The sequence below is a fragment of the Anser brachyrhynchus genome, assembly GCF_964034855.1.
Source record: "Anser brachyrhynchus genome assembly, chromosome: 14".
NCBI classification, from domain to species: domain Eukaryota; kingdom Metazoa; phylum Chordata; class Aves; order Anseriformes; family Anatidae; genus Anser; species Anser brachyrhynchus.
Genome location: NC_137709.1, coordinates 14237559 through 14787620, shown reverse-complemented (window position 1 = coordinate 14787620; position 550062 = coordinate 14237559). Strand labels below are relative to the sequence as shown.

The following is a 550062-nucleotide window of genomic DNA, read 5'->3' as shown; positions in this document are numbered from 1 at the left end:
GCCTTTGAATTCCCGAAACAAGGGGCTATTTGATTTTCAAGTTTGTAGTCTCCAGCTCAAGAGAGAGCCCATTCTGTAAGATTAATGGTACAGGGAAATGGTACAGGGAGAATGGCAGTTTAAGGGGGGGGGGGGGGGGTGAGAAGCCAATATCAAGCTTTTTTTCTTAATCTGGGATGTTTTCCAACTGAAAAGTCTCTCCTGAGCATTGCTGAAGTGTGCTTCGGCCCGATTTCCAACCTCCTTGTATCATATTAACCATTTCTGACAAATGCATGACCCCAAATGAGAGAAGAGGATATTGCATCTAAGCTTGCAGGTTCCCAAAATTACTGAACTATCCCAAAGTAAACAAAACAATTACTGCCCTTGTTGCTCACTGGGTTGATTCTGGGATGCAGTTCTGGTTTTGGTCCCAACTCCACCATGATTTTGGAAATGCCGTGATCAGGGCTGGGAAGGGCCTTTCAGTTTTGCAGCTGTGTACCCAGTGTTGGCAAATGGGGAATCATTTTAGAGTGGAATAAACATATAATTTTTTGGTATTTTACTTGCCAGATATAATGCTGGAGAATTTTCTACATTTAAAGGAGATCTCCCATTGTTTCCAAATGACGAGTTTTACTGTGGACACATGTAGAATAAATGACAGAAATAAAAGGAAGCATTTGGAAAGGGTGGATACCAACTACTGCAGGACTGAACAGCGTTCAGTGAGGGTGCAGAGATCCAAGTGCGGGGGGACGTGTGTTGGAATACACCCAAACCCTCCTCTTCTACCTTCTAGAAAAGCCGAGAGCCAAAGTTTGTTGGACAGGAAGGTGGGAGGCTGTGTTCCTTGTGCATCCTCAGTTACTAAATGCACTCGGGTGGGAAGAAGTCAGCCTCTGTTGGAATGGGCACTGGGACCCAGGGATCCCCCTGGGCGGTTACTGCCATGCAGACGGGGGCGATGCACCGCCAGGTGCTTGGCTGTGTCTCTTGGGGTTGTTCCTGGTGGTCGAGGCGGTGCTTTGGCTGAAACTTGGTGTTCAATTTGACTTCAGTTTGCCAAAGCTGATCACAAATTTCAGTTGCATTTCTGTGGTGAACCTAACAGTTACAGGAAAAAGATTCCTTGGGTGTGACCTAGCTGGCCAGGTTATTACTGCTGTAGTAACACGAAATGAGAGAAGTGTTGTTTCTATGGTCGTCTCTTTACTGGGAAACAAACTTCTTGTCATCTGTAACCGTAAGGAAAAAGCCCGAATCAGCAAATGGGCAAATTTGGAATCTGTGCTTGCCTAAAGTAATTACGTTACAACTTTATAATATGGAAAAATAAGTGGTATCTATTTTTGAGATGGTGAACAAAACCACCACATGGGTCCCTGTTAGCATATTCTCTCTGGTAAATCTTTGAAGACTGCTTCCCGCAGCAGAAGGAGGCTATGCAGAGCCATTATCCAGTCTGCTCCATGCTATAATTGTGTAGTCTGTAGAAGTTTACTTGAATTTGGACTCTTTTATGCCTTGTTTTCAGTACCCCATCAGGAAAACGTGAATAACAGTGCTGTAAACAGGAGGAAAAAAAAAAGGAAAAAAAAAACATATACCAGCTGGTGCCTGGATTGTGGCCCTTGACCTAGTATGGCTTTGAAACACTGCCAGGCTTGAGTAGGAACACCACGTGGTGGTGGCACAGCACTGGCACAGGTGCCCCACGCCACACTGCAGCTTTTCCTTGGGCGTAGCACAGAGCGTGGCTCCCCGGTGCCATCCCCGGCCTTCCCCCAGAGCATTTCAGCCCCGCTCGCTGTGGGCTCTGGGTGCCCTCTGCCTGGAGGCTCGGGCCTCCCGGCCTCCTCCCTGCTGCAGCACAGAGCCAGCAGCCCCAGCTCCTCTGTCACAAAGGCCGGTGCTTCCACGCTGCCTGGTAGCAGGGATCTCCTGCTTTCAGCTGGTGTCGCCTCTCGTGTTGGGGTTGGATAGGGTCTAGCTGGTGAGAGAAGTTGGTGACTGAAGTCTTCGTTCCTTTGCTCAGTTGTGTGGATTTTCTGCTTGATGGTATCGACCAAACCTTGCCCTTCGTGGAGGCATTAAGAACGTGGGATCTCACCTCTATCTGTCTCATGTGTTCTCTTGACTTTGGGAGGTGGTTTTTGTTCTGGGGGGGTTGCTTCTGCTCTGTCAGAATGAGTTGAAACTTTCAAGCCAGGGTGAGAGAGACGGGATGAGACAGCGAAACGAGCTGTTAAGAAACTTGGCCAAATAGCACTGCAAAGGCTTGCTTCTCCTTGCAAGCAGCTGTAAGTGCAGTTCACTACAAATTCAAGTCGGAGGCCTGAGCAGCCACGTTTCTGCCTTCCCCTGGTGCTCTCCGAGGGAAGGCTGTGAACCAGGAGGAAGCAGGACGGCTCTGCGGCTTCTGCTCCCTGCTCAGCTCCGCAAGTCTTCCCTGCGGGGGGCAACATCCGCAGCAGGGTCTTGTCTTGCTTAGCCCTGCCCCAGTGCTGTTGGCTGAAGTGGTGCAGCTAACCTGTGCCAGGAAGCTGCAGGTCCCAGTGGGCTGTAAAGAAGCCGAATGTCTCCTGTAGCAGCATTGCCCGAGCCTCCAAGTCCCGAGCCTGCTTTGGAGGCCGGCAGTAGTGCTTCTGCCCATCCCCTTGGCTACTGAATTTTCCCTGAGCACCAACCTTGATTTCCTCTGACCCTCTGTGTTTTTAGCCAGCTCATCTCACCCACCCAATAGGAATATGTTTAGTAGTAATCAATAGGCTCTAGTAGAGATCAGATCAGGGGGGTCAATTCCAAAGGGCTTTTTTCCAGGTTCATTGACCCTGTTCCTTAGGAATCACACCCTATCCTAACACGGATACCTGACAATTCCCTCTCTTTTCTCAGGATAAATCCAGCTCCTAAATAAGCAGCCTGATCATTTCAACCACCAAAGGGCCTCTGTACTGAAACACAAATAGCTTGACAAATGTTTATACTCCAATTATAAATAAGAAGAATAAACAGTCAAGTTGAATATCTCTCTGAAAAGAATATCAGTGTATGTTGTATCATTTTCAGGAATTGGAGCCCTCTGGAGAGGGCTGGAGCTCTGGAGACTGGGACATCCAAGTGTCAGAACATTTTTAGCAACAGCGTGGAAATAATTTTCATGTTCTTAAAATAACTACACCTCCGGACTTCTAATAGGTAGCTCGTAGTAAGTAGTGGTGATTCCCCCACTCCTTACCAAGGATTAGCTTTGGAGTGGTGCCTTTCAACACATCCTCTAAAGAAACTCAGTACTTAGAAGATACCTTAATGTGAACACAACAGCAAGCTGCAGCCTGTAATACAAAGGGTGCTGTGTTACAGTGAATGGATTTTATATTTAATACAGCCATGGGGAAATTCTCCCCCTTTTGGGTATTTCTAAAGCTTGTAGTAATGTATCAGTGCAGAAAGAAATTGGTGATTATTAATCTGCTAAAATAATGTATTCCTTCGGCTACACTAGGGAATTTGAATGTTTAATTTCAATATTTGTTTGGGGAGAACCAGGAACAGTGCTGAGGCTGCAGCACTTGGTGCTGGCTGAGGATGCTTCCCCAGCTCCCGGCAGTGGCTAAGGCTCTGGCTGCACAGGCTCGGAGTAACTCAACCGTGGCTGTATTTTGTCTGCTGCCACACTTTTTATTTATTTTAATTCATCTGCATGGTGGTTTATCAACAGAGAGGACTAGAACTAAGAAACAGAACCTGAATATCCCTTTTGTGCTTTCTGTCTGGCTCGTCTGTGCTGTTACTTAGATTCGACGTCCGTGTAGGAACCCCAGCTGGGAGAGGTGCAGAACTGCAGTGACTCGAGATTGGGGTGAGAAGATGCTTTGCTTCTCTCTGCTTGCTGTCGTGCACACGCTAAAACAGCTCTTTGAGAATTAGCTTTGTCAGCAGCTGGCTTTACGAGAAGCTGCACTTCTCGTACATCTCGCACATCCAGCTGCTAAACCTGTATGGGAAAGTGCAGATTTTCAGAGGCCCAAAGAGTTTTGTGCTTTGTGCCCCAACAGTCAGTGAAGCTGCTAGTTAGTAAGCCTTAGGGTACAGTCACACACCAAATCTCTGTGTGGTGATTGTTGTAATTCCCTTTTCATGTTCCCCAGGAGGGCGGCGGCAGATGCTCGCAGCACAGCCAGTGCTCCTTTTCAGGGCGATGCTGGACACTTGGCTCTGGAGCAAGCTGACTTTGCTGGCCTCGGCTGTTGGACAGATGGCAGCAGGGATTATCCAGCACTGCCGTGCCATTAAACGTGTGAAACAGCTATGGCACGAGCCCTGCCATTAGCGTGTGAGCTACGCCTGACTTGAGAATCGCAGGAGAGCTGCTCCCGGCAGTTGGGCTGGCCTGGGCCAGAGGAAGCACCTGGCCTGATGCGTGCAGATCACTTCGTGTTCCTCATGTCCTCCTGTTGTCCAACGCTTGCCATGGCGGTCTCTGGGCTAAAACTCTCCTTAAAACCTTTGGCATCCTGTGGGATGCGAAAGTTGGTTCTGCAGTGAGAGACAGATACATATGGTACGGTGTGCCAAGGATGACGGTCAGCAGAAATGTCCGTGCACCATGTATTGCTGGGCTTGGTTCTGCCTCGAATTGTCTACGTGGTGCCCGGAGCAGGAGTGCCCCTTCTCAGTGGACAGGAAGTGCAAATTCAGCCTGACATGGCCAATGCATCCCCTTTTTATTTACTTTTTACATGAATGTCTCCCTCCTTTGTTGGTGTTCTCAGACAGAGCTGTGTGTATGATGGATATTCATGTTGTGGAGGATTACAGAGCATAAATTGCTATCCCCCTCTGTCTCTTCTTTCAGTTCTGCGTTTCAGGAGTGCAGAGATCCTAACGATAGCTCACAGCGGCCGTATTACAGAGCTGCTTCATCTTCCCTGGGTGCACAGCACAGCGGTAGGAAGGCTTCTGCTCCACCTGTTTCTTCAGAGCATGCAGGGACCGCAGGGAGGTGTGCGTGATCCATAGCTGTGCCTGGCGCTACAGCAGCCCCGTGCCGCTTACACTGGCATGAAGATGAAAATGTAGTCCTTGTCCCCACGTGTCAGGGACCTGCTCCTGACCTCATCGACCCAGGCTTTCAGCGGGCAATCTGTGGTGGCCATCCTGATGTACGCAAGAAGCACGTTTTCTTTGTGATGCGCCAGACTCTTAAGCAGGGTCATTGAGACACTTGTGTTCGTAGTCGCAGTAGCTTTTGGCACAGCACAGTATTTAATGCCTTCTTTAATGTTTTATTGGATGGCAGCATTAGTTTGTGGTGAGGCACCTAGATTGTTGGAGGGAATAGAGCCATAAAAACAAGGAAGCGCTATCATTATGACAGCAACAGCCATTGCTGCCAGCCATTATTAGCAAGCTAACTTCATCTCAGAAACAAATCGTACCCTCCTGTGGGCCGGGGCAGTAGATTGTTTTCATTATGTATGCACTATATACAGTGCAGTAAAAACTGATGGCAGTCACTTTGTTTTATAGCCACATGGCACACTACTTGGGTAATCTTAAGGAAGAAGCTCAAGTCTTGGCATCGTTATTGAATTTGTTCAAGTAAAACCGACTGTGCTCTCCCGTAGTGTGGCTGCAACATGTCATCACCTGCGGGGTGGTGGTTGTGCCCTGCACAAGGGGTCGGAGCCCCCTTCTCGTCCCATCCCATCCCGTTATCCCCGGCCATGGGGATGCAGCCAGCCCCCTGGTGGCTCAGCAGTGCTGCTCTGGTGGGCTCTGGTGCCCAGGGCAGGCGTTTGCCTTCAGACCTGGTTGCTACGCTGCGTGCCGTGCCTGCCCTCGTGCCGGGGAGGGCCAGCAAAGTGGCTGCTGTGTCGGAGGGCAGGTTGGGGCTCTTGGATGGGCAGCGTGGCTCGGTTATTGGCCAGTGTGAGGCTGAGTGGGTACGTGATTGAAGAAGCGTGAGGATGAAGTAGGTAAAAGAAGATGAGCAGAGTTTGAATAAATTCATATCTATATCTTCACTGGATTGCTGCTCCACTTCATAATTTATCATTCAAAAATGCTTTAAGTGTTTTGCTGAAAGCCTTGGGCTTCCTTGACTACTTTTCTCATTTCTCATTGGAAATAAATGAAGAGGAGAGCTCGCACCTGATCTTTCTCTATCCCACTATGCAAGGTCTTTTTGGTTCTCTCCTTTTACCTTGTAATTTCCAAGTGAAAATCTGAGACTTCACTGAGACTATTCTGGCCTTGCTTTAGCATCCTGGCTACTGCAGCAGCTGTTGAAGCTTGAACCCAAGTGCCTTTTCCTCTGTAAGTCTCTTAAAAGGATGCCCCCAAGTCACAGGAGCCGTGGTTTGCAAGTTAATGACTGTGGTTCCTTTTCTTCCTGATGCTTGCCAGATGTATGACGATGTGTTACCAGGAAAAGTTAAAGCACGAGGAAGGTGGTTGTTAATAATTCACATTTAAGCTAGGACAAAATTCTCCTTAAGTGCTCTGCTACTATACAGACCAGTTCGTGTTAACGTGAGATACAAAGAGGGATGAGAAAGCTCAGGTATCCAGCTCAAGCCCTTTCTTCTTTCCTCTGATTGACCCTGTCCTGTGTGAGCAGGCACTGAACTTCGGCTCCCCAGGGTCACGGTGTCAAGTGGGGTAAACCTGGGCTGGCTTCACTGCATCAGGACCAGCTCGCCCCGTTGGAGGTCTGGATCTCAACACTTGCTGTGGAAGGCCAAGTTACTTGAGCACAAAATATCAAAGCACAAAGGATCACAAACTTGTATGCAGAACGTTGGCAATGCTTATGTGTTACCTGGCTATATAGAGGCTTGCCAAAAGGATGCACCAATCATGCAAGGAAATCAGCAAAAAATACACATTTGCAGTCTTGAAAATAATGCAGCCCAGTTAATTTAGTTCCAAGTAATCTGTATAGTTACAGGTTGTAAATGGAACTCACCAAATAATAAAATGCAAGTACAAAAGAGTAAGAGACTCTTCTGGTTGAGAGGAAATCTGGACACAAGCATGGCTGTGAGATGGCATTTTTGCCTGTTCTCTCGCTCCATCTGTGGCTTGGTTTTCAGAAGGCCTGGGTTACCTCTGGGCACAGCACTGGTTCTTCCTCACAAATAATCTTTTTCTGAGACTCTCATACACTTGGCCGTGTCGTGCTGTGCCCTGCTGCATGCGTGCTCGCTTGCCAGGGTGCAGCTTGTGCTTTCAGTGGATCCGAACGAGCCTAAGCTTCCACGGAAAGTGCTGAGTACCGAGCTGCCGGTCTTGATTCCAGAGAGGGGCACAGTGTAGTCTGGCTAAATCACCCTCTCTTTAGTGTGCAGCCGCTTAAATAAATGTTTCATGTTGGCTGCATGACGCTTCGAAAATACAGCAGTTGTCTCTGTAACCACTGCACAGGAAATAAATAATTGATGGCATTTATAGCAATCAAAGTGTAATTTCTGCTTGCATTTTCATGATGGAGCATTTCATAAAAATAATTTATTTCCCACACTTGTGCTCAGAAAAGAGCTCTAGGCTCTGTGGAGTGAGAAATCCTACAATGTTATGAATTGTGTGAAGTTCATTCCCAGAAATGGTCAGGATGCTTGGGAGTACTTAATGAGTAATTGTGAATTATTACGGGCGCCCCATGTGAATGTCGAGTCTTTTGTTTGTTTGTCTGGGGACTCTTTTTGCTTCTGTTTTGCTGCTTGCAGTAGTTCACTTTAATGAAGCAAATCTAGCTAATAGTAAACAAATATTTTATTTATTTATTTATTTATTTTAATACTTAAGGCATTAGGCCAAGTTCCAGCATCTTTGTTTAGTGTTGCCTTAGCGGGCTAAGGACCTAACCAAGTTAAGCAGAGCAATGGGCAGGCGTGACTGCAGATGTGTTTCACAGCCCCCAGTGGCCCAGGTTCGGATCCTGCAGACGATGTGAGCGTGGGGACGTGACAGGAGCAGGAGGCGGCATGGTTGCTGCCCCGGGCTGTGTGCAGTCCAACACCAGGAGCAGGTGATGCTGTGGCACTGGTGCCAGCCTTGCTGGTGGCTCCCTGAGAACTTTTTGGTCCCTTGTGTCTTTTTGCTCCATCTGTAAGCAGAACGTGGGGCTTGCTTTCTTCTGTATGAGTGCAAAGCAGTGCGTAGGATTAGGGGGTTTCCTCTGTGCTGGCAGTCTCACTCCGGTTTACTTGAAGAAGGAAAAAAAGACATGTAGGGAATTCTTTCTTGATTCTCAGTAAGGCTGTCATTATTCCTTCATCAGAAGAGAAATCCACACCTTTCAGTCTGCAGGGCCTTGCTCTGGAGTTCCCAGTCCTTGGCCGTTCCTGCCCCGGGACTGCGTAGGACCGCCACGCTGCATGCGTGCCACCAGGAGCAAACCCCCAGGACTGCTTGTGTGTTGACTTCATCCTGGGTCCCAGACCTGAGACCACAGGGTAAAGGGATCCCAGTACTACGCCCTCTGCTCCTGCAGAGCTGCAGATGAGGGCAGTTGGGCGGTAAGGCCCCAGCTGGGCTCAAACGGGCAAACAACTCGGTGCCTACAGCGAGAGGGTGCCAGGGAAAGGAGGGAGCAGGAAGCCTGTGTCTGGGCACCAGCACGCCTGACGCAGAGGCCAGCGCCTGGGGGGTTATGAGCAATAAATACAAATAGGCAGCATCTGGACGTGGCAGGGTTAGGTGTGGAGTCTGAGGGACAGAGCAAAGGAAATGAGCCCATGGCCAGGAAGTGCATCTTGAGCAAAGCCCGGTGTAGATCTCTGCCAAAATCGCCCCAGCCCCACAGCCAGGTGAAGTGTTCAATGCCCTCTGCTTGGCCCTTGCTGGGCAGGGCTGGGCAGGAGACCTGCGCGCTGCACTGCCGTGTGTTAATTACAATGAGCATTACAGTAATCATTAGAGGAATTGTTTCAATAAATTCAAGGTTTGGTTTTTAAGATTTTGAGCTTTGCAATTGAACATATTACTCAGAAAATACCGCCGGTCTCGCCTCTTATTTCATTTGCTTGCAGCAATGTATGAAGCGAACACAAGCAGTTATATATCTGTGTGGGATTTGTTTATTATCTTTTCCCATTAATTGCTTTTCTTCCCCCTATTCCCTCAATAACAAAAGTCCCATAGGCAGATACAGCAACCACGTCAGGGTGTTAGTGGTTTATGGCTTTGTCGCGAGCAGAAGGGCTGGAGCAGCGTCTGTGGAGTGCCACGTACTGAAGGGGTGCACCGTGTGGCCAGGGGAGTTGTTGGCCTCTTGATGAAGACGAGAGCAGCCAGGCGAGCAGTAGGTGTGCACACGTGTGTCAGAACTGCTGCACTGGGACATCCCTGCCCTCCTGTTGCAAGAGCTGCCTGTCTGCAGATCCCTTGCTTGAGTGTGAACAGTGATTTTCAGAGCCGTTCGGTTAGGCTGTCATTCACCTGGAGGCTGCAAAAGTTCCCCAGGTAAAGGTTTACCTAAGCTATTTGAGATCTTGGTGGCCACTGTGTTTGAGCCTCTCAGTCTCTAACAGGCTTATTTGTGTGGAAGCTTTGTGATGAAAGGAAATGCTGCCATTTCTGCATTATAAATGGAACATGGAAATGGTCACCCAGGGATTGCGGTACTGAGAAGGTCCCCCAAGGGGCCTCTGTCCTGTCCCCTGAGCCATTCCCCATTCATGTAATTCCTCAGGCTCCAAAGCAGCCCTTTTCCTCATCTTTGCCTTGGTTTCCTATCCGAGGTCACTCTGTTTGTGACATACTGTGTCACCAACGGGTGCATTTAGTTGGTCTGTTCCTGTGCTTCAAATTCTAGAGCAGATACTCTGCCTCAGAATTGAGGTGCCCTTAACCTTTCTTCTTTTACTTCACTTTCAAACTAAAATAAAATTAATGCAATGACGGGTGCTTTAATTTTGGCTCAGGACTGTCAGCATTAGGAACAACTGGGTATAACGTACGGTAACTAATCCACTTCTGAATGCAGTTCAGACGTCGTTTCCTGGCTGTTCCTGTGTAGATAAAACTTCGGAAAATCCCTGCCTCTTTTCACAGAATCCTTGCAGCTACACCATTTTCTTCATTTCCTTTTAACTGTGTGGTCCCCAAAATGTTTTTCTCATCCACAGGTGCTGCCATACCGGGTTAGACCAAAAACCTCTAGAGCTCGGTGGCCCATTTTAGGTGGTGCAGGCACCGGGTTTATTTTCCTAAATAAACTCTCAGGCTCTAGAGGGCAGCAGTCCAGCAGCTCACTGAACTCTAGGGGTGTGAATTAATGAGACTTCATGGATTGCTTTTGTCCATGATTTTTTTTTGTTCCCCCACCCCTTTAAAAAAAACAAACAAAAAAAACCCAATAATTTAAGTCTTGTAACAGCTGTGGGAAGCATTCCCCAGCCCAGCTGCATATTACCCAGTGAAATACCTTCCCTGTGCTCAGCCTCCACTCTCAGCAGTTTCACCTGATGCCTCTTTCTAGCTACCAGTGTTTCTCTGGGTAACATCTGTACTCTGGGGCTTGCTCTTCCTCCCAGAGCACGGCAGGCTCGGACCCATGCTCTGGGCTGCAGCAGGGACATGCTGCTGCTCTTTGCAAGCTGCTGGATGGATATGGACAGAAGCTCGCAGCTTCTGCGGGCTTTTGCTGTAGGGCAGAGTGGTGGGAGGATGGCTGCTTCCACGTGGAGAGGGCTTTGGGTAAGCAGGGTCAGTAGACGCATACGTGTGACTTTGTTGAAGGAGTTACTAGACTGTGTCCACCACCTCTTTCACCCACAAAAAGATTTGGTGCCATCTGGTTTTGCACAGACCTGTGTAAATGTGTGAGATGTTAAATGCCTGCAGTGCAGGAGCTGCTAGAGAACCAGACTACTAAATAACATGTTTTTACACTGTACGTGTGACTTCAGGTACACTTCAGCCACCTCAGCTCCTGCTCCAGAGCTCGCTCTCACACCCGTAATCTCACCTCCCACGTTTTCATTCCCCACGGGCACGTACCTGCTGCCAGGGCGCTCCCTGCAGGTGTTGTGCTGGCACCCCTACAGCTCGGCAGCATGAATGGTGTTGGTGTGCTGCAGGGAAGCCCTGTGTCCACAGAGCTGTGCCTTGAACGGCTTGAGTTGTTACTGCTCTCATCTGTTCTTAGCAAGACAGAAGCTGAAGTTGTACTGATGCAGTTTGAGCCATGTTTAAGTCTGTCTTCTTGGGCTTGAACCCCTCCCTGCAGCCCAGTTGTGCTGGGGAGCTCAGCTATGGGTGCTGACCCCTGCCACTGCCCTTGTAACACCTCTGACACGTCTAAAACCAAAAGCATCATCCCTCCGTCCATACAGCTGTCCTCAGCGCTTCTGGCTCTTTTCTTTCTCAAAACTGGCAGCGGCAGTACCTGGGGCACGGTAGCTGAATACTCAGAGTTAGTGGGCTGAAAGCCAGCTCCAACCCTTCTCCGTTTTGCCCCTTTTCAGCAAATCCTGCCCGGGACTGAGCTGCGCTCGCCCTGCGGAGGTTCGGGGAGGGAGCGGGTGCTGCTTGCTCAGTCGGGTCTGTAAGGCAGCTAAGAGTGCTCTCTGCTGTCTGCGTGCTGTAAAGGTACGCCATGCGTATGGAAAGAAGAGGGTGGCCGAGGGGCCGGGAGACCCCTGTCTGCACCAGCTGAGGGGCCTTGGGAGCGGAGATGCTTTGGCAGCCCTGGCCCTGCTCCATGGGGTCGAGCCTGAGCTGTGAGCTCGGGGTTCCCCGGGCTGGCGATGGCAACAGAAGGACCGTGCTGCTGTTCTGCCTCCTAGGAACAAAATACTGGGGTCACATCACTCACGATTTGGGGAGGAAATGATGTGGTGTGTGGGGAAAGGTTAACAAGGCTGAATGTAGCTCAGAAATTATTTATGTAGAATATAAATTATAGATGGATATAAAGAAGAACAAAAGCCTGAGTATATATTACATTAGAGAGATGTTTGAAAACGTGTAATTCAGTGCACGCACTTCCACTGAATTCCTGATGCTCCTTAGGGAATCCCAGCTTTGTTCCTTAGGGAATCTGAGCCTTGCTCCCACTGCTTTGAGCCCGAGCAGGTGGCAGCGGGGCCGGCTGGGGCATGGCATGCACCAGACACCTGGGACCTCGCAGCTCCTCACTGCCAGCCCAGCCCGGGGCAGCAGCCAGGATGGCCGGGGGCATCTCTCCAGATAAGCAGCCGAGCTCTTGGCCTGGGCAAGGAGGAGACGGGGACCAGAGGCTTCCCCTGGGCCGGTGGCAGTGCTGGCAGCAGCAGTCCAGGCAGGCACTTCGTGGTTTCCTACAGCAGAGGGTAGTGTTAGCTCTGCCTCTGCTGCTGGAAACCCGGATCAGTTCAGAAGGATCAGCGTGCCTCTAGTCTTGGTGTTCCCAACTGCCGGGAGCTGTAAATATTTATAGCAGGTGTACGTATGCATCTTTGCCGCTTTACTGACAATATTTTTTCCGTGAAACAAATGTAATCCATTAGCTCTCTAACTGTACCGCAGTGCAAACATTTAGCCTGCAAGGCTTACCAGGCTGCTGATTGCCTGACAGCTTTCTTGTACCACCTGTAACACCCTCCTTACTTGCACTTCGTCTTCATTCTGGGTAAAACTGTCACACCTTTTGCAGAAATACATATCCTCTGATGATGCCGCCTCCCAGATGTATGAGATCAGATATGCAAGATCCATAAGGCAAAATCTAATTAATGGCAACCACATAATTACTGTTCCCATAGCTCTTGCCACTGGCAGGCACATCTGGGATTTCCACCGGCATGGAGCAATGGGCAGGAGCCCCCCACCTGCATGTCCCCCTGTCCTGCAGTGCTGCACCGGGGTGCCACAGGTGGTCAGAAGCGGTGCAAGAGCTGGCAGAGCAGTCTGTGTCAGTTCTTGGTCTTTGGAGACACAGCAATTGCTCCCAGCCAGCCGGAGGTTCAAATCTTTGAGCAGCACCATGTGCTGCATCCCCGGGGCACCCTGTGTGCCTGCCATGCTCAGAGGGGTATTGGCAAAGAAGAAATAGCAAAATTGTAAGCCTTTTTTTTCTTTTTTTTTCCCCCGGTAGCATAAAAGCAGTGTCCAGCTTGATGTTTCACCTAGAGATGAGGTGTTTGCTCTTACATATTGAGATTTGCTAGAGAGGAGGAATAAAGCCCACTGACACAGCTGAATTTTTAAACTTTAAGATGTTTCCTCTTTGCTAGAGAGATGCTTGGGCTCTGGGTGTGTGGCGTCACGTCAGCCCCTGTAGGGAGTTCAGGTGCTGCTGGGGTCGGTGTGCGGCTGTATCGCAGGGCTATGCAGCGACTTGCTCCTGGTGAGTGGGGTGCATCCGCTGCGCTGCATTGCTCTGTTTCCATGTAGCTGTAAGGATGCTTCCCTGCTAAAATACCATTGCTGTTTCTGGCACCCGTTTCTTTCCTGGCTCTTGCCTTAGAACCCAGTGTTTCTCTTCCCCAACCCCTCTATTTTTGATTTAAATTATTATTATTTCATTTTTCAACTCCTGTTTGCTCCTGTCAGGCTCCTCATCTGGTTTGTCTTCTGCTGGCCATTGCTGCTGGCTGCATGGCGAGCTGCAGGCCACGTGCTGGCCCTGGGGTACACAGCTGATCTCCCAGGTAGGCTGTAGAAACGTGGTGTTCAGCGCTGCCAGGAATCACATTTTTCATGCACCTTTGACTTCCACCTACGCTCTGTGCTCTCTTGTCCATTCCTACAGGGACTGGTACCAGCTGTTCTGAAGCTGTAAGCACATTCCTACAGCTGTTCATTTAGGGGAGAAAGGAAGGAAAAAAAAAAAAGAAAAAAATCTGAAAAACCTACTTACTAGAAAACTGATTCTATCACTTCCCTGAAGGTAAGCCTTTCCACACAGAAACAGCCTGGTCTTGAATGCTGGGCGAGGGAATGCGCAGTGCTGAACAAAGAACAGGTTTAGGGCCTGACTGCTTTCCTTCCCCTAAAGGGCTCTGACCCCCTGAGCTGGAGCAGCCGGACTGTACGTCGCTTTCTGCTGCGGCAACGTGTGACCTTCTTTTTGGGGTGAATGCAGAACCTCTGTCACTTTGCGTATCTTTTTAATTCTCTTGAGAAAACTTCGAGATCTCTGCATTTATTAGTTTAGCTTCAGTGCTGTCAGTATGTACTGCCTGCTTTCGTAGAATCATTCAGGTTGGAAAAGACCTCCTGTATCATCCAGTCCAACCTTAACCTAGTACTGAAGTCCACCACCAAACCATGCCACTGAGCTCTACATCGCCACATTTCTTGAAGACCTGCATGGATGGTGACAACCACTTCCCTGGGTGGCCTCTTCAAATGCCACACAACCCGTCCAGTAAGGAAATTTCTCCTAATATCCAATTTCCTGGTATCTTTTGCTGAACTTCCTTGTAGATACTTCTATACTTAGAAATGCAAAGGTGCCCTGAATATGAAAATCAGGGCTGGAAGTTGCACATGTGGGCCCAGGAGTCAAAGCCTCTCTTCTTAAGAAAGAGTTGTTCTTGTAACGGAGAAGGAAAAAAGATCCTTTCCCAAAATACCGTAGTCTGAAATCACCACAGAATTCCATATGAATTATTGTGAGCAAGAAAGATGAAGTATTTAACAGTATTTGCCACAGAAGATTAAACCTATGGGATTTGATGTGACAAGTGAATTACAATGCTGAAAATAAATCCTGGGCTGAATTCCGTGACTTTGGTATTTCCAACTGACTGTGTTCAAGCTACAGCAAATATGAGTTGTGTTATATAAAAGCTGATGATCTTCTGAGTGGTAAAGACTATACATCACCAGTTGTCATTGAATTTACCACAGTCGATTAGCATATAACAGCTCTGCCAGGTTAAAAACAAACACGTATTTTTGTATGTATTTACTTGTGTGAAAACAAATATTACTTGTTTTCTGTATAAAAATGTTTTCAGTGGGACTGCATTCAGAGGAAAAAAAAAATCCTTCTTAGCAGGAACTATACCCTGCAGTGCCTGTTGCTGCCTTAGAGTTGTTTTCCTAAATGTGACAGCTGTTTTCCTGCAGAAAAGCGGTGTGCCAGGCACGTTGCAGGTGGTGCTGCATGGAGGGGAAGGCAGCAAGGGCTGTGCCGCAGGAGCATCCCTCGGGTGCGCGGGTGGAGGAGATGACCAGGAGCCGTGTCAGGCCGTTGAGACATTCACCACGGGGCTCTGCTGGCAGTTTGCAGGTTGTGTGACGGGGTGGGGAGGCTGAGCAGGGACGATCACGTTTCTGTAGGCTTGCAGGGAATTCAGCGAGGGCGTCTCTCCTTGTAGGTGTCAGAGCCATGATCTCCATGGGCCTGTTCCATGCAGGGCATGGAGCACTTGTCTGCCGTGACAAGGTCTTGTACGTAAAATGTGCCTTTTTCTTTGGGAGGATACTTTTGTTGTTGGGTTAAAAATGGGGAAACCCATATGGCTGTGCTTTCCTTTGTTTGCCGTCCAAACTCCAGTTTGGTCAGGACTTATAAATATTACCCTGTTAGCTTTAGGGACTGAAGCTGTTGTGCTATGGCTCAGAGTAACACCCCGTCTGAGGTATACATATGTATGCATTTCTGGATTCTATTATGCAGACTCACCAGTCACAGGCTTATGCAAAAGAGTATTTTTTCAGGTTTACACTGAAACCTGCGTGCAGTCACCTCTTTGCAAGACTGGGCAATGGGCCTGGAGCAGGGTGGGAGGCTGGGCTGACCAGGGCGGGCCCATCAAATTGTACAGTTCCTGGGCCACCGCCCTCCCTGAGCATCACTTTTGGGGAAAGAGGAGTGTCAGCAAGTGAGAGCCGGGCTGCTTGGCTTCCAGAAACAAACCATTTTGAGTCATCTGAACAGAGAAGCAAAATTCTTCAATTCAAACGTTATCCTGGTCCATACCGTTTGCCAGTGATGGGGCTGTGTTTTTAGAAGTCCTGCTTTCTGTTTTTCTGTTTTCCCTCCTGTTCTTCCAGCTGCCGGTTTCTCTGAGGCTTCATGCAGAGCTGGGTGTTCAGATTCACGACTAGTTCATACGAGGTATTTTGTTTAGTATATGTCTCCATTAAGCTGTGAAGAAGCACCCACCTTCAGGACGGATGGAGGTGCAAGTACGCTGTCACCTCGTCTGTTGGCAGCAGTGAGGCCGTGCCGTGTGCTCAGGTGACACAGCAGATGGGCGGCTGGGCCCCCGCAGCTCTCTGGGGCCCATTAGCTGTGAATGCTGCTGCACACAGCCTTCAGCAGGGGTTGGTTCTGCGGGTTTTTAACTTTATTGGTTGTTTCTGTTCCATTGACAAGTGCCATAAAAATGCCTGCTCCATTGGCAGCAGTATATGTGGCCTGGTTTGCTGGGGTTTCTTTTTCTGTTTTCTAAACAGCAGCTAAGAGTTGGAAATCTCTGGGCGTGCAAATAATACTCGTCTGTACCTGTCGTGCGGTCATCTGTAGATCTGTGTGTGTTTACCTAAAGCAAATCCGACAGCCAGCCCTGCGGGTTTCACGTCACCCTGGGACAGGTGAGGTGGCTCAGGGTCAGCCCCCGGCCCGCAGGTACCGAGCTCCTGGTCCCGGCTGGGGGCAGGGGGAGCTGCTGTGCCCTGCAGCCAGCGGGCACCCGGTGCAGCACCACAGCCACGATATCTCCTGGTGTTCCTAGAGCATAAAAACTGGTCTGAACAATGAGTTCTGTGCAAAATCGCTGATGGAAAATCTTCGTGGTCCCCTCCTGCCAGAACAGCAGGGAGAAGATTGCCCTGCTTGCACAAGAAAGTAGCGACGTGCCTACCTGCATTCACGGTGTGCATCTGCTTCGCTCCTCGGGTGATTTGTTGATGACTTCCTGCATTTGTTCTGTGCCTTACTGCCTTCTGCGCAGCTTGGGCATGGTGCAGAAGAGGACTGTTCCACTGCAAAGTAAGAAACCAAACTTCTTATCTTCCAAGGTTTGAGCACGTTGCTAAATATTGCCAGGAGAGGTCAGAAAGCTCACCTGAGAGGCTGAACGACCTGGCTGCCCAGAGGAGGCCCTGGAAAAACGCGCTCCTTGTGAACCATCCCCAGGGGCGTCCCTGCCTGCTTCTCCCAGTGACTGCTGTCAGTCTCTGATCGCACCTGTCTGTGCTCAGCTGTCAGGCAGGACATGTTATTTTTCCAGTTCATTTGTCACTTTGCACTTGATGAATACATAATTTCTTCCACTTGGTTCCAGCAGTCACCCTCTGCAGTTCTGCTGTAAAGAAGAGGGATGCCACGTGCCACACGACCCTGGAGCTTCTTTCACAAAGAAGGCATAAACACATGGCAAAAGGTGGTAAGGGAGGTGGTCAGTCCAGTTTGACACGGCGAGAGGCACAGTTACCCCACCATCTACATCATTTCAACAACCCCCTCCAGTCTTACACTTCCTGAAATCCAGGGTACTTCTTTCTGAGTGCCGTGCTCTCATTGTGCTTCTGTTTGCCCACAACACTGATGAAGCTCACAACCCGTATTAATACTTGTGCTCACTGAAACTCATTAATGGTTTGTGTGAAGCTCACAGCATTTTCCAACAATTTTTGCTGACTTTTATATCAGCTTCATGAGTCTCTTTTTGTCATATAAAAATCATTATTTCAGTGGAGTTTTGTTTCAAAGTTTGGGGTTCGTTCACACCTGTGATAGAAAGCAGGGTAAAAGCCAACAGCAATTCAAACCACTGAAAGGTGCATTTTTGCCTGTGTGGTGAAGTCCTTTTGCAGGCCATCTACAGGCAGCTACAAGAAGTGTCATTTCTTCCCGTAGTACCATGGCCATGTTTGCAAGGGTTACATCCCAAACTTGCATGTATAAACATCATCTTCAAGTGGTAAATGAGACCATGAATAGGCTTGCTCTTCCTACGAGCCCTGGAGAGGTGTGCGGAGTAGGAATTGCCATCTCTTCCTGGTCAATTTGAAATATCCCTATTTAGGCCAAGGAAATTATAACCTGGTACGTTCAAAACTCCTTGAGGAGTTTTGAGGCTATGTTCCTTTTCAAACAAATGGCATCAAGCCTCTTAGCTGTCAGAAACGCAGTGGCACACGAATGGCACTGACTCGTGGTCCATGAGTTTCACAGCACCTGCAAACACTGACCTGCCTACCTTCATGACTTTCAGCAGGGTTCTTTTTTTTTTTTTCCTGTGACTTTGTCATGTATTCCACATTGTTTTGAGGACTGAGTAATTGTTTTCTGTCTCACAGTGTCTGTTCACTGAATCAAGCCCAAAGCTAGGCATGCTTTTAATCTTAATATTGCCAGTAATTATACCAAACTGCACATCTTTCTTTTTCCTCTGCAGCTTGTATTGAATTCAGTCTTTCAGTGGGAACTGTGCTTTCCTTAAATTTTCAGTTTCACCAGTTCATGGGCATTTTCATTCAGACATCCACAACAGTTTCAAGTTGAACCTTTACAGGAGCATTGATAGGTAATTCCAAGAGTGTTGTCAGAGAGAGTTGTGTTGTATCATCCTCTGCTGAGAGCACCCAGGCATCGCTTGGGCAGTCTCCCTGCCTGCAGCCTGGGCTGCCCAGCCAGAGCTCTCGGTGCCCTGCATGGCTTTCTCCTCTCCTTCTGCTGCTCCTGGGCTCCATTTCACTTGGTAGTTATTTTTGTAGTTTTGGTACAACGTCTTGGAAATGCTGGAGATTATTCAGAGCTGTGCTTTTCCTGTCTGTTGCACAGTTTCTTTTACATTTCTCTTGTTATTTGATCTGTGAAATCATTTCTGAATTCTTACTCTTATGACCTGCTGTTTTTCAGTTTTCTTCTAAATCCAAGTCTTTAGTCTAGTTGTACCTTGCTTTCATTGTAACACTTTCACACAATGTGATTTTTCTGAAGGCAGACGCAGCCTCGCCTATAGGTCTGTATTTGTCAGCAGCCTCTTCTGTGAGCACAGCCGCTGTCTTATAAGAAAAGCTGCCAAAGTATCTCAGTTCTGTCTGGCTCATTAATTTCAGAGCAGTCCAAAATGCTTCAGCAGGCTCTCTCTGCTTCTGCAGGCATCTTTAATATTTGTCTGTCTCCTAACAGGTGTGTTTCAGATTGGCGATATTCTTCAGACTTGCAAACTGCAGGTTAATAGCTTGCCCTCTCATCCTGGTTTACTTCAAAGATATTTAGGAGATCAATATCTTCAGGGCTTCAGGGCAACATTAAGAAAGAAATCTGTCTTCTGTGTGTCTCCACTGTGCTGGAGTCCAGCTCCTTGGTGTGGACACCAAGGCTGTGTGTAAATGTTCCAGGGTCTTCACGTTTCCCCAGTGAGTGTCACCTAGGTGGGGAGCTTCGGTTGTTCCACCTCTTGTCTCTTTTCTTTCTGCCTGGTGGCAACTTCCCCAGCGACAGCTTTGGGAAACTCCCTCAGCCACCCAGAGCAGGTGCCGGGAAGTGTCTTTGGCCAGAAGGATGGAGGTGTTGATGTAAGTTTTAAGCCTGTGAAGTGCTTGAGGGGTTTGGAAGGCGCCGAGGACTGATTGCACCCCGGGGGAGTGCTGCAGTACCCTGCAAGAGCTTGTCCTCTGAGCTCCTCTCCCAGACGTGTCCGTGGCGGTCACTCGGGCTGTCTGTGGGCTTTCTGTTGCTGTGTGGGGTTTCTCACCGGGTCTCTCTCCGGTGCCCAGTCCCAACCAAATCAGCACAGAGCAGGTTCACGTGCTGCCTCACGTGCGCCTTTGTTCCGGGAGGCAATGGATGACAGAGGGCCTTGTCTTCACGTACCTGGAGCGTATTCCAGCTGAGGAGGTAACTGAGGAGGGAGGCGATGCCTCAGTGCCTGGAGATGTCCATGCTCCTGGGGTCTAGTGGCCTTTTAGCTGGATCCAGCAATCACAAGCATCTCCGTCACGCGTAATTCAGCTATTTATATGCCAAGAGAGCCGTGTATGAGGTGGATGCTACAAAAGGAAATGAACCCAAGGACCCGTTTCAGTGCTGTTTCCTTAGTGGAAGGGTATTAACTCCTTCTAAAAGAAGGGAGTTTTCACCTACCACAAAGCTCATAAATTATTTTTCAGGTGAAGCCGGAAGGCTGGAGAATAAAAAATGTGATGAAGGACTACAGCCTAGTGGGGTGGTAGTTCCCAGAGGCTGGAAGTGCTGACGGATGTTCACTGTGTGCCAGGGAAGCATTATTTACTTCAGAATGTGCCTTAGAAAAGAAAATCACGTCTGTTTTTTGCCGAGATGCAATGCTTTTCCTGGCTCTTTATGTATGTATGCGTGCATCGGGGGGAACTGAATTCATGGTGTCTGGAGGCGCAGGCTGCCTTCCTCGCTCCTGGAGTTTCTGTTCTGCTCCTCCAGCCCCTGGCACCCCGTTGGATCCCGCTCCTTGCCCTGCTCTGCCCAGGCTGCTGGTCTGGGACGTCCCCGTGGTGCCCAGGCTGGGGCTTGCTGCCCGTGCCCAGCCCGAAGCAGCTCCGAGCTCCTCTCCCAGCTGGCAGAGCGCGGTCCCAGCCGTCCTGACGGGATAATTGCGTTCAGAGCGGCCCGGTAACTTTGCAGCAGCACAGCGGGAGCTGTCTTCTCTGTGCTTGTTTTACTGCTGTTTGGATTCCTTTAACATTAGGGCTCACTTTGAGGTTTGTTTTCGTTCAGCAAGCTGTGCAGGTGGCAGATGTGACTTGAGAAACGAAGAACTTCCCCTGGCTGCCCGCTGTCTGCAGCCCGAGTCAATCGCAGTTAACCCAGCACAACTGGAGAGGGCTCGGGCAGCTCTGCGGCCAGTTAGGCTTTACCTGCCTCTATTTTTGGGGGGTACTGGCTGTGTAAGCTGACTTGATTTTACCTGCGAGCTTGTGGTGTGCTTGTAGGGAACAAGGCGAGAAAGCTGCCGGCCCCAGCAGCCCCCCAGGGGTCCTGCTGGTGGGGGTAGCGAGCACAGCACCAAGGTGGCAACGCCGAGGAGGTGAGACCCAGGGTTGGGGGGGTGCTCCTGGGCCACCTGCAGCCACCAGGCAGCCTCCGGCTGCTCTGCAACAGGAAAATGGGACGAGATCTTCTCCTTTGGCAGGCACCGGGCTGTCTGCATCGGTTGGAGGGCGTCTGTGCACTTGAGGTTTCTGAGAGCTGAAGTCAGTCTTCGCTGCCATGTTACGAAACTGTCCCTCTGCTGTAATTGTGCTCTTACCAGCCGTTCTTTAGATGACACCAGAGGATGCTGTTCTTCGTTTTGCATCTGCAGAAGGACACGGATGCTTTAGGTTTGCTGTTCTAATTATAAGCAGGGCTGTTTGAGTGTCTGGTTTTGAAACAGAGATCTGTTGCAAAGCCTACGAGTTTTTCCATGCTATTTATTGGAATAACACGTCCAATATCATTCTAATATTGGAATAATCAAGTCCTCCTCACACCATTGTGTTACAAACCTGGAAGGGAGGTTGTGTTAAATACATTTTTTCTTTGCCACAATTCACTCCATGCCCAGTGGGTAGGCTTCAAACAGTGAGTTACTTTTCAGACTTTAGAAAATCAAGCTGGAACACGTAGCCACTAGTCTGAAACACCTCAGTGTGAAATAAAAGCACATCTTTCTGTTTTTAATATGTCTTAATAATGCAGAAGAATATTTTAGAATCCAAAATTGTTTCTGAATGGACACAGGTGAGGTTTCACTTTATTACAGTAAAGGTGGTATAGAAAACACTCTGGCTTTTTAAAATATTTCCTTCTGATTATTGTTTCCTTTTCTAACTTAAATGCTTTAGAAGAAACAAAAAGACACTGATCTATTTTAATGTAGTCCAAGTCTGTATTTTTTAGGTAAATAATCCAGCAATTCTTTTCTGTCTGTGGTGACAACACAGATAAGACATTTCCCATTTCCTGGACCCGCTAGTCTGAGTGTTTCAGCAACGTGCAAGAGCTCAGGTGTCACTCCTCCCTGTAGCGGATGGCTAGCTGGGAGCACGTCGGGTTTGTGATCGATGCCTTTCTGATTTGGCGATCACAGCTATAGCCTTGAAACAGCTAACGTGAAACACTGGCAATGACTTCAAACACTCTATTTGTGGTTCCTGCTTTGTCTCTTGCTTCTTGAACGTGCTGTGTATGATATCCCCAAACTGAGCTCTGACGAGGCAAGTGTTAGCAGAAAGCTCAGCTAGGGCCCTGAGCAGCAGGGCTGGCACCAGGGGGCCCCTCCGGCTCCAGCCCCATGCTCTACATGGGGAATGGGCTGGGAGCTGTGCTGCGGGGTGTCCCGTTGTCGGTGCTGAAACCAGGGGTGGCTCCGGGAGTGGTGAAACCAGGGCAGTCCTGTGTGAAGAGCCAGCTCTCAGCACGGAGGTCTCTTTGTGTTTGGAGGTCTCTTTCACAGGTGTTTGGAAACAGCAGGGGCAGCCCTCTGCTTGTGTTCAGCAAGGGCCAGATCCACCTATAGCTAAATTTAACCGAGGGTCCCTCTAACTTCACGGGAAGTTGCATGAAGTAACTGTGACTGTTCCTTTCCCTGCTCCTGATATGCAAAAACATCCAGGGTGCTCGCTTAGCAGCTCCCCTGTGGCCTCTGCTGAATGCCAAGCAGCATATATAAATGTGTGGGATAGGATAGAAATAAGTAGATGTTCCCAGCTTAAAGATGAAAGGGAAAATATAAGGCTGCAAGAAACCTCCAAAATGGATGGCTTTGAACCAAATTCCTCGCTTTAATTCTTGACCATTTTCGAGACGTATTTGCATAAATAGCTATTTTTCCCCCTGACATAGACTTTCCTGCAGAGTTTTCTGCAGAAAAATTATGGAGCTCTGACTTTTTGACAGTTCAATCTTCTGCCCTATTTTACCTTTATGTGCTCTCCAAGTTTAGCTGTTATTCACCTCTGCTAGGAGCATTTTAAAGGCTTAATATAAATCTTGGTATGTGCCATTTAATCCGTGAAATGTATGCCTAATTTTCCTGCGGAATATCCAGAAGACACGTGCCCAGGTGATTTTTCCCTTCCAGTTGTAGTTTGATCTAAACCCAGAATATTCATTCGCGATGGCAGCCTGCTGGATTTCCATGGAAATGGCTCCTGCTGGGGGGAAGCAGCAGACTCGGAGTTACAGGTAAGCAGCGAGCCAGAGCCCGTTTGTGCCTTTTTGTTACGCTCCCTAAGCTGGTGTATCGAGGCAGAAGCACGTTTCCTGGAGCAGAATAACAGCTGAGCCTGTCAGCCGTATTTAGTCATTGCTCAGAGCAGCACCAAGCCGATGCCAAACTGCCAGCGGTGTCCGGGCCTCGGAAGGGACTTGCCAAAACCCGTTCTGCTTGGGAGCGCTTGGAGAGCTCACCCAGCCATCTGGTGGGGAAGGAGACGCAAACACGGGAATTAATTAACTGTAACTAGTCTCTGCTGAGCTCCAGCAAGATGAGTTGTTTGGTTTTTTTCTGAAGGTTGGTAACATGGGTGAAAACTACCTGGTTGTGGGTTTGTAACTCCCTCTAACAAAGCACAGGGCTGCGAGACCGCCGCAGAGCAGATGTAAAGGTTCGCACAGTGCTGCCGGAGAGATGCAGCCTTCCCCGTCCCCGTCTCAGGAGTGGCTGGATGGTTTGTCTGAGGGGCTGCCAAGAAAATATTCTGTGGGAAAACAGGTGTCTGGCGTGGTAACTTACACCTCAAATTTTATCATGTTTTGAGTTTTATAATGGCAGTATTGAAAATCCTTCTCCTGCCTGTTACCGCAGACTCGTAAAGGCAGAATGGAGTAACCCAGCCTGCTTGAATGCCCCTTTATTACAGCTTCGCTCCTATAAAATAAAAAGTGATGAGCCTTTTTTTTTTTTTTCAGTGACTGAACTATCAGAGGTAGATATTTATTGTGTTGGGAAGTTCCGTCGGTGTCTAATGGCAGACCCACGCACCTGTTTTGTCCCCCTGACAGAAACGGGACCTCTTTCTCTCCGGGAGGTGTCCGCTGGAACCACCAGCCGCGGGGGACTGCTGCTCTCTGCGGTGATTTCCACTGCTGCGAAATGCGGCCTAAGCTCGCATCATGGCAGGAGTGTGTATGTTTGAGGCTGTGTGGTTACAAAGAACAGGGTTAGCAACAGAAAGGAGTCTAGTCAACACTGAAGACACTTCTGGGGAGTCTTCTGGGTCATCTTTTTTCTCTTTTTGTAGCCCATGATGGGCTATTGCTAGCCCATGACACTGTTCACATGTAAAAGTATTCATTATGGTGGTATATTAGCAACCTCAGCTCCAAAAGATTCCAAAATTCATAGCTTGATTTTTCCTTCAGGTTTTGTTATATATATCTTTTAAAAAAGGTGATTTGAAGTTTCAAATTAAAATCCAAGTGCATATGTATGTAGACAAAAATTGAAATTTTCTGATTCAAGACCATTTCTGTGTATCTTATAGCTGTGCTTTTGTGACTGTCATAATATTCGTGTCTTGAGCGACTGATAATTGCTTTGAATCTTTGTTATAAATTATATTGAAATGCTTTGCTGCATCTATACTGGTCCTGGCCGAAGTGTTGTACCAAGGTACTTTTAAATTTGATTTTGTAGCTGGCAAAATGTAGAGGAAGACTGATATTTTCACACACACATGCACACAAAAAAAAAAAAAAGAGAAAAAAAATCTGAAAAAAAAATTGAACTTCATTAATTGAAGAGAAACTAATATTTTGTTTTGACTTGGGACAGTCTAGAGGTGGATTTTTCTGTTGAAGTATCTTTTAGGAAATGATGGAAAATCAAGCAAGCATTCAATTCCTATATAACCTACCCTTGCCTTCCTTTCAGGGAAAAAACAAAACATAGAAGTATTGAAATTGAAGTATTTCTGCTTAACAAGTGAAAGTTAGACCCTGGGTTCGCAGCAGTACCTCTGAGACCTGCCCTGTGCCCCTTCCAGATGTTGAGCCTCAGTCCTGCAGGTCCCTGCAGCGGATCCCGTGCTGGTACCCGTGGGGTCGTGGGCAGGTGCCGTGGCCATGTGCCGAAGGCAGAGCCAGGCAGATTTCTTTGTGCTCGTAACTCAAGTCGTGAGTCTGGTTCAGCCTACCAGGGCTTTGCCTGGGCTGGGCAGCGTTCGGTCAGCGATGTGTGTACCGCTTGAATTCCCTGTGCATCATCACACATCGTCACGTAGTGGCTGCTTGGTCCTTCCTGGGCTGAAGGTTTGGAGCTGCTCATGCACAGGCTGCCTGGCAGTGGTCCCTGAACGTGTCCGCTGGGGCTCCTCGGGGAGGGCTCGAGCCTCCCCGCGCAGCAGGGGCTGGCAGAGGTGTCCCAAGAGGGGATGACTGCATCACGGAGGGATGCTGGAGGCTGCAGCACGGACGGGCAGAGCGGTAGGGTCAGAGAAATGGGGGCGGTGGAGGCATGGATGGTGAGGATCCTGTGAGCGAGGAGCCAAACATCCCCTGTACCAGCAGAAGTGTTGCTGAAAGGCGTTATCTGTAGGGCTGAGGGCTCTCCGTGCAGCAGCTGGAGGCGCGGTTTGAGAAGCAGAGCATGTTCCAGCAGCAGTTGACAGCGTGCATTTGAATGAGCACAATTAAGGCAGCTGCCCGCAGAGTGTGCGTGGCTCTGACTAGCAGCGCTATTTACTGTGCAGTAATTTATTTTAGCCTCCTGAGTGCAGCACACCAAACCTGGAGACCCACAGGGATTTTTCAAAGAATACAGGATCGTTAAAGTACTGGGAGAAGCGGCTTATGCAGACATGGGGGATAAGCCTTCAGAGGGTTTGAAGCAAATCAAATAATATATTTTTGAGAATTGCCAGGATGAAATAATGGGCATGGGCCAGTGAATGTGGTGGGGGAGGCACAGTAACATGGGCTGCTTGTACTTCTGTTCACAAAGCTAAGAAAAGGAGCCATGCAAAAGTAGAAATTGAAGGGATACAGGCTGAGCCTCTGCCTCACGGCAGTAGGCTGCTCCCTAAGTAGACTTCCATTTGGAGAAGGCGTTCTGCCACCTACAGCTGTTTGGTTATTCTTTCTCTTTGTGCACTTTCACAGCCTAAACTTTTCTACACTGGAAGCAAATTTCCCCAGGGTTCCCATTCTACCTTGCAGTGTTCGTTGTGTGGGAGTTAGACCTGTTAGAGCAATTTTAAGTATAATCTGCTATTAGCAGTATTTGGGGCTTAAGTGACAAACGGGTAATTATAAATAATAACTCTTTGAGGCCTGGATGGAATTAGGGAAATCGCAGTGAAATGCCTGGGTTTGGTGACTGCTCCCTTGGGTTGGGGTCCTTGAAGCAGCCGTGCTGGACCTGGAGTGCCACATCTGTACTTGTGCACAGTAAAGCACATGGTGTTGCACTGGAGGAGCTGCTGCTGCAAAAATCCCCATGAATTCAGATTAATATGGAGGCACAGTCCCCAGTGAACCGCCTTTATTTACCCAGTGGGGCAAACACAGGTGCGTTCTTACAAATGTAATGCCATGTATAAGAAAACAGCTCTTCTGTCCGTTTATAATCAGCTCAGTTTTGAAAGCTACCCTCTGTATTAAATATTTCCATTGAAGTTTCAGACCAAGAAACCAGGGATTTGTTATATTTTTATACTTTTATCTTGTTACCAGCTATAGAAGTCCTACTGCTTTTTCCTTTTTTTTTTTTTTTTTTTTCCTTATTGTAAGCACACTTTAGGATCAACCTGTCTGCCTGACTGGAAGCTCATGTATGCAAAAAGAACTGTTTTTGTGTTTGAATCCTCATTTTGGTGTCTTCCTATCAGATTTGGTATTGCATTTGAAACCAGTTTTATACGATTAGACTCTCAAAATGCATTTTTCTACAGCTGGAGGTTTGCTGGCTGTCTAGGAGTGGAGGGTACTGAAATTGTTGCTGACACCTGCGCTGTTCTGAATGCATATCCACCGCTGGGGCGCTGAATCCAGGCTGTCGATGAAGGTGCTGGTGCTCAGCTGATCCTGCTGTAGATGAGGGAAAGGTGAGAGGGTTTGGTGAGAAAGGTGAGGGTGAGGGTTTGGTGAGAAATAAAGAGATATAGATGAGCAGTGACCTAGCCACCTTCTGTCTCCACGAGTCTCATTTATATTTTGATAGCAGACTTCTCTTCCAGTCACGTCTGACTGAGCACCAGCCTGGAGGCAGGGTCTGTGTCAGCATCCCCGGGGAGGACGGAAGGAGAAGGGATCGGTGCGAGATCTGCTTTCAGTCAAGTTCACCCTGGGCAAAACTCTGCCTTTCGGAGCTCCCAGCACAGGAGCAGCCCCCAGGGTGTGCAGCTCACAGGCAAGCCCACGTCCCGTCCCTTCCCTCTGGTCGTGGGCGTCCCTCCATCGCCACCCGCTTGTCCCTACGGTGGATTGCCGGGCGAGTCAGGTTCCTTGGGTCTTGTCCTTCCCGGGAACCTGCTTGCAGCAGGACCTGGAGGTGGGGACCGGAGCTGCTGCCATCGAGCCCAAGGACAGTGGGGCTCCAACCCTTTGAGAAACACCTGTTTTCGGAGAGCTGGAAACAGGAGCAAAGTTCCTGAGGTACACATGAAAGGGCCATTGGCATTTGCTCCGAGGTGCAGTGGCACTTCCATTCATGTTGCCCCAAACGGGTCGATAGTTATCATTGAGATAATGGCAGCCCCCCCGCGGCTTTGGGGCGATGAGCAGTGCTGCGAGGCCTGGGGCTGGCTCCTGCTCTGCCCTGCTGCGAGCGCTCAGCTGCTTTTCCCGGTAGTTGCTGGTTTCTCGTGCAGCACATCTGGGTCTCCAGGTTCTTGCTGCGCCGCTTTCAGCTCTGCCGACTTCACAGCTGCTGGGAAGCTTCTGCATCACCATCTCTTTTCCATTACTATCCCTTCTGCATCACCACCCCTTCTGCATCACCACCCCTTTTCCTCCCAGGAGCTGGCATGTTAAAAAGGCTTAGTCGGAAATCTGCAAATTCACGCAAAAGGCTCCCAAGATTTCGTTTATAATTTTGGGTTTTGGTTCTGTGGGAAGTAGAAGATGGGTGTATCAGTGGTCTCGTAGAATGGGGAACTGGAGAACATTTGTAGTTTCAATACTGGTTTCTGCTAATTTTCCTCTGGTCTGGGGAGTGCAGTCCGACCCCAGGTGTCTGAAAGCCTTGGGAAAAATTAGAGCTAACAGCAAATTGTTATTCATTAATTACTGTTATTCAATTGCACATATAATATCTGAATGCCTGTGCATATATTTAAAAGAACATTGCTGTCTCTTAGGAGAATTAAATTCTCTTGTTCTTGAGTTAAAAACTAATTGCTTCTGCAGAATTAAATCTGGGGTCGTTGCTTTGCAAGTGCAGCATTTCCTTGCCTTCCATGTAAGAAAGCTTTGGACTTGCATAGAGCTTAAGGGATATATATATATATACTATATGTATGTATATATATATATATATACATAAGTCTTTCCCACTCCTGGAAAGTAGGGAATACCCAGAAATTTGGGACTGGTGGGATTTTACAGTGTTCTGCTCAGAAAGAAATGGATAACAAAATGAGATAAGGATCTCGGAGAGGTCACCCCTCTAGGTGAAAATCTAGACAAGCTCCTTTGATGTCAGTGGATTTCCAAGAGTATCGATAGGATTGGGATATGGCTTCAGCTCCTTAGCCGCATTTTCCAAGTGGCCTTAATGTAGGAAATGAATTTTAGCACCCAGTTCAAGTACGGTGGTCCTAATTCAGGATAGGATGCTTTTTAATGTGATAAACTTGGTAAGATCCCCGTGGTTTTATTTAGTTGTATGATTAAATATTTATTCTTGAATTATCTGGAGTTGCCTGGAGATAAATCATTTTTCTTTGTGTGTCAATTTCTGAGGATGTGAAAATGTAATTTATATGCGCACGCAGCGTTTGTGTGCTCTCATCCCGTGGAAGGAGACCTACTTGCCCAGTTTTTATGTGCAAATTAGTTTGGGGGATATGGACTGGAAGCTTAAAATACAAAGATGGACTGGTTGAAATTGAAGATCATCATGTCGGAGGAATAACAGGTACAAACCAGGTTGTCTCATTTTATCTTTTTGGAGGGTTTGAGTGAGCGTGTTGCTGGGTGTTTGCAGCACTCCAGAGCCAGCCTTGTGCTCCCCAGACCTGTGGTGGGCTTGGGGTCGTGCTGAGCCCGCTCCGCTCCGTCCCTCTTCCAAACAAGGTCAGGGTCTGGATCGCTGCCTGCTCTTGAGAGTCCCGGGGCTGCCGGATCTATTGGAAATGCTTAAAAAGCATCTCGTGAGGCTTGCAGAAAGCCAGCTGGAGGGGGTGATGGATGCTAGCCTTTTATCTTGGGATCTCATGAGAGCACGGCAGGAAAGGAGGCATGGGACACGCTCTGAACCAAAACGACTTGTGAACGAGATCAAAGCTGCCAGGCAGGGACGTGTCCTCCTACGGAAAGGCGGTTTCTGAGGTGCAGCGCGGGGGAATTGCGCTGCTGGTCGCATCGCCACGAGACGCAGCCGGAGGGGGAAGCCTGCACAAACGCTGCTCTCCCTGCACAGACGCAGAAATTGGGGGCAGGTCCAAGGCCACGGCATTGGTCCCACTTGCATGTAGTGTTCTGGGAGCCGCGGCCAAGGGTTCAATGGGAGAAAAACAAGTGGTGTAGCTCCGGTCTCACCGCGTGAGCCTTTCATCACAGCACCTTTAGCCTTATTCCGGGGGGAAGGCTGCTTTGAGCAGCGGGTATCGTCATGTGGCAGGCAAAGCATGCAGTGCTCCAGCGTTTGTCGTCTCTTCTTCCTCTGAGGGTGCAGAAAGCTTTGATGTTTGAACATCTATTCTAGATTTTTGCAATAACTTTGTTTTTTTTACTTTATTTTTCAGAAAGTGTAGGAAACATTATGCTTTCAGTTATTTATCTGTGTAATTTTGTGAAGAAATTGCAAATATAATTGAATTTTTTTGGGAACCCATGAATTCGAATGAGGCAACAATAAAGGGAACAGGGTGATTAAGGAATTGTGATTCATTTGTTGTACATCATTACAGCTAAAGCTTTGTTGCTGGATTCCTTGCAGATGGAGTCACTGAACTATGATTATATTTCAGAAAATGAAGGGGGACAAAAATAAAAAGGCAATAAAACAAATTAGTAGATGTCTTGAGGGACGTGATTATTACTGACTATGTTTTATATCACAAATGTTCCAAAACTCCAGCACTTTAAATTATCCACCCATGAAGGCAAAACTCTTATTGGTATCAAAATCTTCATTTCGCTCTTGTTGCATTCTCTTTGAAGTTCCAAATTGGCAAGAAAAAAGTCAAATTGTCTTTTAGTGGTGTTTTAAAATGAAAGTAGTGTAAAACTGTGGAAATTCCTTCAATAACTTTTTTTAAAAAATAAGTGTCACCTGGGCATGTAAAACTTATTTACCTTAAGATGACTCCATTCATGCAGTGGCTGATATCCTGGTCTGATATGATCATTATGATACTGTGTTGGATTTTGCTGTCAGGTTTGAAGCCGACTGGATAGCTCGGTGGCTCACTGCACCACCGGCGTGGCACCGGGAGGGCTTCCCCTGCTTCCCACGTGCGCATACGATGGCACCGCTGCTGCTGCACTGGGGCTGCAAACAGGCTGGCGAGGGGGAACCCGTGCGGTAGTGCGGGGGATCCTCACGCAGTGATGGGATCTGGAGGCACCTTGCTGGGAGTGACTTGTGGCAGACTGCTGCCAGCTGGAGCCCGGTCTTGCTTTGTGTGCGTGATTTACCCTTTGATCAGTGATGGAACCAAACGTTCCCGTTGTCCAGTAAGTGCTAAAACCTCGTGTTTCTATCACTAAAATTTGTTACTGTAAAATGTCGTCGCCTGCTGTATTCACATCAGGAGTCTGCCTTGCCCGAGGTGGGCTCGCAGACAGCCCACAGCCCGAAGGTGAGCGCGCAGCCCCTTCTCCTGCAGGCAGGCAGCGACGGTCGCCGGGCACGAGCCCTGCACAGATCCACGGTGCTCAGTAGTAGCGGCACCGCTATGTGCTCGGGGGGCTGATCTTGGAGAGGTTGGATCTTAAGGCTTTTTGTTTGTCTATATAATATTATACAGCCATTAATCTGTCTATATAATATTATATAGATACACACAGTGAGGTTTTAGTGCTTTCTCCTTGTTGTAGTCTCTCTCCTGCATGCATTTTGCTGAAGGGCATCGCTATGTGCTTATGCAGGGTTGGCCTCTCTTCATTTCCTTGTGAGGGATTTGAAGGCAAGGTTGCCTCTTGCGGTGACAAGGCTGGAAGCCCATTTCTGAGGCCTGCTCGTTTCTCTTGGGCAGTTCCCAGAGGAGGAGGACGTGTGACAGGGGCTCGCTGGCCACCAACAGCGCTCAGAGCCCGCTGCAGTGGGTGCAGCGCCGCCACCCCGGGACCAGGGCTGCCTTCCTGCAGCACCAGCAGCTGGCTGGGGAGCAGCCACCAACTGGACTGGAAGAGGAGAGGCTCTTGCCCCCATACTGCTGAAGCCCTGGAGCTCATACGGAGATGTTTCGTGATGTGTATCAGCTCCCTGCGATCCCTGTAGGTGGCCAGGGTGAGCCAGAGCCCTGCTGCAGGAGCAGCATCCTCCTCCTCGGCCATGGCAGGGCTGGGCTCTGCTGGGTGGCAGGAGCCACCTCCTCTGCTCACTGTGGCCAGAGCAGACCTGTAAAAAGGGAAGGATGCTGGGCTGAGGGAGAGGGGGGAGACACACAAACCAGAGCTGATAGCTTGGCAGTGGCAAGCCTGAGGTTTTGCTGGCAAAACGTAAACGATGTCAGCTGGGATGGGGATGGTGTCTCACATACCTGAGTGACACGCAGCACAGTAGGGCCGGGGCTGGTGCGCAGTGCTGGGCGCCTTCCCCGCCTGGCACTGGGAAGCAGGGCAGGAGCTGGACGAGGCCCAGGGGAGCGAGGACACTGTCTGGCATTCAGAACCAAGGTTAAGCCTCACATTTACACAGGGCTTTGCACCTTCGTGTGAGCGTGGTGCTGGGAAGGGCTCTGCTTAGCTTATTTGGACATCAAGGGTCCTGTCCCAGGGGAGCAGCAGCGCCGCGAGCTGCGGGGGCTTTTCTGCCTGCAGAATTGCTGCTTGTTGGTAGCGCAGGTCAGAAATGCTGCTGCTGCTCTCCCTCATCTCTCCCCTCAAATGTGTTTCTCAAAGCTAATGGTCTTTCACAAAGAAACTCTGTGTTCTCTGACAAAACTGAGTTTTGACCTTTTTTGTTGGTTGTGGTGCTGTTTTCCTCTTTTCTACCTGCTTTTCCCTTGCTTCCTTGCTTTTTGCCACAGTGGAAGAAAGAAAGAGACAGAACAATAATAATAAAAACGAGACACAAATAATTGAGGGCTACAAAAGGTGCCCAGTTGTTTGGTGCTTTTGCTTTTGAAACACAAAGGCTGTTTTAATGGTCTTCATGGCAAGCCTTTATCATTTCGTCACCTGTTCTGGCACAGCAGGGCAGGGCTCTGCGTGGCTGCTGTGCTGCCTCCCCACATCCCTCGTGTCTGGGCAGCACTTCCCAGCCCCACGGCTGACTTACGGCCCCGCTGCTGGGCAGGCTGCAGCTAAGCAGGTAGTTTGGCTCGCTGTCATCTCTGCCATTTATTATCTGGGGTAAAATTGTTTCTTACATAGCTGCTTGCTCCAAGAAAGACATCTCTGACGAGGTATCAGGTCTGTGGGAAATGTAAAAATGGCACAAAAGCGTTGTGTCCTGACCAAAGCGTTCTCAGGCAAGGATTGTGGAAGGTCATAGCTGTGGTTAGTAAATCACGTGGAAGGGTGTGTGTCCGGGTGTATACACGTGCACAGTGTTCATATCCGCACCCACACAAATCACACCGCCCCAGACACGGCCGCAGCCCCACGGCAGCTCTGGTGGCCAAGGCACGCCTGGCTGCCACCCGCTGCCTTGCCAGGGCCGAGCTGTGACGGTGACAAGTGTCAGCATAGCCACGGAATCGCAAGGAGCAGGAAAGCTCCAAAAAATGTGCGTTAAGGAAGCTAAAAGGAAGCCTGAGGTGATACTTGACAGCCCCTGGTGGGATGACCTAAAGCAGCTGCCTGGAGAGAAAAAAATAATCTAAAAGGATGCAGTTAAAGAAGAGTTGAACACTTCTGTATTGCAGCTTTTCCTTAACGAAGGAGCTCGCCACTTAGGGATCTGCTGCCCTGCCTGTGCGTTGTGCCTTGCACCCAGCGGGACTTAGTGGTTCCTGGACCCACAAGAGTAATGTGTGGGAGCAGCAAACTCTCATGACTCTTCTGACTCTTCCTGACCCCTCTAATGCACGCCGAAGCGCGATACTTCCCTGACCTCGTTACTGCATCTTGCATAACTCGCTGTGCTTGCCGTTACGCAAGTATCCAGTCCCTCTGAAATTCGGCATCTACGGGCCTGGTTTCAACAGCCATAATAATGGATCTGATAATCTTTTGGAGAAGAGCAAGGTTAGGAGATTAATGCAGAGTTTGGTGGTGAACTATTTTAATTCTCGGAAAGTCATATAGACAAGGGCGTAGAAATAAAAACCCCGCTCAGCTGTCTTGATTTTTTGAAGTGTTGGTTATTTCTTGAGTCCCGGTTCAGTCCTGCCCTTCTTGCCCTCTAACCTTTCTACGGTGATAGCACTATGATGTAACTTAATTTGTTATCCTCCAAAATGAAGGGCTGTTTTTGTATGGCATTGTTGCTGAGACCGAGATGGGAAACCCACTGCTCCCCAAAAACACCACCTCCACCTACAGAGCGCGCACGGTGCTCAGGCAGCACGTGGGGCGGATGGAGACAGCGATGCCGTGGAAATCAGTTTTAGGAAGCAGTGCAAGCTGTGGTCACTCCTCGGGTGGAGAAATAGGTTCAGGACTGTGGGACAACTGTCAGCGGTGATGGATCAAGAAACGGGGAGAAGGCGCTGGTGATGGTTCTGCTCGTTGCAGGTCTGTGGTTGAGGCACGGAGGAAGCCTGGCCAGCCTTGTAACCTCTTGGGCTGGCAGTGGGAAGCAGAAGGGGAGCTCTGAGGGCATTCTGGCCTACCAGTGCCTGGCCAAGTGGAAAACAGTGCTATTTTCCGTATGTTTATAGGTAGAAATATAGAAAATTAGCAGATAGTTGGAGGTCATAACTCTGATCATATGGTCATGTTCTTAGCTGGAAAAGATTGGCTCTGAAAAGAGTGGTGGTGCGCCAATTCACAGCAGCCGAGAGAAGTGACTAATACAAAGTTACAGACCGAAAGGAGGTTTTTTGTTGGTTTTTTTTCTCCCTAATGTTAACTCCAGAACCTCTGATGCAGCTCTTCAGCTCGCTGCATAAGGTGTGCATGACAGCGACAGCACAAAACACGGGGGCAGTGCTTTGTAGGCAGATAATCTTCTTCAGCCGAGCTTAAATACACGGTGATGTGTTCCTATAAGGTTGGCTCCTTAACGCACGGCCATTGTGCGAGGAGCCCTGCGATGCCGGTGTGCACCCTGCGTGCCCCAGGCACAGCAGCTCCTAGGGCAGGGCAGCGCCAGCACCAGCACCACGTCTTATGGTGCCAGGGCACTTGTGGAAGCCTGGGAGGTTGGAAATAGTGAAGAACGCTGTTCTTGTGCAGCTTGCTTTGCAGCCCTGGTGGTCTAAAGCTTTCCTTCCTGCAAAAATATTTTTAGTCAAGGGTGCGCTTTGATTAAAATACAAGGAAGGATGGAAACAGTAGCTGCAGGGGAAGAAGTGTGGATATTTCACTAGACTATATCGAGGCAATCTTAATGTTTCAGAGTTATTTTTCACCCAGAATATCCCAGCAACCTAAGAGGAACTGATAAAATGCACTTTTCTTGCATTTGCGTTTTGCCCCTGACAGTGTGGTGTTGGTTATCTTCTGCATCGTGGTTCCTGCAGGCTGAGGACAGACTTCAGGGCACATATACGCGGGGTGGTGCCCTTGTCCCCTTGCTGAGGCAGCCGTTCCTGGCTTGTATGCCATTTTCTTGTGCACCTGTGGTGGGTTCAGCTCTGAGCTAACGCACCGTGAGCTCGCACAGAGGGAAGCCACAGCCGTCCCCATCTGCACCATCCCGGGGCATCGTGCACGCTGCCACTCGTCTTTTTGCCATTTCTGAGTCATCGCGGGGAGATCTGCCCCACTGTGCTGCCCTAAAACAGAAATAAAAGGAAGGAGATGCGCGAATGTGCAAGCAGCACGGGGATGCCAGGGTAGCCTGGTTACAGCAGCTGAGCAGTGAGAGCTGACGTCCATGTGGAGCTGGGAGGCAGCCCCGCGGCGGGGACAGATGGGACACGGGGCTGCTGGCGGGGCTGGCACGGCCGCGCTGATGTGCCTGTGCTGGCAGGTGACAGCTGTCAGCAATCTCCTTTTGGTTTTGCTGAGCACGGCGCTAGCAAGAGGCTGCGATAGCCAAATGTCCCCGTGCTGCTCCTCATCGATCTGGGCACCAGCTGGGAAGAGGGAGGAGTGGCATGGGGAGGGCTGGTGGGAGGCAGGGGCTGCCCTTAAACTGCTGCTGCGAGCAAATGGCAGGGGAATGGAGCTCGAGGGCAAGGGGTGGGGGAAGGAAAGGCAGATTTTATCCATACCTGCTGCCAAAATGCTTGAGCTGCACTGTGCTCAGTGATCGAGGCCTCCATGCATGAAGCCAGCGGGGCAGGAGGCTGCTCAGTGGGCATACCTGGTGCTGCGTGATGGGAGGTGCTGGGAGGTGCTGGGGCCATGGCAGCTGAGCTGGGTTTTCTGCTCCAGAGATCCACGGAGCAGAATAAAATTTCTCCAGTTTGCTTTAACGGCGTTGGACCCGCTGTCTTCCCACAGTGTGCTAGGGGCTTGTTGAAGCATCCGCTCAGGTCAGCGAACACATGGAGGAGACGTGGGGAAACCCAACGGCTGGTTTATCAGCAGCTGTTGTCGGCTGATTTGTAGCTGCCAGGTTTGCAGGGGTGCTGGGTTTCGGCTGCCACCACGTGTCCGTAGGCATGCACGATGGTGCTTGCCTAGCTGCAGGCGGAGAGCTGGGCGGTGGTGCAGGTTCCTCGGTTCAGAAGGCAGCTGGTGGCAGCCAGCTGAGGTCAGGCCAGCAGAGATGTTTGCAGCGCAGTGGATGTTGAACGGGCTGCTGATACCGCTGAGAGCGACAGTAAAGTTCGGAAGGGTTAATCTAGGCCTTCCCCAGCCTCAGCCATTGCCCCTGCTTGTCCCGCACCAGCGCAGCCTGGCCTGGCGGATCAGAACTGAGCTGCTTTGTTTTTAATGCTGCAGGACAGCCAAGTACCTCTGTGGCAGGAGCAAACGTTCGGTGGAGCCGTGTTTCTGTACCTAGAGCAGTTCGCACAGCTGCACCAGTATTGTGCTCGGCTGCCCCAGGGCGCGCTTGGGCTGGGGCGGCTGTGTTTGCTGCTCACCTACCAGGTTTCCTTAGGAGAGGCTGCATTCCTCTTGTAATCGTGTTTTCTCACGTAGACCTGGCCTGAATAATCTGTCTTTTGGGATAGAAAATGGTATCAGTATAACAACAAGAATTTTTAGAGGCCAAATCCATCTTGTTTCAAAGCTAATATGAAAAGCGAGCTATGATTTCTCAAATGCTATATTCGGTTTTACATCGTACATCTCAGTTTGTTGAGTCTTGCCCCTTCTCTGGTGTTTTAATCTGTCTCCTAGCTTCTTCCCCCATCTTTGCTTCGCACCTGGGCACTGCAGCAATTCCCAGTCCGCCGGGACATTATCTGTCAGGGACACATATGAGAGGAAAAACAATTTTCATGTCCCCGTGTGGTCCCTGTTCTATCAGCTGGTCCCTGCTGCAGTGCTCTGCGTGAAGCGAGTCGTGCTCATGGCCCTAGGGATGCAGTGGGGAGGACAATAATAGGTGTCAGGAGTCGTGAGTATCAAAACATAGCCAAAAACTGGAAAGTAATACAGGTTCCCTTTAACGAGTACAGGGAGAGCCTGGGTCCTGTGCCAAACCAGCAGTTCTCAATGGAAATGGGAACTGCCCTCAAAATAGTAATTTTTCTTTCTGTGGCTTCTTAAGCCATTGGGAGTTGATTTGAGAATCAACCTAAACTTCAAAACAGAGCTTAGATGAAGCAGCTCTACTGAGCTGACTAGTTTCAATGCACATTTCTTATGGCTTAGATTTTTTAAAAAGAAAAGCTCTGGTCTCGCAGGATCTCTTGAAACTTGACAGTTTGTATACTTTGGGAATCTTTTCTGAAGGTTGGCTGAAGTAGCTGGTAAATACAAGTTTCTTCTATAGAAGTTGATGGATCTTCACTTTCATCGGCACAACTGCAAGCAGGTTTGGGAAAGTGCATGGATAACTTCTGGCGGAGCAGAAACAGCACCAGGATATTGGCTGTGCCCTGTCAGTAAGCGTGCTGCGCCCCGTGCAAGGCGTGCAGCAGTAACCAACGTGCAGGTTGGGCTCCCCAGTGCGGGGACTCCTGGCGGGAACGTCTTCTGGAGCAGTGTCACGCACAGAGCATCCCATCATGTCTTAGGGCAAGGAAAGATGTCCTGGCTCAGCGACTGCAGGCTCACATCACTGGCTCACATCTCGTGCAGTTAGGGTCTCATACTATCTCTGCTCAAACTCCTGGGCTACCGTGACCTTCTGGGCATGGTCCTTTCTGCAGAGCAGAGCCAGGCAGGGGAGAACGTTAATGGATGGCTGGGGAGTGACGCTGATGGCTTTCCTTGGCTTTGTACCATGGTCCGGCATGGTGGGAACACCACGATGTGGCTTGTTATGGGGGAAAATTGAAATATGTGTTGTGATACCCAGGCCCTACAGGAGGGCTTTTACCCCTGTATCAGAATCAATCCTGTCCAACTGTGTTTTGCCTGTTAGGCCAGTTTGTGGGGGCTCAGGGTCGTGTGAACAGATGCTGCAGGCTGGTCAGTGGAAAATGAGATTTGGCTGCGGGTGTGCTGTTGGTAGAGGGGTTTTGTCAGGTGGCCAAACCCATCTTCAGTCCCTGTGCCGCGTGTGAAGGCACCTCGCACCTGCACTCTTACAAATGTTCACATGGTTTTCTTTTTGCTCTGTAAATAAAACAAAAAAGGCTGTTCTAAGAGATGGCTGTATTTCAGCAATGGGTTATTATTCTATTTTACTCTTTATTTTAGTGTTCATCCATTAAAAATCGCATAATTGAACAAAAAGTTAAAGTGGATCGTGTTTTCTGAGGACCATGCACATGTTAACATGTTTACTGTGCAACAGAAGTTGTATCCAGTTGCTGATTTTTTGAGATTATTTGCATATGCAATTGCCCCAAACGAATAGCAGGGCTGCTTGTGTTGGGACGAGTTGCAGGGATGCTCCAGCCTTTGCACAAACGTTGGGGTATGTTCTGAAATGTTTTTCCTGACTTTGTAAGGTGACTTTGGTTCTCCAGTGGGTTACATAAACCTGAGCTCTTATCATCGCAGCCCTCTGTTCCCAGCTCCAACCAAACTTCGGACTGGTTTCTCAGAAGTAACTTGTGAGAGGGACGTAGTAATTGAGGTCAGAGGAGCTGCACATTTGATGAATCGCATGCTAGGAACGGCGTTAAGTGGCCAACATCCAGCTGGAGATGAGTTTTTATCGCAAGCCTTTGTTGCTGAATAATTAACTGCGCGCTCGCCTCTGATGGCCGTTACTGCAGAGAAGTGGCTCCTGCCTTCACAATGGGCCTCCACAGTTTTTGCCTCTAAAAGCAAGATTGTGATGAGCTGCTTTTATGTCTCCTGAAGCCTTTTTTCCCATTCTATTGGAGCTAGCTAGCTTGGGGGGGGAGGGCTGCGTTTTGATTAAAACCTCGGAGCCTGCACATTGCAGGAGGAGACGTGGCCTCCTGCGAGCCGGTGCCGCTAACGAACCGATCGGTGCTGCTGGCGGAGGAGAAGCCCTGGGATTCCTCATCTTCATCTTGTGCTTCTGTGAGGGAGAGAGCCTGATGGTTTGTAGGTAAGGCGAGACTCTTTTGTCCCTTTGGTTGCAGCCGGGACGCTCTGGGGACATGAGAAGACACCCGTGTGTGTCCCAGGAGAAGCTTTGTGCAGCCAAAGCCCAAACTTTGCCTTTCAGCTCGTCCTCGTGGGCACACTGTGAGACGTGGAGATCTATCCCTCGTACAATTTGGTGTGTGATGTGACTCAAAACCAGAGAAAATCTGTTGCAGGAGCCTGAAGTGCTTTAAATGGTTCATTTGCCAGCGGTCATGGGTGGGTTTGCTGCTATGATGGAACAAGTTTGTGTTGTTGCTCTGTGCTGTACGAGTTTGTGCGCAGGCCTGCTCGGTGTCCGGTCACCCTGGCCTTTCCTCTATCCGCTCACTGGTTTCTTCTCAGTCTTGCTTCTCGGTTTTAGTAGATTTTCTCAGTGATAAGATGACAAGTGCTCAGGTCACGTAGGGGGTTTCATACTCTGACATTACTTTTCACTGAGGTTTTTAATAGTCGGTAAGCAGGCGGTGTGGCAGGTTTACCTGTAAGGAAGTCTTCATCCAAGAAAAGTGCCCCTAAAAGTTTCCTCTTGAATGAAAGAGCTGGGCAACTGCTAATGAGAAATTATCATTAGAAATTAAGGAAAGAAACAAGCCGGTGAAGTGCATGTAGTGATAATTGAGCCAAGTTATGCCATGCGATGACATGCTGATGAGCTGTTGATAGCTTGGAGAAGTCACAATGAGGCTACAAGTACAGAAAGGGAGATTCAGGATAGATCTCTCCTACAGCGACAGATTAAATTGTCCTACAAAATCCCCCAAGGGAATTTTCCTACTCGTTAATTCATGTGGCAGCAATCACAGGTGAATTTAGAAGAGCAGAAGTAAATTCCTTCTTTATTCTCCAGTCCAACCTATTTTTACTACTGCCGGTTCCTGGAACTCCTGCAGGAAGGGCTGGTGAAGGGCAGTCCGTGATCAGCCTGCCCTGGGGTGTCACCCCTGCCCTCTCCTTCCTGAACCAAACCATGCTTCAGGTGAGGGAGGAAGATGAATGCTGCCATAATTGGTGCCAACAGTCATGGCTGGGGCATGCAGGAACCGCAAAATTCCCAAACCGCCCCGTCGGAAGGGGTCGATCAGGGCGTGCAGGCAGGGCCTTGTTCAGCACAGCAGCGGGCCGGGAGCGAGGTGTGCTTCACGGAGCTCCGGAGCCGTGCACAGCGCTTCGTGGCAACGTCGCTGGTCAAAGGGGACTACGGGCTGGGACCTGCAGGCAGCACTTGGGTAAGGTCACGGATCTGGTTGTTGCACAGCACAGCTACTTTACTTTATGCCTTCCAGCTGCTCGTTCGATACTAACGAGGCACTTGATCTACACAGGCATGGCACTGCTCCCGAGTCATTTAATTCTTTTGATTTAAGGGATGCTTTCTCTTTGCCTACAAATCCAGAATACATTTGCGTTGTTCTATCAGCATCCTCTGGCGTGGTTACCCTAGTTCTACCTGGGTGACAGCCCCAGAAGTGTGATGAGGCATCGCCTGCTGGGAGCTCTCCGCTCAGGTCTCTCCCTAACCCCCCCCCGGTTGTCACCTGCTGGCACTAGCTCAGTCTCCAGGGGCATCTCAAGGATCATCCTAAACTTCTGAAGGCCCAGGCTCCAGGCATCTATGCCCAGAGCTGGTCTCTAAAAGCCAGGCGGGGGACTCTGTCAGTGTTTCGTGTTGCTTCTTAGCCACGGCTGCTGAGCCAGCAGGCAGGGACTGCTACTTGCTCTGCTTGGGAACTCTTTGGGGCTGCTGTGTGATAAAGCGTACTTTGCTTCCTACCAGTAACGCAGGACTACAATATTTGTGTTTGAAATATGGATCCTGCTGCCAGTAATGGCACCACTCTGAATCTCTAAAAGCTGCTGGTGTGGGAAGGCAATAGGATTTTTAACAGTTCCCACTGCGTACAGAAAGATGTTTTGATTTCAGTGACTTGTTTGGGGCTGTACAAAGGAGTTGTTGCCTGTGAACTCTTACCATTTCCTAACGGCACGAATCGGTTGTGTGCTGTTTGCTTCCAGACGCAACTGGCTCTGCGGAGAGGACACTGAGCCGTCTGTGGGAGCCAGCCCCGTCTCCCTGCCCAGCACTGCCCAGTCCTGCGGTGGGACGCTGCAGCTTCTGTCCTCCCCTCGCTGGCCCAGGTTTAATAGTACCTGGCTGCTGGTTTCCAGCACTGCTTGGGTTGGAGTGGGGAGGCCAAGGAAGAGGGGAAAAATCAGGCTGAGTGAATTGCAACCAACGTAGGAATGCAGGCGCGTGAAACAAGTGACAGATCTGGCTGCCTTGCTGCGCTGAGCGGACCCAGCCTCATGCAGACACCGTCTGCACGCTTCTTCTTGAGCTGCTGCTTCATTAGTCGCTATCGGGCACCGGACCAGAAGGGGTTTCTATCCCTTGGCTGTGCTCTGATACAAAAATAACAAAGATCTCTGCTTCTGAGCTCTGGAGGCCTGCAAGCAGGGAATGCAGCTCTCACCTTTTCATAAAACTTAAAAGCAGGCAAGCTCAAAACCGAGGGCTGATAGGAGCATCATCGTGTCTGGGAAGACAGTTTTTATTGTCAAAAACTTGCAGCGAAGACCAGGAGTGTTTTGGTCAAAGCATCACCCACCTGCCTGCCCCAGGCTGGGAGCAGCTCAGGGCCGGAGCTGCCTGTGCCTGGGTGCCGTGCCGTAGCGAAGAACCGCTGGGATGAGGTTTATGGCCGAGCGTTTCTGCTGGTTGAGGAAAGGAATAAATCCACGTTCCCTGCTAGTGCAATGTGATAAAAATAATCCCTGCTGGCAGCAAGCGCGGAGGTGGGTGTGAGCCTGTGCTGCTTAGATAGAGGCAGGTGCTCACAGAGGCCGGGCCCAGCGGGGTGAGGCTGATCCCTGGGGCCTCAGCACCCAGAGCAGAGGCGCAGCCCCTCCGCGGGACCGGGGGCAGGAGCCCTGCGCAGCCACCCCAACCACCCCGCAGTGCCACGCTCCTGCTGGAGTCCCCCGGGCCTGGACACGGAGCTGTTCCGTGTGTGAACTGAAGTTGCTCAAATACATTTAACCTGCTCTTAAATCATCTTCAGGGCGGCCGGTCCTCAGATTACAGCTGCCTGCCTCTCACAGCCTCGTCTATCGCCCGCCCGTCAGCCCGAGTGCTGGAGCTGTGCTGCGGGGCTGACGGCTCGGCGTGCAAATCCTCCTCTCATCAAACGCAGTGGGGTGTTTGCCTCTTTTAGGACAAGAGGAAATGATATGCAGCGTTGTGACTGATCACTCACTCCTTTTTTTTTTTTTTTTTTAAGCTGTCAAGTGCTGTGAAGTAAAGCAAGGAGAGAGTTAATAACGTTGGTGCAATTTTATTTTGCTCCCTAATGCATCTGCCTTATGACAGCCTCAGTTACATGATCGCACCCTATTTTTTCCACAGGGCACCATCCAGTGAATGGCAGCTTGAGCTCGTTCAATATTTCTTTGTGCTCATCTCTCAACCCCTGCCTCCCCCCAGCTGGTTTCTGGGCCTCCTTGGGGGCTCCCTGTGTGCCCAGGAGGCTGCCTCGTGCTGCAGTGCCCGGGAGCTGTGCGAAAGGTGCTGGCACGTCCCAGGAATGGCAGGAGGCTTTCTCCATCAGCGAGCTGTGCTAAATAATCAATGACACTGCGTGTGTATTTGGGAATAGGAAGCGCTCAGCTGACAGTAATGTGCATTTGTGCAGTAGCTTAGTTCCATTGCAAAATCCTTTGTATACGTAGATGGTAATAGAAAATGTTATTTAACGGCTAGCATTGAGTATGTCATTTCCAAGCTTAGGTGCAATTAACTCAGACAACTTACTTTTGGCCTTTTATTTCTCACTCGTGACATACAAAATTCTTTGTCAAGTGCGAAGCCAGCGCTCAACTCTGCCCCGTGGCCTTGCCTGGGGGGGGGGGGCTGAGCCTCCTCCCCCGTTACCTGGGGTCAGGAGCTGGGCTGTTCCCCGCCACCAGCTGAGGATCCAGCTCGGCCCCTGCAGATTCAGCCAGGATGGCAAGGCTGCAGGGGCTCGGCAGCAGGAAGGCGTGAGCTCTTCTGTGCACCAAAGGGAATGTGCTTGTTCTTTTTACTGACCTTAGCTCTATTCCCCATAGCCCCAATGAGGTAAGTTGAATTACCTGTCCCATCCATCACTTGTCACCCTCCTGTATGATTCCCCTCCTGTAGCACTTACCCAAGTGCTGCTGAATTGAAGTTCTTCCTGTTTCCTAGGAGGTGCTGACAGAGGCACCTACCTCTAGGCTTCCATATACGCCCTGTCAGCCCCACTTCTTCCTTAAAATCCCCCCAAAGGGGCAGAATTTGGCAAACTGCATTATAAAGCGAGCATGCCCTACATGGGGAGCAGGGCAGGAGTTGCTCCTTTGCTTTTAGAAGAGGGTTCACTGAGTGCATTGGCAAGCTCTTGGCAGAGGGAGGCCACCAACCTCGCTTGCCCAGCCTGCGTGGGGCTGGCCCATGGCAGGGGTGTCCCAGCGAGCAGTCCCTGGCCACGTGCCCTGCACGGCCACAGCTCCGGCACGGGCTGCTCTGCTTTCCAGAGCCAGGGTGCAGAAGAGCAGAGCAGACAGGGAGAATTCTGAGACCTCTAATTTTGGTCTTGCGTTATTTTCCAACTGTAATCCCAAGAAGAAAACCCAAGAAGAATCCCAAAAGAAAGTGGGCAGCCTTGTGGGATTTGTGGAAGAACATTTGTGGAGCTCAGTAGTGTCTGTCCTGGGGGATCCTTTGAGGGCAGAGGGTAGCACTCTGAGCACTCGCTGTCTTCTGTACTGCACAGCAGTGTACACATTCGCCTCTTGTCTTTTTTTGACCCTAACTGGCACCCTCAGCACTCAGGAGGACGGGCAGCCTCCCCGTGTCCTACAGCACACAGAGTCGAGACCACAGCAGCGCGTGGTGGCGGTGCGACGCGGTGACTGCGCCTTTGTGTGCCCCCATCGCGGTGCCTCTGCGGCCTGCCGGGGGTGAGTGGCAGCCCGACTGGCAGTTCTGAGGCTGGCGGTGCTGGGGGAGAAGTGGCGAGCCCGGGCCTCCGCAGAGGCTGTGCCATAGCCTCCGGCAGGGAGACTGGGAGCAGCAGCTCCCTGCCAGCACGGATGCGCGCAGCAACCCGTCACGTGTGAGCGAGGACAAACGCTGCTGTGGCAGGGCCTGAGGAAGAAGTGGGCAAAGTCAGGCTCAGCTGTCCCCTCAGCTGTCCCTTGTGGAGGCTGGCCGAGCCTCCTGGCGGTGCTGGGGGAGGCAAAGGGCAGGAACCCACAGAGGGGTCCTGAGGTGACCACCGGTGAGTCCCCTCCTGCAGCAAGATTGCTGCTCCGGCTGGGAGCAGCAGGCGTTTGCAACCATGGAGACTACTAGAGCTGTGCCCCTGCCTTTAAAAAACTTAAAAAAAAATAAAAATAAAAAATTCCTCAGAGCATCTGGATAGTTTTCAGCTTTCAAATGTGATAGGTAGATCTAAAAAACGTTGCAGAACTATTTTCACATCAGGCACCTGACGTGCCTAATTCCTCTGTGTAGTAATGACTAATGGCTTGAAAACAATTGCTGTATTTTTTTAAGAATCCCTATATTGGTAAATTTGCACTTCTGTGATCGTAACACTTCACCAAACTATACAACTTTTACTTATGATATAAAGGAAGAATAAAATCAGTTTGTTTGTTTTTTTTCCCCTTAAATTAAGATTATAACCCCTCCATTACTGCAGCCCGTCTCCTACAGCTTTTCAACAGGTGAGGAAACCATCATAAGAAAAACATAAAAACTTCTGGATATTCAACATCCTCTTTAAATGGACCAGAAAGATGGTGGAATGGAGGAAGGCCTTTGGGCGTTTTTTCCCTTCCCAGTTAAATGTGTTGGTATTGGAAACAAAACCCAAACCGCAGAGAAGGGAGCGGTCTGACTGCAGCAGGCATGGCTCCGTCCTGCCAGCGGGGCTCTGGTCAAGGAGGGCTGGAGGTCGTGTGGGAGAGCAGCTGTGGCTTCTTGCAACAACGGGGTCTTCTGGGTAGGAGCTATTCCCTGTTTCTCTTTTCTTCTCTCTTTATTCCTGTCTCTCCTCCCACTTGCTTTTCCCTGGCCTTTCAAGACCTCCTGCATCTGAGCAGTAGCCACGAGGAGCGAGGTCTCACGGCCAGCGCGCGAGTCCGTCCTGCAGCGGGCAGAGCGCAGCGCCGGCAGGGGAGGGTTTGCATCCCCAGAGCACACATCCTGTCGTCTCCCGGCCGTAGAGCAGAAAGAAAGGAGTAAATCAGCTCTGCGAGGCAGGCAGTGTAAAACCTCAACTGCAGACCTTAAAAAACAAACGAGAGAAAACGTTTATAAGAAACATGTCTTAGGTTGTTTGTGGGTTTTTTTTTCCATTAGCTGTTGTTTTAAGTATGATGGCTATGGAAGGAAAGAGAATGAGCTGGCCCCATTGTATAATTAGTCCAAATTAATTAGGAACATAAACGATGGGAAGAAAGAAGCAGCGATGACTGGTTCTGCTCTGCAGAGAAGGGCAACGGCAGCCAAGTGCGGTGCACACCAGCTCCCAAGCAAGTCACATGCATCTCAGGGGGGTGTGTTTCCATGGAAATTTTTTTATTTCTGGGGAGACTGAAAGTCTCTGTAAGAAATGGGAAAAGTCATCCGAAAACTACCATTTGAGAACGCTGCTTTGGAATAATAATGTAAATACCCCAGAGCCACAGAGAGCCTGCTGCGGTGCAGGAGCCCAGCGCCATCTCCGAGCACATCTGAGGAGTTTAATTAGAGGAGAGTGAGACCAGAGAGAAGGGGACGTGCTCGTCTCCCCCCGCTGCCTGCCTGGAACATGAAACAGCTCTTTGAGGTCGATTCACATGCCTTGAGCCTGGCTTAGGGAGAAGAGTTTTCCCATGTTAATATTTTGATTTTCAACCGCGTAATGGTTTGGGGAAAGAAATATTGATAATTTTCTAAGCCTCTGCCTCACGCAGGATTTCAGCAGTGAGGTGTGTGCTTTTGAAAGGCACCTGTGTGCAGCACGCTCCCACTTCCCGATGTTTTCTGAAGCTTTTGTGGTGCACTTCTTCAGTGGCTGTTGGGTTTTATACGAGCTTTGGGTTCAATACTTTTATCCCTGGAGCAGTGTAAAAACAGCGATGTCTTGTAAACAACTTGAGAGCGCCAGCCTCTTTCTGCTTCAGATTAAAAACTGCTAAAACACACAGACACAGAAGACGCTCCATCTGTGCAACTGAAAATCAGCATTTTAATTGACGTTTAAGAAACCCCAGGCTGAGGGAGCAGAGCAGGGAAGCGAAGGGGAAAGGTGCGTTGGAAGGCTGTAGGAGCTGATCTCCGGTGACCCGGCTGCAGGGTCCCTGCAGGCAGTGGTGGTCCTGGGGCTTTGGACACGCTGGGGCTGTAAGAGCTGCGGCAGGGAGCTCAGCCCCCAGCTGCTCAGGGGCCATACGTGGTGCTCTGCTGTGATGGATTCCTTAAAGTCTTCAGTCGATGCTTTTGGTGCACAGATTAATTTTATCGATAAGATTTCACGTGAGCATTGCTGAGGATAATTTTTATTACTGACTTCGATCCCATGATTTAGTCCAGCAAGGGATTCGTGCAAGGTTAACTGAGTGTGCTGCTGGTACTGGGAAAGGGAAGGAAGCCAGGGAGTCGAGGAGATCCTCGCTTCAGAGACCGGGCAGGGGCTGTGGGGTCGCTCACCCCCTGGTGAAGAACCCAGTCCTCCTCTGGCTGGAGAAGGACCTGGGAAGCCAGGGCTGGCAGCTCCCACTGCCACACCGGGGTCTTCTGTGGGTGCAGGGACTCGTGCCGGGTTCCTGCAGGCCTCTCCCGCAGCCCCGGCTCACCAGCAGCTGCCTGCCGGTGCTGCAGAGCAAAGAGCAGAGACGGAGCGTGTAGGTGAGATGCATGGGGAAAATAAGGTAGCAGATACCGATCAAAGTGAGGAAGAGAATATGTCAAGGTACAAAATGCTTTCTTGCTCCAGAATGAATGAGTTTTGAGGGACAGGATGGTTTTTGTGCAAAGAAAGAAAGAGTTGGAAATCTAGCACTGGGACAAGTCCGTGCTGAGATGTCTGCAGGAGGAGGGAAGGCAATGGCAAGAGAGGGGAAGAACACAGCAGGTGAGGTCTGGGGAGAAATTTAGATGGGGAACACCAGAGAGAAAGTTATTTGAGGGTGAATCAGCAATTCAAAAAACTGTAGAAAAAAAGATATGGAAAAAAAAAAAGAGCAAAATGGACTTCAGTGAGATCCTGCAAGTTGTACTGCAAGGATGTGGATGTCAAATAGTGTGCGTGTGTAAGAGGACCGTGTTTACTGGGTTCTTTTGTTTGTTTGTGTTACGGTGGGTAGTAATTCATTCGAATGAGGTGAGATTGTGAGTCTGTTTGGAGATGGGGAGAAATTTGCTAGAAAATAAAGAAAGGACGAGTTGCTACACAGCTTCCTTGTGGTTTAGATGTCCACACCCAGAGCGGTCGTATCTCACCTGTGTAGGTAGAACTGATTTGCAGGAAGGTAACACGTGTCTGTGACATCGGCTGAAAGGTCCTGCGTGACTTGGGAGTAAATTAGGTATGAGATGCTTGGAGCCTTACAACAGAAGTTAATGTCCACAGTACAGTAAGAAATGTTTAATTTACTGGGAAAAAAATATAACATTAAGTGGGTTTAGAACCAGACCTGTGAACCGTTTGTATTCTGCAGCCAGTTTAAACATCGTGAAGAACCTCACGGAGCTCTTCTCCTGAAGCTGGATTCAGAAAAATCGCCGCTTGGCCCAGAGGGTGTTTTTCATTCTTGATTTAAAATAAAATTTCCAACAGGGTTTTGAAATGATTCTTTTGGGACAAAAATTCTCTCCGCTTCACTTCTGTGTTTCTATGGACACACCGAGCTTCTCACGGGCAGCTGAGTGTCCTGCCAGTATCCGAGCTGGTTGTTAGAGGTGGAGAGCTCCTTACTGAGGGATTCCTACCTGAAGTTTGCTTTCTTCCATCCATGAGAGCATCTCGGCTGGCCTGTGGGGGGACACGGCTGCCTACGCGGGAGCAGAGGCGCAGGCGAGGGGCAGCACCAGGGCCGTGCTGTCACGTTACGGGCGCTTGAACTCCGAGTGTCTTTGGTACTGCAGCCTCCTGGTCTTGATGCATATCTGAGCAGCGGAACATGAAGCTTGCCTGGCAGGCATTGCTCGAGCTGTCTCTACCCAAACACCGTACTTCAAAGAGAAGCCTTCTCACGCAGTCATTTCCCCTAATCTTTCCAGTGCTGCAAGGCAATATATGTCAGGAGATTTCCTTGTATTAATCTAAATAGAATTCTTAATTATTGAGACAAGCTAGTCAAGTCAAAATAAATTTAATGGTTCATATTTAATATTCTTGTTAGACTCATTATGAATCAGGCAGAAATGATAAAAAAAAAAAAGATTTCAACTAAGCATATGTCAGTAGTAAATAATAGAAGCCTGGATTGCGCCCAAGTCAGGCCCTAGAGTGAGTAATGCAGGCTGAAGTCTTCCCTGCGGTCTGATGCTTGTGAGGCTGTGCTCACACCACTGCAGGATGCGTGCTGCTGTGTTCCAGCAGCTCAGAGCAGCTCCCGGGGAAGGAGAGGTGAAATCAGAACTCGGTGGTGTATCTCGGCAGCCTGCGTGCTGCTCCCCTTCTGATACCGTCTGGTGATCAGCACTCGCTGCTTCTGGGGTCTTCCCAAAGTGCTGGCTGGGGGTGACAGCAGGCCGGGTTAGAGCAGGATGGGCTTTAAGTGCTGAAGAAAAAGCTGGGAGTTGTAAAATAACTTCTTAAGGGCTTGTTGCACAGCGGGGCAGTGCAGGAGGTGAGGGAGTTGAAGTCAGTGCCCCGAGCCAACCTATTTGGCACAAGGGGGTTTCCTTCGCAGTGCCTTCAGGCTGGGAGCCTTGCTCGAGGGCTCCTTTGGTGTTTCCACCTCATGGTCTGGGATTCCCCGCATTTTGGGAAAGTCCTGTAAAGGTTTAGTGGTGTTGAAGATGTATGGATACCCAGTCATGAGGAGCCAGCACGAGCTCCTTAAGGCTCCCCATGCTGCGCTGCTTGGACATCAGGCACAGCATCACAGGAACCCCCCGGGCCAGCTGTGAGCAGAGCTGTGGGGCTGCCCGGACACACGCTCACTTGCCTCCCTCTTACTTCTTCATTTGAAATGATGGTTAGTCTGGCAAGGCTGACTGTCTGATTGCCATCGAAGTGGTGTAGCTGGATTGCACTGCATTTTTTAAAATATTTCTTCTCTTCAGGTATCTGCTTTAACAGCTCCCCCGTGCTCTATTTGGAGTACGTATCTATAAATGGTCCTGACCAATTTACTTTCACTTAATTATTGCTGTAATTGCTTCAGCGGATTAAGAGAATGCAGCTCGTGATATATTTAGATTTTAATAACTCATTTGATACTTTCTCATTGAGTTTTCCATTATAAAAAACAAGCCCCAGTTGTTTGACTAGGACTACCCCCACGAGGACTGATGGCTGGCAGAAGGATCCTGAAGGCATTGCCTGGGGCTGGGGAAGGTTTCTGGCGGGGAGTCACCAGAATCCACTGCAGACATCCTGCAGGTTCACCGCTGATGGGGAAGTTGTGTTAGGCACTAAATTGGAAGCCATTGCAACACCAATGAAGAGAGAAATTCAAAAGGTATCGATGATCGTTACTCAAATGAGCAGAGCATGTGCTAAGAGGTGACTAATTTTAGAAAAAGCAAAGAGCAAGGGAGCGCTTCTGCAGGAAGCCTGCCACACCTGACGCTGGCAGGGAGGAGAAAGCCTGGGGGCAGAAATGCTGCTGGTGGGTGTCTCGCTGCAGAGCAAATCCTCTTTATCTGCATTTGTGGCCATGGAAAAACCATTGTCATGTGGGGCTCTGTGCCTGCAATATCCCTGTCTGCACTGGGCATTACTTCCCCTACGGAGGGCCCCGGCCTGTCCCAGCGCCGGGGTCAGCAGCACGGCGAAGGCAGGCGCTCGCTTGGGTTTGCGGCATTTCCCCTCTCCGAACCCGCACTGATCCGTGGCTCGGCAGAAGGGTGTGGGGTTCTGGCTTTGGGGTTTACGGCAAAGGTCTCCCTCGCCTCCACAGCTGAGTGGCAAATTCAGACTAAGCTGATGTTCTCTGGACACATACATGCAGTAGTGCCGTGACACAGCCGACGACTGCAGGCTGGCAGTAGGTACTGCCCACGAGTCGTAGGGGATGTTGCTTACAGGTGCTGTGCTCAGAATGGCCCCGTTCTTTGTCCTTAAACTATTAAGTGGTTTTTCTTATTTCCAGTTCTTCCTTTCCCCATCGTCACGATAACAAACTTCCTTTTGCTCGACCTGGAGTCAATACCAGAGCATGTGTTAGTGCGCGCTGCCAGTAATCGTTACAGGATAGCCGTGCGTATTGAGGCATCGATTCGCTTTATTAACGTGAGGATCAACAGCATTGCGGATACCTAACACTGCCCCACAAGGACCTGGTGGGTATTGTTGTTTGCTGCTGGTGTCCATCAAAATTCAGATTTGTTTCTGGTCTGTTTTAAGGTTACTTTTCCCACAGTTTTTTAGCTTGTGTTCAGTGAAGTGCTCGTGAAACTTTTCTGATCTGATACATGCAAGCTTACGTGGGAAACAGCTGATAAACCTTACCATGAACGTGGGACTGTGATCATGCTGTCCTGAAATACTTTAACCAAACCTGCTAATTGCAAAATAGAGGCTTCTGATAAAGGAAAGGAAAAAAAAAAAAAAAAAAAAGGCAATTAATCTGGGTTTTTAAAATGTGTATAAGCAGCAATTTAAAAGAAAATCTCTTTTAAAAGAATATGGCAATACTGAAATAGTCAATTGTGAAACTTCGTGTTTCACACACAGGTATAAATGTTTAAATTTTGTTGTTGTTTTTATCATTCAGACTTTGTTAGTCACTCATTGTATAAAGCCAACTGAGAACCTGGGTTATCCCATGTGACTCTCAGGTACTGCAAGGTAGGGCTTACACTCTGGAAGCTCATGCAAAAATCAGGAAAAAATTAAAACCTGTATTTTCATGGCAATCGGATGATTAAATCCGACATGATTCTGACCTTTCTCTGCTTCCTTCATGTGCTACCCATGTAGTTTGTGTTCTGGTTACTGAAGTTTGGAGATTAATTCAGTGGAAATAAGTAAATAGACAGTCGAAGTTAGGTACGTCCCAGTCCTTGTGCCCCGTGGTGTACGTGGGCAGAGGGTGAAATCTCCGTGTGTTCGCAGCAGCACAAGGTAACCTGCCCGCATCCGGACGTGACCGCGTCTGGCGCTGGCTGCAGGTGCTGGGCACTGCCGAGCTGCTTTCCTGACTGCACGGAGCGGGTATTTGCCTTTCCCTTCAGTGGCTGCTGGTGATTAAACTTCTAATCAACCACAGCATTCCTGGAAGATTTTAATTACATTTGCTCTTTCTAGGCTGTTTTGATATCAAATGAACTTCTAAAAAGCCACAGTCGCCTTCCACGGAACTCAAACCAAATTGACATTCTGCCGTGCAGTCTCGAGCTGACATTTCCCCCTGCAGAGGAGCAGCTCCATCAGTGCAGTGCTCTGAGCCCCGGGCAGCACCCGAGCCCCAGAGCCGTCTGAGCATGGGGAGCGGTGCTGCGGGAGGCTGGAGGTGCTGCTGCCCTGCTGCTGCCCTCCTGAAGCATTGTGCAAAGCGCTGGGCGGCTCGCCTGAAGATCTCTGTCACGAGGACGGGGATGGTTAAGCAGAGATGAATTTGCACGCACGGTATGGGGGGTGAATAGCGTGGGTTTTCCTGCGGAGCTTTCACACTGGGTTATTGTACCAAACCCAGGTGCCTGCGATGCTGAAGCTGGTGATATTGTGCTGCTGGTTCTTTTGTGTTTTGATCCTCTATTGAATGATATTTGAGAGAAATCTTCCCGATTCTGTATAGTCCTGACCCTTGGCACTGTTCCTGGAGGAAAGTACAAACTGTGCGCAGCACTGCTGCACCTCGCAGCAGCGTGGCCTCAGGTCCCGAAATAAAAGAAGCCAACCGTGCAAGGATGTGTGTTAATAGGATGTTAGCAGCAGCACACCAAAGGAGCTGGGCTGGAGTAGTGTAGTTCCCAAACTGTGTTTATTTGCAAACACACCTGACTCGGAAGAGCCCTGGAGCAGGGGTGTAGCAGCGGTGTGCCTCACCGGAGTGCTGCCCTTCTGGGTTCTCGTCCTCTGCTCAAGCCAGTTTCATTGTCCAAGGGCTGTAACACAAATACATGGTCAGATTTGGATCGTCCACCTTTTCTGGCTACCAGAATTGTGGATTTCAGTGTTCCTCTGCTGAGGCAAAACGTCCTCTGCCCTTTGAGACCAGATAGGTTGTAGAAGGTGGTGGTGTCAGTCAGACCTCGTTGGCTTTGCAGTTTGCTTCCCCCTTCTATTTCACAAGTCCTGAAAACTGCCTGTCAGCAACACAGTTGTTCGGGGAGAAGAAACTTGCTGTAGGTCTGAGTGTTTGCTGAAGGGGTAAGTTCAGCCTCAGCTGGGTGTACGCACAGCCTGCCTTGCTGCTGAGGTGGATAAAATGCCAGAGCTGCACTGCGCCACCAGCAGCTTATTTAATCCTCTGCTTCTGCAAAGTCTTAAATAAATATTATTCTTTTTTTTTGTGAAGGTCTTAATATCTGTTTTTAAAGAGTTTTCAGCTGGATTGTAGTACGAAGCCCCCCGGCAAATGGTGGCTTTGTGGCATGTCGGCTCGAAGTGCAGGACGAGGAGGCTGCCGCGCACGAGGTGTCTGATCCTGCAGGCGCAGGACCAGGTGGCTGGGGAGGTCCTGGCCTCCTGCCCGCCTGCCACCCATGTGCTGGCAGCACAGGGGTTTGTCTGCACTGGCCGCGGGCAGCAGCCTCCTGCTGTCTCCCTTCCATGCCCCCGGGCTGCCAGAGCACAGGGACTGTGCGTAAACGGCCCCATAAAAGCGGTGAGATGAAGTGTTTTACTTTGTGACGGGTGACCCTAGATTGTTTAGTTTTTGCAGACGCGGCAGGCTTTGTGCGCGTGCGGTGAGGAATGCGAGGTCCTGTCTGTCAGCTACTTGTTGATGTCAGCTTGGTCTGGGTACGTGCCGGGAGAAGTAACCCCACTGCTGCATTCAAAGCCAAGCTGCAGAAAACACAGGTGGCAGCTTGCAGACCAGGGGAGCAGAGCTCCCAGCCCACCTGCCGGAGCGGTCCTACCCTCCTTGATATGTTCATTCCAGCATCCCCACGCCTACAGCAGTTGTCAGCTCATAATCAACAAGTTTGGATATTTTGCAATTAAATCGCTAATAAGCTTTAATACTACAGGAAATAAAAGTTCTGTTGGTCTGCTTTACTGGTTTGCTCGATAGCTCACCAGTGGTGGAATAAACGTGGGCTGCAGCACTTAACTAAATTGGAGGAAAATGGCATTAGTGGCAAAATAATAAAAGGGAAGTGTTAATTGCAGGGAATAATTGCGCTATATCTGAAGTTGCTTTTTATCTTCCTCAAAGTAGAGATGGAGCCGTGATACAAGATCTAGTTTAAGTCTTTCCACCTCCTGAGGGAAACAATTAGAAAATATTACAACAAAAATAGCTCTTTGAATCGTTTGGCGTCACCACCATTAAATACAAAATGACAGTAAAGATTTGATTATGGGTGCAGTCGGGACTGCAGGGTCAGAACATCTCCTCCCCGGGAGGAGAAGTCCCACTCCTCTACCCAAAAAGGAGGGTTTTGCTCATCTCCTTTCCTGAAGCACGTCCGTGTAAATTGTCCTGTGGGCTATGTTTTCATTGCAGAGTTAACCTGAGCCATCCCCACTTGTATTAATTAGTACGGAATTAATTTAGCTTGTGTGCGAGTTGCTACACCACAAACTAATGTTTGAGTCACGCTGTGTAAATACATTAGCAGCTGGTGAGTTGTGTTAACTTGAGCTCCTGGTTGTAATCCCTGGCAGGCTAATAAAGCTCTGTTTCAGGCATGGAAATTAAAGGGGATTTTAGGTGTCCTTTAGAACTGAATTTGAAGTAGAGGTAATGGTGTTTGATCACGGGAATTCGAAAAGAAGCCCTGGGACACCTCGGTGCTCAGGATGCCCAGGTGAGGTGTGCAGGAGCCCAGGGCTGCGCACAGCCAAGGGGCCCCAGGGGAGCAGAGTCCATCAGGTGCTGGGGAAACCATTCTCAAATACTTGCTCTCTCAAATCAGTTGGCTCCAGATACCCACATCTCACTTCTTCAATAAAGACATCAGTTCAAATAGAATGGAGGGTTCTAAGAGGCATTTTCTTAACATCCATTAGATCTAAAATGAAGTTGCTATCTCTTTTGTATCTATACTAATAGTTGAAAAATGCTTTTATTTATTTTTACCCCAACAGTTCTTTAGTTTGTCTGTTTTAGAGGTGCTTGTCAGTAAATCCTTATTCTCTTGGCTCCAGAAGCACTGGCCAAGAACTCTCTTTGAAAGTACCAGGCTGATGGAATTGCAATTACCATGGCAGGGATAAATGCAGTTCAGTACAGAATCTGTTCAGGTTTCTACCCAGAATTGCTCTGTACCTTTGAGTTATAGGTAACCACACATTTAAAAGGATAGCTCACTAATCTCTGCAGTTTTTTTGAACCATCATGAAGATTCAGACTCCAGTAACAGCTTCACAGAGGTTCGGGTGAGTGGAGGCATCAGATGTAATTACAAAAGAAGGATCAGAGGACCAAAGAACAAAGCTGAGCACAATGTAGGAAAACAGTGCAAAGGAAAGCTGGGGTAAGAAAAGATTGCAGATGAAGTTAAATAACGTGCAATTTTTCAGGTACAAAAGGAACAAGAGGTCGCTAAAAAATTCAGCAGGGCTTCAAGAAGCAATTCATTGACACAAGCAGCGGCCGCTTCTAAGGATTTGATGAATTCTCAGCCTTGGTACTCACCTGGCAAGGTGGAGGACAGAAGCCAGCAGGATAGAAATCTTCCAGGAGGAGGGGAGAAAATGCTTGAGGACATGAAGCTCACCCAGGATGAGCCAGAAAGTGATGAGCCTGTGATTCCTGCCAGAACCAGGATAACAGCATCCAGAAGAGACAGCTGCATCCCCAGTACCTCCAAATTCACATCAAGTGATGCTTCATCAACCTCGAGTGGGCCAAAGGATCAAATCATTTCATTAAAAAAAAAAAAAAAAAAAGTATTTTTAATACTTCTCTGCTGGTTTTTGTTTCAGTCAGTATAAGCACTCTGTCTTATACTCCACAACAAAGAGCATATGAGCTCTTTGTGTAAAATAGTTTTCTCATCTGTAGTTAAAGTCTCTGCCCTCACTGCCCCTGAATTTCAGTAACTTGATTCAAAGGAGAGATTTTCTGCCCATCACTAAGGCAGCACGCCCCTTTTCAGGTGACTGCATAGCGTGGCTCAGCACATCTTACATGTGACGTCCCTGTCTGGAAGCTATAGCTGTTGGCTTGGGTTTACTGATGGCATAATTTCAAACACTTGTGCTGCTGGTGATGCCTCTTGATTTTGTCTGGACAAGCCATTTTCACCTGTAAATACTTATGTTATGCTAATCCACACCTTGTTAATATATTTAGTGTCAATTAGCATAAGCAAGGTTGCCGAATGCCATAATTTAAATGCTAGGCACAGCTATTTTGCCTGTGACAGGAAGGTATGAAAAATAATTTTCACAAATATTTGTAATCAAGAAACACTGGAGAAATTGCTTCTGAATGGCTATATAACAAGCAGAACACGAGTCCCAGCGTTTCAGATGGATGGCACATCGCTCCTCTAACTAGCGCGGGGCTGCAGACGGGAAGGTTTGCGTGTTCGCCAGCATGAAAAGAAATGAAGTTATGAGGAATGCTTTTCATTACTCATTTTTATTTTTTCCTTGCGCTATAAAATGCATCACGTTGTAGCTTTATAAGCTCCACGCTGTGGAGCTGCCGTGCAAAGTGGAGATGAGCAGAAAAGTCCCTTTGGGCTCGGCTCTTATCTCCAGCTGAGGATGCCAGCACCAGCCCGGGGCTCCGGGAGGAATCTGGGGGAGCTCTGGTTTGATAGAAGCACCCAAGTGCCCAAATACCATGCAGGAGGATTTGAAATCAGCACCGTGGGCAGGAGCACAGGCTGGCTCCTGTGGCCCTGGGCAGAGCTGAGCAGGAGGTGGCACAGGAGGGAAAGGGACGCAGGGTGCTGCTGATGGTCTCATAAGAAAGGAAGGGGAAGCAGCTTAGTGCTGAAGAGCTGTGGTTAGGATCTGTACGTCGTCCTGTTCCCGGTGTGGAGAAAGGTTAAACTTTTAACTCACCTTCACAGCACAGACAGCTCCTTCAGGTGTTTGGGGCCAGGAACTGACTGTGCCTACAGCACCGTGGATGTGCAGCCATGGAAATGGATCTGTGTGTTTGGGATCTGGTGACAGGAGCACTTGTGCAAGTACTCTGGTAGCTGGGGTCTGCCTGCAGCTGTGCCTATACATGCATTTTTCTACGTCCAGTTTCTAGAACAATGGTTACCCGTGTATTTGTGTCTGTCGGGTATTTGGCAAAGTGTAATCTAAATTTCAGTTTGGAATCCAAGTCTTCAACTTCATGTACAGCAAGGAGAACTAAGAGCTTGTTTTGTTGCCCACAAATGCACGTTTTGAGTGTATGTTGAAAATTTGTGGCAAATATACATATATATATTATGCTTGACTTTTGTGTAGCATTTGTTCAAATTTCAGTGGTTTATGAAAACGTCATTGCGAATTCCCCCAAAATTTATTCTGGTAGAAAAGGGCCCGTCCTGGTGCACCAGAAATATTTTTTTTTTCCTCCTTCCCTTCCCATGTCATTAGAAATAATTCCTGGTTATTACATGACATTTCTTTGTTTAGATTGTCAGCCCCGTATTGGAAGGACAAGAAAGGTCAGCGCATCCTGGTAGGTGTTTTATTGTAAGTGGCCGGGTAAGCCTCAGATTTATGTTCCTGGAGCGCTCTGATATCCTGAGCAGGAACAAAGAATGACTTTATTTGAGTGGTTTGGGCTGCTGGATCTTGCAGCGATGAAGCCAGGGACTCCTCTAACATCAGAAGCGGCAGAACTATATTCCTTTTTTTTTTTTTTTTTCCTAAGTGCTGTTAGGTGAATTTAGATTTTTTTTGATCTTTACATGTGGAAGGCAGGCAAGTGTTAGACTTTGACATCTGGACTCATCAAAGAGAAGACAGTGTCTATTTCAGTTTTTTAAATGGTCCTGTAGTCTGGAAGTCGATGGGAGAATGGTATCCTCATCCACAACACCGTGCCGTGCTCGTCCGGGTTTGCATATCGCACCTGAAGCCAATGGTGCCCACCTCTCTCCCTGGTCATGCATGGTCACTGTCAGGGTGCTGTGCTCTGGGGGCTCCCTGAGGATGAAGTCTGCAAGGGTTAGGAGGCAGTGGTTGGGGCCTTGGCTCCCCTGGGGACCCCGCAGAGCTGGGACCATGCTCAGATTGTCCATGTCTGGGGGCTGCTTTATGCCAGGTGCTTTTTACCCTAGATGATTGAAATCTTGATGACAATCTTCACAGCTGAAAAAGAGGATTGCTGAAGATTTGTTTGCTATCAGATGGATTTTAATTTTTTTGCTGTCACTCCATTGGCAAGAATCTAATCAGAAACAAAGAATAAGTCTTCTGCAGAAGCCATGCTGAGGGGACCTGGAAAGAAAACCAAGGGCTGCCTGAAATTTAGTGACCTGCATCTGACGAGAAATCGTTCATCAGCTCCAACAGCAAGTTGCCAAGGCCATAGTTGGCCAGGTTTGTAATCCACGCTCCCACCCCGCACAGATGGGCAGCAGGCATTTTGCTGAAAAGGGGATCTGGAGGAAAGTTCCTCACTTATCCCTTGTCCAGCACAGAAACCAAACATGGGCTTATTTGCAAGAACACAAATCAGGTCAGACGATAAAAGGCTGATAATGTGTTTGCTGCTCTGGATGCTTGGTTTGCTTAAAGACGAGTACCCGCTCCTGGGGGGTGTGCAGGCTGCGATCCTTTGTGTAGGGAGCCCCCCATAACAAATAGCCTGATTTTGTGCGCGAATTGCACTCCTCCAGTCTGGGTGAACGTCATGGGCTGCTCTGAGCTGCAGAAGCATGCTCCGGACACTGTCAGAGGGAGAAAAACAGCAAAAATAACCTTCCAGTTTCCTTCACATGCGAAACCCACTGGCAAAATAAAAATAAAATCCCCTCTGGCCTGAAGCTGAATTTGGGTCCGTTGGCTTTAGTCAGGGTTATCGCGTGCACCAGTGTGCTGCCAACAGCGGGACTCGGTGCTGTGTCCACCCTGCTACTGGTACCTCTTGAACTGGAATAGTTTTAATTAGTTAATGAGACCAGAGAGTATCTTGATTGCTGTATTGGACAGAATTTGAATGCAGCTATCACTGATGGTGTGATTTGGGAAGCACTTCAGCTTTCAAGACGCAAGTTGTTACAGACTTGTAATAACAATAACTCAGTCCAGCAGCCAGCACTACAGGACCGGCGTGCGTCCCTTTATTGGAAGCATTCTTCATCTGCTGCAACCTTAGTTCTCTTGCTTAAATGAAGTTCAGATGGAGTTATAGATGGCAATACACATCGGTACTGTGTGGAGAAACCCATTACGGGGACACTGCTGTTACTCCCCCAAAGCAGGGGAGAACTGCAAAATGCCGAGACCTCCTAACTTGTCGTGATAGTTGGAGTACCTTAACTGTATATTTTTCACATCATAATTTTGCATTGTAGTTCCACGTGATGATGCACCAGCATGCACATGAAAACTAGCTGCGTTTCTAAAGGCTGTTTCCCAACCAGGCTGCGCTTTCCCTTTGGCAGAGGTCGGCTGCTCCCTTACTGTGCACTGGCTGTGGGAACATGAAGTAGGGAGCATGAAGTTGCTGTTCCATAGGAGTGGGCCTGAACCCTTCCCTGGGCAGGTGTTGTCCCTGCTCCTGCAAGAGAGCAGTGGCAGTGGGTGGCCTGAGCAGCGTCGGAGGTCAGCCAGCATCCCCGGTCCTCAGGGAGCGCTGCGAACGCTGCTGCTGCTGGAGACCGCAGGGTTTGGCTTCCGTCGCGATTTCAGGATTTCATCAATCCTGGACACATTTACTGTAAGTGAAAAATATCAGTGATTTTAACTATTTGGGAACTATATGAAATAACCATTTTTTCCGTCTGAACACCACTGTTTGAACCCTGTTTTGCCCCTGGGTCCCGTGGTAAGGAGGTTTCAGTCTAAAGACCCCCCACTATTAGACTGCATTCTCAGTCACCCCCAATCCTGCTTTATTTACATTTACTTGTAAATTTTACATTTACTTGTATATGTAAGCTGGAGTCTGATCCTTCTGGTGCAATTTAGGCTTCATTTTAATTTGGTAAATGACTTCAGTGTATTAACTGCTGGCAGTAATCACTGTGCATGTCACAGACCTTGAGGTTTCCATAGGGACGATGTGATTCCCCATGATTGCTTGCATAGATGCTGGTAAACCACTGCCCTGCTCGCATCTGAAATTTGTTACTAACCTTGCTTTCGTTGGGGGTTTGCTGGAGCTGTAGCAGCGTGTAGGACACAATCTGCCATTAGCTGCCTATTCGGCAGATGCCAGATCCCAGCTTCAAAACCCGTTTATGCCCAGTGCACATCAGAGCCTGCTCCATCTTGCACCAAACTCGTGCAGTTCAATACGTGTTAGCAGTGAATCAAAATATTCCCAGGCGATCTGCTAGACTGATGCTCGTGTACTGAGGGGCATCTTTATATCAAAGAGAAACTCGTTTTCCTGCAAGCAGCTTGTACAGGTGGAGGGAGCATCAGAAGATGTGCACTTAAGAGGATGGAAAAGGAACCAAGGCGTAAACCTGGCTGTTTGGTGCACAGGATGCTGTGAGTTTGGGAGGTGTTGCTGCTCACCTTATCTTAATGACATTTGCCAAGCTAATCTCTATTTTAATGGGTTGTTTTATCCGGCTTCAAACAGCAAACACTTCATGGGAATAGTCCTATTGTTTTTTTCTAGCAGGGAAGATTGCAACACAGAACATGAAATCCTGAATCTTCATTAAGGAAGCCATGCTTCTAAAATCATGAAACGATGCAGCGAATGTTTTGTGTCCTTTTGGTTAAAGCGTGTTGTTGTTAATGATGAGAAAATGACAAGTTGTGACTTTGGGTGAGCCCAAGGTCACCAGGGAGCCCCCGTGCCCGCTGTGCATCCCTGCCCGTTCGGTGCCAAGCGGTGCGGGTGCACAAAGCGACGGCCGCCTTGTTGAGCTGGTTCTCCACTGACGTGATTTAACTCGACACAAGCTGAACTTACCTGGGGGTGTCTGATGGCTGCCCTTGCTCTCTTTTACAAGACTCTGTGGTGAGAAGTGAAATGTGAAACAGAAATAGATGGTTAGCTATCGCCGTTAGTTCCACGGTGGTATTGTGGAATTCAGTGACCTGAATTACATGTGGGTAGTTTGGCACGTTTCCTTGAAGTGCTCTAAAGCAAATGGAAAGGAGAGATCTGAGATCATCTGAATGTTTGCTCTTCCTTCTTCTCCTCCCTAAAGCAAACTCGTTGACTGTAGAATTGTTTGGAGGCAATTTATCAGTCATCCGTGGAAATACAGAATAATTAAAATTTGCTTTTTTTCTTTCAACAAGGCCTCTTGGACCATTATCCTGAGAAAGAAACGAAACTGGCTGTTAACCCAGATTGACATTTATTGTTCACATTCTTTATACGGTTTTGACATATTCTCTTTAATGCTCCTGGGAACAAAACAGCCTTGAGTTCCCGTCTGTCACTCAGCCTGCTTATTTTGTACGTTTGCAGAGCGTGGGGACGATGCTGGGTGCACAGGGATGATGGAGCATGCACGTGCCCAGCACCGGCGTTGTCTGTCCCAGCTGCTGGAGAGGTGTCCTTGTCACCACGTACATGGCTGGGACACGGTTCCGCTTTGGTCACAACGTATGCATCTGTGAACAACATTCAGAGGCTGCCAATGTGATGAAAGCGCTTATATGTTACGGGAAAAGGGCTGTGTGAGCTCTGGTTCTGTGCGTGCACCTGGCAGCGGGTGCTGGCCGCTCGGTGTTGCAGAGTTTCTAGCAGCAGCAGCAGCGTTTGGTCACTGTCACTGCTGCCAGTGCCATGCGGGGACGGTGGCACGATGCTGCCTGGTGGCTGCGTTATCGTGGGCCCCTCATGTCGGCCCATCTTGATCGGCCTGGGAGGGACGCGGCAGGCTGCAGCTCCAGCACTGTGCCCTGGCCTCCCTCCTGCAGAGGGAAAAACTGGGGGGATTTTCTGTCACTGCTAACCACCAAAATTCCCTTCAGAAGCCCTCGTTGTCCTTGTGAGAGGTGCCGTGACACGGCAGGCTTACATCAGCACCCTGCTCTTCTTGGTGCGGCGCCCTGGGGCTCAGCCTCCCGCCGTGACCCCCGGGCCTTCCTCCCGCAGGCAGCACTGCAGTTTCTCCTGTGCGGATTTCATAATATTGAAAGGCAAGGCTTCACTTGGCACGGTGTTCAAACAGATTCATGGGGTAACGGATGGTTTCCATTACTGAGATGTGAGCTGCTCCATCCTCAGGCATTAGGCTAAGGGCAGCGTGCGAACGGAAGGCCGCAGTTCGGCCCCAGAGCGCCTCCCCCGGCCTCCTCCGGCTCCACAGCCCTGTGCCGGGCCTGACCCCGGGCCTTCCTCCCCTCCCGGTGGGTGCTTCTGTGAAACCCTCCCAGCAGCTGAGGTGTGGTGGCCACCCCCGCAGGGCTCAGCACCACCGCCTGCTGGCAGGGCCCTGCCCCACGCTCCCCTCGCTCCCCGCTGCCCCCCCCAGCTTTTCGCTCCTTCACGCTGGTTCATGTTGTACTGGGGATATTCTCTCCCTGTTTACAGAAGAAATAATCCAGCCAGAGGTACCAAACGGTATCTGCCTCGCGTTTCGTTGAAGTTGTCCCTGGGAACGTGAAGCATTCCCTTCCCCAGCTCTCTGTTTGCCAGGGTGACGTCCTTAGGGCAAGCAGTAGGTGTGCTCTGCAGAGTCCTGCTCCGTTTCATTACTAAACCCGAGACGAACCAGCAGACAATAATGGAGTTTTATTTCCAGCCCTCCTGTGCTGCCTCACCTAGGCAGAACAGCACCTCCGTCGTTTGTTCTGCTGCTCCTGGAGCACACACGCGGGCCTGGTTGTGCCTCTGCAGCCCCCAGCTCGCCCGGTGCTCTCCGGGAGCGGGACGGAGGCAGAGCAGGGGCACCTGCCCTCTGCGTTTCGGGAAGGGCTTGGCTGCTTGCTCCGAGCAGCAGGGGGCAAAATGCCAGCCCCGCTCTCTGCTTTCCTTCTCAGGGCGCTAACGAAGAGGAGCAGCCCCGATTGCTCCAGCCTCGGTGCCCCGCTTTGTGTTCTCCGTTCGGTGGCATTAGGTGACAGTAGCATTTTTATTTTTTTAAAAAATTTGGTTTTGCATAGCTTTATTTGCTCTAGTCTGGAAAGCAGGTGGCTTTCTAACACTTCAGTTGCTATTGTCAGTGCCGTATTTACATGGAAATCTAGATGATCCCCAAGCTTCAAGCCTCACCTATTCCATCTGATTTCTTGGCATTATCATTCACTGGCTTTCATGTCGTAAAAAATACATTTCCATCAAAATGAAAGGGAGGACCTCTACCTTTTGAGATCTGGCAAAACTAACTAGCAGGAGAATTTGCTTTGGGCCTGTGGAGGTGCAGTAATGAATCTTTTAATAGCTGTTCTGCTGCCTTGTCCTTACAGAGAGCAAAATGAGTTCTTTGAAAACATCCCCGTTTATTATAATGGCTCATGAGTGGAGGAGAAGAGGGTGAATTTGGACTCGCCTTGCATTGCTGCTGGTCTGGAAGAAACATTTTTTTAAAGAAATAAAAAATAGGTTTGGGGGAGAAAAAAAAATCCAACAACATGCATGGTAAATTCCTACTGAAAATCTAGAGTAGGAAGACCCAGTACATCCTTACATTGACAAAAAGGCAAGTGAAAGATCCCCAAAGGTCTCCAAATACATTTTACAAGTATAGACCAGCAAAAAATGACCCCATCTTGGTCTGTCTGTGATTGAGCTGGTTTCCCAGGGGCAGAGCAGCTCATCCCACACTGCTCCCAGGTTCCCCTCTTGGTCTTTGGGATGGCTGGGTTTGGTGGAAGAACGTCTCTTAGCTCTCTGTCTTCCTGCTTCAAGCTGGGACAACTTCAGGCAGCTAGTGATATGTATTTCTCGTTAACACACACTTTATACGTTCTGGTTAGTGGAATTGAAGCCTTAGCAGTCTAATCAAGGAAGTATTTTTAATAATTGCAGAGAAATAAAGATAAGGAAAAGAAAGACCACCACTGTAGCAGATGTGGTACACTCCCCCTTCTCCTGCTCCTCCGAGCCCTAAGGCATCCCTCGGGGGGGCTGCGTTATGGGGGCTGTCAGCATCCCACGCTCTGTGCACGTGGTCCCAGTGGCGGTGGTTTCTTCCTCCTCTCCAGGGTCCAGTGAAGTTCAGAGAGATGCTCAGCATTTGCACCTCTGGGCCATGTCCGAATTGCCCTGGGTTCTGGTCTGGGGAGCCCTGGGCTTGGGGTCAGGCGGCGCGCTCGGCAGAGGATGTGCTGGCACAGAAAGCCGAGGGCAGCAACTGGTTAAAAATTTGCTAAGCAACAGAAACTCTCATTTCATCCTCTTAGGAAAGGAATATTTTTCCTCTTGCTTTTGATTTTTTTTTTCCTCCCAGATAGCCAGTTCTCCACGTCTCATGTTTTAAAAACCAGAGAGAGCTGGAGGAGAGGGCAAAAGCCCCCGGGCAGTTCTCGCGGTGCGCGGGCAGCATCTGCAAGGGGGCTGCCAGATGGCTGCCCAGCCGATCGATGCACGATTCCCATCTCCTGCTCCCCCCAGCTGCCCAGCCTTGTGGAGGAACCCACAGGAGCGCCTGTGCTGCTGGAGACCCGTGCCTGGAGGAGGTTTTGGGCCAGAGGGGAAACTGGGCTTGTGTCAGGTGGTCCAAACTGTGAACATGTGTCCAAGCTCAGCTCAGTGGGCACCACCGAAAGCAGGAGTCCTGGCGTTTCTGTACCAGAGTTCGTGCGGCAGCCCGGCTCCCTGGCTGCTCCTCGCATGTTCTCTGCTGCTCGCCCAAAGGGCTCTGGCTGTGGATAGCCTAAAGCCAAATGGAGCTGCCCAGGCAGGCAGAAAATGCCCTCTGCTTTAGCTGAAGTATTCTTCATTGGTTAGATGTTAAACGTTTCCCTGGGACAAGTTCTAGTTACTGGGATATGAGAGGTGAAATTCCTGAAATTTTATATAGAAAGCAACTCCAGTCAGCGCTGCTTAGTTCTCATACCTAAAATACCCAGAAGGGAAAAGGAATTAGTAATGTCCATCTTTTTTAGGCTTTTTAAAGCAGAACTTACTTAAAGCAGACCACTCCAAGTGAAGAGCTGCAGAATGAAGGACAAGGGCTTGCCCTAAACAGGCACTTTGCTGATTTTGCATTGCTGTTAGACAAATGCACAGTGCTGTCCTTTGGGAGACCAAAAGAAAAAAAAAAAAGAAAAAAAAAAGAAAACCATCAGAACGCATTTCACTGATGACAGGGGGTTTAAAACCTGGGTATTTCAGAAAAAAGTAGTTGATAAGCCAAAGGATGTGGCCCTGGTACCGTGCTTAGAGAAGGTGGTTGATCCTGGTCCAAATTTCTGCCTGGTGGAAGAACCCCACCCTCTCCATCTTCACTGCTACACATACCGCAGAAACACCAGAGATGCATAGCCAGGACAGGTCTACCACAGGTGTGGCCCAGCTCCATCCTGCCCCAGTTCCTGTGGGGCCGAGCTGCAGCAGTGCCGTGCCGCTCCCTGCGGGGAGGTGCTACGCGTACCTGTATGGGAGCTGCTGAACGGTACTGTGCGGTATGCAGCAATGGTACAGTGAGGGAATGGGGTTTAATTGCTGGCAGCCAGTGGTGACAATTAGCAGTGTCCCGTGGGACATGTCAGCCCTGCGGCCTTGGTTTGGGTTTGGCACAATGTGTGTGGCCACGTCCTCAGCTGGCCCAGCGCCTGTCCACTGGGGTTGGGCCCCGGCCCTCTGGGAGGCTGTCCTGGGGAACCGTGGGTGGGTTTAGGCAGACGTAAAGCACGAAGTCAGTGTGCATCCAGCTGTGCAGGCAGGTGCTGGAGGATTGCAGGCAGATTGGGCCAGGAGAGAGCCAAAACCCCTGCAGCCTTAGGTGTCAGCCTGCACTGACGGCGGAGCTCTGGAGCCTGGCTCCTGACTTCGAGCACTGGAAACAAACACCCGGGGTGCAGCCAGGCTCGGTGCAGTGCGTTATCTCCTTCCCCCAAGCTGCTTTTGATCCTATGATAGCAGCTCTTATGACGCTGGCGAAGCAACCCGCGCAGCCAGAACCGGGCATTTCAGCACCCCAGGTGGAGCTCAGTTGTCCTCTGACCTGTAGGGAAACACCGTGGAAGACATTCAGCTCCTGGTAGGGGTGGCCATCAGCATTTACTGCATCTCGAGCACGTGTTATCTCCTAGGTTGATAAATCTGGATGGTCACCTTTGGAGAAGAAAATTCCTGCTTGCTGTGTCACATACACTGATTCATTAGTGTTTATGATGCTTCTGTTTCCCAGGGATCCTGATTTTTGGCTGTGAGAGAGAAAACAGCAGCTTGTGAACTCGTGGTCTGGGACTCCACTCGCTTGCCCAGACACAGATACGGTCTCTCCTCTTGTCCCTGTTCTTGCATATTTTAGTCATACAACCAGAAATGCATGTAGTGGTTTATTCCCATGATTTCATAGGGATCTGTCAATATTGGTTTCTAGCCAAGACAAATCTTTTTTTTTCTTTTTCTCTCAAGTCTCAAAGAAAAGTGAATATCCATACTTGCCCTCCGCCTCCATATACCATGCTGCTTCAAGTAAACAACAGCACAGCATCAGGGCTGCAATTTTATCTTCCAAAATTACTTTTTCCTAGGTGTCTCACCATATGGGCAGCCAGATCTGTCGCTCCCAGTCCAAGCTCCCTCTGCGTGGCTGGGATCCAGTGGGATCCAACTCCTGAAGCCACTTTCCAGGTGGTTTTGCTGCATTATCTCCTCGTAACTCGAGTGGCAGCCATGCCCCTGGGGGTTCCCCCATGTCGGCCGCCTCCAGTCAGCCTCCAGCCTTGCCTGCCTGCAGGAACCCCAAGAACGGAGGTTTTCCATGTGTCCTGCAGCCCTTCAAATAGTTCATTGCGTAAACACAAACCATGAATGAACTAGGTGATGTGTGCGTTTAGATAAAAAGCAGCCTAGTCCCACGGAGGCGCTGGGCGCCCTGGGGAGGTGACGGCAGCCCGAGGCCCCCAGCCCAAGGGGCCAGGGAAGGCGGTCAGCCTGGGGGAGCCCTGGCGGGGACATAGCCCCATCCAGGCCACCCTGCCCTGTGGTGACCAAGGCGCTTTGCTACAAAGCTGCTGGGTTTCGGTTTTGGGCATCCAAGCGAGATGGATCCTCAGAAGAAGTCCGATTGCTGTATACTGAGTTGTAAAACAGGGAAACAAAATGCATCCTGTGCAATGCTGTAGTCTTTTGCAAGTGGAAACTACATGAAAGCTATTTGCTGGTATGCACAAGGGAGGTAAATGCACCCGTGCATGCCAGGAGAGCGTTGCTGGCCATGTGAGAGCAGGAGGCAGCGCGAGGCTTCGCTCCGGGGAGAGTGGAGCTTTGCAGCTTCTGGTTTTGGGGCTCTGGAGGATGAATTTGATAAAATTGTCCTCTAAAGTTAGAGGAAACCTGTTGAGAGAGGTGCTTTGGTCTCTGGTGTGGGAACGAGGTTCTTCAGACAAATACACAGATGCTGCCTTAATCGAACTCACCGTGAGCAACGAGCAAATTAATTCTGGTTCTGACAGCTGCCTCGCTGCCTTTAACTCCTTCCCTACCCAAGCCCCTCCTGTCCCCACCGTCTGAGAAAACATAATGAGGTGTATAACAGGTGCGTTCAAATACCAACTGAATAAAACCCAGGGAATTGTCCAACCTCCTCTGAGCCACCAGTTGTTTGCAGGGCTTTGTTTCATCAGTTCACTGCTTTAAAATCCCTGAAAGGGATGTGTCCGTACTTCGCAGGGAAATAAGTTATTGACAACATTGTGCGTGCCTCTGGTGTGCGAGAAAGTGTGTGAAGTGAAGGGATAGTGGAGGAAGGCTCTGTCCGTTTTCCCACGTAGCTCTTTATTTTTTTAATCCTCGACTCTAGCTCTGGAGACCATCGTTAGAGATCGCCAGCTCCTACCTTTCTGTCAGACTCTTAATTAGCAGAGCACGCAGCCCGGGCAGCTGGGGCTTTGACGGCTGGCTCGCCGGCGCTTCCCGCGCGGAAGGGTCCCATTCATTCAGAATTGGTGCTGAGCCCAAAGCCCTGGCTCCCCCCGCGCCCCTCACCATGTCTCCAGGACTCCGCTTTAGCATTCGCTGGAAGAGATGCATTGACGCTCTCCCCGTAGACCTCCAGGCTGCTGGTTGGAGCCATAAGGGAACGGGAGGAAGAATTAGCCTGTGTGTTTATGTGGCTGTGCTCCAGTAAATATTTTGATGCATCTGCTGCCAGCTCTGGTCTGAGGGAATCTACCTAGCATTTAAATTTTGATGGGGAGCTGTTTTGAATAATAACAGTGCAGCCGGCTGTGAGTCAGTGCATGTGTGTTGACTTAAAAAAAAAAAAAAAAAAAAAAGCCCTCAAAGCTTAACGCTTGCTGAACGCCGAGCTGCAGTGCTTTGCTTTTTCCCTCCTCCTTTCTTCTTTTCTTTCTTCTCTTGACTTCCTCTGTTTTGTTTTGTTCTGGTGGGCATTTCACATAGATTTTGTTCGCTGGCAGTGGGAGAGGGGGGAGTGAGAAGAATCGGAAAAACCCCAGCCAAAATAAATCCTCCCCAAAAACTCACAAGTAGCTCTTGCGATGGGTGCTGTAATGGGTACGTTCTCCTCTCTACAAACAAAACAAAGAAGACCATCAAAAGGTAAGACCTCCTGTTTTGCTTTTCTTGCCTCTTCTGTATATTTGCTAGGAGAAAAATGTATATTGGGAAGGGAGAAGGAAATGAACATGTGCCACTTGCAAGTAGCCCAGCAGTGTTTATGTGAGGTGTAATTTGCAGAGGAGAGGCAAGTGGGATGTGAGGTGGTGGAGGAAATGAGTGGGTATGAGGATATTGCTGTGGAGGGGCTTTGGAGGTGAAAACCATCTGAAATCTGTAATTCTTCACCCAGGCATGTACGAGGAGGAGAAACTCAGTGGCTCCATATGCAGAGCACTTGCAGAAGAGACCTGTTTATTCCCAAATCCCAGGCTTTGTAAATCCACTGAGGAGGGAATAACATGTAGCCACACGGCAAATCCTTCCCACTACCTTGTGGTTTCTTTCTGCGAAAGTATTGTTAGAGGCAATGTTGTATATTCAGTAATCCAACACCAAGTGTGCAGTGCTAATGATGTGTGTTTTATGAAGATTGTCAAGAGGAAAAAAATATTAGGATATATTAAGAAGGAAGGGGAGGAGGAGAAGCTCATGAAAAGCATGAGAAAGCAAGCAGCAATCGCAGGGATTTTAATCCCTAAATCCATAAATGCTGGCTGCAAAATGCTGATTTTTCAAGAGGTCTGGTTTGTGTAGTATTTGCTTGAGCTCTGCTCCATTTCTTTCAGGGTTAATTCAGAAATTCCAGGGTGCTGCTGAGCAGAAAGTTGAAAGCACTGTGGGGGGCTCGTCTGTACAATACAGAATGAGTATTGTTTAGAAAGCAACAAAAAGGCAGACCCTGGAACTTTGGCAAGTCTTTCTGCTATTTGGAAATGTTGCCTGCCAGAGCGTCTGCATTTACCAGTCTGCCAGTATTTTTCGGGTAGGTCTCTATTTCCACTGGGTCCGTTGCTCAGCTGTACATACGCTTTTGAATTGAAAGTTGGTATGGATTTTCTATCAATTTAAAAGAAAAAAAGTCTGAGGAAATCTCAAACATCAAGTAATTGCTGTAAGGAGAAATGGAGAAGGGCTGTGCAAGGGGTTTGATCACCTAAGTTTGTGAGCAGGTGTAAAATTCCGTGTTCCTGGTGCGAGGCAGGCAGTTGACCTGGTAGGGTACAATTTACAGCAGTGCGTGTGTGCCTGCTTTACAGTTCATTTTTTTGTGCTATTTATAATGCAACCACAATTGTACAGCTGCCTGGGATGTTTGGTACTGTCTATGCTGCAAGCCAAGCAGTATGGTTGTCTATGCACCGCGTTGCACGTGTTGCCGCCGGGGTCGCGCTGAGGCACGGCGAGGTGGCTGAGCTCAGTGCCATGGGCATGTCGGCCGCCGTGACAGCACGGAGCATCCCATGCCCTTCTCAGAAATCTGCAGGCTGCGTCTGGTTTACGCTAAGCATAGCTCATTTTTGGCTGAATGTATCCATTCCCTACTACTTTGTTGTCGTGAGATTGGCTCTACTCTCTAGTGGATGGAGGAAATTGCTTATTGTTGGAGTTCGTGAGTAGTAAAAACCCAGCATCTGGTCACACGTTTTACCATTTACAGGGGGATTCAATCTTGCTGATGCCTGCTGGCAGTGGTTGTTCAGCTATATTTATCAAAACCCGTGTTCCAGGAGTTATCTCCTCTTGGCTCTGATGTGGTATCTGTGTGTTGTTGCTGATTAGTAGGACACTCGGTTGGAGCGAGAAAGTTGGAAGAAATTCCTTTGATTTTCCAGGATACTTTCAAAGCCAGTAGAGAATTTCACACCTTTTAGTCACTATTTTCCTGGCCGACAGGAGCTTTACGGAGCAGCAGTGCTGGTTTCAGCCGACTTCAGCCACCTGCAGATGTTCCTCTAGACCCGGTACCCAGAGGAGGTCCCAGATCTCCAGGAGAGGCCGAGACATGTGTGCTGCATGTGCCTCTGGGCTGCCTGGTATATTTTATGCTGGATGTGGGCACTTCAGCTTCTCGACAACCAAACAATAACATGTGCTGGGTTTGAGTGCAGTTCTTTGCCTGTGAGCTCAACAGAAGAAGTCCATCACCACTATGCCTCTGGTTTCAGTTTAGGTATAGCGTGATGGATTCTGTAGTGTTGCCCACCTGTCCCTTCACTTGCAAAGGTTCCCTTCAAGAAAACCAGCCCCTTCCCCTGTTCAGATTGGTGGAAGTGGTTAAAATATGATCAGAATGAGTTTAGGCACTGGCTTTTCCAGAGACTCTTGTTTTCTGCAGACCATATAGGCTCAGAGAATGCGTCAGGTTGGAAGGGACCTCTGGAGGTCTGTAGACAACTTCTTTCAACCCCTGATCATCCTGGTGGCCCCGGCTGACCCGTGCTCCTATGTCCCCGTGTCCTTGCACTGGGGAGCCCCGGGCAGGCCGTGACACTTGGGATGTGCTATCCCAAGTGTGAGCAGCAGGGCAGGCTTGCTCGTGCTGCCCGCACTGCGCCCTGCCTTCTCTGCCATGTCATGGTGCCAGCGGTGCCCACGTGTAACTGCTCCCTTGGATATCGCTGTGTCTATCCTTTAGCAGGGGAAGTGTTTGTTAGCTATTCCACTGTTTGATTCCCTGTTATCTAGTGCTTGGTTTTAGTATGTTTCCCCATGTGTTTATTTGAATATTTCAGGATTTATCTAGGAACTAAATACTGCTGCAAAAATGAGAGCCTGAAGAAATCGTTGTAACAGGGCTAGATCCACACCTCTGCAAATACTCTGTAATCTTGGTAAATGTGTGCTCTTCTAAGTAGCTTGAAGACCATTTGTGTAGCCTTGTCTAGCTAAGCAGCTCACACGTGTGTCTTAGGCTGTTTTGGTGTGATACACTAAAAGCAAAACACATATGTGTGTCCTGGTTTAAGAACAGGTGAAAGAAGCAGGTGATGTCCAAAGCCCAGAGTTTTCCAAGAAGGGCTGATGTCCATGGGCAGGTGGTGGGTGCTGGCAAAGGGTGCTGAGGTGCTCTCTGCTGAGCCCATCAAATTTTGGCACAGGAGAAAACTTCACTTGAGCTGCTGCCCCTTGCACTTTGTTCGGGACTGTGGCTGTGGGACTGGTGGCTCATTTGGTCATTGCAGCTGGGAGCAGCAAGGGTGTTCATAGCACAGTTCAGAAGTACAAGATTTATTACTTGCTTTAATGGAAATGGGGACTCTGAATCAGTAAAGGTGGTGGAAACTGCTTTCAGGTCAAGAGCAGTGGTCCTTCAAGCATAAGACCTTTTCTCCTGGAGTGGACAGTGTTGTTTGTAAAGGAGCTCGTGCCTTTGGCTTGAACATGACAAATTAATTCAATATAATGGGGTGTTTTGTCTAGACAGGTTACGAGCCACGTGGCCTTTCCTGTGGGATAAAGATTTCTGCTTCCAGGACTTGTGTTCCTATTAGCAGAGATGCAGAAGCTTTCCCTGGCTGCTGGAGCGTCTCTAGATTGTCTATGAGATTTGTGCCGTTTGCTTCGTTAGTGGCTCGCAGCAGTTCCATGGATTTGTACATTTCCTTAGAAGTTATTTCCTCTGATCTCCAAAATTGATGGCATTTTAATCTCATTCACTGTTGGGTTTCTTCTTGTCTGACTTTTCCAGCTTTTTGAGTTGGCCTAATAAAAGGTAACAGCTCTTTCTCCCAAGTCTTCTTGCTTCTCTTGTGTCATTGGATTGATGAAGCATTGCAGCCTTCGTGGGGCCCAGTGGGGCCAGGCTGAGGTCCTGGGGGACGAGTTGGCCATGAGCTACCAACATGTCCTCCGCACGCTGGCATTGCTGCCACCTTCCAAACCCCAAGGTGAAAGGTTTGGGGATGCTGGGGGTGGTAAGAGCCGCTGAGCTCAGTGTGCACCGAACCCCGGCGATGCCCGGAGGACTGCCCGGCCCGTTCCTAGTACATTGGCAGTTAGCGCTAGATACAAGACTAAGATGGACTTGAGAATTTCAAGTTGCTTGTATATCCTCCAGCAAACATAAGTAATAAAACAGTAAATGAGTTAGGGGAAAAAAAAAAAAAAAGCACCAAACCAACAAGCAACACTAAAAAGCAGAGGGCCAGCACAGCAGATAATGCACCGCACAGATGCATTCTCTGTTTTCAGCTAGCTGCCGAAATAGAGGTTTCTCGTGTGTTTGTACAGTCTGCAGCCAATCGTAACCAAATTGGTGCCTAGAATCAGCCCTTTCCATATTTGTCATGGAAACGTTCGGATTAGCAGATTGTTCAAGCAGGGTGAATTTCTTGTTTTGACTGCCTGCCGTACTCCCCGTGTGCGGTGGGGATGTTTGCACTTCCACTTGTGGGCAAATTCAATTCCAAGAGAAGAGACCAGTCGAAGAGTAAGGGATTAGCTGTGTTTGCTCTTTCTTTTCTCACTCCCATCCCCAAAGAAAGTGAAATATAACTCATATTTCCCAGTACCTGAATCTTGTTGGCCATAGGCTGCTTACCCTGCTTACCCAGCTCTTACCCTGGCTACACCAGCAGAAAGCACCGGTGTTGCTGAATGCGAGTAACCTTATTTTGATCCTACACCAAGCTATCAAGAGGATAACTGAGAGGATAGCTATAGGTGAGTTTTGCAAGAGCTAACAGCACGAATTCACTTCCTTAAGATGGCAGTTGAATAGATGTGCCATTTTTCTGGTGACCAATTTTGAATTAGTTTTGAAGTGAAGGTTGATTTGATATGGCTCACTGTCCAAAGGCATCAGTATCAGTGTCTCACCAGCCATATTTTTCTGTGCCTTACTTACCAGGAAACCATTAAACGTTGCTCAACAAGTCAGTTGAGAATATCTGACTTCAGTCCTTGGATTCCTGCCCATGGGGACGCTGTTTCAGGTCCCTGCATTAGACCAACCTGGTTCCTTGCCAGAGGGAGAACAGCGGGTTCAGTGGTGGTGTGGGGACTTGGTCCTGTGCAGCCCTATACCTGCAGCTGCCAAGTGGAGTGATGGATCTGGGTAGGGGAGCTGCCCTGACATTTACTTTGCCTGGTATGTACCATTATAAAGTAAGTTTTGGTAAGCTGTTTGCAGCAGCTTTATCCTCAATGGGCCTTTGAAATTTGTTCGGGAGCAGCGACAGACTTGTCTTTATCCCTCGGTAGTCTGTTCAGGTTGGGCAGAAAGAAAAGCTTTGAAAGTTGCCTTTCTCTTGCTTCTGCTTCTGCAAGAAGCTTGACAGCCTGCTGCTGCTGGGGTTGAAGGTGTGTGACCCAGAGACCTGGACCGAGCAGCCAAGGGTCCTGGGTGTTTTACTAACGGGGAAAGGTCTCCGTTTCCCTCCCGATTACCTCCTTGAGCAGGGGCAGCTCCGTTCTGTGCTCGGCAGCCCTGTGCTGCAGGTGCTGGAGGGAATGGAAGAACTGCCTGGTTTCGCTTCTCTTCGCTGTGCCCCAGGGCCAATAAACTGTGCTGACACAGCATTTTGTCTCACTGGTCTTTTCTGGTCATCACCTGCTGCAGCCCGATGGGCAGCTCAGGTATGCAGTCATCGTGCTGAAAGCTGAGGGTTTGGTAGCAGCAGCTTTTTCCACCGAATTATCTTTGTAACAAGTGTTTAAAGCAGCACTCAGTAACAAAACTGTGTGGTGTAAGCACTCAGAAACAATTTGGAAAAGTCCTGATGATCAATATGCGTTCATCAGAGTGCCCTGCTTCGCTGGGAGCTGCGGGACCCCAGCCTAGGTAGGGCGTGCGGACCTGCGACTGCTTCTTGGCTCTGCTCCCCCAGCGTGCAGCCCCCATTTCTTCAGCTCCAGTTCAGTGGCTTGCTCTAAGAGCCTTCTCTCACTGTTTCCTGTTTGCTTCCCTATAAACTCAGCTCCTGGCAGCCAGGGACAGTGATCCCAAATAGTTGGTATTAAGGGCGGATAGCCCTGATTACATTAAATTAAACTCTGCGTGTCCCTGATTGCTTCCCACAGGCGTCCAGTGCCTGCCTGCGATGCTGTAGTGTGCCCAGCTTGGAGGTATGGTGTAAAGAGCAGTGGGTGGAGGGAAGCACATGCTGTAGTGCGTTGTACAGCGCGGTGCGTTACACGCGTGTGCTTGTTCCCTGCCTTGGGGCACGGTTACTTTGGGCCGCCCAAATGCACTGCAGCCACGCAGAGCCATGAAAATCCCACTGCAAAAGAGCCGATTAGAGACAGTGGCTTTGCATGGCAGTAGACTGCAGCACTTTGAAGTTTTTTTGTTCCTTAGTAATCCAGAAGAGTAAAATAGGCAATATTTTCCAAGCTAAGATGTGCAGCCTTGGTGATCTTTATCCAATCTTTATCCTCACCAGTTCTTCCAGTGTGAATTACTGGGTGTCTCTGCGACAGCTGGAACGAGCAGTGAGAAGCACTTTGATTTTGAGTGAAAATATTTAACTGTGTAGATGTGAAAGCTTGGGACTTAACATTGAGCACAGGTTTTGGCCCAGTCTCAGCCTCACAGTGGCTAATGTCGACACATTTTTAAACTGCAGTCAGACAGGGTTCTGCAAATTCTTTGAGGAAAAACATGTAAAATGCAGATCTAGGTCAACCGAAGTAAGTTATAAGGTCATGCTAATGTTGGTCAAATAAGGAGAAAAAAGAAAAATGTTGCATTTCCCCACTTACAAACCTAGCATTCTTCCCCAATCACAATGTTTATTTTGATATTTAAACTTTAGTACAAACCTTGAAGATTTACAATAGTTTTCAGCAATGAAGTGAAATATTTTTCGAACTGCAATATTTCAGTAATCAAGATTTATATGAATTGTGGTCCCACCCCACGACTCTCAGAACACTTTGCTGGCTTGCGGCGCCTGGTGCTGTTAGAGAGGCTGCGAGCAGCAGAACCATTCACGCGCTTCCTTCATCGCGCCGGGAGAGCCCTGGGTGTTTGTGTGCCCTGGCTGTTTGTGTGCCGTGATTCCTATTAAAAAGTATTATGCAGAGGACGTGAAGGGACGGTGATGCAGAAAGCTCGGGTACCTGCTTGTTTGCCATCCTCAACTTGCGTCCGCATCCAGCCTCACCCCGTCCGAGGCGGAGCAGTGGGGAGCTGGGAGCTGGTGCAGCCAGCCCGTGGCGCGATGGGGCTTCGGGGCAGATGTGAGGGGGATGACAGACCCGTCCCCTACTAAGGGGGAGATCCTGCATAGCTCTGCTGCAGCTGTTTGGATTTCCTCAACGCAAACATTACTTTCTTGACATGCTCAACACCCGCCACTCTTCGCACACACCAGTGTTTGCTTTTCTCTTGCTCCAGGACAGCTCTCCTCCCCCCGGGCTTGTTCTTTGGGCAGCGAATGGGCAGCTGCCCCGAACTGCCGTAGCCAGGCAGGGCCGTGGTCTGTAGGAGGCAGAACGGAGGCACAGCACCTCTTCTGTGGTGGCTGAGAACAGCTCACGGAGAGTGCAATGGGGTGGTGCCCCGCAGGCTGCCAGGGAACCCCAGAGACGCCGTCAGGATGTGGCCGCACGCTTCTCGGTGGAAGCAGCGAGTGTCGCCTCCGAGCGGGGGAATGGCATTAAGGGAACAAGGCTAGTGCTGAGCACCGGGCTCCTAGTGCTCCAAAACCCATTTATCTGCCTGTCAATTTTTGGAGCAGGAAGACGTGGATGAAATAAGCCATGTTCACAACATTTAGCCGGTTAGATGTGGTGCCGTTTCAGAAGCTGAACTTGAATGCTTTGCACCTCACCTGTCTCCAGTATGGGGCCAGGCTCCCCGGTACCGGCTGTGCCAGCGATAACTCTGCGCTGCCCCAGGGGTTTGGGACCGTCAGCTGAGCCCTGGCACGGCCCCTGCTGCAGCTTGCTCACCATGGGACTTGTGCTGTTAGCTTCCTAGCTGCAAAACGTCGGGAGCCACCAAACATCCATAGCGAAGGGCGATTTTTCCTCTGGGAAACCACTTCTTCCCATGCAGGTGAAGCTCGGGACGCAGCAGGGAGCAGCAGCCCCATGTGCTGTCTTCTTCTTCTCGGTTCAGGGCCCTCACCTGGTGTCCTCTGAACAGGGAGCGGTATGTGGGAAGTAAAAATTTGAAGCAGGAAACTTTTGTCAGTGCAGGAAGGATTCTGCCTGCTAATCCCAGTAAGGCCCAAGTGCATCGGCACAATCCTTTATGTGCTTCTCTGGGAGAGCCAGTTGTGACCCCCGGCTGCGGTGCGGGTGCCAGGGACTGGAAGCGTCCCCTTGCGAGGACCTGAGTCCCTTTAACGCGGCGCTCATTCTTGTCTGATATTTCACACGTGAGCTGGCAGAGGGCCTGGTTCGCAGCACTGTGCGTAGAGAACTAACCAGACTGCAGGCACCCAGACAGATAGCTGCACTGGGGCATGAGGAAAATCCCCCCGGGGGCGTGTATCTTGCCAGACTGACAGAGGCACAGCGATACAGCCCTGATCTCATGTGCCCCGTTCCCCTCCACGGGGCCAGCAGGTGAGTCTTTGCGCAGCAGGTTTGGAGCCGGGATGGAAGGCTGCTCCTCCATCCAGGTGCCTTTCCTTTCCACGGCTTCAAAGCCTCCCCAGGAGCTGCTCCAGCGGGGTGCTGAGCCATTCGGAACCCAACGGTGCAGGAGGGAGGAAGCTGCAGCGAGCAGCTGCCCCATCACCGGTAACGGCCCCAGCAGGGAGCGCTGCGCTGCACAGGGCTCGCCACAGCCTGCCAGGAAACAAACAGTCCTGACCGGGTGTTCCTGGGCGATGCCATCAGCTGTGGCACTTCGCATGGCTTCCTTGGCCTTGTTTTCACCAGCCAGGTGATCGCTGGATGCTGCTGGCGTGTGAAGTTGGCAACTCGCCGCCCCGCTGCCCTCGGGGCCCCGCTGTCAGGCCCTCCAAGATCATCTCCTGCCCCAGCTGCGTCCTTCACTGCCGGGCTGCTGCTTTCGCCTCCCTTGCTGCTCAGCCTCCAGCGGTGCCGGAGCCGAGTGGCGCAGGTGCAGCTCTGTGTGCGTCTGCTCTGATGTGGGCACCTGTCACTGCTGAGGGACGTGTTCCTGCTTGGAGACCGGTGCCATACAGCGCTCAGCGTGGTTTCTGGTCAGGCCCCATGTTTTCAGTTAAGATGCTTGAATTATATGTGTAAAGGTAACTAAAAATATAAGCAGTTAGAAGATATTTTTGCATATCTGGTAATATTTTCCACCAGCAAGAACATTTCAAACTCTCCTGAATTTCTGAAGGAACAAAGAGAGCAACCAGAGGGCCTCCCATCACCTTCCCATGTTCCTGTGAAGAGGCGCCTCTCCGCAGAGCATGCACAAGTAGTGCCCATTTCCTTAATGGCTGCATTTCTCTCCTATTAGCCGGGATGTAAAGCAATCTGTTTATAGAACTCCATTTCCCTATAAATCAGACCCCTGGGGAAGGCCGGGCCGGGCAGGAGAAGCGCTGCAGCCTGGGCTGGGTGAGGAAGGTGCCACTGCGGAGCTGCAGCGAGCCAGTGGCCGTCCTCAGCAGCGTGCCGTCCTGTGTGCAATAGCTCGCACCCATACAGTTCTGCTGTCTTAATTGCTTGTCGTCACCTGCTTGCTGGGATTTAGCTTTACCGTGTTTTGTTGAATGCTATGGGTCCCAAACCTGAGGGGGTTGAGGGGCCGGGAGGTCCAAGCCCTCCATTACAATCCCTGCTGGGGTGCCGTTTCCCGGCGGCTGTCCGACAGCACGGGGGCACCTGCGGAGCCCCCTCGGCTGAGCTGGGTCCCGTGGGTTTGCTGGGCCCGGGGTGTTTGGCTCGGGGTGCCCGTGGCTGCTGCCAGGGGCGAGGCTGACGCCAAGCAACGTTGGTGAGGCGTTCACCTGGAGCAGCTTTGTGATGCGGTGCTCGGGGCGGGCAGGGAAAGGTTTGCTTCCCATCCCGGGGCGGGAGGTCTGGCTCTTCCCAGCAGCTCGGGAGAGTTGATTTCCCCTGCACCCGTTGGGTTTAGGGAGTCTTTTACTGCCTGCGTGGACAGCAGAGAATGAAGCAGTTTTATCCTTTGTGGTTGAAGGAGGTCAGGGCAGGGCCGCTCTTGCAATACCGGTAGGTTAAATAACATGGCAGTGAAACAGATGAGCTGTCTCCATCCCTACAAGACAGATGTGGAAGGGGCCTGTGCAGATCTCTACCAAGTCAGGAGGAATAAGGGAGACATCCTGAAGGATAGATGAGACATTTCCGCGGTGCAGTGAGTAGCTGGAGAAGGGGCCTGGTGTGGGGATGGGGAGGGAAGGCTGGGAAGCTGCAGGGCTGGGCCACGTGTGCATGGAGGTCAGCATCGCCTTCCCGAGATCTGTTTGTTACCATGAAATACTCTGCAGAGTCAACAGGACTGAGCTGTAACTGCTCCAGTAATTGCAGTGCCTTAACAGCTCCGTGCGCTTTGATACGTCTCCTTAGTCCCATCCGGGGCAGCGCACCTAAGTCGAGGTGAAGTTGCCTCGAGCTAAGTGACAGGGAGAACTAATGCGAGCTTTTCTGTTCTCATTTTTCCTTGTCCCCTGATTCTCCAATTTTCAGTAAATATGCGTTGGGTTTTAACCCGTTTGCTGCTGCAGAAGGTGGTGCGAAGGAACCGCAGCAGAAAGGGAATAGCTCAGGGGGAGGGAAGCGGAGGTGCTGGTGTCTGTGCTGGGAAAGGCAGCAGGAAGCGGCTTAAATAATTCTAGCAAAGTGAATATTACGGCGGTTTCCAGGTCTGGTGCCCAGAGAATAATGCATTTGTTAACCGAATATTTATTGTACTAGTAAGAGAGCCTCAAGTCGATTTGCATTTTATGGTTCACATAAATGCGGGGAAGCTGCCAAAATTGTCTCTTCCCCTCCTCTGTTTTCATTGCAGGCATTCCAGAGAAGGGAGCAAAATGTTTTTCCCTTGCTATTTGGTTTTTAGTTTCATGCATATGCATTTCTGGGACAGACTCCTGGAGCACGCAGCAGATGCACATGCTTGGAGTCTCTGCAGGCCTTGGTAGCTTTGAAGCAGAGAACCTAAAACATGAGATACTTGCAGAATTAAGGAGAATTTAGTGCAACAACAGTAGAGGTTTCCAGTCCCTGTAAATAAGTTCAGTCTCGAGATCAGCGATGAGCTCTCACTGCCCTGCTGCTTCCATCTTAGTTACAGAGATGTGCATTGGACGGAAATAGGAGAGAAGGTGTTACAGAATGAAAATGCTCAGAAATGTGAGGGAAATCGCTTGCGATACTGCTTTCTGTTGGTGTTCAGCATAACGCAGCTCGCTGTTGACATGACAGGATGTCGCTGGCATGCTGACACGAGGGATATCGCTGTGAGCAGTCCTGGGTGCTAAACCTGCTGACACACGGCGGTGTCAGGGAACACTGCAAACAGGCTGGGTGGCTTTCTTTTTGCACTGCTCTCATTAGTCACCCTTAACACCTCCATTGAACAAAAATGCAGATTTGTGAAATCCAGCCCCCAAAATCTCCCTGCTTCCAGCTGGAGCGTATGTAGGATTCTCAATTCGAGCATCTCAAGCTGGCACGCATCTTGTTTTCCCTAAGCCTCGGCTTCTAGACTTCAGCAAGCAGAAGAAGGATGTGAGCCTGCCTTTCACAGGGCCTCCCTCGTGCTGGGGGAAGCTCGAAGGCATGAGGAGATGGCCCAGGAGCTTCAGGTCTGGTGGAGCCGGGGTCAGTCCGGGAAGTTTGGGCATGTCTCTGCCGCAGCTGCCGCTCTCTCCAGTGAGTCCATTTCCATTTAGTCTGGAGTTCTGCACCTTGGTGTTGCAGGCAGGCAGAGCAACAATTAACGTGCAGGTTAATTCACGAGTTTTCAGGCTCTTGCTCCCCTTGGTGGCAATAACCTACTTGAAGGAGTGGAAGGGAGGCAGTCTGCAGCTTCCTCCATGTCGTTGAGGGCTGGGGGGATTTGCCAGCCCCGGTTTTGCGGGGGTGTTGCAGGAGCACTGGCTGGAAAGCAAGGAAGAGAATGTAAAGCAGCCAACGGTGCGGTCCTTGCTGGGGGGGGAGAAATATATTTGGGTTGAGAGCAGCCTCCACGAGGCCCAGGGCTCCTTCAAAGCCAGACAGGGCGTCCTCCTCCTGGGTGAGGGTGGCAGGCAGAAGTAGGGCAGGGTTTTGTCCTTTTTGAACTATTAATACAGATCAGAAAAATGTATCGAAAGAGATGAAAACTTTTAAAAGAAAGAAGAAATTTTTGGTAGTATCTCTTTGTTATTACAGCTAAGATTGTGTTTGGTGTAAAACACCAAGCGGGCTTTGGTGCGGTCCTTCCCTGGCAGAAAGGACAGCAAAAAGGAGAATCCAAATTTACTCTCCATTAAAACCTATTGATTCCTCTAAGTCTTTTTCTGTAATTAAACAATATTTTTTTCTTCCCAAAGTCCTCTTCCAAAGGACGTTTTTCATTTCCGATGCCCAAAGACCAAGAGCAGCGGGGCCAGCCCAGCCGGGCACACGCTGCTGCTGCCTGCGGGAGCTCCCGGCAGTGCGCGGGCTGGCAAACGGCCCAGCAGCAGCCCTGTGCCGGGCTTCATCTGACGGAGCCGTCCCCTCCCTCGTCAGGCAGAAATCATCACATCAGCTATTTTAAAAGAGCATCTGCATGAACAGTGTCTGTATGATTTACGGGTTGATTTAAATACCCGTGGCTGCGGCTCTCGGAGGATTTCTGTCCGTTGCAGCTCGTGTTTTCTGCTGTAACCTGATCTGTAATTGTCAGCTTTCACTGAGCGATCCACAAAACTTAGCATATTTTCGGTAATTAATTGCAAATATTAGCTCTCTTGTCAGCAGCAACAGTTTGGATTATTTTATTGTAGGGAAGTGGGAGGGAGCCGGTGTTTTGGCAAGTGCCGAGCAAACAGTGCATGGTTACGAGCCAAGGGCTGCCTTGCAGCCGCTACCTGCACGCAGGAGGTGCTCAGTCGAGGTGTGCCTCCTGTCTCCCCCAGGACCCTGTGAAGCCCACGGACACCCAGTGCCCAGTTTCCCAAAGCACCTGGCAGCTGCTTTGTCTTCTGTGGGTAGGTTTGTGGTTGGTTTCCTGCATCACCCTGCATAGGCTTAGCCATTAGTCCGGGCCAGTTGTGTTAATGAATAGAGCTACCTCTAAGCAGAATCTAGCTCAGCTCTCCTAAATAGAAATAGCCGACAGCTCCGTGACCAGCGTGATGTAGGGAGAGCCTCCTGACTGGCAGGATGCACCAGCACAAATTTTCCCTTGTTCCTGGCCGAAGCAGGGCACATCGGTAACTTGGCCTGAAGCCCTGCCCCGCTGGAGCCAGCGACCACCACCGCGGCTCCAAGGGCCTCGGGGCGCTGCCACGGCCAGCTCGGGTGGCTGCCGGTGGCAAGGTCACCGCACACATCTCAGGAAGCTGTTTGTGTGCTTCTCAGGAGCTGCACACGTTTTTTCTTACGGAGAAAGATTGCTGAAGTAAGGCTATAAATTTATAAAGGCAAAAGTAATTTTTTGGTGTTGTTTTAAAAACAAAATTCTATTGATTTCAAAGATCTTGCCTGTTTGTAATGCAGCCCTTATGAATAGGTGACAGCTTTGGGATCTTTGTCCTAGTTTGTAGCTGCCTTTTTTTTTTTTTAATCAAGCATGGTAGGACTATGAGTGATTGCTGTGGAGAAATATCTGTAGCTAGCTTCCTTCACGAGTACACATCCTGTCTTTGTGAGTTGCACTTCTTCATTTCATCCTGTGGAAAAGCAGATTGGATTTTGCCTGGACTCGAGCCATTAAGCCTCTGGGCGTTGAAGGTTCAGTTTATTGAGCTCTCAAAGAGAAGTCCCGACTTTTGGGGCCTGAGGGACAAGGTAAGGCAGGAGGAAGGGGCTGGCAGGAAGGTCAGGGAGCTGCAGCCCTGCCTGCCCTCAGGGTAGCCCGGCAGTGGCTGGGACATGGGGCAGGAGACGGGGACCTCAGTGAGAAGGGGTGGGGAAAATCCCTTGTGAGATGGGGAACTGCATCTCTGAACACAAGGGTGCAAGCTGATGTCAGGATCCCAAGCATTTGGTTTTTGCATATGGCATTAGTCTCTTGCTAGGACAGCCAGGTTTGCCTTACCAGGGTTTACATACGTTTATAAGCTAAAATACAATCTAACAGACAAACGTTGTACAAAGCCAGCTTAGTGTTTGTGTATGGATACATGAAAAATGGCTCTAAGAGAGGCAAGGCTCTCAAAAAAAAAAAAAGTATAAATTTCTACTATCAACATCATTTCTGTTATTTTTTTCTATTCTCAGTTAATGGAAGAGCTATTTGGTATCAGTCTGTAAAAGGAAAATGTGGAGAGAAAAGGAGTAAGGACAGGAGGAAGGCAGGTAGCGTGCTCAGCATGCCACTGGGACCCAGTGGGTGGCCGGGCTTGGAAACCTGCGTGTGCTGGGGCAGCGAGGTGTGCAGAGCGGCCTGGGTGGGCAGGATCAGGCCCTCGCACTGCTCTGGGGCCACTCTGGGGTTCTGGTTTCAGCTGGGGACAGAAGTGACCCCTCCGATAGGTACCTTGCTTATTCTCGCCATTCCCTTTGGGTTATTCTTAGCGCTTTGTCTCATGCACCAGAAGTGAGGAGCTCTCTGGAGAGGCTGTGGCTGATGTAGCCTGGGCTATTGTATTACCCCGGATAAAGCAAGGGTTGGGTCGCAGAGACCTTGAGATCTATTATTGTCCGAGAGGGGACAGGTGGGGACAGCAAGTGGCAGCAGCAGCTGGGCACGGGCAGCGCTGGTTTGCAGTGCGCAGGCGTGGGGGAGATGATCCCTCGCTGCGGCAAAGGCTCAGGGTCTCGCAGTTTCGGTGCAGGACTGGTGAGCTTGGATGTGCAGGAGGCATCTCTGGAGGCCTTTAGCAAAGCACTGAAGTGCTTTCTGCTCTTCCACCTTCAAAACTGCTGCATTTTGAATAAAGAAAGGGCCCCGGTGAAGAAGTTACTCCTGACGCAGGTTCTGCCGGCGCTGTTCTGCTGCCAAACCTCTGGGCTGGTCTCCAGGCATTTCGGCACTGATTATTTTAATTGCTTCTTGATTTAAACATCCTGCTCTTTTCTAAACCTTTCTTTTTCATTTTCTACTTTTTTCCTGCCATGTGATTCCCCTTCATTTCTCCCCGGCTGTGTTCCCGATCGCTTCTTCCTCTGGATGTTTTTACCTCCTCCCACCTCTCCTGCTGCAGGAGGTAGCTGGTGACACCTTCCCATTGCAGCGGCTCTGCAGCTGCTCAGGACAGCAGGCGTTTCTTTCAGGGGTGGGGGTTTAGAGGAAAAACCATGGATGAGAGCTGTGAAAGAAAGAATAAGCCCCCCAAACCCTCTCCCCAGCTACCATCACCCTCCTGGCTTTGCTGTTTGTGCTTTGCCCAAAGCAGCGATCATCAAAAGATATTGCAAAATTTTTTATTTTTTTATTTATTTTCCCCCTTGGTTGCCCCTGTGGTTCCCTCCGTGTGCTGCTATTGATTAGCCTGGGGGTTCGTGGCACGAAACCTGGCATGCGCTTACAAATGTCTGTGCTAACTGCACTCGCCTTGCACACCAAGCTCCCCCTCGTTGCTGCCTGCCTTTGTCCTCGCTTCCTTCCCCGCCCCTGCTCTTGCACGACGTTCAGGTGGCTCCTGCCCTCACCTCTGTGCAGATTTGGTTTCTTCCTCACTGCAGGAGCTGTGCTTTTTAATGGGATTTAAAGTATCTAAGCAAACAAAAGCAGTAATGAAGTGGAGACCGATTCCTTCTGCACGGCCCTTCAGTGATAGCCCATTGACCAGCAATGTCTGCTGGCCTTTGGTCACGTAAACCTCCCAAAGGGCCTCATGTGGCTGGTGTCTGGGAGAGGAGCTTTGGGTCTCTGGGCTGGGTTTTATCCCCAGCGAGCAGTCCCTAACAGCCCTTTCTGCCCCAGTGCCGAGCCTTGGGGAGCAGCACGGTGTTCCTCCTTTGGATAGGATTGGACAAATTAATTCTCCATAAGTACAATATACTCGTGGCACTGTCATTCCCCATCCCAATGATTAATTCCTTAATTTTACAGTTTCTTAGATGCCTAACACGGCATTCTGAGTGTGAGAGACTTCTCCTTGCGCCTTGTCTTGCTGAGTTGCCTTACGATGTTCGGAGATGACATTTAGGCTCAGAGCTGTTCTGTGCTGCTCGTGTCCAGTTCGTGTGACGCGGGGACACTGAGTGACAGCTACTGAGAGCTGCAAGGGCACGGCGTGGCACTGCATGCCTTACTGCTCTCCAACGCCAGCTGCTGCTTCAGGAGAGCATTTTCCACTGTGGGATGAAACTGTGAGGTGTCTGCACGGGCTTTCTTCAATCCAAGACAGTGACTTCTAGGTCAAGAAGTCCCCGAGTCACAAATAGCTGGCGGCTGGGAGGGCACATCTCTGTGTTTCTCTTGGTCTTGTGCTCTTTCCAGAGCATTCTCTATCTTTGTTTTGGTCTGATCTAGTATTTATATAAGGCTTTGCCTCCCCTCCCAAACACCGCTCATCCTAAACACTGGGCACAGCAGCTCAGAGGAGACTCCTCAGGAATTTTGCCAGTGACAGCACGAGCTGGTGGAAAAAGAGATTCAGGTCATTTCCTGACCCACAGGTGCAAAGCAGAGCTTTGAGGCTTTGCCCAGCCTGACTGGAGTCATCCCCAGAGCTAAAAAGTCTTCACCTGCCGAGCTCCCACAGCCTCAGCTGCGGGGCGCCGCTTCTGAGAAAGGGCACGGAGAACCTGAGCGGAGCAGGGCAAGGGTGGCGGCAGGAGATCTGGGAGGGCAGGGGGCTCCGGACCCACGGAGCCCGGCTGCCATGGTCCTGGGCGAGCAGGGAGATGCCGGCCGTGCCCCTGAGCAGCTGCCTGCTTTTAGTCCTGGATCTTAGCAGTAGCAGCGTGCTCCCAGAGATGCCCGCACGCTGGGCAGGTGAGAGGCGTGCGGTGGTGAGCCTGCTGGGCTGTCTCTTACTCCAGCTCCGTTAGAGAGAAGCATGATGTGTCAAGATGATTTTTTTGCTTTATTGATACATGTTTCTTACCCAGATTCGGAGAAAGCGTGAAATCCATTTTTTTCAAACGCAGTAAGTGCGCTGCACGCCCCGTGCTGTGGAGCTTTGATCCGCAGCCAGGGAGAGCCTGGCAGGCTGTTGTGTGCTCGGGACGAGAACTGCTCAGCTCTGGGGGATGAGGCAGAGGATGCAGAAGACAGCGAGTAGCTCCCTGCTTGGCTGGGCTCGTGGCACGGGCTGGTGGGCACCAGGGGCTCGTGCTGCCGAAACATAGCGGGTGCTCACGGATGCGGCATCCACTGCATGCAAACCCAGCTTTTAGTTAAAAGGATCACGGCTTGCACAGTGGAGCAGAGATGCTGTAAGGCATGCTGATCTGCTGGACGTGAGCTTCCTAAAAGAATCACTGATTTGTGCTGCAGAAGCCTCCCTGCCCTTAGCACTGCGCGCCCCTGGGGGTGCCATGACAACAGGGCGCTCTCGGTGCTCACCGGGACTTCGGACGAGTGTATGATAGCTGCTGTGGCTGTATTTTAAATACAGGAGCAAAGCAAAGAAGTGGAAAAATATAGAGGGTGTTCTGGGAGGCCGGGAAGAGTGTTTCTGCTGCTCGAGTTTGGAGGAGCTGCCTACTGTGTGTCTGGGAAACATGCCTAGGGGACGGTTCCCAGGTCCTCACGTCGTGTCTGTACAGAAACAGACCCAGATGTGTTGGTAGTGGGGAGCATGCACTCTAATAATCTGCAAAATCTGGTTTTAAAAAAAAAAAAGGTGAAATGCTTTGTGACACGTTGGAAGGGAGCACGTCACTCACGCAGCTCTCTCCCAGGTGAGCAGGTTCCCCCAGGGAGCGCAGCCCTCCTGTCCCTCAGCCCCTTGCCTGTGTTGGTAGCGGCCGCTGCTAGTCCGGTGTCACCTACCAGTCAATTACAGCAGTAGTGTAAAAGCTTCATCTGTGTTAAAAACGTGGGCAACCCTCTTTAGTTCCTCTGTGGCATAATCCCTTCTCGGCCCCTTAGGAGCGCGTCCCGGTTGTATTCACAGGGGAGGATTCCTGACTTTATTCGTTGCAGCGCGATGTTCACACCCACAAGTCAGGAAAGCTTCTGGTATGTGCAAGGTGCTGTCTCTGGCTTCAGCTTTTGTTGTTTACCTGGTGCAGGTGAGCACCAACCTGCAGACCCTGCGCAGGGGCAGGCGGGGTGGGAGAGGGATGCCATCTGCGTGTTGGACACACATCCTGTGCTCCGCACCGAGTCGAACGAGGTGACACGTTTCTGTCTCTCGGCTTCTCTATCACTGTCTGCAGTGCCCAGTCTCTCTCAGCGGGTTCAAGGCTGTGCCACCATCATGGTTAATGCGATGTCAGGACGTTTTTCTGAGAGTTTTGTTCTAATAGGTCATGAGGAATCAGCATGTGTCCGAGAATGGGGTTTCTTGTTCTGCTTTGAGTGTTAACCTGGAGCAGTTCCAGAGACTGATGCAGATTCCTGTAGATCAGCAAACCCCCTGTGGCAGGTCTGTTACCTGTGCAGGACGTTGTGCTGTGCTGGGAGGTATCACAGTATCACAGTATCACAGATTTCTAGGTTGGAAGAGACCTCAAGAGTATATTGCTTGGAGATAAAAATCCCTGGTATGTTTAATGTGTGTGTCTGCAGCTCGGGGCATCTCTGGCACGGCCTCCAGTGGGGACGGTCAGTGCAAAGTCAACACAGAAAAACATTTTCAGTAAGTGTGAGCAGGTAACTGGTGTGTGTGCCTTTCTGCGCTGCCCATACCTGCAGCACCGTGTGTGTTACAGCCCTGAGTGCACCAGCCCTGACAGCCCTGTGGCCAAGGCTGCAATCCCATTGACCATCGGCACACTTGGCTGTGCAGGGAAAATACCCCTGGCCTCATTTTTCAAGTTATTCCCGGTTTTGTAGGTGCTTTAGAGGATCAAAGCACAGTTTGCATCGACTTCTGCTGAAGCTGCCGAGCACTCGGCATTTTACAAATCAAGTCCCAGCCTCTCATGCTGAGCACAGAATGATGAACGTGCAATTAGTGAGTGTCTCTGCAATTAGTGCTTCAACAGCCCCGTAGCAGAGGGTAACCTGTTCCAGGAGAATAACATGACCTGCATTTTGAGACCACCCATTCCTCTCCCTTCCTCCCACCTTCAGCCCTGTACTGGCAGAGCCAGCGAGTTTTCCCCAAAGCTTTCCCATCCCTCAGTAGGGATAAAACCAGGGTCCTGCTTAAGAATAATGTATGATTACACCCTAAGGCATACGTGGATTTAAATAGTGTTGCACAGACACCTTTCTTCTGACATCTTTGGGGCTCATGACGAAATGAGCTTGGAATAGTAATTTTCTTGTCATACCTTTTTGTCCTGAACTACTAAAAGTCAGTTGAAAGGACAAAGTCTGGTGTCTGGCATTGCGTTGTCATTGGTATGGGCATCAACATGCATTTAAGATCACAGCCTCGGCCTCTGCAAAGCGGTCAGGGAGGAGAACTGCTGGAGGAGGCCCTTCTGCCCCGGGTGGGCCACACCAGCGGAAGAAACAGGGCACCCCTCTCTCTGGTTGTGTGTGTTGTGAAGAAACGGCCAGGATGCGGGGCAGGGTGGCGGATCTGGAGCTGCCAAACCTGATGTTTTGGGCCCCAACCGCGTGCCGCAGCGCAGCGTGTCGCCAGCAGGCCGCAGCAGGTCACGGCTGCCCTGGTAACACTGGTGGCTGGCGCACTGGGCCAGATTCCTGTCAGCTTTCTGTAAGCGAAGAACACATGGAAACGTTTTTGAATTTTCTTTGCTCTGTGAACCACGCTTTGGCTTGACGGGCTCGTAAAGATGTAATTCAGAGCAATGCGGCGGTGGTAATCGCACCTCTGGCCTGGGCTGGGGCCCATTTAACAGGCTGATTGGGCTGTGGAAACCCTTTGAAATGAAACAGGAGGCTGTGCTAAGGGAAGGTTCCCTGTTTCACAGACCCAACAAATGAGCAAAGGAATCCCTGCAACAGAAAACAGGATTCGGTCCCCCACGATTCTGCTGAAAGTCATCTGGCTTCATTTACTTTATTTGCTCAATCAAATTTATTTTAATCATATTCCAGGCAGTCTGTTTCCCACTCCTGCGTGTTGGTTTTTGATTCATTATTAAATGGTGCTACTACATATTTATTCAAGGGACTGGATCCAAGCCGCTGAAGCCCAAGTGGGTCCTTCTGTCAGCGGGTATGGACCGCGCCTTCCCTGCCCCCTAGGACAGCTTGCCTTCAAAGGCAGCACCAGAGTCCTTAAACAGATTTTTGAAAGGTTTTGAATTAAAAAAAAAAAAAAATCCCTAATTTTAGGGCTGTTTTTAAGGTTGGGATTCTGTGTTTCACTCTCTGGAACTTTTTAGAGGCTGCGACAGCATGGAGACCGAGCACTGGATTCACCCCCAGCAGTGCTCCTCCACGTGCCGCGTGGCTCAGCGGCCACGTGGGGCCAGGACCGAGCACGTCTCCCAGAATAACTTCCCATCCTGCTGCACTGCCGGGTGCTGCCTCTCCAACCCGCTGTGTGTGACATGACAGGGACGTGTGGGCTCAGAGCTGTGCTTTAAAACTAACACCAAATGGCAGACTTGTTCACAGAACAGGCCTAAAGATTAGGTCTTGAATGGGAGACTTGCAATCTGCTTTTTTAATTCTCTTTTACCGTATTCAAGTTTTTCCATGCTTCATCTTAAATAATACTGCTCTCAACAGAGAGGCGATACAACAAGGTTCGCCCTAGCTGCAGCTTTAGGAGGAATTGTAATTATATTTAAATACCCAGGGCTAACAAATAGCTCGATTAGCATCAGCAGAGACCGCTTGCTGCTGATAGTTTGTTCGCGAGGTTATAAATAGTGCTGCCAGCGCTCCAACACGGGCTGGGCAGATATTTGATCTTTAACATTGACTGAGCTTGCAGGCCAGGAGAAGAATGATTTCCATCCAGGACTGACTGCGGAGCTCAGAATAACGACGCAGCCAGCAGCAGCACAGGTGCCTAAAGCAGCGCGCTGCTCGGGGCCGGCCCACCTGCAGGCACAGGGCAGCTGGCTGGGGCCAGGCTGCTGCTGCCGGAGCTGGGGGCTCGTTTCACGATGGCTCCTGTGTGTGTGTCACTGTCCCTACGCTGGTGGCTCTGCACTCCAGGGTGTGTGGCTGTAACGTTCTCATGTGCCACCCTTAAACCCGCATGTGTATGCTTTGGTGCTAACATACTTCATACGCTGTGTACTTGGGTCACTTCAGGTTCTGAGTGCGGGCATGCGTTAGGTATTGAGGTCTCCTCCAGCACCAAGCAGAGGGGCCATGCGTTCCTGGGTGCTGAGCTGCCTGGCCGTGGGGCTGGGGCCGGCCGTGGGGCTGGGGCCGGCCATGGCGCTGTTGAGGACACCACTGTGTCGCTCCCAGCTCTTCCAAGTGCTGCCCCTGGCAGGCATCGTGTCTAAGACAGCAGAGGAGGAAGTATTCTGCTAAGAAAGAGGCAGACAAAGTACGGAGTCCTTTCTGTTGTCTCCTGACCCGCTCTCCCCCTCGCCCTCTGCTCGTAGCTGGCACCGTGCTCTGTGTCCCTCCGCGGCCCAGGCAGGCAGGGCCCAGCTGAGCCTGGCCTGCTCCTGGCCGCAGGCTCAGCACAGTGTGGAGACCTTGCCCTTGGGCTGTTTTCGATTTCAGAGAGCTAGTCAGGTGGTTGATATGAAATCCTGATGCTATGTTTGTACATTGGCTGCTTTGGGCAGAATTTTCAAAAGTTATCAAGTATTACTTTTACTAATTATTACTTTTACACTTCATCTTAGAGGGAAGAAACCTTATCCCATCCTGTATTAATTAAACCAGAAATTTATTTTCACCTATTTCCTCCTTCCCACTCAGCCATATATCCAGAAGACACTCAGGGGAGGCCCTCGTGCATTTCCCGTGGCCTCCTTCCCCGGGGGATGCTGCTCGCGGTGTTTTGGGCCGGGTGCCTTTGCCTGGGGGCTGCTTCTCCCCTCCCCGGGCTGTTACCCATCTGCAGACAGGAGCTGCTGATGCCCGAGGTGCTCCAGAGTATCCTTCTAAAAATGTGTCTTCTAGCACGTGCCAGCAAGAAATCTTAGAATTAAAAATCTACCACGACTAGTGTTTTGGGAAGAACGCAGAATACAGTGACAGTGTTGGCAATTTTTCAGAAGGCTGCCGTCTTGCGGAGTTACTAATTAACTAGGGGGGGTTGTGTTGGCACTGCGGAGGGGGCACCTCATAAGGAAAATTGTAACCGAAGCCAAGGGCTGGCTGCCTCAGATTCACGCTGTCAGTCACTGTTATTGCACAGTGCCAAGCCCGTGTGCTGCCACGCGCTCAAATAGCGTTTGGAGACGCTGATTGTAGCATCGGTGAAGGAAAGCATGTGGCAAGTCTTCATCTTCGTTAACTCGTGGGGCTGTCTGGGGGACCTCCCAGGCTACATTTGAGTCTTGATCAAATGAAACTGCGTTTTCTGTCTCGTGTGTGTAACACATTCATCAGAAGGTGACAGGGGTTTCCTACGCGGCGTTATGAGACAGCACGTGCGCCCAGCCCCTCGCTTACAGCATTACATACTCCAACGATAGACTTGGTGACTTTAGCATAGATAGATAGGCTTTGGCATCCCTCCGTACCGTTTGGAGTATGTTTTCAGATGCTGGGCTTTGTTATTTTGACAATAGGAACAACCAGACATTTACAAAAGAGTTGTTTCTTGCACTTCCTTTCTTTATATGATTTGAACTTTCAGTCTGACCAGTAAAAAATATTTAATATCTCGAGTTCTTTTACATTTCAACTTTACACTTGGGTGAGAAAATAAAACGCTATAACACTGTGAATGGAAGATACTCGTAATTTTAAATAAGGCTACAGTGCCCAGGGTTTGAACTCAGTGTTTTTGAACAACACATCAACCATTTTATACCTGCTGCTACAAAAGCATGGTTATCATCAAAGCACCCAGTACTTCAGAGATATCGGTTCTAACACTCCTGGGATATAGGTTATTTCTGACAAATCTGTGTACTTGCTAGAGTCGTGTGAACAGCTGCCATTTTAACTCTGTTACTTTTCCTTTATTTTCAAATAGTCTACAGACGACTGAAATATTTAAACACTGAAAGAACTATGTACAGAACCTTGTTCCTGTTTTTACCGTGTTGGCTGTGATTGCAGGATTACTGAAGTGAGAGCAGAGTCAGGGTGTGACCTGTCATCAGACATGGACAGAAGGTAGTGCAGTTAAAACCTTGATTGATTTTTAGGCTAAGCGGTGACTTTGGGGTTTGTTGCCTAGCGAGAATGAAAGTTTGGGTCTTATAATGGTAAGAAGTGGTGAAATTTCAATTCTAGTGTTTCTGTTCTGTAGGTATTTATGATAAAAATGGAAGTAGTTAAAGGGAAATATTTCAGAAGAGCTTACTAAAAGCTAATGGGAGATCTAAAAAGGCTCCACTCAGTTGTGCAGACTATTGCAGTAAGTCTGTCGTGGGCAGTCAGCACTCTGTATGTCTTTGCTGGCGGCTCTGTGGCTCTGTTCACCTTGCTGCTTTTTTGCAGCCGCTTGTTCCCTACCCCACGTGCTTCCCCAGCTGGCCAGGCACCTGTGCAGCGGGGATGGCAGCGCCCTGCTCTGAGTGCCCTCGGCCCCGGGATGCCACCAGCTGGATCCGCTCTGATCAGCCCTGTTGGTCGGTAGTATGATGTTTGCCTTCGTTTTTACTTCTGTTAGTCGTAGTGTTTTGCCTCAACAGACATAGACTATGTCTATGTTTAGGGGTGCTAAAGGGAGCAGGTTTCAAGAAGAGTTTTCCCAGGTTGTTTGCAGGCGGGGTGATGCTGGGCTGGAGGAGGAGGAGAAGGAGGTGGAGAGGCAGCTGCAGGGGGCACCACGCTGAAACCAGGCAGACAAGCACTCAGTGCTCCCGCTTGCTTCGCCGCAGGATTTCTCCCCGCTGTAATACAGTGATCTGACTTGGCTCACGGTTGGGTGAAAAATACGGGAGCACAAATGAGAGTTCCTACCACGGCTTTCTCTTAGGAGACAATTACCTCCCGATGGCCTGAGCGTTTTGTACAAGGATTTGTGATTCAGCCCCTATCCCCGTCCCCTCTGGTACATGCCAGACCTCCTCTTCTCGCTGCCTGCACTGCTCGCTACTCGTGCAGAACCTCATCTCCAGGACGAGAGGCGCCCCGGGGCTGGCATCTTGCAGACCGCAGCAGGGCAGTTGGACGTGCTCGGCTGCTGAACTTAGAGCAGGTGATGCCAGAAGGACAGCCGTGGCTGGTGGTGGCTCCAGCCCTGCAGGGCTGGATGTTGTCAGACCGCAGCTTTGCCAGGTTGTCTTCAGGCAGGGCTTGAAGCAAGCAGGTAAGGTCCCATGGCGATGCTGCCAGCTTGCTGCTGCTGGCCAGGCTCGGTCCCCACGTCCTACAGTGTACAGTCATTGCCATGGCAATGCTACAAGTGTACTCCTGCCAGCTTGCTTTCCCCTCTTTGTATTTTTCTCAGGAAAAATAAAAGCTGAGACACGCTTTAGAGCAGTTTGGCTGCTTGTGGAAACTGTGATCGTAGTTTGCAGGTCCCCAAGGAGTTGTCCTTTTGTCTGCTCCCGGCTGCCTCTGCTCCCGAGTGGAGGCCCGCGATGCCTGAAGTGTTTGAGCAGATTCAGTGCCTTTTATCTCCTTTAAACACCTGACCTGATCTGGGTTCTCTTAAAATCCAAGCAGGTGCCTGTCTGCATTTTCAGGTACCTAAATACATCTAAAAATTGGTCCACTCCTTTGTTTTCTTCTCTGTAAAATAGAATAGGGTGGTTCAGAAAGGATAATTCCTAATAGTGAGCACAGGAGAGGCACGAGGACTATTTGGAGATAAAAAAGGATCATGTATATGAAATCGTGGTGAAGCCTTTTACCCAAATAAGATGTTCAGCAATGACTGCTCCAGGCATCTTTCCATTGCCTGCGACTCCATTACCGGTACGGTCTGTGACTCCTGCTTAGGGAAACATAACCGATGCTAAAGGAAACCTTTATGGTAGGTCAGTGCTGTTGCACCAGAAGTATAACGACTGATGGATGGGCAGGCTCACAGTCAAATCCCGGAGGCTCTGGTATAATCTCAGCTCTGGTATAATTCATGGCTTTTCCTGCGGCAGCATCAAAGCTTAATATTTGGAGAACTATTTCCCAACAGTTCCCTGAAGCTGTTCAGTCACTCTTTTACTCTAATAAAAACAGCAAACCAGGTCTTTCCTTCCAGCTGTGTTACCCTCGTGCCTCCCTGCAGCTTTGTCATTTCAGAACACATCCATCCAAAGTCACCATATGCTCTCAGAACTATAAATAAGGCTGTCGACGCCGGAAAACTTTTTCCAAAGACTTCACTTTAAAGAAAAAAAAAAAAGCTGTAAAGTAGTATTGCTTTTGACTTTGAGGTTTGTACTTTGTATATGAACAAAAACCTGCAGGATTTTTTTATATATTTGGATTTAGTTTGAAATTATGATAAACAGCCTTGCACTCCGTAGCTTTAGGGTATGTACATAGCACCTTCACATTTCTTTGTGTACAGCAAGGTAACCCTTCCCTTCACAGATCTCAGAGCACTTTCCTAGTAACTACACTGAATTTCAGAGCACACAGTGCTATCACGAACAATTTTGCCCTATCTATGTTGCACAGCATTTTTGGAAAAAACAGACCCCATCTTTATTTTATATCTGAGACCTTCAGAGGGGGCCACCCAAGCCCCACAGTACCACTGGCTGCTCAACCGGAGAGCAAAGCTCTAAATACCCATGTTGCTGTGCCTTGCAAGGGACAGTCTTGTGCTCGGGAGCACCCAGAAAAGCTAAACAAAAGCGTTCGCAGCAGGAGAAACATCAGCGTGCCAAAGTTATGCTCCTGTGTTTGGAGCACGCGGTCATGAGTGAGAAGCCACACTGAGAGCAGCCAGCGTGACAGCACCGGGCTCATGCCTCTGTCGGGAGCAGGGCTCGGAGGCTCCGGCTGGACTAGGAGACAGCAGGGTGTATAAATACCTACACGTGTATATGCATGTGTATGTCCCAGAAGCTGGAGAAAGGCAGGCAGTTGAGGACTTGACATGAATTCTGGCTGAATGTGGCCACATCCGTGGTAGTCCCGGTAGTCTGAAGGAAGCTCTTAAGGAAATATTTTAAGGTGTTTTCAGGAAGAACATTTTTAATCCCTAAAATCTACTAGCTACAAAACTGAGTCAAGAAAGATACATTTTTGAGGCATCCTATGCTGCTAATCTAAAGCGTTTAAAATGTTTGTGTTAGAGTAACTGCATACTGAAGCACCCAGCAGTCGATGGCAATTTAAAAGGAAGGGTCATTTCATGGAGAGGTTCTGAACAAAAACCTGCATCAAGAGTTGCAGGTGCTTGACCTTTGCAGAGTGGTTCATGAATGTGACAGGCACCAGGGATGTCCTGCCTCCCCTGCCAGCTCTGCCTGCTGGGGTTCGTTGTGCTGGAGCGTTAACCCGATGTGACCGGCTGCTGCTTGTCCCTGTCTCGACTTGTGATTCCCAGCGTCTGGGCAGGGATTTGCACAGCCCGCTTCCTTCTCCCTGTTCAGATGAGACGTGCTGGGTCTGCTCCGGGACTTGTTTGCCATTGCTGGTAAAGGTGACACAACCTGGCACTGCCTTGTTCCTGTCCCTAACTGGGCACTGTGTTTTGCAAGTGAGCTACAGGTGAAACCCTGCCTTATGTTGCTCCGTATACTGATACCTCTCTGTTCTGAAACATCTTCCTCTCGTTAGGGGCCGTGCTGGGGGAAGGCTGGGCAGTAATGAAACAGCGTCATAACAACTGTGTCACCAAGGAGAATCGGGTCACTGCTGAATGTCCCTTTTTTGTATGCTGTCAATCACTGAACTGCCCAGGGAATTATGGAGTGAGCTTGTAATCAGTGCAGAACAGACGCGAGTCGTGTTTAATCCCGTTTGACTTGTCATTTTAATGACTCGGGTTTGGGGTGAGCTGTTGCACAAGGCTCCCAGAGATGCTGCTGCTGCTTTTAAATTCCTGTAGTTTCACGTGGCGTGTGATTGATAAACAAGCTGTAGTCTGCAGGGCAGACTCGCTGTGAATTCTTTAGTTATTCCTCCTGTGCCTGAGTTACCACTCACATCGCTGCAGAACTCGGAAGCAATAACAGAATTTAGAAAATGAATTGAAGGGACCTTACCTGAATCAGATTGAGATCAAATCAAGGTTCCCACTCATTTAAATGGGTTCTGCATCTGCATTCCTTCAAAGCAAAAAAATTTTCATTGCTTTTGTTTGTAGTAACTTTGTTTCCATCCCTTTTAAGCCTCTTTTTATCAGCTGGTGGTTACACATTGGAGCGGAGCACTGCACATGACTGACCCATTCCAAGCATGCTGCAGGTGCCCGGTGCCAGCAGCACAGGGAGGAAGTCCCCGAGCTCTGCCCGGCCCCACTCCCTCAGGCACAGGGCTCGTCCCTCTCGTGTACATGGTGAGACTTTTGTCGTTTAGATGCCAGCAAACCTGGGAATCTGTCTCCCTTAAAAAATACCAAATCCAACTGCAGTCAGCTGCACCCACCCCATTTCTGTCTTTCATATCAAGTGTCTTTTGCTGTAGACTTCAGGGCTTTCTGATCTCCTGACTATATTTGAACAAGGCTTTGGATACGAATTGCCCTTCTAGTTCAAACCCATCCTGTCTGTAGCATCTGGTAGGTATTATCCATCCAGACTTGTATTTGAATGTTAGGTACTAATTTCAGACAAGTGTCTATCACTTGAGCATAAAGTGTGCAGCTGCAGCAGCCCCCAAATGATTATTACCTCTAAGTGGCAGCCGTTTGGTTCTTTCCTTTTTTTTTAATCCTGTAGTATTTGTATGAGTTCCCACACTGTGATTCACATCCCTGCTCCCAGCCACCTGAAAGGTAGGTGTTGAGATCAGCTTTTACTGTAGGGCCCAGTTGCAGTCCAAGGGGGCGATGCGTCTCTCCAGAGGACAATCTGTCTGTCAAAGAGAACCAGGACAGGTTGCTTATGGCTCTTCACTCGCTGTTCTTTAGATGCGATGCCTAAATTTTTGATGGGTAGAATAGGAAAAATGAATCCCAAAGAAAACGTATAAGTGATGGAGGATGTTCGTGGCCACAGTCTGTGCTGCGGGGTGGTAAGGAGGCGTGGAGGCGGGTCTCCCTGTACCTAAGGGAGCTGCTACACCTTGTACTGAGATGTGACCATTGCTTTTATTTTCCCGTTTTAAAGCAGCATCAACCATTAGGCTGCAGAGCCCTTCTTTTGCAGCCGGTACAAAAGCGATCTGTTTTAGAGCTCCTGAGGACATAATGATTCAAATCGAGAGAATTTCTCTTTGTCATCAGAAAGGTGAGGTGGGCTCCTGGTTAGGAACCGTGGCAACTCCAGCACTGTGTGCCGGGCTGGCAGGCGGCTCTCTTACGCCTGTGAAGGAAAATTAGCTCTTTCTGCAGGCAGTTTAGTCTCAATTATTTGTTCAACCGGTGATTGCTTGCTGACTCATTCAAAAATTGGCATTATTCAGCTGTGAGGTGTGCTCAGGTTGTAGCTCAAGCCACCGACTTCATTTGCAAAGCAAAATGAGCTGCAGACCGCTATGAATGTATGTAATCTCCGAAAGGCGTAGGGGAAAAAAATCATTATAATTTGACCTGTGTATTTTAAAAAATAAACATAATAATTAAAAACATCAGTTAAGTGTGCAATTTTAGTAAAAACATGTTTTTTCTTTCACTGGTAGTGAACACTGCCAGTAGTTCAATATAGTTTCTGCTCAGTACCATGCTTACCAGTCAGTGCCGTGATATTCTGCAGCTATCTAGACCACTGGTTCTCTTGTACGCGTTTCTTTATTTATCAACCATTTATCAAGGTGGGAAGTGGTTTCCCAGTGAGACATGCAGCACAAAGGCGCTTCACAAACACCCCCTTCTGACCAGAACCACTTCAGGTACCTGAGATGTCAGGCTCAGGGAACGGATTTGTCTTGCAGCTGGTGTGTAAGTGTTCAAACTGGTCTCAGTTCTCAAAACTGAAGAAAGCATGTTTTACTTGATCTGAACTTTAAGAAACGTCTGGTTTTAGTGAAAAAGATGCATTTTTGCCAAGGATCCTGCAACTCCTTTTTTTTGGAATTTGGCTCTGGGGACATTCCCTGGGTAACGTCAGTTTTACCTCTGTGATCAGTGCATTCCTGCGAGCAAAGCCCCTGCAAGTCCGTGATCCACAAACCCAGTAATGCTGTCAGCTGAACAAACTGCAGTGTTAAACGTCTTTAAAAGCAAAGACCAAAACATTCCCACCATCGCTGCAGCCGGATGTCCCCTGAGATTCCTGCATGTGCCTCAGGAGGAGCAAGTGGAAAGCCATGGCATGCATGGTAAGAAGGGGGAACGTAACGCATACCCGCGTGTATCTCTGCCTAAGTAAACGTCATTTTCAAATGCCAGCTTCTAGTTCACTAGAAGCTAGATTTTATTTTTACTAGATTTTATTTTTCTGAACGTTTTACCTTGATTTCCACTGCGCACTCCTGTCGACTCGTGCTGTGGGTTGCACCACGGTGCCGGCAGCCAGCCGCGGTGCCGCGTTTGTGCTCCAAGTCACCTTTACAGGCAGCACAAGACAAGGCGCAGAAACAAGTGCTGCCTGTGCATGAGCAGCGGCTGCAGCACGGCCTCCTTCTCCCCGCTTTTGCTTTCAGCCCGGCTCTGCCATTTGCCCTCAGTGCCCGTACCCTGCTGGCCTGGGGCCCTGCTGCCCTGCGAGCGCACCCAGGCCGGGCTCCTCCCATGCTGTCACTGCTTTTCTGAACTCCACATCTCATCTGTGGGACTTGTGCGTGCAGAGGATGATGCTGTTGCTTCTCTCAGGCTGAGGTTCATCACTCTTCCTCATAATTTAGGAGCTCAGGGACTGGCAAAATGGGTGTAGGTACAGCCTGGCCGGGGCAAAGGCTGAACCTTGGCAAACAGCTGACGCTTGCCTTTGGTTTGGAAAAAAAGTTTTTCTAACCTTGCAACTCACTTTCGATAAATAAACTTAGATTTCTTGAAAGCACCTAAGCATCTCTTACAGTAAGACACGCATACAAATGCATGAAGCAACATTTCAGGTAGCCAGCTTTTAAACTGAATACAGAAGTGCCAAGTGTTTCTGTTCAGATGGGGATTTTCCTGCTGCTCCTTCATTTTGTCAGAGAGACATGGGTGTGGATTCATACTGGTGTAAACCTGTAAACTATAGTGAACCGCGCTGATAACTGATTTTTCCTATTTGCATGTATCTGTCAGGGAAATACATTGAGACTTGGAGTTTTTCTGTTATATGTACAGCCCGAGACAAGGCTGTTGCAGGGAGCAGACTGGCTGGGTTGTGTGCTTGCTTTTGCTTTCATTGAAAAAACTCAAGAAGAGGGCTCGCTCATCTGAGCAACATCCTGCACCATCCTCTTTGAGATCAGTGCTGGGCACAGTAGGCATTCATTCCACCTGCAGGAGTGCGCCACAACATTTTTTTCCTGCTGGCACTGAATTGGTTTTCCAATCGCGAGGGAGATGCGAGTGGTTTTGTTCCCTGAGTGATGATTGCTAACATAATGGAAGGAAGAGATGCAAGAGGAACACTCCTGCAGGTGTGCACCTCTGGAGGCGACGGACAGCCGGGAGATGCTGTGGGCAGGAGGGAAGGGTCCTGGCACCAGGGAGTTGTTGTGGAGCCATGCTCACTCCCTCTGCCCCCACTCCATGGCTCATCCTGTCCCCTCTGCGTGCTCTGGGGACATCTCGTGTCCCCAAAGCCAGGAGTCCAGAGGAAATCAGGGAGAGTGCAGCCCCCCAGGCAGCCTGAGGTGTTGTCAAACTGAACTGGTACAGAAGAAGACCTAACCACAAAGAGGGGTTGCTGCCATCGGCACGACAGAGGCACGTGCCCTGCCGGGGCGCTCTCGGTGTCCGGCGGCATGCTGCCACTTGTTTGCTCACCGAGTTAACTGCTTTCCCTGAGAGCGGCGTTAACACCGCAGCAAGGTGAAGCATTTCCTGTGTAACTGTGACCTTTATCCAAACGTGTCGTTGAGATGAAGTTTTGCCTGCAAAGAGGTCACTTTTCGATTTCTTCTGCCCGCTTCGAGCCTTCCCTTCCCGTGCATGCTGCCTGAAGCCCGCGGCACTGCTGCTCTGCTCTGACAGCGCCGCACGTTTGGAGAGGAGCAGATAAGGTGGCAGAAAGCTTCGAAAGATTTATGCTTTGCTGCCAGGCTTCCCAAGCTTCCCAGGGTTTTGGGGGCACTTCACCAACTGTGCTGCCTCTCCCCAGGGGGGTCTCGGTGGCATTGCAGACCCCGTGGTGCAGCTCCCCCTGGCACCAAGCCCGGCCGACCTGGACCTGGCTTGGGGCAGCTTTCATGCTGGACATGAATGCTTTCCGTCATCCCTTGTGCTGGAATGACGTGGAGTTTGAAAGTTGATATTGAGCCCAGGACTCAAATTAGAGAGAAATTTCCTGAAAGTGGAGCATGTGCTCTCTTGCACCCTTGTGCTCTCTGTTCCACTGCTTTCGTTTGTTACTCTCCTTCCTTCCTCTTCTTCTTGCTGTTGGTCAGAGACCACTTCCATCCTCCTCACCTGTGATTAGGCATAGAAATGACTGTCCAACTGGTGGCTGGTGCTCTACAAACACGTTGTGTTTTTCTGAAGTCATTTTGGAATCCTGGGCAGCAAAACAAATTTTTCTATCCGGAATGTTTGGAGAAAAATTGGTCAAAAAGATGGAAAAGCAACCCTGTTTGAGGAGTGATGATTTTCATATGCAGTCCCAACTGCAGCACGTGTTCCTTGAACCTAATCACATTTACAAATGTTACCTAGATACGAGCTGTTGTTTTCTGACCTGCAGCAGAATTTGTGGTAATGTCACTGTGCATGCTTCGTGCGTGAATTAAATGTCCGCAGCTTTACAGAGAGCCATTTGAGTATGATTTGGTGCAATTTCTTGTCCATTTTCAGGCTCTTCAAAGAGTTCCAGGCATGGCCACGTTTGCCTCGGGTCAGGTTTTCTGGCTGCCCTCCCTGCGGCTCCCCCAGCTGCTGCCAGCTATGCCAAGGAGTCGCCTCCTCTCTGTTTGTTGGGTCAGCTTCTCAGCCCTTAAACCTCCATGTTCATTCAGATGCCTTCCCTCCATCACATACTCCTGATGTGTGATGATTTTCTTCCCAATTATCTGGCATTTTCAGCCAGTTCCTTTCATATTAGAACAAAATCTGGAATAGGGGTACCCTAATAGCATCAGTTCTCAAAATAGGAAAAAATCCTGCACACTCCAAGCATTTCTTTCTGGTATAGATTTTAGGTGAAGGAATGGGCTATATAGTTCCTTGTTACTGGCTGCAGCCCAGTTAACTGCTTTATTTTAAGAAATTATAGAAAGGTTCAAGAATGACATTCATCTTCTTGGAGTTGCTTCCCTGCCCTTCACTCTAATGTTTGCTTTGTAGGTAAGTGGTACCCCTCTCTCTGAAGGCTTGTTCAGCTCACCTTCCCTTGTCCTTCTTCCCTGACAGCTGCGTGCTTTTATTAATTTTTTTTTGTCTCATGTTAGCCAGGAATCATGCTATTGCTTTTGATTAAGAATTGCACTTTCCCGTTTATTTTCATGCAGTTCTTCTAAAGATTATAAAGAGGTTTTGCAGTAGCCATTCATTCTTCTTAACCCATCCCCTGTATTTTACTGCGTGATTGCAGGGAGATGAATGTGCTTCGGTTCAGCGCTGATGCCATCTTTTCTGTTTTCTGTGCTGAAACACAGCTGATGTGTCAGATAATGCCACTGGTTCCAGCAGTTTCGTTCTGGTTTGGCAGGGAATTGCTGCATAAACCCTAATTGCTTACGCTGTTTTTAAGACCGGAAAGTAAGTTGCATTAATCACTTTTTGCAAATAGTCTCAAAGTTATAAACCGTTGATCAATAAAGGTGAGCGAAAAGACTGGGGCCTTCAGGGAAAAAGTAATACATTCATTACTGTGAACAAATTCAATCCCAGGAATGAATCAATGTCATAACTTGCTGGGGATGTATTACACGCTGTCCCACGTAATCTACTGCAGAGCGGCCTGGTATTTCTTTCATGTGCTATCTGAAAAATGATTGTCCGGCCTCACGTGAGTTGCTGTTTGATATTTTCTGCAGAAGGGAGTGCGGAGCCATAAGGAGCGGGTGCGACGCTGCCCTTCCTTGGGTGGGGGTGTCTTGTTCAAACCCCCAGCCCGCCTGCGGCTCCTCTCCGCGTGCCCACCCGCCCCAGTGAGGCTCCAGATCATGGTACCAGTGAGAGCCCCAAGCCACGATAGCAGGAGAAGTGCCTTGCGTGTCGCAGGGAGGAGCGCATTGCTACCCATATATGTGGCAGTATGGCCATTAGGTAGGAAGCAAAGGGGCTGTGCTAGGGACTGCCTGCTAGGATGCGCACAGAGCCTTGCACCTTTTCTTCCCCTCTTCCCTCCTTAAGACTCGTAAGTCCTTTTTTTTGGTCCACCCTGTCTCAGTTAATCTGCCAATCTCTTATTCTGGAAACTCACCCTGCAGGATTTATGATGGCCTTTTTGGGTGCCGATGATCTAAGTCAAAGAACAAACCCAAACCAGAAAATTGATGGATTATGTTCTGAGCCTGCCATTACATTATGGAGCGTCTTCATGAGCCTCAGCTCTGTAGTATTATGTTTTCTCCCATAATGATAGGAAAGTCATTGAAAGTGTGCTGGAGAATACATCTGTGGGAAGGCTGGAGATTTTTCTCAAGGGTAGTGTAGGCACTGTGTACTGTTGAATGCAATCAAGTTTAAAAAACAAAGCAAAGAGCAAACAAAACAAACAGAAACCACTTTCACATCTGACATAAAAAAGTGCAAAACCAGGCAGCTTGTACGAAATTTGGCGTGTAGTCCAACCTACCGTGTGTTTTTGTTATTCCTTGGGTCCTATGTCTTCAGGGAAATGTAACTCAAGTTAGCCTAAGAGTATTATTAGAGAAGCAAGCATGGATATTTGGCATGGTTGAGAGGCTAACATAAAAGTTTTCTCTTATCAGCTGTAAGAAACTATTCCCAAACAGTTACCAAACTGATTAAAAAAGATGTGACCATCCTACCTCTGTTTTTGCTCAGACAAGCTCCGCGGGCTACTGTTTTCTGTGTTTTTCTGGTGAAAGTGTCACCTCACGGCCGCTGGTCCCCCTTCACCGTCTCGTGCCCTTGGATACATCCAGACTCGTGATGGTAAGGGATCAAAATGCTTTGAAACATAATGGCACTGGGAGATCTGCTGAAAGGTGTGCAGTGAGGGGCAGTGGAACGGAGTACTGAAAAAAGAAGGAAAAAATCATCCCATAAACACTTACTTGCTGCTGGTGGTAAACAGATTAATACATTCATTAAGCTGAAAAGCCAAACAGTGAAAAAGTGAGTGAAAAAATTATATTCTTTAATGTACATAATGAAAGTAATAGTCAGAAAACATTAGACTCCATCAGCAAAGAGCTGAGTGTCTTCTGTGCTGACTTCTCATTATTGATATTTTGCTTTCAGCCAGAATGCAAATTAAAAGCTAACCAAGTACTAAGATACGACAAAATAGTGCAGAACTTTGAAGCATTTAGCACAAGCTCGGCTTTGTTTCATGGTGTACAGACCATTTGGTCAGGCTCTGGCTTAATTTGGTGTTTCCTACTTCATCGTAGCACATCGTGGGATCCCCCTGGGGAGGTGGTGCAGCTGAGGCTTGCTCTCCTGTTATTTTACTGGATTTCCTATCCCTCGCCCCAGCTCTGCTAGGACCGAGGAGCATTGCGTGGGTCTGCCAGCAGCAGTGCCCGGCTTGGCACTGACTGCAGCTGATGGAGGATTCCTCGCAGAGTCTTTAAGCATTTTCTTCACGTTTCAATTCTCCTTGATATAATAGCAACATTATTTAGCTGCCATTTGCTGTCCTCGGCTTTATAAGGTACTGCTATCTTATTAGGTCAGGGAATTCAATAAGGAATAGAAAGATTAAATTAGATAAAATGAAGAGTATGCATCGTAGGAAGGAAGGTCTAACTGGGAGGAGATGTCAGAACATACAGAACAGTTTAATGCTTAGAAATATGTGGGGAAAGGCATAACTGTCTGATCTGAAACCCAAAAGGATTGACTCCAGTGACAGCAGGGATGCAGCGCGGGGCAGCGGGAGCCCTGCATAGCTCCTGCAGCATGCGGTGACACCTGGGGCCCTCCCATTGCTGTCATCCATCTGGGTCCCACCAGGCTAAGCTGGGGCAGGGATGTCCCAGGCACACCTGTGGCTCCCTGCAAAGCTCCATGAAAGCAGTTGGTCGTGCCACCGCGTCATCGCCGGGCTGTTCCTCGCTGTGCCCCAGCTGTGTGACACCTGGGCCACCAAGTGGCTCCGGGGCAGAACGAGGCCTCAGGGAAGCAGCAGTTTGTGGTGTGAGTGTGACAACCCCTCGATCTGTTCATCTGCTAATTGTTGTGCTAATACAACCCGAAAAAGGCAAATTATCCATCAGAAGGGAGCGATAGTTGGTCTCTCTCCCTCCTTTGGGTCTGTACCATGACCAGGGACCACTGAAACTCCCGTCTCGCATTGGGTAGCTGCTCCTGGAAGCACTCAGAGCCCCCCACCTATTCCTTGAGCTCTGTTGAGCATTTACCAGCAATCTCTGAGGGCAGTACGCCTTGCACGCCGTTGGGGTGGTTGTTGTTATGCTGGCTGTGCACTGCAGTTAGGGTTTCAAAATTCAGTGCAGAGGCTGAAGAGGGAAGAAGGGGGTTTTAATCCCTCCTGCTGGTACACGTTCCCTGAATGGCCACACCAAAGTGATGAATTTAAGCTTCTGACAGGGTCTTCACTGCAATATTAATAGCAAAGGTTGCTGCAGCTGATAGCAAATTAGATAAGGCAGGGCCCCCCAAGCTTACTGCCTGCCGCTGAATTAGGTTCGGCTTTAATATTTCACTTGACTGAAGAGAGGTGCTTGAGATCTGTATAGTGCCCAACAGTTTTAACTTGCTCCAAGAAACAGAAAAACTTGGCTTGGGCTGTGGCTGGGCCATTGGCATTCATGTCAGCTGGGGAAGAATCGATAGTCGTGCCGGGGAGCAGTGGGGTCGGGAGTTAGCACCGCTGGGAATGGGGCAGAGGCTGGAATGGGGTGGGGAGAGGTCACGGCAGCTCCTTGGGGTGAGGGCCCATGGCGGCCAGCCAGAAGGCGCTCAGCAGCAGCCACGGCAGCCAGGGTAGCAATAGGATTTCTTTGTAAAAAGCAGAGTTGACAAAAAACATCTAATGAGCACTTCAAAACACTTAATGAGGAGGCACAGCCACGTAAGCAGCTTCAGGAGTTCCCTTTGGCTGTACTGTACAGGATCGGGCCAAGCCGCCCTGGGCAGGGCAGGGACCCCCCAAAGGTATCGGGAGCTGCAGGGAATCTCGAGCCAAACGTCACACTTAGCAGCAATCGGTGTGAGTGAATTTATGGAAACCCCGCTCACTGTCTGTACAGGCCATTAGCTGTTCATTGCACCGTGTGTAAATTATGGTGCTGCAGAGGGAGAGCCTCGCAGGAAGGATCCGAAGCAGTTTTAAGCAGAAGGGTCTGCTGCCGGGCTGCGGCACCGAGGCAGGACCCAAGCAACTGGGCATTTATTTTCCTGGTGGTTAAAAGCCACAGCAGCACTTTAGGTGCTTGTGTGACTGATTCGCTTCTGGACCCGTGCTGTGTTGTGCTGTAGGTATGTATACCCAAGGTGTAAGGATGAGCAGGATTTGGTCATTCCTACAGGACACGAGAGCGGTACCAGTGCTGTTCTGCTGGAGAAGCTCAGCTTGTCTTGTCTTGTCAGCAAGTCTTGTCTTGACTGCCACTGATGACAGGTGTATCCTGTAATCCCTGTTGTAGCATACCTGTTAATTTGATGAAAATTTCATTTTGAAGCTTGTTCTCGCAACCTGACCTGGGCTAATTAACTGACAGCAGCCTCACGCTGCAGCACAGCTTGGTTAGGGAGGCCCTGCCGCAGGAAGAGGCGAGCGCCGTGGGTCTGAGTCCTTTGGGGCTGCTCGTGGGTTTGGTTTTGTTGAGACATTGACTGCAGGCAGGAAAAAGTTAAAACCTCTGTCTCCCTCTCTGCCTTTTCTTTTTTTTTTTTTTTTTTTTTTGCTGATGCCTCACTTTACACAAAGGATTTAAATAATTGATTATTGTCTTAATGTAGAAAAGTCAGCATTATTTTGCCAGGAAAAGGCAGCACGTGATCCTGGACCAAACGAGCAGAGAACGCCACTTTGTGCATCGTTTGTATATGATTTATGTGGGGTGGGCCACCCGCAGACACCAGCTGCCTCCTTACTTGGCACACACAGTTGCAGAGAAGGGCTCAGGTAAAACCAGGTATTGCCCTTCTTTGTGCTTTCCTGTAGAAAATGTTCTCACATTTGGGCTTGGAGAAGTACAGATGTTATGGGGGGAACAAAAAATGTCCTTTGAATTATTATTGTTTTGGGAGAGATTTTATTGTTGCCCTCAGTCAACACCCGGTAGCTGCAAATAGCTCTGATTCACCACGAGCTCGCGTAGCATCGGAGGCGCAGCCGGCAGGAGGCACACAGCGACTGCCGTGGCACGTGGGACACCGGCTGTCTGGCATGGCACATGCAGCAGCGGGATCATGTCGGTGGGTTTGCATAGCCCTCACTGGACTGGTGACGTAGTGCAGCCGACTGGGTCAGGAAAACAAGTATTGGTGTCTTTGGCTGAAACGTGAAAGGAACCTAATCGAGGTTTCAGGGTTTTGGTGCTTGGAGAACAGGGGGGATTCTGTTCATTGCATTACCTAATTTATTCTGTTTTTTTTTCTTTTCTTTTCCTGGTAATTGTTGAAGGGTTAATTTGCATGTACATTTTCCCTGTTTGCCCATTTCCTTAAATACAGAAAGAACTGCAAAGACTTCTCTGGGCATAGCGAGGGCTGATGGATCCTTCTGTCCCTGTTACTAAATGCTGGGCGCTTTTGAACAGCTGACACGATTCTGCCTTGAGCTGGTGACAGCTGCAGACACCATGGGTTTCCTTACACCATGGCTTTCCTTACACCATGGCTTTCCTTACACCCACTGAACCAGAGGGGTGGCGTAGCCAGGCTCAGTTTGAGGCAGCCAACCCAATCGATACCCAGGTGGCACAACGATGCATTGCACACTGCTCAGGTTGGTCACGTACTGCATGAAGCACGGCAGTCCCGCCGCCCACCCACCCGCCCTGCCAGACCCGTGCACGGCTGTGGCAATGCCGAGGGTCGGGCTGGAGTCAGGGGATGTCCTGCAGGGTCCCTGCCCTCCCAGTGCTGAAGTTGGCATCAAATGCAGCCCGTAGCTGCCACTTCTGTAAGCGTGCTCCAGCAGGGCAGCAGTCCGGGGAGACTCCCAGCTGATATATGCCCAAATATTGCTAAGCACAATGCAAATTTAAATTGTGTGTCCTCTATCAGCACGGGTCCTTCTGCGAAGCTTTCTGGCATTTAGCACCTGGCACCTGTGAAGGGGCTGTTTGAGGAGATGAGCCCATCTCTGCCGAACAAGTGCAGTAGCTCCTGTTTGACTGCAGGCCAGCCTGTCTTAGTCCCATTTGGGAGAAATTGTGCAAGAGTTGAAATCTGAATTAAAAAAAAAAAAAATCATGTAAATGCTGTGCTAATATATTTTCCTTGAGAAAAAATCTTTTTATCCATTTTTGTTCTCCTTACTGGGTGCTCTTCTGTTGCACAGTTTGCCCAGGCTGAGGGACACTAGCTGGCTGCTCCTTGATGTGGCTACAGAAAAACACATGAACGTCATTTCAGGGACTCCCTGGCCTCACGGTATTTTGGTGCTTTTTCAGAATCACTGCAGCTTATCCCTAACTCCACTGGGATCCATACGATCAGGTCTCATTGATTTGAGTGCCAGATGCACGAGTGCACCTGAGAAGTGAGTCAGAAACCAGGGGTTTTAGCTGCCGATGGAGGGGAGGTGCCCTCATCTCCCTGACGGCTTGATTTGCTTCTGCAGCTCATTCTTCCAAATGAGGGGGGAAGAAAGATCCTGCTCGTTACGGGAGCATATGCAGTGCTGTAACGAAACATCCTGTTCCAGACAGGACGTGTCAGCTACGGCTTAAGCCCCGGAGGTTTGCTATTGCGGCAAAATGAGCACCTGCCTTTGCCACACTCCATAAAGCGCCTGCTCTGTGGGTTGCTCCGGAGTAGCTGAGAGGAGAGGGATTTCTCAGCCTCATTTGTTTCACAGTCTCCAGGTGCATGAAAAACTTGATTAGGAAACGTCAGGACAATATGGCTTGTGAAATGAGCTTGTGCGTGGAAAACACCTAATTCCACCTCCCGGCTGGGAGCTGGGTTTCCCAGTCAGAGGACAGCAGGTAATCTCACTCCATCTATCTCAGACCTTTAGGACAAACGGGGATGCCCTCACTCAGTGAGCGGTGCCACCTTTCGGGGAGCCCAGGTCAGCCCCCATCGCGCCTCCCCTTCGTTCAGAAGCAGCTTTCGTTACACCGAGCGGACTGCCTTCGGAGCACGGGCAGTTTCCCTAGCGTTGCTGTTTGTTCAACACCTCACCACAGCAACAACCACGCTGGCTTCCTGGCTTTTAAGAAATTCATGGCTTTGTTTGTCATGCTGTGTTCATCACTAGCAAACAAGATTTTAGTATAAACTCCTCCAGATGGTCTGTCTGAATTGCGGTGGCTGCCTCCTGATGCCAGGGGTTGTGCTGCTCGTTCCTTGAAATCCTTTACCTCTGGCTGCTTTCTGGGACCTCTGGCCTCAGTGCTATTTCCAGGAGGCATGGAGAGGATGTCCCCAGGCTGGTGCTGACAGCAGGAGGTTACACATCTCTGGTTTGCGACGTCCCCGCACCACTGGGCACCAAGGGCAAGGCGCCCAACACCGTACCCTTGACCTGTGCCCACTATGTCACCCAAACAGAAGGCAGCAGCTTCGTTAGCAAGACCCACAAAGTTGGAATATTTGTGAAGTTTTTTCCACTGTAGGTAGAGACATACATTCCAAGCCTTTCAAGTAAATAAATAATAAAAATTAGGTCATGACGGAGGGTTCACACAGACACTGCTGACACTGAGATCGTGGTAACAGCGTTGGTGCTTTGTGAGACCAAGACGCGCCAAAGGAAAGAAGAGGTGGACATGCTACGGTCAGAGGTTCGTAAATATTCATGTGGTTCACGTGAGATATTTACAGCCCCTGCCATGTTGTCCAAAGCGGGACCCTGCATCTGGAGGTTAGGTGACTGTGAGCGCAGAAAAGCAGCGATGCAGGCCAGGAGGGGACGGCGAAGGCGCAGAGCTGAGCACGCCGGACTCGTGCTGGGTCACTGCGAGCAGCTCGAGTAAACAGTCAAGCCGAATTGAGGTTTTGCACTTTATTTGTGCTTACTCATTCCTTCCCTAATAGAATAACTAAAGCAACCTTTACCTGAAATATTAAACCCTAAAGATTTGCTGCCACAGTAAATATTACACTTGAATTGATTAGGTGCACTTCAGAAATCAAGCCGCATTCTTAATAGAGGAGCAGTGCATATTTTCAATGTTTATCATACTGTATTAGGTGTTTAATTAAAAAGAGGTTCCCGGAGGATTAGCCAACTTCGTGTTGATGGCAGAAGCAGATCTGTTAGCAATTTTTGGCAGGTAATTATAATGTGGAACTGGATGGCTTGAGCTGAATATTTTATGACAGCAGTTCTAGTTGGAATGAAGGAAAATATAATCACTCCTTTTGCTCGGGGAAAAGCTAATCAAACAAGTACACACACCTGTTTGCTCCTGCAGGTTTGTTGGCTCGCTGAGCGGGGCAGGAATGAGTGTTGGTGATACCCCAGCCCCGGGCTGAGCTCCCCAGCAGGGCCCAGCTGGAAAAGAAGTCTTGTCCTCCTCCAGCGGTGCACAGCCTGGCTCGAGGCATGCTTCTCAAGGGGCTTGTTGAGGTCAGAGTTGTTTAACCCAAAGCAGCCACCATCCACTGCTCTGTTTGACAACCCTAAGGCTGAGCAAACCTGGCCATGGCCAAAATTTGTTGTGAGAGGGGAAAAAGAACGTGAATAGCAGTCTCCAGCCACCAAGCTGTTCCTGCACCAGGGTTTCCATGGCAGATCTTTGGGACAGGTTGGTGCATGCCTATGCTGCCACATCCGTTTGCTGCTGCTCGTCTTGCTGGAAAAGCTGCAAATGAAGGGGCTGTAGTGGGTCAGAGCATTGGCCCTGTAAGTCCCGCAGCAGTCCTTGCTGGTGGCCAACACCTGCGGTCTCACAGAAGAGCAGAAGGAGCCTGCTCCGGCGCTGCTGCTGGGAATTATCTGCATGCCATCGGTCTTCCAGGCAAAGTATTTGCTTTGATGGCTCTCGTAGGAGCGACTTCTGCAAGGCGCTCCTGAATGGGGCACTGACTTAATGTGGCTCGAAGCGCTCAGCTCATGGAAATGAGGGAGATGAGAGACGGGAGGGAGAGCTGGACCCCATGCTGGCAGCTGTTAGCCTTGTCCCTGTGTCACCACGCGGGGAGCCACCCGTAAGCACTGACAGGAGCGCTCAGAGATGCCCTGAAACATCGGGCTCAGCGTTTTACAGGCATTGGGTTGAATGAGCTGATATAAGGAGAAAGAGAAAACAGATGGGAGCAAGCATTTATGAAGCAGCTGCCTGTTAACCAATAATTTGGTACATTTCCTTCAGTTCTTTTCATTAAGCCACAATATGTGGATGTCTCATTTTCCGTGAGATGCATTGAATGTTCAAAAGGCTCGGCTATAATTACGCAAATGCTGAAAGAGCAGAGACACGCACTGTGTCAAGAATAGTTCCCTCTCTTTGTGTTGGGGAGTACAACACCCAGCTACAGCCTCCTCCTCCTAAACTCATCCCTTCTTGCTGAATTCCTTCCCGCAATTAACAGGGTAATGAGGTGAAGTGATGATTTGCAGCAAATATTGGTTAAATCTGACAGCTCCGTAGGGAAGGTTTGGTTACAGGTCTTGGAGCCGTTGGTGGCAGCTCAGTGGGGTATCCCTGAATTTATCCATGTTTATGGAACAAAATCTGCTTAATTGTCTGTAACCTGTTGTGGGAGAGAGTTGGAGCTTTCTCTCTGATAATAGCCAGATACAGTCAGTTTTTGTTTGTGCTACAAGTCTGAGACCCCTCGAGCCTGCAGTTTAAAAAAATAGGAGTGAATTTTTGTAAAGAAAATGAAAAATAACACTGATTTTCATACATCGTGGCAGAGCTGGTTAACAGCATTATGTTAATGGCTCTGACTCTCCCTCACCAAGGTTCCTGCCATGGGGTTAGCGGGGAGAGTCGAGCGGTGTGGGGCCCTGCAGCAGGACAGGCAGTGCTCGCCTGGCTCCGGGAGCTGGCAGGGAGATGCTCTGATGCTCCCTGCTCTTGCTTCTGCTCCTCCAGACCCGTCCATGGGCTCCTTGACTCATGTCTGCCCCAGGCAGCAGGAGGGAGTGTCCTTCCCAGGCTTGTGGCTCATGGACGCAGTTCCCTTGGTGACCGTCCCTGCGGAGCCTGGCGCTGAGTGGGCAGAGGCAGCGGTTCTGAGTGCACTGTTAGAAGGGGAAGAAATCGTAAGGGATTGCAGGCAGATGGGGCTTTTGCATGATGAGACGTGCAACCCCAGCTTTCCCAATGCGGAGCAAGGTGCTCTGTTAGTGCTTGGGGTTTCTGTGTGTGAATTAAGGCCCTGGTTCCCAGGTCTGTGGCACGAAGCTCGCCTCGTCTTTAACTCGGGGCTGGAAGAAAACCAGGGCTCCGGCACATGGCGTGGGTGCTACCTGCTGCGGTGACCTGCCAGGCAGCCCAGCTTCTCAGAAGCTCTGCAACCAAATCTGAAGGAAGGCTTCCATTTTTGTAACCTGTTTCCAACGCTCTTCCAGCAAAGTTCGCAGTGCTTCGTTCCTCCTGAGGCTTTTGAGTCCAGGGGAGAAATTCCTGAGGGCAGGTGGCTGTCAGAGCTTCCTTACGGGTGGTGCCGTCCCGCGGAGCTGTGACAGCTTCTGCCTCTGGAGCGTCTTCCTGGTGGGACACCAAGGACCTCTGTAACCTCCTAGCCCTGTCAGCTCAGAGGCTGATTTCCATTATTTTTGAAAGTTTTACAGGTGTTAATGTCAGATAATAGTAACGTTTTTGTGAGCTTCAAGTGGTGCCACGTGTAGATGTGGGAGCACGGCTGTGCAGTAAGTCAGGTCTCGTGCGGCCGTCTCAACAGGCAGGCCGCTTCGTCTTCTAGTGTAGCCTCAGATCTGGATGGTTGATGCCTCAGATTAATCATTAGCTTCTTACCAGCCTTGGCCATTAATCTTACTCATTTTGAGAGATCATTAGGGAGTCTGAGACTACCTGAGGATGCTGCTGCCTTTTGTGGCAGCCGAGTCCCACGGGTACATAGCACTCGGGGAACCCAGGGGGCCTCCAGCTCACGGGCAGCCCTGCTTCCCGATGACCCACGCAGGCAGCTTTTACTGCCTGGGGTGCCCTCAGTCCCCAGACGCACCTGTTTCAGCTCTGCTGTCGGTGTGGGCAGCCCCTGGTTTTGCTGCCAGCCCCTCCTGAGTCAGGAGCTGCTGCCTCGGTGCGGCACCAGGGCCAAGGGAGGCTTGGGCACGGGACCGGCTGCGGCTCCCCAGGACCGTGACTGGTGCTCAGCAGGCTGAAAGGGAAAAGCGGGCTTTGAGATGAGCTGCTCACACCAGCTTTGTTATCTCCTGAATTTATTAACGCCGCAGAGCAGCTCAGGGTTCTTTAAAAATTTCCATGGGATTTACTGAAAACCAAAGCCTAAGTGGAGATGAGTGTTATTTACCTGCAGTGCTTCTTAGAATTGTTAGTCTGGAGCTTAAGCAGCAGCAATTTCCCCTCCTCCTCTGGGTAATGGTCCTCTGCGTTAAAGCTGAGGCTGGCTGCGTGTCTGCGTGTCCGTGCAGACATCCAGGCTGGTCGGGCTGGGCCGGGAAGTGCAGAGCTGGTACAGAGGGTGCTGGGGAGGCATGCGTAGAGCCCCCAGAAGGCTTCCTTCTGGGAGAAGTCAGGACCATCTTCCCTTCTCTTGTTGGTCAGCTGCAAGGTCTGAAGGCTGGAAGGATGGACATTTCCCAGGTGGGATGCGCAGTCGGAGACCTGGGGCTCTCTGAGCCTCCTCGCAGCAGTTTCCCATCTCCAGCGTGCTGGAGGAAGGCTTGCAGCTGGACAGCGGCACCTGAGAGCTGCTGATGGAGGGCGCCTGCAGCGTGCCAGTAGGAAAATGGAGTAAAAATCAATTCTTCTCCTTTTTCTTGAATATCATCCATGCATCTAATGGGGCTTAGGCAGCGTGCCGAATCGTGTCCACTGCTCGCAGCCTCATCTTTCCCATTGCACTTGGAGATGCCTGAGGCAGTGACTTGGGGCCTGCACAGTGATGGGCCTTTCTGTTCCCTCCTGCGTGCTGTGCTCTAGTCTCGTGCTACCAGGAAATCACCGGTTGTGCAGAATCCAGATCAACTAATAGATAACTGGATTAACAGAGATAGCATACTGTGCAATCAATATTTTTTCTTCCCGTTTCTGGGGATGAAAATAAGTGAAATCGAACCAGGGGCAAGGTACTGTAGCTACAGCACTGGTGCTGGACTTACAGAGATAACTTAAGCGTTTCCTACTCTAAGTACAAAGATAATGATTACTTCTCATTGTTGGCACCAGGAGGCTTTATGTCTGCGTCGGATAGGCTCTGTACAATTCATTTCAGTCATCATACTCCTTAAAGTTAGAAGGAAAAATTAGTTAGTGACATTTGAGGATAATAGAAAGTTCAAAATACTTATGGTCAAACTTTGAATAGCTTTAAGTACAGTTAGCAGGACTTGGGCATCGATGGCTTCAGCAGAACATGTGGGCTTCCTACATCTGACGCTTGAGTGCCTACCGTGCTAGAGTTTCTATTTAACTGTTAATTAAAACATTCTGTTAAACTACTGAAATCATAATAGATATTCTGCAGTTGGTGTAATTGATTGTCACGTTTATCAAGCTGAAATTGTGGCTTTATGAGAGTAAAAATGTATTAGCAGCTTCATGTTATGCCTCTACACCACAGCCGTACTGCTGGATACGTACAGTTATTATCAAAGCCCGTCAGATGTACGCATTGCTGTAATCAAAGGCGAATAGCTTTTAGAAACTAAGAAAGATGAATGTATTCAGTACTGGAACTGATTTGTAGCTTATTTTTTTAAATATATAAGCTAATGTTAAAGTAAACAGGCTCTAAAGAATTGCAAAGTGAAAAGAAACATAGCTTGCTTATCAAGCTTTGTTAGTCCTGAGTTAATTAGTCCTGAAGTAGTTCTGAATAGATAGACACAGGAAAAATGGGAGGGCTGGGCTTTTCTCTTGGGCTTCGGACAGGAATTTCAAATGCTGTGCAAAGGCATTCAGTCAAAAAGACAGGAGATTTCCAATAGCCAGTGGTAATTCAGTGCCAGGGCTGTCCGTAACAGCAGAATCATAATAAATAAAGTAGCCAGCAATAAACTATCTCTGTAGTGGCATTTTATTGGTGTGGAATACAATATAAAACGGCTGTCCATAAATACTGCATCGACGTGGCCACACTGGAAGGCAGTTTGGGGAAATGGGAGTCTCAAAGTGCCGTTTAGGAGCAAACCTCTTCCTGCAAAAAGAAATAGGAGCACTGAAAGAGGTAAGAGAATTAGTGGGAAGAAAATTAGCCTGACCAAAGGAAAAGGAAGGTATTACTAACAGGAGCATGGCTGCATTTTCAACGAAGTTGATTACCAGGTGTGGCAAATACGTGCTTTGCAGCCGGTGTGTCCCACCAAGGCAGGGGGAGAGGAGGGGTGCTGTACGCCCCCGCCCCAGGCAGCCCGGTGCTCCTGCTGGAGATGCCAGGCACGGATCAGGGGGTGTTCCCTGCAGGCAGTATAACTGAGAACGGGGCTGGCCCACCTCCTTTTAAATACTTTTCTCCACCAAGATTTTAGAGAGAGGAACACGAATTATTGTGCAAAACCCAGGAAGGCGTCCTGCAGGCAGGGAAATTTGTGGCTCCCGCCGTGTTAGCTCTTTCTGTGCTACACTGAGCACAGATTTGAAACGTGCTGTGGTAATTTTAGTAGAAAGCCAGCTAAGAGCAAGAACTAGCAGTCATGGTATCAAAGGCTTACATACCGTAGTGACCCTAATCTGCCCCAAAATGAATCCCCCCCAGCTTGGTTGACACGCAGGGCCTGCTCCTGTTGCTCTAGCTGCTGTAGCAGTTAGGGCTGCGTGCTGTGCTGTTCCGCAGGGCACAGTTTCCCTTCAAACTTTGTACATGTAAAGCAGCAAATGCTCTCCCCAGCAGACACCCGTGTTTGCTGTTCCCCCCCTGCCTATTTCAGGGGGAGGGACGACGGCACCCGTCCCCTGCCACCTCCCTGGGGGAGCAGCCCCAGCACCAAGCGGGCCAAGGGCTGGGTGGCTCCTGCTGGGTGGATGGAGCACCACGAGGAGCACCCTGCTCATGTCTTTGGGGCTGACAGCCAGGGCTGGAAGGAGGCCGGAGCCATTGGTGCCGCTGCTTTGGTTAAAGACAAAGCCGGGGCATGAGGTGAGACTGCAGGAGTGCTGCGAGTGTTCATGCAGGGACTGCAGGTGAGCTTGTAGCAGAGACAAAATGACCATGGATAGCTTTCCATTTGGGGTAATTTCGTCAGAAAGCCAGGACGGAGAAAGCTAGTGGTGTGTTTGCATGGCTTACGTAAGTCTTCTGGGCTTTTCTGCTCAGTAATATCAACTGTAATCATTAAGATTACAGCTTAATTATCCACTTGGGCACAGGTACAAAATAATAATCCTGCCTCGCTTGTCAAAACCGAGCTGATGGCTGATGGCAGTTGTGGGATTCTGCCTGCCCCAGCCACGACTTTCATTAACTCTGTCAGTGTGACAACTGCCAGCTCCCGCTATTGACAGAAACTCCATGTTACATTTGCTAAATTTCTGGCTAGAGCTACAGGATCTGCTGTATGTGCTGCTGCTCAGCTGCATTGTGATGCAAGGATATTTTAACAAGGTGCAAAAGGAACCCCAGGAGCTGTGCTTATTGCCAAATGATCCCTACCATAAAGGTTCTTCCGTAATTTCTTAATCCTATATGAAATATAGAAATCAGTCATTGAGTTCCTGAAAGGAACAGAGCATGCATGGCGTTCACATCCCCAGCGAGGCATGGTTCAGCGCTCGTCATGATACGATCATTTATCAGTGACAATACTAGAGGCAATTTTTAAATCCAGCACCTCTGCCATGTCTGAGATGAGCATCACACGTTGCTTGGACAACTGTCAGCTGCTCGGTACCGAGTCATTTGTTACATCTTTTTATAATTCCTAGTTCAGCCCTTTCTCTAACAAGTCTAGCTCACTTCTTTAATCATGATGCAATCTTCACGTTGGCCCTCAGCCAGTAATGCACACATTTGTACCTCCTGGTAATTTGACAGGAATTGCATTTGCATAGCTCTGAAGATTGAAAAGATTACATGTCTTAATTATATTCAATATTTTCATTATTTTTTGTACTCCTAGTGATGGGCAGGAAAGCCAGCCTATCTTCTCAGGTAATATCCTATTCTTTGACATTTGTTACCATGTTTTGATGCAAGGCTTCAGGCCCGGTTGTGACTGCTAGTGTCAGAGAGGGAAATAAGGAAAGCAGGTTGGCACCGCATCCACGGCCCTTTGGGAATGTGTGTCCGGGCTGGCTGCAGACCTCGGCGTGTTTTGGGGAGCTCACCTCTCTCCTACCCCCCCTCTCTTCATTTCTCAAGGTGAGGAGGCATACAGGAGGAGGTAGGGTCAGGCAGAAGGCATCGGAGGGTATCAGAGCAGCACAAACTGCTGGCGATGCTCATCCCCCTGCATCCCTCCCTGCTCCTGCCAGTCCCTCTCCAGGGTGAGGCAGCAGCGCTGCCCTCCCCTGCACTGCCAGCCGCACACGGGCTGGTGTTTGGAAAGCCCAGGGCAGGGCTGCACCTCGAGGGGAGCTCAAGAAATGCGTAATTTTGGCCAGCAGTTATCCTAGCGCATCTCTGACTAATGAAAATGAAAATTAGCGATTGGACACACTACATTTACTCCCAGAAATGACTGTGCAATTTTAACAAATGCTAACAAATATTAGCAAATACTGTGCGTGTGATCGCTATTGTGGTCCCTCGTCTGACAGCCACGGCTGGCTCTCTGGGGAGAGGTTTGGGAATGCCAAACATCGATCTCAGATCTCTCATTACTGCCTTGGTGGCTGTGGTGTTTTTACATCTCTTTTCAACACCTGACTCTTTTTTTTAGCCTACTTTTGTAGCTTTGAAAGACACCTTGTTGGGTGTGCGAAGCCTGACCTCTTCATGTTCTACCTTTTTAAGAACTTCTTGGACGGTGGTGTAGTAATGCGGGGAGGTTTTTGTTCATACCCTTTGGAATTACGTGTACTAGGCTGAAGGATCATTTCGGATAAATGCAGATTGCAAATGGAGCAGTGCCACTGACAGTCTCCTGGGCAAACACATGGCTGTGGACAATGAGTCACTGCTCTCCCGCAAGACAAATAAAGCAGATTTTCACTAGTTTTTGGTCCTTAAGGCTCAGTATTGTTATCGAGGATACCAGTAAGATAAGGGCAGGCTCACGGTGAGTAGAACAAAAAGAATCTCTGGGAAAAGGATTTTTTTTTTTTCTGAAAGAATGAACTCATTATCCTTGAAATAATTATTTTGATAGACTCCCTGTGGTCTACTGGAGATGTGTGTGGGTTTGCATTCGTGCAGCTGAATCAGGTGGATATCCATCAGCCCTGGTTAAACATGTCATCTGTAGTTGCCTTTCCAGGTGCCAAAGCCCATCAACATTTAATGTGGCTGATTATTAAGGAGCTTTTGATGTGTTCATGCTTCTCCGGGGCTGAGCAATGAAACGCCCGTAATACTCAGCATAGCAGTCTGACATTTAAATGTCAGTTAAAAGCCTTTTTGAGTTGGTACCATCTCCAGGGGGACGTGCGCTTTATTATTGGGATGGCCTCGCAAATACTTGGATAATGTGACTGCGATTTCAGGTCTTTGCCACAGTTTTGCTCTACAAAGAGAGGATTTAAAACTAATTATTCCCAGGACCTGCATAACTTAGGGAGTCGGTAATGAGTAGTACGGCAGCTGCTGTGTGCAGGGGGGCTGTGGGGACAGGCATGGGAAACTTTGAGCGAGAACCACGATGTTCTTATGAAATACGCCCAGGAATGCTTGTAAAAATGGCAAACATTTATGTTGCTATTGCATTGAAACCTTCTTGGCACATCCTCCTTGAAAACAGTAAATGACCACAGTAGGGCCAGCCTCCAGACCTGCTCCAGGTCCTTGCACATAAGCCTGCACTAGAAAGGGGCTTCCAGCAGGGCTTGAGGCATCCTCAGCCCCCGGTTTCACTCTGGGTGCTGCGTCCTGCCCCACAGCAGCGTTCCTTAGTCCTCTTCTTCTCATCGTGCAATAAACCAGCCCTGGTCCCACTGCAGGGAAACACCAACAGAGCCAAGAGCAAAAGTGCCCTTCCTGCCTTTCAGCAGCATTCTCTTTAATTTTTAATGATTTCAAATTACCCTATTCACGAGGCTTCGGAATAATCCATAATGTATGCACGTTTGGTGGGGGACAAGTGATGTCATCCGTCTTTTTCAAGCCTGAGATTATCATGTTAAATGTGGTGCTGACAGTTTGAAATCCTTTATAAATGAATTAAATTGCTTTGTAACATCTAAAAAGCATCGTCTGCACTTGATCACAACTGTTCCTTTTTGAGGTAATAAATAAAGTAATAAAAGCATTTTTCATTTAATTGTTTGAGGCTTGGAATCAGATCCGGGAAGAAAAAATTGAATATAAGTATGAACTCATGTTTCTAACAGCTGTTTTATCTCAGGAGGATCGTTGGCTCCCTTTCATTAAGAGGGCAGTTGTGCTGTATTGAGAAGCCTGAACCAAAATTCAAGCAAGAAAAGGGAAACCAAGGAAATTAACCCGTCCTTCTTCCTAAAATGACTCTGATTGAAAACAAGACTGGGTCGGCCTGATCAGTCATACACATTGAGCCACAGTACCGTGCTGGCACCAGTGCTGCCGGGCTGTTTTGGATGTATGCTGAGGGTACAGGCAGCCGTCCCTGAAAGGGACCTACAAAGACCAGAAGCACCTTAAAAGAAAGTTCCTTACTTTCAGTCTGTCCATCCAGAAATGCACATGAGCAGTAACTGGGAACTCTCCGCACCCCGAGTCAGAAATACCTGTACAGAGTACGTATGTATTTGTGTATTCCAGGGCCAGATAGTGGCTGTTCTTGTTCAGAAATTTTCTGTAAGGAAATCTGGGCATGCCATTGGCACGTGAGGGCAAGTTAGTGGCATTGATGCGCCAGTGACCGACGAGTGTCAAATGCCCCGTTCGTGTTTGCAGCACAAGCAGACTGCACTGAACTCTCTGCTTATGTAGTCTCTCAGATACATTGCAAAGAAATAAAGGTAATTAGGAAATAATTAGGATCTATATTCATTCACCTGCAAAAATGATGCTTTATATTCTAGAGCTTCTCAGATTGATCACAGAAGGTAAAGGGGATCTCTCCTTCCATTCACAAATCTGTCCCTATATATATGACAGAATTAATTCAATATTAAGCTAAGACATACTGAATAAAACTGCCCTGAGATGTAAGGTATTGGCATGGAGGCAAGTGGGAAGGAGTGGGAGAAAGCTGGGAGACATCTGAATGTTTGAGCCCAAATCTGGAAAGGAAAAGCTTGAGTCTCTCTGTTTTAATTATTTCTTATTTATTCACCTGAGCAGTCATTTTTAACACTACGGCAGTTGCTGTTGGATGTGATCAGTATTCACCCTGCTCTCGGTGGCAGAGCAGGTGGGTGAGCTGCACACCATTCTTCTCCCTCGTTCTGTTTTGCATAAGCACTATTAAAATATAACTATTCACTCTGGTGCCATCTATGCTAAACAGAAATGCAAATCACTGTCCTAAAGGCAATTCAAAGGATTACTGAGCGCTGTATACTTTTTAATCATCATCTTGTTACTCTTATTACCACTAGCAACAACTGCGTGTTCTTTTAATCTGGCGATACCCGGTGCTGTGAGGGGCAGGGGCAGGGCACCGCGTTTAGAAGGGCAGGAATGCTTGCATGGAAAGAGAGTAATGAGGTTTTAGCCTTTGAATTAATTTTGTATTGGGATGAACTTGAGACCTCTTAAAATTCAGCTGGAGATGTTTACAAGATGCAGAGCAGGCCTGTGGGCAGAGCAAGTGGGTGCGGAGCTGGCTGGGCCTGATTCACCCCCACGTTTGTACCCTGGGGACCCCAGGTCCTGTGGAGGGCCCGGGTCCCTGTTGAGCCGTGAGCGGTAGCTCACGGGGACGCAGCTCAGGAGCAGAGCTGGTAATGCAGACCCGGGAGTTAATCATCTGTGTTCCACTTTACAGAAGTAAAACAGGGAGCAAGAAAGCGTTTAGCTGCCACTCCCTGCAGGATTGCAGAAGTTCAAAGAGACGTGCAGCATTTGCACCTCTGGGCCATGTCTGAATTACCTGTGGTTCTGAACCCGCCCCTCCTCAGGGAATAGCATCTTTTTCATATTTCTCTAGTGAAGCTTGAGGTTTGATCTCTTCCACCTGATTCAAAACCAGTCAAAACGCCAGGTGCTTCAAAGGCGATGCTGTGAAACCCAAGACCTGTGCCTGTCTCCCTTTGGCTGGCACCCGTTGCCCGCAGGTGCCAAGCGAAGTCCTCTGCTCAACTCCTTCCAGTTCCGCTCTGAAACATAGGTGAGTTTTTAATTGCCATGTTCTTTGTTAGTTGATTATATTCCTGGTTCCTTGTTCTGTTCGATAATAATTTGCAAAGGCTAGAGTTAGCTGTATTAATTCATCGTGCATAATTAATCTTGCATAAATTAGCAGCGTAAAAGTTCCGTGCTGTGACTGGGCCCATCAGCCAGGCTCGGTTCTGCCTGGAAGAGAGAGGCAGCTCCGAGCACGTCTCCGGCCCACCTCCTTTGGGCACCTATTTCAGTGCGGGATGAATCACATGCTTTCCTTCTCCTTGGAGGAGAAAGAGCCTGGATGACTCACAGACACCAGCAAAGTGTTTATAAATGTTAGATGTCCTGGTTAAGCTCACCTCCCTAAGCTCCTTCCGAAAACGCAGAAGAAAATAGGCATTTTCAGAGGCAAGCTCAGTGGGCTTATTTTGGAGGCCTCATACCCAGATGACTGGCCCTGTGGAGACACGTGAGCTTTCCATGGGAAGAGTCCAGAGAGAGTGGAGCTCGTTGCAGATGCCTGTGTTAGGGCTTTGCTGGGCTGCGTGTGGTGTCAGGCTGGGGCTGTGCCCCACAGCGTTAGCTACGAGTCCAGGGGAACAGCTGCCATGCCTGCAGCTGTTACAGATGCTGCGAAGCACGACCCCAGAAGCTGAACCATAAAATCCTGTTCTAGTCCTTAGGAAGGCTCCCGAGTTCCTGCTGGGCTGCATAGGGTGGGCGGAAAACTTGTGTGGTGCTGCAGTATGGGATTTTCATTTTCTTCACTCTCATTGTATAAACTCTTCTTGAGGAGGGAGCAGAGACCTTTTTATTATTACTGTTGTTGCCTATGAATTACATTAATAAAGGAAATGCATGACTGTGGTTGCCACACTGGTACTGCTGATGGGTGTGGGTGGTGAAGCCCTGTTCCAGCAGAGCACTCAGCCATGCTTCGTGCCCTCGGGCTGCAGGTCCAGGACACGGGGTGGCTCCTTGTGGTGGCTCCTTGGCCAGTTTGGCGCTGGGCAGCAGTTAGCTGCCTGCCAAAGGATTGCTCCTAAAGTGGGTTGAGGTTGTGTTTCCATTGTGTTAGATGGCACGGATATCTTAACCTCTTTGAAAGCCCAAAATCACCCAAACGCATCAGTTCTTATTGCATATGTCCCTTTAGGTTTGGGTATATTCTGCTAAGCCTGCATGCTCTTTGATTTCTACTCTAGTACTTCTCATTACGATAAATTTCTCTCCCTTATAAATATAGTTAAGATAATTGCTCCTTTTACAGCCTACACTTACCTTAAAGCTTTTAGCTGAGGGCTCTGGAGAAGCATTTCACCATCACCTCAGCCATGGGCGTGTCGCACAGCCCTGCTGCTGCTGTGCCCAAGCCCGAGTGAGGATCTGTTGAGGGCTCATCGGCTCCCTGAGAAGGATTCAACTCCTTCCCAGGCCTGAAATAATGTTCATCACAGGTGAACCGGCATACTTGCAAACTGCTATGTGGCTTGATGAGTGAGCTGCCATTTGCCATGGGAGGTTGCACGCTCTGTGCTTGGCTGCTTTGCGCTCATCGTTGCTGTTCCTCCGTTTGGCTGTGGAATAATCGGCCTTCTGCATGGGTAGCTCACTGCAGTCAGTGTCTGAAAGGGAGTTGTTGGAAGTGAGTTAAAATATAACAAAGGAATTTAAGAAACAGAAGAAATGATTTGCACTTTGCTGTAAAGATGGTCCCCTTTCAGCTATCCAAACGGCAGCACCAAGATACTACCAAACAAAGGCATATTTGGGAGAGCTGGCTGAGCATTTCCCATTTAAGCTATGTTCTTAAGAGAAAATGCAGCTCTCAGAAGAATAATTTCTGAGAAATTCATTTTTACTATTATATATTTTACCATCATTTTGACCTAAATCTTTTGCCAAGATGGCGCAAAGCATTTCATAGCACGTTGGTATTAGCTGGGACTGCCCCTACTGCTGTGCACTGAGCCGTAGCTCAGGACGCCCCGTGTTTAGCTGCTTGAAGGACGGCACCATCCTTGTCTGCAGGTTTCTTGCTGGCCAGAGCCTGCCACTGCTGTCAGAGGGCACACAGCAGGGCCAGGGCCCAGGCAGCCACAGGAGGACAAGAGCAGCAGGGCCCTGGGGCTTTGAGCGCTGTCCCTGAGCACGGAGCCAGTGTGGCTGGGGAGTTGCACTGTAGGATGGGTGGAAAATCAGCAGGATCAGGCTCAAAGCCAAACTCATCGGATATTTAAACTCTACCAATGAGTCAAGTTACTAATATTTTCTTTTGCTGGAAGCAGTACCTTTGGAGGATTTACTCACCGCAGCACTAAATCTGTTGCAGCAGATTAGCAGCATCGTTACAAGGGAAAGCAGGCTTGGGAAGGGATGGCTGGCAGAGCGGGGAAGGCTGGAGTGAAAGCAATCCACAGCCTCTCAGGAGAATGAAGTTAAATCATTTCAGCCTGTAAAAAAAAAAAAAAAATCAATTCCCAAGTTGTTTTGCTTATTTTATCCTGGTTGCTGTACGTTTGCTTCTTCATTGCAACTCAGGATATGCTGCCTGTAATCTATCTGTCAAACCCATCGCGTTGATTTACACCCCTGCTGCTCACGTCCAGTTTATCTCCCTTGCGAGCAAGGCGGCAGTTCTCTTCCGATGTTGTGACTTTTTTATTATTGGAATTTATCTTGGGCTGTGACTACAGCACGGTGTGCTCGCCTCTTTTGGGGAAGGAAAAGCTTGTCGGGTCCAGAGGTGCCCTCTGCCCTGGGAGCACGGGGTGCATGCAGAGCGCGGCTATTGACTCCGTGCCTGCCGCAGAAGCTCTGCTCCCACTACGTTAATAGAGTTTAAGGAGGCAAACAGGAAGAAGAAAGCATTTTTCTTATCATGACAGATCAATTTAGGATGTTGTTTCCAACTTTGTAATGCTCTAGATGCCATTTCTAACGAAAATGTTTTAATCTCTGTGGCAGCCTAAATGCACCTGATAGACTATATGCTGTCTCTGGCTTGCGTAGATAAAATAATTTTACTGTTAACATCAATAATTCTCTCTGTTTCCACTAAAAGCTCTTCAGCATTATTCACAGGAATTGAAATATAGATCCAGAGGCAGCGCAAGGCGCTGTGAATGGCAACAGCCATGGCTCTCTCCCGGCTCTGCGGGGACAGGTTTCTGCATCTAGGGGAGCAAGAGGGATTCCCGCAGGCAGGGTGAGAAGACGGGGGCACAAGTTACTCCTGTGCCCAGCTCCATGCCAAAGTCACCATTTGAGGAGGCACTGGAGTGTTGGCAGGGATGGAAAAGACACAGCTCAAGGAAAATGTGCCCCATAATGCTCTGAAAGGCTCCCGGCACTTCAAAATGCTGCCAAGTGACTCAGGCATTGCTATTTTTTGTAGTTACTTTGCCATCTGAAAAGCACAGAGCAATTGGAGAGGTTTCTAAGGTAAAAGGATGCCACCTGCATTTCACTGAAAATAGGGAGATTTAGTCAAGGCTGAAAATGTACTTGGTAGAGGCAGGAAAATGACCCCTGGAAGGGAAGGGGAGGAAAGAGCCCTGCCCTAGGCACACACCTGTGTCAGGACATGGCTACCCGGCCCTGTCTTCAGGCAGCCACATCCCATCACTGACCTGCCCGAGCTTCTTTGCAGAGGGGCACAAAGGATGCAGGAGGCTGTGTCCTCCTGAAGGCTGGTCCACACGTTGGGTACGGCACGGTGCTCAGGCAGGTCACAGGTCCCCAGCCTTCCATGCCGTGTGTCCCTATAGAGCCAGAGAAAAACCCCTACGGAACAGGAGGTTAAGAGTGATGCTTCCTGCCTGCCTGCCTTTTGGGAAGTTCTTGTTCTGATTTCTCCTCCTTTTTTTTCCCCTTTTTTCGATGTGTCAGTGCACATTCCTACATGAGTCTTTGTGCTTGCATGGAGAGGGCTGCAAATCACGCATCAGGCTCAGCTGTTTCAAAAACCAATTACAGAAGATAAAAAAATAAAGTACAAAAAGGGAAGACCTAAATGAATACTGCAAAATGAATCAGGAGGGGGGAAAACTGGGTAAAAAGAGAAACATATCCGAGCTAATTATTGGAAAGCCTCTGGTTTTGAAAAAGGACATATTTGATGGGGGAAAAATACGTGTTGTTTGATATCGTTTGATTCAGTGCAATCCCAAGATGCTAATTAGCATGCAGCAATAGGACAGTGCTCCTCATAGCTTACCTACACCTCTAATTTCCTAATTTCTCTGTCAAGCTGTTTTGTGTAAATTAGTCTGTTTAGTTCAAGAGCTTGTGCCTCGTCATTATTGTCTGCGGTGCCTTATTAGACCGTCTCTCTGTAATGATCACTTCACAACTAATAATATCTTCAGTTTGGGATCTGTTCCTATTCCCTGATCTAAAGCAATGATCATTTTCTGTGCATAAGGAAATTTGCTATCTGTTTCACTTATGCTGGCTGATTTCTTTCTACACATAATAAGAGTTTTAGCACGGCCCATTTCTCTCCAAACAGCTTGACTTATTACAGAGATGCTTTGGAAGCCATGAACTTGGGTTTTAATTGGACATGAGATGGGAGCATATGGGATAGCACCTTCCTCGGGAGCTCAGCCCCGCGTTGGCTGGGAATGAGGGACCAACAAAGCCGTAGCGTATCATCTCTGCAAAGGGGTATTTTAAACATCATGTGCTTTTAGCTCCTGCCGTTGAATTGTTAGCTGCTAACACAAATCCTGTCATGGCTGGGAGCTGGGGCATGTAGGATGAGGGTGTCCGTGCCCCCTGGCCCCACACCGTGCAGGGGGGCTCCAGTGGTCCTGGGCTGCTGCTGGGATCGCCACCTGGCTCAGCACCTGGGGAGGACGAGGCTTTGCTGGGAGATATAAGCTCAGAAGGGATTTTTCACGCTGAATGGACCTCTGCACACCAGAGCCTGTGGATCCCAGGTGAGTCAGTTTGTGCTGGTGAGAGGACACCAGGCGCCACAGACAACGCCCGTGTCGGCGTGTGGGCCTGTCTGACGCGGCCTGCATGGCCGCCCCTCAGTCCAGGCCTTCTGCTGCCTGGATGCTTTCCCTCAAAAGTCAGATCTGATGAGAGAAACCCATGTGTCAGCACGCCACAGTGACAGCTGCAGCTCCTCTCCCTCATCGAGCTGCCTCCTGCCGTTGTCTGTCGAGGTCGAAGCCCCAGCCCCTAGCTCCGGCCTGCGCCGCCAGCACCGGGCTCCCCGCTCCGGCCCTGGGCAGCACCTGCCCTCGCACCAGGCCCATGGCTCCCCCCAACCCTGCGTGTTGTAGGGGGAATGCGCTTGTAATCAGGCTGCTACCGCATCGTCCGCACCTCACAAACGCCTTTAAAAAGTGAAAGCAGTAACACCACAATGAGAGCAAGTTGCCAAAGCACTCACCAGTGTTTCCTATCATGGATTTAATATTTCTTTGAGGTATTTCAGCTCCTGTGAAGTAAAACACCATCTTCCCTTCCCTTCCCTGCCTGCTGCTATTCCTTTCCAAGAATGAGCCCATAATTCACTTATTGAATAATAACTGTCACGTTTCCTGAGAGCACCAGCCTTATTTATGGCTTTGCCCCCGGGCAAGAGGAAGCGAGGAGCTGCTGACAAAGACCCAGCTAGCTATTTATGTCGAATTTCATTTTAGGGAAGGAGCATCTTGACCTGCTTTCGTGGTCTCTGAAGTGGTGCCAGCAGCGTAGGATACAGGGACTGAGGTCCTCAGGGGACTTCCATCATGCCAAGTGGAGCTGCAGTGTCAGCTCCTGCCTTTACCAAGACGAGGTGATCGGTGGGCTCCAGCACTTGAATTTAAGGATCCAGGCCATACTGGTATGGGGAATGGCACTTAGCTGGCGAGGGGCTTGTACAGGGGTCCTGCAGATGGAGGATGTCCTCAGATCTCCATCACGCACTTAGAGGTTTGGGCATGGCACCCTCTGCTTCATCAGCAAAGTGGTTGGAGGTTCATATCATCTCATGTATGTTTAGAGACTTACGCTAAACGTTGGAGATCTAAAGTGAGTTTAAATGTTTTAGTGGTTAATTATGAAACAGGGAGGAGCTGTAAGTGTTTTGGGCTAGTGGAACCATCTGCAAGAAGTAACCCGTCAGGGTCAGACTCTCTCTGTTTTTACAGAGGCTTCCTGAATAAACTCAGGTATTTATGGATGTGTTTGCCATTCACAGGCATTTGGAAGTGTCAAGGGCTTGATCTACCCTTGTGCTTAACGTTTTGCTGGTTTATCGTTGGGCACTGTGCAAGCCTGAGCTCCCTGTCAGGGATAAGAGAGGGCATGGAAGGGGTAAAGCAACAGGGGAAGTATATGGGCTGCAATGTAGCACAAAGCCCAAAGGGGCCTGGGAGCCCCACTGATGGGCTTCATCTCTCCGGGCAAGGACAGATCTTCGGCACCTCGATCTTCCCATCATCGGTGGGGCCCGCCTGTCCCCAGGGAGAGGCGCAGTAGCTGAAGGCAGCTCTCACACCTGGGCACAGGTAGCCTTCAGTCTGGTGTCCAGCTCTGTGCCCAGGGAGCCCCAGCAGTTCATTTATGTCCACTGCACCAAAAACCAATGTGATCGTAAAGACCCCATCTACTTTACAGGGCTTTAGAATAACTTACTTGGTATGTGGCTATCAAAACCTGTAGAAGTCTTCCTTTGGGGATGCCGTAAGTAAGCATAATGATAAAGAGAAATATCTGATGTGAAAAGCCAGGACAAGTGCGCTGCAGTCTATGCTGAGGACTGCAGTGAGATGAAAATGTTCTGGAGAAAGAGCTTGCCCTCAAGAATAGTGGCAGGTGACCATTCCTGTAGCTCACAATGATTTCTCCACAGCTGATACATGTATTAAAAGCAATTCATCACTGACCGCTCTTGCTTAACGATGCCGTGGAGCAGAGAGATCCCTGCTGCCTAAAAGTGACTGGAGAGATGGCTCCAGTTCCTGTGTCCCTTGGGGAGAACATGACCAGTTAAGCAAAGCATCTATGAGGGACTTTAATAGTGTTAATACTCAAATGTTTGGATGAACAAGAACATATCTGTTTGCTTCTGCTTCTGCGGCATGGTGTGCTCAGTGGAGACACTGAAGTTGGTGAACCTGTAGCAGAGCTATAGGAGTTGGATGGTCCACGACTGCCATTTCCCACAGATGTGCAAAATGTATGTAATTCTATTTCTTTCCCCGAGTGCTCTGAAATTGCGTCTTCCGTGTTTCAGACTGAGACTCATCAAGGGAATTCTTTTTCTTGTCCAAGTCTATGACTCTGTACTGCCACAACCACATTGCAGCTGATGTAAAATGTTTTTCATGATGTAGGAAGCCCAGAAATCTTTGTGAGCTGAGCTGGAGATGCCTCACTGAGATGTTTAACTTGATGAAGAATTTCTGAGAACTGGGAAAAGAAGCTGGACAAGAGTGTACAACGTGTCCCTGGGGTTGGCCTTGATGCTCACACAGAGCAATACAAACTCAGGTATAGGATAGCATATTAAAACAGCTCCCCACAAACCAATTTAATAACAACGACATGTAAACAACAGCATGGCAGCAATAAGGCAATTAGCAGTAAACCGAGTTACACAGCAGAGGCTGAGATTGCTCCTGGTGCTGTTGCTTTGGAAGAGGAATGAACGGCCTGCCGAGCATGCAGGGAGCCGGGTGCTGTGAGCAAAAGCTCTGCTGCCTGCGGGAGCCTCCTTGGCCATGGCACCAGCCCCAGACCAGCACCATGCTGTGCTCCAAGCACCCAGGGGCTTCTGCTGTGGCTCTGGTAGCAGGGTGCTGGGGTTTGTGTTGTGCTGCACCTTACCCGGCCACCAGAGGCTCGGGGCAGAACTCCTCGCTATCAGTACTGCAGTGTCTTGCTCCTTGCATATCTCCTCTGCTTGAACACAGCAAAGGAGCACTGGGACTTGCTCTGCATTGTAGTACTGGCCCTCATCAGGCTTAGATTTACTGCTGTCACTTTGGTCCTGGTTACTGGGAAGTGAGTGTGTAGGTGTGGTAAAAGCTGTGAGAGCAGGCAAGCAAAGTCTGCAGCTTCTGGGTAGGTTTGGTGATAGCAGCTAAACTGACAATGGTGACAGTAAGTGAACCAGCGTGAGTACCGGGAGGCAGGGCCAATGCACGGGCAGCGGGGCGATGGCACTGGGGCAACCCTTTTCCCAGCGGCTCAAAGAGTATTGGTGCCCGTGCCGGTGCGTGCTGGCAGCACGGCCTGTGGCCTTACCTGAGCCACAGCCTGAGCTGTGCAGCCAGATGAGGAATACAGCATGGCAGATGCCTGTGGCATAGGAGGAGATGTTCTCTACCAACCCATGGCCCTGCAGGCCAGCCCTGCTCCTCCAGCAGCTGGCAGGGTGACGGTGTGGGTGTGACGGCGCTGCCTGCTGAGCTGCCTGTGAGCAGAGAGACCTGGGCAGTGCTGGCGCTTCTGCAGAAACGTGGGTGCCTTTTTACCAGAGGAGGCTGGAGGGATCAGCAGTCCTGGCTGGAGACGAAGCCAGGCTCTGGAGAAGCAGTGATGTGCGTTTCTCATCCCTGTCGTCTTTCCTTGGAGAAAAGAGGAGCAAGGGGAAGTGGCTTTGTCTTCGCTGGAAGCTGGTGTAGATGAAAAACCAGGCTCTTCTGCTCCCTAACCATGCTAGCTCTGATAGCCTAAACACTTCCAGTGAAAAACACTTGGAAAAAAAAAAAAAAAAGCACAGACATTTATTATCCTTTTTTAGAATAATTTTACTTTAAAATGAAGGTTGTCAAACAATACTGAAAGTGAAGATAACATAAAAGAGAAGACTTTGCACCTTGGCAGGCTCTTTTGTCTTCGAAAGAAGATCTTTCAGGGGTAGCGGTGTAATATCCAAAGGACTCACGGCTACACACAACAAGATTAGTTTCTCTTATCTGAAGACAAATGAGATATTTGTGAGCAAATGCAGAGAAGCGTCTTCCTCCTGCCTCTTCCTTGAAAACAGAAAACCTGCTTCCAGAGCTGGCTGATTGACTGCATTAGACAGCAGCACAATTCAGATGAAAGATTATCTGACATTTTAAATATCTGTAAGTTTAATGTAACAGGTAAAGACTGTCTCGCAGGGATATTATATCTATGGAGTCACAGTTTTACGAGGTGATTATAACGCAAGCAATTGACTGCCATGTGGAGTATGTGCTAAATGATATCTTGAATAATGATGGTTCACTTGGCAGCCTGACAGGTCTCTGATCCATTTATAACGGCACAGAAACGGGGATGCGCGAACAGCTGCCAGGTGGCACTGCCAATGCACTGGGATAAAGTGGCAAAACTCAGCACCATGCAGCAAGTCACCATGCAGCATTTGGTGTCCCGCAGGTGTATGAGGCTGTGAACGGTGGTCACAAACCCGGATTTCTGCTCCAGGCTTCCCAACATGATGCAGTGCCCGTCCTGCGAGGGGCTGGAGCTCTCGGGAGCCATGCGGAAAATCTGCTTTTAATGCTTCCTGCAAGGAACCAGCTCAGAGTTGGGCCCAGGTTCTGCTATCTGAGCTTGAAGCCGTTCCTCTGTGGTTTTAGGGGTCTGATCCGTCTGCAATGCCTGCATGGAAACCATGCTGCACAATTTGGGCACTGGGGGAAAAAATAGTCTGATAAATTGTCTTTTACCCGCTGTAACTGTGTCACTGCTCCCTGCCTGACATCCCATTAGATGTGAGAATCCGAAAGCTAATGCATGGCACAGATCTTGAAAGCAAGCCTCGAGTGCTGCCCGGATGTAGTGTGGGGGGGCATCACTAGCACCTGGCTACGCTTGGCTTCTGAGAGCCCCCTCCTCTCGCAGCAGGCCCATGACCTGCGCTCTGCCGCTTACAGGTTGCTGCTCCAGCCTGCGAAACTCGGCCTCGCCACTTCTCCCGTAATCAGGGACTCTGCTGAAAACAATGCCCCGATGCAGATAAAAGCCTGACGAATTACAGCTCCTCAAGTCTTGACAACAGGCAAATGTTATGCAAAGAAAAAGAGCAAGAGACCATTTCAGAGCCTTTTATGGTGATTCATCTGGGAAATTATCTGGGAGCAGATAATTTAATGCTAATGGCTTTTTTTTTTTTTTTTTTTTTTTGTCCAGCATCATTGTGAGATGATATTCCAGCATCCTCTCTCCATACAAAATGGGCTGGTTTTCTGCTTTGAAATTCATCAGCTGTGCAGCCAGTGAGGGGTGGGAGCACCGAGTCCCCAAGACCAGGACATATTTTCCTTAGGACTGCAGTACCTCCTGGGGACTGGAGGCTTTGCTGAATGCATCAGATATCTTCTGTAGAGCACCGGCATAGTCCAGGGCCTGACATCTCAGTTGGTGCCAGCTGAGTCGCCGCAGGAGTTAAGGACCCGAGCACCAGGCAGGCGTGCAAGACCCCAGCAAAGGCACTGCGTGCAGAACAGGGGAGAGCGCGTGACTGGGGAGGCAGAGGACAGGCAGAACAGGGGAATTGTTTGTTGATTCCTGTACTGAAAATACTGGAATTTTTTATCTATCTTGTAAACAATGTTTAGTTTTCAAGCCGCTCTGATAAATCAGCTTTAGCTCTGTTAGGATGTGGTGGCGGTAACAGCATGGGCAGCCTGTACCAGCCCTCTCCCTGCGCCGCCCTTCTCCAGGCCCGTGCCCTCCCCGTCGGTCTCTGCGCTCCGTTTTCTCTCCTTTCTTCCCCTCGACACTTCCATCTTGCAAGGAGAGCTTGCACAACTAGACCGCCCGAGCGGCCAGGCCTGCTCACAGAGACACGGGAGAGCTTCCACCAAGAGGCTTGGCAAGGAACAATTTTCCATCCAGGTATGGAATGTGTTTTTGTTCCCCTCAAAGTTTTCAAAAATCTTCCTGGAGGAAATTAGAAGCCAACCTCTGTATTTGTTGCTGCAGAAACGCAGCTGGGAAGACTTGGCAAGTTTCCCTGTCAGGTGGCTCACACAGCGCTACACAGGAGTCGGTCCCCTGCAGTAACCCTTTAGGCTGGGCTGAGTTTTTTGACGTTGACCCCAGTTTTTGCTGGGCCATCATCTTCAGCATGCCCTTCTTCCCTCCCTTGCCTCCTTCACTTTGCCATTCCCCACGGCTGCTGAAGAGCTCGTGATTTCTGACGTTCCTCCTTGCAAAGAACCACCCTTTGGTTTAGGGAGTTCAAACCGAATGTTTTCCAGTGTTTTCCAGCACTGGCTCCACTACCCACTCTCGCTCCCTCCAGCCCTGGTGTTTTTTCAGGCAATAATTGAACCCAATGGTATTCCGAGATGTGGCATGTAACAGAAAATAGACTGAAACAAATTAGAAGAAAATGCATTTGCAATCAAAATGACCCCAAGGCATAACACATGCTCTTTCCTCCATGTGTCATGATGAATGGTGATACAGGCACACCGCCGAGATGTGGAGACCACGCTGGCAAACCGTTTCCTTCAAGTGTGACAGCGATGCTAAATCACTGCTGCTGGTTTTGTGCCGGGTGGTCAGAAAAGCCTCCAGTGTGAGAGCTGTAGCTGAAGAATAGAGGGAACGTTCGAGCCAGCTAAATACAAATTCCATAAGATCATAACTTCTGTCTGCATGCACAAGGTAAAGGAAAATAGCTACAACTAATTTCATTTCAATTTTACATACCCCTTGATGCACCTGTAGAACTTGCCACTTAATGATATCTTAGGTGTGAAAACCTCTTGGTAGAGAGCTTTGTGAGTTTGAAACTCCATGTGTGTTTTCAACATAATATTTTGTGTTTTAGAAAACCTTTGAAACTCTTTTTTTCCACTATCCTTATTCTCTTGTGGTACAAAGGAGAAGCTGACATGATCATTTCATAGCAGAAAAGTAAATTATTTGATAATGAAATTCAGGGAAATATCTTTTTCTTTTTCCTTCATTTGCTGACTAACAGTGTTTAAACATTAGCTAGACAACAAGAGGGAGATGGGAAAAGACAGGAGAGCTGTTGTTTAATCAAGACTCCACTACCTGACCAGTCTTCAAAACAGCAGTAATCAATTCCATGGCAAAGCCTTTTGGTTTCTGCTACAGTCCTGGGAACCTTAACTATAAATAAAATATAAAATTGCAGATGTCAGAGCTTGCAGATTAATTAGCAGGATAAAAGGCTGGTTACAGATTTGATGCTGATCCAGGGATTTTCTGTGGATGGTTTTGCAAGCCTCAGTGATAACTTAAAACCAGAGTTCCTGGTATTTTGGATGGCCTCATAGGCATTGACTTGAAATGTGCTTTAGAAAGGACAGCGTCCTATGAATGCTTAAACAAGGACGGAGGATTTATGTGCTGCTCAGAGAGCATCTCGGCCTCCTGTGCCGTGCTGGCTTGCAGCAGGGGAGGCAGGGAACAGTCCCTGGCAGGTGGAGTGCTTGAAGCTGTGAGGAGCAGTGTGGCAGAGCTTCAGATTTCCTGGCACGCAGCGTTTCTGTATAACGTCCCAGTGCTACTGCCGGTGGGTGTGTGGCTGGTTTTGCTCTGGGGGCAGATGAGCCCCGTGGGAAGGGGCTCTGCCAGTGGCCAGGGTCCATTTTGCTAAATCATTACTCCTGTAAAGCTCAACATCTAGAGATATAAAGTGTAAGAATAATAAAACACAAACATTACAGGTAGCATTAGCCAGAACAGAACTGCACAGCCCCAAACTGCTGCTGGGCAGTCCCAAAGGAAACCAAGATGGGAACCAGGCTCGATTCGTCTTGCTGTGGAGCATTCCCCATCCATCTGCTCTGCATCTCATCTCATCGGTGTGGCTGGGGACTCTTGCTCAGGTTAACAACATTGAGTGCTGTGCCTCCTACAGCCCTCAGAAGTTGTCTAAACGCTGCATCCATACAACACTTTGGCCCCGGCATGCTGCCACCGCAGGGTGCTGAGCTGCCTTGGGGGGTGCGGACAGACAGGTACCGCCTGCAGGAACTTGCTCCTTTGAGGATTGTCTGTGGCTTGTGTTGTAAGCAGCAGCGTGTTAGTGGAATTTGGCAAAAATTAAGGAATTAGGCAGTATGTCCTGGCTTCGTGTATACAAAATGCCATGATAGTTCTTTTCCATTTATTTTGATTTGAAAGCAAATTTCATTGAGTCCCTCGCCTGTCAGTAGCGTGGTACGGGGATTTGCTGGAGATGCCCGTTGGCATCGTTCGAGTCTGGGTGCACGGAGCATCTCAGCACCATCTCCGGCCACAGCCTGGTGTCTACTGAGGGCCACAGATAGCGGAGCAGAGCATGCTGTTCGAGGGCTGCGTGATGCCCGGCGTGGTTATAACCAGCCCGTTGTCCTCACACCGCCATGCCTTGACTCGTGGGAGCTCCTCGGAGGAAATCCAGCAGCATTTTTTGTAAAAGTGCATAAAGCAAAACATGAGATGGAATTTCTCCCTATTCCCTGGCACTGTGTAGCTGTCTGTTTGTCTTGCTGGGGCTGAAGCGATGCGTGTTTACCTATCGCCCAGGCACCAAATGTTCCTTCTGCCACCGACAGGGCGCCCCCCCTGCTTAACTGCAGTGCAGCGGGCGGCTGCAGACGCAAAAAGTGTGAGTAGTGCAGGTCGGCACACACAGTGGTTTCCCCAGGCAGTCCTTTCTGGGGGCTACCAGGATCTGTAGAGAGATTCCTGTGACATTGCACTGAGCAGGGCTGCAGTGTGTGACGCTCGCTCGTGACCGACCGGACGCAGTTTACCAGCAGTAAGGAGCAGTCGGTGTTTGTGCTCCAAATAGCTGACTCAGCAACCTCCAGCCCTTGCTTACCCTTGGATTTATTGGAAAAGTGTTCTTCCTTCAGCGTCCTGAGATGCACTTGAGCTGTTATAGCTGCATAAAAAGCATGATTTATGTTCCCTCTTCCACGACGGTTCTTCCAGCAGGGACACTGGTTTCAAGTTGATCTTCCCTCACCTGCAGACAAGTCCTCCCCAGCAGCACACGAGTGGTGCCGAGTTGAGCACTCAGAAGATGGTGATGCCAGGATGAAAGTTTCCCATACACAATTAACTTGCTGTCTTGGTCACACATCCTGGAAAGGCAGCTCTAGCGAGGAGCAATGTGTCAGGGTGCCAAGGGAGAGCAAAGCCTACCCTGAGTGGCCAAGCAACCAGATCGCCCAAATGTTTTGATAAAAGAAAAAGCAGGTGATTTTCTGTATCTTCACCTACAAAGTCAGCTGACTTGCTGGGGCTGGATTTAAAAAAAAAAAAAAAAAAATCCAATTATAAAAAGCTTTAACCTAAACCAGTGAGCGGAGGAGCTGTCCTGGGCAGCATCAGGCAGCAGTGCCAGCGGACTGCTCCTGGCCCCATCTACGTTTCATAAATAAGTTCATTACAAAGATGTATTCCATAAAGTAGTGGAGTGTCTGTGTGATTTAGGCCCCAATTTGTATTTGCATGATATATGTCCTCTTGCATCTGCTCTTCTTTTACTTACTGACTCTGTAGTCGATTCTGGGGATGTTATTTGAAGTTTGTTTGGCAAATAGAGGAGCTATTACCAGGTAGCGCTCATCACAGGGACTTTTCAAAATTGCTTTTCCAGTAGCAAAACATTAAATAATAAAATGACAGTACACAACCCATTTTAAGAATACCCTTCCTTGTTTTCTCTGCCGTAGTAGCTACAATTGATTTATTTCACAAAGTTCATCATGTTTTAAAGGATGGGAGCATCAATCACGTACCTCGGGCTGTCTCATAAGCAGAATTCAGTTGTGACAATCTGAATGAATACAAATGGGTTGCCAAAGTATCCATCCCTGCGCGTGCTTTCACAAAAGCTGAAGTAAGAATATTGTTCATTCGATCTGGGAGGGGATTGAGATCTCTGAAGGTGTATTGTCTAGAAGAAAGCAGCAGAGAAATTAAGGCCTATCAATCAAATCCAGCCTCAGAATGTTAATTGATAGTTGCCAGGCATCAGATGAATGTAATAATCTATCAGCCAACCATAAAAGCAAACCATTGGCAAACTGGTACCAAATGTCTATTGAAGTCCATGGGGATTGAACATGAGAAGAATGCAAAGGCGATGCCTCCTCCCTCCTTATTTTCCTTCCTTTTTTTTCCCCCTAAAGGTCTCTGTTTATTTTTCCTATGCAGAGTGAATGGCTGTTAACTTCTTTCTTTGCAGCACTCCAACTTGTTAACTCCCATTCAGAAAAGAAAATCACAACAGAAAGAAAAAGCAAAAAGAATGAAAACAAAAACCTGCAGAAAGCCTTGTTTTCATTTCACAGACAAGGTGGTAACTCGGATATTTGCATTTAGAAGAGTATGAAAGGAGTATTGGAAGAGGAACAGATTTTATTTTTGGTTGTCTTCTCAGCTTTGTGCACACCCGTTCAACACGAGAAAGACTAAAACAGAAATGTTCTCCTGCAACCCGGCCTGGTCCAGGAAATGAAGAGCAGTACCTCTGGGGTGGTGGGGCTGCAGTGGGAGCTGCTGGTGGCTGCGGGCGGAGGAGCTGATCCGTCTGAGCCGGCCACATCGCCTTCCCCCCATCCGAGTCTCAGTGCTTTGTCTCACCCTGTAAAACGGGGGTGAGCTGAGCTAAAGCTTGGCACCTTGTGTATTAATGTATCACAGTTGATGGAGTTGCTCTCAAACATCCAGTGGTTAAATTGCAGCCAAGCCTCCCTTGGGCTGGCTCCGTCTCCCCTGGGTACAGCCTTCTGCCTCAGCCAAGTCGATGTCATAAGGGGCACGTGCCCGAAGTTCACCATGGAGCCGTGATCTAGTGGCATTATGAAAACATATGAGTAGCAGTGAGGGACTGCAGGAGCTCAACTGCCAGCACAGCCTGCTCTGAACAGGGGTCCGAGTGCTCAGGTACAGACAGGACTAATCAGAAAACATTTTCAATGTACCTGATCAGGAATCTGCAATAGGGCAGATTTTTCCCTATCTCTTTTGCCAGATTTACACAGTCATTTAGGAACAATATAATTGAAAAATCTCTTTAGCTCAGGATAATATTTGACAGTAGAAAACAGAGGAAGCATTGGTAAACATACAGGATTTTTTTGCCGTGTGCTAGCAGAAATTGATTTGTTTGTCTTTGGGGCAGGAGATATTAATATTGGCCAATTTCAATCATATTTCTTTGAGAAAGGCAGCTGAAAGATGCTCCATCAGCTGTCGGTCCTCACCTATAGCGCTGCATGTCAAGAGCCACCCGCCCAAGTGGAGCGTGCAAGTAGGGCAGCTCCTGCAGCTCCTGCAGGTGTGGGCTCATGCACCAGTGCGCAGGATACTTAACTTCCTTATTGACGGTGGACTTTTCTGTGCTTACTGATGGCTACCACGGTTAATATGTTGTGTGTAATGTAAATCAGTGGCAAGTTAGGATGCTGGGCTTGGTGCAGGACACCACAGATGCTCTGAATTCAGTACCCAGAGGATGACAGAATCAGGCTCCTCCTGAACCATTGGCATAGTCAGACCCATCTCTACCTGGGGGATTGTATGAGATCTCTCTGTTGTTTGCTGCCATTTCATTTACTTAAACAGTTTGGTAGAGATGAGAGCTTTCTCCTTCAGTGTGGGTGTTATGCATACATAAGCACTGGGAGCAGCTTACACCTTTCATTTCCATCCTGGCAGGCATAAACGCCCCTGGGCAGAGCTTTATGTGAAACCCAAAGGCAAGCGTTTACATGGAAATCTGTATAACCTCCTAAATAATTTTGAGATGCACAGTTTTTATCCAGACCTGACTTTTCAGAGCACAAAAAAAAAAAAAAAAGGCAACATTTAGCACTAAATGAGATGCACAGAGAACTAACTGAGTTTCATCTGCCAGAATTACTCAGCAGTAACGTTTCATTAACAATAAATGCTCATCAATAGCTTTACAAATTAAAGTGGTCTAGCAACTTCCCAGTGACTCCAGGCAACTGCCAAGCAGTAAGGAGAGCAACGAGACAACGCTGAAGCAAGATATTGTTAGGCATTGGGTCTCTTTTCTGGACAAAATAGTTTTCAGGTTAATGTGGTCCCGAGGATAAGTACGTATGTGTATGAATGTACATGCACATGGATTTATACACATATAAAAAGAACACGGAGATGTTCAGTTGTGTAGACTGAAGAACCACCTTGATGATCTTGGCTGATGCTGATGGTCAGGTCACTCCATCATCAGCTTCCTGTGGCACGTGGCTCCCATGGGGGCTTTTGTGTCCTTACTGAGGATGAAATCCTGCTCACAGGTATTTCAGTCCCGGCATCGCCCTTAAAATATGTTTTGTTTCTTGTGATGATATCCTCGCATTAGCAGGGCACTCAGGCAGTAAAACAGGCTGTGAACTGAGAAGTGTCAAACTACAAATGTAATAGTGTGCCCTCCAACAGCTTCTTGGGAAAAGCCCATTTGTGCAGGATTTGATGGTTGTTTATGCCACTAGCTCCACCACCTCGAGCCGTCCTGCCTGAAAGACTGGTGGAGCAACCCCAGCGTTACTGAATACCGAGCTACAACTGGGTTCCACAAGATACGGATTTGGGGCACCCTTAGGTGTAGGACATTTAAAAATAACTTCCCTTTTCAGAGGTGTACCAGGAAAACATCCAGGCAGCAACTTGTTGCAGTTGTAATGGCATTTATATGTCAATGTTCCTTGGCGTTAATATAATGGGCCAAGTATAGAAAATAGCTGGGGACATCAAGAAGAATGTGGCTTCATGAAAACAACATTTGGAGCTAATTACAAGACCTTCGGGTTAGAACAACACTAAGCTGCCAAAAATCCCTGGATAGTTACTTAGTCATACTGAAATGAAATGAAATCCAGCAATTGAGTGGGGAAATGTGGCCATAATAGAAATCATGCCTGGAATATTCATAGAGAAGTTTATCAAAGAGACTTCTGTGGAAAACACAGTATTAACATTTATAGGCCCTGAACATGTCCTTCAGGACACTCTCCTAATTTCACTTTGAGCTACATCATCTTTATGCAGCATTAAGTTTAACTCAGCAGACCATGTTTATTAAAAAAAAAAAAAAAAAGGTATTTAAATGGAAATGTATGCAATGAAATCTCAGGCTGGAGAAGGACAGATACCTGCTGTAGTGTTAACCATGTGTGGGACATGGTAGAGGTGTTTATATTCAGCTGTGTATGCAGCTAGGGTTAATCTGTGCTATTCCTGCTGTCACACCATAAAAAAAATATATTTTTTCCTTCAATGAGAAAATAGAGAACTTTGCCATTGTGCAAAGATTTAAGCATTGTACCTCTTCAAACAGTAATGTATTGTGTAGCCCTTTGACGACTTGTACAAAACTGAGTTACTCCAAGGACTATTTATAGGGCTTTCCCTTATGTTGTGCTCTTGTAGGACTTTTTTTTTTTATATTGAAGATTCTGGCCTTGAGTCACACTAGTGTTGATGGAACTGCAGGATTGAGTGCAATGGAATTCATTCCCTAATTCTCTTTGCAAAAAAGCAGAGGAGCAGGTTGTAGAAGAGCAGTTGCTGGGCATTGTGTTCGTGTCCTGCAGCTGCAGTCATGGTGGGAAGTTTTATTAGCCTAAAAGAAAGGCAGCGTATGAGATTGCTCTGAAGCTAACCCACCGTTTTAAGTCCTGCTCAGCCAGGAGTTACAGCTGTGATGGAGCTTGGGGCTGCCGAGGAGCACGGGAGCAGTTGCAGGAGCTCAGCATCTGCTGTGCTTGGGGCATGCAGCATGGTCGAGCTGCCCTGCAGCAGGGTCAGGCACAGGCATGGCTTGGTGGTGTTGATTGTGCTCAGGGGAAAGGAAATCCAATGCAGTAATTGTACATACCTTTCAAAAGGACTGCTTCAGCATGCCTAAAAAGCTATTTTTTACCCAGTAAATATGAGATAAAGATGTGAGTGATAATAGGGAATTAATTAGAAGTAGTTTAGAAGATGCTCCAATATGGCACCATCCCCACAACAACGAATAAGGCTGCTCTCGTTATAAATAACAATAACAACTGGGTTTAGAAAGGAAGTGGAAACATCTCTGAAAAATAATTAAAACAATTTGTTCCATGAGCAGAAGAACTAGAAAGACCACGTTCCTGCACATTTGCATCCTGTGTCCCCTCGCCACCCTCCCACTTCCACAGCCCACTCGATGGTAAATCCCCTGTCCCGTCCCGAGGTCATGCTGCTTCTCCTTCGCTGAGGTCTCCCAGAGCGGGCAGGATCTGAGTGCCAAGTGCTTCGCCATTGCTGGGGTGCAGCATGTCTGCCCCAGGCTGTTGGCAGTTTTCCAAAAACATGGAGGAACTTAATTAATTGAAAGCCTCTATCTCCTGGCAAAATTTGATTGACATCAGCCAAATTAAATCTCAGGAGGGACAGAAGAAGCATCGGGACTGATGGATGTGTGAAGGGGCAGACCATAAGAATGTGAATCTCATTTGTAGACTTTTTTCCTAAGAAAAAAGAGGAAATGAAGAAATGGGAACTCGAGCCTGTTGGCTACAGAGCCCCCCGCAGCACCTCCTCGCCTAGCACTGCCAAAAGCAGGTATTGAACTGAAGGGATGGAGACTAACATGTTCATAGCAGAAAGTCCAGGTGATTATAATTCATACCAAGTACTTTTTTTTTTTTTTTAATAGTGATCTGAAAGCTTTTGGTTTGGCTGAAAGATTTGGGAAATGCATTTGCTAAAGAGCTCGGATAGTTTATGGGGCTGTACCACAGGCTGCTTTCCCTCTTCATTTTACTAAATACCCATAAATTGAGAGCCCCATGCAATTTTGACTACGCTTAGTGTTGTTTCAAGTTGTATATCTCATGTCCTGCTGTAGAGAATTGGAAATAGTTGGCTACTTGATAGCATGAGGTTTTGCTAGCACAAGGAGCAGTTGGAAAATGTTTCTGAACATTTTTTTTCCTTCTAGAAAATCTTGGTTTTGCGTAGAAAGCAAAGCAAAGAGGAATCCCCACCTTCTCGTCTGAAAATGGGGGATCTCATGTTTTGCTTGTACCTATGAAGAGTTATAGGAGATGGAGACACTCCATGGAAATTTCCTTTTCATTCACAAAAGTGTTTTTTTCTGACAAGTTAAAAACCACTTTCAGTCACACTGTAATGCATTGTGAGTGTAGGCGGTGCAACCCCCAAGTATCTCTGTACTGAACTTCGGAAAAGGCTTCAAGTGTAAATATTTCCTGTCAGCATCCACAGGCTTTGGTCCTCCTTCACAACCCTAGCAGTACTTTCAGCATCGCTGTGGCCAGGCCTTGTAAGTGTTGGGATACACAGCATGTCCTTCTTGGTGATGTTCATCCATCCCTTCGCTTCTTTCCTCTATATCCCCTTCTGTCTCTTAATATCAGCAGCGCAAATAGCGGTCACAAGGGCTGTCTGTCTATGTTTTTATGGCAGACTTGTGTCTTTAAAGGATATATGAAAAAGGATTGTGTCGCCCACAGGTTCGTGCAGTGCACTGCCCCCTAAACAGCAAATTCAATGGGCGGTAGAGACTGAGGGTGGCTCAGAAGGATTATGGTGGCAGGCTGTGGCAGGGGGCCCTTGTATTCAGGCAACGCTCGGCCTGGAAGCGCAGGAGGATCCATCCTTCCCTGCCCTGCATCGAGTGCACTGTCAGGCTCGGGTACTGCCACGCACCCCGCTGCTGAACTTTGTTAACGAGTCAGCACACTGTCTGAGGCATGCGCACTTTCTCAAGACCTCAGCCCCTTTTCCTACGGCTTAAGCAAAAGCCCTTTTTCTTCCAGAGCTGGGGAAGCCCCAGGGGAGCGCAGAGACCCGCTGGGGACGGCAGCTCTCCTGGGAGCAGCTACCGAGGCTCAGGCAGTGCCCACAGCAAGGGCAGCCAGCCCGCCCTGACAGAGGGCAGCCCCGTGGTCGGTCGGTTGGTCAGTCAGTGACACGCGGCCGATCGCCGTCACTCCACCACTTCAAATGGCAGCTGGCATCTGCTCGCAGGGAGCTTCCTCAGGGGTCCCCACCCGGCTGCAAGCTATGTTCTCCATGCCCCCAGGCACCGACACCGGATGATGTGGACAAAAGGCCCTCTATGCTGGAGGTGTTGCCAAGGGCAGGTCAGCCTACCCCCACGTCACAACCGCCTCTGTCACAAAGAAAAGAAGGGTTGTTGCCATCGGTGCCTCCCTCTTGAGGGGAGCAGCAGGCCCCATACACCGACCGGGCCCACGTCGCGGGGAAGCCCACTGCCTCACCGGGACCCAGGTAAAAGATGTTACAAGGAAACTTCCTAGCCTGGAAAGCCCCCAGGTTATTATCCATTATTGGTTTTGCACATGGGCAGTGATGAAGTTGTGAGAAGTCCAAGGCCAATCAGAAGAGGCTTCAGGGCCCTGGGACTATAGGTTAGAGGTTCAGGAGCACAGGCAGCGTTTTCCTCTATCCTTCCAGCTGCAGGGGATGATATTGGAAGAAGCAGGCAGACCCAGCTGGCTCTGAGGCTGGTGTCACCAGCATAATTTTGAGTTTTTAGGTCATGGGGTGGTCTACACAACACTGGGCCTGACAGGATGCACCTTCCTCGGAGACTTTTGCTCACAAGTTAGCAGGGCTGACTGAAAGCACTTTAAACTAGATTTGAAGAGGGTAAGGGAGAAAATCAGGCTCGCTGGTGATCGGCTGTGTAACAGCACAGCAAAGGTGGAGTTCCTGCCCTCAGTGAACCCAAATGGCTGCCCCCTGCTTTGCTTGGAGCTTCCTACCTCTTTGCCAACCTGGTATTGTGGAAGGGGAGGGAAAGTGAGTCCAGCCACTGAAACGCTTCCTTTTGTTGTACGTACACCTGGCCGACTGAAATCTAAAGAAAAATTTGACTTCTGTTCTGTGCAAAAAATCTACAGAATTAATTATCCATTGTTATTATTTCTTTTAAAATACAGATTTTAACATCCTGGACAACCTTAACACTGAATTGTAAAAGAGTAGTCTCTACTGTTATTATCTGAGATGGCAAGATTTGATAAGAGTGGAGTCATGTGTGTGTGTTTTTTTTAAGTCTGGCCAGTGTAACCAGCAAATAAGACAAAATCTGAATGCTCAAACACATCAAATCCCTTTGCTGTTTTAGGCTAATTATTTCAGTTAATCTAAGAAATTATACCGCCTTTTCTTACAAATCTTGTCACCTTAACTACTGCTAACAGGTCATTATTTTTCACCTTCAGGAAAAACCACTTAAAGCACATCTTCTTTCAGTAAAATTATTTTTCTGTATAGGGAAAGCCCTTTCTCTATAGAGAGAGCCTCTTCTGTAATGATCTGGTAATAGAGAAGTTTAATTTTAATGTTTCATGCTGCTTTGGATTCTTTAATCCTCACTTAACCCCAATAAACCTTAATTTGTACTGCTGCTTATTGGACTGTACTAAAAGGAATGGTTTAAAATCTGTATTTATATAATTTACCTATATTTGTGGTATACGTTGTATCTTGTCTGTCTGGTTTAAAGGCATCAGAGGGGCTCCTCATGTTGTCTGAAGTCACTGATGCGGTCCTTGGAGAGCTGGGACTGTACAGATGGGGCAAGTCCCTGCAGTTTTGTTTCCTTTGTGCCTTTTTGAATATTCTTCATTTCAGTCTCTAAGGAAAAAAAAAAAGAAAAACGCTGAAGCTTCTATCCTCCCATGCGCACCTGGCAGGTCTGGATTTGAATTAAATGAGAAAGCAAAGTATTTGTGACGGAACAGGACAGTTACATGCCAAATGATTACAGTGAAATGGAGCTGCTTCGATTATTCATTTCAAATTTAGCCTCTTCTTTTTGGTTTCTGTGCTATTTTGTGAATCAGTTCCGATTTTGGTGAAATTGGTTGTTTCTTGCTAAGTGTTCATAAGAAAGAAATTCTTAGTCTGTGCATGTTTTCTTTGGACTATTTGCTGCAGTGAAGGGTCATCTAATTACCTGGTGATGTCTGTGCTCAGTGCATGGGTCTCTGAAATCTTTAACTACAGAAGTGGAGAAGTGAATACAAAGCAGTTTTCAGTGAGAAGGTTGGGGGGGGATATTCATTTATATGTGATTTCAGTGCAAGGCTGAAATTCATGCGTGTTCTTCCAAATACACTTCAGGCTGCTTAACCCGTGACTAAGAGTCCTGTGAGTAAGAACACTTCTGTATTGATTTAGCAACCAATTATTACATTATTTCATCGTTGGCACAGTAATTACAAAGGATTTCTCGAAGTCTGAAATCTTGAGCTTCTACCTTGGAAACACAGTCAAAAGCTTTCACACTTCAGTTTGGCCTTTCTCTCCCCATGATAATACCCCCCCTGTGCATTTCTCTCCCTTACAAAGCCTTACAAGCAGTGGGATTTCACCAGCTCCCTGTGATGCCATGTCCCTAGTAGCTCTCAGCAGTCAAGTATTTGCAGTATTATTCTCCTGTTCTTACTCAAAATCCAACATTTCTCAGTCCTTGGTCTTCAGACTTTCAGTTGTATTTGCTACCAGTGAAATCTTCTGTTGGTGCTGAACTAAAGGCAGGATTTTTCAAAGGGAAGGAGGTGCTTGTATAGCTTTAATGTTAGGCAACTTGGCACGTCATCCCACTGAGTACTGAGGACAGAAAATTCAAGCCTCTGTATGCAGGGCTTCTGGTGATTACTGACCTGTTGCTGTGTGAAGTGAATGGGCCCATTGTCTGCAGGTGTGTCCATGCCTGATACCAGGTTTCTTGTAAGTTTGGCTGGGGATACTGAGGCTCTAAATATCCTACCTAAGGTAAGATATTAATGAAACTGTCTTAAACTTTGCATTGCAATTAGGCTGGAATTAACATAGATAAGAATGTGCCTGGATAAGTCAAGAGTGAGAGCCCTGTAAAAAGATGCGCTAGAGTCTCCTTGCCCTAACTAACAAGTCTTGTTTGGAGCTGCAAGGTGTGCTCCTGTGGTGACGCTCTCCGGGATGAACATCAGTAACCGTGATGTTCACAAATCCGGACTGGAGTATCAGTCCTTCTACTTTTGCATGGTGTCTGTACACCTGAGATAATTTGTAGCACAGGTAATTGTATAAAGCCCTACATTTTTGCATCTCAGTTGAAGTATTCCTGTATTTGGTCATTCATTAACAGTACAGCAATTTCAGGATTGATGTTTAGTTTTACAGTTGCCAGCAGAATTCAGATGGATCATGCTGGCATATGTAAAATCCTGCTACTTTGGTAGCTAGCTCTTCACTTGCATTGGGCTGGGCTCCTGCTGGCTGCCTGGCCAGCTGCAACTCCTTGCCCAGATGAAGGAGATATGGGAGTACGCAGCTGGTGCCTAGCACTGGAATTTGCAGAGATACTGCTGTTTCCTGGGATTTCTCCTGCTCCGCAGCCCTGGAGAGCCAAACACAGCTTAGCCTGCAGCCCCTGAGCTGCCACAGGCACGGATGGGTGGCCTTTGGGAGAGCACAGAGTGCCCAGGGCCTCCTGTGTGCTGTTTCTCACACTGAATTCTGCTTTAAAACTTGGCAAAGTATTTCCGGTCTAACACTGTGTGAGCACAGGCAGCTGGTCCCCACTCCACATTAACAGTGCAGGGAACAACAGCTCCACCAAAGCAGATGGGGAAAAAATGTCCTGACCACCGTGTTGTGAGAAATCAGGCAGCCCACAGCAAGCTATGGGGGGGCTAAATTTAACCCCCTGCCTTTGTGACGGCCAAGTGGAGAGATGGAAAGCTGAGAAAACAGTCCTTGCAGGGCACTCACAGGGTAGCAGCTTGTTTTGTTGTGCTGCCACTCTCCTGCAGCAAGGTCGGGTGTTGTAGGGGCCTCCAGCATCTTTCCTCGGGCCACCCCTCTTCAGGGAGTTTGCAAATGTTTTGTATGTGCTTGAGCAGGGGCATTTCTGAAAAGCAAGCTGATAGGAAGTGACACCAGGAGGGAATTTTTAGCTCAGATGCAGCCTTTGGAAGCAGAATGTACAAGATAAAGCTACAAGCCTTGACATGCAATCCCTGAGACTGTGAAGCTTTAGGTGGTTTGTTGCAGTGGGTCCTTGTTTTTGAAATGTAGGCTTAAACAAGGACTTCTGCCCAAAATACAACAGCAGAATGTCATATAAAAAAAATAATAGTAATAATTCTAGCCCTCTTCTGCCTTTTACTACTAATATCACATATGTTAATCAAGATTATTTCATGTCAGTGAAGCTTCCTTAAGCTGTGGGAAGCAAACTGCATATTAGACAGAAATGATGGATCTTGAGCAAATAATTAAAATAGCATATGTTTTCCTATTCCTAAAATAGCAAAATGCAGCTTTATCTTGGTGTACCGCGATTCCTTACTCGCTTTTAATGCGCACGTGTGTTCCAGGAGGCTGTCGTACAGGGGAGTTGGTGGGGTAGCTGCTGGAGGCAGGCGCTGTCAGCAGCAGTGCCCAGCTACAGGCACCAATTCAGACCTTATCACTAAACCAATTTCTTCAATCACTTCAATCGATCACTAAATCAATTTCTTCAATCACTCGATTTCTTCAGAATTTTCAGTTTCTGTGAACATCCCCCACAAACAGTTATTCAGGAGCTCCCCAGGCGTTTGTCCTCCAGTAACTCCGATTGCATTAGGAGAAGCCAGAAGCCTGCCATTAGGGGTGATGCTGAGCATCTGGGTCACTGAATCCACGCCCGCTGCATGAGAACCGTCCTTATGAAGCCGCTCCTTCTCCAGGCAAAACTACTGAGGAAGCAGAATTGCTGACAGCACGGCTCCAGCCTGAGGGGTGAGAGGCCCAGGCTCCTGCTCAGGGCCAGGGCAGGAGGAGTCTCTTGCTTCCCTCCTGGAAAGGTGAAAAGGAATAATTGCAGTGCACATGCAGGAAGCAGGGTGCCAGTGCTGCACGGCTGGCTGCAGTGGGAACACCCAGCTATCGCCTGGCTCTCGTCAGTGGTTGTTGGGGCAAATTGTTCAGAAAAATATGTTCTCTGGCTTTTGCTATTTGTGTGCAACAACCCAAGGCTCTCATTTTGGCTCGCTTGTTCTGCAGTGCTCTCACTTGCCCTGTACTTGGAGGCAGATGTGCTGGCTTTCCCTAACAGGCCTTTTTGGTAGCGGGGATTGGCGATCCGCCTCCCTGGTCTGGGAAGGGAGGAGTGCAAAAATACTCTGAAATAAGAGTTGTTTTTCCCTCTTTGTATAATTTTTTATGCTTTGTGCAGACTGCTGTTACTTATGGATCCTTAGCACTTCTAGCAAATCTAGGACCCTCTCCCTCCCTAGGTGTTTGCCAAGACCAATGTCCACCCCCAGAAGGGCAGTAAGCGGTAGGTGTAAGTTCATCCTTCCCAGCTGCTCGTCTGTCCCCAGGATTTCCAGCACTGGGTGCTGCCTGGGCACCACCTCCCTGTACCCAGAGCCCCATCCCACTCCTGACCCGTTGCAGGGGATCTACCCTTCTTGCTCACATTTGGGCTGCGTCCCTCCCCGTGTACTGCTGCGCACTCACGCACTGGTAAGGAGAAAAATGTAGGAAGACTCCAGAGCATTGAAAATATCTTTCCTTTAATATGGACCCGATGGGAAGTGAGAGCAGGTATTGAAATTCTACTGGAAGATACTGGATGTTTCAGCTTGCAGCCACATTAAAAATCCACGGTGTTAGAATAAATCTTTCAAATGAGAGATGTGAGGTTAGTATTAAACCTCGGTCTAAGCAGTCCTAAGGTTAGAAGTGTCACCTCGTCCAGCCCGACCATTTATTAATTTTAATCTTGAGCTAAATTCTCCAAATTGGACCAGGTCTGTAACTAAATTGAGCTCTTTCTGAAGCTGCAGCAGGCCTGACAGCGGTTTGCTGCTCTCCGACGGGGCTGTGACCTGCCACTGCTCACATTAAATTGGTAGTCTGGCTGCCTGCGTGCTGCAGCCTCTTCCTAGAGCAAACCTGTCCCATTTTATCACTGCAGTCTTTATTAAATGAACTTTGTGAGACAAAACGACCCCTTAGTGCATGCTACAATTATTTCTACTTTTCCATTTTACTTTTCTGACCTAAAAAGACCTTAAAAATCCCATTCAAACCTGTACTAGCTCTGTAAGCATGTGGGTTTTCTCCCTCAAGTGACAGATCATTCTGTCACGCAGAACAGTCGCCAGACAGGGGACAGCTGCCTGGAATAAAAATATTTTAATATTTGTTTTAACATCGTTCTGGTCAAATGGACCAATATATCTATTGTTGAACCCATCAGCTCTTAAGACGTTTACTCTGTGGAAAATGAAGGTAAATGTGGCTTAACCTGAAGGACAGCAGAGAGCTGTGACTCATCCCTCAGGAGGAGCTGTTCTTTTGAATCCTGAATTGATGCACCGTAGGTCAGCCAGAAAGGTAATTCAGAGAAGTACACAGCAAAAAGTCTCTAAACTTAAAAGAAAGTTCTTGCAGTGACAGCACAAATTATATAAGTGATTTGTTTGAAATTAGTACTTTCTCTAAAATAAGTCATGGCTCGGGAAATGTTCTTTGGTTAGAAGTTTTCCCATTTTATGAACAGATCTGCTCCTGTTAGCCAGTGAATCATGCTGCTCCCTCCAGCTAACACAGAATGATGCTTGTGATTATGGGAGCTATCAGCTCCTTAATGATAAGGATTTTAATTTGACTTCTTCTAAGACGCACCATGAATAGAAATCACAAGGGCCTCAATTCCTTCTGCACAGATCTTAATTGCAAGTGAAACTTCGGCAAGTGCTTTGCAGCACAACTCTTCTTTTAAGGTACTGCCAGCGTGGCTGTTTTCACCAGTGAGGTCTTGGGGAGGCCTGCAAGTCACTGTCTAGCAGTGGTAGAAAGCCCTGGAAATGAACTCTTCTGCCAAAATTTGGTGGTGAGCTGCACTTCTGAAACATCCGAACCGGCGGCACAGGCAGGGAGGGGACAGGGGGCTGAGGCCCCAGCGCTGCCTCCTGCTGCGGGCGCTGGGCTCCGGGCACCGCACTCAGCAGCCGAGCTGCTTCCAGCCGTGACTCATGTCAGCAGCTGCCCGCGGAGCCTTCCGCTCCGGCTTTTAGTCATGTGGTTGTGATGGAAAGGCACAAAAAGAGAAATAAAATCATCTGTCAGAAGATAATTTAAAACTTGAATCTGCAGATCAAGAACGGCTTGTTCTGATTCTTGTCTTACTGCTTTCACATTTTCCATCCTAGTTTGATTTAATTCTGAGCTGCTTACCTAGAAATACAAAGTGTTTTTTTTAAGGACCACTGTTCTTTTCTTTCTACAGCAGGACCAAAGATGTATCACGTAACTTCTAGGCTGCAGGGGACCCCAGTGTTACTGCGTACAGTAAATATTGTTAATGTAGTTCCATCTCTCTGCCCTCTCCGAAGCAGCTAAAGCCCTGTTTGGATGCTGAGCCATGCTCAGTGTTAACATCCATCTCCTCATGAGAAAGGTTCGCTCACGTCAAGGGGGCGGGGAATAAATGACATTGACCCTCACAGGGGCTTTGTTTAGGAACGTCTTCAAAAGCACCAACCTCTATCAAAAGCTTCATTTTGTGTATGGCTCAAGGCTTTCCGGTTCTGCCAGCGACGGAGGCTCCGTGAGCAGCAGTGAATCACTCTGGCCCTGCTGGCTGCCACAATTAACGCGGGCACACGCTGCCTTCCCGTAATCACTGTGCACTCGGGGGAGACACGGAGCCATCCGTCAGCGCGCCCGGCTGCTGCAGCCACTCCGAGCAGCCAGGCTCTTGTGTTTCTTGTGCCTCTTGTCCTCTGGGTGTCACAGGCCAGTGAAACAGAAACCGATTTCTGTAAATAATTTAGATGCCCAGGGTTTCATTTTTTTTTTAGTCTTTTCAATTTGTTTTCACAGCAGGTGTCATGCTGGTTGCTTCATACTTGGGTTGCTGATAGCTGCACGTCTTGTAGATGGATAAGCAAGTTTTGCACTTTCAAGCAAATTCTCTAGATTTGGGGGGAAGGAAGAGGGGGCAGTGTTGATTGGTTTTAGTTGAGACAAACCAAACCCGCATTTTCACCAACCTGAAAGCCCCTGGGCACTCTTGGCATGAGCGTGAGTTTCGGTGAGGGTTACAGAACCCTCACCCAGACATCAGGGCTGCTCAGCAGCCGGTTGGAGGCTTGATAGACTGGCGTTGATTGCAGCCAGAGATTTCCTACCAGCCCTACTTCTAGCCGCAAGCCAATGCTCTGCATACAGTCACACATGGTGTTTACCTTGTCTTGAGAAAAATTGTCACCTTCGGTCACCTGCTGGAGTGTGTGACACTGTGTGCTCCCTGCCTGTGCTGCTGGAAGGTCCTTCCCTCGTATTATTCATTAGTGATTTACGAAAATTTACTTGGCAGTGTATATCCAATGGCTGTTGGAAAATAAGTGTTCCCCTCATGCTTGGCATCCTTCTTAGCAGAGGTACTGGTGACAGAAGGGGGAGAATTCATCTCCTGGTTATGGCCTCCAAGCGCCAGCGGGGACTGAACAGGGGCTTGGTGCTCTGGAGAGCTGGAATAGGGCCATGCTTCAGGGGCAGGGGTTGACAAGATTACAGCAGCACATCATTGATTTCTTCTAGAGAGATATAAAATATCTTACGGTTTAAGATATCAAATTGACATTTCAGACAGTTTCTGAATGTAATGGTCTTCTGCCAAAGGGTTTTTATTTAGAGAAGTGTGTCCCTTGGAGCTAGAGTCTTCTGGATCCTTCCCTTTTGTGCCTGGTGTGGCGTGACTCTTGCTGTAGCTGTGACTGCAAACAGCACTGATGTACTCGAGAGTTAAACGTGGGAGGGGATGTAACTTCGCGTGGTGAGAGAAAACCTTCTGTTGATCTTTTGTTTGAAGAATCCAGGTGCTGCCTCATGACGGAGCCATCTCGAACCACAGCTCCTTGACTTCACAGATGAGCTTTTCAAAGCATTTACCTAAAATAGCTGTGTGCCCCGGGGAGTTTGCAGTTAAGGCAGCGTGGCCCTGCTGTGTGCTGCTGACTGATCCCCACCGCCCTGCGTTAGCTGCCACAAGCTCCGCTGCTCGTTCCTTCCCAGCGATGGGTGCTCCTGCCCCATTCCAGGTGGGAGGAGGAGGAAAAGCACGATGCGATGAGAGCTGTACGTCGCTGAGTTTTAGTGCTGGAAGTGGGTTTTATGCATGCTACACAGCTTGGTGTGCCCGTCCAAAAGATGGAGGAAAATGGGCTGAAACCTCCCTCTGCACATTTTGTTTTCCTAAGAAGTTCTCTCCCTGAGGCTCCCCGAGAGGGTTGGATCCACGTCCAGACTTTGGGAGAGGACTTACAGCAAGCTGAGCTTTTAACATGTGAGTTACAGGAAGAGGCACCTGCAGTAAAACCAAGTAAACCCACATAACCCACCCACTGCTGCTGCCGGGGACTGCGGGCTGGTGGCAGGGAAGCTCCTGCCCCTGGTGGAGCAGCTCTGTGTGCTGCACAGCACCAACGAAACTGGTGCTGGGTCCTCACACCTCAGCACAACACCCCGGGCACAGCAACGGCCTCTGCCCTCTGTGGTTTCGTGTTTGCTATGAATTGGGTGCAGGGAGCATCGACACTTGGTATTTAGCAACATGCACAAATGCAGAGGTGGGAAACTGCACTTTGCTGTGGGGACTTCTGTGGGTGTGAAGGTGAATGAGGTGCTCCAAGCCAGCATCTGCTTAGTTCTTGGTACTGGGGAAACGCCTTTCCGTGGGGCTGAAAGCAGATCTTTCCTGTTGTGCTAGGAAACGTAACTCCATCTGTCTCAAAATCCCCTTCAGTTATGCCATTTTAAAAATAAAATAGTTCTAGCCCACCTCAAAACAGGCAGATTTGTTCTGCCTCTGTTCTGAGAGGAGCCAATTAAACATAATTATTTGTCGTGATCAAAGATCAGTGTAAGAGACACTCATGCTCGTACATTCCCTGTATCCAGGGAGGCCCAAGGAAAAAAAAAAGCCAATGTTAAAAGGAGACGTGCGAGGAACCGAGCTGAGCCACGAGCCTGTGGGGTTCCAGCCACAGGTCTGGCGGGGAAGACTGCAGCCACTTCCCCCACCAGGTGCTGCAAACCTTGCTTGCGACCCCCTGAAGTTTTCCACACACTGCTGTCCCATAAATCAGGTGGATAAACGGGGCTTTGCTGCCTCCCTGCTTGTGAAGAAGCCGCCGGGCTTGCGGCCCTCCGGCTCGCACCCTGGCTGGTGGCAGGGGGGGTGCCTGGTCCCAGGGGGCTGGGGTCAGCCTGCGCTGTAAGCTGCGGGCACCACAGATGCCAGAGGCTTCGCAAAGGAATAAAAAAAAGGAATTCTGCACTTTTAACAGCATACTGAAGGATCTCTTTTAACTCCCTTTATCGGATGGGTTTCGCTTAGTCATTAGGCAAATCCCTTCTGAAAACCCATTCGTTCTGAGGCTCACAAGTACTAATCTGCATACATCATGTCATTACCTTCGCAGTTTACAAGGACAGGGATTTACATCTCGCTCCAAGATCCCCTACTGTGTGGTTGTCTTCTCTGATTATTAATTTTTTGTGCTCTTTAGTTGGTAAGTTCGGGGAGGCAGAGCGCACTTCTCTCCTACAGCACCAGCCATGCTGCTGGTACAGCTGCCAGACCCCTTCCTACTTCACTCTTCCAGTGGCAATCCACAGCCTGAAGCCACTTGGTCTAGTTTTCCACTGGCTTTTCAATAGCTCTCTCTGCATTTTGGTATTTAATTCTTTGGCTGATGGTGCGAAAGAAAATCCCCAAGATGATGCCTCCCCCGGGAGGCAGCAGTCTGGCACCCTGTGCTCCGTGCCATTGCTGCTGCTACGTCCCGTGTCATCCGGTCTGAACGGCAGACAACAGTGTCCTTCAAAAGCAGCTAGTCGCCTCTAACAAGGTTAAATCTATGTGCAGTGGAAAAAAATGTACTGTAAAAATAGTTTTTATTATTGGCAGGAGCATAAGCGAGAGTGCAGCTTCAGGGAACAGTGAGGAGCTTTGGCCTAATTACTGGAAATTTGTGTTTCAGAGTAAGATAAGAGACTCAGCAGCACGGGCACAATGCACAGGTCGGTGAAGGACGCAATTACTGTGATGAGCAGTGCGGGGAAGCGCAGTGATTCACTCCGTCCCTTTCTGGTTTCCGCACCAGCAGTTCCTGGTGCGTTTGGTGACGGGCAGGGCAGCAGGGCTGGGAAGGGCTTGTGCTGGGGACGAGCCCGAGGCACCCCGTGAGGTGCTTGGACATGGAGAGAAAGCACGTGCAGAAAAACAAAGTTTTCCCTGTCTTTTGTAAGTAGTGTAGGCTATTTGAAATGTGTGTGTGAGTATAAATGCAGCTATTTGGATATGTGTGCATATGTATTTGTGTGTATATGCACACACATATCTGAAAACCCAGTAAGGAGCAGCATAAGCAAGCTGAAAGCTAAGCCAGCAGACAATTCCTGGGGCAATCATGTTCCAGAGGATGAGGCATCCTTTAATTTCAGCAGTAGCGTGGAGATCCATAATCTGTGTGTTGTAGCATCACCTGTATCATTTAAAAGCCACGTTAATGATTTTTCATGGAAATCATCTGCGCGAGTTTCAGAGCGGCACCCATTAGCTAATGAAAGTGGTCTTTGGGAGGGAATCTGCAGATTCCTCCGGTCTGGGCTTGGGACAGCGGAGCTGGAGGCTCCCCCTCCTCTGACTGCGGGGCTGCAGTCGCCCTGGAGGCCTGTCCCCTCCTCAGCAGCTGCCTGAGACTTCCAGCCCCTTCCCGGTGTTTGCAAGTGACTCTACCCCCCAGCTCGGGTGAGGCATTTTGGTGCTACCCCAAGGTGAGACCAAGCTGAAATCTGTTTTTTCTTCCCTGGTAGCAATCCAAGCATGAATTATTTGCACAGCTGGCCTGTAGAGTCACGCTGGCACGAGGGGAAATTCCTGTTACCTCTTTGGCTATTTCAGGATGCTCCAGCAGTATGTGTATGCTTGCATGCACAGAAAGAGGCAGAGCTAAAGAATTAAACTATTTAGGGCCATCCTGGAGCTGTGCCACACTTCTGCCCGGGGGACTGGCAGCTGTGGAGGGAGCTGCCTCACCGAACACCAAACCCGGCACTTCTGGTGGAAAGGGCTGCGGACAGAGAAGGAAGCCTCTAGGACGAGACCCAGGTAGGCCAGTTCCTCCCTGTGTGATGTACCAGGGTGCCGCAGTGGTGCTTAAATTTAGGCTTGGTGGCCTTAACAGGTTTGTTTTAGGGAAATCTTTTTAGAAGAGAACTGCTATTTTAAAATCGTGGAAATAAGCATATTGAGTGAGTGCATTCCAGGTCAAGTGACAAGAAGCACTAGAAGATTTGCTAACAGGAGGAACAGTAGGTGGTAAATGGGAAAGGCTTTTAAGACTCTGCCTGATGGTATGAAACAATCAGCTTTGTAAGGCCCGGCGCAGGCTGCTCCGTCCCGCACTCGGCTGTTGCAGTGTAAACACACTTGGCAATAATTGCCGCAGCTCCAGCGCGCTCTGCCACCCCTGCGCTTCCCCATACCGACAGCCCTGTGCCCACATAGGCCAGCGAACCGGCACTACAGCAGGATCGAAATCACCAAAAGAGATTCGGAATAAAATTTAACATTTTTAAGGGTGCTTAGATGTATGGCAATTGTTGCCCTTTAGCGTGGCTTGTTGCACAAAGCTGAACTGCAAAGCTCTGTGCGTCCTGAGGACGTGGCATTGCCAAGGCCTGCTGGTGTAACAGTGCGTTCAGGTGGGTGAGGTGAGCTGGGGAAGAAGCTTAGGGTCGCGTAGGTGCGCTGGAGCTGCTGCGAGGGATGGCGGCTGGAAACGGCGGCATAGCTGGGTGCTGCTGACCTCCTCTGGCAAAACGCAGGCAGACGCTGAGGGAAGCAGCTGCCCTCGCTGCGGGTGTCGGGATGGGGACAGGGTTTATCTCACCGCAGGAATTAACGTTGGCACTGGTGGAGCTGAGGCTGCTGGCTGCCATCAGGAACGTGAGGGTAGGAGCAGAGCCATCCGGCCCCACAGCTCCCGTGCCACGGGAAGGCAAGGCTATGAGGGGCAGGGCTGCCCCCCGCCTAAGTTAGAGCAGCCTCAGTTGTCGTGTCACTTTAAATGAAATGACAGGATTTCTGGTCCCTTTCAACTTATTTAAATCTATTATTTAGACTTCCCTGGGCAGCAGCTGTGTTTCATCACCATTCATGTATTCTAAGTACAGAAGAGTTCAAGGCCAAATTACCAGAACAGCTTCATAAAGTAGCATTTGTATGCCCCAATACTGCACCTTCCTATTTGCTACACCTCCCTTCCACACACCAACAATATTCACGGCAGCTAAGTGAGTGCTTCTCTTTTTTCATGTGAAATGTGTTGTTTGGGCAGGCACCTCCTATGAATGCTTCCTTGTCTATAACTCAGCCTGTAGCCTAGCAAATAGGCAAATAGTGGCTCTTCTGGTCCGTGTCCGCTTTGGGCTGACTTGACATCCATCTACTTAAAAGTTTAAGTGTCCATATAGTGCCCAGGATCTCTGCAGCACAGATTTTCTATCCCATGAAGGGCTACTCTCCAGGGAAGACAGTTTTCAGTTAAACAAGTTCTTGTATCTCTTTCTGAAGCTTTTGACTTGGCTGTAGTTTTTTGCACGGGCATAACATTATGAAAATAGTGATTGGGACCAAAAATACAGTTTTGAATGTCTGGGGTCTCAGCGTTACACTGATTGCGGAAGGGAGCAGGTCATTTGGCTCCGTTCGCACAGTTTGCTCACTAATGGCTGTCGGTGAGTCTGCACAAATGATGTTTCCCATCCATATAGATACCCATACGTGTCTGTAATTTCTCTGAATACTTTTCACTGCAGTCGCACTACAGAGAATAAGAGGAAACCTCAAATTCAATACACAGACAACGTAAATAGATTTGTCACATAGAAAGCTGCTAATTCATTTGCAGACATTTCCCTTCTGGGGTTTAACCACCAAATTAAAAAAAAAAAGGGTATAATTAAATGCAAAGACCTTTAACTTATGTCCTTAACAAGTAAGACTCACTGGAATTTCTGTTTCTGCAGCGCAAGCACATTATCATCCATCATCAATAAATCTGTAATCATTTTAATAGCTCAAATTCAATCAGCCCTACAAGCCTCGTTTTCCATAAGTTTCTGCTATAATGGAGCTAGTAATTTCATATTTAAAAGAAAGATCTTTTATCTCATGGGTAATGACTTTAAAATAACAGGAGAGCCATAACAGGATCAAAGGGCATAAGATACAAGGATTGCTTTGATATGCTGTGGGTTGTGCCAGACAGGGAGCAGCTAAACCTCCTAGCTCTTGGAGATGCTTTCTGAATTTTTCATGGGACACCGAGCACACCTTCTCTGCACCCCAGCTGCTTCACCTCTCACCAGAGAGGTCCCCAGCCCACGGTGACGTCCTCCTGATGCCCTCCAGCCCTGGGAGGTGGCCTCTGTCCATGCCCTGGCTCCCACTAGGGCCCCGGGTGGTGCTCTGGTGCTGCTGGGTGAAAAACGTTCAGCTGTGAGTCGCTCCCAGAATCGTAGCCATGTTTTTGGGTAGCAGGGCAAATGTGGCTCACCACCAACAAAACATCTCTTTGGGGGTTAGATCATTGAAACATGGCTTATTGTGTGCTGCTGGGCACACAGAGAGTGGGCTTGACTGGGAAAATAAACATTAAAATCCTCAAGATATTTACTGTGCTGGCTGCAATCAATATGATGGTAATTAAACTTAAATGATTTGAGAATACATTACAGCATTGTGTGGTTTTGGTAGGTTTGTGGAAAACACTTCTGTTGAAAGAATTTCAAGTAAGATGACCAGCAACGCCTTCACCACAGGCATATATTCAATAGTTTGTACTGCTGCCATGTGTTCAGAGCCACTGTGGTGCTACAGTGGTGCTCAGTGAAGTTCAGGGTGGGCAAGGTTGAAATCCAAAGGGTTTGGGGCGAGTAAATGGGGTTGCCAATGGTGTCCTTGAGAAGTAAGTGTGCCTGCTGGAATTAATGCTGATGGTGATTTAAACCACTTTTGTTGCAAAATGACAGCTCTTTTACACTAGATTATGATCATAGGCTAATAATAGTAAGTAATCCTTCCCTGTGCTTCCTAAACCTTTCCAAACCTGCAAGCATGGCTGTCACAGCACTGCTGGCTCTGTGGGATTTTCCACGTGCCTTGGGGCTCCTGTTTGCAAGGACGTGGGGCAAAATTTTACCCTTCCAGACTAGCAGGGCCTCTGCACCCCCTGGGCAGAAACAAGATGGTTTGGTCCCATCGAAACAACAACGTGGGTCAGTTTGGCATGCAAAATAGAACAAATTCATTGCTTTATATCTAAAACATGTTCTCCAGTGACATCGTCAGAACATCTGAGCTATTTTGTGTGTGTGATGCTTTTTAAATCAGTTCAATGAAATCTTCAGGACAATTTGCTAAACTTTTTGCAGTTCTCCCCAAGCTGTTCAGTAGGAGGTTGCATGTAGTTGTTGAACGTAAAACAATGGGAAGAACGCACAAAACAGCAGATGGTTTTTCCACCATGCCATCGTCTTTCAGAAGGCATTCTCAAATTGTGAGAGCTCGGCACAGTGTGTTGGGCTCATTAGGGTGGTGTTGGACCTGCTGCTGTACCGATGCACAACATCTTCTCATCATTGAGGCTACTGGGGTTTTAAACACAGAGCCCTGCACAGCATCGCTGTTCTGCCGGTGAGACTTCACATCTCCAGCTGTGCAGAGCTGGCTATTTACATTGCAGGTGTCTCAAGGGACAGCAGAAGACTCTCACCTGGCAGAGGGACTGTTTAAAGCACAAAGAATCAGAATGGCAAAATGCATTGTGATCAAAATGACGTGTTTCAGGAGCAAGGCAGAGAGAAACGCCTTTAAAAACAGATCCTCTTGGGCCCAGAACGGTGCGGCCACATCTACAGGCATGAACTTCCCAGATGTTTCTCTACAGTTTACACATAGCAGCTCTTGGGCCATGCTGTTCCCGAGGCAGGGCCATACCCATAGCGGTCCTGCAACACGCGGTGAGTGCTCCCGCGGGGCTCCCGGCAGTCCCCGTGCCCGGCTGTGCCGCCTGCTTCGGGCTGTGAATGGCACACGCAGGGAGGCTGCTGCCGAGCGGGACCCAGGGTGCAGGCTCTGGTGGTCTGGGTTGAGCCTTGGGGCCTGGTTTGAGTGTGAGATTCCCAGGGAAACGTGCGTCTTTAGAGAACAAAACCGTCGGTTCTTGGGACACTGAGGTTAAACCTTGGGGGTGGGTTGTGCTGTATGGAGAACAAATACCTTGTGCACATTAATCCTCCATTAAGTACTTCGGCTCCAGAGACCCCTTCCAACCTCAACTATTCTTTGATCAAGGAGACACTGAAATGGCTCATTGTAGCATTCACTCCAGTCCAATTCTGCCTTTTCAACCCGACATCCATAACGCGCACAGCCACTTACAGCCCGAAGCAGATGCACAGCCCTTAGGCTGAAGGTCTGGCCCGAAGGAGAGGTCCAGGTGCCCGCTGTGGCTCCTCGGGTGGCGATGCTGGCAGCAGGACCGGCACAGCCTGGGCACAGCCGGCTCTGCTGGAGCACCCAGGACTCGATCTCTGCTCAGTGCCTGAGCTTTGCAGCCCGGGGCTTTGGTTCACCTTGTGAAACAGCACCCTGTGTTCTGGCAGTGTTAAAAGAGGGGTCGGGGTTGTTCACCGTGAATCTGCCATTTCTTGGTAGAATTCAGTGCAAATCACCCAGATTAGCTGCTTAACGTAACTGTAAGCATGAACTATGGAAGGACAAGATATATGTCAAATGGTTTGAAACTTGGTGATGGTTTGCCTCGCGGTAATGTTGGCAGCAGTGCTGAAAGTTCAGGTTCTTGCTGAGACAGGGAATGAGCTATTTGTGGTTCTGCTGGCCTTTGGGAAATGAGTAGAAGGACTGCTCCTAGTTTCTGCCAGACAGGTGTCCTGTTGCTTCCGCTGTTTTTCGTTCTCCTTGCCTGGCATCATACCAGCATCATACCATCTCTTTGCTTGGCATCATACCATCAAACCTCATCTTCATCAAAGCAAAGGCTGTTCTTCTTGTGTTAGCGGTATAAATGGCAGGGAGCTGCTTACATAGTCACAGCTAATTGAGTTAAGAGACTTTTCCTGTTCATTCTTGAAAGAACTGGCTGTGAGAAGGCTCATACTCAAAAATCCCATGTATTAGTCTGGTGAAGTACCCGCAGTAATGCCTGTCCGCTGTGGCAGCTGCCCAGGTAGTGCTACCGGGGAGTAACACTGCTCTCCTCCAGCCTATGTTATCACCACCCTGCCTATAAACACTCGTTTCAAAAAGGTGCTGTTAACTGGAAGCCAGATGTGCTGCCAGAGGAACTGAAACCTCTTCTGCTGTGCAAGGAGACTTGCCATCATGTGGCTGGTTTCTTTCTTTTGATACTTCACAGGTTGTTGCTGGGGGTCATCACTCCTCTGTTTATAGCCTCTGCAGTGTCTCTAAAGCGTGTTCTTAAGGCATGATTTGCCCTTAAAAAGAAAAAAAGCTGTGGTGATCTTCTGAGGCAAACCATTTGCCAGCAGTGATGCCAGGACCTGCTGCTGGGGCACCTCCGTGCAGCACAACCTGGCTATGTGCCTTTGGGTTCCAGCAGGGCGTTCCCTTTGGGGGTCCCTGCTCCTTTCCCAAAGGCACAACATTTGCTGAAATCAGCCCCGTGGTGGGGTTTAAGTCTGGCTGGAGCCAGGGGATGGACTTTTTCTGAACCAGCCCTGTCAGCAGCACCCCGCAGGACGATTTGGATGGCATTGTGGTTACAGGACTAATTCATTGCTTTTCTTTGGGATTGAGCACATTTCTCTGCCTGACCTTAATTGCTGTCAAGGCAATGATTCTTCTTGCTCAAACACTCGTCGAATTCCTGACATTAAAATTTTAAATTATAATTAAGCTGAAATAAAGAAATCACACGGCGCCTCTCACAGCCTCATTATTTCGTGCTGATTAATGTTGCTGCAAACCCGCCGAAGCTGGTGATCTGCGAGGAGCCAAGGTTAGGTCCTAACCTTTAAAAGCCCTGCAGAGTTTAATCAGGGGCAGTCGCCTCTCAATAGGATTTTTGAGACCAATCTGTATTTTTCCTCGCAGGATAGAACTCTGCGTTTAATTGCATAGGAAGGTCTAAAGAGCCTGCAGAGAGGAAGCAACTTACTGTCAGGTTCTTTAATTTTTAAAAGCAGCATTTGAGAACACAGCTGCTGGGTTATGGGGTTGCTTTCCAGCTGTACGGGCTCCTCTTCAAACCACTGCGTGCAAGAACCACTTGGCTGAGGGTGATGCAAAGAATTTCATAGGCCCCGTGCAGATTCATTTTGACATTTAAATAATTTAGGGAATGTTGTATATAATATTATAAACTGTGAGTCATCCTTGTGGTTGTAACCCAATGTGCCAGATAACACAGGAGCAGAAAGGTCTTTTAATTGCATGTGGAAGTGATATTTTTCATAGTGACCATACTTCTGGGCTTGGAATAAATGTTCATTTCCACAGAGGCCCTTGCCGCAAGTGTGTACAGTGTTTAACCAAGTGGCAAGGTTAAAAAATACCTTGTTTAAAAGCAAGTTTTTAACTCTGATGCTTCTGGGTGACTTTATCCATGGGGATCCCCAGGTATCGTCCAGCTCCCAGTGCTGGTTTATTGCACAGACTTTCCAGAAGTTAAACTGATGAGGCCATTCTGAAGAGATGCCCAAAGCTTTACAAGTCCTTTGTATGCTGTGTTCTGTCTAGTAAGGGCTTGGAACAGGAGGGGTCTAAGCTGGCTGAAGACAAAGCCCATTTCTGTTGTGTAATGACTGTTGAACTTTCAGTGCTTTGAACCCTATACGAAGCTAAAAGCAACTCTGGAAAGTTCCGTAGGAAAGCGACATTATTCCATTTAGGAAAGAGATGTCTGCCCCATAAACCCGAGGCCAGCAGCACTGATAAAGGAAGGCTGGCTTCATTTCCCTGCTCCTCCTCACTCCATGCAGAGGTTTTCATCTTTGATTTGGGCAAAAAGAAAAGACCAGAAGGAAAATGAACATCCCTCCCTCTTCCTCACTGGATTCAGGCAAACAGCTCGAAAAGCCTTAAGAACCGAAACCCCTCCGTGAGCTGCCCTCCTCTGCTCTGGAACACCCCCTGAGGCCCAGCCTGTGCAACAAGGCCTCTCTGCTGCTGATTTTAATGCTACGCAAGCCTGAGAAAGGACCGAAGTGTAGCACAAAGGCCTTGGTAGCTGTTCCAAAACCTTCTCCCAAAGAAAGTTGCTTGATGCCATCACTTTTGTAAGCTTCTCACTGTGGTAAGGGAAGTGCAAAGAGGACGGAGCCGGGCTCTGCTCAGTGTGCCTAGGGGCAGTGGGCACAACCCAGAGCACAGGAGGTCCCCTCAGACCCCAGGAGCTTCAAACACGAGGTGCCGGGCACCCTGCTCGGGGTGGCCCTGCCGGAGCGGGGCTGGGGCTGGATGGAGCTCGAGGCCCCTTCCCACCTCAGCCAGACGGCGATTCTGTGAAACAGCCTGAGAGGCAGAAACGTGCGCGTTCGTGTTCCTGCAGGCCACGGCTGAGCACACCCATAGTTTACAGCTCCACAGTGCAGCACAAGCAGCATTTGCTCATCATTTTTTATCATCTGATTAAGAGGTGAAAACAAATTGTGGCTGTTGAGGTTTACCGTGTAAACCTGAGGAACATGAGATGGGAGTTTAATGGGGTCTCGACTTTCCTTGCTAAACCTGATGATTAGGGCTATAAATTAAACGCTTAAGGAAATGAACTGTTCACTAATAAGTAGACTTAAAATAATGCAAGCATTGAAAAAGCTTGGTAGGAAAAGTGCTATCTGGTGTTACGCACAGCTGAAGTTACACTGGCTGGTTTTTAGTCTTGGAAGTAACCTGAGGTCTGGCTTATTTTTGACATCACTGTGGTGTCTGTTAGTGGGGGTGGCGTATTATGACAACACTTCATTTTTTTAATTGTTCACTTGAATTTACGTTTGTTTACTGAGATGCTAAAATGAACCTAGAGTAGTAATAAAAGCAGACTATAGCAGACTCAGTCAAAACAGCTGACTGGGGGAAACAGGTTTGTGCCAAATAACATCACTTAGATTAAAGCAAGATTTTTCTTTTCTTTTCTTTTCTTTTCTTTTATTAAACTATATTGCTGTCTACAAAATATCCCATAATAATTCTTTCTTTTTTAAAAAGAAGAAATTGCTTTTACTTCACTTCTGCTGTGTGTCACTTGGAGATTCCTGCGCAGCATCACAGTGGAGGGGTCACAATTTTAAATACTGGGCAGATGCAGCTAACAGTCAACTTGTTTCATTGTACCACAGATAGGAAAAGCTTCTGTTTAAAAACAAATTGGGAAGAATATTCAGGTATCAGCTTTTGAACATGATAACAATGCTACTGTAATGTCTCAGGACTCTTTCTGCAGGAATTCAGTTTCAGCAATAAGCTCAGAAAATTCCCCTTACTTCCTTACATCCAATGCAGAGATTGGAAAACTGGGTGTAGATTGCTGATTCAGAGAATTTCAGTAAATTGATAGATTTTTGCTAGAGCAGATCTTTAAAAATCATAGTTATTGCTAGTCTTTGTGGTATACTGACTGTAGCCAGTACTGGCCACAGCAGTACTACAGGAGAGAGCTTCAGCCAGACACACTGCACCTGCATCGATTGTGAACCTTCTCAGCCCTTGCTGTGGTTTACTATTGCTGCTGTATCCTGCCAAGGCAGTCATTGGAAATAACATTTCTTAAATTGCTCTATAAATTTAAAATTAATATGGAGGTCGTGCATGTTCTTGTGGAAGCTAAGCCACTTTTAATTGATTCATGTTCTCCATAAATGAGCTTGCAGCTGAAGAGATCACTTCATTAGTGCCCCAATCACACATTTTTCAAGTGGGATGTTTTCAGTGTACATGTCACCAATTCACAGAGCTGTGTACTAGCAAGTTGGAGCAAAGCTCTTCAGTAAAATCACTGAAAGGTAGGTGCAGCCTTAAAGGCGGGCAGGGGCACTGCTGGAAAGCCCCCTGCTTTCAGGTGCGAAGTGTTGCCCTCTCTTGTCCTACAGTCCCGGCATGCTGGTGGGTTGCACAGGGACTGCAGCCGCTGAGAGTCACTGCCTGAAACCCAGCAGGCAGCGCCCAGAGCGCGCCTTGTGTCAGCAGCACCAGCCGTTGGGGCGTTTGGAAGCGCAGGGGTGTCCTTGGAAGTCACACTATTAAAACAACAATTTGCCAGTGGTGTGAGGGACAGGTTGAGAGCTGGACGCCTGTAATATTCATCCCCATCCTCCTTGCTGAGAACATTGCCATGTTCTGCCCCCAGGTACTGTCCTGGTAATCTCGCTGGAATGAGAACCACTGCTTTCACCTGATTAGTGGCCTGAGAACCTGGTCTCAGCATAGCTCCGATTGCCAGTAATAAAGGCAATTCGATTCTCCCCCTTGCCCGAGCTGCCTCGGAAATTCACTTTGGACAGATAACATCACCATTTTACAAAGGCATGCTTAAAAAATTGAAATGTTATTTCCCACAAGAAGATCAAACTGCCGAATATCCCCTTGTTTTAGATTTGAGACACTCGTCAGAGGACGCTAAGAGCTGGCTTAATGCTGCAGGCAGCTGGGCACGACTCTTTTTTTTCTCTTCTGGTTTTGCATGCAGCATCGAAATCAAATCTGAGCAGAATGGATCTGCTGAACAGGTAATGTGTGTGCTCCCACAGACATGCTTGGACTTTGTGCCCTGCTACACTGACATCAACAGCTCTGACCTTTTGTACTAATGAAGCATTGCAGCATTTGGTAGGACGTGAGTAAAGCCAGGCTCAAAATAACATGTGAATGTAGAAACACCACAGTACAACTTCAAGAGTCATTATTCTGTATTTATGTGGCAAATATTGAAATTTGATGTAGTGCAGTGGGGGAAGTTCCAGATTTTACCAATTACTTATGACCATTTGGAAGAGCTGCCTGCTGAAGTCAGCTGTCTCAGAAAAGAAGCAGAGTAATGGGAATCTAACATCAGCCCAAGAACTGCTATGATCCCGTGTGTTGCAGCCGGTTTAAGATTGCGGGCCCAGTAGGTTAGAGATGGAGGTGACAATTTTGCACGGATTGTGTTTTCCTCCCTATTAAATACAGTAGCACAGCTTTGCAGCCAAATTCAGCACCAGTTGTGTGAGATATGTTTGAAAAGTCATACACACGTGCACTTGGAAACTTCAAGAAGTCAAATGAAAATACATTGCACATTACTGCGCTTTTTATCAGAATAGAGTTTAACAGTATTCCTAGCTTTAAAAAGTCAAATCAATGGCATGTCAGGGAACAGGCTCCAGGGACTGAAGACCTTTTTGGTGGTTGCTAATGCAGTGATGATTTCCTGTCTAAAGCCAACAGGATCAATAACTCCAGTTAGCGAGAGAACCCTTCAGGGGAGAAAGAGCTGGTGTCAGAGGAGCTCATTGGGCTGTTTAAGTAACAATATTTTATAGATCCAACAAACAAGCTATTCCCAGCCCAGTAAGCAGCATTCCTCAGCTGCAGGTCAGCTACAGCAGAAATTAATTTAGCTCAAAAATGCATGTAGGTTGTAGTACCATCCACGGCATTGCAGAATTAATTTTCTGCACTCCCCATTCAAGCCTGGCTCTCCGTGAGGCAGCTCCCAAAGGCTGATCACAGGCTTGCCCTTAACTACACGGAGCGCTTTGGGAGATGCCGTGTGTAATTCATCCCGTGTGGTTGGATAGGTATTTCCCTTTGGCATCAACTGTAATAGGGAGGTTTTATCCATCCCAACAGATCAATGCCTGCTTGAAATATAGTCACAAATGAGCATCAGCTCTGCCAGATTAACAGGTCAGAGAATGCCTCCTAACGCAGACCTTCAGAACAGTTTGAATTGGGAAAATGTTTGCTGATTAGGCTGTGTTTTGCATTCACATTTAAATGGTATGGAAGGACCCAGACAGGTCAGCTCCAATCCGTTCCCTCTTGGCGTGCTTGATTGCCATTGTCTGATCTCAATCAAGAGCTTGCGAGGAGCTGCATATATTAAAAGCCAGCTATGGTTTCAATTTACATGTTGATGCAAAGTATAAATCCAGTGTATGAAAAGGCTTTCTGCAGAGAAATGCACGTTAACTGGCTAGGGAAGGCGCCCCACTGCCCTGCTGTTTGTTAACAGGGAAAGCCCTGTGGGTGACATGGTGCTTGGAGGCTGCCTTGGGCACAGCCGTCTCGAGATGATAAAGTTCTCGATCCTTGGGGAAGCAAGGGGGGTGCTCAGCAGAACTGCGCTTTGGGTAGGGCTGATTTTGGTCTAGTTAGGGACTGCTTGATGGGATCCTTCGGGAGGCAGTTCCAAAGGGTAAAGGAGGCCAGGAAGGCTGGACATTCTTCAAGAATGCCTTTTTTTTTTTCTTTATTGTGCATATTCTGTATGGTCTATATGCTTATTTTTTGTTTGTAAGGTAGCTGAGCCCAGCGCAGTGGCACGTTGCTGCCAGGTACCCAGAGGGCAGCAGGATGGGTGCCCACCTGCCCACACGGGCTGCTTCAGGAGCTCTCAGTGTGAGAGTCTCCGAGGAAGGTGTCTGGCTAGGGAAGCCTCCTGGCATTTAGATGTTCAGGGACCTTCCTGCAGCCAGGGCGCTTTGTGGCAGAAGATTGTGGCTGGAAGCCTTGGATTTGAAGGTGTTTCTGTATGTGCTTCGGTGCAGTAGTCTGCCCAAAGTGGGCATTGCTAGCATTTAGCTTCATCTTGGACTGCCTCTGGGAATGATTCTCCTTAATTTGCTTTAGCCAAATATATTTCTAACCCTACAAAAATGGGTCATGTTGGTTTTGTGTGCTTTTTTTCTCTCTGTTCTCACAGATTCTTTTCTTGCCATGCAAATATTGATCTTGGATCAGTGTAGGTGTATCTCTGCTCCCACTGACCTTGCAGAATAATTTAGAGGGACTGCAGTTAAAATAATTCAGTGTTTTTGACTACCTCATCCTTAATATGAAGTGACAGCTCTTCTTAATGCGTGATATCAAATCAACAGCGTTGTTTAGACTATCTTAACCCTATGGAGGAATATCACTCTATGCTTAGCAACTGAAATAGGATTTTAAGTTTGAATGCTGTATCCAGATCCCTATATTTAGCTCTTCTTGTTTCAAAGGTATTCAACATGCAAATCCCTGTGCTTCTATTTTATATAAATCCTATTTCAGTTATTTGCATTTAAAATTTGGTTGGAGTTGCACGAAAAGCTCTGCATAGCTTAAGACAGCTTGCTTTGGAGGCAGAAAAGGAGAAATACCTCCCACTGAGAAGTAACGACCAGGAGTTCAGAGCTGTTCTTCAAAATGGGGCAGAGATGACGTGTCTGACAGTGCTGTTTTTTCCACGGTGAGTAATGCTGCCAGTCCAGCTCCCCATCTTTGTTGGTACAGACCACTGTCATTGATGCTTGGCACTATACCCACAGACGGGAACGCCAAGAGCACTTAGTAGCCTATGATTCAGTTCAGCAGACCAAGATAATGCATTCTGTACATAAATAAAAATATGCATTTGGTCTACTAGTAACCTTTTTCTTGGAAAGGAAAGGAATTATCTGAGCAGGGTGTCCTTTTTCTTTAAACAGCTCTGCAGAGATGAAGTGCCTGTGTCTGTATACAGCCAGTCCTTGGGGGGAAATGTAGCTCAGGTAATAGGGGTTTATTTCTTGCCCCTACATGTGCCACAGAGGCATCCGTTTTGCCAGTCCGTGGTCACCCCTTCTCCTTTAATCACATGCAGTGATCTTCCTTGCAGCATGGGCTGTTTCCAGCCTCTGATAGAGCAGGAGCACTTCCAATGTTGCTGAGAAGAAGGGAGTCATTGGGGTACTCCCCAGTGTTGTCATTGCAGAAGAGAGCATCTGACGCAACCCTTGCAAGTGGCTGGATTCTTGAGTGAAAGCTGCTGATCACTGACCAAGAGCTGTGTAAACATCTCCTTCTCTGGAGAAGAAAATTGATTCGCCTGGAGGTGAAATCCAAGGAGAGCCTGAGATAATTTATAGTTACGCTTTACAGAAATCAGCACCCAAATAATAGCTATCAGGCTCTGGGAGTTTGTGCTTCTGTAAGGACACCTCATGACATGGTTGAACATGCTGTGGGACAAGGAGCAAGAGAGGCAGGGTATCTCCTGCCAGCTATCACACTGGATAAGGAAGGGAGCCAAGCTCTCTTCTTCCTACCACCCTGGTTAAGATGGGACTGTTGCCCTAGTTTGCACAGGACAGCTTTATTGGAGTTAAGAACACTCTGATGCTAACCTGAAGAGCAGCAGTGTCCCAGCATCTCTGTCAGAAGCCACAGGACCTATTCTAGTGGTAGGTTTTTTCTATTATTTCTCTCTATTGAGTTTATTTTTCTGAGATGGACAAGGAGAGGGCCAGTGGGCTAGATACACTTGGTGACCAGCCCTCTTTGGTCATGCAGCAGGTAGGCATCCAGGTCCATTAGACACTAGACTTCCCAGGGGCTCTCTGGAGAAAAAAAAATGGTTAAAGTTGGCTGTGATTTACTTCAATTACATTGGGAAAATGCAAGTTGGGCACTAGTGAAAGACATCTCGTTTCACTACGTTGAGATTTTGTTTCCGTCCTCTTGCTTGGAGGATGATTTTCAAATTAATGTGAAGGCAGCAGGCTTTCCTGTTGACAGTAACTTGTGACCTGTGTATTCAGTGACCCGTACTGAGGATAAAAAAAAAAAAAAATCCAAACAAAAAGCAGCAGCAATAGATGCAATACCTGCTTTATGAAAAATGAACTCACAATGTAATAGAGTGCAGACGCCAGAAAAATCAGGGCTCTTGTACACAAGATGAGAGCTCTGTCTGTGAAACACCTAGCACGTGGCTTTTTCCTAAAGTAGGGCAAGGATTCAAAAGCCATATGGACACAGTTCTGGGCAAGGTATCCCTGCTTGAGCTGGGGACTTGCACCATGACCTCCAGCGGTTCCTTCCAACCTTAGCCATTTTGTGATTCTGTGAAATGCTGTTAATGGACTTTCAGCGTGCATGCACTGGTCTTTGGACAAATACTAAGAGGCAGATTGCTGTTAAAATACCAGCTTTGTAGAGGTGATATTGTGGTAGGAGATATCACAGATTCAAATTCTACTAGCCAAAGCAAACCATCAATAAATAAGATTTTGGTTTGACCAAAATTTCACAAAGGCCAGGGTAGGGGAGTCACTACTTTTGGGGAGAGAATTAAAATAAGTTAAATGTGAGCCAGTTTGTCCTTCAACATCATTTCAAAATTGAAACCATTGGCACATCTTTATTTTTATTTTTAACTTGGAATTAGCGGCTGAATACAGTACCAATCAGAAACAGATGAGATTGCCCCCAAGCTATTAAACATGTATGTGTTTTTATGTCTTTTATTTTTCTGTGAGTTTTTTAGTGTTGGATATTTTGAGTGGGTTTGGAAAACGTAAAGCAATGCTGGCCCCATCCCTGCAGGGCAGAGAAGAACTTGAATTTCATGTTTTCATGACAGTGGGAGTAGCAAGTCCCTTCCCTCCAGAGTCAGCTTTGTGGGTGGACTGCTGTAATATGCTGGTAGGATATCCAAATTACTCCCCTTGTATTGTGCGCTTTGTCACTTGTAAAACCATGTTTCATTCTTGCTGTGAAATGTAATTCAGAATAGAGTGGAGAGGAAGAGAATCTTTGGCTCTTAATTTATGTACATAAGTTAAATGAAAGTGCTCAGGACCAGCTGCTTTGCTAATTTAGCTAGCCAGCTGCCTCTTGTTGTCTGTATCAGCCTGGTACTCGCCCATAGAGCTGGTGCCCATGTACCCATGGGCTGATGCTGTTGTATATCAACAGCCATCACCTCATCTGTAGGGATGGCTGCTTCTTCTGTAACGCATAACCCTGGTGATACTGCCCAGCGATCAAATCAAGCTGAACGTGTAAGTTCAATATTGCAAAATAACTTTGTCTTCATTTTATTTATGTCCTTGGGTTCTGCTGCACAAGTCTATGTCTGTACTCTCCTTCTGACGAGGTTATTGATCTTTCGGTGGAGTGATGGCTTCTGATAACCACCTGCCTGAATCAGCTCAAGCGTCAACCAAAGAGCCGTTCCTTGTACACAATGGTTCTGTCATCTCAGCTACCAACATCAGCAAGTTTGAGTACTCTGTGTGCTTGGTGCTGTGTGGATGTGTCTCCCTCCCTAAGGGAGCAAAGGGTTAGTTGTGGTCTTTTTAACACAGTAGGTTCTTAACTGAAAAACAAGCTAACAAAGCTGGGATGCGTAGAAGTGCACAAAAATGCTACCCTTTCCCCATTTATAAATGGTTTATCACCTATAGTAAGTGCTTCATCATACAACATACCATAAAGATTGAAGAGTATAATAAAATGTAGGAGCCATGACTTGCTTATGTGGAAACGGCCAATGCTCGTCTCTGCCAAGCTTCTGCCAGCGGGGGAATGGGCTTGAGCACTGATGCTTCTGGAGGGCTGGTGCCTCTCAGGAGCAAGGATCTCATCTCAAGATCTGGAATCCTGTCTTTTGTAAGGTATGCAGTTATTAAGTTTGCTCGTAGGCAAAAAGGATACATAGTAAGCAAGTAGTACATGTAATAGGCATACTGCCTGTCGTACCTGCAGTCTAGTTTCTTACACTTTACCCCCTAACCATGTATTAACTGTATAAAAGACCTCACTGACTTTTTGTAGCTGAAAATAAGGGACAGGATTTCCTACTGTGCTGCTGTGTGTTCTTCCCTATAGCTGCAGAATACACAGGCTGCTTCTGTTCTTACCCATCCAAATTGTACAGTGGTTGTTTTCCATGACGTGTCAGATACAAATCTTCTCAGGCTCCAGTGTCTCAGAAATAGGGTAGACTACGGGCAACGTGGCACAATGATAAAACCAGAGCATGAGATGGGGTCAAGTGGAGGGAAAGGAGGAAGAAGGTCAGGGAAGAAAGGCTGAAGCAACTGTAGTCAACTGTAGACTTGAAAGTCTAGTTATGGCTAAGAGACCTGCTCTGGCTGGCTGCACTCACACCTCCACACTCCATGCTGTGGGATGGCTGTTTTCTCTGCTCCCTCTCAGCAAGCTCAGAGCCATCAGCTGGAGGAGCCAACTCAGTGGCCTCCATGCCTTCATTTTCCAGAGGGGCCACCTTGGTGACCTCCACTTTGTCATTTTCCAAAGGGACAACCTCAGTGACCTCACTATCACTTTCCTGATTGTCCACAACCATGGCTGCAACATCATGTTCAAGATTATCCACTTCCACAGCCTTGACGCCGTTGTCTGGAGGGGCCATTTTTGCAGCCTCAACACTGTCATCCAGAGGGGCCGCCTTGGCTCCTGCTGACATCAGGATAGGTCACAAGGATAGGTGCCTTTGACTCCATCATCTGGAGGGGCCACCTCTACACCCCCAGTGCTATCATTTTCCAGAGGAACCACCTTGGTGACCTCCACACCACCCTTTATAGGAGGGGCCACCTCTGCCTTGACATCATATTCAGATTGTCCCCAACCACAAGATCGGTACCATTCACAAGAGTGTCCACCTCCATAGTCTCCACATAGCCATTTTCTGGGGAGTCTGCCTCCCTGGGCTCTTTGTTGTCACCTGGAGAATCCACCTCCCTGGGCTCAAAGTCATCATCTATAGGATCCACCTCCAGGGGCTCTTGGTCTTCCTCTGGACAATCCACTTCTTGTGCTCTTGATGATCCTCTGGAGGATCCACCTCCATCACCTTGTCATCATCCTCTGAAGGATCTGCTTCCCTGGGCTCTTCATCATCATGTGCAGGATCCACCTCTGTCAGCTCTTCATTGTCAAACAGGGACAGGGCAGTTTGCAGGGCAGGGTACGTGAGAAGGTTGGGCACTCTGACACTGCTCCCACATGGCCCTGTACCATGGGATCTATCCCCCAGGAGCAAACTGCTCCAGCATGGGTCCCCCACGGGTGGCAGCTCCCCCCAGCCCCCCTGCTCCTGCATGGGCTCCTCTCCACGGGCTGCAGCTCTGGCCTGGGGCCTGCTCCTGCGGGGGCTCTCCATGGGCCGCAGCCTCCTCCAGGCCACATCCACCTGCTCCACCGGGGGCTCCTCCACGGGCTGCAGCGTGGAGATCTGCTCCGTGTGGGACCCATGGGCTGCAGGGGGACAGCCTGCTCCACCAGGGGCCTCTCCACGGGCCGCAGGGGAACTGCTGCTGTGAGCCTGGAGCACCTCCTGCCCTCCTGCTGCACTGACCGTGGTGGCTGCAGGGCTGGTTCTCACCCCTCACTCTCCCAGCTGCTGTTGCACGCAAGTTGTTTTTTTTTTTTTTTCCCCTTTCTTAAATATACTCCCAGTGATGCCAACCAGCATCGCTTACTGGCTTGGCTCTGGCCAGCAGCAGGTCCTCTGTGACGTGGGGCAGCTGCTGGGCTCTGCTCACAGCGGCCACCCCTGCAGCACCCTGCTACCACACCCTTACCACGAAAACCCATTACATTAGGACATGTAGGAATGGCACAAAGGTGCACCGGAGAGGTTCAGACTGGACAGTAGGAAACGTTTCTTTGCCATGAGGGTGGTCAAACACTGGAACAGGCTTCCTAGGGAGGTGGCTGATGCCCCATGCCCATCGGTGTTCACGAGGCATTTGCATAATGCCCCCAATACTGTGCTTTAATTTTTGGTTGGCCCTGAAGAGGTCAGGCAGTTGGATTAGATGATCTTTGAAGGTCCCTTCCAACTGAACCGTTCTGTTCTGTTCTGTTCTATTCTAAATGTGGTTGTAATAAAACATTAGAAACTGGGGAATGATTTAGCTGGTGCACTGTAACTTGAAAAGAAAACCCCAGGAACTTCACATTTACTCCAAACTCCTGAACTTTAAGCAGCTCTGTACCGCAGAGGAGATTTAATACTTTTTCTCATTTTGATGCTATTGTGACAGAACACTTTTCATATCGTCTGAGCCACACAGGAGTGTGAAATGAAGATGGCCTTTGAGATTATAGAAAACTGGAAGTGGAAATGAATTCACTGGAGATAAGTTAGTTCCCGTGAGTCTTTTTATAAAAATGTTTCTCTCAGTCTGTTAAGATTATCGGCTGCTATGCCAATTGCCTGTGATAACACAGGAAATGAAAAAATCATGGTAAGAAATCTCCAGCTGCTTATGAAGCCTTTTTTTTTTTTTTACCAGTCCTACACAAACCCAGGGAGCAATGTACTCCGAGGAGGATTGCTCAGTCTCTCAGCAGCACAAACATCACTGTGGGTTGTGCCGCACTTGGTACCTGGGTAAGGGAAACAGTTCTGTTTGTTATTTTTTTTAATGTTCCTAATCTGAGAGATGTTTTTAGTAACAACCCAAAAAAACATCAGGTAACAAGTTTACATCCCTAGTCTCTGTGGCTGGTGTCCTGTGTCCCCTCAGCTGCCTGTTGGCAAAAATATGTTTGGGAATGGTTAGCTGAAATGTACTTTCAGCTCTTTTTCTTACATCTCCAACAGGAAGTCACCTTGTTTGGGTCTTCTGTAAAAGCAGCTGTTACCATATGTTGTGACGGAAGGACTAGAGTAACAGAAAAGCGTGTGTTTGAGCTTTGGCCTTTCTCCATCTACTCTTTGGTGCAGCCAAAAACTTGAGGGGCTTATCTCTGGAGCTCCCCAAACGCATCTTTGTGCTTTTGTAGAGAGTTTCATACTGTAATCTCTAGGTGTTTATACAAAAGTGGTGTTGCAAGCACGGTTCAGCTATATGGATTTCATGAGGCATATAGGGAACCTCCTTCGGTCTAGTTCCTCCTCCTTCGCCCCTGTCCACTGTCTCAGCACAATAATGAGGAGTTTCCCTAGAGATTGCCAGGGACTGCAGTCTTCAATTACTCGTTTCTGTACTGGTTGTAAATTATTGGCTGATAATGAAAACACTTGGCCTGTGCGTTGGGCTAGTTGAACGAAAGCAATACCAAGGAGAGCCTTTCATGCCATAAAACTAGGAGCTGTATGGCTTTGTTTGAAATGTGTTAGGTTACAGGTCAGTAGCCTGCAAAACGTTCTGACCTAGCAGCTACAAGGGGTGTAGCTCGTTCAACTTAGCCACTCACTTTTCAGAAGATTTTGCTTTCACTTAGGATTTTGTGCCATATCCATCACTGCAGTATCTTCAGACCTTTCTCGCATTGGTAATTAGACACGTGCTTAGGTCTCATCGACCAGAGAGCTAAGTATATCCTTGAGTGATCTGAATAGAGCTGGGAATACCCACATGCCTGAACGCTTTAATAAATGGGATTAACCACGTGGAATATAATCCATCCTATAGCATTTGCACTATGACAGTTCATCTTCGATGCAGTGGACTATCAGCAACGTTAAGATAAACTATGTTTTCGTGACACCATCTGTACCTTTTCTCCATTCCTGCAAGCCCTGAGAGTGCTCTTAAAACTGAGGCTGTTCGGTTCATTGGCTGTGTTAGAAGGCAGACATAATGGACAAAATTGTACTCATTTCCTACAAGTTTTGAGTGATACTTCCGAAGGAGTCGGGCAAGGAGGAAGCTGCTTTGCTGTGCTGCATAAGATTTGGGGTTTGCTGGGAGTGATCCTTGCTGCCTTACTCTCAGCAGAGGGGCCCTGGGGGCCCTGACTTGTTAACCTGATGGTGCAGAAAGTGCCATGGGAGAGGATTTTGGGGGAACCTGCAGGAGACTGACTGACTGTAGCTCCATGTGTCTCTGCTGTGTCAAAAGGGTCAGCCGCTGGCCCCCTGGGATGGGCTGTTGGGCTGGGGTCTGCTTCCTTTCTCGCCTACCAAAACAGCTGATTCCCAGCCTTCAGTCTTTCTCACAGTGGCTGAACATGGTTTGCATTTACACATACAGGGTACTAAAATATCACTTCACCAGTTTGTCTAAATCTAAGTTAGTAGCTTTACATCCTTAGCAGATGTAAGAGTGAAAGGAATAAGTCACAGGATAACAAGTTTTCTTGGGAAATGCAAAGAAAATGAAAGTGGGAATAGAAAGCACTGGCCAAATAGTAACTGTGTTTACTGCAGGTTGACTATTTCTTGTTCCTTTGTCTGGAGATCTGGTGCCTGCCTATGCCACTGCCAAAGTTTGGTAATTTACTCTGAAAGGTATGTTATATTGCTACAGGTTTTTTTCATAAAGCAACCCTATAATGCAAAGCTGCTCTAGCTTCAGGGTCGTGATCTCCTCCATGAGATTGTTCGTTTGGTCATAAATGGAGAGAAGCTGTTAAGAAGCACCTGCACAGTGATTATGCTATGGAAGAAACCTTTCTTTGTACCTTGAAGAATATGTCTTAGCAGTCTATACAGCAAACTTTCCAATAACGAGGAGGGTTTGCTTTTCTTGCATTCCTCCTAAGAAGTATGAATTGCAGTGTGTGTGCACCCCAGAGCCGCTGTCAGAATGACCCATTGCGCGGTGACTTGAAGACGGCTCCCCTGTGCCGGGGAGGTGTGCGCCTGAGGAAGGGCTGCTTTTTGCATTGCTCTTCTAAACATGGATGCAAAACCAGAAAGAAGGCTGGAGTGTTACGGGTGAAATTTTACGAAGAGACAGTATTAAGCAATGCAGAGCCCATCATTTTTGACAGTTATCAGAGTCGCTGCTGACTCTGCGTGTATGCGTCATGCTATGTGAGAAGGTAAGATAAGTCACCTGCTGTAGCTGGTCCCAGCCAGAAGGCAACACACTACCATACTTCGACTTCAGGTTCAGTGTCTGTTTCTTCTGCAGCAATTGGTCTGCAGGTAAGAGTGGTCCTTAAACACTTTGTCTTGTTCTTACCTCACATAATCTTCTGCTTTGCCATATGGAAAGAAAAATGGCATTTAGGATATTCCCTAGTAAGAGACCAGTGAATGTTTTTAATGGTCCTCACTTGGATGTCGCTCCAGTGCTGTGCTAGACAAAAGAGGACGAGGAGCAAAAGCTGTAAAGGACCTTGCGAGTGCTGCCAGCTGCTGGCACAAAGGGCCCCTTGGCACATCTCTCTGTGCACTTCATATCTTCTTCCTATATCCTTTCACCTCCTCGCAGCCTGATCTAGAATACAGCCACATCAAACCAACACTTACTACATTTCATTGCACACTCCCCTGTTCCCTTGTTATCTTTTACCACAGTCCTTTCTTCTCCATGGCCATTGTCCTTCAGTCCTCACTGGAGGAGGCTGCATCTGGCTGAAATCCCTGCCAGGGGCAGGGACAGGGACAAGCGTGGCCCAGGAGGTGATCCAGAGCTGGGACAGGCACTGTGATGTTCTTATCGCCTCCCAGCACCCCGTTGCCAGTCGTTACTTTTAAGGGCAGAAATTCAATAATGCAAATAAGATGGAATGCTTATGACCATATTTGCATGTTTTAACATGCATTGACTTCGTTTGAATGAAAGTTATAAATGCTTTGACATTGAGCCTGGCAAGGTTGTGGCGTGAAACAAGCCGTAGAGGATGCTCTTGGCTGGAGCCAGCATCTCCCTGGGCTGCAGGCCAGCCAGCCTTGGTTGCTACAGCTTGGTGGCACCCAGAGCTACTCTGGGGCTGAGCTCTCTGCCGTGTACCCTTTGCCTGCCATTATCTGGGGTTGCTTTGCCTGAGGGGTGGGGAAATAAATAAAAAGAAATAAAACAGGCCCTACCTGCTGCTTCCGTGGCTCCTGCTTCTGCATTCCTTCCTCCGACTCCTACCTGTAGCTGGCTGTGCCTGTGCAGGGGCAGAGCGCCCTGTCCGAGGGGCTTGGCAGGGTGCTGGCAGTGAATGTCCCCCTCTGCTCCTGCTGGGGCTGCCTCTACTCCTGCTCCGGCCAGCACGGAGCAGCACGCGTGCTGGAGCCCCTCTCATTCTTGTGCAAGCTCGCCATCATGCGCTGAGGCTTATTTGTTCTTGTGCATGTGTTGAGGGTTGGATGCAAATGTAAACTGCTGTAGGAAGACCAGATTTCTCAAGGACTGCACACAAGTATGAAAACCTATTTGTACAGTGACGTAAGGTTATTGTAAGATTGCCCTGAGAGTCCTTTTGAAATTTTGGGCGTTAATGTGCAAAGTCAGTACAGCACAAAGTGGAGTCATTTATTCACCAGGACAGGAAAATTCCTTGGAGGGATAAACCCAAATTTGTATCATTAGCACCTTTTTTTCTATTTTCTTGTGCAATGTGTTACTTTTACTCCTGGGCGGCAGGCTATGCAGGCCGGTTCCTGTTCGTGTGGCACAGGACAGCAGAGGGCAGCAGTATCCTACCATCTCCCCGCATTAAACCCGCTCCCAGCCGAGGAACAGGGCGGGCAGGGTGTGCTGCAGCAGTGCCGGAGAGGTGCCCATGCAGCAAGGAAAGCTGCGGCGGTGCTCGTCTGTTTAACAGACTGAAAAGTCCTTCATTAACTTTGGACCCCAGGAATCTGAGGGTGCTTGCACTGGGCCTGCAACGAATTGCCAGGGTTTGATAAATAGTGCATTTCCCTTCTGCTAACACTGAAATCCAGCTTGGAGAAAACGCTGTTTGCAGGCTAAGGCTGACTGCTGGCTCTGCAGTTGTTTCTTGACAGTTATGACAAAGCCACCAGGTGGGGGTAAGATCCCTTTTAGTCCTGTCTTGGATTTTCCTTCCAGGGACTTCTTGGTCTGGGTCGCATCAGTGGCAAGTCCCTGCTAGGCCAGCCAGCAGGCAGGGCTCCGCACGCCGCGGGCCTTAGGTGGCTGCGAGAGGTTGGCCATTTCTGTTGGGTCCCCGCGGACACTGCGACCCCAAGCACATGGCGGTACTGGGCTGTAGGGTGTGGTGTTTGCATTGGAATAGCCTGGATTTGGCAGCTTCTAAGGGACGGATTATTTCAGACACTTCTGATAGCATATAATTATTTTTTTTTCAGATAATATGGAAATTCATGATTTTAATTTTCCAAAATCTCTATTATCAGCATTATGTCTTTCTTAGAGTCTATCAGTAAGCTGTGTTTTAACCCAAAGTCCTTCTATATCTCTTTGAATAGAGCTAAATGCCCTAAATTGCACAAGGCTATTGCATTACATTAGGGATGCATTTCCAGTGCTTTTTGAATTATCTCTAGATATATTTCACTTTTAATATGAGCTGATGCAGATGTCCTTTTCCATAATATTCATAATCAAATGTCCATCTGGTCAAAAGAGTATCGTGTCTCAATAAACATAACCTGCTGTGGTTATTACTCGGGGTTTGTCTAGACAACATTGGCAGAGCCTCCTTGTACCAGGTTCTGTTTAGTGGTGAATGAAGTTAGGTATTTTCCAGTCCATATTATTTATATATACATATATAGTATCTAGGTGAAGATTTCAACTCTTGTAATGGGAGAAACAATGAGTTATCACCAAGTGGAGGTGGAAGGCTTAGCCTGATATTATTCCATCTTATTTTTATTTCTTGAGCCTCTAGCAGAAAGGTATAAAACCATCATTTCCTATTTGCTTCTCCCTGTTTCTCAGAATCCTTCCAACCACAACGTCCTCCTTGAGCTTCTTTTGCTGGAATGATTTGCATATACTTATGCTTTTGCCCCATTCCCCAAGAAATCCTTTACTTCGTGAATTCTTGTGCAGATGTTGCTTTCTGTATAAATATAAATGGAAATAACAGAAATGTGAATTGTGTAGCAGCTGCCAACCAGAATAGGGCCACACACACAGGCTGTGAAACAATGGTGAGAAGATGCACAGCAGGGACTTGGGAAGAAACTTGTTGTGCCATTAAATTCTTCTTGAGCTTATAGTGTTTACATTCTCCTTTTCAGAAGATGGCAGATAATACCTACTTTTGGTATTAAAAGCAAAATCACCAAATACCTCTTATTTAGTGTCAGCTGCCAAGTCCATGTATCTTGTCATTCCTGAAGAGTCTAATGAGGGAAAAATACTCTAGAAGTGCACAAAAGAATAATGTGAAACAAAGTGTTTAATGAAGATGGACAAAGTCATGTCAGGTGTTATGGGCTTCTCTTACATTAAGTTGATCTCTTCTCAATAGAAGAATAGCACGTAGCCAAATATCAGCGTGGGTCTGATTGGCCATACTGTTCATAAATTCAGATCAGGGTTGGATTCTTTGCCTTAAAATCTTATATAAGAAATCATTTCGCTAGGCACGGTTTTGGGAGGCTCTCTGTGCAAAGTTAATAAAGGAAAAATAGAAAGTAGATTTTTACTGCAGTTGTTTCAGCAGCCCAGCGTTACGCCAAATGAGGAGGTCCCCACGTTTGCACTGCAATTCTAGCATGGAAAGGCAGTAGCTGAGATGCTTCACTTTAGGCCACCAACTTTTGACTTGGCTTTAGACCAACTCTTTTGAAATGCGTTGCTGGCTATAGCACAGCACAGAAATGTCCCTTAACTTTAAGATTCCCGGAGTTTGCCTTGCTCCTCCTCTCACAGCTCAGCAGGAGTTTGCTATTTGCAATAAGCTACGCGATGGAGCAGCCCGACATACCCTGTGCAGTGGAGGATGCGCTTCTCTGTCCCTGGGGTTCACTGGGTCTCATCTCCGGGTTCCTGCAAGCAGTTATCCCAGAAAGCTGTGGTTTTGCTCCTGAGGAAAGCAGCTGTAGCAGCAGATCTTCCTTCTCACCACCTCCCTTATGACAGATGATGGCACATTTTCCACACTCGGCTAAAGCAGTGAAAACAAAAAAGCAGCGAGGAGTGAAAACGTCCTCGGGGTGCACAGCATCGCGTACCTGGCAAGCAGTGTCACTGCTGCTTTCCCACGTACCGAGCACCAGGTGTGTGGGGCCGTAATAAAATCTCAGGGGCAGAGTGCCGAGCCTGAAGGCATTTTGTTTCAGGACCTCTATCTGAGTCTGCGGCCGAGGAGCACTCCTCGGACTACCTGCCCCTTCCCGTTTCGGTGACAGGATTGCTGTCCCCTGCGTGGCAGCCCCTGTCACCTCCCACTGCCCACAGTGGGGCAGCGTCCCTGCTCACCGTTAATGGATGTGACAGGAGAAAATACTTCCCTCAGGCATTTTCTATCCAAGTCCTCTGAAAAGAAAACTGTCGGGAGACAGATACACTAGTATTGCTGTAGAAGCTCAGCTGACTCCGCTGCATGGTTTGAGGTCCAAACACTTGCTTCCACTGTAGGAACAGAAGTTGGCCATGTGGCTGGGGGCTCATTACCTTTCTTCTGTGTAACAGTTTGATTAATAGTGCACAAAAAAAATCTTTCCCAATCTGCTTGTCCCAGTCACGTTGTTTTAAGCAGTGCTGGAGTGCTGTGTTGCATCGTGAAGCAGCAGGGAAGGGAAGCTGAGGAAGGGAGCAAGACTATTAAGAGACAAAACAGTACTCTATAATCAAAAGAAAGTTAATATTTTATATTTTACGCTTTGACAGTGCAACTTTTTATAATTAAATTATCAGGATTATCAAGAAATTATCAAGGAAAAGCTATCTTAATGATCTAAAGGCGAGGAAAAAAGTAGTCAAATAATTCATCATACTGCAAAAAGTTATTTCAGCTGTAATGACTGTGACATTTTTCAGGGATCCATTATATATTTTCACTTCTTAGTGACAGATTTTTGCTAAGTTTCAAACTTAAACATTTGTATTCTGTTTTCTTGCAGGTAAGTCTGGACTGGTCTGTTTGAACTGTGCAGTTTGGGAATGTAACTGAACAAAGTAAGCCTTCTTCAAGCTGTCGCAGCCTGTTAACAAGGTCAGAGTGTTGTCTTTACTTCTGAGCTCTAATGCTGTAAATGAAAATGAAACTGGAATGGAGAACGTAACTGCAGATCCATATAGATATGCAGACACAAAGAAATCTTTCTTATGTCAGATGTGAATACCACATAACAAATGCATGTTTGTGAGAATTATGCATGCTGCTGCTTCTCCAGTTCATTCTTAAACCGAGAGTGGGTGGAGATAATATGAAATATTCAAGTTACTGATGCCGGAAAGGGTAATATAGCTTTTTATAATATTTTTTTCAGTGATTTCTAATTCAGGCTTCTCTAGTTATGTCAGCTTAGATGGTACAAATTTCAGCCTCCTCTTGAACAGAGCCAAGTTAACAGGTCACGTGCTGAAAAGCTTACTTTGTGGATCGTTCAGAGCTGGTTGTCTTTTATTAATCAACTGGCAACAGGATCTTGCTTTAAGTCAGTAAGATGCAGCTGTTGAACTGGCATGCTTTGCTTCTTACCTAAACCTCGCTCTGTGACAACTCCTGCTAGCAGTAAGAAACCTTGACCTTGCAAGCTTCCTTGCATCGGAATGAGCGGACTTTGTTGAGATGTTGTTATGTTTATTGTGTCGGAGTTGAAAATGATTTTCTTTGAAATTTTCTTCCTTTCTTTTCTTCTCCCATTATCTCCAGGAATAGTTAAATTCATCTCTCATCAAATTCAGGTGTTGGCTTTCTTTTTGAAGTATTGTCTGGGTAAATCAAACTATGGCTTCTTTAGATGCTCAAACAATGTTGTCCTAATCTTTGATTCCTATTTTGTATTCCAGCAACAAAAACCTTTTTGCAGCATTTAGGCACACTCATGCTGTAGTATCTGTTCATATCAGTGTCATCGCAATGCTAGTTAGCAGGGCAGTTCCTGATGGTCAATATACAGAAAACGGTACACAATGCAAGTTCTCTTGCAGTCATTTTTGAATCTTAAATGTGTTCACTTTCCAAATACAGATTTTTTAATATTTCAGCTGGACGCTTGTAAAAGCTTCTCACTGTCCTCAAGTTCATTGATTAGTTCTGCACCACTCTGGATTTTATGCGTTTGGTTATCTCATCTCAATTGCTGCTCAGATCAAACAGAAATATTCTATATGAACTTTTTTATGCTGGTCTTTTTTCCTTTCCTTTCCACTTCTGCTGACTGATGTTAAGATTTTTTTAAGATTTTTTTTTTTATCAACTGATAAAAGGGGCCATATGTCCTTCTCAGATATATCACCACTACCATTTTAAGGATGAGATAACAAGGGAATATTTTCCCCTGCTAGTGAATGCCTCACTCCTGGAGTGAAGCCGAGATTTTATGTGGTGACAAAATGTGTCACTAGATTCGCATATACTATATTTCTGTCTCTGAATGACCCATTGTTTTGTAGCAGCTACTGTATTTGTAATTTATTCTTCTGAAAGATTAGCATGGCTTTGGTTGTGCTCACCTGTTGCTTTAGATGTATTAGATGTAACTTCCTCAGTATGCATTCACATCCAGTTTTGAACACCTTCTGGCTACCAGTGTCACACCTTAGCTTACTCTCTGCCATTGGTATAGAATAAACGATTCACAAAGAAAGGTTTCACTTTGAGTTCAACTCTTTCCAAGCCTTTTGATTCCAACTTTCCATTTTTGGTTTAAGAAAAGGTTTCCAAAACCTGGGTTAGCAGATTCTTTTCCTCCGCAGCAGTTGATCAGCCTGTAAAGCACGTATGTACCACTGGTTCTGTCATTACAGGCAGAACCTTTCTGTGCCTTTTCTTACACAACATTCCGAACCCTACCTTTGGTACCCAACTGTACTGCCCCTCGGCACTCCTTAGATGCCCTTATCACTCTGCCCAGGGAGTCGTGCACAAGGAGCAGTCCCCACATACTTTAACCAATTTATTCATTGCCTCCAAGAGTGATAAGGATCACTATGAATCAGGCACATTGCACATTATCAATGGGAAAAAATATGCTGTAGTGTAACAAGGCCATGTAGTATTTCCTCATATTTTAAGGCGCTCTGGAACTATTAATGGGAGAGGGGTTAGATGTGAAAGAGCCATCCATCATGTCTCATTGCAATAAAAGGCAGGCTTGTATTTCAGCATTTCTGTTTGAAATGTATAAATGCCTCTTCCAAGGCTTTTTAGATGTAAGCATGTCAGAAGTTAATAGATGTGACTATGAATACTGATAAATCAAAAATAATACCTTAAAAATAAACATCTGATGTAATCTAAGTTATAAGTGGCATTTTGGAAAGAAGCTCAGATTTAAAGAAGTGCACGAAAAAAAATAACCTTCTGTAGAGCCACTGGAGTCAAAATTAATATTCAGGTCACAGCATGCAATATGGTCCTTACATTGACTGCCAAAATGATGCTGAGGGGTTTAGGAGTTAAGGTAAAAATGACTGCTTTGAAAATGCAGTCCAAATGTAGCTATTGTTTACCCCCGTATATCTCAGAAATCAGCACCATGGTAGAATTTAATAGGGTTTAGAATTTCATTTTAAAAAACATACCTCTTCTGTAAGCCTCTCAAGAAGAGCTGTATTCCTTTGCTGCCCTTGGGCTAACCTTTAGCATACAAACTAAAATATTCTGCCTTAAGCAAACTGAATCCTGAAAAACAGAAGACTGGGGTTGGCAGCCATCTTCAGCAGTAACTCCTTTGTGTGGTGTCAGTAGAAAGCTGCACTGTAGGTTTAGACCTTGACAGGCCTTGAAACAAGGAGCATTGGGAGTATGTGTACGTGGGATTCCTTTGTGGGAAAGCAAATTGTTATGGGAAGCCTTACCCCAGCTCAGCTGGTGGGCTGTGCTCTGAGGATCGATTGTGGTATTGCACTCTGAAATCTGCTGTGACAGCCTTTAGTTTGTCCTTTATACCTTTATGTTGATGGCAAAATCCTCATTGTCATTGTTTCAGTAAGAAGGGGAACAAGTCGGAACCTGCTGTTCCTGGATAAGTGTAGGCAGGAGAGGCTTGAGATGAGACTTGGTCCAGCAGGTTCTTGGGATATCAGCAGTGGGAAAGCAACAAGCCTGAATTTAGCGGAGTGAAGAGGTGAGGTGGATTCCTACTTTTGAGATAGTTGTAATTTTTGTATGAAAAATGAGTAAGTTTATTTCTTCTGTTTAATATCAAAACAGTATTTATAAAGGCTATATTTATTCATAAAGAGAATTTTGCTGCTCAGTGGTGGTTTAACCATAGTCCTGTGTACTGCAAGTGTTGAGCGCTTTTCCTTTTACTACAGGTCTTCAGGTACCCACGGGTTTGGAGACCATGCTTGCATTCATGCCTATAGACTTCTCTGATTTTGAATCAAAGGAAATATGAGATAGAATTGTTCGCTCAGCTTTAGCCACAGAGTCAGGATTTCATGCTTTTCCTACTGTAGATTTATGTGTCTGGTAGATTTGGTCTTGAAAGCACCGGTATGATGCAAGATGCTGAAGAACAGAGTACTTGAAATCTCTGAGCAGGCTCAGCCATTCCAGCCCTTGAAATGCCAGTCAACTCCCCGGGGCCTTTCTAGGTGGAAAACCGCACTGATACCCACTGAGGCAGTGCCTCAGCAGTAATGCAGCAGTGGAAATGCTTTGCCCTTTAACCTTCAGCTGAAATATAAAGTAACCAACTTTAGCAAAGAAAAAGAAAAAGAAAAAAAGAAAAAGAGAGAAAACCTCAGGCTACTTTTGGTTTTCAACTGCACTTCAGTAGCTGCTAAAGCAGCTTATCTCGCATGCAACAGAACTCCTATCTGGAACCAAATGCCTTTCCACACAAAGTAGAGATGCTTAGTGCTTCGGAGTTAAATGGCTTAAGTTTGGTGTGAAATAGACTGTGTAGGAGAAAAACAGGGCACTTTTTTGGTGGTAATGTTTTGTTTGGTTTTGTTTTCTGGAGACTTGTTCCTATCTTGCATTGCTTTGCATTATTTCTCAATGTTCCTTTTCCTGGGAGACCGTACAGCGGCCTTCCAGTACCCCCAGGGGCCTACAGGAGAGCTGGGGAGAGACTCTTTGTCAGGAGGGTGTAGAGAGAGAACAAATGGGAATGGCTTTAAACTGAAAGAGGGTAGGTTTAGATTAGATACAAGAAAGAAATTCTTTACTCTGAGGGCAGTGAGGCCCTGGCCCAGGGAGCTGGGAGTGCCCCATCCATGGCAGTGCCCAAGGCCAGGCTGGATGGGGCTGGGGGCAGCCTGGGCTGGGGGAGGTGTCCCTGCCATGGCAGGGGGATGGAATTAGGTGGGCTTTAAGGTCCCCTCCAACCCAAACCATTCTGTGATTCTATGATAACGATATGTTCCTTGTGTCACAAATAAAAAAAAATAAATAGAAGCATCCTGACAAAAGAATTCTCCCTGAAATCACTTTTCTCTTTCTCTCTGTATGTTTCTACCGATGACGGACAGAGGTACGTACGTCAGGGTTCCCAGATAGCCACTGATTTATGAAGCCCACAACATGGTTCTGGCAATAACAAGTGTCTGAAAGACAAAGCAAGTTATTCTTAAGATTTCTGTTAAGTAATTTATGTAAAAATTGGAACTTTCTGTTGGAACCCCATTTTACCATCTGTTCTTCAAACGTTTTCTTCCCTGAGGTGTAAGCTGAATGCTCAGCAGTCATTTCTGTATTGGGGGATACACAGGCTTTTAAAATAACTTCTTTCTCAGTGCACACACGTGTATTAAATGCCACGTCATGAAGACAGACACAGCTCAGTTCTTGCCAAACTCAGAAACAAATCTGGTTTGTTCTGATGTTTGTCATGAAGTACAGTTGTAAATACCTGTGTCCTTCTCAAGCACTGGACAGGTTTTACAGAACTTCAGTCCCATTCACAAGGGGACTAACGTTACACCAGAGTTTGTGAGGGGAAAAAGACTTCCTATACTGGGATGACATTTATTTAGTTCACAGCACCATTGCTAGTCTTCTGAGGAGAATGGATGGCACCTCATAGCCCTGGTGCAACACTATCCCCTGAAGTTAAGCCATAATAGGAATGCAAACCCTGCCAGCTAATTGTGACAGTGCCTTCCTTCCTGACAGCAAGTTTAGATTCCCTCCAGAAATACTAAATCAGGTAGTCCCTGGTTTGTTAGACCTCCTCATCCTGCTAGCTCAGCTTTGCTTCGGGTAGGTTCCTGTATTTCAGATCTCTTTCAGCATCTTTAAGTCTGAAATTATCCCTCTCTAAAAAGGTGGAAAATAGAGTATGTAAGACAAAAGATTTTGGTGCCACTGTCTCCTGCTTGGCAACATCCTTACAACCAATGGATATCGGCGACGTTTGGAAACGATCCCATTACTGCCCATCTGCTTTCGGGTTCGGTCACAGTGTCACTTCCAGTAAAAATGGAAAACACTGAGGCACAGCTGCACGTGCGCTCATGCCGCTCAAGCTGTTATCAGTGTCTGGATCACCAGTGGTGTGCTTGCAATAAATGCAATATTTTGCCATGGGGAAAATGTGTAGCAGTGTACAGACAAATGCTGCACACCGAGAAAAGTGTTGTGCCTTGCACCTGGAAAGCGTGGCCATAAGGCAGCCTGTTTGTGAAGCCTCGGGCAGCAGGTAGGTTGTCCACTTACTGACAGTCTCATACATGCAAAACATCAGCTTCGATCTCTTTAAAATTTGTCTTTTCTTGTGCAGAGGGGCCCTAAAAGACAATGCATCTGTTCTTTTCCATGGTGCAGCATATTGTCTTCCATGAGTTCAAGTACCCCATCAGTAACGCATTTCTTCTGTAAGCATCTCCCTCTGGTACTGCAGTGTGCAGCTCTGCCTATAGCCCTGTCATGTTTGTCTCTCTTCCTTCGTTAGAGCCATTAACAGGTGAGTAAATTGCCACTGTGATCCAACATTGTGACAAAACATGATTTCCTTGGTCTTTACAGTTTTTCTAGATCCTCTGGTTGCCTGTATGTATCTGTTGGAGATCACTAGAAGTGATCTTCTATTGTTGGATTTGGTCTGAGATGAGAAGTGTCAACAAGCCTTGCACATTGACACACTTAGGTGCTTCAGAAAAGCTTGGTTGTTGATAAGTGTCTTAACTATAAGCACCGTGTATGGAAGCACTACACTTTGCCTCACCAAATGCAAAAGATTTTTGCTCTGAGTTAACAGTTTGTCTGTAATTTAGCCAAGGCCAGGAAATGGCACTTGGCCTATCAGACAGGTATTAGTGCCGCTAGAGATGTGAGGCCAACCACTGCTTTGGGAGGAGAAGGTGGGGTTTGTGTTAGAATTCAAGTTAATCAGTCCATGACAAAGCAGGGGAGCTTGAAGGTAAATGTGTCACCCACTGTGCGGCATAAAAGCAAGGCTGCAGAGTCCCTGCAGTTCCCTGTCCTGCGTCTAGCCCAGTGCTGTTAGGTTACACGAGGGTTGTGAGTCCATCGGCTCTCTGAAGCCTGTTGAGTTTGGTTTTAGAAATGAGAAAATCAGATTTAGTTCTCTTTCCTTTCCTGTCACCTTCATCCTGTCTGATTCTGGTGTCTGTTTTGAATTAAATAAATACTGTGTGTTTTTTCAGTGACAATTGCTGTGCTAAGGACTTTAGGAAAACGGGTGCTGTTACATGGTTCCCCCGTGGGAAGTGGGGAACCTGAAGCTGGGGCACCTTGGAGGTGCTGGGGCACGTTGGAGGTGCTGGGACACCTTGGAGGTGCTGGGGCACCTTGGAGGTGCTGGGGCACCTTGGAGGTGCTAGGACACCTCGGTGGAGCTGGGGCCTGGCCCAGCAGCAGGCAGCAGCGTGTGCATCCCGAGCAGCGCCGGGTGGCCGAGGCAGCAGCACATGGCTGTGAGGAAGAAGAAATCTCCTTTCCTTGTGAACGGGTGTAGCAAAGAGATCCCAGCCTGCGGTGCTGTGACGGGGAAGGTTTGTCTAAGCCCTCAGGTGCTTGTGTTTGTGACAGGAGTTTGTGGCAATAATGAGGGTTTCAGTGCTTCCTCACATCTCCTTGTTCACTCCTGCGAGCTGCCTCCGAGCAGCAAATGTGGCTGCTCAGAGTAACCCCCAGGGAGAGCGCGAGAGTGAGGAAACCCTGAATGATTTGCCTCTCTCGTGCCTTTAACTTAGAAGTTAATTCCTTGTCAACTTCTGAACTCTGAAGACATGATTTGCCTTCCGTGTGTTAAGAAATTGAACAGCTGTCATTAGAAAAAACAGAAACATTGTCTTCATAAGGAATTATTATTCAGTACAGAATATCTTAGTTATTTGCAGTCTCTTAGGACCTAAAAATAAGCTACCCTAGTTAGTGCATTCTTTCTGGGAGACTGATAGCCTCTTTTTCCCTGCAGCCCCGTACCAGCAGTTGGCACAGCAAACTATAGCCCAGTTCCTCTGTAAGGTATGTGTAAAGCAGGGTTGCTGACAGTGTTTGCACACTTTTCATCTGATGTTCATAGAGAATGTTCTAGGGGCCCCGTGTCATTCACTGCTCTGTACCAAAAAAGATCAAACACTGCATTCAGGTTTCCCCCACGCTGGAGGGACGTGTGTTGAGCCTCGCTGCATGGAATTAGGTCTTTCGTTTCCCTGGGATTTTGTTCAGGCATCTGCAGCAGAGAGCCTCCATCGCACGCTCCCACATTTCAAAGCATGCCTCGCGCAGAATGGCACAAGACAAGGAGAGGTGAGTCAGCCTTTCGAAAGCGCTCTCAGACAGTAAGTGATCTCAATGAAGTGCATTTTTATGTCCCTCATCAGTGGGTGCAGACTTCATTGAATATTTCAGGAAATCTTCATTAGCTCAAATACAGAGTACTCCGGCAGTGTAATTCTGTGGGTCTAAGTTGGAGCCCTGCCTGTGTATGAAAACCAGGATCAGACCCCTGCCTTCCTTCGGCACTGCTTCACTGCATTTTTAGTTATGCACCGTAAACCCTTACAGCACTTTCTCTGCCTCCTTGCTATTTATGCCCTTTAAATATAAATGGGCAGTTAACACCTTTTCCTGAGTCAAGTTATAAATATTTATTTTTTTAATCTATCTCCATAAGTCATCTCTAGCAGCCTGGTGGGTGCAGCCTTGTCATTCCTGCAGAGGTACAGGACCATGCGCTCTGCTTGAGCCTTGCTTTGAGCAGTTGGAAAAAGCCCGGGGCCGTGGCGGTGCAATTACTGTGTGGTGTGCGAGCCTGGGATGTGAATTCCTGTGACCTGCTAAGCTGCAGAGGGCATACTTTAATATCTCCTGCACAGCTCAATTTACAGCTCTAATTTCTGCAAAGAGAAGGGAGAAAGCTGAAATGCACCACTGAGTCACTTTGAAAAGGTCTTCTTGCTAAGCAACCCTAATGGAAAATGCTGTAGAGAACTGAGTGCTTCCAACACTTAGGACAAGCTAGGAAGCTTTCTGCTAAGCCTGCTTGTCAAGCAGCAGGTTGCATCTTCATTTCTTAAATGTTCTGATCAGGGCTACGATAAAAGGGAAATGCTGCAAATATAACAGGCTGCCTTCAAATGTGAGACATCTTTCAGAACAGTGGCTCTAAACAAATCTGTTGTTTTCCTCCAGTAATGGATAACCTTTCCTGAGGTCTTAATGAGCATGGTCAGACATGGCATCAGCTGAAGTTGCTGTTTGAGTGAGCGGGGATTGAGTGTAAGGTTTGATTCCCTCAAAAAGGAAGCAGTATTTTGGATTCGCTGGTAAAATTGAATCACCAGGAACTTGTGGCAGATCTGAAAGCATCACAAAGGCGGTGGTGCCCAGGATATTTCTGTGGCCCTGGTTTTGGTACCAGTTTAAAAGTACACCAAGACTGATATATTTGGTGAGACTTCCCAAACCAGAGGATTCTCAGCTCCTCGGTGGTTTATCCCCAGCACCAGCACGCCCCGAGTTCCCATCTCACGGGACAGACTTAGTTTCCCAGATTCTCTGGGCCAGGGCAGGGCCTCCCCTGTTAACAGTCCCACAGCTTCCAGCAGTCTTTGGACTTCTGCCATAAACTGGACAAACCTAAATCAAACGCCAAGTGCTTTGAACAACTAATTATCAGCTCTGGGGGAGCCGACCTACTTGTAGGCAATATTGGATGCTTTATGTTGTTTCTTTTGCATTAAGATTCACTCTAGGTGTTTGAAGCGTGAACTTCCACAATTTAAATAACAATATCTACCAGTCATACGTAAAGAACTATTTCCACCCTTAAACCTGTTTGCCTTTATCCTTTGGAAGGAAAGTGCAATTGCTTCATTCATTGTTGTGAAATGCTTTATTTCTTGCAGTTTCTTGCAGTGTTTTCTCTAATCAGAAAGCTGAAGTTGCATCTGTCTTCAAGCTATCGATCGACTATTAGGGCTGAATATATATTTTGAATATGCAGGTTAAATATTAAATTAACTAGCTGTCTGGGTGATAGCAGAGTGCTATCAGCAGCTCATCAGTAACGTTGGTGGGTAACTCAATTCTATGTCTGACACCAGCAGCTGTAGATACTGAATGGGTCAATAAAGTATGTGCAGAAGAGGCTTTTCAGTGGGTTTCTCAAGTTGCAAAGCTTTCTGAATGATGTAAAGAGAGCTAGATATGAAATTGTTATAGTTAGAAACAGAAAGTGAAGGCAATTGATGTACGAACGCTACCAGGCAGCTTTATCAATGAATGGCAGTAACCCCAGGTCCGGCATTGTGGCCGCACTGCACCCAGTCCTTGGGATGGGAGCGTGGCACCGTGCCTGGCTGCCGGCAGGGCCCAGCTGCCATCCAGGCATGGGATTTAGCCACTGCGACGTTGGTTTGCTGAAATAAAAGCAGGTAGGTGAGCGCTTCACATTACTTTAAGTTAAAGACTGAAAACAGATCCTGTTTTTTTTGTTTTGTTTTTTTTTTTTTTTTTTGACAATCTGTATCTTGTTGTGTGCAAAGATAGGGCTTTTTTGTTCAAAAAGGCGGTCGTGGTGTTTGCTGGTTTGGCTCTGGCCCGGCTCTCCTTGTCCTTCAGCTGAGGGAGCTGAGGCCCTTCGGAAGCCCTAGCAGGGTGCTGTACCCGGTTGCACTAAAGCTTCAGGAAGGAAGGGAGAACCCGTGAGCACTTCTGCAACCAGCACGTACCAGCCTGTGGCAGCTGTCCGTCTTCACCTCGATTTCATGCTTCCTCTGGAACAGTGACAGGTTTTTACACAAGGAGGCTTCAAGGTCACCTTCACACATTAATTCATTTTAATGGGAGAGGTCGGGCTGCGTGCTGTGCCCGCTGTTATCTGCCCTCCGTGCCAGATGCATGAGAGCGGAAAGGCTTCGGGTGGGTGGGAGGCTGGGGAACGTCACTGCGTGCTGCCAGCACAGCCTCAGGGACCTGAGCCAGGTCTCTCCATCGCACCGGGCAGCCCATTCCCTGCCTGCAGCCTGGGTGCAGGACACAGCAGTGCCCTCGGAAATGCTTGGTGGGGTGCCGGGTGCTGGGTGCTGCTGCCTCCCAGCGGCTGCAGCCCTTCTGCACCACTGATTTTGCACCCTCCTGCCATGGGTACACGCACCCAAAGTCATGGGATTTCACTTCTGAGGCAGGTTTAAACAGCATCTGTAGAAAATGCACCTTGCTGTAACCAGAAGTTCAGTGCTGATGTTAATTAACCGTTGCTCTGAAAGTAAATGTGGGTCTTGTAATCACTTCGGAGACCACTGGTATCATTGAACCCTAATCAAAGCATAATTTTTAAGTGACTTGAGCTGAAATTTCTCCTCAGGGTTCACCTGAATATTAATTCTCTACCCGAGATGTCCTAATTTAATATTTTATCATTTATTTAAACTGAGAAACCCACAGAGCAGCTGAGATCAGAACTGTAAAAATAAAGAATAAACGTGTGAGCTGCTAGCAGACCCTGGGGGTGGTAAAACTTTACAACACTTTGCAAGTGTTTCACATTGCCTCTTATGGGATGGAGTACAACCAGAAGAGTGGCACTTGCTTGTATTAAAGGTGTAATTCAGCTTTCATACTGCTGGTTGGTCCTGGGTTAAAGCATTGAGCAGTGCTAATAATGTTTGTATTAAGGATGTGGTTAGTTCTCTGAGGAAAAAAAAATGTGTGTGTGTGGCCAAGTGTACTGGCGAAACACTGAAAGGTGAAAATACTGCCCTGAAAACCTAACCAGTGCTCCCACACTGTTTCTTACATAGCAAATAAAGTAGGAAAATAACAACAGTCATTTTTTCAAAGACTTAATTCCCATCTGCATTAAATTCTCACTGCATCTTTTTGTATGACTCCATTATAAAAGAAATGGATGTGGATTTTATTCACTGAATAAATTGGCCTGGAATTTAACATTATTAGCATTTGAGAAAATACTGAAAGCATTAAAGGAAATATTGAAAGAGCTGGAGCTGACACATTTGCCATAAGTTTTAACAGAGCTGTATTTAAAGAAGATGTGCATGCAAAGATACCGAGGCATAATGAAGCCTCCTACACACCACGGAATGAAATATTTATACTGTAATCATGCTATTAATAAAATGATGGATCAGCAGGAGTCTGCTGCAGCAGGACTACTGTCTAGAGAACTGGTTACTGTCTAGAGAAGCTGGGGGAGACCGGAGGAGCAGAAGCACAGGGATTGGTTTGGGAATCCCTGCCCCGAGGCAGCCGTGTGGCTGTGTGGCGCACTGGCTTTGCAAAAGGCTGCAGGATGTGCAGTGCTCTGCCCTGCTGGCGGGTGTTGGAAGATGTAATTCTGTTGGTTCCTACCCTGGCCAGAGTGCTGCTGTGCTGCTGAGCAGGTCTTCTCCTCCTCTTTGGACTTGGCCAAGTTCCCAAGGTTTAATAAATAAATAAATAAATGTTTGTGTAGGGGAGGACCACAGATGGAAATGAGAGGAACAGGGTATCTGGACTGCAAACCGGGACAGTGGGGTCAAACCTTAGACTTGCCCTTGAGGTTAGCTGCCCAGGAATATTTAACTAACAGATTAACTGACTGTCTTGGTGCTCTCCTGATAGATTTCCCATTCCCTGCTGTCTGAGGCATGTGAGAGTTAGCTTGGAGATCTGTCGGTGTTTACTGGGGCACAAGCGGGCAGCACCATGAGCCGTCCGTCCGTGCTGCCGGCCTTGCACCTCGCACACCGCATGCCAGCCCCCCTGGATGCCCGGTTCTGCACCAGTTCAAGCTTTTCCGACATCAGAGCAGGGTGTGGGAGCATCTCCAGGAGCATCTCCCAGGGAGCCCAGCCAGAGAAATGCTGTCAGTAGTTTGAATTGCTGAAGCTCAGACAAGAGTGATTGAGAATTATATTGAGAGTTTGTTACAGATGCAATATATTGCTGGGAGGAGGTAGCTAGCATGAAGCACACAGCCTGCAGCTTTGCTCTGTTGGCACGTCCAAGCTAAATCAGTTTTGATTGGAGTATATTTGAGTGGGCTCCTCTTCCCTCGGCCCCCAAAGGCACTTACTGGTGGCTCGGGCTGGCCAGACAACAGCAGGGAAGCACTCTGAGGTTTAAAAATTGCTGTGCATGAAAAAAGAGGAAACCTTTCAAAGAGCTTCTGAGCAGTGGGGTGCAGAGACACCAATAATTCAGTAAGGAAAGCTTCCCGAAAGGAAGGGAGAGCCTGTGGAAGTCCCTTCTCTGTGTTTTGGGGTGCAAGAGCTCCCTGCCAGAGCTCCTGCCCTGCCCGGGCCGATGTGGGGCTTGGGCTTTGCCCCCCAGCCCAGGCAGGGAGGGTGGCTGTCCCACCACACCAGGAGGCTGGGCAGCTCTGGAAGCACAGCCAAAGTCAAAAAAAATCCATTTCTGAGGAGCATTTTATTTTCTACAAAGTAGGTTTTTTGACAAGAAATATAAATTCCTAGTTGGTAATCAGTTACATTGGGAGCTCAGCTAACAGCAGCAGCAAACAGAACAGTACAAGCTCACTAGCCTGTGAGATATCCCCTAGAACCAAAATTAATTTTGAATTCTTATTGGCATCACGTCCCCCAGTTCATCTCACTCTTACTTAGGAGCAGAGGTTTTAAACTTGGCCAAAATTAGGCTTAAGTCATTTCCTTCTTTTTCACTTCCATCCCAGTCCATTTCCATCAGGTGGTGTCTCCTCCTTTTCCCTTCTGCACTAAAACATTGTTTGTTGTTGTGCGTTATCATACCTTCCGTCTGGGCTGTCCCAGAGCTGGTTTCATTTCCGTGGTAATTGGATTTGATACCTCAGTAACTTCTGAACCTCCCCTGCGGGGTGTTCAGGCTCAGTGAGAAACTGGGGAGGGAGCTGCGAGGTCCTCAGATGAAGTTTGATGGAGAAGAGAAAAACGCAAGGTTTGTTTTTGCATGGGATACTGACGAAAGCTGTAGATGCTGAGGATGTTAATTGTATTAATAATGAAGGAGTACGTCTGAAATATTAATACATTGGAATAATCACACGGGTAACAGAGCTTCATTTGGGCCTTTAGCAAGACACCACAACACAGCAAAGTACTGCTGAAGGGAACAAGAAACCATGTAGGGCTTTCAGAAGGGTCTGTGGGCCGGGTTCTGCTGCACACAGCAGCACGGGGTCCATCTGGCAGGGCCGGCAGGGTGAGCCAGCACGCGTACAGATGGCCCTGGTGCGCAGCTCCCCGTAGCGATTTTAAACCCTAAAGACAACTTGACGGGGGCATCCCGGCGGTGGTAACGAGAACATCACTTGAAGATGGAAGCGCACAAATGGTTAAAAAGCAGCAGCTGAAAGCAGCCCGTCAGAGTTCAGGCTCCCGGGTGAGTCCGGCAGTAAGGTGACCTCAGCCTGCTTCCAAAGCCGGTGACCCCGGGGCGAGCTGAACAACGCCCGGTGCAGCCGCTGGCCGTGCCCCAGAGGTGCCCGCGGCAGGCCAAGTAATGAAGCCGCTGGAACACGGGGCCAGGGTTGCAGGAGCGGGTTGGGAGAGCCGAGTGCAGGCGTGCTCGCATCTGCTGTCAGGTTGCTCGGGTCCTTCAGAGAACCTGTCCCTAAGTGCCAGGGCCAGGGGCCTGGGAGCAATTTCAGTGGGAATGCTTCCTGCGGCGCGGCGCCAAGTGCTCGCAGTGCTGGCCCCGGGCGCAGCGTCCCTGCTCTCCTCCCTGCCCTCCCCTCGTCCTGAAAGCGCCCTGGGAGCCGCAGCTGACCTCCAGCAAGGGTCCTTTGTCTCCCACACATCCCCAAAACTTCAAAATGCATTTCCCCCTAACAAGTCTCCCCGTACCCTGTTTACTGTTGTACCAGGTGCCTGGATTTGCTGTAAAATGTGTCTGCAGTGGGGGAAAACAAGCTAATCGAGTGTGTTGCTAACAGTCTGTAACTGAACCCAGATGGACGTCCCTCAACGGGGAAATGCAGCAGTGGGTCATTTCCTAAATGAAATGATTTTGCTTTGAGTTTGCTCAAGTTCACTGTAGGATCAAGCAAAGATTGTGTTTGCACTTTTCCCCGTGTGTTGTTTCAGCACGGGATCTCTCTAAACCTGTAATTCAGTGTGGAAAAAGCAGCATCAGGCTTTACCAGATACCAGGCAGATTTGGTGAATTTTGGCTGTGACTGAGAGGAAATGCAAAACAAAGTGGTTACTGTATGTTCTGTTGCCTTAGAGACTGAAACATCTGTATCCAGGCAGGCAAGTGATGCAGACATGGTAAGATTTGACTTCCTTACATTCCTGTGTTCATCTTGCTGTCAATAGAAATGTTTTATGGTGGGAATATGCTGGGCTTCCTTGGCATTGTATTTATCTGGTCGTGTGGCATGTCTTGGGCTAGGAGGGCTTTTTAATTAAAGTCTAACTCTGAAGTCAGGACGCTCCCTGAGAAAAGATGCTTTTACGTGAATAATTTTTCAAGATGAACTTGGAGGGACTTGAAATGATTGTTGTACTGGTGATCATTGTTGGATTTGTGAAGGCTCTTGAGCATCTGGGTCTCCTAGAAGGCAATTATGAAGGTAGGATGTTAAGAAATAGAAAATATTTTTTTCTGAAAGCCATTTGCTGCAGAGCATTATACTTTAATCTGTGCATGTGCAGTGTTTGAGTATGAGAGGAGCTCAGATAACTTTCAGATGCTTTCTTTAGACAAATGCACTGTATTTTCTATGTCAGTATAGTATTGTAGCTTTCACTGCAGCTCTGAAAAAAAATGTGATATAATCTTAAGTGATTCTTTGCCTGTTTGAGATTGTTTCAAGAACTTCAGTACGGATCCGTATGCTTTAGTAAACAGCAGCTTGCGTCCTGGAGCTCTGGATGAAAGAAGGCTTTGCATTTTAGTAAGTTTATCATTGCAGCTTCTCAGTTTGTTCTAATTGCTGGAAAAGTCGTGGCTGATTCTTAGCTTTTGGCTGTTATTAACAGAAAATCCAAAAATCTTACTGAGCTTATTTGGGTGAATGTTTCTATCAGGATTTTCCAGAATATTTATCAGTAACAAATCTGCCCGGTCTTCCTCTCTAGTCTCAGGAATGCTTTACAAAAACACTGCTGATAGAAATGTAAATATGCTTTGCTGAAGATAGTTTGAGGGAGCTGACTGCCGAAGATGCTTTAATTCTCGTTACCTCTCTGTTTTTATAAACAATGTAATTCATGTAGAAACGTGGAGATGTTACATAGAGGCAGAAGGGATGAATTTTAGACAGCGAGCTCCATAAATCAAAACATGTCTGTGCAGATAGACTCACTGTTTAATAGGAAGAGTAGATTTACAATGTAGTCTAAATGTTCCTGAATGTGATATACATCAAACAGCTGCTTTTTATGGAAACTGGAGGGTCGTTTTTCATGGCGAGCGAGTAATACGCAGGTATTAAAGTAACCTTCAGCTCCCCACAGATGCCGAACAATTACTCCTTTCTGCTTCAAAGCTCATGACAGCCTGCTCGTCTCATATTAATTACTTGACAAAATTTAGAACAAGGTTCAAAGAACCTTGGAGACTAGCAGCAAGTATTTACTGGAGGAAAAAAAAAGTTATAAAACTTTTGGTCCCTTGGTTGTTTGCTTTAATTTTTAGTTCTCGCGCATGTGTGTGTTTCTCTTACTTCCTGCTGCTTTGATTATTTTTCCTTAACCTCTTAGATGTTTGGACTAATTAAGAGGTGCCTGGTGATAATTGTTGCACGGCATCGTGAAATGGCATTTTGAAGCTAGGGCAATAGATTCGTGATTGCTGTATTTACCAGCTCTAGCTTTGCAAGGTCTGTGGAAATGATGAAACTGTTCAAGCAAGACACAGGATGGCTACAGAAAAATGCATTTATTTTTGCTTTCATGAGTCTTCGGGAATCTGGGTGCTCCTGGTACAGAGAAGTGTTTTGTGGTGCCTCATGTCCAGTTAATTTCCTGTCGGCAGCTCCAGCAAGGTCCGTACTGAATCTGTCCATCTGAGCACCTGTTTTTTTAGGATCCTTTTGTTGTCTGCCTGCATGCATTTGAAGGGCAGATGCTATTTATAAACTTGGTTTAAAGAAAAAGAGAGAGAGGGAGCATTGGAGAAGGAAGCCTTAGGAGAGAGAGCTGCTTGTGTTTGGGTGGCTGCATCCGCCCGGTGTCACGTCCCCTCGCAGACCTGGGAGCTGTATTCGTGTCCCGAGGGAGGAACTGCTCGTTTGGTACCGTTAGCCCCTAGGGAGGGGGGCAGTTTGGGATATTGGAGTAATTCAGAGCAAATCATAATGATGTCTGGTTGTTTTCTGATGGAGTTTAGATTAAAATACAGAGCACAAGGTTGGAGCTACTTTGTGGTTTATGCTGAAAAAGATAAATTTTGTGGATTATGCTGAATAAGATAAGTTTTACTTATTTACTAGGACTTCAGGTGAAGTTGGCATATTCGTCCTCCATAGTTTGAACATATACATAATTATAGCTTCATCCCCGTTGCTTCTGCAATGCCAACCCTGTGTAAGAACGTGCAGCACATACATACTTTAATGAAGTTCTTGTCCTTGTGGAGGCTGCTGCTTGCCTTATTTTAATCTTAAGGTGGCTTAAATCAGGTTGACACGTTATTTTTCAGCAGAGACTACTGACTGTTTGATACAATAATTTTTATTACTTGCATGCTAGTTGTTATACAAAGAAATTATACTTAATATTCTACTAGGAAAAAGTTCTAACTGGTGTTAGCTTTTATTAATGTTAGTAGCCCAGCTTGACCCCCTAAGACTCACAGAGTGTGCTACTACTGAGGAATCTGCACTGCCAGTACAGTGTAAATGCCTCAAGGCCGGCTTATCCTAGCACAAAACCAAAATTCTGTGGTCCCACTTTGTTATGCAAAGAGAAAATATGTGTGGGGTACATACAGCAGTGCGTTCTATGCCTCGAGCAGAGCACATGGACTGCTAGCAAACAGCTGAAGAGGCTGGAAGGTGCCTTTGTCCCACGTCGCTCATCGCTGCAGTTCGTAGCTCTTGCAATGGCTGTGGGCCTCGTTTATGCCGCAGAAGTGCCTTGATACCATGCTGCCTGTGTGTTGAAACACTGATTGTTATTTATGTTCATCAGTACTACCTGTATAGAGGTTTTCCACGTGACTTTCACAAGTCTGAGTGCTAAAATCTGTAATTTATTTAATGGAGGAGAAGGCCCAGAATGACCACAGGCAGAAACAGGCTCAACTTCATGAAACACCCTTCCAGGCAGTGATGAATTTGTTCTTCTGAAGGTCGGTTACTGAAAGGAGATGCTAACCTTGGGGTTTGAGTTCTCAGATCTAGCAGTCCTTTTGCTCTATCTAACGCTCGTAGGCATCTGGAGAGGAGAGCAAGCTGAGCAGACGTTGTGCTGCTGAGCAGACGTTGTGCTGCTGAGCATCTTGTGGAGCGCTCAGACTTGTAAACTGCTTTGCAAAAGCATTAGCCCAAGCCACCTGTCATGTAACTGAGCAAACGGGAGGACTTCAGAGTTTTCCTGAGCTTTTGTCTGCATCAAAAAATGGTTTGGAAACAGTATTAAAAAGTTTGCAAAAAAAAAACAACAAATCCTCCCAAGCCATTCCCCATCTGCTCCATTTGTATTAAAATGTAGCGGAGAACAGTTTTCGTAGCAGCTGCTCAACAACTAGATGTTCCTGGGGAAAATTACTGTCTTTCAGCTTCAGCCTGTGGTTTCTGGGATGCCAGGATTTGTTCTGGGGCAAAGGGAAGGAGTGAAGTTTCCCCTGGCAGAGCAGGCAGCAGCTTCTCTGTTACATGAGGTTTGCTGTCTCTTTGTGACGAGGACCCACAGCTCCCGTTCAAAGACCCCTGCTCTCTGGCCACGGCTTAGCAGGGAGCATCAAACTGAAATTTCATTCTGGGCTGTCAAAATCCAAACTTGTACTTTTTTACTGAGCATGATGCCCATCTCTTCTGCTGTTGGAAAGGACAGAGCTCTGATGGTGTGAATGATTGATATGATCTCCCAGCTACTGAATAAATGTTTAGGCTAGTAAACCATTTTTGTTAAAGACAGAAGATCATTATGGGCCAGCCTGGACCAAATGTGAGTAATTTGCACCAAGAACCAGCATGTGCGTGTATTACCAGATCTCAGGTATCACCCGATGTTCTCCCAGGTTTCATCCTGTGCCTTGCATTTCTCGCATATTCTGCCAGCTCCACCAATGCTGCCGTAATCATTTGTCATAGCTACTTAATACACCAAGCCTTAGCCCTTCACAGGGAGCTGCCTTTGCTGGCAGGCACCTCTGCGTGCTGGCTTCAAGCAGCTGCTTCAGCGTGGGGCCAGGCTCAGGCACAGCCGCAGGAACCGGGCACGTTGGCAGCGCTCACACCGTGAGCTGGGGCTCCAACCGCCCCATCTAGGCACTGAGGAGGCCGCTCCTGGCAGGGCGAAGTGCTGTGTGATGTGCTCCTAGCTGCTCTGGGGAGGGCAGCGTGTCTGCCCCTGCCTGGTGACAGGTCACGTCATGGAGCTGGTGCTCCTGGGCACAAGTAGGAGCCACTGCAGGTGTGCACAGACCCCGCTGGCTGTTGCTCGGCTCTCAGCTCCTTTTCATTTTCCTCCTTTACTCACTTTAGGAAGGTGCCTCTGTAAGTCTAGGCCCAGGCTCGCTTCCCGTACGTTGCTCGCGCTGGCCTGGCCGTAGGGCAGCCCCTGGCTGTTGGGTCGGGGTTTTGCACCAACACCAGCTGCTGAGCTCTTGAGGCAGGGGCCCAAATGACACAGCTGCGCACGCTGGGCTCCTGGGTGGCCAGCTGGGGCCCGTGATCATGAGCAGGACACCTCGGGCTGCACCAGCTTGTTTATGCAACAGAAGGGGAGCACTAGAAATGCATGGCCACAGAATGGACTGAAAGCTCTGATTTTGTGTTTTCTGTTGCCCATACTCAAGGTTCTCCCTTTCAGGCCCATCTGTGACTGTTCTTCCTCTTAAAAAAAATAAAATAAAATAGAAAGCAAGCAAAAATCCATCACGGCAATGTCCCTGACTGAGCTCAGAGGGCTGTCCTTGTGCTGGAACAGGACTGCCCGTGGGCAGGCTGAGCCCAAGCAGCATCTTCCAGAATAACAGCCACGGCAGCCCTGTGTCTGCGTGTGCCTTTGCGAGCGGTGAGATGCACGCTGCAGAGCTGGCCAGCTGTCACACGCTCCCTGGCTGAAAGAAAATCATTATCAGGGCTGTGATATTTTCGTTCTGTTACCCTGGCAGTTACAGCACAGTTGTCTGCTGCCTCTCCTCTCGTCCTTGGTGGTACACACCTGGGGCCCGTGCCTCCTGTGCCCACAGCACGCCACCCAACCTGCCTTCCTGCTCCTGGTCGGCACAGAGTTGTCACAAATGATCTAAAGGAGGGTGGCTGGAGTGGTGTGACTCGGTGTCCTGAATGAAAATGTTTTGGGGGTTAAGCCTGAGTGGTGCAGTCAGTGTGAGCTGTTTGTAGCAAGCATCCAGTTCTCTGTTCCAGCTTTGGGATTTTTGCCTGTTGCCTGTTCTTGGCTTTCCTGAGGAAGCATTTATATTCACAGAGAGAAGGGCTCGGGCCTGCAAACCACCTGTGCACACCTAGGTGAGCTAACAGGACTGTGCCCCTCTATGTGAGCACAGAATAAGCAAGGAACAAGGACTTTCTGAATGGAAACGAGCCATGCTGCAGGCTGCCAGGGCTTCCTACATCCTAACCATGGCAGGGCTGTCAGAGTTTTTATTCTCACTTCTCCAAGTTGATGCTGGGACAGACAAAATGTCTTTTTCTCTGCGTATTTGATTTATTTATATGTAAAATGGATTTAAAAGTAATGACCAGATTCAGTTTCCTACAAGGTTAACCTTGAACATAAAATACATGGAACTTTTAAATGGAAAGGTACCAAATCAGTAGAGATTAAACCCTAGCAATCTGCTAACAGTGCACGCTATTAGGTACTGCTGTGCACATTATAAACCTCTCTCTTCGCTCTGCCACCACTGACAGACTCATCGTAGTGATCATCTAATTCACTCCTTAGAAGTTGGCTGAAAGATCGTCACAGGGGACTTGATGGGTTTCATGCAGAATCAGGATCCTAACTTTTTCCCACTAATCTTACGTCGCTCTTGGTTTGTAACATCAGCAGGATATTTTACATCTCTGCTCATCTCTTGCAATTGCAAATTTTTTCCAAAGAAAGTGCGCAAGTTTCCCAGGTAAATATAGAGCCCCACCTTTCCCAGATTCAGTGTATTCTTCGGGCATGCTCATTTCCTTCAGGTGCAGAAAGTATCAAAATAAGATCTCTGTTAGTGTGTAATTGCTAATAAGCTGTCAAGACGAAGAAAGCAGCAAAGCAGGCTAGGGCAGAAGAATGTACCTCTTCTCTTCGGTGGGGAGGAGCCTGCACTACAGACAGAGCAGAATGGGCAAGAATTAAGTCTTTCTCTGACTCCTACTACTACCTAAGTTCTAAAGACATTACAAAAATTGTCTCCTAAATGCATTTTTCAGTGTTGTCTTGTACCACAGTGACTGAGCGGAGTTGATTTCCCTCACCGGCACAGTGCTGTCGCTCCTGGTCTTCCTCTCCATCAAGCAAAAAGGTGATTTTTATTCTGGCAGGCAGTCTGTTTGTGTCAGCTGCTATTTCAATTTACCAAACATCCTAGATAGGGGACATCAGCAAGGAGGGTGAGAGGCTCCGACATTTCTGATAGGAGTGGGATTGACTTCTGGGGAGAGATAAGGTCTGTTTCTCGCACACTGCCTGGATGTTCCTGATGTCTTCTCATCGGGCAGCTCAGGGCTGGAGGGAGAAAAGGTGGAAGGGAGACTAACCTTCTGCAGGTACCAGGGGAGACCAAAGGGTAAGCACTTTGTAACTGAAGGCCAGATGGCTCTTGGCAGCACAAACAACAAGGATGCATTTAACCAGCAGTGAGCATCATTTCCTTCTTTCCTCCCAAGAGGCGATGCTAAAAACACTTTGTGTCAGCTCTGTGGCTTCTTCCTCTGGCTCCTTCAGTTTGAAAGGTTTTGTTTAATTCCTTGGAAGAGCCTCCACCACTGAGGGCATTTTTAAATGGAAAGCTAGATAGCTTAGTCTCTTGGAAATAAAGTGAGACGTGTCAGCTTTGGGACATGTCAGCTGGAGCCTCGGGTCGATCAGTGTGACTGCCTCTCGGGAAGCATCCTCGCCTCGCCCTGCTTGGCAGCCCACCTTACCCAAGCACTTGCCAGCGTCAGGCTGTGAGATGGAGCGCGGAGGATCTCAGGCTCCTTTGTTCCCATTCATCCGGGCTCCTTTTTAAACAGAACTCCAAGCCAATTTCCTTCCTTTTTCACAGCTCTGTCCCATGCTGAGGACTTCAGTCCAGCGGGGAGGTACAGCACCATGCGCTGGTGGTGCTCTGGGTAACTCAGGTCAGGTTTCCTCTCGTCTCTCAGAGAAGTCAGGGCAGAAGTTAGCACGTCTAGTATCCTGTGCAAAAGCAGGGAAACGAACAGCCATCCAGAATTGTTGCACAAATAATGCACAGCTCTCACACTGTTCTTCCCACGGGTTTTCTCCTGCAACTGGAAATGCCGTATTAAGGCAGTGGTTGTTGTGAGCGTATCTGCACAGCTTCCAGACAGTGTGCACATGGCTTTTTTCTCACTTTGATTTGGGGATCTCTGCCTTCATTTCAGCTGTCGTTGGTCACTGTTTTTGTCAGGAAAATGGTGTGTGTACATAGACAAGGAGGCTGCATGTAAACATAGCTATTTTCTCAAAAGCAGACGCAGCTTTTGGGCAACATAAGATTAACTTATGGGCCCTTAACATAATACTTTACAGAGTTTCTACAGCCATTAAAAATCCCACTTAATATAGGTATTATCAAACCACTCTATATTCTTATTTTGTGAGATAACAAAACGGTTTGTATAACACATATCTTCTGTATAATATACCTTTTGGTGTCGTAGAAGCCAGAAGCCCGTACAAGCCGTTGTTATGCTCTGTGGCTGCTACGTTCCTGTCTTGTGACTGTCCCTTCTAGTGCATGCAGGGTGGCTTCTTTGCCTAAGCACCAAACAGAGGCATTAAAAATAATAGTAATAATACAAAACTCCTTACAAATAGCAAAAACATCATGTTCCAGTTGTAGAAACTTCTGCCCAAGAGCCCAAGATCCTTGTGCTAGGGGTTAGGGAGCAGCTAGGTGGTATTGAGCTGCAGCTAACACACCGTGAGTGCAGCCAGGCTGGGTGCTGCAGGATCTGAGGCTCACCAGTGATGCCTGCTCTCGTCCTATCTACATTAACTTACTTGTATTTACCTGGTGATACACGATACCACCAAGCACAAGCAGGCATCTTGGGACACATTGTCCTAGCAGGCTCTGCAGGAACACTTTAAAGCTTAAGAGGAGCTGGGAAAACTTAAAGAAGAAGCTCACAGCTGCAACAGCTTGTGTTTTGTCATCCTGGTCCATCTCCAGACATCATGAGACCGTTCTTTTTTCAGGCAGGAACTGCTAGTACATGTGTATCCCTGGGGGCAATGGTGTCAGCATAAGAAGGGATGAGATCTGAGTGTCACCACAAGCTGTCACGGTGCCGGAGCTGCTGTGAACATGTCGGTAATGGTGCATGGCTCCATGTCAGCTTGTACCTCCACTCGCATACAGTCGTACCGCTGAAAAATCCTGCCACAGGACAAGGCAGGCAGAAATTGCATGCAAGATGCAGAGAGCTGACAGGAAAGCCTGTCTTCATCAGTTCAGATCTCTCTGAGAGGCCAGGGGAGCTTCTGTGCCCCACAGTTCCCAGGAGCCCACCGTGACAGACGTCATCTCTCTGGGGCGCTCGCTGGACTCCCCTAACCAGCTAGTGCGGAGTTTGTATCGACTGAATGTCAATTTCATTTCTGTATCTCAAAAACCTCTAGCTTTGGGCTTGCTATTCAATCCAAGATTGCTGTACTGTGAAGTGGAAAAAACCTTTTTGCTTTAGTCTGTGCTTTTCCATTAAACACCTGACCCACTTCTGTCCTAACTGGATGCTTCTGTGCTTAAAATTGCTTCGGAGATCAGTTCTCCTGGATTCAAAGGATTTTACCAGTCATCAAAATTGTCCCCTTTTTTGCCTTTTGTCCTGACCTCTGTATTGTTGCTATTCTTAAAGAATTTATTCTCTTGTGTCATTTGATGAGGTGGAAAAATATGAATTCAATAAACATCCCAACAATGCTGAGATGCCCTAATTCTGACATCTTCAGAAAGTTGTGTGTTTTTTTTTTCCTGGCTCATTCTTGTGAAAATTTTACTGTACAGTATGCATAGACTTTATGGTGGGAAAATGCTACAGTAGTAGGAAAAAAAAGGAATTCTTTCTTCTATAGTTCTGTCGGATTGTCCCAGTGCTATGTGCTGTATGAGAATCAGAACTGTCTTTCAAGGGTGGTCTAGGACAGCAAGCAAGCTGCTCAGCCAGTCTAATATAACTCAAAAACTTGCCAGGATAACAAAAAAAGCAAAGCACGGCACAGTACTGCAGCCTGGGAGGCCTCAATCTGCTGCCCATGCTTTACCATACCCTGTGACAACTTTTCTCCCTTTTAAGCAAGGCTAGCTGCAGTGATTGCTTTGTCTGCTTTCCTTTCCCAAGAGCATGCAGGTCACTTGCTTCCCATTGACCTAGGCTTATTTCCTAGCAGGACTGAGGACTGTCTGGCTGACTGCAGTTAGTGCTGTCTACCTACAGTTGTTGCCAGGAGGATTGCTGGCTGCTGGAACTGCTGCACACCCTCTGCTGCTCCTCACCACCTCCTGGACACTCACTGCCCTCAGTTTTTCCCTTCGTATTTGTAAAACTCGAGGCCCCTACCCTGGGAGTCCCCGCAGACCACACGGTTTAATGACGAGTAGGGAATGCAGCGAGGAACAAGTTCCTGCCACCAGCTGCCCTCTGCGAAGCTGGCGGGAGAAGCCTGTGGTCGGCCCTGCTGGGAGCAGGCTGCCGGCATCGCCGTGCAGACGCGGGCACTGCTGCCTGCTTTGCTTCCTGGACAAGAGCAGTGGCTGGGCAGCCTGCACCGGGGTGTCTGTGCTCCTTTCCACCTTCTGAAGGTTGCACTATCGCTCCCTGCAGCTGTTTGCACTTCTGCTTCTTAATTGTAAAAGCATCTTTTTGAGCTCGGCTGCTTAGAAATCACGGCTGGGTGTTTTAAATACAAAAGGAAAAGGTTGAAAGCAGCTCCAGTGAGTACTGAGCACAACTGACAACACCAAATAGAGCATGCGTGTATTTGGGGAGAGAAGAAGAAAGAAAACAAATGTGCTAGGACTTGTATGAGAAACTTGAGGACCACCAATGCAAGCGCCATAGACAAATTAAAAGGTGTGCCCTGTATGTGATTTCCTGAAGTTATGTCTTTTAACCTGGCGTTACTCCTGGCCTCTCTCCTGCCTTCATCTCTGCAGCTCCAAATAGACATGTGTAAGGTACCAGCAACGCTGGCACAAGTAAAGAGCCTGCTTGCTTAGTTAGGGGCTGGCAGTCCTCCTCACCCTGGTAGGAACAGTCTCCCCCTTGCTCTCAGCAGGTCACAGTGCTTGCTGAGGAGATTGTTTCTCTAGATTTCAGTTTTACCGGCAGAGGACTATGACGAGGCATCGGATGTCATACAGGTCTCACCTTCTCACAGCTTTTCTTTTCTGCAGTCCTAGACCAGCTTCATGGCTCTAAGTTCCTTGGGACACTGGCTGTGTCCCTGCAGGAGGTTTTGGAGGTCTCCCCAGCACCGTATCTTCGGATTTCTCACATTGCCTTCGCAGGGAGGCCAGTTCTGCCTGTGAATGGGCTTTAGATGGTTCCTGTAAGCAAAATTATTCTTCCTGGTCTCTGCTTGGACACCCAGGACCTGGCCCACTGTCAATACGTTAGATAGCTGTGCATCTGACCATACAATGAGCTAATAATGTTGTGCTGTGTGCCCACAGCCACTCTTGTAAAGAAGAGCTTTCATTTAATGTAGCGTTCAGACTATATTATGTGTACATTAACACCCTATGTGAAAAGGATTTTGAATTGCCTGAAAACTAACACTGTAGGTTTGAGCAAAAACTTGCATGGCAGGTTATTGTAGGCTCTGGCAAAAGCTTTAGTAGTCCCTGGCTAAAAAAGCATCATTTACCATAGGTCATAAAAGTAAACACAAATGCGGCAAATCCAATTACTGTGGAAAATCAAATATCTGAGTGTGAGATGAAGGAAGTCGTACATGAATGCCTGACAAGAAATCTATTGAACATATTAAATTATATACCTCTCCCAGAATAGCTGGAGTTTTAAAAGGAATACAGTGCAGCAGTACTCAATCAAGAACAAAAATACAAGCCTGGTGCACATCAGACTTGGGACAGCTTACACGCAAGGACTACTTTCAAAGTGAGAAAACAGCTTTGAACTCCCCAGCATGCCATTACGCAAACACACACGCATGCAAATTATAAAGAAATCTCTCAGAAAAGTGAAGTGATGTGACAGCCACCCTCCACCATAAACCAGGACACGGGCGATGCAAGTGGGAGAGGGGGGTAGGAGGAGCAGAGAGCACAGTCAGCACCCAGGGGCTCTGCCAGCTGACTCCAGACCGAGCTAGGAGCTCATCTCCTACAGGGACCTGGGACAGGACGATGCTCATGTCAAAGCCCAGCCCTTTCTAGTCACAGCCCCCAGGTACCCGCTTGTGAAAGATTCCCAGCATACCTTTTTTTCTGTTTACTGGGCTGGGAAGTGAGTGCTAATTCCAGCAGAGGGGATTCAGGATGGGCATGTCTCAAACTGGCAACTCGCTGCTACAGAGCTAGCAATTCTGTAGCATCTGACTTGATTGCCTGGACTCTGATAATTAACAATTTACTGTCCAGAAAATTAAACTCATTCTAAATTTATGCATGAGAACAAGATACCAATAACTTTCTGAGCAGCTCGGGAAAGTGGACATGGAATTTAGCTTTCTGGTCTGGTGAGAAGGTTAATGAACGTTGTACATCTGTACGAAAACAGCGGAGGGGAGGGCGAGCAGCTGGCAACAGCAAGGGTGTCTGAGCCAGAGGACACTGCTCTGTGTTCTGTCGCTGACTTTCTGTGTGACCTTGCACATTCTTGCTGGGAATTTTATCCGTGCCACTTCCCTATGCCTCAATATTTATAGGTGCCTATAGAGCTTTAGCACTTAGGGCGCTGTAGACGTGCAAGGTATCAAGGTGTTGAAGGGCTTCAGAAGGGAAGCAGAAGCTACCCTTTCAGATGAAGTTTCCATACCAAATGCAGAGTATCTGCTTGTGATGAGCTCTCCATTTCGGTATGACAGTGAGCTGGCGGACTGCGGAGCGGGCATGAGGCAGCAGAGGCACTGCGATAGCAGAGACCCCTCTGGACCCAATTTGATCCACCCGTCTGCCCCAAGGCAGCTTCCTGGCAGCTGCTCTCTGACTCGTTCATAAAACCCTCCCAACACAGACTGTTCACTGTCTCTCTAGGCAATTTATTTCAGTGCTTTGTTACCTTCTGTAGTGGAAAGCTTTTTCCTCACACCAAATTGATTCTTCCCTGCAAAACCTGAAGCTCGTTACTTCTGTCCACTGAGGACATGCAGAACAGATTAGCCTCTTCCTCGGCACGGTCTTTTGTGTACTCGTCGTCTCTTTTCAGTCTGTCCTTTCCTGAGCAACCTCAGTTTGTTTAGGTCTTGTTTATTAGACTATTGATCATTCTCTCTGCTTTGGACTTTCTTTAATTGGCTCATATCTTTCTGGGTGTGCATGACCCAAAATTGGATGTTGTACTCCAGCTGAGGTCTTCACAGCGTGGAAAAGAGTAGAGGGGCTATTTCATTTGTCTTGCAAGCTATCTCCATGGCTGTACTTCTAGAAGAGTATTTGCCTGGTTTTTGTAACATACTGTTTTTGATGCTTAACATAGCTCCCAATTTTTAATGGAGATTTAATACCAGTAAGATTTCTCTCCCCTACATTTGTGCAGATGATTATTACAGCATAGGTATAGAGTTCTGCATTTTTATTTTTTTTTTCCTTTTGAATAGAGTCCTGGTATTTATTTTAGGACTTCAACCATTTTGAAGTCCATATTTGATCTTCAACCTATTTGCCCCTTTACCAGCTTGGTATTGTTTGCAAATCTAGTAAGTACACTCATTCATCTGCCATTCATAATGATTGATGACAGACCTAAGACAGCCACCATGAAGCTCAGGTTTTTTATTTCTTCTGTTTTGTGAATGAACCTTTGACACTGCTCTGAGTAGTTTTTCAAGCAGGTCTGCATTCCCCCCCTCCCCCTCCCTTTTGTTTTCTTAGCTCACATACAAGAAACTGATATGAAACCCTGTGAAAAGCTTTAGAGAAATCAAGATGTGGCACAAAATCTATTATCTTCCTATTGAAGGAAATGAGATTGGTTTGACACCAATTACTCTGAACAGATCCAATCGAGCAGCCACTCATTTTCTTTGTGATTTTCTCTCTGCTTACCCATTGTTTGGTTTTATTTGTTTCTAGGAACTGAAGCTAAGCTGATAGGTATCTAATTCCCCATCTCCCCATCCTCTGCCTTTTGTAAAGGCAGGAAGTGTGTTTATCCAGTTTCATCCTTCTGCACCTCATCCCTGTACTTCACTATTGCCAATATCTGCTAAGAGCCCTGAGATTTCATCAGCAGAGCATGAATTGTATCAGGCGCAGCCAATTTCAAAACCTAAGCATCTTCTAACCTGTTCCTTCCCTATTAAAAAATCCAGTCCCATGTCATTGATTTTTATCACTTTCCATACTTTTGGGTAGAATCCGGTCCAGATGACTCCTTTTCTAGCTGGGTTTTCCACATCCTATGTGAAAAAATAATATTGAAATTGACAACCTTGCTGGCAATATCATTTTTTTTTTCCTGGGATGTGTGTATATTATCACTTCCTAGGTGCAGCTGTCATTGTTGTTAAAGGTCACCTTTTCAGCTGCTTACAAAACAGAAAACCTCATTCCTCATTCCCAGGATCTGGCAGTTCTAATTAGTAAACTTTCTACTCTAATGAGGAGCCCTGCTCTCTTTTTTCTCAGCTAGCACCTTTTTCTCCAGCATGGATTTCAGATGTGCATCTTTCAGATAATCTTCCTGTTGATTTTGGAAGCAAGATACTTTCAGCAACCAAGTCATTGCCCTCCTTACAGCTCTCATGGCAGCAGTCCCAAGCACCTTCTTCAGGGCACTTGGAAAAGTTGCCTGCAAACAGCGTGCTGCTCAGCCCTGGCTGCAAGCTTGCTCTGTTCCTGCAGTTCTTCCGAAAGCACCGATGCAGCCAGTTATAGTCGTCTCTTGTTTCTCCTCAGTTACCTAGTGACTTACAGTGAATGCTACAGAGGCACGAGCAGGAAACCTTGGAAGTGTTAGGGTTAAAAAAAAAAAAAAAAAAAGTGACCCCTCTCCCCAGCAGCTGTGAGTTAGCCATCTGGGGGGTGCTCTCCGAACCCTGCACAGCTTACTGTTGGTTAACAACCTAAAGCTGGTTTGCTTCCAGCAATGTATTTCAGCAAGCATGGTGTAATCATATGTCTTCCTTTTGCATGCTTTTGCAGGGTGATGGAGGAGAAAGGGGTGCTGCGTTTATTTGGAGCACAGGTGTGTTTGGAGCCCCTTCTTGCCCCACAGAGGTGTTATGGTCGTGGGGCTGTATGAGCTGTACGCAGCATTGTTTCTTTTTAAATGGCCTGCCTCTGAATTTCAGTGCATCTCCACCTGCAGACTTTCGTTAAATCATGATGAAGAGGGAAGAGGCACTGGCAAGTTGTGTCCTGGTTGCTTATATCTCCTCACCCACATGTTCATTCTCTTTTAACTAGCTCTAGACCATCCGATCTCTCCTCACGTAGAAATCTTCCCGTGCCTTAGCTGTTTCTATTGCCAGCGTTTGGACCTTTTCAGTTTCCTTCAGGGATCTTGATGTTACACCCATGTTTCTACGCCTTATTAAGGGTTAAGCACAAAATGCCTTGAAAAAATGTACATTAATTTTCTGTGCAATGTTTTATCTATTGGTAGAGTAAGGATGATAATGTGCACCCCTAGAAGTTGCTGAAGATCAATGAAATACGTTCGTAAAGCACTTTAAAAGCTTGGCATGGTGTGTTACTCCTTGAAGTGCAGATTACTGAACGCTGTTTAAAGTAAGAACTAACAAACCAAGTGCTACCATATGCAGTATTAATTGCATATGCAAATACAGCAGACTTCATTATAGGATTTGCTGACATTTACTGTGAACTCTGTGATACTTTTCTATAACAGCGTGCTTTTATTTGAAGTGACAGCAAACAAATGAACCAAAACTACTTTGGGATATCTTTAGCAAATCTTTCCTTTACTCTGAGCTAGTCAGTTAGCCACCATTCAATTTTTTTTTATCTGTCTAACCAGCTATCCTATACCAGAAAATGCTAGAAGTTAATACCTGCAAAGATGTTTCTGGCAAAACTTTTTGTTGTAACAGATGACACCAAACTGAAAAGGGTGGGATACATCACCAGCTGCAGTCTGCAGTTGTAAAGAAGAGCTTGGGCAGCTGTCTGCAGCATGAAAGGCATAAGCAGAAGGAAAACCTCAGTGAAGACCTACAGCAACAAGGAAACCAGAAGAGAAGAGGCTCAGTTAGGGGAGAATTGTCTGGAAATGTAAATAAATAAATAAATAAATAAATAAAGGAATAAATAAATAAATGGAAGGGCTTTTGAGGATGTGTGAAGGGAAATGAAACCTGGCAGGAACTGGAAGTACCATGAGATTCTAGGGAGTACGAAGGAAAGTGGCTAACTGATGCTGAAGGAGAAAATGAAGTGACCTTGAGTTAATCTGGGAAGGTTAATTCAAAAGGGCAACTGTGATGTTTCAGCTGCAAATGGGATACTTTGGGACAGTGGCTGGAATTAGTGCTGTGATGACAAATTTCTGCTGCAAAGCAAACCTTTCTAAATAGAGAAGGTCATGGCACAGAAGTAGCAACCTCTCTGCTTAGTCTGTTTTCTACAGGAACCAAGTTGCTGTATTTGCAGAGCAAACTTGCTGGTCAAAAGAAGAACATAGTAAATGGCATATTTTAATTTTTTAGAAGCTTGTAATAGATGCAGCTTTGCAGTTGTGCTAATTAATGACAGAGGATGAGATGCAGATTCAGTGGAAGTTTGTGACAGCTCTTCACTTTGAATATTTCCTATTAAGCAATGCGACAAAATTATATAGAAGCAGAAACAGCTTGTATGATTTAGATCTGTATGTTATCACAATTTTTGTATGTTTTTGTTTGTTTGTTTACATTGAAAACTAAAAGCGTGCTTTCCGCTTTGGGATTATTTGTTCTCCCAACTATATCAATTGTAATTGCTTCTTCGAACCGTGAGATAGTGCAGTACTTCAGAGCCACCATTCTTTGTGAACCCTGTCAGTCATTTTAGTCGCTGAGAATTGATATACTTTGGGTTAGTATTCTAGAAATGAAGCCAGGTAGCAAACCCAGTTTGAAAAACTTTATGCCACTTAAACCTTTCAAAATTGAAGGGCCATATTTTTAGACAAAGTCATCATCACCTTTGAATGTGGATTATCTTGGGGGTTTGTGACCCGAAGTGCCTCACACCTGTATTTCAGACACACTGAGGGCACCCCAAGATGCTTCTTGCTCTGGAAGCTGCACTGGACTGAAGTCTTGTGACAGAGATGAGGGTTGGCTCCAGCAGTTCAGGGAGCAGCTGGAGATGCAGCAAAATGCGTAGATGCAGAGCCAGGACTGGGCCGAAGGGAAGCCTGCATGACGGACAAGAGAAAAAGAGGTTTCCTGGCTTGAGGGGCTCCCAGAGTCGTGAGGGCGAGGGGAGAGTGGAGGTAGAGTGAGGGTTTAAATGGGTGAGATCTTAACCAGCAGTTAAATTCAGGAGCTATACTGGAGAAAGTATTGGTACAAATGTGGAAAAAGGAGCCTCCAGGTGGGATGACCTGCTAGAGAAAAGTCTGGTGGGGGAGCCAGAAGGCATCGCTGTGCAGAGTCTGCAGGGACAAACCACTGTGAGAGGGAAAGGAAGGGGAAGCAGGGGACCTGCTGGGGGTGGGCACAGGGAAGCCCACGCCATCCAGCAGCGACAGGCTCCGTAGCTGCAAGACAGGAGACAGGAGGGTATCATGCCCTCAGAAGGGTGTTTGGTTTCTGAATGTTGCTAATGACAGCCCGTAACGTTTGTGTGAGCATGTGCTGTGTGGCACAGTGCAGAAGTCCCAGAAATTGTAAAAACAGGCTCTCAGAATGTTAGAAAATACAATGATTAAATTTACCAATTGATCTCTTACCCATGCAGTCCTGTGGTTTTGGTTTTGTTTTGTAATTGCACAGCAAGTTGTTGCCTCCTTAATCTTCTCAGACTTTCTACAGAGAAAACAATGTGGTTTACTCCTACCCATGATCAAACGCACAGGAGCTTGTTTTGACTTGAGATTTTTAATTTTTTTCTTTCATTTTCTGTTTTCTGTGGCATCCTGATGCAGGTAGATATCCTTAAAAATTCCAGCTACAAGCAATTACAAGCAAAGTGTGATAAGGGAGAGGGTCAGATAAATTGAAGGATGCAGGTCACAAACGTAATATGGCCTTCTTCTAAAATATAATTGATTGACAGATACTACTGATAAAGAACTACAGTCCTGCAGCTGAAGGTCTCACTGTTAAATCATTAACATTGCGCTAATATATTTCAATGGTGAAGAGCTTATTTAAATTAAAATATTCCCTCAAATGTAAGTTGCATGCAAATATGAAAATCAATTATCAACTTTAATTGTGTCTTAAGGAAGAAGTTGTGCATAACATAATTAATTGGTTCCACAAAAGTCTAGATTTTTTTTTCTTTAAACACCATTTTGAACAAATTATTACCAAGAATTGCACATGACAGTTGAGCTCGCACATCATTTGCAGAGATTCAGCTGATGTGGTCCATAAGCCAGTGCAAGTCCTGTGCAGATATTGCTAAAGTAACTGGTCAGATTTCATATAAGATAGATAAACATTTTAGGCACTCAGATAAGATATTGCTGAGTTTTAAACTGGCTTTAAGATGCCATGAAATGGGCACTCAACACTCAATTTAGTTCCCAGTTTTTAACATTTGGTTACACATATCGGCTGGGACAAGAACCTTCTATTTCCACGGATGATTTCAATTCCACACTAGACCTTCTGGGGGCCCTCTTAAAGATAAGTTTTTATTTAATGTTGTTTCCAGCTGATTAGCAATTTAACTGTAGGGTAATTAAATGTTTGTCATTGAAGCCGAAGATACGTTCCAGTAGCTTTTTTTTTTTTTCCTTGTATGAAATTTCTTGGTCAGATGTTTGGGGAGAACATGGCCTGTGGTGTCCTCTGCAGCACGTTATGTTCTGTTTGAGCAGTTCAGTTTTCCCACACACATAACTGGATCTCTTTTTTCTATGAGCCAACATGAAATTGGTGAGAAAAAGGCATTTAACAGCAAACTCGTTCTTGCCATGAGCAAAGACCTACAGCTACTGGCCGTGCAGATATTCATCTTGCTGTCGCCAGCTGGTGAGAGGAAGCAGAGCAGAGAGGACTCAGGTTGGAAGACCACACAGTGTGCTTCCAGACAGGAACGTTTCTATTTACTGAAACACCGCTTGTCATAAAAATGGTTTGAAGTGTCACTCTCCACTCTGCTGCAGGCTTTGCCAACCTGCCTACCTGTCACATCTCTCCTAGTGCCTATGGAAGGAGGCAGCAGAGGCTGCCTTGACCTTTCCAGTGTTCTGCAGTGTGACGGGCATTTCCTGCTCTCCCTGGTTTACAGTCTTGGCAATATTTGTGTAAGAAAGATGAGCCAACTAATCACTTGTTTAAAATTTTTTAAATTACAAATTTTTTAATTTTAGAAAGGGTAAGGTCCGGCTGGCTGGGCTGAGGTGGTACATTTCCAATTGCTGATTCATGAGAAAGTTTTGAACAAGACCAGAAGCCATGCCTGAGCATGTCCTGACTGGGAAGAACTCACCTGGAAAAGCAAATGCTTGTCTACAGGGAGTTTTGATTTTTTTATGTTTTAAGAGAGTCTTGTGACAGGAGATAATGACTAATGGTATCCAAATGGATGCCAACACCAGGAGAACATTGGCTTCCTTTTCATTCCTCTGGTGAAATGGGATGTTAATACAAACCATGATGTGTTACTGGAAATATATTGTTTTTCTGAATGTGTATGTAAAGAGGATCCCTCCTCTGCTGTTCTTAAATACGCCAATAGTTTTAGCTCTGCTGAACACTGAGAAAAATGAAACAAGATACTGAATTTTCATCCTAAAACGCCTCATTTCTGTGATTGCAGTGGGTTTGCCTTGGCCAGCAGCCACTGTTGCATGGGTGTACCTCACGCTGTTTTCCTCAGCCCTCACCCCCTGGCAGGCTGTTGCCCTTTCTTATATACGCCTTCCCTCAGGAGCCCCCCAGCCTGGCTGCTGGGCTCAGCTGGGCCCTCCCAGAACCCTCTGGAACGTTTCAGAACCCTCTGGAACCATGCAGAATGTTCCTGAACCTGCTTGAACTTCCTGGAACCCTCTGGAATGCTCCAGAACCTGCTGGGACCCTCGGGTTCTATCTGGAACCTTCTGCATCCCTTTGGAACTTTCCAGAACTGTCCGAGGGAGGCAGGGGCAGCCTCTGTCTGTCCTCACAGAGGCACTGCCACATGCGGGCATGGTCAGGCAGGACACTGACAGACATTTTAGTTTCTCTGTGTCCCACTGCGTTCAAAAATGATTTGTTTTAGTCAAGGGAAAAATTCAGGCCCATGGTAGGCTGGAACGGGAAGGGTGGGAGAGCAAAACCTCACTGCCCAAAATCTGTTTGGGAACAGACAGGTCAGAGGGGCATTGGAGCACGAGGTGGCCCAGCCTGGAAGAAAGCTGTGAAAATACGGCGAAGGAAGCTTTGCTGTAGAAGAAGGTAAGTTGGTTTTCAGTTGTTTCTGGATAGCACTGGCTTTTCTCATGTTAAGGTAATACAAAGGCTTTTGCAGGATATTAGTGGCCATCAGAAACTCAAATACGTAAACATAAAATGATGTGAAACTCATGACGCTGTAAAGAAAATTCAGTTCCGTTTTTTCCAAACGAATCGTTGAAATTCCCAATTGAAAAGTTCCCGCAGCAAGAAGGCAGTTTTCAGAACCTGGGTGAGCTTTTAACCAGAGGAGTTTTTCTTGAAATTGTAATGAGATATTGATTGTATTGTAATAATTTCTAAGCGAGCGATTTTACCATTGCTGGTGAACACCCCCCAGCCACGTTTGTGTCTCCGAGGATGGAAGAGAGGACTGGAGCCCCCCAGGGGACGAGGTCCACCCACGGGGGAGGCTGTCGCACTGGCAGCAGGCTGACTGGCTTGCTGTCTTTATCAAGTTTTAAATGAAACTCTTCGAGTGGCATAAACAAACAGAATGATGCTATTTGTGACTTTTGCCTTTAAAAAAAAAGTACAGAGAAGATAATTCGTTTCCCTTGTCATCTCTGAAGATTAGTGCTGATGTGGGGCTATATGTAGTCACAGCATGGACCTGTAAAATCCGAGGGGCTATCTCAATTAAACATATGTTTGAGTGCTTTTTCAGTAAAAGCCTTCAAAGGGTTTTCACCAGATACACTAGGCTTAAATTTTCTTCAATAGTGTGAATAAAACATCTGTTGTCTGTAATTACAACTTTCTCCTGAAAGTTCTGGTGCCCATTGTCTTTTCTAAACGAGTAAAATAAATTACTCATTAATCCAAGAATTAATTCAAACAAAACAGTGGATCTTAGAACGAAATTGATTCCGGCTACTCATCCTGCCATCCATAATAAACGGAGTGTTGGTAACAAAATCTGATCCTAAGTGAAGAACAAAATGTTTAAAAACTCATCTCCCTGGATGTCTGTTGAGTCATACATTAAAGTTGTGTAGCATAAACATGAAAGCTGGGACTTTGAAAGCAGACAAGGATATTCACCCATGTCAATTCTATGTATTTTAATGAGTTAGTAACTAAACACTAACTCACATTGGCTTTGCAGACTCTAATCTCTGTGTTCAGAGTACTCAGAGGATTAGGTAGTCACAGCTATAAGCACCGTAAATTAACACTTTGGGGAAGTTAGCTCATTAACTAGTTTTAATGCAAGTCCTCAATCATTCAGTTGGATTTACGTTTTAGATTTGTGAGTTTTGCTTTTGTTTGGTATTACAGCAAGTACTTTGAAAACTCAGTGTTGCTTTTAAGACCAGTGGGGGAATGTAACAATTATCTCTGTTATCGTTGCCTGCAAGTGAGGAGGCTTCCCCTGAAATGTGAAGGGGAAATGGTCAATGCTGGACATGCTCTGATCCCCAGGCTGGGACCAGTACCGTGCTCTGTGCTCTCCCTTCCTGCTCTGGTTTCCATACCCAGGAGTCTGGTAAGGGTTTCATGGTTTGACACAGAGATATTCCTTGGACATTTCAGAAGCAGAAGAAATAATAATTTGTAAATGGCTGTGCTTTTTTGTTAGATAGAAGTATCTAAGAAAACCTCATTATTAACGAATATTGCCCAGTACCCGAAGGAACAAGTAGTTTTAGGCAACACAAGTATTTATAATGCAGAGAATACACAGATGTGTCTTTTTGGATCTGTTTTACAACAGCCTAATTTGTAAATGAGGTTTCTATGTATTCACAACACTCCTGGTAATTTGGCTCACACACCCAAGGAAATGCAGTCATCAAGCTGTGAATAGTTTCTGGCACTTTCATGCTTCGTTTCCAGGGAAAGGATCATGTCTGAGTTACTTAAGGGGAAAGAGCTGCTGAGCCATACAAATAGATCTATAATAAACCCTGCTTCTTAGAAGAGTGCCTGCGTCTTACTGAAATTTTGCTGTGAGCAGTAGTGGTTTCTGCAGAAAGGAAATCTAAAGGAGTCATACAAAGGTCTGCAGATGGGAGCAGAGCCTGCTGTGTGGAGCGAGGGTTGCACATGAGCAGGGGTATGGTACCTGTGTGTACTCGCATTATGTGATTAGAAATAACAAATGCTACTAAAGGTTCCATCTGTGGGATTTGTAAATGCCCTACAGAAATGTCCATGTGTGAATCTGTGTGATCCATGCAGAGTTGGGTTGGTGCATTGAGCTGCTGTTTAATGACTGTAGCTCTGGGTAGCTGTGGATCTATTAATACAATAATGCATCGATGAGTAGTCATCTGCTGTTGTGATCCATTAACACATTGATGTCTTCTCCCCCTGCACTCTTTCTCTCTCAGATTACTTTGTTTCAGGGCTGAACAGCCATAAATAGGAAAATAATGCATTGGTTTGGGAATGCAGCGACAGATTCAGCTGTGGAATTGGTGTCCATTTTTTTCTGTTGAAATATCTGTGAATCAGAACTGTCAAAATTATACAGAAATTTGACACCTTTCACTAGTCCTAGCCAAAAAGAAATTACCGAAGTTAAGTACATGTAATATTTCATTTGAGCTTGTTTTAGAACTTAAGGTAGTTCACAGAATAGTAAGACTTGAGTCTAGGCTGGTGTAAGGAAACCCCAAGCTAAATTTGTAGAGTCTGAGGAGGAAATTCCTTTCACAAGAGGCTGGAGCTCTTATCTGTCTTCAGTGTGAAGTTCCTTCTGTATGAACGTAGCTTTGAGCAGGTGTCCTCCCTTCCTAGAATATGTGTCTCGCCCCGAGAGGTGTTCTAGTCCAGGTCTCTTCCAGACTCTTTAGTTGGGGCTTGCCATGGAATAGACAGTTTTAATATTCATTGAGTTTCAGATGCCATGAATTCACTTCATGGCAGTGGATACCCATCATGGAGAAGGGCCCGGTTCCCGTGGCACAGGATCGGTCCTCCTCTTTGCCTTTCCCAGGACATTCTTGCTGCCTCTCGAAAGCCTCAGAGGAGCCTCTCACCCTGCACAATGACAGGCACACCCACGCTTAGGTTGGAAGTTCCTCCAGGTATAGCAGCTTACTGGAAACTTCAGTAGTGCTGAAGTGCTTTATCCTGCTCCTTGGTGTCACTAAGCTGATGTTTAAAAAAACACTTTGCATCAGGATTTTGCTGCGTTTGAGCTATTTTGCATGAAAGGCAGTGAATACAGAATGATAATGTTTTGACACAGTGATAGAAGCCAGGAAATTCACCATTAGTGGTGGTGTTTCTCTCTCTCTTGCCTCTAATGCATGACAGCTTTAGTGTAGGCTGTAACTGAGTAGAAATGACAATAGCAATTAACTTATAACCTTCTGCTTCAGTACACATTTTAGCATTCATTTGAAGGAAAATGTCCATTGAGAAAGTAAATATTTGTATGTGAATGTTCCGTGATAAAACTTCATACAGCTTGCAAAAAATTGCTGTTCGTATTCATGAACATCAGTATAAGTTAGAATACAATTTTCAATTTCCCTTGCAGGTTTTACCATTAAAAATATTATGAATCTCTTTCCTCCTTTTTTTATTCTTAGTTTCATGCCTTCCACATAACAGCAATTAGTCAGAAAACTGAAGTTTATGTTATGTTTTTTATGTTGTTACTATCAACTGACTAAATAGGCCACTTGGGTGTTTTGTTTTGGTTTTTTTTTCCAATAAGATTTTTTTTTTCTGTTTGTTTTGTTGTTGTTGTTGTTGTTTTGGTTTTTTTTGGTCCATGGTTTATTACTGCTTGTTATTAGCTGGGTGGGAAAAGAAATGGAAAATGGTGATTTATGTTTCATGAATAACAGTTTCCTATTTCTGGTTGCTCTTTATCTGTGGTTTAAAGCCTGGATTATTAATTAGTAAGTAGAATTTCTCTGCATCTTTGATCATTGATAGTATCACACAGAATACTGAATATTTAAAAGTAGTTTCCAGTTAATTTCTGGCACACGTACTGTATCAGAAGACAGAACATCACCTTAGAAGAGCTGTCTCAGTGATTAAATAAAAGAGATGCTCACTTTCCAATTTGGAGCAAATGTATTGTTGGTGAAAGTGATAGGTTTAACACTGATTTGAATCGATCAAGTGCCATAGACTATGGAATGTCTCCTTAAAATAGCTGCTGAAGAAACTCAAACAAGTTTTAAAAAAAACAAACAGTTCCTGTTAATAGCAACACCTGAAAGGAATAATCTGCTTTTCTGAAGTCCTTAACCTTTCAGAGACATTATGGGTTTCGCTACCTCTAAAAGTCAAATTATTTCATTAAAAGCAACAAGTTTGACTGCTGCTTTGGAAAAATAAACCTTCAACAGCAGACAGCATCAGCTCCTGCCGTTTTACCACTGGTTTGTGAGGACCAGCTCAGTATGGAAACTGCTCATGAAGCCATGAGACTCATGGCCTGTCAGAAGGCAGCACTTGCTACCAGCTCAGACAAAGCAGGTGAATTTTAAGAGGAGCCTTTGTGCGTGGTAGCAAACGGCAGTTGTCATCTCTGTAAAGCTTTCCTTTCTGTGCAGGCTGCTGGCTGGAGCCTGTTCTGCCCTCTGCTCTGGCACATCTGCTGGTGAGAAGGTGCCCAGAGAGGGGGTCTGGGCTGGGGCACAGCACAGCTTCCCCGGCTGCTGCCCGGGCCTGGGGGCTCACCCCGTGGCAAAATGAAGCAACCTGCTTGCCTGGACACACTCTCTGTCTCTCTCTCCTTCTCATGTTCTAAATGCATGTAACACACTGCCACTGTGCAAGCCAAAACCAGATGGAAAAGGTATTCTGTACTCGGGAAGACAGTCCCTGGGTGAGACATGGGGCATTAGGGTCACCCACACTGAGAGTCAGTGCTTGCTGAGGGGCTGCCCCATCTCTGTGCCCAAAGCTCAGGCTCTGATCAGCTCCAGCTGCAGTGAGCAGAGCCTGGCTCAGGTGAGGGCTTGGCTGCTAAGGAGCAAACCTCCGAAACTCAGCCCACCTGCTGGTAGTTTATCTGCAGCTGCTCCTGTTCAACCTGAGGTACTTATTCCAGGTTAATAGAGGGTATTGTGCTCTATTATGAGCACAATATCTGGTAGTGTATCTAGTCTTCTGTTAAATGTTACTTATGTTTGTTGCTGTAGTGTTAGCCTTATTATTTAGATTCATTTGTTGTGTGATACCTGTGCTTGAAAAAAAAAAAATCTGTGTGAAATACGGCCTCTTATTAGAGGAAATTCCTGCTGTGGGGTGAGTACCTGAGCTGAGCCCTAATGTAAGGGAGGCTGGATGTTGAGAAAAAGCTCCAAGGGGTAAGTGTAATGTCCATTTACTGTGGCACTCCTGAATGGCTTGGAGGAATGTTTAGATGTGCACTGTTTTAGGTATGTTGGTCTTAGTTATTTTCTGTTAGGACCGTACATCTAGTAGTCAATTTATTTCTTTAGGTGTCTTTAAGCTAGAATTTCTCACGTGCATGTCTCAAAAGGTGGGTGTTTCTGAAACCTTATTGTGTACTGCTTTCTCCTTACTCTGTTACTTGTCTGTGAGTAGACTTTCTAATTGGTTTAGTCTAGGAGGAAATTTGGGTTGTCTGCCGTAGCTGTGCATGTGGATCAGGTTGTAGAGAGCAGGAGTGTTCTGAAGCAGAACACAATGTCCTGCTTAGGTTTGGTTTCCTGCTAAACTTCAGTTTGGTATCTAGTCCAGGTGGAATGGGGATGTTACTTCAGAAAAAAAAAAAAAAAGTTGTAAGGTTGTGAAGTTGTATGTTAGGTTTAGGGTTAGGTTTAGGCCTGTATGTTTTAAGCACTGAGTTCTTAATCCAAACCCTTGATAGTTCTCAAGGGAACTAAAAGGGCTTTAAGTAACCACTTTGTAAATTCCTTGCTAACTTTAAAGAAAAAAAAAAGGCACAAAAATTTTACTTTGTTTTGTTTTAGTGGAGGTAGAAGCTCAGTGCGAAGGACCCAAGTACAACGTTTGAGCTGCTGGCCTGGGGGCGTACAGGGAAGCAGAAAGTGGCCTGGCTCCCTAGGGAGCCTGGTAGGGGCTCTGAAAGCAGCAAATTCTGGGAGAGGGTGGGGTGTCCTGCTGTACCTGCCTGTCCTGCAGGTCTTCCCAGCGTGTAGAAATCCAGTTAGAAAACGGACGATCGGGTTCAAAAAGTCGGATCTGATTTGTCTCCTTGCTGTGGGAAAAGCCACATTTTGTTATTGCAGGGCTACTATGTTTAATAAGTAGAAACTTGTGTGGCCAGCTGGAGTTTAGAGGAGGGAATCCTGGGGGTGATGGAAGAGCTGGGGCGCGGGGCTATATTGACAAGGTACCTTCAGGCTTGTTTTGCCCTCTGCTGGTCGTGATTTTGGTGTACTCGTGTGTGTTTATGTAGTTGTTTACAGCCAGTCAGTTTTCCCAGCTCTCTGAAGCAAATGCAGATGATTGTTTGGTCCGGGTGTGCTCTTCCCGCCTCTCTTTCCCCCAGAACAACCCCGCTGGCAGCTGAGGAAGGAAAAGAAAGGGAGGCAGGAGCCAAGAGCAGGCGTGGGGATGAGAGGAGTAGAACTGGCAGAAACAGTGTGGAGCCAACCGTCTCTGTCTGCAGCTCCTGTTCCTCCACAGGGAAGAGGTGAGGGGAACAGCCAGGGGCTGCCCCGTGCAAACCGAGCACCCTGCCTGGCCTGGGTGCGAAGCACGGCAGGGCTCCTGTACCCTGTGTGACGCTCCAGGATTTGGTCCTTTTTGCCCTGCTAGCAGGAACTGCTGCTCTGTCTACGGCTCTGGCACCTGTCTCATCCCATACCTTCCTTTTGTTTCCCAATGTTCCTCATGGAGGCATCACAACCTCACAGCCAGTAGTCATCCTGGGCAGGCTTGAGGGACTTGCACTCCCCTTTGTGTGAACAGTGTGATGGTACCCAAACCAGGTGTTAACAACACCTGCGATTTTTTTTTTTCTTCAAGCAATATGTTTCCTTGTTCAGAGGTACCTTACTCATCAGCAGCACTTGGCCACTGGTGTAGTGACATGTGGCAGCTTTTTCGCAGTTGGTTTAGGACATGAAACAAATGCTGTGTCTTACTAAGAAGCATTTTGGCAGTGTGAATGGCCAGAAAGTAATTAAACACTTGGAATGCCACCATTACACAAACTGACTGTAGAAAAAAATCACTCTTCTTGAGAGTGAGAAGCAGTTCAGGGACACCCAGCTTTTCTGCTAGGCTAGAAAAGAAATTTAGCTTTTGTCCTGTTCAGTTATTGGAGTGAATTGGCTCTCCAAGGCATCAGACGAGCACCATAGCTGATGCGAAGCAGGGGGTGGGAGCATGGGGACAGCAGCCGAGGAGGGAAGAAAGAGGACTGTCCTTTCTGGCAGTGTTTGTTAGTGTATATGCGAGTCTCCCACTCAGATACTGAGTGGGACTGAACGGCGTAAAAGCACGATGTAATCAAAACCACAGCATGAGCTGTAGGAGTGTCTGCACTAGTGAGGAAAAGCCTTTCTGTTTTTCTCCAGCACTTGGCATAGAAAGCAGGGGATGTATTACCTACCTCTGAGTCTACATCAGCAACTCATTTGTCAAAGAGCAAGGGAGAAAGTGAGTAATGAAAGTTTATGGAGTATATTTTCTTCTCAATGTGCTATTAGCATTAATGTGAAATGTACTCAGAGCGAAGAGAATATGCCCCCTTGTGTGTTTAATGATCGAGCTCCCAGGTCACTGCTAAATCTCACATGCTTTATGTGGTCCTCTGTGCAATGTTTCTGCACAGTAATTTAAAAATGGGTAAATTATATTGCTGCCCTTAGTTAATTGCTGTCAGTGAAGCAATATCATAGCCAAGATCAGGCTTCATCAAAATGACCTGAGTTCAAACTGTAATTTTCTAAAAACACGGCTATAGAATATTGCCAATGATATTAAGCATATAGTCATTTTGGATGTGATATTTTGATGAAAGCAGATAATATTTGGTCAGAGGGTCACAGAAACTAGCTTTGGGTCATGTATGTTTTCTCCTGAAGGCAGGAGACTTGGTCACTGCTTCCACTTGCAGGCAGAAGGAGAGCTTGCAAGTGCGGGGAGCCTTATACCTGCTCTGTGAAAGGCTGTCAGGCCCTGCTGAGGGTGTTGAAGGACAGCGGAGTGTTCCTGGTTTGTTATGTTAGCTGAGGTAATGCCCTGTTCTGTCTTTGGGGGGAAGAGAAGGGAAACCTCAGGTGCAGTCACGAGGTGGCTGCTGTCCGCAGGGCAGCATGTATTTAAAAACCACCTTGTCCTGTTCAACCTCCACCAAGTAACCTTTGAGAAAGGTGAAACGTGCTGCAGGTCTGTGAGCACTTCCAAGCAGGGTTTTGTTCCCCAGGGCACTGTTTTCTGGGGGCTGCATGTGCAAGCAGTGTGGTGCTGCCAGCAGGAGAGTTTGCTGCTCTGCTCCTGGGGTACAAAGCCAAGCCTCCCCATTAAAAAGGGAGTCACAACATTTTCATCCTTCTTGGGCAGTGTGTGAGGACCTCATCCTACATTCCAAATGCTCGTGAATAGTGCATGGCTTTGCTCTTATAATGCAGCACATCCAAAATGAATTAGTAATAATTAACAATAAACACTTAGATGCATATAGCTGAGGTTTGTTTTTTAAAAAATCAAAGGGATAATTGCTTTCTACACCTACTCTGTTTGCAAGCACCAGCTCCTTTTTCTGCTGTGGAGCACAGAGGAGGGACCTCGGTGCCACAGCTCTCTGTGGGCTGGGGCCGATCACCAGGGGAGCTGTGACTATGGGCAGGCGTCGGCGTGGCTGTGCAGTGTGGCACGGGGCTCCTGGGCACGAGCCATAGTAAAACTCATCTGTTGTGTACAATAGGCTCCTGTCGGTTATGCACATCCTGAGGCCCTGATAAGCTATTTGGAGGCTGCTTGAATCACAGGATTGGGGCTGGTGCTGAGCCAGATGAGTAAGAGGATTTTTACCAAGTGACTTTATAGGAGCTGCTGTAAGGCTTCTCCTCTTCCCTGGCAGCACAGAAGGAAGAGTTCCTTCTGCAACCCCAACAGCTCCCAGGGCGCTACCTTCTGGAAAAAGGAGGCAATCATTTAAGAAAAAGGGAGAAGTGTACTTAGGGAAAAGCTCTCAGATTAACGTTAGTTACATCAGTGTTGAATCACCATAGTTGAAATACTACTGAAATTATATTAAAAAAAAAAAGTGGAGGGAATTTCACTTACACAACTGGTTAAAATGCTGTGTGTCTAAATGCTTGTCTGTATCATCCTTCCTCCATCCTTCATCCATGTTTTAAAATAATTAAGCCTCAGCATTTGCATCCAGATCTAGTTAGAGAAGATTTCACACAGCACTGTGTGAATCTGTCAGAACCGCAGGCTGAGAAAAGCTCCACCTATTGCCATTCATGTTCACATAAATCTCTTCCTTAGTCTCCCCTGATACCTGGATTTATTTCAGTTTCTGTTAAGCAAGCTATGGGAAAAGAAGTTTGCAAATGGAAAATAGTCTGACCCAACCTTACTGTATTTGCATATCCTAATGTTTTCCTAGCTCTTGCTGGATTTCTGAGATGCTCAGGTATTTGAGTCCAGGCTGGAGAAATGTATCATAAGTCTGATACCTTCTTGTGTGGATTCAGAGCTAGATGTCTGTCCTGGTGCCTCAGCGCTGCTAACAAACCCTCCTTTGGTGTTTTGCTGTGGTCAGGGAATGGGGCCGTCGGTTGGTGTCACTAGAGAAATTGTGACTAAATCAGGGGTGCGTAACCACAATTCCTGCGAGGTTTAAGTGCTCTGTGGTTGTAGTAGAAGTAAGATAATGCTGTAGAATGTGTTTTGAATCAACTGGGTGACCAGGAACATCATCTGAAGCTTTATTGTGGCTCTGCATGTCTGGTCTAAAAAGTTAATTATTCTGTCAGCTCCTGGACACTTGGTGGCTTTAATTGTGGGAGGGGGAGTGACCGAGCATCCAGGAAGCCATTAATCAGTCCTTTTCAGCTGCCTCGCCTCTGCTGAATGCAGTGTTCATAAGCTAGTTCCTATCAATCTGTCGTATATAAAACCGCTAATTGCTTGCCTTCTGTATGAAACAGATCGTGTTTTCAACCTAGAAATGTGGCTTATGGGGCTGGGGGAAGAGCCCTTGCTCCAAGAGGGGGCCTGAAGGGGAGCACTCATAGCCTCTGGGGCAAGAGCTGGGGAAATCCCCTTGGAAGGGTGGCCATCCTGCTGCTGGTGTGCCACCTGCAAAGGGGTGAGCAGCTGGCCATGGCTGTGGGAGGGCTCCCTGGAAAGAGCAGCCACTGCACAGGCCTGACACTGGTGTGGCCAAAGCTGCGATGAGGTTGTGATGTGCCAGTGGTGAGCAGCTGATGGCAGACGGCAGTAGTTAAGGTAACCGTGAGCTCAGGCCATGCGGCTGCTCCAAGGCTGAGCCTTTGTGCAGATCAGCCCGTGCAGGGCAAACCCAGTCCTGGTGCTGTAAACCCAGAGCTTTCAAAGCATGTAAGTCTGCACTGCTGCAGGAGCTCCTTACAGGGAGCACTGAATGAGGCTTCGTTCTGAATTTTTGCTTCTGAGTAGTTATTTTAAAAAAATAAATAAATTCATGGGGAAGCTTCAACAAAGAGAGGCTTCAGAATGCAAAACTGAAAACAGGGAAGTGTAAAGGTTGATAACAGAAACATGCTTCTGTGATAAAACACAGTCCACAGGAACAGATGTCTGCTAGCATCTCCTCTCTGAAGTGGGAGGAGGCAAGGAGTACAGCTTTTGGTGGAAACAGGTATTGAATACTTTGCTCTTTAAGTTTTTTTTCCTTAAAGACTTTCTTTCTGGGGGGGGGGGGGGGGGGTTAGGAGGACTTCCATGTGTTTAGTTGGAGGGAAGGGGAAATTGATACCCGTGAAAGGTGAAGAAGCTTCATAAACTGACGTACAAATTCGATTCCACGTCTACTATGTGTGCAAACCAGGCCTGCTGGCAGAAATACTGCATAATAGTATTTAGGTGAATAATGCAATACAGAGAGATTGTATGGAAGAAAACAAGAGGTGTGTGATCTTAGCCTCCATGAGGTGTGCTTAAGAGGAGGTATGTTCTTAAAATAAAGATTTAGCTAAATAAGAGAGCTTAAATTTGATGCACTGAAGTTTTTTAGTTGTGGACAGAACAAGTACTTTGGCTGGCCCTGGGCACGAGGTAAAAGGTCTGTTGGCCCTTGCAGAGGACTTTAATGCCCTGAAAAAAGCGGTGTTATTCTTTGAGCTTGGGAGGCTTTAACTTGTGGTGCAGAAATAACCAGTGTCCTGGCTTAGCTTTGTGAGCCTTAGCCTAGAAGCAGACAGAGCGGACCTGCGTGCTTTCCTCCTTGATGCTGCCCTGAACCAGCAGAGGCCTCTGGGCTTGGGGGCAGCATGGGTCAAGCGTGGGCTTGGCCTAGGTCCCTGGTGCTGCTCAGGTGGGGACAGGGCTAGGGGCTGCCGGGTGCACATCACCCCAGGAGGAAATCATCACCCGAACAACATAAGATCTCTCCTCTTCAGTGCTTGTTTACAAGCTTAACTTCTGCTGGAGTTTTCAAAACACTGCAAAGAAACCAGTATTTTAGTATTGTCCATTGTTATCCAGGAACCTGAAAAAGCCATTTCTAAGAAAAATGTGTTTTTATTTATTTATTAGCTAAGATTCTTGTAGCATCTGACTTTTTTTTTTCTAGTAATCATCTCTGCGGCGCTCTTTCAGCAAAAGTGCTCAGGTTCTACACCAACACCACCTGCTTTTTTTTGTTTCATTTTCCAACTTTATATCTGTTTTGTTGCTTGTTCTGTTATGTGAAGTGCACTAGAACAAAAATCATGACTTGTTTTAGTAGAGAAACTAGCAATTTTATTTGCTCAGCAAGGTGCTTCAGTTATTGGAGCCCCTGGAAAGTTCAAACAAAATGTACAGATAGATGAGGGTATTTGCCACTTGTCTTCCAGTGCTTTGCCATCATTAACCAATTATTCAGGGTTTATGCTGTGAATATCCACATGGATCTCTGAGTTGTTTGTATTGAATTATGCTTAGAAGATCATGCAAATTGAACGTGATATTTCACTCATAGGGAAATCAGTGATTTCTTAATTAACTATTTAAGTAAAACAAAAAATCTACGTGTTGCAGAGAGAAGCCGTTTGGAAAATGCTCCTTAACTCAAGAGCCTTTGCAAGAAGCTCAGTTTTTACCAGGGATAAGAAGCAATGCTGCAAAAGTCACTCTGTAAGCCAGCAGACTGCTCTGAGCACTGATGTCGAGTCTGCTTGTTGATTCTGTTCATGAAGGATATAGCAGGGATATAAAGGAAAGGGACCAAAGCAATATAAGTTCTAAAGTTAGTAGCACAGTCATCTATTGCAAAACTAAACAACCCTTTTTTAGGAAAATTGAAAAGGTAAGTAATAAAAATAAGTTTTTCTTAAAATGTTTTCTTAATCGCCTAGAACCCACTGCTTTTGTAAAATTCCCTATATGCATATATAACTACTTCCTCAGAGAAGGGAAGAAATAGATAAATACTAAAGAGATATCTGATCAATAGCCAACCACTGAATACACTTCTTGTCTATATCTAACTTGTAGCAGATGAGTTTAATCCTTGCTCTGTCAAACCCCTGGAAGAGCAGGCTTTGAAGCAGATGATGCAGGCCAAGGTTCTTGGTGTGTCAGATGCCTCCCTGCATCTGCCTCCGTTCCAGTCTCCTCCTCCTCATCAGACAGCTACCTGCATCTTTTAAATCATCACTTCTGCTTGCGCAGTGCACAGGAGAAAATTGAACATGTTGTGGTGTTCATCATATAGGTGAACATGAGGAGAACAAAAAAAAAACTCCTGCAACATTATATAAGATTGAGGAGTAGAATAAGAGAAAGTCCTCGCTCTGTTTGTGTCTGTAAAATCTTGAAATTGTCCCTCTTCTCTTGAAAATCCAGGCCTTGCCTTTATTACATTTTCTAACAGGTGGACTTATAATGTGCCTTACCACGATCTCTGCCTTACACCGAGTCATTTAGCGTAATTAAACCACAGCCAAAATGGTAATGCAGCTGATAGATGCAGCTCCAGAAAGAGAAGTCTTAATTAAAGATGGCCACATGTGGCTGGTTAATTTAAATTAAAATAGCAGTGAAGATGGGATGACTTGGATTTTTATCAGCTTTAGCAGCTTAAACACCTCTACCTTGAACCTAAGCTTTTGTCCCCAGCTAATTCACCTTGCCCTCACCACACGAGGGGTCCCGGTGCAGCTGGGCTGCCTGCAGCACAGCCATCGTGCCAACCAGGCCAGGGCCAGCCCCGCGTGCTGCTCCGCTCTCCTCCCTGCACAGCGCCCCGCACCAGTTGAAAGCAAACTGCGCGCGTTTCGTTCGGCCCGACGGTCTGCAGCTTCAAAAGATAAGAAGCGCTTCTCAGCGTGACTCAACCATGAAATGTGTTAGAGAATGGAGCTTTTGATGAGAATTTGCATTTTAAAAAAAAAAATCCATTTCAAATGCACCGCACTATTTATTCCTGTAGAGAAGTAAGTCTTATCTTCTGAATTTCAGACAGCTGTACTGAGCCGGGCTTTCTGAAGTAGTTTTCATGGCACTTGGCCACTGGGGGTGGCCATGGCAGCTGGGGCGGGGGGGGGGGGGGGGGTTATTCTTGGCTTTTCCTTTCTGCAGGTATAATATCCCTCGAGTATTTCAGGTCAGATGTCCTTCCAGAACTACACAAGCAGAGCTTTTGGCTCTGAAATGGTCAGCTGTCCTGTAAATAGCATTGCAAACATTACAGCAGAGTTATCTCCAAGCAAATTTTCTTTCTTGGTGACCTAAAGATAAATTCTGACCATGAGCATGTTTAGAGATAACATCAGAATTGCTTTTCTACACACGTACAAACTAAGAGCTGTAGCTAGATGGCTCACTACTGCCTATGTGTGTTCGCATGAGTTCCTGAGAAGTACTTGGTCTAGTGAGTGTGTGAAACAACTCCTAGCAGGAAACTCTGTCAAGTTGTGATATGGTCTAAGCAGACGTATTTGAGAAGAGTTGCCTTGGAGCACTGGTTTCCTATTCTTAGATGGCAATTTTAGCGTTTAAAGAGTGATAAAATTCAATTGACATCAAGCTTGAAAAGTAAGTTGTCAGCTCTAATACCTTTCACAAGCTCTAGTACTGTTACAAATATTAACAAATTCTACTTTTCTAAATGTGTGGTAAAACTCTTCTGAATTTACTGTGGTTCATGTGCATTTGCAAGTATCATTTTTTAAAAATAATTATTTTGTGGCTTATATTTTGCATCTATCAGTGCATTCCAGAGAGAAGAATCGATGCTGGAGCTTTCCTCATGACACTTCTTGCAGGTGCCCGAGGGGTAGGTGCCAGCACCGCCTCCCCTCTCCATGCACTGATGACCTGTCTTCCCTCTTGCACTAAGCCTCTATCAGACAAGTAGCATGTAAATGTTCCAGCTCTAGCATACCCAGAATAACAGAGGCACTGTCAGGAGGAAGCACTGTTACATCCTACAGAAGGAAAAATCTTTTGCAGCCCCTAATCCCATGATGCCTATTGCTATGCTTTCATTTCTCAAATCTCCCTGTGCCCCTAGGAGATGCCAATAACTCCCTGACTTGATCCATGTTCATCTGCCACAAGTGCTTGGCAGCACCACGCGGCTCTCCTGGCATCTCCTGGCTCACGGACACTGGTGTGCTGTGTCCCCCCGTCGTGGTGCCTGTGCATGCCTAATACCGACAGTGCTGTGCTGTCAATAGCAGAACTTGTGTTAGATGTGAATGAGGCTTTTAAGGTGGTAATTCCTCAGGGCTGGCGGTTGGAAGGGATTAGGATGTCTGTCAGGGAGTGAATTGTAGAGCTGCGCTTGAAATTCTGCTGACCAGGTAGACGTTATTGAAAAGAGATTTATGCCTCTGTTGGGGGGAGGAAAGGAAAAGGGGGGGCAACAGGTGGGTGTTCTGTATGTGGGTTTGCTTGTCTGGGAACAAACAGGCGGAAGCAGGGGCAGCTCAGGCAGGCTGACTGCTGTGGCCCTGGTGCAAGGAGCAGGCCGGAGCAGTGAGCTACGGGAGCCAGAGGCTGGCTACTCCCACCGGAGGCATGCTGGCAGGGTCAGTCCTTCTCCCTGGTTGCACCTTGTCATGGGTCCTGCTGGCGATGGAGGCAGCAGCACTGGTCACTTATTGCAGTGCGAGTATTCCTGCCTCAGCTTCATGACCTGCAGGGTGCCCCTCAAAGCACGCTTCTGAGGCAGGGGAGGCAACTGCAACCAGTTCTCTTTTTTTAATATATATATGAAGCTGGGCATTTTAGTATTTGAAGTATCACAGGTTTTGGTCAATCAGTTGAGCTGTCAGCGTGGCAACCCGTGCAAAGAGCAGAACCTGTGGCCCATCATGGCGGAGGTGCTGGCTCTAGAGCAGTACTATCTGTCTGCTGGCACAGGTGTCACTGAGACTGTGTGGCTGGGGGTAGCAGGAGGAGATCCTTCTCTGAAATGGTCTTCTGCATTTAAAGCTGTGCGGATGTTTCATGAAACTTATTATGCACTTTGTAAGGTGATAGTTCTTGATAGTCCTTAGCACTGAAAGGAGCAATGGAACCAGTGCCAAGCAGCAGCTTCAGGGGGACCAAGCTCAGAGCTGCAAAAGATAAGAGCTTTGTTTGATTCCAGAGACCTGAGCATAAAATAAACAGTCAGCTGCTTGTTTCTCTGTTTAGAATGGAAAAGGAAGCACTTTCCAAGATCAGAATGGATCAGAGAAGTGCAATCACAGGCAGTTCTGTAGGGCATTAGCAGGGATTACTTAAGGCCTGGAAGCATAGTTGGTGTTCACCAATGTAAGTTGATCGCTGTCTAAAAGATGGCATTTCTTGAGGGCTGTAGTGAACATGCTTGCATGGAGCCTGGCTCAGAGTTGCTAAGTGTTAGCTGGTGGTCGTGCAGCGGCCCACAGGAATTGCTCTTTTCCTCTTGGGACAGCAACTGGAGGGGGAAAAACCAGTGATACAGCCATATAGCATCAGAAGGGCTGTGAAGGAAAACACTAGGAGATTTCAGTGCGTGAAGGGAGGAAGGCAAGTGACTTAATCCTGTATGTGTTCTGTGCAGTGGGAAGGGGGAAAAACAATCAGTGACCTGACTGCTGTCTTTAAAGTCTGTCCTGCTCTGTGGGTTTAGTGACTAGATTTCCTTTTTTTTCTTTTTTTAATGTAAGGGCTGTATCCAAATGAAGGTAGCTGGGAAGTCTTCCCCAGAGCATGCAGCAGATTGCTCGGAGACAGCAGATACAGAAATCTCCTGATGGGCCCCACAGAGCAGGGCTGGTGCAGGTCGTGGCTGCGGGTGGGGTGCAGCGCAGACATGCTGCTGTGCCTGTGCTGAGGACAGATGAAAGACCTTTAATCCCCAGTCTTTGCTTTCCTCTTACCATTTCATGTGCATTCTCTCAAAAATGCAAGCTCCTTTTGTTCAGCATATGTTTTGTGCAGACTTGTTCAGAAAGCAAGTTGGAGCTTATTCTGTTTGCAGCAATGGATGGAAACCATTTCTAATTCTGAAATCTCAGTTCAGCTGTCGCCAAAAGTGCCAAACTACCTAATAATTTAAACTCTCTCATTTCAGTGCCGTCAAATAATTCTGTATTCAGATTAACCATAGACCTCAGGAAAATCAGTAATGCAATTCTCCTTGAAATAAAGCATGGCTTTCTTCAACAGAACCTACTCATTTCCAGTGTATTCTGATTCAGCAAATCTTTTAATGTGCAATCAGTCTGCTTGATAACAGATTTATTTTTATTCTGTGGGAGCAGATAGCTCAGCACTCTGATACTGGGGTATAGCATTTTCATATGCGAGTCCTTCTGGTCAAGGATGCGTTAGGCTGTTTGTTTCCTTCCCACAGTGCGGGGGGAGGACGTGCTTCCAAAAGGTATGAAATAGAGGTTAACTCCTAGTTATCAGTGGGAGTGGGGTGAGTGCAGCTTTGCTTTGGCTTTAGGGGAAGTGCGGTGTAGCATCCATTTGAACAGGTGGAGCTAGGAGCCTCTCCCACTGAGTTTCACAGTCTTTCTGAAGATTAAGGATTAAATTGAAAACTTTGTGTTCCTTTTTAATTTTTTTTAGAGTATCAACCTTTAAAAAGCATTAAAATGTAACCTTTAAAACAGGAGGTTAATTCATCGCCCATAGACGTTGCTCACAGTGATGCATTGTAGCACTGATGTCCTGCTGTGTCCTTCCTAGGCTTTGCCTTCCTTTGTGTAGGTGATGAAGAGCTGCATAAGGAGCTTCTATGTTCAGGCCTGAGATCTGCTGAGAGAAACGTCAAGTTTCTGTTCCCTCAGTTTGGGCCTGGAGCTGTGGTTGTTTATCCCTGAAAAATCAGGTATAGATCAACTTTAGAAGGTGAAGAGTCAGAAAAGAGATATTGCTCGAACTCTGTCTTCAGAGTTTCATTATATTTGCTGTGACCATAGTAGCTAGTACTTACATTAAAGCAGTAACCTGCTTTTATTGTATTTGTATGCTCGTGCTTGGGTGTCATTGTGTCTTGGCTCATTTGGGCTTTTGTGGCTTTCTTGTGACAACCACAAGCTTTTATCTATTTGGTGAAGGCTTTAGCAGAAGATCTGTATAGTACTGAAATTGGCCTATGAGTACTGTTTTTGTTGTTAAGTGGTTGTCGGAATCTAAGTTTTAGCTCCTTGGGGACATAAATGACTTGTCCAAGGTTGCTTGTGAGGTGTGTAGGAGTATCTATCTAACTTCTAGGTATTTGGATCAATCTCTTTCTCATTTTGTCTCATTTCTTTTTCTGTCAGCGAAAATAGAACCGAATCCTTTCAATCCAATCCAATTAAGAAATCCAATTAGCACTACAACTTGCCGGGCACTATTATCATGGTGACTTTTAATCACACTACTATGCATGTGTTTCTTTTCTGAGCCCTGACTGTTATGGAATAATTAACTGGAATGTGCTGAGGCAGAACACTTTAAAAAAAAAAAAACAACTGTGTATTTATTAGGCACTTAAACAATGTGTTAAGAAATATAAAATGGCTATCCAGACTGAAAAAATGAGCTTAATATCAACTTTGCAGCAGTCTTCCATGAGTGAAACAGGCTGCCCTGTGTAAGGAAATGTGTGTTGAATAATAGAAGCTGCTAGAGGACTCCAAGCTTGAGCCTCCCTGCTATAAGAGCTGACCACAACTTCTGCTGTCTCTGAAGGCTTGTATAATTGCATTTCATGGTTGAGTCTTAGTTATGAAATGTTTTCTTCTTAATTAAAGCATCAGCCCTGTAGTAAACACCATTTTAATTTGGTTTGTAATTATGGAGAGAACTAATGTTGTGCATTGTTTAGCATTTACAGGATGCCAAGAGAATAATAAAGAGCTGTACAAACAGACTGTCAGATCTTTTTGGTATCCCCCCCCTAAATCTTGTTCCTACATACGGATTTTATCCATGCTGTAGTTTTCTTGGTCATGAGGTCTATTAACCCTGCTATGATAAAAATAGACAACTAAGAAGTTTTGTCAAAAAAAAATCTATCTAAAATAGGAATTGGAAAAAAATATAATGTATTTGATAATATAGGTTTGGAAAAGCCCTTCCTTGCAGTATGGATGTGTTTGCCTTGCAAATATGGCAAGTGCAAGGGATGACAGCACGCTGTTTCTTGCCATGCTGTATCCACACTGATAACCAACATAATGCACTTCCACCTTTGACGAGCCTAACAAAAAGGGAACCAGCTTAATGTGGTGGAGAATTTTCTTTAAACTTTCGAAGTCACATGTTTTGTTCCACAATAGATCCTTTCCAGTAAAGATAGTGGTGTTTATTCTTCACTTAAAGTTTAGAGAATAGAATGAATAACTTGCATCAACAGGAAGTTGAAATGGTTGCTTGAGGCTTCTGGACTCATTGGCCAGAATCAGGGGCTAGCAGTGTCTTATGCTCATCTGAAGTCTGTCAACAGGGCAGAAGGACACAAAGCCACTTCTGCTCCAAGAGAACTCACTTCTCTGTCCAGGCTGTTTAGATTTAGCCACAAAATGTTAGCTTTTTCTTTTAATGTCGTGCCTGTTATAGATCTAGTTACCTAAATGTGGAGTGGCAGGTAAGAAAATCTTGTTGCTCTGTAAAATTTGTTGGCTCCTTAGTTACAAATTTTTCTTGACTTTATTATTTGTATTGTCTTTTCCATAAAAGTGGTGCCTTTCTAATACAAAACTCTCCTCCAGGCTTTGGTTCTGTATGATGGAGAGCTGATGGGTTTTTTTAAAGAGTTAGCTGAAAGTGTTCCAGTTTTCTGAAAACATTGTTTTTGTGATAAGGTTATAGGAATTCTGAAACCTTTTTGCTGTTTTTTTGTTTGATTCAATTAGTGAACTACTACAATGATATTTAATTAAGTCATAAGTCAAGGTCTTTTTATTTGATGTTATTACAAGACCTTAAAGTCAAAGCATCTAGATAAATTCAGTAAAAGACAGAAAGCAGGTTCTGCACTTCTTAAATTGTGAATTATGAGAGCATATTTGAGAGATTTACATAGGTTTTGGCCTTCAAATTAGATGTGGAGAATGATAAATACACAGTTGACTCCAACTTGTGCTGAATGATTAATGTACTGTTCCCATACCACTGAATCAAACTGTCTTAAGAAGTAGAGTGCAAGAACATTTCAGAAAGCATCTATGATCTTTTTACAGTATTTATGAGCCTAAATAGCAAAAGGGGTTATGCAAGATAACCAGGCAGCTGTTGAGTTCAGCAGAAGGTTGGTTGTTGACCCCAGTGGTTTTGAGGTCCTAGCAGTTGGCACACCATGGGCCATGCTGATCAAGTAGAAACACTGACAAGCTGAAATACCTATACTGGTGCATGAAAATGCAGAAACATGGTTATAGTGCTGTAAAAACATAGTTTAAAGTCTATGCATATCATGGATTCAGAAACCTCAGCCATCCCTTTGGGTCTGTATCCAGGTGCTGTGGTGTGGTACTTTCCTTTCTTCTGGGGAGGCAGACTTTGGGAAGCAAAGTTGTCTGACTTTTTTGCATTATTACGAGCATCCCTTCCAGAACATCAGTCTTTTCTGTCTTACCATTTTGCAGAATAGAACTATAAAAACTGATAAATATACTTCGCAGTTATTAGGCCACCTTCCAAAAAACACTTCTTACCTGTGCTTGGTCTGTCCCTGCGGGACTTGCAGATGAATGCCCTGTGGCTGCTGGTTACAATATACTGCTCTAAGTGCGCTGCTCAGTGCTCTCTAGGTGCTTAACCTTCTTATAGAAAACTTAGGATTATGAATTCAGGTAAGACTGGCTGTGCAGTTTGAGACAGCAAGACATCCATGGTGTGTCATCTACTTCTCTCTAGGAAACTCAACCTCTAAAACACAGTCTCCAGTCATTTTTCAGTCTCCATTCTTGGAAGTAGTCAAAACCTGACAGTAAGCTACTCTGAGCAACCTGCTGTGGTTAGCCCTGCTCTGAGCAGTGCCTGCCAGCCTCAGCTGTTTTGGCAGTGTCAGCAAGACCAAAACAAACCAAGTTTCAATCTTCCACGAGAAGACTGAGGTGGTGAAGTTGCAAAATGGAATATTTAATAGTATTTGGGTCTTTTAAAGTGAATACTGTATTTATCATGGAATAAGTTAGGCTTTCCTGGCTTATTCTAATGAAATGAGATGACTTAAGGAATGTTCCAGCAGGGATAAAGAAAGCTTACAGACTATTATACTGTGTGCTGCATATAATGGGGAATGAGATCTGCCCTCTGTGTAATTCTGGTTTCCACTGGGCATGTAGTAGAGACAGGCATTGTGGCTTTAATTGTCCTTGTAGGTGATAAATTAAATGTTGGTTCTGTCATTAACAGATAACTGTTGGATTTACCATCTGTGAAATAAGTTGGTCTTACTCCAGTTGTCACTGGCCAGGGGATTTCTTCTCTCCCTGCTTCCACAGCTGGATATAATACATGCTCATGCTGATAATGTCAGCAAAGAGACCACATGTGGAAATATCTGGGCTTGTGTTTTGCTAGGCATTTCAGCAAGGGTCTTCAACAAGATGTAACAGTGTCAGCATGGTAGATTTGTGCTCAGTGCCATAAACCTTGTAAAGTCAGACTTAAACTGAAGTGTACATGTGGTTTATGGTCCCCTCAGCTCTTGCATGAGATCAGCAAAGTTGAAGTAATTCTGTATTTGAATAGCAGAACTGCTACCTTGAAGGTGAAATTGTATATTACAGCTCCTCTCTGGAAAGAAAAAATTATGTGATCGAGGGGCAGGTGGATGCCCATCTCTGAGAGGACAGGCAAATTAGCCCTGCGATTGTGAGCTGAGAAGTTTTCGAGGCCAGTCAAAGAGTTGTGTCCTTCGGTGATCACTTGGAGCCCTAGCATCTTGCGGAGGTTTCCTTCTCAGCATCATGTTTCAAGAGCCTACGCACGCAGCAGCTACTTAGGAATGCTCTAAAGAGTGCAGCTCATCAAGGTTCCCTTCCCCAGCCAACACGGTAATTAAAACTGCAGTTGTTAATGTAGTGCAGAATTTCAAATGCATACAGAATTTTCTGATTTAAATCCAGTCACATTCAGCTAGTCTTTGTCATGCCCTCCTCTCGTGCATGGGTTTGCAGGAACCAAGTCTTGTTCTCATCTGTGCCAAGTCCATTGACCCTCTTCTGTGCCCTGTCTTCGGTTCAGTCTTCCCATCCTGACTCTTTGGTGGTGGTGGTTTTCACCTACTCTAAGAGGATAGGAGCAGGTCTTTGACTCCTCTTTGTATATTACAGACACCATTGTCTGTCCCCTCATAATGCGTATGTAGTTGTGGTTCCAGCTTTGGGGGACCTTGGTGCAACCTCTTTGACACCACTCCTCATTTTTAGTGCTGTTCTGCACCACAGAGGCGTAGCATATTGCTCAAAGTGCTGTCAGCTCTGTTCTGTGCCCACCGCTTGCTTTGCAGTGTCTCCCACATCTGCAGTGACTCTGGCATCAGTTTTCAGCAGTTCCTGTTGCGATTCTGTTGTCAGCAGCATGTATCTTGTACTTCATCCTGTAGGACTCTCCAGGGGCTTTGAAACCCAACTGGGTCATGCATGGCCAGTGCTCTGCTGGCCAGGCATGGCTGTGTGACTAGTGCCATCATCACTAGCAGTGTGTGTGTGCCCTGAGACACTGGGCTGCAGGGAGATGCTGCGGGGGGGGGGGGGGGAGGAATCTCACCTTCACCTGCAAGGGGACGATCATTTGGACTCTGAGATGTGTACCCAGCCTGTTAGGATGGGTTACTGGTGGAAAGCAGTATGGGACGCTTGTACCGTGCTGCTGATGGGCTGAGCCCATCGCTTGGGATAGAGGGAGCAGCCCAACTTGCTAGGAAGTGTTTATACTGGTATTTTCCCTCAGTTCCTTGTTAGTGAGATTGCTTTCTGCATGAACTCATATCTAGCAGGAAAATGTACATAACATCTTTTCTGCCTTTTCTAATGCTGACAGACTGTCTTAACCTGCAAAAATGGGATAGAAATCAAAAAACTGGGACCTAGATCAAGTTAGGGTGTCCGGTGAATTGGTGCAAGGTCTGTTGCTGGTTCTTACGTGTCATTTTGGCTACAGGTGGGACTGAGGCTCCCCAGAGCAAGCTCAGCACCAGGTACAGAATTTGGCAGTCCTACTCAGGGAAATAGGGCTGTCTGAGGCACGTGTCCACTCCCTGCTGCATTCAGGTGTCTACAGACAGCTTGGTTCCCCAGGACTGCTCTGGGCACATCCTTTAGTTCTGCCTGGCCAGCCACAGCACAAGTGCAGGGCAGCTCCTGGTGCACAGAGATCGAGGGCAGGGATCTGTGTGTGTGTTGCACCCAAATTTGAGCAGGTTTAGGATAGTTAGCCGGTCAGTTAAGCAGCTGGATTTCTGCACAGGCCCAACGGCACTTCCAAAAGCACTGGGTTTATTTTGTTTTGAAGATTCCCCGTCCCCCCTCTGCCATGTCATGGGCAAACTAGTCCTTCGGAGAATCATTTGAGAATGGGGGCTTGTGTGACAAGAACATATGATGTGAAATGTGTGGTACTTTTGTTTTCTGTTAATTAGAAATTTGAGATCTCCTCTTACTAATAGAGCTTCAGGTTTCTGTTCTTTGAAGCAGACAATTTTCCAATCAGATGTAATTACCGAGAAAAGCTCTTTGGCTGGATCCATTAACTTCCCCTCCCATTTTTTCACCTCTCCTTTTCTTCACATCTTGGCTGGGAGACAGCAAAAGATATGGCAAGCCTCCAATAATTACCTGAATGGCAGACATTTAATAGCTTTATAATGCATCTGAGTGAAGGCTATTAAATCTGCTATACTGGGCTTTCCGGCTACAGCTATTTTATTCTCTCTACACAGGACTTCAAAAATTCTCCGTGCAAAAGGAAAAGTATTGCTTTTCAAATATGCGTTAATTAATTGTGCATTTATACTGATGCTGAAATGCCACTTAGTTACAGACTGCCTACTTCTGTCAATTAAACTGTTGCTTTCTCTGGCACAGTGAGAAATTATGTATTTCCAATTACTTCCTTGGAGCTCGTCACTCCACAGACATTAGCACCATTGTCTAGTTGTAACCTGCTCTATTTTATGATGTTCTCGATTATAACTCAAGAGTCCAGAATTAATTTCCTGGTTTTAAGGGCTGGTGTTAAAGCCAATTTTATTTGTTTATTTTCTTAGGCTAGTTAAAAAATGACAGAAATAACTTGTGATAAGACCTGCAATGAGAAATGCAGGCACAGCTGTTGTTGCGGACAGCGCTTACAAATGACCTTAGAATTATACTGGGCCACTTCTCTGAGAAGCACGGAGCAGAGAAGTCTTCTGGTGTGTTACTGAGCAAATCCTGGTGACATGATATCCACGCATCTGAGGCATGGCTTTTCAAGGCCTTTAGGCTTGTAGCAGCACAAAGTATTGTTGTAAAGGGACTTAAAATATCTTTGCGCACCCACAGAGTGCATAGCTGTGGTAGGCAAGGGCCCAGCTTACTGTGAAATTGGCTTCAAATTCCTATGGCTGGGGCATTAGTATGTTTTAAAATCACCAACTTACAGGTATGCATTTAATTTTACAGCATGCTTCTAAAGCTGCAGTGTTAGTGGGGTGCTGAAAACTGCAGGACTATGGAATAGATTGCTCTGACCATCCAGGCCTCTGGCAGAGGGTAGCTCTGACTTGCTTTAGGAAACTGAACATCATTAGACCTTTTTTAAAGTTATAACTTGACCTGTCCAAATGTACTTCTTTACTGGGGGTACCCAAAAATACATGTGAGTTGAGGAACAACTGAGTGAGTTGTGTTCTTCTGTCACAAAAGCAACTTTCTCTGTTTTGAATGTGATACTGACCTTCTGCGTTGAATGGGTGCTAATAACTGTTCAATCCTGATGTTTGAAAAACTGAGAGTTTTGGAGACAGGCAGTTCCATATTGGTATGAACCAAGTGACCAATTTTTAGACACTATTGTAATGTCACTGAGAATGTGCAATTGGATTATCTTTATAAGTAAACTTAAATACCTCCTGATGTGTGTTCTCTCCCTTTCTAATACTCTCATTTAATAAAAAGCGAAGGACAGTAACCTTGCTGATGTGCCTAACAAGAACACTTTGGTTTTTTTTCAAGTTTCTCCGGTTCAAATCCATTGTCTTAAACTCTGCAGGTGGGACTGGTTGGTACACTTGATACGAAGGATGACAGCTCTCTTAAACACGAACTTAATGGTACAAAACACTCAGGTTGTTGGAAATGGGAAACCTCCCTCAGCCTGCATGCATGCACCTTGTGCTGCCGCAGAGTGCTTCTACCCGGCATGTGCTTCCAAGGAGGAGAAGAAAACAACCAATGCAGACATGCCTAGTCATGTTTGTATTTTAGGACAACCTTTTTCTTTTGCTGAAGTGACTGCTGCCTCAGTCATCTTCTAAAATGAGGTGAGCTTGCTCGCCGCTCTCTGGGAGATGCGTTGGTACAGCTCTTGGCACAAGTTTGTCCTTAGAGCTGAAGGAATCATTATTGCTAATCCACTTATCATGTGCTTCCCTGTATTGTACCAGAACTCACTCCAAAAATCTTCTAAAGAGAAAACAGAACTTGCAAATTCTCTTTATTTCACTCCAACAAGTAGCTTCCCAATGAAGTTAAAGCCTTCTATTGTTCAGAGAAGGATTTGTGGGTTTTGCATAAGCTCAACACAACTCAGTCCTGAGATAAAACTATAATACTACTTTCTCCTGTAGTGTTTATTCCCCTTTCAGCAGTCTCCAGGGTTGCAGTGTTGGTGGTTGTTTTTTGTTTTTGTTTTTCCCCATAATTGTCTTGTTTGTTGTTGGTTTTTTTCCCCTGACTTTAGAGAGTCAGAATGACTTCGTAGGTAGCTGAGGAACAGCCAAGGACCTTAAGAAATGCCCTGTAAGCCTTAGCGAGCTCCAGCCTGCCTGTCTTGCTCAAGAGTTGTGAGCAACTGCAATCTTTGTTCATTGGGATTGCAAAATTACCCCTTGAAATGAGATCCTGCAGGGAGAGCCACGTGCTGACCTTTGTTTTGTCACTGTCTGTCCCCCAGTAACATGCACAGGGAGGGGTAATGACAGCTTTTGTTGGGTAACTGTGGATTTAAACCAGGAGTGCCTGACATTTGGTTGTGCTCCTACCTCTGAAATGATTTGGATGTAGATAAATGCTTTGCATCTCTCCTGATTTTTTTTAAAGCTGTGGTTTTACTGCAGCTGTAGTAGGTGATTTCCCTATTTCTAACTTTCCTTCTTCTGACTTTGAAAGGCGTTTTTTCCTCAAGGCTGGCTCCGTAAATTGACATGCTTCTCCTAACAAAGGCAGGCATCTCGAGGGTTAGAAGAATAATCGACACGAGTTTGGCTGGCACATATGGCATGGGTAAACTGGCTTTTTTTCTGATGCTTCTCTTTGCTTTTCAGTCTTGATTGATTATTCAATTTTCACTGGTTCCTCCTGTCCTTAGTCTCACCCCCACCCTGCATATTGTTCTCTTCTGTTTCGAAGCTTTCCAGAGGATTAGACTTCCTTGGCAGTCAAGGAATAGCGAAGCTTTCAAATTGGTGGTTTTGAATGGCTTAAGGAACAAAAGAGTAGACTTCAGTGGACAAGTCACTCCAAGTAAAATCAAAGTTAAGAGCGAACAAAATGAGGGCAGGGTCATGTGTAAACCTGACCAATTTCAGTTACGGGGTTCAGGTGAGACAGAGGGAAGAGGGCAGTGTGCTGCACTAAGCTGCTTCAGCACTCAGGGATCCTCACCGCTGCTCCTGGCTGCTTCCCCACAGGGCTCTGGGCAAAGTTCTCTTACTGTCTCTGTCTCCCTACTAGGATTTTCTCTGTAAAGTATGCCAAAGCTATAGGCGGAAGCTCTGTAATAGCAGTGGCAATTCTCTCTTGGTTGACATTAACATAAGATGAATTTCTAACTGAAGCATTAGCCCACTTTTTTCTTTTGCCCCTATTAATGTATTTCTTATGAGTGTCCACACAACACCTCTTAGTCATTTGCTAAATTTTTATGCACTGTGTATTTAAAGCCCATTTAGGCAACATCATCTACAAACTGTCTCACCTGTAAGAGGAAAAGATATCCATGGACTTACTGTGGAGGGGAGGTTCTTTGGAATTATTTCCATTTAATTATAGCTGGGAAATGGGGACCTTTGTGTCAGTTTGCCTCTCGTGAAGTAATCCTAAAAGAACACCGAATTGCAGTGCCTGTTCAGAGTACAGCCAGTGAATGCTTTCCTAGTTAACAGAGGCTAAGACAGCCTTTGTGGCTTGATTTACAAGCAGAAATGAAATCAAACCCAGCATTTTGCGGTTTTCCTTTTCTTTGATGCTAAGAAAGGAGGCAGAGAGCTTGAGCTGATCACTCAGAACATTTGCTGTGAGAGGGAATTCTCTCTGTTGGTGACTTTCAGGCAGGGCTAAATCGCTGCTATCCTTACAATCTTTGAAAACCTCCAGCTCTAATATTTGAGCCCGGATCTGACAATACCCAGACAAAGGTGCGTGTCTTGCAGCTCCCTGTACCTGTTCCTTTCTTTTTGATTTTTGTAAGTATTGAATGTATGTGGGGTTGGCAGATAGGGCCCTGGGGAAGCTCTTTAAGACACCCCTAGGTGTTGCAGCCTGGATGTGTTGATACCCAAGTGGGTTTCCCTGCACAGAAGCGTGTGCCATCAGGTGCTGCCTTGTTCTGGGCTGGTTCCTGGATGGCTAACACCATGTTCAGGCTACTGAGTCCTCCACACCATGTGTAATGGCAGCTGGCTCCAGCAAACCTGCCAGCAGCAGGGTTCCTCCAGTTTCCGTGGAGCAGGGATGACCGTGGGGTGCGGGTCAGCTTCAGAGCGTGCCTGGGGGCTGCAGCAGCCGAGCTCAATGTCTGCTGCTGGGCCTCACCTCTCCTACCTTCTCTGCCATCAGTCTTGGCTGGAAAGCAGAAAGTGGGAGGAGAAATAAATAAAATGAGGATGTGCAACTTCTTAATGAATTAGATTCAAGATAACTAATTGGCTAATTACAGGGACTTGTTAATTCCCCATTACTGCAAGTACTTTCCCTCAGTGGCACCTTTTGTAACTGATGTCTTTATTAAAATGGAAATGTTGGTCTGTCTCTCCCCTGAAGTCACAGCAGACCCATATCACAACATGCCTGGCAGCTGGTTTCTTACTGGGCAGTCTCTGAAATGCACTGAACAAAAAACATTTATTTCTGACCTGCTGGTAAAACAACAGGATTGTGCGTGTACACGGGCAAAACTATTCTGCAAGAAGTCTTTTTCAAAGTTATGCCAAGGAGACTTGGGTAAGGGAGCTCATCTAATCCCAAGGGACTTTCTGGAAGACAAGTGCCCTTGGCTGCTTGTGCACAAGTCAGCCATGATTTGCCAAGCTCTGCGATGCTGGAGTTCACCTAAAGGGTTTACTAAGTTTTTGTGACACAGTTACTTTCTTGAACTAAGGCTGGGTTGATAACAGTGGTTGTTTAATGGCTGCAATTTGTTGTATTGTGCATTTAACATCACTTCATCTGCCCAGGTACTGCCTTGCTAGTCCTGCTTCAAGACGAAGTGCCCCCACAGCGCCACCTCCTAGTGTTTCGCAGCAGGCAGCACACTTGTGCTGTAAGAGCCCTCTGAGGCCGTGCCTCACAAAAGGGGGAGCCAGGCCCAGGGCTCAGGGTGGACACACAGCTCCTCGCTGGGGCATCTTGGTCTCCATGCCCTGGCCGTGGTTTCACTGCACCCCAGCAGAGCAAGGTTTCCAGAGTCCCAGGCTAGCACCCCTCTTTTCTGTCTCATTGTAACTCGGTGTGGGCTGCTAGGAGCAGGCACGTGCAGACACTGACCTCTTATCAGTGTTCATGGGGTAACTGAAGAGTGCCAACAGGGTGGTGATGCAGAGCAGCATTTCAGACGTGCGAGCTTAGAACATCAAGGAGAAAATATCTATTTGTTATCAAAATGGTGCTGATGCAGATGTACCCAAGAGAAAAATAAAGGGGGCAGAGATACAGCACTATAACTGAACGAAACCATTACTTCAGAAGTTGTAAGGCCATCCAGGCAGAATATGGGCGTGCAGATGAGGACCTTGTGTTCCTCACATCCAGGTCTTATTGCTGGTTCTGGTGGACCTGTGACCAGTCCCCACCTAATCCCAGCGGGGCCTCAGATAACTGAATTGTTTTGATATGAAATGTGAAGGGTTTAGCCCACTCCTCTGTGGCTGTGCATGTGGGAGTCTGCATCCTTGCCTTCCTCCTCACTGAGGGAGAGGTATTGAAGAAATTTCTCCTGCAAAGGCTCAAACTCAGGTTCAATGCATTGCAATGCAAGTTGCGGTCCTTCACCTGTGCATGGGGTGGCTTTCCCTTCGAGTAAAGCTCTTGCCTAAGATTTGCCAGCTCCGTTTTTGTGATGCAGTTAATTCCACTGTCTCTGTGCTTTGGAGTCATAGCAAAGAGACCAAAAGCAAAGCCTAAAATGATGTTGTGCTATTAGTCAATTGAGTGTCTGTGCAGTTAGCGCTCCCATAAACAAGAGATAATCAGCATCCTCAGCTGACGCTTCATTCCAGGCTGGTGTAGGGCACTTCCAAGTCTGCGCTGCCTAATGCCCCCTCCGAGCGCAATTACTGCATAAACTGAACCGACTGTATTGAGTAAATATGCTAACTTCACCTTCTCTTTCTAGAGTTATAACAGTGAAATTTTTAGTAGGTTTGAGACTAGGTACTGAGAAGATGCTCTTTCTCTTTTAACTGACTCTCCAGACACTCTTCTCTTGTTCAGGAAGATGTATATGTTTCCCACTGGTAACAAGTTTATGTCTGGGTCTGAATAAACCTAAATATTAATGCTTGCTAGTGCTTGGATGTGTGTGTGAGCTTATTTCCTAACAGCTACAGACTACCTACTTGGTATTCAGGAGAAGTACGCAGGGAGACGTATTTCTGTGCACGTTAGCACAAAAGGTTGTAGCTCTGCAATCTGTGCAGCAAACTAGACGCTAGAAAATTCCTTCCTGTGCAGATCAATTATTTAGCAGTGTCCATGAAATTTTTCCGATGTGCTTATGTGAAATCAAGTGCTTTTCCATGTTTCTGCCTTGATAGTACCGGAGCCAGCAACTGAAATGGGATTAGTGCACTTGTGGAACTGGGCGATTTGCAACCTTGCAAACTGTTTTCAGGCTCACAAAGCTTCATATATTCAAATGTATATATTTGTGGGTTTTTCCTTCCAAAAGGATGTATGATGTATGGGTTCTTCCATGATGAATGCCTTAAGATTCAAATGCTCATAATATAATCTAAAACCCATCCTCCCTGTAAGAAGGGCATGCAGCTAAAATGGCAAAGCGAGGCAGGAAGATGGTAACTGGGCAAGCCGCACCTCTGCAGCTGCATTGTAGGCCCTCCCCAGCCTGAGGCCCACCTTTTCTTGTAACTGAATAGTTTAAAAACAAACAAGTGGGAATGGAGGGTGGAAAAAAAGGTATGTTCTTAGCATGGTTTATCTCAAGCAAACTAAACCTCTGCAGCTGCTTAAATGGTTGAATTCCCATCACCGAAGAGCTCTAGACCTCCCCTGAGCTTACACTAGCGGAATGACTTTGTGGTCTGCCAGAGCTGAAGAACTTCTGCGTTCCTTTGTTTGCCAAATGGCTTTCTTGCATGCTTGTGTTTTTTTGCAAGCTGAGAAGTGTCCTTCAGTTTTCCAGGCCAGCTGGAACAGGGATACTGCCCAGTACTTGCTTGTTGGGGCAACAGTTAAGTGCTGTGGTGTTTTGCCATCTTTTTTTCTGCTCTGGAAATGGCAGAAGTGTGATTGTATCTCTAGCATTCATATTGATACTTGAAATTTTGTAAGCTCTAGCCGGAAGTTAGATCTTGTATCAAAACAAACTTCTTGTAGTACATGGCTTGACAATGGTTAACGAATTAATTATAGCTAGCTACTCACTGTGCATGTAAAATGCTGAAGGATAGAGAAGGCTCTAGACAAGGATTTTTTCAATGTACTGAAGGGTGTTTTGCATTTTAGATTAAATGAGCATCTCCAATACCTCCAGACTTAGTTTGGCATCATTGCTAGATTTGGGGGAAGGGGGTGTGGTTGAGCGGCAGTGAAGCATTCACTGATTTGTCCAAACTGGTATCTACTTTAATAATAGTGATTAAATATTGTAATTTTTTTTTTCCACAAGAGCATACCTTGCAATTAATAAGCTGCAGTCAAAATTGAGGGGAGAGAGGGAGGGCTAAGTAGTGTCTGCTATCGTATTCCTCTCCCTTGGGAAGAATATGTTCCAGTCAGCAAACTGACAGGAGTGTATTTAGGTAGAGGCAGAGGTTTATTAAAATCTCTACAGAACACTATGGACCACCATGGAAATACGTGGTTACTTGATATGGGCATCTTTCAAACTTTTCCATTAAAAGCTCTTGGATACTCAGTAATACGTTCCAAAATGCAATGATCTTCTTGTGGTAGAAGTGAACAGAACTTAGGTGGACCTTGGAACTGGACCAGCGCCATTCTGAATGGACTTGGGCCTTTCATCTTAGTCCCTTGCATGCTGTGTATGATTGTTTTTTCATGAAGAATTGGCATAGTATGGCTGATGTACGTAGATCATCATGCAATAACTCTGTATGTATACAGGCGGGCAGAAGGGTAAGCCGTCTGATTCGCAGCACCCACGTTGGTGTTGGGGCTCCTGCAGTGCTCTGGCAAGGGCTGTGCCCTGGCTGCTGCTCCCCAGGTGCTGGCAGAGACCCTCTGGTGCTGAGGGGCAGTGCTCCTGGAGCTCCTCAGCTGTGTGTGATGGAGCTTGCGCCTGTCCCACCTGATGCCGCTGGTAGCCCAAGGGATGAGCAACTCTCGCTCCAAAGTGTAGGCACCTCTGCGATAAGCCCTTCCTGTGCTGATGGATGTTTCTTTGAGTAAGAGCTAGCACAAGTGTATTACGCTCCCAGAGAAAAAACACTAGTGCTGGAGTTGTGTGTGTGTGTGTGGAGGACTTTGAGGAAACGAATCCATGCCCTCCCCCCTCCCCCCCGTGCTTCTGCTGTAACCTTCGACTAGAAATGTGATGGGTGCATGGTGCTACTCGGGAGGAATGTGGGTTACTGGAGGGGTGTTGTAACTGCTGGAGCGTGTATGATCTGTAATGCACCTCCAAATATGAATATTTACAGGCCTGGGATGAGCTGTGTACAAATCATTCTTCTGCCTGTGCTGCCCTTTCCCCAATGTGACATAGTCATAAATTTCCTTTGGTTTGCTTTTGCCCTTGAATTTCAACTTAATTTCTGAGTTTAAATCTGCTCGCTGGGGTTTGCTCGTGGCTTTTTTCCCCTCGTCTGTGCTGGGGAACTGCAAATACGAGTATATGCTGGTAGCTTGTTGCTTTCCTTTGCTCTTCTGCTGTGCAACTGGTGGCAGTGAGTAGGAAGCTGGCTCCATGGCCAGTGTCCAGTCTGCTTGGTCACTGAGTATTTTAAATACACGGAAGTGCAGAGGCTTGAAGGAGGTCATTTATCCCAGGCTACCATTTAGCTTTAGCATCACATCCTTTCTGTAGTTTCTGTTGCATGCACTTGTGTTACTGCCTTTATTTCAAGCTCTTTGTTGGTCAAGAGCATTTTCCATCTGTGCTGCACCCAGAAGCAGAACTTAACCAGTGGGGCCACTAGAGGAGCAGAACAGCCGGAGCTGTGCTTGCAGGAGCCAAGCCATTTCCCCTCTCGGAGTCCTCCAAAAGTTCTCTTAGTTTCTATGCATTTAGAGAAACAGCATAAACTGCTTTTTTAGTTTTTGTTGTCTGTTATACTTTACAAACTTGATATTATTTCTTTAGAAAACATAACTTCAGAGAGACATTGACTTTATAGACTGACCACTTTGTTCTTGGTTTCTGTTGCGTTGCGAGGCATTAAGTGCTGAGAATTTTGCTGCTTTGCCTGGGTTTTCAAATGCTTCAGGGATGATGTGATTTGCAACGATGCTGTGTACCTAAAATACAGTTTTTGTCTGTTTTGTAATTCCTTCATGAATACAGTACTCTGATCTCCTATTAGCCATTTTTGTAGTGCTTTCTTTTTCAGAATAATTATGCAAATAACCAATTAAACTAAGCTTTCTTTCAAGCTGGGGGGAAAATGGAAATACAAATTACAGATGATAAAAAGAAAACTTAAATGCAAGTAATGTGTAGATAATGCAGTGAAGATGAGATCCTAGTGAAGAGTCAATGAGTGTTTAAAGGTATTTCCTCTTGCAGCACATCGCTAAGTGAAAAATTTGGGTTATTTAGAAAGCCATATGCAAGTGTTCATTGCTTGAGGCTATTTAAAAATAAGTGCAGAACATTATGAAAAGTGATGAGAGAACATGGTTTAATAGATAAAGGAGCAGCATTCTACAAGTGGAGAGTGTTCAGTGCTTAAGCTTGTAATACATGTTTAACTAGGGCAGAATCTATGATGTGATCTTTACGGGGCAGTGTTTCACCTTATTCTAATGTGAAAATAAGATAGTTTAATATTCCCCTGGAGCATCATTGGAGAAATGTACCAAATGGACTGCTTGTTCAGTTCACTACTTGAAAATAAGGGGTTGAGAAGCAGATACCTCAGCTGGAGTTGCTGGTCAGTGCTAGCTTGGCACTGGTGTCCCCAGGAGAGCTGTATCTTGCGGCACTCAGGGTAGTTGGGTGGATTTTCAAAGGGATACTAACTGCTTGTGACAGCCAGGCTTCCTGGTTTTCTTCTTAGTTCTCCAAATCTGCAGCTGTTCCGACAAAGCTCTCAGAATTCCAAACTTGAATTTCTCTGCTGTCCTTTCATGATTATTTGGGTTCTCTTTCCCTAAAGACAGATGCAAAATGCTGTTAGTCTTAAAGGTGCCCAAATCCACCCCTCCTGGCACTGTGTGCCCTTGTGGGCTGCACCACATTTCAAGTCTGAGTAGCCAGGACATGCGTGAAACACTCCAAAAGTGTTTTCCCAGCTCCTGATGTTTCTAATGCTATTCTGCAGTCAGACATCTGTACATATCAACTTTTAGAGCTACAATCCAAACCAGAACCTTCCTTGCTTGCTGCCTGGAAGACTGCCTCAATGCTTCCTCTCTGAAAATGTCCCTTCTACGTGTTTTGCAGTCTGAACTTTGGCGGGGGGAAGGTACGCCAGGTAACGGAGCTCCCTGCATCTTAGTAGAAAATGCTTTGGTGAGGTAGGGAAGGAGAGCCTGTGCTGTTGGCTGGTAGTCCAGCCCTTCTTAGGATAATGAAAAGGCTTTGGCAGCAATGTCAGCAGCAAAATGGCTTGTCCCAGGTTCAGGAGCTTTCTCTAAAGAATACTCTCAAATGTATTAGCCTTAAATGCTGCCTTTCAAAGAGCAGCGTGTATATTTCATGGGTAGAAGCTGGACAGCTTGGAGGAAGGCTGTGTGGCTTGCAGGTGACCATATGCATGCACTGTTGAAAGATACCTAGCTTCGTAACAGAGGGGCTAGCGGCTGTACGTGACAGCTTCAGAGGCTTAGATTGGGTGTTAGGAGAAACCTCCTGCTTAGGAAAGCGATGTGGTGCTGGGGTTACCATCCCTGGGGAGCTTCAAGCGTTGCCTCACCTGGCGAGTGGTGTGTTGGCAGTGAGGCAGCTCCTGCTCCAGGTGCTAGCTGGACTAGAGTGTACCTGGTGTTCCTTCCAGCGACATTCCTGCGGCATTACGGGTGTCTCCAGGCACGTCATACATGAACAGAATTGTAGTAGAAACCCCAGTAACTGTCTGCCTCTTCTCTTACTGTAACTGATGCCAAGAGGAGATCCATCAGGGAGACGAATGAGAGAGTAAAGCATATGTAGTGCTGCATCCTTTCACTGTTTTTTTTTCTTCTTCCTTAAGATGTAATAAGCAAAAGACCTGGTCGGAAGGAATATATTAGCAGTTATCAGCAAGCTGGCATGCATTGGAAAAGTAAGATACTCGCTATTGCAGAAACTGCAAACAGGTGCAGCTGTATCAAATAACTTGGTATAGTTTATGCTAAGAAATTCTTATTTTGTGGGGTTCATCCTGCATCAGTTTTCTTGTGGTAAAAAATCCTGATCTTCTGAGCCTATGTGGGGGGGAAAAAGACTAGACTAGCTGTTCTTTGTTATTCTCATGTGCTTAAGTCAATATGAATCTGGAAAAACGCAGCCCATTAGAAAAAAAGTCTGAGAACAAAGGTTCTGTGTTATTAATCATCACTTTTATTAAAAATGAGATAGAAGTTGTGGCAATCTGATGGGAAATAAATAATATGGGGGAAATCCACCTGTGATGAGAGAATCACTGCAGCCAGACTTGACAGCAGAGGCTTCAATCTTTATGCCTCGGGACTGCTTCGAGACCCTGCAGAGCAATTGCCAGTGTCACAAATGAGGGGTCACATCTCCTCTTGCTTGTGCAGAAATCCAGTAAGCAAAAACTGCCACTGCAGGGCACGTACGTCTTGTGGCAGGCACAGCTTTCGAGTTTCTTGGCTCCCGGCAGTGACGTGCACCTGCTGCTGAGGAGAGTGCTCACCTCCGAGCGTGGGCTCTGGGGAAAGGGCTCAGCTGGAATGGGGCCTGGCACGGGTCAGCTGGATGGGAAATCAACCCCTGGTTGAATTGACATCAGGTTTTTCATTTTTGTGTCCAGTTTCAGATTGTGTAAAGCCCTGTCCTTCCTGGATCAGATCTTCATGTCACATCACCTTAGTGTTCCTTATTTCAGGCCTGAAATACCCTCTTGTGCTATTCCTCCTTTTAACTTTCCACTTCCTCTCCCCTACCCTCCTTTTCCTCCCAGCAGGTGTCCTCAACTTCTGTTGCCAGTCAGAAAAGTAGGACACCAGTGCAGAAGCCTTTCCCTGGCTCCCTCGTGGTGCAGCAGGCATTGCTACTCAGTCACTGGTGCTTCATCCAACCTGAGCCAACAGCCCTGCAAAGGGCAGGTCCGGAGCTGGAGAACTTGTGGGGCAGCTGTTGAGAGCAGCTGGTGCCCCCCGCAAGGCTGCTGGTGAGCTGCCACCTTGAGAGGCACCAGGCTTTGGGTGTGCTGCTGGGGTTCCTGCAGCCGTGTGGGTTAATGTATAAAGGTCTAGAGAAACAGATGGAGAGTAGTAAATAAAAGGAGAAAAGCACAGCGCAGCCTCTCTGAATTCCTGCCAGTGGAATAGACGATGGAATCACTAAAGGTGGCTGTTACCCTTACATTAATTATTCCTTGCTCTAATAATACGCACCCAATTTCAGGTAGCGTGCATGTAAACTGCAGTTCAAGTTAGTCCTCTGAGGTTGCACAGTTTCTATATTCATTGCTGGTCTACTCACCATTTACAGCTCGATAGGAGGCTGTGTGTGCATCATTAGCACCCGCCGGCTTCTGCTGTAGTGGGGTACATACAGGGTGAAGCCGAGTCCTCCATTCAGCGGTGTGCAGAACCTTCAAGGCTGGATATTCTTGTCTGTGCTTCCCGCTGTGGCCTAGAAAAAGTCAACAATGAGGTATTTGATTTCTGGAGCCTTTCTCTGAAATGTATTCCTGTGGTTTCTGAAGCTGTTGAGGCCAATTGGGATAGTAAGCTGGGAATCCCAAGGTCAATCCCTCTTAAGGGAAGAAGTGTGGGGTCCTCCTGCTTCTCTGCGTAAACCCTGTGGGTCCTCAGACCTGCCAGCTTCATTCCATGGCCAGCAAGCAGGGAAGCATGCACAGAGCAAAGAGTGGCTCCTTCACATGGCTCAGAGGTGAACCAAGGGGATGGGATTATAGCTGCCTTTGTTAGGGCAGAAAAATGTGTGCTATGTCAGGCAAGGGTTTGTCTGCTTGTTGCTTCCTTGAGCTCACACAGCAAGATGGCAGGCTGAGGCACTGAGCTCCTTGCTCCCAGCTCCCTGTGCAGCACTAACAGAAAAGCATCCACGCTTCTGCATTACCCAAACCAAACTGAGACATCAGTGGTTCACCTATCGTTACGCAGAATGCATCTCCAGTGACAAAAATAACTGGTAATTAGCCAGCACTTCCAAAAACACTCTGGCCTGGTGAGTAACTGCTGGAAAACACAAATGTGATATGAAGCCAAAGTCATTTGTGGGCAGAGGGGTCAGGGTGAGATTGTGGTGGTGCAAATGGGTCAGGACCTGAGCCTGTTGTCAGGGAGCAGCTGTTAGTTTGGCTGACGATGGCTCACGGTTTAGGTTGGGACCCTAAACCATTAGTTACTTGGGTGCTAGACTTGTTAAATTGACTCATAGCATATTTTTTTCAATCATAGTCTGTAGTTCTCTCTCCACATAATTTGCAGAAGGTACAAATTCCTTAGGGATAGTCAGAGCCAGAGAAATATGAGAAAACCCAAATCACGTGGGGTAAAGGGGGCAGATGAATAACTGTTGACCAAGGCAGGCTGATAAAATACTGAAATTTAAACAATATCATTTGCTTGGGTCTAGGTGACTTAAAATCACTCAGACACCTGGTTCTCGCTTTGGTTTGCCTGGTTGAAAATGAAAACAGCAATAAAACCCCCAACTTTATGCGCACACAAATTATATTGGATAAGTATGTATGGAATAGTAATTTAATATTTTTGGTGTTACAGCTACCTGCAGTATTGTGAATGATCTCATTATGCCATTTCTAAAATACAACAGAAGGGGAAGAGCCTCAGAGCTCTGCAGTGAAAATAGATTTATGGGCAGTGGCCATGTGGGAAGAGTGTTCAGGACTGCCAGGTATGGGAAGAAGATCCATAAACAAAGGTGTTCTGGAGATATTTGAAATAATGAGCTGCACAGGAAGAATCAATCAGATGTTCCTGTTTATTCTTTATCACAACACGAGAACAAAGGAGTAGTCGATCAAAATGACAAATTTAATATTTTGTTTTATAACAGGCTAATCATACAATAACACTGGAGGCTTTTTACAGGTGTGGGTAATGAGAACCTGTCGTGCTGTATTTGTTTTAAAATGAAGCAAGGAGATGAATCCTCCTTGAAAGTACAAATGTGGTCCAAATTGCTTGGCTGCTGGGAGAAGCTTCTGCGATGGGAAGGTTATTCTCCATTTTGCTGTGATTGTTGCACCTTCGTATGATGTATTTTTCCCCAACTGATTTAAAGAGCCTTTTATACATCACATAAGTCATTGATATGATTCATCATTGCAATTCTTTTATTACCACAAAATCCTTTTCATTATATGTTATTTTGATTGATCTTGATGAAGTTCTTACTCGTGTTCCCAGAGGGCACACACAGTGCATACCTAGCGCAAACCTTCCAGAGTTAATTGAGCCATTCAACCCCTTTTGCTGTGTGCAAGAGATACTTAGGCTAGGCATTAGCAAGACCATCTATCTCTATTATCAAGACATCTGGTATTTTAAACAGACCTGCTTACATTCCTCTTTTTTAGCAGTTTGCAAAAATAAAGCTATTACTGCTTCACTAGGAAGCTTAACCTTGCCCATATATAACGGGGAAAAAAAAGCCCTTGTTCTTCTAGTTGTTGTTCTGCAAAGTTTGTTTTTGTTGGCTATAGTAGAAAACTGGGCACTCAAGTTTGTGCTGCTAGTTTTGTGTGATTTTAGCTGGAAACATTTAGTCCCTGGGGTTACCCTCTGCGAGAATAACAGTATATATTATACGGCAGATATACCAATGTTTGGGAAAAATCGATCCAAAGGCTGCTGCAGCTCTGCAGAATGTTTTCTAGCCTGTAGAATATTTACTCCAAAGAACTCCCAACTTTGAATCCAGCTATATATTTGGCGTTGACTCAGTTCAGGTTTTTCTTTGATCCAGGTGTGATTCAAATAAAACAGCTAAATAGCTCTTAGTTAACATTTCTGCCTCTTGTCCAGAGTTGGTGGTGCTCTGTTTCGGTACTGAGGATTCACTCTTGGGCTTAAAGCACAGAAGCAGTTTCTTGCATTAGCTCAGTGCTGTAGCAGAGAACAGGTGCTGTGGTACCTGATGGGCCAAGCTGGGAGCTGAGCTTTGCTGCGATGTGCTCCTAATTAAATTATTTCTTAAAAGGGAAGCACAGATCTGGGTCTGCAGGGTCTGCCACCCGGTTAGGCATCTGTAGCCAACTCCCTAATCAGTTGCATTTATTTAAATGACTAAATAGCAGCAGAAAACTGGTTTGGTTTAACTAAACACCATAGTGATAGGTCAGCGTAGGGCTTAAAGCTGGAGGGATGGAGGAACTTTGTCTGGTGTCTGTCAGCCAACCAGCAGCTCTTCCACAGAAGGGAAGCACAACGTGGGGCTTCTGTGTCCCTGCACCAGGGAGTCCCAGTGCCTGGGGTGGTAACAGCCCCATGCCAGCACAGAGGGGAGCTCTGGTTAGGTAGCTGCCGGTGGCAGGAAATCCTCATCACCCTTGCAAATGCATTATCCTGCTGTTTGATCTGTTCATTGGTCACCTGCACATGGAAACAAAGCTCCAACTCAATTCAAGCGTTCTTTACTTGGTGACTTGATGACTCAAGCATGTACGAGCACTCTGCACCTCCACCCTGGCTTCCATAGCAATGTCTGTGTGATCAGAGGGCACCCCTTGGTTAGCATGATGTACGAAATCCCGTTGAGGTCCTGCTCCAGTGCATGGCTGCACAGTGGCAGTAGGCCCAGCTCCTCTGGGCCCAGGGCTGCTGCTCGGCCCAGGGCTGGCAGCATGGGGCGGGGAAGGGCCTTGCCTCTCGGCACTCCCCTGAACATCATAGCATCTTGCACTAACGGCGTGGTTGAAAAATCTGGCTTTAATTATGTTGCAGCTTCGCATCTGCCACTCTGATAGAACATCCAACCTGCCAAGTGTTCGCTCCTCCGTAGTGCTTATGGAGAAACACATCGTTGACTAAAGCTGAGAACATCCCGCAGCACTACCCCAAGCAAGCAGCCTGGTGACACGTTGCCCTGGTTTGTCCTCCTGTGCGCTGTGCCCATGGGCATACTCTGGGCTTCCTTGCACAAAGAACGGCCACGCGGGTCCTGGGCTCCGTGTGGGCATCCATGTGCACACAGGGAGTGTCTGTGTGTATCCCAGTGTGCTGGGGGCACTAAGTGCCTTGCTGCCTCAGTGTCCTGGGGTAATGTGGAGGAGGGGGATTAGGAAAGGGAAGGATACTTCCTTTCCTCCCTTACAATGTGCTGTAGTCTCCTATGCAGTACAGAAGAGGCATTGACAAAAAGCATCCAAATTGGTAGGATTACCAAGAAAATCCCCAAAGCAAAAGATGACTGGTATCACAGATACTTTTAAAAAAAAAAAAAAGTATATAATGAAAGCTATGCAAGATGTTGCTGAGGTTAGGAGCCCTGCAGTAAGTTGTTCAGGGGCAGAGTAAACTCTTGAGAGAATTACACTAAAGAAAATAAAACCTGAGATTACTGCTAAATGCTGAAATTGCTTGGATGTTTTTTAATTAAAAAAAAAAAAAAGGGCAAGGGGGGGGGAGAGAAGAAGATAAGCAGAAGTAGGGGGAGAGCCTGAGAAAGAGAGGGAGTGCGAAGCCGGGGGAGGGAGAGGGAAGGGGCTGCACACTCAGCTGAGCAGCGGGGAGGAAAGCCTCCAACGGAGGAGTTTGCAGCTTTCGATGTCTGCCAGCTGGGTGCCGGCACGCCAGCAGGTACTGCCTGGTGCCTCGGAGGATGTGGACTAAAGGCGAGTCGGAGGGACTGCAGACTCTAGGCATTGTGGTGGTGGTGTGCTCCTCTCTGAAACTTTTGCACTACCTCGGGCTAATTGACTTGTCAGATGGTAAGAGAACTTGCAAGTTTTCCAGCTCCTGTTTACTTGTGCTTAAATCTGTTTCAGGGAAGTAAGTGGCAGGCAGGCAGCAGGAAGGGCAGCACTGTCTGTCAGTGCACTGGTTTCTCAATGTTGTCTTCGTCTTTATTAAGGCTGATACAGGCTGCAAGGAGGGAATAAGTCTTGATGTTTTATTGAGGACCTTTGTTTGCTTTCAGTATATTACCGTAGCCAGCGAGGATCTGAAACTGTGATATTTTTTTGACTTACTTTATCTAATTTTCTTGATTATTTTTTTGTATTTATTAAACCTTCTTTTTTCTCTTGAAAATAAATTTAATGCCAGCATAGAAAAAGGAAAGTCTCTCTTGGGGTAACAGAAGTACAGCTGATAATTAGGTGCATGATTTCATATGGATACCAAGACAAAGAAAACAAACAAGAAAACCTGCTGTGACGTTTGTAAATTTAAGACAAGATGGAAATAAAGATTCTGAATGTCAATAGAACAGAAAACTTTTCTGTGTTTGGTGCTGCAGACACTTCAGTAAAGTTAACCAGAAGCAAAATAACCTGGAGAGAAACGTTTCTGTTTTCAAGTACTGAATTGAAAGGTTTGGTCTCTTCACCTTAGCAGTGTGAAACTTTTTTCTCAAAGGCTTTTTCCAGGTGAGGAAAGCATATGTATTTCAACAGTTAAGCAAACTGTGGTGATCATATTATCTAATCATAAGGGGATGTATGCATCTCTGTGAATTTCAAAAGAAAAGACTTCTTATTACTTCTTAATGAACCAAATGAGACAAAAAAAAAAAAGTCACACACCCCAAGTCACTGAGTGTATTCTTGCTTAGATCACTGATAGTGCCAAGTTTGTCTACAAAGCACAAGCAATGATAAAATACTAGCATAAGCTCCCACGATAGTTTGCGTGGCTATCTTTAAAATATGGGTTAGCTAAGGCTGACATAAGATTGAATAAAAGTAGAGGACGTTTATATATTAAGTATATTTTGCTGGATAACGGCAAAAGCAAGGAACACATATGGATTTTTTTTATCTTGCCACTGCAAAAGCCAGTGCTGTCACGTAATCCTAGCAACCCTCCTGCAGGATTAAGAAAAATAGGAAAAGTGGCCTGAATAGGAGTTATTTTATTTAGACTAAAAGGAGATATAAATTGTCATGTATTTTTTGTTACACATGTGTTGGTATTCCACAGAGCGTTTAGTTTACTCCTAGAGTGACACTGGAGTTCAATTATATAATTACAAATAAATTATCTGACAATGACAGCTATTTTCAAATAATAGCAGCAGAACAGCTCAGCTTAAAAATGAGCTGTCAAGTCAAATGCTGAAAGCAATTGCATTGCTACCTGTTTAACAGCATGAACACTTTTATCCCTTCTTTCTAGATCTAATTACTGTAATTCCAATGTCTGCTCTTTTCAAAGCAATTTTTTTCCCCAGAAGACTCTGCACGGTTTCTCCAGCAAAGTCAAATACATGACAGGTGAGAAAGTTGTCTGTTCACGGATGAAATGAGCAAAAGTGAGCAAACAGTCCTAAAATATATTCACTGAACAGCTCTGGATGTGCATGTTTGCAGTCATCAGTCAATAATCACTCAACCCATTCAAGCGTAGAACGGAATATAGTATTTTCTTTCAACTCTGTTTGAGGGAATACCATAATAATTTCTGATACCCATAATACCTGATTTCTGATGGATTATCTGACAGATAGAAGCATGATTCTATAAACCTTGCCAGCTCTGATTTTTTTTTTTTGCTGTAGTTCTTCTTGTTTGAAAAATAGCTCATGTGGAGATCCAGATATATTTATTTGGCATTTGTTAAATTATATGATTTTGGTCTTTTCCCCCTTCTGCCTCTTCACTTGTACTGAGTATTAATTACATCTAAGTAGTAAGGTTAATGTAATGTAAGTGCTTGTTAATGCAGTGCGATGCAAATTTCAATCATCTGAAAATCTCTAAAGGTAGTATTAAATTCTCTTCTTTGGTGTGCTGTGATTGGGAAGGTACAGTGGGTGTTTATATTATGCCATAAATATTTCTTATGTCTTTATATTCAATAGAAGCGCTCACTGCTTTTATTTATAGAGATCCAGAAATTCCAGGGGCTTTCTTATGCCTGTGTGCAATAGCACTTGAAAGGAGCTGTTGGAATTGGCTATATTCCTCTTGCTTTTTAGAACCAGTATTATTTTATCTCCTGTAGCCAGAACAGACCTCCTCAAGCATTGTTCCTTTATATAGCAAGGAGAGGGGAAAAAAAAAGCTGAGTGCTGATTCTTCATTCATATAACATAAGCAGCAAGACTTAAGGAGAAGAAAATAGTGTAGATGATAATTCAGGGAATGTGGTATTTTAGAAGTGGCCGCAGCTGAATGCGTGTTTGTTCAGCTCTTTCTCTGACAGTTATGTTCCAGATGTAAGGTTTGATTCTTGCAAATAGTTAGTTCAGGTGATTGACAATGGCTGAAACCAGAGACATTAGTGGTAGTTTTAATTCCAGAGAACAACCCAGAGCTGTGTGCAGCATTTTTTTAAGTATTAATCCAAGTGAACAGGATCTTTTTTCTTATTTTTTCCCCTTCAATTCTTTTGTCCCACCTGAAATGCAGGTGGAGTGAATCTATTTGAAATTATCCCATAAAACTCCTCCAAACAGAGGAGCCCCAATAAGATCAGACCTTGGCTTGTTGTAAATGTTAATGTTTTCCAGAATTCTTCATTAACGTGTTCCTATTTGCTTACAACCAAACGTTGAAGGCTGGAATCTAGATACAGTTCTAAAGCCAAATTTGTTTGACTAAACAGAGAAGTTGCGCAAAGCATGGGGCATTTTTTTGTGATCCAAATAGGTAAAGAAGCATTAAAGATAAATTGTTTTATGCTTATCTGTCACTATTTTGTCTTTTGTGGGCTTTGTTTCTTGGCTGTGTTCTTGCTGCTATCCTGTGCTGGGACAGGGAGCTGCTGCAGTCTCATGAGGTCAGGTCCAAGCTCCTGATGAGTACACACAGTCACATCCGAAACGGTGGGCCATGAGTCCAAGATATATGTTCTAAAGTGCAGCAAGACATCGGCCAATACTTAAAGGTATTACATGCCACCTGGGGTACATCTAGCGACATTTCGTATTGAATCGTGCTTGGAGACCAATAACCCTCTCTGTAAAGCAAGAGTAAATTCTGGCTGTACATCTGTTTTGCGAGTTTGGCTTTAACCCAGCTTCTTTGCTGACCATACATCTATCCTCGATACTCTTGAAGCATTAATAAATTATATTTCTTCAAATTAGAAGGATTCAGAGCAAATGTGTGGTGCTTTTGGACTAGTTCAGTATTGATGCAGTGACACCCACAGCAAGGTGCAAAATCCTGCAAATAAGTGGAGTAAAAGATAACCACTGAGTGTATTCGTCCTCATAGTGCGTTTATTTGTCAAGAGCTGTGTTCACAACAAAAACAGCTGAATCCTGCGGCAGGAACTGTGGAGTTCAGATCCAAAACAACCACAAAGTAAAACTGACAACATGCTAACCAGTCACCTCTGAATCGCATTGGTTTTACCTGTGGTACTGTCGCAAGTGTTGGGACTGGGAATAGCCCAAGACAAATCATACCTGTTTCTCGAGGTACTGTGTGGTTTAACTGTATGTAAAGGATAAAGCTGCTGTCGAGCAGATCGGTTGGGCATGTGGAGCACACCAGGGTTCCTGCTCCAGCTCCTTGGGCCCAGCCCTACAGAGATCCTCATTGTCCAGCTGCTACAGGTGCTAGCCAGTCTGCCGTGAGATGTATCATGTGAAGTAGGAATATTCTTTTGTAAGAGCTCTTGTGAGAGCACGTTCTTTCCTACAGCTTCAGGTGGGGACTTCAGTTATGCTTTAAAGAGAGGGAAATAGTGAAGTGATTTGAGCAGGTTAAAAGCTGGAGTCCTTTCGACTCCAAGGCATCCCAAGGAGGTAATGAGCTATGGGGGGGGGGAGAGAGGACCAAACCCATCACCTTCAGCATGTTACAGCCTCCACACTGTGTGATGTTATGTTGCAGCTGAATCAGTGTATTTCTGTACGTCATCCCCAGTGATTCCTTTCCAGTTGTCCTGACCCATACTGGTGTGCAGGGCCTGGTGCTGGGGGACACTTCTGAAACCCCAAATATGTGTCAGTGCGGGCAGAGCTCGAGCAGCACACCACTGCAAAAGTCTGGTTCCTTTTGCTACTAGGCCAGTTCCTCCATTTCATGCAATTATTTTTACTTCAGAGGGAAATTATTTGCAAACTATTCAAAGGGCTGAAGTGAGAGGGATTATAAAAATGCCATTTATTGTCACATCTTCTGGTGTGCAGGGTAGCAGGCACCTGAGTTTCCGCACAGCATCCTCTAGCCCCAGTTACTCCCGCTGCGGGATCCTGTTCCTGTTGGCCTCCTGGATGCAGCTGCTGCCCTGTCCCTGCCCACCAATGTTAATTGCTGGGTTTCCCTAAATAGGGCACTTGATGACAGTGCTGGCTGGATCATGCTTCTTACAAATTTTGTATCTCACGTTTTTCTGTACTGTGTTCTACTATAGCACTTTCTTACCTCAACTGTTTTGTTTTTGTTTTTTTTCAGTCATGGGAAGTTACAACACAAATTCAAAACTTTTACCTTTGAATACAAGAGAGCAGAAACTCAATGAAAACTTTCCTGGAAGTTCCTGAGAAATGACCTGCATTACTTTGTGTACCTGCATTCCTGGCAGGGTCCTGCAGTATGTTTTTATAGGCAAAACAGAAACCTATAAAACTTCTAAACGTAACGCTGCTTGTATTTTAAGGAAAAAATGGTTAGCCTCGAGGATTGCTTGGTCACACTCCTGAATATCCTAGTTAGTTGTGTAATAAAACATAACACGTTGTGATGTACCACTGAAGTGAGACTCTTCCCCTGCCTGCTCAGGTGGGGTTGGCCCTGCAGGATCCCTGCCCTTAATTGAAATTCTGTATTTTTAAGGACTGCTCTTTGCATAGTGAAGTGGCAATTTTGTGCATGGTTCTCTACTGACTCTGATAGAAAGCACGTGTAGTTTGATCTGGGATAGAGATGTTGGTTTTATTACTTGGTAAAATTTCAACTTGCTCTCACATATGTGGTCATCCACGTGCCAAGTGGTATGTACTTTAGTGGCATACATGAAGTCATATAAGTAGTCACGTCACAGGGCTCTGTAGCTTTGCCATGAGACATATGTTGACGAGGCCACCCTGGGTCGTTTCCTACCCATATGAAGAGTGTTGAGGGTGCAGCGGATCCCCCTCAGTCCCATCCACTTCCATGTCTTGCAGCAGTATGAATTTGAATGTTTTTACATAAGCCCCGCATGAGCTGTGGTAGTGTACATAAGCATAAGCAGGCCCTTGTCTTCATGACTCATTTTTTTTCCATGTTCATGAAAATGTAGGGAAGTGAATCAGTCTAGTAGATCAGAATTTTGGGCTACAGATCTTATTGCAAATATTAAATTGCAGTATCTCCACTGGGTCTCAGGGTTTGTTTTTTTATGTTGGTCTGAGTTAATGTAATGATTCACTGTTCAGTTGGTAAAAATGAGACCCTGGTTCTGATGTATAGCAGTAAAATACCTCTTTTTTTTTTTGGGGGGGGGGGAAGTGGAGTGGATTATCTATTTCAGAACCTCAGTTTTCCATTGTCAGGGATATATTATGATAGCATTGCTTGTCTTTGCATAGTTGTACCACGTTTGCAGACAGTCAGCTAACTTTCCTATGTTGATAACTGGCAGGACCAAGTCCCATGGCATGAAGGGGAGGAGTCAGCAGATAAACAAATGCCCCAAGTGCTGCTGCTGAGCTTTAGTGCTTTTGCGCATAGTCTTGCCTCATGAGGTTATTACTCAGGTCTGTATGGGGGAATGACATACACCCAAGAGAGGACAGAGCCAGGGTGTGCAGCCAAAATTAACCTCACAATTCCTGGTTTTCTGATGTTTTGTGTTCTCGTGTAGGATTATGCCCATGTAAATCTGGGGAAGCGTATATGTGCATTTATAACCAATGAGGTTTTTAAAAAGTTATCCTGACTAATCATGTTTCTATAGTGAAATCTCTGAATTTATTGCAACACTTCCAGCTTTCAAGGTTTCATCTCTCACATAATTAGCTGGCCCTGAGACTTCATTATCTAGTCTGTGGCAGGAGCTCTCCTGAAGGCTGGGAGCTTTGTGTACAGCCTGAGCCGTTGGCTCCCGGTTGGAGACGGAGTGAACTTTGTTTGCTCCATGTTGTCTTCTGATTTCACTTCAGCACCTGCTAGTGCCGAAGGAGCCTCTCCAGATCAACTCCTGATACTTGCCTCTGATGTTCTGGGGCTTTCCTCCCAGCTTCAGCTCTGCTAAGGAGAAGGTTTGACGTGGTGGATTAATTGCAGTCATTGCACTCCCCGAGGAACTTGAGTTGTTCATGCCATTGCTGTGTTAACACCGAGGCAATTAGTGTCTGGTACTCCTTCAGACAGGCAATTCAAGTCTTTTAACTCCGAAGGATTTGTTCTAGCAGCAGTGATTCTGCCTCAACCATCAGGATCCATGGAGTGATGCAGTTAATAGCTGTAATTACTTATGGCTGTATTTGGAAGAGCATATTGTGCTACTCCGCTGTTTGTGCTCTGATGTTTGTTGTAGTTGCCGTACTGATAACCTTTCTGTTGAAATAGAAATTTCTTAATCATTTATATTCATGTTATAGTAGTGCTTCACGTTTCCCTGCTCGCCATCCTGTTTACTGTCGGGTCTGTGAGTAAACCCGCTGTGTGTTTGTATATTTGTAAGCTGTGGCTTAACAGCTCCCCTCTGCTCTGCGTGCAGCACTCCTCCAGCTTTGCATCTAGGTTAGGCACGTATAGTTCCTGTTGCTCCTGCAGCTGCTGTTTCATCTGGTTTCTTGCCCTTGCAGGGTTTTGTCTGCCGGCACCCTTGCAGTGTGCTGGGGTTGTGGAGCTCTCTATTGACTGTCTGTGTCCCCTTGAAATACAGCATTGCCTTAAAGAAAACAATCTTGTGTCCCTGTCCCTCTGCTTTTTGTGAGAAGGCTGTAAGTGTCGCTGCTATACAGAGCCTGTGACTGGACCCGAGGTTCTGCTCTTCTGGTCTCTCCGCCCTGGGGTAGTGCCACCCTCCCAGCTTAGCCCTAAAGCCTTGCTTACTAGATTTCCGTGTTCAAGCGAGACTGCCAGACTGCCACGGCCTCTGCGCACCGAACTGGTGGCCCTGAAGTCACTCAGTGCTCGTCTTTCCATGTAGGCTTCCTTGATCGTTTTCTTTGTCTTTAGAATGTAGTCTGGTTCAGAGACTTCCCTGCAGGTGTTTGGTGTCTCCTTGCTTATTTTGGTTAGTGAGGAAAAAAACAATTAATTCACTTACTTAATCACTTACTTTCCAAATTAAAGGTTTGCATCAGTAGGTATAAATATAGCACAAGCACCCCATAACTTGCACAGGCACAGAAGCTGAAACTCTCTTTGAAGCACTGTACCTACCTGGTCAGAGCCAAAGCTGTAGGTTTTAGGATTGCTGGGCGGGCGGGGGGGGAAGCTGTGATGGGACAAGTATAGGAGTGCTTCTTAAAATGAAGTAGATGAGAAAGGTAGAGTCCATCCCGCTGCCTCAAAGCAAGGTCACACCTGCCTTAGTAAGTCCATGCCAGCATGACAGACGCACTACAATGTTTTGTCTTCAGTCCAGCAGTGGGCGTAGAGAACAGATGATATCTTTCATCTTTGTACAAACCTCATAAAGAGTATTATGTTCTTTCAGCTTGTTCTCCCCCAATGTAAATAACTTTAACTCTTTTGTTCTTTTTTTGTTGTACAGTTTGTAGCCTCTGATTGTTTTCACTGTTCTTCACGTAGCTGGCGAAGTGTATTCCTGTTTGCACTTCTAGTGAGGTTGTCGTCATCTTTGCAGCAACGTGGAACTATTCGTTTATGTTCAGCTGCTTACCCACAGTTATCTGCAGATCTTCAGCCTGGACTGCTATTCCTCATCTTCTGTTTGTGCATTTGTTTCTCTGCTCTGCCCTGTAGCCTTTAGCGTTTGCCTTTATCAAACTCTATCTAGATATTTTCAGGCCTTTTCTCACACTGCTGATCTGTTTGAATTTTTTTGCAGTCCTGTCCAACATGATGATATCTGCTCTGTCTGACCAACCAGGTTGGTAATAAACAAGTTGGCCCAGGAAGGACCTCAGTGGATTCCCACTTGGTGCCTTCCGTTCTCCTGACGCTGAACCACAGAGGCTGCCCTCTGAGCAGCTGCCCAGCCAGCTCCCATCTGTGTCATTGGCAGCTCTATAGACTGTTCTTCCCTCAGCTGTCAAAGGAGAATGTAGTGTGAGACAGGATCAAAACTATTATTCAGATCAAGATGTAATCCATTCACTGCTTCTCTCCTGCACAAGGATGTGCTATATTTGTTCAGTTTTGTTTCTCTCTATTGCATTTTTTGGCAAATCCGTGACCTCTGCTTGTAAGCATACATCATTAGCTGTTCCAGTATAGCCTGACAACTGAAGTGAAAGATGGAAAAAAAAATTTACATGGTACTATAATCGTTCACTCTCCTTTAGCCATGTGTCCCTTCTAGGACAAAACAGAAGATCCTGCCTTTGGTCTTCCAGTTCTTTGAAGATAGGGAAAACGTAGAGATCAGCAATCCTGGGAAGTTAGGAGCAGGAATTCCTCATCTTTTATGCAACAAAAATACACCACCTATGTTTTACAGTTCCTGCTGAAGTAATCACCTACCTATGTAGGCGTTCAGCCTGAGATCTTTGAAGTTTTGTGGGGCTCCCACAGGGTTGTAATTCAGTCAGCCTTCCTGTAGGAAGTATCGTTTGTGATCTTCCGCTTCAGCAGTTCTGAATGAATAGATGAGGATTGTATTTCTAGTCCATTGGTGCAATAGTTGTTCTGTGTGCAGCGCGGCAAGCCTTCCTCTTCAGAAAGCATTTCAGCGTCACCAGACCCGTCTTCAGCAGAAAGCATTGCAGAGCCAAGTGGTGTTTGCATCATACTTACCCGGGGCAGCAGAGAGGCTAACAACTGTTGTTTTAATCTTTATTTCTGCTCTGGTAAAAAGAATGCATTAGGGTGTAGTGGTGAAAGATACAGAAATGAATTAAGATTGTAGAAAAACAGCAATAACAACCTCCGTCTGAAAGCACAAATCCCATGTTTCAATAAATGTTACAGTTGTGTCATCAACACAAAGCCTGAGCACAGCCGGCTGCGTGCATGTTTGGTGGAGGACTGCACATGGCTGAACTGTATGGAGGGAGCTTCTGTGCTTTATGTAGCAGGTGGCTGAGAGAAAGGGATCTGTTTTCAGTGGGATGAAGTTCTGGGGGCGGGATAGAAAGTGAAATTAAGTGCTTATTGCTTTACGCATTAGTGTTTGAAGGACTTAGGCATTGAGCTGACTTAGGAGTTTGTTAATGGTTTGGAAAGTGCAGACCTTTGTGATAGTGATGAATCAGCAAGCTAACTGTCTTAATTAGCTATTTTGGTAAGCATGACTTCAAAGGGGACAACTTGGGTCTTTTGTATTGTTATTTTTTTAAATACATTTTTAGGCATACAAAAAGAATATATCAATATACCACAGCAAAACTGGTAGCATTTCTCACGCTGTCATTCCCTGATTTGTGTGCTTTTGTTCACTCCCCAAATATACAGAAATGCACTAGCCCGTGACTTCTGTACCTACTTACAGTTTTTCCCCTCCGGTTGGCTGCTCTTCATTCAGACTGCCTCCCTAAATTAATCAGTTTTTCTGCTGGGTGGAAGGATGTGGGAAGAGACTGATATCTGTGCATTTTAAAGGAAGTTAAATAGAATTGAACAAAGCTTGATGGATATCCTTATTTTTTGCAAGGATTTTTGTTTGGTTTTATGTGTTTTTTGGAAGGTAAGATGCATAGAGGACAAGCCGCTCTATCAGATTTCTAAAGGGTAGGATCTTATGCTTTACCTGTTCTCTAGAGCTGCAAGAAAGACTGGGCTGCAACATGCTGCATCAGTTCTGCCCTTGCAAAATAGCAGTCTCCAGGTGGCCTCCCAGCTTCAGAAACACAGCAGGTATGAGATGAGACATGATGCTGTGTGGTGCACTCGTGCATGTACCCCCACATTGTGTCAAATGGCCACCGTGACAGTGGGGTAGGCATGTTCAATGCGAAGACCTCAGTGGATGTAGAGCTTGCAAAGCAAATCCTTGGTTTAAGGAAAAGCTAATGTGGGTTACGAAAAACAAACGTATGGTATTTTCTAAACTGAATGGTGATGTCATTGAAGATCTATTTGCCCTTGTGCAAACTTTATTTCTGAGACGTTCTCAAAGCTGCTTGTAACTTGTGAAAGCACTGGCTATGGAAGCTGGAGCCTCCCCAGTGCTGCCGAACTGGGCATCGGGCTGCTTGGCTGATGTTAGTGTCTGTGATGGATCGGTACTGGTCTAACTTGGTATATTTGATAAGCTTGGCCTTCTGTTCTCTCATCATTTATTGCCCTTCCACTTGGAGACCTTTCTCTGATGTGTTATGGGATAAGGAGCCGCTGGGTGATGGGGGATTCAGGCAGGAATGTGCTCCAGTCCCATGCAGGTTACTTTGTGTTGCAGGGATGGTGTTTCCAGAACAATGTAATCAAAAGCAAACAAGTGCTCCTGAAGGTTCAGGCAGGAGATTGTAAACATAATCTGGATTTCCTCAAGAAGGTTTTTTTCTTCCAAATATATCTCAGCATTAAAATTGCATAGCGTCAACTGATGTGAGGGGTTCAGTCTAACCTCTAATTGTCCTTATCTACTAATCCTCAGGAGTGTAGATAAAATCTTCTGTAAAGCACATCCTTGCCAGTAAATTCAATTAAAATGTATCAGCAAGTTAGAGATGTGAGCTGAAGAAGTATGAAATGGAAAGCTAAGTCTATCTTGATGCTCACAAGTTTCATTTCCTTGCAGTAAGAGCTTGTCACATTGCAGGGGGCTAGAAATGGGTGTCTAAGTTTTGAGCTGTTCCTGAATGCCGCTGTCCTTTGGCGAAGGTGATGAGAGAGGCTGGGGGCTGTCGCTGGAGCAGATGGAGAGCACCAGCACAAGGACAAGCTTTTTAAGGAAGCCATCTCGTGACATGGTATCTGTCCAAATATCCTCTTCTTTGGGTAGAATTGGCTTTGGAGATGGGTTCAGAATCTTTCTGAAGGAGGTGAAATGTCAGCTGGCTTTGTCTGGAAGGAGTTCAGATCTCTTCAGTCCTTCCTGCTCGCTCAGCTACTCATGATGCCTTCAGGTTCTCAGATGTGTAGACCCTAGCAGGGTGCTGTCATTGCTCCTTTACTGCCAGCTGGGTAACTGCTTGGATGCCGTAGGGCCCTGTAACAAGACACTGACCTTATTAAGGTGCGTTTCTGAGGTAACTTGGTGTGTGTACTGATGGTACAATATTGTATTCCGTCGGTTTTAATATATTTAATGTCTGAATTCTTCCTGTGCAGCAGGTGCTGGAGTAGCGCATGATTGTATCAGTGGGGGAGCACTAAAATAGGTCTTATAAAATCTGGAAATCCAAACCAAGTAGCAGAATATATCTGCTCTGGTTATTATGGTGTTTACTGTACTACCTAGTGGGGCGTATAACTTGAACTACCACCTGATGGGTGAAATTCAGGCTGAGGCTTGAAAAGATCTTGATTTTAATCCAGTCTGGCTACTGCCGTGCTGGGTGACTTGCCATGAGGTCAGTCCCATCAGGAAGATTTGGGTAGCAAAGATGAGTTTCTAATGTAACTTCTTCACCTGCTAAAAGTGTCCAGGGAGTTACTTGTCTGAAGCCAGAAAGGAGCTGACTGACTTTCTTTTCATCCTATTCTGGAAGTACAATGCTTACATAATGGCCATTAGTTTGATTGTTTTATTTGGCATCAGTTAAGTTCTCTTCTCAGAACACTGTTTACGTGCCTATTTATTTCCATTATATCAACACCTCTGTAGAAGTAACAGTAAAAATAAAAACCGTATCTGTGCAAGGCCAGCAATGAATAATACTTTTCAGACAGAAGTTCTTAAATTCTGTTGCTGTCAAACTTTTACACTTACCTTGAACTTCAAGATGCTGATCAAGGCTTTTTGGGGCAATTGAAGCATAATGGAATTTGGCTGAAGTGTGGCAGCTATGCAGATGGGTGTACAGCACAAACAGAGTTAGTGTTTTGTTGCAGGTTATACAAATGATTGAAAATGTTTATGATCTTTATTTTTTTAGCAGGCTGTAATAAAACTATCAGACTACGTGTAGCCAAACATATATATCTGTTCTTCCAGACCCCTCCCGCATTTCAGTCTGGTTTTGCTGAAAGCTTAATTAATATTCTCACAACTCCATAATGATTTAAATAATTTATATATACCAATTAGCTGTCTGGAAGATGCCAAAAGCCATTCATTTCATCAACCCTGAAATTGTACCTTCTTCAGAATTAAATCAAAGCACTCTGTGGTATTAAAGCTATTATGAACTTTGTAAGATAGTTAATAGCATAGAAAATGGATTAGGCATGTGTTGCTCTGCATTTACGGAGTGCAGCATCACTTGGAGACACGGAGTACATAGAGGCTTTGTTCCCCTTGAGTTCCCTGCGACCTCTCCATTCAGGTGCATCTGTCTGTGGTCAGAGCACCGCCGAGCACAGGGGATTCCTGCACAGCAAGACCTGCGTGTCATCCTGCTGCCTTGCTGTCAGCAGCGATAGGAATTGCCATGTCGCTGGCTAAGTACAAGGAAATGCTGCCTGGTATGAAAAGCTGCTTTGTGTTTCACTGACGTTGGTTGCACTCCTCTGACTTGTACTTGTTTCTGGATTACACCAGTGGGAAGGGAACCTGTCCCCTTCAGCTCTGTGCGTGCCCCATAAATTCTCATTTTCTGTTGAGAGGGGCCCCAGAGCGCATCAGCTGGGGTAATGCTGATCATAACCGAGCTGCATCCGACGCTGTAGTGAAGTTTGAACTAAGATACCCAGTTGGTTCTCATTCCATGGCTTTCTCCACCATGAAACCTCCCCACGTATTATTGAGATACAAAATAACAGGATCAGTTTTATAAAATAATCAGGAGGGCTGAAAATCAGGGCACCGTGGGCAGAGTGAGTGTGTGGGTAAGAGGGAGGAGAACAAACCAAACACAATACTGTTTGCAGGTACTCTTCACCTGGGAAGGTTTTCATCTTGAGGATTTCTTCACTTGAAGGTGTGCTTTATGGAGTCACCCTCAATGCGTTTCTCTTTCCTCATTGTACGAGAGCACAGTCCTTCCATCAAAGAAGAGAGCAGCTTGGCTTGGCCTCCTGAGGGAGAGCAGAAGCGAACACCACGTAATTAGCAGTGTGACCAGGGTAAGTGCTGCTGCGGGTTCTGCCCGCCTTCGCTTCAGGTGTTGGCGAGATCCCAGTGCACAGCACAAAGCTAAGTGGAGCTCAGTACTACTATTAGGAGCTGTAAAAGTTGAAAGAACATGGAAGTAGTTGACTGGAGCATAAATATATCTTTTTGAATGCTATTTAATGAAGTTTTGTATTAAACCTTTTGTTTAATGAAAAATTTTGGAGGAAGCGTTTGGCTCAGTTCATTCGAGGCCATGGGATACAGAGAAAGCTGGATGAGAGGTGCTCTCATGACATTTCCAGCTATATGGTTCGGTTGCTTTTTTTCTACACATTTCTAACAAAATCTCAAGTCCTTGTTTTGTGTTTCATCTCTTTACATCATGGGGAAAAAGATCTAACCAAAACATGATGTTTACTCCTTTCTTATAGACTTGTTTTGTATCTGGCTTTGGCAAAAAAGTGAATTAATTCCTACTGGCACTGTGGGACAGGTTTGTGCAATTTGTCTGTTGCAGTGGTCACATCTGGGCTGTGTGGTTAACTAAATGCAAATATCTAATTATAATAAAGAGGGAGGAAATGAAATGCCGTCTGTCTTGGTGAACAATAGGATCCAAGCTGGTTGGAGTGATTAATGAATGTCATTGCAACAATAATTTATACACAGTTCTGCTTGCCACACAGTAACTACGTTGCCCTGTGGTATCATGCACTAAGAGTCATCGCAAGTAGGTTTTTTCAAGCCCACCTGTACATTGATTATTGCACTGCAAGCTTTATCAGTAGGGATGTTGCTGGAATTCATACGCAGGGCCCATATTTTATTTTTTATCTGCTGTGAACCTGAGCAGTGTCCCATAGGGAAAGGAGAAAGAAGCAGAAAGATTATTTCAGGAACAAAAATGTGAAAGCACAGAGATCCTGTGTAGGGAATGTTGGTTATTAATTTATTACTCAGCTGCGCAGGGTTATGTCAGTGTGAAGTTTGGCAGCTTGTCTTGCAGTCTCAGGTGGTCCTGTAGACGAGCTCGGTAACACAGAGCTCTGGCTAGGTGCTGGGTAGCCAAACAAGAGACTAGCAGTTTGCTGACTCTGAGCCGCATCCTGTATTAATAGTGGGGTTTGGCTTCTATAATGTCAGAGGATTGCTGTGACCCAGACGTTGTACAGCATTTCTCCCCTGCTCCTTGAGGTTGGCTGTGGGGCAGAAGCTGCTGGCAGAGCCTGGTGGGGTGATTGGAGCTGTGAGCTTGTGGAGCATCTACCATGGACCGGTTTCCAGTCAAGATCAGTTCAGCTGGTCAAATGAATCCTTCTTCCTTGATGAAGGGCAAAACTTTCTTTTAGAATGTAGCTGAATCCAAGTGCTGTAAACATCTCTCCAATTTTGCATGATTATCTAGCTGTTGAACTGAGAACTTCCAGTGCGTGTGTAAGGTGGGACTTGCACCAAAGTTGTTTACCAAATGCTGATGTTCAGAGGACCAAAGCGCCCACACAAGCTAAATACAGCCAGACATCTGAGATGACAAAAGATGCGGTAAGAACCTGTAATGCCATGTTAAGTGAAACGGCCCCTCTGACCGTTGTCTCTGCTGGGCGAGGGAAGCACCCTGTTGTTGGGGTGGGTACCAAAGTAGTAGCCCAGTCTTCCAGTAAATTAATTTCTCAATGTGTGTTTTTTGTTCTTTCTTTTTTTCTGGTTCTGTCAACACACTGCAAACAGAAATAATTCAGTTTCTAGATATTACTGGAATTGTTTTCCTGAGTGGAGCTTGGTGAGCTGGGCTCCTTGTATCTCCAAGGATCAAGTAGCAGGGAGGCTGGTTTTGCTCTAAGTGCTGACCTCTCGCCTGTGTGATGACCAGCAGGCGCTGCTAAAGGAGGAAGGAAAAATCTGCCACTCACAAAGAAATCATCATCAAACTTGCTGCTGGTTAAAGGTGCAATATTAGCGTATGTGGGAAGAAAAGGTTCCATATACAACCTAAAGGGAAAGATGAGAAGACAATTTGCCTTTTGTTTTCATACAATAAATTAACAGAAAGAACAGATAATGTTTTGTGAATTATAGAAAATTTTCTTCCTCCCTTTGCCTCTGCTTTCTTCTCGGTATTTTTAAAGTGATGATATGAGGCTCTTTAAACCAGTTTCATTACAGTTAATTCTCCCTCTCCTCGGGCAGATGCAGCTTTATGTAGCAAATTTTTATTATACCCATGAGCTTTTTGCTTGCTTGGTAATAAATAATGGTGTTAGATTTTTTTTTTAGTGAAATAAATATGGTCTTTCATTGCAGCAGAAAGGAAAATAATTCTTTTTTTCTCCATGCATCTCTAAATTATAGAAATTAAATAATGTGAAAACTGCATTCATTTTAAAGACGCATGGCTAGGTTACAGAAAGAAGGTTAAAGTTCCTTGACTCGTGCTGGTAATGATAACTTAGATCATCGTTACACAAAAGGTGTTTGAAATTTCATTTGTTTGGAATCTTGTAAATGGATGTTTTATTTTTTTAATTGTATACAGTTGGTGCAGAGCAGCCAGTTGCGCCTTCTGCTCGGGGTCTTATTCCTGAAGTGGGTGTCCATGAGCAGTGCCTGAGAACAGGTGAGCGGTCCCGAGGCACCGCCTGCAGCCATGGCAGCAGATTTGCCTTCAGCAACAGCAGGAGTGAAGGAGGGAAAGAGGCAGCAAGGTGGGAGAACAAGGGTATGACCTGAGGCTGAGAAATTGAACTTTTTAAGGGCTTACCTGGGTTTAGAGGCTGCGTCCTTGCACTGGCCCCTAGGGAAGCCTTTGGAAATTACTTTGCTCTTCTGGGATTAGCTGTTCTTTTTCACTTATTTGCCCAATTATTGTGGACTCTCTGTTACTAGTAAGCCTCAAAATGAAAGTCGTGGTCTAGCTTCTTGTGTTGCTGACAGGAACCATCACTCTAAGTGCGAACCCCCCTGCGGCTGCCTGCTCATCTCCTTGCTTTCAAAAACTTGCAAGAACCCCAGGAGAGCTCTTCTGAACTAACACGCTGTGTTTTGAAATCTAGAATCATTTCACTTGGCTTGAATAAATTTACGGCTGTACAGGGAGACATTTCTTTTGGCTGAAGAACATCCTTGAGAATTTCAGGGTAAGGATGCTTTTCTTCAAGAAATTGAGTTGGAGAGGCTCATAATTGGAAGGGGATAGCTATTTAAATAGTCAATAAAAATGGAACATAATTAACATTACCTTAATCCCTCTCCCATGGTTCTTAAATCCACACATGGGAAGCTCAAATTGAGGATGCATGTCCAAATGTATCTTAATTAAGTCCTAATTAATTTAACTGCTCAAACAGTTAATCCTTTCCCTTGTAAAAGGAGGTATCACACTGTGGTAAGAGCACAAACTTTCATTTGTCCATTTTCTGTCTGCCACGCTTCCTGACAGAGAAGCAGCGAGGGTCTGTGATCCCACTGGGCAGCGAGCGATGGGGGCGGTGGCTGGACACACAGCGCCCATCTTTGCCCTGTGCTTGCTCCAGCTGCTGCAGCTCAGCACCCTGGTGGCATTTTGGGTGTCTGTTAGGCACCAGTGACCGGAGGGACAGGTGAGGGTGCCCAGCCTGTGACTGAGGCCAGGAGGGGCAGCGGTGCCCTGTGCCCTGCCCCGGGGTGTGAGGGTGTGCAGTGGCTGGAGCAGGGCTGGCAGCACGTGCTGGCTCCAGCTGCAGCCGCCCTCTGTGTGAGCTCAGCTCTAGCTCTCCGATTTTCTGTTGTTCTGGGAATATGCCTAAGCTTTATTACACTTCTTGTAGATGATTAAAAGGGGAATTGAAATTATAAAAGGAAATGTGAAGCATTCAGAAAGGGAAATTTTCCTCCTTTAGTCTTCGCTCCCTCCAACTAAATTATTTCAAGCTAATAAATGTCTCTTTTTACCCAAAACAAAAAGCAGTGAGCACCTGCACAGACAGGTCAGAGCCTGATCAGCTGCCATCAGCACTCCCATCTTGGTTACCTCTTCCCTTTGCCAGTGGTCTTGTGGCACACAGATGGTGGAGCCCAGAGCAAATGGGAAAGAGCCAAATGGCTGATGTGCATGAGCAGCTCTGTATTTGGGGTGTTCCTAGGCTAATCATGGGATGAGCTTATCCATGATGGCACGTCCATCAAAATCTGTTTCTTTTGCATCTTGCTCTTACAGAGTTCTGCTCATACAAAATAGATTAGAGCTGCTCAGCGTTTACATTTCAGACAAAATATCCCAATTTAATCTTGTTGGTGTATGTTAGGTTTTTTAATTCCTTGTTGTTGTTTTCAGCGGTTCTTAGCAATGCTTTCCTATCTCTTGCTCATTTGTGGACTAATATGTGACTCCATTAAAACAGAATGGAAGAAACCAAATTATGAAATCTAATATATTAAAATGTTTTCATGGCTTCTTTAAAATCAAGTCACCGGTAAGGGCTGATAAGTGTACATGTAAGCACTATTAGATCTAAGTGACTGGTTTCCAAATCTTGCTTGTATTGCTAGCTATTTCCCAGTACTCGCAGGCACTATAGCTCCCAGTCCTGGTTGCACATCTGTGTTGCTAAACGAAAGTAATCAGAGTCAGCATGAAAATTTAATAAGCCGCGTTCTGGCGTTGGTCATGTTCTCAACTGCGTATTTGTTTTCTAGCCTCACAAGTCCTCAGGCGGTGTCAACCAGAATAGCTCCGGTGTTTACAAGCACTGATGTTTGTTAGCCTCAGATTGCTCTGTTGGTGGTATTCCAAATACAGACCAGAGCTCTGAATCTGCCAGTGTTTTTAGGGGTTTTTATAAAAGGCAGGAGCCAACCTGGGAAGCCATAAACCTCATGGCCTTCCCCTTCCAGTCTGGAAATGGCTGTTTCGGAAGCAGAAAGCACTGCAGACAAATCAGTGGAATTTAAAGTTTGTAACTTTAGAACAGCGAAGTCAAATAATTATGTAGTTTGACTTCATGGCAACTCATCGAGTTGGTTGCGTGCTGCATCCTGGGCAGGGAGTGTGCCAAGAAATTGCGCCTAACAATCCTGAGCCTTAGTGCGGTCTCTGTTGCCCTTCAAGGAGAAGCAGAATAAAAACAGAAAGGAGTAAGAACTGGGTTTTCGTGTATTCCATTAACCTTTTGCCACAGGAGTGGAACGAACTTTCAAGGTTCCCAGCACTGCTAGCTGGGCCAAATTTTGGAAATGATCAGGCTATTGCCAGTCTCCTGAAACTTTCCGACCTTGTCTGCAGGGGTTTTGCCTCCACCTGCTTGAGTTGCTGCTGGGCTGGAGCTGCTGTGGGTTGGCTCCCGCCGGCTCCTGTGCCTGGTTGGGTCCGGGGTGTGGGTAGCAGCACGATACCGGCAGTGACTGGAGCTCTGAGGGTCACTATTGACTGCAGCAGAGCATTACCCTGCTTGTTCTGCCACTGCATTGCTGCGGCTGGCTTGGTTTTTCACTTCCATTGTATGTGGTTGTTTGTTGCTTGAGACCAGTGTTCCGGTCTCTTGGCTTCCCCCTCTCCCCCCAGCTGTTTGTGCTGTGCCTTGTTGTGATATCCAACTTCTCAATGGGGCATAGAAGCCTTTGTAAAACATCTTTCCTTCTTCACAGCATGTACACATTTCCATTTGTTTGTCCCATGAAAGGCACAAGGAGAGATGCTGGTGTGGCTAAGGGCACTCCAGGAAGGGTCTCCTCACTGTTGAACCCCTCAGTGGGTACCGCAGGGTTTTGGCAAGCTGCTGCAGCCGGGTTGAGCAAAGGGAGGGAGATCTGAAGTGCTGACTTGAAAGGCTTAGCTGGAAGCCATTTGCTTCCCTGAGTGCCTCTGCATCACCTCTCAATGAAAAAAATCCCCTTTTTAGCAATGCTTAGTAAATCTCACCCTACAATCCTGGGAGAGATGATTTTCGTGATCTTTTACTAATTCCCCAAACACTTCAGACTGGAAAAAAAATGCTCCAGTGAGATGGGTTCTGGCCCCCATGTCAAATGTCAAGCCCCCGCTGTACAGGGGCTGTGGTGCAGGTAGGTAAGGAGCTCAGCACAGCAGTCCGGCACATGCCTGCCATTTCCTGGAGCATGCGGTGGGACAGGGCAATGCCCTGGATCGCTGCCTTTCCATGGAGAGGCTCAAAGCCGATGGAAGCAAGGAGCGGCCTCCCCTGGGCACGCAGGAGGCTCGTGCCTCTCCTAGCAGGTAGGAGCACAGGGAACGGCAAGGGGCCAGGAGCAGCAAGGACATCGGGGGGGGGGGGAGGGGGAGGGCTTGATGTCCAGTCCTGGGAGTGTCACTGTGAGCCAGGTAAAAAGGGACAAAGTGCTTCTCAGGAAATACAGTCTGTTTGGTGTCTTGAAACAAATTGCTGCTGTCACACTGTGCTTGTGCAAAAGGCCTCTTACAGGAGCAGTGTGCTCCAGTAAGTTTATCATGTCCCTTTTGAAAAACCTGGGTATGTGTAGAAACAATATTTTCTGAGCAGTTTCTTGTGTGCAAATAGAGCTTAATTGGTACTTATCTTCTGCTTAATTGCACTTCAAAATGTGAAGCAATCTGCTTAAGTTAAGCAACAGTTTTTGCAAGATGGAAAGAAGAATTCTTTTGGGTGATGCTGTCTCGTTTGGATGTGATCTGTAGCGTGCTTATTTAGTATCAGTGTTTCACTCCTCGATTCTGCATTCTCCTGCTGTGAAGGGGTCCTGTGAAGGTGCAGGCAACTTCACTGTTTCTCTTCATTCCTCCAGGCTGCCCTCTGTATCATACACTGCACTATAGTGCAGTGTTAGCCATCAAGGTGTCAAGCCCAAAGAGAGCCCCCTGCAGTTCTCTAGGACCACCTTCCCAAGGTCCTAAGGAACTAAGCCGTAAACAGACGGGGCAATGCCTGTGTACATTCAGATTTCTAAAGCAGCTCCGCACATTACCGCTCGCAGTGCTTCCACTCGTCCTTGTTGGCTATTCACAGGGCAGCTGAGGCTGCCAGCGTGCCCTGGAGGTGCAGCTCTCCAAGTGCCCAGGAAGCTCCTGGTCACTTCCCAGCAATGAAGGCTCTGCCCATGTACCCCTGCTGGTGCTCAGCAGCGGCTTTAATCCTGGCTGGCAACCAGAGAGGAAGAGAAGGGTTTTGGGTCTTGGCTTTAAGCATTGACCTGCTGGACACGTGCGCAGAGCTCCAGCCTTCACGTGGGGTCATGGTCCCCATGAACGGTCGGTATTTTGCTTCCAAAGCACCTGCCACTGGTGAAATCAGTCATCGGAAAAAGGGCTGTGGGTGACAGCTCTAAGGGAAGTCTGTACTCCGATCAGTATCAAGCATGCTTGGTGTCTAGCAAATAACAAAGAAGGAACAGCAGAGTGGACTGAAACAATTTGTACTGCTCCTAGTCCTTACAGAGGTGAATTGCCATAATGTGGTGGAGAGCAGTCCTGCCTCCTGATAGAGGAGGGATCTGCTTGGGGATGCCAGCATTGCCTTTAGTTACATAGAAAATCCTGCTCTTTGCTGCTGCTGTTCCCAAAGAGGGTAAGATGTATGTTAGTAAACGCAAGAACACTTTTTTTGTTTGTTCGGTGAGAACAAAACCATGCCTACAGTTTCACCTTAGGAAAATCAATATTTTATTTAAAAAAAAAATGCAGAAACTTCATTTAAAAAACAAATTCACTTTAAGAAATAGGAACTCAAGAAGTATATATTAATCTAGAGAACCGTTCAGTATGCGATCCGTTGTGTGGAGTTCCTGTGCGGGTGGCTGGCTATGAGCGTTGTATTGCAGCTCTCCTCGTTCAGCGTGCACTTCCCCAGTAAGTGAGAACCTGGGGAGCCGGGCACCCCGACACACAGCTGCTGCACTGCAAATGGAAGGAGACGAGCTGACTGCAAGCACGGCGTGGGGGGAGATTCTGCCTGTATTGCTATGAAATGTCAACGTTTATGAGAAATAAAACTTGATAGGCTTTCCAAAATGTGGTTTCTACATCGTAATCAAAACTAACGTCTTGTGGAAAATGGGTTTTGGTTTTTCTTCTTTCCTTTATTTCTTTTTTTTTTTCTTGTCGCAGTCTGGAACATAACTTTGGAAATGACATCTCCTACAAAACAGTCTGAATTCTGAGCAGTGTCAGTACCTAGTCTGGGAGCTCGGCTCTGGCTGCCCGTGCTCCCCAGGGTGTCCTTGTTGCACCGTCTGTTCACCTTCAGCTTCCTCACATCTGCTTGGGGCTCCTCTTTAAGGCCGTGTGTGGGCAGCACCAAGTGTATGTGGTCAAAAAACTCCCCTCTGAGGCGGAAACAGCTCAGTTCTTAGGCTGCAGTTAAAAATGGCCTGAATGCGCAAATATAAAATTGTGTTTTTCTACAATAACCCAAGGATAATATGTCCTTGGATTAGGCACTGAACTAATTACTATTTGATTGCTTGATTCTCCCACATTATATATTCATTGATTATTGTTCTTCCAAAAGCCTTTTTCTAACTGAAAGCTGGAGCAAACCAGCACTCATGGAAATCAGCGCAGTCATAAATCAGGGACTTGAAGTGTCTGATTTGCTTTTCAATGAGGAAAAAAACAGTGGCAGCAATAATTCTTTTCAGGGAGAATAAGTCCATTTGTAATGCATTGTCTTGACTCATCAGAGGTTTTTGATGAATAACCTATTCTAAAAAAGAAATTTTTAAGTTCAGTTACTTCATTTATAATTCAGAACTCTCCTATGACTATTTCATTTACTAAGTGCCCTCCAAAGAGCTTCTGATACTTCTTCTGAAAACATCATGCTTTGACCTAACATATTCTTGCTACTTTCCTCTTCCCTTGCTGCTTTGGGATCAAAGCTGTGCCTTGGGCCCGGCTCACACTCTGGTTCCTGTCCCATGAGGCCCCTGTTAAGACCAGCACTCGCTGCTGGCCGCTGCCTTCTGAGGGGGCTGCAGCCACTTTCTCCTTTGTTTCCCAGCTCTGCCCCTTGCCAAAACACCTGCAGGAGGCTCCCCTGTTCTTTTTCCAAGCTGTGATTACTGATCTGAACTTGACTCTAGTAAGTGCATAGTAATGTGTTTAAGCTATTAGATTAATGCTGTGAGTATCTGTGGCAGGAATTTTCTGCTGGGCTAGTTACCCACTGATGAAAAATGGCTTTTCTGCCAAAGTGGTGGCTAGGGGGAGCTTGTGCCCTCCCTGGAGGCTGGGGCTGCTGCTGCTCACTGTGTCCCCAGCCACTGGGCTGCCCAGCCGAAGGGAAGGTTCATTGCAGCCAGCCAGAAAATACTTTTTCAGGAAATAAGTTTTGCATGAATGTCCTTACATCTTGTGATCTTCATCTCTATCCACAAGCAATTTAAAAAAATAGATATATATTAATGATGACCTTCAACAGCTGACCTCCTTCCTCTAAGCAAGTGCCCCATACCTAAAGAAAGCCTGACTTTGCAGCACAGAAACAACTCAAATCTGAGCTGTGTTACAGAGCCCCTGCAAAAGAGCAAGCCTAGCCACAGAACTCAGACACCCCTACCATGAGCGTTACCTTGTTTTTGGAAGTTGCCCTGGGTTGCTCAGCTTGCCCTGTGAAAACAGTACAGGCACCTAGGGCCTGCTGGTGGCATTGCCTTTGGAGAGATGTGACCAGGTTACACACTGCCCTGCAGCTGTTCCCTGCGCTTCACCACATCTTTCTTGGCTGGTAAGGTAGACTAAATGCTCTCTCCCCTGGGCTGGCCAGGTGTTCCCCCGTTTACCAGCCCTAAGTCTTGGTTGTTTCTGCGACAGGGTTCTTCCACGTGGCTCTTGCTGTACAGCGTTGTGATGGAGTGTGGCAGGGAGATGTCTGCTTCCCTGCTCGGGAGGTGCTGCCCCACTGTCGTGTGCCAGGTGGCTCTTTTCTGAGTAGGGGAATGGATGTACAGATGTGTTCGTACAACCCCAACCTTGTTATACTAGTGGTGGAGTCGAAAGAAAGCTGGGCAGCCAGCATGTGCTGCAAGTAGCTCTGGGCGAAAGAATCTGGTGTACCTTCTTCTCAGCAGTTGCCGTTTATTTTAATTTAATCGAATCCATGCTTGCCATCAGCTTTCTCTGTTGGTCATCTTTTTTGGTCTTGTCACCTGCTACTCTTGGCTGCAATGCTTAGATTGCTCTTTTCAATGCTTGGATTATTTTTGCCAGAGTTCCTGTACTTCAAGCACTGCCTAAGTTTCAGTTTAGAAAAACTGAAGTTTTGGGGCAGTCTTTGCTGTAGCTGGAGCGGAGCTGTGTCTTACGAGAGCATTGAGCCAAGGTAAGAACCTGCAGCCCTGGGTAACGAGGTGAGATGCCTTAGGTGACTGCTGGGGGAGGTGGGGGGACTGGGGAGCACTGGGGATGCAGCCTGGGTGCATGAGTTTTATTATTCCTGGTTTACTGTTAAGGCTTTATAAATCACTCAAACTCCTTCCTCGTCTGCTGGTGAGCTGCTTGAGCTGTAGTTCATTTCTGCAGCAAGGCTGGAAAGAGGTTCATAAGCAGCTGAATGCTGTGAAGTGGCACTGTCTGGCTGTAATGCATTATGTTGAGCAGATAACGTTGCTGACACTGGTGTTGATGACTGGGAGGCTGAGGGATTCTCTCAGTGCTAACAAGAAAGCTGGTTTGGGGTGACGGTGCAAGCTCAGCGCTAGGTGTTGCACCTCTCCAGTTCCTGCACTCCGCAGTTGAAGTCCTGCTAAGGATGTACAAACTGCATGTGTTTTCTGTGAAATACTGCTGGTTCTGCAAATCTCCCTTTTGGGGGATCAGTGTTTGAATGTCTGTTTCTTTGATCCCTTTAAGGGAAGTGGCTTATTGTGAATTCTGCCGTGAGGCCATTTGTGTGCTGGGAAGTCTTCTCACAGGGCTTGAGGTTTCCTGCTGCAGGGCATTATAAGGAAAAGCACAGTGGGGTTTGGGGTTATTTTTTGGGGGTGGGAGGAGGAAGCTTCATCAGTTTCACACCCCTTTACAGTTCCTTCAATGTAATTGTAGCCATGGCTTGCAAAGTGCTATGTGTAGTTTTTGGAAAGGATTGATTGTGGATGTTTGTCCTGGGAGTAATTCTTCAGATCAATTCAGCAGCCCTGGCCACGGGCTGGAGGGAGCTGACCAGAGCCTGCCAAGGGCAGAGGTGCGCCTGTTGTAGGCTTCTACTTGCCTCCTTGGTAACAGAGATAACTGCAGGACGGTAGTTTTTCCACTGACTCTGCCCTCAGGGAGAAACATTTCTTTCATAAGCAGGGAGGCTGTGGTGGGGCTGCTGTACCAGAGAAACCAACGGAGCTGGCTGAAAACAAGCCTGGAGGTAAGGCCCCATCCCCATGGTATGTTTGGCAGTGAGGGATTTGCACATATCTCATTTTATATCTATTCTGTTGAGTTCCTTTATTCTATTAAAAAGCCAATTACTCTTGTTTAGAGTCTAAAAAGCTGCCTTCTGATTTTGAAAACCTTCTTGATAAGGAAGAGATGTAGGCAGAGGTGCCTCCGGCCATCTCATTGTCCATTGCACCCTGTTACACTGAATGGCTCTGGTTCCTGAAAGTCAGACAAAAAGGAAAATATCCTCTTTTTCCCTTGTACCAGGATTGCTCAGAAGTTGCTCTTATTTCCACTGCCCAGAGAGTAATCTGTAACATGGATATAATTTTAGGGAAGAAGAAAAAAATCATGAGGCACTGACTGGGAGAGATGACAAACAATCAAGGCCTCGGTGACTGTGTTTGCATGTTTTAGGAAGAGCTTTTCTAAGTGTTGGTAGCAATGTTGTAGTTTGTTTTATTTGTACTACTCAACCAGCAAAGCAGATGTAAGCACATGAACTTGGGATGCTGATTAAGCATTCTGTTGAGCTTAGTGAAAAGGGCAGTTTTCCAAAAAGTAATTCACTGGTAAATAAAAAAAAAAAAAAAATACAGACAATCAAAATCTTAGTTCAGGAAGGGAATTAATTTTCAATTAATTCATTGAATCTTGACTTTGTGAAGTTTTTCATCCAGTGAAGAAAAATGTATTGTTATACAAAGCTTTTTTCTTCTCCCCTTTGTTTAAGAGCTTTGTTTCCCATCTCTGCAGAAAGACAATGTTGTTTATACCCAGAAGGTATTACCTACAGTCTAAGGTTTTGATAATCCACAAGATTTCCCGCTACAGAAAAACGGATTGTGCTGAGGGGAGGGAGAGAAGGCATCTATTGTCTTTTTGCTATTTATTAATCATCTCTGGTCGATCTTCATATTTTCAAACCCACTGTTACCCTGGAACCTCTCCACGTACTCTAGCTCTTTTCATGCATTGATTTCACCCACAGTGAATCAGGACACTATCATTATGCTTTCTGTAATGGCTACATTTACATTTCTTTGTTCTCATCGATGGAAATTAGTTTCCAGCTAGTGTTAAAATGCAAATTTAAAACTATGCTCATCAGACTTGGAAGTGGGAAATTTTTCTTTCCTGTCCTTGGGTTACCCGGCAAAGCAGGATTGCCCGAACAGCGGGTGGTTTCATGGCTAGTGGCTCAACCCCTCTTGCTTCAGCACAGGTTCAGGAGCTCCTTAAGCAACCTGCTCGTTCCTTCTTTATTGCAGACCTATCTTGGTGGTTCAAGGAGGTCGGAATGTCTTCTGATAACAGTGCAGGTGGTACAATAGAGTGTATTAAACCTTGATAATTGCTTTTATATGCTTTTGGTAAAGCTCCTAATGTGTACTGATCTCTTTAGCATGTGTTGTGATCTATGTCTGTGGTTTATGTCCATGGTTTATTGTAGGTGCTTTGAGACCAGCTTCTCTCAGAAGTATTCTTGAAGCTTCAGTTCAAAAGGGGGAAATGTGGAGGTGTCAGTAGTTGTTAATCTATCAGCGCTGTTCCTGGGCAAGTAGTTGGTCATACAGCATTCACTTCTGCTATTGGTCATTTAGCATTCATTTCTGCTACTGGTTGTCTCGTGTGAGTGTCTTCTGTGCCGGCTTTTTTTTTTTTTTTGCACTGCAGCAGCCCACTGGAGTGCCTGCTGTGCCCTCCTTGTGTTGGTCTCATCCTCTCGAACAGTTCCTCCGCCGGGCCGAGCGCAGCAGAGGCAGAGCTGGCGAGGCTGGGTGCTGAGGCTCGGCAGTGCTGCCTGACCGGGCCTTCACCCGCCGCGGAGGTGGTGCTGGTGGGAGGCCTTCTGGTGGCTTCCCAACACTTCTGCTGGCTTTATCTGTTGCCAGATACTAAATTCCTCCTTTTTTGCACTACTTGAACATCTGCTCCCAAAGACATGTGATCCAGCTTTGCCTCCATTGAGGGCAAGCTGAATTTCCAGCAGTGAAAGCTCAGTGAGAATTGGAGCCCCTCCAGCAGCCTCGTGCTGTTGTAGCGTGTGGGGCGGTGTAGGCCATGCTCTGCGTGCCCCCTTCAGAACACGGTTATCTTGATGTAGGGGGAAAACACTGAGCATGAGGGTTGTTTAAATGGCTTTAGAAAATCATGGTGGAATTTCTTAGCCTTGAGATTCCAGGCACAGGCCCTGAGTTGGTCACAGCTTGCTCGGGGACACCCTGGGGCTTTGCAGAGGTGGGGTGCTGCAAGATTTAGCAGGAGAATGCGGTCTTGGGTTCTCTGTCTACCCAGAGAAAAGCAGTGGCTGGTGCAGCGTGAGCCCAGGCAGCCTTCATATGCTGCTTTGCCCGTAACCCTTGGGACAGGGAAGCACACGGCAGTGGGAACTGCTCTGCTTTGGTGCCTGCCCGATCCTCGTGCCTGCTGGGTCATGGTGATGTGCCAGCTGGGGGACAAAACACATGGGCTGCTGTGTGAGAGGAGACCGGGCATGCTCACCGGTGCCTCCCGTCAGCACCAGAAGGTGAGAGCACTTGACTGAGAGCTTGTTTGGGAAGGCCTGGGGAGCGTGGCGGCACCAGCTACATGGCAAGGGAGGAAATGGTGGGTGCCAGACTGACCGAGGGCAGGAGCTGCCCCTGATGGAGGTAGGGTCAGGGAGCCACAGGCAGTAGTACTGTGACCAGAACTCTGTGCATTGTGAAGGTTATTGTTTATCATATCGCATGCCAAATTCTTTGGCAAAAAGAAACTGATATCACAAGAAAGCATACGCATATCTTTAAAATATATTTTAGTTACTTTTAACTTAATTTGTTAATGAAACTTTCTCCTAGGGGATGCGAGGCTAGTAGGAAGTGACCGTGTTACACGTGCAGTGACTGCAGAGAGCACCAGTTACGCAGCCGTCCAGACGACTTGAGAGTTCTTCACCCTTACTAACCATTTTATTACTTCTCCATACTTTAGCTCTTTGACAACTGTAGAGGAAGCAGAAGGCTGGAGCTCCTCTTATTGCTTGTTAGCAGGCTTCAGAAACCGCATGCCAAGTCCTCCTTGCCCCTTACAAGAGCTGCTAGGATGACTGCTGCATTGCTGCCTTGTTGCATGCATGGGTGCTTGCACGGGTGCATGACTGCATGCTTCCCCTCACATGCTGCCTGAATTTCATGGTCATGCAGGGGACAGTGAGCTCTGACTTCCTTTTCCTGCCCCTTGGGGTAAGGGGAAGAGGCAGTTCAGCAAAAAACCCTGTAAAATACACATGGAAAAACCCTACAGTCACTGGGAAAGGGGACCCCGCAGCACTTTGGCAGAACCCCTCCGATGTCACCGTAAAGTTAAGAAATGACTAAGTTGTGTGTGGTTGTCACTTTCTTTTTGTTTAATTTTTTTCTTTTTCCTAGACCCTGCCCGATGGTTTTACGTGTATCAGAGAGGTAACATTTAAACCAGTTTGACTATATCGGTCATATAATTTTTGTAGCAAAAGTTTTCTTTAGCCAGGAAAACAGATCCCCCCTTCCCTCCAGGCTCAGTTTGTTTTCCCTTTCCACGCTGGCAGCAAACAAAATTCAAGGTGCTTAAAATCTGTCTGGATCCCAGCCGGGGGAGCAGCCAAGTCCCCTCTGGTGAAGGCAGTCCCAGCTTTCACCCACCCGCCGAGTCATTCTGTGTGCCCACCGCATCACTTGACGGGCGAAGTCACATTCTTACCAGTTCAATTACTCTCCATCTGAAGTTTTGACAAGGTATGAATAGGAATTTTCCAAAAATCATCAGAGTGAAGTGATTTTCTAACCCTCCTAGTGACGTTTATTTGCAAATTCATCTCTGAGCAGCTGCTTGGAGGAAAGCACGTGCCCAAAGGAACGTTTTCTGCAGTATCCCCATGGAAGAACAGCAAAGCACCTGGCAAGCTTTCAGTAGATCTCCACCCATTTCCAGAAGTTGTTTCCCTTATGTTTCACTTATAAATGTTGCTATATTTAGGTGGGTATAAGCTAGAGGTGGGAAAACTAGAACGACTGGTGTCCCAAGTAAGGTCCAGTGCAGTGGAAGATCATCCTGCTGTCACTTAACCAAGGGAACGGCCGAGGCAGTGTTATTTTCAAAGATAAGTAATTAATGCAGTGTCTGCAGAAACACTGAAGTGTAGCACGTTGTGTAGCTTATGTTCAAATCACTCTGCCTGGTGTTAGTTGTGTGCCAGAAAGACATTTTGGACGTACCTGTGGCCTCGGAGCACCTCCTTTTTCAGAGTTTAACACTGTTCTAGCTTCCCTGGATGTATCAGTGGAAGAAATTAAAGGAGTAGACATAGAGGAAATCATTTATACCTGACATTTTGCATAGATCATTGGAAGGATTAGCCAAGAAGTGCTAAAATTCTGCTTTTTTTTTGTTGTTGCCTTTTTTCCTCAGTCTCAGGACTGTGTTCAACTTTCGGTTCTTAATGTAGCTTTCCCTGCAGCTGGTGGTGGCCCAGGTTCATGTGGGCAGAACAGCCCAGTCGGGCCTGGCTGTGTGTGCAGCAAGTTGGGCATTGCTGCTTTAGTGGGGAAAATGGAGCTGAAGGTCTAAGGAGTTTCAGGAAAAGGGAGCTCCATTAATTCCCTTCTGCTGTTTTATTGGCTAGAGAGTCCCTTTGGCTTGGAAATTAATCTTTCCAGCCAAGACAATAATAATAATAATTTATTAATAAAGACTGTTAAAGTTTAATTAAATGCATTTAATATTTGATACTTCAGTAGGTGTCTTAGTGCCATTTTTATTGATCTAGTCATGAGCAGATTTTACCGAACCCTTTTTTTTAGGGTTTGCAGATGTGCAGGCACGTGTTTGTTCATTATCTGAGCTGTTGTTCTGGGATCCTCAGGAGGAACAAGCCTGTGGCTTCCTCTCCAATCTGCCCCATTGGTCTTATGGATTCATGTTAGCCTGATTGGGTTGCATACAGCCTAATCCTTAGCTTCTGTTTGGGTGGAAATACACAAGTGCCAGGAATTCTGCACCTGTCCCAGGTAGCGAAGCCATACAGGTACCAGCCATTTGTTTCCCTCTGGCAGGATCTGTTTCCTACAAGGTCTGTCTAGGCAGGAATTCTGTCTGGAGATGGATTTTAAAGATATTGTGGATAAATTGCAGTTAATTTTTTCTGCAGGTCCTTGCTACTCACGCATAGCTAATCTTTTTTTAATAAAAATAAGAGGCAGTCTAATAATTCTTGCACATAATTTAATGCCGTTCTGCTGTATTTGTAAAATTACCGGTTTCATCTAATACTTGTCAGTTTTACAATTAACACTGGACACATTAGCTGTGGTTTACATTCTTGGAATTTTTTGTTTAACTAAACATGAATTTATTATAAGCAGAATATTTTCGAAGTTCTCCCCCATTCTTGTGCAGCCTGGCGTTGCATGGCTTCACCTCACAGCCTTCAGAAGCAGCGGACGGGGTCATTTGCAGTTTTATTAAATCATTTACAGTTTCCATTTAAACTCTTTTAGTCCCTGGGTTATCCTTGGCCAGCCCTAGGGATGCAGGGAGGCATCACTGCTGCTTGGGCACCAGCCTCTGGGAGTGCTGTGGTGTCTTTAGGCACTTCACCAGGGCGGCTGGCTTTGGTGCAAGGGCTGCTAGTGGAGAGGCAGCTGCCGGCCAGAGGATGGATGGGCAGGTTAATAAATTTGGGCCCAAGGGTCATTCAAAGCCACAGCCAAAAAAGCAGCTGGTAAATAGCATGCAATTGTTTCCTATGTTATAGTACACAACTTGAGCGTTGTCTGTGATTAATTTGTTTCCCTTATGCAAAAAGGATTGTTGGATCTCGACAACATTGGTTAGATGTTTTTGTATGGAAATCAGGAGCTGAAGTGACTGCTAGATGGTGTCCTATCAGCAGAGGGCTTTACAAGGACTCGAGTCGTGCCCTGCCCCATCGCCCGCCCCTGCTGGTAATGGTGCTGCTTTTTGCCAGGCAGCTCTGGGCAGTGCCCCCCTTTGGGTAGTTGTCTTGGTTATGCCTTACAGTTCTGATGTTGTTTTAGGATCAACTGCCAATGAAACAACTTTTTCTGTACCATGGCAGATAAATGTACCCGTGTCCATTGGAATGGAAAGATCTGGGAAAGTGAAATAGTGGAGCAGGTCATCTTTCTTCAAATTAAGTAGATTCACTGTCTTTAACGTGGGACTGAGTCCCTCTGCCTGGTTCTGTGATATAAAGCAGTAGGCAGATGTGGCTGAAAATCTGTTTTCCTCAGTGGTGAAACTGTTTTGTCAAGAAGCACGTAGCTGTACAAGACAGCTTTTATATGAATGGGCTTAAATTACTCTGGTTTATCACTTGGAGAAATGCAAATTGTGTTCAGCAGAGCTTACAGCAGTGAAAGACAGGCACGTTTGCAGACAGTCTAAGTGTGGAAATCTTCAATTTGTAAAGATAGCAAAAGTTAAAATTAGAACAGATATCAAAGGATGTACAAACCAAGCCTTGTCAAGTAATTTCCAAAGTGTATTCAGTTAAAATATTGACCTACTCTAATGAAAATTCATTCTCTGCTGTTGAGCAAGCAGAAGAGAAATGAAATGCAATATCTTTCATTAGCAGCAATCCATAAAATATGCATGTGCATGAAAGTACGTCAGGAGTATTTTTCTTTGTAAAGTGAAGCCACTATTTATTTTGTTTGATACACAAAATGTGCCTATCCGATGGCCTTAAGCAAATAGAGATGATTTTTTGCCCCCAAAATGTAAACTTAAGCAATTATTCTAACCCGGACCTACTTTGTAGTAAGATCACCACGGGTGCTTCTGCCAGCCTCAGGAATTCATACCCTGCTATTAAAGCAGCCATAAAAATATGCCTGGGGCAAACTCTAAACCTGAAAGCGCTATTTCCCCTTCCTCCAGCTCTAAATAAATCCCAAGCACACCAGCGTGAGTGAGTGCCCGAGCAAGTGGTGCCCCTGCCGAGCTGTGCGTGCTGCCTTCAGTCACGGGCACGGCTCGCTGCAGCCATCTGGCATGGAAAGGATCCCGCCTGGGTGCGTTTCTACCAGGGCTGGGGTGCGGAGGAAAAGCTCAGCAGGGTGCTGTAAGCACCAGGAGTATCTGATCTCTGCTGTGCTGGTCATGGGTGGCTCCTGGGCAGTACAGGGACCGTGCACATCCCTTGTGTTATCCACACTCATCTGGGTCTGTGCACTTTTGAATTGAAAGAGAAGAAGGTGAGAATTGTTTAAACCGTAAACTGCCGTGCCTGTTTCCCCCATTCAGATCTCAGGAGGTTAGTCAAGCTTTAAACAGGACGAAAGCAAGGAAGAACAGGACATTAGATAAAATATCTTAACATCGTGCTTTCCTGGTGAAACTGTACATTTCCACGTATCGTTGTACAGCCACTTGTGCTCATCACTATAAAGTGAGTGTCATCTGAAGAAAAGAGGAATGTTTTTAAGTGCGATGGCTTGTATTTCATCCAGCGCCATCCTGGAGAGCTGGGAGGGCCTGAGCCAGTGTGCTAATGAAAATGTAAATAAGGGGTAATACAATGTGCATGATGAAAGGCAGTGGTAGATGGGGAAGTGACAGTCTCCTTTTTTGCCATTGAGATTACTGTGGGTGTCAGAGAGCAGAAGATAAAGGTTTATAAAAGCTGACTTAAAACATGAGACAGAAGCAAATAATGACAGAAACCTGCTTGGGGGGGAACAGCTGAGTTGGAAGGGATGGATTTGCCCTTAGGGCTCTTGCAGGCAGGTCTTCCTGGCCTGTGGGTTGGCGCCAGAGCCAGGCGTGTTCGCTGGTAGGGAGCAGGGATGGAAGAAGATGGAGCTGGGGAAGGTGGTGAGTATTGGGTGGCAGCTGCAAAGTTTAAATGTAAGCACCTGACAGACACGTGGGAGGGAAGGTTTGATCTGTGAGACCTATTAATGTGAAGTTAATCCTAAAAGAAGAGTTTTATCTTTTAAAACAGATCAGTATGATCATGAAAAAACACAGAAAACGGCTTTTTGTTAGGAAGTGATAAAAGGACCTAAAAATTCTGTCGTGTTTATTTTCCCCACTGAGGTGCTGAGAAATGCCCAGGACTGCTCTGTTGCATCGGGGCATGTTCCACTGTAGGAACAATTTCCCCTGTTTCCAAAGTGTAAATACTGGAAATTTGCTGTTCTGGTATTGAGTGCCCTCTTGGCCAGATCTAAAGCTTCTCATTTATTTATTTATTTATTTTTAAGGTAAGCTGCATGATATTTCCTGGGGGAAAGGAGAAAGGAGCAGAATGCAAGGGTTAACCTGCAGGCAACCATCAGACACTCTTCAGAGACAGAGATTAATGCTGGTTCTGGAAGAGAAAACACAGAAAAAATAGAGCATCCTTTTAAAAGGGATGAATTTTTCATAACTTCTGTTTTGTGTTCTCTTACAAAGAAAAGCAACGCATTTATCAGTATGGAAAAAGGAAGGGACCTGCAACAGTAATGTGGCTTAGAAATACCTGCTCTGTGGGACCAAAGCCCGTGAACCAACTGTAGGAACGACTTGCAGGGCAAGCTGAAGGAGATGAGTTGCACTCTTTTGGAATAATGATTCATTGGATGAGGCTAGTATTATCAAAGACAATATGTCCTTATTAAATTAAATATTCATCAAATAACATATATATTTTTTAATGTTTGGGGAAAAAAATTCAAGTTCCTAATTTTCAGTCTACTCATATACAGGACATCTGGGTAAGTCAAAAGAATGAGCTTTGAGCTGTAGTTCCATAGATTTTATTTTTTTTAAACTACATAGAGCTATTGAGCAAGTTTTCTGTGAGTGAGACCTTTCTTTAATTATTTGGCTTTAGAATACAAACAGAAATTCCAGTAAGTGCTTTGGAAAACTGGTTGCTTAAGAAGGAGGTGGTGGAAAATAAATGGCAAATATACTCATAAAAATTAGTTGTCTTGAAATACTTTTTGTTAGGAGTGTGACTTTTCCCAGATGGACCTTTCCTGCCTCTATAGAAACAATGTGGCTGACCACATCTTGGGGGGTGCAAATAAAATGAGATTAATCCCCCAGGCTAGCTCCCCTTACTGGCCTTGCTGCTTATGTGAGCATGCTTAGGTTTTTCTCTTTGAATTATATTATAGGATATCAAAACTAAATAGCCAGCATTTTAGTCTTACGTTTTACATTGAAATTGTAAAGAACTTCAGAGGAACTCAATAGCAAATGTCAGTGGAAGGCTGGACATCCTTAGCTGGTTACAGAGCAGAGGAAGGCTCAGAGCCCAGCCTGCACATATACTGCCAGCATGGCTTCCGACAGAATAAAGAAACAAGGGTCAGGGGCCCGTGTAAAGTGCTTATTGCATTGCATTGGGGGACAGTAGGGAAACGCAGGGAAGGAGTCTGGGCTTGTGCGCACCTTGTGAAGGACTTTGGGTAGCTCACAGTGAACCAACAGTTAAATAAAAAGGTGTTTGCCATGCAATGTATGCATTAGTGGTGACTCTCCCTAACCTGGCTCCTTTCTAAATGGTTTTGTTCTCTTCCTTTTTCTACTGCTCATTTCCCTTCCCTCATTCTAAGGATTTTCTTCTCCACTGTGTTTTTCTCCACAGCTTTTTTTTCCGCATTCTTTCATTTTGTGACATCTGTTCTTGTTCAAAGAAAATGGCCCTTTCGCCTTATTTCACGTTATCTGTTCTTCCTCTGTCAGACATCCTTCTCCATCTCCTTTCTCTAACAGCAGTGAGAATTCCTAGACTCTGTGTTCCATTTGCAAGGAGAAGGTGCCTCCTTCAGGTCTCTTCATGCCCCTTGCTGCTTTGCAGTCAGTTTTTCTGCATCATAAATGGTCATGATACTCTCGTTCTATGCCATGCTATTACAAAGTCTCTTACCTTTATTCTCCTCCAGTTTTCCCTAAGACCTCCAACAAGACACATCTCCTGCATATATATATATATATATATATAAATAAAATAATCTCTTCTGTCATGTACATAGGAATTATTGAAAGTCAATCTCCACAAGTTTCCATGAGGTACCTCATGGAGCTGTATGCACTCTCCTGACTTGAACCTATACAGTTCCACAGGAAAATTTGAAACCAGAATGAACAGCTTGAAGCTTCTCATGCTGAACATGCCGATGACTGCAGCATGTTTAATACTGCGATAGGATTGTGTGCTTAAAATCCACAAGGCTTCAAATTAGTGTGCACTGTTTGACACACACTATGACATTTGTTGTGAACTGGACAAGCACAAGGAGTATTTCTCTTCCTCCCCACCTTTTCCAGTCAACAAGGGAGCAAGTTCCATTGCGTATCTTAACTATATGTAGCAAATAGGCTGTGGTTTATCTCATGTCAGTTACCAGATTTCTGCTCTGCCTTTTGAGAGCTGTGCAGAGTTACTCATCTCCATCGCTTCTCTTTGGTGCTGACTTCATTGTTCTCATCGATGGGATAGCCTCTAACTACAGAAAGGGCTGAAATAAGCTATGGCTGCAAACCCCAGATTTCATCCCAAGCCCATTTGGATTTTATATATTTCATGCATAATTAAGCTGTTCTGTCTGTGTGCTCTGACCCCTGTGGTGAGACGTGAGCTATAACTCCAAGCAGGACTGCGGGTTAGAAGAACCAGCTGCAGTGGCGTTACCTTACCTGACATGAAAGAGCAGGCAGGGGCACGGCAAAAGACTTCCTGGTGCTGTACAAGGGGCCTTCGCTGTTTGAGCCCCACACATGCTGACTTTGAAACCCCAGACCCTGGGGACAGGAGGACCGATTATAACCCAACCTGATCTCACCAATATTCGATTTGATTTCTTAATCCAGAAATAATGAACCAAGATTAATTAACCACGATGACTCACTTGTGTGTGTCCTCCCTTAATAATGTTCACTTGTAAGTACAGAATTTATTAATTTACAAAAGAATAGGTTTGTTATGGTCTGTTGATTCCCTGAGCCAATCTGCTCAGAATTCATGCCTTGCCTTTTTTCAGAGCGACTCCATTTTCTTGCACGTTCCTAGAGCAATCCTTGTCTTTTAGCAAGAACTACTGTATTACACTTGAACCCAATAACCTAACATGTTTTCACAAGGCAGATATTGAGTTGTTTTGATGATAATGTGTGTTGTGTGGTCCATGATAGTGAAGCAGTCGATGACCACTTTAATGAAAACAATTTGAAGGCAAGTACTAGTTTTTATGCCAAATGATGTGTGGATATAGTTGGGGTTTTTATGTCAGTTGAAAACTGCATCTGGTTTTTGAAGTTTAGGTAATCTTAAATTGACATATGCTAAGCACCTCTATGTTTTTGGGCATTACCTGTACTGCTGGGGAAAGGGACTTGACAGGTAAAAAGGCAACTCAGAAAAGAGGTGAGGTTGAGATATCGTAGGATGTGATGTCACAAGAGTTTTTCTTACTTGTGGGAGAGTGATCTCTTGAAGAAAATACACATATGTATTTTTCACTGCTTCTCAGTTTCCCTAAAAAGCCCATATAGATGCAGGCTGGTGTTATTCCAGATTCAGCAGCTGTGGATGTGATTTGAATTTCTCCTAGGATGAATGTGACCTTTAGTGTTTCCTCTAGTAAGCATTTGGGTTAGTATACAGAAGAGTTTCCCTTAGTGTAAGGTCATTGTCTAATATGCTTAAGCATGTCTGCTCTCTTATATTTGTACAGCTTTCTTTAAAGCAAGTACTTTGAAAGGCCTATTTCTCAGCGTTGTTTCAATATTTAGATAAGAGATATCTGGTGTTGCCTTTTGGAGCAACGTATCTGCTGCCTACCCTTCTGTTCTCACCATCGGTTTTGGCTCTGTGAATGGGGTGCCAATTGGCAGCCCCAATAACAAACATGAGCTACTGCTTTACTCATATGGCTTTTATTTTGCTTTCGAGAGGTTGAATACAGTTATCAGTTCCATTGATGGTTTCTTTTTTTTTCTGTTGCTCTTGAAATCCAATCTGTCCTGTCCATCATTATAACAGAGTAAAGGCAACAACCAAAATAAATATTTTCCTGTCTTCTCTTTCAGATAAAATTGAAGATGAATTAGAAATGACTACAGTGTGCCATAGACCCGAAGGACTGGAACAGCTTGAAGCACAAACCAATTTCACTAAGAGAGAACTTCAAGTGCTTTACAGAGGATTTAAAAATGTAAGAACAATACTGCAGTGAACTAAGTCTAATATGTATGTATCCCTACCAGCCTGAACTGCTCAGCTGCGTATTGTATCATTCTCCCACTAAATATCAGGAGGTTTGCACTATATCTCCACTGCCACAGCAAAATGAGCTCATGATCTACCTCATCATTTAGTAATTAAGTCACCATAGTCTGCCTAAAACTGGTTTTGGATGAACATTCAGCACACGATACTCATTAAGTTTGTTCCCTGTCAGTAAACACACTTGCAGTTTCCTCAACTGTGTCCATAGTTCACGATAATCTGAAAATGTTTTCATGTTTTTTTATTTAATTCTTGTCAGTTCCCAATGCTCAAATATGAGTTACACTGTTCGCTTGTGATTAGATGCTCAGGATTTTGTCCCCTCCTCCCCTTTTCCTAGCTTGTAGAGTTCTTGCTCTTCTAGTAGGATGTTATCGGAGCATATGAGGACTACCAAGTCCAGTGTAAGTAGTGAACAAAGCTGGAGTGGCAGGAGCCAAACAGACATCAAAAAGTAAATGGATATCAAGACCGAGGGGATAGAGAGCAGGTTTAGGTGAAAGCAGCGAGCGTGCCAGCTGGAACAACTACATGCATAGAACAGCGCTGTGCTGGTCTTTGTGAACCTCAACCGCAGCCAAATTCTCCCTGACAGGGTCTCTGCAGATCTGTGAACCTCAACTTTTAGGTCACCTGCTGGTGCCCCTTAGGGACAAATCATCATAAATAGAAATAGGAATTTTGAGGCTATGTGGAGCAGATGTTTTGTGGACCTTGAAGACTGAATGCTTGTTACATGATTGCCTGAGGGTCTGGATTTAGTCACACAGGTGTTTTGTACCAGGTGATGACTTATGATGATTAATAGATCAGTATTGAGCTAGCCCAGTAAATGCAATGTCATTTTTAAGTTGCCCTCTAGGACAGTTGCACTAAGACAGTAGCTGAAATATTGAAATGCTGCTTTTTTTTTTTTTTGGAAAGTCAAATTTATTGGTTGGAACCTTGCCAAAATAAAGCTGAGATACGTTAAATGGGTTTCTCCAGAGGGAAACCTGCCGGACGCTGAGAGGAGCCTTTTGTTTGTTTTGACACATTCTTGGAATTGATTGAAACCCATCTCCCATACATACTTGACTTTTCCAGCCAAGGCACAGCACAGCTCTCTGTGTTTTTCTGTTTGGTTCGTGTGTTGTGTTTCTGCAGCCTTGGCTGGATGTAGGAAGTTGTCATTTCATGTGCAAAGTTCAGTCTGACTACTGAAGACTGCCATTCTGAAACCTCTTCGTGCTTTGACCAGTCAGTAATAAAACACATGGCTTTTAACACAGAGTTCAAAAGGTTAATAGATGGTGTAACGCGATATGACCACCTACAGTGGGGACAGAACTCAGTGCTTTCTTAACCAGTGTTTTGCTAGGATCTCTGAAATACCTTCCTTGCTGTGCTGGCTGGGAATCCTCCCCAGGAGAGCACTGCTCTGTGCTGAGAGGAGGAGCTGGCTGTACCAGCAGCCAGGATGCAAAACAGACAGCTTCAGCCTTGCAGCTCTCAGCAGGTCTGATGTTTATCCCTTGCCTCTCCTAATTTTGCTGTCATTTTGCAGTACCAGAGGCATTAACTCCCACGGTTAGGAACGACGATAAACAAGTGCGTTTAACTTGTGACCTAAACTCTTTCGAAAGACCTCACCAAAGGTCTTAATATTAATTGGGAGTGATGGTGAGGTGCTGTTTTATGTCAAGTTGTTAGGAAAAGCAGTTTGTTTTCTTACAGCTGCTAGGCACACAATATGCATGAAGCTTTAATATTTAAGATTTAAATTGAAAGGGCAGCTTTAGCTTTTGTAGCCTATAAATCATGGTTTCAATGGAATGAGTAATTATGCACAGTAGTCAAATTGTCTCAGCTGTTACCATATTTCCTATTGTACCAAACCATCTGCTTTTTGGGATGATGTTACAGTGCCATCTGGAGATTCAGAATCCCTATGGGAATATAGTCATTTTTTTCTCTCTAGCTTGTACTTTCTGCTTGCTCTCAGGGATCACCCAGGTCCTGTTTAATCACGAGGCAACACCTGGGTTACCATAGGGCCTTTTACAGGCACATGGAATGGACACGGGGAGAACAAGGTCCCTCTCAGCCCAGCTGCAGTCTGGAGCTACGGAGCCTGGTGTAGCCTCCAGACTGCTGCCTGGTCTGACCAGGGTCCTAATTCTCAATGCTTTTCCTTCCTAGCGTTCTTTTGTTTCCAAAATCAATTTCCTTGTGCCCCACAAGCCTGGGACCATGCCAGGCAGTGTGGCCGCAAGGTGTGTTGGCTCAGGGAGGTGCCGCCATGCAGGAAGCAAATCCCTTTTCACCTGGAGTGCTGCAAAGCACCTGAGGGAGGTTCTGGTCTAATATTGCTGGCAGCACTAACTGATCAGGTTACAGCAGTTGTCAGTTGCTTGAGCAGAAGCAAGTCCTAAAAATACGTGATTCCTAGGGTAGAAAAGATGTCGAAAAGATGCTTCAGAGTTTTAGAAAGAGTCAAATTATTCTAATCATTCGAAGTGCTGATAGGCTTTTCTATATTCAGTTGGTTTCTGCAGCCAGTAAAGCTGCTCAGCAAAGAACTGAAATGTCGTTAAGCCTATTCTTTCTCACCTGTTCTTTCTCTGTCATTAAAAATAAATGCTGGCCATTCACACTGCTCTGAGAGACAAAATGAATCTCTCCTTACATCCTGATGTGCAGCATGCCCTGGGAGCTGACCCCCCAGGGTCTCCAGGCTGAGTGAGAGCTGCTGCAGGAAGGCGGTGGGAAGGAGAGGAGGGCAGAATGTCTTCTTTGGTGGCAGCCAGGGCTTCTGCTGGAATGAACTGTGGCCTCGGTCTCTTCCCAGTGTGTCACTGGTTGGTCTGATGTTTCTGCACTGGGCTGATGGAGGCTTTCACCAAATTCAGATTCATAGCCGCTCCTCCAAAGCAGAGCATGCTAACCTGGCTGGCTGGCCAAATGTCCCCTCTGTCTGTGCCTTCCCTTTTCTTTTCCAGTTATGTAAGGGTGCTGTCTTCCAGTATCTCCTGATGCCGGAACCAAAAGGATTCATTTATTTTGGCAGATCTCTCCTCCCCAAGGTGTGTTACACAGAACAGCGTGTTTTGCACCTCAGAGTTAGCTGCTGCCAGGCTGAAGCCAGCTTGACACGAGGCGTTGGGGCTGAGTGCTTTGGCTGTCGGTCTGTAAGAGCAAGATAACTGAAACGGCAAAAAGCAGAGCCCTGGGTGGATCCTGCCTTGGTTTAGCTTAACAAAATAAAATGCGATTGTTTCTGTCTGTAAATCCATCAGAAGAGAGAATTGTTTGAGCTAAAAAGCAAAATCGGCATGAGCTGGAACTAGAAGAGTTTCTGCTCCCCAGAGGAGTGAAGTTTGGCATCAGCTGTGGAATAGGAGGGAGGAGAGTGAGAAACTATTTTTAAGACTAAAATTGATAAATGGGCGATGAATCAAGTGACCACCAACAACAGAGGTTTGGATTCAGTGATTCAATACATCTTCTCTAGACTGTTTCTCATGACATATGCTATTTGGATTCAAAGCATAAATGTAAAAGGGTTGGGATCTTTCTGGAGTTTTCTGCTTGTTTCAGGAGAGTGTGTGCTGTTAGAGGAAATGGCTGCCAGGGATACTTTTCTAATACTAAATCAGAAAACAGCAAACCAGAACAACTGAGGGACTGTTAGAGATGTTCTGACTTTCAGTGCAAATATTTTAGCAAATCTGCAGTGGGTGAATGAGCATAGTGTGATGAGATGTAATCATCCGGAACAAATCAGGTTTTCGGAGGTCAAGCAGTGTGAGCAAGGTAGGGGTTCTGATATTTTCATAATTCCCCAAGTATACGCATGGCTCTGGGAGAACATGGGAAGGTGAATAAATATATGGGATGTTTATTTGCTTAGAGATGTAAATCTGGATTCTGAAGCCTGAACACAGCAAAGTCTGTGGGCAGGTAACTGGTGCTTCGAGTTCAGTAAAACCTGTCCCTCTGAGCATTCCTTGTCCTGTGCTGGCTGAGTTAGCCAGCAGCAGTCCCGATGGGCTGGTTATGTTATGCATAGCCCCCTTTCAGTTCTGCTGATAATCCCTGCTTGTCTGCATTGCACATCTTTGGAAACAATCAATGAAGTTAATTTCTGATTTCAACAGAAGAAAGTACAGCAAGTACATTTTTCTTTGATTTTTTTCCTCATGATGTGGTTTCAGCTCCTTTGTGGTTTTAAAAGAAGTCTAAGAAGGTAGGTTCATATATGTGGCTCATGCTGTCAGTACCAATGCTCGATAGTTAGGTTTTGGAAAATGCAGGGTTTTTCTGCACTTGACGATATAAGAAAAAAAAGCATTCACATCTTGTGCTAGGCATTTTGATAGAATTCATAGGTTAAAGAAATGAGAGAGATCTGAAATCTAACCCACTGCTGATGAAGGAAGGCTTTTGCTGTATGCTAGAGTGAAGGATTGTGCTTTTTCGTACTGCCAAGAAATTTTTCTTGAATGAGTAAACCTCTGCTGTCTGCAGTGGAATTTAGACTGGCACGGAGCTTACCTGCTCCTTCTCACAAGAGAGATTTCCTTTGAGTCAGCTGTATTAAGTTGTGCTGTAGCACTAATGAGGCCTCTTGAGCATTATTTGACTCTTACAAAACAAAATTGTGATCAGTTAAGTGCAAATGAATTGGTACTAGCATATGTGTCTGAAAGCAATCCAGTTACACAGAGCTAAGCAGGGTGATCAATGCCAGCGCTGCCTCTCCCCAGCACTCCTGGAGGCTTGATGCAAGCGTTTGTTTGGCTTCCAGATGGAGCATCAGGAGCAATAAGGATCAGGTGGAAATCCAGAAATGGTAATCGGGCCCAATGACAACTGCTACAAGAGGCCTCGCCGCTGTGAGGAGAAGGCCCGCAGCAGCCTGCCGGCAATCCTCAGGCTTGGGCTTACGGGTCACTGGTGGTTGGCTGCGGTTCTTGGCGATTTCTTGGCGATTTCTATATTCGTATTACCCAGACGAAAGGAAGGAATGCCTCTTTGTGTCGTGTGCAGGCCTCTGAAGTTTGGCAGAGGCCCAGAATGGGCCGTGGGTGGTTCAGCGTTGCTGTGGTCAGAAAGAAAACTTCTACCCGTGACTGGATGCTGTCTCATGACAACAAAACTAGAAAGTTTTGTTAGTTTTCTGTGCAAAAGACAAGCTGAGGTCTGGTCCTGCAACCCCTGGTGGTGGGATGCCCCAGTCGATCTTTTCAGCCCCTTGCTCTGGAGCAAGCCCTGAATGCTGGTGCTGGAGGAGGGTGGGGTCTTGCCGAGGGAGGGCAAGATCTCAGTGTCTGGGTGTTCATTGCATGGTTAAACCAAGCTGATGGAAGGGCAGTGAGTGAAGGATAACTTCAGGGCTTTTCAAGCAACAAATTCAGCTTTATTTAGCTAAAATCAATCCCAAATCAGTAATGGCTTTCTACCAAAATGGCAGGTCAAAGACATCAGGATCTCTTCTGAATTGGGGGAAGGAACCCGATCTAATTGCCCTAATTCAAACAGGCATTGATTGTGTGTGGTTAAGGAGTTGCCTCTGGTGTTGCCTAAGGTACCCCTCCTTGCTCCTCTTCTGGGACTGTGCAGGATAAAGCCATTTCTCTCCTTCATTCTGTCCTTTTCCTTGGTTAGTGAATGCACATCAGCAGCAGGTGATGCTGGCAGATCAGAGGCTTGAAAAAAAAGCATTTTTCCCTTTATTTTCCCTTTATAGGCTTTTTGTGGCGGAAGAATTTCTTGTCAAAGTTCTTTTTGTTCTTAAAAGATAATCAAAAGAACTCATGAATAAGTAGTCAGAGGCTTGAATCTTCTTCCAGCTTTCTGTGCCACCGATTCAAAGGGATTTTCTTAAACTCCCTAAGTTTGCTCATCCTGTGTAGAATCACTTGTAAGGCTACCAGAGTAAGCACTTATCTGCCTCTGGTCTGCAGTGCAGGATGCCGTGTGTCCGTGCTCTTTGGGGCACGTGTTGGCTATGGCTGAGCAGCGGCACTTGCTGTGAATGGGATCGGACACCTGCAGATGGGGACAGAGCCTGGGTGTCTGTGCCAAGCGGTATTTCTGAATGTGGGAGAAAGCTGTCTTTTTTTGTGCCCATCAGTCTGTGCTCTGCAAAGGATCGGTGCTATAGTTAAGTGGTGTTCTGCTCTGGTTCAGTTTTCAAAACTGGTTGATGGGTAAAAGTTTGAGGAATGGCTCAAGGTGGCCGAACAATGGAGGAAGCAGCTGTGTTCGTAACCACAGAGCTGGAAACTTCCCTCTCTGTTTTGGCACGGTTTTCTTTGACTGCTGGAAAAAAAAAAAAAAAAAAAAAAAAAAGGCGGGGTTGATCAGGCCAGCTCCCAAAGGTCAGCTGAGGTTCCAGACCTTCCTCTGGGTTTAGCCGGGGCAGGCTCAGAGCTGCATTTTGGAGGAGTGGAGTCCCTTGCCCCGGGTGAGACGTGGAGCTGGCACCAGCGCAGCAGGGGGGTCAGGAATTGAGCTGGGTTCCCAAGCTGCAGTTGTCTTCTTCACTTGCATGTAACTAAGGTAAACTTGTTCCTGAATTTACTTGAGTTGCCCAGATAAACAGGTTAAAATGTCATGTTCTGAAGCCTTATACTTGTAAGCTTTTTTGCAAGAACTTGCTGGTATGTGCTGTTAGCTTCCATGGAGCTGGTGTCAGGGTATCTGGCTACAGTCTTATGCTGAAGATTAATGAATTAATATATGTGGAGGCATAGGATGGGGATGGGGAAGTGTTAGCTGGCAGTAGCATCACTTAGAATTATTAGATGAGGGCTTCGTGTGACAGAAGGCGTGAGCTACCTTTCCAGGTTGCCTTGTAAAACAGGAATTAAACGCTGCTGAAAACACTGTTAAAAATGTTGGTAATGGTGAACCAAGTCTATGAGATGCTTAAGATGAAATGGCAGTCTGAATTATTTTAATTTCTTCAGCTGCACAGCTTGTGCATCCAGAACACTGTGGGAACGGGGATGCGATTTGTGTAATTGCTCTCTTTGGGCTTGTAGAGTTTTGCAAATGAACCTTTACAGAGCTGGGGTGGTTTTTTGATTATTTTTTCTTGTTTTGGTTTTTCAACAGGAATGTCCTAGTGGGGTTGTTAATGAAGAGACATTCAAACAGATCTATGCACAGTTTTTTCCTCATGGAGGTAAGCAGAATACTTTGTGAGGTTTATTGAAGCATGCCTTAACATTCATTATGGCCAACTGGCTGCAAAACTACTATTTTGTGCTAGAAATAAAACTACTTCAGATAATCTGTACTAGAAAAGTTAATTGAGCTTAAGGTCTGCAGGATCTTAAACAAAACCACAAACAGCAGTGGAAGAAAATTATTTTAGGCCCTTTAAACAGTTATTTCACAAGAGTATAGACAAACCTACTTTAGAGATTGCTAGTTGTTGTCAGCTCTTTATTCTCCACTAAACTGCTCTACTCTGAGATACAAACTGGGGATTGAGTCTGTTTTCTGTACTGACTTTCTGGGCAGCAGAAAGGTAAATGACTTCCCCTCAGTGTGCTTGTGCTTCCCTGCTGTTGGACTGCTGTGCGTGTACTAGGTAGCACAGAAGGATTTCAGACCTCATTTTGGCTTGCAAATTAATAAAAACTTCCCTGAAATTTTTGGTGCAGTTCTTAGTTGATGTGTGAACACCTAACTACTTGAAATGATTATTTCTGGTGTTAGTGTGACTAAAGTAAGGTCACTTGATACACTTGGAATATTGAAGTATCGCGTTAAAACTCACAGATAATGTATGTTCTTGCCTTTTAAAACTGTCAAGAATCTGTATGTTCTTCTAACTGGTTACGTCCTGTGGGGATATTGTTCTCCAATTGAATGAAATAAGTGATGGGTGTGCAGCCCCCCCACTCCTCCCTTATGGTTTGTGTAACCTTAGTGTTATAAATTCAGAGGTATCAGATTTCTCAAAGACTATCTTTCACTTTTATGGCTTGCATGGATTAACTTGTGCATCCCAGAGATAGTGAAGTACCTCTGACTTACCAGAAAGTGTCATCCTGGCTGTGATGTTTCTGTTACACTCTGCTCCTCTCCTTGACAGGTTTTTGGTTTTGCAAATCTGTCACCAGATGTTACCAGTGGTCTGGTATTTCTTTGTGTGTTATATGCTATTGAAAAGCACAAAACAAAAACCTTCTTGTTTAGCATTTTAGATAATCAATTTATCTTAATAAAACTTATTTTGTAGGAGTGTCCCACTAATAATTCTGTGTTTTTTTCTTGTAGAGCTATTTTATTTCTGAACCCTTCTCTTAAAAATGAAGTAGCTAGTTGTTTTTTTCCTCATGTCCAAGGTATTCTATCTTTATGGATGGCAGTAGCTTAAGTATTTAAGTTTTCTGCACACTTTACAGTTCCCCAGATTTGAATAATGTGGAACTATTTAATGATTTCATAGAGATCGGAGCAAGGAGGTGCTGGATCATTCCACCTGTCTGCGGGCATAGCACAAGGCACCAGGCTTCCCCCAAGCACCCATACACAGCCTGTGAAGACTCAGGCTTGACTAATGCTGTGCTCTAGAGGCAAAGAATAGGGGAGACGAGAGCATGGCTGTTCAAATAGCAATGAAATAATTATGTGGATTTAATGTCAGCTACTTCCCTCTTCAAAAGGTGGTCTATAGTAACCCAGAGAGTGCTGTGAGTTGCAGAGAACAGGCCAGTAAAGGTCTTCAGGTCACACAATGGTTTTATTTTTCTGCATACCATCAGTGCTTTCCCTGGGTAGCAGCTGGCCTTCATGTGGCCATAGGAGCTGTTCTGCTCAATAGGAAAGATTTTTTGAAACCACCACCTTAAGAATGGAAAGGATGAAGAAGTCTCAGATGAGATTGTTCTCTAACAGCCGTGGGCCAAACTCGTGTTACCGGAACTAGATCCCACTGGGGCTGGACAGTCCCTGGGGACCTCTGCTGTATTTTACACAAAGCAGAAGGCAGAGGAAGGAAGCACACACGATTCAGTCCCTCTTCTGGTGCTGCTCCTGCTTTTCCTGCTGAAGCTTGTACTACATTTGCCTCAAGATGCACTTACATGCTGGTTTTGCTGATCCTTTCAAGCACAGCTTCATAACCCAGATCATGTCTACCATAATATAAGATTTTGCATCCAAGGCTGTTTTTTAAGTGGGGTGGTGCAGGGTGTACGCTAGTCCGTATTAATACTTACCAGCTCATAGAATATCTGGTGATGCTATACAGTTTGTTTTTATCCTGAAAGAAAATGAGGTCATGAAGATTGCTTAGAGTATTAGAGTATAACGAATGAACTGTTGTACTGATCAATGCCCTTTGTGTTTTTCAGATGCTAGCATGTATGCCCATTATCTCTTCAATGCATTTGACACTGCACAAAACGGCTCAGTGAAGTTTGAGGTGATTGTTTTGCATGTTGTTTTGATGCCTCTTCTCTCCGTCTTGTGTTTTAGCTTCTCCATCCATTTTTCATTGTAGACTGGTAGGATTTCCTGGGTTATGCGCCAGAGGTCTGGCTAAAACCAGCTGATGTTTTAAAATCTCACTCAGTTCAGTAAAGGCTTTTAATGCAGAGGGTGTTACATGCTTCCATTTACTGAAGAAACATTCAGGTCATGTTAGTTAGTGCCACAGGAAATGTTAATCCTGTAGGGAGAAAATGCAGAGATTTATGTGGGAGAAAACAAAGGTCAGGAATGGTCCTGTATGGAGAGAGACCAGTGAGTGGCACAGATAATGTGGATGTCAAAGAAAAGCCGGTAAGTCTTGTGCTTTCTGCAGCTACCATACATTGCAGGGTTACATTGGTATGTTCCTGGAATATACTACATATTTTTTTAAGCTTATTTGAGATGTTGAACAAGGCTTTCAGCTAGCTGGTTCCTAAGGAAAGCCTAATCCACCCCGTAACTAAAAGGCCTGTGGCTACAAATAGCTGTCCTTAGAGCTCACACACCTAGTGGTAGGGGTGCAGGTGGCAACAGAGGAAGATGCTAAGTCATCGACTGGTGAAGAATGAGCTTCATGGTTTTGAAGGCAGTTTACTGAGGTGATAAAACTGGAAATCATCGGCAGTCCTGCTTTTGCCACCAAACAGCCAAGATCTCCATTAGTTTCCAGGTGCAACTGAGGAAATTATTTCATTTACCAAATGTAAAGCGGGAATGTTGCCACATGCATATGTGCATCTCTGTAGTGATGGCTGCGGTGGGAGTTTTGCATATGGCAGCTGCTCAGGAGAACAGTAAGAGACTTCCAGAAACCTAAATAGACTAAGACACAGCAGAATTCTTAGGCAGGTATTAAAAAAAAAAAAGTGCTGAGCTTTCCTTCCTGGCAAACCTGTCTCTTTAGTGATTGTCAAATACAAGCATTTTGTCCCCTTTTTTGTATTGTTAAGCAAATCTTAATTCCTCTGAGCCTTGGTAAAAAGGAACAAAGTGGTGCACTGCCCCATGCAGAGCCAACAGAGGTAACATAGGGAGGACTAGGTATGTTAAATGAGGTACCAGGAGTGGTACAGTCGTTTTAGTTTGAAAACTGCCTCCTGGACTAATAAATCCCTATAGCGATGCTGCTTATGGTGCCTGAGCCATTGTGCAGTAGAAACAATAAATCAAAGTTATTGGAAGCAATAACTTCACTGTAAACGAAAAATACAATTAAAATGCTGTGTCCCAGACTGAGTAATTAGTGGTGGGAATCGCATCTGGTCAAATCTGTTGTATTTTGCCAGAGGACAAAACCTGAGGCTTCCTGCCTTACAGAGGAGCCTGGAACCTTTCCATCCTTCTCAAGGTGGGCACAGAGAAGCTGCTTGATCTTCCTCCTCCTTTGTCCCACCCGCACTGCTAGCATGCTTGGGCTGGGGGGTAGAAAGCATCAGCTCCTGTTGCTGCAGTTGAAATCCAGCTGTGTTTAACCAGGAGGCAGCAGTCTGCACGGCTGCTTCCTGCAGCAGCCCATTGCTAGGAGGGGCATTGCACTGGAGCATCTAATGATGCTCTTAAAAATCATACATGTTCTTTGCCATGCTTACATCTGTGCAGAAATTAGAGTTTGAAGCATGATAAATGTGGATGGGTAGCAAGGAAGTGGTCCCAGCTCCTGGCCTCATGCACCTCGTGCTGCTCCTGGCAAGTCTGAGCAGCCACTGCTGTAATCGACCTTGGAATCTAAGCCTGACTGGGACTGGGTCTTCTGTTAAGCCTGTGCTGTTTTCAGACCCCTCACCCCAACGTTTGGGGGATTTAAGGCTGCAGCGCCTCTTAGGTCTTCCTGCCCTCTGAGCCTTGCTCAGCTGCCTGATCCATTTTATAAACTCAGCCTTTACAGTGGCTGCGGTTGAATAACTGAGGACTCTTGGGGTTTTCCTAGACCCCTCAGACACGTTTATTAACACTGCTCTAGTCATCTTATGGGTGGTGCTATGTCCATTGAGTTCAGTCAGAGAATACATCTATCCTAAAAAGATCCATCTTTTGACTGTCATTATGAAGAAGGTGAGTTAGAAAAGGATGTTAAGAAAATTTCTAATTTCTCTCTTCTGCCTCGAACCAGGATTTTGTGATGGCACTGTCCATTCTGTTGAGGGGAACAGTTCATGAAAAGCTAAGGTGGACGTTTAATCTGTATGACATAAATAAGGATGGCTATATAAACAAGGAGGTAAGGCTGCTTCTGACACGTGCGGTTGATTTCTGAAGAGCTGATTTCTGTTGCATAGCACATTTAATTTTACATGCAGTTAATTAAATGCATACGAGACTGGACTTGAGTATCTGTGCCTAAGTAAAAGCAGTGATCTTGCTTTGCATGATTTTTAGATGTTTTTTTCTGTATTATACTGCCTTAATTAAGGCGAAATCTTGCTTACATCTATGAGCAATGCAACCTTTCTGAAGGGGGGAGGGTGATGGTGACAGCAGGTACCTGAGGCATGAGGAGCTTCTGGCTGTGCTGGGAGGATGGTGTGGGCTCTCCCAAAGCACTACAACTCCCCAGTACTGCTTCAAAATCCTGTGTTATCTGGTCTTATCTTCTTGTCTTGTATTGCTTGTTCCCACTGTGGGAAGCCTTGTTTTTGAGCATGGAAACCTGAATGTTTTGCAAATACATCTTGGTCTATTTCCTCAAAACTATTTTGTGTGCCTGGAGCGTTTGCAGTTCCTGCTGCTGGTCACTGAGTCATGCCACAGTTGGGGTAAAGTGTGGAGAAGGGCCAGTGTCCCAGTGACTGCCACGAAGGTCCCTGGCCTTCTGTGAGGCTTTGGGACAGGGTTGGTGCTGCAGTGCTTAGGACCAAGCATGCAGCTCGCAGCTGAGGACCATCCCCAGGAGCTCCTATGTCACAGCACACATCTTGCGGTGCTGCCCAACCAGAGGAGGAAACTGGGCACTGTAGGAGCCTCCGCCACAGCTGTGGCAAAGCTGCAGCGCTTGGTTTTGGGATTAACTCATAACTGATGATGCATGTGTCTGCATGCACATGTATGGGCCTTGGGAGTGACAGCAGGTATGAGCTTGACGTCTGTGCTGTTCCATAATAGGAGAGGTTGAAGAAAAGGGCAGTAAAATAAATAAATGTGCTATCATTTCAACTAATTTCCCTGTTGTGCTTTTGCTGTCATGTCACTGCTACAGGAAATGATGGATATAGTAAAGGCAATTTATGATATGATGGGAAAGTACACGTATCCAGTGCTCAAGGAAGATGCTCCGAGGCAGCATGTGGAAATGTTCTTCCAGGTACTTACTTGATTTCTGATGATGATTTGTTAACTCTTGAGCTATTCATTGATATTTGTTCCCTGCTATGCATCCCAAAACAAACCCTAGCAGCTGTCCAGCCTAATTCAGTGTCTGCTGAATTCCTGAGTCCAAGGTGCTCCAGTTGTCTTAACTCAGCCCTTTGCAATGGGATATAATGAATGCAGCAAGTCTGGAGCCTCTGGACATGTCATAGTCCTTTTGTGATTCTTATCTCAACTGCACATAAAGAGAGACAGGAATACGGGTGCTGGTTAGCAAGGCTGTGAAGAAATAAATGATGTAATATGGGCAGAGGTTGCTGTATATGTTAAGGAGGGAATAGGTGGAGATGACCTCAAAAGTTCTCCAAATACCAGAGTAAACAAGCCCTTAGCTGTCAGCAAATTTAACCAGTGACACTGAGTCTGTAATCTAGGCTTGTCAAGGGCCCTAGATTTATTCCAGTTGCATCAAATGTTATTGTATTATAACTGCAGTGTTATCTGTGGAAACAAAAAATGTTTGTTCTTATTTTGCAGAAGATGGATAAAAACAAAGATGGTGTTGTAACTTTAGATGAGTTTATTGAATCGTGTCAGGAGGTAAGGACAAAATTCTAACTGCAATGAAAGGTCTAGCTCATGCCAGAGTATTTGTTTTCACTTTGGACAAACTCCATTTGAAGGAGATGCTGCTCAAGATCTCAGGTTTCCTTTGCTCTCTGGGAAAAATAAAAAACAGCTTTAAGATTGGTGGTGCCTTGTGAAGCAAGCAATCGATCAGGGAAGTAGGGTTGGACTGATCGCAAGAGAGGTCCCCTTCGTTTCCAGTATTGGTAGCCAGTGCAATTCACTCGGGGAAATAAAAGCAGTACCTGATTCTGTGACAAGTACATAACTCTTGAGAAAGCTCATGGTGCCCTTAACCTTCCTCAGTATTTTTTTATTTATTTATTTATTTATAAGAGTCTGGCATAGTCTCAGCATGCTGCCCCTGGACGTTGTTACCAGGTACTCTGTTGCTGGAACTGTAGAGAGCCCAAGGTTACAAAAACCTTGTAATTATAGCACTGACTTACGAAACTAGTTGATATTTTTGAGGTCAAACATTAAAAGCAAATGCTATCATCACAGCAGTAGGGTTTTTTTTTTTCTGTTTTGGGAATGAGCTTTCTCTTGCAAAATTCCTCTTGCAAATTCCATACATTAAGCTGGCTATGATAAATATTGGCTGGTATTTTTAGCACTGGCACAAAGACAAGCATCTGCATTAACATGCAATTGCCCAAGTGTCTGTTGTTTTAGACTGTAATTAACTGCGTGAAAGTTTGATCAGAGATATATCTTCTATTTAATGAGTACAATAATGGTCTCTGCATTTTAGAAAGTTTACATTGGTGCAAGTAATTGCATACCAGCCCTCCTGTGCATTTTACTTTCACAGAATTTTTCTTGTTCTGCAGTCAGACGTGAGCTCTGTACCTGAGCAATGTGAATGCTCACCCCAGGTTGCTAGACTGGCTTCCCACCCGTCCTGCATTAGGTCTGGCTCTGGCAACATGCAGGGCTCTCTCAGGAAGGGATTTCAGGGGTCAGATCCTTGGTAGCAGATGCATAATGCAAGTCTAATTTTGGGGGGGGTTGTTTAGTTTATTTTTGACCTCATCTTTAATTTGAGCATTTGTGTTGTAGTTTGTTCTTCATATTCATTATTTGTCTTCACTGTGTGATTAGTGGTCTTAGTGTCGAAGCACCTTCACTTTGCCTGGAGCAGTTAGAGTTTGGGAAATTATTTTTGTGGTACAGGCAAACAGTTATTCTAACTTTTGGAATAACAGTTCCCGGGGAAAAAAAAGTCGTCATTGTTTTTGAATATTACTCTGGTTGTTACCTCAAAGTAGAATTTCAGGGCTCCATGAAAAGCAATCTGGTATTTCCCTAGTGTGTCTCCAGCTCTCTCATTTGGATCTACAAACCTCAGAGAGGCTGGGATTTCCCGTGCTCTGATTTTGAGCTGGTGGCATTTCTGGGAGGAAGCGGTCCTTCAGGGCAGCTTACTTAGCAGTTCAAAAACTGCAATTTCACTTGGGCTTTCAAAGCATATTAAGCTAAGTACACATCTTCATATTCGGGATTGGTGCAGTGCAGTGGGCACCAATGTCTGAGGGCTCTGTACAGTCACCAGCTTTGATGCTGGTGTCTGGCTCTCTTCAGTAAAGCACAGCCCATGCTGAAAGCCAGGCTTGTGAGAAAAGTCTGTGCCTGCATGCCTCAAACCAGCTAAGGTGCCAAAATAAGAGAGGACTGTTCTGCTGAATGAGGACCCAACTACTGACTCAATTTAAGCTCATCGAGGATGCAAAGTGCTGCAGAAGCAAGCCTTGCTGCAGTAGCACCCGCAGAGCCCCTCCTGTGCCATGCCCAGGTAGGAGTTGTGCTCATCAGTGCTGAAAATGTCTTCTCATTGCTTTCAGGATGACAATATCATGCGATCCTTACAGCTCTTTGAGAACGTGATGTAGCCATGTCTGGAGAGCGCTGGAGGAGTCAGAGACTGTGTGTAACAAAGACCTCCTTTCTGAGTGAAAGCTTTTTACAGTTCAGCCATAGTCGATTCAGCCAGTGTGTGAGGATTTTGTATGACAACTCCAACCAAATGGCAACCAATTGCAACTGATCCCATCTCTCCTCCCCAAGAGACGTTGGTGGACCTTTATTTCATTTTGGAAGCATGCAAATACTGTAATAAAACCTGACAAGAGAGAGCTGCTGCTCGAAGTTCTATGAGTAATATACACCCTTCTGTTTGCTAGCCACAAGTCCTGCTTTAATCTAGCAAGCTTGATTACATATGATAGCACATGTTGATAGCTTACTCAGTCATCTATTACAAGTGAAAAGCTCAGTCCATACTACCACACGGCAAAATGTTGTATGAATGCCTTGCCGTTAATCTGCTTTGACAAAAAAAAAAAATCAAATCTACCAGGGCAATCTGTAGAAATGAACAGTAAATGTACATAGGACGTTAACAGACAGCCCATGTAGCCAATATCCCCATTTCTGCAGAGATCCTGCTTCTCTTCTCACATGCACTGGTGCCACCATGCTGAGTTTGGTGGTTATGCCTGAACACTTTAACTAGAGGAACTTCATGCCAGGGTTAGCCAGAAAGGAGCAAAATGTGTTGTACGTAAATTTCAAACTACAGAACAAATCCTGTTCAGTGATGGTAAGTTCTTGCAAGATCAGGCAGGTTTAAAAGGGCTGGTACAGGAAGACAAATACCTGCTCTGGTCCCAGCCACCCTCTGCAGTCCCAGCACATAGTCGGACACCAAGTGATTCTTCAGTGTGCGTCTCAGCAGCACCGTGCGATGGTCCTTTGGCTGTACTTAGGCGCATGCTTCCTAGATGCCTCATTTGAATGCTTGTATTTTTACATTGGATGTTAAAGAAAAGTGTTCTTCACTCTATGGATTTATTTAAGCTTTCCAGTTTTACTTAGGGTAGAAGAAAGCCTAGGTGAGGCAGCTGTGTTTTCACTTAAGGACCTTGGCATCCACAAAGTGCCCTGTAAGATTAATTGGGGTTACTTGGTTGACATTAGTGTCAGAATCATCTGCCTGGCCCACGTGTCCCTGTGGGTAATTTAATACCTTCTTTATCAGAATCTTTTTTATCTTACAAGGCAATTGCATGACTCGTAAGGAAATAGGACTTGTACTAATGCCATGTAGAGCATTGTGTTGCGGGGTTGTTGGTTTGTTTGTTTTTCCAATAGTAAAACGGAAAAGATCAAGTAATGGATATATACCAAGGTTGGATTGTGCCCGGTAGATCCTCAGCTGAGGAACATGTCAGAGCCTGATTTGCAAAGGACTCTAAGAAAGGTAACACACCACAGTGCTGTCACAGTTTCCAGGCGGCTGATGGTTGAGAAATGAAGGGAAGGAGCGAACATCTTTGCCAGCTGCTCGAACCACACACAAAAGAGAATCCCCTGCCATAGTCCAACATCGCTCCTGTCCAGTAAGCATATATTTTTATTATATCAGATACTATATTACAATTATGCTGTTGGCACTGAAGATATATTTTAAATATTATGTAAGTGGAAGCTTTTTATAACACAATATATAGAATGCCTAATTTCTGTAGCCCTATGTTTTATAAAAATTTAATCTATTGAAATATTCCTGATTATAGAAGTAGGGCCTGATAAGTACTAGTGTAATACTATGCTTATTCTTCAAGATGGGACATTTTCCCCTTTTACTGTGCTTCTGCATATGCTTCTATGTGGTCCTTCGCTATATTCCGTTGAGTTGACCAGTGGTCATCAAAAGTGCTGTTCAACTGGGAGAAGCTACGTGCACACAGGAATATGGCACCTCCGTCTGTCGTGTTTATTGCCTTCACGCAAATACCATCCATTCCTTCTAGCAAGGGTATGGAGCATAGCAGCTCCAGTAGTGTGCTGGGATTCACATAAGTGATGCAGTGCTGTGAGAGTAGCCTTGTCCTCTGGTTGTCCAGTGTTTTCCATTTGGTTTTTATTTAATAGGCACTTGATAAAGACATCGGTTATAGCTGAAGTAATGCACAACGCTTACACTGTTTCTTCACGATTCTTCTTGCAATCACTTTAGCAAGTGACACGATTTGATCTAATAAGTAACCTGCTTTTTTCCTCCATCCCTAAAGACCATCTGTCTGTTGTCAGTCTAAGCAGGTAACTTCATTGGTTAAAAAAAAAAGACAAAACATTTGTATTGAGCTAGTACAGTGCCTTTCTCCTCTCACAGTGATGCTCTAGATGTGCTCATGAGATGGCATGTGTAGCCTGAAACATTTTCAGAATTTGACCATGCCCTTTTCAAAAGAACAAAAACATGGTTAGTGGTGTGATACTGTGGTCCCTTGGGGTTAAACTGATTTCTGGAGTCACTCTGAGTTTGCTGAATCCAGGCTACTGGTAGTGACCATTGGTCATGGTATCTCCTCTTCTGCTCAGCTGTGGCTGTCTGCAGTTCCCAGTAATGATGGGGCTGTGCTAGGCAGAGGGAGATGCTAAAAGCCATGCTGGCCCTGATTGTGCCCCCGGGGCATAACCAGCTTCAGTTGTGGTCCTGCAGGAGCCCAGGGCCTGCCTGCACATACCTGGTGTTGGGGCCTAGATTGCTACCTCTCTGCTCCCCTTGGAGTCTGCTGTAGCTGAGATGGAAGGATTTGCCAAGTACCACACAGTAGCAGTATTTCGCATAGCTCTAATTGTAAATTCTGGCCGTGACAGTCATTGCCTTTGTGAAACCAGTTATTATCCTGTGTTTGTCTATGATCCCACTCATTCCAGCCAGAGACTTGTGTGCATCAGTGCCCAGAAAGCCTCTGGGTTTTCCGTGAGCAGCATCTATGTACATGGCACGTGTGCTCCAGCCAGCAGATGACAGAGATCCAGTGACTGTGAGAGAGTCGTACTCTGCATGGAAATGTCTTTGGGTTTGCTTTTTATGTTCTCGGTGAACGTTAGTTTGTAAACTTGCAAAGCCTCCTGTCACTCATAAATGGGGCTTGCAATATTTATGGCAAATACTTAGTACTACAGCTTTCTAAATAAAACATAGTACGCTATTCTAATCTCATGCCATCATAAATCCTACTGCCAGCACGTGGAAGGTAGTTGCTATGCTGGCTTCTAAGTTACAGTTAGACTATCTGTCAGTGCTATCAGCTGTGCAAATTTTCTCAAAATTGTGAATGTTTAAATAATGTCTGAATTTTAAGTCTGACTGTTTCACTAGTTATAAGCATTAATCCACATTTTCATGCCAGCGTTTTCTAGAAAAGCCTTTCTCACATGCATTTTTGGCAACAATCTGTTGAAAATAGGAATGTGATTAATGATGATGCAAAAAAAACCAAACCAATGTAACATGTCTGTTATTGTCAGTGTTCGTTTTCTTGTTACTTTGAATGCATTGCAATGTTGTGCACAACTGTGAGTCGAGCTATAGACCTGCGGGTGCGGATATCCCAAGGTTCAGGCAGTGTGGGCAGAACTTTGGCATAGCCTGGCTGCGACACACCGAGAACAAACATCTTCGTGTCCACGTGTGGTCTCTGGTAAGACGGTAGCAGCAGCCTCATGACCTTTTTTCTTTTTCATGGAAGTGCCGTGAAAGACTTAAGGAAAAGTGCAGATAATACAATTTGTGCTAACTAAAGCCATGTTAATGGAGCAGCAGCGCATAGCTTCACTCTTACAAATGCTGTTATCTGATGGCAGTTTGTATTAAATTTTGTTGAATGGTTTTAAAAATGTTGCTTTTAATAATAAAAAGAAAATATCTGTAGGAGGGTGTCCTTTTGTAAGCCCAGTATGTATTTTTCTCTTAAGGGACACTGTCAGGTTAAAAATGTACAGCCAAATCTTTAAAAGCAAGACTCTGTTGTAAACATATCTAGCTGCACAGAGGCTGTTAAACTGCTGAACTCTGCTGTGACATTTACATGCTACTGATTTATTTCCATTACGCGTTCGGGGACACACTTATATTTGGTGCAGTGGCATACACCTATCTGATCGTCTGGCCCTTGTAAATAAGAGTTCAAAAATGTTCTACCTGCATCACTGATAATATTTTGGAGTAGTAAAAATTGAAATCTTATAGACATCTCTTTTCTCTTCAGCATTTTTTCTTAAGTACATACAGATGACAGGTAATTAAGCTGAAGAAAACACAAGCACTGTTTTAGAGATGAGAAAAGATAAAACCTGTCAGTGTCCCTTTATCTCTGGTTTGTTGAAAACATCCATTCTGGCACACGGAGAAATGCAGAAGAAATTTTGCTAGACTATATATATGTGTATATATATACATATATAAAAACTTGCAACACTCCATTATATAGGGTACAGTATATCCACCAGCACATCCCAAGACAAAGAACATTGTCTTGCGTACATGCGGAAATGTGAAAATAAAGCTGTCTGTGTGAAACGTGGTCTTGGTGTCACTCCAGTGCCTGAACAGGTTGGCGTCAGTGTTGCCCCACCAGCCACTCGCACCAGCCAGCTCTTGGCCATGCAGGCAGGGAGCAGCCTGGGGACAGCCACTGCTGCCCTTGGAGGCACCCTCGGAGGAGGCATCAGCCTGCTGGAGGAGACAGCTGTTCCTGTGGGAAATGACAAACCTGACTTCGTGCTGTTGAAGCTCTAATTCAGCACCTCTCCCTAGCATCCAGCTGCTGCTCGACCAAGCATGGTTTGGCTCCAAGGCATGTGCGTATGCTTTTCATTTATTTTTCAGCATCAGATTTGCTCAAGTGGATATGCGTTGGCCATGAGCATGGTCCCCACGGCATCTCTGGGAACTTCCCTCGGGGTGTGGTAGGGTGAGGCTGAGGCATGTGCTGCATCTCAGCCTATGAAAATAGTTACTTTTGAAGTCGATGTGAGCTTTTTCTTATTGTGAGATTAATTCTGTAATCTTTGCTCATCTGTGCAGGCCCAGCAAAGGTGGAAAGGGAGGAGGCCTGTCCATGTTGGTGCATTAAGACCTACTTCTCTGCACAAGCAGAAGTCAGTGGCCACCTGGTCCTCTTGTGTTTCAGGCCAGAAACCGCATCTGAGGCAGGAAAGCATAGAGAAACCATGCAGCGTGCTGGAGAGAGTGAGGCTTGTCCCTGTGCTGGAGTGCGAAGTGACTGGCAGCGCTGAGATAGCAGGTACCTGTTGGTCTGCACCTAGATTTAATTGAACAAGTTGCCTTGAGGGAAATAATCCCAGAACATCATCATCACTAAAGCCAAATATCTGGGATGAAGTGTGAGAGCTCCAAGCCTAAGTGGTGCTGAGCACTCCCACTGGAAAGAGGGCAGCTTGTTAACTTTCTGCCTGAAGGGAGCACATAAGAAAGTCTTTAAGTAAATGTTACTAAAAACAAGCGGAAATGACTAGACAAATTTGAAGACAAAGCTACTACTTGTCTTTGTGACACTAATCAAAGAGAAATAAACTGCAGTTAAAGTAGAAACAAATTGGTACGGTAGCAGTAATAGTGATATTAGATCTTGAATGGATTTAAATCATTGGGTTAACACGGCAGGTTTCAACCACAACAGGTCTGCCAAGGATGGACATGTTTATAAATCACTGCTGTAGTACAGCGAAATGAGGGGTCAGCCGAAGCCTCGTGTTTGCTCGTTTCCAGATGACAACGTTGAGGCCAGCTGCAGTGGCACGTCCTTACGTGGCCCCGTGGTGGTCAGCTTGGTCCGTGCAGCATGGGTACAGCGCGTGTGGGTTTCCAGCTGGCAGCTTCCCTTTGGATTTTGTCCCCTAATTTTGCTGCTTGCAATCAGAAGTGCGAGCTGGGTAATTTAGGTGGAGGGGACCAGGCACAGTCACCCCCCTATGGGGCTCTTCTGTTCACATAAACCATTTGCTATCAAAGAACTGTCAGCCACAAATTCAGCCCCTGAAATAACCAAGTTGTGAAATAGCTCTCAAAAAAAAAAAAATTTAAAAAGGTGGTGGTGGGGTGGAAGGCAGGTTAAGAGAACTCTGTACATCCATGAGGTCTAGATCCTTCCCCTGCATTCATATTTAACAAATCCAAGTATATTATGTCTGTATATTTGTTTACTACTCTAAATTTTAATTTGAAAAAAAGAATATTAAGACTGTTATGGAACTGAGAAAGCCTATAGTTTGCTCTAAATCATCTACCACTTTTCTTTTTCAATATTACCATTACAATTTTTAATACTGCTTATGGCTTATCATAGCATAGACCCTGGTGCCAGCTTAGCTAACCAGAGACGTCCCAGTAACCGTTCTGGCCCTTCTCAGCATTAACACGTTAGGTGCTCTGTCAGTGGTTCTTGGTCCGTGCGCTGTCGGGTTTGGTTTCTGTAAAAGTGAATTGCCTTCATCATAATTTACAGCTCTGCTTAAATAACTGTACTTAAGCAGCAAATAAATAACATCTGTATTTCAGGAGATAGGGCCTGACCTTAGCGAGGAGGCTGTCCATGTGCGCAGTGGCGTTTGTTGGCAGCTGAGCTCAGGGGAACGCTAGGTGTCACTGGGTCCCTCCCAGTGCGCGTGGCTGACACACGCAGGGGTTCCAGTGTGGGTTGCGTTAGTTGTGTGGGTGGTGGGAGATGGCAGGTGTCACAGTGCTGCATTAACCACTTCCGTACATAAACTCCTTTTGATAACTGGCCTTGGGAACTAATTAAAAAAAGTGACAGGTCTGTGTAATACGCTGGGGTGGTTAGTTTGTGGTGTGTTTTTTTTTAATAAAAGTGGTCCTTAGCTCTATCTGCATTTTAGTCCCATCTTTAAGATCTCCCTGGAGGCAGCTCTGAAACACACTGACAGTATCCAAATCCAACGTGAGCTGAAGGAGTCATTCCGCTATGCTGCAGTAGCTCCAGCGGGTGTTTGTTCTACTGTGTTTTGCAGGTAGCTCTTTGGGGGTGTAAGTGTGGGGAACAGGAGGCGTTTGAGTAGCAGTGCCAAGAAGTGTGAAGGAGGTTTGTTGTTCCCTTGGGAGAAGGGGAGGAGACAAAGTGAGTCCCCCTCTTCCATTTCCATTACGCTTTACTAACTGTAGGCATTACAGTCCCATTGGGTTATTTTTGTACCCAGAAGCCATGTGTTCAAGACCTTTTCTTTGGTTTATACCTTGGCTACAGTGGGACCAAACTGCCTGTTGTATGTGAGATCCTCAAGTCCCGTGCAGATGGTGTTTGACATGGGGTAGGCTTGAAATCCCACGTGGCTTTGTGTTTTGACACTGACCCTCCCAACTATTTGCAGCGCCACATTGCGCGGTGGGACAGCTTGGTGCTGGCGTTGCTGAAGCCCTGCTGGGGTCACTGTGCTGGTGGCTGGGCTGGAGCCCTCCTGTGCTGAGGGGCTGGCACAGCCAGCACCTGCCTGTATGTCAGAGCCCTGCGGGGAGCTTCAGCCATCCACACGTCCGTTTCCCAAGGCCCCAAAAATAAAATGATGGAAGCAGGTAGACTCGCTGGCCCTCAGTCACCTCAGCACCGTATCTCCTCACCCCCTCGGGAGGCCTTGATGTTGCAGGGGGCTGCTGGGCTCTGCCCCGGACTTGGCACAGAGGCAGCAGATGGAGACCATCAGCTTCCAGGCAGGTGTCTCAGCAGCCATGCAGGGGTGTCAGTCTTGCCCTTCGTCTTATACTTAACCACTGGAGCTCAAACTATTTTTTATGGGAAGTGACAGGGCTTTAACAGAAAGAGTCAGGATTCCATTCCTTCCTCTGAATGGCTCCAAGCCTGTGGGCAGAGCACCCCCAGGAGGTAGAAAATGAACTGAGGTTCTCCAGATTCTCACTGGATGCCATTATTCCCAGCCTGTTCTGTTTAACATTTTTGTCTAGTAGAAGTCTGTCCTGCTCCATCCGTTAGTGCAGGAGCTATGGTGGGGGCCTCTGGCAGGAAATATCCCATGGGGGAAGGTACCTCCTGGCCCCACAGAAAAAATTGCCATATATGAGTGTGAACCCCCCCTCCCCCGGGAAGTCCTCTGATGCCCTGTTCTCAGGGCTGCATTTAACAAGTAGCCAGCTCCACGTGCTGCGTGTGGAGGTCTGCGGAAGAGCCGAGGCAGTAGCGGGGTACTGCACGCTCCCAGCTCAGGATGAGAGCTGCTGTCCTCAGAAGCCCAGCTCAGCAGGGCAAAAGGAGATCACTGCAGAAATCCATGTGACATTGCAGGGACCTGTAGGTAATTTTAGGTAAAGTAAAAGCGTTGTTCAAAATGTTAATAGACAAAGAGAGATGTTCTAAAGGAACAGAGTACTGTTCCTTTACTGTCACTTTACTGTGAGTTTGGTACAGTATTTGTAGTACTTGTCTGACCTCTATGATAACACCTCGCTGTCTCCCTTGTGCACCTCTGGAGCCCTGGATAAGGCTGGGAAGTGCTGCTTCGTGCCAGCATTTGTGCAGGAGCTGAGAACAGCCATGTGGCTGGGGAGGTAATTTGGACAGAGCTGGGAGGTGAGCGTATATTTCACATAGCTGTTCCTTCACCTAGGGACAAGCCCCTGGAGCAGGAGATGCCCTAAAAGCGAATGGCAGTGGGCTAAAGACTGCCCAGGGCAGGGGCTGGAGGTGCCTCACGGTGCTGACAAAGTCTGGAAGGGGTAGACAAAACCCCTTCTATATGTTAGAGAGCAGGGAGAGCCCAGCAATGTGGCAAAGCTGGTCCAACCTGTTCCTGGGCTGGGATTTTTCTCCTTTGTCTTTTCTTAACACTTGGCAAAGGGAAGAAATAGATGTTGTCTGGCTGGTCTCCTATGGTTTCACTCTGGAGGTATTTTTAGTGCACTGATACATGGGCACCTGGGCCCTGGCTCTGCGGGTTTCTTCCTTGTTTGCAAGGAGAGGCAGCCCGGCAGCTCCCCCACAGCCCCTGTGCAGGCAGGAGTTAAGCCCCAGTCCGGCTGGCATTCAGGTACGGGGTAGAGCCTTCTTAGCATAGGAACAAGCAAATGGCCTGAGACCTCTGTGGGGAATGGGCTGTCCCCATCCCATGGTTTGAGGCACCTCTGAGTACGCTCCCTGCCCAGAGCTGCCCCAAATATCCAATTTTATCATTTTTGTGATGATGCGGTAGATTTTATAGTCACCAGCATTGTCCAGGAAATGTTACCACACATCAGTACAGTCTGAATTTCCTGGTACAATGCTTGTTGTTTGTTTGTTTTATCTTAACACCAAAATGTCATTCAATAAAATAAAACAGCCTTCAAAGGCTCCTTTGCTTACACTGCTCGTGTTGAATTCACAGAACAGCCATCTGGTATCTGCAGCTGAGTTGCCCAGCACTCAGGGAGATTTTGGAATATTGTTGGTGCTCGATGGTCAGGTGAAGGAGCAGAGGAGGCATGCTACTGCACTGGTGGCTTCAGCGGCTCTCCGGCAGTTAGGGAAACAAATTTTAGATGTTAGTGTAGCAGATGGGGGAGGATCTAAAGAACAAAGGCAAAATGGTGTGAGAAGAAATAAAGATTTGGCTGGAAGGTTGTTGTTGATTTAAGATCATGAGAATCAGAAGTAAGTCCGTCTGCTCTGGTCTTTGACAGGATCCTTCCCTTCTACATAATGCTTTTTCCCTTGGCAGTGCTTAGTTCATGGTGGGTGGGGAAGTGTTTTGCCTTCTGTATTCTGTGCTCATCCTTAGCTGTAAGATGTGAGAGCAGGCTCCCATCGGGTCTGTCCGTCCCTACAGCTGGTATAATTCCCTTGTTTGATGCACTTAACACCTATGAAACTTAAAACAGTCAGGACTAATTTTCTCAACTGTGCAGTTCTTCTAAAGATCTGGTGTTCGATACGCTAGGAGAGAATTGGCTGGAAGATGAGAGCTCCTCCATCTCCTTAGCTTTTAAACTACCCACAGGCTAAATCCCTGGTTTCTGGAAGAGCTGCCAAAGGCTTGAGCTCCTGGCTAATGAAATCCTGCTGCCTTGCCTCAAATAGGCAAACCCCGTGGCATCTTAGATCGCTTTACAAAGCAAGTCTCACCATTTCCTGCGTTTTGCCACCTGAGGCCAGTAACAGTGGCGTAGCTGGAGCCAGCTGATCCCAGCACAGTGTTCCTTAGAGACATTGCCAGATGCGTGATATAACGTGTCCCTCACAGGAGGGGAAGTGGGGAGGCTTTCTGCAGAGCCTCAGTCTCTTTGGGGATTCCTTCCTTCTCAATCGTAAGATTGGAAGATGACCTTGGGTAAGATGCTGTGATGGCGGCACACGAGGCTGACCCCGGTGCTGAGCCCCCCACAGCAGCTCCCAGGGTGCTGTGCCGGTGGCCCCAGTGCAGGCAGGTGCTCGCAGGGGAGGAGGATCCCCTTCCAGCCACAAATAGCTCACACTGCACTGCTCCAATTTTGCAAAGAAATTTTTCCTCTAGGCAGAGGCTGTTGCAGGACATTTTGGAATCAAAGAGCTTGGAGTATCAGAGTCGTCAGTACGTTTTGCTTTTATAGAGCGAGAGCTGGCTAGGTCTTGTGCAGCCCCTGGTTGGCAAAAACAGGAAGGAAAAAAAAAGGCCGTGTTGTTTTGTTTGAGATTGCTGAGAATGGTAATGAAAGGCAATTAGAAAAAATGTGGTGGTGAGTCCCCGTGTATTAATCTTTATTAGAGTTAAATTTTCCCTTGCAAATGTGACATGTCATTGGGTTTCTGTCTCCAGAGTACGCTTTGTGGGATATTACAGGGTGGAGTGCTCAGGGTTCCCAAAGTAGCTATTAATTTCCCGAAAGTGCTTTTAGCAGACGAGATATGCAGAGAGCCAGTTAAGCTGAGCCAGGGTGGCACCTGAGCCACCAGCAGGAGCGGCTGGGGGCAGTGCTGCCAGTCTGTCGTTCATGCCCTTAATGCAGTCCTGAAGCTCTGAGTGATGACTGCAGCTCACCGGGGTTCCCAGGATAAAAGAAGAACAACAGAGTGTATTTTGGGGATGGTGGGGGTGCTGGTGTAGCTTCTCTCAGCAGCCATTTCTTTTTGAGTGGTACCAAGGAGGCGGTGGGCATGCACATGCATTCATGGCTTGGTTATCTCACAGATTTAGCCCGGTGATTTGGAACTGGGGTGGGACTGGTGTGTTTGTGATTTTTTTTCTTTTTTTTAAAATCTGGCCCCAACTGAAAAAAGGTGGGGGAGGCGCAGGATGACAGCAATAGCTATGCAGGCATGGTGATGCCATGTCAGTTGTCATGTCTTCATTTCCTTGGAGGCTGGGGGTCAGGCTGAGAAGCTGATTCCCTGGTCAAGAGCACGGGCTCTGCAGCAGTTGGTGCAGATAGGAGTTTCTGGGTCAGTATCTGGCCGTCCCTCGACATGCTCTGGGGCTGCAGCTTCTGCTAAGAGCTCCTGCAGGCACTCCTCTTTGTGGCCAGAGCGAGGAGGATGAGCATGTTGTCCCTGCTTTGTTCTACTCCTGTATTGAAGTTCAAATACCAGGGCAGAACTTCAGTATTTAGGTTTCTGGAACAGATCCAGATTTGTCCTTGCCCTCATTGGAAAATACATCGTTTAAGCTCAGATTTAAATTGCAAATAGCCTGCAATGGAGTGATGCAGCAAAGGCAGTGATTTCAGGTCTTCATGTGCTGTTGGGATTTGCTGAGCAATCTGAGATACACCATTGAAGTATTAACATTTCCTTCTCTTAAAGCATGCTGTCACGAAAGGACAGCTTCCTGGCTCCTCTTCCTTCTGTTTTTCAACTACTCCATACAGACTTTTTTTTTAATGGGTGTGATTTTACCCTTACTGATATATACAGCTGAGAAAGCAACAGCAGGGGTAGGGATGCCTGCAGTCTGGGCCTGCAGGGCCCAGACTGCAGGGATCAGAAAACACTATGCCACCCCTGGTATCACCTTGCATGATTGATGGAATTAATTACAATGTTTTGTCTTGCTCAGGCCTCGTCTACCTGGCAGCTGCAGGCACCCCCAGCCAGGCTCTCCCCGTGCTCCCTGGAAGGACACAATAACAGTGCACCTGAGCTGGCTGCAGAAGCCCAGGGTGGCTCTGCAGGAACAGCACTGCGTGTGCCTGGGCTGCCAGGGCTTGCCCTGTGCGTGGGCAGGTTTGCAGGGCCTCACCAAATCAGGTACGCTTATTTTTCAAGTGTCTGACAAGCTCTGAGGTCTCAGCATTGCAGGCCACAATGTGGTGGAGGTGTTCTGTGAAGGGGGGCACCAGATACTGATTCCTGCCAGAGAGCAGTGCTCTGCTGGTTAAAACTTGATATTGAGAAAAACAGGCTTAGATCTCTGTGCTATCCATGAGAGAGATGCTTCCATTCAGATCAAATTTTTGGCTATAAAACTTTATCTCACTGGCTTTGTAAGGATAAAAATGGTATTTTTCAAGCATGCTTATTCAACTAAAATTTAGTAAGACCTTATATGTGGAAATGATTGGTCCTGTGCACAGGTTCCAGCATTACAAATGATCCCTTTGATCATCCATTAAGGCACTACTAACGTACTAGTACTAAAGTACATCGCATACCATAGCACTGCTTTTCAGTGCTGTGCCAAAAGCTTGGCATCTGATGTGAGGTAGCAATACATTCATTTAAAGTACTTTAATGTGGTAATAGAATTGAATTGTAAATAATCGTAGGAGTAACAGTGTTGGTTCTTTTCCTTCTCTTAGCAGGCTCCCTTTTGATACAGTGCATGCGTTCCCTGGCAGGCAGATGTGTGGCCCTATCATAAGCCAATTCCCTTCGAATGTGCTGAGGCTGCGGCAGGGCACCTGCGTGCCGACGGTCCTGTGGGGACATGACATACTGGTCAGTACTTTTCCAGTCGCCACATAACTTCTTCAGGTGTGTGTGATGATGTGCCCTGACTGTAGGCGCAGCAGTAAATAGGCTATAGGGCCTTTCAGGACACCGGGCATTTTCTCTTAGTCAGATAGTTATCAGTATCACACAGAAGTAAGGTCAGCTCGTGTTTCAAAGATTTTTGGTAACAGAGCGTGTTATTTTATTTGTGCCAGGCCTCGGAGGTACTTTAATACAGTAACAAAACTGAACTGTAAATAATTGTGAGTGAAAATGTCATTTTTTTTTTTCCTCTTTATGATTTCCTTTTGGTTTGGTGTGGGCATTCCCTGGCACATGGATAACATGGCCCTGACACATTTAAAATAATCACGAAAGACCCTGACAAGGAGCGGCCTGGAGGAGGATGCACAAGGAGCATCAATCTGGCTCCAACCTAGAGCTCCATGACATGTAGAAGTGGGAAAGGAACCCTGCAGGTAGCACGTTCTGAACTATGTAGATGCTGTTAAGACTTCTAATTTTTTGAGATGCAAAACTCGAAGGAAAGCCTGCTATTTTATTTATTTTTTTAATCCCTTTAAAACATGTTCATATGCGTCTGGGAAACCTCCATCATATACATCTTTTCTCCTTTTCCTTGTTTCCACAGTGCTCAAAATCATCTCCTCCAAAGGTAAACGTTTCAGTGAACACTGGAATAAAACGGAAAGTCTGTGTTGTGCTGCCGTTCAGACTTGGCTTTGAAGAGTCTTAAGCTCACATCCTCAAAAGAAAGCCCACGATTTTTTGGGGCTGTTTTACATCCCATCAGAATTCAAAGCAAAGTTCATGTTTCACCTCAAGCCCCAGTAAGTTAGCTAGAGCAATATTTCCTGATTCATAGGGTAACACTTAGCCTTTTACATTGTCCTCACTGCCATGTTGTGCTGTTAAGGGCAAAAAGCATTGCTTAATACTTTCTAACAACAATCGAGGCTATTTTTAAACACAAATACGTTTCTGTTCTGCACTGTCCATTGCCGGGGCATTTTCAGACTGCATAAGACTCTTCTAGCTTATGAGCTGTCTTTCTCATGGCAAACCTACCACAACTACTTCATAAGTTAAACATAATGGTGAACCCATGCAAACATCAGGGTAATTTTTCCATCTCATTTTGTTTCTCCCCAAAGCAGAAAATGCTTGTTGCTTGGAAATTGATCTTGGAAATTATTCAAGTGCTCTCTGAGGTTTCCAGAGATGTCCGTTCTGAGGAGATACCAAATGTGCACACATGGGCCCAACCCAGCTGACAAATGTGTACCTGATGATTTCCCGTGCTTGCTGCTCTGGAGTTGAGCAGCTGTAGGACTGAGACTTGGGGTGTAACGGTTAGCAAAAGCTTCAGGTAAGACATTTATCAGCTTTTACTTATCTTCCGGTAGCGCATATTGCTACTTTCATATCCCACGTGAATAACCTGGATCTAATGTCTTCCACTCTCTGTAACTCCTCAGCTCAAAAGTAACAGAGCAAGAATTATTATTTTTGAATGGTGAAAATAGTACAAAAAGTCTGCATATAACCAACATCCAGCCACTTTAGCAGCACAACACTGGATCTGTGCATATCACTTCTCTGTGAGTGTTAAGGCTGAAATGAAATACAGAAAGGTTTCCAACTGGCTACATCGCTGCGGTGCTGTGTGAGACACGTAGAGGTACTGGGGGGTCCCTGCTGCATCCGCGCCTCCCCCAGGGCTTCAGGGCTGCTTCAGCAGAAACACTGTGTGGGATGAATGCCCCTGGGAAGTGCAGTCTTTGGAGAGAGGAAACAAAGCATCTGTGCAGTGTGTTCATTTAATGTGTTCATCCAAGTATTTCAGCATTCTGGTTTCTTCTTGAAGCTCTCTTTCCCACCTTGGAAGAAAAGGTGCTTTGTGGGGAAAGGTCTTCATTTAAAAATTAAATAAAGTTAAGCCTTCGCTGCAGCTTTTATGTTTAAGGTGTTCAAAACAGTTCCAAAAAACATGTACCACCAGTGGAGGTAACTTTACTTTTCATGAACGTGCAAACCAGAATCTAGTGCTTACTACAGATATCTAATTAAGTACATCTTAATCTCATCTGCTGTGAGTGTATTTCAAACTATCAAAGGAAAAATAAGCAATTCTTTCCAACAGATCTTAATCTAGTGTCAGTTAAAATATCTGCCCAGCTTTTGATAGCTGGAGGCACTTGTTACGGACCAGATACATATCTAATAAGTGAGTGAGGAGGAAGGAATGGCATCGTGTCATGTAAGAGTTTTGGCCAAAGATTAAACCACAGTTGTGCATTAATTTGAGATAATAACAAAATAGTGTGTGCCTGAAATTGTGCCCAATTAGTTGCCTGCTCCCAAACTGATTCTTGTATCTGACAAGAGGTTACACTGACCTTTTTTTTTAAAGCATATTCTTTATGTTTAAAATGAAGTTGGAAAGATGTGCCAGAATCTAGGTATGAACATTGGGTGCTGATGTGCACACAGATTAAAATCATGTTTTCAGGTTGCAACAGGCAGTATCATAATGGAAATAATTAAATGAGGCTTGGGAAAAAAAAAAAAAACATGCCTGGTACCAGTCCAGAACTTTTTTGTTCCTATGTGAAACGTTTGTTTGGTTCCAGTACCAGCGGTGTTGGCATGTTAGACTTGTTAAGAACAAGACATTGTTGGTGACGAGGAGTTTGTTGTTGGCACCAATTGCTTCTCAAGGAGCAGCTGGAACATGGTCGGTGTTTTACAGCAAATAGCTGCCTCACCGCAAATAATGTGCAGTGCTGGGTAAGATTTAGCAGAGTGCTGGGCATGGGCTGCAGTGAGGTTGGCTCAGGACTGCCCCGGGGTCTGGCTGCTCTTGCGGACGCATCGGCTGAGGCAATGTCACTGACAGGCAGACGTCCCGCAGCCCCGCTCCCCGGTGCCTTGCGTCTCCATTCATTCTCTGTTCATAGTGTCCGTACGTTATAAGGGTTTTAAATACTGGTTGCAAGGCAAGATGTGGCCTGTTGCTTGTCACGCGTGAGCTGGTTTCTGGAGTTGGACACCGTGCTGCTGGGGGCAGCATCTGCAGGCAGCTGGACTCGCACCAAAGCTGGATGGGGAGCCTGTCCTGCCTGAGTGTGCCAGAGGGAAGAACAACAAATCCTGGAGAGGCTGCAAGTCAAAGTAAGAGAAGCTCAGCAGTAAAGCGTGTTTCTGTGCATCCTTGTCTTTAAAGGTCGCTGACAGATAGAATGAACAGTTATTTCCATTTTTCACATTTTGGGTAGCTAAGGCACAGAGCAGGAAGGAATTTTTCAGGCAGGAGTCCGGTTTGAGGTTGTGTTGCTTTATCACTTCACCCAAAAAGAGTATACTGGTTACGATTCAGTGTTTTATTTTCTTTGTTGCTGTAGACACCGTTGTCAAGTCCCAGAGTTTGCTGTAAATAAGTCTACAGTATAAAATGATATTTGTTTTTCACAATATCAGTTTTCTGCCTTCTCTCTCTATCCTGTCTTTCCAGCACTTACTTTAGAAAAGCTAGAAAGATAAGTTACGCGGTGGGTCTGACTTGACGCTTAAACGCTGAGATGGGGCAGAAATACCACCAGTGTGCTGCTGCCTGGCTCCATGTCGCTGCTGTGGCCATGCTGCTGCCTTGCCCCGCCGGCACGCTGGGCAGCCACCGCTCTCGGCAGGTGGACTTTGGCAGAAGTTCAACCTTCACCTCTCTTCACAGCAAGAGTGGGTGTCTCTGTTTTGAAGCTGCCGGGAGCCCAGTGCATAGCTACCGAAAATAAACGTGGTATGAGCCGATTGATTTATCTGCGTGTTCTAGCCCAGCAATTAATTCTGCTTTTGGGAGGCAGAACCAAAACAGCAAACATGTCGTAATGCCAGATTGGAGCTGATAATGTATTCCTCCCTTCCTCAGCCCTTCACTAGCGCAGAGATCAGCCTATTAAGGAATAATCTCCCAGAGCATCGGGGCCGGCTCCAGCAAGGATCACCACCGGCTGCACCGTGGCAGTGTGAAGCCCAGCCGATGGCTGGAGATGGAGCCAGAACCTACAGGTGCTGGGGATGGGAGGGAGGAGGCAGCAGGGGCTCGGGGGGGTGTCTGCCTGCCCACCATGTTCCCGAGGGGCCGCAGGGCTGCACAGAGCAGGGAAGTCACTGCTCTAACTGTACTTTTTGCCACATTGTTTTGAAACTTATTATCACGTATTATTTTACCCCGTGCTGTTTGCTGATGGTATCTGCATGGGTTGGCCCCAGCCTGGTGAGCTGGGCAGCGGGGCCAGCACACAGCATGCCTCCTCACATTGGAGGCAGCTGAAGCTGATGGTTGCGTACAACTGCTAAATGTGAGCTTTGTGGGGAAGCTGAGGCCACCAGGATGGTTCTGGTCTGGGAGCAGTGGATGGGATGTACTGCCCACGGGCACTGGTGGATGTCTGAGGGCCCCGGGGTAGCACAGGTGCAGCAGTGGGCACCCGTCCTGGTGGCGCAGGAGCAGGGGAGAGGAGGGAGCGGGCTGCACGCCCTCGCCCTGCCCACACACTCGTGTGAGCTGGGGTTACGTTTGTCCAAACCATTCAGGGTGCTAAGGAGCCGACTGAGATGCTGTTGTTGGGAGCTGCAGCACGTAGCCCTCCCCAGCAGGAAGGCTTGCTTTCCTGTCAGCAGCACAGCAGCTCGCTGATGCATCAGCTACGAGTACAAAGTCAGTGCCTCGAAGAGGAAGCGCTAAGGAGAAGGCTGCTGCCAAGGCAATCTCTCTGATCCTCCTGTAAAATTTCCAGTGTGTAAAGTGACTCTGGAGCTGGCTTTTGATAGAATTTCTCTTTAGCTAAGGCAAAAGAAATAAGTTGACTCTATGGTCTCTTTCACAAATCTTTCTGATTCAGTCAAGTAGAATCAATGTGGCTATTTTTTCATCCTGACTTGTCTTTTATGTGCATATTGCAGTGTGGGACTGAACTTTTGTTGTATTTTAACATGTACAAATTGAAATGTAAGAGCTGAAAATGTTGCATCCATTTTCAAGAGATGCCCTGGTCCTGTTAAGCCAAGACCAAGAAACAGTCCTGTGAGCTCTTAACCACGAAACAACAGGGCTCTGGTTTTCAAAGCACACAGTCTCATTAAACAGATACCTGAGAACAGAGAAAAGGTAAATATTACAGGGAAGATAAAGTTTCAGATTGTTTTCTGCAGACTGTATGTTTACCTGCATTGTCACAGGAATATGCATGTCTGCACACTGTGTTCAGAGCTAAGGCAAATCCTTTTGGGAGGTGGTGTCGTGATTGTCCTTCACTGTAGCACCCATCGAGATATGCCTTTTTCTGCTGCAGGACGTGGCTTTGGACATCCCGCAGGCAGGCAGTGACGCCCAGCAGCTGACAGCAGGCAGATAACCAAGCGATGGGGTACTCCTCACATCGCAGACTACCTGTCCTGGGCTGTCCTGTCCCTAAGGACAGTACACACAGAACAAAGCAGGTGGTGCTCGTCTGAGAAAATCAGTTTCTGAAGTGATGTGTTTATAGCAGTACAGTTGTGGAGAGGAAAGGCAACGTGTTTGGGGGTGAAACTTCTATGAAAACTCTGTGGCCAGAGATCCAAATGGTGTGAGTATGTGTAACAGGCAGCCAAGACGTTACTCTGCTGTTGCTCTGGATTCATCTCACCAGCTCCAGAATCTGTAGAAGGATGCAGAGCTGGAAAACTCTTCTTGAAACATCAGGGGCCGTTGGTGTGAAATACGGCTCTAATGAAATATGACAATGTGGCTTTCGTGTTGCTGCAGTCAATTCATCAATATGAAGAGGGCAAATGCTTTGACAGGAGGCGTGGGATGATTAATGGGCTGCTACATGCTTTGTGTTTTGTTGAAATCAACACCACCTGCTAAGGCTGGAGCTTTATTAATTGTAAAGGTTGTTAACAGTCACCCTGTGAACTCTGCGGGGTTTTTCAGGCATATGTATGTAGTAGCCATTTGGGGGCTGTAGGCTGACAGACTCACACTGAGCTAACCACCGCTGCATTGGGCCGCGTGTTTTTTGTGTGCTCTGGCCTTGGCTGAAGCTTAGGTGACCTAAGGCCGGGTGAGAAAACAGTAGCCCAGCAGTCCAACCGGGTGCCTACTTTTGGCATGAAGGGCAAAGTTACACTTGGTGTTCCTTGGGTTATCTAACCCCCAGTAAGTAACAACCGGGTTACTTGCAGGAGTTGAGAAAAGCAGTTTAAAGGCTTTGCAAGGCTGCTGCTGCGCCCTGAGAAAGCTCTGGGCCTGCCGCAGTGCAGGCAGTGCCGCGCTGCGTTTCTTTGCCAAGTTCTGGCCCCCAGGTGAGCTGCTGCCGGACACTGTTCTGCTTCTGCCTCGGCTCCCGCTGCGCAGAGTCCTGGTGCCCTCCTGACAGCGGGAGGACCTCACAGCTGCAGGAAGCCAGCGGGGCTCCTTCCTGCCAAACCTCAGCCTTGGGGCCAAGCCTCGCCTTCGGGATCCGGATTGCTCGTGGAGGCAGGCGCTGCCTTTGGGGTTGAGCACAGGTCTGTACGTTTGCAGAACTGAAAGCATAAAGCACAGCCTAAGAAAAATGTAGCAAATTAATTTTCCAGAGACTTCCCCCTCCCTTCTGAAAGGGATGCCTTCAGTTGGGGGAAAAAAATGTCAATTTAAAACAAAAGACCAATGAATATGGTGGCACTTCTTCTTTTGCAAGTTTAAACACCTCATCTTTCCTTAGAGAACAGCTCTAAATCATTTTATTTGCAAACCCTAAGCAGGAATTTGTATTCATGGTAAGACATTTATTGAGTTAATTTATTTAAGGCTGGGGCATAATTTCTAATAATGGAAGAGTCTCTAGGCCCAGTGAAATTGTCTCCCTGATAGGACATTAATATTTTAAGGGATTATAATGCTCTGTCAATTGATCTGTGTCTTTAAGGGAGTAGGTTAGCAGTTATTGATGAACACTCATATGAAGGATTATCTTAAATAAATCTGGTCCTCTGTAGACCGATGCCTGCCACAGGGCTGCTTTGCCGTGCTGACTGCGAGGTGGCTTCAGGGTCTGGGCAAATGGGAATGAAGGAAATAAGGAGGAAAAATAACACGATGCAAGTCTGCAGGGTCTCTTGGTGGCTAAATTTCCCCATTCTTAGCAGTGGGGACCATTTATGCTGTTTGAATGATTTAAAAAGAGGAAAAAATGAACTAAAACCATTGTTTGTTTTATTGCTGTATTGAATGGGATGTTGCACTATTAAAGATGGCATTGAACGGCCTTTAAAGAGAGGTTAACAAAGGCACCGTGACCAGACCGTTTTAGGGGCAGCGTGCCCGCGGGAAGGGATGGCAGCACCCACTGCTTGGTGGCGGCGCCCTCACCCCAGGTCACGGCGGCAGCGTGAGCAAAGTGCTGGCAAGAGGCAGAAACCTGGAAGGGCGCCGAGGCGCTGTCACAGCCTCGCGGTGTGTTGGCTGGGGTAGCTTCTGAGGGGCCTCATTCCTGGGAAGCACTGAATTCAGTCCTTGCAGCCAGGTGATCCCACCGTGCTGAGGCGTTACGGTAACTTTGCAGTGCAGAGACACTTTGCAGAGACAGCTGGAGGGTTCCTGCTATGCTGCGGAGCTCTGCTGAGGGGGTGTGCACTGGGCTCCAGTGAAAGGTTTTATTTACTCATGTATGAGTTAGTCCTCTTCATGCAATAGGCAATGTATTTATCTATTAAAAAAAGTGAAATTCTGCTCCAAGTGAAATGCTGGCAGTCTGTTTCTGTGTCCGTGGCAGCATTGTGGACATTGAACATTTATTGAGGAAAACTGAACTTCAGCATGGAAGGAAACGCAGTCACAAGGCAGCTTTGACTGTGCTGCCTGCAACAGCAAAATAAATGGGTTAGGAAGAAATGGGCCATGGAGGTCTTCAAGACATTACATGTCTGTTTTTTCCCTGAAACTTACTGTGGAGAGGAGTATTTCACTGCCCTACAGAAATTCAGACTGATACGTACGTAAGATGAATGCTTAAGTCTGAACTGTGCTCCTTGGGGCCCCATCCAATATTTTTTTTCCTACATGCCTGTTCATCAACGTGTTGTCAAGCCCTCGATTAATGAGCTGCTGGCAGCTCTGTTTGTCCTCACTCCCCTCCTTTGACCACGCTGGGTCCTTTCCCCGCAGCAAGGTGCTGCTCAGCTTGGCACATGGTGACACACGTCTGCTTGCAGGAGCCAGATGCTCAGCAAGGACAAATAAAAAAGAAAGCGAGTCCTTCTCATGCTCCTTTTGTCCTCTGAGAGGTCAACGAGTCCCTCCTGCTTTTCCTTCTGGAGGGATGGGCCAAGGCAGGTAGCACTCGCTCACCTAAATCACGTCGTTGCTTAATTGCCCTATGGGCCTGCTGCAGTGCACGCTTCAGGAGACAGTACGGGCAGCTCCGCCATGGAGACTGGCCAAGGAAGTGCTGTAAGCAAAGCTGTTCCCCTTTGTCCTGGCTGTCGAAAATGACTGAGGAAAGCAATCTCAAAACCACCCAGAACATCTGGCGATTTCTAGTTTTACATTTACCTGTTCAGTGTTTTTGGATTCCTGTTAGCTTGGAAGAAAAAGCTCCACGTGTTGACTGTGGACGTTGTGGCTGTGTTTCTGCTGTAGCATTCTGGTAAACTGACCATGCTGACCATGCCCTTGGTCTGATATAATGGGAGAATAATTAGAAATGAAGTGTCTGATGCATTTCCTCTCCATTCATTTATCATTATGGCCATCTAGTTCCTTTCTGTCTAAATGGCACCATCTCATTATTTTCAAATTCTGCTCACGTGTGAATCTTTCCATAATCACCTTTTGTTTCCCATTTTGCTTTATTTACTGTTAGTGTAAGAAGATCCTCTGACCTTTATCCACTTCTTTACATGTACAGTTTGGAAGGGTGTATTATTTTGTGTCCCACGAGGGAGTTAATCCTGTGCGTGCTTGTCTCAGCTGATAGGAACAAGAATAATTATGTCTCACATCAAATACCTGCACATACACAATGGAGGAGACTGAGCGAGCAGAAGTGCTGAGGTGGGAGGGACAGTATATATAGGGTTACTATTACAGGGTTGGCAAGTAGAGAGCGAAATCATAGAAAGCAATGTTGCTTGGCTTGTGATCTCTGTGCCTGTTAAGAGGAGGGAAGATGAACTTTCTGCACCCAGCCCTGGATCCCTGCCTGCAGTGAGGGGCAGGTTTGCCGAATGAATGAAACCTGTGCTCTGAAATAATTGCCCAGTGTGACTGAGCACAGACAGCTGTGAGCTTTCAGATCTGCAGCCACAGGAGACTGAAAATTGCAGGCAAGTTTAGATTATAGCTTGAGTTAAGCTATCCATTGTAGGAGAAAAAGGTGCCTCAAGCATGCTAAGTTACCGTATAAAATGGTAATGACTTTGAAGTTTTACATCCATTGTATTTGTTTAGAGTAAATGAATTGACCAGACAGAAGGCAAACAACATTTTGGAGGAAGAATTTCACGTAAGTAAATCTCAGTAACCTTCATTTTGATATGATTTAAGACTTTCTGCATGTATTTAAAGAACTCAGCCCTGCCAGCTGCAGGCAAACCCGTGTACCATGCTGGGTGGGCAGATGTGAGCATAAGCTGCCACTTCTCAGAGCAGCTTGAAGGATCAGAGTTTACATCTTGAGAACATAAATGCATTACCTGGGTGTAGTTTTAACACTCTTACAAAAGGACTGAATCTAATTTTATGTAAACTCTACTTGCATCTTGGAGTTACTCATTCCAATGAAGATCAGAAATAAGGCAGGAATCAGGCCTGTAGCGTATGGGGGGGGGGGGGGGATGTGTCATATAAATGATAGGACTGATTCCCCTCTCTCATACTGCCGTAAACTAAAAGGAGTACTACAGATGAGGTCAAAGCATATAAATGTGTGTGCTACTCACAGTACCAGCACATAGGAGTGGGCTCTCTATTTTTAAATTACCCTGGTTGGTGTGTGTCATGCAGCCTGGGACTCTGGGGGCAGTTGCTGTTGGCCTGTCGGTGCAGGTGCTGCTACCCACTGGCCTCTGAGACCCGTACGTGGGTGCTGAGGGTCTGCCTTGCGCTGAAGCACAGCAAGGACTGCCTTGAACACGTGTAGGTATGCATTACAGCCTCAGCTAGTCACCTCGGCAGTGCCTGCTTTTTCTGGAGCTGAGGTCATTTTTCATGTGATGTAATGACAGTGACATGGATGGAAAGAATCTACTTTTTTTTTTTTTTTTTTACCAAGAGCAAAAGTTCACAGAAGTTCTTGAAGGATTTCTGTAGGTACCATAAAGTTGTCTGTTTACCTGCCCGTGACTCCAGATAACCACTCAAGGCAAGTCAAAAGCAAAAAGCAGATTACAGCGGTCGGCATCTGGCCCTGAGCAGCCAGCTCTCCGTGCCAGGGTCACTCCCTGCCCCAGCCAGCACGTGCCTTGCTGGGCCTGGGCTACCGCATCCGCTTCAAAGCCTACCTTCTGCTCTTCCAGGCAGACAACGGGCCAGTAGTGATTTCCTGGACTTGGTCCAGTTATCAGCAAAGTGGCTGAAATTAGAGTTCTTCAAACACAGAAATCAGCAGGACAAAAAAAGTTCAGATCAGGAAAAAGAAAAACTCAGATTTTGACAGAATATTGAAACATGAAAGGCTTAAGTCAATATTCTTTTTTCTACTTTCTCTTGCTTAACACACTTAAACTCTTTTCTCAATGCCTTGTTTTAGTTAGAAAATACTAAAAGCAAAAAGATTTTAAAGCTAAAACATCAGAAAGTTCATTTTGGTATTATCCACTTGCCAGTACTGGTGCTGTTTCCAGGTCCTCCAACCCCCTTTTTCTTGCATCCACCTCTTGTCTCCTTTTGTCCTGGCCAGCTGAGGTCTGAGCTCCTGTATCTGTTGGCACGTGACAGGATCCCACTAACTTTTTAGTTCTGTAACAGTAGGATTGTTTTTGTATAATTTGATTTTAGTGTCAAATAACTAAGAGTTTCCAATAAGAGTGGCCTGCAGAAAAATACAACATACAATTGTTTTCCTGTTAACTCTGCTCTCTTCTTTGTAGCAGCTCCACATTTTCTCCTGGACTCCCAAAATAGATTTTTAACATGAAAAATTTAAAAAATTAAAACTTTGTTTTGGGAAGAACAAAATTTGAAATTAAAAACAACAAAAACAACAAGCAGAAACAATTATTTCATGTTAAACTTTAAATCTGAGGAAACTGAGAGGTAAATCACTTTGAATGAACTGAAACTGAAAGCTTTTCATGATTTGTTTGGTCAGTAAGTTAAAATTTGAACAGCTCTCAATCATGAGAATGCACAACTCTCCTGCAGCAGCTGTGCAGAGAGCAGGTCATGCCATGGACCTTTCCTTACAAAAGCCCCTGCCCACCCACATCCCCAAAGTAGTCATCTCTCAGGATCAGACAGCTGCTCATAACTCAGACTGGGCAGGGCAAAGAAGGAAATAAATAAATTTGGCTTCAGTCACTCAAAACCATGCCTAGATAAACATGCTGACCTTGATGTGAATTCTTGGTTTCTACAAAGCCAGTTAAATCTGATCCCAGGGTACATGATGCTGTTTGCTTCGTTCATCAGATTGTAATTGTGTTTAGGAACTACTGCGTTTGTGCCAGTGGCCAAAGAAAGCTCGGTACAGGATGGTGCAGCTACGTGGCAGTCATGAAGCTGGAAACTCCCAGTGGTGGTACAGTGATGCCTTTCCCTGGAACATTAATCCCTTGAGAGAATACAGGGAACAAAAAGGGAGTCGCTGTCTGTCCGGCCTTTGTGTGCAGCACAGTTCCCATCTGCTGGCTGCGTTGACCACAGATGGGCAGAAGAGGTGGTGAAACTGCTGCCTGGGTTGCGCTCTGGGGTTTTCTCCAGGACAGCAAAGGCAAAGCCAAACGATCCACATCTCTGTATGTCCAAAGACAGAAGAGTCCTGACAGGATGTCCCTCAAACCTTGACCCGGGAATGAAAACATGGGAGTGAAAATGGCTGCCCTAACATTTCAGATGTGGTCTCGCTTGTGTTTGGTTCTGGCAGGCTGAGGTTTCGGGTGCGAGGGTGTCTGGGTGCTGCAGGGTCTGTGTGGGGAGCACAGGAGAAGGACACGGGGTGTCCTCGGGCTGCCAGCAGCACGAGCCGCTTGTCACGGTGTTTCCTGCAGAGTGAAGGAAATGCAACAGGCAGGTTATGCCCAAGTTCATCAGGAAAATTTTTCCTTTGTGTTATAAAGAGCTTTGTGTTATAAAGAGGCAGCACTTAAATGGGCAAAGTAAATGCAATCTTTTTATTTCTGCATTTACTTTTTCTGTCTTCCCTCAACAGCTTTTATTCTCTGATGCACGTGTGCTTGTGTGGCAGCTTCTGCAGTTTGTAGCAGTGTGGCTGGAGAAAACCTTGTGAATTACTACCTGACTCTTAGCAGCTTATCACAGGGGTCTACTTTTCTGGGTGGCTTTTTAGATCCTTGCAACAGCTCCTTTTGCCTGGCATTGGGATGCCATTTGCCACGAGGATATCAGAGAACATGCTAATCTCCTGCTCTGCGGTGAGACGCAGGCGGCACTCTCAGATGTGAGGTGGGAGGTGACGCGGGACTGCGGTGCCTGCTGCTGGCTCGTCTCACGTTCGTTGCTGCTGGATGTGAAGGAGCCTGTCACTAAGGGTTACGTGGGCAGCAGTGCAGAGGAGCCTGAATACCACTTGGGGCCCCATCAGGTGACGGCGTACATCTCTGTTACCTCTCACTCTTTTCCCTATAAACAGAATTATTGCAGCTGCCGGTGACTTTCCTGCTCTTGTGTTTTCACTCCTCTCCGCCCTTCAAAGTTAGGGGATGTAGCACATAGGCTGTCATTCTTGGGCTTCAACAAAAAACACAGTCTCACAGTTTTGGCACTCCTCTGTCTCTCTCTATTTCAATAAATAGCTAAGAAATGCTTTGGTTATATTCAGTTCTGGGTGCTGGTGTCACCTTTTCCTTGCCAATGAGCACTTCAGTATGCTGAGTTTCTAGCTCTCAGGTACTTACTTACAGAGCACCCTTTCACTGCCTCCCAACCTTTGATATACTTACCTTCACAGCCGTGCTCTGAAGAAGGAGAAAAGATTTTCCTCGTTCTGTGGAGAATTAGCAGAGGCACAGAGAAATCGAGATTTAGTTCAGGTCTGTGGCGGCAGCAGCAGCTATAAATTTATCCAAGTTGCTTTGTTTCCACTCTTTGCTAGATAGCACATTGCAGCATGTTTCATTTTGGCTAACTGATGGCACAACAGGGTCGTAAGACAACTTTTTACTACATATGAGGTCCCCACCCACTAGTCATCAAAATAAATAGAGTTTGGCTTGCTTTCTTCAAAATAAGGTCTTAGTAACTAGGATCAGATGCAATAAAATTGTTCAGAAACCAATGCACAAAAATGCTAGCAACCACAGCTCCTTTGTGAAATGGATGTTAATGAAGGGTCCCTCAGCTGAAATTCATAAATTTTCATACTTTAACCAAATGCTACTTTATAGCATTATCCTTTCTGTCTTAAGTTCTTCTTTTATATGGGTCAAGCAGCTCAGTATCTCCAGCTCAAACCAATGATGGCCAAGTAGCAATCTTTCCTTGGCAGTTGTGGCAGTGTTGTCCTCACCAGCCCATTCCTGCAGCAGCTTACTGTGGGAACACCAACAGGCAAGTGGCAGAGTTGTTCATGCCCCCAGTAGAGATGTGTGACTGCAGCATTTCAGGCAGGGCACCGATGCTGAGCGGAGCAGAGTTTGGGTAGTGTTCCCCATCATGGTGCCAGCTCCAAGGCTAGCACGAGCCTGTGGGAGTCTCAGGCCAGAAGCCAGGATTCGGTTCCACTCCCAGAAAAGTCAACGAAACCCATTTGAAGTAGAATGATTTCATCCTGTACTGCATGCTGAGTGACTTGCCAACATTACTATTAATAGTGTGGGTTTATCCCAGGTACAAGCTAATGGAGTGCAAAGCTACAACATTTCTGTGTAGATGATTAGCGGAGCATGCAACCGTGAGATGCTGAATCTGTCATGTGGGAAGGATTTCGCATGGCTTCAGAGTGTGATTAGCTTTAGGAACTTCCTAAATACTTCTCTATTTAATAAATCTTTTCTCTATGGTGTTACTCTCAACATTAGCTAATCCCCAACCCACACTGAAAGAAAATCCCCATCTAAAACAAAGTGGTAGCTAAAATCTGGTCACCCTGTAAAGGACCTTAGGAACTGAGCTGTCACTAGCGTCTTTTACCTGGTAAGTATTTAAGATAGCAAGGAGCTGAAAAATGATACAAGCTAGAAAGAAAGGGCAGGTGTCACGATGTGCTGAGAAAGTTAAATGTCATTGTGGGGTTCTGTCTCTGTGCAGCGTTTCTTTTCCCTGTCCTCTTCCCTTAATTTGTTTTCCTTAAACCACAAAACTTTAATTTTTTATTTCACAGAAGAGCAGCGCAAATACTGAAATAATCTCTAGAGATGTTTTGCAGATACTTTTGCTTCTTCAGTCTGTGGCTTTTCCTCCCAACCCAAAGGTAACTGGAGTGTTTATTTTGCTGTACAGGTCATCTGAATTATGTTTAATATAAATAATGTTGCCGAAAATGAAATTATGCATCCAATTTTCCAGCCCTTCCAAAGAAAGCTGGGTGCTCAAACAGCAACCTGCACAGGTCCCCAAAATACAATCTATGCGTTGACAGCGCAACCCCTCTTTCCCTGTTCAAGAGCAGGAACGTCAGCTGTTTTTGCTGGAAACACCTCCCCCCATGCCTCCCAGCTGAGTTATTACCATCCCTGGACTGTGTCAGCTTTAAAGCACCGCTTGAGACTGGGGAGAGAGACAGCACCTCCTTCAGCCCTTCGCAGAGCACTAACAAACTGAACGGTTCACTCATGTTTTCATTACGTGAGCACGTGAACACAGTGCCTGGGGACACTGCACCATAAAACGTACCTTTTTACGGTCCCCAAATCCTGTTTCTCTAGCTGTCTGTTTATATGATGGTACAGCTCTGTGAACCTCACAATGCCAGGTACTAGCTGTGTTGTCTGTCCACAAAATGTTAATTTTGACCTTGTTATAGTAAATTGGGGTTGAACCCTCTGTGTGCACAGCAGTTGGGGAAGTCAAGATCACAAAACTTTCCTCATGTCTATGAAGTGCTCACTGCCTTACCTCTCTCCTTCCAACGTAGTCGGGGATTTTACTCCTGATGGTAGCTGTAGAGATGCTTCCTGACACTAACAAATGAGGATGAAAGCTTGTTTAGGGTAACAGTGATTAGGAGGGAGGAGCTGTTGGGCAGTAAGATTTGTCTCAGGCTGTCATAAGCAGGAGGATAAAAAGAGATGTTCTGTATATACCTTTTATGAGGGGGAATGGGAAGGAGATTACAGGTTATTATTAACTCTGTGATATACTGACCTTGCTTGACTTGTATGGGACATTTAAAGAATGACCTTAAGCCATGGTGTCTGCAAACCTGTGGTTACTTGTTGAGGTAATTTGCTATATTCCCATCCCTTTAAGGTTTTAATTATTCAGCTAAGTTAAGTAATGTGAGTAAGTGCTCATGATTTCAATTATTTACTTATTTTTAGTAAGCGTTTCATGTAGTTTGGTTGTTTGAGCACAAGCTGGGAAAGCAGCTGCACACCTGGTGCGCCCAGTGCGGTTGGCCCCATGTAACAGGACGTTATTTGTGTCCCCAGGAGGTGCTCGCTGGGTCATGTATCCAACCTGGGCGGCAGCGACACGACATCCCTCCCTGGATTTGAGAACCTCACCGTGGGATACAACAAATACCTCAGGCCCTACTTTGGTGGTATGTTGGCTCTCTGCATTTCACTGTTTGAAGAATGGTCTGTTATGCTTGTGTGGAGGGGTAAGCGTGCTCTCAGCTTTCATTAGCATGCCCCAGTTTAAAAGGTTGTGTCCCTTTTAAAGTAGCTCGTAGCCGAAGCTGCCCTCCTACCTGTGCATCCAGTGTTGTCTTGAATACGTTGTGCACACATGCACGTACAGGGCATGAGAATGTGTCCATCTGTGAAGAACGTGGAATTTATAAAAAAAAAAAAAAAAAAAAAAAAACACTTTAGCAACCCCATGAAAGATCTGACGGTAATTAAATTCTGCACTAATTGTGCATGCTTTTGTTTAGGGCCTACCCCTTGTGATTTTCTGCTTTATTTTTGTGCATGTAAGTTTACTTAGTAGACAGTGGGCGTAGAGGAATAAGTCATTCTTCTTTCCAGAAATAATGACTTTTTGACAAGTGCTTTCACTTCACACTGGGACACAAACTAAACCTGATTTAAACCCTTGTGAAACTCCAGAGAGTGAGCACCTGAAGGACAGTCATTTAGGAACTCACCCGAGGCTGTTGTCTGCCTTAGGTGTCAGGTCTCCCACCTCCCAGGTAAATGCTGCAACCACTTGGAGGAACGAGTTTCGGAATGGCATTCAGCACCTGAAAAATATTGATTAAAGCTTAAAAATCTATGAAAACTTTGATAAATTCTGCTTGTCTGCCAGAACCTGTTACTGAAACAAAGCTCAGCAGAAAAATTCCCCATCAGCTTCCTCCGGGAGCTGCATGTTTTTCCGCTGTAGCTCCTGCAGACTGACCTTCTGCTGCTGGCAGCTTTGAGCCCCTTCCTTTTTTCTGACCATGGTGATAAATTTCTGGGACAAGACAGAATTTAGCAGCTTGTTATGCCCAAAATGTCTCATGCAGGAATAGAAAAGCTCTATTAGAGCCTGTCATATAAGAGAGCAGATGCTTCTGAATTGCTTAACAGCCATCTATGCCAGACTATGCCTACTATAACCATTAAACAAAAGTGGTTGTAACTCAGGTTTGACCTCCTCCAGAGTCCCCAAGTCCTCACAGTTCCACCCTCTGGTCATTAATTTTACTGGCAAGTGTCTAAATATCTAAAAACAAGATGGAAGAATGTAAATGACAGCTACTTGAAAAAATATGTATCCTAGGTAAATGAAATACATTTTGGAGTTTGGAACACTTCAAAAAACAACAAAAACACAAACCCTTCTAACCTGGAAAGAGATTTAGAAAGTGTCCCATAGACTTTCCTACACGTGACTTAGAGATGATGAAAAGGAGTTTCAGCAAGTCCCACGAAGATGGCACTGCTGTGTTACCACCTGGGCAGAGGGCAGTCTTGGAAAGCACCAAGCCCCACTGCTAGCAGGTCTGTGTGCAGCAGCGCAACAGTGACGTTGTGGTCCAGGGGACAGGCTCAGATCTTTGGGCCCCAAAGTCATGCTGGAGCCACTGGGATTAAACAAATGGGGCCCAACCTAAGGGAAAGTCTGTGTTTTTCTGCTTGTTAATAATGACCCTCTTTCAGAGCCACCTGTTCACCCACCCCATTGCAGGACCTGGTGAGTGCTCTTCAGTCATTTCCTGGGGAGCAGCTGCCCTCTTGTGGTGGATTTTAAGAGTTAATAATAGAAAATAGGGGAGTAAGTACCAAGATTCAGGACTTGAATGCTGAAAATTTGCTTGTAAATAAAACAGCAATATAATAAAAAGGCCAAGGCTGTTGCATTTCTCGTTTGTAACCCAGTACGTGGTCTCAGCAATCACTGAATTTTTCTGACTCTTAGTTTTCCTCTCTGAGGAACAGGGTTGCTGGTGGACACCTGCTTGTGGAGAGTCCTCAGAGAGCTGCATGTGTGAAACAAATCGTGCAGTGCTTGCTGTTCCTCCCACTGTGCAAACATTGTGGACTGGATAACAAGGAATAAACTGGCTTTGGCTTCCTGTTGGCAAATGCCACTGAAATGCTCATTTAAATGGCTAATGGACATGGATATTTGCTGTCTGGTACCATCACCAAATACAGAACTCCAGTTCCCTAACAGCAACAACTTCGTTTTGGATGATAAAGTAATTTGTGAGCCTAGTGCTTTGAAACTGTGTCTAGCCCTTTGGGCTTCTGCAGTTTTAGAGATAAAGTCGCGTGTGGGGGAAGCTGGGAGCAGCGCCCATGCTGTACGGCATCCTGACTGGTTCTGTTCTTCTCTGCTTAAACTTTCCTTTCCCTCCACAGGAGAACCTGTTCAAATCGCAATGAGCCTGGACATTGCCAGTATTTCTAGCATATCTGAGAGTGACATGGTAAGCGAAATAATTTGTGTTTTGTAAGAGAGGAGAATGGGATCTGCCTGAGAGACTCATCATGTTACCATATGTTCAGTACAGAAACTGTCATGTTCCAGCTGCTTTGTTTTCCTGTGTCTGACCACTTTCAGGGGTGTGAGGAAAAGAAGGCTCACTTATGGTTGCAGACTACATAGACACCATAGTAATGTGGGCTTGTAAGTAAAAAGCGATGACCCCAAAAGTCCTACTGGCTTATAAAAATCAAAAAACAAAAGAAACAAAAAAAACACCTGAGTGCCTCTTGGAAATTTCCTCTCCCTTCCTTTTCCTCCATGTAGCAGCCCTCTGTGTGGGGTAGGACTGGCCTCGGTTGGATGTGGTGGGGCTGTATGAAGACAGCCAGTGTCTCTCCTCAGGGAGGAGAAATGAGGTTTTGAGCTGAGACAGTCTGAGGCTCAATGGACTGGTCATCCCCCCCGGAAAAAAAGTAATGACAATTTTCAAATGTACAGAGACCATCTTCCCACCACTGAGTCTGGTTCCCTCCGCTTCTGATTACAGCTTGATTTCAAACATTGCTGAGAACTCCTCGTTCAGGTCAAAGCTCCTTTTCTGTTAAACCATCCTACAAATTACAGATTAAATGAAACAGAACTGCAGCGTCCACCACAAACAAGCAATGTATCTGTGGTATAATACAGCAAATTCATGCTGTTACACAAATGTCAGGTCTTTTGAAATTAAAAGGCATTACTGGTTGTGTTTACTGCATCTGTAAGGAGGGAAGCAAAATAATACAACAGAGTCCTGTCTCTGTCCAGGAGGCTCTTTAGAGCTGAGCATTGCATGTTCTTTTATGGTGAGGCAATATACAAATACTTCAGACACTGCAGATACATCTTGGCAGGCTAAATTCAAGCCAAATTAATCACTTCAATTCAAAGTCCTGTTAAAAAAAAGATGCTACAAGTTTTGTGTTTTTGGGGGTTTTTTTGACCTTACTGATGAAATAACAGGTTGGAATTGTTTACCTCTGTTTCTTCCAGATGTGTCTCTCATCATGTATGTAATACACGTATAATTTTCCATCTCTAGTCCATGGTTGGTTTTTAATATCAGTGACTTTCTGAGTGGCCTCAAATCTGTACTTCCCATCTGTTTTCTTACCTGCAAAGCAGACACAAAAATATCAATTACAATAACTGCTCATTTCAAAATAAAAATAATTTAAAAAAACACAATAAAATAAAACTGAAGCACTGTGGATATAATCTCTAGTTCTCATACAGAACATGTTAGAGTTCTTATATATACTTATTTTCCATAAGTATATGGGAAATGTAGTACAATAAATAAAACTACGATGAAGATCTGTTGGTTTTACTGCAATGCATTTGGTGCTGAGCTTTGATGGGTTGAACAACTGTGAGTTCTGCGTCTTGTCACACATGGCATACAGTTTATTCCATGCAGGTGTTCTGGATGCTCAGCCTCAGTTTCTTCTCTCTTCCCCAGGATTATACAGCTACTATATATTTGCGGCAGCGCTGGACAGATCCCCGGTTAGTCTTTCATGGCAACAAGAGCTTCACGCTGGATGCCCGTCTAGTGGAATTGCTCTGGGTACCAGACACGTACATCGTGGAGTCAAAAAGGTCCTTCCTGCATGATGTCACTGTGGGCAACCGCCTCATAAGATTGTTCTCTAACGGCACCATCCTGTATGCCTTAAGGTAAATCAACCTTTGCCTTCGCTGATGACAGTGGTTCAGAATAGATTTCCAGAATTATGCTAGACAGGAGCAGACAGCAACTGTCAGAGGTAATGATGAGCTTGGAGCCAACAAGCCAACTGTGACAGTACTCTACTGATCCGTTACCCACAGTCCTGGCCACCTGGAAAATCCTGCCAAGGATCAGGCAGGATTCCACAACATGACACGGGCTGTGTACAGAGCAGTGTCTGCTCAGAAAGCTCACAGTTTTGGATGTTACGTGGGACAAGTCAAGTAGAGTCAGATGGAGGCTGGAGAGGAAGGGAGAGAGGACATCTTTACAGTAAAAGTTTAACTGGTGGTGGGGAATTATTTCCTTATCCAGTGCCACGCGGCCATAATTTCTTCTCTTTAGCAAAAAGTGCATGTGTATGTGCACTGCAGAAATGTGCACAGTAATGTGTTAGCAAGCCTTAGGTCTTCCTAGGTAGATGTAATGGAGCGTGTCTCAGTTACCTTCAATGCAAGCAAACTGCTATAAGCAGACTTGTTCACCCTCCCCATCAAAGCAAGCCAGGGTTTATGCACCATTAGTTGCTGTGCCTCAGGTGACAAGGGGTAACTTCCAAGTGCTAACAGTAGCACTGGAAAACGTGTTAATCTACACTAAGGCTCCCACCACAGCAAGGCAAAAATCCTCCTTCAGTTACACTTTCATCAGTATGGCTGTAGAGAACGTATCTTAAGGAGGGTTCTCTCTGACTGCAGCATTCCTTTCATTTTATAGGTCAAAATTTTCTAAATGGAGCAGGATCCTTGTGGTCTAGTCTGCTATGAGAAGTAGAAATATTCCATTACCATGCTTTTATTGCAACTTTAGAATTCTTTCTCCTCTTACAGAATCACTACTACTGTTGCTTGTAACATGGACCTGTCAAAATATCCTATGGACACACAAACATGCAAACTGCAGCTAGAGAGCTGTAAGTATAACACTCCAGAAAAAAAAAAAAAAAAAAAAAAAACACTGACTTTAAATTTGTTTATTCAAAGTCTAATGTATGTAAGTATGCATCTTGAATATTTGCATTCATCATGGTGGCCTCCTGAAGCAGTAAATAATAATGGTCAAAAGAAAACAACTTTATTTGATCATTGTTCAAATGCTTGTGTTGTAATCCACAGTTCAGAGTTTTTTTCTGTCACTATGCAATTTATATTTAGAAAAAAAAAGTGGTAATAAATAGTATCTTCATCAAAGAGTAAATTAAATAGTTCAGTTCTGTAGAGAAAGGGTTAAGTAGTAACTGCTAGGTTTCCAAATTTGGTCCTTTTTGTACACAACTTCAAAAGCAACTTGTGGGGATGAGCGCATGGGATGGAGTACAGAACAACCTCACACATATTACCTTAAACCTGTTGTATCTCCCAAACCAATCCAACCCTGTCTGTGAGAGCTGGTTGTTACAATAATGGAGATGGAGGGACCCTCATCAACAGGAGGAGTCTCAGGCTTGGAAGCCTCAAAAAAAAAGGAACAATCAGGGAATCCTGCTCTTAAATTAAACGTTCGTCTACAGCAAACTTGGCTGAGAACTGGTAACAGGTAAATCAGACCCTAAAAAAAGCTAGGGTACTACGTGGCTTTTACACAGGAGCTCAGCAAGAACAGTGCTGCTGTTACGTCTCTGTGAAGCTCCCCAACAAGCAAGCTCCCTTCTCCTGCTTTGCGTCACAAAAAGAAACATCTACAATCTCAGTGCTGAAAAGACCAGATTAAACTTCTGGGGTTGCAGCATGAAGCACCTAAGGAAGCACATATTATTTTCACATTAAAATCATATTAGTTCACCATGGTTAACTTTATTACAAAGAATAGCTCCTGAAATAATAATGATTGGCCTCTTCTGCTAAAGCATAGCTTGTTTGGGCCTGCTTTAAAAGTGATTGGGTCCTACATCATGCTCAGTTGCTGTATAATTCCAATGAAATTACATGCACATTGCCCACTGGAGGTTTCATTAGGATAAGTGCCCAGAAATAATGCTATTTAAATATATGCCAGATGAATTAACAACAATCTATCATTTATTATAAAATTTTCCTGAGTAACCACGATTTATAAAACTGTTTAGAAACTTCGAAAAGTCACATGCTTAGGATTCTGCGCAGGGATTCATACCCTGGACACCTAATTTACGAGTTCATCATACTCAAACTCTGGTAATTTGTGTCTAATAAGAAAACACAATTAGATAAAAATAGAGCTGCAACTGCATCTGATTCTTTCTACCAGGATGAACAGGTCATTATCAGCATAAACGTGTCCCTGCTCATTTTCTCAAAGAATGGCACTTAATAAAAGGATCAAATTAGTGAGATCGATGGGCTTATTTACTAAATTAAGTGAAATTTTTGAAGTGAATGGCTAGCTGGTGACACAGTACGAGATTTATCCCTCACATTGAGGTATCCTTTAGTCCAACCTGAGGTCACGGAGTGCCATCATTTACATTCCTGGTGGCAATTTCTCAGCTAGCACATGTGGAGTTTACTGATAACTGCTTGAGCTGTTGATCTCATCTGTCCCATTGTTTTGGGGCAGGAATTCAGTGTCGCCTAAACATTGGATATGTTTGTGTGTCAACAGTCCTGGGCAACATGTATATGGTCAGAAGAGCCTGGTATGTAACTGCAGAGCAGTCTCAGCTCCAAGCTCTCAAGTAACTGTAGACACCTTTTCTGATCTTACTGAGCACTAGAATAGATGGTCCAGTGCCATATGCTTCTGCTAGCTGATAAGGGCTCAGCGAGATCTGCCCTCTCTTCTTTTTAACCAGTGCATTCTTGCTCACCTTGCATGACTGAAGAATATGTTCAAGGGTTGAGCACTGCGGTAGTTTTATCCTGCAGTGTATAACTGATCTGGGGATGGCAGGAGTATTAAATTACCTTTAAAAATGTGAAAACATTTTAAAATTGGAATACCCAATATAAATGACTGAAACGGGTTCTTTGCATCACTCGCAGTGATACATGTTCCCAGCCAAATCTGAACCAGCAGACTGAAAATATAGCAATGAAAATTCCACTGATGGTCTGACATGGAAAGAGGGTTTTTGTCCAGCCCAGGTTGCAGAGGTGCCATTTTTGCTCCTAGCCAGGAGGCAGGGCAGAGCAACACCTGGCATTTATTGGCTCACCACAGTAACACAGGTCTCTGTTCTCCTTAGGGGGATATGATGAAAATGATGTCATCTTTACATGGCTGAGAGGAAACGACTCTGTCCACGGCATAGAAAGGCTGCGGCTCTCTCAGTACACGGTGGAACGTTACTACACCCTGGTCTCGAAGTCACAGCAGGAGACAGGTAAAGCAGTGAAAGAGAAAAGCAGGTAAAGCTCTCTTAAGGATCTCTCCTCCCACCTCCTTCCTTCTATGGACCTATATCTTTTGACTCAAGAAGCCTGAATCAAGGAACTCTTGAGCAAATCTTACAAAGAGAGACAGACAGATAGTAAAATCTAACTTGCAATCAGGGCATTCTGTAGGATGGGAGGCCATGGAAAGATGGATCTTTTAATATACTACATTCACTTAATCTGTTGATTTTTTTTCCTTAAATGCTCTATTTATTTCTCTACACACACCTGAATATACTCCCTCCCCTCCTCGCAGGTCTGCAGTCTATAAATACTGCAAGGAGCCATGTTTACAGTGACTGGGAGTAAAATTAACTTTCTAAATATACTTTTTTTTTCTAAATGACAGTTCTGTCATGTTTTTGATGGATTAATATCCCTCTGTTCATCAGAATTCAACATCTTTTTAATTTTCAGCATAAATACTCTTCTATCACTATGGAAAGGGACAAATCTTCCTTAGAATGACCAGGTTTTAGAAATAATCATGTTTTGTTGTTTACTGTAGTGTACACAGCCCAAGAACAACATGGTTTTTGTTTCTACACTTCAAAGGGAACTATTGTTTAAGCAGCAGAAATATCTCCTGAAAATACTTGCAATCCAGCCCCTGAACGCTTATGTCACTATAATGACAAGCTGATTTTAAAAAATGGACTGAATTGTTTTGGAGTATACAAAGACACAGTTACCAAAGATCACAAATTACTAATGAATACAGGGAATATAAATCCCTGTGACGATAAGATGCTGGGATGCTTTGGGACATGAGCCAAAGCCTGCTGAAATCAAAAGAAAATATTGTGTTTATTTCTCAGCCATCAGATAAGAATGAATTTGGCAATGCCTCTTCAAAGTGGTTCTTGGGAAAAAATGTGTTTGCTGAAAAAGAGAATCGAAGAAAGTATCAGCCCGTCCCCACCCTGAGCTACAATGCTAGAATAAAATATTCCCACTGTGGATTAAGTTCAGGAGCCCCACTGCAAGACACACATTGTATCTCCTGCCAGCCAATTCTGTGTATGTGTACAGACATACAGGTGTTTGTTTATACATCCTTTGTCTAGGATATGTTAGATACGAAAGGTTTCTGAGGCAAGAAGTCATGCTTTTGTAAGTAACTCATCTGCCATGATCTCAGTGAGGCTCTGCTGATGTCCATCAGCTGAAGGTCTGGTGCTGGGGGGTCCCGATTTCAGTTTGAAGGTCCTTGGGAATCTCACATTCGCTGTGTTTCTCCCTTTGGTGAACAGGCAGTTACCCACGACTGATCCTGCAGTTTGAGCTGAGGAGAAACATCCTTTATTTCATTTTGGAGACCTATGTGCCATCTACTCTGCTTGTCATGTTGTCCTGGGTTTCTTTTTGGATCACCCTGGATTCAGTACCTGCCCGGACCTGCATTGGTGAGTTGCTGCCTGAGGGAGGGAGAAGAGTTCGGCAGGGAAGGGGAGCCTCCGATGGCAGGGTAGATGGTAGCTTTCTTGAGTTCTCTGCCGCTGTTCACGTTCCGCTTTTACTGGTGGCAGGGCTAGGTTAGCAGCAGGAAGCGTGGAAGAGATTCTGTGCCTGGTGTACTTGCGACTCCCCCCCGAGCTGTGTACAGCCAAGGCTCCTGTTAGCCTCGCAGTAGAGGACAGAGCAAGCATTCCTTGTTCCGGGCTTTGGTGGAGGGAGATTATTTACTTTTAACTGAAAGTATGAAAAGTGGGAGCCAGTTGTTAAAGGCATGGAGAGCCTCTGCAAAGCCAGTAGTTAGTGCTACAACAGCAATTCAGCTGATGGATGACTTGGATCTGCTAAATGGTGCTGCGCTGTTTTTGTATAGCAGTAGAGGGTGGCACCATGTACCTTCTATTGGGTATGCGGACAGAGGATAGGCCAAGTCTTTTCCTAAGTGTCTGTAAGAGAAGGTCTTTCCTTTTTGCTTTCCAAGGTGTAACGACAGTGCTTTCCATGACAACTCTGATGATCGGCTCACGAAGTTCACTCTCAAAAACCAACTGCTTCATTAAGGCCATTGATGTTTACCTTGGCATCTGCTTCAGCTTCATCTTTGGTGCCCTCGTGGAATATGCAGTGGCTCACTACAGCTCCTCGCAGAAATGTACAGCTAAAACACCTCAGGAGGTAATGTCTGATCTACCTTCATAAAACTAGTTATCTCAGATCAACACTAATTAGTCCTTCATTAACTGAATAAGACCAGTAGTCTTCCTGCTATGGGTACAGCTAACATCTGCTTCTCCTAATTGTCTCTAAATGTAAGGGTTTTTTGTGCTACAGATGCAATAGCAGTGATCACAAATAGCCCTAGATCCACAGTGAATTGTTCAAAGTGATCTGCTTTAGTGGCAGAAATTAAATATTCCAGTATGACTGTAGCTTGGTCGTTATCAAGGGTCCAAATCCTGTCAGGAGGAGAAGAGCTATCCCACATCCCTGGTGAGTTCCTCACCTCTTACCGTGTAGACGTGAAGGCAGACTGATGTCTTGCAGAAGATGAACAGTGGGTTGCTCAGTGACATCAAGAATGAGACTTGTTCAAAGAACTCAAGATCTCTTTGAACACAGTATGGAAACAGGCATCTCTGGGACTCCGAGCACTTTCAAAATTAGGCAGCAGCGGGAAGGCTGGTTTGCACACTGGTTTTTTGGTGAACATGTATGAAGCTGTGTGCTTGTATCTTCATCCATACGGTCTCTTAATGGATGAGCACTCTTCTTCTACAGGAGAGGCCAAACCCTGTAACTGAATACTCTTGTTTCTTAGGGGCCTGCAAATGAACTTACTAAAGAAATGGAAGAAGTCAACATCGCTAACATCTTCAACAGCTCCATTGCCAGCTACAAACGGAAAATCAGTTTTACAAGTATTGAGATTTCGAGTGACAATATTAACTGCAGTGACTTGACCATGAAAACTCATGAGAAAATCAAACGTGTCTTGAGAAACAAAATGCACAAAATTATCGGTTATTTCACAATTCAGAACCCCAGCAATGTAGACCACTACTCCAAATTGCTTTTTCCATTGTTTTTTATGTTGGTCAATGTGTTTTATTGGGCTTATTATTTATATTTTTAGTAGAAACAGATTGCGTTGTTCTCCCACTCCGGTAGGAGAGGGATCCTGCCAGCGAGCCTCTAGGTATCTGACCTCAGTGAATCCGCCGTGGACAAAATGCTCTGTTGTGATTCCTGAGGTATGGAGCAGAACAGCGTGTGGGGTACGTTAGATGCAAAGCCTTTGTGCTTCAGCAGTAGTGACATTGACTCTGGACACTTGCTTGTTCAGCTGAGTGGCTCTGCTGGGCCCTTGTGCTTGTACTGGCTCTCTGTTCCAGCATGCAGCCTCTCCTCTGGCCAGGGATGGGTGCACAGGACTGCATGTGGCAGGCCACGGACTACTAGAGGCAGCAAAATTATCCTGGTAACCTGGAGTAGGTTGGAACCTTCTAGTTTCTAAGAGGATGTAAAATTATAGATGATGTTCTTTGTTTGCAAGAGATAACAGCAACAGAGGGACCATGACGGCTGACTCAATAGCTCCTCTGTTCAAGGAAGTGAACCCAAAGGCATCAGTGTGCTGTGCATAGAGGAAGGGCTCCCGTGCGTGGCGCTTCCTTGTCCTGGGGATGCTGCAGTGCCAGAGCAGTGATTTCAGTGCTGCTGGCAGCGGCGCGGTTGTGTGCCTCGCTGTTTGTAATGCCTGGCTGACTCACTGAAGTAATCCTCGCTTGCTGAAGTTACCCATCCCTGAGACAGGTGGAGGGGCTCTTTGTTGGTAGAGCTGTGTTTTTTCGGAGATTTGGGAGCAGGAACTACAGGCAGCAGAACTGTTTTGTAATCCCTCTACTACTCTTACTGTTGTGCTGTTTGCTGTTGTGCTGGAGTTGAGCAGATTCTGCTATCTCCCTGTCTTCCTCACAAATAGATTCCTCTTCACCCTGGAGAGTGCCTTATGAGCAGCTCTTGTTCCTTGCCAGCCGTAAACAAGAGCGGCCAATTTCTTGTCCCCTGTTTGTATGGCTCTGCAGCTGCGGTGAGTCAGCAGTGCTGCTGGGGAAAAAAACCATGCATGGGGAGCCAGGGTACGATGATCCAAATCAATCTTTTACTCTCTATTTAAGGCTGAAAAAAACACTAAGTTTCTGCAGCAATTCATGTTCTAAGTGGGCTATGGAGACTGCCAGTTGGCTTTACTCATTCGGCAACTAGCAGGACTGAGAGCTCCGTTACAGACGTAAGTTAAATACGTGGTGCACGCTTCAAACACTGAATCTTTGGGAACCAAATGGCATTTGGTGCTATGTATCTTTAGGCTACTGGATTTTAAAATGAATGTTTTATGGCAGATTTTTTTTCCCTCTTTTTAGTCTATGCAACTTTCATAAATTTGAGGGTGTAATCCCGCAGTTCCGTAGGCAAAACCATAATTGCCTGCACTGGCTGCTAGTCAGCAGGAGTTTTGGCTGAGTGAGGCCTCTCAGCATGTAGTTCATGTTACAGCCTCACACATGCAGTGGGACTTGCTATAGAAGGTGGGCAAAGCACATCAAACTATAGATTTTTTTTTACTTTAATAACTTTTTATTGAACCACTCCAACACACTATATTGTGAAGGATCTGAGCCACATATTCATAAATCATAGATTTTACAAAGAGCAGCACAAAAAGACAAAGGGGAACGAACTGACAATGGCAAGTGAATAAACACAAACTCCAATAATGAAATGTTGGCTTGTATATACTGGCATTTAAACTCCATTCCATAAAATGTAATAAAGTGAATATTGGTGATATGAACACAAACCCCCCAGAGAGATCCTCTATTAAAAAAATCATTGCCTTATTTCTGTGTCAATTTCTTTCTTTAAAACCCAACTAAAATGCCCTTGTGCGTTCTGCACCGGCTGCCAAATATTAATGTTAACAAAAGGATTTTTTTTTTTGTAGCAGAACAGGTGGGAGTTGCCACTCTCAATGCTTGCTTTCATTAGATGCTGCTTTATTTATTCATTCATTCCTCAGTGGCTTTGAGGTTGCTCAGGACTTGATCTGACTTACACCTCTGTGCAACAAAATGTTGCCCTGGAAAGTGACACCTCAGTCTGCTGCTGTTGAAGGAAGGGAGAGAGAGAGAAAAGGGTTTGGGAAGGAAATTTTTTTCAGATAGCTTAGGGTATTATTATTAAAGAACAGTTGGGGTGGCCAGAGGAAGATATTTTGATCTAACATCAGAAACCTTTAATATCTAGAAAGTGTTGGCTCCTGATTTATTTGCTTTTACAGACCATTTTTGCTGCTAGTGATGGACTTCACCACTTTGTAAGTAATACACTTTACATGACTGTCTCCCTAACATAGTCCTGCTGTAACACAAGATCTTCACTTGGTGGTCCTGAGACCACGTCAGTGGTCAAATCAATTCTCAGTGAGGATCAGATACCAAAAATAAAAGACAAACTAAGCAAGCCTCCATCCTACTGCAGGTACATCAGGCATGTCAGAGGGACCAAAGTTAAGTTTAGCTATTACACGTTCTCAAGTGAACCAAGTCTGCTTAGCCTCACTGGTGTCCTGGAGCAGCCCAGTGCCATGACTGCTGTTGCTGTGGTCCCACACATGCCTGGCAGAGGGCAGTGACAGATGAGCATCACAAGCCCACATACGTTCTTCAAAGGGGTCAGGATGATGCGCTGCATAATCCTGTCCCTTTCAGGTGTTGTCTAGCACCACTAAATTCAAGAAAAGGTATTTTCGTGTTCTGAAAGGTGTGGAGCACAGAGCAGCTTCTGTGTTGCTGGTGTGCAAAGATAAGAGCCGGTACCTTGACAGGCATTGAACTGGAAATCCTCCACAAAGGACTGGCATGTAACAGGTACGCTGCAGGTGAGAGCAAAGCTGCAGGTAAGTGCTGCACACAGGCTCTGGTTTGCCTCAGGCATCAGTCTTGTGTATGCTGTGTAGGGAGCAGGAAGGATTTCTGAGCAGCAGCCCACGCTCTGAAAGAGCTCTGGGCTCCAGGCTGATCATTCCTCAGCTGAGAGATGTTTCACCTCCCCCTGACCACATCTGCCCTACAGCACTGAGGGAACTTGACAGTACAGCTCTGGAAGAGCCACAAGACCCAAGAGTCACCCTTAATGTTTACTATTCCACCATGGTGCCAGTTTGTTTGTGCTCTTAACCAAATGCACATGTATGGAGGAAAAGACTGACCTGATTTTTAGAGATGATTCTGCTTCACTGTGATGGCCTGGTTTGCTGTAACCTTTCCTTGCATGCGTTTCCCACAGCTGCAACTTCTAGAATCTTTGTAAGAACATGTGTGCACTCTAAGTCTTTGCAGAGAAATGTTTGTGTATTACCACGGATGGATAGTGAGCAGCAGTCAGGCAATGTGGGTAACGTGAGGAGCTTTCAAGTGATGCAAATACCTGTATCTGGTGCAACCCAGAGGAACATAAAGCCTTGTAATATGCTACGTAGAGTTGCCCTACCTAGCACGGACCAAAAGCAGTCTAGCCATGGCAGCATAAAACAATTTGGTAATTCATTTACTAGTTTAAAATATAAAGCTGCTGCACTACAGAGGAGAGGGCTAACCCAGGCTATCACAGACTGTGCAGTCCTTCTCTAGAGCTAACACAAGGATGTCTGAGTGTAACAGCGAGTGACAGATATGCAGTGCCTTTTAGCACATCCCAACATCATCCTGCTTCCTTCCGTGTCCCCCAGCCTTGTTTTTTCCCCTGACACTTGTACCCACTTCATCCCAGCGCAAGCAGGTCCTGTGCTGCAGCAGCCACCAGCTTGAGCTCAGAGGGTGTTATTTCTCATTTTTAGGAAGATGAAGGGTTCAGCTCAGGAATCCTATTGTTTCAGAGCATGTGGTTTACATTATGATTTCTAAAAGGTATTTATTTGTGTATGCAAACACTACCATCTGCTGCAAGGAATACTTTGCGTTTTTAAAATGTTAATTCCATCTCAAACCTACACATTGAACTGGTAGCAGAAATCACTCTTACTTGCTTATAGCATTTAGTATTACAGCACAGAGCAAGCCAGAAAGTCCTGCCTTGTAAAGACTGTTTAGTGTTGGTAATTATCACAGGTGTTCTCTAAGTTCTCACCGAAATAACTTTTCTGTTCATTGATGACTAAAAGCATTTTTAAATTATGATCTGTTATTACACTTGGGATCAGACAATGGGCTTCTTGTTAATCTGAGGTGAGTACTCAATCAATAATAAATAATTTTATATATTTTTCCTTTCTCCTTTTCCTTTTGAGATCTGTGTCCTAAACTATAGTTTTTCTGAAAGTTTCTATGCTTTGGAACTTTTTAATTGTCTTACTTGCTCAGGTCAGCACTTCAACAAAAGAATTCAATATTGAACTGCAAGTTGCTTTGTTTGGGCACGTGAGTCTGTGTTACATCTAATTTTCTTGGCTGGATTAATACAGATACATATAAGTACAAACAAAAAATCCTTATTTTCAGAGTATTCACGCAGCTAGCATTTGGGTGATCATCTCTGCTGATGAACTAAATGAACAGATAAGTTATGATTTGTGAGCTGAGAAAAAGAAAACAAAATTAATTCTAGGTATGAATGGCCTTTTCCTCCCCTTTTTCCCCCAAAAGGAAGGCCTTTGTGTGACACCAGCGTACTGCACAGAGAGATCCCAGATCCCAAGCAAAGGTGTGCTGAGGTCCTGACTCCTTCCTTTGCAGGGACAGCACTTCAGCTGGGTCCCTGTGCAGCTGTGTCTGCTGAGCACTGCGCTGTCTGGAGGCAGCACTGGGACCGCGCCCCGCTGGAGGTGCATGAAGCAGCCCTTCCCTCTTTATTTCCCAGCATGTTGTGGGCTCGTATTGCCAGTCGTGCTGTGAGTAGTGTCAGTCACGCTGCACAGGCCCTCTGTTTACGCGCACCTCTACCTGAGGAGGGGTTTGGAGGGAAGTGGCCTGCACTTGTTTCCATGTTGTTTTTAGTTCCATTATATTATAAAACATGGTGATTTTTAATAATTTAGTGTTCTATTATGTTTTATTCCATTGAGAGACCCAGAAAACAAATCCCAAACTTCAGAGAACATGGAATTAAAGCTCTGAAGGTAGGGTCAGACCATGCAGGTGGCTCTGATCATGGCTGTAGGACCCAGTTTACCCACCTGAAATGTCTTTTAAAAAAAAAAAATATCGGGATTTATTTTTTTTCTTCCCCCCAGGGAGAAAATAAGTTTGGTTTTGCACTACCAGTTCAGCTTTCCCAGGAGATATCCTGCTGTTTTCATTTGACTTTCCCTGCAGTCCACAAAGCCTAGCTCTAAAGCCTGCAAAGGAGCAGGTCTGCCTTCCCATCGTGCTGTGGTATAGGAGAGGAGTCAGTCACAATTATGCAGTCATGTCTTACAAGACATTGTCCTTTTCACTCTACTGATACAATGAGCAATCCCCTTCTGCAGCATCAGTGGATGCTGTAAACTGGCATTTTCTATAAGCTCCAGTGTTCACCTGTAGGAAGGCCTCTTCAATGCAGATTTAGATTCATGTCCGTTATCATCAAATGTAATCACAAATGTAAGACCAGACCAGCTGTTCAAGACAGAGCTTGTGCTCTCAGACATCTCCTTTAGCACAAGTAGGTCAGCATTTCATGCAAAAGCATTATGGCTTTCAGTGCCTGCAAGATGTTTGCGCTCAGTATCTCTAGCTGCTCTGCGGCTAGAACAAACAGACTTCTAAGAGTGTTTCATCAGCCTCAACTAAAAAAAAAATATCTGACATACGCCCCGCTGGACAGGGACAAAGACCATTTGCCCTGCCAACTCAAACAGGAAGCCAGCTAAGCAAAAAGGGCTGGGTAAAATCCTGAGCCCATTTAGGTTAATGAGAGTCTGGCTATTGATTTAAATGGACTCGGGCTTTTATGCATGCTTCTTAATTCATGCATGTTTTTCACTCCTATTCCCTCACTTAACACTCTGTCCAGCTTTCATACCTTTTGTTAGGAACAGGCATGCAAAGCTAAGAGCTACCATGGATGAACTACCCACCTTATTGCAACCCCCAGAGGTAAAGGGGCCAGGACTAGCCCTGGACTACTAAGAGTTGGCAAATCCAGCTCAGAGCCCTGCTCCAGCCTGGCCCTGAGGCTGTAAGCATTAATGAAGGGCCCTTTGTGGGGCTGTGCTGGTGCAGAACCTCTGAGGTGAGTGTCCCTGAGGCCTGCGTGGCTGAGGCAGATGCAGCAGGGTGCAATATTTCCCCAGGTACTCCTGAGGAGTGAGAAGCAGCAGGAAGGAAGGGCCTTGCTAGAAAGGTTGAGACCAAATTCTTCCCATCTGCACTTCCCTTCTTGGGTTTACAACACACGTGAGCTTTATCTGGCTGCTGTTCAGATGCTGGGGAAGGGAGGCCTTCGGTTTGGCCCTGGCTCTGAGCATTAGTGCTTTGTTTGTGGCTCCCAGCACTACTGATCTCCATGTAATGACTCCCCGAGGGGGTCTTGCTTTCTAGGAACTCACTATGCAGCAGTCCAGGAGAGAAACTAGGCGAGGACTCATCTGTGGAAGAAGGGAGAAGAGCAAGCCAGCCATACAGTACATCAGACCTGTGGGTCAGTAGACAATGCAGAGTCCAGAGCACAGCAGGAATCGAGCAGCAAGGGGCAATGCCTGTGCTCCCAGACCTTCTTCCCAGTGGTAAGTGCTGCCCCTTCTGAGTTCGTCGCAGGCTTTGCTTTCTGTGCTTACTCACACCAAAGCCTCCTCTTGTCATCTCCCACACCTTCTTACCTTCTGCTGCTGCCTGCCGACCTCACAGGTGCCCACGCTGCCCCAGATCAAAGCCCCAGCAAAGCATCCCCTTGTCACACACAACCTGCACCATCCCTTCTGAAGCTGAAAGAAAATCCCTGAAGTTCCCTCTCTGTGCCTGATTTCCTGGCTGCTTTTAGGGACAGGTAGTTTTTGCTAATGAGACTTTCCATTATAAAGTTTCCATTGCTTTGGAAAATATTAACTTTGCTGGGCAGATCAAACAGGCCCTGCAGTTATAGTTAGAATATCCTAAAGATTTAGTTCCCGGTAATAACAGTGCTAAACCACAGCATCGCCAGAGGCAAAAGCTGTATTATTTGAAATGAAACTTCTCATAAATATCCAGCTATAAAGTAATTTTGTATCAGCTGCTCTTATATAAACTGGACAAGGCAAACTGTTCTATCCATCAACATTAAGGCTGCCAAGCAAAATAACTCTGTATTCACTTCTGCAAGTTCCAGAGAGCTCCCTCTCTATTAGACTTTCCCAGCAAACACTGTGGCTTTCTCTTTTAAAGAGCTTTTCTGGCACAGGCAACTTAGCATCACCAGTGTCATCTTCGGGCTTCAAGCTTCCTGTGCATCCCCTCACTGTCTCTCTGATGGGAAACAGATGGACAGGTATGCACAAACACAGCTGGCCCTCAGTGGCCACTGGCCACAGCTAATACTACCTTCCTAGTCTTTGTTAGGACAAAGCACCTCAAAATATTGCCTAGGGCCAACACCATGTTTGTTTGTTTTTTCCTTCCAGTCCCTCTCCAACTGCCTGGAGCACGTTCATTGCAGGTCAGTGATGAGCACCACGCTAGTCTTCAAACACCCTGCTGAAGGTAGGAGCTGCAGCCGAGGCAGGTGAGAAGAGCAGAGGGCTCACACAGACACCGCCTTTCCCAGGTGACAGGGGTAAGTCCTGGGACAGGCTGGGCATACCAGGGCTGCATCTCTACCTCCCACCCTCCCTGCTCACTGCCTCAAGGGCCCCCTGCCCATTGCCCCACTGCTGTCCCCGGGCCTGCAGCTGGCAGGATGTGTAAGATGTGCCTTTCCTGTGCTCTTCCGTTTTGTCTGCTTTTGTGTGGGGAGGGTTGGTAGGTTTTCTGGTGTCTCTGAAGCTCCGCTGTACCTGATAGCCCTACTGTCTCACTGTTGATGTCGACAGCACCTGCCTTTGATGCACGAGTTGAACTCCGTACTGAACTGCAGCATCTGCTGCAATAAAACTTGACACCTGAAAACAGTGAAAACACTGAGGTCTGTACAAAACGTGGAGGCTTTCTTTTAGCCCTAAGATTAAGGTGGGCAAACCTTTGTGCCTGCCACTCTCCCTCAAGAGAGGAGAGGAATGGCGCTGGCTATAGCTTCTATCTTTTATTTGTGATTAAAGCATCTGGAGAAAGATTAAAACAAACAACTAAGATTTGCAGGGCTGGAAATGTGGGCAAGAAACATGGGGAAATGCTCTTATGATACTTCATGTGCAGGTTTCCTCACTACAACTCACTTTTCAAAAGAATGGCTTTAGAAAAATGCTTGATTGCCTACTGCTGATTCCCTAAATGTTTCCCTATCCCTTTCCTGTTATAGGGCAGGAGGTTCGGCTGTTTCTGAGCAAACCTGCAAAGCTTTCAGAAGTTTGGTTTTCTTAAAACATAGCAGAGAAGTGAGGTAGACCTGAACCCTTGAAATATCTGGAAGGAAAATTAACTTGTGTAAAGGATTTTTCAGACTTATTTGTGTGAAAAGGAGTCAATGAGGCTATATTAATCAAACCCGAGCATTTTGTACTAGAGCAGTGCTAGCAGGTTTCTTTTTGTCACTGCAAGTCGAACTTTGAATGCCTACAGTCACCAACAATGATGATGCTAAAACATGAAACAGCAAAGAATCTGTAGGCAGCTACTGCTACAGATAGGTCTAGGATGAGTCAACAAAAGCCTAGCCAAAGCCTTCGATGAAAATAATCAGCCATCAGGAAGGAGACGTTCATTTTCTTTCTTTTTTGGTAACTGAGATGTAAGAATTAAAAAAAAATAAATTAAAATAAACAAAAATAATGATTCCCATTTTAACCTTGCAAAGAAAATAATTAAAATATATACGTTACATTATTAAAATATGCAAAATTTATAATTTAATTATACAATTACACAGCCTTATAGTCTAATAGCCCCACTGTATTTTGCATATTAGTGAACAATTGCTTTCTTAAAGCTCACAGTAGAATCATTTACTTGATGCTGGAGAATAAGTTAATTACGGATCTCCTGCCCTTGATTAATGGATTTAATAATGATGTTACAGTAGAATTAACCTATACTTCATGTGCTTACAGCACTAATGATGAGATTCATGAAAGCAATGTGTCAGCAAATACGATTGGCACCAAAAAAGAACATACTTGGAGATTCCAGGATTGCCCACACCACTGCTGGTCAGCACTTCTGATGCAAACCCACAAATGGCATCCAAACACTTCTGCCTCATTGGTCATTAGTTTCCACTACTTGCCCCTTATTTTTACAAAAATAAACAATGAAGCTCAATTCTTGATACTGTGGGAGAAAAATTATCCTAAGAGGTTGGTATAGTATCAGGTAATGCTTTATAGGGCTTATACACAATGGGCTTGGCTACCTGCTCTCTGCCATTACCCAGCAGAATGGGCTGAACATCAGTTTTCTTTAATGTTTCTTTTGTGTGCATGTGTATGTAATAGAATATAAGGTTTCTTGGATGGAAACATGTTGAGTCAGCTAAGATTTACTCTCTCTAAATGAACCTCAAGAATAGGTACTTAGTACAACCTAAGAGACTCAACACTAATGTTTCTTAACTCCACCCACTCGACAAAACAAACCATTGCAGGACTGAGGAGATAGAAGGGAAACTTCAAAACTTCTTGTTTTGTCATTACTCCTTGCAGAGCTCTTGTGTATCTGTGCGGAAACCAGGTCTGAGCCTGATAGGAGCCGGATTCAGAAAACCTTACTTAAGTAAAACTTCTCCTGACACAAATAAATACAGAATGAAGACCTGAAACATATTTCATCTGAAAAAGCAGTACCTCAGGAATCACTAGCAACAGGATTTCAAATTGCATCAGCCACGTACCTTATCTATTACCATGCAAATCAGAATAATGCAATACAACTCAGCAGCTTAGCGTAACACCGGCCCCAAGAAGAAAGCAGGAAATGAATAGGAATACAATTTCCTTAACAATTCACTTACAGGAATTATTTTGCAAGACCTTTCCCATGTCCTGGTAGAAGATGAAGTCTGAGGGTATGGAAAGAGTTGGGCTGTTTTACTAGGCCTCGTCACTGCCCATTGCCTTTTCCATAGGGGGAAGGTAGAACTTCTACTTACTATGCCACACAGAAACACCAGGAAAAGGGCCAGAAAAAGTATGTTGCATGCTCAGCACTACCCTGCCTGTTGAGACTGAGGGAACAGTAATTTTGTTCAACCTGCTGTTAACAAAGTTGTTCACCAAACCATTTTTATTTCACAGCTGATCGTAGAGAGCTCCCCTCATGCACCGCAGCTGCTCACCTCCTCCCCTCACCAGAGGGGTCGTGCCGGTGCACTGCTCGTCAGCTCTCCAGGCAGCATTTGGGGGATGGTGTCCAAAAAGGAGATGGTGTGCTTCTGTGCTTGTTTTGCTGTTCCACCAGCAATGTTAATCTATTGCCGCTTGTGTTTCGTTCTGGAGCCAGGGAGTAATTTAGAGTGAAAATAAATCAGGATTTGTGGGGAAAAAAAATCAACGCTTTTTTCACCTAACCCACCAAAGAAAGCTTCAGGGAATACAAAGATACTGAAATAATGCATCTTATTACTGAACCAGATGGAAATGTCCCTTCAGATATGCCTCTTCAAACCCAGTTGCACTCTTTTTCCTTGCTCCCACCTTTTCCTGTGCTGCCACATATCCATCCTATATAGAGAGTTACAGAAATGTTCTTTTCAGCTCATCACAACTGCCACTGCCAATGGAAGACATTTGGGGCAGGTGTCCATTGTCTCTGTTGCGCACACGCACACCCACCCACACACACACCCCCAACTTGTTCCAGGTGAGCTCAGTTATCACTGGCCAAAACAACCTTCAGCTGTAGATCACCTACCAAGTGGCAGCTGTTCAAATGAGACCACACCTATGCCCAGTTCTTAATTTGTAGCCTAAATCCATCAAGAACTCAGATTACATTACCCAGATAAATGTAAAAAATGTTTTCTAGGAAATTTATGATGGGTTTCCTTAATGTCAGGATGCAGGAAGTAGTTCCTAGTACCCTTGTTTTACAGCCCTCAAATCACATTTCCTGGAAGAAGGGTAAAGTTCAGCCTTGACAAGGGCAGTGCTGGCCTGAAGCCCCTCCTAGCTTTGGCTCTGTTTTGTATATATGTTTTCACCACTACAAACATTTTTTTACTTCATATGGGCCTCAGCAAATCTTTATCCTTTAGATACTCAACCCCTACAGCTGTAGACACAATAAAATAGGTAGTGCTGAGTAGATTCTATAATGAAAAACTAAATGATTAGAATTTGATGAGGAAGTGTGAAATAAAACACATTAAAAAGCATAAGAAGGTGAGACAAGAAATCGATCTCCCATTAAATTCATTGGTTACTTTTTGTCTGACTCTGAATGTTAAAAGCATCAATTACACACATAATGTACTCCTTTAGAGTCTGATTCTCTGTTCAAAGCCAGCATGCAGTACAGAAAATGAATTAGTCCAGCCATCACTCAGCAATGAGAAAGGCCCTGTAGGTCTCTCTAGGATGGCTTTAAGAAGTGCTCCACCAATGGAGGTCAGAGGGAAATTGCATTATATGCAGTTCAGTAGGAGGAAGTGATCTTGAACCAGCCTATTTCACTTCAGGCAAGCTCACTTGGTGCAGAAGATATGAAGCTAAACTTGGGAAAAGCCATAAATATGTTCAGGATGGAAAGTAAACACATGTTCCCATGAGATTTGTCTTAATGGATGTGACCAGAGGATGTAAGTGAGGTACAACAAAATGCATCCTTCACGGTGCTTCAGTAAACCGTGGATACAAAAGGAGCAGAAGAAGCTACTTGTGTATATTTAGGACAAGTAGGTACACATGTGATTTCTCTTAGTCTTTTTTCACTAAACTGTCTTAGTCATATGTGTGTATCTTGAAAATGTGATTTTAGATAACAAGCATACAAAGATGGCACATTTGTAGGGAGGGGCCATTCTTGACCTGTGCTCTATAGCCATGTTTGCAGGTTCCATAAGTCTGGTATGCTTCACCTCTACCTCTGACAGTAAGATGCATCTGCACTGAACTCACATGGTCTGAACAATGGTAACTGAGGGCTCTGGTCTGTTGTTGAGCCATCTCTCAGGACCGGGAGGGAGGGAAGCTTTCTGGTAAGAGACAAGCACAACACCTGGCTAGAAACGGCTCTGCGAGTCTCTATCCCTAAACTGACAGAAATTTAGGCAAGGAAAAAGTGGAGCAAATGTAACTGTCACTTCTTTCATCCTCCTTGGTAATTCAGTGTAAGCACATCTTAAGAAACAGAGGTAGAAAAGTGCTCTGAAAAGATAAATGATGCATCTAACTTCAGCAAAGCCTCCTTCTGGTGTGTCTGAAGATGCTGCAGTGGCTTGTTTATGTTGGCGTATGTTCTAAATCATTCGCACTTTGTTTTGAGAGCCAAACATGTGGCCCACATTATTTTGGGTTGCAAACCACAGGCACCCATAAATGCTCAAAAGAAGCTAAATGGACAGAGAACAATGAGTTCTTTAACAGATCTAGACACCCCTCCTCTTAAATCCAAGACTTCAAAGTCAGTTTCAGCTGTCCTGGATTGTCCCTTGCTTGTAAAGAGCCTGTAAGTAAATTGTTAATTCAGAAACCCCTAGGTAAGATCAATAATGGATGAAATTTGGTTTTAAACCTTGTTCCAGTACTAGCTCAGCTCTAGAGTGCTGGTAAATTAGGTGTTACTATCTACCCATGTTTATCTTTTTTTTTGTGACCTCCGTCAACTGACGAGCAAAATGATAATTAAAAAATCCTCTTATCAGTTAATTTGTTCATTTTGCACTAACTTTCTCTGTTCCCCTTTGTACAATAGCTGCAATATAACGTTGTTTCAGTAGAGCAACGCTTTGCAAATTTGGCTTAAGGAGACACTGAGCAAACAGCTTTTCAGAGAGCTGTCAGAAGGGGCAGTTTGGTTTCTGTGCAAGCAATACTCACATTCCAAACTGCATTAGAGAAAAGCTGGTGGGTTTGTATGCATTTTTATTATCAGTTCCAGATTAGGAATCTGATGCTAATTTCTTCTTAAAGCCTGTGTTTGCAGTAGAATTTATATTCTACAACAAAAAAGGATTGTGACGTTTTTCTCTCACGAGCTCTTTTTTTTTTTTTCCTGGCTTTACTCCAAGGACCTTTTCTGCTTGTTTGTTACATTCTCAAGATGAAGCCCCCGGTGGTTACAGCAGTGCTGGTAGTACTGGTGCAGGTTTCTCACGGTTTCCCTGCCTTGTACCATCGAGGCTGGTGGAGGCTCTTAAGGGAAGGAGATGATTGCGGAAAATGTGAGTTGGCACTTTGCTCTGAGCCTAAAGACTGTCCAGCCGGGACTGTACTGGACCGTTGTGGCTGCTGTCCTGAATGTGGAAACGTGGAAGGTCAGATCTGTGACTTGGACCAGGGTAATCATTTTTATGGGCAATGCGGGGACAACCTCGAGTGCAGGTTGGATGCTGATGAAGCCAGGTTTGGGGAAGTCCCTGAACCCCAGTGTGTGTGCAAGTCTCAAGAGAGCATCTGCGGACCCGAAGGGAAAACCTATGAGAACATCTGTCAATTCAACAAGGCTTATGCAGCTAAGAGAAATATCAGCATGAAACATAAAGGACCCTGTGAATCAGGTAACCTGTACGGAGTCACTTTCAAACTAAAAAACCTCATTCCAATTTTTAGATATGTTACTGGATGCTCTAGCCTTAACTTCATTGAGCAAATGCTACATTTTTGTTCTAATTATTTTGTTGCAGTACTACTTTGTGGAAAATGTGGGTCAGTAGCTAATACTTGTAAGTTATAAGCCTCTGTATTAACCCAGTGGATTTTATATCACATGGCAACCAGTAAGATACAAAGAGACTAAATCTGCTTTAAAAGAGCAGAGAATATTTTTTACAAAAATTGTGTGTGTAGTTGGGAGTGGATGAACAGTTGGAACGTCTGGGAGTACTGGACAAATAATTACTATTATATGAAGACTGATCTGATATTAAAGTGGTGATTGCAAAGCAGACCTTACTCATGTGCATATGTGTACACGCATGCATGTATGTACCTATCTGTATATATATCTAGTAATTAGTGAAGTAGAGGAAAAGGAAGATAGGGCTTAATTAGTAGGTCTATTGTTTTAACAAAAATGTCCAAAATAATCTAATTAAGGAATCATCATAAAATCTAGGTTCCTATGAAATGGAAATCCATATATTAGAACAAAATCAAACAATTTCCCTAAAGACACTTACAGAGCATGAATATTTCTCTACGATGACTGCTAGTGGAAGGACTCTTAGCCAGGTTGTAGAGGGGAATGCTGTCTGCTGCTCATATGCTGTTCTCATTCTTCACATTATTACAGGTCCTTACTCCTAGGCACCTTTCACCTAAGTCAGATAAATATAAAATGAAAAGGAAAAAGTGAACAGTTTAGTGACTGTTTGTTTTTCAAATGAGAAATGTTTTTTCTTTTAAAAAGAAAAAAAGGAAGTTCATGAAATATTTTCTCATATGAAATCAGTAGAAGAGGTTTCTGAGTCACAAATGGCTCACAGTTGTGGGAATCCAAACTTGCATCTCTGGCAAAGGTCCATGTATGAGAGTAACTCAGGTCCATTTCACTCTCTCCTTGCTAGCAGTCTGTTGCCTCCAATTTAGACCATATGCTGTGCTTTTATATTGAATGAACGCTGGACATTGAATACTTAAGAGGAAGAGTGATGAGCAGCTAATACCAGACTTCTTTCCTCTTTTTCTAGTTGCAAAAGAAACATCCATTGAAGAATCCCATATTTGCCATTAGGGCATTAAGCTGGGAAGTGAGGCTTGTCAGTAAAGACATTCAGAAAACTCACTGCACACCAGCTCGTGGTATGATTGAAAGCCTGTTTGCCCTTGGGTAATTTCTCTTATTTGGCATGAAAATAGCACTAGTTCTTGCAAGGTAACCCTTTCAGGGAGATTTCAGTTGGAAGTGCCATTCAAGTAGCAGCTGATGTTACCTTTGCAGCAGAGAAGGTTGCTGTTCTGGCTCACAGGCTTAAAGCAATGGTTTGCTCTAATTAATTAAACAGACCTGGCCAAAAAGCATTAATTTGGCCTTGGAGCTACCTCTGAGGTGCGTAACACTGCTCATCAAGGAAGAGGAACAAGCTCAGCTCTTCTGCATGCAGGCATCACCCTCAGTGTTTTCCCACTGCTTCCCTTGGTTCCCAGAAAGGCTGGCCCCTCTCTCCAGGAACACAGAGGAATTTCTTGGTATGACTCAGCTTGCTGAATTGTACAGAGGCCTGGGGATAAGCTCACAGCCATCCCACTGCTGTGCAGAGTTTACTGAAGAAAAATGGGGGCCTGTCACCTTGGCTGTTGCAGAGAAGAGCACACAGATGGTGCGTGAGCCCAGCTGCAGCAGCACATTTGAGCCTGAGGTGAGTGCTGGGCTTGCTGGGGTCAGGGAGAAGCGTCCCTCTTCTCAACTTCTCTGAGCAGCTGCTGACCACGTTTTGTAGGCTCTGTTTTAGACCCAGAAGGAGACATAGAGCTGCTACCATGGGGGCACGATGCCTTGGTCCCCTGCAGGAGTCTACCAGTAAGCCCCTCCTTCACGGCAGCTCTCTGAAGCAGCAGTGGGCATGTGAGAGTGCGCTGTGATTCAGACTCTCTTTTTTCATGGCTGCAGCTGATGACAAAAGGCAACAGGGAGTCTGGCTCCAAGACCAGCAACCTCACCATGGCACTCGCTTTCCACTGACTCCGATTTGCATGAGAAACAAACACCAAACACTGTGGGGTTTTGGTACCAATCTATAAATATAACCTTCAGTCAACTCCAAGTACTTTGTTTTGCTATTTCTCCTTCAAAGCATCTGCTGTTTCCTATTGATGCCAAAAGGATTAATTGTATACAGCAACCAATGAATAAATAAATAACAATAAACTCCTTTCATCAGAAGAGCACAGCCTTTTATCTTTCGTCTATTGCCAGAAAAAAAGGGAAGAAAAAGGCCTAGCTCCCTAAAGTAACCCTGAAAAAAGCCCTTCCCTTCCTAAATGTTAGTTTTGATCAGTTTATCTAATAATTTACCAAGGTTACTAAGTACAGTGAGTATAAACAGATTCTCCACGCATAGTCTATCCCCATTCAAAGCTTTACTGCTGATGATTTAATGAAGTAACAGAACTAGCGGTGCTGCTCTTTGAAATTAAATGTAATTATTTAAAGTTTAGATAGAGTAAAAAAAAAACAACAAAAAACCCAAATCTGCCAAATTTCCTGCCATTTTCATCAAATCAGACATAGATTAGCAAAAATGAATGAGTTAAGAAACAAAAAATTGGTACTATATAATGATTTATTCTGTGATGGTATTGGGTTAAAGTCAATTATGAAAGGTGAAACAGAATTTTGATTTTTCCTGGCTTCTGGTTTATGTTTTCTGTAACACAGGAGGGCAGTTCATGAACAGAATTTTAAAAGGCAAGGCACAACTACAGCACATTCACCTCCAGACACTGAAGCATCAGAATGCTGTCTATAATTATCAAGAAAAGATTATCTGCTCCAGGAATCAAAATGACTGGTTAATCATTCCAGTAAAGACCTGTTTTTAAAGAGACAATTTTAAAAAACAAAACCAACCAACCAAACAAACAAAAAAAAAAAAAAAAACCACACAGATATGCATGGGAGAATCTGGCTGAACACAAATTCTGAAATGTTCATAAATGAAGTTTGTACATTGCTGTTACAATATTAAATCGTGACTTCATTTTTCTGCTTTGACATACAGCAAAATGGTGTTGTAAGATATTTTTTTTTATTTCTGGAGGCACTTCAAGTTTGAGTAGATAATGCAAGTATTCATTGTGCATTCAGATTCAGAAAAGGCAGTTTAGTTTGATCAAAATTGTGGTCTTTCCTACTTGCTGTAGGTTTGATCTCAGGTGAAGCCAGTCCTTGTGAGCCCAGGTCCTGGAAAGCCTTAAGTACTTGTATAGAGGTACGCAGCTGGGTGAGACCTGGGCCGTATTTAGACGTTTCCATCCGAGCTACCAAATGGACTCTGCTCACAGTTAATGAAGAAATGGCTGTTTCTAGCATGGAAGTAGTATCTGTGCACGGTAAACGGTGCTAGTCAAATTTCTCATATGTCTGTAAGATAGATTTGTAATTGAGATCCTCGTGTCCTGGAGGCTAAGGATGTGTTTATGTGGTGTCATGAAGGCAGAGCCCGCAGCCTCACGTGGCTGAGCCCTGCCTGGCACACAGGCGGGGCTCTGCTCTTGGGAATACCTCGGTCTTGTCAGTATTGTCACAGGACACCGGCCTTTGTGCCAGAACAAAGGTACTAACCAGTCAACACCTGCCTGTGAGCAAGTTTGTATGCTGCCTCTGTACAGAAACAATTTAAAGAACTAATGTGAGTCAATGTAACGTTTGGCTTTCTTTCTTACACCTGAAGCTTAACTACAGTGGACACATCATTAAAAGCAGTGCCGTTGCACTGAGTTTTAATATTTCAAAGTGTGTTCTGATGTCAGACCCTGTGTTCATAGGCAAAAAAATTCTCATCCAAGATACTCAGGCAATCCTGATTTGAACATGAGATTTTTGCAATGATATAGAGGTTCTGAATGTACCGTTCTCATGAAAGAACAAGCATTTAAGGGCTAATAAATTTGAAAACCTTACTTTTGAAGAGTACTGGCAGTGTTTAATGAGGAATTAACAAATGGGGAAATTGATATTTTCCTTTATAATTGCTTTTCAAGTAATTTTGGTAGAATATATTTGATACTTTCTGCACAGTTATCAATTCTTAAAAACTGACACAGATACAAGAAACATTGCTTGAAAACCTGGAACAGGATGTTACAATTTCAGATGCTGAAGCATAAATACTGTACACATTGATTCAAATATTTTGAGTCAAAGTATATTAATTTTTACTTGAATTTTCTATTTCTAATTATTTGGGATATGTACAAAAATAAAAGCAATAATTAAATAAAAGTCCGAGTGCATCAGATGATAGGTTTTTTTTATTTAGTGTCTGCAAATCCCTGATTTGGCTCCCTCTCGTGGTTAATGTCAGCTTTTTATTTGAGAAAAAGTGGAAGAGAATCATTCAGAGACAATAAATAAATGGAGAAGGAGGTTGAAGGTAAAAGAATAACAGGAAAAAAGTACATGGTAATCTGATAATTATAATAAGCATAAAAACTTATAAAGTAACTGGATTACTACTGTTGCTCATGTCTCCTAACACAAGAACATCAGACAAAATTGATAGCAAGTGAGGATAAATGTGAAACCTATTAACGCTGTTATTCTGTAACTTGCTGCGATGCACTCCATAGGTTATGGAAAGAAACAAGACTTTAGCAAGTTGAAGGCAATGAGGAAGACAATTTTTGATAAGCTAGTGATCTCAGCATTTTAGCTTTTAAGCTAATCAAAACGTAACAGAAATGAAGTACTACTGTCCGTGATCAAGTTATTCTGTGACGGTCTGCTACAGAACTTCTTGTACTTTCCTCTGAAGGTCTGGCAGCTAAAGTACTGGCTGCTAAAACGATGGGCCTAGCCCACGATGACAGCACATAGGACACAAACTACACTTAAGTTCAGCTTAAGTTTCACGATCGTGTGCATAGAGAAAGGACAGGCATGTACTTTGAAATACGTGTCTTTAAAATACCTGTTCGCCCTTAATGGGACACAGTTTTCTGAGTTTTAAAAGCTGCTCAGAATCATGTGGCTCCTCATAATGCGCAAGACTAAAAACATGAGAATTAGTTTTATCAAGTAAAACAAGAACTCACGTTATACGCTTTTGTGTTTATGCTGTTCACTGTCTTCTAAACCAGTACTCTGTTGGGTCTTTGCAGCTCCTGTGATTTCTATGCCACCCCAGGACGTCCAGAATTTCACAGGCAATGATGTCATTTTTGGCTGTGAGGTGTCAGCCTATCCTATGCCACACCTTGAATGGAAAAAAAAGGGGAATAAAATGTTTCTGCCAGGAGATGATGCCCATATCTCAGTACAGGTAAAACTTGCATTTACCGTGTCTTATGGTTTGGAATGAGGAGTAGGGGTGCTAAGCAGTGAATTTCTCCTACAGGATACAGTACTGTTGTAATAAATAGAAATCCTACAGGGGCCCTATGATTATGTAAAGAATTCTGACTTTGGTGAGTGCAGGGATCATTGCTGTGGCAGTCCAAGCAGAAGGAATAACAGGAGGGCCACCATCCATCCATCTTCAGGGAAAGAAAAGATGCAAGATTCTCCTTACATAGGAATCGTTCTGGAAAAAAATGAATTGATATAAAAATAGAAATGTTTAAGCTACTACCTAAAAGAAGGTGCATTGTGGGAAGGATGGCTGTTGGCAACTGTTTTTCTATTCTTGATGCTGAAGCATAATTCTGGCAGATACCTCAACTTCTCCTCTGCAAGATGCTGTTTCTGGAGACCTGCCATTTGGGTTCAGTCCTTGACGTGTTCAAAAAGCAAACAAAGAAATGTGCTCATTTTATGGAGGATGCTGTGTTTTAATCTGAGGGGAAGTAGTAGAATGGCATTAGATAGGGCTTTGAGCAAATGCAGAGATAGGCTGAAAGTTTGAGCTAAAATTAAATCAAAATGCTAATTTTTTTAAATGGAAATAACATTCTGGGGAGAAAAGCTAACAAAGCCAGATGTACTGGCAGACTGCAGTAAGGCTGAAGGCTGTATCAGCATGCCTCCGCTGGTGGGCAAAAGAACACGAGCAGACTGTGTCCCAGGGAAGTGAATGGCAAATCTAGCTTTCTGGATACACAACTGAAAAGCTAAAAGATCCAATGGACATGGGACACAACCTGAAAAAAAACATAGAAAAAGCACAGAAATACCTTATTATAGTACTAAGTATCTAAATTATTTAGAAATGTATCCAGATCCATGCAAACAGAACATGAATATATGTGGAATTAGTGGACTTAGAAACAACGGTGCATGGAGCCCCATTCGAACACTGGTCAATTCAGAGCCTAAACCGAACCTTGTTAACTTGTCTCATTAGGTTAGAGTGAGCACGACAGCATCTCCATCAACACTTATCTGTTTTGTATTTGTATTATTTGTTTGGAAAACAAAGCTCCCCCCATTAAGAGGCTTTGGCACGAGCCAGTTGAAACTGATTGTCACAAACTGTGAAAACTCATGCTCTGTCTGTTAAAACTTGGATGCTGAGTGTCAGCTTGGTCAGGCCCCTTGGCTCAGGCTCAAACGCCACTCTCATCCTGAAGAAATTAATGAGCTCCAGAACAAGTGGCAGTGCTTTGAAGCAGCAGCAAGAAGTGGTGCCAGGACAAGAAGCATGAGGACTGCTGGGAAGCAGAAGCATCAAAAGGACCAGGAATTAGAGCCCTGTGAACGGCACTAAAGTTTAAAGATCTAAGCAGGGGAAGCATGAACTGAGAGTCACAGAGAAAATAGGAAATTAAAATATATGGCAGCAGAATTAAACAGAGAATCAAAGCATGATAGCAGTGCATGTTAAACAAAAGCAAAGTTTGGAACAATGTTTAAATCTGGACACAATTATTTTGAAAACTATTATCACGTCTCCTAGCTACTTCACTATTTCTTTCTCTTCTAAAAGGCAAGAGGTGGACCTCAGAAGTATGGTGTGACAGGCTGGCTGCAGATTCAAGGCCTCAAAAAATCAGATGAAGGCATCTACATCTGCCATACCAAAAATAAGTATGGTGCAACATATGCCTCTGCAAGATTGAAAGTCATTGATGGTATATTGTGTTTTGTTTTTTTATTTGGATGTGAAGAATATAAAATGTTTAAGAAAGACGAGCAGCCTGCAAAGGGTATGGGTTTGTCAGAATGCAAATGCAAATTAAGGATATGAGAAATGACCTAGAGATTTCCGTATTTTAAATTTTCTGTCTGCTTTTCTTTTATGTCATCCTTTGGAAGAGATTCAGTTCTAGGTATTTTTAATTCAGAAGTGCCTATGAATTCTGGAAGAGAAAAATACTGACATGTTAATATCATAATATTTTGCTGCAAATGACACCATCTTCCAGAAAAATAGCTGAGGATTATAGCCACAGATCTGAAACATATTATTCTGTCTTCCTCCTAAAGAAGCCCTTTGATGTTATTAGGAACTCTGCACCCAGAACAACTGCTGGATCTGAGGCAGTCTTCAAACTACGGCAGTTCTGTTTATCTGCTTATTTTTCCAAAAGTTAGGATGGCAACAGCCGTTGTTCCTTACCAACAGCATTCGGAAAGATATAAGAAACAGCTTTACATTGTTTGCATTGGGCCCAGTCCCACAGGCTAACATCTTTCTGATGCCAGTGAGAACTGGGTTTGCTGGCAAATGCAGGATACAGATGCTGTCTGTATTTGCCTCCCAAGTTAAGGCTTTTTCATTTGTCACTGACCCTGTCAGTGGTTTTCAAAGCTTTATTAGCTCTGCTCGTATTTTTGGGTCTGTAGGATTTGCAGATGATTGAAGGCATAGTTCTTAACAAGGACTCAGAAATATTGAGCTTGCTGTACTTATCTAAAACTGTACTCTCCTCTTCATTCCTGTTTACAGCTAATTTAATCTGGATTCAATTATGTCTTGCTGTGCAGGTTCACCTTCCGCATTTGCATTTACTGCTGGCAGTAGAAGTGCAAGCTATGACACTGACTACGGGGACTACTATGACTATTCGGATGATGAGGATGAAGAAGAATATGAATCTGGGGACTATGAAAATTGAAACGACTCTGAATAATAATTTTTATACAGATATTGTCCAATACTTTTCACAATGTTATATTTACTAGTATTCTCTGTGCTGGCAATGGCTCCTCTGATAACACACACTCACTCGTGTATCCCACCTGCCTGGAGTTCAGCTTTGGCTGAAGTGTATCATGTTACTTACTAGAAATAAGAACAGTTGTAAGTTCATACATTTAAACTGTTAAATAAAATTCTCAAATGTGTACTTGTCTATTGAGTATCCTGAAATGACCAAAATTTATATTATTTTTTAAATGTCTATCATTCTACAATTTCTTTAAATCATTCTAATTTGCCTACCAAAAATGTCATTAGTCAAACAAAATTTTCACTGTGTATCAATTTCTATTTTTTTTAATGTACTAAGAAATATCAAGAGGTTGTTCACACGGCAACAAGCCTAGGTCTGAAGGTTGAAAAGAGTCTTTAATCTTCTTAGTTCTTATTTTCTCATAAGTTGCAGCAAGATTTTTCTTCTCATTTGAAGTTTTCCTTATTTAGTCTCACCATGGGTGAATTACTTATCTTTTGGGGGGCTATTTTGTTTACTTTTAATAGAAACTTGAATCACAATCTTAAGCAAGTGAATGCTGTTTTACTTGCAATACCCAGAAAAGATTTCTTGTGCATCCAAGCAGACAAGCACACCCTTTGACTTCTTTTTATAACAGTTCTTGAGCTACTCCTACCAGCATCAGCTCCCTCCCACTGGCCTAGGCAACAGTTTAAGATTTGGGATTGCTATTTATGTTCTGAAGAGGCAGGAATAACTGCAGTTTATGGAAGATGGCTGTTCCATAGCTCGGTGCATACCTTTCAAACACACGGAAAGCCAGTATTTGTCCTTTGTCTTGTTCCACTTTGTCCTTGTCTGTTCTGAGGCTTGCTCCAGTGTCTGTACTTTGTTCAACTGAAGTGCTACAGCATTGCCACAGTTCTGGAAATGCCAAGCAGGAGAACAGGCTTTTCTTTCTGCAAACCACCAGAACACACACACATTTTTCAAACTGTCCCAGACACTTCTTGATCAGCATGAGCCAGAAGAGCGAATCAAATGCAATTCAAAAACACAAGAATGCAGAATGTCAAGTGATCACCCTGAAAAATGTCTGTAATTGCTTTTGTTAATTATATACATGAAGGCTGGCTCTGCACGAATGGGCGATGGAAGACACCCAACTATGAAAACCACTTCTGGAGGGCCTTTACACCTGGTGGTTCCCAGTGGCCGAGGACAGATGAATAGCAGTAAGTTACTGAAGTCTCTCATTAACAAGGAAGCAAAAGTTCAGGCATCTTTATTTTAAGCCTCAGTATTTGTAATCTTTATCCAATGCACAAAAACATGCAGTGATTACTGTATATTTTTTTAATGTATATACAATGCCTCACAAACTCCTCCAATAATTTTATGTTGTTTTGTGCTTTTTTGCCATTATGCATATTTTTTCCTGCAATTTGAATAAGAGATTGGCTATAGACTGTGTTTGCCCTGAGGTGTTATTGAGCTTTGTACAGGTAACAAACAAACATGGAATAGATTCTTTTGTTTTAGAGTTCCTGGAATATTGTCAACTCATGAATACAAACCACACCACTACATAACTGAAAAGATTAATAAGCTATAATTAGGAATATGAAATGACTTCAGATTCAACCACTGATTTTGCTGCTTTGGGCTCTTCCTGGTCTTAGTGTTATGTATAATAAGGTTTTGTGTTTGTTCGCTATCTATTACTTTGAACATAAAATTGTCTGGTAGGAATCGTATTTTTAAGTGGGTGTTTTTTGTTATAACTATTTAATCTACAGTCATACATTCAAGAACAATTGCAACCTGTGTTGCAAATGAATGAACTGGATTACTAAACCACTCACTAAATTGTGGCAATGTATATTGGCATAGACTTGAACGTGGCACAGAAAATAATCTTGAAATCATTAGCCATAGAAATAAATTCGAGTTCTTCAGGGCCTTCTGCAATTGCTAATGTAATGTGAAAAAACAGAAAGAAAACAATAGTTGAATGAGAAAATGTGTACCGAAACTGTATCAAATACTAGACTACGACTGTTTGGCCTGATGAACTATGTCTATGTAAAAAAAATAAAACAACAAACTAACATTTATAGAAAAAAAGGTTCTAAATTAAACATATTAGATTTGTCTATGTTTTTTCTTATGTACTTAATAATTTCTTGTCAATTATCAGCTATTCTTTTCAGTAAGAAAACTGCATGTTAGGGACAATCCCAATGTAATACAAAAAAAGAAGGCACATTGATACCCAGAACGTTTGCTAGTTCTGGGTTTGGGGGGGGGGGGGGGGAATGTCTGGTTTTGTTTATATGTTTTAATCAACTCACTTAAACATAAAAAGTATGGAGAAGATTCAGCCCTCTCTAAGCAGTGTGGCAAAAGAACGGATCTAATTGTGAATGCATTGCCTGTAGCAACAGCCCTATTCACATAATCCAAAGTAACAGCAAATTCAGGAAATGGGTGTTATTCCACCTAGCAGAAAATGAGACGCAGACTTGAGCTGGAAACCATAGGGGAGGGAAAGCTGCAGGGAGGTCTCGGAACTGTATCTTGTGAGGCACATTTAAAACATTTCAATTCAACTTCCGTTGAACAAGCAAGAATTTTGTTTTTATCTTCCATAGAAGCAAGATTGAATTTCATGACACAACCTCCTCCTCCTCAAGCATCTTCACCGTGTCATTTCCACCTCCCAAGTAAAGATAAATGAATTGTATAAAAACTCCTTAATAAATTACACTCCTTAACACAGATTTGCCCTTTGTGCCAGGACTCTGACATAGTGTGAAGTAGTTCCACAATCTGACGTTCTTACTTGCTATGTTAAATCTCAGGAGTTAGGTATTAGCCTAGGAATCCGTTACTTCTGTAGCTAGACCACTTTATTTTTCCCATAAACATAATAAGGCTATAGTTAACAAACTGGATACAGAAGTGTAATTGCCTGCATCTGAGAGATTTAAATGATTAAATCAATGATTAAACTACAGTATATGCTCATCTGTCAACACAGAACCAAGACCAAGGCTAGAGAGGAATGTGTGTGTGTTTCTCACTAAGAGAAAACACGCTCGCTCTACACCAGCTGGAGACTGGCTCAGTGCTGCAGAAGTCACTGCTGCAGAAGCCACAAGCACTCACTCATGCTTAGCTACCTGTGGTGTCCTTAGATTATGCACAGCTCTTCAACTGTTTAACTTATTAAATGCATTTCTCCATGTCTTTGCATAGCTTAGTGGCACAGGCTAGGTAATGGCCAATCACCTGGAGCAGCAGTCACAGTCATTGCTAGAACTGCAATTAATCACAGGGTCATGGTCTTTAAAGGACTTCCTCTTACCTGTTTGACCAGAGCTGCTTCTGGTTCTCTGGACAGTTTAAAAATTGCATAGCGTGTGAAAGTTTCCCACAACTACTGCATCATAATTTATGGCTGACTTTTCTCACCCCCTGTGTCACCGTTTCATTCCATATCCCTCAGTCCTGGACATTCCTCTGTTTAGATCTGCCCCTCTGCTTTCCTTTGAAATCCTTTCTGTCCTCTTTCTTCTGTGTGTACCACAAGCCCTTTGTCTCTGATTCTCTAGCATGCTTTTTGACCTTTCCTTTCCTGCAGCCTATGGCTAAGGATAAATAGTTCTATTTCTTCACAGGATAGAGGATGAAAAATTGGGCTAAGGCATTGGACACAGGACTGAGGCTCAACAATTAGGGGACTGAGTAATCTCAGCCATTTGACTTTTGAAAATGCCATCCTCCAGCGTCAGTTCTGAGAGTGTGAGAACAAGAAACTGTTTAAAACCATCTTCCATTTTGATTTTGCTTCATTCTCCAATAATTAATGATAGTCTTTTGTACAGAAGCATATGATTCAGGAGTGATATCATCATTTGACTGTGATAGTTCATGTACAAAGAAACTACTATTCCTGCCTCCATTAGATTGTCCTAGCTTTCTTTACCCAGCTAAGAATACATCAAATTCTTTTTTGGTCTAAAGCAGCTTCCATTTTCAAAGGAACTCTACCAGTTTGGCCCTCATCTACGGGGCTACCAGGCTTCACGAGAATTTTTGTCATGTGAGTGATGTAGCAGGAAGGAAATGCTAATAATGCTACATAAACTTTCAGGCCCCATGTCTTCTGTCAACCACAATTAAAATGCCATGGACTACAAATCACTGTGGAGTTCAGAGCAAGGGAGATTGAAGCGAAAGTTCTTCCAAACTATGTTAAATTATCAAAAAACAATGTGCCCAATAAGAATTTCAGATTTTTATTTTTTTTTGCATTATTCGTAAAATCTGTCAGTTAACTACAGCAATAGTCCTTGGATTTTCCGTGGCTAGGTTTTTTAGGTTTCACTGCTCCTAACTTGCCCCAGCTTGTGTTGGTAACAGTTCCAGTGTTTGCACATTCAAACTTTTTTGCTGCTTACTCTGACACTTCATTTGCTGTTACCTGAGCCTCCTTCCTCCCTTTGCCACTGATACCAACAGCATCTTATGATGCCAAAAATAATACACTTTGTTGAGTTTTACCCTGGGCCCTGTTTGGCGCTCCACACTGCACAGGACCACTGCTTACCTTTAGCAGGACAGGGAATACACAAATGCTTCTCTTATTTTGGCTTTTCTCATATTTCTTCATTAGTGTCAAAAACATGTTGCTCTGTGACTGCAGATGGCACAACGTTGTACATACATGCAGTCTGTAACAACCTCTGTAACCCAGGCCATACACTTCACCAACTTCCGCTCCAAGACATGCACCTACCATGTCATCTTTTAGGAAAACGACCAGTCTTAATCCAATGACAAGGAGTACACCATTCTTTGGTGTAAGTCCTTCTTACAGGCAACTGGCAGCATGGCTTATTTTGGTTCCAAATTTGTCCAGCTTCAGCTTATAGTGGTTCAAATCAATTACACCTTTTTCTCCCAAATTAAGTAGCTGTCTGCATCAAAACACATTTTTCCTATGATGATACCTGTAGACATTGTTGAAGTCACTTCATGTCCTTATGTTGGGTAATGTCAGCATTGGTCTTCTGTCTCATTTATGTACAGTGTTTTCCTCACCAACTTTGAATTATTCCTTTAAAGAGAATTTCAGATAAAATGCTGTCTTTGTAGTACTTTAACTTAAGAAGCAAAATATCTATATTTATTTAAGAGTTCTTGATGTTGCAGATGTCACCTGTTACCTGAACCACTGGTTAGCACAAGTGGGATTCAACCCTACCTGAAAACTGAGGCAACTATATTCTGTGTAGTTTAGTTTCATTTCTTCACATCTTCGTAGGCAGTTGTAGAGGGGGATTAACCCTCTTCAAGGGTACCTGAGCCATCTGTCTATTCAAATGCATCTGTAACCATCTGTGCGGTCTCTTTTGCCTTCTGGATTTAAGCAGATATTTTTTTCCCTCTCAGCACCCTCCTCGGGCTCAGCCTCCTGACCTCAACCTTCCAGCACTTTCCTAAGTGGAACGGAGCAACCTGCTGCTGCCTTGGTCTGAAAACTGCCTCAGCCTTGGGTTTGTACACCTTGACAGGCACTGATATGGCTGCACAACAGTGGCCGGGCCACTGACTGGGTGGTCATGGTCTATGACTACTGGACTTACAGATGTATGAACCCAGTGTTACATTGACTTACACCCCCTGTGAACGGGGATATTCTTGTCCCTCCTGGGGGCTGTCACCCCCAGCTCCCGTATTCACTGAAAAAAGCCTTCCTTTCGCCGCTGTTATTACAAGAATTGTCAAAATATGAGGGAGTTCTACCTTAACCTTCATCACTCGAGGCAAAACAGCGGCCTTAACTCACTTCCAGCCGCACTTGAACGCAGCACCTCCTCTCAACGACGCCCTTTCCAGTCAGGACTGCGCCATTTCCCCGCCCGCCCGCTAGGACCGACCGTGGCGGCCGCAAGGACAAGATGGCGCCTCCCGCCCGAGGCGCCCACCTGCCACCTGCCAACCCCCGGTCCCCGCGGGCCGGCGGCGGTCCCCAGCCATCCCCCGGCCGCCACCTCCCGGTTGCCACCTCCCGGCCGTTACCGGCCGCCCGCTCCGCCCCAACGGCCGCTCCCCCCCACCTCCGCTCCGCCCCAACGGGCGGCCCCGCAGCGGCTCTGCTCTGCCCCCTACCCCCGGCCCCTCCCCGGCGCCGCTCGGGAAGATGGCGCTGCGCGGCCAGGTCGGTGCAGCGGGGGCTGCGGGCACGGCAGGCGGAGCGGGGCTCGGGGACATGGCCAGGCGGGCAGGGGGCGGCACGGGGCTGCGGTCGCGTTGGCCGGTGGGCTGCGGAGCGTCTCCCCGCTGGGCAGCGAGGGGTGTCCGCGGAGCCGTGGTGGCCGCGGAGGTGGGAGCGGCGTGGGCACGGTGGTCTCGGGTGGGCTGCGGGCTGGCAGCGCTGTTGGTGGCTGTGGTGGGAGTTGGGGCAGCGGTTGGGCGATGTCGGCGGCGGGTCGGGAGGGCTCGGTGCTGGGGCTGCGTGAGGGTGGCGGCGTGGTGTGTGTGCATCCCGTGCTGTGCGGGTGCTCGCCCGGCTCCGTGTTCGCTTCACCTTGGGTCTGCCCCACGGCCGTGTGAGCTGTCAGCGCCTGCCTGAAGGCGTTGGGGGGTTCCCCGCTCAACTTCAGCTCTGGAAGCCAGAGGCAGCCTCGCTCCGCGACTGTCCGAGGTGGGCGACAGCGGCTGGCAGCAGGGCAGTGATGTCTCCAACAACAGAGGAAGAAGGGGGGGACGTGGGGGAAGGCAAGGGGCCTCGCAAGACTCTTGTTGAGCTTTCCTCCAGAGTCCCTCATGGCTTCGCTAGGTTGGTAGCAGCAGGCTTTGGAAGATGAAGGAGGCCATCTTAAGCATTTCTTTAAATATTTGGGTATCAGACATGCTGCATAAAAAAGGGAGCACGAAAATAGCTCCTACCACCACATTCTACCTGCAGGGCTGCCTTTTTGACTGGCATCTCGGCCGCTGGGCCCGTCCTGTTGCTCCTACCTAGAGCTGGTGGAACTTTCTTAATAGAACATTTTCAGTCAGAAAATGCTGATGAAAATCAAAATGTTTGTGGGAATTTGTCAGTGTCAGCAAAACTTTAATCAGGAACCTACCTGGTTTGCTGCCAGTTTGCTTGGCTCCTTGGCTGCCTGCCCGGTGGGTTGCTGTGGAGCCGGGCCCCCAGCATTTCTGGCCCTTGGCTCCTTCGCAGGCTAGCAGGAGAGCTGCCAGGGACTCCTGGGAGATGGGGACAGAAGTATCTGGATAATTTTATTTAGGTTATTCTAGAATTTTATGAAAGTGTGATGACCAGAAAAAAATTAACGTCTTACTTCTCTCATTAGGATGTGAATCTCTTGCTTGGAAAATGTAACACTTCCTTGTGATCAAAAGTGCCACTTCTTGTGGCAGTCCACTTCTGACGCATGTAAAGCAGTTGTCATTCAAGTGCTACGTGCTCTTCATTGGTGCTGTTATGGTTTTCTTAGGAGTCATCATTGGGCTGTTGATAAGGATTTGAGTATAGGAGGTATCTGAAGGCGTCAGTTTCACATTCTGCCTCACAGTAAAAAAAAAAAAAAAAAGGGGGGGACAATGTCAGTCTTCTGTTTTCTTGAAGAAAGTATGTATGAATTTTATAGAGCTAGTGTAGACTTCTTGACACTCTCTTGACTTCTCATTGATTTCTCTTTTTTTTTTCTTGTTGAATAATACCTCTGTTGCTTTGCTGAAATTCTGTCATAGAGAAGATTGTTTTACTTGCTGGATTTCACGTTGTGTTTGTTGGTGTCACTGTCAGAATCGAGGAGAATCAGCCCATCGCCTCGGTCTCACACAGAGCCTAACCCAGAGGACAAGCTCCTCGGCAGTCTGAGAGTTGTGAGCAGTTTCTGACCATACCTCCAGCCTACCCATGAGGGACGTTATCATAACGTTCTTTTGTGACTGGATGTATCCAGACAGAGCATTTCAGAGATCTGAAGATCATCAGTTTCAATTTCCAACAAGCCAACTTTTATTTGAAAATCGTCTAGTTTTTGTTCAGGGATGCTTTAAAAAAAATCATTGTCCTTTGGATCAAGTGTGATACTTCACAGTTTTAACATGTCAACAAGACATTAATTCTTATATTTGGCCTAAATTTCAGTGTAACCCTAATATACTAACAGGGTGCATTAAAGCATATAAGTTCTTGAAATCCACTTTTAGTTCTTCTTGTAGAAATTATTGCTTAGTGAGCTTATAAATAGTTGACTATTTTAATGTAAGTTAGTATACTGATGGTTTCAGCCTCGATGGTTGGGCTTACATCCTAGTTTTCTACTGAGCTTTTCCTGAACTTCTTGCTAAGTTACCTTTGACCAGATCCAAAAGTCAAATTTCAGATCAAATGTGGAGGGTCTTTAACTTTTCCTCATAATGATACAATAATTTGAATCATGCTTCTCAAGTTGTGTAGGAATTGTTCCATTTCAGAAAGATTCATTGTAATTTATGCCTGAAAACTGTCTTTGTTAGATGTTCTTATTCCCACATTATACCCCCATAATGTGTTTTTGTGTTGTATTATGTTTTCCTTAATGTGAATGCTTGCATTTTATGAGCCTTAGGTTTCACTTCGATTCAAAATTCAGAAAATTCAGAAAAAGATCAACAAAATCAAGGAATCTATATATGCAAAAACAAAAAGAAGAAAAATAGCAGAATGACCCTTTTATGATAAGAAACATGTTTCTAAGGAATGACATGCTTGGGTTAACAAAACTGAATGTGTTTTGGTTGCCAAAGACACTATTATGGTCTTGGATTTTTAAAAGGCGTCTGAGCTATGATAGAAGTGATGCTAGATTGTGCTAAACCAGATCTTTTATTTCAAGTACAAAACATCTTTTCAGAAGGGCTGGTGAACAGGATTTGGGTTCAAACTTTTAAATGAGGCTGGTCAAATACTGCATTAGGCTTATTGGTGTTCTTTTTTCCCCACCTCTTTCTAGGCCTTGCTCAAGTCATGAAATATTCACTAAGCACCTTCGAATGACAGGGCCAGTTCTTGATGAGGGTTTCACAGGCTTTGGAAAGCTGATGGATGCTCAAGTTTCTGTTTGTGTAGCAGTTTCCAAAACCTGGCCAAAAGGTTCATCTCTCCTGTGAAACTGTCACGAGTAGATGTAAACCGTATTCTTGACAGTGGAGATACTTTTTTTTTTCTTTTCCTTTACCAAAATGCACTTTTCAACTTTGAAGTGGAGAGGAATTTTAGCTCCTCTGTTGGTACTATTGCTTCTGAATTGTCCTATCTTTCACTGATATTTGCATCCACAGATAAAGACTGCTAATTTTTTCTAGGTGTAGTACTTTGATGAGCAGTTAAAGCTTTTAAAATTAAGCTTACCAGAAGTTTTCCAAACAGCGTAACTCAAACTGTTCACTATTCTCCATCTTTTTTTATTTTTTGGAAAAGATGTGGATTTCCCATATGAAGACTCAAAGTAACAGATGGATTGAACCATATTATAAAACACTTTGATAGCTGAGAAAATAAGATATACAAGGTTGATTTTCAGAGTTCTTTTTATTTTATTGTCACAGAAAGCCTCTTCTCTTTTAGTAATTAAAATGCGAGTCGACTGGAAAGTTTAGCACAGGTAACAGTTCATATTACTGGTATGTAGCTAGTTTTATAAGCATTCAGAGGAATCCTTTGTGGTTGAATAATCTCCACAGAAATTTAAATTGTGTTCTTTTCTAACAGAGTCTGGCAGAACTAGAAGTACTATGTAACCACCTATATGAAGGAACTGATCTAGCACAGCGACTGCAAGCAGAGAAGGTACTCTTGGAGCTAATTAATAGCCCAGAATGTCTTAGCCAGTGCCAACTTTTATTAGAACAAGGAACAGTAAGTATCTGAAATACGTGTTATCCATATATGTAATTGGAAGCTCACATAGGTTTCCCAGTGATGGGCCATTACTGTGTCAGTACAATACCATCAAAACAGTTTTCCCTTTTTTATACATACTCTGTTTTGTAAATTTTTCTAGCAAGTTTCACATTTGGAGGTGGTCTTTGTAAGACTGACAACATGTTGCATTAGAGATGACATGGACAAAGGGGAAGAGCATCTTAGCTTTCAGTTTCAGTACTTTCAGAAGGTTGTAATCAGGTGGTGTGTTACCTCTAGAGCAGTGTTGGGACACAGTCTGGTATAACCTGGTATTTGAACATCACCTGCTCCTGTTTCCAGCTATCAGCTGCGATGGAAAAAAATTGTATAAAACACCCCACACCTTTAAACTGCTTACCTGTTGTCTGCTGATTTAAACCATTCTCTTCTCATCACTCAGTTCCATTTTTGGTCTTTAATTTCATGATTAAGTCTAGCTAAAGTGATAGGGGAGTTGATTCTGATTTGATAGTCCAAGGTGACCCCAGTATAGTTCTCATTGTTTTTCAAATCATTCAGAGACGGCTTTTAAGATGCTCTGGATGTTTGGGAGATAGCGGTAATACCTTGGAAGAACTTGCCAAATCCATTAGGTTCTAGCACATACTTAAGTAGTTTATTGAGCTCTAACATAATTTAGTTGTTAAAAAAAATGTTACACCTACAGAATTCATTATAGACAAGTATTTAAATATTTACATTTATCGAGGTATATTATGCCTGATCCTGTAATTTGTACAGTAAAAATTGTTTCTGAGGAATCTGTTTTGGGTCAGTCATTGAGCTCTGGATTGATTGTTTGACTGATGGATCCTTTGAACTGGGCAGCTGAATGAGAACAGTGAAGCTGTGCCCACGTTCTCAAGTCCGTGGTGTGGCACCTGCTGTGCCTCGGTCTAGTTTCTTGTGAAGCACTCCACTACACCTCGATTCATGGCCTGGATGCTGGAGACCGTAATATGAGAAATTCTGTAGTGCCCAACATCTACTCATTTTAGAAACAGTCTTCATGTACCTCTCATTTCTTCTTTTCATGTGATGTGTAGACAACTTAAGCACTTCGTTAAGAAAGTGTGTAAGGCATTTCAGGACTCACACAATTTCAGGTACTGAATTACTACATATAAGTGAAAAAAACTGTTCTATGGTAAATTGGAAGTCAGGCTGAACAAACTCTGAATGTTAAAAAAAAAAATGACAGCTTTATTCAACAGTTTGTATCATTTAGAATTACTTCAACAAAAATTATGATTTCCTGGAGTTGTCTGGTGTTTTAAACTATTAGCCGTATCTATAATCTTACGGCTTTTAATGGAACAAAGAGAACTTTCTACTGTGGTTTAGAAATCCTCAATTTTTAAAGGTGTTGTACATTTCTTTTAAAAAGAAAAAGAGAGGAAACGAATATCTTTCATGCAGGACTGGACCAACCATCTCGTGGTTCTAAACTATTAAGTAGTATAAAAGCACAGGTTTCAAAACTAAAAGAACTCCGCATATAATAAAAGAACTTAATTGACAAGTAGTTACCATCAAAAGGGGTAATGTTTTTAGGACTCCACCTCTGGTATTGGTTCAGTTGTGTTTTATGATTATTCATAATTAAGCAAAAATAATACTAAAATACATTGTATATAAACTTTTGGTATACATAAATGTAACCAAAACCTGATAACCACTGATATGACATTGTCCCTGCCTTTAATTATCCTACATTTAAATAATATTTTTTGATATTTTTTGTAGACATCATATGCTCAGCTTCTAGCAGCAACATGCCTGTCTAAGCTTGTAAGCAGGGCATCTCCATTACCCATTGAACAAAGGATTGACATCCGTAAGTACAGTTTGTGGTTAAAATTTCCTTACGTCAGTTGTATCTAAAACTTCATATTACCACTGAAACCATCCAGTGGCTAATCTGTTTTTTTCTCTAGGTCTCTACGTTTACCAAACCTGTTAGTCATTAGGGAGTCTTTGTGAGAGTGTGAACATAAAGGACATTACAAGTTCTTTAATCACTTCTCTGCAAATAATCTACATATAACATTTCTGAGTTTCAAAATTTAAATAAATAAATATGTTGGCTCAGATAACTTCACATTTTAACAAAAGTTCATTTTTGTGGACCTATTTTGTCTTTATCCCACAATATGATCAAGAGATTTAGTTCATATTTGTAAAGGATAAAAGTTGCAGATACTGCTAGTACACCTGCCAGTCTCTTACATGTAACATTCCTCATGATCAGCTCTTAAGATTTGCATTAACATTTGTGAAGTGTTAACATTTGTGAAAAGCATGCCAGGGCAGGTTCTTACTTGCAGGATTGAGATGTTACAGATTTTTCCATACTTTTAAGGATCTACGTTAATTTTCATAACCTAAAAAAGCAAGCAAGTATGTGTTGGGTTGAATAGTGAAAGGCTTTGCATGAGGAACATGAGAGTTGTTACAGATTTTTAGAAAGTCTGCGCTGTCGTATCAGTTCTGTGGATAGTAGTACTCTGAAATGCATGTCAGAGAATCCACTTCTGAGACAAGCTTTTTCGGTGTTCTTTTAGGTAAAAATCAGCTTTAATCAACTTCAATTACATAAATTTTAACAGCTTTTGGAACAGGTTATTCTGCTAGTTAGAGAGGAATTTCTGTAGCTGAAATGTATATTGCTCAAGGAAATACTCTAGGCTGAACTGAGAACATTCAGTAGGGTCTCTTGTCTGAGAAGACTTCTGTGTACCTTGAGCTGGTTGTGAGAGCTACAGTTACATACTGAATTAATCAGTGCCACATGTATAAGACCATAATGAAAAAATTACAGTTTTTTACCTTCCATCATTCCTTGAATTCACTGACTGTTGTCATTTGTGTCCTAGGATAGTGATCGTGTATGTAATTTGCTTTGTGTTACTAGATGTTTAGCTGTATTGAATGTTTTAACATAACTTATTGTATTAAACATAAGAATGTACCTTTTTTCAAATCCATGCCTTAGTTTTCTATTAGAACTGTATATTTTTTAATTATTTTTTTATTTAACAGAAGACTAATGTTACTGATTTAAAAATGCTTCTTTACAGGAAATTACATTCTGAACTATGTAGCTTCTCAACCCAAACTGGCTCCTTTTGTCATCCAAGCTCTTGTTCAAGTCATTGCTAAAATTACAAAATTAGGATGGTTTGAGGTACTGAAAGATCAACTTATCTTCAGAGATATTACTGCTGATGTAAAAAAATTTTTGCAGGTAGGAAACAATTGTTCATTTACGTATTTTTATGTTTAGAACTCTTCATTTTTTCATTGGCATGTTTTGTCATTAGGTTGTTTTTACTCTTGAGTGGAAAAGACGTGAAGAGAATTACTTAAAACAGAAGATGGAGAAGATGAAGATCAAGACTGGTGTTCATACTTGTGTATTGATGCCACGCACTATTCATAGTTCTGTCGAGTTTTTTTGTTGATTTTCTTTTTCCAAAAACACTTCTTCATACTGTGATTATAAACATCACCCCCTATTATCGAGCCATGCTATTCAATGCCTTCATTTTTTTTCAACTGTTGTGGAGATGTATTTCTGATAAGCTATTAGCTCCAGCTATTAGAAGACCTGATTAGAAGCAGTGCTACTGCACCATCTGAAGAATAAGACTGTCAGATGTTTTAAGCATTAATCTCAATTGTGCCTAACTGTTTAGTTCTAGAACTAATTTAAATGGTTGGTCAAAAAGATAGATTTTTAACATTTTTGGAGCATTTTTTGTTGTGATTTTTGTTACTGTTCTGTATAAGCAGTGGGAATTGACTAGCACTTCAATTTTTATCAGAAATCACTAGCTACCCCTGTGTCTGAGGCTACTGAGGAAAGCTTGTGTAAAGATAGAATTGCAGTATGCAAAACTGCGGGACAGTGTATATTTGTTTTGTGGTTAATCACAGAATCGTCTAGGTTGAAAGAGGCCTCCAAGATCCCCTAGTCCAACCTCTGACCTAACACTACCAAGTCCTCTACTAAACCGTATCACTAAACTCTACGTCTAAATGTCTTTTAAAGACCTCCGGGGATGGTGACTCAACCGCTTCCCTGGGCAGCCTATTCCAATGCCTAACAACCCTTTTGGTAATGAAGTTCTTCCTAATATCCAACCTAAACCTCCCCTGGTGCAGCTTTAGCCCGTTCTCCCTCGTCCTGTCACCAGGCACGTGGGAGAATAGACCAACCCCCACCTCGCTACAGCCTCCTTTAAGGTACCTGTAGAGTGCGGTAAGGTCTCCCCTGAGCCTCCTCTTCTCCAGGCTGAACAACCCCAGCTCCCTCAGCCGCTCCTCGTAAGACTTGTTCTCCAGACCCCTCACCAGCTTTGTTGCCCTTCTCTGAACTCTCCCGAGCACCTCGATGTCCTTGTAGCGAGGGGCCCAAAACTAAACACAGTACTCGAGGTGCGGCCTCACCAGAGCCGAGTACAGGGGCACAATCACTTCCCTAGCCCTGCTGGCCACACTGTTTCTTATGCAGGCCAGGATGCTGTTGGCCTTCTTGGCCACCTGGGCACACTGCTGGCTCATATTCAGCCGACTATCAACCAGTACTCCCAGGTCCTTCTCGGCCAGGCAGCTTTCCAGCCACTCATCTCCCAGCCTGTAGCTCTGCTTGGGGTTGTTGCGCCCCAGGTGCAGGACCCGGCACTTGGCCATGTTGAATGTCATACGGTTGGCCTCAGCCCATCGGTCCAGCCTATCCAGATTGGCTTGATGATTCATATTTGTGTGCATAGGTACTTCGCTACCTCTCTCTGTACATGTAAAGAGGAGTGAAAGAAAAAAAAAACTCTTCTGTCTCTCCTAGGATTATGGTGTACAATATAGGGAGATAAGTAATCAGTCTAGAGTGCTTTTTGTAACCATTTTGGCATTTGTATTTAAACTATCACAAAAATTATCCATTCTAGAAAGGGATATGGGGAAACTGGGGAGGAAAGATAATTAGTTTTCCCTCTCCAGTAATTGAGTGAGGCAGGAATGTTCTTGTTTTACATTTCTTTCCACATTATTTCCTGTTCCCCTCTGTGCTCGTCATTGGAGCAAAGAAGATGAGTTACAGGATAGAGAGGTGATCTTTATACATAGTATTTGAGAATTGGAAAGAAAAGGGTGCAGTCATTCATTCACTGTTCCCTAGGCAAACTTACCAGTCAAATCTAGGGTAAGTACAATCAGACATAGTAGCTAATGATATAGGATATACAGCATCTTCTGTGAAGTAGGTTAATGGAAAGTGATCATATGGCTTATTAGCCAGACTTAATTATTTTGTATGTTTAATATTTATATAAATGTTCCTTTAAAAAAATGCTGGGAGATAGCTAATCTGCATTGAAAGTTATTTCTGATGATTTTTACTGAAGGTCTATGTAGGCATTAAGCCTAATACTTATCTTAAGGAAAAAAAAGTATCAGAAAACGTAAAGTATTTGGAGATTTACTTCCAAAACGATCCATTATTTGTGTATGTCTTGGTGATCCTGGCAACTCAGCAAGAAAATAAGGAGTTAGTTTGTCTTTTTTGCCACTGAGCTTGTCTTACTTGTATTGCAGTCTGATTTTGTTCATAGTACTATTCAAATTAATGTAGGTTTTGAGTTATATTGGGAATGTCTAATAAAAGATAAGCTGCAGTATCTTGTTTATTAAAAACAAACTCAAGTATACTGCTCCACTGTTTTGCAGTTATTTTTATGAATGTACTGTAATTGGATTTTGCATTTATTATTAAAATGATTGCAGTGTGACTCTTCGGTGTGTAGTTCATTAAAAATGGAGATTTAAATACAAAATTTAGCTTCTTAAGAGATTTCTTTAGTTAAATTAAGAATTCCCATGGAAAAGGAAATTAAGCCATATATCTACTAGCGAATTAAATTTTATATAAAAATTGAAAAATAATCCCTAAATAATACTGATACATATTGATAATTAGCAAATGGTAGCTTCAGATAGTTCCACATTAACATTCGAGATTCAAGATCATCCAGTGTGAATTTGAGTGTGATTTAATATAGTAAAAGGGATTATAGCCTCTAGATCTCTAATTCTGTTCGCAGTTCCTCCATAATTCATCACAACAGCTTTCCACACCAGTGAAAAAAGGGAGGTTGCGTTTTCCATTTTTACGGATTTATGTCATCAAAGGAACATTCATACAAAATGTAAAAGAAACTTCAGTGTTCAAATTACAAGGTGTTTAATCTTACTGAAAAGGCAGATAGGGCAACAGTACAAATTTTGCCTGAGGGCTCTGCAAAGTTTTTCCTTTTGGTTTATTTGGTGTAAGTGATAATACAGAATAGATGACTGTGAAAAGTTAGTCCAGTGAAGAGTATTAGCCAGATTCTTCATTAATTGAACTTTGGTTGCTCTTAAGAGTTGCCAAAATGATGAGTTTGGCTGTGACAAATTGAATTTTTGGACACCGAGGGAGCTGAGGCTGCAGACTTCAGCTATGAAAGTAGACATAGGTCTTCACAATTAAATCAGTGGCAAGGCCTAATTGCAGTTGATCTTAATTATTTTTAACAAAGCAGATTGTCTTAATAAATGCTTTGTATTGGCTCAGTAAGGACAACTAAATGTAAAATTCTACCTTCTATTTGATTTTCAAAGCATTCCAAGGGCCTTAACTATTATTGATCAGATCACACCCTTAGATGCAAGTAGTTGATATCTACTGCCTCACTTTCTACACACGTTTTTGGAGATGGAATATATCACTTAATTCAAGGCAGTGCATTGCAGAGTACTGTGGAGAGAAGGGAATGAAGTTTTGGTTATCTACATCTCATAACTATATTATTTTTCTGAGATTGCCATGTGATTGTTTTCATCCATGCATGGCTTAATTTTTTTAATGGTTTGAATTTCATGCAGCTCACCGTATCAGTTCTGGAAGACTGAACAAACCTTTTAGAAACATGTAATAGTGAATTTCTAGGCTGTGGTTGCTTAGACTGTTTTCAGGCAGATTTTTTTTATCGTACGATTCTTAAGTTTTATGATGAGATTTTTTTTTCAGAGTTAATTAAGGAGCTTAACATCCAATTTTATTAATGTGATAGAAATTGTCACAAAAGACTTCTAAACATCTTAGCATATCTCAGCCTAATAATTTCTCTTGATTCTGTGTTGATAAATTTTAAGTGCAAGCAGTGGTATTTGAGCAATCATATTTATATATTTATTTTTTTCCTCTGTAGGGCACCGTGGACCATTATATAATAGGAGTAATGATTCTCTCAGAACTGACTCAGGAAATGAATCTAGTAAGCATGCTTTTTTGTTTTTTCTTTCTGCAAGGGATGTATGTATTACCAATGCAGCAGTGTGTCACATGTGTCTGCCTTTCATAAAAATGTTAGGAGAAACACTGCTTAGACATAAACTGATTAACACCCCTTCTACCCTCTACCAAAATATATAGAGAGAGATTCGTAATGTGCAGACTGTACCTGTACCAGATATGTGCCGTATCTGCTACAGGGTAGTGTTTCTCATCCCTGTCACTAGAACTAGTAAAGAGAATTGAATAATCAACTCTTTTAAATTTATTTCTGCTAATGATCCTGTTTTGTGATCTTGACCTGAGGGAGTGCTTCAGACCTTTCCGTCCAGAGAGTGGCAACCTTGAAGGGGAAATAGAAGCAGGCACTTTAGGAAGCTGCCAAGTTCTATCTTTACTGTTGGACTGTGGTGTTTTTTTTCTTTTCTAGTGTAAAATAATTTACCTGCTAAATGCACATATCATTTAGTTTTAGCAGAGCAGGGAGCATTGTTGATTATGTTGTAACTTTTCTTAGGTTGATTATTCAAGACCTTCAGCAAAACATCGTAAAATAGCTACCTCATTCCGTGACACCTCTTTAAAGGACATACTGATGCTTGCGTGCTCTCTTTTAAAAGAGGTGAGGCTCTTTACAGTTAAATTTAAATCGTTGTCTTCATAATTGTTCCAGTTTGAATCACCAATATTTTCCGAGTCACTGAATTCTGTACTTTAGTGGATTATGTGGCACCCAATTAAGGTCAAGACCAAACAATATTCAAAGATAAAAATTTTAGTCTTCTTCCCTTCCTCTGTCTCTCTTGCTCTTGCTCTCTCAGTGTTTCTGTCTGTGCTACCTCCCTCTCTCTCTTTATACCTTGCCATAAAAGATGAACTATCTAAATTCTGAGTGATGTTTCAATGTTTTCCCTTCCTTCATTTTCAGTGTTTTCTTTAATTTAATTTTATCTTTGTTTGCTGGGCCTACCATCTCGATATTTGCTGAAAGAATTATTTATTGAACTATGAGCCACCAAGAAGAAAGACAATTCTCCATCTTGTGGTATGGCTTAAGGTGGTTTCCTCCTTTGCTAGTTCCCTCATCTTCTCTGTAACATTTGAGATAATTGAAGGTTCAGCCTTCTCAGAGCCTAGACAGGAGGCTCTGAGAAGCCTATATATATTGTTATATATAACAATTAAATAAAGGGTAAGCCCTTGCTTCTGAAGAGGGATTGTTCTGCTAATTTACAGGGCTGTTCTAAATCTGTGTTGGAATTCCACGTTAATGGAGAAATCAAATATTTAAAAGATGAATTAAATATTTTTGGAAGAATGTGTAATCTTACTAGATATACTAAACCCCATTACACACGAAGATAATAAATGTGTTTATGAGACCTTCCTAGCTTTATTCAAGTTCAGCTGGTCTACAGGTATTTTTTCAGTCTTTCATATGTTGCAAGGTTTGTCAGATTCACATCACACAGATATCTGGACAGATGTGTACGAAAATTTTAATTGGCATTTTTGTAATGCCAACTTCAGTATAGGAAGCCAATTTTAGAAATACTTATCAGCATCTATAGTACACTGAAAAATACACTCAACTGCTAATTATGGAGTCACTAAAATAATTCCAACCTATTGCATGCAAGAGTATGAAAGTTAGGAGAGGATTGGTAGCAAAACAGGTAATTTTCATTCCTATCATCTGAATTTTAAAACTTTTTTGTTGATAAACTTTAGAAATGTGATTTGAATATAAATAGGGAGCAGATGATCTAGATAAAAAGTTGTTGCATTTACTTAATTTTATGTTTTTAAAACAAAATTATGATAATTTTCTTTTTTAATGTTCAAGAACTGCATCAGTGACTAATGAATTGGAGGCTTCTTTTTAGTGCCTTTATATTGTGCTTGTAATTTTGAGGCAGTAACTTTCTTTAAGATAAAATGTTACTTAAATCGTTGTAAGTACAGAAGCAGATCAGTAAAAAGGTGTTCTTACAGTATGCTCAGCATAGATTTCCAAATCCCAAGAGCTCATTTTGCTTACAAAATACGTTTTTATTCTGACACTACAGCGGTTATAATGCAATGGAGACCGACAGCTGTGTTCATGCAGAAGTTGTAAATAGCTATATTCAGATTACATACAGACTATTCATTTTGTTTGTTTTTTTTATTTGTTTTGTTTGTTTTTTTTCTTTTAATGTGGGGTTTTCCTAGACATACCAAAGGAATTAGCAGCGTGGACAATCCCAGGCATTGAACTAAAACAACCACCACCAACAAAAACCCACAGTTGTTGCAATAATTCTTAGCCATATGATATACATGACATATACACCATGCTGGTCTGAAGTAACTGAAAAACATGAAATATTACCGTTTAATTTTTGCAATGAACATTAACAGTATTTTACCAGGCTGTATCAATGACATGCTGCATTTTGCCTATAAGTACTTTATATCAAAGAGTTATTTCACTAGTCTTTTAAAAAATATTTATAAGGCCTGGAGTTTTAGCTTGATGTGGATGATATCTCTTAGCTGGTAATAATTTTTCCCTGCGTCTATAAGGAGGACTGTATGTTTTATAGTTGAAGGATGTAGTTTTTTTTTAGTATGTGTTCTCTTGCTGTGAACTTTGAAGTTTTATGTCCAAACAATTTCCTTTTCAAAATTGTTTATAAAACATGTTCTGTGCAGGTGACCTGACAAAATGTTTTTTCTCCTTAGCTCTTGGCAAAACCTTTAACCATACAGGACCGACAGCAAGAAAGTCTAGCAATGCATCTTCTGAAGCTTGTGTTAAACTGTCTTAATTTTGATTTCATTGGAAATTCAGCTGATGAATCTGCAGATGACCTATGCACCGTGCAGATTCCAACAAACTGGAGAACAAGTAAGAAAGGATCATAACTGTTAGTAGTCCGAAGCATTCTACACTCACTGTTTAACTACTTTTGTCACAGTACTTGCAAATATAAAATCCTTTTTTATGTGGAGTAGAGTTTTTTGCTGGTGAGTTATTGGGAAACCTCTTCTGCTATTTCTCTCACACTTTTCCTATTGTTATCTTTACAGACAGAGATAATGAATGTGGTCTATAACATAGGTATTCACAGTAAATCAAATTACTCTAACTAGACACACTGAACCCTATTCTCATCCCTGAGATAAGAACACCTTGAAGAGGTACAGCATTTATAGCATGTCTGCTTTCTTTCCTCTTCTTCCTGATAAGAAAACCGTGTGTGTGTGTTTATTTGTTTATTTAAGTCTGCTTGTTTTCTTTAGAATGTGAATTTGTTAATGAAGGCAGCAGAAGGGCTGCATCTTGGTTCTTGGGCTCTAGAGTTTTGACTTCCTGGACTTGCACAGTGCAGATGGCAGTGTAGCATAAATACATGCAAGCTAGCTTTAATGAAATTACCTTGGGTAATGGAAGCAGTATATACCAGCAGTATGGAGTTCCTTGTAGACTAATTTATCCTGCTTCTTGGCAAAATAATTTAGCCAGCTTGGAAGTCTGTTACTTCTAACTAAAGCAGCTACACAGATTCATTTAACCAAGATTGGAGTTTAAACCTGGCTTACTTAGAGTCATGGAATCATAGAATATCCTGAGTTGGAAGGGACCCTCAAGGATCATTGGGTCCAACTCCTGGCTTCACACAGGACTACCTATAAATTAAACCATGTCCGAGAGCCTTGTCCAAACATTTCTTGACCTCTAGCAGGCTCGGTGAGGTGACCACTGCCCTGGGGAGCCTGTCCCAGTGCCCAACCACCCTCTCAGTGCAAAACCTTTCCCTGACCCCCAGCCTGACCCTCCCCTGTCCCAGCTCCATGCTGTTCCCTCGGGTCCTGTCGCTGTCCCCAGAGAGCAGAGCTCAGCGCCTGCCCCTCCGCTCCCCTCGTGAGGGAGCTGCAGGCTGCCATGAGGCCTCCCCTCGGCCTGCTCTGCTCTGGGCTGAACAAACCAAGGGACCTCAGCCTCATACATCTTGCCCTCCAGACCTTTCACCATCTTTGTTGCCCTACTTGAATAAAATGGCACTGTAGTGTTTGATACTGCTTTTGATTTCAACTGTATTATTCTTCATCAGTTTCCATGAGTAACTTCATTCTTTCTCCCCTAATATACGGAAGCCTCTAATTACAGTGTGAGGTATATCAAAGGATACGGCAAGTGGGGGAATACTGATGAAAGTCTGAATTTGCCCAAGTGATAGTAATTTACCAAGACAACCTGGAGAGGAGAAGAGGAGAGGTTTTTCTAAGATTTTAGTTTAGATGCTTTAAATTCTCCATGGAGGGATCTCCTTTTCTTCATTAAACTCTAAGAGTGTGTTAGGAAATTAACATTTTTTATGTTACATTATTTTACACAAGTCTCCATAAAAATAATGTTTATAAATTGAACAACTTTGAAAGGTTTCATGATTTGTGGGATTATATGATTATGAATTATCAGTGAATTTTTTCTACCCTGTTGTTGCTTCTTCATGAAGAAGAGTATTGCTATAGTTCATTTGATGTGCTTCCATGGTGAATGGATAACAGAGTCTTTAAAGTATTTTCTGTTTATGTGCCTATAGACTCTAGGGTAGTCTGGGGATCTTTAAGGACTTGCCTTTGCTTACATATACACTAACCTAATTCTTATTATCTGGTACCTGTCATAGTGTCCTACTGTAGTAACCTGAAGAAATCAGTTACCTATGTCTATTACAGAATAGCATTCTGTAGACAACATACAGAGTATTGTAATCTGCAGTTTAAGGAAGGTGTTCTTTATGAGCTATAAAATAGATGTGATAAAAAGAGAATAGTGTTATAATGTACAATGGGCTGATTAATGCATCTATCCATAGTTTATTCTCAACTACAGTGATATCTCATTCTTGGGTGTTGTGTATTTTTTTGTTGTTAAAAAGGAGATAATTCTGTTGAAATAAAGATACATAATTATTGCTGGCAGAATGTGGTAAAACCAACTTATCTTTTTCCTTAGTTTTCCTGGAGCCAGGGACCTTGGACCTGTTTTTTGATTTGTATCATTCCCTTCCACCAATGCTGTCTCAGTTAGTAAGTGACACAGTGATTTACACTCAAATAATGATGGTAAATAGTGTTTTTTTTTACGTCTGTACTTTCTCCAGAAGACCCTGTTTCATTCTGTGTATTAGCATATTATGAGTCCCACAACTATTAACTCACTGGTTCAGTGCCCAGTCACAATGTCTTCTCTTCAGCCTTAGTTTTCATTTCTGAATCTGAAAGCATTCAAACCCTTCCAGTTTCAGTACTACTATGCCACACAGAAAGTATCCTACTAATTACTTTGAAGTCATAAGCTGTTGTAAACGAGAATTTTAAAACTGAGCCATAGTTATGTACAATGATCTTACAGACATTGCTGGAAAAATAATCTCCAGTCACTGAACGTAATACAGACATAAGTAGATTGGATTGCTCCAAGCAATAAGAGATCATTATTCTGAAAATTTAATTTTTTTAATCTTACAGTTGTTTTATTCTTTAGGCACTTTCTTGTTTAGTTCAGTTTGCTTCTACGAGGAGATCTTTATTCAGCAATCCAGAACGTGCCAAGTATCTTGGCAATCTAATCAAAGGAGTGAAACAAATACTTGAAAATCCACAGGTATCTATCTTTTTATTTTTGATTATGTTTATTGGAAATGCTGAAACAGATGTGGATTTGTTTTTCCAGTCACAATTGTCATTAATTTATTGAATCTATTAAAACCACTCTCAGCCAGCCATCTGTTTGTTTTGATTTCCTATTCAAAACAAAGAGGGAAAAAAAGAAACTATGTAAATAAAGTTGTCAGCTGATCAGCCATAGTGTTGTGAAATTTCTACTAGATTAAGCTGTTAACTTCTAAACATTTGCTTCTTCAAATTTAGGGTTTATCTGATCCGGGTACTTACCATGAATTCTGTCGTTTTTTGGCTCGGCTAAAGACAAATTATCAACTGGGAGAGCTAGTAATGGTGAAAGATTACCCAGAAGTTATCCGTCTCATAGCAAATTTTACTATTACTAGCTTACAGGTAAGGGTGTATACTGAAGTTTTCTGTTTTCTTCAACTCTCGAAAGACAGAGTGTCAGTCCTGGTTCTCTGCATTGGTGTGGCTTTTTTTTTTTTTCAGGACTTGGTAAAGCTTGCCTTTACATAAAAATGTATTTTCATAGTGGTGTAACTTATAAATTCTTTGCAGCTGATTCCCACTCTTCCTGTGGAGTTTTGTTATGGGAGCAGATTTAAAGAAAGACAATGGAAATAGGTCATAGACATTAATCCTCAAGCTTTAGTCTTTACTGTCAAAAAAATCCAACAAACTAGACCCTCTGTCCAACCCTAAAATGCTCACACCTGTGCTCCCATTTAACCTTTGAAATGCCTACACTGACTAGATTCCTGGAATTCTGCTTTTGCATCTATATATCTCGATGTATCACACACATAAATGTATACAAACATACACACAGTTGTTTATATGCTGAGCTACTGAGTTGGATTCAGAAGCTAGGTGGAATGGTATTCAAATTTTTGAGGGCTATACATGAGAAAGACAGAGGGAGGACATGATCGTGAAAGACAGGGTCGAGATTCTCAGTGTTAAAAAGAAAAAATTAAGAGATTTATTTTTGAAACGCATCAAGCAAAATGCATGCTCACTGAGTAATACTGCAATTGCTATTTTTACATTTCCTCCAGAGTCTTTCTCTAATCTTCAGAACAGCAGTAGCAGATAACCACCTTTAGGAGAAGATTTTGGCCTCCGAATTCCTGAATGACAATTTGCAGCTCTATAAACTTGGAAGAAAAGAGAAAGTTGAGATGCATTTCTGTACTTTACATTCCCTACTGGGTCGCTCTAGACAGTTCCCTACTCAATGGTTAGGATTTTTGAATGGCCCTTTTACAGCAATTAAATCTCACCATGTACCAAGGATCTAGGCCTCACTCTGAGCTTCCTGTTGTGGATTTCACCTGAGGGAGGTGGGAGACCCTGCAAGTACCATGCTGCAATTACTATGTAGTCTGTGATGTGTGCCATTATATATTTCAGTTCTGACTGGGTTCTTCAATAGTTGTGTGAATGAATAAGACTGCTAAAGATAAAAACATTGAGTTTCACAACTAAAATTTCACACTGGGATGCTTTAACAGAAGTGTGTTTTGTTTTCTTATAGCACTGGGAGTTTGCTCCAAACAGTGTTCATTATTTGCTAACTCTGTGGCAAAGAATGGTGGCATCTGTACCTTTTGTGAAAACGGCAGAACCCCACCTCTTAGACACATACGCACCTGAGATAACAAAAGCTTATATTACTTCTAGACTGGATTGTGTTCCTGTAGTTATAAGGTAAACTCGTAATTGCAGTTTTTTAATAGAGAATGTTATGTTTTCTGATTTATTGGTGTATTGTATTTTGGTTATGTTTAAAATCTATGTACACAATACTGCAGTGATTTCTTTAGATTATCTTAATTGGTGGATACTGTTTTATTCCTTTTGCCTATTATTTGTGCCAAAATCAACTGTAAGTTCTAGTTGGTTTTCTTCTCAAAGTCCTTGTATTTTGAAAAAGCCTTTCCTTTCTTTCTTTTTTTGAAGACTATCTAAATTAACTCTTTCACCTGTGACCTGTTTATGTGTACTGCTACATAAGTCACTTTCTAGGCCTGTGGAGTGTAAAGTAATGAGGGAAAGCAGAAGAAACTCCATGCATAGGAAAGCGTCAGGCCAAGTAGAACAAGCTCGAGTGGCAAGATTGAAATTGTCTAACTTAATGTCTTAGCTCATATCTGTTTCTATACGTTAAGCGTATCATATAATCCACACTATAATAAAACAAATAAATAATAAAAAAGTGTCTAGATTGCTGAAAGGATTTAGTTTTCTCTGAGGGCTTTTATGAATTCCTACTACAGAGATATTGTGTCAGACTGCAGGACTGCAGAACAAGCCACATCTGCTTTTCCTTCTCAGTTTTCAGTTGCTGAAATGATGTCATTTATTCTGTTTGTGTGAGGAAGTACATTTAGCTTCACCATTGTTATCCTTTTGTCTCAGCTTAGCCAAAATCTTCTGTCTGCAATTTATGTCACCTGTCATCTCACTTCTTAGTGACAAAGCTATAGTTGGTGTTACTTGCCTGAGGTTATCACCATAGTTGTGTTAAAGGCTGACTTCCTAATGGTTCAAAATTGTGAGCTTCCACTGTTCCAGTGCTAGGACATGGAAGAGCAAGCAACTTATTGCATGTACAGTTAGTTTTATCTGGTCTTTTCTCAACCAGACTAAACTTCTTTGGCATTTTAAAGTTATCTTCTCGGTTCTGCTTTTCTGTGATGTATTCTCAAGGTGAAACTTCTTGGCTCAGCTTTCTCCCCTACTGAGTGGTGTGCTCCATATCGGCTTTCAGACATGAAGCAGTCAGGTCTGAGCTTCTGGATTGCACCATCTTGCATGAGCAGCTCCATCAAAGTATGTTACTGTCTTCAACAGCACTGAAAGTTCAGTTTCTTTCAGTTTGGCACTGACAAGGGATTCTTCTGGATGTTCTTGTTACTTGGTTCTTTGGAGGAGTAAACTTTCTAATCTGAAAAAAGCCAACAGGAAAAAAGACAAGGAGAATACTGATCTTAGACCAGTTTGTGTCGTTCATAAAGCAGTCTTAATAATTCTGTGTGTAACCATTCTCAGCTGTAAGTAATTTGTTTATCTTCCTAGTATTGTCATACTCTCTTCTGTGATTAAGGTCCTCTGTTGTGGTATTTCTGTAGACAGTAATATCTAGTCCACACTTTAATGTCAAATGTCTAGGCCATTCTTGAGAAACATGGGACATCTGGGAGCTGATTCCACAAGACTCCTTCTCTTTGCTCAAAGGACATTAACTGGTATCTTTGCAAACAAGTCCTGTTTTCTGGAATGACCGTTTTCTGTACACACCAGTATGGTTGAAAACATTACCCCGTGTTCAGGGGCCATCCAGCTGGTCCTTAAGACAGAGAAGGATTCTCAGCTGTTTTACATCTTTCAGTGTTTGGGTATTAGCACTGGGGCACATTAATCCATGTGTATGCAGAGGGGACCAGTCTGAATAAGTCTGGTGGGTGCTAGATCAAAGAAAAGATACCTCCATCCTCATTATGACTTAACATTTTAATATCAAGGAGACACATCTTATTGGAAAGAAGTAGTTCCCAACTACTGAAACGTTGTGAATGTGAAAATGTGAGACGTTGCAAGGTCAGTGAGTTCATTAACTTCACAGCCTTTATACTTGTAAAGTGTTGCCTAAGTATTGAGATTTCAGCTTTTTTGTTTGTTTTTGTTTGTTTTTAAGATACAGTGTAGATCTTTATTTTCACAGCCTGCGTGACTGATTTTCTCTTGAGCGCTGTGTTCACCCTGCAAAGTCACGCTTACATTCCTTTATGTGAAGATGGGATCCAACAATCATAGAATGGTTTGGGCTGAAGAGACATTAGAGATCATCTTGTTCCAACCCCTCTGCCACAGGCAGGGACACCTCACATTAAATCAGGTTGCTCAAAGCCGCATCCAACCTGGCCTTGAACACTTCCAGGGATGGGGAACCCACAGCTTCTCTGGGCAGCCTGTTCCAGTGCCTCACTGCCCTCTGAGTGAAGAATTTCTTCCTTACATCTCTTCTAAGTCTACCGTCTTTTAGTTAAAGCTGTTACCCCTTGTCCTGTCACTACACTGCTTGACAAGGAGTCCCTCCTCAGCTTTCCTGGAGCCCTCCCTTAGATACTGGAAGGCAGTTGTAAGGTCTTCCTGGAGCCTTCTCTTCTCCAGGCTGAACAACTCCAGCTCCCTCAACGTGTTTACATAGGAGAGGTGCTCCAACCCCTTGATCATCTTCGTGGCCTCCTCTGGGCTCATTCTGATACATCCATGTCCTTGTGCTGGGGCCCCAGAGCTGAACGCAGGGCTCCAGGTGGGGTCTCATGAGAGCAGAGGGGCAGAATCCCCTCCCTAACCCTGCTGGCCACACTGCTTTTAGTGCAGCCCAGGGTACGGGGGGGCTTTCTGGACTGCAAGCGCACACTGCTGGCTCAGGTCGAGCTTCTCATCCACCAACACCCCCAGGTCCTTCTCAGGGCTGCTCTCAATCCATTCTCGGCCCAGCCTGTGTCTGTGCTTGGCATTGCCCCGGCCCAGCTGCAGGACCTTGCACTTGGCCTTGCTGAACCCCATGAGGTTCACACAGGCCCACTCTCAGGCCTGCCCAGGTCCCTCTGGCTGGCATCCCTTCCCTCGTGCATGCTGACTGCACTGCACAGCTCGGTGTCATTGGCAAATGTGCTGAGTGTGCACTCAATTGTACTGTCCATGTCACCAACAAAGATGTTAAACAGCGCCAGTCCCAGATGCTTTATCTATATCCAGTAGAGCATTTCTGAAGACTACAAAAGAGTAACTTTCTAATGAATAAACCTTTCTTACTGTGATTTGTGTAAAGAGTATAGGTACACTTTAGGGCAAGAACTATTGGTCTTTTTGTTCCAGGCATTCTGTAGGGTCACAGCTTGCTTGCGGCAGAACCTGTAATAAAGCAGCTGCATGGAACTTTACTGAAGCTTGCTCCTTGGCTTTGGTATCATGGTCTTGTGCTTAATTTGATGAATATGCAAAATCCATTTCTGCCATGTATTCCATTCTTTCCCATCATCATCCTCTGAAAAATGTGCTGCTTGTTAGTATTCAGACAGGCACAGAAGACCTCAGGTCTTCAGGATTTACCTTTCTGTGTTTATACTGCCAGTTTCATCTCCTCTCTGCCTTGTAGTTCTTTGCATTTTGAACTATACATTAAGAGGAAGGTGCAAATAGAATATTGTTGTGGTGTAGATGTGTATGGGTGTGTATATAAAGCAAATGAGATCTTGTGTCTGTCTGCTGTGTGTGCCAGCTGCGAAGGTTTTCACAGATAGTTCAGCAGTTGGGTGACAGTGGTGCAAGGTCTGGATGGGAAAGCAAAGAATCAGCTTTCAAGCAATAGCAGCTAAGTGGTTACTTTTTGTCTCTATTCCAGAGATGGTTTAGAAGATCCACTGGATGATACAGCAACAGTTTTCCAACAACTGGAGCAACTGTGCACAGTTAGCAGGTGTGAATATGAAAAGACCTGTACACTTCTTGTACAGTTGTTTGACCAAAATGCACAAAACTACCAAAAACTATTGCACTCTTCTAGTAGGAATCCATTAGAAATCACAGTCCAGGAAGGTTAGTATTTAATTTAATTTTTAGACTGTGTTTTATGTGCTAATAAAAATATCCTTGCATATGAAGCAGCAGTAATCATATGGCAGATGTCCCTACATCTTTTTTGGAACGAGAAATTCATGTTCCAAGTAACCTTGCACCACATTTCCACCGGTTGTCTTTATGTTAAATAGATGTATTGGCAGTTGATGTGTTTAATATCTTGTTACATCTTTAGAATATAGACATGAGAGCTGTAAAAACTTTTAATTTCTGAAAATCAACATTTTAGTGCCCCAGGTGCCCTCATGGGAACCAGCTGCAACTTGATGAACAGTTTTTGAAACTGAAGATCTTAACTTCTGTTCTTTTTGCATTTATCCTTCTGTGAACTAAAGTTACTTAAAAATCCCTTAATTTACTTTAAATAGCTCTGATTTTTGAGAAACTCGAGTATTTTATTGTAGTGGAAGTTGTAAAAATAAGTAGCACTTCTAACATTTTTTCATGCCTATTTTGGTCCGCTGTGTGTCACTTAAATTGTCTTTATAACTACTGGATCTTTCCTAATATAGTTATCTTATGGCTGTGGCATCTTTACATGGATAAGTGGTGTTGTTTTGAGAAGGTGAGACAGGTTACTGCACAATACAGCTGTTTCTCTGCATGCTGTTAAATGTGATTTATTTTGCTGTTCTTCTGTTGACAATCTGAATATACAGATTTTCTTCTGTGTAGGAGCTCGTTTTTCACTAGTTTATGTAAAACCTCCTACTTAACTGATTTTATGTATATCCCTTTCTTCCATGTCTCTAGCAACTTTGTGGGAGAACTTTCACTGAATAACCTGGTTTTATTGACTAGCTGCAGTCTGAATTTATACTCTATTACCCAGTAAGGGGGGGCAAAAGGAAGGAATTGGTTGGAATCTCTCAGTATCGGAGCTCTGGAGACTCTGCCTTTATGCATTAGAAAACGTTTGACGCAGTTTAAATTTTGTTTCTTTGCTGCAAACTAAACATTTGTGCTCATAATGAATGATAACTGCTACATCCTCTAGATATACTTGGTTAAATTCAGATGTTTAATGGCTTTTAATGTTGCAAAATATGTTAATATAATATTAAGATCCCATTTTATTATACCGACTTGTACTTGGTATCGGTAGTGATGTGGTCATGGTTTACTAAAACAATAATCGCCAAGAAATGGGTCATTAACAGTAGTTAATGATTACTTGTGATCTATGGTAATGACTGATTTCTTTGGGATTATTGCTGTTATAAACCATAATTACAGATTATTACTGCAATAATTATTTTCTGAAAGAAAAGACATCCTCTGTCTAAGTAGCTGCAAAAGCAAATGCATTGAAAATTTTAAACAGTGAAAGTCTAAAAGAGGGAAGGAAGTTATATCTTTTAATTGGTATTGTGCTAAGAGAGGAGGGAACAGTGATGCATCAGAAAATCATCAAGTGTCATCGTATAATTACACGTGAGCTACTGCAATTTGTAAAACAGAAGACAGGATTTTATTTATAAAGAAGTTATTGGCCAAAGTGATTGTTCTGCTCTTTAAACTAGCCAGCACCACTTCATAGTTGCTTTTTGATACCATCTCCAAATGGCCATTCTTTGGCAGCTGTTAATGCTAAATTCATGTGAGTACCAATTGTTCTCTTAGTTCGGCTCCTCAGTCTTTAGCTAGTGATGATGCTAGTCTCCGTGTGCTAAATTAACAGTTGTTGGTACTGCAGTCTGTGGTGTGTCTGATGAGGTTTTTCTTGGAACTGTTGTCCTGTTGGTGATGAAGCAAAGGTCTTGATATCAACAGGCAAATATGTTTGTTGTAGGACAGTATCAACTGCCCCTTCAGATTATTATTATTTGCAAATGGAACAGCAACAATGTATGAAGATATTCAGAAGTCTTCCTCGTTTAGAAGTCTAATCTCAAAAGTCAACATTTGTTCCTTGTCACAGTGTTTTCTGCTTCAGAACTCATTGAATACCTATTTGTGTGGAAATATTTTAAAATAGGACTGAGATTTAAGATAAACCTGAATACTTCCCAATACTTGTCTTGAAATCATCTGCATGTTATTCCATGTTCTTCATTATCATTTAGTTTAGATTTGATCATACCATCTTTGTTTTGTAGTGGCTTTTTTCCTACCTACAGAACTTATATGTGTAGAATACACTGTCCTATATACCTGTGACAGAAACAGGATGTCTTAGTTTTGTAGTATATGTAAATATATGTAATAAACCAGATTCAGGCCGTAACGATGCTGGAACATCTCAGAACTATTAATGATTCCTAATTTAAGGAGCTTAGGACTTAGCGCATTCATTTTTATCTCATTTCTGGGGTTTTGCATTCTGCAATGCAAAACCTGAAGAAATTGAGTGCCATTTAATGTTATGTGAATGGAGAGTAGGTTGATTATCAGAGAATGTGAAACAAACATGATGTAAAACCTCCAAGATTTTGGCAAATGCTCTGCATGTAGCAGTCCCCATATATGCATAGAAATACTCAAAATAGAATGTTTTAAAGTTGTAATGAGACCACATTTGCTTATCTGTAGTCTTTTCTTTATGTTAAACTTCAAAATGTGTTCTGAAGACACTTCATTCATCTGTGTGTACTGGCTTCACTCTTGTAAGTTATGCTGTCATCACTGGGTAAAATCCTAGTAATGAGGGTAAGACATCTTCTAGCTTATGTAAATCTCCCAGTTATTGCAAACCCTTGTTTGTAACTTGATTTAACTTGCATGGAAGCTGTTTCGTTTTACTTGTCTTCACTGTTGTTATTTTCAATTTCAATTGAATTTATTACAAAGTACTTTTTGCCAAATGAAGGTGGAGTCTAAAAGTGGCTTTACTGTTCTGTAGTCTCCGTGTGTTTTAGGTGAGGAAGGAACCTTTAGGGGAATCCTGCAGTTTGCGCAGGTCTATATGCTACGTTGGTATTTGAGTCTTAGTTCTGACACTACTTTAGGAGAAATACTGCATCTTTGCTGAGAGACTATACCATTACTTACTGGATTCACAGCTTAGAAAGCTGAGGCAGGAATCTGCATGGCTCGATTAGGTATTGGTAGGTCAAAGATGAAAGGTATTACACCATAATGTGCCAAAGAGGTTAAAATAATCCAGGTTTGCAGTGGGGTGGTGAGTGTCTAGCAGAGAGAGGCCAAACTGATTCTGAGTTCAGTGTTTGTAAACTTGAGTTCCGTATTTTATAAAGCTGGATTTCAGTATTTAAAAGTCTGCACAAAATACATGAGATACAAATAACTCCTTGAGTTTGCAGGAGCTAAGCTTTACAGACATGACCCTTACATTGTACTGTACCCTTAAGGTACCCTGCTGGGATCCATTGGTGCTTTAGTGGAAACTGACAACTAAATAATCTGCAAGATAAGAAGGAATGATGACATAGCTTGAAATGTATGACCTCTGTCTTTCAAACTTTTTTAGGAAACAGCCCACTGAGACTTCCAAAACTAATGGTGGTTTACAGATTCTCTTCTTGAAGAATATGTCTGACTTAGAAAAAAAAATCTTTTGTGCAAACTGTTTTTCAATTTCAAAATTGGAGTTATTAGTTGAATATCACAATAAATTCTTTATTTGAAATACAAATAAGAAACTAAGCAAACTGTAGAAAGTCTCAACCAGTTCCTAATGCCATGAGCAGATGCTATTGCACCACTGTAGATACAAGTGTTCTATCCTGTGAAATAATTTGTAGCAGGCAAGTGAAGATACTGGATTAATTGCATGTCTAATCCTTACCAGGCTGGGTTTGCTTAATTTCTATTTTGACTTAGGTCTTCGGCGTTTTGTTTATAAATGCATCCAGTTTAGCAGGCTGTTCTAGTTGATCTGTCAGTTCTCTTCAGAACTTTTTGTTAATTAATTTGTCTGGATAGGTTTTAAATCAGTGGAAGGGAGAAACTTAACCGTTTTCTTGACAGTATTCCACAGTCTGATACCTCATAAAAGTGCTGATACCTTACGGAAGTGTATTGTGCTAGCATAATGGTTTATCATCAGTAACTGTTCTTTTTTTCTTTTTAACATTAGGGCGTCTGGCATGGCTTGTCTATTTTGTGGGTACTTTTGTGGGGGGACGATTGACATACACTAGTACTGATGAACATGATGCCATGGATGGAGAATTGTCCTGTCGGTAAGTGTTGCTGATTATTTTTTTTTGGTGATGTTTCAGTATCAGCTGATATTTTGTCCAGTTTTTAGATGGTGGGTGTTCAAGGACTGTATGACTTTCTGTGGACTGAGACCGTTACAATTGCCTTCATCTTCCCTCTGTCATCATCCTGAGTAATGAAGACGTCATTAAGGCCATCATTTCAAAATGATGCTTCAGAGAAATGGAAGAGGTTTAAAGGCAAATACATCTCTTACTACTATAAACAGTGTTTAGATATGCCTGGGTAGCTAACTGTTCTCATTTTTGTGCTGTGCTTGTACACAAACATTTATTGTAATTGTGAGGTATGGTTATTTATTATTTTCTGCACTATTTCCTCATGTTAATGAGGAGTCTTGCAAGTGAAGGAGTGCAAAGGAACTGCTGGTCAACCACTGAAAACTTGGGCTAACTTTAATACTAGAATTTGGAATAAAAAATGAGGCTCTGGATTTAAAAAATGTGGGTGCTGTAGTCCCCATCATGCAAACTTTAATGTAAGGCGTGTGCTAGGGATTACTGTAAATTACATATATTCTTTGAGGTAAACACCACGAATGTACCAAACACTTCCTTAATCCTTGTTTATGCCCAGAAGCATGTGAAAAAGGGCATGCATCTTTGATCCTGGTATTTACATCCACTAGCTAATACATGAAAAAGGGCACACAGTTTAGAATTGGATAAAAAGCTTTACATTTTCTCCTTTGCTTCTTGCCTTCCTAATCTACCCTGGGGCTGTGTGGTGTTAGCAGTCTTCTACTATGTTTTTATTAATAGTGAGAGGTTTTAATATACAGGCTTAGAGATGAAGTAGCTGTTGACTTCTAATCGAGTTACTATATATTTCAGCATTGGGAAAAGGTGAGAATAATTTTATGACTTAAAAAAAATAAATTAAAAAAGCTGAAATACTCTTAGCTGATAAAAGCTGAAGTCAATTCTTTGAAATCAGTCCTAGTAAGGAGACATGTACTGTGTAAGGATTTCGATCAGAAAATACATGTTTGTCCTGATGTTTTAAGAGAGACTGAAGTAGGAAGAATTGATGCAGACAGTGTGTTACATACTGCATGTATAAATTTATTTCTAAATACAATACAAAATTCAGCTTCCAGGGAACTTGAACATCTCTTGTCTAGCATTTGCAGTTTGTGACCTGTGCTTCTCAATATTTTTCTTTCAGCTTGGAATTAATGATCTAAGAAATTAAATATTTTACAAACTCTCCACAGAATAACGTATGCATCTGAGAAAATTTAAGCGACAAAGTAATTAGAAAAGCATTATGTTTATGTTTATATTTAATAGTGGTCAATTAGCATAATTAGCATCTAAACAGAACACAATCCTAGAAGATACTTAGGCAAACAAAAAGTGGGTGATGGTTTCCTAAAGAAATTAGCTGTTACAATATCATTTAACCTGAGAGTTTTTCCTGAAAATTTCTTTTTTCTGTCATTAAAGAGTTTTTCAGCTCATATCTTTGATGGATGCCCAGTTACCACAGTCTAGTAATGAAAAAGTAGAACTGGCAATTCTGTGGTTCTTGGATCAGTTTCGCAAGACCTATGTGGGGGACCAGCTTCAGCACACCTCAAAGGTAAACATTTACTGTAAACCATGCAAATTGAAATAGAAAAGCCTGTGCAGCAATGGACCTGCCAATATATCCTACATTTATAAACTGTGGAGCTTAGCTGGCGGTTGATTGGACAGGTGGATAGGTAGGTAACTTACTGGTGTGATGTTCATCTGAGCAAGCTTCCTTATCATGTATGCTCTTGAGTTTCAGCATGCAAGGAGTTAATATTTTAACAGCTATGTTCATTAAACAATTTTAGGTTACTTTGCATTTCAATTTTTTATTTCAAACATTTAGCTGGGTTCTGCTATATTGTGTTATATTTCACAGCTGGGTACACAAGATTTATTCTTTTAATAGTTCTGTTCTTTTGACAGTTACTCATTTATGTGGTTTCCACTGTATTTCTCTCATTACTTGGCTTTTCTGCATTTTAAATAGGGAAGAGGAAAAAGTAAGATGCATTTTTGAAGAAGCAGCAGTTAATTCACCTTAACTGTAGGGGACAGTCATAATATAGATGTTATAAAGAGAATGTCAGTAAGATGAGATCAATTGATCTTGAGAAAAACCGAGAGAATTGGGTTGGAGCCCCAAGCAAATCTTTAGCAAGAATTGTGACAGTGACTGAGATCTGTTTTTACTTCTGTATTACAGTCCCAATCTCAAGAATTCTTTTATTCCTTCAGGTTTGAACTGTACTTTAACTTTATTGAATGGTTTCTCACTTAAAATTAAAAATAAAGTTTTGCACTATACTGAATTACTTTTTCATAAAAGCAGTGTGTTCCTTTCAATTGTCAGAGCTGATTTGTTGTTTTTAAACATGGTGCAGTGTTGTAATGCTAAGTAACAGAAGGTACAGAGTGCAAATGTACGCATGCTCCTGGTATTTTCACTAGGAAAACTCCTACTGATGGCAATTCAGAGGCAAAGTAGTTGTTATTCTCATCTCTAATTCCCAGATGATTTTGTCATTCTGTCCAGTTTTGATTGGTTTTGAGGGTTTTGATTTAATCTTTTTGTAGTCTGACTGCCTGGGATGCTAACTGTGTGGAGAAGTCAAGTCAATGTATAGCATGCTATAACAGATTGTTAGAGGAGATTGAATACCTAGGCATCACATCCTTCATTAGGCAAGGCTGGAAGAAGAATTGGAGTGTGGGTGAAGCATTGCACACCTGGAGCTCCCTTCTCAAGAGGAAAAACAAAAAAGCAATACTTGATTGTTTGCCAGACACACCAGAGTTCTGTACATACGAATTTACGTGTTTTGAATGACCGTAAGACTACCTCTGTGGCTGCATTGTGTGTGGAAGGTTAAATGCTGAGTAATTATTAAGTTAAATGCTGAGAAAATAATTGAGTAAAATGCTAACTAATGTTTCCATTTGATTTACTGACGAGCACTTAGATCAGAAAGAATTAACTCTTAACTGACATGGGGGAAAACAAGGTTGAATTTAAGAAAACATTTTTTGGTGGTAGTTCTGTTGGTTTTTTCCCCATTCCATAAGTGGACTTGAATCAAACTGGCAATGTATTATGTTCTGTTTTCTGCCTTTGGTTATGATTTGCGTCTTGCATGTGACCGGCCTGGGAAAGTGAAAAATTCGCAAAGATGCATAATAGTTCAAGGGGTGTTTCTAAATAGATCTAGTCTAGCAACTCTGCTTAGTTCATACAAATGCATTTTCAAAATGTGTTTTTTTGCAGTTTGATTACAGTATCTACCAGCATAATTTATTTTGCAGTCAAATTACACTTTCTTTTTTTTGTTTTGCTCTAGTAGGTCTGATAAAACAGCCTCTCATTTGCATTCATAGAATCCTGTGGTTCACATCGCATGATTTTTAACTGATCATACAACAAAAACTGTGTAAATGTTGTGGGGTTTTTGTTTAATTTTTAGTAAAACAAAAAGAGATGTTTGTCTATATTTTATGGCTAAGAAAGCAACAGAAGGCAGCACTTGTATGATGATTCTTCTGGTTTTATCCTGCTGTAACAGCAAGTGTAGCAGCAGATGGCATTCTACCCTCACAGTTGTAAATCCTCTGATACTCTGTCTTGCTGGCAGGTATCTACAAATATGCAATAAAAAGGCTCGCACTTGGAAGCAGAAAAATTAGACGTATATCAAATGACTAAGTTAATACACATTTATATAAATATTCAGGATTGCTTGAGTGGCTTTATTTACAGAATGGGTAATGGAAATTTTGCTTGCTTCAGCCATGTTGAAATAATTTTTAGAAGTATTTCTCTGTTTGATCGTATGCTTGCATACAGAAAAGCACACAATGGTTACAGAAGGTTGAATGAAATTGTAGAACAAGTCATATGAATATATTAATTTTGTTCATTAATTAACTCATTTTTAAATGTGTGCATATTATAAAAGCAAACTCATTATAGAAGGAAAATGGCTAGGTAAATAAATGCTTTCTTACTAAACAGTCCACTGGGGCTTGCCGTCTATGGAAGAATAGAAAAACCTTGGAGATATCTTCTGTGATATTGTAATATCCTTTAGGTACCATTATATTTCCAATACAAAAATAATACATCAAGATACCATCTTTTGAATTAGATAGAGCAGTGAATGAATATATATCTTATATTTATGTTAAATACGAGACAGGATTGTTTGGTACTGTATAGCACTATTGATATTTGTCTGTCTACCAATATATATTTTGTTATAATGCTGATGTAGAATGATCTTTTTGTGGCATATTGCTGATTTAGATGTTGGCAGGGTAGTAGAAAATAAGTTGGCTGGAAAAGCACTTTGTTGTGCTGTATTGAAATTGTAGTTTTAATCTTCTAGTAGTTACCTACAAAACAATGGCAGCTCTGTCATGAGCGTGCCACTGTAAGCCACTAGGATAAGTCGTGTAATACTGCACTGAAATCTGCCTCCTGACATCCAACACATTACTAATTAAAGAAAACATGATTTTGAGCGACTCTTCTTTTGTGATATGATTAACACATGAACAACTGTACAATTATTTATTTACATTTGCAAGTGACACTAGACTGGGAAGAAATATAATCACAAAGGACAGGATTGGGATTCAGAAGGATCTTCGGAAGCTGCAGAAATAGCCTGAAAGTTGAAAACACTGATCAAACGCCACGCTTCGGAATGAAAATTTAGGCTTATGACTAGCAATGGCAAATCTCTGACCGGGCATCATTATTTCACAGAATGCTGTGGAGATGAGTGTTTTCCAGGCAGGGTTACTCAGCAGTATGTGTTGCTTTTGCACAGAAGAAAATCTCTCTTTGTGGATGTACTAGTAGGAGTGTTATGTCAGGAGCTGGAGGTTCTTAACTCAGTTCTGTTTGATTCTGCTGGGGCTTCACCTGCAATGTGTCCAGTTGCGGGCACCATGCCTTTGATAAAAATGTAGACAAATGGGAGAGTATGACAACACTAATAAGTTATATAAATATATCTTCTTATCTGTATAGAACCAGCTGCCTTGGTTTCCTTTAGCAAAGAATTTTGGGGTAGGACACAGATCAAGGATATGAAGGGTTATTTTCTAAATCCTAGTGAATCCTAGTGGATAGATGCTTTCAGTGTCCTCTAAGGGAAAGGTGATGTAGTAGGCTTAATTTCTAGCAAGGAAGACTTCAGGAAAGCTTTTTAATTATATCAATAGCAGGGTGTTGATGAAAGCTACCCAAAATGATTTGGGGACTTTTGATTTAGTCTAGGTGTACTTAATTCATTCTTCCATGAAGAACAGAATAAATGAGAAGTCCTGCTTTGGTCTAATCTCATGTTCTGTGATAAGACTATTATAAATGGCCATGGTAGTGTGCTGTGGCTTAGCTAATAAAGCATGCTTAGGGGGAAAATGAGTCCTCCCGTGTATTGTGCGTTATGTTGATCAACCACTGATACACATTTTTTTCTATTATGTCAGGTTTTTATTTTAGCCCAGTATGTTCCCAGTAATTCATTATAGTCTATTTGAATGGAGAAATAATATGAGTAATAAGGGTGACAGGTATTACAGTATCTTTGAACATGGAGAACCTGCCTCCTTTTCCAACAAGAGAGACGAGCACTGGGAGGGGTCCATAACCTTCCCTAGAGTGGTTGAAACTGCATCTATTGGGAACCCCCTCCTGGGGAGAGGCTGCAGCGGCGGTTCATGGCACCGGGGGTCACGTTTGGTGCTCTGACCAACTGGTAGTGTGCCATTGCCAAGAGCAGATCCAAGCGTAACTTGATGGATAAGCTTTGCTGGTTAATATTTCACAGGAAATTCACCTTATTGAAGATAATTACTAAAATTTCTTAACTTGAAGTTTAGTTTAATGCTAAGGGGTCTGCATAATCTGGAGTCCTGGGTCTAGGAGTCATGACTTCTAGCAGCGCGTCTTTCAGCTTTTTGTATCTGTGCAGCTTATAATAACGTTATTCCAAAGATTGTTCTGGTTGAAGAACTCTTTCAAGGTACAATTAAGAGTTGCTCTTACAGTGTGCTCTTGAAAAATATATACAGAAATAACGTTCTTACTGCTAGTTCCTTTGCATCTTCAGGTTTGGTGTGAATGCTTTCAGATGGTAAAAAATAAAATGTTTAGATTATTATAGTGATTCTACATAACAAATTTGTTTATTATTTGTATAATAAATATTACATAGGCTTTAGAATTAGGGTGTAGAACTGCAGATCATCTCACACTGTTTTTTTTCTTTACATTCTAACAGACTAAGAATTTTATCTTCCTTAATTTTGCACTTGTCATGTGTGCTTTCTACAGCATGTGGCGCTATTTAACTAGATTTATCCCTTTAGTTTACTGTTGCCATTCCTGAAATGTAGAGGTCAAAACTGGAACGTGTGAAAATAACGTTAGTACTAGCAAATGTTTTAGACTGAGCTGTGCTCTTCAGCAGAGCCTGATTACAGATGATTGCTGGAGTTCTGTTTTCAGCTTTTATAAGCAAAGCAGTTTGTTGAAAATCTCACCCATGATACTAATCAGAATAGTTAAGCTTGCAAGTTTGGGGTTTGTTTTGTATGTGAAAAATAACTTACTGGTATTTCTTTAAATAGTTTAAAACTTAAATTTAAATGTATTCAGGTAACATTTTTGCTCCACCACAAAGCAATTATTTTTTTGTTGTTGTTCAGCTCATTCTAATCAAACAGTAGCCCTACTGTGTTTTGAGTATTCTGGAGGTAATTTTAACCTACCAGTTGGCAGTAGTTTGAGGGCTGCCTATAGAAGTGAAGATCACTGGGTGTTCCAGCAAGCCATGCTTTTGCTTTGCTCCAGCCTTAAATAAAAGTGAAAGGGACCCAAGGCAGAAAAGTAGGAGTTATAGTTCTGACTCTTCTACTTCCGGGAAACAACCCCATGTACAGATGAAGAGAGGTGGATGTCGTCATCTTCAGGTGCATCAGATGAGCAATCTGTGGAAACAGGTCTGTTTTTTACACTAGGGCAGGTAAGAGTAAACAAGGACAGGAAAGTGGATTAATGTTTCATAAGGAACCTTTACAAATACAAGCTGAAGCATGATTTTAAAGTAGAATGGGGGATGCAAATAGAATTTCTTGCTCTATCCTGTACTTTTTTTTTTTTTTGCTTATGTGGTTAGTATAAATATGTTACTGGATTAATATTTAGGATCACATCTGGATGTGTTTTTAAAGCTTTTAAATTATAGACTTGACATGTGAGGTAAATCTGCATTATGATTAAAAAAAATATCTGGAGGGTTTAGAATTTAGGCTACAGTGTGTTTAGAGGAGAGGAAAAATATCATTTCCTTGCTATGTTATTTGCAGTAGCTAAAAGCAAAAAACACATGTAACCACGTATCATCTAAGCTCTGAACAGGGGTTTGTCTTCTAATGTGTAACATGTATTCTGTTGACTTATGTTAGTTTGCTATTTCTTCAGTATATGTATATTTGATTACATTGCCTGCAGCCACAGAAGCATGACCTAGCCAAAAAAAGAAAAAAGAAAAAAAAAGAAAAAGCCACCAAACAACAAGAAAAAAAAATAAACCAAAACCAAAAAAAATCATCGCTAGAAGCCTTTGACTACTTTCACCCTGCACATGCTAAGACTCAGAGATCTGCAGGAGTCCCACTGATTTTAGTGGGGACCTTTGCAAGTGAAGGTGTTGGATCGTGGTGCATCTCATAAAAGATTCTGGGTCCTAGTGTCTTCATGATTAATGATATCTTAACACTTATGAATGATTATCCTCTTCTGAGCTGTAAAATATATATACTGTTTTATTTCATTACAATGAGGTGAAGATCACAACACTGACAGGTGGTGGAAATTAGCAGGCAGTTTTGAAATTGTTCTGTGCACTAGAAATTAGATCTCATTTTAATTCAGCTTTTCCAAACTAGTAAATGAGGTTAATGCCATACATATTCAGCTGATATGGATGAAGAAATTGATATAAAGTAGATCAACATAGCTACAGGGCTACTTTAATTTATAGGTAAAGAGGCAGTGATAAATGAAAGTAATGTAGTAGTGGTCACTAAACTCCTCAGCCATCAGGGATTCAATAGTGTTAGCTGCTCATTAAAGGCGTTGTTGGGGTACATCAAATAGGAATTTGAAAAGAAATAGCCAACTAACCCTTAATTATCAAAATATAGAAAATACTAATTATGCCTTAATTAGCTTTTCTTTTAATGTACTGAAATTGTTACTTTTTGTGTAGCACAAATGGATAGTTATATCAACAATAAATAGGTTGTTTTAATAACTTTCTTTTACCTCTGGGAAAACCACACTCCAATTTTTAATATGCAATAATGCTTCTCTCTAGCCTGTAGGAGATGAAAATTATTAAGTAGCTTTATTTTTTGAAGATTTTACAGCAGCTTTGGGAAGAATTATTTCACCATGCATCAATTATTTTTAATTGAACTGAATATTTTTCAGATTGCATGAAATGCCTCTCATTTAAGTTTAACATTTAGAGTTTGTTAAGGAAGCATTGTAGTGAGAATTGGGTACAACTTATTTCCGTGGCATATTTTAAGAAGAATACAGAATGGTTGTTTCAGAAGAAAAGTATTGTCACTAATGTTTTTCATGACATTGGGCCAAACCTCATGTTCTTGTTCCGTAGCTACCCTGCTGTTTGTGGGGCAGCGTGATCCTCTTCCTCTAGTGTTGGATCCAATCTCCTTGCAGGTCCTACAGGAAAGCAAAGTGGGAATTGGCTTCAGTGGAGATTGGATCTATCTGGTACTGATGAAAAACTTTAACATCTGCTGCAAATTCCTTTTTCTTTTGAGGCAGCATGTAGCCGTAAAGCTATATGTACAACAGGAACGTCACAAGTAGGACTTGGTTGGTTTTATCAGACACAATGGGGATGGTGGGTATTTTTTTTTATTATTTTTTTTCAGATAAATGATGTGAAGGAAATGCTACATGGTGCTGGTCATAAAAGCCTCCAAATTCAGGTAGCACTCCTTGCAGAATGAAATAGAACATAACTGCTGCTACAGGAACCAAACTAGATGGCATGGTGGTGGGTGATCAGAATATTGCAGGATTTTTCAAAATCGGTAGAACGGGTACAAACATCCCACCTAAGAAATTTTGTTACTGACTTTTTTTGTAAACGTTTTCTTCTAAACAATGTTAACTTTAAAGTTGACCAACTAAAATATTAGGTTTCTGCATAGACTGCGTCCTTCCATGAGTGGAAAGAACTTTCAACCAATATTCCTGGACTAATATTTCAACTTACTTAATTGCCCAAAGATGGGACAAGCTAAGTAAATTGGGTCATTGCTTATAAAAATACACAGTTATTTTGGGTTGTGTCTTGCACTGACAACCTTCTTGCTTCATGTGAAAAATAATTGGATTTCCATTGAAGAAATCTAATACTTTGAAAGATTGTTTAAATACTTATTGCCGAATTGTTTGCTCTTCTGTTTATTAAAATAAAAATAAGAAAAAGAAAAAAGGACTAAACCATAATCTGAGACATTTTAATTTATTTGACTAAGCAGCACTTTTTATTTATAACTCCTTGGCAGACTTTAAGTCACAATATACTGTCCCTGTTGTTCAGGGACATTGAATTTCTTCATTGAATTTCTTTATAATTTGGAAATTCTGTTTAGGAAAAAATCAATCAGGACATAAAGACAAACATTAAGAACTTTGCAGAGTCATAAACTCTGAGTTTCCTCATCAGGTTAAGTAGTAAAGTATTCTTTATTTACATATCTTCAGTTGTGTCATTTTCTTTTTACTTGGTTGTTTTATGCAGGAGTCAATATGTTTTTCTTCTTGGACTACACTATACTTTCTCCTCGATGTTTGCTTGTTATCTTAATGTTTTGTTGTCTATTTTCCCAAATTAAAATATATATATATATACTCCTAGTCTTCCTCCTCCTTTTGTGAGGAATATTTGTGAGAATATTAATGTATTTAATTTCTTAACATTTTTTTTTTTAACTGCTGTGTACTTGCTGTTTGGTTACCTATGCCTTTATTTTACTAACTTGTTAGCTTTTAGCTCGTTGCTCATGACATCTTACAACCTGAATGAACCTTTAGGTAGTCATTAGTTAATCACATACTTGCAATTAAAGGGTTGGTTTCAGTAAAGTGCTATGCTTTTTTATTTTATAATTTTGTAACACAAATCAGGCAATCTTAAAAATAAATAATTAGCACAGTTGAGTTCTGCAGTTGGCTGTAACTGAGCTTTATTTTGTAGCTGCTAATAAAGGCACATTATCATGTTCAGGCATCGCAATTATCATTGAAATGTGTATGTCCATTAACTGCAACATTAGGCTGAGGATATAATTACTGTCTAGAGCCAATATCTTTGTGAAGTTACATCTATGATGCTATTAAGCTATAAGCAATATTTGTAAACTAATATTTAAACGATTCAGAATTGATACCATCACTTGAGGACTTAAAAACTAATCCTCATTCCACTACAAATTATGGACTTCTTATGTATTTGGCAAATACATTATTGGGTTGTTTGGATGCAATTATAACTTATGATTTGAGAGAGACTGCTACTTTTTAAATAGCAAGTGCCCAGACCAAATTAAATGGGTGGCAGGAGAAGGGAGAAGTTGTGATAACAGCAAAATGCTGATAAAACAATTGTACAGTATGTTGCAAAGGGTTGTAGGTATGTTTTTTGGTTTGGTTTTGTCTTCCTGTAGTAGTTACATTAGGCAATTGGGGGGAATGCAACACAAAAAAAGCGTGCTAAGTATGCATGGCAGTAGCTGACTATTCAGGAATTAATTTTTTGTTCTAACCCCCTGGCATGTGAGTGATAGCCCTAAGTTTGCTTACCTGTCTCATACATTGAAATTTAGGAAATGCAGGTGGAGGGATACAGGTTAAACAGAATCCATCTTACTGCATTTTTTTTTAACTTATTTTGAGTACAAGTGTATTTTAAATATTTCTAGCACAGTGGAACTATTGCATTGTTTAGCAACTTTCACCTGACGTTGTCTAGTATAATTCCTTTTCCTATTTTAGAAAAGCAGTTTCAAATTTTGCTTTCATGTACCTCTACTTTTTGGCTTACTTGGCTGTGTATTGTCTTTGATTGGACTTAGTTGTAATGATACTACCTGTTTTCTCACCACATCACTACAGTTTTTTGTTTGATAATTCAGTTCACCTCAGCCAGACTCTGAGCAACTTCTGACTGCTGGACCTTTTCACTTGTGCTGTATATCCCATACCAGTGTAGCAAGAAGGAATAAGCAGGAGACAGGGCATCTGAAACAGGCTATCTCGTGACTTATTCATCTAAAATCTATTGAGCTTGTAGCTGTAAGTTGACCTCTTACCCTCATTATTTAAGTAGCTTAATGAATTAATTTCACAGACCTTGCAGTAAGTAAATTAGCCATCAGAGTTCAGATCGGAGTGAATAATTCTTTAATATTAGGCTACTGGAATTTTTATGACTCAAGTTAAACTTAATTATGAAATTGCATATTTCTTTAATTCAGAGAGGAGGAAATCTGCAAAATACCATGATAAGTATATCTGTCAAAAAAAAAAAGGCAAAATCCTAGGAGGTTTGATTGCTCTTGTTGATACTGGTGAATAATACCTAATTCTGGTTAGGTACTGTGTTCGTAGTCTGCACTGGTCAGCAATGCTAAAAGGGTTTTTTCTGTTTGTGTTTTAGTTGATCAGCTGGTTAGCATCTCCTTAAAATTGCTTAAGAACTTAATGTAGTTATTAGTGATTTCAGTATATTACTGAAACCATCTCCTAGAATTGTGTTGTCCTTTTAGGTTTATATGGGGGTAGCAGTGTTCTTAAATTGGAATTGTTCTAGAGTACTAACTTCAGTTCATTATCAAGATTTCTTTCTGAAGGTAATATTTTACCCAAGTAACAATCTTTCCAAGTAGGTTTATGCACTGATATTTTCCGCGCTTTCATGTGAAGCAAATGGGATAATTAAGTGGATAAAGTACAAGATTCTGTTCTTTGTGACCTCAAGGTCAATTGTTTTTGACCTTATGAAAAAAAAAAAAACACCACAGTTGTTTCTGACCTGTGTTAAGTGTTGTATGTGAACTGTCAGTCTCAGGTTATTTTCTGCTTGTTTTGTGAGGCACAAGTTCTAGTACAATCCAGAATTGCAAAAAACATTCTGTTTCTCCTTTTACCTTCTCCGCTCATATCACCGCATTTTTTTTTCCCTTAAACAAGATTAGATGGCTTGCATGCCTATTATGATGGTTTATTCATATATTTTCCTCATGCTTTTTAGACTTAATAGCAAGTGTTTGTATTGAAAGATGAATGCTGATCCTTTAAAAATGAAGAAGGGAAACAAGCATTGCAGAGCAGCATGTACAGACAACTGTCTCTTTTTATCAAGCTGTTGTCACCTAACTATCCAGCCTAGCCAGGAATACATCACTTGCACTCCAGAAGAGATAAAGTCAATGGAGCTGAATTGTGAAGAACTATTTCCTGCAGAGCAGCAGCAGTCAAACCCAGGATATAGTATAAGAAACCTTTTGGGGTTTGAGATATGAATGAGGCTTCAGCTGCTTCCTCTATCTTGCACTTCCTTTCATCTGGAAACTTTCCAGGATGATGAAGTCATCAGATTTCTGAATCAGGATTTTAATTTGGAATACACTTGGCTTTACATGCCATATGCAAATATAAAAGTATAGATGGCTTGATACGCTGGCTGAGTTTAGCATAGTAAGGAAAATATCCCTATTAATGTAAAAAGTTACAAGTGAGTTGGTGAAGGATTTCCTCTGAGTCACCTGTGGTTTTCTTCCTATGTCCTCCGTTTAGCGTCTGTATGAAAATAACTTTACCAAGAAAGATTTGCTCAGAAACCTCTGCCGAAAGTGTATTTTGATCATTCAAGGAAAGGGTTTCCAGCATGCACTCCTGTTCTTACCGGTATGTCAATTCATGGCTCATCTTAGCATTTTGATAGTGCCTGCACAGTCCTTCCAGTGCTTTCATAATTTTAGGTATTCTCTAGTGAGTTAAGATGTTCCAGGCAAAACTGGATTCAATCTTAAGTTGCTACCAAATATTAATAAATAAATGAGGTAGGTATTCCTTGATGATGTATCTTCTGTTGGTGTTAGGGGGTTTTATCTTGCTCCTGCCATAATCTGTTAATGGAAATATTTCCATTAAGTCCAGTATTTTTCCTTGTTAATTACCTAGGTTATTTATACTGTTACTAAGATCAAATAATGGAATGTTTCATTTCAGTCGCTTGCTTTGGTGAGTTTCTTCTCATTTACTACCCCAAGCTTTACTTTCTGTGCTAGGCCTAGGGAGTTCAGAAACTGAATTTCTTCTGTTTCTGTCATTAAAAGTAATCAATGAAATAATGGGGAAACGAAAAGCAACAGATCAGTGTGGAGAAGCTGTGTGAGTGACTTTTATGGGCACCTGAATTTTGACTGGGTATTTTAAACCTATCTTTCTCATCTGTTTTAGGCATGTTCTTTCTTCAGTGCTCATTGGAAATACGTGTAGAGCTTCCACAGCACAGTCATTCACAAAAAAAAAAAAAAAAGTTGTTGTGGGCTTCTTAGCAGCCTTAACTGTCATAAAAGTGGGGATGAAAGGGGATTCATTCTTAACTAAGATTTTTTTTTCCTTATAATTTTGAGTGTAGAAAATGTGTAGAATGATTATTGATTACAATTGAACTATTTATTTTTTGGGTGATCCTTACCTGTGTACTCAAATGATCTTTTCTTCTGCAAATGTATTTTCTTACAACTACACAGGAAGAATTGCAGAATGGTTTGGTTTTGAAGGGACCTTAGAGATCATCTCATTTCAACCCTCTGCCATGGGCCGGGACCCCTCCAATTAAATTAGGTTGCTCAAAGCCCCATCCAACCTGGCCTTGAATACTTCCAGGGATGGGGCATCCACAGCTTTTCTGGGCAGCCTGTTTCAGTGCCTCGCCACCCTCACAGTGAAGGATTTCTTCGTAATATCTAAATCTACTCTCTTTTAATTTTAAACCACTACCCCTTGTCCCTTCACTAAACTCCCTGATATGGAGTCCCTCCCCAGCTTTCCTGTAGGCCCCCTTTAGGTACTGAAAGGTTGCTATAAGGTCTCTGGAGCCTTGTCTTTTCCAGGCTGAATGAATCAGAGAATCATAAAATGGTTTGGGTTGGAAGGGACCTTAATGATCATCTAATTCTTCCCCCCTGCCATGGGTAGGGACACCTTCTGCTAGACCAGCTTGCTCAAAGCCCTATCCAGCCTGACCTTATACATTTCCAGTCCATGACCTCAGCTCTCTCAGCCTGTCTTCATAGGAGATGTGCTGCAGCCCTCTTGATGATCTTCATGACATTATTTTAGCATTTTATCAATTGTGAGAAGTTTGGTCAACTTTCTGAGTTACTGCTTAAGGTCTTGTTTTCTATTCAGTGAGACCCATTGAGTTCAGAAGCTGAGGCAGCAAGGGTTTTCTGAAGTTTTAATGTTAGGGCTCTAGGTATGGAGGTTTGAGAGATTGATTGCATGTCCTTGAAAATTTGGAGTAAGAACTAAAGGCAAAAGGTTACTTAACTTAGAGACTGTGAAAGCCCAAGACAATTAAATGGAGTTGATATGAGTGTAGCAGCATTCTGAAATTTTATTCAGAAGTGAGTTGGTGAAGGTGGGCAGGCTGACGGGGTGATGAAATCTGATTTTTTTTTTTTTTTTCAGCTTTCCACTAAATGTATGGATCGTGTGCACTTTTCACCCCAGTGTATTGTAGGAAAAATGGTATTCTCAGATATACCAAATGTCTTTGTGGTCTTTACGTTTCCAAGTTTGACTGGGAAAATAGTGCTTAAAAATAATAAATATGGAGACATTTTCCTTTGATGTGATTGGCTTTGGTGGTCACAATCCAAAGAGTGTACAAGACATGGTACCAGAGGCTATCTAATGGTATTAGGTGTATATGATTATTTTTTTCTCCAGTAAAAAGAAAAATGAACCCATTACTACTTTATTTCCTTCTTTGTGTTGCGTAGAAGACTGGCGTCTGGGAAGTCTTGTGGCAAACCAGCCTACCCGGGGTCATTCTCCGCCCTAGGGAGGGTTTGGTTTGCCACTTGCAGATCTAGAGAATCTGTATGAGATAAAGGTCTGGGTGACAAGTCAGTGTCTCTAAGTGTGCTTTCCATCCAAGCAAAGTAAGCCAGTGAGTTTGTTTTTTTGTAACCAATAAGAGATGAGCAATTTCAGTTTAGGTGGCTGTAGTAGTGTTGGTAGACAAACCTTTTTGAAGAAGCAAGCTTCTTTAAACTTTTCAAGGCATCGATATAAGCTTATTTTTGCAAGTCCACAGTGCTCAGGTTGGAAATCATTTCACACGCATCTTACTGACTGTTTTGAATACTGTTACAATATGAACATGTTGAACTTTAGGAATTCCCGTGGTATAACGTCTTTCTTAAATAGTCTTTTGTTCTTCCTTCAAACAAAATATTGAATTCTGTAACTTTGACTAATGAGGCTCTTCTGAAAGTGTTTTTAACATGCTATGAAATAAATGATTTCAGCTGAGATCAGGACTGAGAATCCCAGCTGCTTTTTCTGGTTGTGTGGTTCCTGATCTTAGATATACAGTGCAGTAGATAATTTTCCAAGCAGGATATATGACAATTTCTGATTTTCTTTCAGAAAGCAAGTTCACCAATAAGTTTCCGTGAACTGAAGATTCCGACACTTGCAGTAGCTGCAGTGCACATACACGATTCTTTTTTCACATATGCTACTGCCCATGTTCAGCTACATATCCAGATGAGGCTCTTCAGAAACTAGGGTCATTCCAAATCTACTGTGAGTGAGAATAAGATGCACTGTTTCCTATTGCTATTATAAAATTGTTATCTTCTATTAGAGAGACATAAATTCTAGAAGTGCAGTTTCTAATGGTCTAATGTGGATCTGAGGAGATCGTATGTATCTATGTTATTCAGACTTCCACGTTTTCTTAAAAGTTGTTATAAAAAATGTCAAACTAGTAACACGTTTAAATAAATACACACATCCTTTAAATTAGAACACTGCTTTAGCCTACAGTTATCTAAAATAAGTCATCACCTACCAACTCACTGAAGTCAATTAGTTGTTTGTAGGTCAAGGGGAGGGATTATGGAATTTTGACTAATCAGCAGGCACAGAGAAAATTCACTGGTAGTTCTGCTTCCTTCCACTTACCTGTTGCATAGATACAGGTATCTCTGTCTTTCCTTGCTGTAATAGTATATTATTTTCTATAGTTTTTTGGGAGATTCATTAACTCACCATCCTTCAAATTACAAAGAACTAATCACAGTAACACCTTCATACTACCAACTTGAATACATGTAGATTGTAAAATATATAGTGTTGTTTCCAGAGGCATGTAGGGCTGTCACGTAGAACTGAGCAATGATACGTAGGTGTGTTTCGTGAACCTTAAATAAAGGAGTGAGCATAGTTGCATTACTTTTAGCAGCTGATTATGAGGCAGTGTGACTTTGTTATAGTTTACCTTTTGCTTTCTTCATTGCCCAGTAAGGAAGTACATTGTGGGGATATCTACCTTCCATTCATCTCTGGAGGGCCAGGGGGAAGGAAAGCAGGTGGGTGGAGGCTGATCGCTCTGCGGTGTCTTCACCTCCAGGTTGGTGGCGTTGAGCTTCCTACGTCCTTTGATGCTACTTGGGTCCAAAACAAGTGAGAAAGTACTTAGAGGAAAACATGTTTCATTTTTAAGCATGTTTAACCTTAATAGTTATGACAAGTTTTTAAAAATCTGTGCATCTGAGATGGCATTAATAATTCATGTGTGTTTCATTAAAAAAAGAACAAACTGTCTGTAGGGTCATTAAATTCTTACTTGGCTAAGATCATCAAAGTTTAGATGACCTAATATGGTACATGGCTGGGGTCGTAATATGCTGCTTGAAAAAAAAATACCTTGTGATTTAGTTTTGATTCTGACAATACTCAAAAGGATTTGTTATGTCTTACAGACCTTTCTGCAAACTACTAATGGGATGAACACAATATATCACTTTTATAATAGTGAGCTATTAAAGGCAAACATAAAGCAGTCTGAAGCCCATAAGTGCTGCCAACAGCTCCTGCTTTAATGAATTCCCTTTTAGATGTCCATTAAATGCTCATGGCAAATGTACTCATAATGGAAATGGCAAATCTAAATGGGTAGATATGAATAATCCATGGAGTTTAAATTCTGTTTATGATCATCTTCACATTTAGTTTTCAAGACAACGCAGTTTAGTTTTCATTACAGTTTGGAATAAAGAGGACAGGGAGTAATTGATTGCTTCAAGCAGATTAAAATCAATGGGTTGCTTTTCAAAGAACCCGTTCAATGCAGTAATTTCAACTTTATACATTGATTTAGGAAACTCTACACAAAATGTTTTGTGCTGTGTGAACTTTTATGTGGAAAGACTAATACTAATTTTATTTCTATATATCTGTATATAGAAATATATAGAGGTTGTTATCAGTATGTGCATGAGTAAATAGTGATCTATATTAAGTCATTTTGATATTATTGCACTCATATAATGAATCAATGAGATTCCCGTCATCATTGTAATACTGTTTGTAACCCATTAGCACACAGAAATTACAGCCCATCATACATCATTACTGTGATTGAGGCTTTATTACCATATTCTCAAATTGCTTGCTTGCTATAAAACTAAATAGACACCAGACAACTATAGGTAGACGATAGACTGTGCATTATTGTACTGGAATAATGAAGGATTATTGTAGCATAATGGGGCACAACTTATGAGGAAAATAAACTTGGCAGCAAAGGAGAACTTGAGTGTTTTTAATGTTTGTTGTTAGTACTTTAAAGGTCAAATATATTTGTTATGATCAAGTTACTGTTTCCTTATTTCATGAATCATACCCTTTTCATATTTCAAATAGGCCTTATTTTATATTTAAGTATTTAAAACCTAGGAACTGCACTGCAACATTCACCTCCAGAGACAGATTGATGGCTTTCGAAGTACTGGGATGGCTGTGGAGGTGGTGAGGGTGATACAGCATCCATAGCAATGCGCAATTGTATTGTGTTGTGCTAAAAAGAAACTGAAGAAAAACTACTTCAGCTGATAAGAATTGATTGAGTTCTCCAAACAGATCATAGGCAAAATACACACCAGGAATTTTAGGAGCTGTAGAGAAAGATCTTAAAAGAGGAAAAAACAGAATTTGGACTTCGGGGAACTTAACAATCCCTTGTGAAAGAACTGGAGACTTTTACTTTACAACAGGAGGACTCTTGGGATGCTCTCAAGGTAACTTCTGTTGCCATGTTCTTGCTTTCTTCTCTCTGTTTGCTTACACACTCTTTTTCTCCTTAATTGCCTTCCTTTTTGCTTCTTTCACAATGAATTCCTTCTGTGTTAAATCTCTTCAGTGAATTTGAAATATCACTTGAGCTAATTCATTCATAAACCTAGAGCTTTTATTATGTAGAATTTAGAGTGTTCCGTAACTGAACGTGTTCCTACTAGGCCAGGTATGCACCATTCTGCTGAGAAGTAAAGGAAACGTTCAGAGGTTCTGTAGCCGTTCCAGGTTATTACAGTGATCAATTACTTGTGTTTCAGGAGGAGCTACAAGCCTTGGTTATGTTCAAGTACCAAGCTATTAGTGTCCATATATGTCAGCCCTATTTTAAGAGGGTATGTAGTAAATGGATGTTATCAACCATAGTGAAAATGGAATTATTGTTTCTGGAAGCTTGTATTCAAGTGGACAGTGAGAAACAACAGGTCCTCACGACAAACAGAAAGGAAAATAGGAATGTGACTTTGTACCCTTATGTCTGTCTGGAACAATTATTTTGTTTCAAGACTTGAATGATTGGCTACCAAGAGGTGGTAAATCTTCAAGGTTATCTTGCTGTAGCTTGGCTGGGATCCCAAGGATTCAGCTGTCTGCTCCTGACTCCTGTTTTTATTCTTGAGTAACAGTAATTGTGTTGATTCTAGTAAGTGTCACTAAAAATGGCCATCTAACCTATTTCTTTTGGAGGAATCATCTAAATACAGGGGTAAGATTAACTTCACTGGCCAGTACTAATACTTTCTGTCATCCAAGAGCTTTGTTATCATCTATCCGACTAGATAAATGCAACTGAATAAGTGGGGAGACAAAGAGAATAAAGCAAAGTTCACTTTTAAACACTCTACTGCTGCTATAATATCATAAACATATAAAGTGTGTGTGAGAATAAATACAAGTAATTATTTTGAATTTTCTTGGGTTGAATATTGTAAAATAGTCCAGCTTTTTAGTCAGACGGTTTAGTTATAAGTATTTACTTCTTTTTTTCCCATAGGTATTTTTTTTAACATAAAAAATACAGGTCTGAATAGCTGAGAGTATGTAAATGTTAATTCAGTTGTTCCCGTAGATGGTCAATCATTTCGAAGTGTACTCTAGCTTTGCCAACCCCTTAGTTGAGCAGGAAGGCAAAGTCAGATTAGTAAGTAGATAAATATCCTAGTCAAAAATACCTTAACTCTGAGCTTTCTCACCACACACAGCTGTTTGATTTCTCCTTTGTCAAGCATATTTCTGATTTTAACATTGTCAATCCAGCAGGTTTTCTAACCGTCAAGCTCAGGTGGGTACATTTGAAGGTAAATGAGTTTTCTTAAGGCTTTCAGCTAAGCTTCTTAAAATAAAGTTACACGTAACTGCCTGTATAAGCAAGTATTTTTAGATAAATAAAGATTCTTTTTCTTTTCAATTAAGGAATTTTGTTGTCCAAGAGGGAAAAGATAAGTAGCCCTTTAACTTCTTGCCTTTCTACATGTATTGTTATCCTGCAAACAAATGCTACTTTCTCACTAGAAAGTTGTGCAACGGGATCTCTGCTGTTACAATCAAACATGAGTGTATGTGTTCTCACAACCTATTCCCTGTCACATCCCTATTAAATGAGTATGAATGTAAAGGCAAAACACTCCTAGCTGTACTTTTATTTTTATCTTTTTTAATAACAAAGCTTTTCTTCATGTATTCTTTCAATTCCTGCTCTGTCCTTCCATGTCGTTAAAGTATTTCCAGTTTCGTCACCTCTCCTGAACAGGCAATCCAACTGAAGGCAGTTTTTGTTTGCCTGGTTTGTGGGAGGCAAAACCCTTGAAATGTAAGTGCATCTTCTTTACTAATTTAATATCTGCATGTCCTTTAAGCCACATGCTTGTTGTCAGCAGGAAGGGAATCTTTAGGACTTTCTTCTTAAACAAGTGTTGATATTCTTTACTAGAGCTGTGTGGAAAAAAAGAGGTTACCTTTGTACTCTATAGAAAGCTCAAATGATTCTTAATCTTCTTGTGCAATAACAACTGCTGATCTCATACAGAAAAAGATCTTGCTGTTTTATAGGAGACTTCTACCCCATCAGCACTACAGTGAAAGAATCAGATTCAGCACTGTCCTAATGGTAGCATGGATGTGGTTCTGCACTCTTGAGATCTCTCTTCATGTGTGTGCTTATTTGTAACACATCTGGCGTGGGCATCCAGATCTTGAACTTGTATTCCTTTGGTTTCTCTCTCAGGTGACAGGTACCAGCAAAGAATTTTTCTCCCCTGTCTTTAAAAAGGAATGTCTGGCAGTCTGAGACCTAAAGTTTGAAGTATCCTGCTGCTTTTCCTAAAAGCTCATGTCAGGGGTAGTTCGTCAATGCCAGTTTGGGAGTATTGTTTTTAATAGGTGTTTTAGGATGGAGATGGATGTGTTTTCACCTATCTGGCTTTGTGTGACAAGGTCAAAAAACAAGATAAATTTCTGTCCTCCTTATTTACTGCTGACTGATACTTAGGCCTTCCAGCCATGAGACGTTCAGCGCCAAGATTCTCTTTGTAGTCCCCATTTGTTACCATCAGATTTCAAAGATAGGTTCTGAAAGAAAAAGACGAAATAGTCTGTTATGGTGACAAGAAGTTATTCATCTTTCAGCAGTGTTGTAACATCCTTTTTACTAGCCTCCTCAGAAGGATGCAAATCTTCACACCCTTCTAAATTTGTGCAATATTCTATGCCGTCTTTCATCAATATTCAATTCTTCGCTCCTAGACCTTCTTAGAATATTATAGCAAAATGCATTATCTGTTTCTTTGCTTGGGAAGGTGGATCTTGCTTCTGAAAACTGAGTAGCTGAATTTTCACATGGTCAAATGTTATAAGCACTTCTTGATGGCTAACAAGGAGTCAGGGAGAAGACTTCTTAGGGCTTGGTTATCTCAGTTGCAGAGATTGTTGAAAAGGGTAATAGCCAGTGTTCAAACTTCTCAGGAGCTATCAAAATGGAGCCATGTCCATTTATCCCAGTGCCTTCCTCCAGAGATAAAGCTACATTTATACCCACACTGAAAAGTTTATTCATTTCACATTTGCTGAGAGGTTATAAATAGGAATTTCTATGTTATTACCTGTTTTTTCTCAGTGTATGAATAGCCATCTGAATTACTATTCTTTAAAAAAAAAATTGCTTACAAGTAAAAGGAATCTTCGAGATGCATAATCCATATACACTTATACTTCCTGTCTCTTCCCCTTCTAAGCTTGCTTATCTCTAGTGCTCAGTGAAATGGTGCTGGACGTGGTTTGTATTAAATAGTCACATCAAGCATGCAGTAGTCAGAGCTTTAGTCTAATCTTTTATCTACTCCATATTTACCAAAAGGGGGGGGCACCACTATCTGTAAGTAATAGGCTGTATTTACAATTGCAATATGACATATAAGTGGACCTTACACTGCAGGGAGTTCTGGATACTGGTAAGATGCCTCATTTGACTAAAAAGCAGATTTTGTGCTTGAAATTCACATATGGTAGAAATAGGATCTGTTGGAAGGGGAATCGGTGTAGATGTCACAGCTCCAGGAATCACATTTAATGAAGTTTGACAGCACGGTTTCATGGTCCATTTAAGTTGATATAAAACCACTCTACGGCTGGAAAGGTAATTCTGCCCTTTTCCTGTCTTCCTTGTGTTGTCATTACAATTTGTATGGCCATGTAGTTAAGGTTTCTTTTATTTAGAATTGGTTTTTAGTCATGACAACGTAATTGGTAATGTCCAGGCAAGAAAGCAAGTGGAAGCTGCTGTAGATCTGCCTGTCTGGGAAGCAAGTCAGTTTGGAGGTCCATTGTGAAAAGCAGGCTGATTAATCATTGTTCATTACTATTTACTGATACCCTAGTATTATTCTAAGGCACATGTGCAGATGTCAGAAAGGAGTTCTTAAAATACAGTCAGTCACTTGTGGTTTTTTTTTTAACTTCCTTTCCATTTTTACTGGTAAGTTCTCAATTAAAGCTACAGATCTTGAGAGGTTTTTTTTTTTTTAACTTTTATTGAAGCAAAAGCCTAAAAGTAAATTAACTCTTGTTGAGCTCTGTAAGATGGTACAATTGCTGTGAGGTAATGTACTGCAACATACTTGACAATTGAAGTTTTCATAGAGTCAAAGAATACCCTGAGTTGGAAGGGACCCATGAGGATCATAAGTCCAACTCCTGGCTCCACACAGGACCACTCCAAAATCAGCCCCTGTGTCTGAGAGCATTGTCCAAATGCTTCTTGAATTCCAGCAGTCTGGGGCTGTGACCACGTCCCTGGGGAGCCTGTCCCAGTGCCCGACCACCTCTGGGTGCAGAACCTTTCCCTAACCCCCAGCCTGACCCTCCCCTGTCCCAGCTTCATGCCGTTCCCTCGGGTCGTGTCACTGTCCCCAGACCCCTGTCCCAGCTCCATGCCGTTCCCTCGGGTCGTGTCGCTGTCCCCAGAGAGCAGAGCTCAGCGCCTGTCCCTCCGCTCCCCCTCTTTTTAGATCATAAAGTAATGGTACCAGGCCATGTTGGTGCGTGACAGCTTCTGGACTTCCTAGCAGATACCACTGAAAAAATAGAGTTTTTGAGAGGCAGCAAGTGACTTGATGTGAAATCAATTTTGTCATGGTTTTGGGAAATACATGATTTTTAACAAAGTCCATTTGAACATTCATTTGCTTCCATTTGGCATAAATTAAGACTGTCATCTCAGTTCTCGAAGAAGCAGATGCAATGTCTGTTAACCACAATGCATTACTGTATACCAGTTCAAATAGGAGGGGGTAGGGAGAGGGAGGAAATGATGGTTTTGTTGTTTATGGTCTGTAAAGTACTTGTATTTGATATATTTAATTCACATACATACGATAAGAGCATTCCATGTTAAGAAAGGGTCACAACATATTAATAATACAGGATCTACGAACAAAAGCATATTTGAGTTTTACAACTAGAATGTGTTAGGCGTGGAAGACCTGAGGAAGAGATTTTGTCTGAGATGGTTATGAACACCCCTTTAATTCACTGTTAAGCATTTTTTACTGTTCATATTGCTGAAATGTGTGGTCTGTTATCCTTATGTGGACGTTTACCTCCCTGATGTTCAGGTGCAGTACTTCTCCTTTGCAGCTGTAAGCCTACTTACAGCCCCCTTCACTATAAAAGCAACTTCCTTGTCTCAAGCAAAAGAAGACTTTGAAGTAATGGCGATGTTCTAATATATTGATAGAAGTTTGCGTAATTCCATTATCTCTTTAATGCACATTAGTTTTGATGGAGCTTTTCCATTGTCCTCTGGTCCTTTCATCATGAATTGGTTAGCTCGGTTCTAAATGAGTCAGTATCTTATTTCTTCCGAGAGATGTCTGTCAAGAGGTTTGAATGGTCGGGGAGTAATCTTTGTTAGGTAATATTATTTTCTTGACTTTAAGACAGCCGTAATTACAAACACCTCACAAATTGTTTGTTGTTTTTTTTTATAGTCACGATCCCTAACATCAAATATCTTCATATTAAGTTTAGAGGATCTTATTTCTATTAACATTTAGGCAATTCTTTTTTATAGTTGCAGAGAGTATCCAACTTTTTTTGGTAATGCCATTTTTACAAAATAGTGCCTTTTGTCTTATAGTATGGTAAATAAAGCCTTGTATTTTTTATCTATCTTCATACTTATTTAGTAATCTTCTTTTGAGTGTGTTTTCGTTCAGGCAGTTAGTGTACATCAAATACCTTGCATGCTTTTTTCTCAAATTCTGAGGTACATTTGTGTTTTGTTTTTTTTTAATAGTTTGAATTATTTTGGTTTAAAATATTTTTTAAAACATCCCATTTGTGAAATATCACTCAGGTTTTGACTATTTAGATTTAACACATTATTGCATTTAGTTTTGCCCATCAAAAATGGAGAACATTTAATATTTATTCATAACAAAAGTATTAGAGAAGCTGTCAATAAATTTTCTGTCATAATTGAATCATACGATATCTAAATTGTTGATAATATGATCTGCTTGTTAAACAAAAGTGTCTGGAGAAAATGATGGATTAATTGACTGATGGCTAAGGTTTCTCTCAAATATAATGGTTTACCCAGTTTGATTTGATTTGTGTAAAATAACTTTCTCTAATAAACAATTTGCTCAGAGGCAATAGAAGAAATGAATGGTTATCAAACCAAACTTAATTAGTCTATCCTAGATTGATATTACTTGGGGAGTCTTCGTTTTAATTGTGGAGGGCTGGATACAAAGAGTTTGGTTCATTATATTTTTCCTGTATAAACACTATTGTGTAACTACCTATGGAATATAACATGTGAATTCATTTTAATAAATGCTTGTAAAGTGAATTAGCTAATTATGCCAAGCTAAAAATGATTCCTTTAATTATTTTAGATATTTAACTAGTACTTCAATTTTATTATTGTTAGTCTGTAAACGTAATTTGTATTAGCTCTGCCAAACTAATTAGAATATATAACTTTAACAATTTCAACAGTTTTGTAGTGCTCATAATGGAGTCTTCTCTGAAAAACACATTTCTATTTTCAAAACATTCAAATGACTTAAATATATTATAAAAATTATGAAGAAATTCTTGTCATAGCATGTTTTTTTGAAGAAAAACTTTTTCAAAGAGAAATTCAATTTCAGGAAAGTTCATAGGGCTCAGGATTCTTGATTTTTGTCAGTTGAAGCAAAAAATCACTTGTTTGGGGCCAAACTAAACAAAAGTCATTAGAAAACGTAATTCCCTGAGGTTCATAGATTATCCATGTATAATATGAAACACTGTTAAATTCCACGGTTTTCAAAGGTTAAGCACATGTTTAATGGCATTAGTATGTGAAAATCTCCACGTTCAAACTAAGAGTTGGTCTTAAAGGCTTCCAGTTAATTTAGCCTAAATGTTTTCCTCTTTCCTTTAAATAATGTAACAAAACTACCCAGAAAATTTTCAAAACATATGTAGAAGATTTACAAGAAGTGGGCTGTTGTTAGAAGCTGAGTATGTGTAGAAAGCAAAACATTATTAGTGAAGAGTAATTTAGGTGTTCTTAATAGTATTCCTTTATGATTAATCTAGGGCTTATAAAAGCAGAAATTAATCTATTGTTTCTTTTTGCACATGAATTTTTTGTTTCGGCAGTCTCTTTTTGTAGTTTTCTTTAAATAGCATGGCAACTTAGTTTTGTAGATAACTGAAAATCCAGTGAGAAAATAAGGATCTTTTTTGTTGGTGTTTTGCCTGTGTATAGTCTCTTTGTGCTCTGACTTTGAAAAGTAAAGATTTATGTGCATAAATTTCTGCTATGAAGATGACTGTCCTGTCTCATCTGTTTGAGTGACAGAAAACTGCTAGAAAATGGCAAGTTAGGCATATCTTCAGAGACGGTATCAAACAAAATCGTTGGTATTATCAATTAACATATTTTCTTGAATTCTTTCTGAGATGTGGCGACTTTACACTTCTTTATTTTCTGATTATCCAGTCATCTGAAGAACAGCTCTTTAGCACGTATATGTACACTCATTAGTGTGACTCATTCAGAGACTCAAAGAGTTTTTATGAGCAAGATACTGAGAATATGTAGTAGTCTTTGGAGTATTGTAGATTGATGAAAATGAACTTAAAAAGTAAAGTCTAGCAAGTCTCTGGACACTACATATCAAACTTTATCAGTTAAATGTTATTAAACTCAGTGAGTCTCCCAACTGCCTTGAGGTTGAGCCAACATTTTCACTCCCAGGATTTTGGGAGGTTGCTGTATGGCATGTCTCCTTGTTCACAATGGCAGGAGGATTTGTTGTGCCCCAGGAACTACAGGAATTCCCTGCTAGTTTGGGAGGTCTAGGACTGACCCCTTGTTGTTCAGTTCAGATAATAGAAAATCTACCTCTAGCTTTGGAAAAAAATCACCCTTGTATTTTTCAAATTTTGGTTCGTTTTGATTTCTTCGTAATATTACATTTCATAATATTTCATCATGTTCAGGTAGTATCTACTAATTAAGAAGGACCAAACATTGTTGCTTTCACCCACTGACGAACCTCCTTCTTCAACTTAGCAGTACAGCAGAGAGACCATGTGGCCACTCAATGAAGTCCAAGAGACAAATTCTTGAATATGTGGCATACTCTTTAATTTAACATGTTGTACATCTTTCTGTCAAAAATACTACTTTAAGTTTACCTGTCCTGCCGAGCCATTAAGTCTTCTGTTAGAAAACTTGACCAGAAGCTTGAGTCTTCACAGCCTACAATAGCAGAAGATCTGCAAATCTCAAGGACTCTTGAGAGCTGGAAAAAGGAAATGTGCTGCCTTACTGAGCAGCACTTTATTTTTATAACGAGTGAGTAGTGTAGAAATTAAGGTTGAAATGTAGATACCTTTATCCATCCTTAGATATTTGCTGGACCTTTTCTTTTGCCCAGGAATCCATGTAATGCTAATATCTTTCAGAGCCTTGCAGCATGTACTGTACTTCATCTTTTGTATGGCAGGTGAACAATTAGAATACTTCTCCCAGGAAGTGGGATCCTGGTATTTAGTTTCTGTGAAGTTTGTGGGAGTGCAGGTCTGCATCTCTTATCTGTGGAGTAGTACCCTAACTGCTAAAATGGGAGTTGCTCTGTATTGAAGTGTCCTCCTTGGTCAATCAATGCCATTATGCAAGCAAGAATGATGGATTAGAAGGAGAGCAAGAAAGCACCGCTCTGCATAGTGATTATCTTGCTTGGATTGAAGGGAGGTCGTCCTTGCACTGCAGATCATTTTTGCATCTATATTTAAAACTCATTGATTTACAAATAAAATAAAATGATCCTGAGATAGAGATCAGACCCAACGTGCTTGCCAGTCATGGAAGGCAACAAGGTAAAGAGGGTAGGAAGATTTATAGGAGTTCCAACTACTATTTGCCATTCAACAAAATTCTTAGCATTAATTTCTTTTATTTGGTGTACTATAACATTTTCCTATACATGCCGTTATGTCATCAGGCAATTTAACTCATTTTAAAATAAATAAAAAGCTTGTATTATAAATGTGTGTCTCACAGGCGGGAAATAAAGACTTTAAGGTATAGGAAAATTAATGATTTTTATTTTTTTTTAAAAAAAGGATCAAGTATAAATCATAAAAAAGTTTTAGTTGGATTGCAAATGGAAGGTTTTCCTGAAGCATCTAAATACTGATATCTGAAATCATCTTTTAAGAAATATTAAACAAAATACACATTACTATAGGAAGCGCTCTTGAAAAAAACTGTTTTCTATAAGAAAAAGCATGAAAATGTTAAATATGAAAATGTGGTAGTTACTAAACTTGTATTTTATAATGTTTAATCTTTAAGCAAGGGTAAATAGCATTTGCAGGTCAAATTTTGGAGTTGAAATAAGAGATATTTGTGATATGCTCAACTCTGCTTATACCTTGTTCATTACAATAGTCAATATTCTGAAGAAGTATGTTTCCCTTCATTGACTGACAAACTCTGAAGCTGTGATGCACTCTAAGTATGTGTAATCTCAGTTTATCTAACTGTACTGTATAATAGCTAGATAACCGTATATAAATTTCGCATTCTATTGGTGTTTTGCAGTTAACATACTATCCATAATGTGTAACAAAAGCTATGGTGATGGGGGATTATTATTTTTTTTTAATTCAAATAGTTCCAGCTACAGCATTTCAACACATAAGAGCAACAACTCTGGTTTTACTGTGCTTAGAGCTTTTTAATGAAATGGGGTGAAAACTGATTGCATTTTTAATCATGATCCTATCTTGATACTATAGCCTTTATCCTTCTTTTTCTCCACTATGACTTCTGTCATACCTCCTATCCTGTGTCTGTACAGGGGAGTTGTGGGCTTGTCTTCAACTAGTTATTCTTGCTGATGTTAAGTGAACTGACTCTTCTCAGAGTTAAGTAAATCCATATTGCTTATAAAAGAACAGGTGATACTCATAATTTCTTCTTCAATTCCTAGGCACCTGCTTAAAACACATGCACAGTTATGTAGACCAAAATGTGCATAAACCAATTGAGATACTTCCACTACAGACTGTGAATATGGTGTCGGTGCTTGGTAGGCCAACTCTAAGACAAGATTGAACAGTCCATTGTCACTTCTAAAGAACATTACAAAAGTTAAAAAACGGATGAAGTCTTGTCATTTAGAACCCACTGAGATTCTTTCCTCACCTTATCACCTGTGAATAGCTCGTTTACATTGCTGTATTCGAAACTGGAGCAGTCTTTTGTAGTTAGCTTGTCAAGCTGGACCAAAACTTTAAAGTTATCTGCTTAAATAAACTCACAGTTAGTTATACAAAACTGGTATTTTCACCCTTGGCTATCTTTGTACCTTATTTAAGATTTACCTTCACAGTTTATTATATGGTTACTTGCAGGCTTCCAATCACCCTGGAAGTTTGGCTCTACACATGTTGGTTTCATGCTTTTCCTCAGGATACGAGTAACCGTTTAAAAGGTTGAAGAAAGTAATTAGTTTTAGGATTGAACGTGATAAGTTTATGAATGAAGTAATATTGTCTGGTTGCCTGAAGTAGCAATGGCCTGGATAAAATCCATAGGAAGCCTCTTACAGGGCTGTGTTCTGTAACCATCTTTTCATGTATGTATATATTCAAGTATACAGTGGTTTCTAGTTTAAAATACTATATAGATGATTAGCAATTCATTTGCTTTTGTTGTAGGGGGGTCCTTTGGATGTCTTTTTGTTACCTGTATTACTGACTTTGTATTCAACAGCAGCTGTAAAAACAATACTTCCTTCCTGGATGAAGTTCAGAATAAAATAAAAACAATCCTTGTAATACTTCAGTCATAGTAAATGGCATTTCGGGATAAATAGAGGAGATGACTGCAAGCTTTAATGGAAAAAGGATTTTTAAAAGGATTGTGTCAAACATAGTACAATAACTCTAAAATAAGAAAGGGGGTTAAAGATGCAAAAGTGAAAGAATGTGCTCTTACCTGTTGCCAAATGTTTTTTCATGTATGCATTATAGCTCTGTTTTGTAATGGTCAGTATTGCCCTTGTTGTGTACTGTTTACATGTCTGACTTCTTGTTTGGATTTTACTTGGTGATTTGGTATTAATTTTTAATGTGAAAGCACTTAGCATTAGGAGTTTGACATTTTGTCTGACCTTAATCACCAAGAGGATCATGAGAGGTTTATTCAGTGGGAAGAGAACTGTTACAGCTCTGACAAAAATGATGGGAAATAAGTAAACAGCCTTTTAAATCTTCACCAGAAATCAATAGAGTTTAAAGATGATGGACGTTGGTGTTTTTTGCTGCTTAAGGACTTCAACCTTTTACGGGAAAATATCTTCTCAAAGTGTCAGCATTTTTTCCCCTAGCACAATGAATCACGGCTGCAAATAGAACACTCTGCATAGAGCACTTCATCATTATTACAGAGATGATGTTAGATGTGTCTTTCCATGATAATGCAGCTGGTTTGTATTTTTATGTGTAGACATGTGGTGCTGCTTCATAATCTTGCTAATTAATGGGTGGTGTAGGTCAACAAAATAATTTTATGTGTAGTTGATAGTATTTAAACTATGAACTCATGTCTTTCTTCTGTCATAATGGCTGCTGTTTATAACCTTTCAGTTTTAGCTATGTTTACCCCATGTCAGTAGAAATAGCTTTATTTAAGTGAGAGTTCTCAACTTCTTTTAATAACTGAGAATAAAAGCTACTCGGAAGTCATTGAATCAGCAGTCATTTAGAAGTGATGCAGGTTTTGAGCAGTTGCACAACAAATTGTGTAGTTTTGCTTTTCATGAATGATTTATTAGATGCTAGGATGGTACAGTATTTAGCAATATATCCAGAAACAGCACTGTTCAGACCCAAGTATTCATACATTTGCATCATCATCAATCATTTGTTGTGCTATTTGTTTTTTTTTTTATTATACAGTATTGGATTCCATTTTAAAACAGCTAAGTATATAGTAAATTATATTCAAATGTACTAAAGTTGCTGTTAAATAGTAATTGAGAACTTGACTTTCAAGCTTTCAGTTAATTTGTTTGCATCCTTATGCAGCCATTTACTCTGAATAAAGTGAAGGGGATTTAATTTTGATTTGTAGACAACCTTTTATATTGAAAATAACTGTAGCAACTGTAGTTTTATGCTAATATCTAAGTATGTCACATACAGTGTTAGACAAAATCGTCCCTTAAGACCTCCTGATATGAAGTGATCTTTGATTTAAGGTTGCAGTACTTTGGCTACAACTGTGTTCAATGATTATTAAACTGGAGTTACTGCATACAAGCCGATGGAATATTTTCAGTAGTTTATCTCAATTGATTAGCCGTATTGAGCACAGAGCGGTGAAAAACATTTAAAGCAGTTCCTCCTTGTTTTTCGTGAAGCAGCCTGTCTCTGCCTGTATTGCGTTTGCCTTTGTGCTTTCCCTTGTATTGCATAGTGGTGGAGCTGTAATATAGCTGAATCAGATTAACGTAGTGTTTCTGCAGGGTGCTGAGAAATCTGCCCTCTGTCAGCAAATCGCTTAAGCACGAGCTTACTCTTAAGCACAGCTGGAGTCCTGCTGAAGTCTGTAGAATCATTTACCTGCTTGATGAGTGGGTGGGTGGGTGCTTGATGATGCTTGTACAATGCGGTTTTGTGCAGTATGTGTGTGTATGTTTTGTTTCAGTGAAGTCATTGCCAAGTATGCAAATTTGATAACAAGGCATGGAAGATAAAGAAAATCTCCTCTACAGGCCAGCTCTGTTGGCATTTTTCTACGTATGTTCTAGTGTGTGGATTCTGGTGGCAGTAGGTAGTCTGGCTTTCATTTATTGGAAAACCGATCTGTTAACTAACAGAAGTAGCAGCGATGTTTAAGGACTGGAACGTTATTTTTGGATGACTTTGAATATAAATATAATAATACAAAGCAAAGGAACATAGACAATGGAAATATACATATAACATGCCAGCTCTTTAGCTCACGTTAAGTAGATTAACCTGACAGTGTCCTAGATTTCATGTCATTAAGTAGATAATTTTGCTAACTTTGTAGTAGATCTTTATACATTCAGGGATTTCTTACTCTTTGGTGACAGGCTGAAATCCTGCCTTCAGTTCCTTTTCATCATTTTAAGAAGAAAGGCTTGGATACTTGACTCTGCTGCTTTATTGGTTCATCTGCTTTCTTCTAAAATAAGTAGATAATGATGATACTTCATTAGAATACTTTAATGTGTGTTTTTTAAAGTAATGGACACTGTTTTAATTTTAGTTAAATAATGAACATGGTGATGATCACACTTGATTCCATATTTAGCAGATAGATCAACGTTTGCTTTTTGAAATTCCAATTTTAATTTTCAATACTGTGTGTAAACACTTTAATGCATACATCATTCCAGTTAAAAAGCTTTATAACCCTTTTTATTTCCAGTAAGTAGAGATGCAGTCAGTCTTATGACGTGATAGCGGGGACATTAGAACCAAGATTAATACACAAATTTTGGAGTAGTAAGTATGTTTAGATCAGAAGGACTGCAGCTCCTATAAAACAGATGTTCCCAAATACAGTATGCTTGGCTGTAATACGACTTAGTTACTGTATGGAAGTATGTACTGTGGTACTTGTTATGAGCTGCTCATGTATTAAGTTCCACCCTCTTCCTTCAAAGAGAGGCAGCAGTTGTTCCAGGTTTAGTCCAGGGCTACTTAAGCACACAAGGAAGCATTTGCTATTTGAGCAGAATATGACAGACTGTGTTTGCTGTCTGCACTGAGAAATTACTTTGAATTTTTTTTGCATATGCTGTTTGAGATATTTTGCATATGTGAAGTAGATAAAGCAATTTGGAAGGCTTGTGTATATCATGTTTTCTTACATTTTCATTAGATTTTGTTGCATTCCACTTAAATAAATAAATAAAAACATTTTGGTAGATAATTTGGAATTGCAGAAAACTGAATAGCAGCAATACTGGTTTAAAGTCTGGTATGTTTTTCAAAAAATGCTGTTTAATAATAAATAAATAAGTTAATAAATAAGTTAATAATAAGTAAGTAATTTCTATTTATTTATTTTGGGGCCAGCAGTTTGGGCTTCTGGCCAAAGGCCTGCAGGTTTCCCCAGCACAGCAAGACCTTCTTGCAATTCTTTTGAGCCACGTACATCTTAACATACTGCCAGTATTAAAATGCTAATGTTGAATACTGGTTTTATTTACTAGCCTTTTTTGTTGATTTCGTGTAGCTTTACCTAACTTTATTAAAGTTTCTGTGGATCAATTAACCACTGAATGTGTTAATACCAAGGTGCAAATCTACTGTTTCTTAGATTTTTTTCATTTTTATATCCACTTATCAAGATTGTGTTACATTAAAAAAAAATCACCTTCTCTGGCCCGAAGGTTCAGAATTTTTATTTGGCTTATCTTTATGACAGTGGTAAGGTGAGATGATGACAAAAGATTGTGTTATAATGGCTTAATTGCCCAGCACCTGAGGTACAGCAATTTATTATCTGAGAATTTCTGTCCCATTGCAAATATAAAGTAAAAAACGTATGAATGTTAGCCATCTTTGCATGGAATCTCAGAGAGATTTTGTCATAATTGCAGTTACATCTGCTTGAGAGATCCATTCAAAATAGAATGAGCGCGGAGAAGGGCCATAAACTTGAAATGGAGAGCTCGTCGCACTGCTTTGATTCGCTCCGTAAATGAGTGCAGAGATAGGATGTGATTGATCGCCATAAATATGCATGGGGGAAGGGAAAGGACAGGGCTAAAAATGCTAGGGAGGTAAAAGAGCTTTTTAAACTAAGGATGCTGTTGGCACAAGAACAAATGGATATGGCTATCAATAACCTTTGGCTAGAAATTCAAAAATAGTTTCTCCTCATCAAAAGACAGAGGTTCCAGAAGAACCTCCCAGAGGGGAACTTGTGGAGGGAAAATTATTAACAGATTTTAAAATGAAGTTTGAGCAATTTATAAAAGGATTAAGTGACGTGGTTGCCTGTATTGGTAAGAAACTGTACTCAGCATCCTCAGGGTCCCTTTTATATATTTTAGGTCTCTTTATATACTTGAACTTCGTTTAACATCATTAAATCATATAGAAAAGAATTCTAGAGTTTTCTTTCTAAAACCCTTTCTTAATGCTTGTGAATCTATGAATATAAAGTTGAAAGAATGCAACTTTTAGTGTTTGTGTCCTTTTTCTATCTTAAAATGAAACTTGAAAATAAACTCTAAATCAAAGGTTTACAAGTTGGAGAGGAAAAGAAGGGAGGATTTCTTCAGAAGGCAGTCGTGTTTCTGCAGCTCAAACATCCTCACTGACTTACCGAGATAAAATGGAACTGGTTGGCATTATTTTTTCACTGTCTGTTTTATTTTCTAAGCTACTGTCAGTGACTGCATTTTGTATAAGAAGTGCAAAACAGTAGGTCAAAAGAGGATTTTATTAATCTGTATGTCTCTAATATAAGTCGCGTTAAGTTTGAAAATACTAGTACTGTTCTCCAGTGCACCCAGACAGGTAATCATGATGCTCAGCATCTCCATGAGATTGCTGTAGTGCCTCATCTTCAGTTTGTGAGCAAAGGAAGAATAAAAAAGCACACTATGCATCTGCGGGAAACTTCTGCTTGCCTTTTTTTTTTTTTCCTTGAGTAATAGAATTGTGTGCAGGGCTAAAGTTCCTGTAGTGCAAAGTGCTCTGTTTGATCGAGGGATTTTTTCTGCTCCTTGACCTTGGACGTAGTTTGTTAAATTGTAAACCCCTTTCTTCTGCACTAGGAAGCGTGTGGTATGCGTGTTAGAGGGTCCTGTTTCCAGGCTGAAACCTTTCTGGATGAAATGAATTAACTCTTCGTTCAGAATGCAATGCTTGTTCCCTCATCTCTGGCCTTTTAAGGGGTTTGTTATGTTAATTTCCGTACATCTTTAAAATGCATAGCTTTTCTGGATGGGTTTGTATGTATTTAAATACAGTGGGATGACTTTGTGTGGCTAAATGCAGTGTTCCCGAGGAAGGTGACTGCAGAAGTAGCCAAGTGTTGACCCTTCCTCTTGTTAAGTTTGTTGGATATTAATAGGTAACACATTTTGGATTGACACACTATTAGTGACCCCTGGATGTAATAGAATAAAAAAGTGAAGCAAAAGGTATCTGAGAGGACTAAAAGAGCAATATATTTTCTGAATTAAAGAGTGGCAGGGTTGTAAATATGACGTTGACAGTTAAACTGACAGAGTGGATGTTAATGCTTGTTGCAGTGATGTTAGAGGTCCTGATCATTTGTCAGTGAGCTCCTGTAATACATGCAGTACATCTTCATTAAATAGGCATACAGCAATCAGCTTCATGTTTCCGGATGAGCTGTGGCCAGGCCATAATTAACCTTTTGAACCTGGATTTGTAACAGAATGTAAAATCAGCTTAGGTTATCAATTACAGTCACACTCAATTGATAGTTGCCCAAAGAGGGTTTCTTGTGAAGAGATAGACATAATAATTTGCTCATTTCCTCAGAAAGTGTTTTTTTTAAAAAGTGCTTATGATTCATTAAATAATAAATATATGTAATACCTAATTCACAGCTTCAACAACACCTTACTTTGGTGCATTATACACAGAAGGTTATTGGCAGTGCTGTGTCTGTTGATAACAGGATTCACAAATAGATACAAACCTGTAGTAGGAAATGTTTTATAAAGAGAAATCCACATTGTTTTAAATGAGATAGTTCTGTCAGTGTTTTGAAATTTTTATTTGTACTGCAAATGCGTAAGTTTTCTTAACTCCTTCTTAGCTGCTAAAGGTATTTTAACATTCTTTAGGGCCTTCAGAGTCCATATATTTGTTACAGCTTTTAAACAAAATCTTGAGTTAAAAACAGTATTTGAGATTATGGTCCTTCAAGTCTACTGTTCTCATATAAATTGAATTTATGTATTCATTTATATTGATACTCAGTGACAATGCTGAATAGCTACTTCCTTGGTTATATCAAACATACCTAACAAGCAAATGATATTCCACTTAAATTTATTTATTTTTTGCTTGTTACACATTACTGCATGAATATGCACAGTGTTTTTAAACAAACTTTTTGCATTTGTTTTCCTTTAATATACTTCATTCATCATAAAAATGAATGAGGCTATCAGTCAAGGACTGACTGCTTTTTCTTAGGTTGATTGCTGCTGTCACCAGTGTTATACAGAGCTGGAAGGATTTCCCTTAAAGAGTAGTTTTTCATTATTATTCTATGAATATAGACAGTAATTTATCTGTCCACCCCTGCAATATCTTATGATAGAGAAAAAAAATCCTATTACATGTCTATAATATATAGAAGATTTTTAGCATGCACTTCAATAATTCTTATTTGCTCTTTTCTCTTGTTAGTACTGAAAATTTGATTTTAAAACCCACTTAAACAAATAAACATGGAATTACTAGAATATGTCATCTTTGAAAGGCAATAAATTTTATTTTCTTGAGAAGACTTATAATGTACTTTGGGTCTTTCACATATTGTCCTCACCTAGTATAATACTTTGTAATACTTTGCAGACTTTTTTTTTCTTTTTTATGTTCCATTATCTTCTTCCTTACTCCATCTTCTGTAAGTATGGATTTGTCACTGGTTAAGAGATAATTGGGCCATATTTTTAATTAAGGCTCTCAATCAGCAGATAAGTGAGGGACTGTTAGGAGACAATTGGTTCTTACAACAAAGGAGCCTCATGAAGTTATGTTTGTTTGTTTATACCAGTCCACAATTTTGTTTAAAAATTAGTATGAACCAGAGTATGTGAATTAAAAATGTTACATTTCTTTCTTATCCTTACTTGTTAGATCTTGAAAAAAGGTAATTGTATTTATTTTTTAATTATTGATTCCTGTATAGAACATAGGGAAGAAACACTTGATCTATAAAATACAAGTAACATAATGTTTGACATAAAAGAACAGAACATTATTTAAGTTTGGTTTTGATCAGGATTTAATGATATAAATATTGTTATCTATACAAAGGTTTTGTATAATTTGCATAAGGTACTGCAGGATTTCATGAGCAAACAAAGGGAGGTATTGGGAATGAGATGACTGGTAAATTCGGGGGGGGGGATTTACTTTATCTTTTTTAAACCCGTGACCACATTACATCTTATAACTGCTGTTTCTAAAGTCAGTTGACTGAAATCAGTATTTGTTACTGATTTGTTAGTAGATTTTATATGTCCACCAAGAATTCTTAAGAGCTATATGCATGCATTTACAGAAGATAACCATTGCCAATTACCAGTGCAAAAAAGGTCACCCAAATTCAGTACTGAATCTTTGAAACCAGTTCCAAAATATTTTATTACCTGGAAGTATCAGATTGCTTTCTCAATCTTTCCTTTCTGTGTCATCTTGTTTCTGGGGAACGAATGACTTAATAATATCTTTTAGTAAATAGATGATGAATGGTTGCTTGAATAATACAAGATGCTGTGTTAAAATAATTCTCCCTCTCAAACACATTTGCACATGGGTGGTATCTGCATAATACAAACAAAAACTTTCCACTTTCTGTTTGAGCCTGTGCAATACAAAAGTCTCATGTAAACGAGATACCTTAATGTGCTGCTTTTTTCTCCAACATCTGAATTAAGAAGGGGGAAGAGTTTTCCCCACAAGTATAAATGTAGAAAATTATAATTAGGTTTTCAGATCTGAACAATATTTTCTGTATCATGCTTCTGCTACAGTATTTAACACACATAAATGGAAAAGCCTGTTGGCCTGATTTTGGACATGATCAGTATTATTAATGCCATGGAAATCGGTAGGAATTTAACACACCTGAAGATCAGATCACTTAATAGTAAGATCTCTTCTTGTGTATTTGAGAACCTAAATATTCTTTAATTCTCAGATTTATCATTTCAAGCTCTTAAAGTTCGTTTCTCCCCTCAATCTGAGGGTGATTTATGATTGCTCTGTTATAGATCAAATAGTTTCATCTTTCAAACTTGCTGCACCTTCCCTAGCATTTCTATCACTTATGACTTTGATGCTCAAAATAAAGGTGAGATAAGATGAATGTGTGTGTATATAAGAACTCTCGATTGGACCCACCCACAGGTATCAGAAACTTCACAGCTCTCAAAGTTTAATGAATGTTTATTGTACTCAGCATAGCAAATCTGAAAGGTCAAATGAAAAACAGAAATATTATTGCAGTCCCCTTTTCCACTGATTTTCATCACTGTGCCACAACAGCTGAAAAAAAAATAAAAAATCCTTGCGCCCAAAGATTTGTGACTGATACTGAGGTTGTGTTTTCTAAATGATATGAAGCAATGTTTCTCAAAAGTGGCATTATCTGATTAAGTGAAAAAAGAAAAAAAAAGAAAAAAAAAGCTATGAACTTTAAACTCAAGTATCTACAATATCAATAAGAATTTATTCAGCACCTGTAATTCTGTACAGTCAATAGACTTTGTCCATAATTCATATAGGTTTTACTGTGCTGAGAACTGTACAAACACCTAATCAGTGCTGGCCCCTATCACCCAATGGTTTATGCTTTGCAAAACATGCATGACCAGTATTTTGTGTAATGTACATCCGTTCACCTAGCAGTGCTCTATACTATCTTTTCTTCTTTATTTGCTCTTTTACAATTATTTTTTCAATTCTAAGTCATAATTTTGAAGACACTTGAAGTGTACTTGCTAGGTTAAGAAAAAAAAACTGTTTTGTTGTAGAAGATAGCTGTAGAAAAGTCAAAAAGAGAGTTTTATGTTCATAAATTGTCCCGTTTGCCTAGTATGCCTGACTTCTGTGGTGCATTTAGTTAGAGGAACACAAACTTAATGTAACCTAAGCAAAACTTAGCATAGAAGTAAACAATTGTTGAGGGTTCAGTTAGTTCCAGAGTTGAGGTAGAACACCATGGCTGAGAAGCTTTTGACTGAATGCCCAAGTTTCTCTGCTTCCCAGGTCTGCTTTTTAGTGTTTTAATGTGCCATGCATGTCTTCAAATGCTCTACAGAAGGACTTAAAAATTCTTTCACTCTGATTCTGCTGCTAGCAAAGGTACAGGATTTTAGGTGCAAGGTGACCATAAGTTCTCTCACTACTGTCTTCTGTTCATATGTCCCATAACTGGTGTCTGAGGTTACGAAAGTGTTGTTTAGTGACATGCTCAGTGTACTTCCTTCTCCAAAAAGGCCCTCACTTAGTAGAATCATCTCTATTAACGTACATTTTGGGCCATGAATATTCTACATCTGCACATCTGTGAGTAAAAAAAGAAGATCCTAAAGCATATTTTAACTTATATATGCTCAAATATCAATAGCCCTAGGTAATGTTAATCTCCTAGTTTTTCAAATGAGGGCTGAGTGTGTTTTGAGGTGTTTGGCTGTGCCCTAGATGATGGCTTTAGTGGATCGTTTGGCTAAGGAGAGTCATGGATGTTCTTAATTGTCTTGCTGAATCTTAGACTTAGGTGTCAGTCAGCTGGCATGAAATGTAGTATGGAGTATGTGTGGGAAAAATAAACATGTACCTTTATGTTTCATGGTTTCATACTTCCATTATATTCCCCAGAGCATGTAAGGGAGGAAAAACTGTATTTTGCAAGAAAATGAGCGTGACGTTTGCTACATTCACATAGTGGGCACATCAGGGTAAAGCATGCAGGCAGGGCTCACGAACCTGCGTGCTTGGGTGCGTCATTCTGGCTGGAGCACGTTTGTTTCCTGATGTGCTTGTTGCTTTAAAGATTTCAAGGTGCAAATACATGCAAGTAATTATTTTAATTGTAAAGTGGCTGCGTAAATAGGAGAAACCATGCTTTTCTTTTGTGGTGCTTTGATGTTCGTAATTTGTTGTAAGCAAAAGGCAGGAATCTGCAGTAAGATCGTTTTGTCGATCATTATGAAACTGAGTCTAAAGGCACAGGTAGATCCTGGATACTTTAGCACGCAGACTATCGAAGTGTTCCCTTCCTTGCTGAAGGACGCCAAAAGCAGGTATGCGTTAGGGTGTTATATGAGGGGACTGTTTCTTTCCTGGCTGTACCGAATTGTGCTGAGAACCATGTATAAGAAAGCTGTGGTAATGAGCAGTACAGTAGAGAGAGGTGATTTATGATACCTGTTTCTGACAGCTATAGTGCTGAGATTCCCAGGGTATCTGATCACTGCATTAGCATGCTGACAGCTCAGCATTTAGGACATTATGGTAATTTATCCTGCATATGCTGTCACCTGCACTGTCAGAGTTTCTTTTTAATGATGGTATAACTATTTTGTTTGTTTGTACTGCATTCTTTTCATTTGGCTAATGCCTTCTCATTAGATTGCACCTAGTAAATGAGAGTAATTAAGTGTTTCCTATAGCTCAGATGCAATGATTAAGTTGCAGAGTTGGTGCTGATTATGTTTTGTCATTTATCTCTATTAATCTGAGAATAATCCAGATGATAAACACATGTAATTTTTTAGCTAATGTTCAATAGATGAAATTTATAGCTTCTCAATGGAGCCAAACAGTAAGCATGTATTTATATATGAATAGTAAGTTATTGTACTTGTATTCCTGTTAAATAAACATAGAATTATCTGCGCAACTAAGGAAAATACAGAACATCTACTGAATATAGAGGTTTTCACCTTTTAAAAATGCATTTTCATACAGGAAACTACTATTCATAATTCACAATTAAGTGAGTGTTTATTCTGCTTTCTCAACTAACTACAGAGAAGCCTGTGGTGATACTTTGAGGGTTTTTCCTGTAGTTGTATGTGTTTGTTGCTATTAATTCTGCAATACAACTCATCTAGTAGCAAACTGTAGTTTCTGTAGTTTCCATATAAGTACTTCTAAATTCAAGTACTCAGTTTAAAAGCAAAAAAAAGAAAAAAAAAAAGAGAAAATAGTAATGCATCAGAGTAAGCACTTCACAACAATTTGGAAATGTTTATTTAACTACAGAAAGAGATCGAAGAAAAAACTCGAGCTTTTTTCTACATACGGAGCTGTAATAATAAAATGTTGATAGGAATATTAACAGCAACACTAAATTTCAGGAGCTGAGTTGTATGGTCATGTTCCTTAGTTCCCTGGTTCCATAAGCTTGCTAGTATATTACACTACTTATTTGGTTGTTTTTTTTTCCTAAATATAAAATTCAAGCAAGGTAGGCAGTATAGCCCCATAACTGGGTTTTACATGTTAAAATCCTGATCAGTTTCAAAAGTAGCAGTGTCTGTGTCACCAGGTAATAACCTTTAAAAGACACACCTTTCCATTGTAGATGGAAACACCTAGATAGTGTGAGGGTTTGTGCCATTACATTTAATGATATATAAATAATTGTGAGCCCAACTATTTTTTAACATATGTATAGTGCACTATAACACAGCCTAATATAAGAATGTTTTCTTTATCATGTCTGTGTCCATATGGCATATGAGGCTGTTATTTAATGGCACTTGTCAGAATAGCATCTGGAGCTGCTAACAGTGGCTATTCGTTTCCTGCCTCATAGAGCTTTGTGCGTTAAAGTAGGATTGCCAAATGTCATTACATTTTGATTTGGAGGAGTTTCTCTGAATACCAGTTCCTCTGTTTGTTCCTAGTTGTTTTTCATGGCAATAATTCCAGACCTTTTCCAGGGAAAGACCTCCCAGCCCCCTGCAGTTGAGGTGTTGTACAATATTGCTTTCTTTTTGGTTATGTAAGCTTGGGAACAACCCCGACCCTCAGCCCCCAGATTGCGCTCAGGCTGCTTTGCTCTCCTGGACACGCTACGAGGCACCACCGGGATGTTGCAGCTGCATTTCAGACCTTTGCTGTTGCAGAGCTAGGTCTGGAGGAGTTGCTTTCTGTCCAGAAGGACTCTGCTCAGCGGTGTGAAGGCTGGTCAGTGAAGTGGTCCAGCTCTGCCACTCATCCCTAGCTTGAGGTGGTGCCTCCCGCACCGGTCCCAGAGAACCGGGGAAGGTGGGTTTGGAATCACAGGGAGGAAGTGGGCATAGAGTGAGTTGGATGTGGAAAGTTATGATGAGACTGAGCATAGTTGGAAAGATAGCTGAAAATGTGCTGGGGCAGGAGAGGTGAGGGGTCTGACGTGGACAGTCCAGCATCCACATAAGCGTGAGGGTTTTTTTCAGTCTGCATATTTGTTAAAGTCTTGCACAGTTTTTCTGTTTCTAGGTGAGTACATAATTTTGTAAGGATTCAATTTTTTTTTTTTTCAGTACATAGAAATATATTATTCATACTACTGAATGGTCTGTTAGATTGAAATATGTTAATCAGCTGAAATTGTTCATTAGCTGTTTGTTTTCCGGGAACATAAATTTCGGTGCATCTGCATTCTTTCTGGAAAAGCAAATACTCTGTTCTGTTTATGTGGGTCAGTTCTAGAGTAGCTGCTTTAAATCCCATGTACTGAATTCTGTTATCTTTTCTCTTGGGTGGATCAGGAAAACAGTTGAAGCAGCCAGTGATGGCTGCTGGGCTTTCATTTCTTTGTGACTGGTAAATGAAACACATGCAGCCTCACCAAACTACATGACTAATGACAACCTCCAGTGGCTCCTGCAATCAAAGATTAATTTGCTTTATCAAGTTTAAAGAATAGTAGGCGATAAATCATGTCAAAAAGAAATAATCAGTGGCAGGCTGATGTTCTTTCGCACAGTGGAGGACAGGTGCAATAGAGGATTCATCTGCCATAGACCGTTAATTTTGTTCTCACACTGTTGTGTTAATCTTAATATTTATTTAGTTGATTTTTTTAAAGTCAGACAGATTGCAGTCAACTAATATTTTTGTCTAAAATGTATACTACTGGTATTTAGCTCTAAAATTAAATACTTGTTTAGAATCTATCATTTAGCATCAAAATGTTTTCAACCTAATTCCTTTCATAATTGATGGATATATTTCAATCCCATCTTTTTGCTGTCTTCTTGGAGTGCAGTTTAATGTGGACAGGAATAAAAACGTGTTGTACGATCTAGACCATACATATAATATTATATTTTTTTTCCTTTTTGTTGATTCCTGTCCAGCTAGATCCTGCCTCTTATTCTGTTTGTGGGAGAAGTATAACAGTAGTCCTAAACGCTGCAGTTTTGTGTGTTGGCCTCTTATGTGGAAAGCTAATGATACTGGGCAGTTACGGCCTGACCTGCCATGGCACTCGATACCATCTGCTCTTGCCAGAGTAAATAGCACAGCATAGGAAATGACCATCATGGTGCAGGGTACAGTTCTTCATGGTTCCTACTTAACGAAGTGATTCAGAGACAGCATCTCTGTTACATTTGTATTTGGTGAATACAATCATTCCAATAAAACCTGGATTTAAAATTAAAAAAAAAAAATCACTGTTAAATGTGAAAGGCTATCTATAGTATGTCATCATAGTATTACGTTACGTAATGTGACACTGACTGTGACCTGCGTTTAGTGGTGATTTGTGTTGTACAGAAAGCAAGGATTTCAACTGCTTGTTTTGTGTAGAAAGTACAGATACCTTCTTCTGACTTGACATCCACCTACCCAACTGACTGTTGACCATTCTGAGTATGTTGTCAGTTAAATTGCGATGCAATAGTACATTCGGCAGTGCTGTTTTTTTCCTGTGCATAGAAGAATTTTAATAATGGAATAATGCAGATTTCTGTAAACTTTGGTAAGCATAGAAACGATGTGATATCTTTATAATAATGTGAGCCCTCTAGTGGCATTTTCTGTGATCTAAGTTTAGATAGCTAATTGTTTACAAGAGTGTAGAACAGTGTACGTGTTCAGATTGGAGATCTGACAGGAGAACAGGCTTAATCTCCTGTGAAAAGGAGTCTAACGGAAAGACCAGCCTGTTAACCTAGGCTTCTGGTTTAGTTCCTGGATACTTGAGATATTTGCATGGAGTGTTTTAATAATGATGGAGTTGTATTTTGCAAGGGGAAACATTGCAGAACTTCTAATCAGATGGCTAGGTCTTGCATATACAGTAAATGGACTTACTAGGACCTATCTGTCCCAGTTCAATCATCGTTAGATTAAAAGATGCAACACTTACCATGCAGATATTAAAAATTGAATTGCATAAAGATTAAAAGAATTTTAAAAATAATAATCTTGAGAAGTAAAAGAAAAAAAATCTCAAAGACTGAGCTTGACAGAAGTACATTTTAAGCAAGCCATTTAATTTAATGCTTTTGGGTGTACGTAGGCTACAGGCAGTACTGTGAAATGTAGGTTATTAGAGTGTCAGAGTTAACTACTTTCCTTCCTTCACTTACACTGAATTTGAATGCTGTTATTCTGTTGGTCATAAAGACTTAATAGTATGGGGAAGAATACTAGGACAGGTTATGTGTCATTTGTATTAATAGGCTGTCTTTTCACCGTGCTGTTTGAAGGTGTGTGCCTACATTCTGGCTTGGGCACTGTTGCCAGCTGTAATACTGATTGCCTCCTCCTGCTAACAGCGCTGGAAGAATCAAACCAGGGACACAGGGCAAGTCCTGAAAGTGCAGCTCTGTGAAAACTGAATAACTGGGCTCCCTCACCTTCATTTTATTTCATTTTGTTCTTAGTAACACTGGTTTCTGCAATGATGCAGCAACGCTGCTTCAGTTCCTTTGTGCCATTCTGGTGGTGCGGAAAATGCAGGCTAATCCTCCAGGAAAATCTTGCTACTTGTGAGTCTACATTTAAAGAAAATGTGCATTTAAAAAAACTTGATTTAAAGAAAGACAAAAGGTTTATTATATGTATCTTCAGTTATGTTAAAAAAATCTGGATTTCTTATTTTTTAATGTAAAAGTTTAACATGTAAATTAATGAGCTGATTAAAGTAATTCTCAGAGCAAAAACTCAAAATAGAGTAAAATTTAAGTTAACATTAGTCATTTAAAGTTAAAATTTATAGTGGTTGAAATAGAACTACCGTAAAAGCAAGTATTATAAGAAAATGCAAAGGTATCACCAGATCACAGAGCAGGTGAGGCCGGGAGGGACCTCTGGAGGTTGTCTGGTCCAGGCCTCATGCTCGGAGCTGTCAGCTGGAGTGCTCAGGGCTGGGTTGGTTTTGGGGATCTCCCAGGCACGGGGACACCACAGCCGGTCTGGGCAACCTGTGCCAGCGTTTGGCTACAAGCCCCATGGTTTTTTGGTTTTTCTTTGAAATGAAATTTCTTACATTTTCATTTGTGCCTCTTTCCCCATGTCCTGCCACCAGGCAGCTTGGTTCCCTTTTCTTTACTGCCTCTATCAGACACACACCCTGCTAAGATCACCCTGAGCCTTCTCTGCTCCAGGCCAGGACAGTCCCAGCTCTCTCAGCATCTCCTCCTGTGTCAGATACTCTAATCCCTTGTGGCCCTTTGCTGGACTTGTTGCAGGACATCCACGTCTCCTGTCCTGGGGAGCCCAGCACGGGGCCCAGCACTGGGCTTGTCCCGCCAGCACTGAGCAGAGGCCTGCCAGGGGCAGCCCAGCACACTGTGCGTCCTGTATGGGATGTGGCGTGATACCGGTGTTTGTTTCCGCTGCTTTATATTCCATAACTTGGTATCTTTTCTTACTCTGGGGCTTTCAAGTGCAGTGCAGTCTCGAATTGGAGCGCATAAGGCTATAATCGAGGAATACATTTTTGAAGCATTCTGCTCAGCGTTGAATGCGCTTTTGTTAAACATCGCAGCAGGGCAAACACTTGTCTGTCTTCTGTCACCTGCCATTCTTCTGAGGCATGGAGAGGAAAAAAAGCACGTTTCAGTTACCTGTTCCACATAGGTTTTGTCCGTATCTTCTTTGTTGGAGCAGTCAGTAGTTGGCATCAATTTGGACGAAAAGAACTGCAGTTAGGGAGGCCACGAGAAAGGCTCCATATTATTTCTCCAGAGCATTCTCACCACTGACGAGTTGTTTCTTGAGGCGTGTAGCTCTATTGAGAAAGCAGTCTTATGGGAACAAAAGTTTTATTTCTGAAGCAGGATTTTTATATCAATTTAAGTATTAAATGATTTGTATAGATGTCAAATACACAATAACAGCTTATCAGAAAATATGTAGAAACGTGTATAGTTGATTTTTAAATATCATTTTAGATTTCGTAAAAAAATAAGCACAGGAGGTGATGATTTAAGTAGCATCAAAATAATGGCCCATACTGGTTGTGCTCTTATCAGCACAGTTACATTTGAGTTTATGCATTTTTATTTTTTTTAACAACCAATTTCATTCTAATTTACTGAATACCAGTAACAGTGAGAATATTATTAATTTTTGCTTTTTGCATAATCATCTAAATGAATGTGCTTTTAGAGTTAAATTAATTTTGCAATATCTGTTCTTAAGCTAAATGTGAGTCAGCACCTCATAGTACATAGCCTTACCAGACTGCTTTGCTTCTCAAGCATTGCAGATTGTTTGGTGGTAGAGTGTAGGCATATCTGACAGTGTTCTGTTACCTGGTATGTTTGTACAGATTTGGTTATCTTGTTTGCTTAAGAAGTTAGCGAAATGTACCAAAATATTACTCTGTATATTACTAAAGACCATTACTATCAGTCATACTATAAAAAGATGGCATTACATGAAAAAGTGCATGCAGAACGTAGATGATGAGGCCACACTTCCAAGTCGTTCAGGACCCAAAGATGTGCATGGATGAAATTTGGCTGTTCTGGGTGTTGCCTGTTAGGTTGTCTGGTGTCGCTTCTTGATTCTGGAACATGAAGCATGGTGTTCTTTACTGTCTGCACTCTAGCGTGACTAATTCAAGTGTTGGATGTGATGGTCTTTTATGAATTCTTCTGTCTTTTTCCCTCTTAGCCTGGATGATGGTCTGTTTTTCCAGCCAAAGCCAAGACAGTTTATGCTGTATGTTTTTCAGTGTTCAGTGTCACTCCCTCTTTTTAACATTAGAGGCTGAAGTTTGAAACTTCTCGCATTGCTGAGAATAGTTATTGATCAAGATTCTTCACCAATTTTGATTGATCACTTTCATTAGTTTTTTGTTAGTTTTGTAAGCTTTTCAATAAATGTAACTATATTTCTATTCCCTGATGGTGAACCAGAGTAGGCTCTATTTTTACACTTATCTGTATGGTACATTCATGTTTGGAAGTCCTTAACTTATAGTATGCTGTGTCAAGTTGTGGCTACATTTATGATCGATAATTTAACAAAAGCTTGGTATAGACAACTGTCTCCATATAATAATATAGCTCTCAAACCCTTTGTGTGCATAGGTGAGACTGTGCCATTCCTTTCTGCTAAGCTCTTGCTTGATTCCAGTGTCCTCTGTATCAACTTACATTTGCCGATACGTTCAAAAGTTGAATTTTCAATGTTTGAATATCACTGTTGTTGCATTTATACATATGAACCATACTCTTGTTTGTAAGCGCTGTTAAATTCCCTCTCCACTTTTTGAGGTTTTTTTCTAAGCATCCAGTTATGCACAGGGCACCTTCCTGGTATAGCTATGCCAGGTGCCATTCACTCTTTATTTTGTACCATAGTAAAATTACACCTGTATTTCATCCTCACAAGTAGACTAACCTGAATTAAGTAACCAGGGACATTGCATTGCTCTTTCAGCTGTCTGTTTGGTTGGTTTAACCGCCTTGGTTAAACCTCCATTTTGTCTGGCTTTATGTAATGAATGTCATTGTCTTAATATTCTTAAGTTGTTATTACATGTATAAAACACTAGAAAATACATATTACCAAAGTAGACCTTTGGTTACCATAGGAAAAAGTGGTCTGAGGATTAAGGGAGCGGGAAGTGTCTGAAAACTATTTCCCATCTCATTTTGCATTAAGCAGTGCTCAGTCAGACTGAAAGATCTGCCCCACAGCATCTCCATTCAAAATGATTGATAGTCATGTTGGTGGTGTGCCTGGTGAGGAATTTAGAATCGTGCAGCATCTTTACTAACGTGTTGTGGGCTGTTCTCTTAAATTGAGTAGCTGTATTTTAAGTGCTTTTAATTATTAGTAGGTAGTTAAGGTTTGTTTTCATGCTCAATCATAGAACTGCCATTTTGGAACTACAGCAATGAGGAAAGTTGTGAGGAAAGCAGTACCAAAGTCACAGATGTTATAGAAATAACACTGAGTGAAGGAAATGAATTAATAGAACTACCCATCTTAAATAGATACATGATGATATGGAGACAATTAAAAAGAATGTGATGCTTTGTTTAATGATTTGTGAGGCAGTCACATTGTAAGAAACAAATGTCTGAAAATAGTTTAGCACATCAGCCTAAAAATACTGCAATACAAAACCAAAAGACAATGCATCTCAGCATTCTGTGCAGATTAACTCTAATTAGTAGGTAGGCTGTAAAGAAAAAACATTAAGAGCAGCTTAATGAGTTCAGTAGATACATATAGATTTAAAACGTATCCTAAAGAAATAAGACTGCAGGGCTTTTTTGTTTCAAATCTGTTTTAACCAAAAAATGCTTTCCCAAAGCTCTGATATTGACTTTAATTAAAAATACAAATCTTGGTTTTCATGGTATGTGATGGAAAATTATTGTTTTATATTGCAGTAATATGTTGCTATTATTATTGAAACCTTTATGCAATTTTTAGATTTAGAGGTAAACGTTTGTTATCGTGCAATAGTTGGAAAAATGTGTGATCACTTTTTTTTCCTGAAGGTAGTTTGAAGGTCATACTTAAAAATGGATTTAATTTTTAAAATAGCTTGCACCTGAACTGTTTAGGCCAATTTTCAGTTGCATTTTACGTTTAATTATGTAAATCCGTAGGAGAGCCTTAAAAAGTTACCCTTTGTTTAATCTCATGTGTAACCTGTGCTTCGAAGTTGGCAGTTTAATAAAGGGTCAGATTTTACTTATGTGGTTAAATAGAACATAAATGTAGACATTTCACACGATGTACCATGTAAATGTAAGCCTTTGTAGTTACAAGTTTTTGTAGCTGGAGAATTGTTTTAAAAGGCATGTAATTTATTAGCTATCAGTAGCTGCTTTATTGCCTTGCCGCGCTGCAGTAATAAATAAAAGAAAGTGAGCTGATTTTACAAATGGCACACAAGGTGCACATTTTGTGAAAAAAGTCTTTTTTTAAAGAATTGGCATTAAATCCTTTTTTTGTGATGACAAAGAGGCTAAGAGTGCAAACTGTATTTTCTGTTTATCGAAAACAGAGTCTCTTTTTCTCGAGGGCATTTTTTCCTATGATCATCAAGGGATTTCAAAAGCAATAAAGTGTGGAATCATTGTTCGACTTGAACAGTATTAAAACTTAGGTTTTAATTTCAGTGAAGTAATAAGATTTGAACCTGTCTCACATTACAGCACTGTAAGGCATTTAGCAATTGTATTTTAAAGGAGGTTTTTAAAATGCAGCTCACTTGTAAGCTAACTGTCTGTCTAGTAATTAATAGTTTCTCTTCAGCAGAGGCTGTTGTGAATCATACTAAGAAATCACAGTTTTGTTAATAACAAATTATGATAATTGTAAGGATGTTAATTCCTAATTAGTTTAAACCTACAATCTTTTTTTGCCCCTTTCCGAGATTGATTTTCAAATGAAGACAAAAAAAGTAGAGATTGAGGGTTTCAGCATGCTCTTCACCTTAAAATTAAAATGAAATGATCCACATTTATCTGTGAATTTCAAGAAACTTTATTCCTTGGCCAAGAGTGTAATTTAGCTTCCTGCTAAGAGCTGATGAAGTATCTAATCCATAAACATATTTTATATGATTAATACTAATTCCTTTTTCAAAGTTGGGTGTTAAAGATAATTCTGCAAAACACCAACCATTTTCTGTACTGACCTGGTGAACCCCAGGACACTGGAACTTAATGGTATGTCCAGCAAACTGTGTGCATTTTTCCAAAGATAATTCCAGGTGCTCAAAATGTAAATATTTCCTCAAGTTGTTTGATGAAGTGTTGGCTGATAAGAGAAGAGCAATCAATGTAAATTGTAGTTGGAAATGATCATGTATGATTTTGGAGGAGGGAGGAGGGAAGTTTATACACAGGTGCATGTTCAAAACAGCCATCAGTGTTTAACATTTGAGTGGTGAGCTATGACCTTTCGTGATGATTTTGAACGGTAACTGCCTCCATTAGCCATAAGGTTTGTTTCTTTATTTTAGTAGATGGCCTAGACTGTAAATATTAGAGGATCTAAAATAAATCAACATATTATCCTAAGGATACAAAACGTAAGAGCTATTTGTGGTTAGGAACCTTTGACAGATAGTTTGGATGAGGCAGATGATTGCCCGCCTCTCGTATCTGGCTTCCATTGCTATGCCTGCAGGCAGTTTAGTGTTATAGTTGTATATTGATGTCAGGGTTACTACTGAGTGGCTAGCAATGACAGATGTCTATAATTACAGGCAATGCTTCCAGTATTTCAGAAGAGCCAGCCTATGTTGAACAATTATCTTATTTCTGGCTTGCCAAAGAGGGTTGTTCAAATTGCTAGTATTAGCTGTGGTGGCTGTAACACCTCTCCTTATGCCGTGGGATAAATGTGCAAAAAGCACTGATGTACAGCTCCGGTGCAAAACCTTTTTAAAATACGTGATATCACTAAATTTGGTATGCTTAGGGCTTGATCCTGAGAGATGCATAACACCTGCAGCTATGCTCAAGTCAGTACAATGAAATAGTTTTAGAAATAGAAATTTTAAATAAATAGCTATGATTTTTATTACTTGTCTTTAAGTGCCAAACTAATGTTGATGTTAAAGGATATCAAACGGTCAAGTTGCTTGCACGTAAGCATGCTGAGCGGGCCACTTGTTTAGATGCAATTAAGCAGCTGGATAAAATTAAGCTGGACAGGGGCAAGTAAGAATGTAGATTACTGCTACTTCAGGTTTGGGAGTTTTCTGACTCCGGTACAAGAACAAATCTATTCTTGTATTGTAATCTATATGGTATTGTTTCATTTCGATCATTTAGAGGATTTTTAAAGCAGCATTTTACTTTCTTATTAAAATAAATAGATGACTGCCTAGATGGCTTGAATCTCTGCAGTGTCTGTGTTTTCCATCAAAGCTGTACACTGCTAGAACTGTGCCTTGAAAACTAAAAATCAACGGGATGATGTTCAAAAGTAACATCTATTAATACAAAAAGAGGCTGTGGAATTAGAAATCTCTAACAGTGCTTTACAAGAATGATAGTCTAAAGACTTTCAAAGCTAAACACCTTTTTAACAATTGGCTAAGACCTAGCAGGTAAACTGATTTCTTTTTAGAGAATGGTCCTCATGCTGCATTGGTGGTAACAGCAGTTAGTTGGTAGTACAGCTCCTGTAGCAAGTCCACCAGAATTATAGGTCTTTCTCAAGATTTTCAGAAAATAGAGGAATTGGAAAATGAATAAATAACTAAAACCAAAAGCTGAGAGGAAGTCATTGAAATGAAAAGACCAATTTCCACTTAAGAAAAGGTTTATTGCTGGCATTGCTCGGGCACTCAATGGAGCAAGAGGCAGGGAGCGAATGACACCCACACCCTGTGAATCCTCTGCTCCACGCAGCTGAGAGAGCAGGGGCCTGGAACACATCCCGTGAGGGAGCTGCTCATTCCTCGTACTGTCTGGACTCGAGGGGACACAGTATTTCAGCAGACTACCAAGGAAATAGCATCTGTAACTATGACTGAGCCACTCAGTGTACTTACTCTACAACATTCCACCTGGTTGCAATAACAATACCCTAATTTTTAAATGTTGTTTTATGGTAGGTCTCTTGTCAACTGAGGAATAACTTCATGCAGTATTTTGATTAAGCTGGCTGTGTAGGTAAGGCAGTAGTGGCGTATCATTTATGTAACTGACGTATTTCCTCTGGTTGCTTACAAACACATGCAGCACCGAGTGGAGGACGGCCTACTTTTTGTATAGTGCAGTGCCCAACTTCATCTGCTCTTCAGAGATCCCATCTGAAACTATTTGAGGCAAGTTCTTAAGGCCTATTAAAGATTTTTTTCTTGTAGGGAGCTAACTATATAACAACAGATTATCCTCTGGGCTTAGACTCTGAGTTAGGAGTGTTTGCAGATGTTACCTTTTTAAGACAGCTGGTCAGGAGTGGAGGCTTTATGACGACCAAGGTTTCCTCTGCTGTGAACGAGATAAAAAAGTGAAGGTTTTTTAAGCCCTTAATTTGGTTCGAAGGCAAAAGTTGTTGATCTGGCACTCTGATCCATTAATTAGGGGACTAAGTTCAGTTTCTCATAGATCGTGCAATTTGGAAGCTAGATTTCTGCTGCATGTAATGGAGCTTCCGTGTGTTAAAATTTAAAATACCAGATTTCAGCTTGAAAAATCGGTGAAAATTCTGCCTGGAAAGAAACTCTTGATTAGCATGGAGCTGAGTGGGTTTTGTGCAGAGGTATTAGAGAGGTGGGGTGGCACCCCCAGGAAGCTGCTGTGGTAGCCCAGACACTGGGTGAGTTGCCTGCAGAATTGGGGTAGGCTCTGTGTGGGGAGCTGCTCTCCAGCCCAGCCACGCCAGCCTCTTCGGCAGCAGCTGTCCCCATGCAGTTGCTATCAGTTTTGGAGCAAATACGGTTAAGGTCTGGTTTTGCCCTCAGTACTCATGACAAAATACTTTAATGTTACACTGATAGTTCTCTGCAGCAAGGCCTGCAGAGCTTCAAGGAAGTTATAATATCTTAAGCATTTACGCTGTGCCTACGGGTAATAACTTTACTGTAATTTTCTGAAGATTCATTATCCAAAATCTTAATTCATTATAATAGCCCTTATGAAACATATAGAAACCAACATTTTCTTGTGTTTTCTTATTTGCACAGTGTGAGAGATTCATTGCTCTGGTTTAATTTGTTTCATGGGGTGCGTTTGAGTACATTCCATACAGTGCTGTTATTGAATTTCTGTGACTGTCATTATATAGCCATACAACCTTTAGGAACTCATATTCTGAGCTTCCCAGTTCTGTAATCTGCTTCACATTTAAGAATTGACATAATTAGCTTCTTCAGAGTTATAACGAGAGCACCAAAAAGAGAAGACCTTAAAGACAAAGCAAAGTTAAACATATCTAGGGCCAAAGAGTAGAGAAGTCAGAGAAATAAAGTTTTAGTGTAATTACCACATTATTTCTCTGTTTGAAGTTGTATTTACATGCGAATGTTTTGCTCTATAAAGTGTTGCTTCCACAATTTTATTTTCTCTTTCTTTTTGAAATGCAGCAGGCAGGGTTCAAGTAGTTGGGAAGTGTAAGGTTATGTGATTTGGATAACTGGTAAAGCTGCTAGGTGGTAAAAGATTCACTGGCTCCAGAGCTGGTGAACCTGCTGGCTCCCTTAAACGCCCCAATTCAACTGAGGTGCCTTTCATTTTACAAATCTATTCACAAATCTATTTCACTATTCTGTGAAATGGAGCAAAGAGCAAGGAAGCTGGTGGATGGGATAGAAAACAAGACTTAGGAAAAGCGACTGAGGGAGGGCATTGGGGTCGTTTAGTCTGGAAAAGAGGAGGTTTAGGGAGACCCCGTTGCTCTCTACAACTACGTGAAAGGAGGCTGCAGCAAGGAGGCTGTTGGTCCCTTCCCCCAGGTGACAAGTGGCAGGATGTGAGGAACTGGCCTCAGGTTGCACCAGGGGAGGCCCAGAGCGGGCCTCAGGCAGAATTTGGTCCTGCAGAGGGTGGCCGAGCACTGGAACGGGCTGCCCAGGGCACTGGTGGGGTCCCCACCCCAGAGGTGTGTAAGGGACGTGTGGAGGTGGTGCTTGGGGACACGGCTTAGTGGGGGCATGCGGTCGGTCGGGGGTAGCTGGGCCTAGTGAGCCCAAAGGTCTCCTCCAGCCTGAGCAATTCCATGAATTTTTGATTTAATATGTTTGAAATTGTTGTTGTTGAAGGTGTTTTGCTGGTCTCTTCTTTATTGTCACTCCCATGACTATTGCCGTCACCTGTGAGTGTTGCAACCAGTGCTATTGCTTTTGGGTTGGCGTGGTGGTATCAGCCCAGCTTGCTTTAAGGGCTTTGATTATGTGCTTGTACCCGTGAAGCTTACCTAACGTTGTAGCCTCATGTTACCACTTCTGTGGATTTCTCACTTTAATTCATAACCGATGTACATTGAGATGATGATAGTGATGTGATATTTGACGGTTCAGAAGCTCACATTTTGTGGCGATACCACAGCGTGCTCACCCAGCGTTGTGTGTCGATGCAGGGTTTGTATTGGAGGTTACAAATCCCACAGTTGTAAGGATTTGGGAATAATTGTGTAAAGGCTTTACAGAAGTCTTAAACTGGTTGTTTCCTACTGAAAGTTAATTATCCTGCTCCTTACTCGAAGTCTCCAGGGGGAACTGCAAACATAGCCTTGTTTCTTTCTCGCTGCCAGGAGGAAGGGGGAGGCCTGGGCTGGAGGCGAGCCAGCAGGTGGGCGCCTGGGCACGTCCCGGTCCCGCAGGCGCAGCCTCCCCAGCTCCGCCGCTGCGCTCACCTTCGTGGCTCCGTGATGCGAACAAGGATGAGATCACTTCCACATGCAATTCCACATCCTTTTATGACCCCTTTCAACGGTGTTTTCCTCCTCCTTTTGAATACACAGCACGGTCTTTGTTGCTGAAGTGTTTTTTATTATTATCTGTCCAAAATGCTTTATCATTAATTTTTTATAGCGCTTAAAAGTCTAAGGGCATTTCATTGTTGTGGTTGGGGGCTGTTTGCTCTTCTATTTTTACATCCTAAGAGCGTGTTTCGGTTTGAAAATGATTTTGAAGAAGGTGTTTAAAATATCACGTTTATTTTAGCTTGCAATTTGTCACATTACAGACCGGGTAGTAGTTTTTATTACCAGCACTGTATTCATGCTGACTTGAAATGACCCTGTCACATGTGAAAACAAATCAGATTGTTGCTGTTAATGAGCTTTTCAATTTACTATTCAGTGGATCAGATAAGTGGATTTAAGAGGTAATGATCCTGCTTAGCACTCAAGCTTGGCTGTCAGATCCTAGTAGTTGTGGGAAATCCCCAGGGACAAAAGCGTTGACACAGTTCTTGATGGGATAATGGGAATCAAAGCTAATGGATGATAAAAGGAGTAGTAAGAGTTACAAGGATAATTGTGGATTAAAGCACTGCTCTTTGTCAACACTGACTGCTGGTTTAGTATTTATTTGTTAAACTCAGCCGTGGCTGAGAGCCCCGTTTGCCAACAGAGCGAGTGCTCCCGTTGCACTCGCCCGGCTGCTTTCCCTCCTCCTTCCCCCTTCTCCTTCCCCTTCTCCTTCCCCTTCCCGAGGAAGGGAATTTGGAGATGTCGCTAAAATTGCAGCTGCTCCATTTCAGCAGTGTGCTGTTTAGGGATGCTTTTTTTTTTTTTTTGTTCTTAGATTGGAAGATACGACTTTTATACTTGAATATGTTATCGTAGCTGCGGTTTACTGCAAATCATAGCTTTGCATTTACAGTGTGATAATTGATATTTTGCAAGGTTTGAAAAATAGTATGTGCCTTCTTTTCATATTTTGATTGTCCTTTCGCTACTGACTTCTGTCACAGCACATTGCATTCATGCAATTACAAAAGGTGATATTTTAGCTTACAAGTTAGGTAAATAAATCCTTGATGTTGATGCAATTTCTGGTTACAGCTGCAAGTTTATTTGCTCATGCCTTCATTATGCTCCAATTTAAAACTGAAGTTTTGGGGACATGAAGATACAATTATTATTTTTTTGTTGGCTTCCTCAGCGGTAGAATACTGCTGGTTTGGTTTTTAACCAAAGTTGTAGCATTGCATCAGTAGCAGAACTGAAGTTGGTACAAGCAAATTTAGATACAGTTACATAGGTATTAAGTTATCTAACGTTCATTGGTATTTGTGTAGAATATATAATATCGGCGAACAAAATTGACAGCTAGATGGCACCAGGCTTTCACTGCTGGGGAGCTGAGGCTGCCTGTGCTGGGCTCGGTGCTGCGTTTCAGACCTTGGTGATACTTGACTCGATCACGTAATATGGAAGAATTACATGTAACCCATAATACTTGTTTTAGTATCACTAAAGGTTGAAATGACTGAAATGAAATGTACCGACCTGCATTTAGCCTAGTCGTAAGCAAATAGCAGTGCTACTAGAGCTCAGGCTCGAGTGAGTTGCAGAGCATTGTGAAGTTTTGCAGTGCTCATTTCCCTTTTATTTCTCAAGTTGATTTAATCCAAATAAACATTTTTATCTGAACTAAATGTTTGGCTACTAAAACTACTAAAAAAACTGCATGAAGATTACACAGTAAGTAAAAAATTACACTTGGTGTGTACTGTGTCTTTGTTATTGCATCAAAACAGCAGTGTGATCTGGTAGCTGGGGTGCTGGGAAAACTCGGCTGGTAATTTCTCATGGATCTGAAGTAGAGGGAGAAAGTATACAACTAGAAGTTACTTGGCTGCCCCAGGAAGGGAGAACACAAAACTGAATGCCTGAGGAGTACCTGGTTTTCTAGAGTTTGTGACTGCTAGTGCAGCAACATGAAAGTGGAAGCTAAGGGACAGTGCTGAATCGTATCCCACTGAGGACAGAGACCAACAAAAGAATGTTTTCTCCGTCCCTTTGCAACTTTGGTAATAAAACACTTTTTTGAAAAGAGGCAGGTTTGTTCTGTGAACTGTAAAGTGAGTTTAATGTGAAAATTTTCTCTCTCTTTTGTGGGAAGAAATGTTTGCAAGGGCGCTTAAAAGCTGATTGGCTCCAAAATTCACAAAACACATTTTACAGTGTGTAAGTGATCTCTTACAAATGCTTTAGCTAGATTGGAACAGCAGGCATGTGTGCCTGTACTTTTCTCCTGCAAAAATAGGGAAAGGTTTTAGAATAAATTAAACTGCTGGTTCTTGTAAATGTCTATAATATGTTACTGTTGAAATGTTTATTTCCAGGTATATGCCCGAATGACAGAAGTCTTAGGAATAACAGATGACAACCAGGTTCTAGAAACATTTATGACAAAAATGTGAGTTTATCCTTGGGTTCTATTCTGTATGTATTTTGTCTTTAGTGTTTACTTTAAATCCGTGTTTTATTTTATGTTGTTAAGTTTGCCCTTTGCTAGAATAATGTCTTCTGTAAATTTTAAATATTTCAAGTAAGGAATAGCTATTTTTAAAAGCACCCTTATTTTCTGAAAGTACCGCAGGCCTCTAAATAAACACTTAGAGATAGATAGGTACTTCAGAGTGCCTGCATCACTTCTAGAAATGGCTTATGGGAGGATGAAGCTGAAATTTCATAGACGCTTGTTCAGGGACAGTCCTGGAATAAGCAGTTCCCTCCCTTCCCCACTTCTCGTTCCTGCACCCTCAGATGCCAGTAGAATTACCTGTAAAGCTTCAGCATGATTCACAGCAGGGAGCTGACCAAGTTAAGCTAATCTTTCTTTGTTTTGGGGAGGTTTGTTTGATTTGCTTTTTGGCAAGATCTGGCAAACTTTGCTCTTAGAAGTATGGATTCACATGGAAAGATTTTAAGGACTCATACTGAAGGATAAAAGGGGCATTATTGTCTGCCGTTCTCATCTCAGAGATAAGATGGTGTGTTTTTCTGTCAGACAAGTATTGCAGTACTTCTGAAGAATAAACCTAGAGAATTGCTCTTTTTCTTGTGCTTCTGTTGCAGTCTATAGGTCCAACAAAACTTCTAGGATTTTCTGTTTTATTACGTATGTCCTTAGTGAGACCTGAGAATTTCTCCTGACTGAAAAGTTCCATCTAAATCATTTTTTCTCTCTATTCAAAACAAAACGGTCTCTCCAAACAATTATGAATACCCACTTAAAAAATCTGGGAAGTTCCAGGAGGCAATGAGTTGTGTGTGTGCCAGGAGAAAGAGAAACGAGTACTTTAGGTCTTCATTCTGTGGTGAGGAAAACATTGCATTCTGTCATTAAGTTCATGTCCCCTAAATCTGACCTATATGACCATTAAATACTTTCTGTGGACTTAGACCTACTAGGGAAGCATCTCTTCTGGCATTGCCAGGTTAGCCACGATCTGTTCGGACAGTATTAAACATGAACTTGTCTTTTGCTGCCATGACTACCAACCTTGAGAAACAATAGCAATTAAGACAAAGTCATTTGCTAACGGGGTTTAACTTCTATATGGAAAATAAGGCATACATGTTTTGCTTCCTCTAAACCAGAAGCTGAGTGTTGCATCCTGCCCTAGGATAACGATAGTACCCATCAAACCTTGATATTTATCTGGAGAATGCTTTGTAGACAGGTAAATGAGGGTGATGAATGGAAAAATACTGATAGATACTTACTGCAGAGTTTCTGGAAGCATTTCATGTCATGGAATTAGCTAGGCTTCACTTTGTTGTTTCAAAATACAGTGAAACTTGAACGAATGAGGAAAAAGAGGGAAGAGGACTTCTGTATGGAGACCAGATGAATCAGTTTGTTCCCTCTTTCTACTCTTTCATACCATTGCAAGGAAATCCATGTTGCACTTGCTAATTGAGGAAATAGCAGTATATCATTTAACAAGTGTGATAAGTACTACATGTGTTTAGCTTGGATGTGGCTGGTTTTGCACAAGCACAGTAAATCAAGAGAAGATGGTGTTTTAATGTTGCATGGAGGTTTTTACAAGGAAAACCAGGTAAATAAAAAGCAAAACTCAGTGCTGCTTTTTAGATTACGCATTCTGTGTTTGTATTTTCTCTTACTCTGTGGCTTACTGTATTTTTTTCAAAACATGCAGTTTATGAATTGTTCATTGATCAGATTGCAGATCATTTTCGTTTTGCAGAATGAATGTTACAGCTTGAATTGGACAATTCAGTCAGTATCTTTAAGAACTGACTGTGATGCTGTTGTCCAAACACACTCATGTTTGTGCTAATTAATAAACTAGCTTCTTCCCAGTTATAGCATGTCGATAGGAAAATCTGGGTGTGAAACCCAAACATGCTGATGCATAATCTGACAAGTAGTGTCTGATGGGGCAATCCAGTCTGGCAGCATTTTTGATGATTTGTTACTGACACTAATCTTAACACATTTGAAGAGCAGTGGACAGGATACATGAGTGATTAAATCATTCACCTTTTTCTCTTAAAATACACTTTTAATAAAACATTAAGATGTTAACTCACCCTCATCGAATTCTGTCATTAATAGAAAACAATTTGAAATACTTCTTGCTGTAGCTACTAGTAGCTGCAGTAGCCACTGATCAGTTTATGGTTTAGAGGTTGCATTAAATAGGTATTCTCCAAAGTACAGAAATATTTTGAGATACATCAATGTAATAGCTGTCCTTTAGATCTGTTGACAATAGTTTAAAGTGCTGCTGTCACATCAGGTCCTAGACTTCTTATCACACTTCCAGTGGAAGTTAATGAATGTACCTTTTACTGAGTTCATCTTAAATTGTTTCTGGAGGAGTGAAGTTCTATGCAGGCAGATTATCTGTTAATGGCTGTATTTTCATCATAGTCTTAGCAGAAATTTATTGAGTACCTCTTTTAACATCACTGCCCTTGCTTGCTTTGACCATCATCTTAAAAGGTATACATGTGACAGGGGAAAAGTCAGCTGAAAAAATACCTAGCCTCAAACCAAGTTTTTTCTAATATGCAAGGCACCTTGAGCCTTCTTAGCCATGTTCAGCAACTCTGTAGCAAGAGCAGAACAGGTTCAAGGAGGGTTAAGCTGGGAGGAGGAAGGTGCGGGTGAAGACAGGTAAGGGGGAAGCAAGGGCTTTTGAAGGGGGCAGTAGGGCTGCAGGGGATGATGAGAATCTAGAGGGCTATGACTTAAGGTCCCAGTCTGGCTCCTTAAACTTCCTCTTGCCTAGCCTGTTCACCCAGGGTACTGGTTTTCAGAGCCACATGCTGTTCTTCTGTCTGTCTCGAGCTCTATCCTTTTTACTCCTGCTTCCTCCCAGAACAGCCATGTCACGTATTCCTCTTGGCCTGCTGGGAAGTGGCTCGAGGCCAGGACTCTTTTGGCAAGGAGTGAGGCACTGTACCCAGAAACGACAGCAGTTCTTTTCTTCTGTGGGTCCTCTTTTTGAGCAGTAGCTACCCACCTGTTTTGATCCTTCCCTGTATAGGTAAGAGGCAAGGAGACATTTAGACTGGGGTAGTTTTAGTTCCATCTGCTCCTTGAATCTCTCCTGGGCATCTGGTCCTAATTGTCTTTTATTTATTTTGGCAGCAAGCACCTTTCCTTTCTGTCATGAATTCTTTGTAAGCCTCTTAGGGTTCCTTTCAGTTATTATCAAATACATGTGGACATGATTTATCGTGAGGTAGATTAACAGAATGTTCACCCAAATGCTTAGTATTTTTGGTATAACATGATAAAATAACCGAAACATGAATGAAAGATGCGCATCCAACACTGCTGTCGGATTTTTTTTTTAACTGCTGTTACGATTTCACTGTGGTGGATACACACACACATACATATAAATAGAGAGATTTTTCCATGTAGTGTTTAAATTCTAGATAAGCGTAAAAAGTCTGGATCTCTGCATATTTTTCTGAACACTCAGAACTTACACGACTCCATGAATCACAGCAAACTAAAACTTGACACTTCTATTCATAACAGTATGTGTATTTTTTTTAACTATTCACCTTTGTCCGGCTCTAATGAAAAGTATATATCCAATCACTGTCATTGAGCCACAGAGAGCTTTTATTGTAAATGATGATAATGTACAAGAAATAATTAAAACATGACTGTACGGAGCCTTCTTCCCAACAAATTGCTGTCTTCATTATTACTGAAACACAATTATCACGCAAGGAAGATATTTTCAAAGTTCTTTTAGGGGATTTGGATGATTGTTTCTCCTACTTTTTAATGTTAGTTTGGTAGCAGACACCTTAAGCAACTTTGAAAGTTTAGTTTAAATTGTATGATTCTTCTTGTCTTTTTGATTTCTATAACACAAGTATATCTGTATTCTTGAGACAAAGGCTATTCCTAAATTTACATGATTCAGGCTTTCTAATTCACTCTAATTCTGCTCTAATTGTTCATTTGTTTTTATTATTTAAAAAGAAATCTCCAAATGTGCTGGTTTACAGCAAATGTCATCTCTTCCGGCTGGGTAGCAAAATATCTTTGACAAGATACAAATCTTTGACCATCCATGTGGCCAGATGGATTTTCTCTTTGTATAGTACATACTAACTCTTCAGTGGTCCCTATTCTTTGCTGACTTCACAATTTTATTAAAAAAAAAAAAAAAACTTTTTGCTTTTTTATCTTCTATCCCTGATTCTCTTGTTTTCTTCCAAAATTTTCTTTTTAAAATTGTATTGTACATTTTTCAGTTCTGTCTTCTAAGCTGGGCATCCCATTCCTGTACTCCACCAGTATTATTTCCAGTCCTCAACTTCCATAAGAGCTATTACATCTTTTATGAAGGGGACTGTCCTTCGGTGTGCATCCTTTTAATAGGAGTGATACAGTCCATGTGTTTGAAAAGATCCTTCTGTATACAGTAAGGATAGGGCAGGAAATTAAGGACAGTAAAATGGGTTAGAAAACAAAAATGTCACAAAATGGATTTAAGGGGCTGGAAGTGGATGTCGGTGTTTTTTTTGTTGTTTTTTTTTTGTTGTTTTGTTTTTTTCAACTATCATAAAGACTTGGAATGTGCAAAGAATTTTGATTCTTCTGTGGGTGGATGAAACTTTTCCCAGAGAATTGTAAATTGGCATATCTAATCACTATTTGCCTTCCCATTCTATATTTTAGATTTAAAAAACAAAAACCTCTAAAGTTGTACTTTTAAGTCACAAGGGCAGAGGTGTTTGGTACGCTGATAGAACTGCACTAGTAAGCAGTGATGGTGACAGGAGGTCTCAGAGCAAACTGGAGGGTTCTAAGGGGAAAAAGCTGGGAAGTTTCACCTTCTTTGGTATAGCTTTTAGAAGCTAGGCTTTTATTCTTGTCCTTTTACAAAAAGGTGAACTAAAAGCAAATATTTGAAAGTATACTGGATTCTTAATGGTGTTTAATTTAATATTTTTTAAATTCTCATAGCTCTATTCATTTTTCTGCACCTAGTTCAGTATTTTAATGCTGTGTAGTTATCAAAATTGCAAATATTTTGCCATTTTTTATTACCACTTTTCTTGTATTTGCCTTTAAAACGTGTTCAGTGCTGCTTATAACCATAACCATTTCTGTTAATTTGGATTGGTGTAGCTTTTGATGAAACTCTGACTTTCTGTGACTCATTTGAAACTTTATGATAGGTTGCTCTGACTCAGTTTCACTTAGTTCATATTTTAAGTCAATAAGCCACTTGAGAAAGAAAGAGACAAGGACACCAGCACTTGGATTTAAGAGCTGTCTTGCCATGATTTCTGTGAGAGCTGTAAATTTTTTCTCTTCTTTCATTCCTTGGTTTCTCTTCCTTTAATGGTGGAAAATCGCTTTTTGTATTCTGAGATTCCTCTATGGATCTTTACAAATTTTCTCAGATACTTAAAATCCTTCACAGGTGTTTCTTAAAGTATTACATTTTATGTGCCTTTCATATTGTCTGATATTGATAAGACAAAAACAAAAATGGGAACTGCTAAGATTATAATGGATTTTTTTCAGCCTCTCTTCACTCTTGAGTACTTCTCTAGCTTTTATATTGTTACTCTATCTTTCAGCATCCAAATACAGACATGAGAAGATATACAATTTTTAAAAAAAGTCATGAAATGTTGAAGAGCCTTCCTTATATAGTTTTAATTTTCTCTTCAAGCTGTTGCTGTGACTTCTTGTTTTTCTTTAAATGTCTTACATTTAGCTACTGAAGGACAAGGGTTTTGCTCTTTTGCAAAGTAGCCTTTTTATGATTTTGATATTGATGTCACATCTGGATAGTCCAAATTCATTTTTATTGCATTGTATGGTATATACTTGTTAAGGATTTAGTGCAACTATAAACATCTCCAGAACTCCCCATAGTAGAGATAAACTATGAATTATGGACTTGCTAGAATGGGCTATTTCTTTAAGGCAATTTGAACCTCTGTAGCTCTTCATAGAGATTTTGTTAAGTAAATCAATGTTTGTTTGCAAATATAAATTGAGGAATACTGCTTTGGTAATTGCATTGTTATTTGCCTTTTCCTGAGCAAATAATACTAAACATTCAGATGCCTTAAACTGCATTCTTGAAACTTCCTGAAAAAGAGGTTTAGTGTATGTGGTGTAGTGCATTCCTTAGCCTGTGTATATGTAAAAGATGGCAATAATCAACGCTGATTTTAAGGCACTGAACATCTGATCTTCAGGTCCTCCATTCCCAAAATTTCAATCCTACTGCTTCACTGTGTAAATAGCTGGTGCTGATTATGCCTCTTAGATGGTCAACTTTCATCAATAGGTCTGACAGCTTAAAGTCAGAATTGTTACGCTTATTCTGTGGACAGGGAAACAGAGGCATACAAATGTAAATTTACTTATTCTTCATCACCTGGGAGTTTGAGATAGACCCTAGGAATTTGTTGTCTTTATCAGGAATAGGTTTTCTATTTCTCCAGATGAATCCAATATCAGAAACTGTGCTCGCATTCTCTCTTATACAGCATTCTCTCTCCATCTGAAGGAAGGGGGATATTCAACTTTCTTATGGCTTTCTGATAAGGTGGGAGTGAATGTTCCCAGAAGAGCAGGGCTCAGTACTTGCCTTCAAAAAAGGGAGCGAGGAGCAAGCAACCTGTTCTAAGCCAGGCAGCCCAAATGTGATTCTCAGAGGAGTACTAGAAAAAGTTTTACGTTTTAAAAAAGTTCTACTGGTAGTTAGTCTATAACTGTGATCAGTGTGTTTCGGCTACTTTTTTTGTGTTAATTTTTTCTTGGACTTGCTGGCAGGAATGTACAACCAAAACATGAAGTATCAAACATTTGGGCTTCAGTAAGATTCTTGACACTGACCTGCGTGACATTCCCTTAAGAAAGCTAGCAGATGCCCGACTACAGGATCAGCGACTTAACTTACTGTTGTAACCACTTCTCACTTGAGAAAAATGCCATTCCTCCACTTTATAGGCTTCAGTTTCCCTGTTTCATTTGAAGGCTCCTGACACCGTTTCACCTCCTAACTACGTCTAGTAGCTGAACAAACAGCAGATGCCATCCCAGGTCACTTAGGTGTCTTTGTGCTGCCCTGCACACGGTATAGAAGAAGCTGTAGAAGCCCTTAGCTGTAGGTTTCAAGTCTCACAGTTAACCTGTTGGAAGGCAGTAGAGCAAGTCATTGTCACCAAAAATGGGAAGATGTTGTACATGGTTGGTGGTCCCCAGGGACTGGTAATATGTCTAATGTTACCCTATATCATAATTTGTGTTGGCTCATTAATAAGAGAATACTCTTCCAAAATGCCAGTGTCTGATAGGGGTTGCAATTAGGGAAATGCAGTATCCCCTGAGTATCTTCACTGTTAGTTAAGTGCTTGGTATTGGAAAGAGGGAAGAGGTAAATAGGGATTAGTATAAGAACCATAACGCAGAATTTCACCGGGAGTTGGGTGCAGCGAATCCAGCTCATTGAATCTGTCCCTCTAGTTTTTCTGTACCCTATTTCTCCTATGCTGAAGGGGAATTATAGCAATTTGGTTTTATCGCATGGAGAACTAGGCTGATAGATACTGCAGAAGTTAAGTGGCCAGATTTTATGTAGAAAAATGAGATAGATATAAGTCGGGGTAAGCTTCATTTAATTATTAGATATAATAAAGGAATATTGTTGTTGTTTTTTTTTTTAATTAGGATATTTGTTACAGGATTATAAAATGTTTGGATCACTTGTTCAGGATAAAAACATTGGGCATACTTTTATAACATTATCTTATAAATGGAAAATCCTAAGACTTATCACAGGAATATATTCATAGTATAATGCTCTACTAGTTTGAGCTTTTGTATGGCAATTCTCAGAAAGAGAAAATTGTGTTATAAAATCACATTTTTTTTATTTATTCTAGTGTTACAAATCTTAAATACCGGGGAAGATGTGAGCCTGTGATTTTAAGAACTCTTCAGTTTCTAAATGACCTTTCAGTTGGATATCCTTTTTGTTGTATATGACACTATTTGCAAATAATAAGGTAAAATTTAATGAGATTGTTGTTGTTGTTTTATGTGCCACATTTTAAAACCAATTAGGATGTTAATGTTTATTTGTTTTGGTTTATCTTTTCCTCTGCATGGTTACTGGTTTTTAAAAGGCAGGGTTATTTTCACGTAATTCTTAGCAGCAAATGAAAAATATAACTAGTTGCTTATGGTTATCTATCCCATTCGGAATCTTCTTGAAGTCAATACTGGTGATGAGTTCAACAGTACTGAGAACAGGATTGATTCTTTAAGCAGCTGGGAACAGGATTGGTTCTACTTTGAGGATGAGTTAACTAAGAAAAGAAGCACGAGTCAAATTTTAAACACAAGCCTCCTCATATGTTTTATTTTTGCCTCACTGGAAGTTCCTCACTCTGTCAGTGTCATCATTAACACTGAAGAAAGCCACAATTTTGCATAAGGATGTTTGTCTGGCTTCTAGTATGTGAAATTTTTTCCCAAGTCATTGATGCTGAGTTGCTATTTGTTACAAACCTTTTGTAACTTGTGCTAATATTCACTTGTGTATCCTTAGTTGGAGAAGAATACGGTATGTGGCCTTCCAGTACCTAAAGGGGGCCTACAGAAAAGATGGGGATGGACCCATTGTCAGGGTGTGTAGTGATAGGACAAGGGGAAATGGCTTTAAGCTAAAGGAGGGTAGGTTTAGATTAGGTAGAAGGAGGAAATTATTTACACAGAGGATGGTGAGGCCCTGGAACAGGCTGCCCAGAGAAGCTGTGGATGCCCCATCCCTGGAGGTGTTCAAGGCCAGGTTGGATGGGGCCCTGGGCAACCTGATCTAGTAGGAGGTGTCACTGCCCATGGCAGGGGGGTTGGAACTGGGGGATCTTTTCTAGACAGGAGTACAGACTGGGAGAAGAGCACACTGAGAGCAGCCCTGCGGAGAGAGACTTGGGGGTTCTGGTGGACAAAAAGCTTGACACAAGCCAGCAGTGTGCGTCTGCAGCCCAGCAGGCCAACTGCACCCTGGGCTGCATCACCAGAGAGGTGGGCAGCAGGGGAGGGAGGGGATTGTCCCCCTCTGCTCTGGCCTCGTGAGGCCCCACCTGGAGTCCTGCATCCAGGTCTGGGGCTGCCAGCACAAGAAGGATGTGGACCTGTTCGTGCAAGTCCAGAGGAGGGCCACAAAGATGCTCAGAGGGCTAAAGCACCTCTCTTGTGAAGAAAGGCTGAGAGAGCTGGAGATACTCAGCCTAGAGAAGAGAAGCCTCCGAGGAGACCCCATTGTGGCTTTTCAGTACTTAAAGGAGTCTTATAAAAAGGATGGAGGGGGCCTCTTTACTCAGGTCGATAACGATAGGACGAGGGGAATTGGTCTTAAACTAAAACCATTCTATGATTCTAAAAGGTGATAGATTTAGACTGTGTGTTAGGAAGAAATTCTTCACTGTAAAGGGTAGTGAGGCACTGGCACAGGTTGCCCAGAGAAGCTGTGGATGCCCCATTCCTGGAGGTGTTCAAGGCCAGGCTGGATGGGGCTTTGGCCAACCTGATCTGGTGGGTGGCACCCCTAGAATGACAGGGGGGTTGGAACTTTAAGTCCCTTTCCAGCCCAAGCCATTCTGTGATTCTAAGAATGATCATTCTTCATTCTTTGAATTTTCAGTGAATTGAGCAAGAAGATTTTTTTTAAAAGTGGTAGTATTTTTGCTGTGACAAAATATGTATAGGTATACAACAGATAATAAACCACCAGAGCTCATGAAAACACTCAATAGTGAAATCCTTTGCTGTTTTAAAATAAAAACAACTTTTCAGTAGTTTTCTAGAGAAGATTAATTGTTAGACAAGCAGAGGGGTAGGCAGGTGGAATATGACGACTGGAATCATTTTATTTCTCCATAGAATTCTAATCATATAAGAAGAATTTTAATATATTTCCTTGGGTTGAAAGATGATTGTAGCTTTCCACATTCTGTAAGTGAATTTTGTTCAGTGAAAATCAAACAATGTGTACGTTGACATACCATTAAACAGCTAACTCGAGATATTCTTAAATATGAATGTTTATGTTCTCATGGCATCACAGAAATAGGACTGGAAAGGACTTGAAAGTGAAACTTTTCTAAAAATTTTTACAAAAACAGAAGGGAATTTATTTCATTAATAAGATTTATGAAGAGACTAATGAGCTGTCTCTTTTTTATGGGATATACTTAACGGCTTCAGTAGGGTTCAAAATGTAAAAGTAACCAAGAAATTTAACATGGTGCCCCTAACTTACAATGCTTGCTTATTTATTCATACGTGTATACTTGCTGAAATAATCAGTCTGATGTTATTGTTAAAGCCAACAAGCATCTAGCATTTCATATTGTATTATGGAGGCTTTCAAAGGCATTTATTCACATGCTAGCTCTCAAGAATGGGGGGTCAGTATAAACTACTGACGTAAATAATACTTTTTCCAAGGCTGAAATGTCTTGATAGTTTTAGTTTTCAAATTACTCAAATTATATTTGCAGTAAATGAGTTTCTGCGCATGAAATAGACATAATAATATCAGGACCTAGAAAGGATGAAAAAATAGATGTTTAATAACCCAAGCTCTCCTGAAGAATAAAATTGTGATGAAATTGTATTTTTCTTCGCAGAAACTTGCTAACTGTTGCAAGAGCAGTTTCAGACCCCTATGCATAGTCAGGATGTAAAGCAGCACTGCCTCCATAAATATACATCTTAAACCTCATTGGAAATGTTTAAAGACTAGTAAAAAGTGAGATTAACTGAAAACATAAATACCAAAAATGTATTCAATTATTTTTCAGTGGAAATACTTCAAATTCTGAGAACAGTAGCTTTTCTGCTTAGATGGGTGGGGTTGTACAAAGACAGCTTTAATGCTGGTTCACTTCACTGTGATGTTGTATTAGTTAAGTTTAAAATTGTGTTCCATGGCAAACCATAAAAGATTTCAAAAGTATTAGACACCCACTTTTGTGCTGGAATTTAATATGCAACTTTTTATTGGAAAATAATCGTCCTTGTCTGGCAAAATCCACCATGCAATATTTCTGTTAGTAGGCATAATGCAATAAAGACAGGGAGGGCTATTTATCACTACAAATTTTGAGGATTTCAGGATTCTTTTTATTATTTTAATATATTTCTTTGGTATTAAATCAGAAAAATGATAAATTACACCTGTCGAGGCTGTTTTTCCTTTTTCCCAGAAAATGATGTACAACCCAATTTCACTGGTCATTTTGGCTTTTAAAGATATGTATTTTTTTCCTATAAAAAACTCTACCAATAGTTTTTTTTAATAATAATACTGAAGTACTTTTTATTTCAAACATATGAAGTAGTTTATAACTACTTCCTGGCATTGCAAACTTTGGCCTTTTCACATTATATTAGTTTTTTTTTTAAAGGTATTAGGTATATATTGCTTTGAAAGAAACAGAGTATTGTTAAGATGCTGGATCCAGTGGATCAATTTTCAGTATTTGATATAGATTAAATTGTGGCTAGCCTGAAAGGTTAAAATAGTAATTTATTTAATTTCAGTACTTGTCCTGTAAGTCAATCAGCTTCTAGACAGTCTTCAAAATTGGTATTTTTTTGTGTGTTTAATACTCTCTTTTTTCTAAAGGATAATCTAGAATTAAAAGCAAATAATAATCCCAGTAGCTGTACTGTATAGTAGAGGAGGAAAAAAATGAAAAAAATATAGGACATTATTAACAACAAAGGCAACAAATGATTGGAGCTGGTGTCATGGTTTACATTACTTTCACAATTATTCCAGGTTTGCATATTTCGAAATATATTAGCCCAATTTGATTTCAAAGCTCAGTTATTTGAATTATAAATCATTATGTCCCTCCTAGCTGATCAGTCCTGAAATATCTTTGAATTCATTTACATAATGGAATATGTTACTCATTCCTTTATGTCTTTGAAGCCATAGTGCTCCCTCATGCATGTTTAGTTTTTTCTAATAATTAACTTTTTCACTGTATATTTTTGTATCAAAATAACTACAGTTTCATTGTTACTTTGTACAATAACTTGAGTTAAAATATTTATGGTCTCTCAAAAATTCTTTATCTGTGTCTTTGTTAGTCTTCCAGTGTTATGAAAGATTCTCTCTTTTAACGGGGAAAAAAGAATGTAGCTTCGCGGTATAAAAACAGGCAATGATATGTAAAATGCTGTAAGTTGACAAAAGAATCATCTTAAAACTAGATTAGGAGATTTTCTAGTAGCAGCTATAAAACCTATTGGTATGTTTTTACCTGTTAAAAAAAATCCATTTAAAATGAAAAAGGAAATTGTTTGTTCCTATAAAAGTAATCCAACAGAACACTTGCACCAATTATTTGCAGGGATGACAGAGTGAAGTACTTGGAGAGGGAGGAAAAAAATAACAACCAGCAATAATAAGAGTTACGGGTATTTGTAAAATCTTCTACGTCTGTACAGGAGCATATGCACTCCTGTAACATTATGCAATCACATACTGATTATTTCCTAAAGAACTTCATGAATGCCAGCGATGAACTGTGTTCAGCAAACAAATGAGTCCTATTTTTATAATACTTGTCATAGAATGTACAAGCCCATAAGTCTCTTCTTTCATTTCATGCCTTCATTGCCTGTGAATGTTGATGCTTTTTGAATATTTCTATGGCATTTCTGAAAAAGTATATTAGTATACTTGGATATGTCAATGCAGAACTGAGACACTGGAATTTAACTGACTTGCTGAAAGTCATAGAGCAATTTTACTTCAAATGAAGGAGAAGCAGGAGTAAGAAAATCCAGGCCATCGCTTTGCCCATGTCCTCTCCTCACTTGCAGACATCCCTGGTGGGAGCAGTTACCTGCTGAACAAAAGCTCACAGAGGTGTTGTCATGGCGTTTATTGGAATGGCCAGTGTTATCTCCTTCCCCCAAGCCCAAGTTCATTTGAGCTGGGGAATTAGCATGTCTTCATGTGGTTAAAGATGCTTGTAATTTGCAGCTAGGAAAGGATTCAACTTGTGAAACAAGTCTTGAGCTTTTGACCTTTAAGGCCTTCTCTAACTTAATTTTTGCAAGTTCAGCTTTTGATTTAATACAGAATAGGTTACTTTTATGCTACTTAGTGTGCATCTCCCTGGGAGCCGTTGTGTACAAGAAGGTGCAGTCGGACTGAGGGTTACCATGCCAGGACGGGGCCAGGCAGCTCCTGTGGAGAAGTCGGGAGCTCTGCTAGTGTGGCGCAGAGGCCCAGGTGGCGGCCAGGGCCTGGCTCCGTACTGTGGTGGTTACTTGGCATCTGCACCGTCACTGCCTTCAATTTGGCCAGTCTGTGGAATGGAGGAAGTCAGTTAATGCCTAGCAGTGGTCAGTTAGGTTGGCTTTATGTGTACAAGGTTGAAAAATTGGCGTTACTGTGGAAGTATCCATAGATACGTCTAAAATTCCCTGCTGTACTACCTTGTGTTTGGCTTTGCTTCTGAGCCTTTGTATGCTCCTAAGAAATTTCCATTTGCTTCTTAAACATCTGAAAATTCTTTGGTTTAGTGGTTAACATAGTTGAATGTGGATGAGATACACTTTTATTTGTAACTGAAATAATGACAGGCCTGTAAGATCACATCCATGATTTTGAGGCCATGACTTCAGTGCTGCTCAGGGCTGCTGCCCATCCCATTGCCAAGGCCAGTCTTCAACACAGGCAGTTGCAGAAATACTTCTTTTCTACCATGCTGATAACATGGGGCTGTCTGGGGAAAACACACTACCATTTATTATCGGAAACTCTCTGTTTAATTATAAAAGTCATTTAGTTCATTTGTCTCTTTTGTGACTAGAATATATGCCATGAAAAGTAATTGCTTTAATTAATAATAGATTAGGTCTTTAATGTACTAAAGAATGTCTCCATGACATATTTCTAGATGAATTTCAAGATATTTTTTTTTAATTTATGTTTGTTGTTGTTTCAGTTAGGTTTTTTTTTTCTGACTAAAAATTCCTGAAAGTTTGTACAACCTGATAATGTAGTCATAATATTGCAAGGCTGATATTTCCTTAACACCTGCTACTTATAGTCTCCTAAAAAAGCTTGTGAAAATAGAGGCTGTGAAGTTCATGCTTCAGAACCACACAGTAAGTTTTCTTAGAACGTTAAAAAATGTTAAGTTTGTAGTAAATTTTGTAGAATGCTAAACTTTTCACACACTTGTGTTTCAACAGAGTAAACACTTCCCTTTCTTGGGCATCAGTGATAATTACAGCCTCAGTGACCTTAGGTGCCGGACAATGTTCTACACTGCTCTCACTCGTCTTCTCATGGTAGATTTAGGTAAGGTCCTCCTCAGACATCCCTGAGATGCCTTGCTGTCTTGTTAAGAGTTAGTAATGCTATGGATTTTTAAGTTTATTTAACTAATTAAAAAGCAGTTTAATTGTACAATAAATATTTATTTATAGTGGTATTTAAATCACTGCCTATTAACTTTAGAGATTTATGGCATTAAGCAATGACAGCCTATTTGTTGCCTTCTGTTGGAGAAATAAGCAAGACAAGTTGATACTTGTTTTTTTTGTGTTTTTTTTTTTTACATAGAAGCACTTCTTTTATCAGATACGAGGTATTTACAAAATACATGATTAAATAAGTGCTTTGAGATTCTCGGTAAAGTACTGATTATGCCAGAACTTTCCAGCTTCTAGTAAAAGTATTGTTGTTGGTTTTTTTTAATTAATTTATTCATGCAAGTTCCTAATATACAAAAACCTTCAGTTTAGTAAGAACAGTAGCCAGAATTCTGCAGTTCAACCAGCAGTACTTGAGCATGCACTTGGTATTACATCTTGAGACGTTTTTCGGAAATCAGAGCAGTTAGATGCATGTAAAACTCAATGTAATAGCTCAATGTAATAAAGGATTCAGTCACTTGGAATCCAGGCACAACCTTTAGCCACCAGACTAAAAGGCAGAGCTCCATCTGCATTGCCTACCTCTTTCTTGTGTAGATGGGGGAAGGCTGGGCTTGCCGAAATGAACACTGAAACAAATCATGCGTTAGAGAAGCTGATGAAGAATGCAGCGTGTCTCAAATTGCCATAGTTCTGATAAGAGGCCCAATTCAGAGTTGTGGACCTGCGTCAGCTAAGGATCTGCCTTACAGAATGCTTTCGTGAGTGTGGACACCTGTAGATGTTCTTATGGTGGGCCACTGACGAGGGCTTCCAAAAATAAGGTGGCAAGTCTTTTGTATGCTGATTTCTAATCCTCATACAAGGACTTGACTAGACAGCATATGGGCAGAAGATTGGCACAACATTGTAAGTCAACAGTAGCTGAGATTCCCTTTGATGATAATGGGTTCCTGTAGTGTCTGCCACTGAATGCTGCTGAAAACAGTTGAGTTGGAGATGAGACCAAACTATGTTCATCAGTTTCTGTTTTTTTTAAGAATGGCAATTGTGAGCTGGACCTGTGATTACTTGCAGTTAAAAAGGCTTTCAATACTGGCTAAGTGTCTTATTTACATAAGCAGTACATATATTTTTCTAAAGCAAAGTAGGTTACACATGTAGTTTCAGTAGCTTCTCCTGTGGGGGAGAAAAAAAAAGATTTGGTAAAAACAAGATTGCAAGTATTAAAAATTACATCTCAGAGTACAGGTTGTGTAAAGATACACCAGACAAACAAAATGCAAGCTTGTTACTTATGACTGGCTTCAAGCTAATAGATCATTGTGATTCTTCTGGATTGACAACTCTACGAGATCTGAAATGATCAGGAGTATCTGAAGAAAATGTATGTCGGTCTTTTGGCTATTGTCCTTTTTGTTCCTACTGGAATAAATTTGGATTTGAACTGGTAAAAAAAAAAAAAAAAAAAAAAAGGCACATCTATAGAAACAAACAAGTGTGAGCTTCATGTTAGGATCCAAATTAAAAAAGTAAAGGATACACGTATTGTGCTTTCTATGTGTTAGTGCAAGCATTAAGTGACAGTACTCTTGTGAATCAAAAGATTTTTCAAACTGTGCATAGCAGCATTTTTAGACCAAAAAGCATAGTACCAATTGCATTCTTCAGCTTTTTCAAATTACAAGAAGAACTTATATATAATCTTCTCATGATATATCTAAATTATTTACATGGGAATAGTATGAAGATGAATTATCATTAATGGGGCTGTTCTGAGTAATAGTTTGATGTAGAAATATTTTGGGGGGATGAATGAAATACAATAAATTCAGAGTATTTACATTTTAAACAAGGTGCTCTTAGAGTAAATAGCAAAATCAAACTATATTAGGAAAAATCAGTAGTATTTTATTCAGTATTATTTAGTATTTGCTTCAAAATGCACTTGGGTTTCTGCTGAATAATTTCAGCCTTGTATTGATATAAATATACTTTGATATCTGTGTGCCCCTGGTTGTGTTTTTAATAATTTTGGGGGGCATTTAGAATTGCACCATTTTGTCCAACTGGTTCTTGGTCCAAGATTTCTAAAGTAAACTGAATATTCTTTTGTGTGAATTACATAGTTACCAAAACTAATAGAAGAACACCAGAAAAAGTTGTGTTTAAATAAAAGTTTTTATAAGGATTAATAAATTTTTATCACTTCTTTCGTTTTCTTCTGCACTACCAAAAGCAGTAGATCTAAACTGTAGAAAATACCTTCAGGAGCTATTCTGTGTGATTTGTCAGTGTCCTGTACTTACAGGCATATGCAGTCATGCTCAGTGCCAAACCTCTCCAAGTAAAGCAGGTTTAAAACACTATTGCCTTAAGCCACACACAGACCTACTATAATGAACAAGTGATGCAATTTTTTTCCTCCCCAAAGGACATAGCGAGGATATGTATGTGTAGTTTGAATTATAGCAAATGAACAATTTACCATAGTAGGTTTGTTTAGCATCGTTTCTTCCTTTCCTCATTAATACTGTGCTGCTCATGGGATGTGAATGTGGTTCATGTGAGAATGTGGAAGAAATGTTTAGGTAGTAATTGGATATGTAATTAAGAGGAAAAGCATCAGGATATACAATACATAAAGAAATAGGAAATAATATGATCAGTAACTGTTTAACTTCTAGGAGCGTGAGAGGAAGCTTTGGTTGAGCAAAAATTAGGAGCACAAACTAATACTGTATTGGAATTGACTGAGGAGCTAGAGCTGGCTAAGGAAGGATAGAAAAAGCTGGATGAATGGTCTGAGATTACCATGAACGAGGGGGAGTTCACAAAGGTTCCAGAAATGGTAAATAAAAAGACTGACTTGGGTTGAAAGGAATGGAGAGAAGATGGCAGAGGAGACAGGCAAAGATGGATGGGATTAGAGTCCAGTTCCCCAAAGTCCACCAAATCCTATTGCTGCCAGCAGGGGATTTGAAAGCTGCCACGAAGTGTCTGAGCCTCCCTAGTTCTGCATGTGCAGGATGCATAGTTTGCTTGAACATAGTTTGCTATTTGAAGGTTCTGATACTGTTCTGGACCAATGCAGCACACTTAAATTATCGGAAGTGTTTCTTTTGCTTTTAAAAAAAAAAATCTGGAAAGCTGGACATGGAAGTCCTACATGAAAAGGAAGCAGTTTAGGTCACAAAGCCAAGTATTCAGAATTGAGAAAATGCCATAATTGGGTTTGACTTTGAAACTTCCATTTCCTCTCCATTGGAAATATATATGTTGTTATGAGACAGCTTTAGTTGTAGGATCACAGTTACTTCTGTCAGAGGATATTTGCCTCTTTCAGTTCAGATGTGTCTTCCTAGCTTAATGAGTAACTAGTGAGTAGTTTTTTTCTGGGTTGTCACCTGGATTTCTATGTTAGTCAGTATGTTCTGTTTTGAAGACAGAAGTTTTCTTCCTGGCCTCTTCTGGGTGAGTGCTTTGATCTTTGCAGTATCCCTGTGAAATAGGAAGCTGGAATTAAACCCATTTTGCAGATGAGTTTATGAAGAATAGAAACAAATTTGTAAAGCTTATGTTAGGTTTGGCAGTGGTCTGTAGGTTTAGTGGGTGGGATCCCTGCCTATGGCGGGGGGATTGGGTTTATGTGATCTTTAAGATCCCTTTGAACACGAGCCATTCTATGATTTGTGCAACTAATTTGATGCGCAAAAGACTCAGCTAACTTCAGTTGCAACTTAGAGTATGTCTGTTTTATCTATCAGTTGCCCAGGAAGTAAGAATCTATAATTAATGGTATTGTTGGGAAGCAGAGAATGAAAAAGGTCCTAGTGTTGGTTCAAGGAGTAGTCTGGACCAAGTGCTGTGTTTGACACTGACCATATATAGATGCCCTAGGCAAAGATTACACAACTATTTCCTCTCTATCTTGATTTCCCCAGGCTTGATTAGCCAATGAAAAGAGAAGGGAGAGAAGCCCTATAGCAAAGAACTCTTTAAAAAGCATAAGTTAGTTCCTACTCTGCATTGCTCTAGAGAGGAATTAGCATGCAAGAGGCAAGACACCCTCGTTAAACACCTAAAGATAAGTAGCACCGAGTACCACTTCCCATGCAAATTGCCATTTATAAAAACTTTTTGTTGTTGTTTATAATTACATGTTCAGCATCATGACAAGGCAAAGAAACAGTCCAGTCTTCCAGCTGTCTAGCCAAGATGATCACTTTTTTTTTTCCATTCCCACAACATCTTGCTCATTTACTCCAAATTCACACCTCTGAAACAAATGAGACAATGATGTGATACAAATAACCCCAGCATAGTCCGGATTTATTTCCATGGCAGATTCATCCTATATAAATAGATAGGAAGTAGAAAAAATAGCATGTCATCATAAAACATTGTGATTTAAACATTGTGCTGTGAAGCATACACAGGGAACGGTCTAATTTACTATTGCAACTTTAAATCCAATGTCTTCTAACTGTTGAGTCTCATCTATATTTTGTGAGTGTTTTTTCTAATGTATTGAGCAAATGCTGTCAGATTAACAGAGAAAACAGAAATATGGAAAGGATAAAGGTGTGAAATGTGGAGACATGCTAGTCTCAGATACAAGTTGTTTGTGATCAACAGTTTGTCTTTTGTTTATAGCTCAGTAAAAAATGTCAAACCTCAAATTGTTGTTCCTGTAGTTCTTCTGAAAATTCTGATGATGTCAGTGAGATTTTTCTATAAAAGCTTAAGAGACTGACCCTTATGAACAATGGTGTGAATATGATCTGATGCTTTTGCTGTTTGTTTTGTTTTTCCTGTAGGTGAAGACGAGGATGAATTTGAGAATTTCATGCGGCCTCTCACAGTTTCATTTGAAAGTGTGACTCAGATATTCAACAGTAGTTTTGAACAAGAAGAGGCAAAGGTAGGTTTATTTCAATTACAGGGAAATAAGTTATTGGTGTAAAAAACTGATAGTTGGGCGGGCATTTAGCAACAGATTGTCATCTTTCTTTTGTCTGTCTCTGTTGAAATGCATATATGTGTATGCTTATATGTATATTAATACCTGTATAAATATATATAATTAAGAATGTAGACAATAGGGATACAAAAATCATGAATGGCTATCCGAAAAGACACCTTGTACAAATATCTGATAAAAGCTTTGGGATTTTTCAGTGCTTACAGATCAAGTGACCCCCATTTGAGCACCGTTTATAATCAGAAAGATACATTTTTCTTCAGTGATAGTTTATCTGTTTTGTATGTAACATTTCCCTTTTCCATGCTAGTATCCTGTTTGTGTATATTAACATATTTATTTGGGGGTATAAGGAGACATGTTGTAACACACTTGATAAAACACTGCTGCTTTAAAGTATTTTTTTCAAACAAGAATTTATTATATAAATCAAGACTTTATTAAATGGCTGGGCATATATGTATAAATAGGAACTGGTCTTGAAGTATTGCACCCTTAAACTGAACAAAGTGATTAGGATAACTGATAGCTAAATAAGGTTTTTATGTGCCTGTGGGAGCCATATTAGGATTGATTTGACAAGTCAGTTCAGCTGTGGCAACAGTCATAATATCTAACACAACATTATGTTTTATTAGTAAAATCCTTAAGTGTAGCAAGCTGTTTGTGTCAAAACAACAGTATATTTTAGGGAAGAAAAAGATTTGCTAGATACAAGCCGCATCATCAGGAATGATAATACTTAAAACACTATTGCATTAAAGAGAGCCCCTTCTACTGTCACTGAATAAATAGTTAACAATGCACACCGGAGTGCTTGCTCTAGCTACGCAGGGTAATTTTGAAGACACCCTAACAGTAATTTCTAATTCACTATTTTAAAAATTTTCACGAGATAATGGAAAGTTAAATGTACGTCACCACTTTTATCTACTTCTTTTCATAAGAAAATAAATACGCTAGAAATATTTAATAAATAATTTATATGCAATATATCTCACATTACAAGAAGATGCACAATGCACAATAATCACTGGAGTTGAGCTATTATTTTTTTAAGTAGTACCTGATACTATTTCAATATTTACCTAATTCTAGTTTCCTCATTTGTTGTTTATGTATTTGATTTTAATAACTTTTCATTTGTTAAATACAGTTAAACTATTTTGGAATCATCTTTTATATTTTAAAGTTTAAAATTCTAAAAATTCAAACAAAGTGGTCATTGGATAGCATTATCCTTCTGTAGGAAACTGCATTTACCTCGTGAGGGTTCAGTTTATTAAAATAATTTTGCTGTTGTCCTGTCTGGTTTGCTTGAAACCATCTTAGTAGAGAAATTTTAATGGAGTGCCAGTGATATATTCCTAAACTAGCAAGTTCTTAACGACCCTGGAAAGTGACTGCTTGATTACACTTTAACGGTATTTGCAAATAAAATCACAAGTAATTAAGGGGAAATCTCCAGGCTTTTGAGCAAGTTTGATGCATGATAACTGCCTGATTCAGCTTCATCTAGAGTAATGCTGTGTAGACAAGAGCTACTGAGATCAATAGCAACATAATGATAGTGGCAGAATTAAGTGAGTAACCTGAGAACTGTGTCTTCAAAATGCATGCAGCTGCCACAAGCCAGGGCCACACAGTGCACTCCGTGCTTCCGTCCTAAATGTTCATCAAAAGACGCCCTGCAGGAAAATGGAGTTAGATGCTCTTTATTGCTGATCGTGTCTCTTGCCACATTTATCAGGGAAATTGGATTAGCAGTTGGCAGCTGCAGGTAGACAAGGTTCTGCAGTGATTAAATATGCAGCTTGGCTGCATTTGTTGTGACAGACCTTTAGTAAATTCTACTGTAAGCACCATCTGTCTAATTTGTATAAAGAAAACTTGGTGCTTTAAGCTACTGATAAAGAACTAAATCTGTTGCTTTATCATAAACAAAACTTTTGCTCTAAATTCTCTTAAACATAATTTATTAGGTTAAAGCTATTTTTCTATCATGATGAATAAATAATACATGCAAAAGTGCTTTCAGGTACTTCATTTTGCAAGTACTGAAAACAAAAACAGTTCAGTTCTTCAATAAAATGCTTAGTATTCCAATCCACAGGGAGATGACACTGTTAAAATATCACTATGAAAATGGTCCAGGACTGCCAAATTCATTTAATTTGTGGTTTTTACTAGGACTTTCTAACTGGCTAGGGTTTTTGTTTAATATTTCTGAAATACACCATTGAAAAACAATCACAGCAAGGGAGCTCTTTCTTTTTAAAATACATTTGTAATCATTAAATCTGCATATAAAACATATGTTTAGGCTTCTTTTCCAGTGAGATCAAATATAATTGAAGATGGCTTAAGTAATTACGTACTTTCCTTTTTGCCTTTTTTTTTTCCCGTTGCTGGTTCTTTCTTCACAGTTTTATATTAATAGGAAAGATGTCCAATATTAAAACAGTGGCTAATTTTCTCCTAAGAATTTCAAAGGCTCCTGTTGACAATCCGGTTAAGTAATATATCGACTGGGTAGCTGGAATCTCTGTCGTACCTTGTTTATGGTCGTGACATCATCAGGTTTGATAGAAACGCATGAAAAAAAGTATCTGAGGAAAAAGCAGTTAAATAGCAACATGCTATCTTTAGCTGGTTTGTAGAAACTCCATGCTGTTAAATTATTTAAAATCCTTGATTTTCAGCTTGCACACATTAAAAGTTTTCACACTAAGTGCCAAATGTTGCAAACAGCACTTTAACAGAATGATTTTGCTTTGATCCCTGTAGCAGTTCCTGAATAATTTATCACAGGTTATTGCCTTAATTCTGGAGAGGGATAGAGCAATAAAGGCAGATGAAAACACTCCAGTTGAAACACCTTGGGGCCTGCTCATTCCTCTGACACGGCTCTTTTGTTGGAACTATTTAGAGGTTATTAAGACGTGTCTCCAGAATTAAGAGTATGCTGTAAGGATGAAGACAGCCATCTTAATTCTAAAGACAAAGCGCAATGACCCTTCACCTTTTTTTTCCTTTGTTGTTATTATATAGTAGAATTATGAGGGTAATATTATAGCTGCACCCAGTAGTGCCACTATAGTTAAGGGTCTGTCAGACTTTCCATTACAAACCCCATTTTGGGGGTGGGTGGCGTGAGTAGTCTCGTCTGTGTTAAATTGTGTTAGTCAGACACTTGGTACATGTTGGCAAGTCATAGTTTTTTTTTTTTCCTGCAAATATTTAAATGATCCTCTCTTTTCCTTTAAAAATCCATTGAAAAATCTTATTCAGGACTTTGAACCAACACACAAGAATTCTTAAAAATTGGTTTGTTTTAATTAATCTTAAGGAGACCCATCTCTTTGGTGCTCAGGGAAGAGTACTTTGAAACTGAAATTTAAACAAAATTTTCCTTAGTAAGAAAATCAATGTGTAAGCCCACATACCACTGACAAGCTGTTGTTACTACGTGTTTTTTATTTACTGTGCTTCACTTCTCATCTTACTCGTTTTGCAGTTGCTGGTGTTGTTATCAGCTGTCACTTTGGCACAGAAATGGCTGGTGTTCAGTTCTGAATGAAGCAGTGTCTTAATGTATTCTTCAGATTGTACTGTTAAGTTTGCAGGGCTCTTTCAATCCTGCAGCATGACATCCTAAAAGTAGATGTACAAGTGTGTAATATTGTTTGTCACTAATAAATCTTGTGCATACGGATGCTCTTTGAAAACTTGCAATGGACTAATAAACTCAAATGTCTCAGAAGTTTTGTAGGTTTGGTGGTTGGTTGGTTGGTTGGTTTTTCCTCTTTTTAAGTATGACTTAAGCAAATGTGGAATTTAGGATTATTTTTGTTCCAGATTAAGCTTAAAGATATTTTTGCCAGTCACTTAAGTGGAGCAGGATTTATCTCAGGATTCAGGCTGCCCTGATACTGCTAACTGTTGACATTATTTCGTAAAGTTGAGTTCCAATGGATAACGAAACCACCGAGTTCACTGGTATTTTATAGCATAAGAATATTATGGTGCTTTGTACATTGAGATAATTTATTAAGAATATTGTGGTTAGTGGCATGGACTTCTAATAGCAATATCTGAAGTCAAAGAATAGAAAGCCAAGAAATGTAGCATGTGTAGTAGGTTTTTTCCTTTCTTTAGAATCGAAGGTCAAATGTTGTTTGAAATTACCTGGTATTTGTATAGGCTCTCACAAATCTGGAACTGTAGTTTAAAGTATGTTGCACGTTGAGTTGTATTAACAGTTTATAACGCTCACAAACAATCTGTTTTCTAAATACATTTGCAAAAGAGTGTTTTCTTACAACCAGTTGTTTTTATAAAGACAGAATAAGCCTGTTACGGGAATATGTGTTTGGCTGGTTGTGTTTATCTAGTCCATGTTCCAGAGACCACAGTAAGATGGCGAGTTCTTTCCCTCTGAGTGCATCTTCAAACAAAGGCAAGTTCATGTCTTGCCAGGGGCTGTAGCTCCCCTTCTTCCTTGCATCAGCCTTTTCTTTGTGCAGTCTTGCTTACATCATTTTCCGTGGCTAGAATGGGCAAAAGATCCAAAATCACTCAAAGGTTTCCACTTCCTTGTATATGCTGTTGTATCTCTGTATCCCTTTGGAAAGAAGTATAAAGTGTTGCTGCCTAGTTCTTTTCATTCTTGACGTTTTGGCAACCATATCTGCTAAATACTTATTTTCTGTGTGGACAAAATAATGCACCAAGTATGAAAATACGATGAATATAAGGATAAAGTTACAATTTTGTGTCATATCTTCTCAGTATTGAACACTTCCTCTCTAGTGATTTCAGAGTTCCATTAAAGTTAATGAGAGTTGAGACCTCTGAGCATCTTGCAAGTTCAGGCCATTACAATGCACAACAGAAAGGAAACACAAATATTAAAATACTCCCAGCAACCTTACCAGCATTTCATAGGGAACTCAATTTATCCTCAGATAAATCTACGTGTGTGCCATCCAAGTCAATTGAACTAATGTGACTGTATATGAAAAGTAGAAATTAGCCCTTGTGTAAGATTACATTTAGCAGTTTAACAAGGCATCAGCCGTAATTTGCTTTTTATGTGACCATTTAGAATTAATATGTGAATCTTACCTTTTGCATTTCTCAGTGCTATAAATATTACAATATTATCATCAAGTGCTGCATTATTGAAAACTCTGTTTTTAAAAAGCAAGCTCCTTACTTTTTTGTTGCCATGCTTCTGTGATTTTTTTTTTTTTTACTAAGCTTTGCAGTGCTGTGGTCTTTCATAATGAAAAGCCCTAGAAACCCCACCTTGCAACACATGGATAAAATTTATTATTACTAGTTCATTATCAAAAAGAGAATAGTTGTTTACATTTGAAAGTTGGTTTATATTGTGAAAATATTTTTTCATTCACTGGTATTCTTTTTAATGATTTCTATTAATTATCCTGAAAACAGCCCTTTAGTAGGGGCTAATTATCTACACAGTGTTGTCTGCTTTTGAGCTGAAAGGGTTCTGAAGCCACTGTTCAGTCACTAAAGGGGGAAAAAAATCATCTCGGAACTAACATTAATACAGATAGATGTTAACTTGGTCTTCTGTAAACAAAGACTTTTTGAAGAAACCTAACTTGGAAGATGACTTAAAAAAAAAAATTAAAATAACAATACAATGAGAATCTCAGTGTAACCTTAATTGTAGCTTGTTATGAGTACCAATTAGTCTTACACCTCATTTAAAATATTACAAGCTTAAATGAACGCTTTATTGTTATTGTTACTTTAAATATATTAACGCAGGAAGCACTCTTAAACTTTAATACACTCTGTTCATATATTATGTTTTAATTTGCATTATTCATTAGTATAGGATATTGAATAATCAAAAGCATTTTCTAAGCATTTTGCTAGTGTTAGCACTATAAAACTTGTGGAAATCTTGTTTGTTGAAAGAATCTTTGTGCTTTTTATAAAAAAGGATTTGAGCGAGACATTTAAACTAATGAATCAAAATCAGATATGTGGTCATTATTGGCTGATTATTACTCCATCTGCTCTGTGCTAACGTGAAAATCAATTACTGTGTCTCTTTCCCACTGACAGCGTATGTTGATCGGGCTGGCAAGAGATCTTCGAGGGATTGCCTTTGCACTAAACACAAAGACCAGCTACACCATGCTGTTTGACTGGATGTATCCTTATTACACTATGACAATACCAGCTCTGTGCACAGAGGGATACCAGGCCCCTTGCATTAGTTTAATAGTATGGCACAGTGGGGAAGAGGAAACAAAGCTAAATGAACTAATGTGTAATCAGCTAAAATTACAGCACAATGGCAACCATGCAGTTAACTGGGAAGGACCACAGAGAGGTCACTTTTTTGTTATGTCACGCTACTAATCTAGAAAACATATCCAAATGGCTTCTCCCCTTTCATAAATCCATAATGTTTTCATAAAGAGAAAGCTGTGTCTTTAACTCAAAGCACAATGTACCTACATTTGGTTTAACATCAAAAGTGCTTAAAAAAATACTATATGAGTGCTATCTGGGGAGATTTCTCTCTCTGGTATGAATCATGTCTTTAATTTAGTCAGTTACTTTCTATTTATGTCAACTCTATTAATATCACAACACCTGCAGTCTTCTTGATCAGAAGAAAATGGACGTCTGAAAACAAAGTCAAAATCTTTAGGCTCTAGCTTTCTTCAATAAATAATGATAGTGCAGCTCTATTTGCTTTCAATATTGTATACATTTTTATGCCAAGAAATATGATAATACTCATGGGTATTTTCTTAATACTTAGAGAAATGTTTTGTATTTTCATAAATACAGTAGCTGTAATTCTTTTTAGGCACACAGTCATATTAGTAACAAAATACTGCAATATGTAGTGAAGTAACTGAAATTATTGGTTTTATAATTTAGTTCTCAAAGCTGTGGAAGTGAATTATGCATTTGTTTATTTTACGGACGGAAAAAAAATAATGTTAAAGTATAATTGCATGTTTTATTAGAAATCAAGCTTTTAAAAATACTTTTGAGTACATAATGAAAATCTGCTGTTCACTCATTTTTGGGGGAGTATAAAAGAGGAATGCATTATCAGAAATTGTGGCTAGGAAGTTAGCCTGAGAGGACTTAAAGGCTGTCCAGCAGAGCCTGCTAGGATCTGATAGATGTCCTTATGTGGTGGGTGGTAGAATTCTTATGACCACAGAATTCAGATAAGCCCTTTTTAAGACCTTCACAAGCCAGCAATGATTCTGTTCATGTGCAGGCTCTGCTTGCATGACACAGCTTGCAGAAAGAAAATCCAAAACAGAAGGCAGTATAATCTTCATTTCCCTGAAAAATCAGTGGAAAGCATTACTTAATTTCAGTTTTAGAGGACTGGAGAAAAAAAAAATCTACCGAAGCCAGACTGTGAATTAGCATCTCATTTTCTAGTGGGCACCATTGGGGTACGTTTAACTTCATTAGTACTGTTTGTGCTTATGTTACCCTAAAACTTAATAATAGAACGTGGACGATGTATGAAAGTAGATCAGTAATGCATCAATTTCAAATTTTTTACTTTGTTTTTCCTAGTACAGTATGAGTATCGTGCTGTTCTGTGCAGAAGTACAAATCTCCAGCTGTAGAGGGAGGTATAAGAGAGACTTACCTCCTCTCCATCTGAAAAAAAAAAAAAAAAAGATTCATATCATACATGGACGAGGTTTTTTTATGCAAGGATTTAGGATATGTAATCCTCAGGACCCTTTTCTGAGTGTTTTTTTTTAATATTTTATTAATTCTATTTAATGAATTAAACTAATTTCAAAAAAATAAAAACAGCCTAAATTTGGGGGATTTCATTAATCTGTATTAACAGTATAAACAGACTAAAACACATCTTTGTGGCGTTCAAAGCCCAGGCTTTCTCAGTTAGCTTTCTCTTGCACAGGTTTAAAAATTCTTTTCTTCCCACCTTTGGCTATAAATGGTAAATGCATGCTTCTATTCAGTGGATTTCACCTCATTTGGCTTAGTCCAGCTTCATCCAAATATTGATCCAGAGAATTACAGCAGAATAAGCTGCTGTTATCTCAGCTCTTATTTACTGTATATAAGGACAGAAAGGGAAATAGGAAGAAAAGGAGTGGTCAGATGCTGATTTTATCATATTAAGTTTAAATATCCGTTGATTAATATATTTCTTTCGTAGTTTCAAATATAGCATCAGAAAATTAAAAATTGGTTTTAATATACCAAGTACAAGCTGTTTTGCAAACAGATTTTATTCTGTAATATTTTAAGCCCTAGTCTTTCGGTATTAAAAACAGCAGATACAGAATATTAGCCAAAATAAATCTGATTTTCTTGCATTTGTTCGGTAAATAAATAATACAGTTAGGCAAGGGATAAAAGCCTGGGCTTTTAATACCATAAGATGACGATAATTCTGTACTGAAGACATGCAGAAATAATTGTTTGTAAATCACTGGCAGAAGGCAGCATCGATAAACTTTCCAAGTGATTGCAGGAGATACTTTGGTTCTGATCCCTGTCCATAACTAAACAAATTACACTTAGTATTCTCTCAGGTGAGCGATTCTTCTTTTTTTTTTTTTTCCCGAGTGTTGTTTCCTAAGTGTTTAGGATTTAACTTTTGTCCAGTAGATGGCAAAAATGAGCAGAAATAATCTCTTTTAAGTCCTTTTGGTCTTGCAGAGAGCGGGGGAGGACAACAGCATTGTATGCTCTCTTTTGCCATTGTGATTGAGTTATTAGATCGTGCTTTAGAGGTGAATCGTCAGGTATGCTGAAGCTGCACTAGATTGCCAAATAGGGCTGTTTTGTAGCAGGCTTGCTTATACTAATTGAGTTTCTCTAGCAAATCAGGCTCCTTGGAAAAAGGCCAAAGGCTTTTCATAATTGTATTGACAAGAAAATGAATATGATAAATGGTGTTCATTCAGCTGAGACAAGATTTATAGTTTTCCTCTGGCAAGGGATGAAGAGAAAATACTGATAATAATAGTAAAATTTGTTTTAAAGTTGCATTAGGTGATCTCTCAAAAGACTTCATTAAAATATTTCCAAATATTTTAAGCAGTTTTAGGTGTTAAGTATAGCATCTGCCCGAAGAGTTCCAGTAATGAAAGATGAAGGAAAACATACAAACAAACAAACAAAAAGAAGGGGGGGAAAAAAAGGATATGAAAGTCATTTATTCTTCCTGAAACATTGATATGTCAAGCTGTCAATGATGATTCCAGTACCTTGGCTTTGGAAAGTTTATTTGCCTTTTGTAATCATAACATCTGGTATCTGTAATTTGTAGGTCAGTCCTCATCATGCAGGTGTTCAGGCCTCAGAAAACCCCCATGCCAATTTGAGTAGAATCAAAGTCTGATTTTCTTAATGGTACGTTTCATTCTGTTATTTACTTCAAGAGAGCCTGGATGAGATTTTGAATGTTTAATCTGTTTTATTCCATACTAATGTGAGGCTGTAGTTTAAGGGTCCTGGGTCTTGCAGTCAGATAAGTCCATGGAGATTCAGTTGCGAGTTGCGAGTAATATCCACTTTTTGTTACTTTCATTTAGTGGTTCTTAAAGTTAGGTGGTAACCCAAAGGCATTTTTTTTCCTCCGTTACTCCCAGTTGATTTTCAGTATTTAATGACTTAGTTGTTTGTAAAAGAAAAGGGTTGCAATAAGAAAATGGGTTGCAAGAATTAAATTACTAGGTTGGCTCAGAGTTGCAGTCTGCTAGATAGCACGGGATGTATATGTGTGAGTGCATGACATTGTTGAAGTATTGTGCCTTTTTAATGAAGATCTCTGTATAGGGAGAGATACCATAACCATTACCTTTAGACAATTCATCCGTCCTGGAGATGCTTTATCTAGTGGATGGTCATTTAAAAGTTGCAGTTGACCTTGATATTCGGATGTTTGAGCATATGCTTCTTCAGATGTGGATCACTAGAAAAAAAAAAACTACCATTAATACTTATTTATCCAAATTTGTATGATATTTCTTAACAAAATAAAACCATGTGTAACAGTAAGATGGCTTGATCAAAAAGTTCTTCAAAAATAGAATCAGAAATATTAAGTTTGTATGTTTTAAGGGTTCAGAATTACAAACTTGAAAGAGCCCAACAAACAACTGTAGAGATGGATGTTTCCTTAAACACCTTTTCGAATGAGATTAGGCTACCTGATCGCTAATGTGTTTCTAATAGCTGCTACTGCCAGTTGTGTAGATTCAAAATTTAGCATCGTTTCTTCCCATTTGCATTCTTTTCAGCTTGACCAGTAAAGCTGACTGGTCAGTTTACGTTCCTGAATTAGCCAGATCTCTTGAAGCTTGTGGTTGAAAACACTTACAAATAATGTTGTTTTCAAAGCTAATTTATCGTTTGTTTGGTTTCTTATCTAGCAAATTGCTGAAGCCTTTCTGTTGACCCCTAACATTTATAAAACTCGACTATGACTTCAGTCTTTGCTTGACAGTGAATGTGGGCTTAATGCTCAAACTTTTGAATTAAGATAACCAATCATACTGGATATATTAGCAGCCTTTGATATGGCTGGCTTATGTTTTGGCTGTGGATTTGGCTGTCAAGTTACTCTGTTCTCTCTGAAATCTGAAAAGGCAATTGTTTTTTACCCCACAAAATTACAAAATGGGGCTTTGGTGCATTCCACCAAGGAAGAAGCGTGACTTTAGAGAATCAGCAGCTCAGCTCAGTTCAGTTCTGTACCCTACATGACATCTGCTGTATTGTGAGTATTTTGACCATCCTCTAGTTGAGAGTGAGCCCATTGGAAGTCCACCTCAGATAAAAATTGAACTGGCATTAGTGAATTTATAAAGGTATGAGGTGACATGGGTCATCTGTGCCCTTTGAGGATGTTTTAGGCAAATGGGACTTGAATTTAAATCCATGTATATTACAGAGTAACTGTCCATAGTATGTTTAGCTCTAGTTTGTCTAATTTAAAATGTAAAGAACTCCCTTAAGAAGAGAGAGACAAGGTCTAGAAGTGTATTTCGCATCAACCTTTTCCGCTATATATAGTTTATGCCTACAATGCCTCAAGCAGCTGGCAGCGAAAATGCACAAGTCTTTAGATACCTCAGACAGACAGCAGTAGCCAGAATGCCTTCCATCTGTCTGCACAGCACTGTCATTCATCAGTAGTGCCACGTGTGAGGGCTTTGCCTTCACCGAAGAGCTGTATTGAACTGGGACATGGCTGTCTGCATATCCTAGAAGCAAGTAAACCTTTGCACATTCCAGACTTCTATTTCACAATCCAGTGTTGAGTGCTTGGCCTGTATTCTACTTGGTAAGATTCACAGTAGTTGCCTTTATGCTCTGAATAGGCAATAGCATTTTCCTAAGAATAGTCACTATTTCTAGTGCGGTCGGTTAAATAAAGCAGAATTATATGAGATGAAACAAAGTTAAAAATGAAAAATAAATTTAATATTAAATAAAACCATTGACTATATTGGCTTGATCATATTTTAATAGCAAATTGCATAGTTAGAATCTCTTGGTTCAGTATCATAAAAACTGTTTAGTTCTTTGCCAGTCAAGCTGTGCTTCCTCACTTCCATTTACCAGTCTGCATTCTTATCCAAACCCTTTTTTCAGCATGTTGGGAAAACTAGGGGTCAGCTATGTATCAAATCATCATATCAAATATTTTGATACAGGCAGTAACTCATAAGATTTTTTTTAAGCTACATTGCAGAGTCTGTGAGACTCTATTCCTATATTGCGTTCTTTCAAATCCTGCTTTAGAGGAACTGATATCTCTTGGGTACCGACAAGCAAACAGCCCTCCTGAAAGAGTTCTTAGAAATCTAACTCCTGGCCTCCCCCGCATAGTTTATCTGAATTCTTTTTCTTGAATACTCTGGAAACAAACTTCACGCAAGGAAGCTATTCACAACCGCTGTATAGCAAATACAATACATAGGAAGTGGCATTGAAATTGTGGACCCTAGGATTTGCTGATATGTAAATTTTTCTAGTTTTAAATGCAATTAAATTCTGTCATTCATTAAAAGTCAAACTCATATCTATACTGGTGAGTTAGCTTCACGTGTACAAAATGCTTTCCTTTTCCTTTGTTACAGCTCTGGTAGTCTCCTTGTCAGAAGGAGCTGTCAGGGTCTGTATCTGGCCCACCCATCTAACAACAGAGTTTAGATTTAGGGGAAGTTTTGGAAGACATTGTTTTGTCAGTACAATCTTTAATTTTGGTGAAGATACCCTGCATACATTTCTGTTCTGCAAAGAGCTATTGAATTGTGGTACCAGGAACCTGCATGTACAACTCCTATCTTGAAGCTGATGGCAGAATTCATGCAAAACAGGTAAGAATCACGTGAGAATCATGTAAGTGATGAATACTGCAATGGTACGCATTCTGCATCCTGTCTTTCTGTGTTTTGCTGATCCTTATGATGTCTGGCTTTGTCTTTAACACTGCTACTTTTTTATTTTGGAGCAAAGTTAACGAACAGAGCTCAGCTTTCAGTGTCAATGTATTGTTTTACCAACAGGAATGTGTGAGAGACTGCTGTGATTTTTATATTACAAGTTAGTGGAATTGTATGCTTTAACTAGCAAAAAAAAGAATTGTTAGTTAAATTCTGACTTTATAATTAAATACTTGAAAATGGTCTACTGTCAAGATTTGCTGCAGGCTGAATTTTTGCCTTAAGCCAAGCACAAGTGTACATATGTACTTCTTAAACTGCAACTGCCTTTACAGTTCCTTTCCTTAGCTCAACTCTTCTAGCCAAAATAGGAAAGAATATTATCCAATACAGCAATATTTATAACCGACTTGTAGGTAACTTCTCCCAGGTCTAATTTCTTCTCCATAGGCTCGCTAAAGAGACCTCAGAATGATTCTGGGAGGTGATGTCAATACTTTACATTGCAGGTGTTAGAACGAAATTTTTGTTTTACCACAATTAACAGAACAATTTATTTGGGGAAATCATCATTACACTCGGAAATATTTAGTGTATTGCCCAAAGGAAAAAAAAAGACTTTGAAATGAAAAATTGATAGTTAATGTCTCTGTACTGGTTATCTTCATGACCAAAATAATTAGGGTTTTCAGCAGAAAAGTATGTGTTCTCACCACTTTTCGTTTTGCCTTGCAAATCGAACTTACAAAGAAAAAAAGTTGCAATATTTGAAGTTTGAAAAAATATTCGGTTTAATCTAGTGATAGGAAATCCGTGCTTTGTTCCGACCTGGCTCCCAGTCAAGCACGAGTGTGTACGATGTACTCCTAATCCCTCAGTGGCTACGCAGACCTTGAGGCAGAGCTCCCTGCTTCTCATTTGTGTTGACTTGCTCACTGTGACTTCCTCTTTGGTTTGTGTAGGTTCATTATGTCTTCTGTCCTGGTTGTAGTATAATAAAGGCTGGAGAAGTTGAACCTATTTTTATTCATGACGCAACGCACAAGCAGTATGCTCTAATGGGGCTGCAATGCATTTCAAGGAGGAGATTGTTAAAACCTAAATACAGAACTCTAATAATAGTAAACGAAAGCAAAGAGGAACTGGAACAATAAATCTTATGCAAAAGATGGCTCTTCAAGCTACTTTGCATATTCATGTGAATTCTTCTGCCTATTGGTATTCAGAAAATCTGCCTTGTTCCCTTTAGAAAACATCATCTGGGATGGAGTTCTTCATGAGTTGTGTACTGCATTAGCTTTTACAGGTTAGAATGCATTATACAATATACTTTGACATGGTTAAAATATGTTACAGAGTATCAGATTGTGCATTATGCCACTCCGACATTGAGAAGATGTGCTGTTTTTGTTGTGTTTTTTTTTTGCCTCTGCAAGCCATTATCATTTCGTGCATATGGAATACACAAATGTTTTATACAAGGCACGTTTTATTTATTTATAAACACCCAGATTTACTCCAGAATTTGCAGCGCAGGACCCTGCAGATACGGGCTTAGAAAACAAAAAAAAAAATTGGACTTAAAGGAATGAAAGATGCCTGCCCCTATCTCTGTGACAAGGGTTGTACAAGTACTACACATATCATCAGAAGTGAGGACTACCAAATAGGTCACCAGGGGATTTTCTGTTTTACATCACTCAGTGATGTATCCTTTCCCTTTCAGTCTAAATAAACACTAAGGGTAAGTTTTCAAGTTACTCAGAAGCTTAAGATCTGTGTTGAAAATTAATTTTAAGTACTTAATGGTTTTCATTTAGGCATAAACTAGAAGTTAGGCTTCTTTATCACAAAAAATAGAAAGATACAACAGGGACTTTGGCAAGAGCTCTGCTGTGTTTCCAAATTGGGAACAAAATGGTTCTTGTTGGCTTTGGTAAAGCATTTGCATCAGGGCAGACAACATGGTTCAGTCTTCTTCAGGTCTGAATGTGCATGGAGAGTGCATACTGCAATTTACACTTGGAGAACTGTCTCATGATTGCCACGGATTTTATGTAGCAGAATAACCAGTGGGGTTTAGCTGATTTTAAAAACTAAACAGAAGTAAGGTGTTAGCCTAACTACTTGGATCGTGGAAAATCTGCAGCATTCTTCTGGACTGTATAAAGGCACAAGATACTCACCAGTCACTGCATAAGGAAATACACATTGTCTGGTCACTATTTTTGGTTAATTTTTTTTATATATTTTATCACATGATGAGCTATCTAAATCTGTTGCCTAAGAAACAGTGCACATCTTTGGACTCAAAGCTAGAAATAATTTATCAAGGAAGTGTACTTTGTAATCAGCAAATATGTTTTTTTTTTGTCTTAGGGAATGAATCCATTGCAGTTTTCTGCTTTGATGACCATCTGAATATTTTTGCTGTTATTTTTTAGATCACAACGTTTAAATTTTGATGTATCATCTCCAAATGGAATTCTTCTCTTCAGAGAAGCTAGTAAAATGATTTGTACGTACGGTAGGTATTCATTAACATTTCCTCTGCAGTGTAGTTCTTTGCCTGTCTTGTAATATAAAAATCCTGTTAGTTCATATTCCTGAGCACTGCTTGATTTTTGGAGTGTGTATCAGGACTGCAATTTAGTACAGCTGATATCAGCCCTTTGAAAGGTACAGGGTTTACATGGCAGACCTTTGGAGCTCATTTACTTTCGTAGATCAGCGTCCATTCATGTAAAATTGTTGCTTCTATCACTTTAACTTGAACGCCTGTCTTTTAGCAGCTCTAACTGGATTTCAGCAAAGATACAAATACTCGTGAGGTGTTTGATCTGGGCTACTGATTGATAGGTGTGGGTTGATTTTATGTATTCAAATTATATTCCAGCAGTTCCAAAACATAATAGGACCATAACTGCTTTACCCTAGAGCGCTGTTAAAACTGTTCGTAATAAGTTGCTTCATTTTACTGCTCCCACTCAAGTATTCAGTTGCAACAGGTCTTCGACACCAACTGTTTATATTAGACTCCAACTAACTTTGTAGCTTACGATCGCTTTTTAAATATTTTGAAAGGAATATCACCAAGTTGTTGTAGGTTTGTAGTTTCTCTGAAAAGGAATAGCTGTAAGTGTCCTGTTACTTTTAATGAAAGAAAATTTACGCATTGAATTTGCTTTTACTGTGTTCAGGTTGCATTTTAGGTCTGGAAATTGTTTGTTACATGGCTGCCTGTATAAAAAAAAAAACATTCAAGTGTAATTTTGCTTTTGATCTGCAGGGTATGGGAACAGTATATGCAGAATGCGTAAAGCAAATACTTATGACAGAAAAAATTACAACCATGTAACTCTCTCTCCTTGCAAAATCATTTCTCTGTTTTCTTTTTCAAATATACCGTGTTGTTAGCCGGCGCTAGTTTTTAAGATACGTTTTTTGGTTAATTTGTTAGAATGAATAAACAAAAAAAAATCGGGTTTTCCTTATATGAGAAGATAAGAGGTAAAGTTTTAGAATTTACTGTTAAACTTCTATTATCCATGTACTTAATTTGTACTTAACTGCTTTAAACTTTCTTTTAACGATATAGAAAAATATAAATGTAATTATGGTGGTGCTTCAAGCCCACTTGTCTTACGGTACCTGATCCCTTTTTTTCCTTTTAATTTCAGTCAGCCTTTACCATCCTTTCTGCCCTTCCGAGAAAGCTACCTTATCATTGGTCATCCATTTATCTCAGCTGTTGGCATCCAGTTTCTAATCCTTGCTTAGTCAGCCACAATGGTTGGTTTCAACCTGCTTCATTCCAAAGTAAGGTCTACAAAACGCTTTATTAAGAAACCTTTAGCTTTCAGATGCAGCTTTTATGGTGTGTTTATGAAAATCATAAAATTCTCAGCCCTAAAGTAATGAGGAGCCCTAAAGTTCTTGCACATACAGACCAGACAGCATCTTCTGGCTCATGCGAGAAGTTAATTAGGCATTGTAAAAGGAAATTTCAGGACAGTGCAAATTTAAGGTGTAAATTAAGCAGTGGAGTCACAGGGTCTGTTGAAACCTGTGTCCGAACACCTGTTGCCTTCTTAGTTAAATGATGCTTATTGTGAAAAGTAGTTGGGGATGTGTGGTATCATCTATTTGGAGATGTGTGGCATAGAAAGAAATGAAACAATGATAAGAGCTTTCTCTCACAATTTCCTTTCCTGTCCTCCTTAACTGTTTTGCTATGGAAAGATGTTTTACTCACAACAGATGTAAGTAGCAAGAGGAAAAGTGTCCTTGATTTCCTTCAAAATAATAACTTTAAATCACCTATCAACTAAAATTGGAAGAAAGGTGTGGAGGTCACCTATGAACTAAAATTGGAAGAAAGATGTGGAGGTGGGAGAAAACCTCCAAACAATGTGTATGTGTATAATTATATATATTTATTTAAATATTTAATATTTTATTTCCAATTTGCTTTTAAAACACATCCATATTGTCATCAGTGTCTGAAAGGGTCACAGCAGTATCCTTCCACTATTTTGGTGAGAAATTTAAAGAAACTGTTCAAGTTTTCTGTGAGTGATTGTCAGTATTTATTCCAGGATTGGACTCGCCACAAAATGAACATGAAAGAGCCCCTAGCGCAGTCAGCTGAATCAGCCTCTTAAAGCAGGGATTTCAAATAATCCAGCTGGCTCTGTGCTGGCACAGATGGGCAGCACTGTTCTGACCAGCACGGCTCAGCTGTGGGCCTTGTGATAAATGTCCTAGGTTAGCACTATTTCAGATTGCTACAGCTATTTCTGAAGTGGTCGCTGGTTTACACTCTGGGAAGGTTTTACTGACCACTATAAGTATTTCACAATTAGTCACCTTTGAATAACTGCTATTAACACTTTCAGCATTTATCACCATTTACCACCAGTTCATGAAATTACTGTGCCAGTGGATAGAATAGATGCAGCTCCTGGAGGTGTGTTGCAAGGATTCATTAATTCAGTTCTGTATGATGCTTTGAACATACAAATCCCTACAAAAATACTGATATTCAGAGATTTTTCATTAATTTCAAATGCCTTTCTGAAAATCTTAAAACCTATGTTGTGCTTTAAAGGAAAACTTTAATCCATAATACTCTGGCTTTTTAAAATCTATGTTTCTCTTCTAAGCATATGTAATCTTGGCAGACGTATGACGAAGGGTAAACAAGTAAACCAGGTGACAATCATAAAATTCAGTACAGTGTTCGTGAGCAGTATTTCCAGCCCCACGTTCGGAAAAGTGTGATTCTGCGGTACCGTAAGTGCAAGTAACATAAAATTTTCAAAGCGATAGTTGAGATTCTCACATTCAGCATGATTTTATGGTGGAAGCATTAGTGAACAAGCAGAAGATGCACAGTAAATGTCAAGAGATGACAACAGAAAGCGTTTGCTATTTATCTTATCAAGTCAGCCAAACCTCTTGTATGCGCCTGCAGGTCATAAGGAGTTCCTCAAAGTTGATCAAAAAGACTTTTGAAACTCAGGGTAGATTTGATTGTAATCTAAACTACAATAATTACCTTTTTTTTAACTAAGAGAAGCACAAAGTGACTAGATGAGACAGAGGGGAAAAACCAGAAGCAAACATATTTCTTTCATCACACTGTCCTTGTGGAAAGCTCCTTCCTTTCCGTCTCCCTTTCAGTTAATCCACTGACGTAGCAGGTTGCCACAAAGTCTGCCCAGCCTCCTCTTATCACTGGGAAGGTCTTTCCGTCACCTGGAGGCCTGTCTGTGTTTGCTAATCTTGGCAATGCCTGCCTGAACACCGGGCTTGTTACCTCTTTGCTCATTACCTCTCACTTCTCCTGCTCACCCTGCCCTGGGTGGTGAGAGCTCCTCTCCCGTAGCTTAGCAGCTCTTCAGGGTGAGATTTGGCCCTCGCCTTCAGAGAGTGATTCCTAGCCTGGTTGCTCTGCTTTCTTAAAAGAATCTGATGTACAAACCGTAAATGAAAATATGGCGTAATTGTATTGTGCTTCCGTGGGTCAGCAAAATTAAAGTTCATTTTAGAACTGGAATTTTTCTTCTCCCTCGCTTCTGGTGTTGTACAGAAAGTGCTAGTAAAAGTATTTAGAATGATAGAATATCCTAAGTCAGAAGGGACCCACAAGGATCATCAAGTCCAACTCCTGACTCCACACACGTCAACCCAAAAATCAGAATTCGGGCCGTATGACTGAGAGCATAGACCAAGATACTTAACAACTATGTTCAGAAATTTCACTAGCACCAAACTAAACAAGAAGAAACTTTCCAGTTATGGGTTAGGTATGGTGGGAGTCTTCTTGCTATATAAACCTATAGACACATAAAAAGTTGGTGTGAAATACGTCCTGCCAACACTTGGGCAAGGAATTAGTAACTGAAGTAGGGTGGCATCAGATGATTTTACTCACCAGCATCAGAGCACAGTGCACTGGTGGATATTGATTTTTCCTAAGTCTGGACTACACTGATCAAAGCAGTTTTGGGTAATGTAAATGTGACCTTTTTAAGGTTATGAAAATGTAGAATTTATGTATGGATTTGTTCTGTTCAAACACAGGGTTGTTGTTTAAATTGGAATAACTTTCTTAAACATCTTGTAGCATGTCACTTTCTGTCCATCTTAAATTTTGCCAAATATTGCAATGTCTGTTTATGTACACCTAGCACCTCCATTTACCTCATTTATCTTCTGTAAGATAGGTGCTTGGGCTGAAAATAAAGGGGAGAGGAGCAGGATAGAACTGTTTCTGGGGCGTGCATGAATGCATGTGAGCATGGCTGCTGAAATCTATTTCTAATTCTCGTCCAAAGCACACGCATTTTTTTCTCCTGTAGACATGTGTACAATGAGCTCATTTTTGAATGGAGAGCAGCAAAAATCTAAAATGCCTATTTTAAAAATATACTAACCATTGTCAGTTGCCACTGAATAAAAGTATGAAATCTTTGTATTTCTGAAAATTTACCCAGCAACGATACAGTGCAGAAGACAATTCTAAGATGTCTTCACAAATGCTATATGTTCAAAAGATGTAAACCCTGGCATAGGATGCAAAAGGCACTTAGGTAGTCAATTAGCCTCGTTAGGGCTCTGCAGCTGCTTGGCAAAGGGTGTTGTGTGTTGTCCATTATGGCTACAGCCAGGCCGACTGAGTGATTTAAAATAAACAACTGAGGGAAGGAAATTGAAAGGAGTAGGAAGAGTGTAGTCCACCATTCTTCATCCCCAATATATTTCACTTTTAATTCTGTATGTACAAGTCCCCTTACTATGTGTTTTTGAACTCCCAGTGGTGGTATAGGAATGATGTTTCAGTACATCTTGGGACCATCTATTTTTGTTTTGTGGTTTCCTTACATTTTAGTAAACCTCTTGACTTTCATTATAGGAGACCAACATAAAAATAATATTTTCAATATGCTGTTTTTATTTATCTACATTCTGTCATGATATACTTTGATGTAAGTTTTTAATTTTGCTTCAGCTTTCAGCTGTTGTAGCAGTTACTGCTCAAGGTCAGCAATGAGGTTAGCCACAGTAGCACAAAACAATTTCCTGTTCTCGCAGCCCAGGTAGCATTTGGATGTGGATTAAATTTTACCACATTTTCCAGTAGCCAGACACGATTATTTCTAATGAGCTTTAAATTGCTTCTAGAACATGTATTTCAGAACTTAGCGTGGTAATCCATTCAGTGCTAGCAACTTCATAAGGTAGCAGTTCTTCTTCAAAATTTTGCTTAAACTGATCGGTGCTTTATAACAGGTATTTTTAATCAGTAGATTTGCTTAAAAGTGAAGTGCTCACTGTTCTCAGTGGCTGTTCCTCTGCTGTCCTCCCTTCTGCATGGTTCCATAATATATTGCTCTTCATTACTGACTCAGATTTCATAATCTGTTTCTTTTGGCAAATTTATCTTGGCACAATTCATGCTTGTTGTGCTGATTTGAGAGGTTTTATGCATGTTTTGTTGTTGTGGAAGCCTTAACAAATTAGTTTTTGAAGCTTGCTCTCATCTTTGTGATTCATGTTTTCCTTTAGTTTTCTATATGTGGCCACTCCTTTATACTGCCCTAGCATTCTGAATGCCTGGGAAGCATCCATTCAAAACCCATCTTTATGGGACAGTAATGAATAATAGTAAGTATGAAAGGAGAAAAAGCAAAACAACAACAACTAAAAAAACAATGCCTTTCCTCTATAAATATGGTAAGTTTTCACAACCTTTATTTAGTCTTACCAGTGTTGTGTTTTTTTTTTTTAACTTAATCGAATTCACACTTTAAAACATTATTTAGTTGTATTATTATAAATACTGCTTATTGGACTGAATTCTAGAACAAACCCTGCTTAAATGGAACTCAGCCATAAGGAAATCATATCTGTATTATAGCTCCTACTGTAAAAGCAATTAAGCAAGAGAACTGAAAGGGAAGCTGCCTGTCCTGACATGCTCCCACATCTAGGAGGGAGTGAGGGAATGAGCTGTGCAAAGAGCTCTGGTGCATATTGCCTGTGGGATTCTGAGGCATGGTGATGTTATCTTTGGTCAGAGCATCCCAAGATGTTGTTTTAGCTGCCTTTGTATTCCTTCTATGCATGCACTCCCTTTTTCCTACAGCTCCTTTGTTTATTTACTGAGGATTCTTTCAGTAATGTGTAAATTATCAGCCAAATTCAAACCCTTATTTCCTATCTGCCAGTTTTACCCAATATCTTTAAAAATCCTTTTCTTATTCCTGCAGGAATTTAGTATCACCTTAGAGGCTGAAATAGTTTATAATTTTTTGTCACTGACATATTGCTGTCAAATGCAGGACAAAAGGTTAAATTAGAAGAGATTCTTAATAATTCTGAAAGTTGGGTTATTTTTAAGAATCTGTAAGATTCAGTTTCTCCTATATAAAAAACAATTTGGTGTAATTTGGATTTATTTGTTTTTTAATACTCAGTCATAACACTGAAACTTTACTAATTAGTCTCTGCAGAGATCTACATTTTGACAGGTGCCATGAATTTCAAATACAATTTAAAAGTTCTGCATATCAAAGGTCATTTTTATGTTGATTTAGTTTCTTTAAATCATTTTTTTTTAACAATAGGAGTTTATAAAATTGTATTCCAGTCCTCCACTACGAAGATTATAAATGTAAACGTATCCTCAGTAGCAGAGGAGTTGTTCTTGACCTGATTCCAAGTACCTCCGTAAATTAGTTTATGTTCAGTAGTGTCTATGGTGCGTGAAAATATTCCCCTGAAGCTCCTGCTAAATGTTACAAGTAGACCATTCTTCCTTTTTATCTGGTCAGGCATAGCACTGTACTTCATATTTTTTTCAATAACTAATGTTAAAACACTCGTCTTTGTTGCAGCACAGTATCCATTGACTCACAGGCTGATGGCTTGGGGCACTGGTAACAGGGACCGCGAGGTCTTTCACCTCTGCTGCTAATTTAAAATCAGCTGTTCCTACTCTTAGGCCCTTTTAAAATCAGTCCATGAACACAGAACAGTTCTCTGTGGACTCTGTCCACTTGCACAAAACAGCTTTTAATCTTGGACTAGTCACAAATTCTTCTCAGTGTTTTCATTAGAGGGGATGGGCACTGAATTCCTCCCTGCCATGGCTCCCCAGGGTGAGGCAGTGTGAGGGGCTGGGGTTTGTGCCTTCCTAAATTGAATGTATTATGCTGAGAAATGGATTTAAGATTATAATTATAAGGTGATTTTTTTCTGGTCAAGTAATAAAAACGCTAGAAGATCAGCAGTAGAGTGTAACTCCTAGAATTCATGTTCCCAGGCTAAGGGATTCCTAGTTTTTTTCAACTTCTTTTTTCATCATTCCATTTTTTCCATTGGCTTCCAATTAATTTCCATATTAAGTACATAATTGCCTTGTTGACAACTACTAAGCTCTTTCCATCTGTTGCATATTACACTGAGCACTTGAAGGAGCTGTGATTTCATGGTGTCGTGCTTGGAGAGCACAGCTATTAACTCTGGGCTGGTACCTTCTTGGATGGAGAACTTCTGCGCTTCGGTGTTACTAAAGTAAAGCTTTTCAACAGAAAGTTTAATAGTGGAGAAAACCAGATAAGGTAGCTTACAGCATGCTTACTTTTTTGACTTTTGTCGCAATAATTGTACTCTATTTATATGTAGTGGCTTTCAAAAATAGTGTGTACCTTTCCACTTCATCTCACAGGCCGGTTGATTCATTGGTTGATTTTATAGAATCTGAAATTCACTGATATTCTCAGTAACTAGACTAGGTCATGTCAAAAAGAGTAATGCTAATTAAGATGACCTGGCTGGGATACCTTAAACTGGGCACTAGTGGGAAGCTAAATGCATTTTATTTTCATTTTATATAGGTGTAATCAGTAATGTAAAGTATTACAATAAGTGAATATGCGAGTACACTAAAAGACATTCTTCTTTCCTGCTGTGTCTTATTTTTCAAAAGGGATCGTTTGGATACATGTCATTTGTACTATAACAGAGATTTAACACTGTCTGGAAGGAATTTATATCCGGTAGCAGTCACTGGAATTGCAGCTTCGTCCCCACTTGCATCATATTCATGTCTGTAACTTTCAGGGTAGTAGAGATGCTTATATATGACCATTTAAAGTATCAAAAACAGTCTGTATTTTCATGCATAAATATTAATTGTTTTTAAATTGAGGCCTCAATTTTGATTGCAAGTGACCATCTTTCCTAGCAAAATATTTGATTCTTCTCCTACCTTCCATAATTCTGTGATGCCATTCCTACTTCTTCGACACCCCAGCTACTACTTCAAAGTAATCCCCGATTGTACTCCCAGTCTTTTAAGTCTGCTCTTCCTTCACAACCTGATGGATAAAATGCTTTGTACTTGCTGAAGTGGTGAAGAACATTAATGTTTTAAATGGTATCATGTTACTTTCTCTTCCTATTTGCATGAACAATAGCAAACACATGATGCTTTGATCTGCTGTGTTTAGAAACAAGGCTTCTCCCCTCATTTTTCTAATTATATGAGGTAAATTTCTAATTGGCACTAATCCATAATATTAAGAAAAATAATTAAAATAAGGCAGGTAAGTAGAGGTGAAAATCACTATGGGTATCTATGGGGAGAGGCAGTTAAGTATCGAGCCTTAGTATGTATTAACAGTGCTAGGCAACCTGAGATGTGCGTCGTGTGATGTCAGGCAAGTTTTCAGGGGTGTATTTGATTTGCCTATGACAGAAGCAAAACTGAGTCATCACAAGTACCTCCCTCATCTGGCAATGTTTGGAATTCTGAACAATTAATGGTGCAGGTCACCTGTGTGCTCCTTGTTCCGAGGTGTCCTAATAGCCGTGACAGCTAGGTCAGATGCTGAAAGCAGGTGAGTTGAGCATCTGATCTGCAGAGTTGTGTGCATTCATTTGTAGGAATGCTTTTAAAAATGCAAGGTTTTGTGTTATTTTCATCTGGTTAAAACTTAACAAGAATCATCTCCTGTTGAGTAGTAACACAGTGAAGACCAGGTTGTTTTTTTTTGCCTGCCGGGCTTGTCAGGGTTAACGTCAGATGGGGTCAACCTAGCAAGACTATTTAATGATAGAACTGAAGCACTTAATCTTTCCTGTGTTCATTCTACTATTGCAGCTCTGTTTCATTAATTTCCTAATGTTTTTTAAAATAATAATAATACATTTTTGTCATGAAGACAGCCTAACTCTAGGGTGCTGTGAAGATAAGTATTAAATTATTACAAGATCCTTTAAAAAAACTTGGTAATGAGGCCTTGTACAGAGGATTGCAGCGGGACCTGCTGCGCTGCTGCAGAGTGGATCCAAAAGTCACTATTGCCTGGTAATAGCAACAGCAAATATTTACAGTTAGCTGTTATTTTTACAGTATAAACATGGATTTTAATTAAAAAATCATTCCCATCTGTGACTGGTAAAATAGAGGCTTTTGTAATGGACATATTTGTTTTCTGAGGGATGTATTTAGTGTGTGTATACATCAGCAACTATCCCAAGAGATCATCATGCTAATGGATCAAAAACAGGCTTTGCTGCAGCATGAGAAACTATAAAACCATGTGTTGCAACTCTGTTCAGATTAAGGAATTCATGCTGATAGACTCAGTCACGGTCTGGATGTAAATCAACGATGGCAATTCCACGGCTTATATTTTAATTTTTGCATACTAATTCCTTGGTGGCTTTTAAGCTCTAGTCACGCTTATTTAAGAGATCTTTTACGCCAAATGAAGAAACCAATATACTTCTGAATAGTAATGAAAATAAAGACAAAAAATGAGTTTAGATAGTGCCATCAAAATATTTTATATTTGCAGCTGCTTATTTAAGTTTCTCTCTTTCTTTTTATGAAAACAGGTAATCAGATCCTCTCTCTTGGGACTTTGTCAAAAGATCAGGTTTATCCGTTGAAACTCAAGGGCATTTCCATCTGTTACTCTGCACTCAAATCTGCCTTATGTGGAAATTATGTCAGCTTTGGCGTCTTCAAGTTGTACGGGGACAACCACTTTGACAATGTACTTCAGGCCTTTGTCAAAATGCTGCTTTCAGTATCCCACAGTGACTTGCTAGTAAGCAATTACTCATCTTGGGAGTCTTTACGTAAAATATGAAATAACACCACCACAGGCTTTGTATTGTTATAATGAGACAGAGGGATCTAGAACAGCTCAAATGCAGTTTTCAGTTCAATTACTTGGATCTATTTATATAGCGACATCCAAAATACAGGTGTGATAGAACTGCCGTATGAAATTGGAGCTTTTCCAGAATTTTCGTTAAGCTTTTATTGAAAAAGAAGAAATGTAAAATTTTGTTCCTTTCTATACTTCAAAACCTATTTAGGTTGCCGGCGTGCATTGCAACACGTCCTCACGTATTCAGCCACTCTGCAATTAGTTTCAATCTGTAAATTGTCACTATGTATTTTCCATAGAATTTAAAACTTTAAAGTACACCATGTTCCCACATCTCTGTGGGAAGACAGCAGATCTTGTGCAATATCAGCCTTAATTTGAATTGAGGCATTTTTGTTCAGAACTGTCATTTTCCTGCAGGAAGGGACAAATTCTGGATAGTTAATAACCCAAACTTGTGCCTGTCACAAAAAGTCCTTAGAACTGGAAAAGTTTCTCTCAGTGAAAACCAGTTTTTTGGTTGTATAGTAAAGACTACATATTTGGCACGTTCCTAGCCATCCAAAAATACATGCTTTTAAATAAGGGTCCCTAAGAGTAAGTTATCTAGTTGTGCCAGTCAGGCAAGTGCCTTTTCCTGTGCAAAGCCTGTTACAGGAAATAATTTAAGCACAAAATGTGCATCTCTGAGATGATTTGGGGAAATCTGTGATAAACCTCAGTAAGATTTCCTGCAGAAAGTAAGATACAGGCACCAATCCTGTCTAACTGACCTTCTAAACAGGATGTTACACTACTTTTACTAGACTGAATGCTGTGTAGAGTGTTAAAGTATGACAGTATTATTCAGAACTTGTTTTAAACTAATAGAGTTTATATCCTATGGTAAATTTGAAAAGTTAAAAACTACCAAAGACAAGAAAACATCTTGTTTCTCTAAACGTTCTGATTTAACAGATAAATTAGAATTTATCACATCATAAAAATACGATCATCTTCTGTCATCTGTTAACGTAATTAACATTAGTTAATCATAATATCCATATCAATGTATATCTTTTTTTTTTCCCCCCAGCAATATCGAAAACTAAGCCAGTCTTATTACCCACTTTTGGAATGTGTGACCCAGGATCACATGAGTTTCATTACCAGTTTAGAGCCTCGTGTCCTAATCTATATCCTTACTTCAATATCTGAAGGACTTACTGCAATAGGTAAGCGTTGCTTGCATACAGCTGAAGAAGGAACTGAATATGTAGTTGAAGTTTATTTGTAATTTTTAAAGTGAATGGGGAGATTTTCGAAGCTCAGACCTTACTAGGACACTCATTCATACTTTAAAAAATGAAAATCAAGTGACAGTGGAAGATGCTGGGTTTTGAACATTTTAAGACTCTTCAGTTAAGGGAGCTAAGTTCTTTTGAACATCTGACCTGTAGGTTTGTGCAGGTAATATTTTAAAATGATCTTTTCTTACAAACCAGAACTAGTAAAATTATTCACTTGCTCCATTAGAATTGTACTGGAAAATCATGCATTTGTTCCTCAGAAGTAAAATATATTAGTATGTCTACAGGAATCTGCCAGGTTTTGTTTTATTTGCTCGAAATAGCTGTTGTATGTTAACAACAAGCTGTTGTATGTTGTACATGCGTATTCTGCACAGCTGTGATATGATTGGAGAAATTTCAGGATACCTTTATAAGTAGAAAAAAGAAACTAGATTTTTAATTATTCAGTACTTCCTGAATGCAATTTAGAGTGGAATCAGTGTAACAGAAGCATACCTGGAGTAACAATGAAAATGCAGCGCTTTGATTGCAGTTCATTTTATTCTCTTGCACAATTTAATATACAATTTTTAACTAGGTGACTGTTTAAACATTTGGGGGGTTGATGGGTTTTCTTTTTTGATAGCTTAAATTCATTTGGAATATGGAAGAGGAGACGGCATTTGGGAGAAAAAAAAATAAAACATGCAGTTATATCCTGATGACCTTGGAATACCATGCAGTTATATGGTTTTTGACTGAGAAGCTGTTTAAAACCCTACAGTAGTATGTATTGATTAGGGTGGTTATTAAGGAAAAAAAATAGGAATGTATAACATTAGTGTGTATGGATGTTATTCCATAATAGCTGGTGTTTCTCATTACTGCCAAGTGTCAGTCAGGCCCCACAGGAATGCATGAATGCACCAAGGTTCACAAAGCATTTGCTATGTTAAACACATTCAGCAGTTTTTGCTGCAAGATGGAAACCGCTCTTAGAAAGAGAATGGGTAGTAAATAGCTAAGCAACAGTAGTAAAGTAGTATTCAGGTCACTTTATTATATAATGCTGAAATCCATCTTCTCCCAGATATTTTGAGTGCTTTGTCACCTGTAATGATGGTACAGCAGTTTCTGCCTATCGGCTGGCTCTGCTGCGAGCCTGCCTGTTGATTGTTTGCAAATGGATATGTTGTACTCAATGCTAGCTTGACTGACAGCTACTAGTTTAGTAAGCTCTGTTCCTGATCTCTGGTATTATTCCACATTACATCTCTTCCATTTGAGGTATTGGATATATTCATTTTAATAATTCACTAGCATACCAAGTTTACTTTAACCATCTCTTTGAAACCCAATTTGAATTCATGTAAAAGAGAGAGAAGAAAATTTAAAAGCTATATAAGCTTCAGCTTTCATGTGTTATGTTTATTTTCCACTCTCAAAAAGTGTTGAGGAGGAGTAGGAAAAGTGTGTATTTCCAATTGTAATTTACAAGTCTTGTGTTTTAGGTATTTGGGAGTTGTGTCATGAGGAATTACTAAGTTTTAGGAAAGAAAATGTTTTCTTGTGAGACTTCTATTTGATGAAATCCCTTATTTTCTAATCAGAAGAGTATCAACAAAAAAACCTCACTTTTTATAAACCATATACTTGCTTAGCCAATAAGATTTTTTCATCTTAAGTACCTAAAAACAAGTGCAAATGTACAAGACCAAAATAAAGTGTTTAGGTTTTTTTTTTTTAACTTCACTGACAGCTTGATGCAGTCCATCAAAAGCTATTATGCTTACTTTTTCTTTTTTTTCTACATTTACTCTGATTCCTCCAAAGTCATTTTTTAGTCTTTGAGACTTGTGAGATCTGTCTAAGACCAGGCCGTTTCCATATTGCCCAGAGAGGATGTGGAATCTCCATCCTTGAAAATATTCCAAGATAATCAGCAGGGCTCTGAGCAACCTGTGTGATGTTGACCCTGTTTTGAGCAGGAGCTTGGGCTGGAGGGTTGGTTCTGTTTGGTTTCTGCCACCACCTGTAGGATCCCACTGGTATTTTCCCTAGATTTTCTACTTTCATTCTCTAGCTTTCTAAAATATTTTTTTTTTTCTGTCTAAATGCCTATGCAGCCCTTAATCTCTGTGAACATTTCTTGCACATTAAAAGTAATAAGTACTTACCGTAGTTAGTCAGCTAGAAAATGCTTTTTTATTTTTTTTTTACTTTTTATGTTGAAGTAATAGTGATAATTTTTCCTCAATACGACATTTCTTAATTCTGCAGATATCAAAAAATGATACCAATGTAGGCCTTTATATTCCTCATTTATGTTCTAAAAGTTTTATTTATGTATTGAATAATTTTCCACACTCTTATAATGCCATGTCCAGATGAACTACTTTTTGCTGAGTGTGTAGCTCTTAACTTACAGGTCTTTTAATCATCTCTGGAGTTCGTTACCTCTCAGTGCATTTTCTTAAACTGGTTCTTCTAAATCTTTTATCCCTTCTAAAGTTTTGGTATTTGGGCATTACCAATTGTCAGGCAGTGAAACAAAAATTTGTTTCTTCTGTGTTAGTTGGTCACATGCATCCTTCTGCCCTTAGTAAATGGGTAAGTATACCCAAGTGTTGCCTCTTTCACTGAATTACATCAGTGCCACAAGAACACTGTCAGAATAATAGGGCTCAGGGCTGTGAACCATCTGAGGGGGAATTGTGTTTTAAACTGATTAGAACATATAAGTCATTTTCAGAAATGTTTATAAAAATGAAATAGCTGGCTTTTTATTTTAAAAATTAAATACTGGGAGATCACTTCTGTTTGACAGAAAAAAAGCATCTGTTTTTTCTCTATTCCCTTCACGTGTGTGAAACGTTTGAGATTTTCATTGTTGTCAGCTGTAAGATAAACATTCCCCAAATCCTTATTTCTTAGGAGCGTTCATTCTGAGTAAATACCTTGCTTGATTCCACACTTTATAAATACCATGGAAGAATATGTATTCCTTTGGAAGCCCCTAGCTGTAAATCAGCTGTAATGGAAGCCCTCATCTAAGCTTTTATTGTGAGGATAAACACTCCAATAGTTCTCTTCTAAAGTGTTTACCTGGCTTTTTCACAGCTGACTCAGTGGATCAGAGCCTTTTAATGTAGTCTGCCTGGCATGTTGTCACTAATCTCTGCAAAGCTTTTCTAATTCTCGTATGATTAATAGTGTACTATGCTATTCATTGAGGAAAAACTAAAACATTTTTTCTGTCTTGCTGCCTAATTTAGATGTTAAATTGCTAAATCGTTTTACTTTCTAGGTTTAGTCTCAAAGGCAAATAATGCTGGTATTGAACTGTAAGCGATTGATGGACAGGGAAAATACCACTTAACTCCCTCTCCTTACCTTTATGTGGAAAACAAAACAAAATCTTTTAATTTGCAGAGATTCAGGAAGGTCATTAAACCGTTCAGAAATAATTCCCCTCCAGCATGCCATTGTCATATTGTTTAGACCAAAAGTTGTTTGGTTTCTTTGTTGGCTTTTTCGTAATAATATAACTCGTTCTAACATACAAGCTCTACTGCCACTTATTTGAGCTAATGGCTAATTGGAATTGCATACGTAATGCGAAAACATGGAGATGGAAAAAAAAGTTCAGATAAAGTCAGCACTGAACACATTAAATGAATGCAAGCTGGCAAAGAAGAAATGAAATAATTAAAAGAGGCAGCTGAACATGATGGTGACTGGCACCAGGGTTGTCGCCCTTGTCCCCTCCCCGCCACCAGCACCAATCCAGCCCTGGGAGCTGGGCAGAGCTGCGGACCTGCTGCTGGATTCCTACTGCTGGATCCCTGCTGCCCACCCGGGGCTGCTCCTGGCTTCTGCTGCAGCCACGGCCTGCTTGCTTCACGGTCCAGATGATTAGTTCACAGGTGGTGGAGCTGAGCTGACCAGAAATGAGAAGTGTGGTTTGACTGCATTTTTCCTGATTATCCCAAGCTTTTACCTCCATGTCTTTTATTATTCTATCTTATTATGTCTTCTCCATCCATTTCTTCTGTTCACAGCCCAGAAATGGTAGCTCCTTGTTGCACTTGTTCATTCTATTTATTTGGTTGCCTGGCTTGTCTCACTAAGATTTAGTGAGCACGCTAGCCTGCTCCAGCATGAGGTTCCTCATGCCCAGAAGAGTCATTCAAGGGAGTTTGCTTGACGCTCCCTGTCTGTTATATCCTTGCAATCAAAAGGAAAAATGAGTATAGGGAAGCATATTTGATATATAGTTATGGGCAAATTTAAGTAGCTCTTAACACTCATATCAGATTCTCATGAGCAAATGATAGCATAGACCTGTCTGCTGTCCTGCTAAAATCACTTACTGTCGAATGTAAAATATCTACTTGTACAGTATCAGCATGTTTAGAACTACTGCTGTTTTGTAAACTGATGATAGTGATTTACTTTGTATTATTCAATTTAAAAAGAAATAGAGTTAAGCACTGGTTTAGAAATACAGCAGAGCCCTCCTATGAAATATGTATTTTCAAATCTCTCACTTGTTGTTATTGATGGTGATTCAATTCCACTATGAATTGCATTTCTAGTTTATATGCAGGACTGTTTTGGTTGAGAACATGATGAGTGCCAGGTTCTGCAGTCTTTACTTTGGCAAGACTCATAACTTTGAACTCAGCTTTCTGCAGGCAACATTTCTTAGGACTCGGCTCTGCTGAATGCAGTCCTGGGATGCCCAGGGTCAGTCTGAGACTCAGTCGGGACGCTGGAGCTTGTTCCTGGGATCTGATGGACCACGTTCAGCTCCTGCTGCTAAGTCATCTGGCACCTCTGGAAGATCAAGTCTTAGGAGACCTTTTGAGGCTTCTTCAGTAGCAACTGCTTCTTCAGCATTTATTTCAAACTGCTAGCAAAATACAATTAGTTTTTAGATGGCAAAGAGTTAATAATGCTGGCACAGAGCTTAAGGAGTTAAAACAGACACAGATCAAAATACTTCAGTGTCTAGAGGGATGTGTTTAAATGAACACTGCAAGGTTGGCAGGCCTCCAAATTAGCATAGTTTAAAGAATTCAAGGTACATTTAATTGGATCCTTCTAATCCCTTTTCCCTCAGAATGAGCATTTTAACAGTCTAATTCCTTTTGCAACCCCCACACATCTCTTACTCCAGTGGCCCATCTAAAATAAATGCTGTGAACTATAAAAGGCCTAGACAACTACTAGCTGAAGTCATTGGAAGCTGGATGGGGGCCGAAATCCACACGTTTGGATTTGGTTTTGCAGTTGCAGGGAATGTCAGTTCCAGCTAAACCTTGCACCCAGCATGTCAAACCCCTGCAAGTATGCAAAGAGCTTCAGCTCGTGGTGGTGTGGTGAGGAGCTGGTGGCTCATTAACACCGTGGCTCTCATCAGGAGAGATGGAGTGGGGAGGTAAGGTGGCAGCCCCCCTTCTTAGGGCCTGGGAGCATCTCGGGGTCAGGGCAGGAGGAGACAACAGCTGGACAGGAGAAGGGGCTCACCACTGTTTTGAGGAGTAAGATGAGAGGAGAGTGCGTGAGAAACCAGGACCAGTGCACCGTTGCCATCATGCTGATGCACACAAGTGAACAGAATCCTCTTTCACAGCAGCAGCACAGCAGGCAACACCTAGCAACAAAATAACTTACATAAATCAGGCAGACATATTTACTTTGCAAATAGGTTTAAGCTTTTAATCTCCCTTACTTATAGAAACAGTAACTAAAGATATGAAGTGGCTTTTGCTTATGCTTTTCAGCAATATCCTTCCTTGCTGTCATGACTTTCTGTGTCGGGGACGTTCATTAAGTGTTGGTCAGTGACTGCAGTTGCGTTGTTGCCAGCCAGATTTAATATATTTTAACCTACTTGAATTATTAGTTGTTAACCAAAGGGACCACCAGGCTGCTCTATGGTCACCCTCTTACTACCTGGCATGGCTCTTGTCCATTGTGTGCCATCTGACATTGCCAGTGGGCTGTTTGGGGCAGAGAAGCATTGTGAAATGCTGCTTGGGAAAAAGACTGGGCGATGGCTCTACTTATTTAACCTCACTTTTTTGGTAAATGGATCAAAACAGAATTTTAGTTTTCAGGAATCTGAAAGGTTTAATACCACTGTGTGCTAATAAAGACAGTCTTCAAAGCAGGTCCATTCATACATCAAAAACAGTCTTGTTGATGTATTGATTAGGCTAATGTCAAGCAGATTATTAAAGTTGAGCTCTGAGTACTATAAAATGTCATTATTAGTTATTCTTTTATGGAAACAATTTCAGAACTGTTTCATTTTTTATGCAGATACAATCGTCTCCTCCAGCTGTTGCGCTAGCTTAGACTACATTGTCACATACCTCTTCAAGCACATAGCTAAAGAAGGCAAGAAGACTCTACGATGTAGAGAAATTTCACAGGATGGACAAAGATTGTTTAATTTCATGCAACAGAACCCGGAAGTACTACAGCAGGTGAATTGTCAGTCTTTTCTATGGGATATTATTAATTTTATAATTTTTTCTGATTTGTGGACTTTGTGGTACTGAATGCCAGGGTAGCATAGGCTGTTTAGTAACAGAACAAATCTCCCTGGGCTGGTATGCAACCCAGAGTAGGTTCAGCTGTGTTCTCATGACAACCAAAGATTGAAGATATTTTTTGTCATACTGGAAAGCGTAGATACTGAACTTGGCTGTACAGTATCTTAAAACTTTGGTTTCCATTTTTGCTCAAAAAATGCGGTATGCAACATCATCAATACATTCCTATAGAAAAACGGTGAGGAACGTTCTCTATTGTAGAAGAACAATTTATGGCATTGAACCACAGACTTTGGTAATGAAATGTCTAAATTGAATGGTTGTATGCTATTGAGTGTGAATGTTTACTTTGCAGTAGGTGACTCACAGTTGGATTTTTCAGTTAAAGGTGAATACGATAGAAATTAAATCTCACTTCTGAAAAGGAAGCGGTCGCTGCAGTACTTAGGAAAGATTTCCCCTTCCCAGCTCAGCCAAGTTTATTGTAGCCTGAGTACATTAAGAGGAGATTAGGATGATCTTAGCTACGTTTCTCCACATTTGCTCCATGCCACATTCCCTTAAAATCTCATTAAGCTATTTGAAGATGCATATTTACTAGACTCCTTGGATTCCTAATGCAGTTGCAAAGATGCCATTTCAGGAGACGCGTTCCGCAGGTCTGGAGGCTTTTAATGAAAACGGAAGTTATTAACAAAATGCAAATGATGAGTGTGGTCGTCGTTCTGCTTCCCTAATAGATACGCTGTCATTTGGAAAAAAGCTGGCATACAGTCACCTTCATCACGTGATTGTTGTTGTCATTCGTTTACTGGTCTAATTGAAGGTGAAAAGTAACTAATATATTCTTGGCAGTATATTGCATATTGGGAGAATATTAACGATGTTTATTATTGGCATCATTATCAGAATAGGACGATTCCCTTGTCATATTACAAGTGCTCATGTTTTCTCCCCAGTAGGGGTTTCACGGACACTAGCAGTGAAGTCAGCGTTTGGATATGTCAAATTACTCAGCACTGCGCCGTGTGCACTGTGATTTGGGCAGAAAGGACAGAGCAGCAGCCCAGGCGCAGGACTTGGCTGCATCTGTGGCGACCCTAACGTAATACTTCGTCTGTTAATATGCAGTAATCTTTCACTTTACAGCATATGACCGGGCAGTGATCTGTCTTTATTAACTTCAGATTCTGTGGAATATGTTATATTTATTTTGAATGCAGGCTTTCACGTACTCTTTTAAATATTAATGGCTGGTCTCCAGTAGTCAGCATAAATATGATTTGCATTAGCACTAGTCATATCATATTGAGTGCCTCTGATGTCAACTGCTCAGCGGACTAATATCTGACATCATCTCCCGGGGTCACTGACAACTTTGACCTTTATTCTCATGCACAGTTTCTGTAGTCTCAGAAGCTCTTTTGAATTGATTTGAAATTTTGACTCTTCCCTTTATGAGGCAGTAAAATTGATAATTATTCAGATGGGAACTGAGCACTGAGTGAAAAATCAATTCCACCCGCTCTCTGCTGCGTATAAAATTACTTCTGAGTCTGCCGGACTGAACGGATGGCCAAGGTAAAAGCAGCAGGCAGAAATAGTAGAGAGGATTAGCTGGACGAAACTAATAGCCTAAAGGGATGGCTTTTGAGATGAGGGAGTGGGCCGGTTGGGGGTTATTATCAGCAATGATGGGACTCATTGATCATATGTTTACATCAGGTTTCCATTGGGTTATAAATCAGCCCTGAATAGAAACGGAACCCAAGGCCTTGCTTTCTACCAGAGGGACGATGTATTAGATTATTCTCATTTTCACACTCAGATGAAAAGTGAGACATTGATTATTCATCGGCTGGCCATTAAACACTGGTTTTATAGATGATTTGACTATCATGGAAGCTAATGAACAAGGTTGCTGCTTCATAACCAGCGGTTTCAGTTTTCAAGACATCTGTGTCGGTTAAGTAATGCATAACCCTATTAAAAGCAATGGGTTACAAATTGCTTAACAGTGCTGAAAAACTAGACCCTAATGACTAATTGTGCTTAGAGTTTAGAGGGGTTTGTCAGCTCTTTAGACTAAACTGATGCAATGATAACTGCAATTATTTACTAGTTAGAACATGGGGTTTTTCCACCTTGGATCTGTAAAAGTAGTTGGATGATGAAAATTTCCAAGGGCGCTCCAGGAATTGCCCTCCTCAGGTCATCCCGGTAGCTGAGGAGCTGCAGCACGGCTCAGCCCTGTCAGTTTTGCTCCTTGCAAGCAGCAGCAACCTCCGAGCTTGCCTGTGAGCGGCCACTGGGGCCTTTCCCCAGGACGTTTCACATCCTGCGGGCCGGGGGCTCCACGCTGCCCCTGCCCCGAGCCCCTCTGCGAGGGCGTGCGGGGCCGTGCTGCTGGAGGCCCTGCGGGACACGGGGGAACCTGTTGGTTCCCAGCGGTGCCGCGGCCGTTCTGCCTGTAGGTTACAGCCCAGCCTTCGCTCATTGGCAAACGAGGCAATTCGGCATCGGGATACGGCTCAGTAAATAGGTGTATATCCGTGGCTGATGCTCGCGTCTTTCTTAGCCCCTAGAGTAGTGCAGTTGTATAATTAAAGCCTATTAATTGATATTTTGTTTGCTTAGGTACATCCCACAGCAGCTCTGTGATTTTTATTTTTTATTTTTTGAAAGAGTAGGTGTGACTGCACAAAGACAGGAGTAATAGGAAGCACAGAAGTGAAACAACTTTAAGGTTTAGGTGTGAGTAGCGGTGTCCTTCCAAAGCCAACAGGGGCTGCTGACTGTGGCCCTGCTTTCTGCTTTGCTCCCTAGGGCGAGCTGTTTAGTCCAAGCTTAATCTGCGAACAACTGCTTTGTGATGATGTCTTACAACTAAACTGAATTAACATGTGTAAAGTAATTTGAGATATATGGGTAGAAAGCAGTATTAAATGTATTACAGTCAGCTATTGCTGTTGCATTGGGTTGTGTTATAAGCACTTTCATAAATAATTTTAAAAGGCTCCCACTGTCATCTCCTGTTATTTCAGGAGCGACTTCCTGATGTCATCTAAAACAGTTCGAGCAAGTGTTTGCTCCACTGTATGAATGAAAGTGTAATTTGGGGGTTTAAAACACTGCCTTTATCTTCCACTGATGCTCATCTTGTAGAGTTGTACACATCAGACTCTTAGTTTTGGTATGGAGAAGTACTGGATAAGCCCATGGACTTTTTTTCTTCAGTAAATTCAAATGCTGTACAAACATTTGGATTAGATCTGACTGGTGATATTCCCAGCCCAGGTGGGCCCACAGCTGGGGGCGGTTGTGCTGAGCAGTTATTTTAGGGCTGTTGGTATGGGGCTGTGCCTGCACTGAGCCCTTCTGGGGGCTGTAGGTGAGGAGAACTGCAGCAGAGGAAAAGTGGCAGGGATTTGGGCAAGGATCAGGCAGGCAGTAGTGCAGGAAGAGGAGGATGTGCAGCAGCTTAATGCAGGCTGCTCACTGGATCTGAGCACTCATGACTTCCAACTTCAGCAAGTGACAAAGGTGCACTAAATGAAGCAGCCCGGCAGCACTGCGTAGCAAGTGTAAAACAGAAGGTAAAGATGCCAGTTGCAATGAAAAATCAAGCATTACTAGTAAAATAAAAACATATTGTAAAGTGCCACCTTCCTTTTTTCCCTCTTATGCAGTAAAATCAGTTAGGGTTTTGTATTTCAGATAAACCTTGGTGCCATATACAGCTAGTGTAGAGCTATGCACAGTAATTGAAATAAAAACATCCAGAGGAGATGCGTTCATAATGCATGCTTCCTGGCCCTATGCAGAGAAACGTGCAGAAGCACTTGCACATGAGCACATCACAGAAAGAAATCTGCATTGCACTGACAGAGGGCAGTTGTGCAAGGCGCTGAGTGCCTGAGCACCTTAAGCCACATGTTTGAGCATATGCTTAGTTTTAAGAGCAGATCAAACCCGCGGGTACAACTGTTCCTTTGCTTAAAATTAAATGTGTTAAAAGGCTCTGCTTATCAGGACCAGAGTGCTCAGCTTTTGCAGGCTTGAAAGGTTTGATACGGCAGTGAAAGGGATTTTCCCTGGGACATCTGTTTTCAACCTCTTAGCACAATTTAGAAATATTATCCAATACTATCATAACTTTCTTTATTAATTGAAAGGGATGGAGATATACCAGCTGTAGCCTAAGCCAGCAGAGACTTGGGTGGCTAAGCAACAGAAAAGGCACCATATTGAGTGAGCCAAAATTCAGTCTCAGAGTCATTTATTTTAACCAGTGACAATACGTTGAGACTCTAGTGTTTCGATTTGATTGATGGTTTAATATCATATATAATTTTTTTAATGAAGGAAACCCATTTAAATATGTTAACATTTGCACTAGTAGTCTCCCATGTACATAACTGCATTTAATCATTACTCTGATTGTTTTTGTGGTTGTGTAATTTGTATCAGCAAAATAACTATGTCAAAGTCATCTTATCTTCATGAAAAATAGGTTACTCTTCTTGTACGTGCTTCTCACTGCACACGTGTAAAGGCGGCAGCGGCCTCAGTCTCCAGAATATTGCTAAATGTATAGCTTTCACTACATGAGTGCTGTCAATTAAGAAATCAAACAATATTAATGAGCTTAGTGTCTTTTCTGATCCTGCTTTGTTTAAAGCCCTGTTGTGATTCGTTGTCATGTGAATCGAGTAATTTGATTTTAAGACTTTTAATGTTAAAATGCATCATCATTAGTGATGTATCTGAAGATTTCACGCTCTTAATAATGGTGCTAAATCAAATTGGGCATCTCCTCTTAATCATTCAAGCTGTGCTATAGTTTACACAAACAGTTTTGGGGATGGAGAGAAGTTTAGGGCCACGAAGTAACAAGTATTGTACAGAATTCATGCATGGAAACAAAAAGCTGCAATTCGGCTTGCAGCACAAACTGCTAGAGGTGTCAGTGTTGGATGTGCACCCTCGGGCTAGGCAGCTGGTGTATGTATGCTTTTGTTTATCAGTTACTGGTTTATGTAGCCTTTAGGCCAGCACATGAAACAATCGTTCCTACAGGGTCAGCTGCTGGTCAGAAGCAAAGTAAGAAAAGACCTTGCGTTAAAATGCGTCAGCCATCATTTTAGTGCAGCTGGCACCTGCTACTGGTGCACAGCGGGAGGGTTAAGGGTCAAAGAGGCAGTTGTTCTAAACTCAGTGATGGCTTAAAGGGACTTGTAGATTAATCTGCTTTATTAACTTCTGTATATTAGATAACTATTGCAGTGAATGACAGTCCGTCTTTCTGAATAAGTCCCTTCACCTCTTTCTCTTTTAAATTGGCTTTTGAGTAATGAATATTAAATAGAATACATTTCAGGGTAATTAAATGAAAACATTAGGATGATGTTGTTTTACAATCATATCTATAAGTTTCTTGTATATTTATCTCACATTATTACTGTTCATTGCTTTTTGTTAGCAGAACAGAAAACATAAATGTTTCAATTAAAGAAGAGGAACTGGCTGTATTTCTCAATAACCTCATGCCTTCTGCACTGCATAAATATTTTCAAAAAGCAAATAAGTTTAAGGAGAAGTATAAAAATGTTTTATTCCTTGTTTACTCGGTGCAATGTAATACTTTACATTACTTGGAAATGTTCGATTTCTGCTGGCCGTGGTGGTTTTATATAAAACACTAAGAGGTGCTGGTTAGGGGAAGGGCAAAAAATATTGCCATTCCATAGAATCTAACTAGCGATATGAATAGCACCAATAATTTTGTAAAGTTCACATTATAATTCAAAATCCGGTTAGAAGTGATGCTTGCAGTCTGGAAGAAAGCAATATCTTTACAAAATGGATAGGGAAAGGTAACAATCCATTCCATGGTCTGCTACTGGCAGATTTGCCATGTGAGTAATGAAACTCACTCTCAGTGAACAAACACCCTCCCCTTCCCCCATTTAAAAAAAAATCAAATTTAAAATTCTAGAATAGCAGTGGCTTACAAAGATGTTTAATTGCTGCTGGATACGATAGCAGCGGCCCACCAAAGCTTATAGCAAATGAGATGATGCTTGCATAGAGATCCGGTGCTCGATGAGGCGTTTCGACCTCGTTGGTGTTCGTTTTGAGCAGATGAAAAGGTAGGCGGCAGGTGATGGGGGCTGTTTCGTTGCAGAAAACTTTCTAGTTGGCTGGTGTACACTAAATACCTGTTCTGCTTAACCTTGTTGTAACCCTTTAACCTAGTTCTCAGGACTCTGGGATTGTACCTCAAAATCCATGTTTTTTTTCCAGGCTAATAAATGGTTGCTGTCTTTGGTTTGTGGGGGTTTATTTGTTTGTTTTGTTCCGTTTTGGTTTTTGTGATCCTCAGAGATACTTGGGTTTTCAGGAAGTCCTCTGAGATCATGAAACCCCAAATCTTTTGGGTTTTGTCCTTGTGTTTACTTGTTTGTGGCTCTTTTCACTGAAAATTGAGATTATTTTGTATTTATGTATCTCCAGGAACAGGCATAGTTTTAAAAAATAAAAATAAAAAATCTCAACAGTTTGATGCAATTTGGGAATACTGTTAGCTTAGCTCAGTATAGTTTAGGTTAGCGTAGTGTTACTTCAGCAGGTCTTTGCGATGCTTTGCTGGGCACACGAGGGACAAGAGGCAGCTAGCTATTGCAGGAGCGATACACACAAAGGACTCCTGCACAACACAGTATCTGACCTTTCAGTATAACTGTGTTTCTCGATTCGTGATTCATTTCCCTTTAAAAAAAAAATTAAAAATGAAGTGTGTGCAGCCATCCTTTAAAATCTTTTTAGTGTGACAAGTAAAGTAATCTTCCATTGATACTTAAAAGTCCATCTGCAGAAATTCAGGGAGAATGTTGAGAGAGACGCAATATCTATTGAAATGTTGAGTGTCAAACTGCCAGGGTAATGTATTTAGTATGAAATATAATATTCAGTGCATTTTGTTTTGATGACTGCATGAAATAGCCTTGTGCTCTTATCCTTTGTTGTTGTTGTGAAAGATGATATTCACTAAGAAGTGTTGGTGACTATTCAAGACACAGTAGCAATATGCTTATTACCATCTTTATCATCTGTCTTTTATGTTTATTCGCAACAGCTTTGGTTACAGTTCAGTTCACCAGGATAACGAAAACACTTTTAATTGTTCCACAGTAGAAATTAGGATCGGTTTATGAACAATTTGAAAACAGAAAAGGCTTGAAGTGTGTTAGGCAATCGGTAATTAATACTGTGATTAGCCTTTTCAAGTTCTGTGCAATTAGGCTGCTCAAATTGAGCAGGTCATGTTGCTTTATGGAGGGTCTTTGAATAATGGTTAGAGCCATGCTTGTGGGTTTCTTAAAACCCAGTTGCCTTCATGGTGTGGTTTAAAAGGCCAGGCTGCCTCCCTGTCCCTGCTGATTATAACCGTATCTGTGCTAAACTAAGGTAAATATGGGTAAAATAATTACCCTGGTTCTAATTTTCTCTGTACTACTGGTTACTGTTGCTGTGTGGGGGACGCCTCCAGGTCTGCTGCTGGCAGACGTCCACACAGTTTGAGCCCACACTTGATCTGCCTGCAAATCCCAGCTGCCTTGTGGCAAGCAACATCAGGGCTCTTGTAAAAGATGTGCACGCCGTGGCGCTGCTGCAAGGCCAGGTGGATTACGTGAGAGATGCCCGGCGGGACTTGGCTTGCAGGTGAGTGCGAGCTTCATCGCGGGTTAACGGCTGCTCCTCGGCGCGTGGGGTTTGTGTCCCCAGGGGCTGCGATGGGCACACTTCCCCACAGCATCAGCATGCTCAGATGCAGGGATTAACGCATGCCCAGTGCGAGATACCTTCAAGTTCCTTGGAAGAAGGATTTGGAGATGATCTCATGCTCTGCCTTTTCTTCCATATGCAGCTTTTTACAGATCCAGAATGTTTCTGTAGTTAAGTTTGAGATTAGCTTCAAATTGGTTTTAGACTAATAATTCTGTTTTTCCAGTACTAGCATTTTCTGATCTTATCTCCCCTCCCCAGCTGACTGGCATTTTGGTAGGTCTTCCTGTAATAGAGATTTCAGAAACCTCATCATCCTGCAGGTAAAGATCCCAATTCCTATGCTGAAATGCTGCTGCAACATGGAAAATGCCCTGCTGCTTTTGTGCACCGTCAGCATTCAGTGTAAAGGAACCCACCAGTGAATTGTTCAGAAGCTCAGTCGTACAGGACTGAAGGGTGACAGCAGCTCATGTTTGAGGAATTTAACTAATGTACACACCGTAAGCCCTACTAGTAGTTGAGAGGAAGACTAGAAGATGTAGATGTAGGACCATTTGCATTCCTAAAGAGAGAGACTCGCTGGAAGGCATTGGTGTAGGTGAAACTGCTGTTCTCTCCTCCCAAGAGGATTAAATAATCTGTAATGAGTCATTTTTTCAGAGGTGCTGGTAGTGGACACGGACTTCTTCCTTTGTCACCTCTCAGACGAGTACTGGCTGAACAAGAAGGGAGAGGCTCTTACCCTGAGGGCTGGAAAGGGACGCTAAGGGTGATCTTCTGAGATGAGACTGTTTCACAAAGATCTGGACCTAGCTTCCTCTTTATTGATAAAAGCAGAGAGATGAATGTGTATTATTTTTTTACAAGGATTTTAAAGAGCTCAGCCATTACACCAAACCAACCTGAAGTTTAAATTGCAAAGTTGACAAGTTGTACATTCCAAAAGCCCTAATTAATCACAGTTCTTTTGTCTCTAAAAACAGCTGCAGTGCTACATATTCATGGCCACTTGTTCAGAAATAGCTGAATCTTAAATAAACAGCTCAGGTTAATTTAGAATGACCACTATAGTATCTGTAACTGAAAATCTATGAATACTGCCACCTAAGAATGCAGAATAAGAGTTGATGCTACAATCATAAGTTATTCCAGCCTGAGGTAGAATAATTTTCTGTCTATCAGGGAGCACAGATGGATAGGCAGAAAGAAGCTGTGCAGATACATGAGTTTGTAAACATCTGTCAGCTGCACCAGATATCCAAATACAAAATCTAGCACTTCAGGCAGCATATGAGTATGTGACATTCAACAGAGGGTTTACATGAAATTCAGCACAGACAGAAGCAAGTCAGCATACCCTGGAAGGTAATAATTAATGAAACGTATCCCCTCCTCCCTGCAGAAAGAGGAGGTATTTCATTCATCAGGCGTCTTCTGTGTTGCCGCAGTTAACTGTTCTGCTTCCAGTGCGAGATGTAGCCACCCCTGGGCTAGGCAAATCTGCTCTGTCACACGAGACTCACTGCTTTACAGTCAGTGAGGCTCTAACAGTCAGCTGGCATCTCTTTTTCACCCCTGATGGATGCCAGCTCACCCAGCAGCAGGGTCTCCCTTAGGATACAGGGACCTGCTTCTGATAGGTGAGAACGGCCCCCGTACCGTAGATCTTCACATAAACAGGTGCAACTGGAAAAGAACATGGTCTGTCATGTTACAATATGTCCTCAAATTAGTGGGAAGGGTTTAAAATTTCTGTTTGAAAACCAGTGAGTATAGGACCAAGTGTTTCACCGTGACCAGCTTGTGTGCAGGATGCAGCTGCTGCCCATGCTCCAGCTCTGCGGTGGTTACCACCTAGCGTAGCGCAGGCAGCTGCTTTGTCATCCTGTCGACTGCTTGAAAGGCACGTCACTACCGACTAAAGGTAGGAAATGCTGAAAGTAAGCCTTAGTTTTGAAAAGTCTACTTTGCTCTATTGGTCTACGTTATTGTGCCAGTTTCATTTTAGCAGTGAAGAAATAGAAAGCTGCTTGCAGTGGCTCTGGTATAGCAAATTTATTGGGCGTGTTGCAGGTGCTTGTCATTAGCCTTAAGCTATCATCCTAAATGTTTCTTTCTGAGTATGTGCTTATGTTTCTTTTTCAGATACAAAGTCAGGTTTGACATAAGTTAGTACAATCTTATTGTATGATTATTTCTTCTGGCTCATGATTTGGACCTACTTCAAGTGAGCACTCCCATACTTGCAACCCTTTGGCCAGTTCTAAAGACATACTCAGGGAAATGACAAGCTCCATGCTCTGTAACCGTTCCTTTTTTCACATCTATTACCATCTTTTCCATCCCTTCTGAATGTTGGTTTAAAAAAAAAAAAAAAAGACCCTCCCAGCACAACATAACATCTAAGTGGTACGAATAGCCTGTGAAAGATACAGACACATTGTATTTCAGTCCACCAGCTGCACATATATACTAGTTTTCGGGATGCAGTGTGTCACACAAATGTCCTGCCCTGATGTTTTCAACCATTTATACCCTACCTTTTGCCATTTAAAAAAAAAAAAGTCCAGAACCAATTGAACTATTCCAAATTGAGATATAAGATTGGGTCCTGCACAATCTTATTCTTAGACTTAATATTTCCTGAAAGCTTCTTGAAGCTTCTGTTGTTGAATCATGAAATTTTAGTTATTAATGTTTAATTTAGTTATACATATATATATAGGAAGTATGTATAAATAGGGTAGAATACCATATTCTGTGAATAGAAATCTGGGGGAATGTTGCCTGTATAAGCTGAAAGAAAAGCTTGGTCTGAGGGTAGCCTAAAAGGCTCAGAGTACAAAAGCTGTTGCAAGGAGTACAGTGGTTGCACCAGCCTGGGTTCATGGTTTGTCTGGATTTTCTGTCTGCTGCCCTCTTTCCTCTCTCTCTCTTTCCATAAGTCCTCCCTTCTTCCTATACTTGAAAAAAAAAAATAGCCACAGAACAGGAGAAAGTTGTGGGGTGTCCAGAAAGCACGATGCTGGGGCCGCATCCTGTGGCAGGCCAGTGGTCCTGACAGTAGCATGCGTGTATGCCCATGACAGCCCTTGTCGCATCTGCTACATGTAAGCAACTTACTTAAAGATCTTTGTTGATCTAATGTCATTTCACAAAGTAATGATGACAAGGCACGTGCTTCTTAAACTCCTACATATTTGAAATTCCAGGCAACTTGCTATTTCTGACAATTTAAAAGTTTTTTAGTTCAGAAATAATGGACTGGTTCTTACTTTCATGATAAATACAAGGTTTAGTTTTCTTATATCCACTGGAAATTTTAGCTTGAACAAAGGCTGAACATCAGAAATATCAGTCTGAAAGTTAGGTTTTCTAGTAAAATAAATATTTTAAAACAACAGATTAAAATTTAAGGTATTTAATAATCTTGGAGCATTTAAATCTTCCTAGTATTATTAGTAAATGATGATCCGTTTATTGATATAGAAAGAATTGATGTTGAAAGAACTGAGAACTCTAAAGGACATTTAAATTAATAATCACAGCTCCTAAACTAAGAGCAGACTGCCTGAAGCTAGAGACATAATCCTACCAAGTTTTGTATGCTAAACAACGAAAACCTGAATCTTCTTCAGATCTGAGTGGAAAAAACATGTTCTTAGCAGCCAAGGGTCTGGTTAAAAGCTGTGTATGTTTTTAGACTGTTCTAAGTCTTTTGTCAAGGATTACATGCTGCTGTCTCTGGTGTTAACATAATGTTCTTTATGTTAAAAATGTGATTAGCTGCAGCAGAATAAAATATTCATCCCGACATATGGGAGAGAGAAATGAGTTATGGGACCTGCTATGATGCAAGTTCCACACTATTGATAACATGAAGCAGCAAAAAAAAAAAAAAAACAAAAACAAAAACCTTTTTAATGGAAAGGCAGTTTCTTTTCCAGGTTCTTTAGAAAAAGTTTTCAGAATAAACGGTGTCTTGAGCAACATTTTCCTCCACCACCCAAGAAAGAAAGAGGCTCTGAAGGAAAAGAGGCTCTGAAGAATTAATTTATTGGAAGAACGGTTCTTTACTCTTGCCTCTTCTGTCAATAGTTTCTTTTGTATGGAACAAATGTGTCAGGAGAAACATTATTGAACCAGATAAAGTGATGCCTTATGTTTAAGATAAGAGAACAGAGGCAAGGTTGCCAATTTGAACTAAGTAGAAAATAGATTATCTGCTCCCACACCCCCTGCCTTTTTAGTGCCTCTTTCCCCACCTTGAGAGCTTGTTTTCTGCTGGAGTCAGCATGCTGCATCGAGCCTGCCCCGCACCTGCCGGGGCAGGATCTGAGAAGTCATTTTCCTTTCAGTTTCAGCCAGTAAGGTATTTTCCACCTAGGATAATACCCTACCTAGGGCTGATAAACTGGGCTCTTGCTTGGTTTTGCCATCGAACTGCTTTGTGATCTCCAATCAGCCAACACTTCCGTAAAATGCAGTGCTAACACCGATGTATCTCACTGGCCCACTTTGAAGCTGACTAACGTCCAAAAAATGCTCAGCAGTTCTCAAAAGAATTGAAATAAGAATGCAAACAGCACTGCCACTGCTGGGCACTTGCTCACGTAACTGATCTGGCTGCCGGCCGGGGACCGAGCAGGGCAGCTCTGGGCAGTGCTGCTGGCCTGGGAACTGCCTTCACCTCCTCGTTTTTGTGTTATTGGGCAAGCTTTCATCTTCATAACATTGTGGTTATTATTTCTGTGTGGTTTGTATCATAAATGCAAATACATGTAAACGTGCATCAGCAAATAAAATACAAAGAGGGAGGCACATTATTTCAGAGGCTCCTTCAGAAGGCCCAAGAGTTTCAGTTTTTGTAATCCAAACAACACAGAGGAACAACAAAAATGGACATACAGATAGAGCTGTGTGTCAGATATCTAGAAATTTTCCTGCGTGGGTTGACCTGTTTCTCCTGATGACTCAAGATAGCAGGAACAGAGCCAAATAATGATTATGTGAGGTCTGAAGGAGGACACTGAGGATGTCACTTGTCAACACAGGAAGAGGCTGTTCTCTGTTATGTGAAAAAGGTTGAGAGCTAGGGGTGGGACAATTAGTGAAATTCAGTGAAAGCCTGGTACTTCTACCTGAGAGAGAGTTAGTCTGGTACATCATCAATAAATGTGCTGTCTGCTGAGGCAAAGTTTGTTTATAAGGTACCGCAAGCCTCGTCTAGACTAGCTCTGTTGTCTTGCAGATGAATTTGTGCGGGCTGCATCACTTAGACTTAAGTTTTTTACAGCAGGGGCAATCTACTGCTTGTTCACAGGCACAGTCTCTTTTGGCGTGTGTCAGCAGTACTGTAAAGTGAAGGATCTGGAATGCAAACAGCTTGCTGTAGGCTCATGCAGAAATAGCACAGGAAACCAAACCTATGCAGTAAAACAAAGCACCAGCAATCGTTGTGATGGAGAAACGTGGAAAACAGGAAAAGGAAGTTTAAGGCTGTTACCTGGATTTTGGTGCCCTTCGTCGTGGAGGAATTAGGCACAGTAATTGCTGATCGGGTTGTGCTGTAATGCACTCCTGACAGCCTCAGACAGAGGTCTGGATATGATAGATTGGATTGCCTCAATTTTATGCTTGCATCTCCTCATGCTGACCTGTACACCTAATGGATTTGTTTCACCCTTGCTAGAAGACGTCTGCAGAGGCGATACAATCGAACTGCAAATTGTCCACCTCTGAAAGTAGTAAACTTACATCACTTCAAGAAGGGCATTAATCTGCCCTGGAGAGCTCATGGGCAGGTGCTACGGCCTTGTTTGTGTTAGTGAGGCGGTACCACTCGTCCCAGAAGTTCCTTTAAACAGAGATAACTTGGTGTGGAGCACATCAGCAGTGGCAGTGTGGTGACTGTGGCTGGTTGAGGCGGCAGGTTGACCCCCATGGGACCAGCCATCCTTGTGCCCAGGCACGAGGCCTAGCTGACTGGAATGCCGCGGAGCTCCCTACACTGCTTCTGATTTCTGAAAGGGTTCTCTCACTAATCCTGAGAAGTGAAACTAAAAATGTTCCACGGTGGGATTGTGTCAGAGGAAAAGCTTGGAGCTGGGAGGGAAGTTTTTGCTGTTCTCCTGGTTGGCCAGTACTAAGGCACACCTTTGGTAGTTACCATTATGCAGATTGCTTTGTGCTGGCTTTGTTCTTACGTGTTGTAACATTCATCCCATTCCATGCTTATTTCCATGGTGTCTCTTCTGCTTATGCACAGAGACAAATGTTTCCTTGGTGAATCTGGGTGCACAGTGGTCTCTCTTCCTTACATAGGCCAAAAACTTTCCCAGGACATTCACTTTGCAGTTCATTTTAAATTTCGTAGCAATTCTGGGCTAGAGACCCAAAAGACACCTAAGCTGTTTGGTGATGCTGGAGTTTGAAGAAATGGCACTTCTCCCTCTGGGTCACTTGTGAACTTGTTCACTGAACATGCCCTTTTTAGATTAAGCATCACACTGAAAGTCTTTGTACATGCATTTTTATAAGAAACAGAGATACGTCAGTCTTGGTGCTCTGACTGAATTACAGCCTGGGGGATTTTGTTTCAATACTTAAAAAACGCTTCTGTCCTAACAGCTGGCTCTGGTGCCACAGAGGAAAATCTGGAGGTGAATGAATTATAAGGAGTTGTAATTATTGTTCATGTCTGGATGGTAAGCACCTATTGATGCCTGCATGGAGACATTTGAATTGTTTGCATTAGTTGCAAAGAGCTGGTTTTGTTCTATGAGTAATGGAAAATATTTTGCCTGATCTATAGACTGTGGAGTCAGGAGAAAAATCAGCCTTTCCCACGCCAGACTGTATGTTCCTAACTTGAAAGCTCAAATAATTTGTGGATATCTCTGTTGCAGGTGATTTGTAGTGCTAGGATTCATCTTTTTCATTTAGTGAAACATGCTGTTTGACTTAGCCTTGGTCAGTTATTACAGGCTAGTTTGCAGTGTGGCAGCTCTCTGGAGACCCTGCTCATAGCTACTCATTGGCCTAGAAGAAAGGATTTAATGATTTTCTACTTCCTCTCTGTTTGGTTTTAGGGTGTAGATATTTTATAAATGTGAGTCAAACTATTTACTGGTGACATTTTACAAATTTTCACTCTGTTTAATCTCTGAGTAATGTTTTTAGGTTCGTATATGTTATGGCCCTTGGCATTTCGGACTAACGTATCTCCAGGATGTCTTTGAGGATTTTATCTTTAAATGGATTCTATAGTAACTTTGTAATTTATTTTTACAAAAGTTGTGCAAATCCCTAAAATAATTCCTACCCTTCCTGGCTATGCACACTGGCAGTAAAGATGCAGAGCAATACCAGCAGAGGCCTCCGAGGGAGAATACCCCGTGTGGTGGTAGCTGAGGGCTCTGGTTACAGCCAGCCGACGAGCAAACCAATTATTTGTCTTTTGCTTGTGTGCCAAAAGAACTTAAATGTACGAGTTGATAGGTCGCCGTGCTTTATAAAGTTGATCAAGTGGCTTTATCCCGACTGCAGAGCTCCATAAATTAAGTCACAGAAGTATGTCCAAATTAAGTCACAGAAACGTCCAAAATCACAGGCTGGATTTGTAACTTCTGTGGAAGTGGCATAGAGATTTACAGACTCCTTGCTGTAATAAGGATTGCCTTCATCACAACAGGGATTCCCTTTAAATACCTTGCAGTATTGTACAAGAAGGAAGATGGACGTGATAAAAACAGAATCTTTAATAGCACCTAGAAATTAATGCGCGACTACTAGAGATTACTGGTCACGTATGTATTACTGTCCCAGAAGTCATGTGACAAAGCAGCAGATCGCTGTAGTAAAGTCCAAGTCTGTACCTTGAATTAACACAACTCTAAGTCTTAATTCCTGTTCGTTTTGACTGCTCTAACTACAACTTCGGAGCTGAGCTTTGACATTTGTTTTCTGTAAGTTTCTTCACTTGGTAGTTTTGGTCATGGAAATAAGTGTTTGGAGGAATGATTTCTGTGATACCATTGCTTATCTATGAAATTTCAGCACAGTTATTAAAGGTTTCATATATTTTTCCCTCTCACCAAGTTACACGATATAGCAACAGTATCCATATTCACGTAAACTGTCTGACTTTTCTTTCAGATGATGTCAATCCTAATGAACACCATCATTTTTGAAGACTGCAGAAACCAATGGTCTGTGTCAAGACCACTGCTCGGACTTATACTTCTCAATGAGAAAGTGAGTATTTAAGGAATTCTACCAGGTTTGCTCTTCATGTGCCCAAGTAGTTGAAATCATTATTTCATGTAAAACAAAGTTGCCCATTGCCCTTTCAAATTCCCCATCTCTTTCCTTGGGACCCAGCTTACACTAGTAACAGAGAGTAGAAATCAGTTCATCTACTGTACAGGTATTTTACAGATTTGTTCACAGAAGCTGAGTGGCTTAATTAGGATGAGAAAATCCTCTCAAACTTCACCCCAACTTTTACACCCAACCTTATATCATGCAAATATAGAGAACATTTTTTAATAGATTTTACATCTTTGCTGTTTCAGAATTAAGCAGAAATAATAGGCAAGCACATTTGGCTTTTAGATAGAAATTTGAAACAAGAACGCTGTGGAAATCACATCAGAAAAATAGCTTCCTAGAAAAAGAGTTAACCAATTTCTTTTTCTGAAAGGTTTCACAGGAACAACTAGCTTTGAGGGTATTATCTGAGCTCTTACACTTAAGTACCAGCATTGATTGCAATTTGGATTATGTTCATCTGTGGCAGATTCTGTAAACCAGGAAATACTCTGCAATTTGCCCTTTCAATAAAATCTGAAACTATGAATTTGGATATACCCATCATGTTTCCCTTGTGGCTTAATAGAGACAATATTGTCTGAAATGGAAACCATCTGAGTAAATGAATGCGAGTTGATCTAAATGTGTGCATTTTTTGTATAGCAAGGCATTGTTTCTGAAGATATTGACCTGTTGTATTCTCCATAGTTCAGAGCTAGCTCTAACTTTATTCTGAATTGCTTTATCTCTTGGGCAGTCACAAGCCTCAGTGTATTACTGCTTTGGAGAATGAATTGTCTATACAATAAGAGGGTGCTGGAAAAAAATAAGACACTAAGATTAGCAGCAACCGCATACATTAAAATTCAAACTGAAATCCCAGCTATGGAAGGAAACTAATAGAAGAAGAAAATATATCAAGAAGAGAAGCGCTGTCTCATCATTCACCTGTGCTGAAGGATCCAATTTTAGCCATATCCAATAGCACTGTCATTCATCTTCTTGGTGTGTTATTGTGATTTAAATCCGAGCTCTATAAGAGAGAGCAGTTCTTTTAAAATGATTGAGAGGGAATAAGGGCAAATTCAGTGTTTAGGAAAACTTTATGACATCACAATATTATACTTTACAGATGGAAGCAATATTTCCTACTTTGGAAGGAAAACTAATCATTTTCTATCTGCTCTGAGTCACTGCATCATTATAAAAGTGGGAAATAAGTAGTTTTGTGCATTCCCAATCTTGTTCAAGACGACACTTTTGTTTATATAATGCTTCTGATTTATAGTGTTTAAGTATTAGCCTGACTACATATTAATTATGTGTTTTTTGATGTTAGCTGCTTCAGTATAAGAAGAAATTAAATATTTCACTTGAAGATAAAACCATGGAGCTGTAAATCATAAGAAATAAATTTGTGACTGGCGGAATATTCTTCTTACTGAAATTAGACTAGTTCTAATGATTATGTGTTTTGCTTAGCAGACATGGATATGTACAAGCACCTTTACTTATGAACAAGTCTTGCATTTCTTTTGGAAGGGTGGAGAACGGGAAATATAATTTACAATATTTGTATTGCCCATTTTGCATCAAGCATATTATTTTGTGTTCAGAAAAGAGGAGGTAATGTACTTACATATGGCTGTAAAAGTCGTCTTTCCTTGGCTCATTTCAGTACACTGCTGGTTTATTTATTGAAAATAGATTCCTTTATTTCAGGTAGGGTCTCTGTCTCTACAGTTCCTGAGATAGCAAGCACACATTAACCACGTTTTACTGCTTGTTCTCTTCTACTTTTGTTTTAATGATATCTTCTTTGCCAATAATTCATCTCAAAGGGAAGGAAGCAGGTTTACTTAGGGACTCAAAAAAATTGGGATTCATGCCTGCTTGTCCCAGTAGGCTTAGTTATGCCAAAAAGGGAATTTTGCTTAGAGTCCACCCTAAAACAACGCTAAATCTTTTGAGACAGCATCAGCTTAGTATGAAATGGGATGGTTGCTGGTGGCTCCTGACATCATTCCCATACTGAAGTGCAGCAGCAAGTTCAATTTAAATCCTAGTGGGAAGGAATTGGCAGGGAGAGCCCTTTATATCTTGATAACGTAGCAACTGTGTCATCTCCTTGCTGTTGTCCCTCAGCCAGAGAAGACAACCACAGGCATTTGAGTGTATGGGCAAAAGTGATGTTATTGCAGAGAAGCCCTAGAAACCCCAGTGCTCGGAGCAGCTCCGTAGTGTTGGAGCAGTGAGGCCATGGGAGGGTCCTACGGGGGAGGCTGCAATCACTGATGTTAGGCAAAGGTCTAATTCCTTGCTGTTAGCTGAGGGTGCTGGCAGTGTTGTGGGGCTGACTGAAGGCGTTCTTGGAACACCTCTGTTCTAAAAACGACTTGTGGGCACCAGAGAAGATCTCAGGGTTGTGGCCTTCTCTAAATTGAACTCTGTGTTTGTCACCTTGAGACAAGGCTTCGGGGAGCGTGTTTGTTGCAGGCAGATATTTCATCTTTTACACCAGCTCCCGTGTGATTTTAAAATTTGAGTTTCTAAGTAGTTTGGGACCCAGCTATTTGATCTGCTGCTGCCTTCACTTGCAGTGCTGCTGTAGTGGCCGACAGAGATGTGTAACATGGGATGTTTCTGGTTTGAAAGGAACTGGATTGAGGGCAGGTAATTTGCCAAGCAGACATTAAAGGGATTTGTACTTCTGTAATCCCGTTGAGTTGTCAGGGGCTTGGAGTTAGTGTTACAGTTTTACTACCTTGTCTTTTGTTATCCCATGTTTTTTTCATGTGTACAGGAAAGCTGCATTTTTGATGGAAAACTTGGTTTAACTTGAGAGTTGTTTAACATGTTTTACAAAGATCCAGTTCCTTCCGCCTCTTGAATGATTAGGCGTGGAAGAGGTACTGTAAAACAGGGTAGAGTACCGGCAATATCCTTCTCGACTGCAGTATCAGACTGCTGTGAATCTCTGCCAGATACTTGGGCACAGGTTCATCAGAATGGTTCCTTCTCCTCTGAATAAATGCCTGTATCAGTGTTCATACCATGGATGTGCTTATGCCCAAGGCCATAAAACTTTGAGTGACATAGCCAATATAATAAAAAATAAACAGGGTTATATGATTTCCTTGGCTATAGTAGTAGGGTAGCTGATAACCCTGGAGGTCCCCTCCTATTCCATATTTCTAGACTAAACTAAAATTTGTCCTAAGGTGGTAAAAAGTTCTATTTTAACTAGTCTGTAGATCTGCCAGAATATAATGGGAATAGTAATATAGAAAATGATACAGATTACCTAGCTTCTAAAGAAGCAAAGATGATTCTGTCTCATCACAGCACTGAAGTGGATTAGATCCCACAGTGAGGTGCACAAATTTGCACCATTCTAAAAAAGCCTTAAAAAGTAGTCAGAGAACATGTATGTCACCTCTCTTAGGTGGCTTTGTGTGTTGGAACCTTTGTGTGTTGGACCCACAGCCACTGTTGATGTGGCCCATCACTGAACTTTAGTCATGACAGAGGATTGAAGCTGGTGCAGTTCAGGAAGGCAGCATCTGAAACCCAATTCTTGCTGTTTGCCAGGCTCCTATCACAGAGGGCAACATGTGAAGCATTTGTTCCAGAATGCTCCGGGTGTAGGTGAGTAACTCCAATTTCAAATTTCCAAATCACATTTCTAATGTTTTCTGTTTTGTTATCATAGTACTTCAGTGAGCTAAGGGCAACCTTGATAAACAGCCAGCCTGACAGCAAACGAGAAGTCCTTGACCAGTGCTTCAGGAACCTCATGGAAGGAGTCGAGCAAAACCTTTTGGTAAAGAACAGAGACAGGTAAGTTCATAACATATAAGCCGCTGAAAAATATAAAAAGACAAATGGAAACTGGAAAAAGTTACAATATAAGGAAGTATTCCAGATAGCCGTGAACCGCATCTCCTTTTGAAAGAAGGATCGTACCCTATCAAAGGACTTATCCCTAGACTTAACAGTTAGAGTCTGAACATTTGATAATTATGTATATTCTTGGTCCAAAATGTATTTCTGGATTTCATCCCAAAGTCACATTTTGCCGGGCTGCAGCTGCTGCTTTTTTCACTTGGGCAAAACTGCCTCATTTCAGCAGGTAAGCCTCAGAGCTCCCCTTCTCCAACCCTAAATCCCTCTGACAAAACATTTGCTTCAGTCTTCAGTGGTTCTGCTGTCCTGACATAGCTTTTTATTGCTGGTGCTGGGGTTAAACAGCTGTTTGTGAAATGACAGAATAAGAAGGGGACACTTACACATTGTAGATAAACATGGCAAGGATTTTTTTTAATATGAATCAAATTCACCCGATTTTGCCCTCATTTGAAAAACAGAATGGAAGCTTCACAAAAGAAGCAGTGAGTCTGTCAGCATTTAATGTGCATGCTAGCTTTTTGTTACCAGCTAGCTCTTCTCTCATATTCCATGTGCATTATAAAACCAAAACAAACCTTGAAAGTAGAGAGAGGCAATCAAAGCCCAGACTGTCGGGCTTCCTGGAAAGCCTGAAACAAACTGGAAAATGTGTTGAAGAGAAAAGAAGACAAAAACCTTTTGGTGACACTTTTCCTATGACTTCTTCTCTATTTTTCGTTGTAAAAATTGTCGATTTTTTTAAATTCTTGTATAGTTTTGCCTTAGTTGTGGTCATCTTTATTTTGTTTCGTTTTCCTGTTGAATTCCAGTAGTAAAATAAGTTCTTTAAGGCTTGACTGTGGATGGTAGTCAGAGAAAGAGGGATTTGGAAGTGAACCCAGAAAAGTACAGATCGCATCCTTGTCAACGATAAATTTGGCAGACTCTGTGTGTGGCTTCTTATGTATTATGGACCAGGAGAAAAAATGGCAAAAAAACAGAAACCGCAAGGAAGGAGAAGAATGCCTGTTAGAACAAATTAAATCCAAGCTGATAGTGGTGGGCTGTAGGACATGGTCTGACCTCGCAGCTGTAAATTCCAGGGAGATTCATTTGACTGAAAAGTCCTTCCGGATTAAAAAGAAAAAAAAGAGAAACTGAGTAAAACTTGCTTTTAGAACTAGGTAGTTTCTTAGTTGAATAACTATTTCTATTTATTGAAGGCAGGAACTCCTTAAGATAACATTGTTTTCTGAGAAAAGCAGACTTTGATGTGCAGTTTCTCTGAGCTGCCATATTCCCAGAATAACAGCCGTTAAGGACAGAAGGGGGATCACTGGATGTTCTAGTCGAGGCTGAGGGAAGGAGTATGATGGAGAGGAGGCTGAGGTCCCCTGTTGTCACCTCCAGGCAGGCACCTGGGGGTGTTGGACAGCGCTGGGGATCCAGCTCTCCCCTGTGCTCCCCCTGTTCAGGGAACGGACAGAGGCTGCTGGCAGATACTAGATTTGGCAAACCTTAGATTGGAATATACATAGATTTAATACAGATTTTCATCTCTAAGCTCGTTGGAGTGTTCTCAGGCAGCGGCGCGGAAGCTCTCAGGGAGCTTTTGTGGAAGTGCAGGCAGGGAGGGACAGGTGCAGGTGTGAGGGGGTTAGGGATAATTTGGTCGAACGAGCAGCTCGTCTGTCTCAGTAGCATCCGCCTGTCTAACTTAGGAAGACTTTTAAGCCATCACTTCCCTAACAAGCAGCATGAGTTAATACGATGGCTTTTCTGTTTTCAGCCCGTGATTTGTAATCCTTTTCAGAGTTCTGCTGGGGAACAGGAGGCTTCTTTTAACTGTGATTGTTTAAATTTGAGCAGAAATCAATTTCCATTAGTAAGGAAATAAACTCAAAAGTAAAAAATTATGAATAGAATAAAGAATGAACTCATAATTGCATCCTGTATTTCCACACACAGTGAGCCCCCGTTTACCACACTGCTGCTACACATACCCATGAAGTACAGTACAGTGGAGGCAAGCAGGAAGGGAAGGGTTATTACCCCAGTCCTGCAAAGAGAGCTTTCCTGAGATCCCATCAGTTCTGTAAGCACCTGTCCGCACAGCCCTTCACAGGAAGGAGCCCTAAGGAGCTGTTCTTTGGGAAACTTTATTAGCTTCACTATAATGAGCCAGCAACGTCTAACACAATCAAAGCAAAGAGCACTGAGGCAACAAACAAAAGAACACCTAAAGATCCTAAATGCAGGGTGCAATATACTTTTCTGGCATTTTAAGTATTTTTTTATTTTTAAAATGTGTACACAGTATGTGATAAATGGCAATCAAATGCTTCATTTCAGGTAAAGATAGCCCAGGGAAGTAGATCAGATTTGGGCCGTCATAAAAGCTGAGTCAGAATTCTCCTTGTCTCATGTCTGATGCCACTGGACAGGTTTCCCATCCAACACATGCCAGTAGAGAACTATTGGGAAATACTGTTGTGAATCATTCTGTGCCAGATAGGTGATGGTACCACATTTCACAGAGACTGGTTGTACTCAGACTCTGAGGGGGGAAAGTAGGTCTGAGATAGCCTGGACTTGATCACCCTCTGGACACGTCCCAGAGAGCCCTTTGCTGGAGGCTGGGAGAGAGGGGACATGTTCTGAGTCACGCGAGAGGAAAAGGTTTCTCGATGCGTTTGTTTCCCAGCTGACTTCTGAAATGAGTTTATAACGCTTTCCGTATATGCCAAGAAGTTCATTATTATTTTATACAACTGTTTTTTGAGGGCACCTAGTGATTTTGTTTCTGCATTTTCCTTTGTTCTTTTTTCAGTTAAATTTAGATTTTAGTTATTCTTTTTACTAATTATTGAAACCAATACCTCAGTATCAGGTCTCATTTAACGAAATGTTTGGGTTGTCTTTTTCCCAGGTTCACTCAGAATATGTCAGTCTTTCGAAGAGACATGGCTGAAGCTCTGCGCAGCGAAGGGGCCTCAGATCCTGGCAGTTTGGACATGATGAGTTGACATCGACTTAGGAAACCAGAGCACTGGCTAATAAAACTACTTTGAAAGTTTTGAGACTCTGTTATATTGTTAGATTTTGTCCCTTATGAAAACTATTTTTTTAAGATAACTTCTGCCTTTTTATATCTCTGGCATAAACATAAGGATTTGTGATAGTGAAAACAATGTAAAATCAGCCTTAGCTTTTGAACATTTTCAGCCTTTCTTACCAATAAATATTATCTTGTTCTTTTATCTTTACAAAATGGTGTAGAAACAGTACTTAACCAAAGAACAAAATAAATATGCATTCCTTCTGAACTTGCATTAGTTAATGATTCTCAGTTCTGCATATAGTATTAAATAACATCTCTTACCGATAAAAAACCCTGAGCTCATTCTGACTGAGCTCATACTTGTTGGAAAATGAGTTGAAAACCAGTGCAAATTTTATATGACATCTTTTTGAAATAATAAAATTGCTATTTTTCTACAAAATGTTATACATTTCTTTTCAACACAGGAGGTTTATGACAACATGGATAACAATGTGGAAGAAGAGTAAAAATGATCATTTTAGGCTATGAATATGACAAGGAAATTAAGCATGTTGCACATAATAAAAAATGTGCAACGTAATGGTTGATGGAGCAACCATTAATGAAATACCAATAGTTGTTTGAATTTTACAAGTACAAATTTTCCAGGTCCTTGGAAATGGAGAGGGGGAAAAAATGCAAAATGTTATGACACTGTTTAAAAGGGATTTAATTCATCCACCGCTACAAAAAAGCAAGCAGATAGTTACAGAGACTTATCGCCCATATTTAAATGGCTTGTGGCACAATGAAGATGAACACATGCATCTAAACCAGCAAATTCAGCAAATTTATCTTCACCTGTCAGAGAACATAAAGAGTTCAGTGTGCACCAAAACAAAATCCCTCCTCCAGTCTGAAGCTCACGTGTAAGCTCGCCACGCTGATTTTCTGTGGAACAATTAATGTCATTATTCTGTGGCGGGTACGAGGCACTGTGTGGGCTGATGAAATACACAAATGAATTGAAGCAAAATCTAACAAAAATTAGAACTATTTAAGCAGTAAGTCAATTAGTTCATAATGTACAAATGCTATTATGTGCAATTAGAAGCTATCGGTATTGGGTTGGGTTTTTCTTTTTTTTATGTAAATAATTGATCTCATGTGCTTTTCATGCTTGCTTACATTGTTGTATTTAGGAGCATTTCACCATTGTTTAGATCAGAATATGATTTTTTTATTGTGGCCATCAGGGAGCAAAAGTTCATACCAATATTTCCTATAGATTTTTGCATTTTTTTCTTTGCAACTCTTATTTTTCTGCACATGTTTAAACTGCAGGAACTGGATCTGAAAGGAAGTCATTTTGTTAAGCAGCTTTTTGTTTTCATTTAAGCTTAGCTGGAGAAATTATTTAATGTGCAGCCAAAGGGTCTGATTTCCAGGAGTGCTGTGTACCTGAGAAAAGAATCGATGGAGTTAGTAAAGAGCCGTGTTTTTTTTGGTATTGCTAAGTGCCAAGGTTTGAAAACTTCACACTAAGTGGGTGATCATTATCAACACTTGAAACAAATAGGAATTAGTACAGCTGTTCACCTTCCATTTCAGTCCTTGAAGGAAACTAGAATCATTGCTCCTAAGTCAAATTTTACAAGCTGCAGTACTTGTGAACTGATTCACGCTCACGTGTGCGCATGTGCATGTGAATGTGTGTGTGTGGGGAGCGGGATTTGGGAAAAGGTCTCTCCATTTTACCTTGCAAATGGTTGCAGGGCTCAGTGCTGAGCTGTGCTGCTGCCTCTCTGGCAGGTTTGCTATACGCACCCTTCCATAACCTTACAACTCAAAATTGGCATTAAAAGGCTCGGTTGAAAGCTAATGGGTTCTGTGATTCCGGTTTTCCTTGTCATAGGGTGGAAATAAATATCGGTTGCATACAAGCTGCTTGTGCTCACAAAGCAGTCAGTTTGCTGGTTAAATTAGCTGCTCTGCTGAAAGCTGAAGTTTGGCATACTGAAAAGGAGAGCACCGTGTGCCCTCGTAACTTGGCACTCAGACTTTAGGGCTTGCTTTAATATAAGGCTACTGACTCCCTGGGGCGCTGGAGTGCGTTTTTGAAACTTCCCTTCTAACGCATCCCTTGTTACAACTTACAAGTAAGATCTAAAGAACACCTTATAAACTGGGCAAACGATGCGTGTATTTGAACAGCGTTCCAACCTTGGTTAACAATTGACAACAAACTTATTTAGAGTAGCTGGCCATATAAATACTCTTGCTTTTAGGTTGAAAATGTATAGCGTAGCAAATAATGTATTTTATGACTACAGATTCTTTGTCGAGAGTCTTTAGTGTCAGCCTTTAAAAGGGTACTGACAAAGTGGGTACAGCACAGAATTTCCTCATATGTTTACAAAGGATGTGTAATTCCTTTTTGGTTTGTGTGCGTTTTTTTTTTCTTTTTTTAACACATAATTGCCTTAAGGGGTTTGGATTTTTTTTTCTTTAAAAAAAAAGAAAGTGGGAAAAAATGGAATGGGAAAACAAAAATCAGAAAGGAAGACTGTACTTGGCCCCGAGTGTTTTCCTCTCAAGAGCCCGATGTGAGTCTGTCTGGTTATGCAAACCAATTGGGGCTGCAAAATAGTTCTGATTCTCCCCCAGCTGTGTTCTCTGCTGTCCCAGCGAGAGGCACCAACAAACAAATCTCAGGTAAGCAACCGTCCTCCTGAGAGGGGAGAATAAAGCAGCCCCTAGAGCAGCCTCACTCTGCTTGCACAGGCAAAGGCAGCTTTCTAAGGAAAACACAAAGTTTTAATATCTTGTCCTGCTTGCATAAGGAGGCTTTGAAGAAACTCAGCTGTGAGTATATGCACACTTTATAAAATAATTCCTTGGACTTGTTAATGTTTTATTGTAGTATGAGTTTATGATGACAGCAAACCTTTCAAACTGTAGAGGGATAACATGCTTCCTTGCTGTATTAAAAAATAATGTTAGTGTAGATTTTATGTACCATAGTTTAGATTGCTGTTAAGAGCGCTTCTTTGACAACATTCTTTTTGAGGCTTACAGAAAGCGCAATAAAATATGTAAGTTACATTTCTACAAACAAAAGCCATAACATAAGTTATTTATAAGTGTGAGATCCAAACAGTATCACGATAAATAAACCTTAATGGATACCTGCGGCATCCATCCTAATGTAATTTGCCCAACAAAAGTCATATTTAGTAGAAAAATCTGGCAGCAACCGCATGTTGGTATATAAAATAAGAATAAGAGAGGAGAAGGAAGGCACCGGCTGCTCTCCGGGTTTATGCAGCAAGCACCCGCACCTCCACGCAGCCCCTTCGCAATGCGTGCGGGGGACCCGACGGCTGCCTCTTGCAGGGTTTGCCCTGTTACTGGGACGTTCCCCTCAGCTCCGCCGCAGCCTGAGGTTGTCAGAGGTGGCTGAAAGAAACGGCCCCGTCTGCCCAGCATCCCCCTGCCGCTCTCCTTCCAGCCCCGGCTCCTTCTCTTGCGCCCTCCCCACGTAACCGAGTGTCACGCTTTTGTGTGGAGCGATGCATGGATTTTGAACCAAAACAAAGTTCAGGCTTTTCTAATAAGACCCGTAAGGCTACCAACTGGATAAAAACGCACTCTGTGAAACGTGACTTGAAGCCACTAAGGTACGTTCGGTGTCTGAGGCTGCAAGCCACCTCTACCTGTTTGCTCTGAGTAGCATTTAACCCTTCCGACCCCTCTGCAGGGACGCACAGGGTTTATTTACCTCCCTGCTCTGCGTTTTGGGGGCTGGTGCCTCACGGTGAGCACAGACCCCGGCTCACACAGCCTGTGCTGGTGGGGGGCTCGGCCCCCGCTGTGCCAGGAGAGGTGCGGGAAGGTTAAAGGGGGGCAGAGCTGGGTGGCGACCTCTCCACGGGCTCTGCCTGGAAGGGACGCACGGGCACAGCCTGGCAGGGCCCTCAGGAGCAGGCCTGAGGGACAGGACAGCGGCAGAGGACAGCTGAGAGCTGCGAGCTGCTCAGGTGGGGGCTGCTTCCCAGCCGCCCGTCCTCCTTCCCCTGCCCGCGCCCGCTCCAGCCTCACCCCGCCGGCCTGCGAGGCCACTGCCTCAGGGGAGGCCTGGCAAAAGCCTCTGCAGAGTGTACATAAGTAGTGACAGGTGTTATGTGTTCAAGAACACGTTTGGGGGTTACACAAGTGATTTTATTTATTAGTAAGTCTCACCCCATTATCTCCATATAGAACAGGCTGTAGAGAGCCGGCCCGGCCTTGCCTGCTACCAGTGCCAGGCGCTGCAGCAGAAACCTCTCCGCACCCACCGCTGCTTCCAGGCCCTGTGTGGGGAGAGACAAAACCCGAAGCAGCATCAGGGGCTGCTTTTGGGGTGTTGTGTCCCCGCCTGCAGCTGGCTGTGATGCGAGGTCCTGTGAGCTGGAACGGGAGCTGCCCTGCAGCGGCTGAATTCCTGCATTAAAGCACGGCCTCAGGGTAACAGAGGGTGATAGGTGAGAGGAGACGCTGCCCTGAGCATCCTTTAAAGGAGGAGGATTTATTTGTAGCAGTGAGACCGCCAGAGAGGCGGCACGAAGACGCTGCTGAAGACCGGTGCTAAGTCAGAGGCGTGAGCACGCAACCTCCACAACACCTCTTTCTTTCTACCTTGTTTCAGACTCGAGCAGGGCCTTGGTGAGGGTCGTGCAGCCACTGCCAGCCCAGGCCCTGGCAGCAGGAGCCTTTGGAGCGGGGGCGGGAGGCAGGGATGGGGCAGGAGGCGCTGGACGTGCAGGATCACAGCTGGACGGGGCAGGAGGGGGGGCTGCATCGCTCGTACATCCACCTGCGTGACACAGGTGGGCTGTACAGCCTCTTCAGGGCTCGGGGTGGATGCTTTCCCCAGCTCTGGGGTCGCTTCTCTTCTCCAGCCGGCTGCAGCAGCACTGCTCAAGCCCGGCCGGGCCTCCTGGCCTCAGGTCTCCTGCGCGAGCATCGATCTCGCTGCGGCCCCGCGCTCCCTCTCCGTAGGAACTGCGCAGCAATGTGCCATCAATTAACGGCCCATTATTATAAAACGCTGCCTCCTGGTTTTAAAAGGTTGGAGGAGTCCCGCAGTGGTTTCTCTTGGTCTCATTCCCAGAGATCTGTCCCTCTCACCTTAGAAACAAAATGCCTCGTTTTAAAAATAATTAATGGTAAATATGATTAAAAAAAAAAAAAGTGTAATGGATCATTTGGCCCACGCTAAATTTTGTCAATAAACATTTAACCAAGGCTACTTAGGAACAGAGCTGTGTGGAGGAATACTGCCTCGGGGTGCAGACGGATTTAAAGCCAGGGGCTGCCCTGGGTCCCCCCAGAGCCACCCATGGGTGGTCTCAGGGTGGCGGCAGGACCAGGGGGCGGGTGGGGATGCTCGAGCTGGAAGCGCCAGCCTCCTCCTGACAGGGATTTCGTTTTCGCTGGCACTGGATATGTCCAGGAGAGGGGACCATCCCCATCTTGCCTCTGCTTTCCAGGAATTGCTGCTTCTTTCTGCCGTGGCCCATGGGGTGCAGGAGCACACGTGGGCAGCACGGCTGAGGCTGCTGCCAGCAAACCTGCCCCAAACGCAGGAACCGAAATGTCTGGGGCCGCAATGGAAGAGGGGAGCAGGAGCTGACTCGTTTAAAAGGCGTTTGGGACTGGGGCAGTGCCTATTTCATCACGGTTTTATTCTCCCAGCCTACAGGAAGCTCCTTGCAGATGGACGGTGGCATCAGCTGCTGCCTGGCACGTGGCAGGGCCTGCGAGGATGCCCTCTCTGATCTGAGCCCACGGACGTGGCAGGGGCTGAGGGGTTCACATGCACCCCACGACTGAACCCAGTCCCCCCGGGCTGTCACACATCCCCCTCCACACCCCACAGCCACGGGGCCGGGCACAGCTCTGGGTTTCAGGGCAGGCAAGGGGGTTTCTGCTTGGCCGCCCCCAGATCCTCCTGCTGGCAGACTCCGGGAGCTGGGGAGCCGGTTGGTTATTCCTCTTGCGTGCGATTATTTTCCTCTGTCCCCTTCGATTTCCTCCTCTCCCCGGTGCCTCTGCAGGTGGCACAGCACAGCTCCCCAGGGTGCAGCTCCCCAGGGTGCAGCTCCCCAGGCCCCCTCCGCCGGCTCCGGCGGTGCTTTGGCAGGGCGCAGCGCGACTTTTCCCGGGACGGGAAACCTTGGCAGCCTACCGCGGGTGCCCGCTGCCTGCCCCCGGCCCGGCTCCGGCTCCCGACGGCCCCCAGCAGCCCCCGCCGGGGTCCCGGGGCCGGTCGCGGAGCCGCAGCGCTGCGCGGGGGCTGCGCGGGGGCTGCGCGCCCCCGGCCCGCGGAGGGGCGAGGGAGAGGAGGCGGCAGCGGGGGAGCCGCATTTAAGGATACCATACGTCCCGGGTTATTAATTATAAAACGTAATTAAAGTAAAACTGCAGAACGTCAACATATTAAATTTAAAAGCTAATATTAAAATAGAGTTAATATTTAATAAGGTAGCCGAGCGTTACAAAGCTCTACTCTATATTTAACTGTGTAAAACCGGGAGAGTTTTCCCAAAGAAAAATGTATTGTTTAGCTGATTATCAAAGACTCTGTGATATATTATCCATTTCACAAAAATAATATAGATATCTTTTTAAATATAGTAATAAAAACATACTAGCGCCTTTTAAATATACTATTACTTACCACCCCTTTTCATATTGTACTATCACAGACACTTTGGAATTGGTTTAAAAGCACATCATTCATTATTCAAAGCTCATCTTTGCATATTATTCCAGCTCAAGTCTGCCAGGCTCCCTGTGAAATCGTTCACAAAATTGATAACAGCAGACACACATGCAATAAAAAGATAGCCTTGGGCAGCCAGAGTTCCCATTATGCAGATCAAGCTGCAATTTTCTCTAACAAAGCCTGCCCTGATTCAGGACCGGGTGTCACTTTATTTATTTATTTACCCTCCCCCGGGTTGCTTTTATTTTTGTCGCCCCCCCCCGCTCCCACTCCCCGTGTCCCCCCCCTCCCCGCCGCCCCCCGCCCGCAGCCCGGCTCTCCCCGTCGGCGCTGCCCGGCCGGAGGGGGGGTCCCCGCGGGCTGCCCCCCGCCGCCCCCCGGCCCCGCACCATCTTGCCGGGCTCGGGGAAATCCGATTAGCGCCGCTCCGGGGCCGGGGGGGAGCCGCGGCGGCCGCTGCGGGCGGCACCGAGCGGGGACGGCCCCGTCGGGCTGCCCGCGGCCGGGGGTGGCACCGGGCGGCCCCGGGGGACGGGAGGGGACGAGGGGGGGGGGGGGGGGGCCGGTAACGGCGGAGCTGAAGGACCGCGGGGCACGGGGAGTCTCCCCCCCGACGGCCGCGGGCAGCGCCGCGCTCCGTGGGCAAGAGGCGGCGGCTCCGGGGCTCGGCTTCAGCCGGGGCCGGGGGGGACACGAGGGAGCCCCCATAGGCCCCTATAACCCCGCCATAGCCCCCTACAGCCCCCCATAGCCCTATAAGCCGTAGTCCCCCATAGCCCTCCATAGCTCCCCGTAACCCCCCCGGGCCGTCGGGGCGGGGGCTGGGGGCCGGGGGCCGCCCGCGCTCGGCGCTGCCGTAGGAATTGTTGGGCGCGTTGGGGTAATTGAATCCCGGGCTGTACAAACTAATAAACTGCCGCCTTGTCACCGCTCCTGCGAGCACGGGATCGCCCTACCAGGTGCTGATCAAATACCATTACATTCTATTAAAAGGAAAATTCTATTCCCTGTTTTCATTTCCCTTTATAAGAGGGGAACTAAGTAAATGCGGCTGAGCGTTATTTAATTTTTAACGCCTTTAGTCCAATTTGGACGTCAGGGAGCGTCTGCAAACTCGCTTAGCGGCCGCCTCCCGCTCCGCCGCCGCCAATTAACCGGGGCCGGGGCCGCTCCGGGAGCCCCCCCAAAAAACCCCAGACCCGCTCCCCGGTTCCCCGCTGCCGTCGGGGCGGGCGCCGGGGCTCGATCGCCGCCGTTGGGTGCCGCGGGGCCGGGCAGGGCCGGGCGGGGCCGGGCGGGGCCGGGCGGAGCCGGGCGGGGCCGGGCCCGACGGGGCGGCCGGGGGGACCGGAGGGGTCCGGGGGGCTCCGGGGGGGCTCCGCGCCCCGCGCTCCCCCCGCGGGCGCGCCCCGACGGCGGCGCCGCCCCCCCGCCCCGCCCCGCGCGCGCCCATTGTCCTCCCGCCCCGAGTGACGTCACCGCGGGTCCGGCGGTTCGGGGCGGGAGGGGGGGGGCTCTCCCCCGGTGGCGGGGCGGCGGGAGCCAATGGGAGCGCAGAGGCCGGGCGGCGGCGGCCAATGGCGGCGGCGGGGGCGCACGCGGCGCGGGGCGCGCGGCGGCCCCGCGGAGATGCCGGGCGGGCTGGCGGGGCGGCGCGCGCTCCGCAAAGTTCCCGCGCGGCGCTCGCCGGGGCCGGCCGGGCCCGCGGTGCCGAGCGGTGCCGAGCGGTGCCGGGCCGTGCCGGGCTGTCCCGGGCCGCGCCGCGCCGCGCCGCGCCGGGCGGTGCCAGCGGCTCCTTTATAGCGGGCGCGGGCGGCGGCGGGGCGGCGCGGGAGGATGGAGCCGGCGGCGGGCGCGCAGCCCCAGCCGCAGCCGCAGCACGAGCCCATCAGCTTCGGCATCGACCAGATCCTGAGCGGCGCCGAGCCGGACGCCGCTCCCCCGCCGCCGCCGCCGCCCCCCCGGGGCCCCGACGGCGCGGCCTTCCTGGGCGGGCGCGGCGGAGCGCCCTACCCGGCGCTGCCCGCGCCCTTCCCCGCCATCGCGGCGCCCTTCGAGGACTCGGGCTCGTACGGCGTCAACCTGAGCCTGGCCCCGGGAGGCGTGATCCGGGTGCCGGCGCACAGGCCCATCCCCGGGGCCGTGCCGCCGCCCATCCCCAGCGCCATCCCCGCCGTGCCCGGCCTGGGCGGCCTCAACTTCCCGTGGATGGAGAGCAGCCGCCGCTTCGTCAAGGACCGCTTCACGGGTAAGGCGGCGCCGGGCCGCGGCTAACGGGAAAAAAAAAAAAAAAAAAAAAAGAAGAAAAAAAAACGAAAAATCCAAAAAAATTTAAAAACCGTAAAAAATACCGGTGGCGGCGGGGGAAAGGAGCGGGCGGCGGCGCGGCCCCGGCCCCCCCGGCACGGAGCCGCCGTCGGGGGGCGGCGGGCGCGGGGCCGCCGTCGGGCCGGGGCCGACCCCTGTTGCTTCCCCCCCGGGCAGCGGCGGCGGCGCTGACGCCGTTCACGGTGACGCGGCGGATCGGGCACCCCTACCAGAACCGGACCCCGCCGAAGCGCAAGAAGCCGCGCACGTCCTTCTCCCGGGTGCAGATCTGCGAGCTGGAGAAGCGCTTCCACCGCCAGAAGTACCTGGCGTCGGCCGAGCGCGCCGCCCTCGCCAAGTCCCTCAAGATGACGGACGCCCAGGTGAAGACCTGGTTCCAGAACCGGCGCACCAAGTGGCGGTGAGTCCCGCGCCCCCGGGGCCGCCCCGTCCGCGCCCGGCACCGCCCGGAGCCCCGGGAGCGCCGCTGCCGCCCTGCCCCGGGCCGGCGGCCGAGGGGCCGGGCCGGGAGCCGGGGGCTCGGCGGCGGGCTGCCGTCCCTCCTTCCCTTGGTTCTCCGTAGTTATTTTGGGTTGGGTTGGGTTTTTTTGTTCGGTTTGGTTTGGGATTTTTGGGGGTTTGGTTTGGGATTCTTTTTTCTTTATTTTTTTGGTTTGGGTTGGGTTGTGTTTTTTTTTGTTCGTTTGGTTTGGTTTTTCTTTTCGGTTTGTGTTTGTTTTATTATTATTATTATTATTGTTATTATTTTCGTTTTTATTTTTACATAGTGTTCTATTCGGAAAGAATGAAAAAAAATGGGGGAAGGGAATTATTGGGAAAATTCGCGGGAATTATTGGAAAAATCGGGGGAATTATTGGGAAAACGAGGGGTTGCTCGGATAGACGGGGGGTTGTCCGGCAAACGGCTGATTCCGTAAAGGGGAGATATTCCGCAAAATAATGGGGGGGCTCGCCGCAGCTCGGGGGGCTCCGCCGCCCGCAGCGCCTCCGCCGGGGCTGCCCCGCTGCCGGTGCCCGTCCCGGTGCCCGTCCCGGTGGTCCCGGTGGTCCCGGTCCCTGTCCCCGCGGTGCCGGTGCCCGTCCCCGGGGCGGCCGGGCTGAACGTGTCCCCTGGCAGGCGGCAGACGGCGGAGGAGCGGGAGGCCGAGCGGCAGCAGGCGAGCCGGCTGATGCTGCAGCTGCAGCACGACGCCTTCCAGAAGTCCCTGAACGAGTCGATCCAGCCCGACCCGCTGTGCCTGCACAACTCGTCGCTGTTCGCCCTGCAGAACCTGCAGCCCTGGGAGGAGGAGAGCGCCAAGATCCCCCCGGTCACCTCCCTCGTCTGAGCCCCGGCCACCGCCGGGCACGCAGCGGACTCGGCCCCGCTCCCGGTCCCGGCACGAGCAGGGGGGGAGAGGCGGCGGCGAGCGGAGCCCCCGGGACCGGGACCGGCCCCGGGACCAGCACCAGGACCGGGCCCCCCGCGCCGCTTCCCCGGGGCCAAGGCGGCGGCAGCGGGGCCCCGCGCTCCGCTTGTATCTTCGTGTCGATGTTCCACTAGGAGGGGAGATATGTCACTTTTTGTAAGAAGTGTTAATAATTTAATTTATTTATGCATCGAGATTTTGGGCACTATTAATATGGAATTATATAAAACCTCGATTATTTATATCGAAATCCGGACATAGGGATTTTGTGTTGGCTTTGGAACAAAAGGCTATTTTTTTTTTCCCGTTCTGAGGATAGTCTAAAGAAAAAAAAAACGCACCTACCTATCACTTAGCGGAGGGGACTAAGTGGAGCCGGTGATGACTCATTAGCTTAGGAAACCCTATTAAGCTGAAAAGCGGTAGCTTCCATCTGTCCCAGGTGAAGTTAATGTCAGCTGTAATTTATTCACCGTAGTAATAAGGGCTCCTTTCAGGCGACACACACACTTTATTTCGTCCTCACCTTCTCCTGCCGACGAGCTTAGCGCACCGAAACAGCACCCGCACCCTCTCCTTTCGCCACCGACTCTAGAGAAAGCGCCTTATGTTTCATAATAAAGAAGATTTGGGGTTGACACAGACCATGTATAATACTTTGTACTTGCCGAGACGTGTAAATAAACGTTTTCTTTAAAAACGCCTCTCCGCTCCCTGCGTGCCTCGGGGCGCCGCCGCCGCACCGGGACCGGGACGGGGACCGGGACGGGGACCGGGGCCGAGCCGGGCCGGAGGCGGCTGGAAACGGCGGGGCCGAGCCGGAGGTGAGCGGGCGGCGGAGCGGGGACGGCACCGGGGTGGTACCGGGAGGGCACCGGGACCGGCACCGGCGGCTCCGGGCGGTGCCGGCGGCTTCGGGAGCCGCTGCCGCGACCCCGCCGCCGGCCCGGGGGGCTGCGGCCGTCGCCTTTCGTTTGCCGCTTTATTTTGTATTTCCGTTATTTGGTATCGAAGGCCGGGCCGCTGCGGGGCTGCGGGGCCGGCCGGGGGCGGCGGGCGGCGGAGCGGGGCCGGGCGCCGCGAACGGGGCCGCCGGGGGTCGCCCGCTCCTGGGCTGGCCCCGACCCCCGGCAAGGGGCAGGGTCGGGGCCGGAGCCCGTCCCCGGGGGGGGGATGCGGCACCGCATCTCCTGCGAGCGCCGCTCCTGGGGGCGGCGGGGCTCGGGCTCGCCCTGCCGCAGGGCTTTGGGTTGGATTTGGGTTGGGTTGGGTTCGCCCGGGGGGGCTGCGGCGGTGCGAAGGCAGGGCCCGATCCTGCCCCCGGGGCTGGGCTGCGGCTGCTCGGCCGGCGCCGTTCAGCAGCCGGGGATGTGCGGGCTGAGCTGGGCAGCGGCGGCCGAGGGGAGGTGTCTGAGAGGAACGGAGGATTTAAAATCAAAAATAATAATAAATAATAATACTAAAAAAAAGCAACGAGGCGGTCTGTCCCTGGCCACGGGTTCTCGGGAATGCCGCTTACCCGCAGCTTTTGGCCGTCCCCGTTCCCGTCCCCGTTCCCGTCCCTGTCCCCGTCCCTATCCCCGTCCCCGCCGCCGTCGGGGCCGGGGCCGGGCAGCGCCAGGAACGGCTGCAGGCCGGGCCGGGCCGGGCCGGGGCCGAGCCGAGCTGCGCCGGGGCCGAGCCGAGCTCAGCACCACGCGAGGGGGCCGCAATAAGCGGGTCCCCGCTTTCACGTGCGTTCCTTGTTGTGTTTTGTCGGTGCCCCCTGCCACCTACAAACTGCCCGCGTTTCTTTTTATTTATTTGTTTCCAACACCTCCTTATTCTTTAGCTGTCGGAGCACCTCACGGCCCCACGCCGCTGTATTTTCCCGATTTCCCCGCATATTTTTTTTTTCCCTGCGCGTTGTCAGAGAGCTCAGCACCGCCGCGATCGGCTCTGCGGCAGGCGCGGAGCTCGGCAAAGCCACCGAGCGCCGCCAGCCCCGGTACCGGCGCAGCACCGCTGGGGCCGGCCCGGTGCTGCCAGCCCCGGCAGGGCTCCGCTCTCCTCCCCGGGACGTGCTGGGGGCACGACGGCAGGATGAGGCCTGGGGGGGGCCCCCAACTTTCCGAAGGACTTCAGAAACCGGTGGCTTCCATTTCGGCTGCGTGAATAGCCGTGGTAGCAGGGTGCTGGCACAGGGAGCTGGTGTGCTGGGGCTCGCCGTGGTGTCTTTGTTCCGGAGGAGAGGGTCTCGGGGTTTGGAGATGTGCAGAGCACAGGGGCCAGGCTGCTTCTTGCATCCGCAGTTTTGTGGATGAGACGGCGCTGGGGCACTGATGTGGCCCTGCGTGGAAGGCGGTGGAAGTGGGGAGAGCTCCAGCCCCTGCCTGGGTGATGTGCACCTGCGTTCGTGGGAGCGCCAGGGAAATGCCAGTGGGAACGCATACGCTGCATTTCCCTCCCCGTGGGTGACAGCAGCGATCCCTGGCAGCCCGATTCGGGGGTGGCAGGGCTGCCCGACGCTCCCTGCTGCGCGTTTCTGGACATCCATCAGTAGGTGAAGCCAGCCACGGGGCTTGCGGGGACCTTTGGTGCTCCCAGCGTGAGCCTGTCCGTCCCAGGGGCTGCGGCCCTGGGGGTGCAGATGCCTGGGGAGCTGAAGGCTCCTTTTTGGCGTGGGCTGCTTGGCTGTGCTGATCCCGGTGGCAGTGCTGCCCATGTGCTGCCCCCGGGCTGTGCGCGGTGCCTCGGACACCTCGATCCAGACTGCTGTCTGCGGGCAGTGGTTTGACTTGCAGGTTCCTGACACAGACTGGTTTTGCCCCCACCCTCCCACCCCTGCCAAATGCCCCCTTCCCTCCATGGGAGCCTCCTGCAGACACCCAGAGAAGGGGGGAGAGGGAGCGAGGGCAGCAGCTCCAACAGCCGTACTGCGGCACGGCCGCTCTCCTACGGGCCCGGCTCACTCTGGGGGTGCGTTTTGAGCAGAGGCAGCGTGAGCCTTGTGATAAAGATGCGGCCTGAGAGCATTGGAGGGGCTACACATCCCCCTGAGCTGTTTTAATACGTTGATGTTTGATGCTGTTAGGAAATTGATAATTCTTAGCATGTGGATGATCTTTCCTAAGCAGCCTGAATGGCCGCGTCTCCGTGCGCGGGCTCCTTGGGAAGCACAGGCTGCGTGCTTACCTTCCCTCCTCTCGGAGCTTCAAGCCCAGGAAAACTCCTGTTCAAACACATGGGGATGGAAAATGAGGGTGAGTGTTTTGAATTATCAGTGGGACTCAACGCTGGGCAGATCGCTTTCTGAACTTTGCTTAATCAGGTGTGCAAGTGATTTTCTGAGCAGGGCCAAACAGCTGAGTGCATGAGTGCACAGTGCAGGGCTCAGGGCAACCAGGGCCATGCGAAACACTCACCCCTTCCTCAGGGTCCCTCCTGACTTTGCTTCCAGCCAAAACCCAAAGCAGCCCCTTAGCACACTCGCATGCACGGGCGCAACCCCTCTCGGTATAAAAATGGCTGCAGAATTTGCATCTCTCAGCATTATTTTGTGCCCAGGGTATTAGATGTTACGAAGTAATGCACGGTGATCAGATCTGCATAGGCAATCCTTTTCCTAAATGGGCCTTAAAATCAATGGGTTATTAGCTCTCCTTCTCCACTCTGTGATGAAAGCACGGTCCTGGTAAACATGTGCAAACTGCACAATATTCAGAGCCTCGGTTTACGAAAGTGTTTCACTCAGCTAGGTCATAATTTAACTTATTTATAGCTAACATAAATAATACCGAGATTTACACCTCCCTCACGCAGAGGAATTTTCCTTGAAGCGTGTATTTCTGCACTGCAACCATCACTACCACTGATGAGGAATAATTTGGGGGCCGTGGCTAACCCAGGTGAGCACTTCTCCTGTAGCTGCTGCTCCTGAACTGGTAGAAGCCACCCCGATGCGTTGCTCGAGCCAGCTGGACTGGGGTGACAGCGTTCTGCAGGTGTGCATTTTGGGGAGGAGGGGTACGTGCACCCTGTGCTGTTGTCTGCTGGGGGTGTTTCCCTTCATGCTGTGTTTCCCTTGCCCACTCTCTGGGGGCCACAAAGCTCTGAACTTTGCTGACTCGCAGCAGCATTAAGGTTAGAGCAATAATGGCATTTAGATATCTTACTCCCATGAATTTTGTTTGAGGCTACGAGATAAAATACTCTCTTGAAGTCACTGTGGAAAGTAGGAGCTGGCTGCCTAAAGGCGCCTCTGCGCTGTGCATTCAGAGATGTCCACGTGTCCATGGAGCTGAGGCACCCGACAGCTTTCCTGTGCTCTCTGGGTGGCACAGGTGAAGGTTCCTGCATCTGTTCTGGAGCTGGGCACAATGTGCTGCTGTGCCCCATGCCATTCTTCAAAATACCTTGATTAATTACATTTTTTAAAGTGAAATCTGGCCCTGAATAGGGGACTCATGCAGCACATCTCCCAGTAACATTTACAGAGCATCCGTGCAAGGATCGGCGTGCCTGCCGTGTGGACCTTGGTGACCTCACTGAAGTTTTCAGCCAGAGCCCCTGAGCCTGGCCAAGTGTTGCTGCTGGGCTGTGGAGTACCCAGCAAGCTCCCATGGATGAGGCTGTGGGATCGGGACCTTCGTTGCAACTAGGTGGCTGCACTGCAGGGATCGGGGCCGGGTGGTTCTGTTCCCCTTGCATCCCGCTCTGCACAGCCGTGCCTGGCCGGCTGGGGAGCTGTGCCACGGCCCCAGGAGCTGCTCCTTCCTCCCCTGGCCCTGTTTGTCAGGGTTTGGGAGCAGGGAATGGGGAGGGGAATGGCATCTCCAGCTCCGTCACTAGCCTGAGCTGCTAGGGCAAACCTCTGCACCTCTCGGTGATGCTGTTAGCAGGCAGGCGCATTCCTCTCTGTATTGGGATCAGTTTTCTTCAGGATTTAATCCAGGTTGGAAGCAAACACAGTGTAAATGGGTGTGAGCCCACGGCCCGATGCAGATCGTCAGGCTCTGCAGGCATGACCTGGTCTGTCACCTGTGCACCTGACCGCGGCTCCCCGTCCAGGTCAACCTGCACTTTTGTCTGTTTGTTGTATTAGGGGCACAAGGCACGGGTGCATTGTCTTAGTTTCGTCATCTTTCTGCTTTGGACTAAATAGCAGCTGGACAGAGTGGGTAAAATTCATGGTCATGTTTTGCCTACAATGTTACAAGGCTTCTGTAGGCTTTGGAAAACGGAAGGTCATCAACCCTTGCCAGGCTCCTTAGATGACTTAAGCTCGATGCCACAAGTGTTCCAGAATGCCCAAATGATCCCATTAATTTGGCATCCAGCATGTGCTGCATTATACATACTGACTTCCATTGGCACATGCCACATCCAATCCATTAGTTGTGCACAAATGCACTTAAGTTTTTTATTGCTCTTAGTTTTGTGTCATCAGCAAAGAAAGGTAAAGTTGATCTTCATCTAAATCACTGACATGGATTATTGCAATTGATTACAACGAAGAAAGAGCTTTTCAAGTTTCAAAGTTATGTTGTCTTTTATTTCCCCAAGTAGTAATCTGCACTGTTTAAGTTATTGCACGAGAACAGTGTCTGTAAGAGCTGTCCATATTACGTTCCTTGTTCAGAACGTTTGTGTTAGTAGGCTGTTGTGATTTTTTTTTATTTTTTTTTCCTCCCCAGCTCTGTACAGCATGCTGCTTTTATTCCTTGTTGTGGCAGAAATACACTAAACGTTCCTTATTCAATTCAGTGACAGAAGGGGAAAAAAAGAGCAATCCGTGTGCCTGCTGAAGCTCACGTATGCTGGAAGTTGTGTTTTAACATGCGAGGAAATTATCTATGTTTGCAAAAATAGTCTTCTAATTGCAATTTAATCCAGCATTCATCACACGCTTAGCTCCTGAACTAGTGTTTTAAGGTGCCTTAGTATTTGACTGGGAAAAAAAATGACTAGGGGAGCCTGTGGCAAGTCCTTCCAAATGTCCCTGCGTGCTCAGGTGGTGTGTTGCAGGTAGTACTGAGGTGCCCAGCTCCTGCCACGGGGAGCTGGGTGCTGGTGGGTGGGTGGAGAGACCCCCTCTGGGGTGCACCTGCAGGGGTTTAAGCACCCGGAGCCTGGCCAAGACTCTCCTCTGCTTTCTTCCCACTGCTTCAAGTCGCTTCCAAATTCCCCACCTGACGTAAGGGCAACAGCTTCTTAAAATACGACAGTGAAACTTAACTTGAAAAACTAATTATTAGTTAATAAAGCTTGTGGTTTATGGACTGGAGTGGTAGGAAAGGCTGGCTGGAGCGCGGGGCTGTTAAACACAAAGGCTGCTGGAAGGGCTGAGATGTTTTAATAGGAGCCAGAGAGGGCCAGCTCCTCGTTCGGAGTAAACCAGCAGAGATCCATTAAGCTCAGTGGATCTCATCTACTTTACATCAGCTGAGGACATGACCCTGAGTACTTAATTGGTGGTATAATATAAAGACATTAGGCTCCCCTCCCTCGCTCACCGGCGCATGCTGCTCCCATTAATGGTAATGGAGCCGCCTGCGAGGGACCCCGCTATGGGACGTCCCGGTCCCACCAGGGCGGGCGCTCCACTGGGGAGGGGACAAAGCCCACGGTTAATAATCAAAGCAGCCTGCAGGTCCTTCCCTTGGCCAGGAGGCAGAGCAAGGGTGCCTGCACTGGGCCTTGGTGGTGCCAGGAGGGGATGGGGATGGGGACATCCCCGCTGATGGGGGCAGCATCCCTTCCCCTCCACCCAGTACCGCTGCCGGTAGTGGTGGTACAATCCATACCTGAGTTCTTGTTTTCCTCAAAATTTGGAAAATGGGGAGTTTTACCACAACGGGAAGTGTTTCTAACGCTTCCACTGCATCCAGACAAAGGCCATGCAGGAGCAGCAGCTCGGGGGCCTCTACTCTGCAGCCCCTTGTGGTCTCCACTTGCACCCCTGGCTCCTCGAGGTGTCCGCAGGGCTGCCGCTGCTGTGGGAGCTGGGTCCTCCGTCAGTGGGGACCCGCTGGTAGCCCAGCGTGCTGTGGTTCTGGCACC

General features: G+C 44.1%; 5 protein-coding genes and 2 long non-coding RNA genes across 36 annotated transcripts; 5 read left to right on the top strand and 2 right to left on the bottom strand.

The window, feature by feature from the left end:
- The first annotated feature begins 67844 nt into the window (after positions 1 to 67844).
- Positions 67845 to 309766, top strand: KCNIP1 (potassium voltage-gated channel interacting protein 1). 10 transcript variants are annotated; one of them, XM_080554788.1, is made up of 9 exons: positions 67845 to 68107; positions 282204 to 282236; positions 290866 to 290990; positions 298169 to 298238; positions 300421 to 300491; positions 302652 to 302759; positions 303735 to 303839; positions 304382 to 304444; positions 306316 to 309766. In XM_080554788.1, exons 1-9 carry the CDS (start codon positions 68047 to 68049, stop codon positions 306361 to 306363), a joined length of 684 nt encoding a protein of 227 aa, XP_080410914.1. In that variant the 5' UTR covers positions 67845 to 68046; the 3' UTR covers positions 306364 to 309766. The 10 variants fall into 10 exon arrangements, with proteins under 10 accessions (XP_080410914.1, XP_080410915.1, XP_080410919.1 ...); XM_080554789.1 differs by lacking the exon at positions 282204 to 282236; XM_080554793.1 differs by lacking the exons at positions 67845 to 68107; positions 282204 to 282236 and adding an exon at positions 178953 to 179044.
- Positions 85817 to 153113, bottom strand: LOC308177463. 3 transcript variants are annotated; one of them, XR_013939132.1, is made up of 3 exons: positions 106969 to 153113; positions 86664 to 106878; positions 85817 to 86611 (listed from the first exon to the last, which is right to left on the bottom strand). It is a non-coding gene; the product is annotated as an uncharacterized lncRNA (long non-coding RNA). The 3 variants fall into 3 exon arrangements; XR_013939133.1 differs by having other exon boundaries at positions 86664 to 141997; positions 142605 to 153113; XR_013939131.1 differs by having other exon boundaries at positions 86664 to 153113.
- Positions 309767 to 310843: 1077 nt separating the features above from the next.
- On the top strand, positions 310844 to 353314 carry GABRP (gamma-aminobutyric acid type A receptor subunit pi). Of its 13 annotated transcripts, XM_080554782.1 has the most exons (17): positions 310844 to 311125; positions 311458 to 311571; positions 318320 to 318510; positions 319062 to 320045; positions 320370 to 320584; positions 323141 to 323280; positions 323809 to 328566; positions 328691 to 328745; positions 333741 to 333830; positions 335011 to 335123; positions 337378 to 337445; positions 338946 to 339163; positions 340046 to 340128; positions 342379 to 342516; positions 343822 to 343974; positions 344505 to 344698; positions 345342 to 353314. In XM_080554782.1, exons 9-17 carry the CDS (start codon positions 333775 to 333777, stop codon positions 345654 to 345656), a joined length of 1338 nt encoding a protein of 445 aa, XP_080410908.1. In that variant the 5' UTR covers positions 310844 to 311125; positions 311458 to 311571; positions 318320 to 318510; positions 319062 to 320045; positions 320370 to 320584; positions 323141 to 323280; positions 323809 to 328566; positions 328691 to 328745; positions 333741 to 333774; the 3' UTR covers positions 345657 to 353314. The 13 variants fall into 13 exon arrangements, 12 of the variants coding, with proteins under 12 accessions (XP_080410908.1, XP_080410904.1, XP_080410907.1 ...); XM_080554778.1 differs by lacking the exons at positions 323809 to 328566; positions 328691 to 328745; positions 333741 to 333830 and having other exon boundaries at positions 319062 to 319200; positions 319573 to 319673; positions 319847 to 320045; positions 322730 to 323280; XM_080554781.1 differs by lacking the exon at positions 323809 to 328566.
- On the bottom strand, positions 335338 to 364593 carry LOC308177464. The gene is made up of 4 exons (XR_013939134.1): positions 359969 to 364593; positions 355967 to 356120; positions 338462 to 338597; positions 335338 to 335768 (listed from the first exon to the last, which is right to left on the bottom strand). It is a non-coding gene; the product is annotated as an uncharacterized lncRNA (long non-coding RNA).
- On the top strand, positions 356118 to 369697 carry LOC308177456 (kazal-type serine protease inhibitor domain-containing protein 1-like). 2 transcript variants are annotated; one of them, XM_080554784.1, is made up of 5 exons: positions 356118 to 358296; positions 358859 to 359347; positions 364611 to 364771; positions 366374 to 366518; positions 367375 to 369697. In XM_080554784.1, exons 2-5 carry the CDS (start codon positions 358891 to 358893, stop codon positions 367503 to 367505), a joined length of 894 nt encoding a protein of 297 aa, XP_080410910.1. In that variant the 5' UTR covers positions 356118 to 358296; positions 358859 to 358890; the 3' UTR covers positions 367506 to 369697. The 2 variants fall into 2 exon arrangements, with proteins under 2 accessions (XP_080410910.1, XP_080410911.1); XM_080554785.1 differs by lacking the exon at positions 366374 to 366518.
- Positions 369698 to 372826: 3129 nt separating this feature from the next.
- Positions 372827 to 532798, top strand: RANBP17 (RAN binding protein 17). 6 transcript variants are annotated; one of them, XM_080554758.1, is made up of 28 exons: positions 372827 to 373773; positions 377329 to 377475; positions 379270 to 379360; positions 380604 to 380770; positions 384774 to 384839; positions 385374 to 385478; positions 387584 to 387749; positions 389865 to 389974; positions 390396 to 390515; positions 390782 to 390928; positions 392076 to 392248; positions 395955 to 396148; positions 400230 to 400335; positions 401824 to 401959; positions 456895 to 456968; positions 464972 to 465052; positions 471167 to 471230; positions 471318 to 471426; positions 476324 to 476427; positions 482593 to 482681; positions 488775 to 488882; positions 491393 to 491475; positions 501363 to 501577; positions 502719 to 502857; positions 509245 to 509411; positions 525429 to 525527; positions 529297 to 529424; positions 532402 to 532798. In XM_080554758.1, the coding sequence occupies exons 1-28, from the start codon at positions 373756 to 373758 to the stop codon at positions 532496 to 532498; spliced, it is 3303 nt and encodes a 1100-aa protein (XP_080410884.1). In that variant the 5' UTR covers positions 372827 to 373755; the 3' UTR covers positions 532499 to 532798. The 6 variants fall into 6 exon arrangements, with proteins under 6 accessions (XP_080410884.1, XP_080410885.1, XP_080410883.1 ...); XM_080554759.1 differs by having other exon boundaries at positions 372830 to 373773; positions 389865 to 389938; XM_080554757.1 differs by lacking the exon at positions 372827 to 373773 and adding an exon at positions 373810 to 373938 and having other exon boundaries at positions 389865 to 389938.
- An 8196-nt stretch (positions 532799 to 540994) lies between these two features.
- Positions 540995 to 543724, top strand: TLX3 (T cell leukemia homeobox 3). Its single transcript, XM_080555829.1, has 3 exons — positions 540995 to 541532; positions 541769 to 542012; positions 542730 to 543724. The coding sequence occupies exons 1-3, from the start codon at positions 541121 to 541123 to the stop codon at positions 542938 to 542940; spliced, it is 867 nt and encodes a 288-aa protein (XP_080411955.1). The 5' UTR covers positions 540995 to 541120; the 3' UTR covers positions 542941 to 543724.
- Positions 543725 to 550062: the final 6338 nt, after the last annotated feature.

Bases quoted from the DNA above. Each gene is read 5' to 3' on its own strand.
- KCNIP1 (XM_080554786.1), top strand. From the start codon at position 253,885: ATGTGGACTAAAGGCGAGTCGGAGGGACTGCAGACTCTAGGCATTGTG. The intron at 253,994-290,865 runs GTAAGAGAACTT...CTTCTCTTTCAG, and splicing joins GCTAATTGACTTGTCAGATG to ATAAAATTGAAGATGAATTA. The intron at 290,991-298,168 runs GTAAGAACAATA...GTTTTTCAACAG, and splicing joins TTTACAGAGGATTTAAAAAT to GAATGTCCTAGTGGGGTTGT.
- GABRP (XM_080554779.1), top strand. From the start codon at position 323,120: ATGTATTCCTCCCTTCCTCAGCCCTTCACTAGCGCAGAGATCAGCCTA. The intron at 339,164-340,045 runs GTAAATCAACCT...CTCCTCTTACAG, and splicing joins ACCATCCTGTATGCCTTAAG to AATCACTACTACTGTTGCTT. The intron at 340,129-342,378 runs GTAAGTATAACA...TGTTCTCCTTAG, and splicing joins CAAACTGCAGCTAGAGAGCT to GGGGATATGATGAAAATGAT.
- LOC308177456 (XM_080554784.1), top strand. From the start codon at position 358,891: ATGAAGCCCCCGGTGGTTACAGCAGTGCTGGTAGTACTGGTGCAGGTT. The intron at 364,772-366,373 runs GTAAAACTTGCA...CTCTTCTAAAAG, and splicing joins ATGCCCATATCTCAGTACAG to GCAAGAGGTGGACCTCAGAA. The intron at 366,519-367,374 runs GTATATTGTGTT...CTTGCTGTGCAG, and splicing joins AAGATTGAAAGTCATTGATG to GTTCACCTTCCGCATTTGCA.
- RANBP17 (XM_080554756.1), top strand. From the start codon at position 373,825: ATGGCCAGGCGGGCAGGGGGCGGCACGGGGCTGCGGTCGCGTTGGCCG. The intron at 401,960-456,894 runs GTAAACATTTAC...GTTTATTTCCAG, and splicing joins AGCTTCAGCACACCTCAAAG to GTATATGCCCGAATGACAGA. The intron at 471,427-476,323 runs GTAAGGTCCTCC...TTTTTCCTGTAG, and splicing joins TCTTCTCATGGTAGATTTAG to GTGAAGACGAGGATGAATTT.
- TLX3 (XM_080555829.1), top strand. From the start codon at position 541,121: ATGGAGCCGGCGGCGGGCGCGCAGCCCCAGCCGCAGCCGCAGCACGAG. The intron at 541,533-541,768 runs GTAAGGCGGCGC...CCCCCCGGGCAG, and splicing joins CGTCAAGGACCGCTTCACGG to CGGCGGCGGCGCTGACGCCG. The intron at 542,013-542,729 runs GTGAGTCCCGCG...GTCCCCTGGCAG, and splicing joins AACCGGCGCACCAAGTGGCG to GCGGCAGACGGCGGAGGAGC.